At 39.8% G+C, this 546,902-nt stretch overlaps 4 protein-coding genes across 6 annotated transcripts; 3 read left to right on the forward strand and 1 right to left on the reverse strand.

Moving 5' to 3' along the window:
* Window positions 1-88,043: 88,043 nt before the first annotated feature.
* DOCK1 (dedicator of cytokinesis 1) lies at window positions 88,044-414,001 on the forward strand. Of its 2 annotated transcripts, none has more exons than XM_076339221.1 (52): window positions 88,044-88,157; window positions 112,533-112,616; window positions 118,567-118,607; window positions 120,656-120,711; window positions 122,263-122,359; window positions 125,869-126,017; window positions 129,201-129,336; window positions 130,493-130,650; window positions 131,217-131,298; window positions 131,734-131,869; window positions 132,222-132,294; window positions 134,831-134,973; window positions 137,491-137,616; window positions 139,064-139,188; window positions 139,500-139,598; window positions 140,812-140,884; window positions 142,643-142,746; window positions 143,218-143,401; window positions 149,521-149,618; window positions 152,700-152,789; window positions 153,277-153,377; window positions 155,138-155,272; window positions 159,335-159,443; window positions 172,311-172,381; window positions 173,949-174,055; window positions 187,350-187,477; window positions 189,971-190,066; window positions 276,270-276,371; window positions 283,087-283,181; window positions 324,681-324,759; window positions 325,416-325,516; window positions 328,794-328,852; window positions 335,086-335,234; window positions 345,252-345,337; window positions 345,524-345,680; window positions 348,739-348,779; window positions 350,092-350,182; window positions 354,147-354,266; window positions 363,635-363,724; window positions 366,320-366,424; window positions 370,053-370,194; window positions 370,395-370,473; window positions 370,758-370,842; window positions 372,343-372,429; window positions 376,485-376,661; window positions 377,286-377,369; window positions 384,230-384,367; window positions 388,080-388,225; window positions 393,631-393,829; window positions 399,261-399,414; window positions 403,287-403,432; window positions 412,671-414,001. In XM_076339221.1, the coding sequence occupies exons 1-52, from the start codon at window positions 88,112-88,114 to the stop codon at window positions 412,764-412,766; spliced, it is 5,655 nt and encodes a 1,884-aa protein (XP_076195336.1). In that variant the 5' UTR covers window positions 88,044-88,111; the 3' UTR covers window positions 412,767-414,001. The 2 variants fall into 2 exon arrangements, with proteins under 2 accessions (XP_076195336.1, XP_076195337.1); XM_076339222.1 differs by having other exon boundaries at window positions 134,894-134,973.
* Window positions 196,154-249,202, reverse strand: INSYN2A (inhibitory synaptic factor 2A). Of its 2 annotated transcripts, XM_076339223.1 has the most exons (4): window positions 249,112-249,202; window positions 230,595-231,792; window positions 210,679-210,750; window positions 196,154-199,286 (listed from the first exon to the last, which is right to left on the reverse strand). In XM_076339223.1, the coding sequence occupies exons 2-4, from the start codon at window positions 231,785-231,787 to the stop codon at window positions 199,103-199,105; spliced, it is 1,449 nt and encodes a 482-aa protein (XP_076195338.1). In that variant the 5' UTR covers window positions 231,788-231,792; window positions 249,112-249,202; the 3' UTR covers window positions 196,154-199,102. The 2 variants fall into 2 exon arrangements, with proteins under 2 accessions (XP_076195338.1, XP_076195339.1); XM_076339224.1 differs by lacking the exon at window positions 210,679-210,750.
* A 30,892-nt stretch (window positions 414,002-444,893) lies between the features above and the next one.
* NPS (neuropeptide S) lies at window positions 444,894-450,478 on the forward strand. The gene is made up of 3 exons (XM_076338143.1): window positions 444,894-444,946; window positions 447,855-447,936; window positions 450,269-450,478. The coding sequence occupies exons 1-3, from the start codon at window positions 444,894-444,896 to the stop codon at window positions 450,476-450,478; spliced, it is 345 nt and encodes a 114-aa protein (XP_076194258.1).
* Window positions 450,479-499,790: 49,312 nt separating this feature from the next.
* FOXI2 (forkhead box I2) lies at window positions 499,791-500,608 on the forward strand. The gene is made up of 2 exons (XM_076338018.1): window positions 499,791-500,280; window positions 500,397-500,608. Exons 1-2 carry the CDS (start codon window positions 499,791-499,793, stop codon window positions 500,606-500,608), a joined length of 702 nt encoding a protein of 233 aa, XP_076194133.1.
* Window positions 500,609-546,902: the final 46,294 nt, after the last annotated feature.

Below are 546,902 nucleotides of genomic sequence, written 5' to 3' on the forward strand. Positions count from 1 at the left end.
GCACAGGTCATTCGGCTACAGCAACAATATCTAGCTATAGCACATGAATGTTTCATTTTCTTGACTTAAATATTGAAGCTGGGCTCTTTGTTTCTGAGTGCTTCTTGAGGAAAGTTAAGAGGAAATCTCCAAGTATGCTGCTCGCACGTGGTTTTGCACATATTTCTGTAATGACCTCTTGGACTGCTAAATAGCTAACACCTGGCTTCCAAAACGTTTGCATTCTAAGCACAAGATATGGAAAAAAAAATCTGCAATGAAAACCAACAAAAATATAATTTACTTTTTAAAAAAATAGTCATACATTGCAGCGTTATTTTTAAAATAGGGTTTTGAAGGTGATATTTTAATTTTTATTTAGGTTTTTAAATAATTAGCAGTAGCACTATTCCTCAATGTTTACCATCTAGAAATCTACAATAACTGAAAATAATAACAATAAAATAATCATAATTCTGATTAATTGATCACAAAACTAATAATTGAACACAATGAAGGATTTTTTAATCAATTACCTATGCAGTTATATAATGCATTATTGGGATGTATAACATTTTATCTGATATTGCTAAGAAGAGCACTGGAATATTGTGTTAGTTTTGGTATCCATATTGTAAATAGGACACTGGCAAACAAGAGAGTAGAAAATAGCTGCAGAAATTATTTGAAATCGCTAAGGAAAAAGGTCTTAAAAATATGTGATTCAAGCTGGTTTGCGGTGAAAAAGGATATTGAGGGTTAACTTGACTACAGCATACAAAGGGCTTTACAAGGAGGAAATACCTAGAGTAGAAGTACTTCTGAGGTACATATTTCTAACGGAGGAGGTGATTACCTACTACAAAAGTCTACTGAGTACACCAGTGACCTCTACATTTCCTAGATACTTTTCTGGAAGACATGCTTTTGCCAAAAAAATAACAGAAAGTTATTGGACTCAGGACAGGCAAAAAGACTTAAAATGTAGAGAACATAAGAACAAATTCCTTAAAATCCTCTTAGCATTGTATTGTGTTCATGTAGTTCATTGAAGCCTACAGTACGTATCTTTTTATCAGTTGAGTGTAGCGATTTTGGTAATCTTTAAATCAAAAAAAATTGCATTGATTTCAAGATTTTATCCAGAGAACCACTACATTGTAATGCAAATTAGGCTGATGAACATTTCATGGCAGACTTCATAATGTTTGCTGCTGAGCCTTTCTAGAACAACCCAGATGGACACACTTTTCTTCCCACCATTTTCTCATCATTCCAGTTAAAACAAGAAAGAAAAACAACTTGGAGTGCAAGAATATGAAATAATTTGATTTTGCCTGAGATCTTTTAAGTAAAGCTTATTTCTGCCTCTGACATTCTTATTCTAGACTGTTTTAGACTGAGAAAAGCACAACTTTATTCAGTGTTTGAGGTAGAAGGGATTAAATTACTTTCAAGACTTTAATTACTATCTTAAAACTGCAGCAGGGACAGAAGCATTTGTGATAATCTGTAGATTTTGGCACAAACTAGAATTTGCTGTTTCTTCCAGATTACAGGTGCAGTAAGGTTTCAAGGTGGTGATTACAGAGATCACTGCTGGGGTCACCCCCTCCTATGGTGGACTTCTAACAATGGCCAGATAACATGTTTTCACCTAAAATAATGTTATTTCTTCACCTGCACTAAATGTTGAAAATGTCCTTTAGGATACGCGCAACACTGAAGGAAAGGTTAGGCATAAAGGGAGAAGATAGCCAGATACTGGCCAACTCAGTCCTGGGATACATTTCCCCGCAGGATGTACCGAGACTGAATTTGCTCTTCATTCTGTATATATAATGATATCTCTGGCTGCAGCTGTGGAAGGGGATTATGCAGGTCGATATCAGCAGAACAGCTTCAGTAATGAAGTTGGCATGTCCTGCAACTTCTTTAGAGGTCTCCAGGTAGATGGTGAACGGGAATGAGTGCAAGAGGTACAGAGAAGGAAAAGGGAATAGCTGTCTATTTGTAGTGCTTAGGGACATGGTTTAGTGGTGCTACATTAACAGTTGGACTTGATGATCTTAAAGGTCTTTTCCAACCTAAACTATTCTATGATTCTATGCTATGCAAGTTTTGCCTGAAAAATTGATTGACACAGTTGTAGCTCAGACTACCTATTCAGCCAATGTCACGTATGCAAGTCAGTGACAAATTATGGTTGACTGTGCTTGAAAACTACAGAAATGTTGAGTAGCATGAGCAGGAAGATGGGGTTCCTATCCATTGCCATCAAAATATCATCTTTTAGTGCTGTTGACAGTTTAATAGCTACTTCTGTACGTTGGAGAGCATTGTGAAGTACTGCCACTCTATTATTAACCTAGGCTGGCACTTTCCTGCAAATGCAGAGCAAAAACCATGCAAATGGAGCTTCTGAAATAGTTTAAGATTAAATGTGTGCTGTTCAAAACGTGAATAGTATCTCTCTAATTGCGTTTCAGGAGACCCAATAACACTTTAACCCCCAATTATGTTATCAGATATTTTTTCAGATCAAATTGATTCCATTCCATTTTAAACATCCAGATGATGGCATTCAGTTCAAATCAAGCATTTTTAATTCCATTTGTTTCCTCTAGGCAGCTGAGATGGGATGTGGATACGGGGGAGCTACGCAGCCTCCCGCTGACCATAGTGATCCAGTGGTGACTATCAGAGCTACATCCCTTTACCCTGCTCACAAAAAAATGCCTTTGTGCAAAGTTGCACCCATGTATGTAATTACTTGAAATCATTCCTAGAATATACTAAGTTGTATCATACCTTTGAAATGGTTTGCACGGCCCCAATCTGTCACAGTTCAAAGACGACGTGTATAATATCACACAGATTGAGCATATTGTGTAGCTGGGGAGGGACAGGGTGACCGTGTGACTACAGAAAAGATTTGGGATTCAGGAGATTGGAGTGTGACTGTCTATTGATACCTTTAAATTAGCTATCACTGTAGTATCTGGTTTCTGTCAAGGTATTGCAGAAAATCAGTGAGATGCATCTAGGAGGTTAATGAATCAATTCTCTGCTCTGCCCATGGGCTGACCCTTCCCTCTTGGCTGTCTTTCAGCTTGTCACCTCAGTTATTTGGCTTTTTATTTGTTGTTCCTTGGCACCATTGGCAGGCCACGTGTTCCCTGCTGAGAGGCCTGTCTACGGCCGCCACCTGCCCAAGGTGGCCCCTATCCAAGGTGGCCAAGCTGGCTTCGGGACCAGACACCGAATGGTGGCTCTTCTGGCACGTGGCACCAGGAGGGGCAATGCTCCAGGACAACTGAGGACAACACCATTAACCAGCCCTGGAGAGCCATGGTAATGGGGTGGCAGACTTGCCAAAGCCAGGGTTGTGCATTCTGCTGTGACATTATTCCCCATCTGTTTTTTTGAAGTACCAGAAAAACAAAGCATTACAAAAATGTCAAGCTGTGAAAAGAAAAGTCAAAAGCCAGAAAATTCAAAGTTAATGCTGATTCTTTAACTCAAGTCATTAACTCAGAGGCATGCCTGAAGTCTGGGCAGAAGCCTTAGCTGAACTCGTGCTGGTTTGTGTAACCAGCTGAGGATTTGCACATCCGAGGGGGCACAGATTCATATATGAATATAGGAGGGGAACAGGGACTGGCTGAGTTAAGAGGCTGGATGACACTGGTATGTGGAAAAAGAGGAGTAATCAAGAGACAGATTTCCTGAGAAATTAGATGGGGGAAAGGAGGTGAGAGAAGAGATAAGCTCATCCCAGAGACTGGCAGAAAAAGAAAGATTAAGGACACTGACAAATAAGAAACCCAAGAGAGAAGACATGAGTTAAAAGGTGGCCAGGGAAAGAAAGAAGTGCAGACAGGAAAGACAGGGAATAATTGTAGGGAAAAACCACAGAGAGTGAGAGGAGAGCAACTTGGATAGGGATTTGGTATCGATCTGGCACAAAGATGGGGACTGGAATGAAAATGAAAGGAGGACAACTATCTCTCAGAGGCGAAGAAATGTAATTAGGACCATGAGAGACTGAAGAAGAAAAATCAAGAGGGAAAAAAAGCTCACATTTGGTGGCAGTGGACTTCTGTCCAGAATCAGAGCGTATTGGATTTGTTCCTCTTTGGTAACCGGGGTGGGACAGGATTCAAGTCTCCATTCCTCTCTCTGCCCAGGACGTTTCGCATATTGATCCTGCTAGCTGAGTCCTATCCTTAATTTCTGCTTATTATTTCAAAAATTCAAATTACACACAAGAAATAGAGAAATAGAGACTAAAACAATCATCAAGGCTTGTTTGATGATTGATAAAACACCCCAAAGTAAGGAAATACTAAAAAAACTGAGGGGGGAAGGTTTTTGCAAACTCTGTGATACATACATAAATTGCTCTTCTGTTCAAGATCTTAGAGCATTTTGGCTCTTTGAAAATACACACAGCTGGATACTTACATTTAATTAAATAGTTCTTAAGATAATGGCAGCAGCAGTTTCAACATAATTCACAATTAAAAGCAATCAAACCCAAAATTTAAAATTGCTCTTATTCAAATATCTAGCATTAGTAATAGCCTATATAGTTTTCAATGAAATGGGAGTCATAAAACTACATTCCAGAGTTTACAGTTGTAATAAGTACAGATTTATGGGCAATAAGGAAGTATCTATGTGTACCTTCTTGTGCCTCTCATTTATTAGGCTAAAGCTGAGACATCCCAAAAAATATCTTTAATTAGTTTAAGCACTTAATTTAACAAAACAAGCAGTTTAAACAAATACAAACTACTATTCTTCAGCCACCATGTACATGAAACAACTATTATTTTTGCAAGATTAATAAAGTCACAGGTGATTTTATAACAACCTAATTAAAGCATAATTTAAACCTAAGAGCAAGGATGTTTTTGCATCAGCACTGAGTCAAGGGAAAGAAAATATTATCTGTTAATAAATACCATAGTACTGTTTTTGTATAATTCCTCTATGTTTGTAATGTGTATGAAGACTCTTTAGAAAGCAAGTTGCTTTGCTTATAAAGACATGCAATAAAAGTACTTGTGTAATTTTTCCCTTGAATAAACAAGAACATATTTTCTGTTCCGTCATGTAATCCATGCATTAAGGAAGAACAGTGCAATGATGAGAAAATAATTGAAGTTAGAAAGTCAGGAAAAAATACTGATAAGTGGACTGAGGGGATAGTTTGCTGGCTCACATTTCAGATGCATTACATAAAGTGGCTAAATATTTGCATGGAGTGTAATTAACTTTTTTTTCCCCCCTATAGTAGAACATGGCTTTACAAAATACTGAGCACATTCAGCTACAATAAAATCGGTGGGAAACGAAGAGACCCAACATTTTTCTCAATCCAGGTCAGAGCCCTTTTGGCTGCAATCCAGTATTGGATCTCTTGCAAGCCCCCTTCATCACAGGCAGACTCAGGCAGTGGTTTTTAAGAGATGAACATGGGCTCAGAATTCCTATTAGTGGACCCAGCTGGGGGGGCCTAAATTCCCACAGCCTTTTGTAGCCATCTCAAGAGATGATGAAGTTTCTTTAACTTATCAATAGACAATCCAAAAATTGGATTGTAAAAGGAGAAGGAAGTGGCAGTGCAATTTTGCAAAATCACCGAGAAAATGTGGATAGCAAATGTCTCCCTGATAAACATTCATACAGCAACAGAGAGCTGAACTGTGCATTATTGGTCTTCAGCAATTCTGTAGCAATTGTTCCCACAATGGTTTCTTCCCATCATTATTCATTGAGTTACTTCTCTAAACTTCATTTAGATATCATTCTGTGAATACCATTATTTTAAGAATATCAATAGTAACTGGTAACTTCAAATACCTTTTGCATGGACTTGAAAATTCTAAACATTGGCAAAGTATTTTACTGCAGTTAAGTTACTATCCCAAAGGTCTGCTACAATGCAGGTGAAATCTGGGCTCTTTCAGAGGCAATAGCAGGTCTGCCCACGCCTTTATAGGTCACCAGCCTATACCAGAAGCCTTATTTGCCTCATCCTTTTAATGTCATCCACTCATTACTTAGATATGAGGGATATCTTTCTGTTACAGACCTCCACAATGCCCATCCCTATGGGCCCTCATTCTCTGTTTAATACTTGTTGAATAAATCATTAATCACAACCACCTCAGCTAAAGAACAAGACTTCAGAGCTGGTAGTCGATAAGAGGCAAGAGAAACTGCAGTTGCCTTCAACTGCAGAAGTAGGACCTCGAGATCAGCAGCATGGGAGAGATGCACGCCCAATGCCTCGTCTGATGTCCACCACCAGAGACCCTGATGCCCAAGGAAGACCCAGTGGAACTGCTGGAGTGGGACAAGGAATAAGGGAGGGAGTCTCATGTTAAATTTACTGTGAACTGTGCTAAAGGATAACATCATATTCACAGATATGAGAAAGAAACAAGAGGCTTTGTTTACAAGTGTCCTTAAAACTTGGAGTGAAAGATCCCTTCCTTTTTGTTATTAAAAAATAATGCCATCTAAATTCTTCATTGTACTTCGTTATTGCTGCAGAGACTATTATGAAGAACTGTCCGTATCGCACAGCCTGGACCGTAGCAATCAGCTGCACAGAGCAACTCTTCTGTACAACAGATACAGCCTACCATTTAATGATTCGTGTTAATGGGCAATTTGTACAAAGAGGAAATATTTGCTTTTTTGACTCATTTTAGTTTCTCGTGATAAATAGAAAAATAAATTGACGTGCCAAGTAGCTAAACTGAGAAAGCGCCTGTAATGGCCTCTATTTCCTCAAATATTTATCTCCCAAACATTTTTAAAATTTAAACATAAACTATTTAATTGCTAATAAACCATTTGATATTAATTGGGTTCAAGTAGTAAAATAGAAATGTATTCGGTAACTGGCTGTGCTGTTCATGGGTCCTGATTAGCAGTGCTGCTGGACTTGGATTATATCTTCATTGTTGTGTCACCAACAGAAAACTATTACAGTTTTAAAGAATCCTAAACATTTAAATGAGAATAAAGAGAATGAGATGAAGTTATGATCTCTTACATAGATGCAACCATTTAGTACTGCCTTTGCTTCCCAGAAGCAGTATTATCCAAGGTTATGAAGAGACAAGTCCTACCATTAGTTCATATAATTTGATGTAAACACCACTGGAGTTAGAGTCAAATTCAGTGCTTTTTCCTGCACAACATTCCTAAGGTCTTTCTTAGACAACAAACGTAAGAGTTTTGCTATTTAACTGCACATTGCAAAGCGCTCATGTTGGTCTTGATTAACCTCTGTCTTGGACTGTTAGAAACATCTCTCTGACCCTGACAAACCCCAAACCGCCTCACTTATAGCCATGCTTCTTCGCAGATAATTTTTCTGGCTCATTGCTTCAGCCAAATGACTCCTCTGTTCGCAACCCTGCACTGGCTGCTCTTCCCTATCGCTTCAAACACAAACTGTTACAGAGATGTTGATCCCTGCCTCTGCTCTGATACTAACACAGGCTTGGCTGCTGCTGTGTCATACCTCTCAGTTCTGAATTGCATTTCATGCCAGTCTTAATGGACTGAAAGAATTCCCCTCTCAAAATCTAAAAGGAGACTTGATTTTCCTCTTTCAAACCCTCCCTTAAAGGTCACGTCTGCTGCAACTCCTGCAGAGAAAAACACCAAACACCTTGATAATGGTCAAGGAACTAACGTCCCAGGACAGCGCTTGTGATCCTCATGGTAACCTTGTATTTCTCTCAGTTTTTGTGAGAGCCACCCATATTTTCCCAGCTTTTACTTTGACAGTAAATTCTCTGGCACCATTACCACGTTTCAGTTTCTGTTAAGTGCCTATCCCAACGAACTGAGATGCCTGGCTGGTACTGCAGTACAGACAGGCCCGTGATTCTCAGTTTGGAAGCCACACCAACATAAATAGATCATTTCAGACCAGACTGATTTAATGCTTTCCTTTTCATATTTTCATGGGTTCATTCAGGGCTCACAAGGGAGGTCAGCAGAAAAAAAGTGGTACATGTGAATCAGGAGCAAGCCTTTACAATATCTGTAAAATTTCTTAGTTGATGTTTAGCAAATTGTCTTCTCCACACAGTTCACAGGATCCCAGGATAATCCCAGTGGGAAGGGACTCGGGAGGGCTCAGGTCCAACCCCTGCTCCAGGCAGGGCCAGCTCCAGGGTCAGACCCGGCCGCTCAGGGCTTTACCCCAATGGGTCTTGAAACCTCCAAGGATGGGGATGGCACAGCCTCCCCGGGGAACCGGTCCCTCCGCTCCGCTGCCCTTGATCATGGTAAATCTGCAGATCTAGCTCGTTTGCTCAGAAACATGCAGATTTGCAGCCCGAGAGGCTGCACTGATTTCCAACAGAAATCTACGAAACAACACAGACAAGAGAAAGAAAATCCTGTTTGCCCACTACAACTTTGGAATTGCTTATATGATAGAATAGCATTAGATCACAATTTTAGTATTACCTGTGCTGTTCAGTTCTCCCATTATAGTTTAAAAACAGAAATTACTAATTTTTTCAAATAAGATTATGAAAACATACATGCTACCACAAAGCACGAGAGCAAGCCTAGGACAGTATCCTGCACTCTCATCTACTGATCACCGTTTCCTACTGCTGTACCTTTTCTTTGGGTCTGTTTTAGTCAGAAGCTCTTCAAAGCCGTCCTGGATGAAACCTTGGCCTCACTGGAGCAGATGGAAAATCTCCCATCAGCTGCTACGAGGTACAAATCCTGTATCATCTTTGCTTTGCCATGTAAATTGCTAAGGCTCCCCAAGGTGTATAGGGTTTGATTACTTTGTCGTCTGCAGCAACTGGGTCTCATATAAAAGAAATTTACAGGCACAGTAACCTGCTCGACCTTAAACAATGAGCAACGAAAAGTAATTTCATTGTGTAGTGTATGGGGTTTCACATTTTCCCTTTGGCCACAGTACCGTCTCCCAATTCAAGTAAGTAAATTAATTCCCAGATAGAAACTTCCAAAGGGCTTTCTTCACTTCTCGGTGTCTTGTTGCCTGATTTTTTAAGGAATTCATGACCTTCGTAAATAATTCAAAAGAGAAGAGTGAACCAGGAGATGACAAAAGTTTTTCTGACTGCAACTGTTGCTAGAAAGGGTGTCATTTCTGAAGAGGTCACATTAATGGCAGGCCTCTAGTAAATTAAAACTTAAACAGGTCAATGAGGTTGACAGCTACGATTATGCACTGGAACTCAGGAAAACACAACAGTGATTAAGGATAACACAAATGCTATTCCCATATCTAAGGTGTAGGTGACTGCATTTTAATTTTTTTCTCATGATAGAAATAAAGCATGTGAAAATATGTTCTGCAGAAATTAAAGGCAGAGGGATCTGTTAGATTAAGAAACTATGCATTGATTCCGTCTTAAAATTTTGCTGCACTAAAAAAAAAGATTAAATGGCAGGCAAGGAAGGAATCTATATTTCACAGAAGATGATCCACAGACTGTGTCCACTCAGAACAATATTGGGAAGATGCTTTTGGTCTAGAGGTCTGCCGGCTCATCCTCATAGGTAAGTACATTTTTCATGTACATTTTCTTTCGGGCAGAGTTCATGCCAGATTGTCACATGAAAGGCTGATGGACCTTTCAAGAGTGAAATATACATTAGAGGGCTAAACTGTGAGTTAACTATATATATATTTGACATACAAGTTCTGAAAACTTCAAGTTAATTAAATATTTTAATTTAATTACATACCAACAAAATATCTTCCAGTCTTGGAAAAAGACAGCTGCAAACTTCTGTCTGCAGGATGCAAGCCTGCTGTGTATACACACAGAGAGTTGGAAAGCTAAAGGGTGATCAGATCTGTGACACAGTGGAACATCTTCCATTGAATCATGAAGGTAAATGTATGAATGTGAAAAAAAAAAATCTTATTGCTCTTTAAAACTTCATATCAATTTCTTATAGGAACTGTACGCATTTTACCATTGTCTGCTCTTGTAACAGTTATTTAATTAAGTGTTTCTCCTTAATGCACTGTTTCAGTTGCTGTCGGTATTGAGCAGGTCCTTCCAAAAGAAGCAACCATAAACTGCTAGATGGGTTTACTCAGCTGTGGCACTTCTAAGCTGATTTAAGCAGTCTGTCAAAATTGAGTTAAACTAATTAATTCACTGGAGAACTTTGCCTTCTCCGAACTTAAGTAAAAAGCGATGCAAACTCAGGGTAACCAGATCCACGTTTTTCCGGACAAAGTGATCTAAATTATTTTAATAATGCTGAAACATGTACTCTTTCTAATACAGAGGGGCAGACTGCTGAAGACAGAATACCTCTTTACCGCAAAAATCCAGAGACAGACAACCTTATTCCTATCACACCGGAACAAATTTCCTCCTCAGTGGCGGCTTCTGCATTTCGGGTGCTCGGCCTCACCATGCAGACTCCATTTAACAGCCCAAACTGTTGCAGGACTGTGAAGAGCATTGCAAGTAAAGAATAAAAGACAATAGTAGCTGGATTACGTCCACATCCAACTGTCAGAGATGCTGAAGCGGACAATTGCCTTCTGGTTCTTACTAAGGCTTTTTCAGGTTTTAAGTGCTTCCCTGATAGCTTGGTACACAATTATAGGTGGATTAGACAAAGTGGTAATAGGGTATTTTTGCTCTAATCTTCTCTCAATTGTTAATATTAATTAAAGGACTTTTTCTTCTTCATTACACAATAAACATGAACCACTTCTTAAAAATGAGCATTTTAGCTTACTAGCTACATAGTGCTGCTTTTTTCAGCAATTTCTTTTTTTTTTTTTAATTCTTTTTTTAAAAGAACCTGTTCTCACAGGAGGCCTGTGAGAACAGGAGACAGCCCCAGCAGAAACCATGGTAGGAGCATGGCACACATTACCACTAAGTGAAGATGACCTCATCGATGCCATCATCACATCCAGAACTGGCTGCAACACCTATCTCCTCGAGTTGGTTTTCCCTTAATACAACTGTCAAACTCTTACACAAAAAGACAGCACGAAATCTTCAAAGTAATCAAGCCATTTCAGCCAGAAACTGGGAAGAAGTGAGGTACAGATTTATTGGTCTATCCGAATACCCGAGGAGGTTTTCAATATCTCTGATAAAGCACAGATTCTCGTAAAGAGTGGTCCTATGGCCATGTCGGAGTGGATTTGGCTGTGAGATACCAGCAGCTGGCCATTCTTTTTGCAATCTTGCAGCATCTCACCGCAATCACAAATCTTCAGCTTTTTATGTTATTTTAAACATACCCTAGATGTGAATTATGAGCGTTTGCCATAGAGTGGATTGCTTTGGTAGATGGTTTCATAGGTGAGTTTGCAACTTTTTACTGCAAAGCAAACACTGACTTGACATTTATTACACACTCAGCCATGACTAGCAAGAGGGATTTTCCACCTTGCTTAGGGAAGACCCCACAATACAAGCTAGCTTTCAGAAGACATTTCTTTTTGATTACTCAGACTAATAGCACAGAAGTAAACTAATGAAAGAAGTAGTAAAAAAACCCTATTATTATTATTATTAGGAGCATACTTGCAACAAGGTTCAATGATAGCCAGTCCAGGTAGCAAATCACAGAGATTTTTCTTGTAGGTTGGATCAACTTTGGTTTAACTTACCAGCCGAAAAAACCACCTTATCTTTTAGAAAAATAATTCACACAATAAGCTCTCTCAGTAATGCGGGTAGCTGGATTAATGCATGAACAACAGCAGCCTCCATGCAAAACACCACTGTGTGCCAAGCACGCACAGGTGCAAAGATTTCTGAGGTTGCTTTGGGATGTTTTGTACATTGTGGGGAAAAGAAAGAAAAAAAGTGGAGAAACAGCAAGAAAAGGCAGCAAGGAGGCATTACCCAGGGCCACAGAAGAGCTGCGGAGCTGCCCAGAGATAAAGCTAAGAAAACATTGCTGGTACTGAACATTGGGTAGAGGGGGATCAGTGTGGTGAGCGAGGAAATGGTCTCCTACAGCTCGAGCCCTGCTGCGCTCGGGGAAACAGGAGTTTGAACATGACATAAACAAACAGGGGCTCATCAGAGGACCCCATGACTCTATCATCGCTTTCTCATCCTAATGGAAACAACCTGCAGTACATCAAATATTGGCTTAGCGCTCCAAACAGAAGGGATAACACGGATATTAGACAGAGCCATACCTTTAACTCGTTGAGTGCATTTTTTGTGATTGCTTCTCAAACAATAACTTTTCTGGTTTCCAATGCCCTAGGTAGGGGAGAAAAAATGAATGATATTACAGATTAGAAAATAGCTGGGGTCACCGTATACATGAGAAAAGAAAGGGAAAATAAACAATAAATACATGAGAGGCATCAAAGGCTAAAATGGTAGGGCAAAAGCACCAAAGTATATTTATAGTAGTATAATGTATAAAGTTATGTCTATATTATATATCTAATACATAAATAAACTATGTAAAGCGAGGAAAACAGTCTTGAAAAGACCTTTGCAAACAGTTTGGATTTTAGTTCCCAAATGGGGAAAAAAAGAAGCATAAGCGCTTCATAGTAAATCAGAACAAAATTACTCCATTTCTGTCCTCAGTTCAGCTCCAGGTTACCTGCCCCAGCTTCTATTTTTCAGAGGAAAAACTGTTAATCCAGAAAATTGCCTTGCCTTAGACATAAAATGCAATGAAAATTGCATGCTGAGCATCAAACTGTGCTGACTTCTGGAGCACTGGATCACACCCAGTGCAGTGCAGCAGCAGATGAAAATCTGAACTTCTTCAGCATCGCCTTACAGAGGTGGGATGCTCTTACAGAAGTTGTGTCAGATTTGCTTTTGTCTAGTGCTGTATTTCAAGCTCCTTCTGATAACAGTATCTCAAGGATTCGGGCTATTGAAGTTATCTAAAAGTGATAATCATTTTCTCTACAGGGACTACGTGATACACTTCCTTTCCTTCTCTTCTCTCCTACCATTTTCCTCTTTGTTGATATCTCTCCATCCATCTCCGCAGTTTTATGCCAGCTCTACCTCCAATAACCTGTTTCTGTACATCTTAGTTTTTAAAGGCACACATCTTTGTCCATTAGTTTGCCTCTGTCTGCAGCATGACCTCATTTCACTGTAGGGTTGCCATAAAATCATTTACTATTGCCTGTTTGCTGTCCAAACACCTGCTGTGTGTTCCCATCCCAGTGAATCTGCATTTTGCTTTGCTTCCTTTATTCTGTCCCTCCCCTGCTTTGCATGCTGACACTTTTTTCCTAATTATTTTATTTACGTATATACCTTTTCCACTGGGTGCTCCCATCTTTACAATATCTCTGTCACAGATTCACCACTTCAAATTTCACTTTAAATGTGTGTACAAAGATCTTGAATTTTTGCCTGTTTGTGGATGTAAATAAGGTGGCAGGATGTGTTACTCGATTTGTGTAGATAGAAGCCTTTTTAATATCACTAATATGAAAAAGTCAACTGTTGCAATTGCAGTTAAATGCAAAATTAAATGAGGACCATTTGTCAGTTTTGAAAGACAATTTGAGAAATCAAATTATGCAGAATTACCTGTGCTCATGCTTTGTCATGTGAAGGTGCTGTAGGGGTCAGCCGAGAAGTCTACAGGTCCAATACTGGATACCTACGAACACAGTCTTGCTTCTGGTTGGCATCTCTCTGCTCCCACAACACAGCATGAAACTACACTGTACTGGTCAAAATGCAAAATTATCCCCAGTTCTCAAAGAAAATAAAATCTGACGAAATATACACTAGAAAAACCCAAACCCTCATGCCTTGTCTGACAATGCGTGTTATAGCCCATTTCTCCTTGTAGGCTGGGGTTCCACATCTGTGTCCTTTATGGTCCAGGGAAAGCTGAAATCGGTCACGAATCTGTCTGGGTGCTGGTGCAACATCCCCCCAGGAGTGCAGGGATGCTAAGAGAGGCCAGCAGCCTTCTGGGCTTCCCCTTCACCAGAAGGCTCTTGTAAAGGCCTTGATAACTAAATTTCTCATGAATAAGCAGGGAATTAATCTTGCAGCAGGTCCCAAGACTTCTGCTTCCAGGTGTGCCACCTATGTCAGGCACAGGTGAGTGACAGCTCAGCCAGAACCAGAGGAACATGCTCTTGCCATAAGATAGTGCTGCTGGAGCCCGGTATAAAAGCCACTGGATAGCTATGTGCCTCGAATGTAATTTCAAAGCTAAGGCAAGCTATGTATTTTCAGCCTTGATTTATCTGCAGGCCACTCAAAATTAATTAGGCCAGGGAGCCCTCACTTCACCTTTCCATCGGCTGCAGGACAGAGATGTCTGGTGTTGCAACCACTCACAGTTTTCCTCCGTATGGTGACAGCCAGGATCTGATCCCTCCTGCCTGCAGCATCTGTCCTCCTCACTCAGTTAGGACCTCGGGGGCAACTTCTGCACCTCTCCAGCAAAATCCTTTAATTGTCGCTCTTGTGTTAGTGTGGTTCCTTTCTGGATCAAAATCTCCAGCCACCCCACCTGGCCATCCCCTATCTCTCACTTGCAACCCAAAGGGAGCAAGAGCAGTTGAAGTTTCTTCTGTCCTTCTTGCACCTCTTGAGTGGCAGCTGAACAGCCTAAAATTTCCTAACCTCTTTCCCAGAGAAAAATCCCCTCTTGCTTCTCCAGGTCCATTTCTGAGTTTCCTCTGCTTTTGCAGAGAAGGAAGCTGTCTGCAACGGGCAGCATTAGCCTAGGGGCAAGATGTCTTCTCCAGAGGGAAGAAAGCCTACAGCAGATCTTGTGGCCTTAGTAACTTTAACTTCCTTGGAAAAGTTCTTAGGACTAGAGGATGGAAAGAAACCCAAATGAGGTAGGGGAAGATCAGGAGATTATGTATCACTCCAAACAGCTTTGAGTGCATTGTCTTGATGGTGTACCAGTGCAGAAGCCCTGAATAAACCTCCTTTCTCCCTCCACCTCTCTTCGTGGCTTCCATACAGGCTCCCTCCATAGGATAGCTCCCAGTAAAGCCTCAGAAGCTATAGAGCAATCTTCCACATGGAGTATGAAAGCCTTAATATCCTGCATAGCTAAATGCAGAGGGGACAAACCTCTAAGCAAAAGAACAAAAAGCCCAACCCCACCACAGACAGCAATTCTGTATTTTGACAAGCTGCTGTCACAGCTCTCTAATTACACCTGTCCATTAAGTACAACAACCAGCAGCTGTTCTGTGAAGCCTTTTTTCTTTTTTTTTTAAGAAATTATTTCTCATTGGTTAAACACTCTGGTGGATGGAAGGAAAAAGAGATTAAAAGAAAAAAAAAGAGTGAGAGAGAAAGGGAGAAAACACAGCTAAAGTTCAAATGAGCTCAACCCTCACATGCCTGATAGCATGTCTGCACAGCGAGTTATTCTTGAATGTCAAAATAAAGACTCTGGGTCTGAGCTTAATAACTTCCCTGGAGCGCCATTGTCCTGCAGAGATGGTTTGTCTTTCAGTTCTCGGCTGCTGCCAAGGGACAGGTGAGGGAAGTGAACAACTTTATTTATTGAGTTGGTTGTTGTAACAATTTAACCTAAGCTCAGCATCACTGGCTGCTTCTTTCAGGTCGGTTCCTGGAATTAGTAGGTTTTCCTTCAGATCTGCATACCGGAGTCTCTCTGCCTTTATAAGACAGTTTTGTCCCGGCTTCAAAAACGTCTTTTAACCTGAGAAAGGATTACTCCGTCTTTGATATCACAATTCAAATGGATCAGGAGGGGGAAGTAACGATTGATCCTTCAGCCATGGTGCTGATCTGCTGAATGTGCTGACTTATGCCCATGAGCAAAAACATTGAATCACAGGGATCAATAAACAGAGCTGTAGTGGTGCAACTGCTGCGGGCTGCACTGTTAGACTTGTACTGGCAATTACAGAAACTGGGTTGGCTTTACAACTGCTTCAACAAATGCCCTATAACCCTGATTTTTCCTATGCAAAAAAACCCTTAACTGCCCTTTGAATTACCAAAATAGTATACTTGTGTGCCACCTTCTGCCTTCCTAGAGCAAAAAATACCTCTGTTGTTTGGTAAATGCTTATAGCTCTCTGTTATGCTCATTTTCATTTTAAGAAAACAGGTACTAAGATAGCTGTTCTTAAATCTAGAAAGTTGGATGTGCTGTGTAGAGAAGGTTTATAAATGAATAAATGATTCAATTTTTTCCTTTCTGATGCTGCAGGCAGGCAATTAAATGGGATTGAACTTCGTAGTTTAGTAGTTTGGAAGTCCTTAATGTAGATGATCGCAGCTACACAATACTTGATGAATTATGAAAGAGGCCAAGGGACAGATCACTATAGATGTTATGCCTCTAATGGCACTTGAAAAATGCCTACAGGAGAAGATATTGTAGTCTTAGCTGTGACCTAACTGAAAGGGATCTTAAGGCTAAAGGATAAAGGCAGGTACAGGAGGCTTTGCGTTACATCATACTTTGGAGAGTGAACACATCCTCAGACTTCTCTAATCTAAACTTTTCCCAGCTGCAAAATCAGAGTACTATGATGATGTTAGTAATTGTCATTTGTGTTGACTGTAAGGCAAAACAGAGACAAAGTATCTTCTTCACTCTGAGATCAGCTTTGCAAGTCGATATTTACATGCCTTTGCAAGAGTCAATGCCAAATATTTGGGATTAGTATTCCATTGGTAAATATCAATACCAAACATGTGGTAAAAACATCCCAACATGCCAAATATTTGGTAAAACCCAGTTGTACTGCCTGCGTGTCAGAATATGCATAATGTTTTAAAAATAACCTTTAATTTTTCATTTATTTTGACATGAAAAAACAAGCAAGTTATCGCTATATTTTTTTATTGAAACTAGTGTTTCATTTACTTGAAATTTGCAACCCATTCCAGCTTTTTCAAAACTGAATTTTATTTTTAAATCAGATATTCACCCAGTAAATTATATCAGCTCTTCTTCTGTGTGGGAATTTTACCTGTTGGCTTTAGAATTTTACCTGTTGGCTTTAGAATACAAGGAAAACTGAATATGAGATCAGGGTCCATCAAATCACAGTGGAGAATCTATTCATCTGACAACCCTCCCCTGCTTTGTATTTTTCATTGTTTTTTCATCCTTTTTTTTTCATCTTGCTTATAACTTTCGTTCATTTACCCAAAAAATATTGCCATGAAATATTTCACCCCCAAAACTTAAGAGTACTCTTGGATATTTTTCCCTATAAACTTCCACTACATGGAGCTCATGGAAATGGGTTCTGGTGATTTTTCCCATGACAGAAGATTATGTGGTTTTAATGGAGTATTAGTAATATGGCTACATTAAATGCCATTTAAAACCTCTTTCAAATTGGTATTTACCATGTCGAAATGGAACTATTCGATATCCTTGTGACAGGAAATATGGATGAATATTGTATTTTCATCAGAGGCAGAATTTTCAAACTGATACAGAAACCCCTGGAAAACATTGTCTACACAAAGGAGGTAAAAATAGACTGGCTGCTATATTAACAACAACAAAAAAAGACTTCTAAGTAATTATCAACTATCACCACATGTTGAAATACCATTTTGTTCCATAGCTGTTTCAATCAATACAGTATTTATTTTCAAATAGCCATGCACTAAGGATCATTTGGACATATATCCCATAAATACACATTACCTCATTATCGACTCTTTCTATCCACTGCTGCATTATTAACATTTCACTAAAACAAGCAATCAAGCAGTAAACAGTAGGAATTTATAGCAGTAAGCAGTTGTAATGACTCTTATACAGTAATTGCTCCCCCAAAATATTTTTGTAGGGATGACCAGCTATTATGGGGATTATGCCCCCAGGAATTATTTTTATCTGTGACATTCTTTACAGATAGGTAAATTTAACCAGTAAGCCAGTGAAGTGGGAAGAAATACAATATTTGCAATGAGCTGTATCAGGGAATGTACACAACACAGTTAAATTGTACTTTTTATCCAAGGATCCAATCACTTGCACATACATGAGAATGCTGAATTTCAGTTCCAAAAAACTATTGTTTTAATCCTATAAATCCAATTTCTGCAGTTGCTCAGTAGCCTAGAAAAGAAACCAACCAGCCAACCAAACCCTGAAAGCAGAATTGTTTCCTCTCCTTACTTTTGGTAGTAGAGCGCTAGGGGCTGTGCTTTGCCGAATACGCAATGCCATCTTTATGCAACTCATGCAGGGAAATTATCCTTCTCCAGTATTGAGGGATGACTGATGGCTTTCTCATAAAAGATGATCTACTCAGGGGCAATATCGAGGGCTGCAGTGGCAAATTGCCAAGAGCTTGAGGGCTGCACCTAATTTGCATGTAAATTTACATCAGTTTTAAAGCTATAAAGAAGTGCAGCAGTAGTACTTGAATAATTCTTGATAGGTTTAAAAGCGTGCTGTGTGATCACCAGAAATAAAAACCTGAATGTGACCAGCTTTATCACCTTCCACGCTGAGTTCGGGGCTGTGCCTTGAACCCTCTGATCTCGGTGGCAGATGCTCAGCATCCCCCAGGACCCCCATTGTAGCAGCCTGAGCTGTAAAACCCTGCTCCCACCATCTTCATCTTAATGCTGTTTGACGTTATTTCACTGTCCCATCATTAAAGCCAGAGGCCATGTTCACCTGCAGACCTGTTGATATCCGTGCCCAGAGAACGGTGCAGCGGAGGGGCAGCTGCTGTGCACACCTAACCCCTTGCATTTCTCTGCACCTGGGCTCTCCTATTCTTCCCCCTCAAGGCACGCTAAACCCAAACCAGCCTCACTGATACTATAGTAATAAAATTATGTGGGTAGAGAGACTGTATTAAAATGCTGAGTTTGCAAAATACACTCCCATGCATATAATCTGTAGTAGCTAAGAATATCACGAGCATATATATGCATTGTTTCATTGCATGCGCTGGCACAGTGGTGCGGCTCTGGGAGGATTAAGTCCATTTTGCATAAACCCAGTATGAATTGCAGCAAGTCAGGGGAGCAGATGGAGAGGGGTGCTAAGTGGAAAATTACTGGGGGACGAAAAAGAAGATTGAGAGGGCAGAGGCAGGCCCATGTACCAGCTGGTCTGCAGAGGGAGTAAATAGGAAGGATGAGTTCAAATCTTTGGATTTTAGACTCAGACTGAGGAAAGGGATAATGCAGAACCTTCCTGGCAGCCCCTGGTTGCCTGAGGCCAGAGTGGACATCTGACCACAGGAGCTGCAGTCAAGGTGATCTTCTGGGTAGCTGCTGTATTCATTTTATTTCCAAACCTTGCATTCATGCTCCTTCTGTCAATAAAAATCCCTGCTGGAATAGATAAGCTGAAGCCCGGTGTCTCATTAAGCCTGAGAATTCAACCCTCTGCTTCAAGCTCTGTCCTCCTACGCTACTTTATATCATTAAGAAATATTGCCCAAGCTGATCCACTAAATCCTTGTATTAGCCAGTACAATTAAATCTAATATGGAGGAAAAAATGGGAGCTAGTGGGACTTCTCAGTGGTGTGAGTTCCAGCTTGGGAGCTGAGCGGCGCCGAAGCGATGTAAAATGGCCAGTTACCTCACCTTCCCAGGGTCATAAACTGTGAAATTTGATGGATGTGGTATCTTAGAAATGTATGCAATACAGCTATACAGCACACTCCTGTATCAATAATGTTTTTATTAAATTTTATTAAATGAGGTGAATGAGAAAGGTGTGTTATAATGCTGGCGAACCCAGCAATGTGATAATTGTAATATCCCCATGTACTTAATTGAAAAGTGCACAAGTAACAATTTAGAAATGGATATACTTACAAACCCTAAATTATTCTATTTTAAATTGCTTAAGAAAATGCTTAGAGTTTCTCAGGATGAATTGTGGAAGACCTTGAAATAAGAACATAAATCCCAATGCTGTCATTCTCTTTCTCCAAGGAGTTATTAAATGAAGCATCCAAAATAAAAAAGTCAGGCTGTTGCGCTTCTAGGATTTTACTTCTCTGTCAGATGTAAACTTTGTGACTTCTGAGTTTCAAAACAATGTCCTAAACATGTCAACCATTAGCAGCGATACTTAATGAGATTCACAGATAACCCCTTAACAGAGTATGTAGTGATTAAGTTAATTTAAATGATTCATCTCCACTGCAGCCTGTTAGACTTGTACATAACAGTCATTTGCATAGCAATAAAAATCTCCATCTATCCGCACAGGACAGTTTTATAAAGATATTCCCAACCTTAATAATGTCTGCTCTCATTTGTTTGCTTGGAAGTTTGTTTTGACTACTACTTTCTGCCAGGTGCTTACCCTGATAAACTAAATAGGAGATCTCACAGAAAAGTATCCACTTCTGCAATGCCACAGATGAGTCACTTATCAACGGCATTACAAGCCTGGCTGTGAAGAGCTCTTCCAGCTGAGGCTTTGGGGTGAATTTTACTTATGTGGCATTACTGAAATTGGTATGTGGCCAAGGTATTAACATTAGCACTCCACTTTCACACATGCTTGCACACATACACACACGGAGGAACCACAGAAACTCTAACGAGCCCAGTTCTGACGACTGTGTCAGCCTGCATTAACCTGAGATTTAAGCTCCAGTCTTGCCTCTGTTGACATAAATTGCTAAACTTGCTCCAACTTTAAAAGGTGCAAGATCAGATCCTTACATCTGAAAAAAATCAAAGAGAAAAGCTCTGCCAACTGAATCATTGGCAAGTTTGTATTTTCTGGAAGATCTTACTCGCTGCCGCATGGAGCTACTTGGCCAAGTTGGCCGCAGCAGGAGGTGATACCGCAGGATTGTGTAACATGCAAACTCCCCCTGCTCCCCCCAACCCAAACACTTAATGACTAATTGAAATTACTTCTCCTGAACTGACCTAGAGCCATATGGATTAAAACAGATTTCTGAATGCTAATTACACTACATCATTTTCCCAATTATTTTTAAAATTGGATTATGTACTGGGAGATGGGATGTTTTGAAGCAGCCACTAATGAGCAAATCATGCATAAAAACTTGTTTGTTATGTTGGTGATTGAACGAAATAAGGTTGCAGGCATGATGTCATGTCCAAACCAACAAGAGAAACCAAAGAGATTCCGAGAGCAGCACCAATTTGCAAGCTATAATTTAGGTAGCTTCAAAAGCCATGTTAAAGCCAGAGAATGTTTTAGAGTATTTTAACAGATATTTCCCTCGCTGGAATGGCTCTAGCAGGGCAACCACCAGTTCCACCCATCAGGCTGGGAGCTAAAGCAAAGATGGGCAAGGAAAAAGGTAAGCTTGAAACTGAGGTGAAGGATGGGGATGGGAGCAGAGCAGGGAAGCAGGAGGTACCAGAGGGTACCTGTGTGCTGCGAAGTGCAGAAGGGTTGTGATCATTAAACTGTGCAAGTGAAGGAAGTACTAGTAACTCATGAATCATAGTTTTATCAAGCAACATAGGTGCAAAAAAGTCATGCTGCATTACCGACTCCATTCTGCTTGGCTGCGAGGCATCCAGGACATCAGGGACATGTCGCTATAGTATACAGTGAATGTGTTGCTGTGAATGCACTGCTCAATGGGTTTTTCTTCTTCTTTCTCTCATTTTCCAGTAATGGGTAATGTTATTGCTGGGTTATTGGGGGTTTCAGGGTATTTTCCTAAGAAATGACTATGTTACCTAAGTGACCAAGGAGCTTATAATCCATTTTCAAAAGTTGCTGATGAGCTTAAGAACGTAAATCTGACTGTCAGAGGGACTCCAGTATTGCATTTTTCTAAACGTTTGCCCCAGCTTTCTGATCTAATCAAGAATAACACAGCAATTGAATTGCTACAAATAGTCTATATATTGCAGGAGATAAAACTCTTTTGATTCCCTGCTCAAATATTATAAAATCTAGTTTTAGTGCCTTTGTACATTTCTGGCTGAACAGTTTTGCTGTGATTCCAGGGCAGTTCAGGACAATATTCCAAATGGGTTTCCAATTCCTGTACAGATCTGTAGATCTATCTGTCAATCCATCTGCCTACCTGCCTACATACCTACCTACCCACCTATCCTCAAGTGGCCGTCATACTGCGTGAAAAGATTTATAGCTAATTTCTCCTGGAGATTCTTATAATACAATTTCACAGCAGATTTCAGTGCTGTATTTTTTTCCTCATGGAATTAAGACATTTACTGCTTGGAAAATAAAACAACCAAAAAACCAACAAAAACCAAGCCATATATGCAGTATGTAAAGAATGAGGTTTCTAGAGTACTTGCTCCAAAGCTTCAGATTTAAGTCTACAAATAGTAAATAATACTCATTTTCCAACAATACAGAACGTGTAAGTCAAGATGTTCTTAGCTTTAAACCTAATTTTTATGAGTATTATTCCTAACAGAGAAATTCTGAGCTCTTTGCATCATTTGAAATAAGCTTTTTTTCTCTTTAAAGGACATACATAAATAAAAAAAAGACTTTCAAAAACTCTGGATATTTTTACTCCCTGGATTGATAAAGTCAGTGAGTTGTGCACCATTCTTTCCTCATTTACAATTCTCCTTACCATTTTCAAGGTCTATATTGCCCACAATTTTTTAAAGATCTCTTATAATTACTGAGATAATTATTTTCTGATGTAACAATTCTGTTATAACTTTGAAACTTAAGTTAAATTTCTATTCTGATATCAAAAAAGGTATATGGCAAGAAGAGAATGAAATTATAATACACTTTGTAGAAACAATCAATATCTTTGAGTCAATCTCCCATTTACATTTTTTAAACTATTTTCTCTGGTAAGCCTTAAAACAAGACTTCCATAGCAACAGAAACAAGAACTAGCTCTACGTTGCAATGAATGCTAACAGAATTGCGATAAGAAAAGAATAACAGTGGTAGATTATTTATTTTAAGTTATTTGAATGAGGCATAGTTAACCTCAATGAAAAAAAATCCAGTGTTTTTCTTCAGCCCAGCCATAAATCAAAACCCAAATAGCATATTCTGTTAATTGCTCTGTTCAAAGTATTCTCATTGTTTTCAGTGAAGTGCAACGATAGAGAACAATTCTTGTTGGTTTTTTTTTTATTTTAAACCTGAGATACAAAGTTCAGTTTCCTCCCGATGAAGTCCTGACCTCACTGAAACAGCAAAAGGAAAATCAAAGAGCTTTTTGCCATTAACTTTGGTGGCCAAGATTTGACCTAGAAGATGCATTTGTTTCATCACCTTTTCTTCTCTGCTCTAGTTACCCAGAGAACCAAGTGAGTGCCCAGGAATACATCCAGAAAGCAGCATCACTTCACCAGATTTCATCCTTAATGTATTAAGGGAAATTCTTTACTTGGCACTGACAGCATAAAGGACTGCAGTGACCCACAAAGAAAACTTACGGGCAAAACCGGAGCCCTTTGCAGTTCAGTGATTCCATCTTCAAACAGCTAAACCCAGCTGGCGTGGGCAGAGTGAGAGCTCTGAGAGATGAGCGGAGCTTGGAAAGGCTGACAAGTTTATCGCTTCCTATTAACCACCCGGCTGCGGAGACGGCTCAGCTCCTCCTCACCCGCACCCCAGGCTGCTATCCTGATCTGGCGTAAGTCAGTGCTGCTGCAGGCAGGGGAGCCACCATGGCCCCTGAGGCTGGTGCTATTTTTCCCAACAGGATTTTCTCTGATCTTAATACTTTTCTGGGGTGCAGCAGCAGACCCAGTCACTGGCAGTAAGTTATTACCACGCTGGTGATATTCCTTTGACTCCTGTGCGAGGCAGTGTGTGTGCCTGGCAATGCTGGTTCCCTTTGACAGTGAGTTTTGGACAAGAGCAAAGCAGTCCCAAGAATTAAACATTTCATTCTAACAAAAAATTTGTGGAGTCTTTTTTCTGTGTTGATATTGCCCCCATTTCTCATTGATAATTTCAGTTTGCATAGTTTCAGGTTAAATGATTAACAGGTCTTTGGGAGTCTTAAAGCAAGTGTAGGAATGGGAAAGAAAAAGTCTGCCTGAACTATTTCAGCCCCGTACCCGGCTTCATGTTCAAATGGTAGTCTGAGAAACAAGCCATCACTTTCTGCTTGAGAACATGACTATTGTTTTCATTTCAGGTTTTGAACGTTTTTTTCCTTTGCTTCCTTCTGAGTTACAAAACAAATACTGTTGAGGTAGCCATTGGATTACTTGTGCAGATGCTTTTTCCTGCTTTTTATTCACATGAACTGTGGATGACTGTAGACAGTAAGGTAACACTAAAGAAAGTATGAGTCTTCCTTGCTTGTACCTGCCTAAATGCATTGACATGGAGTCATCTTTCAGCTTTATTAAAGGGATGATGCCCAGAGGTTTCAGCATTAGCAATTTCGCTCAAGCATCACCAATGCTAGGTGGTCACTAGACGCTCAGTGTGAATACTGTCGGGGAGAGAGCTGCAACGGGGGTTGCACTGGCAGAGCCCTACCACCTGTACATTTTCCCACAGGATTTAGCTTTACCTGTTCTAGTGACTTTCATGGAGCTCATTCCTGAGGATTTCTTTGAGAAATATGAGACGAAGAAGAAGGTAGCATAGCATTAGCTTCAGTGACATCATTTTGCATCCACTTAAAAAGGACTGTCTCCATCTCGGGGGGTTTTTTTGTGCTTTCTTCACTTTAGCATTCCCCCTCTTTGTTTCTTGTTTACTTTTTAAATTATATGTTAAATAATTGTATATGAAAACCCTATAAATGCACTTTTTGTACATTTTACCTTGTAGCTAACATAACATTACTTTTCCTGCCTTTCTGGTGGGATCCGAATAATTCCACTGTTTGAAGCATTCACGGCTCGTGAGACTCTTAAAAAGGAAAAACACACAGGAAAGCCATTGCTACCTGCAGTTCCTTCCCTGCATGTAACCTCTCTGCCCCTAATCTGCTCACTCTTGTGCCTATTGAATCAGAACTTGGCAAAACCAGGCTGAGCAGACCTGAAGGCGTGGGAGCACGGACCCTACAAAAGCACGAGCTCCCTGGTCAGCAGCAGGGTAGGGATTTTTGTTGTAACAAGAAGTTGCATAACTCTCATCTGTTGTGTGTATTTTTCCATGTTTCTTGGAGGCTTAGTTAGGGCATGGCGAGCGAGATGTCAGGCAGAGGGCAGGACAGATTAGTTTCAGAAGGTGACAAGGATTGCCTGTAACAACAAACTTTCCGTCCCATCAGGGAAGTCACTGTCTGTCATTTGGAGCTGTTGAAAAGCTCTCAAATCTTCAACAGTTTGAAATGACTAGCTCAGTGAAAAGAATACGAGTCCTGGCTACATATCTTTGTATTGTACACCATCTGCCTCTGAACTGAAACTTTCCTTTAACCTAACAGCAAAGTGTGACGATGCATTGGAGAGTTTGGCCCTCACAGATGACAGTGGTTTCATCAAAGGAATGGGGCTGGGTTTGCAAACTATTTATGCTGACACACTGAATGGATATTACTAGTCGTATAACTCTCACTTGTGTCACTGTATTTCAGTGATGCTAGTGTGCTGCTACAGTTATTTTTTAAGTGGTTTGTAAGAAAAGATTGTCATCAATATTTAAAATTCATTTTTTCATGAAAATTTAATTGTGTGCTATGGTGATTTTAATCTCATCTAGTCAGCAATCTTTCGATAATCCCCAAAGTCAGCAACAGTACCCCAAGTGACCAAAATTATTCTTGTGTCATTTTGCTTGTAACTGCTTTATCATTTTGAAATGTTTTTTTTATAAATCCAGATTTACCTTACGCCTTGTCATTGCCATTACATTATGCTCTTTATGTGTAAATAGAGTGTACTTCAAAGAGCATATATCATTATTAATAGTTAATAAGAGAAATGGAAATAAAAGCTCCACAACCTGGTCTTGTAGCTAGGAAGCAATTCACTGCACTTTATGGGAAAGGCTTTCGTTTCTGTTAGCTATCTTTCCGAGATGAGATGACTCTCTTGCAGGGACATAAAAACAACCCACTATTTTTGCACTTACTGGATATGTAATCTTCAAATAATCAGGATGAAAACAAGTCAAAGAAGTATCCTGGAGCATTTTCACCCTCTTTCACTAAGGACAGCAGTTTTGCTTGATTAAGGGTTACAGGATCAACCTCCCAATAAGCAGCTAGCTGCAGAATTGAATGCATGATACGTTCCTTCTCCTCTCCCTTGAGCTAACTGTGCCACAAAATGAAGCTGGGATATTGATGACTACAAAAGAACTGTAAAAACTGAGTAACAAGCCATGATCAACGAACATACTTAAATACTCTTTGACAGAGAAAAACTTAGAGGGGGAAGAATGATTTTGAGTCCATAATATTGTTCTACAAGGTATAATGAAGCTCGCAGGCTTGTATACCCACAGTACACAATGCAGCAGCATGGGAGAAGTGAAATACTATTTATTCACATTTTTGTTAATAGTTATTAGCTCAGCAGGAGATGCTGTATTTAATTTATAACCTAGTTCACTGTGGGTGGTGGCTACAGGCAAACGATCAGAGTGAACTTTTGACTCAACCAGCCCCCACGAGTCACAGGACTTCTGCAGTTCCCCTGAATTACAGCAGCTCCTTGAGGCCCTGCTGGGAATGGGTCCCCCGGTGCCGGGCAGTATGCAAACATTTGTTTAAGTGACATTGTTGAGGCTGAATTTTCCAGTGCGCTGCATGCACACACTCATTGCTATTCAGTGAGTACAGCAAACGAGGAAGCTGTCCGTTATCTGGTTGGGACTCAAGCAGAAGTCCTTGATCAAAGGACAAATACCTTTATATTTAGTGATTCCCTAATCATTCTCTTGAAAAGGTTTAACACCAGCAGATGTCTTCGGTGATGAGATATTTATTTAGCTGTCTATATTGCTCTCTTCACATTAATGACATGCTATTTTTCCTTCTACTTAATTAAGACTATCTTCAAAGAGACCCTTTTATAAACAAATTAGGTTTATCTGGCTCAGAATTTAAAATGGAGCACTGTTTGATCAATACAATTGATTGAAGAGATCTAAACCCATCTCTGGGATACTTTATTTCTGTCTTGGAAACTTTTGAATGCCTTGCTTAAGCAGAGGTTGAAGTCCATGACAGCCTCACAGCCTCCTACACCATTAGCTGGTCACTTTTAGAACGGGGGCAAATAGCGCTAAAAAAAACTTCAAATGGAGCCATTGCCTTTAAATAAAACTGTGTGAAAGGGAGGTGGTAAACCTGTCATGCTTTTAGAAAGATTTGGGATCATGGAGAAGATGATGCCGATGACAACACACCCGCTCATGTATTTTTATCTTCCACAAGATGCAGATTAGATTTCAAAAGATTAGCAGATAAGAGAAGGAAAACACAAAATCCTTCATCCACTCACCCGTTCACTGATCTATCCATCCATCTAGCCACCCATTCACCCATTTTTCCATCCATCCATCCATCCGTCTGTCCATCCGTCCGTCCACCCACCCCTCCCTACCTGAATACCAAGTTGTGCACTGATTGAACTGGAAAGAAGTTTAATCTGTCTTTTTGGTAAAGACAACAGGAAATTCAGATTGAGCATGTTAACATGTGAAGATCTATGTAGATTCAGATGCAATGGATTAGATGTACTATTAATTTATATTTCTTATATAGAATGCAGTCTTGGAGTCGTGAATCTCATTTGGGATGCTTTGATATAGGACTTTTCAGGCTTGCCCTCATAACAAATAATGTTGAGACTGCAGCAAATTAATGAATTTAGAGAAATTTTAAATATGTCCTCCAGGACAACTCTTCACCTTGTTGTATACCTGAACATTTTATCTGTATGTGTGAACTTCCTAACCAGGGAATCTGCATTTCTACATACATCTCTTATGTTCATTTCATGATGCAGACAACATTGCACTGTACAAACTTCTAATAAAAAAGCCTAAATACACTGCAGACCCACAAACAGACAAAGTTAGCCTAAAGAAGGAGCAGAAAGAAGTAGCAAAAAGGAAGTACCTGAAGAGTTACCAGATGCAAGGAAATTACGTCTCTGCCTCACTAATTCAATACTTCCACAAAATTCATGTCAGTAACTGACAATTTCATGATAGTTGTCCACCAGCTCAACAGTAAATTCTCTTATTCTGGAAAAAAAATAGTCATGCCTGCTCCTGAGTAGGCTTAGAAAAATACTCATGACTGTACATCACTAGTCTCCTGCTTCTCATTTATTTCAGTAGAAGATGCACATTTTGCAAAGGCAAAATTAGAGTTTACAGATATACTTCCTGCATTTCCAACATCTGTGTGTAACGGAGGATTCTGTGTTCAGTCTGCACTGGGATCCATTTCTATCCTATGACAGTAATCATTTCAATATGATATTGATAACATACATTTTTGGATGGTTAATTTAGTTCAAGTTTATCTGTGCCAAGATATCAAGCTGATAATTGATCTCCAGCATTAATTAAGTTTTAGAAAAGCTTACAGATCAATTTATTTTAGTTAATGCAAATCTGCACCTATAACAACACAACTCAGATATTTATCACTCTACTGTGATTCCCTTTCCACGCTTCAGCAATTCATGTTTACATCTGGTTTAAGTTTTTCTAATCTAAAATAAATCAGCATGAAAAAGCATTTGATTTCTCATTTAGATTCTCAATTGCCTTTTGTTACAAAGATAATATCCCTTGTTTGATTTTAAATGGTAGAATTGTTAGGTTAAAAATAATGAATAAAAATGTTGTCACTCCGTAGTTTTTACAACTAACCCTCATTTTGTTTGCCTTTAAAAAAAGTAAAAACAAATTGGGGTTCTTTTCTACAGACAAGATAATATAACATAATTTAAGTAAATCATAACACTTGCATGTAATTTCACCTTTATGCATTCACTTACATGTAATATTCACTTACATGTAACATTTAGATGGTCTGTATTTTATTTTAACCTATGGGGGCCAGACTGAAAATCAGGATTTAGAAAGATGATGCTGCTGCTGCTGCTGCACTGAGATGAATTGCTTTACACATGCTAGTTTTTCCAATGACTACCCAGACCATGCTAGTTACTCACCTCAAATTGACACAGCATACACATTTCACATGGGGAAGAGCCTTTACAGCAATAAACTGACAGCTGCCTGACATCTCTTACGGGCAAAACTCCCTCTCCTGTAAACACTGTGTGCCTGAGCGTGTGGGTTTGAACAGCAGAGAACTTTGTGCAAAATCTCTGTCCTGGCTTGTGTTTCAGCCACCTGGCTATAGCCATGATTAATTTCTTTGCTCTAACAGTATTGACTTCAAAGGCATTTAAAAGTTGATGTGAAAAGCTCTTCACCATCAGAACCTGACTTGACTTCGTTCTTGCACAGCCCTTGAGGTGTGGATGGAGAAAAAAACAGCTCAGGTCAAATCACATCCGTTACAGCAGCATCAGGTTTACAATCTCTTCTTAAAATGCTAAAGAGCTGTTTTCAGGTGGATGTAGATCCTGCACGTGGATCCCTGCCTTACAGAGGGCTTTTGTTACGTTTTTGAGTTTAAAGATAGCTTCCATTCACTTCAACCAGTGGCCAGGTCTGGAGATAAGCCCCACCAGCTCCAGCTCCACCTGTGTTTTGCAAATAGCAGCCGTGGTGGCTTTGCGTGCATGTACACGTGAGGTGTGTTCGTGGCACGAACTGCTGTCCCGTGGCACATAATCTGGCACTTCTTTCCCTGCAAAGTATTTTATGGTGCTAAAGAGTCACAACTCCAAAACGTTTCTCACAACCTCCTTTGCAGGGTCACTGTTTTCTCAATTTTGCTTCAGAGCTGTTTTAAAGGCATCTAAATCTAAGCTGGTCACAATGACCTTTCAGCAGAGCATGCCAAAACTCAGAATCAATTCCTTTCTCTGTAACCCTCATTTTTACCTAATGTTGCACATTTCACAAGTACTCATTTAAGTATTTTGCAATATTTCTATAATAACAGATCTGCAGTATGAGGAAGAAAATATTTGCCCATCTCAAAACTTTTGCTGTAGGCAACGTAGATTTTCCTCAACCTGTATCTGTTATAATTTGATATGTAGCGCTATACAAGGGAGGAAAAAAATCAGTTTGTAAAAACATGAGCTCTCTTTATTTTTCATTAGAAAATTTTATGTACGTTGTGTTATGCCGATGAGGTGCAATTTGTCACATAGTTAATGGGGCACGATACTACAATTAACCAGATGAGATACAAGCCAGTAGATCCACCTTTATCAGGAGCAGAGCAAATGGCTGTAAAAATTTTCCCAAAGTATTAGATTCTGGGGTTTGCATAATGTAATATGACTTTGCCAAGCACTTGCAGTGAAACTGTAGCCATAGCCAGTACTGCAGTCACCAAAAGAGTGCAGAGTTAAAGGATGTTTTCTGAAGAAATCGGTGAGTTATTGCCATGTGGGTCTTGCCTTTTATTTTTTACTTGACCTTTTCTGAACATTTCAGTGGGTTTTTTTTTACAGCCCACTCATCCAAAACCACATGCAGATTCTGCACTATATTGATTTTGTTCATTGTAGAAAACGCTGACTGAAGAAATAGAATAAAACTCTACTCCTCTTAGCTTTCCACATCTTCCATTGGTTCATGAAGGTCAGAGGAAAATGCCATACCCCACCTTCCAAATGATTGGTTGCTTGGGAACTGGAGAATAATTTTCAGATTGTTATATACATCATGAGCTACTGTTCAAACAGCTTCACAGTTCTAAAGAAAGACTGGCAAGACCAGCAAATTCAGGTTTTGGTCATCGATTTTTTTTCCTACTCCCTGTGATAATTTTAGTCTGGATGTCAGGAGCATATCTTAAGTGTGCCTCTTCACTTCTACCGTCTGCTTATCTATGCAGATCAATTATCAACAGGAAGTCTTAATTCAAGAACGTACTACTGCCTGCAAAGAACCATAATTAATGAGTCCTTTTTTTGCATTCAACTTGTGGAGTGGGTGAGAAAATGGGTACATTATACAGCACTTGGTTTAATCTTCATGAGTCAAGCTGCGATTTTTATATCCTATATGGAATTTGGCTTGGATATTTTTTCCCTAAATTAGCTTAGCCATAGTGATAGTATGGATTCCCATTTCTATATTTGATGTTTTTTTTAGTATGCAGTTTTAAAACTGGGAATAAGACAGCTCAAAGCAAAAATTTCACTCCAGCTTCCTCTGGCTATAATATCTAAGGCAGAGGACCCTCTTTGAAGCAAGAAAGTGTTTCAGCACAGCATGAAAGGCACGATGTGCCAAGGGAGATAGTGCAACGCACCCTCCGCTCCTCCTCAGCAACTCCCAAAGCACGGGGCAGAAGGAAGGAAGAGCCCAAGCTACTCTCTCTTGAGCAAGTTTGGCACGAAAGGACATGTTATACCAAAAGAATGAGCAGAGACAATCTTTGCCTTTTTCTCCTCCTAAATTATACTTTTCCTTCTTATTTTATAATCCAAAATATTCTGGGGTGCTTTTTGCATGGAAGACTATAAAATGTTGTTCTATTCTTTAGCTTTTATTGACAATTTTATCCCTCTGGAACAAAGGATTAATTTATTTTTTCCTATTAATAGGCACATTTCTATAGTGCTTGCATAACTGTGGAAAATGGGCACCACAGCATTATTTTTTAGTCTGCTGACTGAATTATTGCCATACAAAATAAACTATTTTAGAAATGTCTTTCAAAGTAGGTAAGGACAGAACTATATAAGCAAGTAGTCCATGAGTACCTTTCCAAAAATAAGTGATATACCCTGATTTGAGGGAGGTTCTGGGTTTCTGAAGACCTCATTGGCTATATCACTGCATTTAGAGGAATCTTAATGAGGAGTGTAAAACTAATTATGTGGTTCAGCTGCCTACTTTGGAGCTGTAGCTGCTGCTGACAGCAGGGCCCTGACAAATGGGCAGTGGTGTGGCAGCAGTCATGATGGTAAAGCTGATAAAAGTTTAGACTATTTTGTTCTCTGTTTCTGATTTGCCTCTTTTGGAGCTGTTTTGGATTATCTGTTTAGATACTCTAGCAGATGTGCAAAATTTGACTTTTAGGGGAGATTCATATCCTTCCTTGTCCAGGACAGTCTGTTGATGAAGCTACCAAGGGAAATGCTGGAAGGTTTCAATGAGATATTGAATGAGGTTGGGGTTTTTGGGGTTGGTATTTTTTCTTTTAAACTTCAGAGTGTCTTTGGGCATTTTAAGTTCTCCACAGATCTGAGCCTTGGTTTCTCTCTGCTTCAGTTCCCTGCCTGTAAAATAGATTAATCACATTTACTCATCTCACAGGAGCATTGTGCAAATGCATACATAAAAAGATCGTCAGATGTTCGTATATCATTTAACAGGCAACTATTGGTAGCTAAAATAAACATCTGAAAGCCTTCCTGTCCAGGGCAGAGAAATACAAAGAACATTTTTCCACGCTAGCAGCCAGCAAGTAATTTTGAGAGTGAGTAATTCTTCCCTTCAGAGACAAGCACCAAACACATTCACTGAGCTGTAGAGTTAACTGAAAATGTGTAGTTATCAAATGTTCTACCAAGTCAGGGGGCCCGTAGGCTGATTTTGCTCATTAATCCAGAATTTGGCATAAAAGCGATCAGAAAATAGCATGTTTGTTTAATTGTTTTTTAACTCAGGTTCCCTTCAAGTCAGTCCTTTCCCATTAACAACAGTCTTTAAAGCATTTCTAGCCAAGCAGACACCAGGAATTAATCCCCCTGATAACGCAGTTTTCTGGCACTGCCGCAGTGTTGCCAAGTCTCACCGTTGCAGATGTGTTCCTAACACTGCGCTCCTAAAGGCGAGTGACTGCGCTCTGTCCTTTGCTTTCCTGTTTTTGTTTTTTCCTTTTTTCCTTTTATGATGAAAGTCTTTTCCAAGCCCCGACAGTCATACACACACTTCCAGGTTTTTTAAGTAAATGCATCCTACACACTCAAACCCGTAAAATGATTAATATACTTTCATGTATTATATATCTGCATACATATAGTTATCTTAATCCCATTATTTTTGAGCCAATAACTTTTTTGTTGACCTGATCACAATTTTAATGGAATTACTGCTCTCACCCTGCATATTGGCTACAGCTTTACTGCAAACAGAGGAAAGATGAGGAACTTACTCTCATCTGTAGAACAGCCCTGCAGAGCCAAGTATATCAGCTATAATCTCTACCTATATTTCTGCAAACTTAAAATGAGAATTTTGTGTGGATAACAATTTATAGAAGTGTGTTAGAATTTTTTTAGTGTTAGAGCAATGCAAAGGACTTCAAGGTCCTGGAAGTCTGTGAGACTTAATTAGGCTGAAAAGCTCTCTGGTGGAGCTGCTCTTATCATGTCTGTATGAGGACTAAGCCAATGACACCTTGATGGTATTGTGGCTTTTAAGAGGATCCTTTACTATAAAGCAGAGCTTTACCTAACTTGTTTGGAGATTCCATCAAGTTCTAGCTTATTTTGAACATTTCTGTTTAGTTATCAGCAATAGCTCAACTTTTCAATACTTTAAAAACTTGTGGAAAAAGCCATTTATATTTTCGCTCCCTGCCCAGCTCCTCAGTTCCTTTCCAATTCCTCCTGGCCAGAATGAAACCAGAAATCAAGAGAAGAGGTTTAGGCTTGGGGATGATTTTGTAGCAAAGTCCTTTCCTACCTTGTCAAGTGAAATAATCATTGCATTGTCAAGCAAATTACATCTTCTGTTTCAGTCCTCCAGGTGTTTTATTTAGCAGGACACTTGTGTAATTCAGTGAACTCCCATTCTCCTTGCATCCACCTGCCCACACATGCTGGGCTCATCCCATAGGACAGGCTAAACCAGGAGGAAATTTCTCAGAGAGGTTTACCAATGTTATTCTATTTTACTGCTGATATTATCACATCAACACTTCCTCTGCTACTCAAATGTAACCAATCAATCAGTTAAGAAAAACAATGATCCCAGCCACAGGTGAGGACATGCACCCACCACCCAGTCTAGACCCCAGTCCAAGGAGCCTGTTAGCAGGTTGTGCTGTCGCTCCTCCACCAGCACCCCTCCAGGCAGCTCATCCAGCCAAGGTTATTAAAACCTGCAGTCGGAGGCACAGACAAATGGACCTTTCAGCGTGAGCACGGTATTGACTGCAGTGTGCTGCACTGCCCTTCAGGGCAGCAGGTGGGCTGATGTTTGAAAAGTGCTCTGACCCGATAATTAACCCAAGCAAGGAACAGTACATATCACGAAATCCTGCTTTTTTTTTTTCCTTTTCCAAAAGTTCATCTTCTAGCTTTGACTTTAAATAAGAATAGAAATTTAATCCTTCACATTTCCTTAGGATTTGCTTCTTTCAAAATAAAACTCTAAAAATCCTCACCTTTAGAGATTTAGATTCTCACTTTTAGATTCTTTTTTGCTGTCAAATAAGGAAAAAGAACATTTTTGCACAAAAAGAGCATAGACATAATTTCAATCCCATTTATCAGCAAATGTTCTGTAGCAAGACATGCCTATATTGCTTTGTAGCCCTATCAGACAAGGTATTAGAAAAAACTACTGTTACACAGGTACTTGTGAAAAGCTTCCAGCAGTCCTCTTTGCCAGCATTTCACAAGTGGGGATTGTCAGTTCACGTATGGAGTGCCAAATTGAGATACTTAAGGAGCTCTTCCCTTTCTGAAAAATAGCCTTGCTGGGTGTCTGAGATAAGTATCCCAAATCATTTACCTTCAAAGAGTTTAGCCATTCAACATGAATTTCTGTCATCCAACATAAGAAAAATAACTTTCCAGTAATTCCTGTGGCCGGTGAATTAGGACTGACTTCCTTCTGAAGAATGTTTGGATTGCGTACTAACCGCAGGTCTTCTATCCTGACCACTTTATACCACTATTAAAATTACTTGAAACCTTTAATTCTTTGACATTGAGAAGAAAATTTATGACAAGACTGAAGTCTAAAGAAAGTTCATTTGTACATTACTGAGCAAGTCCCTCCCCAACAGGGGGGCTTGCTTGCTTTCAAAAAGACACACAAAGGTCTCTGAAAGCCTGTCATCTTTCAGAATAACAGCATCAATATGCACGAAGGTTAATGTCTCACAAAGGACTAGGAATCTGCATATTACATTTATCAAAAGATGTGTAAATGAGCCATATAGGAGTCTACTACAATGCCTTGCATAATTTATTCCATGTACAATAAAAAGCTGATCAGATTTCATGCATGTTTACTTTTTGAAAGATAACTGCTTGAGTGTTTGAACTAGCTATGGAATACAAATATGGTTCAAAGTAATGTGTTTATCTCCCTGACATTTTAATCTTGAAAACTTTCTTATTCTTATTGTTTTGACAAAGCGATTCTCTTTTGTGAGAATAATCGCTCCCAAACATGAGAGGACTTGCTTTGTTTGAGACATACAATATATCTGGAAGTTTATTAGCTATGCAGAAGTGAAACAAAAGACCCATAGTAAAAGCATCTATATTTCTGATATTGTTTATTTTCTTTCTAGAACTTTAAAGGATAGGAAAATTAATTAAATCTGAAGTGACATGTTGAAGTTTTAGAAACAGAGAAATCCTTCTTTCATAAATAAGTGACAATGTGCAGAGCCTCATGCTGCAATCCCTTGCTCTTAGAGCAACGTCCTTGACAAGTAATAGGCTGTAGAGTTGGGCCCTTGTACATCCATTTTGTTCTCCTTGGTGGTAAATATCTAATAATGCAAACTATCTCACATTCATCATCTTAGTCTAAGTATTATCTAACAGAAAAATGCAATTTAAATTTTTTATAATTCAGGGTTTCACATCGCTGTGGCATCAGTTAGAGCATCTGAAGCTTCTACTAGTATCTAAACATTTCTGTTTTCAACAGATGGACGTTTTTCCCCGCAATTACAGATTTACCCTTACCTTTACCTTCTACTTGCTAGTTGTTACGTCTTTGTTCTCCAGTGTCTACCAGGTGCAGACGAAACTTTTTTTTTTCCAGTTTTCTTTTTTCAGTTACTTTCCACAAAATTGGTTCTCACCAAATGGACATCTTCAGATTTTGTATGAGATGATCACACCCGGTGTTTCTTGAGCACACATTCAGCATTGCCTGATGACTTTTCCCTGCACCAGATGCAGCAGAGTTTCCCGAATCCTTCATGCTGGAGGGAATCCTGTTGCTGTTGGGAAGCCCGGCAGAGGAACAGATCCCTCTTTGTTTTCAGTTCAGGTGCTGAAAGCTTTTTGGAGCTGCTGTTAAACTTCCTCATTTAACCTCCCTGCCCAATTACTTTCAAACCGTGAGATAAAGTTTTCAAGTCTGCTGTGTCTAAAGCTCCAGAGAGGTATTTTGGCATGCAGAAGCCTCATCCCTGGCATAACACTGCCCTACCAAGTCCTTGAGAGCATTGGATGGCCCATGTTTCACCCCTTGTTTGTGGTGCTGCTCCACCATCCCATGGTTATCAGGCATCTTCCACTGTTCCAGTTTCAAAGGCGCAACCTTATTTCACATGGAGTAAGATACTCTGAAATGAAGTATCTAATTGCGAAGCAAGTAGCTGTATTTTTCAGCCTCAAAACTCTTAAATGTCTTTTCGAGAGTCTCCAGAGCTCTGGAGTTTTGCTCTGCAAAAGCTTTTTTTCCTTAACATGACTGATAAGTGAGCGTGCATATAATAGATGCAGTGTCCTCACAGTTAGAAAAGATAAGATATACACTTGAGTAAGAAATAACTTCCTACACCGAGTACATTTTGTTAAATTATTCTTTAATAAAAGAGCCTCATGTGTAACAAAGCTGCAATAACGAATTCAGTATGCTCTCGTATGCTTTTAGGACAGCTGAATTCTTACAAACTCACAGAACTGTATTAGTAGATATTTCTCATAAAGTATCTCAATTTACAATAACAAAATCTCTTCAAGAGGCTGTGTCTTTATGCTAGCATTGTACCAAAGCACAGCAAGGAAACGCCTACAGTTTCAACCGGTCTAGAGCACCAAGCCCAAATGGATTGCATAGGCAAAGAAGGGTCACAGCAAAAAAACACAAATGATACCTTGGTTAATACTGGGTGCTGATGAAGTTGATTAGTGAAACTCATTCATCTAGAGGAATTGGGATTTTGCTGCCTGCTGTAGGTCATAAACTCTCTCTCATGATGCAGAAGTGCTGCTGTGGCTAAATTCCAGGGAGGATGGTCCAAGGCCTGCAGCCGTTGGGTCTACAGGAGAGAATTCAGTGCCAAATCCAGGCAGATTCACTTAAACATGTGAAATGAAAATAAATGGACTTAATTTAAAGCAAAAAATAATTAAAAAACAAACAAAAAGCCAGTCCTTTCATTGCAGCAACTCTAGTGAAAGTCAGGGTCTGCCTATTGCTGCCTTCATTAGGTGGAACTGGCTTTCTTCAAAAAGGCAGCCGGCACCTCCTCTGTATGGCTCATCTCATTCTCCTGTTGCAACTCTCACACCATTTTTTTCAGGAGACATGGGCATTAGGGTACAAGTAGCATTTCTTCATCAGTTCACAAATGCTCACAATGCAAATGTGTCCAGTTAATATAGTCACATGGCTTGAAAAATGTCAATCACTCATGTCAAATACTTTTATGCTACAACACAAATATGTCAGTAATACTTCATTTCAAAAAAAAAGTTAGATTTTTTTCAGAGAGGGAGGCTTCATGAAGAGGAGCAGAATGACCCTAACTAGCAACCATAGAAACCGTATCGAGATAATGCTGTCTCAGGAGACAAATTTATTTCTCATCCAAATTTAGGTGGCCTATTAAGGTTTGTGGCTTCCTCCTCCAGACTGCTTCAGTGGGAGACCATCTTTGCTAGTTTATATATAAATTAGAGCTTCCAGATAATGCATTAGAGATTACGCTGAACATGCATTATATACATTAAAAAAGAAAATCCTGTTGAAGCCGGATCCCTGAAACACTTGCCTTTCATGTGAAAAAACTGCTACAACAGTGTTTTATTCTGGGAGACCAATTGCCTCTGTGTGAGTCATCAGAGGAGTTGAAGTCAGCGAAAACATTTGTAATAATACAATGAAGCAGCAGAACAAGTTTTTCCACAATGAATGTATTCAAAAAAGGCCTGTATACTTACATGCAGTACACTCTGGCTATATTCACAGTATGCTGCAAGATTTGATGCAGGTGTATGCCTTGCTTTGAGATAGATGTTGGGCTATTTCAGGCTATTTTCTGTGCTAAAATGGAAAATGGCCTAGGAAAACCGAAGAAACAGATGAAAAACACAACTTGACAGCAACAAGTCATATGAATGGAGAAACACACTAATACTGTTCCATAAAATTATTAAGTCGATGGTGTCAAAACCCTGGGATTTCTGTGCTGGCACCACTCACAGGGGCAGAGAGAGCTGCCCGGGGCACAGCGGAGGAGAGAAGGTCATCTGGTGTGCAATCCATTTTTGGGATTGTAGCTTTTGTATACCTGAGGAAATCTGCTCTGTCAAAAATTTTAATTTATAAATGTAATTTCTGTAATGGCATTGTACTTGTGTCTGTTAGGACTTATACAGCCTGTTCCTGAGCTGCCCTTGGCCTGAAGATGGTGTACTGATTTATTTCAAAAGGGTGTCCAGGGAAAGGAAAGAGTTTTCCTGCCCCTTGAGAGCTGACCATACTCTTACTCCCCTGTTTTTTACACACTAAATTACCAGGACTGGCTACTACATGTGAAACTTTCCCCTTCTTGCTGACAGAAAGGCTTTCCCCACGAGCTGTGAAATGCAGGATTTTGTTCTGCTCTAATTACGTCCTGGATCTTGGGCGGTGTTGCCGGGCTGCATCCTTATGTTCCTACTGTCTGAGGAAACCAGCCAAGTGCTAACATTGGACAAAGAGCAGGGAAAAGACATCAAATCTATGATTTGTTTTGCTTCTTAAATGAAGAGACATAGTGCTCTGTTAAAGCACAGCCATGTGTGAGGGGGAAATGACATTGCAACAGCAGCTTCAGGGGAAAGAGAAGTTTTGTTCATAGCAATCATCATGTATCTCTCACTGAGATAAATAAGCTCTGAATAGGGTACAGACTGTGACAGGATCACTTGTTCCTCTGTATTTCTCCCTGGGGAAACCTAGGGTTTGACTGTGTCAGCAGCCCAGTGCCACTCAGTCACCTCCAGTGTGTCCACTGCGTGAATGGCCAGGGATGGCTGAGGGGCACTGCTTTATTTTCTAGTCCTCCTACACCTGCACTGGACCAAAAAAATGTGTGGTCTTCCAAACCGTTCCCTAGTTCTCCCTGTGAAAGAAGAACATTTTCACAAATTTATCTGTCAGTTTATAATCAATGTACATAAGCTCCAGTGACTGGGGATTAAGCTAGTCTTCTTCTCTTGCAATGCAATAGAACTTGCAATATTTAATATGCATTTAAGCATTTAAATAATGAATTATTTTTAAAAAGCAAAATAACTACAGGTGCTCTATGCCAGATATTTATGCCTCTGAATTCATAATCTATTTTATAATGAGATTAACATTCACTGCTATGAAAGATCTTCCACTGCAGGTAATGCAGCATTTCTGTGCTTATCTGCAGGGGGCCATGCGGATCCAATAAAGCATTAAGCGGCAGGAAAATAGATTATTCTGAATTAATGAAGTGATAACTTAGTTTCTTTTGAAATGCTGATGACATGGAGTTTTTTACTTCTAGGCACTTCATGAGCATAGTCAGGTACGTGGCTTCATACAGGTTGTCACCTTCTTGAAAACAGAGTCCTTGAGGCAGAAAATGCAACTCGTAGTGAGTGCTTTTTATGATGCTAAAGTCTCCTTCAACTGTAGTTATTTAATTGTTGCATCAGCCAAAAACCTCTTCAAGCCTTCCCAAACCCACCGGGAAACAACGGTTTCTTGTTTTTTGAAAGAATCATGATGCGAATTGGCACCTCCCAACACCGTGGTGCTCAAGGTGGGTATTGTTACTGAAAGCCGAGAGAGACAGAGAGAGAAGGGATAGATAATAATTTCCATGAGAGGGCATGAACTAACTCCTCCTTGTTGAATTCTGCTCATGATTGAAATCCTGATGCATCAGTTAAGGAAAAGTAATGGCTTCTTGTCAGATAAATAAATTGTGAACAGTTTAAGTGTGTATGACTATCATAAAATGAGAGTCACTTCCACGTTTGCCTTTTAAAGAACAGAGATCTCTTAAAACTTCTAATGCTTTTAGCATTTTGAATAGAAAATGTGGACTTTTTATCCTCTGGAGAGGATCAGCTGTAAACACTAAAACTACCAAGCATTCTAAAACAAAGAGACAAGAAGAGTTTCATTCTTGCTGCCCTCACATTAAGCTTCAAGTGAATTCAGCAACAGTCATTATCAACTTTAGGAGTTTTCTGTCCAACCTTTTTGCCTGAAAATACTTTCCTTTTGTATCTCTGACAATCATTTTCCTTGAAAGACTCCACAAGTCACTTAGAATCTCTGGAAAAAAAATCTCCTGTTTAGAATCTCTGAAAAAGTTTACTCTTTCTCAAACAATTTACAGCGTATTATGAATCCCAGTACGAAAAAATGACTCTGTGTTTTCCCTCGGCAAACAAAGGCAGCTCTGTCACAGGGGAAAGAGCGAGCTGTGCAGATGGGGTGGCAGAGGACTACTGTTCCTTCACGGAAAGTAGCGTTGGTATCATAGTTCATGTTGTTCTGCTTCTGGTCCCCGGGAAAACAATGACTGCAGAAATTCAGATACAGCTGCTCTCATTTGCTTTTGTTTGCTCTGAATTCATATTATGTCGTAGTGGTTTTAGATTTGGATTTGGGGGCTAATGAAATGCGGCAGGAGGAGCAAAGTTAGGCGTTCAAGCTGCCCACTCGCAAAACAACCTTGCTTAACAATCTGAGTTGTCCCATCAAAATGCCTCACTGAATCCCAGAACTGGCCACAGCCCATTGTGTGGTGAAAGCGATGAAGTTGCTTTCAAACCAAGAGCATTTCTAAATTTTGCCTCAGAATTACTAAGTTGCTGTTAATGAATCCAAAATACTCTACAAAACCACTATATTTTCTGTGCTTTTAATCAAGCTTTTGGTTCAAAAAGGAGGAGGAGCTCTTTATTACTGCACATGGATTTAATTTTGTAAACTGCTTTAACCATTGCTCGTCTGAGTGTATTTACAAAATGCACACACATACTGAAAATGTCAGGAAGCCTCAGGTTTACAAACTCTTCCTTGCTAAGAATAAGACTTGATGCAGTGAGCTGCACTACAGCAGGTGAGACATCAAGTTACAGCAAGTAAGGGCAGAAGACAGAATCCCACCACCCCCAAAGCTTCATGTATTCCAGGAAGGATTAGTTATTAAAATGGTAATCCTACAATTAAATGTAGAAAAATGATGGACCTGTCAGTGCAGAAGCCACAAGCAGAATGAGACCAAAGAGGTAAAATAAGAATTGTAGCTGTGATCTCTTAATCCAGTTAGAAATGCATCCACTCTTAATCCATCTCATCTCATCTCATCTCATCTCATCTCATCTCATCTCATCTCATCTCATCTCATCTCATCTCATCTCCTCTCATTAAAAAATATACATATGTATCCATTTGAAAATTTCCATTGCCTACAAAGAGAATTGCTCCTGAGCTCGCTCAAGCTTTCTGTCCAGGCTCTGCCTCCTCCCCTTGTATTGCACCTTGTTCAGTATCAGTAATTTCAGTGACCTTTTAGTTGGCATGTCATTTTAGAAAGGGCTGACATCTTCGGTTGTAGACACTTAAGTTACTGCAAGAGTGATTTAATTTAAAATTAATTTGGTATTGTGTGTAGTAACATTAATCACAGTGACTTTATTTGTTATAAAACAGGATAGGGTGATTAAATTCACTTTCATTTCATTGTAATTTAAAAATGAAATGAGGCACTAACATTCAGAATTGTTTTTATTTATGGCGTTGGATGTTGTACTATGTTGTAAAGTTATATGTCACATATTTGGGTAAGAAGAGAAGGAATCCTAATATATATGGCCATTAGGAAATGTATCTTCCCATTTCCATGCCATTTCCTTGCCAATTTCAGTATATTCTAGCCATCACAAGGCTTTGTTTAGGGTATGTTTTAGTCATTGTCATCACAGAAGCTTATGCCTTTCTATGTCCAATTTACAGGGAAAGATGACACAAGTACTTCCAAAAAACCCCTTTCTGCTTTTCGTTGACAATATATAAATTGCCTGCCCTACCTCCAAGTTTGCATACGCAATGGTCCTGTACATGGGTTACAGCAGAACTGAACTGACGTGTGGGTGTTCCTGACATTAAGGAAGGGAGAACCAGCTCTCCACTGCTATTATTAAAGTCTAGATAAAATATTACACAGCTGGCATCTTGTTCAAGTAGTCCTTAAAACACTACTTCTTAAAACAGGCTATCCACGTAACCTTTAAAGCAAAATAAGTTGTAAAGAGCAGCAAGGATGAAAAATGCTAGAAGTAAATAATGCTGAGGAGAATAAGCTCCTCTGTGCTAGGCTACCTTAAGTGACTTGATTGATATGACAAAAGCAAGTGTTAGACAAGATAATATAAACGTAGAGCTTAAACCTATTAATCAGATTAAAAAAAAACATGAAAAGCAGCACAGATTCATAGATTGAAAGAATAAGATATAAAATGCAGCTATAGTTGGTCACCCTAGCAGGAAATTGGACAATAATAATGGGCAGTTACTGAAGACTAAATTATTGAAGAACATACAGCAGCAGATCGATGCTGATCATATAAGGCTCTTGTAATGGCAGTGCTAGGGACTTGACTGGTACAGATTTTTTGCAGTTAGGGAAAGTGCTGGCCCCTGGGGTAAATAACCTATTTTCCCCATTCAGAATATATGATTGAGGGCTTCAACTTGTGCTGTTTTACCAAGTTTTACTCTGAAATAGCATCTCTCAGGGTTATAATGTCCATGGAACATCACGTTGCATTTTGAAGCCAGTATGTCCAGCTGTATAGCAAGCCACAGGACCTGAAGTGTCCTACCTGGGGGCTTCTGTCCACTACTTGGCCAAATTTCCCCTTCTGAGAAATGGAAAAATGAGGGAGCTGTTATGTGTAGAGTTTTGCCCCCTTAGAGAATCCAGACTTGGCCAAAACACCCCCATCTTGTTAACAAACAGGGTCAATACCTGAATGGGGCACATGGACTGGATCTGAGAGTTAAAGGGTTGTGAGCAGAGAGGCTGTGGAGCATCACAGGGCTCTGGCTGCCATAAGCATGAAGTCATGGATTTTCCACTCAACGACTTTAATCTGCGTAATGGCAATGGTAGGGCGGTTTCAGCAGCCTTCCATGTCTACATGATCCATGTTGCAAAATATTTTTAAAAATGTTTTTGCAACCATACTCCATGTGAGTAGATTCACATGCGTAACAAGCATTGCACCAGCAACACCTTTCCCTATAAGCCAGCCATGCTGCAATTCATGTGGTTAGCAGCTAGAATAGCTGTTGTGCATCAGTGGAGGGGTTTCTCCATGGGCAGGGTTGAAAGTTTGTGTTGCTCCAGGTCACAGCTCCTCGGGTCCCTAAGCCCTGGAAGGAAGAGGACGGTTGGTTGGAAACCACCCCTGCCTTTCAGGCATATGTGTTTCTTGACTTTAATTTGCTCTGGATCAAACTCTTGCTCTCCTCCGATTTAAGCTATTTCTTAGAAACATGTTGTGTGTCATGTTTTGGGATATTAGCCCGTTTGCCAGAATTCAGAACAGAAAAGGCTTATTTTTCTGTCCTCTAAACTCAAATCAATGTTTGTAACTCAGAGAAATAATTAGGTAAGTAGTTTGTGAGTTAATTTCAGCCCCAGCATGTTAATATGTACTTCTGTTTTTGACAATCTCCTTTTATGCCTTGCCTAAAGTCCTAATTGATGAAAATTCATTGAAATTATGAATAAAATAGAAGTAATTTTTCATCTCACGCATAGCTGGCATTTATGTCTCTTTGCCATAAGATACCGTTGAGGCTGAGTTTAATAAGATTTAATGAAGACACTTTCAGGGACAGAAAGAACATTTGGAAACACGTTAGACAGCCTTGAACAGAATTTTATCCTATATCAAAATAGCTGTGTTAGGAAGAAAACGCATGGGCAGCATCCTTCTGTGGGCCACTCCAAGGATGCTTGCTCTGCTTTCACTCCCACCATGTGCCACACTAGTGGTGCCATGGCCCATCGTGGCCATGGACATGTATTCTCAGTGTCATTTGAAACGGGACCTCTTTGGTCTTTCTCTTGGTTGAGAAAATCTCATTCTAAAGAAAAATAAACTAGCAGTTGACATCAATGCTATTAAGAATAAGAGACTTGTCTCCCTACATGTTAAGATCTCAAGCCAGAAGATATTTAAGCACCAAACAAATCCATGAAGTTTATTTACATGCTGAAAATTTACCATATTCTACAACAGAAAATAAAACAATGAAAATCCTACATTTTAATATATACAAAGGATCCATATCTGGCTTACTTTTTTTCATTACTCATGAAGCATGCAAAATGTAAGAATAATGTGTGAACGTAATTGTGAAATGGTAGCATACAGGCAGGTTAAGCAGATTGTCCTGAGCTCCACTGTTATTTATACAGAAATAAAACTGAAAGATAAACTTATGCATCACATTAAACTTAGTTTTCTTTTGGATAACGGATCATAAAAATATAGATTTATCAATATACAGTAAGATATACCTCACTGAAGCAGGTATGGATTTAGACATTAGGACCAATGGGCAATCAAAAGGCAGATCAGTGTTTAAAGAGCATTAAAATGTCTGTATTATATTAACAATGGCAGGGAAAAAAAGCAGATAAAGGCTCAGGAATCTGGTGAAGCTTTGTTCCCATTATAACTACAGCTTCAACATTTGCTTGAAGAGAATGAGGATACCTTGAAGCATGAATATAAAATCACTTATTTGGACCAGTAAACTATAGGATCAAAACCAAGTTGTTCTTTTTCATCTGCAGCAAATTACTAGTTTTTTTGTAGGATATTGTCCAAAGGAGAACTTTTACATTGCTTTGAAAGCATTTTACAGCCAGTATAGTATAGGGCCAAGCGTGCAGGCTTACAGTAATTAAATATGTGCTTATTATCATCCAGTAACAACAAGGTGAGATACTACAACAGGAATAATCGTGCAGCCTTGATATGGCCATGGCTGTTTTCTACAGATTCATGTTCCGGTGTTCAGAAGCACTTCATGTCCTTACTGAGCTGCTGCCTACAGATTTTTCACGTATGTACTCAGCATTGCCTGATGAGGCTGAGTTCATTTAAACCGGTGGAGTAGCAGGTCTGACTCTCGCTCACTCCAAGGCCATTTAATATGTGCAACCTATTCAGTAAATCACACAAAACTTCCACTTTTTCCTATTAAGAACCCCCCAAATTAACTTAAAATACTTCCTCACACATCTCTATCACTTTGAAACTTGATCGTGATTTGAAGATACTCAATATTTAAGACCTGAATCAGAGGATAATAATAACTGAAGCAGTAAAAAGACAGAGGATTAAGCTTACCTATTGATCTGCTGGAGATGAGCAAAGTAAGAGTATTGTACCAAAAAGAGGAAAGCATGCATATACATCTCTATCCTATCTTATACCGGTTTCTTTAAGCATAATGTACTTTCTCAGAAAATGATTTTTTGAAGTAGCTATGGTAATACATAACCCATTTCTCTCTACAAGCATAGTCTATTCCCATAACTTCCTTTGAAAATATTCCTTCTATCAATCAAAACAAGTACTTAAAATACTTAAATAACACTAAGGCTCCCAATAGTGACTTTGGAGTACACTCATTTATTGGCAACGCACTTCACTGATTTCTACAGGGCTTTGTGTGGGCGGGAGTGGTATTTGATTGTGAACCCCCTGAAAATAATAGGAATAGTAACTATGTGCTAATCATTGTAGTCTGTAAGTCTGACTATATGCAAGTTGTCATGTCACCTAGGACTTGGGTTCACTTTATTAACTACTTCACAGGCTCCAGTTACTAAAGAAATAATAATTCCTTTTCTGAAGAAATAATCACAGAGTTTAGCCTTTCTTAAGTGTCCGAAATGGATTTATTTACAATCCAGTTATTCCATTTCTTCTATCGTTAGAGATTTCATTTCTTAGCCATGCCCATCACCTAGCAGCAGTAGATAACGGGGTCCTTCTGACAGAGCTCATGTAATGGAGTAGGACCAAGGTCTGTGATAGTGGCGCTAAGTAATTCTGTGGTGAAGGGACACTGCTCATCTGCCAGCAGCTCGGTGAGAGCGGCAATCAATCCACAGGAAGGCCTGCGATGTAAATCACTTCTATTTTGGAAATGTTTTTTTCATGCTCTGTACAGAATTATAAAAGCTTATTATGGAAATTAAAAATTAACATACACTTAATTACATGCTTTTTCAAATTAAGCTATACACCGTCAGGGACGGTGCACAACACACAAAGTAGCATCAGCAGCTTTTTGGCATCGTTGCACAGAAATGGCAATCAGAGCTGTGTGATAAATATCTTGTCTGTATTAGCACTTCTTTTTATAAGTGCAATGAAAAAAATATGGGAACCAACCAGAGGTACAAAGCAGAAACAACAGACCTGTACTGATTTCTTGAAACTGGGCTGAGAAAGTTGGAAAATGTTTACACACGAGTGCAATGTGTTTTCTTTAAGCCTCTTAGTGAAAATGTGTTTTGGTTGTAAGGACCATCTGATTATACACCTGGTTTTCCTTCGTATGTTGGCCAATGTGTTCACTTTGCCTACAGCATTTTCTTAATAACCTCTAATAATAATTGAATTTGACCTTTATTTAGTGCCAAAAATGGACTTATCTGCAATCCTCTTATTCTACTTTTAACATTTCTGCAGCAATCATTTTTCTGTCATGCCTCATAAAAGTATACCTTACTCAAAATGAACGCATGTTCTCATCTATCTGTAAAGATATATTTTCAAGAAAGGAGAAGAAATTAAAGTTATCTATACAAACTAAACAGAAATTCAGTCTATCAATCAGATAAGCTCATAAAAGCCAGTCACGCATTCAAAATTTTCATGGGTAGTTTAATAATTAACTGGATTCTAAAAAGCTGGTTGATGTTTTTTAGATCAAGAGCTTGTGCTTATTATAAGCACGGTTTAGTGTGTGTGTGTTTGTTTAGCAGTGTTTTAGCAAAGGAGTATAATACTGGAACACAATCTGTATTTTTTATTCTTCCCTGTGCAAAGAAAAATGTTCATGTGCATGACATCCTTCACGATCACATTGTTTCAAAGGCAGAATTAAAGCTCAAATGCCTGGTTCTACATTGCCATGCACTGTGTATGGTAATTTCTGTCTGTGCAGAAGAATGACAACATGGCTATAAAAACTTTGGTTCGGATACATCACAAGCTCACGCTGCATTGATAGGAATAATAGAAGAAAGGGAATATAATGAAGAATAATGAAGGATGAGGTAAGCTTATAAACTTAAGCACATAGTACTTACTAGTTAAGAAGGTGTGATCATGCTTTACCCCATCCATTGCTTGACAAAAATGAGAGTATGCAGTTATTTACTGTAACTCAGCGGAGCTGGTGTAGATGAAAAACAAATCCTGCCTAGACAATTATACTATACTTGGAGTGAAACAAGCAGTACTTGGATGATGTCTTACACCAATGTCCACAATTATACCTGAAAAGCCAACCTACGCCAGGGACCTGCCAGGGTGGGCAGGACCTCCACCCCAGGGCAACCACAGCTCCCACCTGTACAGACCTGGGGAATGAAACAGCCAAACTGTAACGCCCTCACTTCACACTGCCACCATCTGAAAGTCACAATATTGCAATATTTTTTTCCCCAAATCTCCATTTTCTTCAGCTAGCACTTTCCTGCCGCTTGCCCTGTAGATAAATTTTAACCTCAGAGGTCTAGTCTTAGAAACCTCATTTCTCTCTAAATATCTGTCCTGTTGCCCAGATGATGGCTTTCTCCATTGGTGTTTAAACTTTCTTAACTGTTCACACATTTGAATAACAGGATTTCAGGAAAAAATATTTTCCTGTCTTTCAGTCAAAAGCAAAAAAAAAGGCACAATCAAGAAAATTGTAACAAATGAGTATTGGAGAGAACTGAACAACAAAAAGCATTTAATGCTTTCCCTCCATTTCTGTTTTCCCGTATCCTTGAGATGGCCTCCTCCTCTGGTGCGCGCGGGAATTATCTGACATTCTCTGGTGAAGCATCTCCTACTGACCACGGCTGTGGATCAGCCTCAAATGATCACTCCCTTTTTATTATCATTTCTCCTGAGTTTTCTCCTCTCAAGACAAACAACATTAGTTCCTTGCTTAAGGAGATTTATTTAATTTCTAGATTTCTAGAAGTATTTATAAAAAAATTAGTAACTAGAGTAAAAAGAGATTTGAAATACAAGCATATTATTTCACTTTATTCTTTAAATATGAATGTTTCTACTCATTAAAAAAAAAAAAAACATTCAATATCTTCAAGGAAAAAGAAGAACTCAGACAATATGTTAAGCTAACTGGTGAATTACATTTTAAAAACTTATTTTAGATCATAAACTATGTTTATGATCGGTGTGTGCTTAATCTGTGGTCCACATAAATATCCCTTGAAGGAAGGTTTCCATTCACCATAATAAGTGCTATTGTTGAAGAGAAAAAGTACTAATCAGAAGTAGCTGAGGAAAAGTTTTTCATTGTAAAAGCACATTAAAGTGAGACATTAAAAGGCTGTCCTCCATGGAGAGAACGGGATGACTCCTCTCCCGCATGGCTCGGAGTGCAGCACTCAGCAGGGCAGAAAAAAGCACCGTGCAGTGGCTGGGCATAGGACTGAGTCCAAAAATGAAATCTCTATTCCTGGCTTTTTCCCCAAGTCACTGTTTCCTGATCAAGTGCCCTTTGTCTTGAAGGAATCGCGTCACTTCTCGGTTTCCCAATTTCCTACTGGTAGAAGCATTTAATTCCTTTAAGTGCACAGGAGTAAAAGGTAATATGCAAATTGTTATTGCTATGAACACTTCAGCAATCCATCTGCAGGACCTGAAAATACCTACCCATTTCAAATGCAGTGATATAGAATAAGGAGGCAGGTTTAAATTATTTCATATCAGCTTAGGTCCTTATCTTAGTTTCTGTCATCAGTGGACTTTATTAGTGTGGTCAACTATCTCTGCTCCTCTCCGCTTGTCTATCTGTGTATATATATGATGATAAGCTTTGTAGGTCAAACAATTTACATTTGTAAGCATGTTCTTCTCATTTTGCAAAAGGGGAGAAAATTTATAATTTTACCACACATCAAGCCATTGGTCTAAATCGTATGTAAACTTCACGGTCTAAAGTTTCTTTTTTACATCTCTTTTATAAACTCTCCTTTGAGAGGGGCTCCTAGCCAGAATGCAACAGGACCCTGTGCTGTTCCTCTGCTCCTCAGCGCGACAGTCCCGGCATCACCAGGTGACCGTGACCCGTGCTTCCTATGGACTGCACCCGTTGGTAATGACTGCCTCGTGAAAAAGGGTCGGAAATGTATTTCTGCCAAAATAAATTGTGGAGTGTATGCTAGGGCAAAATGAGTGACAGTGAAATGTGATTTGAAAGTGTCAGGCTTGATGTGAAATGACAGAATGAGTGTGTGTTTTCTCAGGAGAGCATGTCATAGCCATGGTTAAGGAAGTGATGAACTGTATTTTGAAGAATTCTTGTCCCTTCTTTTAAATCAACGTGGAAAGAAAACTAACCCCCTTCCGGAGATTACTCCCTTCCCAGAAACCGTTTACATAAGAAAAATGCATCAGGAATCAAATTCCAGGGGAACTTTTTATTCTGATGGGGATTTTTCTTCTAGTTTAGTAAGCAGGAAGAAGGGATGCCTTCAAAAGCCCATAACGGAATCTCACACATAATTGCATGCTTACTGAACCTCAGGCTCACGGACTGCTGCCTTGCATCTGCAAAAGAGTTCAGCCTCTCTAAGTCTCGTGTGGGAGATCCACAGCAGTCATGCATTGCACGCTCGCACACACCAACCAAAGAGCCTCTGCAAAGCAGCAGACAAAACCTTTGCCAGATGATCCGTTGCGTTGCTCTGGCTCCCCACCTTTTCTCTGGAGTGCTGTGCCCGATTCTCACGCCAGCTGTGAAACCCATCCCAGCTGCCCCGATCAGATTTTGTGCTACAGCACACAGTTTATTATTTTCAGATATTCCTAATATGTACAATGTGAGGAAAAACTGTTGCATGGGCAATGGCATCTCATTTAATGGGTTTGGGGTTTTCTTCCACGTAGTGGGTTTTGTCTGAAGCTCTGGAATATTCACTCCTTGGGGGGAAGAAAATGAAAAAAGTGAAATGATTTAAATGAATTATTTGGAGGGTGAAGAATATTCACGTCTATTGATATTTTAGTTGGTTCTTATAGACAGTTGCATACTCACCAACTCATCCATGCGTTCATGTTTTACCCTAAAGCTTCCCTTTGACAGATTTCCCTAGCACTCCCCCACTTTCAGCAGTCACCTCTCAATTCTGCAAATATTATTTGCACTGAGATATTTTCAGGTCGTTTATGTACCTTTCACGTACCATTTGCTGAAACCATTCCCCCACATCCATTTATGTCACCCTCCAGTACACCAGCATGTAAAGGCCCATGCTGGGGGTCAGAGCAGAAGGGAACCCCAACTCCATCCCTTCCCCTCCGGCCAAGCCCACAGCCGCACACGCAGCCTTTTCTGCTTACTGCAAGCTGGGCACCTTCTAGAGCATCCCAGGAGCAAACTTCTACCCCATGCATCCAGGAAGGGAACACAATATTGCACATCAGGTCATTTATAAGCAAAAATATCATTAGAAGAAGTTTCTTTTAAAATATGGTTACCTAAAACTTCAGATTTGTAACTTTGTTCCACTTTTCCAAGTAATAAAACAAAAAGAGTATTTTAAGGTTATATCATCCTACACCAGGGGAATAGACAGGATACAGAGCAAAAGTTATGATCTTCTTTTCTTTAGTGTCCCAGATAATGTGCTTTCATATTGCTGACAATTTTTACAAGACTTTTCTTCCTTGTTTCTTGGGAATGGGCAAAGGAACATCACATACCGAGGAAGGACTCCATCATCATCTTATCCTCCTTCCAGCTCTTTTTTTGTTTCATGCTCATTGTATAACATACCTATTGCAAAATTAGTCTAGGGCTTCAGGCTGCCTCTATTATAACCATTAGGAGACTCTGATAGAGCCGAATGTATCTTATGAGAAATGTTAAAAGGATTTTTTTGCCACATCCATAATCATTTTATTTTTGTGAGCATCAAGTGAAGGTGATAAGGCAGAGTGAAATTGTGAAGGGACATTAAAATGAATATTATTTTCCTCTGTGCAGCCAATATTATGAGGTCTAGTTTGGGGGACCGTTCCCATTAGGTTTAGGAAATATAATCTTCATCACTCTGTAAAATATTTCTCGTTACTTTGAGTGAAATATATAAAAGTTATTTTAGCTTTTGTCCTGTAAAATAATTGTTTAAACCCTCTAATGTCAGCCAAACACAAGAATAGTCAGAGTCCTTACTCACACTTAAAAAGAACTGACGCCTGATGACTTGAACATGTACATTAGAGATTCTCTGGCAACTTTATGGTTCATATATCTTTCATTCAGTAGAGTGTTAGCTGTCTGTTCCCCTCCCTGGAAATAGGAGAAAAAAAAATAGAGCCACCTTAAACAGCAAGGTAGGGGGAAATAAATACTTTATGATTGACATCCATATTTGCTAAGAAGTAAATTCCTTCTTACATTTTAAGCTAAAATAAAAGTTGGGTGAGGGAGTAGAGTTGGTAGGACTTTGACAATTCTTCTGGTGCTCCTTTGCTGTATTTATATCTACCGTCTTTAAGCATCGACTCACCCTCACTGAATGCCCACGCTCTAAGAGAATTCACAGATATTTCCAGTCTTGCCCACTGGCAGCAATGCAGTGACCAAGCACTAACAGCACCCACCCAGCCAAGACTTGCAATATTAGTCCCCATCCCCATTTCATGGAGCGTTCCTAAAACACTCCTGGAGCAGACCAGAGAAAAGGTGCAATTTCCAGCGTGCTTATGCATCATGGATACATGACCAGTCTTTTGAACTTGCTTTTTTTGGTTGAATACATCCAGCAGTTGAAAGTTATGGTGTAGAGGTCTTGCCTTCAGGCTGGAAGGGTGCAGTATCTTCTGGCCGAAGACAAAGTCCAGGTATGGAAGGAAGGAGTTAGGGAGAAATCCATGGTGCAAAGACCTCGGCGCTAAGAGCTCATCGGCTGTTGGTCATTACACAGTTGCAGCCACTGGTGTGGCCCCTCATGGTAGATATTTCTATATTTAGGCAAGTACCGGGTACAATGAATTAATAAACTGTAAATGTACAGTTTTTCAGAAAAAAAAATTATTCCATCTTACCAGCCTTATATCTGTATGCAGAAGAGGAAGGAAATGATTTTATTGTTAAAGGAAAGCAAGAAATCACAGAAAGGAATTGAAGGGACAATTATGGATAAGTTCAATAGATGCATATGCAATACTGAGATAGAGTAATGCTATAGTGAGGAAAATAGAGAATTTATGTCCCCTCACTTTTCTTCTGAGATCTTGCCCATTGTTACAGTGGTTTATTGCTAATGTCAGATTTTGCTAGAAGAAATTCAATGTAGCTTTTGCAACAGTTTTATTTGTAATACCTTTCTTTAGTTACAGACTGCAAGATTAGACAATTTTTCAAATATTATATATAGATTTGATTTAACAAGGTGTTTTGCTCTGAATTTGGTTTAGAAGGAGACAATAATGTATATGAAATAAATGTACAATCTGAGAATAGCACAAACATTTTGCATTTTCACTGATCCAAATATTTTATTGCGTACGAGCTGTTACCCCTGAAGGAGATAAGGGATCCAAGCTTTCTGTGTAGTCAGCCTTAATGAACAAGTTCATACCTTTAGAAGGGCAAATGCTCTATGAGGCAGTACGACTGCAAACTTTTCAGAAATGCTGATTGCATTTGGTGAGGAAGATCTGAGTTAGGCATTTGACAAAAAAAAAAAAAAAAGATTTTCCTCTCTTAATCCTTTCAAACGAGGAGGAATCTTCACAGTAAAAAAAAAAGAAAAAAGACACATTGCTCTCCATGTGATACCCGAAAACATCTGCCATCTCCTGGGGGCTCGAGGAGAAAGAGAAAAGGAGCTCATGAAATATAAAATTACTCTGGCATCCATATTAATGACTACAGCTTTTTTTCTGGTGGGCTCCGCTGTATTCTTCACCCTGCACTTTACATTGCTGCTCAGGGTCCCCAGCACTCGGAGACAGACAAGGAGTTGTTAAAAGCCCTGTGGTAGCGCAGTTGTTTCTCCTTTGCAGGAGTAAATGAGCAACCAGGGTACATCTGGAGAAATCACAGGGTTTGCTGCAGCAGGTGAGGATATATCACAGGGCTGGTGCTGTGCATAAACACTGCCGTGTAACTCATAAGATAGAGACCCTCCCTGCATGTAGACCAAGACAGTAATGTCCTTTTCAGTTTTGGATTCTTGTGTCGGGTCCATCCCTCAGCAACTTCCAGTTTCCTGCAAAGGAAGTTTGTGGATGTGCTGTCTCACTTTCCCAGTTGGGAGGCTGATTTTTTTTCCAATCGTCTGGTACCTCTAGGGAAGCTTTTTGTCTCTGGAGGTTTAACCAAACCCAAGAAAAATTAAAAAGAACAGAGTTTCTCCTCATTTAATCTTATTTTACTAAAATATCCACAGATGTGGAGCTGCGTGTCCTAGATAGCACATCCATCATTCTGCTTTTGCTTGGATAAAATTTGCCGTGGGCTCCCAGGAAATCTGTCTTAAAATTACCAAACCTACCGTCATCTGAAATTATGTAGTTTGCGAGTTCCAAATCAGTAAGAAACTTCACCTTCCTTCTTGTTTTGCTCCAATTTAGCTAAAGTTGAGAAAGGTGTTTTGAAACTATTCAGATGAATTTTAAAGCTCAGTTGAAGCTCTGCTCTTTCCCATTTGGGGCTTCCACTCATGGGATGCCCATGCAGGAGCAGTGGTGTCTTTCCTTGTCGGTGTGCAGGGATCTGGATCCCCTGGTGCTCTCTCACTTTCTGTACAGGATTGATCAGACTCACTTTTGCATCAACCAAACCTGTGCATCTCCATGTGAAAACTACCCTTGCACAGGACCTGTACACCAAAGGAGAATCCCATCCCATGGGAAAAGCAGAATATAATTACTATATCCTGGTAACCAAGAAATGAAAAATCCTTTTCTTCCACATATCAATAGCTGACAAATGCTCTGATACCCTTGAAATGGAACAATGGGTGAAGAATGAAATCCTCCAGCCTCCTTAAGGTGTAATCCTGTAATTGGGAAGTCCAAATTGTTGGGGGCTTTTGGGTGTGGGGTCAGGGGAAAATGGGGTTGTAATGTACAAGGAAAAAGCCATAATAAAGTTGGAGAAATGCTGTCTGAGGTCTTTTTGCTTGATTCAGATGGCCAGAGAACTGGGGAAGAGGTGGGTTTTTATGCTTTAGAATAGCGCTCTCAACAGCCTCCAAAATAATTGAAACAAGATGTTCAACTACTGGATTCTTTGAAGACAATGGGTGCCTGAAGAGAACCCACCGTTGAGTGATGACAGAAACACTAGTTATTTATCAGAAAAATAAACATACCTCACTTACCTCTGGCAAGTCCAACCATGACAGAACTAAATACAGACTTTGAAGCACTCTTTCCCCTGCTTCTTCACAGTTTGCAGTTACCTTTCCTTCTGCTTTCATTAACTGAAGGTCAAATAAAGCATCAGGTAAGTTTTCTTTTCTGATTCAAGTAAACAATACAAAGGATTAGACTGTGTGATCACAGATTTTCTTTTTTATTCCTATTTTGATTGCTCATAAGCCCCAGGAACTGCCTGTACGCCCTGGGATGAGCGTGCAGATCTGTGGGTGCGACGACAGCATTGTCTGATCTTGACTGTGGGAGGGTTCCTTCCAGACCCACTTTCCGATTTTAGTTTTCGGTAAGTACTTGTACACATTTCACAGAAGAAATCATCTCTACCTACCTTGCATTTCTGTCCGTGGTAAACAACCAAAGAATATAGTTCTAACGGTTCGCATGGTAGCAAAGGATATAAACTCAAATACTTAGAATGGATAAGAACATATAAAAATAGTGCTGATCAAAAAACAAAACAGGGAAAGAAGTCCTAAAATTTTTTTGCTTTCCAATCAACCCTTTTATTTGTACCACTCATAATATTGTGTATCTATAAGAATATACCAGAGTAATGAAGACATAACTTGTTAAGCAGAAGCTGTACCACTGTTGCCAAAAATATGCAATGTTTTGGGATTTCTTTGCTCTGCTCGGCACAAGGTGGGACAGCCTCGGATATCATTATGAACCTAGAAGAAGGTTATTACAAAAAACAGCTTTGAGACTCTTTTTCTACTTGTTCCTGCCCCTTGTTTGGTCCCACAGGGCAGTTATCCCTGCCTTCCCCAATTCAGTCCGAGTTTCTACTAACTCTAACGTACCAATGAATCCAGCCCTGTGAAGGAAGTCTGCAATGATGTGTCCTGGTCACCAGGTATCCTTTTACCTGACAGACATTTGCCTGATATTGTCATAAATTTTTTAAAGATGACAAAGGACCGATTACACTGCTGCATATAGCCTGAGACAGCACCATTTGCAAAACGGCACTAAGGTGCTGGGTGGGAAACGGGAGGAAGAAAAGACAGAGAATTACAAGTGTCAGGTGTAGGAACAGAATTTTCCGGAAATAGCACAATTTAACCTTGCTGAAATTTGATGGATTTATGACTAATTATAACTGACCAGGACACAGACGCTCATATCAAAGGTCAAAGTGAGGCAGTGCCACAATATGGGAAAAGTACAACCGACAGTCACAGTTTGACTTTAAGAAAGGAAAAGCCAAAATAAGTTATACCAGAGAAATGCTCTCCTTACATGCCCAAAAGTCACAATTAAAATAGTAGCTTGGCCATGTCAGAGAGCATAATACAATTAAAATTATGTTTATTACAAAATTGTGACTGAACCCATGCTTTGAGAAGCAAACTACCGAAGGACCAATCCCAAAATTTCTTTTCTGGGCGTATTCATTTTTGGATACTTTGTGATTGATTTGTTCAGTGTTCAAAATGTATTTTTAATTTATTCAAATGTCAGAGAAACCACAGAAAATCCATCCACTGACCTAGATTTATCTGTCTCAAAACTGAAATTATGCTTTCACTGATAAAAGATAAAAATCAATTTACTGTTTCTTGAACTTAGCCACATATAACAGATGATTAATTATTTTAAAATGCATTAAGATTAAGCACCTTTTCATTTCCTCTCTAAGGTCAGGGAGGCTGTCTGTTATGTTGGTGATAGTATACAGAACAAGATACGTAAGAACCTCTCTGCCAAAATTGCCCTGAGGTTCCTTTCTTTCCAGCTGGAGTAGCTTTCTTTTCCTAAAATGAAAAAAAATTAACAGTTGTTTCCCATTCACTCACCCTCGCTATTTTGGGATTTTAATTTTTTTTAAGGTTTAAAATGCATTGAGACAAGTTCATGTGGATTTCTGCTGAAATATCAACAAGAGCACACACGATCTTTAGGATTTTCAGAAGGATAATAAGCCAATTTATATAACAGAATTGGTTATATTGCTGAACTGGAAGCATAATATAGCTCAAGGGAACACATAAAACTGGTCTCTAATTCTCTGGAAAGATCCAGGGTCACAGCTGGAATAAGGACAGGCTTTAACATCTGTGTCTGGTACCCCTCAAACCATGTAACACAGGGACAATGCCAGAAAATAACTGCAGATTTTGCAGTTTTGAGGACAATCCTATTCAATGCTTCTCCTGTAGCACTCCCACTGAACTGAATTTATATGCTGCAGAAAGTTTCAGCAAACAATTTCATGCCCTCCAAAATGTGTGGGAATCAGAGAACTTTGTTACCAACAGACAGTCTCAAGGCCTCTCCAACGTGAAGGCAGTGCCTCGCTGCAGGGGGACGAGGGTGGTGGGTTTCAGGCTATGGAACCAGGGAAGATGCCAATGAGTGCTGTCGTTTGGCTGACCAGGTACTGCCACTTCTTGCAGATCGACTGTCATATTGGATGAGACCCTTCCTACCTAAAAAGGGTCTTAAATTACTGACCGATGACATGGATGAATTCTCTCCATCTCCATCAGCTGCACACTGCTGATCCGCTGAGCTTACCATGGGATCCATTAAAACAAAATGTAGGAAACTGCAGGTCAAGATTTTTTTTATTTTCCTTACGGGCAAGAGAGTAGAAGAGTTGCAAATGGATATAATAGGTGGAATCCCCCGTAAAAAATTGAAAGGAAACCAAGTCGGGCAAGCATGCAAAATAGGTTCTTAGAACATCCGTGCATCAAATATATTTATAAAAACTGCTACAGTCAATCTTTTCCAGCTGAGTGTTCAGCAGTTAAAATAGATATCATATTACAGTAACTGTTAGAGGAAGCAAGAGAAACAGTGTGTTGTCATTTAGTGAAAGGAAACGTCAAGCCTTAAACAGAGAAACCTGTATCGCGTACTGTTCAATCTCAAGATAGTAAAAATTCACCAAAGCAGTATATGCTATAATGACATGAGCTGAGCTTGCATTACTGCTCTCTTTCAACACATTAAACGGGTTAATACAAACTAAAGTATTTCTTACAGCTAGTGATGAGTTTATATGTCTATGTTTTTATATCCACATGCACTTTTCTGATGTATCTTGCTAATTATTAGCCTAAACAGTATTTACTGGGTTGGGGGATCATGTGACAGAGTTCAGTGTCATCAGAATAATGAAAAGCTGATAAGAATATCTCCGCTATTCTGCCCAGCAACTTCAGCTATATATAGCGCACAAGTGGGAACGGGATTAAAGTCTGGAAGGGACCAGACGAGTGAATCTCTTCATCTGTGTTCATCAATTCCTGGAACTCCACAAATTCAGCCAGGTCTTATGGACCTTCCTGTAGCATTGTAGCCACGCCGACAAACGTTAATTGATGCATCTATAATTGTACCTAATTACTGACACTGAATTATTTAGCCTAGCAAGAGGGAGCATAAGCAGAAGTAATGGGATTAAATTAAGACAGGGAAAAATTAGGTTGAATATAAGGGAAAATTCTCTGGCAATGAGATTCATTAGGACAGGTCCCAAGGGAAATGTTGGGCACTGCTTCGCTTCAGACATAGAAAATTAAGTTAAACCCATATTCAGGAAATTACCTAGATAATTTAGTACGTCTTTTCAATTTTTAAATTATTGAACTCTTCAGCAACTCAACTCCTGAACAAGTTTTTCTAGGCAGTTCAGGTGCCAGCCAATCTTACCAACTGATGCCTTTGAAGAGATGATTGCCCTCAAAGCACCCAGAGGGCAGACCCAGTACTTATTCAAAGCAAGTTGTACTTAAACTTTACTGTAAAGCCAGCAACGCTTAACCTGTGGTTAAGTAGGGCTTAAATGCTCCCCAGGGTGGCAGTTAGGAGCTAGATAGTTGTTTTCCCGCTCTGGGATTATAATTATCTCCTGTTCTCCCAGGTAGAAATATGCGATGGCAGGACATGAGGAGATAGGAGAACCCTTTTAGAAGAGGCATCCTTAATGCCTCCTCTTTCATCTCCTTTTATCATTTGATCTATGAGAAGCTAACTGTAACAAGCTAACAGAAGTAACTGCAAGCATAATAAGACATATGCGGAGTGAACTTTTATCATGACACGATTAATGATGTTTGAAAGTGCTGTGAATGGCAGGAAAGGTGAAGGAATCTGAACCAGGGAACGAAGAAGACATATCCTGCTTATTACATTTTGTAATGCTACCTCAAGGCAGGCAAAGAAGCGTGAACCTTCGCAGCCTTATTCGCTATAAATCCTAAATATGATTCCTATTAGAATATCCTTAAAACTTCAATGCAATGACAGGATCTCAGAAGACAGATAAAATAACTCATGTGGCCACTGATGCTTGCTACTTCTATTTATCTTCATCTGTTGATGTTTAACAGACCATGAGTTTTATTTTAGCTTTTCCGGCATTCAAATTGCACGTAACCAGCCTCAGCAAAAATTGCGTGTGCCTTTGCCGGGGGGAGCTCAGCCAGTCCTCACTGCCGGCAGAATATCGGCTGGCTTCCAAGCTAGTCCCAGGCTGCAGATGAGACGATGCCCACTCCATGAATCACCAGCACTCCTCAGCGTGATCGGCACCACGTCACCGCCTGCACACTCCACAGCAAACATAGGATATTTCCAGAGTTAAACCATAATATCTCGCACAGCTGAAAGTAGTGGAAAATTGTCCGTATTTTGGAATGAAGTAGCAACTAAATAGGAAAGAAGCTAAACTCAAAAACAAACAGAAAACAACTCATTGATTTTGTGTTCTGCAATACTGTTAGAAGCTCGGATAAAAATAGGGAAAATGTTTCCAGGTCTTAAACATTCATATAGCTATTTCTGCATAATAACTACCCATTATTCTTTGCTCCTCTAAACGTATGGGTATGTCAGCAAGCAAAAGTAACACTAAAACTTTTGTGTTAATTGTATTTCATAATATTTACAAAAAAGAAAGGAAAACTTCTTAATTCTCAGTACCAGTTGAATGAGTTAACATTTCCTTTTATTGAGTCACTGGCTTCTGCTTCCCTGTAAGCTAAAATACAGCAAGGTGAGTCAGTTTTTGAGATATTCTGCATATCTCTTCATTTATGAAGACCAGGACTTTTCAAGGTCCAGAATGTGCTTACAGACTTCAGCTGCTCAAATCCTTTCATATCTTTTCTCAGAACTTTTCCTGATCAATTAGAAAGCTAATTTAAAGAGCCTTTTTTTAACCTTTATTGATGACCTTTAGCATGTGTCTAATTTATAACCGCGTACTCTCCCAATTAATCCCCAGTAACTCATTTTTCAGCTAACACCACCAATGATGCAAAGTTGTGTGATCTATGACTATTTTCAGAACTTATTATTCATTCTACCTTGTACAGCACTGAGGACTGCATAGCCCCTTAACCGGTAATATTATGTACTATAATTTAATTGCAGTTACATGGGGTTGGATGCAGTTCTTAGAAACTAGCTCTCACCACTGAATGGCTTTGCCTTTCATCTTCTGTGAAGATGGAGCTCTGAACTATCATGCACAGATTCCCAATGGGCTGCACTAGGAAAGATGAGTGGAACATAAAAATCTTCAAAGATAGCTACTTTAAACTCCAGCAAACTTGCATCTCTCATTTTCTTGGCCATTTTCTCTCATTCCTTTTGTGTAACTCATTGTTAATCTTTTAATTTCCAGTTCAATTCTTTTTTCCCCGAATGTAGTAGAAACCTGGCATCCATGAGTGGTTTCCTGGCCCTACATTAGGTTCTCCCATGGCTCATGTGGGCAAAAGCTAAGCAAAAAATAGGTACAAAGCTAATATATCACATACAGCAACCTATGTTGCATGCCAGCTACGGTTAGGCACCTTTCCAAATATCACTCATTTCTTTAATCCACAGTCCCAGCACTATTAAGAGCATGCATGTGGGTATAATGGAATTCAACAAAACTCGGGTTCCTGCAGCTTTTATCACTGTTCGTGTTTCTCAGCCCAGTCCTTTACTTATGGAGGCTGACAAAAGGTAAGGAACAATGTTTTATGGCACTGGTTTCTGTTGCTGAGTGGGTACAATTTGATGCCAATGAAGTCATTAGGAAGACTGCCACTGAATCCACATGAAGTTATGGTTGTAACTACACTGAAAACTCCTTTAAAGGGCTGCTTCATGGATCTGTGTCGGAGGGATGCATTTCTCACAGGACTGTTGAACTGTGTGCTGGAGCTTTGGTTCGCTGGGGGAGATTCCCACTGACACCTGGGAAACCAAGATTTCACTTTTGATTCTCAGCTCTACTGAAGTGTGTTTAAATAGATTCAATAAAATGCATATATCCTTCTATTCTCTAAAAGAAGATATGAGATCAGGTGTGAAATTAATTATGTAATTAGAGGAACAACAATCAAAGATTTTAAATCCTTATTTATTTGCCCATCTGTCAACAACAGTGCTCAAATATTGAGAGTTACAAATATCTCTGTAATTTTATCTGGTTTTGTTTGTACAATATTCTGACTAAACAGTAACAAAGATGCAAAGTATGATGTCATTCTGTGTCATACCTGCAGTGTGTGGGAGGGAAACAAGGGATATTTGCTGCTTTGAGAATGCAAAGCCCACTAACTCCCCTGATGATGAACAGATTTATTTTTTCCATAACTCAGAATGTCACAAAGTAGCATTATAATATTATGCAGTTATTCTCAATAAATATTTGCAAGTAATTTAAAGATACTAGTTCAAAATATAAATAGTTATACCTTGAAAGAAGGCAGTCAAGACTTGAGAGACTTAATTTCCTACAGCTGATTACTAAAACTGACTTTATTTTCACATTAGTCTGTACAGGATCATGCTTCCCCCCCCCCCCCCCCCCCATTTTCTCTTTCTTTCCTGCCTACTAGAAACCAGTGAATGTATTGGGATCCTAAAAGTCTTGCAGAAGAACTGATGCAATTTTTAAAATCCAAGGAAAGGGTGCAAGAGGGGGTTGCGTAGTGTGTACATACATCATTGGTGACCTCTATGGACAACCAGCATAGTCCCAGTGTTCTTACTGTTTGATGGCATCAGAACAGCCGGAGTTTTAACAAGCTATGATGCTCTCATTTTAGACCTATCATGAGAGTTTTTTTCAGGATCAGAAGAAAATTTTGGACTATGGTAGCATAGTTCATAATGTGAGTCCTGAGGTGGAACCCGAAGAATGTATTTCTCATTTTGCATTCAAAATTGAATTAGCTGTTATTAGCATACAATAATTTCATAAGCATAAAAGATGGGTGAGGAAAGATAAAAGAACTATGTGCAAAGTTACAGTTTTCAAATAAAAGAATGTGCTTAACCACTGTTTTCCATCACACCAGTAGGTCTCTGCTTTGAAGGATCTGTTTAATTATCTTCTTTGTTTAAACCCTTGAGGGTGTAAATTCAAGCATATTCTAGGGAAGAGCGCTCCCAGAAAATCAAAAACTTCTGGCAGAAAGTCAGTTCTACTTGTATTTTTAATATACAGTGATGTGATTTTCAAAACTATAGTTATTGCATTATGGTTCCCACCAAAACATCCATCCTGAGGGTTAACAGAGTAGGGGTGAAAGACTTCACCTCCGGCCGTGCCACATGAGCATTGTTTGGATTTCAGCTCCATAGCAGACACGGTGCAGGGCAAGCACCCTGTCAGCAATTAAGAAATAATGAATTTAACAGAATAATGGATATTGATTAGTGACATTTATTTATGATAAAATAAGAAGAGTCAGCAAAAGGCAGAGATATTGAAACTAATTATAGCCTAAGCAATCTGCTGAAACAAAGTCAAAGCAGTCATCTGAATTAACTAAGTCTGGGACAAAGAGGAGTAGCAATACCCACGGCCACGCACGCCACACAGAAGAATTTGTAGGTAGGAAAACTCTGTTTAACCTAAGCCTGAGTTTTGTCATAGCAAAGGTGGCCAGATCAGGCTCACAGAGACTCTTTGTATCTCTGCATCTTGCCCTCCTTCCCACGTGCGGTCATTACTGATCTTGCTAAATGCTTTATTCAACACAAATGGGGTGTACATCGTGCTTCCTGTCTTTCAGCACTTGTTTTAAAAAATCAACCTACAAATTAAGTCTGGAATCTGCAGGGCAGTTTTGCTGTCAAGATTTTGGGAGAATGACCTGTATCCAAGAAAGTTAAAGAGGTCACTGAAATTGGAGACCCTTTTCCCCTCAAGGGGATGGAAGAGTAGGAGAAGACTGACTGATGGAAGTGGAAACTTCTGATCCTAATCAGAAGGAGAGTGAGGGCAGGGTGATCTGACCTGAACATGTGTGCTGAGGAAAGAAGGCAGCTTCAACCAGGATGAAAGAAAGAGGAGGAACACCGTGGTTCCTTGTCTGTCCTTGGGCTCTATCCTTTTGCCCATATTATATTCAACTGTCTTAGTTTTAATCTTAAAATCTAATATTCCTGAATATAGGATAGAATATTCCTTGCAATGTTTTCTTTTATTGTCTTTATAACCGTATGTCTCATTAGTTTTGCTGTTACTAGTGGGAAGTGTTTTCCCCAACACGCTGCAATGTCTCATTCAGCAGGTCACAGTGGCGATTGCTGTTCTCCCACTGGAGGGACAAAAATATTAATCAGCCCTGTCACTGACCGGATAATACTGATTGCAGATAATATTTTTAATTCTGGATTTTCCTGTACTTGAGGAGCTATACAGAGGATATATGACAAGGATTTATTTATTTATTTAGATATCACCCAAATTTTTCTGACTAATTCCATGAAAATCTCAAATAAAATACTCTGGAGATTGTTAGTCAATATTTTTGCTATTCTAATTAGGCTTATCAAAAACATAAAATACCATGTTTTATAATGAAAAAATATTTTCCACATTAGCAAATGGTCTTATTTTACATACAGAAAGACATAAAGTTTGCAAGTTTGAAAGGATGTTAACCTTCCATTAAAGAAAAAAAATATTGCAGTACTCTTTCTGCCATATAAAGTCAAAGCATATATTGCACGTGACTGCAATACAATTACTTGCTGAATTAAACATGTACTGCTGCAATATTTCAATCCTCTATTTATTTTCTAATTTTAATGTGGTCCCTAGTAGAGTAATCAAGATACAGATAAGCTTTAAAATGGGAAAACCCTTGAAGAGTGAAAGATAGCGGTGAACCTGGAGAGGAGGTATGTCTATACTGTGTAATTTCCTTCAGTAAACAACTAGCAGCTCATATAATTTTTTCCTTGTAATTCCTCCAAATTGTCCTGCATTTGGAGCCTCAAGGGGAGAGATCCTCCTTGCTCCTTCGGGGCACGTGTGGCAGAAGGCATTGCTATCTTACTTTCAGTGAAATCTCACTGGAGAACCAATTTAAGTAATTTCAGTAAAGAAAACCTCTGGGAATGTGCCCATGACAGTACAGTTTTTCAGCTGATGATGAAAGTTTTTCATTTTAAAACTGCAACAGCTATGCAACATTTTGTTTCAGGCTTTGAAATAAGAGATGCTGGCGCTTGCCAGTAGCCGTGTGCCAGACCTTGTAATTCTTTCACAGCCATAAGAAAGAATGTTCAAGAAACTCAACTTTCATTCCCAAAAGGTTCCCTTTGTATGTGGGTAGTAGCAATATTTCACTTCAAAATTAATACTTCTGATATCTTTGAAGTTACAGCTAATTTTCTACAGATTCTTTACTAGGCATTTTTGGATGTACTTGCTAGTGGTGAGAGTCCTCATGGGATAAAGAGACATTGTAGGAAATATTAAAAAAAAAAAAAAGGATAATACTTTTAAGATTAAATAAGTTGAACAACAATAAGAACAAGTCTGTTACCTTTGGAAAGAATCAAGATGCTTTCTCAAATTTCTAATCCCTTGTACTTGCTTGAAAAAGATATCAAGGCTAAAACAAAGTATTCTGATTTTTACACAAGAAGAAAAAAAATCCCATATTTTGCTAGTAGGCACCTTGTGGCTTTTTGAGGTTAACAAAGACCTGAAACAATTTAAATGCATTACAGTTATGCATATTCATAAATATATACTGAACAGATAACACAGCAAATTATTTAATTGAAAAATCAGCCAGTGTGAAAATTTTTTCCTGTGAATCATGGAAATGCGACAAGATCTGTTCATTAATATAATCTAATTTATTTGACATTACTCATCACTTAATACAATCTTAATACAAAGAGTAAAAAGTGGAAATTACCAAAAAAGTAAAGACAAAAAATAAACAGAGAAAAATAGAAAAGGAAAGAATGCCCCTGGAAAATGTAAAAGAATATAGGTTACATTAACCACTAACGGTTAGTGGTTAGTGTAGAAGAAATATAATGAATGAGAAAAAAATCAAACAGAATGCAGAGAGAAAGAAAAGAGAAAATGGGGAGGAAAAAACCCTAGAACATTCAGAAAGTGCTTAGCATTTGTAATACACGTAAGAGCTTCGCAGCACGCCAATCTATCCTGGAGGTCAGATCCTTCATCAGCTTTTGGCCTTGAAATTTTTTACATTTACATTGTAGTTTTATATAATTTCTTTTAGACAGAAAGTGAATGAAGATCCTCAGTGAGTGTGAACCAGCACAGTCCCATGAACTGTGAGCTAGAACTTCTGAAGCTAGAAAGAGATGCTGTTTGGTACCAGCAGAAGATCTGGCCCTAACGATGAGAAATACAGCAAAACAGATTAACTGTAATGCACTGCCTTCTCCTGATCTGTTGTGAAATTCATATGACTGAGCTGTATGTTTCATTTTGTTGATTAAGAATGATGGCTATGGAAATTTCGGTAGTGGAAGCGCCCAGCTGGTATCAGCTGTGACTAAAGAGAATCACCTTCCGTTCAGGAGTTTGTTCTGTGTGGCGCTATTTTTTGTACTTCATTTCCGGACTTGTTCTGTGGGTAAAATGGGTGGCAACTGTACAGCCTTTCATTAGGAAAGTAGCTTTTCCAAAAATCGCATGGAAATATGATGGTATAGAAATACAAATGCTAACAAGAAAGGAACTTATGAGAGATACCAAACCTGCACTGAAATCTCTTCATCATGTAATGTCCAGTTCTGTCTTTGGATCACTTGGTAGTAGAGAAGGATAATATTTCAGATTAAGAAAAGCAACATTAATCTGCTGATACTGCTGTTAGCATCAACGATACAGTAAGCGTCTGCTTGGAGAACTGCATCGGCGAGCAGCATGAGGCCAGGGCGATGGAGGGGGAGCAGGGACTGCTCACAGGAGAGCTAAAGAAACCAAATTCAATGTGAGCCCTTCAGGAAGCGAATGTAGTAACCATTTCAGACAATAATCTGGGTGAATTGATCCTACCCTCGTACCCGCAGATTTGCAAGCAGCAACATGTGTGGTCAAGTGGTCCAGCACAGTGGAGGCCACCTGCTCTTGATGCCACACCAATGCTGCTGTCAGACATATCCTTGGTTAGTCAACACAGCAACAATGTGTGAATATTATTAGATGCACTTGAAATGGGATCCAAAACAGAATATTGGTCCTTTGTAATGGAGGGACCAACCCTGCTACCTGTTCTTTCTTAAAAGAAACTGTGATTTATAGCAGAAGTATTGTTATCCTTTGCCTTTAAATAAGCAGATATTGACCCTTTCCCACTTTTGTTACCCTAGCAAAAATAGGCCAATTTATTCCTGATTAGCTTTACTTATTTTTTTCCAAGAAAGCCCACTCCACCGTACATGATGCTCCTGGTCAATTCAGGTCTCTGTTGAACTGGACTACATGGAGCTCTGCTCTGTCGGTGCTGTGGAGCGCCAGCGTATGTGTTCACCTCTTCTGGCCTCTTTACAGCCATTAAATACCTTGCTAGGTTGAGTGACACATGAATAAGACATTTGCATGCCTATTAAGTGCTATTTCTCATCAGGTATTTCTTTTCCAAGTTCTGTATACTTTTAGCTAGCTATAGGGTAGTTTATGGGTCAAAGTAAAGATCTTCCTTTTGCCTTATTAAATCTTACCTGTGAAATTCCCCTTGGAATTGAAAAAAAAAAAAAAAAATTGAACAAAACTGTAGGAAGAAAAACGATTTTTTGGACCTATATTCAGAACAGAAAAACATGATTCAGACACACATGTAGGTGTCAAACCTGTGCACTGCCTATGTTGGTGAACACAAATTCTGTTCAAAATTGATGGCTTTTGGTCAGCATTCCATCACTAATCTTCCTTCCTGGCCATCATTTCAGAGACCACCTCTGCTAATTAAATTAAAAAGGAATTATCAAGAATACTGCACAAGAATGAAAAACTCCAGCACTCTCCTATATGTTGTTTATAATCCGCATAAAACACTTGTGTTAGGTGTAATTTAAACTGTGAGCTCCTGATAAAGTACCATCCGTACTTATGATGTTGTATAAATAACAAAAAGGAAATAATGCTTAAGGCTGAAAACTCATTTAGTCCTAAATTATTTCAGTTATTATGACCACAGATATTTAAATGTGAGATAAATTCTTATAAAGTCAGTTGTTAATAGACACTATTAACTAAAATTTATATTAGTAATTGTAGATATTATTAACTGTGTGAACTGATAAAAAAGAAAAGCCTAATTGGAAAATGGAGATTAACTTCATTAGAGAGAACATAACGATATAACATATCTTGTTTGACTTCTCTGAATAACTAGACTTTACTGCCAAGTTGTCTGGAATGAATGTGTTCTTCACAGGCCAGAATCTGAGCTTGCATCCATGTTGTACTGCTGAGTAATACCCACGTAGCTTACAGCAAGGATAAATGGAAAGAACCCCCCTGGAATTCAGTGGAGATACACATATAGAAATCCCATTTTTAGTGCCACTGGAAGCAGGGAGGGAGGGAGGGAGGGAGGGATGGACGGACGGACGGACAGACGGATGGATGGAAGGAAGGAAGGATGGATGGATGGTATGCTTTCAAATTATATGGGAAGGTAAGTCTAAAAATAACCAAAGCTGAATTAAAAAAAAAATTAAAGAAAAATGAAATAAAATCCCTGCACTACAGTCTGGCAAACAGAATCTACTGAAAGTACTAAACGTACGTGAATTTTAAGATTTATTTTACAAATACTTGTTAGTACAACTGATCAGTATATATAATTTTTCATGAATGTTTATTATGATACAGCGTTCTTTTAAAACACATATAAGCAATGTGCAACAAACAAACCATGAGAGCTTTATGACTGCTCCCTGCAAAGTCCCATTTATCACTAAGGCTGAGGAGAAATAACTTGAAGAGAGATATCAAAATTAACAGGCAGAGGAAAAATAAAGAATATTTCTTTATTTTGTTATTTTCCCAAGTAGAAGGAAAAAATCAGGAAATGCTTACAATATTTGTTCTGTCAATGACAAAATTCTCATAAGAGCCAACAGTAGCACACTGGATAAACTATGGAGCTTTTTATTTTACAGTATTTTCAGTCCATTTAAATAGAATCTTGTAAATGCATGTTCTATTTTTATCAGATTAAAAACTGATTTCAGTAAGGGCTGCTTGAAAACTGCTTTCATAGTCTCAATGTTAAGCCCTTTTACTTTCTTTATTTTATGACTATGACTCTACTATTCACATTTTATATTCTCCCTATGAGACCACCATACATGAAATAGGATTAAAGGCCGAACTTTAGGAAGTCTATCTGCTCTGTTTAAATAGAGACTTCTCCAGGCTGTACATTAATGTAACATAACATCTCAGTGCAGTACTTAATCATCCAAAGGAAAGATAGACCGCTTTCATAGAGATGTAAAATCTTATTTTTAGCAAATTAGGGAAGTGTCCACTTTTCAGGGTCATTACTCACAACCGTGACAATACATTGCTCAGTGCTGGTGCCTACTTGATCTAGAAATAAAAATGAGGAATACTAGATCATTAGAGGTCCTTATGCTATTTGATTATTGAATACTGAGGCAGTTAATTTTTTAAAAGTACTATGAATGGCAATATTCATCTATGTTAGTCAGCTCAGGCCTCACCTCTGCAGTTTACCAGCCCAGGTGGCCTCAACGGTGGGCGGGGGGAGCTGGTTTACACTCATGGGAATCAGAAAAAACGTAAAGCGCCTCCCCAAACTTAATGCTTTTCCATCAACCTGTGATTACTAGAGTGAAATATATTAATTGGATTGATTGAAATATTCTGGCCAAATGCTCTCCTTTTATATATAAAACATTCTCATCTGAAAGGCTTCTTTCTACCAGTTTAATGCTGGTGGAAAGAATCATAGACTACCAGGTTGGAAGGGACCTCAAGATCATCTGGTCCAACCTTTCTTGGCAAAAGCATGGGAAAGATTTTCCTACAGGAGAAAAATATTTTTTATTTCGTGAAAAAAGTTGCCACTGGTTTCTAGTTTGACCAGTTTGATCGTATGTGTTGATGAATGTAATTTGCACAGTAGAGGTGGAGTCAAGTCTATTTTAAGACCTCGAACGTAGATCCCTGCACTACAGAAGGGATGAATGACAGAACCGGAGTTTACAGGTAGGACAAAAAATGTAGGGAAAAAACCAAAATAGCATGTACCACTGTCCATAACAAAACTGCCAAATTTTAAGACTCGCACGCACCTCCATCAGCTGGTAGGGTAGCTCCCTGTTGGGTGCAGTTGTTTAGGCTAACTTTATGCAACAGAAAAAGATGGGTTGACTTATACTACCTATGTGACCTATTTTGCACATATTTTAAAATGAGATGAATTATCCTCCCTTCACTGATCGCTGAGGAAGACTGGATGAAAACATAGACTAAATATTTACCATTTGAACTATTTTAGGTAGATGAGATATATCCTAGCCAAACTGTTCTGATAGAAATGGTCAGAACGGTCCTAGCCCTTCCTCTCAAATCAGAGTTGCTGCCATAAATGCTGGTAAATTCCCCTTAAGGAGCACATTTAGCCCTTGTAGCAGAATATAGGGTCTAGAATCCACACACTATCCTATATCAGATGCAGTATTTTTTTAATCCATTATAACTGATGGAGCACTTAAATAAATATTCACAGCTTTCTGTACTGCTCAATAGACCACTGCGATGCTGTAGCCTGAGCAATAAGATATAGCTCTTGCTTCATTTTCATCTATTTATACATTCCAGAGAGCTGACCTGTTTTTTTTTAAATCCCGTCTTGCTCATCAAAACTGCACTGTATTTGCAGAGCCAAATTCACCACCTCTGCACCTGCATAATCATTCATACTAGAGCAAAACAGTATAAAGGGAAAACTGGGACCACAACCCCAAATTGCAATACTTCACACTCTCTTTGCAGGGCTATAACTAAACATGGAAGGTGAAATTGTGAAATAGGCCAATTATTATTTTCACCCCAGCCTGTTGCTTCCTTGATATGTAATCCAAGCTCGTATTTTACTCAGGTTTACTCTTCACTGCAAAGGCAATCACTAAGCTGACACATAGCAACTTACATTTATTTCTCATCTAGCCTTACAGCTCTTACAGCAAGGAAATTTTCTTCTCTGTCGTGATTCCGAGCATCCAGTCAGCAGGGATATGCTTGGTCAGAAAACTCTGTGGTCTGTAAGTTACTGCTGCCCTGTCATGAGCAAATACGATGGTTTAATTAGTATTTTCATGGGTGAGCCATGGGGAAACAGCTTCAAAAGGTGACAACCTTGCATAGGAGGTGATGTTGGGCACTGAAGCCTATCTGCAACACTGTAAATCAGAGAAATAATTCTGCCGAATCGGTAAGGCTAAACGGATGTAAAATATGTGTATCTGTGATCAGAGCCAAGTTTTAGATCTCTGCTGCCCACCAATGCTGTCAGCTAGAGAAGGTAGCAATGATTGCAGGAATTAAGGAAAGAATATTTGTGTAACTTCTCGAATCCTCATTTCTGCCAGGTACACAACCCACTGAGTAAGTTAAATTGTTTCTGCAACATATCACCAGAAACCTCTTGCCACGCAGTGTAGTGAAACCCTAATAAAGTCCTACGTGGGACCAGGATTTCACTCTCATGTTTATCATTACTCCTTAGTACATTCTTTAGCCAATTACTTGTACTCGTAATTGCATTTCTACGTAATCCATTTCGATTCATTTGTCAAACACAATTTTGAGACATGCTGTGTCAAATGCTTTAGTAAATTCCAGATGCTTTAATGTACTTCCTTCCTTTCTTCCACTAATTTAGAATTTAATTTAAAAAGTAATCATTTTTGCTTGGCATGATTTGTTCTTTACATACCCATGTAAGCGATACTATTCTTAAAATTAAATACAACTGTGAACCTTACATAATCTCAAATGTTTTCTCTGAGGAAGCATGACATCTCAGTCAACAGTATTTGTCTTGAGAATAAAAATACTTTCTATCTAAAAGACCCCCAATGTTATTTCTGTTTTTGTGCTTTCCTGGTGCATTTTTATCACACAGCTCATTTGGAGCAGTCTGAGGACTATCAAGAAGGACTACAGAGCCCTGGGAGCGGCAGTAAGGGACTCAGGAGCGCAGGTAGTTTTTTCATCAATCCTGCCCGTCAAAGGGAAGGGGTTTGAAAGAGCCAGTCGAATCTGGCGAGTCAACAAATGGTTACGGGACTGGTGCCACAGCCAGGGGTTCAGCTACTTAGACCATGGGACTCGCTTTGAGAAACCTGGTCTACTGGGGGCTGACGGGGTCCATCTGTCAGAGAAGGGGAAGAGCATCTTCGGTCATAGGCTTGCCAAGCTGGTCAAGGGGGCTTTAAACTAGAGATGCTGGGGGAGGGGAACCTCAATCCATCCCACTCCTACCAGTTTGATGCCAGGGCCAGCAATAGATGCCCAGAGCCTGGAGAAGGAACACAGGTCAGCAGGAGAGCGCCTGAAGAGCAGCACAAAGGAACTCCAGCCAGTAAGACAGCTTCATCGGGGGCCCAACTTAAATGCCTCTATGCAAACGCACGTAGCCTGGGGAATAAACAGGAGGAGTTAGAGATGTGCGCACGTGTCCTGGTTTCAGCAGGGATAGAGTTAATTTCCTTCCTAGTAGCTGGTACAGTGCTAAAAGGACTGTCGTGGTTTAACCTCAGCCGGCAACTAAGCACTACGCAGCCGCTCGCTCACTCCCCCCCGGTGGGATGGGGGAGAGAATCGGAAGGGTAAAAGTGAGAAAACTCATGGGTTGAGATAAAGGCAGTTTAATAGGTAAAGCAAAAGCCACACACACAAGCAAAGCAAAACAAGGAATTCATTCACTACTTCCCATCGGCAGGCAGGTGTTCAGCCATCTCCAGGAAAGCAGGGCTCCATCACGCGTAACGGTTACTTGGGAAGACAAACGCCATCACTCCAAATGTCCCCCCCTTCCTTCTTCTTCCCCCAGCTTTATATACTGAGCATGATGTCACATGGTATGGAATATCCCTTTGGCCAGTTTGGGTCAGCTGTCCTGGCTGTGCCCCCTCCCAGCTTCTTGTGCACCTCCAGCCTTCTCAGTCAGTAGAGCATGGGAAGCTGAGAAGTCCTTGACTAGTGTAAACACTACCTAGCAACAACTAAAACATCGGTGTGTTATCAACATTGTTCTCACCCTAAATCCAAAACACAGCACTGTACCAGCTACTAGGAAGGAAATTAACTCTATCCCTGCTGAAACCAGGACAGCACGCCTGCAGGGCTACGACCTTATTGGTATCATGGAGACGTGGTGGGATGGCTCCTATGGTTGGAGTGTTGGGATGGAGGGATACAGGCTCTTTAGGAAGGAGAGGCAGGGGAGACGAGGGGTGGTGTCACCCTCTATGTCAATGACCAGCTGGAGTGCATGGAGCTCTGCCTGGGGAGGGATGAGGAGATGACCGACTCGGGTCAGGATTAAAGGGAAGGCAGGGACAGGTGACATTACGGTGGGGGTCTGCTACAGGCCACCCGACCAGGAAGACCGAGCGGATGAGGCCCTCTATAGACAGACAGGAGCAGCCTCACGCTCACAAGCCCTGGTCCTCATGGGGGACTTCAACCACCCCGACAGCTGTTGGAGGGACAACACGGCAGGGCATAAGCAACCTGGGAGGTTCCTGGAATGCGTCAATGATAACTTCCTTTTCCAAGTGATAGAGGAGCCAACGAGGAGAGGTGCTATGCCGGACCTTGTTCTCACCAACAAGGAGGGACAGAACAAGGGGGAATGGCTTTAAACTAAAGGGGAGTAGGTATAGACTAGATAGAAGGAAGAAATTTTTTACGCTGAGGGTGGTGAAACACTGGCACAGGCTGCCCAGAGAAGCTGTGGATGCCCCATCCCTGGAAACATTCAAGGTCAGGTTGGACGGGGCTCTGAGCAACCTGACCTAGTTAAAGATGTCCCTGTCCACGGCAGGGGGGTTGGACTAGATGACCTTTAGAGGTCCCTTCCAACCCAAACTATTCTATGATTCTATGATTTTTGAAGCCAAAGAGCAAAATGGCACATCATTATTACATAGTTTTTCTATAGTTTTATATTTTTATGCAGTATGGCCCAAATACACACAGATCTACATAGAGTGAGATCGGACTTTTTTTTATCATGAGTGAATGTCTGTTTTATTAAGTTAAATATGACATGCTGGTTGCATAAATCTCTCCCCAGCAGAAAATCTTTTAACTTTATACATATATATTCATCCCATAGAATTTTCAATTACTGGTAAGTATAGTTTAAGTGTTAGTACCTGAAGAGTTGTCTGGTCTATAGTCTGTATAGCCTATATAGGCTGTCTAGTTAAGGAGAAGGATGGGCACCATTAGGAGATGATTTATCCCATCCTGATACACCTGAGATAAATGGGATGAGTGCTTTCTGCAGCCATCTTCTTTCTCCACTGGCCACGTGGTATCCTAGATGACTAGCTTCAACTAGGCTCCAACTCTTTACAAGCAGAGAAGTTCTATACAAAATTCTTATCTAATAAAAATAAAAACTATTATACCAATAATCTGAATTGCTCTTTGAAAGCTGCCAAACCTGAAGACAACATTCAGTACCACAATGCCTTTTGTTTGTCTGAAAGTATCTGCTGAAAATGGAATAATTATAAAGGTGAATTGGACTCACCTTGTTATAACTGTATAACATATTAATTTTTCCAGGACCAAACTTTAACACCTTTTAAAAATTTTGTCCTGAAATTTAAACATTAGTAAACAATTTGTCACTGAAGAAATTCTTTATGCATAGTATCTCCAACTTCTGTCAAATAATACTAACAGCAATCTTAAAAATCCAAAGAATGAAAAATGATGTGTTATTTGTTAGAACTCCTGTATCTTTATAATGCAGAAGAACAGAATCAATATCATGTAGCAACGGAAGGTCTAGTAAATAATTTCATACATACCAGTTCATATTTACTTATAATTATAATTCACAGGAGTGCATTCCTTCAATCGAGACAGGGATGCACAGCATGAAAAAACATTTAGCACAGAGCAGACTGCATGAATAATTGCCTGTCAGAGTGGCTTATTAAAGGGAAACTACAATTTTACAAGACAATTCTTGTACCTGTTTGTCTAATTTAAAGATAGATAGCTATATAAATACAAAGAGTTCAAGAAAAAATATTTCTTATTCTGAAGTTGAATTAAAAGTTCAGTTTTTAAAGCATTAAAAGAACAATCAAAATGTGACAATTTTGATACATGCATAAGCACAGACCCTTCTAAATTGGAAAGTTAATCCTTTGCATTTTAAGGTAGCAGTGGTATTCACAGGCAGTGAGATGAAGGGGATGGCAGTGTGGCTATGGAAACCATACTCCCTTATTGAAGTGAAGGTATCTGGTGATGTAATCTGTGGTATGCCCTTGAAAACGTAACAGCAGATGTACCCGGTGTATGAGTGCAATCCAAGAAGCCTTCCGGAGCAGGCTGCTACCTTCCAGGTGGAATCACCAGCGGGCGCTTACTGGGATGACTGGAGCCTTGCAGAACAACATTTCCCCTCTAAAAGCTTCACCAGGTTTGGCAACCTTCAACAAGCACCTTGTGTCCCAATTCACCCCCATCATTTCACACAGACCTCCCTAGCATCAACACATGTGCATAGCCTTTGCAGCAGGTATGGTAGGTGCTCCACGCCACTTGAGGAGGGATTGACTCTGGACACCAGTGCTTCTGCGGCTGGCTCTGCGGAGACAGGAAGCTCAGTTTCTTGGAAGGACTAATTGTGCTTTATTCATCTAATTAATGGGTTTCACTTCCTCCTCTCTGACTGATGCAGAGGTTCTTAGAGAGCAGGGAGATTGAAGTTAAAGAGAACTAAATCTGAAACAAAATAATGGTGGGGGGAAGAGTGTAAGGAAAATTCACTTAAAAGAACCAACAACCCAAACCAAAAAAAGGTGTCGCAAACGAACCTGTGGCCTTTGGTGATAATTCAGCTTCGTACATCTATTTCAGCTTTTTAAAGGTGTCTTAGCATTCTTTTTATGCCTTTGAGGTGCTTCAGAGGTACACACCCTGAAAGTGGAAGAAAATAATACTTCATTATTAAAGTGCATTCAAAAATAAATGAAAGCATAACATTTTAGGCCTTAGGAACAGCACCTGCAGCATTGTTCATACCAGTAACATTCTGTCAGGCTTGGTTTAATGCTTGTGATTGAGAGATCTAAAGTCTGAAACCTGTTCACTCAAGAGCCCGTCTAGAGCTAAAGCCCACCAAAATCAAAGTGAGTCCTTCCATTGATTTCAGAGACATTGGACCAAGGCCAGGGTCAAGAGAACAAAGGCAGCAGCTTTAAAAATGCTGCACAAAAATTTCTTACCCTTTCTTCCGATGACCACTGCTGAGACTTTAAGCCATGCCCTGGTCTCTGCCTGGATGCTGAGACTGTCATAGCAGTGGCGGATTTGATAATGGTCATAATCTGGATTTTCCACTGTAAAATACACGAGTCATTTTATATATAGTAACTCGACATAAAAATCATCAGATGGAAACATCCCACAGTCATTGAAAGAAAGCTTTTGTTGTGGTTCAACCCCAGTTGGCAACTGAGCACCACACAGCCGCTCGCTCACCCTCCCCCCCGGTGGGATGGGGGAGAGAATCAGAAGAGCAAAAGTAAGAAAACTCGTGGGTTGAGATAAGAACAGTTTAATACTTGAAATAATAAAATAATAATAAATTGTAATGGAAAGTAAAACAACGAGAGAGAGAGAGAGAGAGGAACAAAACTGAGGGGGGGGGACACCAAAACAAACAAACAAAAAACCCAAGAGGTGATGTAACCGCCTGCCGACTGACACCCAGTCAGTCCCTGAGCAGCGATCGCTGCCCCCAGACAACTTCCCCCAGTTTATATACTGAGCATGACATCACATGGTATGGAAATCCCTTTGGCCAGTTTGGGTCAGCTGTCCTGGCTGTGCCCCCTCCCAGCTGCTTGTGCACCTCCTCTCTGGCAGAGTATGGGAACCTGAAAAATCCTTGACTTAGTATAAACACTGCTTAGCGACAACTAAACATCAGTGTGTTATAACATTATTCTCATGCTAAATCCAAAACACAGCACTGTACCAGCTACTAGGAAGAAAATTAACGCTATCCCAGCCAAAACCAGGACAGCTTTCCTCCTTTCAAAGTAATATACTTGATAATGTTTCACTTGAAAAAATTAGTAACTTTTTTTATAACAATCCGAGAGAACTTACAGCTAACAGTTCTCTCTGAGAACATTCAGACGTCAGGAATATATGGCTTGGTTTAGAAAAATTATTATCAGTTCTGAATATTATAAAACTGACATAGTTTCCAGAAAAGGTTGTAAACAAATTATTGGGACTTTCTGTTCCAGGAAATACATTAAAAACAATCAAAGTAAAAAAAAATTAAGTTGGCCAGTGAGAAAACTGTCTAGACAAAGCTTCCATTATATGGTTTAACAATCCCCTGCAAATGCTGCTTAAAGATGAAATTGGATTCTTGTCCATAATATTAATACTTTAATCGCAGTTTATGGCAATACATGCATTTTATGGATACATGTACATATTCATATACAGATGGTCAGACAAAGAACATTCAAAATGGTCTAGATAACGGTTTATCAGTGTTTCTCCATCAAATAAGTAAATCATCATTTTTCAGGCAGAGGCTTCTGCTGAGGAGGAGGATTTCCTCATTTTCAGACAAGGACTTCTGTATTTCCATTTCAACCACTGTCTGTGCACATTTATGAGTAGCTACTACAGGTGACACAAACAACATGATTATAGAGTGAGGAACAGCGCTCACAACTTTCTCTTTCCAAACAACTCCACATAGTTTGGAAGTTGAATTTTTGGCATAGCCAGAGCAAGCTCAGGAATACAGAAACCAGCTGTATCATATTTGACTCATCTCAGTGCAGTATCCTCATGAAAATAAAAGAGTTACATCTTTCCAGCATGACAGGAGAGAATTTTGAGATGTTTTTCTAAGTCAGACAAAAGGAAGGCACTGAGAATTAGATCAGCTCTTCTCTTTTTTCTAGCCATAGCAATGCACCGTTTAATGTTTGGTAGCCAACTGCAGTATAATTGCAAAATAGCTCCACGCTCAATGTGGAAAACTGAACCTGCCTCCCACTTGAGACCCATGCAAAACATAGGCAGTATCTGTCCTCACTCTTCCAGGATCCTGGATCTTATATGATTGGAAGAAAAATGCAGCTAGTTTCAGAAAGCAATATTTATGCCTAAGTAAATTTCAAAATTGCCCTGGTGAACCTGGTCACAAACTAATTTCTATCTATCAGCTAACATTTACTGTTAATAGTCAAAAAGGAGACTATATCAGGATTACGAAAAATTTGTGTGCTAATACAGACAAGAAAAAATCAAAGTTAAAATAGTCTGAGCTAGTAACCGTGTGGCGTTTATTTGGATAGAGGAGCTTAAAAAAAGCTTCATTTTTAAACTTTCTGACTGTGCCAAAACAGAAAAAAACCAACCTTGGAAAGAAAGGCTAACATTTATAGAAGATCAAAAGCAAGTAGTTGCGTTCTTGGCTTGCTATATGTTCCCAGGTGAATAATTAATACCTCATTTTGGAGAAGCTGTTTTGAGCTACTTTAATCAATTGTGAGGTACAAGGTTCAATGGAAACATTTGTTTTTTTCCAAATGGAACTGGACCTGTCATGCCAACATGGCTGGAAAGTGTGGAGTTACCATCCCATCTTCTGCTCTGAGAGTGGTTGAACTGCGGACTCCATCCAAAGCCAGGGGAAGCAGCAAAAGCTGTTATTCTGTGGTACATCTGAGAAAGTCTCTTAAAAAGCTCTTTAGAAAACCAATCCTGCCACCTTTACAGTATGGTAGGAAAGTCTACCAGTCCGTTCGGGGAGAAATACATGTAGAAACCTGGTTTTGGAGGCATGCCAGCAGATAGGCAGAGGGAGAGATAATGGGTACCACCTGCCCCTGGACCATGACTATCAGTGCTGCACAATTCCCTGTGCGCTTGGCAGTAGCTGCTGTTGCAGGGTTTGCTGACTGCTTTAGATCAAGCTGTTGTCAAAAGCGATGTCAGCTTCTTACACTACATGCAGTCTCCTGGGCATCCTCCTATCCCTTTCTAACTTGTTCTTGTAAGGGCTCAAATGGATATACAATTTAGATAAAAAGTTGATAGGATGCTTTTATTTTTTCTTTAAAAATTTACACTTTTTTTATACATGCGGGCCATATCTGTGAATCCTGCCTGGTTCTTTGTTCCCGCAAAATCATTTCCATCGTTGCTTCAAATACTTCTTATTTCAGTAACTAGTTTCTCAAACCTTATAACAGGTGCTAGTACATCATGTTCTTTCATTGTCATTTCTCATTGTCATCTCATATCATTCATCAAAAGATGAGAGGGAACATTGTCTGCAGACCGAGGAAATCATAAAATCTAACCCTGCCCTGGCTAATGTGTCACTTTTGGCCTTAGGAAAATCACATAATCAAGAGGTGACAGAAGTGGTGTGATATTCTGAGTTTCTCAATTTTTGAAAGCCTGTCACATTTTTAAAAGCTGGCCTTAGCTAGCTGCCTCTCAGTTGTAAATGGAGATAAGGACACCTTTCTGTCTCACAAGAGAGAGTTAATATTTGTTCAGTGCTTTCAAAATGTTAAGTGCTACATAAGTGCTAAGCGTTATTAACAGGAATAATGTATGTTTTCATCTCGAGCTTGTACTCTTCTATCTGATCATTATCTAGCTTATAATAAATAACGATTTTACCAGAATATAGTCCCAGAAAATATCTTTCTCACTCTTCTTGGAAAATGGTCCTAATTTTTATTATGAGACTTGAACATAATGTGCCAGATTTAAAATCATAGATCTGTTGGAGTCTATAAAGTAAAACAACTGGTGTCTGGGAATGATTCTTCCCTAACTTGTTACATATAGCATTTTGTTTTGCTGGTTATCATTGAGTTTGCCAAAGAGTATGTAAATGCAGGTTTGTAACATCGAGTATAAATATCAAATATATGAAAAAATGTACCAGTAAACACTAAACAGAAAAAAAACCACATAAAAACTTATATTGTTGGTTATTTAAAGTTATTGCTGAGGATCAGGTTGCCACTAAACAACAGTAAACTATATGTTAGCTTATATTTTGGAGTCATTTGTACTACCCTTTCCCTTAACTGCTTTGGGCTTGACTGTAGAATTTGTAATGACGCTCCTGAGCACTTACTCATGGGTGTGGGTCTGTTGCAATCAAGTAAGGGTTGAAGTCCAGCTCACATAAGGAACTGATGAAAAAATTAAGTTTTGTGTGCTTTGGAGTTTACAATGTAACACTCACGTGAGTGAGCGTATCTTGCTCATGTTGCTAAGTATTTCAGTTGGAAATAAAAAAGTAAACCTAGATTTGGTGAAATTTTGGGCTGCAGTGAAGTTGAATAAACCTGAAATTGCTAACATTATTTCCTAGGTATTTCAGCTGCCTCAGTCCTGGAGAAATAAACATCCTCCCTCAGAAGGGGGACAGTAGGGTAAATAATACACTGCTTCACTGCTTCATGACCCTGTGGAGAAAATTCCCATTAGCAAGGCAACCTTTCCGTCCAAAGTTAACTAGTTATTTGCCAATGTCCAAGATAGATACACACTGTCAATCAAATAAACACGCTACTTAAGGTGACGCCTACGATGCTTTTGACAGAACAAGACGTGCTATTCATGTAAATGGTATTTGTGCAGAGCACACAGGGATAGAGACTGACCCATCATAAAATCTCATTGCACTTTTTCCCTGAAGAATGTAAAATCTTACACTCTGGCATGATCAGAAAACAGACTTTCCCCTTTTGTAGAAATGAAGCCACTTACATTTATCGTAGCACTGTAAAACTCATGTAATTTTTTTTTATTCTAGAGCACAAGATGAAATACCAGGGTATAAACTAAGCTGTATCTATGATAATCATATCCTTCCTAAAACACATCACTTTGGAAACCCGTGTGTATTTATAAAGAGTAACTAGGAGATGTTCACACATTTGCATTTAAACATCAAATCCACTGAAGATGTCTTGCTCATTATATCACTTTCAGTATAATACAGTAAGAACAGTCAGAAGTATTTCCAAAGGAACATAAGTTATGAAACAATCACTTCCATTACATACAACCAAGCCCCATTTTTTAGGCTAAAACATGAACAGTTTAATAAAAAAATATTACTTAATAAATTAGTAACTTTATCTCCATCCTGAACTGAATATCTTTGCCTCCTTTCTGAATTTAAAAATAATTAATTGGCTTTTATATTCCTAATGGTCCCATAATCTGTAAATATAAAAATTCAGATGTACGAAGGAAGTAAATGCTGATTAAGAGTCAGCAGAATGGTCAACACGCCAGAGGGACGGGATGGCATCCAGAGGGACCTGGACAAGCTCGAGAAGTGGGCCTGTGTGAACCTCATGAGGTTTAACAAGGCCAAGTCCCAGTCCTGCACCTGGGTCGGGGCAACCCCCAGTATCAATACAGGCTGGAGGATGGTTGAGTGTTTATGGGTAAGGATGAGAGGGAAGGCCAACGAGGCAGATATCCTGCTGGGAGTCTGTTATAGACCACCCAACCAGGATGAAGAGGCGGATGAAGCGTTCTACAAGCGGCTGGCAGAAGTCTCTCAATCGCTAGCCCTTGTTCTCGTGGGGGACTTCAACTTCCCGGACGTCTGCTGGAAATACAACACGGCAGAGAGGAAGCAGTCTAGGAGGTTCCTGGAGTGTGTGGAAGACAACTTCCTGACACAGCTGGTAAGGGAGCCTACCAGGGGAGGTGCCTCACTCGACCTGCTGTTTACAGAGAAGGACTGGTGGGAGATGTGGTGGTCGGAGGCCGTCTTGGGCTTAGCGACCATGAAATGGTGGAATTCTCGATTCTTGGTGAAGGAGGGGGGCAGCAAAACCGCAACCATGAACTTCCGGAGGGCGGACTTTGGCCTGTTCAGGATGCTGGTTGAGAGAGTCCCTTGGGAGACAGTCCTGAAGGGCAAAGGGGTCCAGGAAGGCTGGACGATCTTCAAGAAGGAAGTTTTAAAGGCGCAGGAGCAGGCTGTCCCTGTACGCCATAAGAAGAACAGGCGGGGAAGACGACCGGCCTGGCTGAACAGGGAGCTTTTGCTGGGACTCAGGGAAAAAAGGAGAGTTTACCACTTGTGGAACAAGGGGCAGGCGACTCAAGAAGAGTACAGGGATCTCGTTAGGTCGTGCAGAGAGGAAATGAGAAAGGCAAAAGCCCAGCTAGAACGCAATCTGGCCGCTGTCATTAAAGACAACAAAAAAATTTTTTACAAATATATTAATGACAAAAAGAAAGCCAAGGAGAATCTCCATCCCTTATTGGATGCAGGAGGGAACATTGTCACTGAGGATGAGGAAAAGGCTGAGGTACTCAATGCCTTCTTTGCCTCAGTCTTTAACAGGAAGACCAGTTATCCTCAGGGTACTCGGCCCCCCGAGCTGGAAGACAGGGACGGCGAGCAGGATGAACCCCCTGTAATCCAAGAGGAAGCAGTCAACGACCTGCTATGCCACCTGGACGCTCACAAGTCTATGGGGCCGGATGGGATCCACCCGAGAGTGCTGAGGGAGCTGGCGGAGGAGCTTGCCAAGCCGCTCTCCATCATTTATCAGCAGTCCTGGTTAATGGGGGAGGTCCCGGACGACTGGAGGCTTGCCAATGTGACACCCATCTACAAGAAGGGCCGGAAGGAGGATCCGGGGAACTACAGGCCTGTCAGCCTGACCTCGGTGCCGGGGAAGATTATGGAGCGGTTCATCTTGAGGGCGCTCACAGGGCATGAGCGGGACAACCAGGGGATCAGGCCCAGCCAGCACGGGTTCATGAGAGGCAGGTCCTGCTTGACCAGCCTGATCTCCTTCTATGACCAGGTGACCCGCCTAGTGGATGAGGGAAAGGCTGTGGATGTGGTCTACCTGGACTTCAGCAAGGCCTTTGACACTGTCTCCCACAGCATTCTCCTAGAGAAGCTGGCGGCTCACGGCTTAGACAGGTGTACTCTGCGCTGGGTCAAAAACTGGCTGGACGGCCGGGCCCAGAGAGTTGTGGTGAATGGAGTTACATCCAGTTGGCGGCCGGTCACGAGCGGTGTTCCCCAGGGCTCAGTTTTGGGGCCGGTCTTGTTCAATATCTTTATCCATGATCTGGATGAGGGGATCGAGTGCACCCTCAGTAGTTTGCAGACGACACCAAGTTGGGCAGGAGTGTTGATCTGCTCAAGGGTAGGAAGGCTCTGCAGAGGGACCTGGACAGGCTGGATCGATGGGCCGAAGCCAATTGTATGAGGTTCAACAAGGCCAAGTGCCGGGTCCTGCACTTCGGCCACAACAACCCCATGCAGCGCTACAGGCTTGGGGAAGAGTGGCTGGAAAGCTGCCCAGCGGAAAAGGACCTGGGGGTGCTGGTTGACAGCCGGCTGAACATGAGCCGGCAGTGTGCCCAGGTGGCCAAGAAGGCCAATGGCATCCTGGCTTGTATCAGAAATAGTGTGGCCAGCAGGAGCAGGGAAGTGATCGTGCCCCTGTACTCGGCACTGGTGAGGCCGCACCTCGAATACTGTGTTCAGTTTTGGGCCCCTCACTACAAGAAGGACATTGAGGTGCTGGAGCGTGTCCAGAGAAGGGCAACGAAGCTGGTGAAGGGTCTGGAGAACAAGTCTTATGAGGAGCGGCTGAGGGAACTGGGGTTGTTTAGCCTGGAGAAAAGGAGGCTGAGGGGAGACCTCATCGCTCTCTACAACTACCTGAAAGGAGGTTGTAGCGAGGTGGGTGTCGGTCTCTTCTCCCAAGTTAGAAGCGATAGGATGAGAGGAAATGGCCTCAAGTTGCACCAGGGGAGGTTTAGATTGGACATGAGGAAAAATGTCTTTACTGAAAGAGTGGTGAAACATTGGAACAGGCTGCCCAGGGAAGTGCTTGAGTCCCCATCCCTGGAGGTATTTAAAAGACGTGTAGATGAGGCACTTAGGGACATGGTTTAGTGGGCCTGGTGGTGTTGGGTTGACGGTTGGACTCGATGATCTTAGAGGTCTTTTCCAACCTTAATGATTCTATGATTCTATGAAGGGATTGAGAGCAGCCCCGCCGAGAAGGACTTGGGGGTACTGGTGGATGAAAAGCTGGACATGAGCCAGCAATGTGTGCTCACAGCCCAGGCGGCCAGTCGTATCCTGGGCTGCATCAAAAGAAGCGTGGCCAGCAGGTCGAGGGAGGTGATTCTGCCCCTCTACTCTGCTCTGGTGAGACCCCACCTGCAGTACTGTGTCCAACTCTGGAGCCCTCAGCATAAGAAAGACACGGACCTGTTGGAGCGGGTCCAGAGGAGGGCCACAAAAATGATCAGGGGGATGGAACACTTCTCCTATGAAGAAAGGCTGAGAGAGTTGGGGTTGTTCAGCCTAGAGAAGGCTTCGGGGAGACCTTGTTGCAGCCTATCAGTACTTAAAGGGGGCTTATAAAAAAGATGGTGGCAGACTTTTTAGCAGGGCCTGTTGCAACAGGACAAGGGGGAATGGCTTTAAACCAAAGCGGGGTAGATATAGATTAGATATAAGGAAGACATTTTTTACGCTGAGGGTGGTGAACCACTGGCACAGGTTGCCCAGAGAGGTGGTGGATGCCCCATCCCTGGAAACATTCAAGGTCAGGCTGGACGGGGCTCTGAGCAACCTGATCTAGTTGAAGATGTCCCTGCCTGTGGCAGGGGGGTTGGACTAGATGACCTTTAGAGGTCCCTTCCAACCCAAACTATTCTATGATTCTATGAATATTAAAGATTACTGAGCATACTTCAAAAACACATGGGCAAAGCCTGGAAGAGCACAAAACTTCCCTCTAGCTATTGTCAAACTTCAGCCCAGGTTTATAAATGCCACACCTTGGCTGACTGTAGCCAATAGGAATGTCAAAGAAAATTCAGTTTTGGCTTCTTAATTCTCCCTGAAAATTGTCCACATTCGTCTGCAAGAGATCCCCAAGATAATCATACATATATCAGGTATATGTAAGACCAAGCTGAAGCCATTTTTGTAACACAAACTCATAAACTTAATTTTATTTCCATTCCGATTAAGAGCAATACATTGTAAAAAATTAGTATTTTTAAAAGTGTCTTTCCAGCAGGTATAAAAATCTCTTACTTTGTGTATACCCAAACGTGGAACATTAGTAGCCATTCATCATAGAAATGATCTAGAGCATAGAGGTCATTCACCCCAAATGAAAATTGTACAGTGAAAATAGATGATGAGTATCTGGAATGGAAATGATAACATTTCCAACAGAGTATCTTTAATAGAAATAGAAAAGCAAAACAGTTATTTATTATATGATTTTATAAGTCCTCCACATCACCTCCTGGGAGGAATATTTCCAAGAGGAATTTGCATTCTGGGTGTAGAATAACTACTTATATGTTTTGACTGAAAATGTTTTATTTACGCACAAGGCCTGACAATGAAAAAAAATTATTATGAAAACTGTGATATTTAACTGAGATAGAACAAACATTCCTCTCGTGTAGTCATATGCAATAAGTATGAAATATAACTGGATCGCATCTGTACATTTATAAAGTATCTCTTATATATTGCAAATATATTTCATGCAGGGTAACAGTTCTGTTTCCATTCATCCTCTTCAAAAGATACTCCTAATCTCTCTGACAAGAATTTCAAATATCATTCATGGCCAAATACTGCATTTGGATTTCTTGGAGTTAATGTTATGAAAAGAAATGTTTCTTTGCTCCAAGAGAAGTGCCTCCAATTCAATCTGATGCATTAAAAAATAAGGTAGGACTCCAAAGAGTTGACATAATGATGTGATAAAACTTTCAGATTTTATGGAAAGAAGCATTTTGCTGTTTCCTCTTCATAAATGAAAAACATATGTGCACAGTGTGAAGAAACATACTATGCCTAAGTACGTAAAATATGTCAGCTTGAACATTTTACAGTTTAATGAAAACTATTTTTCAGGAGGATACTCTATATTATGTTTGCCGTAGAAAAATAAAAATCTTTTATTTTCTCAATATTACAGACCTATCCCATTACCATCTTTTCCCTAGCTTCAGAAAACCAGCTCTGGGATATTTATGCATTGTGAATTAGGAGGAGTATTTTTTACTGGCTATCAAAATTTTAATGGCATTAGCTCTATTTGCCACATGTTTTCATTAAAATGAAAATGAGGACAATAATAAAATGAATAGACCCTCATTGGTATCAGAGGGGTTTATGTTGGTCAGGGGCTTAGTCATGTTGTTTCTGTTATAGATTATAATCAGACAACAGGACAAACCTCTTTTTCCACTGACATCAAAATAAATTTTGCTACTGTAATACAGAACATGAATTTAATATGTAGAAGCTGTAAGTAATTCTTTAGCTTTCATTTTATTGAATCTGTTACTTCCTGTCTTAGGAGCGTACTGAATCTTAGGTATATATAATTCCCATTTAGTGCAGATATACATGTAAACTGAGAGTAAGGAGTGCCAATCTATATGAGAATTTAATTTAACCCTTAGTTAACACCTGAAGAAAGGTTGTCAGCCGTACATTTCTCATGAAGGGAAACATGCTCCTTCACCTCCCTCAAAACAGAAACAAATACCACCGTTTGAGTTTCAGATTTGAACCTCAAGGCCCAGAAGTGATAGAATATAGCAATAGCTCACTTTATTAGCTAATTACAGCTATCTGCAGGTTTAAATTAACATCAGCGTGCTGCTTTGTATCCCCTATTCACACCCCGTATCTGCAAAGCTACCACGGTGTTTATGGAAGTGATTCCTGGTTATCAGTAATCTAAATGAGAAGTCAGTCAGGTTCCCTGATTTACAGATTATTACAGTAATAGTCTTAAAAATCTCTAAACCATCTAATGCCTGAGCAGCTTCGGCAGTTTTGCAGCACATATTTAGTAGCACCACAGAAATAATGCGTCAGTTGTACAGAACTGCAAAATACTCATCATTAGAAATAAATACTATTGCCGCACTGCTTTTCCATTTCATTTCTCCTTTCCCTTGTGTGGAAAACCAAAGATGACTGTATGAACAGGGCAAGTACGTCCATTATTTCAGTTAATTCACTTTGATTTATCTTATAAAAATAAACCTGTTAAATCAAAGAGCTCACTTGTAAGTTGTCTTTGGTAAGACTCTAATCATCTACCTATTAATGCAGGATAAAGATGATGAGCCATGAAGCTGACTTTGAAAACCTTTTGATCTTCTCACTCCCGGGCATAATGCATAAAGGTGCACTAGTTCGCTCTATCACAATGGCCTTTGAATTCTGCAGGACAGGAGCAATGAAATTCAATTAGTTCGAATGTGTAGGTGGTGACCTGGGAAACAAATTTCAAGGATGGGAAAAGGGAAGGTACATGGAAAGAGGAGTAGACTCCTTCAGATGTTTGAGATGAGTACTTGATCTCAAAACCTGATGATAATGAATGCTATTGCAGAAACCGGCCCCTGCATTCCTAACGATACAAGAAAACAAGAGAAGAGAAAAGAGATTCAACCCTGACCTTGAAAGAGGTCCTATTTTCATTCTTAAATTTGCAGTACTGGGCTTCTCCTTTGGTGGAGGACTAATCTTAACAAATGATAGCCGGTTAGACATTTCACCTCTGTTTCTCTTAAGTGTTATCCTTCTGCTTTCTGCTGACTTTTACACAGTTTATTTTCTTAATAAATAGTCTAAAGACTATTTTTTAAATTTTCTGTTTAAATCATGGTCCTGGGTCTCTCCAAGAGTAGGGGGGTTGGGATCAGGAAGCTCATTTCCCTTGCGCATTCTTTTGTAATCACATATTCCACACTCTAATTAGCCAGAAGATGTTAACTTTGGACTAGGTTTTTGATTTAGGTTTAAAGATCAGGTTTCTAATCTTTATGGCCAATGAAGGATTTACTCAGAATGGTGCACTCATCAACATGGCAACACCCAACTGCAGAGAGCCTGCTACTCTCAAAACACTAGCAGAAACCTTGCTTCAGTGCTGTACCTCTGCGAAGGAATCAGAAATCCTCGAGGGCCAGGTGGATGGAGAGATCAGAGCAGGAGCTAAAAAACAACCAAGAAACTGCTCATTTCTCAGGAACAAGTGCCCTGAAGATTGGGATCCTTCTGCTGGAGCTGCCTGGCAATGTGGCACCGAGGAAAGTCATGTTGGTTTTATATAGCGCTGGTTTTGCATAGGTAAAGAAACTTTTCGGCCAGGTGTACCTGGAATATAATTATACAATTAGGGAGACTACCAGGGAGGCACCACCCCATCCCGCTTTCCTTTGTGTAGAAACTAGACAGGACCCGGCCGGGTTTTCCTGCCGGTGCGAGCGGCAAGACGAGGGGGTCATTTGGGACTCCAGCCCCTTCCCTCGTGGGGCGACCGCCGCCCCCCTCAGCACCCCGGGAACCGGGTGGGCCGCTGAGGCGGGCTGTCTGCGCTCCTCCCGCCGCCGGCCCTCCGCCGCCGAGCGGGGCTAGGCGCCCCGCAATCCCCCGCCTCCACCGCGGCGGGCGGCCGGCCGGCCGGGGCGCCAGGCCGCTGGCTCCGCCCGCACCACATGACTCCGCCGTCGGTAGAAACTTTTCCCGTCCCGCAGTTGGAAAATGGCGGCGTAAGAGCGGGGCTCTCGCATCCCCGCCCGGTTTGGCCGCCCCCGCGGTCCCCAGCGCCATGACCCGCTGGGTTCCCACCAAAAGGGAGGAAAAATACGGCGTAGGTGAGGACGCTCCCGGCCCCGCTCCCGCCTGTTGCGCTGCGAGTGCCCGCGCCGTCCGCGGGGAACCCCCAGCCGCGGGCCTTCCCCCCCACCCTCGGCTTCCCCCGGAGCCGGTCTCTGGCGGCGCCCCGCTCCGCGCGGCCGCTGGCTGCGGCGGGCTGGGGCCGCGCTTCCCCGGGCAGCAGCGCCCGGCACTTCCGCGCCGCCTCAGGAAACCTCCTCGGCCGCCCGCGGGGCCGGGACGGAGCGCGGGGTCGGCCGGCGCCCCCGGGCCGGCCGGGCTCGCTCCGCCGGCTGCAGCCCCCGCCTGCGCCGCTCCCCGCGGGGCTTCGGCCGCCGCCGCCCGGCGGGGATTTGCTGAGGGAAAGTTTAGAACTTGTCTGGAAACGCAGGGCAACCTGCGCTTGAGTCATCCTCGCTGAAAGAGTTGCCTTTTCTTTTTCTCCGATATATTTCTTTCTTCCCCGAGTACTACTTTGTCTGAATAGAAGAGGGCTTTGAGTTATTTTTACATTGGTTTCTTTTTTTCTCCTCCCTGATGGCAGCTAAACAGGATACGCTTCCAGTGCTGGATCCTTGGTGGGAGCTGTGCGGTGTCGGTGGGAAGCGCTGCCCTGCACTGACTGGGAAGCCCACCCGATGCCCGGTGCTCCCTCAACTCCTATCCCTGCTTAGGAGAGGGAGGTAGGGAGGTTTTAAGGTTACAAAGGGAAAAGGCTCTTCGTTTTGCAGGGAGTGTGATTTTCATACAGATGAGGAGTTTCCCGTGCATGCTGCTGTCTGGGGATCCATTTCGTACTCTGCTTCTTCCGTCCCTCTCAAACAGAGGGGGATTGTTCTCTGCCGGTAGTTAAAACGTCTCCACTCTAATTAAACAGAACTGAACTCTGGTGGTTTTGGGCAGTGTTGCACCGAGAGGGGCCCGTCTTTATATTGAGGATGTTTCATTTTGATCAAAACTTTTTTAGGGGTTATGGAGAAGAAAACTTCATTGGCGTGAGTGAGAGCATTTGTCTTGGGGAAGGAAATAATAAATCTGACTATTCAATTTGAAAATATGAAGTTCGGTGTCTACCACAGTTCCTGGACTCTATTGGTTGTGGAGAACAACTTACTTTTCATATATAGCCACGGCTAAGCCTTGTATAAACAACATGAGCAGGAAGAAGGGAGTTTTTGGGTCTAAGTAGAGTCCAAGTGAATTTTGGGAATTAATTTTAACTTCTGTGTGTACGTCCCTAGAAAACATGAGCATGACTTTTAAATTACTAGCAAATCCTAGCTGGCCAGTTACACTATGTGAGAGCTGTGAGTAATACCAGTGCTGAGGATGCAGTACAAAAATACAAGAAAGCAGAAACGCTACAGATGGCAGTCGCTCATTAAGTTTTCCAAATACCTGCTTTGTGGTGTGGGATGGGTAGGGTATTTCTGAAGGACTGGAATGACTAAATTGTCACGTAGTATACGCTAGTATTATAAACCAGTGACACTCGAAAGCAGGTTCCTCTTTTGTAGGAACTTGCGTCTAATACTGTAGCGGAGGAGATTGCCCTGACCTGGCTTTCCAGGAATCGATGTCTTGGAAGTGCTTTTGAAAGGGTGAGAGAATAAGAAGTGTGGAATAAACTGAGTATTTTAAAATACACTTTAAGTATATTTGGATATCCAGTGTGGGAAATTGTATCTGTAGTAAGAGAATTAGACTTAAATGTAATTCAATTAAAAAAAGAATTGTTTCACAGTTTCAAAAAGCACAAGATTATGTGCTCAATTGGTGTGCAACTGGTAATTTTTGTTTGTGTCCACTGCTCTGGAGAGAAGTTTGTCATGGTTTTATAATAGGTTTGTTTTTCTATGATAGTTTCTTTTCTTTTTCCTGCAAGTTAGGTGAGAGGAATGATCCTCAGCAAAATTAGGGTATTTCTCTGCTGAACTGCAGGGGTGTGAGAGTTGAAAGTAGACGTAGTGTTGCAAGGAGATAAAATCGGATTTAGAGCTAATTGAACGTTGCGATTCACTGGCCTGTGCTATGCTGTTAGATGCTTTTTTGGGAGGGATAGCTTCTTTTTGGCATTGCTGGGTTGCCTCCTGTGGAAGATGAATATTCAGTTTGGTTGCATGTGTTTACACATTTTTGTGTTGTTAAAAAAAGGCACTTCTGTACACTGTGAGGCTTCTGGTGTTTTATTTTTTGCTGCTTGTGAAACTTTCATGTTGTGGAGAATTGATGTAGCAGTTACATAGTCCCAAACAGAAATGGAGAAGGCACCGTTAAGGTGAACGCACTAATAAGTGAGTATTTTTCTTCCTAACTATTTACCGTGGCAAGTCCTGGAGACGTGGACTATATTGTCTGACAGTGGAACAGAAACATCTGCCTGTTCCCAAATAATTGAACTTTTAATTGATTGGTGTTAATTGGATTGTTAGTTGAACTGCCATCTTAGTGATATATGTATGTAATATACTTAATGTGTACTCTTCACTAAAGCAGAAATAACAGGAAGGTATCTATTGTTGTGGGTTATATTACTTACGTTGCAGTTGTGGGAGCTCAGAAATGTGTGTATGTATACATACATGTGTGTATATATATATGATGTGTATATATAAAATATGCACGTGTATTTGTAATACATACATATACTTTTTTTTCCCTCCTCTTGACTAGTGTGTTCCTGTGCACAACTAAGCTTTCTTAACATCTTGAGTCCCAAAGATTTGCTGGCTGTGATGCAGTAGGAATAAATTATTGTGACATACCTATACTGAAACTGTGGTAGGATACAGGTGTGTTAAGAAACGCTCCTCCTGCTCAACCCACTCTACGTTGCATGGTGGGGTTTGCAGATGATGCTGGATGTCCAGCACATGTGCAAACTAAACTTACTGCCTTAAAATGAGGAGCGCTGCTGCGTAGTGCATAGGCATTATCTCAGCGGGCAGTTGTGAGTGTGACTCAGCTCCACTTCCTGAGAGAATTCAGGGCTCGGTGTATGGGGAGGTTGCATGAGGAATGGGTGTGGATATAATGGGATAATGCAGTTATTAGATTAACATCCGGGGAACCATCCGAAACAGAGAAAGAGTCAGCTTAATTGAAGTAGCTTTTCTCCACTCCTGATGCTGCGTATCCTTCTCCTTTGTCTCGGCACCCAGCTCTGTATTTCGTCTCTCGCCTCGAGCTGGTGGGGAGGCATGTGGTGGTGGTGAGACGGCCACGTGGGTGTATGGCTTCCTCAGTAGGAACGTTAGAGGTTTTAGAGAGCCCCAGAAGCTGCTAATGTCTGCTGCGTACCATTGATGTCCCAAGCAGCTGCAGAGTGTGGCTGCTCAGTCTCGCGTTTCCTGCTTTTAGTGTGATGTGAAAATTGTAATTTTGGTGTTCTTCCTTACGCCAGTGGAGAGGAGATGTAATGAGCTGCTTTAGGAAGTCTGTGAGCCTGAATAGTGCTTCTGAAATAGCATGAAGAGGCTCTAGTAGCTTCCAAATCCTCTTGACTTCTGCTGTCATTTGACCCTTTTCCTTTGGCCTTAAAGCTGCAATAAGAGGTAGAACTGGTGCTACTATGGTTACCACAAATACCGTATTTAAAATGCCTTTGTCTTCAAAAGTATGTACAGATATGGAGCAATTAGACCACCACTGTGATAGTTTAATCTGGGTTTTTTTGTTTTTGTTTTTTAAATAAATGGGGAAATAGAAAAATAGTGCCATGCGTGTCCGTGCATGGTCAGATGTAGAAGGACAACTTCCCGGCTACAGGGCTTGTACTCTCTGAGACCCTGTTAATTTTCAGGGTGCTGACTCTACTTTCCTCTGCTACTCCTAATGAGCGACTGGAAAACATGGATAGTTGTGCCCTTGCCGTGATCAATAAGCCAATGCGGGCTCTGCCTTGCAGGCAAGGTGCTCCTGGCTTTGGGCAGCTTCATAAATTCAAAGCCTTGATGAAGAAAGGGCTGGGTATCTGTACAGGGAGCTGCATTGAGTGTTATTATTTCAGGACAGCACGTGATGCCTGGGTAGGTGCTTCCTAATGCCATGTATTAGGTTAAAGATAACGTATATGTCAAGGACACTAGCATTTTAAAAATAGTCTGTACTCATATGACTGTATATGTACAATTGTTGCACTTCTATGGCATATCTAGGTGCACTCAAGCTTTCTCCTGATGGTATCTGTTGTTCTCAGTCCTTAGCTAGTGTCACACAAGCTGCTCAGATACACACTATACTGTGTAGGGTGTGTGTCTACATGTGCATTAATAAAAAAAAACCAAACCCAAACATCATCAAGCAAACAAAAAAACCAGCCCACAAACAAAACCAATTTTACTGTGAGCCACACCAGTTGGCAGTTCCTGTATTTTTGCTTGTTACTGGTGAGTTTTTGTTGCATGTCCATGATGGAGCAAATCATAACTAGCTTGATTTTAGATGCTTTGAAACAGGATGGACTTTGGCCACATTGCAAGGTTAGGGTATTTTAGTGCCTCTCTGAGATTGGGATAGCTTTTCAAAAGATGTCTATAGAAGTATCTTCAAAGCAGGTATGCAGAAATAACTTTTTTTTTTTTATTACTAGGGGAGGGCTATAACGAGTTGGTGGACTAAGTGGTGGTTCAAAGATCATGATACATAAGTTTCGCAACTGAGTTGTGCTCTTGTAATGGCTCTTCCAAAGGGGGGATAGGAATTTGGTAAGAGCAGTGCCGTTGAAAGCACAGGAACTCCTACGGCCAAGCACTGCTGCTTTGCTTCTGCTCGAGGGAGGACTGCAGTGGTTTAGGACAGATTTCAGGCTTTTGTGGAATCCTGGATTTACAGTCCACAGCTGCAGTCAGTGGTGGTGGCGGCACGTGGAGACTCTCTCGTTTACTGAGAGAGTTCATGATCTTGTGCTTCCATATTTGTGCCTTAAAGTAGGGAAGAAAAGGTTTTTAGGAAATTGAAAAAGAAGATGCATCTTAGTGATGCATCTTAGGAATTTTAGTGATGCTGTGTTGTGAGTGAGGTTTGGAGCCGTCTGACAGAACAGGATGGTTACCTTTGTACTGTTACTGACAGAAGGACTAAGCTCTGACGTGTCCCAAACCGATGGAGTAAAAATGCTCATGCAGTATTTGCTGATGTATTTATCAGTGTATTACCATTTTGAGAAAGCACATGCAGATTCAGTCTCCTAGAGACAACATACCCTACTGTACGCCCAGATTACAGTTTTATTTTGTGATATCTTACAATACCTTTTAATTCCCTGCTTGCTGAGGGGATGTATTTCCGTGCTTTCCTGTCCCTGGCATCACATGAAGCAGAGGTAAGGGACTGGTAGATGAAGCATACTTCTTCCTAAATGAATGACCTTAATTTGACTGTAGGCATGTGCTTGATTATGCTCAGTTTACTCAGCAGTCACTATTGCTCTCTGTCAATAAACACTTGTTGCAAGCAACAGATTGGAGAGGGATAAAGATACCGGATAAGTGGAAGCAAGCGTGTACTCCTGTTTGCTTTCTTCCAGGTCAGTGACAACATTACAAACCGGGATTGTTCCGAGAAATGATTCCTGTAGGGATTTCCCAGAAATACTTTTTTTTTTTCCTTCCCCTCCTCATAGAGCACATACTGACTTCCTATAGGCAGCTGGCTGCCTACGGGCATAATACAGAGCATTTATTTAACTCTGCAGAGTAAGTTTTCAGTCAGTTTAGGGATTTTTCAGCTGTTAATTAACATTTTTGTTCCTAGAAAATAAAAGGGGAGGGGGAATTTTCACAAGATGAAGATTTACACTTTACGTCGTACACAAGTATGGAAGTGACAGGACAAGGTCCTGATTTAAGGTTTTTGGTTTGGTATTAATTCAGGATATTAATTCTGAATTTCCACCTGAATTTCAAGTAGTACCTTGGTGGGTTTTGTAGTTTTCTTCTTTGTCTCTCATTGCCATAAATGCTTGATTGAGGTGCACTGATACGATGTTAATTTTAGACTGTTTGCCATACTTGGAACAGCTTCCTTTGTATTATAAATGCATTTTCCTTTCTGCATAGGCAAAGCTTTCAGGGAAGGGGAAAGTAAACTGGATGCAACTTAAAGTCAACCACTGTCTCCAGGAAGCCTTTCTGTCAGCTTGCAACTACAGGCATAAGCGTTGCAATAATTTTTCTTTGAAATATTTGTGTTTCTGAAGTTTGTCCAGTATTGGCTGTAAAGCACATGCAGGATAGGCTTTGTCTAATCCTTTAGTAGTCCTTCAGGACTGAAATGCAATACGTCTTGTTAAATATCTGTAGATGTGTCCAACTTTAGAAAAATAGCTGAAAGCTGGCATATATTAATGAATCAAAGTTCAAATGAGGAACTAGTGCTAATCCAGTTTTAAAGTATTTATTAAAGATGTCAGTCTTACCTTTCCTCTTCTACTTGCTGCAAGTCTGAAACTTTCACAAAACATTCAGTGGCGGCTAATTACCGTCTCTATGAAATACATGGGCTGCTCTTCTATATGGGTCTTCTTTGACAGGGAGATGGACCACTGAAAAGTTAGCTTTTTTTTTTTTTTTTGTAAACTTAAAAAAACATTTTTAATTCTGTTTTCTGGCCTGCAGTAGATCCCAAGGCTATTCTGACAATAGTAATTTTCTGAATAATGCTTTAATGAATTCCTTAATGAGTTACTGGAATACTTTCCTCCTTTAGCTTGGGGGGGAAATTGAAATCATGCCCTATCTAAACCAAAAGAATGTTCAAAAAGAGATAATTCTTGTAATTTGGAAACTTTATCTACATTTTCAGGCTGTAGTTGTGAAAACATTTCTATATTTATAGTATTATTTATCTTCCCATGTTTATGTAATTTGTGCATTAAATCTGATTTCTGATGTAAAGACTTGTAACACAAGAAATAGCAGTTGCTGAATTTCAGTTTCATCAGCAAAATACAAAATATCTCTGGAAATATTTTTCAGCTCCATATAGCTTTGTAACTAAACTGAAATAATTACATTGAGAACTATTATGTGTAATCATGTATCCATATACATAACAAAACAAACAGATGGATGAACAACTGAAGTAACTATTGGCCATGATACTTGAATTTTTTGGGGTTTTTTATAATATTTCTTAGCACTGCTGCTTTATTTATAGTACTGTTTATATTATTTTAGCACAACCCTTTTTATAACGTGTTTTCAGAGGTTTGTGGTGGCTGATTTTACCAACGGGTGTTGGAGTAGCAAAATGTCTGTTACCTAGTAGAAAGTACTGAGTGATAGAGGGTTTGCTGTGTAATTTATGAACACGAATGGAAGTAAAAGTGTGCATAATTGGTATATGTGCTTGTAGGCACTTTAGTTTCTTATGGCACTCTGTTCTGTACATCTGTACTGTTGTAGCAGCTGTGTCACTTTAGCGTTTTTACTACCCAAATAAATAAATATTGAGGTTGAAAACCTGCTTGAGCAGCTCCCGAGCTGAGCTACGTGCAGGCGTTTCGGGAGCGTGCTGTAGTAAAGCAGGAGTCCCTGAGGAGTCCTGTGTGCAGAGGGCATTGTTGGTGGCATTGTGGAGAATTGTCTTCCTCATGGAAAAGCCTCGCTGCTTGACGTGGTGAGTTCCTAACTGATTGCCGGCAGAGCTTCCTGGAGGCACAGCTCCTGAGCAGCTTTGAAAATGTACGTCTGACAGTGCAGGTGGGCGCTTGGGATTTGTGAGAGTACGTGAACCGTGATGTGCCCGAGAGCCTCTTCAAGTATCCAGATACCTTTTGGAAGTCCAACCTTAGGTGTTTGTGTTTGCTCTGCCTGCCGCCGCCTTCTCCGAACAAAGCACGGAAGTACTGACATCACTCAATTTGAAGTTGAATGTAATAAAATAACATATGTTTAGGGAATGTAGCTGAATAGCCCGTGGGTCCCAGGAGGAGGTAACTGATGCCAAACAATGAGTTGATGATGCCGGACCGTACCCAAACCTAGCGCACAGGGACCTTCAACTGTGCTGTGTTAGTAGAGGAGGGATTTCCTAATTTCCATACATGGAATAAAAAAACTTGAAAGAATTCAGAAGAAGTATGATGGCAAACTCTGGCACTGGTGGTACTTGTGGTCCCTGCATAAGGCTAAAGGTAGTTGTTGGAAGGGGGCAGGGATACAGGGTCATGGAAGGCTCTGCTGTTACCTGTGTCTCCAGCGGCAGGCATGCCTGCCTGCCTCCCAGCAGATGCTTTAGCCTTTAACATCCTCCTAATTGTGCCAGCTGGTCTGCAGGAGAAAATGTTGGCAGTAGGGCATGGTTCAGTGAATGAGTTGGGTGCTTTTATTGAGGAGTTGCTTCTGCTTCAGCGTGGTGTGTGTATAGTATTATCTGCAGTGAAGGCTGCATGTCAGAAATGAAGTGAAATGAAAGCAACTGGTAATGTAAAAAGTATTCCTGTAGTGGACCTTGAAACAGGAAATATCTCAATGCTGAGCCAGATGGAAGTAGCTGATGATATTTGAGTTTCCAAGTCTTGACACAGATGGTGAACAATTTAAAGGGACGCTTGCTTTCAAAAAATCTGCTGTGCATATGACTCCAGTGAACAAATCATGACCCTATAATGGCTGCGGGTTATCAAGGCAGTGACTTGGAATGTCTTATAAATACTGTCCTCTAAAGGAGGGGTTGCACTGCAGTTTTAATGACTAAGTAGAGATATGGTTAAACATGTCACTCAGGTCAGGAAAGTTATAGATAAGGGTCTGTGGGAACCTTTAAACTTTCTCTTGACTAAATATAAGGTTATTCTCCCAAAATATGAGCGTATGAATAAAAACTAACATCATGATGGCAAGATGTGGAGTTTTTACTTTTAGTTTAATTGTTATTGTTTATTAAGTAATGGAAAGAGCTAAAAGAGGGTTTGTTCATCGGCTCTTGTTTGACTTGTGTGGGCCTCCTGTAGGTCAGTTGATCTGAAGAAGGGACCAGCTGCAGGTGTGACCAAGCCTGTGCTTGTTCCCTCCTTAACTGCTATAGAGACTGTTGTCGTATTGTGGGCTGTGAGTCTCTCTGTCCTTGCTTCTGCCTTGCAATACAGCGTGGGTTTCAAAAGCTTGTCCTCTTGGTTTATTTTTTTTTTTCTTCCTACTGCTTTGGGGTCACACGGAAGCATGTTACCATTTCTGCTGTTTTGCATTGGACAATCTATGGCTCATTCATAGCTCAAATATATAGAAAATAATGCTTATACTCAAGCCTATAGTATGCTCTGTCTAATATAAGGTAATGGTGATGTTGCCTGGTGTCTGGCCTCTGGACTTGATGCTGCATGGCCTGGTGGCTTCGGGCTCTGTGTATAGCAATGTATGCTTTGTATCTTTTGAGCAAAATGTGATTATGATACAAAACTGTCTACAGCTATACATGAAAACTTTCTTGCTACCTGGTTATTTTCCTTTGTATGTTTTTTATTCTGTCATATGCTTCTTATTTTTTAATGATTTCCAAGCTTTTTTTCTTCAATTCTCATATTTTGTCCTTACACACAACTACCCACCAGTTTTCTGCAGGCATTGCCCATCGTCTTCTTGTCTCTGCTGGAATTCCTTCCTTCCTACTCACCTGGCTACCCCTGTCTCACCCTTCACATTGATGGGATATAGTGTTTATCTTTGGAGACTTACAACTGGGGCAAATGGAAAATATATGAGCACTGCTGTCCCCTCTCCCTCCAGTAACCAACTGTAAACTCTCTTCACTCATTTGCAGTGTGTGGAGGCTGAATCATTTCAGTAGCAGAGGACACGTGCACTAGATATGGACCCTCATCCACCTCCCACTGTTGTCTGACTCTTGCCTCTTACTTTTTCTTATCATGACTAGTAGGTATTGGTTATGTCTCCATCAATCCGTAGTCTTCCTGATGCTTCTTTGATGAAGAATCTTGGGTGGAGTGGACTTGAGAGACTTTTTTTGCTTCCATCTGAAGTTGGTGTGTCCTGCGGTGTGGGTTTTTTTTTTTTTTTTTCCTTCTTCTGTGGATTGATCTCTGAAGTTTCCAGTGTAAAGGGTAAAGTGGTGTAACTAAAACAGTGGTTTTACTGATAATGTTTTTAGTAAGTTGATTTAAAAAAGGTGGTTTCCGGCTTTTTTTTTTCAGTTTAGTTTTGGAGGTATTTGGGCTTCCATTTCAAATCAGAGTTACTCTGTAGAAGGTATGTCTTTGGTATGGCAGTATCTAACTGCCTCCTTTCTCGACAGTCTTTCAGCAATGCCTCTAGCTGTTGACAATCTGTCTTCCACCTCTATGTGACCTTGGTCAAGTCTGTTCTCTACTTTTTTTTGTCTCTTCTGATGCTGCTCACTAACGGTTGGGCATAAAGAAGACAACCTTTTTCTCATGGACTTCCCAGGCGATGGGCAGCAGTATGCAGAAGAGCAACTCAGAATTCCTGTAAGACTGGGACTTGCTCACAGACACAGCAGCTGGCATTGACTTCTTTTTAAAATGAACTTAGTGACATATGACAAAGCACTGGGAGGGACTGAAGTGGTGGATAAAGATCCCTTTCCCAGAGTTTTCAGTTATTGAGCTCTTCTGATGAGAAAACAGTTGTTCTTGCTCACAAGTTAAGTGGCTGGAGATGAGAACAGATATTTTTGTGGCGCAGAGGTATTTCTTAGGCAGTAGTTTCCATAGTGTGTGAGTCAAACGGGACAAACCAGCAACCCCAAACTTTTGATGGAGAGCCAAATATTCTTTTGGTGTTTATTGTATTACACTTTGTTTATTTTTATTTGTTGGTTTTGTTCTTGAGTGTTTCACTGTAACTAAGAGTCTAAAAGGATTAAAAAAAGCATTAGACATTTATCTGGATAATAGGGACATCTGCAGTTACATTAGACTGGATCAGTTTAACACTAAGCATTACTGTCCTAAACAGCTTCAGGACTGATAAGGTGCTGATGGACGAGGGAATTTTTTTAGTGCTGGCTAATACAGAATTGCCTGCTGTAAGGTCTCGGTGTGTCTCTAAAACACTGATTATGGGAACTGGACTTTGGACTCTGCTTAGTCTGATCTGGTCTCTCTCCTGGTGAATCACACTACTGGGATGTTGATGCAGGTAGCACACATGCAAGTCTTAATGCGATTATAACAAAACCTTTGTTAAACCAGTGCAGCCTTGTAATCGTGCCTGCAACATCGATGGGGAGTTACTCATTTAGTCAGTGTATGCTGCCTGCATAGTAGGAAGAGTGTCCCATTAGCGAGGTTTTATTTGGGAAAAAAAAACTTCTTTGAGAAGCAAGTGAGTCTTCAAGGAGTGCCTAAAGTAGCTCACTTCAAGCTCTGTGGGGTGGGAATTCTTATTCCTAAAAAATAAAGCAGTGGACTGTATATAGACAGATAAGCACATTTTAATAAAGACTTGAGAGAATTAGTTATGGTACTGTTCACATTTTTAGAAGTTTTGTGTGGGTTCAGCTTGTGTTTGATTTTCTAGTTGAATGTATTCTTGAAATGATTTATTAACAGATTTTTATCAGTAACTTTTGCTGCAAAAGAGGCCTCTATTTACTGAACTGTGATAACTGAGTGATTTAACTGGTTCAGATTTGTGCCTTAAATATGGAAAACATAGTTTGCGTTTGATGCAACAGTTGCTGGTGTCTGCAGTTAGAGCACACGAAGGCGAACGTGTTCTTGGCTGAACACTGGAAGAAGTTTTAATACTATTAGGGCTTGAGTATCTAAAATACTGGGATAACTGTGTAAGCTCTTAGAGTCCAGGCGTGATACCATCTGTAAGACAGCATGCTGATCTGGGAGCTGTTCTTACATCAAGATATAAACCCTAAGATTAGGAGTTCATGTATTATGTTTGTATAATAGTGTCTCAATGCTTCCATAACATTTACATAAGGAGCGTGGAAAATATAAAATAGTTTTGCAGAGGGGAAATAGCATAATTGCATACCAGCTCAAGTGTTGATAAGATGGGTAGGATAGTGATAGTGTTGAGAAATGACTCAGTAAAATTAGTAAAAAGTAAAATATTGGTGAACATTAGTGAAGCCTTGGGCTCTACCATTGTGTTTCCCTTACTTACTGCATCTGCACACTGCAGGCGTTTCTGTTGTTACCTTTGCATGCAGCAACAGAGTCTTGTTCTTGGGACACTAACAGACCAAAAAATGTTTTTAAGGTTTAAACTGTTTTTCTCCAGAACACTGAAGGCTCCTAATTGAGAGGAAGTTGGATTCCTACAGGAAAATGGCACAAATAGTGCCACTCCCCCTCCCCACCCTTTTCAACACCCCTCTGTCCTCAGCACGCAGGCTGTGGACACAAGTCCCATTGTAGAATGGTCCAGGTGTCTTGTAGGAGGTTTTCACCAAACTTAACCAGCGCAAATGTGTGTTGATTTATATATTAAGAATGAGCTGTTTTGCTGGACATGGGGACTTGAACTGAGTGTACAATGCACTAGCTATCATTAGTTTGTTTTTTTTAAATAGTTTTGTTTTGAGGTAGAGGTCCTGAAAGTAGTGAATGAGTTGAACAGTTGAGAAATAAGCACCGGTTATTAGACTAATGGAGTATTTTTACAGTGGGGAAAAACAAATGTTTTAAGGTGAAAGTGGTTGTGCAGGACAGATGTGCTGTCCAGTTTAGCACAAGCTTGTGCTACCAGTTGGAGCTTGCCAAATATAAACATTTGAACAGATTGAGTATCTTCTGTGTTGCTTTGGAAATCATTACAGGGAAATGATTCTCCTTAAGCCGTTGTTTCCATTGGGGCAGTGCTAGAAATGGCACTGATCTGCTTCTCTAGCCAGGAGCTGGCTCTTGTCTCCTCTGTTGGCTGGTGCTACCCTGGGCTACCAGCGTGCATGTGCTGTGTGCTAATGCTTCACCTCTTTTCAGTGAATAGTTGGAATGATGCTGGGAAGGTAACGTGAAAAAGAAAGAATAGTTAAAATACTTTTGTCTTACAGGAACAGATTAGCGAGTTACTGCTGGGTTAGTGGCGCCTTAAACATCCTACTAGCATTAATATACATGACTGTCAGTGGTGTTTTTAAAATACGCTCTCTTCAGGTGGTTATACTTAGGAAGTAAGGTGTTACGGCCTTAAGCTATTCTGAATTAACAAGGGTGATTTTGAGGGTCGGGGGAGTAAGGGTAGTAGTTATAAGGGTCGCCTTTGATGCATTTCAGTAGGCTGAGGGGTGCCCTAGCAATAGGGACCAAATGGGTCAGTAGGACAGGACTCAACAGCTGCTGGTGGAAAGTTCTCATCTGAGAATTTCCCACATTCATTTGTGATAGATCAACTTTAATTAGACTAAAAAGGCTTTAGAACAATGAAATTAACTCGTGATAAAGTTAAGTGTTGTGACTATGAATTTAGGTTCCTATTGTGCAAAAAGGTGTGGAGTTCAACGTCCGTAAGTAGAGCTTTCAGGCATTCCTCTGCTCCCGTTTTTCCCCCTTTCCAGAAGTGTGTATATTTGATTTATGGAGAGAGTAAACTGTGATGCTGGGTCTTTAAAGAATAGTAATACCATATCAGTTACCTTTCCTTCTTATTTCTTCCAGAATGAACATAAAAATTAGTATGGGTTCAGAGCATTCCTCTTAGGTGGGTAACATGGAATTTGTATGGATACGAGCTCCCTTTAACAGCGCTGTAAGGAAACCCCATTGCTAGTGGAAGGGGTTGATGATGAGAGACCGACTCTCTGCAGCCTGGAGCGAGTCGGACAGGGACTCTTTGTTAAGGCTAGCTGCCGAGCCAACTCTGTCGCTCTTCCGAAAGTGGCACGAGGCACGTGATTTCTTACTGGTTTAGAGAAAAACAATTTTTCCCTGTTTTTGCAAAATGCCGCTCTTATCTTTTAATGCATTCAGGGCTGTTTGAGTCGCTTCCATGGTTACGTTTTTACATTAATTCTGGTATAAGATACAACTTCAGGAAAAATATCAGGTATTTCCTATTTCTGCAATAGCCTAGCTGTTGTGGAAAAGAGAATGTGTTGGTGGATCAAACTGCAGTTCTTAGCAGGTAATTCTTCTCTCTGACTATTATTTCTAAGCAGAACAAGTTCCTCGGCGATTATTTGACTCTCGATCCGTGCTCTTTTCTCTGGTTCTTGCTGTTGGAGACAGCTTGAAAGACTGAGACAAATAAGGTGATGGCAAGTAAAAATAAATTGAGTAAGGTTTGATGTGTAAAAAGCCTAAAACTTCTTCTCCTCTCTTCCCCACTCAATAAGCTTTCCTGAGAAAGCAATGGAGGAATTTTGATTTTATTTTCCCTTGTAGAAATGCTGAAGAGGAAGAACAGTAGGAAATGCAAACTTCTTCCCATCACCTCATTTTCCCCTTGCTTTAGGCTTTTTGCTCTGCATCATCAACTCTATATTGCAGTGAATAGTGTCTTGCAGGGGCCATTTTTTTGCTAACTATTTCTGCAGTAGTGTGATACCAGGTTTATTGTGTTGAACTTGATTTTTATAGTCATTGAAATGACTATTAAAATATAGCTGTGACATTAAGCTCACTGCTATAGAAATGCTTAGTGAAAGACACCCTCTTTGCATAATTATGTTCAGTGCAATAGAGACCTGCTGCAATGGCAGGGGAAGAGCTTGAAGAAACAAGGGACTGATGCATCAAGCATCTTCAGATGGAGCTAAGATGAGCGTGGTGTGGATTATTTTTGTTAAAATCCTCATGCAGATATAACTGAGCTTCATTTTTGCTGGCTTTTGCGTAGTAGCGGCAGAAAGCTGAAAAAGGTGTTTTCATAAAGGTTCTGCTTCATTCCATGAAGGATGAAGGTTTTGAGGAACTAGCTGTGTCTGCCATCCATGACCAGTCTTCTACCCAACCTGTATAAGAGGTACTGCTCCCAATCACTTGGGAAGCTATATGCCCTACTTGAGCACCAAATTGGCAACTTGTGATTGAGCACTGGTGCCTGTGCAGACTTCAACTGTAATTTGTGCTGTTTTAGCCTGGAGCACTGGATTGGGAGGGACTTCAGGGTTTGCCTGTGTTGTGCACATGACTCTAATATAGACCCTTTTATAAGCTGGTTTTAAGATTGAGCTTGTTGTGTTTGGGGATGTTTGCACCTGCTTCTATGTTTGGCAGGACAGTTTTGAACTGCACTGCTCTATTTAGGACCTTCTCCTAAGGCTGTAGTCGGTGTTGGTTGAAGTTGATGCTGTTGCCCTCCCGTGCTTGGCCACACTGTTCTGCCATTGCTGGTGTTCCCCAATTGCTCTGAGTTACTGATGGAGCTATCACAGAAAAAGCGCTGCGGTTTTGAGCAGGCTGAACTCCTTGCAACTGTTGGCTGAGGGATGAGGTGGGCAGCAGCGCTGGTGCAAGGGAAGGGACAGGGATGCGCAGCTCTTGACACATCAGCCAGGAATGAGTGTGGAGCTGCGGCATTGCCAGCTTCATCACTTATCATCTCTTGGGGAACCTCCATTTAATGATATGGCCTGACATTGACTCATGACCAGTTCATACACATTTGATCCTCTGCCGGCATTGACCATAAGCTGAACTAGTTCCTCCTCCCCTCCAGCGTTTAACTCTTTGCCTGCCTTCCTTCTCATGCCCAGCAGATACCTTGATGCATTTTATGCATAGCAATATTGAAGCTTTTGCAAGTTTTGCAAAGACTTCAGGTAGAGGCTGTTTTGAATTTCAGTTAATTAAAAGCACAGAAGTCCTTTCTTCAGATACACGATGGTAAGCATAGTGCAGGCTCAAATGCTGTCTTTGCCTTCTTTAAGGATGCTACCTGTAGACCCACCATAGCAAGAGCCGAGTTACCACTTCTTAGTGTCCTCCAGTGAAATGCAGGAAATTCATGGGAACATCAAAACTCACTTGCTTTGTGATTCTGTGTTATCAGAAGACAGATGCCAAGACATCTGCCTCTAAATAATGTTTTCTGTTCATCTAAATCAGCATCTTGCTTCTTCTGCAGAAGCCAGTGTTAAGAGCTTGGGGTGGTATGATTGCTTCTTGCATACAATGTGTTTCAGTTAATGGACTTTTTAATATTAAAAATCAATTTGAATGTTCTTGATTGTGCTTCTTGTTAGCTGTGCATTATGGCACATTATTAATGCCGTTGCAGTCAATAATGATATCTTTTTTTTAAACACTAGTTTTAGCTTTATACCCTTAGTACTTAGTGGTAAAGTACTCTGAATACAGATTAAGTCACAAGAAGGAGGAGGGAGAAAGTTGTTAAAAGAGTGAGTTGGCATCTTACTTTATTTTTAGGGAGCTAATGAAGTATCTGGCTTAAAAGGGGGGAGGAGGAAAAGCAGAACCTGAACTTGGTTCTTGGAAACCTTGGATGGGTCCAGAACTCTTTAATTTTTTTTATTAGTGCAGAAAGAACAAGTGTACATTTTGTTCTCTCCTACTTGAGCTCTGCTCACAGGATGCGGCAACAGGGTAGTTGCACTTCTGGAAGGCGACAAGACTTGAGTTTGAGGATTGCTCTGGATTTATGAAGTTTCCTCAGCTTATTAATTCATGTTGGGTAGTGATAAGACACCAGATGTGTTGCAAAACATATTGCTCCCTTGTGTTGCCATCTGTTATAAAACCTGACGTGTCTAGTTATGTTTATAGAGGCCTGGGTTGCCCTTTGCTCTTTCTAACCTGTGCTCAACCGACAGTTGGTGCTGCACCTGTGCTTAGGTTCTCCTCTAAATACAGAATTTATTCCTGTGTACCTTTACTAGTTGCCTTTGGAGTGTTTTGCGTCCTCACTTGGGAGGAGGGAAGGCAGGCTGTCATTGCAGAGATTTCAGTTTGAGGGGTGCCAGAGTCCAGATTCAGGATTCTCCAACCCTTGGCAGGTGTCCTGTGTAGTTCATGAAGTAGAGGCAGTGCTCCTGGGCTCGCGTGGGAATAGAGTTTCCAGATGAACCATTTTTATTCCCACCCCCCCCCCCCCCCCCCCCCCCCCCGGAATTTGCTGCTCAGGTGGAAGGGGGGGAAAAGGAATGGTCTCGCCTTTGTAAGGGAAAATGAGAGTAAATCCTTACCATATACTTAAAATTTGCTGGATTTAGTCTAGTCCTGCTGGAGAGATATCTGTGGTAAAAGTCACGTTCATGGATTTAATCAGTAAGATGTAGTGCATTACTGGGGAGGAGGAACCATGAGCTGTATTTTCTTTGTTAGCTTGGTGGTAACTCTTCAAGTCTAAGAATTTCTTCAGACTTTTCCTCTCTTTAGGAAGTTCATCTTTTGTGAATGTTTGAATGACAAAATAACTGGAATATTGAGAGAGAACCGTGATCTGAACTTGGTGAGACCAGGAATGACAAAATACAGGGTGACTTCAGTAAGGCGGGAAGACCTACCCTCAGTTAATACACACATGAAATAATAGTCTTTAACAAATCTTAGGTGCAACTCTTGACTTGTACCCATCTTTTTTCTTCTTCCTTCTCCATTAGCGTGAGCTGTAAAAATTGGAAAATTGTCCGGGTAAGTAGCAGAGGACTAAAGAGTCTAATACTGAAGTCAACCACTTTGCTTTCAGAGAAAATAGGAGGAAAACCATCAGGTTTCTTTTATTTTTAATACTAAAGGATCTACAAGAGACACTGCTCTCACCTCTGTGGTTTCAGTCTGCTTTTATGGAAAAAGCACAATTATGATTTTGGGATTTTTTTTAAAAGAGCATAAAATAAAGCTGACAATGTGTTAAATGTAGTTTGCTTTCTTTTAGGAGTGTGGAACAATTAATATGGCCTTTAATGCAAAGTAATTCCAGAGAATATTATTCTGTAACATTTTTATGGTATCTTAAGATATCTCAGCTTTCACACAGTCAGAGAAAAGCTTTTTCAGTATATATTGATGTTACGTTTGTTTGCTTTTCCCCCTTTTCCCCTCTGCCACCTCACTTTAATTCTTCTAGTGTTTCACTCCTCATTTTTCTAATGCACGCAGATTAATGAGTGCAGTTCTGTAGAGGTGTTTGTTTTGTATTCTTTAGCAGTAAATGGGTTTTTAGTGCAATTACTGTAATGCCCTATTCATTGTTCCTTTCTTTATCAACTCCTGGAGTTGAAAAAATTGCTCTTTCTATGCCCACGCTAATCCTTTGCTTTTGGCACTTCAGTACTTTTGTGTAGATGTGCTTTGTGGCTGCGGTGGGAGGAGGAGGGGAGCAGGGAGAGCCTTTACCCAGAGGGTCGCTCAGCTGAAAGCACAGCTGATGAGGAGAAGTATCTTTGGTGGTGCTGAAACCTTCTGTCCTGTGACGTGGGAATGAGAGTTTCAGAATGGTTTTGTCGCTGTGACTTTGTTCTTTGTGTTTTCTCTTTTGCCATCCTGGTTCTGCTCATTACATCTCAGAGCTGAAACCCAAAGTTCACTGACACATTTGCTGGATGCTCTTCAGCCTTCATGTCAGCTAACTCCACCTCAACTAACAGGCATACTAAATCCATATGCTGCTGGCTTTGTTCGGTGCAGATCTCAAGAGCCATAACTATTCTTTATTCCTCAGCAACATGTCCCCTAAAATTATGAGTTGCTTTCCCTATCATGGAGAGTTTTGGTTTACTTCAGTTTTTATAAGCAGGGTAGATATAAAGCTGCACCTGAAATGGTCTGTTTGGAAGCCAGTGCAAGTGTACCCGTAACATGGTTGTCAAGGAAATATGGTCTACAGGTGTGATTTTGCAAATATAATAGGCCCCCACAGCTCTGGATTAAATCAGTCATAGTTAATGATGCTTAGAACTGGAAAATAAAGTTTTTCATTTCTTTGTCCACACCTTTGAGAAAATGTTGTGGTCATTTTCTTCATCTCTTCAGCAGCCTAACCTTGTGATTAGAAAATGTTGGTCAGATGCAGGTGTCTGGGAGGTTGTCCTGGTTTCGGCTGGGATAGAGTTAATTTTCTTCCTAGTAGCTGATACAGTGCTGTGTTTTGGATTTAGGATGAGAATAATACTGATAACACACTGATGTTTTAGTTGTTGCTAAATAGTGCTTACACTAGTCAAGGACTTTTCAGCTTCTCATGCCCTGCCAGCGAGAAGCTGGGAGGGGGCCAGGAGCCAGGACAGCTGACCCAGACTGGCCAAAGGGCTATTCCATACCATACGACGTCATGCTCAGTATATAAACCGGGGGGAGTTGGCCGGGGGAGGGGTGACTGCTGCTCGGGAACTGGCTGGGCATTGGTTGGCGGGTGGTGAGCAATTGCATTGTGCATCACTTGATTTGTGTATTCTTTTATCATTATTAGTATTATTATTTTCCCTTCCTTTTCTGTCCTATTAAACTGTCTTTATCTCAACCCACGAATTTTACTTTTTTTTTTTTTCCCCCCCCAATTCTCTCCCCCATCCCACTGCGGGTGGGGGAATGAGCAAATGGCTGTGTGGTGTTTAGCCGCCTGCCGGGTTAAACCACAACAGAGGTGCATAGCTCATGCCAGAGACATCAGGGAGCAACTACCCCCTTTATCTTCTCAGGGGTCTTCTGCAGGGAGAGCAGTCATCTTCTCCTGGAAGGAAGTCACCTTTACAGGTGACGACTTTGCTCATTTAGAGCTGATTGCCATATACTGGGCTGTATGAACCTGATACTTCATCTATGGTGCAGACTATAGCCCCAGCTGAGGGAAGTGGTGCTGGGTTGCGAGTGTCTGAACTAACTCCTTTATTCCTTCTGTGGAAAGGCAGTGCGTTTGTAGCTCAGAAAGCAGCATCTTTCCTGAGCTCCAGTGACTTTGGTATCTTTTCTGCATGGTCTCTTAAGTTGCCTCTATCACAGATGTATCCCTTAAGGAGAAAACGCAGTGTAAATAGCATTCTTCTAAATGATAAGGGATGAGAGTATTCTGTTGCAATAGAGAAGCTTAGCTGTGCCTCTTCAGAGAGGAGAAAAAAAATAATAAATCTGTGCATGGATGAAGAACATCAGGATGCTGTATTAGTGTTAACTTGCACTGGCTAGGTCTTAGTCATAAATCTTTTGATGCTTAAGTAACCATGCTCCTTACCTTGCTTGTGAATTGTATGACAAAGGTTTTTCTAACTTACGTGGCTGCGTAACTTCTTTGCCAAAACAGTAAGCCTTGATTCACAATTCAAGCACAATGGGGAGGCCTAACGTTAGCTGGTGTAAATATTCCTAATGCTTCGTTTAGCTTAGAGCTCTTCAAGCTAAAAATCTGTTACACTGAGAACTGGATTTTCCAAATAAAGCAAAACTTATTTCAGTAAAAAAAAAAAAAAAAAAAGGAAGTTATGCTTCAGGCTTTTAAATATTTTATATGGTGACTCAGAATACAGTTGATCAGACAAAATATAAGCATACCAGTTTCATGCTTTATTCCTCCAAATGTTGTCTTTTCCTTTAATTAAAGCCTTGTTGTTTGATCCAATCAAACATTTTATCTGTCATAACATCTTTTTATGTCACTCTACATAAAAATTTACCCTGAGAGGGAATTATCTGCTAGCTTACATAGGAGTATGCAGTGTAGTTCAACCTTGTTTTGTAATCACAGGGGTGGAATGCACTTTATAGTTATTTTGCTTCATGATCTGTCAATGCTGCTGCACGCCAAAAATGTGATTTTTTTGTTGTTGTTGTTGTTGTTTTTTGTTTGTAGACATATTTTTCACACATACATATTTTTAAAGATAAATCTTCCTTCCATGGCCATTGCTCCTCACTCAGTTCAGGTCAGTGGGAGCTGTCGTGGGCTGTAATTACCACTTGATGGCTGTTTGTCATCTTCTGTTGAAAGAATTGGTCACTACAGTGAAGCTCCTGTTATGTGACCCTCCTTGTTATGATAGATACCAGTTAGCACTTGTGGATATAAATTTTCATGTCTTTTATTCATAGCTGCCTTTGATCCTCAGTGTTATTCCGTTTAAATGTTTGAGAAATTCTTAGCTGAAGGGTGAATTGAGTACAGGACTGTTTTTAATCTGTCATAATGTGAATTTTTCCTGACTGGGATGTCTGGTACGAGGCAGTGAGATTGCTTGTTGAGGTCCAGAAGATGGAATACTTGAGTTGGATTCATTTTTGGACGTGTTGAGCGCTCACAGGTCCTCTCGACTCTAGTGACAGCTGTGAGTGTTCAAGAGATCTAAATGAAGACCCGAAAGATGGAGTTAGGTGTTGAACTCCAGCCACACAAGTTTGGAGGAGTTAGTATTGACTGTGTAACTTTGTCTTCCCTGGTACGTGCAAAAACTTAACTGAAAACATTTCTGATGAGCGTTATCGAGCAGAGTGTCCCATGTGCCTTGTATTCACCATCATTAACATCCCTCTGCTCAGAGCAGTTCAAAATGTTAATTTTTGTTAATGTGTTTTTCACAAACCCCTCTTCTCCTGCAGAATAGCAATTATGGCTTTGAAATATTCTGCGCCAGATACCTAGGAGGGAGGGTTTATTTCTCTTGAATAATGAGAAAGTTAACAAAAACATTGAAACAGGAGTAGCTAGCTTGGCTTGATGTCAATAAAACTATCACTTTCTAAAGCCTTCATTTAAATTCGTTGTTGTTAGCATTGTAAACTGGAATTCAATAAATTCTGGAGAGAATAAATAGTAACTCCTGGAGGTTGAAAATGAAGTTGTGCCCATGGTTGGAGGCAGCACCAGGCACCATGTCCCGTCCTCGTGGTGGGATTAGACCTTCTCATGTGCCTGCTTGGATGTTTCCTGCTTTCGCACTTGGGGCTAAACCGATTATCAGATTTGAGACCAAGAAAGAATTTTTCTCCAGTTACCAATTCTTACAGATGTAATTTATGTTGTTGATCTTCTGTGTGATACAGGCTCTAGCCTGCTTCTTAGGAACCCTTGAGAATAGGAGAAAATTGGGCAGGTAAGTGAGGGTGCTTCCTGGTTCCAATGTCTCATTGCCTTTGTAACTGCAGCTTTTGGCCTTTTGCTGTAGGTTTTGAGGTTTTTCTGGAAGTGCTTTGTGACCTGTAACGGGCACAGCACGTGTCGTTAATGTCCTGTGAACTCTTTCGGTCTGAACATCTGTGAAGATTTCCTGCGAGAAGGGGAGGGCTGGTCTCAGCTACACTTAACTTATCCAGTTCTTTCTGTTCCAATAATAATATTAGAGTCCCACTGGAACACTTCTGACCGATGCTGCACACCAACCGCATCCCTGGAAACTAATGTAGAAAGAAAAGCAAGTGGTTATCTGGGGGGTGGTAGAAAGTTTTGAGGTAGCTATCATATTCCAAAAATGCTTTCACTCCCCGAAGAGTTATGACAAATAATAAGAAATTTTGATTCTCAGGTATTTTTAAAAAGCTATCCTTTGACATTATATTCTGGAGGCTGTCACTGTAAAGAGGAGGTCTGTGCTCAGAGCAGCACAGCCCTTTATGTACTGGAAATATGAAGACGAGAAGTACGTAGCTCCTCATGGTGAAGGAGGAAGACTACTTTTGCCATTTCATTAGTTGTTAAGAATAGTGTATAAAAGGCCTTTAAACTTGGTAACCTCATTGGAGGGAGTGACTGCAGTTGCAGAACTGTGCAGAAACTTTCACGGGTCCACCTTGAGTATAGTTCATTAACTTCAGTCTTGTGAAATACTAGGGTCACTGCCTTCGGTCACAAGGACCTACTTGGTATTGGAAGATTTTGTTTCTTACAGAGAGTTTGCTCCATGAGAAACGTTAAAATCTAGCTTTAGGAGTCATAACTGTTTTGTTTTTCAGATTATTAATATTTTTTCCAACCAAACCTTGTTTGCAGCGTATTTGTCAGACAAATTTTCTGTGTTCTTTTGGGCATTGCTAATAGCAGTGCTCAGAGTTTCCAGATTTTTTGGGGGGAAGGGTAGGGAGGAGTGGTCTTTGAATTTTTTTTTTTGTTGTAGTTTATTATCTTCTGAAGCTGGCAGTTCTCAAAAATTCTGCTTTCTTATCAGCCAGTTCTTTAAAAACCAACCCATCCCCATGGTTTCTATTTATTGGTTATGATGCCATTTCATTGGTGAATGGGGTAATGCATCTTTCCCATTTGAATTATCTCTGGTAGTATATACTTTGCTAGTGTTTTTTCAGAGCAAACCAATTTTTGTTCTCTCCAAAGTTACTCCCTGGCCAGGAGTGAAGTCTGGCTGAGCACGGGGAGCCTGCGGGTCGGTGGCCATGAGGCAGGAGCTGCTTCCAGCAACACTTTTTGCAGTTAACTTCATTGTCGGCTGAAGGCGTTCATCCAGTGCTCCTTCAAGGAAGATTAATGTGGGTAGGCATGGGTGGAGGCTGACCACCGGTCTGGGGGGCGGTGATGAGCAGACTCTCCTCCAAGGGTTGAGCTGGAACTCATGACCTAGAAATGAAGTCACTTTTGGAATGTACACAGCTGCAAGGTTTGCTATTTAGGTGCATGTAAACAAATCTGAGTTTCCCTCAGTCCAGAATCCTTTCTGTCCTGCTTTAGGTCTCCAGTAGTGACACCAACTGTGTCCTTCACATGTCTCTCACATTGTGCCTCTTGCTGCTTATGGTAGGACTGCAGGCTTTTTCTGAATTCAGCACTGGAAAAGGAATCGGTTTTCACTTTGTTGTCATTCTTCACCCTGCTTGTGACTGGAGCCACTCAGAAATATTTGTGAAAACAAATGCATTTGGTAAATTTGCAGGTTGTGGTGGTGCAGGTTGTGGATACTGTCAGGGCTTGCTAATGAGTAAAGTATGATAACTTGATTATAATACTATAAAATGGGGGATAGGACTAGTCTCTCCCATGAATACAGTGGGTTGATGCAGTTACCTCTGGCACTCAGGAATTCTGAAATCATGTTGTTTTTAAGTATAGTATGCATGCATGCACTAAATTAATAAAGTGACTGAGAAATCATTCTTTAATATTATTGGTGGTATTTTGAGTTTTCTAAAGACACTTTGTAGGTTTTCTGTGTGTTGAGCTGACAGTGGAAGACAGTGCGGTTCATTAGAGCTGCATAAAATTGACACCAAGTGCTGGAAGACAGGCAAGTACAACAAAAAAATTAATTGAATGTATTGTTATGAAGAAGTAAAGCATTATAAATAGAGTGAGGGACTATCTTTAGAAAGTGGACTTGTGGCTTTCTGAGATTTGTTACAAGGGGAAATATTAATGGATTAAAGGACTTGGCCAAATTTTTACATTTTTTTTTTATTTTTTTATTTTTTTTTTTACAAAATCCTTTCCAAAAGGTTGAGAATAGCAACAATGAGTAATAAAAAAAATTATGTGGAGAGAAAAAAATCCTGGAAGTTATGTTGTCTTGCATGTGCTAATAGCAGTGTTTCTTCTGTCTAGCTCTCTACAACTACGACGCAAGGGGACCGGATGAACTTTCCTTACAAATAGGTGACACTGTGCACATATTAGAAACATATGAAGGTAAGCTGGCAAAAGTTGCATTTAAAAACATTGTTTTTGCAATTACATTGCTTTTCTGTTTGTGAAGTTTTTCTTCTCATGTTATCAGGTGATGAATTACTGACTTTCTTGCTAAAGGACAAAACAGATTATTTCTAATGAACACAGAATTAAGACAATGCTAGATGTGAATGAAGACGCATGTAGTCGATACCTGGTGAATAACCATTTCCTTTTTTATGGAAGATGGATGTTCACACAGCTTTATTTGTATGGATCAATTGTAGCATCTACCCTACGTTAGAGAAATGATAGATGCTTTTTGGATACCCTCGGGTAATGCAAAAGAGCCCGCTGCTAAAAGAAGTTCAATCTGAATTTCAAAGTCACCTAAATTATTTATGTCTCTTGTAAGATGGGTACATGTGTTACAGTGCCATGGACTGATTTCAGGCTTTTCAGATGGTTTGTTTGTTTGTTTTGATATGAAGCTGTAGAAACATTACATGTACCAAAATCTTTCCTCCTTGATCCATGTAAAAGGAATTTGAATGCTGAGTTTGATAATCAACAGATGTAAAAATTGTCCTAACGCTTTTTAGCTCTTGCTTGATCCAGTACTGAGCCAAGCAAAATACAGCACTCTTATTATATCCTTGACTTGAAATTTTATGGCATGCTGCAGTTTGGAAAGGTATAAGTAACATGAAACTAAACTGTGTTAGTTTAAAATACTGTAACAGTTTTTGTCTTGTGGAAATGTGATTTACTTTAATATATTGATTTAATTTGTTTCTCTAGACATTGATCTCTTGGTACATCTGTATGATAAATTTGTTTTAGATATTGGCTCAACAGGATTTTTTTATTGTTATATTTACTAAAACAAACAATGCTATTTCAACAAAAGTAACAAGCTCTACTCATCACTGTGCAAATGAATTTCTCATTGTTCCTAGGCTGGCATTTTCTTACAGAGTTCAGCTTGCCGCTGCGATGCCAAGTTTGACTCTAAGCAAAGTAATCTTTCCGTTATCTGACATTATATGCTTTAATAAAAATCTAATAATGCAAATTGAATGATTTAAATATTGTACAGCTTTGTACTTTTATATATAAATAGATTTATTTAATGAATGTGGGAGAAACTGAATCCTGAATAGGGTGTGTGAAACCATATCAAATGATGACTGCTGCCAACTAAGTGGGACAGTGGAGATGACTCACTTTTCCCCTACACTTGAATAATAGAAAGACCTTCACACTCTCATGATTGTTAGGCTTCAAGCACATGGGATGAGTTCATGTTAAAAGAAATGCAAATAAGTTAATGTTCTTCCAAACATTTTATACAATGATTACTCATTATGTACCTGCTGTGATGGGAAACTAGATGCCATAATTCTTATCTCTCTTGTTCACAGAGCTGCTGTTATTAGGTAATTATTTGAGCTTTTTGATCTCCAAGTTCCTCTGTACAAAATTTTTGTAGATTGTGCCACAGGAGGTTTCGTACCATCTGTGCTAACGTCCAGGTGTGCATCTGGGAACTTCCCTGCCATCAGTCCTGCTGTGTCAGGGTTGTGTCAGGCTGCGGTGGGATGGGCCAGTCTGAAGAAAAGCCCTCTAATAATACAAGCATGGGACAGAAAAGTAATTTGAAGAGTCAGTAATGTTTTTTTTGCTGAGGATCTGTGATTCTGCTTCTCAAAGCTCTACCCCTTTTCCCTATTTCCCTGATTGTGAGGAAAAAAAAAAAGGCTTCTTTCATTGATATCTGCTGTATTATGCATTGTGCTCTTGGCATCCTACTGTAGAATTGTTACTATTTTGAAATAGTTTTCTGCAATAATTCTTAAGTTAGGGGTAGTTTTGAAGACTTGTATGTGTTCATGGGCTTTGAAGTGGTAGATTGTAGTTGTGTTTTTTTGTTGTGGTTTTTTTTTTTTGGTTTTCCCTCTGAATCTGCTTTGTTGTCAAGAAAAGCTTATGGTAAATAAGCTCAGTTGGTCTTCCCTCTGCAGATGAAAGAGGCTGAGAAGTCGGGAGGGCTGGGTCTCATATGCGTAGTCTAGAAGACCTGTTTTAAGGACAGGCAGGTTTCTATGGGATATCATGTTGCTACCATGTACTGGAATGGATTGCTAAGATGGACTTTGCTTATGTGTTTAAACTATTATTTATTTTTGTACCTATGTGTAGAACTTATTTTGGAATTTGATTTTAGTACTAAAACATTTTAATCTTCTAAATTTTAGTCAAAGAAATTTTTTTTTTTCCCTCTGAAATGCAGGAAAAAGTTTGTACAAAGAATTCAGCATGCACATCCTGTAAAGCTGTACGCTTGTTGCAAACGGCCTATATTTTTATAGGAGTTATGAGGTTGGAAATGAATGTGCACATTTCACTGTTAAATCTCAATGTTTAAAAGCTACTTTCTAGAATAATTGATCTTGAAAGTCAAATTAATATTTTTTCTTTCAGGTAGAATTGCAGACAATTTTATTTTTCAGTTAAAAAAACTTCCTCACACCCCTTCTAATGTAAGCTTTACAAGAAGAGCCAAACAGCACAGCCATTGGACTTCAGAAATATCCTTTGTCTTGCAAGGATTGTATCAGATATCCCAGAACAAATATTTGCCACATTCTGAATTAGTAGTTGCCTGATCTTTATTTACTTAATTCTGTTTTTTTACATTATTTGATGGAATGGGCAAACGGAACTTACGATCAATCAGTGTGGCTTATTAAGGTGAATAGCTATTAAATAAAACAGTAAATAAGCCTCAAAACCAAGCTTGCGTGTTTGAACAGTAGTTCATTTCTAGTGGTGCTATGGGAAGGGAGTTTGGGTTCCCAAATGAGTATTTTCAAATAAGTTATTCCTGATACTGTGGGAATGTTTAGTTGTTGGTTGCAGCTTTTTTTCTTTTTTTTTTTTTTTTTTAATTTAGCAAATACCTTATCTGCGTAACTGTGTAGTAACTGTGTAGTACTGATGTAGGTGCATCATTCAAGAGAAAAAACAGCAGATTTTTCCCTTTGAGTGTCTTCTTCAGCTTTAACAGACACACAAATATTTCACTGGTCCCTTTTCTTAGTTGGGCATTTACGTGGATGCGTATTTCCAGCCGTTATATCCCATAGTATTTGTTAAGGGAGAGGCTAGAAACCCTGTAACACATCAGTAAGCCACTTAAAAGCCCAGGTCACTTCAGAAAAATATTTATGGCATCAGTCTGTTTTCCTCTCACTGGCATTTTGTCTGAAACTGAATTGGCCATGAATAGAGTGAGAAGGATCTGGAGCTCTGTGCTGTGTGCTCCAGGGAAGTGTTTGACATCAGCTATTTGCCCTCTCTGCCCTGAGGCTTTGGGTTTCTCATTCATTTTTTTTCATGATCTCCAAAACTGCTGAGGTTACAAAATCAAGAGTTAAAGTTAGGCAGGGCTGCAGATGCTTGATACCTATCAAGCCTTGATAGGTGCATTACCTTATTAATGTCATTAACAAGCACACACACTCATGCAACCCTCTACCCCTTGCTTTTTTTTTAGCGTGGAGGACTAGATCTCACTCACCTAAAACAGCAGCTATACTATACTTGTTTTTCCCTTGTCCAGTGTCTGACAACACACCTTATTTATTATGTATTGAAGAAAAATCACAATTTTGTGATCTTAATTACTTTAATTCATGTTTGTGAGAGACTTGGTCACTTTTGTAGTGCCTGCATGTGGAGAAGAACTACCCTCATCCTACAGGTGGAGAACTAAGAAACTGAATAGTCTTTATGTTTTGGGTATGACTCTGTTTTAGAGATGACTTCATGTATTTAAATTACATTGCCCTTATACGAGCGCGTTCACAGCAAGATTCAGTGCCTGCAGTTGAATCAGTGAGAGTTTAGCTCTCTTTGAAAATTTGGCTCCCCCTTGCATAGCTACAGGCTTGATACCCAGCAAGAAGAACATTTAGGTGGTGGCTGCCAGTGAATAGCCTGGTTGGACTTGCCTGGCCACATTAGGACCTCTGGGACGAGCGGGAGTGTAACCAGTTCTCCAGGGCAGATTTCAGCTGCTTTCTTATCTGCAGTCTCTTGTAGCTCTTACTGCTTGCTGCAAAGCTTCAGAGAGCAGAGGTTCAGCGGTGAGGAGCTGTCTTTGCTACTTAGCTTTTTAATCTGCAGGTGGAGTGCGATGTCCTGAGTCAGACAGCATGGAAGATGGGATGGGAGAAGCGAGGTGGCAGAGATAATATGGTTGTATGTTCTTTAGTTTGTACAGTGCATTTGATCAGAGTTACAGTGCTTGTCAGTTTAGACTCCAGAACTTCAAAACTAAGGGAATTTAATTCTTTAATAGGATTGAAATCTCTGCATGTCTATGCACAGATTTCAGCCAGTGGAGTAAGTGCTAGCAGAAATGCTTTGCCCTTTTTGCACCTGAGCCAGAAACTGTGCATGGTTGTTTCATCGACAGTTTTTGCTGATACTCGCTGAAAGCAATGGAAACGCAAGATGTGAGGCCGTTGCAGTCTCTGTAGGGAAGCTAACTGTGATGGTTGTAGGCACCAGATTAAAGATAGCACTAACTATTCCCAAGTGATCACAGAGGATAGGCTTCTGATGCAGTGTGAAGATGATGAATCATTTTACCCTTTGCTACTGGAGAGCAGACTGAAAAATCTTGTGCTTGAGACTTGAATTTGTATTTCTAGTCCCAGAGTGTAGATAACTAATTTATCAGCATGTGTTTCGTTGTCTTGAACTTTCTTCCTGCCCTAGTTGTTATCAGGAATGGGACTGTAGGGGTGTGTGTGTGTGTGTGTGTGTGTGTGTCCCCCATCTGCTTTGTGATCCCCCCATCCTTGCCCATGTTGATCGCTGGAGAGGGATGCGTTGCTGTACAAAAACCCTGTTGGGAGGGCTAGAGGGGGTGCTATTGCACCCAGACTCAGTCTTCCAAAAGTTGCGGAGGGCAGCTCTGGTCACCTGGGAGGTTCCCTGGGGTGCTGAGCAGGAATGAGCGAGCGAGCCATGGCACAGGCAAACTGAAATACAAAGTAGCCCCAGTGCAAGCGTACAAGCAAGCTAGCACTGAACTGGGGGCAGCATGCACAGATGATCTCCTCTGCTTTCCCTGGCACGTTATCTTCCATGAGGCAAAATGACTGTAGTTTGCAGGGTTTTGTTTTTGCTTTGGTTATCCAGTTGCACTGAAGTGGAATGGCTGGAGAAACGCTAAAAGCTGTAATGGTGATTGCTTGCAGATGTGTCGTGAACTGGAGGCACAGCAAATGAGACATTACCTCCCAGTTTTCCAGGCATGGCCACCTGCCTGGGAGTATGGCACAGGCTGAATAATCGTGCGGCATTGAGTCTGCTGTGGGGTGGGTGTTTGCTGCCTCGTGCTGAATTAGGGCTGTGGGGCTCCTTGCTTTTATATTTGTGTATATATATCTATATATATATTTTAATATCTCTCTATATATTTTAATATCTATATATATATGTGTGTGAATTGTAAATCCCAAAGTATTCTTGTTTTCCACTGAGATAACTAACGGCTGATCTACATTTGGAAACTTGCATTTGTGGAACTTAAATAGGTTGTAAAATCAAACTAGTCAAACAGTACGTCTTTGTGAAGTTAATGCTCTTAAGTTGGTTTTGTTTATATTGGTAAATAATAATTGAAATTAATGACAATTAAATGCATCATGTAAAATGCCATCTCTGTCACGTAGTCTTCTCCATCAGTTTGATCATTATAACTCTGATTTTTATAGTTTCCAAGAAGACTTGTTTTAGCCAGGATATTAATCCTGTAGGGAATTTGAATTCAGGTGGGGTGTGCATGTTTGCAGGAGTGAAGCGTGATCAGAAACCGTGTTAAGGTGCTGTTGAGCTGAGAAGGAACAGCTGCTAGGTGACATTAATGAACTTTTTAATGCTTTTTCCCTCCTAGGTTGGTACAGAGGTTATACACTACGAAAAAAATCCAAGAAGGTAAGTGTTGCCAGAGTGGATTGCTCATTTTTCTCTTGGACAGAGATGTATTATGGCATTGGGTGTGTTGTTATAATGGAGATCTCAGGCATGGGAACAATTCACCATGTGTCCACTGCTCTCTAATAACTGCTGGTGTGTAGTCTCAACCTGTAGTAAATGTGAATTTTTCAAGTTAACTGAAACTTGTTTTAGCAAGGCCTAAAAGCTGAGTTGCAATTTAATTTTTGCAATTTAAGGGTATATGTATGTACAGTCGCTATAGATGGATTGATGTGCATTGGCTTGTTTTTTGCAGTAACTGGGGTACCAGAGCCTTTGCCTCAGTAAAAAGTTCAGGACTTCATGTTCTAGTTGATCTGTTTAGAGGCTGACACTTTGCTTCACTGACTCTTAAATAATGTATTACTTGTAAAATGCAATTGCATCTTGGAAAGTGATATGGAGATCTGCATTGTGATTTTCAGTCATTCGCTGCGAGAGGGGGAGTAATCTTCTGCAGTGTAATTTTGGCTAGTTGTTAGGCTTTCAGTGTGCATAAAGGGCTGCTGTTTATACCAGCCTTTCTGAAATAAAAAGAAAGGAAACAGCATGAATACAGCTTATAACATTGTGTTGTATTTTTTTAGCATTTTACTTTATAGTAGTAATTAAAAAGAATTAAATGACTTCTGGTTTTGCTTCTTTTTTCACTTCAAGTAAAACACTTAAAATGTAATGTTTGCCTACAGAGGTGCATTTTGAGTTGCGTCTGCATGTCTAAAAGTACAGAGCTGAGTTGTGTGGTTCGTCCCACCCATTTCCTAACCAGGCCGGTTCTATGGTTTTTCTATTCTATTTTGATATTTTCTTTTTTTTGGAAATACACTAAATTTCTTACAAACCGTATTTCACAAACATGCCTTGTACAGCCTAAGAAGCAATTATGCATTCTTCTTGGCTTAAATTAATTCCACGTGTTGCTGCATTTGTCTGACTGCTGCTAAATGTAGTGGTTTGTTTTTTTTTTTTTTTTTTTTTTTTACTGGGACTAAAAGACCCCCCACTCCCCAGTTTCTGTAGCTTTCTAAGAATTTCTTTTTTTTTGTGTTCCCAGATGGTAAGAAAACTGAACTACTACCTCACCCTACTACTAGGGTGAGGTGGAGGAACTAATTTTCTCAGCTTGACTTGAATTATTTTTTAATATGAGCTTACGCTATTTTGAAACTATTATTGTATTTCTGGAATCTCGAGATTAATTTAGGACATTTCTTCAGAAAAGCAGTACTGGCCTTTTGCAGTACTGTCTGTTGTAGAGGGTTTTGGCTTGTAGCACTAATGATAGGTTGGTGGTAGAAGACACTACGTCATATATAGTGTGTGTACTATCGGTTGCAATGCAGGATGTGTGCACTCTGTGTGTGCATGTGCCCATTTATTTCACAGCAGGGCAGCCCAGTATACTGCCCGTTCCCAAACAGTGTTTAACAGGAACCCTGGAAACACTGGAGAAAACACTTTGGGAACAGAAGCAGCATCTTATAGCAGGGTAAGAAAGCTTGGTTAGACGTGAGGAAAAGCAAGCAGCGGACCTGGATCACTGGCAAAATGTCATTTTGGAGTAGATCTATGGAAAATCATCTGTCTTTCACACTTTCAGAAGGAAATCTGTCTTAATTTGCATCTGTATATAATCATCCAGGGACCTGGAGAATCGTGGCAAACTACCTTGAACTGGGGGAGGAAACACCCCTTTGCAGGGCCACTTACGACAGGGTCTCTCTGCTGTTTTCTTCAATATTGTGAAGATAGATTTAAAACCCTGAATCTGTGTTTGCTAACGTTACAATAACACCTTCTTGAAAGGACATGCAATACAAAATTTAAATATACATTTAAAAAAAACCCCAAAACACCACAAAACAATTACTCCGATGCTTAAGAGGATGTGAATGGCTCTGCAGACCCAGCAATGTGTCTTGGCATATTTTTAGGTAATAGATACTATATGTTATGTGCAACTGGTTATTTAAAACATTTTTTTGTCTTCTCCCTCCCTCTCAAAGGGCATATTTCCTGCCTCCTATATACATCTTAAGGAAGCAATAGTTGAAGGCAAAGGGTAAGTTTGATTTGAAAATAATGAAAATCCATTTTCTTATTTGTATCGATATAATTTCCGTGTATTATCAGATAACTTACACTTGTTTCCAGTTAGTTAAGGAGCTGATGATGAAAATGTGTGTGTTTCTTTTTTTTAAAATATTTTAAATTGGTAGCTCACCTCAAGTTCAAAGGCGCTGTTATCAGTGGTGCTTCTGGCTAGTACTGTCCTTAGCTACATCGTCATATAATTGAGCTAAAGCATAACCTTCTCTGTATTAATGTAAATGTTTCAGAAGAATTAATAATTTACCGTTTTTCTTTATAACTTTTATTACTCTCTAGACTAATAATTACTTAGATTAACTTCCTCCACTCCCTGCCCCCCCGCTTTAGTTCTAATTTCAGTTTTCCCAACTTCTTTTATCTTACAGTCCTTGAGACTTACAGCTTCTGCCTGGTACATTAAAAGAGGCATTTGATAGGAGATACCTTTCTTTTATGCAGATGAAATTTAAGTAATTTCTTAATTCCCTCTTCAGTAAATCTTGTAGACTGGACTCCTCGCTGAAAGCCATTATTCAGGCATCGTTTTCTGCCTTACCAAGTTCTGTCGAATTGTTCATTTTGTGATTCTCCTGCTCCCTTGCCTGATGTGTGTGACACTAAATAGTTTGGGCTGGTTTTTGTTATTTAACAGCTGTTAAAGTTCAGATCTTTATATATCAAATCAGCATTGCTGGACATGCATGTAAAAATTCCTAACATTGATACAAAAGTTTAGTTAAAAAACAGGAAAAAAACCCCAACCAAATCCCAGGAAAAAATGTGAAGTGAAATTAATAAGTAATTAGCCAGGTATGAAATGGAGTGAAATAGGATTAAAATGTTTCATTCCTTTGTGCCTGATTTATTTTTATACACTGTGAAATATGTAAATTATAAAACTACTAATCATGAGATTGCAGCATAATGACATCTTTCTTGCTGATTACAAACCTGCCTTTAAGTATCCTACTTCTGAAATATTAAAAGATCTAGCTGTTGTTTTTTACTTTCATGGCACATAATTTTAAAACAAGTCATACGGAAACTTAATGGTAATGACTTGCATGCTTAATTTTTCTTTACAAGACCAATATTTTGAAAAAAAAATTACACATTCGTATCATGGCATTGCAGATTGTACATATATTGTGCATATATTCATCGTGGTTGCTTCTTCTAAAATCAGTATCGCAATAATAAATGGTATGGTGAGGCATGTATTGATATAGTTATCTTGTGAGTATAGAAATAAAGAGAAGGGGGGAAAAAAAAAAGCACGAGCTCAGTAGCGTAGTCATAGCCCACCGAAGTACCCTTTATGTCGCGGGATGTACTCGTGTACGCTGCTTCTTCTGTATGCGACGGTACTTTCTTTGTTAACACAAATTTGCAGTACATGATGTCATTTTCAATCTTGTCGTTATTGAACTGGTTTTGGAAATGAACAGTTCCTTCTTAGAAATGATTCTGTCATCCTATTGAAAACTACTACTTAATTCAAACTTTTTCTCTTCCTCTTAAGACAACATGAAACAGTTATACCCAATGAGCTTCCCTTGATTCAGGAGGTTACTACTACACTGCGGGAATGGTCTATAATATGGCGGCAATTATATGTTGTAAGTATAAATTAGGAAAATATTTATAATACTATACAGATTGTGAAAAGAATGATGCTATGAAGGTGCAGTGAGAAGCATGAAGGAACTATTACGGAAATTCCACTTCTGTTACTGTTTCTAAAGGCTACTTTTAAGTGCTGAAAAGCTATTTAGCATCTTCTATGTTAAGGCACAAATCTCAGTAGTGTTTCTTTTGAGTGTTTTCTCAAATACTATGTATTTCTTGTGCAGAGTCGGGTTTTTACAGAGTGTTACCTTGATCTAGTGACAAATTGTTGAGCTGTTATGACCCCTTTTTCATGGGGCACTATTATACAGAATACATTGGATTTTTAAGATTTTTCCAAAACTGTAGACAATTGTGTTAAAGAAATGAAGAAAGTGGTCTTGAGGGCAGTTCTTAAGGCTGTTGATCTATGTTATGAAAAAATTGAATATTTGATGTTGAATTTTTGGGTGTAAACTTAAACCTTTGAAAAATCATCAGTGTACGCCTTTTACCTCTCAGTATTATTGTACTTGAAGTTGATTGTTCCCAATTTATCCTGATCTTAAGTTACATGCCTGATTATTTTCGTATGCTTAAGTTCCAAGCACATAAGAATATATTTTTAGAAATTTATAGTAATAAGCATTTGCACTGATAATCTCTCAGATGGGGTAATAAAAAAATACAATAGCCATGAAACTACACATATTAAAGTATTCCTAGGTAAGATCTAAAGAGTGTTCAAATGTACACTTAAAAATGCAGTTCAGATGTAAAGCAACAGCGTGCTGTAGGATGTGAGGTACCCTAGCTCAGACTTCTCATGCTCTCGTTGTGTAAGGTCACTGTAACAAGATAATGGGAACATGAAAGTCTTATATTTAAAGTAGGGTTTAATGCACAGTCTGTTTCTTATAAATACGTTTGAAATATTCTATCATAAAAGTGCACGCTGTGTAATGAAGACACTAACTGGAAATGAAGATGTTTGTGTTGACTAATGTGGTTTTTAATCACACCCATGAAAATAAAGATTAAAAATACAGTATGTTGGAAGTGATGTAGTGTTGCAGTAGATGAGATGAAGGATGATATGTTATATGAAGATAAACAGATTATATACTAAAGAGAGAGCTTTAACATGATGTGATACTGGAGAGGTCGTGTTGAGGAGCAAGGAGGAAGCAGATGGGCAGAAGCAATCTAGGAGCAGCAGAACCTGAAGAGGGCATTGAGAACAGCTTCGCCCTTGGTTCCACTGCTGTGTGCTGCTGAGGACAGCAAGCGTTACATTTTGACCCTGATGTCTTTTTTGGGGATTATCCCGAGTACGAAATCCAATATTGTTTAATGTCAGAGAAGTACCACTTGCAGAACCACACAAGGCTTGGTTGCAGTGCAATATAATAAGAAAGGAGGAATAGCAAGAGACATTATTAGAAGTTTTCTTACTAAGACTTGTGTGTGCTTTTTGTAGCAGTAACTTTTAGGAAATGATAAAATTCTCCTAGTGTGGGAATAGCTTGTTCTCACCGTTAATGTATAACATCTCATTTGCATGCATTTGCTTCTATGAAGACGTGAACAGCTAAACAATACTGCAGTGCTTTGGTAATAACTTTGAATTCAAGAGCAGGCAAGGTGTGACGCTACTAGTGGCCTCAATTTGGTGGCAGAAGGGGTTCCAGTGCCTGTTACAGCTTTAGTCTGAGTAGGTGGATCACTTAATGAGTTTGTTTATAGTTTGTATCTCAAGGATATCTGCTAGATTAATTGCATGTGGTCAGCTGCCAAAAAGAGCATTGGTACAATGGGATTGCCTTTTCAAGGTAAGTTTGGTTTACTGGAGGTAGCCGTTTTCAGACTGGTCAGTCTGCAGGCTAGAGAGATATTCCATGTTGTCCACTTCCTGCATATCAAAAGTCATTAAATGACCACATTTACACTTTTATTCAGTTTGTAATTTGTGTTTGAATATTGAATAGGTATTCAGTTTTGATTTGCAGATAGCAGAGGATGTGGCATGGTCTTCATCTCTAGTTTATGATTGCCTGCAGCATTGAAAATCATGAACCTCTTTCCCATTTGGATATGTCTGTATTTAGCTTCCAGCCATATGTGCCTGTTGTGTCTTTCTCTGCTACATTAAAGAGCTTTTAATAACGGGTATTTTCTCTCTGTGAAGGCTCTCACACTATAATCAAGTCAGCTTTTTGATAATCTGAACAGACTGAAGTCTAAGTTATACAGTTAGGTATTTTTTCCCCTGAGTCTTTGAGTCATTATATTATTTTCCTGCACCTTTGCAGTTTTTCATTGTCTTTTATATATAGCGGAGAATTTTATTTTAATTATTTAATTATTCCAGTTGTTTTCAGTCCAATAATGCCTGGGTGTAGTCTGAATGAAAGACAGCTATGTGTAGCCCAAGTAATTCATTGATATAGGGTGTTTAGAAAACTGTTTAAGAGTGTATTGAACTAATGGCATAGATTTTGAGGGTTATGAAGACAGTGAGGGAGACTGCTTCTGGGTAAGATCAAAGCATTCAAAGACTCTGCGTTGTCTTTGTCTTGACATTATCTTTCACAATAAAAATAGAAAGGCTGTTATTCTGCAACTTCAGTTTTAGCACAAACAAACAATACTATGCAAAATTGTTGTGTATATGCACTGTCCACAGTTTAAACCAACATGTCAAATTCTGTTTTGTGATTAAAGATTTGATCTTTTGTCTCTGAATGCATGTGTGTGTCGCATGCATATAGAAAATGCTCTGGAAAAGAGGTTTCTTCCATTGTAAATCTGGAACTTTGTTTTCCTGTGTCTTAGCTTAGCTGAATGTTGCCAAGAAAAGTTTGTGTATGCTGCTGGCACTATTCGATATCCATAGTTCCAACCTTTATAAACAATTAAGGTATTTAACTTCCTATAAGGTTTAGTGCTTTCCTAGTTTTCCACTTTCTTTCAGATGTTACCTGTGTACTCGTAAGATACTGATGTGCTTGGTTTTGCACACTGAGGAATTTTAAAGTGTTATTCTGAAGATTTAACTAGGGGGGGAAAAGGGTTCTCTAATGCGTTGCAGATGGAGTACTGCAGAACTTGAGCCTCTTGCTGTTAAAATGCACCATTTTTAGTCCTGTTCTACTCAGTATAGTATTCAATATATTCTATATATATATTCAATATATATTCAAATATATATATTGAATAAAGTTACTCTGTGAACCAAGAAAAGAATTTCCCTTGAATGCCTGTTCTGAATACAGTATGACCTGGGTTTTAGAGGTAACGTAAACACAAGCATTTACACTTATTTAGATACCTAAAGCAGAGTGTAAGACTCTTTGTATTCAGTGTTCTGTGCTGTAGAAAGCTAGGTTCCTGTTTTAGAGCTTATTGTAGACTCTTACCTTTTGAGTTTGTATTTTATAGTTGTAATTTATTATGTGTATTTAAAAGATGCTCAGTAGACTTCAACACTAACTTCTACCCATCTTTTTCCTCCAAACAGCAAGATAACAGAGAAATGTTTCGCAGTGTACGGCACATGATATATGATCTTATTGAGTGGAGATCTCAAATACTGTCTGGGACCCTACCCCAAGATGAGCTCAAAGAACTGAAAAAGAAAGTGACTGCCAAAATAGATTATGGCAACAGGTTTGTGAACAATATTTTCCAAGTGTTTATGCTTAAAATCAAATCAGCTTGCGTAGTACACGTTAGCTGTCAATGACTTCTTGCAAGATTCTTTTATTCCTGTATTTATGGAGATGTAATACATTAACAGTCCTGTTATAGAAAGACAAAGAGTGAAGTTGGTATAGAATCTTTAAAGTATAGTACAAATTATAATATGTAAAGTGGAATCCATATGTAACTCTCTCCCTTGCTTGATGATTTTAGCAATTAGATACTGGTATGAAGTTGTAATTTTTAAGGTCAATTGAAAAGTGCAAGTATTGCCTCCATTCAAAATATAACTTAAACTCCACTTGCTTCTGCAGCGTAAACAGTTGTTGCCTTCTCAACACCACCAGCTGCGTGTGCCCTGAAGTCACTTAGCTGTAATGTGATGCTGAAGGATTTGGCTCGGAAGCATTGTTTAGCTCATTGTTCCTCTACTTATATAGTATCCAGCTTGCACCAGAAGATTAACAGGCAGATTTAATAAAACAAAGTATCTATTTAACAGAAGAGAATGGAAATTGTGAAGGAAATATTTACAAAAAAAAAAAGACAGCAGTATAGGTTGCATATGTTAGATATGTTTGTAATTCAGGTATATTAACTCTCCAAACAGTGGTCTGGATTTAAGCAAAATTTTTTTAAATACAAGTTTTAGGTTACAAATTTTCTATACAGTTATGACTTTCCATTTTGATTGAAAATGAGAAATCTTATCTTACACTTCAATCATGAAATTATTTGTAGCAGTGCTTTGAATACTGAGAGACAACGTTGTAGTACTGTGCACCTGGGGACTGAAAAAGTTTTCAGCAAACCAGTCTTTAAATCCCTTGTCATGTAAATAACTCGTCAGATTTCAGCTATTTGTGTTTTATTCCTTAAGAACTGCCAAATTTGCAGTATTTCTGTTCACGCACTTTATCAGCAAAAGCTGTGATTTAAAAAAAAAAAAATTAAAAAAAATCATCAGTAACTGCATTCAGTCAGTAATTATCATTTATAATCCAAGATATGGACTGTTGTACCTCAGTAGACAATTAACCAGATGTTGCTGATATTATTTGTTTGGCTACTGTATTTTACCATCTGGCTAAGGAGTTGGTTAAAGTTACCCTGAATAACCTCCAGATGCTCAGCGTTCAAATACAATGGAACATCTTGTGCTGTGCTTTATATTCATAATGTTCTGATGGACTAATTAAGTGATCAGAACATTCTCTGTGGAGTACAGGAGAGAAGTGAATTTGAACTTCTGAGTAAATACTCACAACTGAAAGATACCATATGTTTCTAATGTAGTCATACATTCACTTTTGTCTAAAATAAACACGAATGATGATTTCAATATCCAGACAGAAGGCATTAATTATGCATTTTATAAATGTTTTATGATCTAATCATATCCTAACTTTTCCTGTTTTGTGAAATACTGATTTGTAAATAAGATTTTTTCCTGTAAATAAAGACAACAATTTCACGGCATGTTGTCAAAATAACTGAGGAAGTAAAAATGGTCTTATGAATTTGTATGTTTAGTGTTTTTCTGAAATTGGGTCAGGTAATTTTGTTGTGAAAACACATTTTTTTGTTCAGTTGCAAAAATCTGTAACTGGGACACTTAGGAAAAAAATTCAGTTTTTTTCCAAGCATCATTTGCAAGTTAAAGGATAAAACAAAGAAATTAAATCAAAGGAGCGTTTGCTTCTATTTATTTGACAGGCTGTGCAAACATTCTTGTCCTGTTAGTGTGTAGCAGGCTGGGTGATTAGTCTTTCTCTGAATTTGAGTTACCTTTTCCTCCGGTCCAGGTGGATGTCGCCTACGGAAGGACTCTGCTTTTGTTCATCCAGGGCTGACGGTTACAATACAAGTGGCCAGTGGGTGTATCTCCTGTGGCTGCTGTCCAGGAAACAGTAGTAGGGAGGAGCAAGACAGTTTTGGCTACTTTTCTGTTTGGTTTCAATGATGAAACCATTTTCTCACTAGAAAATTTATCTGGGAGCTTGATGGTCCAGGGATGCTTAAGAGAATTTCGTGATGACTAGGTCCAGTTACAGAGTAGAGCTTGGGAGGTGTTTCTTAATAAGCTGCTGCTTGCACTCTGCAACTTGTTTGGGTGATGTTCATCCACCTTTGAATTAATGCAGTGCAATTAGTTGGAGGGGTTTCTGTGTTGACCCTGCTCAAGGCTTTCTTTCAAACCTCCAGGTTTCCCACTTGTAAGGGTGGGGGGAGGAGTGATCCTCTAATGTCTTCCATCTGCCATAGCTCCTGTTCTTCTTTTCAAGTGATTGCGGGTCATGTCCAAAGGGGACTTACTCTCAGATAAGCCACAGAGACGTTTGTGGTTTATCAGACACTGCAAGTATGATTTAAGCTCATTGATTAAAGATATCTCAAAACCAAAGTTACAGCAGCTCCATCATGAGAGGTGGCTGCAGAATTAGAAGAAGAAAACAGGGACCATATGTATTGAAGTGGAGGTAAGGAGGTCAGTCTTAGGGAAGATAGGTAGAGAAATGCGGATCCACCTACACCTGATTTTTTTTTATCCTTGGTTCTGCTGCCAGCACTGCACTAATGTGGAAAAATGTGAAAGGTCTTTCCTAAGACTGGATTTGATTATGACAGAAACCTTTCTCTCTGCAGAGAGAAATCATGGACGTTAACACCTTGCTGACAGAAATCTGGCTTCTGCTTTAAATAAAGGGAAACAACTTATGCCTTCTTGTATCTCATAGGTTTTTGCTAAAAAAGGAATATGCCTGCTCTGGAGGAGAATGTGGAGTGGGATGAAATGAACTGACCAATTTGCATGTGTGACTGTAGTGCTTGGTTGTTCAAACTGTCAGATGAATCAGAGGAGGAGACAAAGTCTCTTGCAAATTTAGTTGTTTAAGAAATTACTTCCCCAGCTGTTCTGCTATTTCATTTACATGCGTTCTTTCTGTGCTGGGGGAAAAAGTGACTTCCAGCCAGGGTTGGTTGTCTCCTGGGTTGGTGACATGTTAAATTGTTTTATCATTATCAAATAGGTTTTTTTTCTATCATATGTCAGGTGTGCATGACTTTAATGTTAAACACTTGGCAGGTGTTTTTTAAGCATTTATTTGAGCACTGTTAATTCACAAGCCTATTTTTTTGTTTGTTTAGAATTCTTGATTTAGATCTGGTTGTTAGAGATGAAGATGGCAATATTCTGGACCCAGAGCAGACCAGCACAATTAGCCTTTTCAGAGCACATGAGATCGCTTCCAAGCAAGTTGAAGAGAGGCTACAGGAGGAAAAAGTAAGATATACTATGCACTGTAGCTTTTCCTTTTGAAACATAAGACTGTAAACTGATTAGGTGACTATTATTTTTAGCATTGGTAATGAAGAATTTGTTATGTTTATCAGGCTTAAACATTTACGTCTTAGCCTGTTTAATTGTCTTTTCAATCCTTTAAAGGGCTTAGTAGAATTTATGGTTAAGACCTGTATCAATAAGTCGACTACATTTGTAGGTTAATATCAGAGATGCATATGTAGCAGGTTTGTATGTTAGATTGTCATGAGAGTTTATTTTTGAGAATCAAGTAGACTAATGTCTTCATTATGTTTGTATGATTTCTGTACACCAATCCTGAAAATTTGTTTGTTGAAATACAGGAGGCAAATTTAAAGACATTCTCAGACTTGAACAGTCAGCTTCTTTGCAGTTCAAATCCTTATTTTTAAAAGGAAGAACACTTCTGTTGTAAGGAGTCCTGCCCATGTCAGCAGCAGTTAGTGGAGCATGGTATTCTGAGGAGTTGCTCGTGAGTGTGTTAGTGCAATTTAATAAGTTACTGCATCCTGTTGAGTTGTAATGGGCCATACACACCCTTGCAGCCCTTACCAAACTTGGTGTAAAAATACACTAGTTTAAATGGGATTTAAACTATTAAATTTTTGCATCCAAAGTTGTTTCTTTGTCTCTGCCTCAGCCAGTTTCCTTTTTGTCCCATGTGCATTCCTCCCTTCTGCCTAGATAAAGTAGTTTGTGGAAAGTTTATGGGAGCTAAAGTCTGAGCGGTGGGTAACCCGCAGAAATGGCACTGTTTTCTCTCCTGTCTTTCGTGGCACTCTGTTCCTGTCAGAAAAACATGAGACAAAGCAAATAACAAACTTCCTTTTTTTGGTCAGGTACATTTGAGGCTCTGTCTTTTCCTCCATTTGTTTAGCTCTCTTTCTAATAAGTGAAGACATCTCCCTTCCCGCCCCCCTCCTTATGGTGTGGCACTTCAAGACAGATCCAGAAAATGCAATCTGTTGTAAATCCTAATATAAACAAAGATCACAGGAGTCGACACTCAACAGAAAGCCCCTCTTCTTCTGTCTGAAAGGTTTTAGGAAAGTTTTAGAGTGGTTGGATATTCGTTAGGCTAAGTTAAACTTAAGTTTCTTCTGTTCTTGAATTACAGTCTCAGAAACAGAATATCGATATCAACAGACAAGCCAAGTTTGCTGCCACTCCTTCATTTGCTTTATTTGTAAATTTAAAAAATGTAGTCTGTAAAATAGGAGAAGATGCTGAAGTCCTGATGTCTCTGTATGATCCACTGGAATCAAAATTTATCAGGTTAGTGTACTCCTGAGTGTACTCCCTAATCTGTGCTTACCTAGTTATAGCAGCAGGATGAGAGGGCTTGTGAAAGTTAAATTTCTGTGAAAGGCATAGGAAAGGGTCATCTGGGAAAGAACAGTGCAGCAGCACTTTGTCGTCATGTTCAGCACAGCACAGCATCAGGCAAGTCTCTTCATCTTGGGTGGGTTTTGGGGTCGCACTGTTCCTCATCACACTGTGCCTGTGGTTCCTCAAGTGTAGAGCTTAAATGAGACGTGAACACACCTGCAAGGCTGTGTGCCCTCACTTAGCAGCAGCCTTGGCACTAATCTGAGAGTTCGATTTCTACATGCCCTGCTTCCTTAAAGAAATTCTTACACTTTGTTGCTGAGGAGTTGCTTTCTTTTTATAAAGGATATACACAAAGGGAAATGCCAGCTCTGTACTAAGTAAATATTAATTTGTTTAGGATAAGTAGATTGGGTTTAAAATAGTCTTCTGTAAATTCTGAAGTTGATTTTATATACTTACGTTAAAGGAAGCCATTTAAACAAAAAATCCTGAAAATACTGTTCTTTCAGTGAAAACTACTTGGTGCGATGGTCAAGCTGTGGACTCCCCAAAGATATAGACAGATTGCATAACCTTCGAGCAGTATTCACTGTAAGTGTGTGGGCTTGGTTCATCTGGCAAATCTTAAAGCACTTGTTTCATAGCTTGTGAATAATTGAGGAATGTAATGATCTGTATGTAAACAGCATGGAGTTACTCTGCAGGTAATGATCCTGATGAAGGCTCACATGAGACATTTCTCATAAGTGGCTACTAAAAATTCTCAACACCTGGCTAAAACAAAAGTTGCTCTTTGAAGTTTTAACTTACTAGAAATGATTTGGCCTCCTAAGCAATTAATTTACACAGAAGTCAAGATAAGATGTTTAAGTACTGTTACAAAAACTCCTTTACTCTGAGAACAGTTTGCTCTGGTGCTAGAGGCTAGCATGGCAAAAGCAAATTCTAAGCAGCAAACCTTCTGCCTAGTGAAAGGAACTTAAAATTCAGTTATTAAAAGTAATCTGAAGAAACTACTATTTCTAGGACCTGGGCAGCAAAGACCTGAAAAGAGAGAAAATCAGTTTCGTCTGTCAGATTGTGCGAGTGGGCAGAATGGAGCTGAGGGACAACAACACGAGAAAACTAACCTCCGGGCTGCGGCGACCTTTTGGGGTAGCAGGTAACTCTCTGCGCTGTATCTGTCCACATCACGTTATATTCTTGCACAGAAAGTTGGGTGTGTGAAACTCCTGTGGGGTTGTATAAACTCAGAGTTGTTCCCAGGTCCAGGTTAATCAGACTGATTGCTGTGTTGTAGAGTTTACTGTAGCTTTGAGGACTCACATTTAGCTAGAGATGCTACAGGGTATTTGCAACATGATGTTACTCTATAGGAAAATTCTGAAATTGCACAGTTGATAACTCCATCCCTCTTCTGAGTCACCATTGCTTCCAGTCCCCCAGGGTATTCCCTCAGCACCCCTTTTCCCATGTTGATCACTTAATTCAGTACACTTTGTTTTTGTTTTCAGTAATGGATGTTACTGACATAATTAACGGAAAAGTTGACGATGAGGACAAACAGCACTTCATACCATTTCAACCGTAAGTAGGGAATCGTTTAAAGAGTAAGCAGAAGTGAAAGAATTAAGATTTTAACTTTAATTTAAAAAAAAAAAAAACAACCCAAAACATCTTAAACTTTTGATTGGAAGAAGTGTTCTGTAGATATTCTGAAGTTAATTTATTTCACTGTGATATTTTATCTTGTGTAGTACTAATATTTCTTCTTGATAATTTCCCATTAGTTATAATAGTGATAGCCCCAGAAACTTTTTTTTTTAAGTCTTGAGTTTAAAGCATGCATTAGCAGTTTTGCAGTCTTGTTTTCTTTTTGTTTAAAGATATCAGGGTGATAATTTGTAAGAGGTGAAATGCCTAAAATAAGTACATTGCTGGTTTAGCTCTGCCTGAGGTTGATAAAGACCAGCAGTGTTACCAACATCCACTGCAGGTGACTTCTGTGAAATTAGTAAACAATAACATTTACCCTTTTCTTGGTAGCAGATATAATTTCATAGTAGGGGCCACAGTAATTAGAGCACGAACAAAAGTTGAGAATTTGAAGGATGGCTTGATACACCTCCTGCATTATCTTCTCGTAATACAACTTTATCATGTGAGACTTTTACCAGAAACTGTAGGTATTTTGGTTGGATGGTAAGGGAGAGGATGTTTCTGCTGCACATACCCGTTCTAGCTGGTTCACGGAATCAAGGAGACCACTCTGCTACGTGGATGTGGTCTTACTTTTAGTCATCTAAAACTGCAAACTTTTCCACGCTGACTCCAAGGTTGCTGACACGGAGTTTGACAGATACTATTTTACAATAATTAAATTAGCTAATAGCAAATATAGACTTGGTGTCCTTTAAAGTACGGACATATATGAATTTAATGTAATATCAAAGATCAGTTTTGACTTCAAGCCACAAAATCATGTTAAGAAATACGGGTTCAATGGCCTGAATTTTTGTGAATTTGTAGATACGTGCAGAGAAAGTGCTTTTAGAAGTAAAAGCTTATTAACAAGAGAGATTGTGTGGCAAATACTCTGTTCCATCCATAGTTCACAGGGTTTTTTTTTTTTTTATTCCATGAAGTGGGGAAAGGTAGAAGGGATAAGTCAAGTGTGCATAAAATATGAATGCTAGGTTTTCCCATTGTGTGAAATGTTAGACTGCCATCTGTTCAAAAAGGCAAAATGTAGTTATGTTAGCTGTATTTCTTGATTAGTATACTAATGGATATTCGGAGGGTTTTTAATAATATTTTTTAAAAAAGCTTGAAATAATGTAATCTCAGATTAACTTTATTTTGGAAAATAATCTTAATTCAGGAAGCCCTTGTGGTTTGAAGATGTAGGGCTACTGAGAGGATTGCAAGGTCTGCAGGTGCTATAGGGAGCCAAGTGGGTGTATGCCTCATGTCTGAAACGGTTTCGTTTGTATGCAGCAGTGTCGCTGGACTGGTGTAGAGGGTGTTAATGTGAAAATCAGAAGTACAATCCAATTTTTCAAGGAAAACAGGGGTTTTAGGCAAGAGTGTGTTCATGATATGTTTATTGTGTGGTAAACAATAGCAAGCTTATTTTTTAGTGAGTGTGGAAGTATGCAATGAAAATGAATCTTTGTGTATCAAAGTGGATGCTAATGGAACATCTAGTTTTCTGCTCCATTAACACTGATTTATTTTTTCTGTATATATAAATCAGGTTTTTGAGAAGATGTACAATGTGATTTCCCCCCCACCCCCTCCTCCCCACGCTAAATTAAAACATTCTTCTGAAAGGGTGTGTTCCAGAGAATATGAATAATATGAAAACACGCAATGAATGCTGGTGTCATTATTTCCAACGTAGACTTAGGCTGTATATATGAGCCACATTTTTCTTCTCATTTCATGCTTTGCTTCTGTTGTACCACATGCAATTCTGTTTTCATATCTATCTTTGTTTGTATTCATTCTCTAGCCACCAACACAATGGCTGTCACAAGTATTGGCAAGATTACTTAAATGACACTTAATGCTGCTGTTTATTTATAGTTTCCATCTTTTCATTTATTCATCAAGTTTAACAGAATGTTTGGATTATCTGCTTTTCTTCTCCTATGCCATTTCTGTGAGATTTATGGTAGCTTTTCCTTCAGATGGTATGCACTGCTGCTTAACCTACAGAATGGCAGAAGTGACCCTGGAGGTGTTGCAGGACCAGTCTGCTATATATCTATATTAGAGAGAAAACTGTCTGTATAGGTTTTCACTGCTTAACAGGGGATTCTCAGGTGGGAGACATCCTTCCTATCCTCACGAAGTGTTACTGGGGCCTGTGCATGCATGTCCCTGAAGGGAGAAGTAACAATGCAAATGTGCTGTACTTCTCTGTGGTAGATCAGCATTCTTCTGATTAATGGTCTTCCTCTGTCTTTCTTGTTACCTTTCCTGTCCTTTGTCTTGCGTTGACTAATAAATACTCTTTGTCACAACTATGATACGATCTTTTGTGTTCCCTTGTTACTGTGACTTCTGGTTTTCTGTGACCCTTTGTTTCCTGGTGTTGGTCGTCATGTGCATCCTCCAGGCTAGCGTTGGATGACGCCATTCGACACAAGCAGCTGAACATATCATCCCGTTTTTCACCCAGGGTGGCAGGGGAGAATGATTTCCTTCAGACTGTTATAAACAAAGTGATTGCTGCTAAAGAAGTTAACCACAAGGGTCAGGGTATGTACTGTTCTTTATATACACCGGTGTACCTAAAACTGCTCATCGCTTGATTTGCAACATGATTATTTTGATTTTGGAATCAAGGGTGCATAGTATTACCTTCACTTGTTCACTGCTGTTTGGTAACAGAAAATGTGTTTGCACGGTTTGTTTCTCCTCTTCCCCATCTTTCAGGGCTCATTCTGCTATTCCCCCCTGACCCGCACCTTCTCCCCCAGCATTAACTCTACAGGTTGTCTGTACTTTCTCTACATTGTCCATCGCTTGGACATCTTTGTATTTCTGTACTGGAAAAGATGACTCAGGGAGTCAGCTCTGGTGCCCTTGGACTGCGGACTTTGGCCTCCTCATGTTGAAGGAAGGGATATTCTCTTCCTTCCCTTCCTTCGCCTTATTTTTCCGCTTCGCAGCTGCGCTTGCAGCATTTGGCTCCCTCTCAAGAAGACCAGGGCATTGCTCCCGCCAGCACCGCACCCGCCTGAGCTCGGAGCGGAGCCAGAGCAAGGCAACCCCACTGAGACCTTGTCCTACGGGCTGCTCGTGTCACTGTTCATAACTCAGCGTATGCTCTGCTGACATGAAACTGAGTTTGCTTCTAAAGTCTGCGGTTTTGGGTTTTTTTTGTGTTTGGTTTTTTTTTTCCTTATTTTTTAAATACAATGCTTCGTGATCATAATGTGTCTACCAGTTAAAAAGTGAATTGTGTGATGCCTCAGTTATTACTGTACCAGCTTCAATATTATTTTTTTGGGGGAGGAGTGTCTGGATTAGTATACTATTAGGCAGGCTAATGTGGAGTTTCCACCTGACACTATGTATGTGTATATCTGTATCACTTGTAGGGGGTATCTGAACAAAAGACCCAAGGAAAATTACATATTTTTTTTCTGTTTTTTTAAGTTAATTAAGAGCAAATAAAATCTAAATAAACTTTTAAAATTATCCATTAGCTAAAGAGGAAAACTGCTTTCCCCCCTGTTTTCACCTGCGGCCAATGTGTACTGGAAAGGAGGAAACATTTCAGCTTCTTTGATTCATTGCAGATTCTTTCCCTAAGAAAGGCGCCCAAGCAAACAGAAAAGGATTAAGAGTTGTTGCTTAGCCAGTCAGTGTAGGTACAGTTACTGTTTAATGAAATAGCAGCTGTTAGAACCATCTCTGGCAACAAGTCAGCATACAGCCTTTTATAAGAGATTTTAATAGAAAAGAAAGCTAGCTGCCAAATATATACAAAATGAATGCATAGTTAATTGTGTGTATAACAGGATAACCCACAATTTGTTTTACAGATGAGTATTTTTTTTGGTATTTTTCATAGATTTAATTTTAGGATTTTCTTCTGCAAATTGCTGCTATCATTATTTCGTGCTTGAACTTGATTGCCAGTCACTTTACCAAGTGTGTAAGACTTCCCCGCCCCCCCACTTTGGTATCTTTCTTTTTCCTATAACAAGTGTGCTTGATGTTAGTTGGCAAGCAGCGGCTTTTTAGTAGCGCCTTCTGCTACTGAAGAGAAAAATGTCAACTGTGTAAAGCTGATGCTGTAGATTTCTTTGTGTTCAGTGTAGTAAAAACAACTTATGGGGGTGGGGGTGGTGATGAATCAATTCAGGGTACATATCTGCTGTTGGTGCTCTGTTTATTGGCATCTCGCTATTGGTTGTTTGTAATACTCAAGTTTTTCCATTCAAATCAACGTCGCCACTTCTGTTTCTTCTTGTGGAAGATAAACATTTCATTAGAAAGAACTTGTGAGAGTTCAAAGGAGAGATGAAAGCTTGAGGCAGTTCTGCTAATGGCTTAATAACTGTATTTCCATGAGACCCTTTGTGGAAGGCTTAAGTGATGAGAGAAGTCTAGTTCTCAAAGTTCATCGAGGAGGAGGGATTCTTCTGGGGTCACTCCGGCTTCGTGCCAAGGGCACAGTAGGCTTGCTTCCCTTTTCACAACCCAGACTTCAGTGGGTCCAGCTGATAACCAAGGGTTTCCTTCTTCCAATTTATGTTGTATGGTGCTGCTAACCTGTTTTTCTTCTGAATGGAGACCTGTTCTATTGAAATTTTTAGACTGTGAATGAAATTTTTGGCTTTAGTAAGCTTGTGTATGGGAAGATGTATGCATCTGCTTTTGAACATCTGCCTAACTCCTCCCTACCAAGATGCCTTCTAGATGGTATTGCTGCAAAGTGCACAATACAAAGGCCCAAATCCTGATCTTGCACAGATTTCCAGTTTCTTGGGTTTTTTATTAGCCAGTCAGCTTCCAGGTGAGGATTTTATACAGTTTTCCAGAAAGTCTGATGTAATCAGACATACTTATGTGTGCTGTACTCATGTTTCCACTTGAAGCGGTGGGGTTTTTTTTGAGTGTTTTAAAATACTTTATAAAGTGTATTTTTTGTAAATGAAGAACAGTTACCTTAACGTATGTTCTTACATTTTAGAATGTGTAAAAAGAAATCTTTAGTAACTAGAAAAAAACACCAGTTTAATAATTGTGGTTTTTACACAACAGGTTTGTGGGTGACTTTGAAACTTCTTCCAGGAGATATTCATCAGATTAGGAAAGAGTTTCCACACTTAGTGGATAGGTCAACAGCCGTGGCTCGGAAAATGGGGTTTCCTGAGATTATTATGCCTGGTAAGCCGTGTGAATTAATGCTGCTTTGTTATATTTTAACCTTCTTTAAATATCTGTATGTATGGAAGCTTTTTTGGGGAAAAAAAAAAGATGAATTTGAGGTATGGTATACATTAGAAATAATGGATCATGAAAGGATTTTGTCTCATTTAAAATAAATGTAAGATACTTTGGTAATACCTGCCATGTTCTGCATAAATAAATAAAACTAACAACCCCCCCCAAAAGACGTGATATCACAGTGACAGTGGAAATTCTCCTTCTTCTCCAGTGAATAAAAATGTATACAAAGTAAATGCTTCATATTCTCTCCCTAGCAAGGGCATATGTAAAACTTACATCCTGTGATGCATCCAAACCAGAAAGATTTTTCAGAGTAACAGGCTTGATTTAGAGATATGCAAGTCTCTTAGGGTTTGTACTAGATTTGGATAATGTATTTGAAAGAAAGCCATATTATCTTTTTTTAATACATATATTCCGTGGATTTTCTATTCTGGTGTTTAGAAAAAAAAAAACCAAACAAAAACAAAAAAACATGGTGCTTCTCAAAATAAAAATTGCCATAAGCAACTGACTACAGAAAAAACCCTGCACTGTCCTTTTCAGATTGATGGGCTCTGGAGGATCCATTAGATATTTTCAAAAAACATCCCAGTTCCAGCTCTCCTGTGGTTGCTGACTGTGCATTTGTTGCTTGTTTTCCTATATATCCAGTATGGTGTAAGTGCCTCAGCACCTCTGCTTGTTATGATTGTATGTTGGCACGTAAACCGTCTGTCTCATGAAATTATTGGAAAATCCCTGTTTCCACAATTCATTTTCAAAATTTCAGTTGAACTGGGGTGTAGTTGAAGACCATTTTAAGACATAAAGCTAAATACAACCCTCCCCTGCACCCCCCAAGTCAGCAAAAACATCAAACCACTTCCTGATGTAACAAGTTACAGATCTCTGTAGGTGGTTTAAATATTTTTAAATTGCAAAATATCTGTGTATGGGATAAATTAATGACTGTGTTAAAATTCATCCTTTCAAATTAATAGTGAAAGAAGTTGTGTTTTTAAAAAAAAAAAAAAAGGAAAAAAGAGAGGAACTGAGGTGTTTTTTTGAGTAATACAGTACATACTCTTAATGATGATGTGGTATTCTTTCAGTCCAGAGATAATGTGTGGTTTTTCTTGTTTGTTAGATTCAGCTTGCTGCACTATGAGTTGATAGTTCAGACTTTAGAAGTCTTAGCACAATTTTAGCTAAACAGCTGTTTTCAGTACTACTAGTTTTGAATGTTCAAGATAGCATGGCTTTTAAATGTTTTGCCATGTATATGTATGATTGCTGTTACTAAAATGTGTTGGTCGTTGTTTCTATGCATCACTGGCTTCACAAATCAATAGGTATACTGTGAAAATTGCTAAGAACTTCTGTGCTTTGCTTTTTCTTTTAGGTGATGTTCGTAATGACATCTATGTAACATTGGTTCAGGGAGATTTTGACAAAGGCAGTAAAACAACAGCAAAGAATGTAGAAGTTACAGTATCTGTTTATGATGAAGATGGCAAAAGATTAGAGGTATTAAAGTAACATCTGGGTTTTTTTGATTTTGATACATATCTGTTTAAGCCTTTTCAACATCTTTCTCTATATTTGTCAACTTAGGTCCCTATTTTTATTTACAAGAAAATGTTCTCCTTTGTCATAACTAAATACATCTTGTCATATCAATGCATGCACTTTGATACTAATTTCATTAGGAGCTCTGAGCGTGCGCTATTCTGTCTTATTTTGACCTACCTCACTAATTTTTTTTTGTTGTTTATTTGAATGAAAAAGTGGAGTTTAAGATAGACATAAACATTTTCTCTTTTGTTTGTGTTTTCAAGAGTGTTATTTTTCCTGGTGCTGGTGATGAAGCCATCTCAGAGTACAAGTCAGTAATATATTACCAAGTAAAGCAGCCTCGCTGGTTTGAGACTGTAAAGGTATATAAAATGTTACAATAACTTCCTTTGGGTGAGTTAATATGCAATTAATACAGGTTTCAGTGGAAAGCCTTGAGAAACAAAACTAGGGAAATTCAATGCTTGTGATCATGTTTAGCAGGACAAAAGGAAGGAAGGAAAGCTCAACTAAGGAAGGCTTTTAGAGACTTCTGGAAAATAGGTTTGACTTTTATTGCATAATGCATTTTATTTCACCCTTTTGGTCAAGATGACTGTTACAGGGGCTCTCCAAGATCTGCTTAGGAATGGTTTACTCTATTTCCATGAAGAATACTCTTCTCTATTCCAGAGAAGCAGGATATTAAGGTTAAAAGATAATTGCCATTATCTTCAGTGGTTATGATGAGTGTTGAACTCATCAGTGTTTTGGGATCTGGCTGATTGTGCTTTAAGCTTGCTGAATTTGCTTGGGTAATAACATTTTAGCTTAAATGCCAAGTTTTAATATTACAGAGGAGGCTGATGTTAGCTTTATAAAATATATTCTGTCTAGCTGTAGTCAGTGGGAACAGTATATGTGTACTGAGAAGGGACTTACAGCTATTCCCACACCGTTGTTCTAAGTCCAAAGCTGCTCTTGTTGCATCTGTAGACAGAAAGTGGCTGCTAGGGAATGGCAGAAACCTAGACGTGGTGTTGGGGAGCAGTGTACAGCACAGACCCTGAATATGGGTGTGATTAAGAAAATATGATGGCTCTAGCAAAAATACTGGGGGAGAAGAGCATTGGTTATATCTCTGCACATTGGTTACGTGAGGATCAGAGATAAACTAATAGCATATGTAGTACAAGTGTTCATAGATAACGGATATGTTAAGAATTTTTGCTTTGCTGCTGTTGATAATCAAGTTCACCTCTACCAGTCAAACTCGAGAGGGACTCATTCCTGAGCTGGCGGGAGTGGTAGGGGAGGCTTTGAGGTTACAGCCCAACATCTGAAGTTGCAGGTCTTGTTGGGTAACTTAAAAGGCTTGCTTCGTTCCTTCTCTCTTTCTTGGCGATTTTCCTGGGGAATCTATGACCTTTCAAGGTCTTCTATAGCAAAATGAAGCTGCTACTTAACATTAGTCTTTTTGAAAGAGCCAAGCATATTGTTGAAAGATGTCTAGATGAGATTTGGTAGTGGTTGATGATGTTTGAAGATTCTGTACTGACTGTTTTCTTTCTCCGTCCTCTTTCCCAATATGTGAAGGTCGCAATCCCCATTGAAGATGTGAACCGCAGTCATTTAAGGTTCACGTTCCGTCATAGATCATCACAGGACTGTGAGTAATTCAGCCTTTTCATTATGGTTCTTGTCAGTGTCTGGTGCCAAAATCTGCTGAAACAGGCATAACGTTCCTAATGTGTAATTGACTATTGTAATCGCTTTTAGTGCGGGGATAAGGTTTTTTTTGCCTGCTTATTTTATGTTAGCATCTCAGCTTCTTTTTCCCTTTACATCTTCCTCAATCTTACCTATTGACATCAAGTTTTTACTTTCCTGCCCAGTTATTTCTCCAAGTCAAATAAAAGGGCTAGTGAATAAAGCTTTCTGTTAGCAACTGAAAGGATTGTGGTATTGTGTATCTTAGAGGTAGGTGGGTAGGGAGTTGTAAAGATATTTAACAAACCCCATGTGTGAAGTGCGAACGTGAAAGAGTTTACGGTGGGCTTAGCATTAGTAATTGAAGACAGGTATTAAGAAACTTCGTTTCCGCTTCTGGTTCTCAGACTGACTTGTGGTTGTTTTGAAGTAATTTTGGTCTAAAAGATACTTGAGAGCTTGTGATTTTCCTCAGCTTTCCTGTAATGTTGCTGGCAGCTGAGTTCCTTTGCGCTGTTGAGGATCAGATCGAGACAGCTAGACATCTTCCATTTGTCAACAGTTGTTTCAGAGTAAAGTTTGGGGATTTGCCTTGGTTGTGATAATGTTCATTCCATATATTGATTACAGGGGCTGTCTTGCTTGATAGGAAAGCCTTTCAAAATCTGCAGCAAAACTTTTTTGCTGTAGAATGAATGCGTAGACAAAAGCGTTAATCAGGTAGTGTCCGCTGGATGCATTTTAAGATGTGTAATACTCTTCATGTATACTTATCTTTGTAATGTGTAGTACATTACCCCATAGCGGTTATTTAATTGAAGCTGTATATTTTGCAAATTGATCATTAATAAAAGATTTACTTAGTTTAGAGAATGATACTTGCTAATGAAAACAATGTGCAGAAAATTAGTGTCATTAGTGTCAAAATTATGATTGTGCACTACAAATTACTAGAGTCAGAAATATTTTTATGATGACTCAAAAATTTAAGTTGGCCATGGTTTAAATATTAATTAGAGGCTGTGCCTTAGGGCTGCAGGGCTTTCTCACAGGCTGCTTGCGCTATCTCAAGTTGATTGCACTTTCCTTCTGGTTTTACTTCTTAACTTACTTTGTGATTTCTACTTGCCCCATTTGCTTTGTTTTTACTTAACTTTTAATAATAGATTTGGAACAATGAGAGCAAATGGAATGCATTTTCTAGTTCATACTAGTTGTAGAGTGGGTCAGCTTTCAGAAACTGAGGCACTTCATCTGTAGTTATGGATCCAGTTTCTGTTTTGATTCTAATATTCCCCCTATAAATGATAGAGCCCCGATGAGATCCTCAGTGCTGGTCTTTAAATCATTATTCTAGGTACCAAGCACTGCCATTCTTCTAACTCCAAAAAACCTGAGCATTATAAATGCATCAAATTTCTGTTTTGTTTTTAAGAAGTTGCCTTAATTCAGCTTTCTAAATGAACACACAGAATATAGAAATATTAAGCATCTAGTTACTGTTGCTGCGGTCAGATTCTTAAGCATTTATTTCTCATATTTTTGGTTCTATCTTGAGTTTGGAAGACTCTCCCAATTTCTTGTACCTTTTCTCCAACTCAGAATCTTTACTATGGTCATTCATTTATAGGTTATCCATGTTTTTGAGATTAGGTGGACTGTCTGTACTAGTGTCAAATACTTAATTATGCTTTTTTGTTTGTTTGTTTTGTAACAGCCAAAGATAAATCTGAGAAAATATTTGCCCTAGCATTTGTGAAGCTCATGAGATATGATGGAACAACTTTGAGAGATGGAGAACATGACCTTATAGTTTATAAGGTAGATTTTTGAGATACTTTAGTCTTTCCATAGTAGCCAGCTTAGTGTGAGTACTACTGACTTTTAGTGAATTATTGTTACAGAATTGCACAGAAAAATGTTACAGGCTATTCTGTTAGATCAAGCAACTAAATAGTAAGTACTGTGCAATTTGCATATTTGGCAGATTGATTGTTAAACCTGGAGTATGTTTTACTGGGCATTTTTAAATTTTTAATGTGCTTGTTACTGAGTTTTTATATGTGTTTTCATGACTGGGAAAAGTTACTTCTCTAGACCTTTAAATATCACATCTTGGCTCTAATCTTGTAGACAGGTTAGTGCTAAATTACTGTTAAAGACCTATTGGGTAGCTTCATTCTGGAGCAAACCTAAGAAAATGTAGTGTAAATAATGAAATTTTATTATTACCAAGGCTTTGTACTAGGTATTTAAAAATTGTTTCATGTTGTATTTAAAACACTACTGTAGGCAGAAGCAAAGAAGCTGGAGGATGCCTCAACGTATTTAAGTCTGCCATCCACTAAAATAGAATTGGAGGAAAAAGGACACTCTGCAACAGGGAAGAGCATGCAGAACCTTGGAAGCTGCACCATTAGCAAAGACTCTTTCCAGATTTCTACTCTAGTTTGTTCAACAAAACTTACCCAGAATGGTAAGTTCATAGAACTGCTGGAGCTTCTGCTTGTCCCAGTTGAAGTGGGGTTGCATGTATTGACTTTCATGCGTTCTCCGTCCCCTTTCCTCTGTGAATGGATGGTGGGTTGTTTGCCATGCAGTCTTGGATTAAATTGTCTGAATGCAGCAAAACCATCTACTGAGTGTGTGTGCTATCTAGCCTTTTCTCTGCCCATGGGCTTTGTTTTGCTTTAGAGCAGTACATGTCTCTAAGAAAACAGAAGAATCCAAATTAAATGGAAATGGGAATATTGTTTGCCGTATAGTTGAGACTTTTATACTGAAGTATACTGAAAACAGGCTCTGTGGCATTTTACTTCTCTGTGGGTATGAATAAAAGCACTAAGGAAGAGGATGAGTTTGCTTTCAAGAGTAGGTAATATCATGGCTCTGCTCCCAAATAAGCTGTTTTACGTTATTTCCAAGGTGCAATATCTATATCTTATGCCTGAAGAAAGCTCTGATGTGTTCTTGTGTTGCGCAGAAGGGATCTGAGCACGAGAATGTGTTGCATGGAGGTCACTCTCATGTTCACACATCCCCACGTAAACACAGAGTACCAGGAATGGAGTTGGAATATTTTGTTCCTTTTAAAACTTGCCTTATATACATTTTTCATGTGTATTTGTCAGCTGGCTGACTGCATCCAAGGGCTGTGGAAACTAGAGCTGATGGCAGCCACCAAGGCAGATATTTCACATTTCCAGACTGTGCCCTCTCTGTAATTTTTGTGCTTTGTTGCCATGGAGCGGTCCCTTGTTCTCTTCGCTGCACCAGGAGTAGACTCGGGAGTGTGGGTGGGTCATTGAGATGTGAGTGAGTCATGCCAGGGAAAGGGATCATTCCTTCCTGACTCATGAGAAGGGAGGGCTTAGTTCGGCTAGATCTGTCAGGAGTCGAGGTTGTGGACGAGGAGGGCTTGGGACGGGGTGAGTGGGAATAATGATTGGATTGTCACGTTGATGAGTTCTCCTCTGTCCAGGGGGAAAGTTACTGCTCCGGTATGACTTCATAGTCAACTCACAATTTGATTGCAGCGTTTCTCAGTGGCATCTCTGTTATAGCACATCCTAGGTGTTTCGTATTCAGAGCACATCAGATTCACTGCAGTCTGGCAGTCTTATAGCCTAAGAGGGTGTTTAGCAAAAAATTTGGAAATTATTTTGGAGTTTCATAGCAAAGAAGGGATCATTGCTCAACAGTAACACAGTGGTTTTGAGGTTTTGCAGAATGCAGAAACCAGCATGTGGAATTGAGCTGCTTTTTGTTTGTGATATGGTTGGGGTTTTTTGTTCCTCAGTCTTTCCTAGTGCTTGTTAGTAGAAGTATTTCATGGTGATCAAAATATTGACGTTGCTTTCGCAGAACTATTATTAAAATTAAGACTGAGAATTGTTTCATGCTTAATTTACATACAATTTGCTTTGACCTTTTGATCTTTATTTAATGTTACTGTTAATTGTCTGTGAGACTTTTTCTCAAAGTTGCCAAAGCCTTTTCTCTTTCTTCAAAGTATTTTGACATTATTAAACAAGATCACCATGTATCCTTAGGCAATTTAGAAAAAAAACAAAAAAATTCATCATTAAATTCCTCCCTCAAGTATCATTTTTCATGTAAAAATTGGCAACGCTGTTCAGATTATAGTTTCTGAAGCTGATTTTAACTTCTGTAAAATTGTTGGTTAATATTCTTCCTTTAAATTTCTTAAAAATAAGTAAGTAAAAATCCATAGTTATCCTCGTTTACCAAAATGTTAGGCCAAAACGTAATTTTCTCCTTTTCGTCATCTATAATAGTTCTTTCTTCACCCTCCATTTGGAATTGGCTTTAAGACTTATTTTTAGTAATTCTGAAAGTATGTTAATAAATCATATGGCTCTTTCTGCATTGTATTTGATGTTGCAGACTATCTTTTTGTATACAAGCTCTTTGAACGCTCACTTGACTTCAGTTCTCTATGAACTGTAAGTTATTAATGTTGCTTTTCTGTTAGTAATTGATGTCCTTAGCATTTGAAAAGTCTCCAAAATAGCAAACTTGGCCACTGGTAAGACTTCAGCCATTTTCTTTGAAAGAAAGTGATAGTATGAAGGTATCTACTTAGTTAACATTTGAGCAGTTGTTAGTGATTTGTGGCAGAATATATTAAAGCAACCCATTTCCTGGCCTTTTCTTGGATTTTGCATTTAATTTTGAGGAAGAGTAGCAATGTAAGCCAAAGAGGAGGACCGTTTGAAAACAAGCAAAAAAAACTTGCCAACTGCCTCAGGAATCAATGAGAAGATCAGATCTTGGAGGCATCAGAGGTTGCTGTTCATCATCACTTTGCCTCTTAGCCAGATTCTCCTTTTTTGCCATCTGAGGCAGAAGAGAACGTTCTTCCTCCCATATCCACAGGACTATGGTAGTGCATGCCTTTATTTTTATTCTGCTTTCAGGACTTTCTGTAACAAATATGTTCTTCATGGACTGAAGAAACAGTTTAACATAAACATCAAGTGCATTTTTATGTAATGAAATAGAGCTTCTATGTTAAAACTCTGGAATTTAAGAATTGATATGAAACTGTATCAAACTACAGCGATGTGTGTGTTGAAGTCATGACTGACAGTGTTCCTGTCACCTGATGTATTAACAGGCAGTGTGGCACTGGGTCCCTACCTTCTCTAGCGGGTGGTTGACTCTAGTGGGTGGTTGACTTTTTGGTATCTCACACTTGCTTTGCAACTGTTTACATGTTGTGGGGCATTGGATGCCCCACAGTTTGTGTGGTGGTTGTTGTTGTTGTTGTTGTTACTGGTTTTCTTTGGTTTTGTTTGGTTTATTAAAGGTCAGAAGTGAGAAATTTGATCCCTTACGTTGTAGGGTATCTGCTTGCAGTTGACAGCATCTCAGTAGATGTCTCTGGGGTGGGAAATGTTGGGCCTTCTGTTCTTAGGGTGAATGGTTAGCAAGGTCTGTTTTGAATCCGTTCCTGATGTCATGTCCTAGTCAGGGTTGTGTGTTGATTTTGTTTTCCTTTTTCTGAGTAGCCTGTTGAGCTATGACAAGCTGAGGTCTTGTTTTCTCCTGCATAGGCGAGGCAGATTTGGTATTTGAATCTTCTGTCAGCTAGAAGCTGGAGATACCAGGAAATACAGAAGGAGGGGCAAAAGGGCATCAAAAGCAACATCCCCCTCTACGTGAAGACTGCCTGTGGACAGTAAATCTTACCAGTGCCTCTTATAGGACTATCAAGACGGATGTCCTTTTATTATCAGGGTGATGGGAATAGAACTGAAATTGCATTAAGGGGCTTGCTGGAAAAATTTTCTGATTACCAGTAGCCAGAGAGCTGTCTAGTGTTCCACCTGTGTATTTGCTGTTGCGAAGCATCCAGGGTGTCTGTAAGGCTTATTGAAAGTATTTCTGTGTTTTCTTCTGTGACTGAAGGACTCAAACCTCTAGATAGTGGTGACTGTTAGTCACCTGGAGTCAAGACTTCAAGGAACCAAGGAGGCTAGGCTTTCAGAAAACAGTTGAGAGGAATTTTACTTAGCCATTCAGCACAATTGATAATTTAAAAAAAAAAAAAAGCAATACACATGATATGACAAATTCAGGTGCTACAGTGGCATAAAACTGAAGATGTGAATACAGAATTAAAACAAGTCATAAAAACTGGAAAATCAAATGCTTAAAGTCAAGAGGGAAGATTTTTTCATAGAACACACGGAAATTTAATTGGAGTGGAAGTATTATCTAACTTCAGTTCAGTGACTGGGATTTGAGAAAAGTTTGAGTATCACTATAGGGAAACCTTTCAGTAGATACAGGTCAAGGAACATATGTAACCAGGAAGTTGGACCATTTGCTTCTAATTGCTAAATAAGATGTAAAAGAAAATCTTCGAATGCAGTCAATAGCACATATAGCACATCCTAGGTGTTTCATATTCAGAGAACATAAATTATATTCACCCAAATAAAGTTACTGTTGGCTACTTAGCAGTCTAGATGTTTGTTCGAACCCTTTGCAATTGAAAATCCTCGTTCTGTCTTCTTCCTCTGATATTTTCTGATCACATAAATGTCACTTGACCTAGGCTGACTACAGTAATTACTATAGACTAAAATACTGTTTTACATTCTTATTCTATTCTACTTCCTGTATTATTTTATACCTAGACCTATTAAAAGAGTAGGATTAACTGACCAACTGGTACTTTGCTGGGGATAGTCCTTGCAGTAACAGAGTGCACATTTTTACTGTACACTGTAACTTTTTTTTCTCTTTCTGGTAGTTGGACTGCATTGACATTTTCTGTTCACGTATGTATATTCATTTAGCATTTGCTGTGTCATCACATTGAAAATACACATGGGTTTGTTTTCCTGGGGCAATACACAATGCCATTCAAAGATAGTCTGTGGGGCTGGCTTTTGTTCAGATCATTTCTTTTGTCAAGCTGGTGCCTTTTTAGAAGTCAGACTGAAACCAAATTCAGTGGTGGAAAGCTGATATAAACATACTCATGAAACACTCTGGATAACTCATGGAGGCATCTTTACTTTTCTTCCAGAAGCAATTTTTCTGTTAATGTTGGGTTTCTAAGACTTTGTTTTCAGCCTATAGACTTCTTGTAGGATATATTAAAAAAATAAAAAACTTAAAAAATTGAGGGCTTGAATTGTTCAAAGCTTTAATGTAGTAAAATGCTCTTTACTTCTACTCCTAAAGAGATGATAAGAAGGGTTGGTTTGAGTGCTGCTCAGAGGGGAATCTATCCCAAGGAGAACTACCATCCATTCCACTAGAAGTAATTTTATTTATTGCTTAGAATGAAGGATTTTGGGGAAAGTATAGGATCTGCTCTGGGTCTCTGCATATAATTTCTAGAATGTACTCTGCAGACGCATGCCTTGGTTGCGTGCATTTTGTTGGTTGCTTTGAAAGTTTGAATAAAAGAAGTGAGGGGGTATTGGTTGGGAGAAGCCATTCACCCTTACTGTTTAAGAGTTACATTGGGCAGAATTCGCATACTATTAACCATATTGGTGAGGGAGGTAATATGCGGTAGTAATCCAGTGGCTAAACTGAAGGTAGACAGTCTTTAAAATCTCCTATTTGTCTCTTTTTGGGGGCTTCTACTGAGGATGACGTACGGATAGTTTGTTTTGTACTGAAAACTGACTTTTAATGGGGCAGGGAAGAATTTTTCCCTGGTGCTAGTTTGGCTAAGGCAGTACGAGCTTGGGGTTTTGGGTTTGTGGGCAATTCAGGTCGCATCTCAACAAATGCTAGGGTGGGTTTCCCTTACTGGTGCTCCAGTGTGGTTGTTAATATTTACTAGCATGCTTATTTACAGGGAAACCCCAATTATGAATTGCCTTGTGAGAAGTTTTCCTTAAAGGAAACTGAAAAATGGTGTTGTGGCTCTTTATGACTAATAAAAGAGAGAGAGCTTGCCTTCTGTAGTCCCTTATTTATCAGTGAATGCTGAAGTGACATGATCTTAATAGTGGAATGTAGAATTTGGGGACAAGTCCATTTGCCGTTGATTTGTTTTGTGATCTGATCTGTACCATAGCTCTCCATCACTCGGAAGCAACCAAGAAATTTTGGGCATTATGGTTATTAAGCAGACAGCTTTCCACTGAATTAGCTTAGTTTGCAACTGTTTGCCTTGCATTGTGCCTTATTTTCTTTTCAGTTTATTCAGTGAGAGCAAAGAAGCTGGAAACAGTAATGCTGGAAGAGTCACGGCCTTCTAGATATGACTGTGTTGGTGGCTGACTAATTTCATTTTGGCATCTTTTTCTAAACACACAACTGTTGTGTACAACAAATTAAAACTGAGGGATCAGACTTTCTTGGCCTAGATTTTAATGCTGACATTTCAAAAGCAGTCTGCTTATTTGGAAGCCTTTCAGACTTCTTTCACGATGGAAGTATTGTACTAGGTTTCTGCAGTGTCAGAGTCATACTAGGAATACATTGTTGTCCAGTGAAAATGGCTGACCTATGAAGTAAACCTCTTTGTCTTGAACATAGTTATGGGGTACGAGTGAAAGTAAATATCCTGCATGATATAATTGTTTTTCTTATTCCTAGTTGATCTCTTGGGACTTCTGAAATGGCGATCTAACACAAACCTGTTGCAGCAGAATTTGAAGCAGCTGATGAAAGTTGATGGTGGTGAAGTGGTTAAGGTAAAAAATTAACTTCTTTAAAAATAAATTTGATATCATAATTTTGCTGAATCCCATATTCTGAGGTATTCATCTTTTTGTCCCCCTCCCTTACTGCACGCACTTGCACATTAAATTGTAACCAGGTATCTCTTGGCGTTCAGATTGCTAATGCCCTTCTGTCTGCCCTCAAAGAACGTTTCAGATGTTGAGTACTGGTAAAACACACATAAAATGCAAATTTCTGAAAATGTAGGCTGGGTTTTTTTAGCACTTCAGTGAATTTTTATATACAGGTACATGAAGGCAAAGGGCATTTTTCTTTGCAAGATTAAAACATCAGGAATTCTTACATAGTGATATTAAATGTATTTTTAATATATGGATGTGGAATGCAATCCTACTGTGTGCTGCTGATATTTAAAAAAAAAAAAAAAAGATTTCTTCTGAAAATATTTAGCTGAGCCAAGTTATTTACATTTGCCAAGGCCACTGAATGATGGTAGAGACTTACATAAGGACAGATTTAGCTGTGGAAAAGAGTAGGCTGGGGCTTTATTGAATGTGTTCTAATAAATCAAATCTAAAAGAGTGTCAAAAGATGTAAAGTACGGGGGACAGATGACCCTTAAGGGCCTGTAGTGTTGTTTTCTTACTTCAATGGATTTTAATTTGGTTAATAGAAGCATAATGAATGCCTCATCTTGAAGTAACTTAAAACATCTGAGACTGCTGATACTATCCTGTACTGAGTAGGGTAAAAATAGTATCTCACGTGATTTGTTTTTCAGGAAGGTTCTACCTGCTGCTATTTTGTTGTGGATCATTTGGTAGCTAAAAACTTGACACTGATACTTCTACCAAGCTTTGTCATAGTTCTGTCATTTGTAATTTTCCCTCTTCTCCAAATGACATCAGAGCACATACAGCAGATTACTGCCTGATGGATATTGGTGATTTTAGAAGCACCAGAATGCAGCACGGACGAGGTTTAAGTAAAGGCAATATCGGAGTGAGTTCTCCAGCTGGCACACGCTCACCCCTCCCTGCACTGTTGTAGGACTCGTATGAAATCATGCTCCCTTCTCCCTATAGCATAGGGATCTGAGCAGAACTTGATTTATGCATAGGACAGAAGAGTGAATGTTTTTAATGTTGCTCTCTTCACCATTTTTATTCTTTTTTTAGAAGACCATTGTTTACGTTATCCATCTGTTACAGCAATGTTCAGAAAATCTTTGTGTAGATTGCTCTGTTGCACATTTGTAATATCTAGTTTGTAACTGTTCCTTTGTATTCTTTCAGCTTTTTTTGTCTTTCGTGTTTTTAAATATGATACATGGTACAAGCTATGTATATTACAAAAAGGACGCATTTTATAAAACATTTTTAAATTTTCTGTTAAACTATTTCTGTTTTTTGAAAACTCCAGTAAAATACCTCTGCCTACTGGTGTTCATTTATCGCTAAGTAGGGATCAGCCAAGATACTCATTCTGTGATTGACTGTTTCAATAGTGTATGGAAACTGTAAATGTTATCTCCCTTTAACAGAGGCTCTGGCTCCATTTGTGCAGAGAGTCTATAGGATATGGGAATGTAAACTAATAGTCTAGAAATACTAGCTCCCTACCTGAGAAGTGTTTTCCTGCCACTTAATACAACAAAAGCATCTATCCTGTATTCTTGCTGTTACATGAAGTCCTTGTGAACATATTTGAAACTTGAACTCTACTAATGAAAGTCAATTATGAGCTGGATTTCCCCCAGAACTGAAGTCTAAATCAGCTGCAAGCGTTTTGGCTTTTCTGTTTTTTCATCTTCAGATATTGGTAGCATGAATTGTGGCTCCATGTTCACTTGTTTTGAGGAAGTTTGGCATTCAGCAGTGTTTAGTGAGCTGCTAAATGGAGGTTAATTCCTGAGATTTAACTCTGGATTTAGTAGATAGTCCAAGTGAATCATGTTTGATCTAGGAGACTCATTGCACAGATAAAAATTTTTAAGGGAGGAAGGTGGGAGTCAGGCTGTTTCTCCATTGCTTCCACAATGTATATAATGCCTCTTAGTAATTGCAACCTCAGGAATCAATTGCCTTCTGTTTGTTCAGATGTTCTTCCCCAACTATACCTTGTCTCGTCTACAAGACAAAACCCATTTTTACTTCATTTGAGACAGACTTGCTGGAACAATCCATATTGAACCCCTTCTCTCTCAACCAAAACAAATACAAACTGAGGCTGTGATCCATCCTCATTCTGCCTTGGAGGAGCCCACGTTGTTTTTGTGTCATCTGGTGGAAGAAAATGCTCAGACACAGAATCCCATGCTGATAAAACTGAATGCATTGATGAGTATCCCTGGTCTATGCACGTACTACTTGTCACTGGGAAGAAATTCTGTAATTATACATGCATAAAACAGCTTTTATCCCTCTGCTTAACTTGGGTCCCCTGACACTAATCTGCTTTTACTTTCGTGTTGCACAGATCAGGGTGTCCAGCCAACTGGCTAGCGAAGACTCTTCCTCTGTTACAGTGATAGTCCTGTAGGTTTTGGGCTGGGGCAGAAGGTTGTGTGCGCTCTGTTTCCCATGCCTGCATGTATGCTCTCATTTGAAATTGTGGATCTGAGTTTATGCAGTCATGAAAAGCGGTATGCTGTACACTTTTCATTGCTCAGCTCAAAACCACTGAGGATGACTTGATTTATTTGGCATGAGACTGAGTTGCTTGTCTGGTTTGTGCTCTGAAACATCAGTTTTCAGAAACTGCATGATGCTGTTGATTATCTGTTGAAACTGAGTTTTGAAATACATTTTTGTTCACTCACTATAATAGATTAAACTTACTGTTCAGGTGTACCAAGTGTGATTTCTGACTTTTTTTTTCTATTTGAGTGATATGGATCTATAGATAATCAACTTAACTAAAAATAATTTGCTGAAAAACAAAATGTTAAATTTTCCTTTTTTCAGCTAACTTTTAAAATGTCATTACTTTGTAAAATGTATAAATGAAAGCAAGTATGTCTGTAGAAACCTGTGTGACATCTGAATTTCATTTTTCCTGTAAAATGTGATGAATTGTGTATTTATTTGTAGTTTCTTCAAGATACGTTGGATGCACTTTTTAACATAATGATGGAGAATTCGGAGAGCGAGACATTTGACACATTAGTGTTTGATGCTTTGGTAAGTTTGCGTTGTGGGTGAAATAAAATGTAGGTACTGCAATGATGAATAAATAAAACAAACGTGTAAATGCTAGAATGAAGATTACTAATGAAACAGATCTTATTAGCTGTTAGTTATTTATTATTTAAAACTCATGGAAGGTTTTTATTATATTTGAAGTTTCAGTTGGACTTGATCAAAAGGGGGTTGGGTTACATCACGTCATCCTCCCAGAAAAGATGGAAGCAATCAAGTCCAGTCATTTTAGTGGATTAACAGCAGAATTTAGGACAGAAACAAAGTTTCTGCTTAGAACAGAAAACTTTATTATGAACAGGAAGTTTTCACAGGAAAGGAGAATATTAATATATCGGGAGGATAATCAAAAGCCAAAGTCTATATGTTTTTAATGTTATTAATGTGTCTTATCTGAAAATAAAGGTGGGTGAATGTATGATACTGAAGATTTTTTGAGGATAGTGCAATAATTATGCTGTTTTTTCAGGTATTTATCATTGGACTGATTGCTGACAGAAAATTTCAACACTTTAATCCTGTCTTGGAAACCTACATTAAGAAGCATTTCAGCGCTACGTTAGCCTACACGTAAACTTCAAAAATTACTTTTTCTAATGTAGCTTGCACAGTTTTTCCAGATAACGTTATTCAGTTACTTGTTTATGTAGTTTAATTAGGAATTTGCCCATAGGGTGGCTTGGGAGGGTGGGCGCTTCTTGAAGAAGGCTGGAGATAGTATGTCTTTCCTATGTCTGTCTCTCTTGAAATAACAGTAATAAAACTTTCGGTCATTTGCAAGGAGGAAGTCTTGATTTTGTTGCATTGAAGGAGGGGATGATTTGACTATTTCAAGAATTGTTTTGTAAGGAAAGTATTCATAAGCAATTCTCAGTCATACTTGAGAAAGAAATCACGTCTATGTAAGATGCTTCAAATATATGTTGTTTGGTGCGTTAAATTGATGTTCTACCCTGTATTATCTGTGTAACTGTCACTTTGGGGAGGAAGGCAGTGAAGAACAAAAAAACCAAAGGTCCATTATATTTTGTCTTAAGTATTTCTTGACAGTTAGGTTCTTTGCTGCTGCTTCAGGCTATTAGTGTTGGAGGAAAAATATATAATGGATATCTTTGCAGTGCTGGGAAGAAAACAAACCCAACCCGGGAAACCTGCTGTGCACTTTGCTGTTATATAGTCTCTATTATGTGACCAGAAAATGATAAGTATTGATTTTAAAGTAGTGAAGAAGAGTTAGGCCTTTAGTCACAACTTTGATATTACGATCACTTCACTGAGTTAGAGCCACTGTTGCAGCCTTCATGTGAAGTAGGTAAAGGATGAAGCATCCTCCAGCATCTGGTTTTATTAGCAAGAGCTGAAGATGGCCCTTTTGCTAGTAGGCATGGAGGGCATCCGTCCCTTCCTTAAATGCAGGGAGGCAGAAGCAGGTTTAAGCTTGAGAATGCTGGAAGGTGCGAGTTCTGGCTTGACTTTTCCCCGTGGACATGACAGATCCCTGCCTTTTATTACACAAGTTTGTTTAAGTAAAGAAAGGTTGCATTGACAATATCAAAGTGGTTACTTGAAATTCTTAGGCAGTTTACTCCTATTCAAATACATGCCCATATATCAAGATATCTGTCTACTCAATGTTATTTTCTGTTAGTGGTATATGATGTTGTACTTATTTACTTTTAGTGTGAATGTTGAAACATACAGCGTAGCTAGGATGATTTAAAATGGGATTGCTTGTACATTAAAGTCATGATTTACATTAATTGAAAGGGAGGTAGTTGAAATGGTATTACTTTTAAAATTGTTTCACTTTAAAGTTTGATAGACTTTAAAATGTGGAATAAGAGAATTTCCAACTGGTGTTATATACATTTTTGAGACATAAATTTCACAAATTCTAGCCCAAAATCCATGGGAAAACTATGTAAAGGGGAGGCCTTGTTTAATGAAGAAACTCCCACTCTGTGTTTTAATTCTAACAATGTGTTTGTATTTAATTATTTTTATTATTTTGATTATTATTAGTAGTTGCATCTTTATAATAGCCTAAATCTGAATATCCCTAAGTATCCAGCAGAAAATAAGTCTTATCAAGATTTGCTGTATTGCTTGTATGTTGAATGCTTTTATGGTCTGTGTTTTTTCTTTTTTCTCAAGAATAGGTTGCAGCTACCTACCAGCAAAATCAAGAACATAATGAGTTTATTAGTTACATAATTAATTTTGTAACTTGGTGGGCACTACTTAGGCACATAATTTTTCTTTAAACCTTTCAAAATTGAAATTCTCTGCATGCATACTTGTAACTTGTACGTGTTTTTGTATTTAAACAGAAAACTGACTAAAGTTTTAAAAACGTACGTGGATAATGCTGAGAAGTGTGGTATCACTGATCAACTCTTTAAAGCTATGAAAGCTTTGGAGTACATCTTCAAGTTCATAGTGCGGTCCAGGATATTGTTCAATCAGTAAGTATGGCGAATGCTGAAACTTCCTGTAATTCCCATTGACAGTACTGTTCAAAAAGTGTCACAACTATAACACCACAAGTTAAACTTGCTCAATATTGCACTGTTTTAGAAATATCTTAAGTTGTTAGAATTTATTTCAGGAGGCAGCTGTTCCCTAAGAGCGAGCCAGTTTTCCTTAATCTTGAACCCAGCTGCATGGAAAGTAGTAAATAGAAGAAATCCTGTGTCTAACTGAGATGTCTATTTTACGTAGCAGTGCGCTGCTGAAATCATGATGTGTTGCAGCTCTCTGTAGTTTAGGTCTCTGAACAAATAAAGCTTGCCACTATTTGGGAAACTTTTGTTAGTAACTATCTGATACTGTGACTGAAATGTTGAAGCTACCAAGTAGCTGTACTGCCCTGTCCCTCATCCACGCCTGGGTTTTGCCAGTGGCTTTCCTCAGATGGCTGCAAAAGTCTGGGAAGACTAAAGTATAGAAAATTTTGCAGCAAAGCAAAGGGACAGCTTTTCTGGATGGGAAACGTGACGTTTGTCCTTGCGTGGTGCTTGCAGGGCTCAGGGAGAAGCCATGGTTTCCAGAGGGCTTTATTCAAAGGCCAGACATGGAGAGAGAAGAGAGTCAGAATAGATGGACAGCAAGGGGGAAAAGAGTGTGAGATGCACTTTTTTTGACACACTGCCTTGTAAAAGAAAACGACAAGTTTTGTTGGCGTTAAATCCCCAACAGCTTGTAGCTCCCCAGGCTCCCCACCTCTCAGAGCAGAAGGAAACTGTTGGTGGTAGTTTGTAGGGCCCTGCAGTCTCAATAGGTTTCAGTGAGCTAGACAGGGAAGTGGAAGGAAAGAAGGGCTGCAGAAATCTTCTCATCAAGAGTGATAGTATTCTAGATAGGAGAATCATTTGGGTTTCTAGAAACGCTTTTTCTGTGCCTGCTGGCGTGGCAGAGGCCTGCTGGAAGGCTGTTTTCTGCTCCCCATTTGGCTTCCTGCATGGTGAACTGCACAGTGACTCACTGGTGCTGTCTGCAGTGGGTATCCATCCATAAAGTGAAGCATAAATAATTATTTTAAGTTAATTTGGAAGTCAGTACTGTGTTTTGTACACAAAAGATTAAAAAAGTTATAAAGCAAGTTGATGATGTATTCGTCTTCATTTAGATTCAGTCCTTTTACTACTTGTTAGCGGTGGTAACAACCTTATTACAAGGGATTTATGTAGAGCTCTGAAGCTACCAACTTCACCAACCTTTCTCTAAATTAAAGATTGTAATTTATTTCTGTAGGAGTCTTGCTGGTGAGATTCATAAAATAGTGAATGTCACTTACACTGTTGCAGGTCCTACAAATCACTTTAAAACAGAAAAAAAAATAATTATCTCTTGCTGCAGATTAGATTTACAGACAATATGACCCTTTAGTATTGGCCATTGGATTTCCTCGTGCTAAGCACTAATTCACAGTTCTTTAGGGTTGGGAAGACACAGCTCTCAATGACAAGGGATTAATCAGCAAAGCTACTGAATGCTGAATGACACCATGATTTGTTCTGCTGTACGACTTAAATCCTGCCTGAGGTGTGCGATTTGAAGTGATTCTAATGCAGAAGTGTAGCAGTGTTCTGAAATATTGTTAGTGTTTTACTGAGAAATCTCAACGAGCAAACAATCTTTTATTAAAAAATATTACATATTTTTAACTTTAGTAATATGGTAGTGGACTGAATATATAGCGCATTTTAGTAATGTTATTGCAGGCAAGCTTCAGTTCTGGATAAATACGTAGAAGCCTAGTTCATCTAGTTAAAGCCTGGTGGCAAATCTATTTGTTCAGTATATCAAGGTTTATAAAGGCAAAATCTTATAAGTGAACTTTAGAAATATCTTTATTTGGTTTACTCAGTAATGATCTCAGTGGTTATGTTGCATTTACAACAGTCTTAAAATTTTGAAGGCAGTGCTAGAAGGGTCAACTTGATGTAATCCTAGTTTTCTTGTAGCTGCAGTGTTTTTGTGCATTATCAGGTGTATTAAATAAACATATGTTAATAACTGACAGTAGAAACACATTTCGGACTAACTTGTTTATTTTTATTACAATTTCCATTTTGAAATGCAAAGCTTTTTGTCTGAAGCAGTTTGATTTATTGGACTGTCAAGTTTAATTACTCCTTATATTGATATTAGTTTCACCTCTCTAATCTGTTCAGGGCAACACTGAAAATCCATTATTGAAATTGGGAGTTAACAAGTAATTTGTCCTGCATAACCCCCAGTTTTAGCCTAAAAGGGGAGTAGAAGTTTGCACAGCAAAATAACACGAATTAATGTTTTTTCTGTAGCATTCATTTCCCCTGTGTACTGGTTAAATAGCTTTTTTTAGTATCTGTGGCTCCCAAAGGTTTATGAACACAGCATTAAAAATTATACACATTAGTTTCAGTGTAAAGCAGCAAGAACATTCTGAACTCCATGTTTATCTTAAAAAGATAAGCCCCTTTCCTTCTATAATAGGTTGTTCATCATATCATCTTCAAACGTGAAGAAATCATACTATGACTGTACATATAAAATTCCTGGGTGTGGTGCTCTTTTCTGAGCTGCAGACCACATTACAGACCTTCTTACTGGGCTTAACCGCAGAAGAAAATGAAGGAAAATAGAGGGAAATTGAACTCTTGCTGGGAGCTGCTCTAATGGATCTTGGTGCAAAATGTTTAGTTGAGCTCAGGGACAGAGCTAGTGGAACCAAGGAGGGCTTTGGAAGCCCAGCTGCTGTTGGATGGGGCTCTTGGAGGCAATCAAAGCTGACCGGGTAAGCATGGGGTTTTAGTTGGGGAAAAAGTCCCATCTGGTGTTTATAAACACCCCTGTTTAGATTTGACCTGGATGCCAGGTTCTGCTGGGCTTCTTTTAAGCACTGATCCTTTTTTTTTTTTTTTTTTTTTTGGGGGGGGGGTCATGTTAAGTCTGTATAGCTGAGGTTCAATAAGTGTATTTGCAACAGCCCTTATGTAGGTGAAACATACATATTGCCAAAGGGGGGGGGGGTTCAAAGGATTTATGTGGAGCTAGTGGTCTTCTCCCCCTCCCTTTCCATTTCGTAGAGAGAATTATCTCATCCTACACCTGAACCAGAGATCATCCTGCATTTAAGATATTCAAGGAAGTTTCAGGAACATTCATTCCTGTGCTGTATTGAACCAGTGGACCAAATTCTTCAGCTTGGCTGTATATTTTTTGTCTTTGGTGTTGCTCAGGCATCTCAGGGCAGTTTTTATCTCCCTGAAAATGTCTGGCGGGGTGTGTGGGGGGGGGTGTCACTGTGGGCAGATCAGCTGTGAAAAATCCAGCCTGAAGGCACAGGGACCTGCCTTGTGAACTTCAGCTGTGGATTAGTTGTTCTTCTGCGGTAGCTGTACTGACTGTATGGGAAACTAAGCCTTAACTAGTTCAGTGTCAGCGAGCCAGAAGTTAGAGGTGAAATGCATTTTAACTTTAGTGCTCTCTTACCATGGAAAAAAAAAAAGTGGTTTTTTTTTTTTCTTAGCAAATAGTGGGTTGATAGGCTTTTTCTTCTTTCACAGAGCTTAAGGTCACTCACCTTAGGCCACTGGTAGATTTTAATGATTGCGGGCAAGTTGTCTGGATGTTTTCTGGCTTCCACATCAGAGAGCTGCTTGGCATTGGTCCTCCCAGACATCTGCTAGCTGTTGTGCAGGGTGGAGAGACTCTATCCCACTGCTGCATGGGCATGTGGAATTGAGTCACTGCTGAGGGATTCACCGTGACTTGAAGGCGTAAACAACAATACTGGATGTGGCATTTTACATAGGAAGCTTTAAAATAAAAATCTGTTGTTCCTGCTGACCCAGACTGGTCAGTCTGTCTTGTCTTTAGGTTTTTGTGAAAGAAAACTCTTGGTTCAGTGAAGAAACTTGCAGAAATTCTTGAACTTGAAAGTAATGCAATGAATTATCCTCTGTCATTTGAACAGATTTTTTTAAAAATGTATTGCCATTTTAGTTAGATCATGCTTATGAAACCTAATTATTTTTCAGACTTTATGAAAACAAAGGAGAAGCAGACTTCAGGGAGTCTCTGCTGCAGCTCTTTAAGTCCATCAATGAGATGATGAGCAGCATCTCTGATCAAACTGTCATAGTGAAGGTATGTACTTTACAGGTCTCCATCTTGGCTTTACTTTTGCATCCTAAACCACAGTTAGGTGGTCGATGAAGTGTATGCTTGTGTTTGCCCCCAAAAGCATATTCTACCTCAAACATGGTTAATACTTAGTGCTTCTAATGAAGGGCTTGTGACTATGTAAAGAATGTGCTTCGAACAAGTAAGTTCACTTAAATTGCTGCAAAGACCTCACTTTTATTTTTAAAAGAGAACTTACTTAGGGGTTAAATGATGTTTAGCTTATTTAGCTTGTATAACGTTAACTTTAAGGTATTCTTAAGGCATTATCTTTAAGATGCTGATGACAGTGTAGATCCTCGTATTCTATGCACTTCGTGAACAGCCTAGGATATAAGTAACTTCAGTATAGTATCCTAAGCTCTAGTACATGTTTTTAATGGAAAATCAGTAGTGAGTCAGACTGCAAACTCCACCCCACACCCCTCTTCTTTTGTCCCTTTAAAACGGTAGCTACTTTTGGTAGCATTGGCTGGCTCATGGAATTGGGAATGTGGTCTCTGACCTCAAATGAACATGGGTATTGCTATCACAGAGCAGAAGTATTGAATTATAGGACCGGTAGATTTTTGTATCCAGAGGAGTCTGAGGTCGTTGTGCCAATACCAGTCTCATGTTCTGTTGGTGAATCTCTTTCACCGTGGAAAAGTACAGAGACTGTCATAAACACACGTTTGATAAGCTACACCTTGAAGTTCTCCTTGTGGTTCCAAATAGAATTTATAAAAGGACATAACTCTTGACCTAGCCGTGCTGAATCATTTGAAAGATGATGATCAGAAAGGGGCTAAGAGTTGGGGTTGAATTTGGGGACAGTTTGACAGTATGACTCCTCCTGCTCAGATGTGCTGTGCTTGTGCATTAGAAGATTTTTTTTTTATAGCAGCTGGGAGGCAAAGACAGACAGTGGCAAAGTACTGTGCCAGTGCAAGAGGTTCCTCTTGAAGGGAACTGGGAGGAGTACAGTAGGAAAACACCTAAGTCAAAGACACCAGTCCTTTGTAGCTGAGTGCATGCAGGTCTTAGGCTAGTAATGCCATGCTGAGCACACAGCAAAAATAGATAGTGGGGATAAAGCTGCTGAGTTCGAATATTTTAGGCAGAGAGACTGAGACTGTATCATCTGATAACAGAATAGGGATATTACATGTTTCAAGAAAGCTGTATTTTCATTCCATTGACAAAGCATCTATCCTGAATGGAAATTGGTAAGTTTGAGTCAGTGACTCAGAGTGTGCTATCTGGTGTTTTACAAATAGGGTGTTTTCAGATTATGAGGACTGAATGTAAGATTTCTTTTCCTGAGACTCATTTGTGAGGCCTACTTCAGGAAGGCAGATACATATGAGCTTTTTTCTTTTTCAACAGTTTATGCCTTGGGGAAAAAAAAAAAAATAAAAATACCCCCAAAAATAGTTTTGGTTGTCTTCACCTGAGATGCAGGAAAAGAAGACAAACTTCCTAGCAAAGGCTAGGGAGATCACACTACAGCAGTGTCTGTCCTAGTCTGTGTATTGTTTCACATTAAGATCTCTGCAAACTTGGGTAAAGCACATCTACCGTCTGTATTTGGCTACATGAAGTATGCTGGTAGATGAAGCATTGACAGATGAGCCGGTGTGGGGTTGTCTGAGAAGTGTGCTTGTGGATGCCTTTCAGAAGCCTTGACAACCTTTCACTCATTAGTCATTGCTTTCATCTCCTTTGGACTCTAATTACTTAGCTCTTAGAATACATAATTGTTAGTATTCACTTTTTGCAGCTCGTGAGATTGCTTTTATTATGTTCAAATATCCACTGAAGCACTACAGTTTTTTCAGTAACTAGAAATGTGTGGTTCTATTACAAAGAATGAAATTATTGAATAGGTGGATAAATGTGGGGTGGGTTTTTTTGAGAGAGAGGATGGCTTCTGTGAATCTTGCCTGACAAAGCTGTGGGGTCCTGGGAGGGTGTCAGTAACCATGTAAAGTGGACATAACATTACGGGCTTCATTCAGCATCTTTATCAGTGATCTGGAGTTGGTAGTTAAGTACCATGCTAGTGACGAGGAATGTCAGAGGGACCTCACAAAACTGAGTGGGCTAAAAGGTGAGCTTCAAGGTAGATGAACGTAAGGCAGCGCATCTCAGGAAGAGTAAATTAATCCCTGTATGATGGTCTACTTGAAGCTGTCAGTTGCAGTTTGGGGAAGATGCCTTGGAGTCACAACTGACAGCTCTCCTGGGGTCATTGGTTCCATGTGCAGCAGCAGGCGAAGAAGCAAACAGGGTGTTGGGTGTCAGTCAGAGGGATAATGAGAACGTGGCAGGGCTGTCACTTTGTTGTTAGATACTCTTGGTGCATCTGCATCTTGCGTGCCAGGTGCTGTTCTGGTCTCCATACCTCTGTACCCTCAGGGGTACAGAGAACCAGGATTGGGAAGGGTGCACCTTCCTGGCGGATAAGTGGTCTGTGAGACTCTTCTGCACCAAATCCCACAGTACAAGAAATAAGGTGCACTCACTGATATCAGTAGGAGGTTAATTTAGAACAAGTAAAAGAAAAATTTTTCATTTCTGAAGCTTGCTGTCACAAGGGGTTATGGAGGCAGACAGTGTCAGCAGGCCCAGAAAGAGGTTAGGCAGATTTACAGACCACAGGTCCATAGATGTTCTGAAAGGATGGATGGAGATACAGCCTCTAAAGAATGCTGGGGGAGCCAGGAGGGGAATGGGCCACAGCAGCTGTAAATGGCACCTCCTGTGGTCACCGTTGGAGATGAGTGCTGGGTTGTAGGAACCATTAGTGTGATGCAGTGGGCGTTTCTTGTGCTGTTGGATACTCTGTTGAAGTTTTGTAGAAAACTAATGAAGATTATCAGGTAAGTTGCTAGGTCCCTGCATTGTGCAGTTAAGATCAGCAAATCTAGCTGTAGCAGTTTCAGGCTTTTTTTACTGTTTTTAATATATATTGGGGAAGCTAAATAAGTGTACACAAAATAAGTCTGGAGAGATAAGAAGTTGAAAAGACCTACATAGAAAATTAAGGTGCTTCACATTAAGAGAGACAGATGCTTAATTCACACATTTGAATATTTATATTTCTCCTTGCAAAAATTGTAATCTGTCTTGATAGTTTATCAACATGAAGCAGAACTGCCACTGCAAAGTTTTTCTGAAATGTTCGCAACTTTTCTCTTTGGGCTGGTTGTACGGAATTTTTTTTTTTCTCCCCAGCCTATCTGTTGAGAGAGTAGCCTTCAAGCTGACACTGCAGGGGAGAATGAATGACTGCAGTCTTACGTTCTTAGCAGGAATTACTCTTTATCTATTCAAATATTTATGTCCTTGTGAAAGCTGATGAGCTGTTTCTGACTGTAGCTCAGGTCTTCAGTTACTTAATATTTTGCATTTAAATTGTCCCTTTTTTAATTTAAAATTTTCAAGGCTTTGGGTACATTTAAAAAAAAAATTTCCTCAAAAGAAAACTGTATGAATTGTACAAGGATTTAAGGTTGTAGAGCACTAAAAGAGACTTTTAGGATTATGGCTATTCAAAATTTCTTAGGGTAGGAGAGAATTTGTATATGTGGCTGCTTTGCAAACCTGGCTTAAGTTTCAGCCTTTAAGGAAACAAAATCGAGAGTATTTCTGTGGAGGGCATGTTAAAAGTGGCATTTAGCAGTTTTGTTGACTGCAAGTAGGTATAACTGTACACAGCATTGATTAATTTTTTCTCAAGACTTGCAAAGAAAAAAAAAAACAACAAAAAAAAGAGCAAAAGCCCTGTCTGTCTGCAAAATCCTCTGCTGCACCAAAATCATGCTTTGCATTACTGAGGATGCTTTGACTCCTAGTCTCATGGCTGGGAAGGGCATTGACCTGATCTTTTGCACGGGGTCCTCCAAGAAGCCTTGAGTTGGCCTGGAGTTAGGAAGAGGCGTATCTGTGTCAGCTGTCCCTCCTTCACTGCTTCAGATGTGGTGTTGCTCAGAGGAGGGGGCTCTGAAGGTAACTCCAGTGCTGTCTCCAGTCTGTTGCCCACTGTGTCGGTGCAGTTAATGGTCACTTTGTGGCTGAAGAACTGGTCACCTAGTCCTTGACGTGTATATTTGTAGTGGCTGGCTTAGCGTATGCGTGGAAAAAAACTGTATTTTTTTTTTCAGTGTAAAGGTCTGTTTCCTTTCATGAGCTTTTGGTATTGCAAAATAATAACAATCTAAAAACATTATTAAAAGGTTATTTTAAATTTGAGTTGTAGTGCTTCAGCTATGTATTTTTACAATAAATAGGTAAAAATCCATATATTCTTGGAACACGATTTGAGCAGAGCTTCACTAGCATTTATACCTCTTAGTGGACTCAAATATGTTGCAATCAAAATGTTAAGGTATAAGAATGAATAAAAAACACTTTCATCCTAGGCTACGAAGGCAGCAATAGTCAATCCTATAGGTTTGAATTTGAGAAGCTGGTATGGTATAAATTACAGTGTTCAAAACAATGCAGAGTTTGTTTTTTTTTTTAAAGTTAGTTAACTAAATATAATTGTTACGAGGCTTTTTTGTGTGTCAGTGTTGACTGCAGTGGAGGCAGGCATTCAGAGGCTGCCTTTTACGCTTGATTTTTTTAAGGTGTGCAGTTGTCCAAACTAGAGAGGGCAATTCAAACAGTGATTTGAGCTGACAGACGTTTTGGTCATCCTCTTACTAACAAAAATTTTTCTTGCATGATGAATGGTAGTAGGCTGCAGTAATAGTTTGAGAAGTAGAGAGATTAAACTTTGTTTTTTCAAGTATCAGTTTGATTTAAGAATTACTTGATTAAATAAGGTGTGCAGCATTTGGTACGTGCACATATTTTTAATGGTTGCAAGTGTAGTGAGCTTTCCTGGTTTTATTCCTATTTTCTGCTAATTGGTGCATGATAATTATTTCCTTAACCTTTTACTGTTTAAGCGTGAGTTTAGCTGAAGCCTAGCATGACGTTTCAAGTTTAGATAAAAATGCAAATGTTTCCTAGTAATTTATTCTTGCATCTCTTTGAAACAAGGGCAGTTGAGCCAGCTGCATCAAATTTATGAGGACTGTCTGATTTGGGCTGTGTTTGTATGAGGGAGCTGAACTATTCTCAGCAGGGTTCTTGCAGTTTGCTCTAATGTTTGCTGTTATGTGTGACTTTGTACTGCTGTTTAGGATGACTGAAAAAAGATAGGTTGTTAGCTGAGTTAGTTCTCTGTGCTTTAAATGATCTTGATAAAGTAGGTGTGTATATAAAATTATCCTGAAATGTGACCACAGAGAGCTGGGAGGGAAGATGATAACATCTCACTAATGCAAATTCTCTTGCGTGTGTGGTTTTTTAATAATCCTTGTAACTTTCAACACATGATGCATATTTCTCAGTATCCATACCATTCTTTTTCCTACTCTAATATTAAGCATTTATTGCTAAAGCCACAGAAAAGTATTTAAATGAAGACAGGGAAATACACTACGAGCTGCTGAGGTACCTAGGAAGAAAACAAAAGGGACTGCATTACTCTGCAGGGCTTTTCCAACAGGTTGAATAATTTATCACCATTACTTAAAGTTAGTTGAGTTACAAAATGCAACCATGGACTGAGGTTTCTGTGTCTCTTAGAACCTGTATGGGAAAGTGTGTTGTTACACTGGCAACAAATACAATAATCTCTAGAAAAGCGCAACGCCACTTTACTTGTGATAACGCTTTGTGCCGTTTTACACTGAACTTTGTGCCAGAGGCACTAGTTCCATCATTTGGAATGATGACTGCTGCAGACTGGGACAATTCAAAAATATTGTTTAGGCATTCCTGGAAATTGTTTCATCCAGCTGCTGACTGGGCTTAATTTGGCTGGGTCGTTGAGTTTAATAGAAGGCATCCAGGATAATGCTTGTGTAGAAGGTAGGTGCTTCGTGTTGAATGACACAAAAGATGAAAATTAACATTAAAATAATGTACAAATTGAGTCAGATAAAACAAATCTATTGCTTCATCAAACAAAAGAGTTCATAAGAATATACTATATTTGGCAAAGAGATTTTATGCTTGATTTTGAGACTAGGTGGGCTGTTTGAAATGAATGACTTCAGAAAATGACATTTTAAAATGAGGTATTTTTGCTTTTATGTAGTACAAAGAAATGAACTTAAATCCTAGACAAAACCTGTAGTATACTATTCAGAATACAGTTTGTTTAATACTTTGCAAATATTTGTTTAATCTAATGACAACCTTAAGTTAGTATTGCAATTTCTTAAACAGCTACTGCAAAGAAGCTTTTGTTACTGTTTTTTGACATTCTTTGTCAGTATAAACACAGGAATGGGATAAAAGTTAGAATTTTCTGTTGTTGCAAGACTGCTTTGCTGTACTCTGTACTGCTTTGTTTTCTTTTACCAGTGACCAGTGTTGTTATCACAGTAGTAATTTGTTTTGTATTAATGAAAAGATTGCTCAATACTCTCAACTGTGTAATAAACAAAAGTAAATTAATAAAACTCCCATTGTTTTTATCTGTTATCCAAAATTATATCAGAAATTACTTTAAGCTACTTAGCAAGGCTACCCTATCTTAGTTTAGTATGTTTTCATATGACAAAGAAGTGTTTGTGTAGACAATTTGTCTTCTATCGAGTGGTAGAAGGATGCTATGATGCAATATAGTGCCATATTTTTGGTCCCCATTTTAGTGTAGCTTTGTTTTAATATATCAGGGTGTTAGTTCAGTTGTGGTAAAATAAAATTTTTGTGTTAAGAGAGTATAAGTTTTCTTATTCCACAAACCTTCAGATGTACTAATGGCTACCAGATGTGACAAAGCAATAGAGATGCTTACAAACGGTGCTTGCTGAACACATGGACTGCAGCATGACTTTATGGCTTTGAGACAGAAGAAATTTAGGATACATCTCCAAATGGCATACGAAATATGCTCTAATTGTACTAATCTTGTAATGCTTCTTAAACATGTTTCTGAGTATATGCACTTCTGTGTAGATGTGTTCTTCATGGCTTGCTATTATGTTGGATTGGCAATGTTTAAAACGATAATCCTAAGTGGATTTTCAAAAGGTGGACTAGGTGACTTTGGGCATTGGTGACCGAATGCTTAAGGTAATGCTGCTTTTCACAACTGGAGCCAACTCCAGCAAACTCAAAGGTTTGCAGAAACAGACTCCGCTGAGAAGTATTAGTCTGTCTTTGTCTTTTCCCAACTTAAAACTAGGGAGGGCTTTAAGTGAGGTGGGGTCGGAGGACAGGCTTACACGGTGTCCGAGAGGAAACCGTTAGGAGTGAAGAGGGATTCAGATTGCCTGGGCCCTGGTGGGAGTCCCAAAACCTAAAGTTGAGGTGCTAACATTTGCTAACGACATGAGGAAAAGGCGTGTATCTGTTCTCCCACCTCTTTCTGGGAGGACTGCTGATATGTGCCTATCTTCACGAAGAAATGAAAAACTCAGGAACTTTTCTATAAGGCAGCTCCTCCAGGTAATATTAGGGGTTGGGGTTTTTGTTTGGGGTTTTGTTCCAAACAATAAATGAAGCTTACTCTTATTTTTACACAGTTTATATATACAAGTGTCGAAGTGCTCAAACAGGTTTTTGGGGTTTGTTTTTTTTTCCCCCCAAAAAAAAATTGCAGAAAAAGTTCCTTTCAGAATAAAGTGTTTTCTAAATTGCTGGCTTAAGATAAATTTTTAGTCATAGAAACTCCTTGAACCTTTAGATCTGAGGAATGTGCTAGTTTTTCTCTTGGTAGGTCCCATTCCTTACCCATTCCTGTCTCATTAAACCTGTCTGGAAAGACAAAAAAGAGCCGTGGCAGCTTGGGCACTGCAGTGGACCCTTCACTGATCTTCAGAGGGACCACTGGTAGAAATAATGCCTCCATTGTGCTTAGTCTTGTTTATTCTGGCCTTCTTACCATGTCTGATGTTTTTTTCCCCCAACTAATCTTTGATACAGGCCATCACTGAATTTGTTTCTTCAACATGAAAAAAACCCTGCATTATTTAGCTGCTAGCTCTGAAGAAGTTTAGGAAAATACAATTAGCTGTTAAGTCATTATAAGCACATCAATGAATTTATCATAAAGGTTGCAAAGGATGACTGCTCTAGATAGAGAGGTGGTTGTGATGATTTAAGGAATAAGTTGCAATTACTCTGTGGAACGATAAAACCTAGGAATTTTGTCCTGTGTATTGGCTGCGCAGAGAACTGTGACCATCAATTATTGCTTAATTTAGTCTATTTAAGGCAAAGCTTTGACTTTTCTTGACCTTATTATTTTCACTTAGTTTTATTTCTTGGCATACTTAATTGCCTTTTTTATAGTTCAGAAGGGTATCCTTGAAGCACTACACTCTTCGACTTAGCAGTTCAATAGGTTGTATTGGCAGCTGGTTCATGTAATAAGTGTCAGTTAATGGTTCTTTTCATATGTGTGTACTTTGGCTGTGGTATAATACCTTTTATACATAGACATGATATTCATAAAGGGGAAATTAACACATATTTGTGTAAGTGCACAGCTGTGTGTATGGTTGTGTGTGGTGGGGAGAGGGAGAAGTAAGGGATGAGACATAATGTTGAAAGGTACTTTGAGTTAGCTAGCAGGCTGACATGAGCTTGTTGACGTCATGCCAATCCTTGACTCGCGTGTGAATCACATCCCAGGGAAAAAAAAATGCCAGTAATACCCTGACAGTCAATATAACAGTGAGTGTACAAGGAAGTTTAACTCAGTACCAGGGAAAATATATCCATTATTCATGTGATGCACTGTCTTGTTTCTGCTTTCTCTCCTTTTTATTCTTCCCCTTTGCTAGTTTATTTGTGTGCTTTGTAGTACTTAAAATGAATGATTGTGTAACTTGATAAGGGTAGTAATAATTTGTCACTTGTTTTCTACAAAGAGAGAAACCCTTTTGGGCAGTAAAATTTTTATTGCAGCCCAGCTTGGAACTATGTATAATTATTGCCTAAGTATGTGAGACTAATATTTCCAGCTTTGTATGTGTATCTAATGTGATCACATGGCAATTATTGCAAAAACCTGTTTGATTAAAAATCAGAGAATTAAGGTTTTTCATTATTGTGTTTTCTCTAATGCTGTTTTTGAATTTTCAAGTGTCTTAGGCATCACTGCGTAACTATGAAATTAAGATTTTGATTTAGTTTGCCATGTACTTCTTGCAGAGATGAGGAATTTCAGCCTTTGTCCAGTGTTGATCAAGAGTGGAAAGTAATCTAATTTAATTTATTTCAACGGAAAAAAAACAAACCCAGAACAGATTGCTTATTTGTTTTTTCCTGATGTTATATGAAAAGATGAGAACAGGTTTTTTTATCTGCTGAATTTAATATTCTTCACTTACGTATTCAGTATCCTGGGAATAACCAGCATTGCAGTTGTGCTACTGCTAACAAAAGATCTACTTTCAGCTGCAGCTTCTAACAAAGTAAAATCTACAGTGAGAGCTGCTCTTTTGCAAGAGTTAATATCAACAAAAAGTTATTTTAGTAGACCTTTGGATTACACAGATACAGATTTAATCATGGGGCTGCAGAGCCTACTTGTCTGATCATACTGTCTGTCATATAGTTGAGTCAGTTGAGATTGGAAATTGGGAAATACACTTCCACAATTTTCTTTAAATTTTAAGATATTAAACTTCAATTGGTTTGTCCATAAAGTAGAACCTAAGTTGCTGATAATTGTGGTAACTACAGACTTTAAATTGATGTTGTAAATAGTTTTAACTGATAGTACTTCATTTAGGTCATTAAAGTGTTAATTTTAATGATTGTGCTAGCGCAGCGTGACATTTTAATTCAAGATGTAAAATGCAAGCTTTTTTAGTATGTGTTACTAAACATTTATTGCTACATGCATTTGAATGATAAGCAAATAAAAACACAGCGATGGCTGCTGTTTATAACTGGTCATTAGAGTCCTCATCCATCAAAACACATAAGCGTGTACATAATGGGACTATTTGCATAATTACAGTTATGAGCTTGATTTCTGAGCATGTAAGTAGTCCTTTAAGCATACGTGGAAATGTTTGATGATCAAGCTTGACAGTTTAAATGGACTATGAATAAAAACTGGAACACTGAAATTTGCATCTAACCTACTGACATGTTTGGTTTTTGCTCTTTTAAAAGTGGTCAGCAAGCGTTGGCAAACCCCACGCTGGTTATTTCAAGTTATTTGACAGGTTTCTTTCTCTTCTGAAGAGTTCATTCTGTAGAAGCACAGACTGTTAGTGGCTTTTGAATTCAAAACTAGCCCCCCCCCCCCCCCCGCTGTTTCTGGGAATGCTTCAGCAGGTGAAGAAATCACAACTTTTTTTTTAATGAATAACAAACACCAAATAGTATCAACACTGTGGAAATACACCTTTTTCTTTTATTTGAGCAAATATTGGTGGGAAACATTGAGTATTTACTCAATACTAGTTGATAGACTGAATTTGAGAATAGAATTGAACATGTGCTCTAACAGTCTCACCTTATACATTTTGTTTGCTGTGTTGGCAATATTTCTGTAATAATGAATATTCAGTGAAAAAGAAATTTGTGTATTCACCTTATAGAAGAATATACGAGCTGATTTGAAGATGAGTGTAGTGTGTGCTTAAGTTTTAATAATGTAATATTTTAACTAGAAACTTGTTCAGCTGCTGTAGCCTAGTGTTTTTCTCCAGGATGGGTGACGTTTCCAGGGCCATATTCAGTGCTCACTTGCAGCCACTTGTGTACATGCTGGAATAGCAAAGCTTATAAATTCCTGAAGAATCCAATAGTGCTTTATAATCTAGAGAAAAGAATTGCCTGAATTTGTGCTTTTGTGTATGGTTTTGGACATGGATATATGCTTTCTTAAACCATCTAAACAAAATCACTTTAATCTGCATTTTTATTGAGAACTATGTAAATTAATAACTGCTTCATACATTATTCAAGAAAAGACATATTTTGTATTGCTGATACCTCTGCTAATCTTATCTAAAGATATGCAAATGATTTAATTAAAATAATTATACTGTATAATATACCTGAACTTTGCTCTAAAATAGTACGTATTAATCATTAATGGTACTTGTATTTTTAGCTGGAAAGACAAAGTATTTGATTGGTAGTGGATTCTAAACTTTTTTTTTTCCCCTTTTTTGCTTAACAACTTGGACTGAGATGTCCTTTGTGACTGTAATCAAACAATTGACCTCATGTATTCAAGAACAGTGGAATTTGATTTTAAAATTACTAGGGTTGTGGCAGAAAAGTGTAGTTGTTTAAAAATAGACAAGTGGTTTTATATGTACCTACGAGGCAATACTCCTTGAGTCTGTTTCCCTGTGCCTCTTCCTGCTATTAACCACTACTGCTAAAGAGGAGTTTTCTGTCTCTTGAATTCCTCTGACCGTGGAGTTGTATAGTATAACTACTTGTCACATCATGGGCTTCAGACTAGAAAATAATTGATTAAAAAAGAAAAGTATAAGGGCTCATCTTCCTTGTAATTCAAAAGGATAGTAAGCACATGGTGCCGTTGTTGATGGAAGCTGCAAATTCTAAGCATTAAACCCACAAACAGAAACGCCTTGTATGGGGAATGAATCGTTCCCCCTTTTGGGGCAAAAATACATCTGTAATCAAACCGTTGGATATTACCATAAAATGCAATGGTAAGTGAAATAAGTCGGGCTGTTGTGGTTTATATTTGAATTATTGTGTGTTTTTTTCTAGTCTGGTGCTCAGTAGACACAAGAACTTGAGGAACCTCAGTAAAAATAGTGCATGTTGTATGATCTAATAAGGTTAAGATTAGAACCAAAGACTTTTGCCTTAGGGTTTCTTAGGGGTTCAATCTGTTATTTGAAATAAGGCATTTAAATCCATTTGCAGATGAAGGAAAAAAACCCCAACTTAATCTGATTGAAACTGCTGTTTGTGTAGACTAAGTGATTTTTATCTGTGGTGTTACTAGAGGTCTGTTTACTGTTGTCTAACGCAAAGCGTATTCTGGCATGATTGCATTAAATTGCTGGGCAGTAATTTTTAATTGCTGGATTTTTGCTCTTGATGCCTGTAAGAGAATGTTTGCTCTAGAAATAAGTAACTCCTAATTGTTACTAAGAAATGGAAAGACAAAATTAGTTAAAATTACTACGAATAGTTAAAATACTAAACATCCATTTGTATCTTCTGAATCCTTTTATTGTGTACTGTGAAATGGAGTGACAACTGCAAGTTCAAGGGGAGCTAGAAAGAACTGCAGTTTCATTAGTGGCTACCAAGAATTTGCTGCAGGGAAAAATGACAATTGTTCATTTTTGTTTCATTTTTAAGTAGTGGAGGGAAAATTAAACCCAAACAACTACAGCATGGCTGATGACGAGAAGGTGCTTCTCCAGCTCTACAGAAGATGGGGAAAAAGTGATTAGAGGAACATAACTTTTTTTATGCGTTGTGTACTGATACACCAAAAGGTTTCTATAACATGTTGGAAGGAGCTTATAAGTCTCTAATTTTGGTGTAAGCTGTCAGTTTTCCCAATTTACTAATCTTTCATGTCTCTTTCTTCCTTTAAATCTGTTAAATCTAAAAGTTTTGTTTTCATTGAGTTTCAGTTTAGGTAACTTACCTCCAAAAGAATACGCTAAGAGCAAGCCACAGGGGTTCAGCTGAAGCCATGGAGAATAGTTAATCCAAAGCAACCTACTCTTGTGTTATTCTCTTCTTTCAGTCTTTGCGTCACCTTTAAAGACATATGAATTTCAGTCTTGTTTATTTGTTGTTTTTTTTTTTTTTTAGGGGGCAGCACTTAAATACTTGCCAGCTATTGTCAATGATGTGAAATTAGTATTTGATCCAAAAGAACTTAGGTGAGTAGAGTTAATGAAATGTGTAGTGTGAACTTCAGTAGATCTTTATTTTACACACACATATATATAGATACACACATATATTAAAAAAAAAATATATACAGAGGCAATGAAATATGATCACCTGAGATGTTTTATCACTTTGGTTTTATTACCTTTTTTTTCCTTGCAAATATTTTTAGGGCTACACAAAAAGCCTGGTTTTAAAGTAACGTGTATGGCATCAAGGTTTGACAAATGTCTTGACAAACTTTGCAGTCTTGTTGAGTACAGTCATGTAATGAGATAGCAAGAATTATCAATCAGGCAACTGACATCAAAACTCTTAAGCTATATACTTGATGCTTCACTCTCTCAAGTATAAATTTAATGTAAATAATAACTCTGTTCAGTGAACCCTATTGCTGGGTTGACATTTCAGTAGCTCATAAACACAAGAATGTTGTTAGTAAATAGAAGGGGTAATAGGAAGGTGTTTTAGAACAAGAAAACAATAGAGAAGCCAAATCAAAACTAGTATTTCAGGAGAACTTTTAACTTAAAGAGAAAAAAAAATCAGTTTCTCTTTCACAATGCTATTAAAAGCCATTTAAGTTGAAAAAAACCCTTTTTAATCTAATTTGATTGCACAAACCCTTCTATATATTGTCTGTTTTTATTTCGATGTTCTGGTCTGTCAAAATGAGGAAAAAAAAGATAAAGTAGAAATAAAATAGATAAGTATAATCTTAGTCTAACATTCCAATGGCTGGAGGAACCTGGTGTTTAGCTTCTGCTTGCCTGTACTATAAACTTTTTTACATGTACACTTATGCTTCCTATGGGCCTAGGGGGTACATCTTTGTAGAGTTTCTGGACTAAATCGTAATTCTGATATGTGATAGCAAAAGTACTGGGAAAATATACCAAATGAAAAATACCAGGATTTGGCCTGTTTTACCCCAAACACTACAGTTTTTCTGTCACTTAGTGTATTTAAATTGAGATTGACTAATACTTAGAAGTGAAGGCTTAATAGGAAAAACAAAAAACCCCAAGATTTTAGGAAGCGATGCAAAAGGATTGAAAACTTTTAAAAATCTGTATTATGTGGGAGCTCAGCTGATGCATGTGATGGTACCTTATAATCTTAAAATGTATGTGTTTCTGGGTTTTTTTTTGTTGATGGTGGTGGAGGTGAAAGCTTGTAACATGAATTATCACTTTTTTTATTTCTGGCTTATATGGTCATGTATTATTCCATTAATGGTATGTGATGATTGAAGTAAAGAGCTGGTAGCACAGACAACTGAGATTTGAAATCTAAAACCTTAAATTAAACATGGGAAAAGAGTGTAAAACTCAGATAAAAGGGAGAGGGCAAAAGAAAAGACACAAAAACCTAAACAGATGTATTAAAGACGATTGACATTTCTCTGAAATTCCTATCTAACTCTCTTACGTCTGGAAAAAAATGAGTTTGCTTGTCCAAAAGTATGTAGTTTTTTATCTTGTTCTGTGCTGTTGGAGGTTTTTTACGTATTTTGGAGAGAGATTAATATAATTTTACTTGTCCCTTTGTATGTAGCAAACTCTTTACTGAATTCATCCTAAACGTTCCTGTGAGCCGGCTCACAATCCAGAAGCTATACTGCTTGATAGAAATAGTTCACAGTGACCTCTTCACACAGCATGGTAAGCAGGATCTTTGCAACCGTTATATTGTCGCATTATTCATTGTCTCCAGACCTCTGCTAGTGCAAGGTTTGTCCTTGCTGCCGAACGTGGTGGAGGTTGTAACCAATTAAGGTTGTTCTGTTAGAAGGACAAGAAGATTTAAAATAAGTGAGGAAATGCTAATTGACGCTTACTGCAGGTTATAGATCATAAAGAAGTGAAAGCAAAAACTTGTAATTTTTAATTTAAAAGGCTGCTAAGCATCCAGTTTTATTGGCATGTGTTACAACTTTAACTATGATATGTTTTATCAAAAACTATTATTTCAGCTTTTGTGCTCAGTGAAGTTCTATAGAGAAAATGGAAGTTTTTGATGTCCTTTCTTTCTGAAGCATCATTATCTCCCTTTAAGCTGTCCCCTAGCTGAAATAAAACAACATATAAACCTTTTAGAGTGTGCCATTCATCCATGCTTTCTTATTTTCTCCTTTTACATTAGCGGGCCAGTGAAAGGTAAGTTCAAGCACTTGTCTTACAGATTTCTTCATTTGAGGTGAAACATTTTATTCTTTTTCTAGATGACTGCGGGTTAAACTAACCTAAACTAAGTGTTCATGTGCTGTCAGAAGTTAATGAGGGAGCAAATAGGCAATGGCTCAATGATAAAGGAAATTTGAAAGGATTCTTCTGTCAGATAAAAATGCTGGGACCATGTGATGCAAAGTGCTGATAAAACAAACTTTTCTGGTTCCAATTTAAAAAATGTTCTTGGTGGATTTGCTTTGTACTGGCAGGTATTATACTAGATCAGGTAATGTCTAACCACAGCTGTGTAACTTTTGCTGGATCTAGTAACTTTTTTTTTCCCAGTTAGCAAACAAGTATAAAGCCAACACAATCTATGCTGCAATCTATTATGCTCCTTAATGTCACAAAACTGTGTGCGTTTGCGCCTGGTGCAGTTCAGCGGCACTGCTAGAAGGTGGGGTATTACATGGATCTGGTACTGACGACTGTGGAATTAAGTACTGTTGCTCTTTCCACTTCTTTCCACTTGAAGTTTTCTTTCTAATTTTGCACAAGTAGTAATGAAGAATGATGGTCAAAGAATGAGCTTTACATTTTGATGGCACTTTTTATTTATAACAAGGACCTGTAAAATTATTGAGTCTACATGATACATGTTACATGCAAGTTTAAACCTTAAACTTTGGGTTTAAAAAAAAAAAAAAGGTCTAATGAGAATTAAGACTGGAAGATAGAGAAACTGGAGACTCTGAACCTTTCAAGAAAGAGATTGAGCTTTTCCGTAAAGAAGACCTCAGTAGAGTTACAGTCTCACCTGAGCAACAACACACAACACATGTAGTAAATTTACTTCCTGCAGTTGTGGATGGTGATGAAGTAAGAATAAATCTGAAAAACAAAGTCTACCAGCCACGTCACCACGTACTGCACCAGCAAGTCCAAATGCAGTTCAACTTCATCTTTGCTTTTGAGATCTTCTTTTGAAATTATTCAGCCCTTATGAGCCACATCAAATGATTTGGTTCCGAATTGCACAGTTTGCAAGAACAAAAAGCAGGAATGCAGCTGGAGTTGCTGGGGCTTGGGTACAATGGTACTGGTCTCTCTGAGACCATTTTAATGTTTGCTTTTTCAGATACATACATCAATGTTACTTACTCCTTTCCTTCATTAATTCTTAGCTCACTGTCTGTGTAGTAATTTTTCCTTCTCATGGCTACTTTTAGGTTGCAACGTCTTTGGGGCAGAAGCCAGTAATACAAGGTGTTATACTTGACTGTCTTGGATAGGAGGAAATTGAGATAACTCGGATGAAACAAGAATTATGACTATAAAAAGCACTTCTAAAGAAGGCTATAGGGGCACATCGTGTATTTACTATATTAATCTTTGACTTCCCTTACTCAACCAATTTCATTTTCAGAGGTGGAAGGACAAACTCTGCATGGCTGGTTTGTTTGTTAAACCTAACTCTCAAATTCAGCCGTTTGGGTTGCAGCGAATGGTATAGTCCAACATTATTTTCTTGTAGAGCTCCTGAGAAATTACATGAATCGGTTTTAATAGCAGGGTCATTAATCTGAACTCAGTCCAGTTTTGTTGACAGAACAGTACTACTTAATGGGTTTTGGATCTTATCAGGAGGCTCCTAACCAGGGGTTTTCATGTCACTGGCTGTTAAGAATGTCTTAACTCTAACGTGCTTCAGTTGAGTTGCAATGGAGATTAAAGGCACGTATGCTGCTAGCGCTGCCCAACTTGGCGTGTGTGGCACAATCTGACTGCACGGGACACTCATTTCACCCCACTGCAGCTCAGCTGTACTGGAGCAGTGCTGTGCATGAGAGGATGGAGCCTGGCGCTAAGGAGGACTCGCAGAGTTTGGTGCAGCAATGATGGGGCTGTGTTGCTTCCCATGGGCTCTATTAGCATACACACCTCTGTGCTGCCCTCCCTTCTGTATGGTTATATGTGACCTCATATATGTATGTATTTTTTTTGTGTGTCGATAAACGAAGCGTTATCTTAAAAGCTTCTCTTGCCACTGGTAGTTCTCTATAAAGCTTGTGTCTGGAGAGCCGGTTGTGCTGGGAACCTTTCATAATCACTAAAATTCACTTGAAAATAAATTAAACCCGTAGCCACAGCCTTTGCTAAATTTAGATTATTTTTTTCCCCCCCTTACTCTATGGGTTTGAGTTCTTACTGCTAAAACGTAGTTCGACTGCCTCTCCTCCTCCTCATTGATTCAATAATTTTTAACTGATAGGCAGTACTTTCATGTAAGTATCCAACTAATCCTGTATCATATTGCAGAAATGAGATTTTCTTTTCTAAAAGCAATATGCAGTGCAGGATTGTGGAATTGATGGAAAGCTGTAAAATGTACAGAAAATCAAACAGCATTTCATCAGTGTATTTCTCTTGTAGAAAAATGCTCTAATTCTGTGCTTTGGGAGGTCAAGGAAGATTTATTTGTGTCTCCAGAGGAATTAAAATTCAAAATACTTGAACTTGTGAAGCTTGAAGGATTTTTGGGGTGAGAGGGGTGGGTGTATGAAATAGTTTGCTAAAGCACTGTGCTTGAAGAGCGATGTTGAGTGATGGATGGTTCAGTGGTCTGTATGAAATCTGAAGAAAATAGACAACTATTTTCAAGGGCTGAATCTCAGCGATGATCTTAAGAGTGTGCCCTTTTTAGGAGTTTTTTCAAGAGCTGAACTGCCATGTTTTCCCATACTCTCTATGGATGATTTATCTCATTTTTGCGTGTATATATTGCCCAGGTAGTGATATCAGCAGGATAAAGGATAGTTGTGAACAAGGAGATTGGCAGTCTGTGCTTTGGAGGAGTTCATTTGACTCTGTCCCACTCCCTGATTTTTGTAGAGAAGACAATTATTGGGCCTTTGCATAGGGTCTTTGAACACCCCAGTGTTCATCTGTGCTAACTGGGATGCAGCTTTTTGCATGCAGTAAAGCATTTTAAATTGTCAGTGATTAACATCCTGATTTAGCAAGTTACTTGATTTTGAGGCTTGGAATGGAGCCTTAAACGTGCTAGTTTAGACAAATACGTATACATCTTGCTCAGTGAGGACATAAGTATATCAATATGTTCTTGTATATGCCATAATATTTTATGCATGTATCTAAACATAACATAAATATGAATATATAATAATTATACAAAAATATTTATGACCATATAGAAGTAAATGCATGTATAAGTAAGTAACACTCATTACCCCTACCACAATAATTTGCATAGATTGCAAATTATGCATACAAAAAACCGGTGCATCCAAAATCTTTTTTGTCTGTGTAAAGCAGCAAACTTTTGATTGAGACCAACCCTGCATCTCTTCTTCCTCTCATGTCCCTCTCCCCTCCAAACCCTGAAAAAGAGGAAGCGTTTCTTTAGATTAGCACCTGAAACAATTCTATGTTGTAAAAATCTTCTGTAAGAGTATGTCCAAATATAAGTATGAATTAAAACTGTTCCACACTCATTTTTAATAATAACCTGAAGCATGTTTTCAGTTCCAAGTGTGTAAGTACTTATGGTTGGTATTTAAATAATAAATTTAGGTGACCCGCCTAGTGGATGAGGGAAAGGCTGTGGATGTGGTCTACCTGGACTTCAGCAAGGCCTTTGACACCGTCTCCCACAGCATTCTCCTAGAGAAGCTGGCGGCTCACAGCTTAGACAGGTGTACTCTGCGCTGGGTCAAAAACTGGCTGGACGGCCGGGCCCAGAGAGTTGTGGTGAATGGAGTTACATCCAGTTGGCGGCTGGTCACGAGCGGTGTTCCCCAGGGCTCAGTTTTGGGGCTGGTCTTGTTCAATATCTTTATCGATGATCTGGGTGAGGGGATCGAGTGCACCCTCAGTAAGTTTGCAGACGACACCAAGTTGGGCGGGAGTGTTGATCTGCTCGAGGGTAGGAAGGCTCTGCATGGGGACCTGGACAGGCTGCATCGATGGGCCCAGACCAATTGTATGAGGTTCAACAAGGCCAAGTGCTGGGTCCTGCACTTTAGCCACAACAACCCCATGCAGCGCTACAGGCTTGGGGAAGAGTGGCTGGAAAGCTGCCTGGCGGAAAAGGACCTGGGGGTGTTGGTCGACAGCTGGCTGAACATGAGCCGGCAGTGTGCCCAGGTGGCCAAGAAGGCCAATGGCATCCTGGCCTGTATCAGAACTAGTGTGGCCAGCAGGAGTAGGGAAGTGATCGTGCCCCTGTACTCGGCACTGGTGAGGCCGCACCTTGAATACTGTGTTCAGTTTCGGGCCCCTCACTACAAGAAGGACGTTGAGGTGCTGGAGCGTGTCCAGAGAAGGGCAACGAAGCTGGTGAGGGGTCTGGAGATCAAGTCTTATGAGGAGCGGCTGAGGGAACTGGGGTTGTTTAGCCTGGAGAAAAGGAGGCTGAGGGGAGACCTCATCGCTCTCTACAACTACCTGAAAGGAGGTTGTAGCGAGGTGGGTGTGGGTCTCTTCTCCCAAGTAACAAGCGATAGGACGAGAGGAAATGGCCTCAAGTTGCACCAGGGGAGGTTTAGATTGGACGTGAGGAAAAATTTCTTTACTGAAAGAGTGGTTAAACATTGGACCAGGCTGCCCAGGGAAGTGGTTGAGTCCCCATCCCTGGAGGTATTTAGAAGACGTGTAGATGAGGCGCTTAGGGACATGGTTTAGTGGGCATGGTGGTGTTGGGTTGACGGTTGGACTTGATGATCTTAGAGGTCTTTTCCAACCTCAGTGATTCTATGATTCTATGATTCTAAATGAAGTGTCTTATCTTTGCAAACTTCAAAATTTTGGTTTTATGTAAATAGTGATTTATCTGATTTGTTTTGTCCCATAGAGTTGTTTGTATTCTCTGTTGCTTTGTTTTACAAAATGACTTCCAGCTAATTACCAAGTGAGTTGTGTAGCCGCTGTATTCTTAAATAGTTAGGAAATCTAGTGATTTCTCCATTAGGAAATTGTTAGTCTATTAAATATGAGTAGACAGCATATAGCACTTATAAGAGTTCTTATTGTTTAATTGACTAAAATTACAATCTTTGTCTCCATGCTGTGTAGCGGAAGCGAGGTTACTAAGCATAGGTTTTATTTTTTTGGCCACATCAACTAAATGAACCATAAAATAAAGAAATGCATTTGTCAGTGTCCCTCCAAATGAAATGTTTTTAAATTGACAAAAATTTATTGTGTGTATTTAGCTTCAGCATAGTTCCTGTGTCAGTGTTTCATTTGATGTCTTTGCTTGGATGCTCATAAGTTGATAATGCCTCCTGAGCATCCTTTAATAAAGATTAATATTTTATTCTCACTGCACATTCCTGTGACATTAATCATCGTGGGTTGGACTTGTGCAGTAGAGAACAGATGTCGAATTATTGTTGTCTGTAATCATTGTGCATCGTACTCATGAGCTATCTTCAGAGCTGGCTTTTAAGCAGGAGACTAATGTTATAGACTATAGATTTATCAAGGTTGCCCATTAATCAGGGCTGGGAGGTATTTGTGACAGGCAGGCTGATGAAGGTTAACCTTTCCTTTTCTGTACTTTTAAGTAATCAAGATACAGTTGATCAACCCAGTGTTTTTCAAACTAGTTTATAGCAAAGGATGCACTTAAAATCTTATCTCCTCGTAGATCGTATTACCATAGTACTGGATTTGTTAAAATATGTATATATAGTTAGATATTTGTGTGTGTGTTGGTGGGTTCCATTTTTGTATTTTGTTGCCTTCTAGCTCTTGTATTTTAATAGAGGTATCTGGAAAACCTTAAAATGATGGACTTGTTTCAATAGCTGTTTCTGCTTCAGTTTAAAGTGAAGCTGGGATCTGTTGTGTGATTAGAAACCAGTGGGACAAAGGTATCGGTCTACAGGATGGGGTCTACTGGAAGTGACTTTGCAGCGAAGGAGCTGTGGTGCCGGGGGGCAGCACCCGAGCCCGCTCCAGTGTCACAGGGCACCCTTGCATCAGTGAGGGCCAGCTGCATGCTGCGCTGTCTTAACAAGAGCCTAGGCAGTAGGGCTAGGGAAGTTTTTCTGATACCCTGCAAGTAGGCCTTTAGAAACCGCAAGAGAAAGGAAAAGTATGTAAAAACCATCCTGTATGTAAATATGATTTTATGACCTGTCAGATGCTGAGTATCATGAAGTACCCTTTTGATTTTAGACATAGCTTTTGTCTTTCCCATTGGCAATATTTATTCCTTTTTGCCTACTTCAAAGTAAGCTCTATATCGGTATTTCTTCCTTAGCATAGAAGTTCCATTGGTAATTTGAGGGCCAAGTAATCTTTAGAAAGATTTCACAGTGTTGGTGCTTGCACAGTTCTCTAGAGTGTGGGGGTGTGGTTTTTTTCTTGGTGGTGGTTTATAGGCTTGCTTTATTTGTTTATTTTTAAAAGTCTGGGAAGGGTCTGGATTTTTTTATCAGGTACCCAGCACACCTTGACACTTTGTTTTATCCTGCCATGTTCTAAAACTTGCAACAGCTACAAACCAAACAGCAGATGTTCACAAGCTGTTGAGGAAGGCAGAGAGCCTGTAAGATGGTAACTGAGGAGCACTGTCAATTCTACCCGAGGGAATTTAGTCTTTTGTATAGGTTGTGTAATTCCAAATGAAGTAGTATGACAAATCAATTAGTTTTTCCTTTCTCGGAAATTCAACGTGAATACCTTCCCTATTGAGCATACTCTAGACAATCTAACTCAAAGGTGGCATAACTGCAATTCTCGCCTTCTGCATGCTTGCAGATACTAAATTGATCTTTGACCATTCTCTACTAGTGGGGCTTAACGGGGACATGAAACATTTTCAAACCTCTAATTAGGGGCCTTTGTAAGTTATTAAAGATTGATTCACCTTGCAGGCTTTAGAAAGGCACGTTCATATGTCTGTGCCGGAGTGCTTAGCAGCTGGGTGTCAGGGTTCTTTCTCTCCCCTGCATTTGGTGAAAGGAGTGTGCTACACCACTGTTTTGTGGGTTTTTCTTAATCTGCTCTTTTCTTTCCAAGTTAGTCAAAACCTAAGGTAAAGATGTATACTGAGGTTTCACGAATGTGGAGGCACAAGTCTGCAATCATAAAGCATCTCTGGGGCACACAGACTGAGCTGAACTAGGCTATTCATTGGGTTGAAATGTATATGGAAAATTAGTAGTTAATTTTGACCTGCATCCATCTGGTGATTCCTGTCATGTAAGAACAGTCTGAGTACTTGAGCAAGGAAGAGAACATTTTTTGGGATAGGAGTGAGTGGTCAAGGGCTGGAGCTGGAGAGGCAGAAGTTTAAAGCTAATGTAAAATGGTGATGATAAGCAATACGTGGCGAGTCAGTACCAGGAAAACCTTCCTTATGTAATGGCTGGATCTTCAATCATCATTTCTTTTTTCTATTCAGGGGGGTGCTGTGTTGTGTTGTTTGGTGTTGTTTTGGTGTTTTTTTTTTTTTTTAGCTAAGGTTATGCATTTGAAATATGTGACAGCAAACTATTACTTTAAATGCACATATATCATTGTCTACCATATTAGGGCAGTTTGGAGACTTCATTTTTGTATAAATAGCTTTAGATCATTTAATGAGCATCCTGGTAAATAAGCTCTTTCAATGAGGTCAATTCTGCTTAGCCATTTTTTTCACGGAGATCACCACCTCCTTTCACTTTTAATATCTGTATAGATTTAGGATAATATAGTTGTAAACAAATAATGGGAACTTATGATGAAGATGTTTCTCTGTTACTTGATTTGGATTTCTTGTAATCCAGTTCTCTGCTACCTAATAGAAATGAGGGGATGTGATGAAGTCATGGCTAGTTGTATCTCCCCATGTAAATACATTGCAGGGTCTAATGTCTGTTTCTTGAGGCAAAAATTTCAACAAACACACCGTGATTTTTCTCCTTTTTGAGCTATAAAGCTGGAGGTTAAATGACCAAGAAGCAATTAAAAGAAAAACTCTGCATTGAAGAAACTAACTCTTCAAAGTACTTTCTTTGAATGAGAGCCCATTTGTGCATTCCTAGTGAACATGTACTTATGTGAGTCACTTCAGACTGAAGAATATTACTCTTGAACTACTAGAAGTTGGGTGTGCTTATACACTGTTATTTCTTATCCTCCATGTGTGAGCTTACAAGGCAGAATGAGGATGCTGCTATTTCAGTTCCTCTGTAGCATCTTGTTGAGATGGAGTGCTCTCTATCCTGCATTATAGCATGGTTTTTCTTGATTATTTTTTATGTCAGTGACTTTTATTTTTCCCCATTGTGCAGTTTGTGAGAGCAGGATTCTAGCCTTTGTGCTGTGTATCTTGCTGTAGGGACGAGTTCGTGGAGGTGCTCTTCCTCTAACTCTTTCCTGCTCTGTAGGAGACTGAAGGCTGTGGTCACTGATGACCTGGGAGTCCCAAAGCAGCTGCAGAGAATAATTGAAGTCATTGCAGTTGGACCTTACGGCACTGGCTGAAGGGTTCTGGCAGACTTTGCACAGAGACTGTTTCCCTATGAAGACCATCTTTGTCTCATCCATCCTGTTTCCTTTTCTTTTTAGTAGCAAAAGCAAGTCCTCTTGAGCCCATACCTTATCACTGAGACTCGTTAAGTGAGAGTAATTTTCACCTTGGCACTGAGTTTTTAATGCCTGTATCAATTTTTCCACTGCAAGCCAAAGCACAATACCTTAAGCATGTATTGATTTCTTCACCCTTGTCATCCCTTTGCCTCCTAGCTGTCAATTTTTTTCTGGTACCTGCAGTGCATATTTTAGCACTGGTGTGATACTGCCTTGTCCATCCCCATGCTTGTAATCAGCAGACTGTCAGCCGAGCCTCAGTTTTCACTATGGAGGGATTTTGAAGTTGGCACCTGTGTGGGGCCCATGCAATGCAATTGGGTACTCTGTTACAATAGTACCTTCTACAGCAGTGACACCTTGGCACGTGGGGTGCGGCATCTCCTAAATACTGATGGGAATCATCAGCAATAGTTGAGGGAGGAAGTGCACGTTCTGTCTCTGGACGTCTCTGCAGCAAACGATGAAGCTAGTAAAGGTACTTAATTCTGGTCAGTCAAAGCCAGGGTCACCATCTCTTGGTGATGCAGATCTTCGTCATCCTTTGAACTAGTGGTATTTCCTGTAGCTTCTCAGCACCAGTTTGTTCATTCTGTAACTCCTGCCTATTCTGACTGCTTCTGGGTGCCAGTTACGTCCACTGCAAAAGGACGGAGACCAAATGTGTATCAATAAAGGGAATGTTTGGTTGCAGAAGGAGCTTCTGCTGTTGAGTAGCATTCTACTGCTACCAAGAGGAGGCTACCTAGTGTTGGAAGCGTTACTTTGAGCTATTAATCTCTTGGTCAACTCTTGGCTTCTTAGGAGCGTGTTAGCTATAACCCTAAATAAGTGTTTTCACATTGCAATACGGGGTCATCCCCTCTTAATTGAGATTAATCTCCAGTTTCCATTTTTTAGTCTTGTGCCTCCTGCTGTGGTCTGTATGTTACTCGCGCTCTTGATGTCGGGATGGTGATGCTTACTGGTCCAGAACTATTTAAAATCCTCTTAAATAAAGACTTAATTGAGTGCTCATGAGCAAATGTTCCAGGGACATCCCTATCTGGAGCCTCTGGCAGAAAGCACCTGGGGAGACTCGAGGTCGACCCCTAGGGTTTTGGAGCCGGGGATACAGAGGATCCGAGGCCCGCTATACTCCAACTGAAAAAGAGATATTAGCAGCATATGAAGGGGTTCGAGCTGCTTCAGAAGTGATTGGCACTGAAGCACAGCTCCTCATGGCACCCCAGAAAGAATTGAGTCAGACAACAGGACTCATTTCTGAAACAACCTCATAGACACCTGGGCCAAAGAGCACGGCATTGAGTGGGTGTATCACATCCCCTATCATGCACCAGCCTCTGGGAAAATTGAACGATACAATGGACTGTTAAAGACTACACTGAGAGCAATGGGTGGCAGGACGTTCAAACATTGGGATACGCATTTAGCAAAGGCCACCTGGTTAGTCAACATGAGGAGATCTGCCAATCGAGCTGGCCCTGCCCAGTCAGAACTTTTACATACTGTAGATGGGAATAAAGTCCCTGTAGTGCACATAAAAAATATGCTGGGGAAGACAGTCTGGGTTATTCCTGCCTCGGGCAGAGGCAAACCCATCCGTGGGATTCCTTTTGCTCGAGGACGTGGGTGCACTTGGTGGATAATGCGGAAGGATGGGGAAGTCCGATGTGTACCTCAAGGGGATTTGATTTTGGGTGAGAATAGCCAATGATCTGAATTATGTGATGTTAAGTACTAATTATAGTTATAATAGTTCCAAAAAGGACTGTCGTGGTTTAATCTCAGTCGGCAACTAAGCACCACGCAGCCGCTCGCTCACTGCCCCCCACCCGGTGGGATGGGGGAGAGAATTGGAAGAGCACAAGTGAGAAAAAACTCGTGGGTTGAGATAAAAACAGTTTAATAATTGAAATAAAATAATAATAATATGATAATAATAACAATACACAAAGCAAGTGATGCACAGTACAATTGCTCACCACCCGCCGACCGATGCCCAGCCAGTCCCCGAGCAGCGGCCCTCCCGGCCAGCTTTCCCCAGTTTATGTACTGAGCATGATGTCACATGGTATGGAATGTCCCTTGGGCCAGTTTGGCTGTGCCCCCTCCCAGCTTCTTGTGCACCTCCAGCCTTCTCAGTCGGTAGAGCATGGAAAACTAAAAAGTCCTTGGCTAGTGTAAGCAATACCTAGCAACAACTAAAACATGGGTGCGTTATCAACTTTGTTCTCATCCTAAATCCAAAACACTGTACCAGCTACTAGAAAGGAAATTAACTCTATCCCTGCCGAAACCAGGACAGTGTGAAAATAATCTCTAAGCAATGATATAGTCATTAAGGACTGCCATGAAGCCTCCTTTTCTGAGTCATCCATATTCCATCAAGTCCAAGCAATTTGGGTAATATCGCTAAAAAAAAAAAAGTCAGTGTGATATATCTTTTATGTGGCTGTCAAGAGCTTCATCCATATTTTCCCAGGTACTGCATAATTAGAGATCTCATGGGCCAACAGCCAGTGTAGCATTTGACAAAGTGAATTCTTCAGTCATGTTTTCAGAGATTGTCGGCCAGGTGGATTTTATAGTACAGGGGCAACTTTTTGGAGTGACCCATATTGTGATAGTGTATGTCCATGTGTCAGGAAAATAAAAATTTCTCAACGGTAACTATTGTTTTTCAAGATACTTGGTTCACGTGCATATACACGTATAGCTGTGCTGTTTTCTGTCTGCTTATGCATATGACTTCTCTGAGAAAAAGCTGTCTGCCAGCTTGGTAATCAGCCCTTTTAGTATAGAGAGGCAGTACTCCTTCCTTTGGGCAAAGCAGAGCTCACACCTTCTTCCATATGTGCATGAGATAGTTGGGCAGATTGGTAGGGAAAGGGACTTGGGAGCTGGTGTCTAGTAGGGTAAAATAGCTGGAAAAGTCTCATGGTGTTCTTCTGTTCCTATTCTACAATATTATTTAGAGGAGGTGGAAAAATACCAAAATGTTCTTAATTCCTCCTTGTCCCTTCCTGCTCTCCTTTCTCTCACCCCCAAAATATGTTTTAGTACTATGCTGATGGTATATACACTGTGTAATTTAATCATCGTTATTTCTTCTTGACTGAGTCAGGCTCTGATGAACAAGAATAACCAGTTCCCCTTCTTTGGGCATGGATTTATTTGGGGGCTGGGAACAGGGGAGGCTAAAGGGCTTTAACTTCACTCTTTCCTGCTTTTGCGGATAAAGTGTGCATACTTCTAGTCTCATGCTGTGGTTGGTTGCAGCTGATGCCACCATACAGAAGGCAGGTATCTCTGGCTGTGCCATCTCTCCTAAAGGAAAAAGAGCATGGCCCAGGGTTAGGAGTGAACGCTAGGTCCCTGCACTCCCTCTGTGCAAGACAATTTGCAAGTTATACGTTAATTAGATTCATTAGTTCAGTGCCCCAGTGTTACCTGCTGTAGGTTTAGGAGTATCAATCTTCGCCTTATTTCCCTTACATTCTTGACCTGAGCCAAAATGTTGAGTTCCATTATTTAGCTCCATGTCCACTTCCCTCATCTTCCCCCTCTCTCTCTGCAAGTCCTGTACTTGCCTTGTACAGGCAACTACATCTGAATACCAGCATAAACTATTTGAGCAGCATTTTTTGAGCTATAAAAGACCATGTCACGCAGCTGAATGTTAATCTGAATAGCATCATACATCTCAGTGAATCATGTTTGTACGGTTAGACTATGCTGCATTGGTAACCAGTACAGGTAAGGTCAAGGAAGTTTAATACACCTTGCCAACACTCAACCAGTCGAGCAAGCGTAAAGCTAAGCTTGTACGTAATGCTTTGTGTCACGCTGTGTGATGGTGCTGGATAGGTCCAGTTAATCAGTGTTTTTAAGCAGAGGCAGTTAACATCAGTGAGACCACTCAAGTACTTTGCTGAACTGGGGCTGGTGGCAGCGCGGGTAGGAGGGTAGTGCTTGTCCAAGCATTCTTAACCTAATGACTTCATTTTCACTTGCTTATACCTTTTTCAGGTTTTTATGGTTTTGGTTGAAAAGCAGGACGTTACCTTCTCTTTCCTGATTTTTTTAATCTTAAGTAAGCACTAAAGCAGATTGGCTGTTTAGGCAGTGCTATGAAGTTATTTAAAGCTGTGTATGTAACCTTATGTTTTGTGTGCAGACTGCAGGGAAATCTTGCTGCCAACAATGACAGATCAGCTGAAGTATCACTTGGAAAGACAAGAAGATTTGGAGGCTTGTTGCCAGTTGCTGAGTAACATCCTGGAAGTGCTTTACAAGAAAGATGTGGTTAGTATCCTACGGTTCTGTGATGATTAGCACTTAAAAGAAATGGATCTTAGTAGAATGAATTAAGTAGGTAACTCCTGATGGCTTAGATTTTCTTTTCTTCCCCCCCCACCCCCAACCAGTCTCTTTTAAGTCTTCTTTTTAAGTATCCAGTGATGAGGATGTGTTGTGTGACATCTCAGGATGTTTCTTGCTGTTTCTGAGGCGCATCCAATACAGCACTGTTATCCAATAACGCTTTTCCAGACATTAGTTAGTAAGTAAATAGATATTCTTAGGAGTTCAACCTTTCTCTTACATAGTGTCTAGCCTCTGCCAGGTGGAAAATGTTTGTGTTTGGGTTTTTTTGTTTTGTTGTTGTTGGTTTTTTCCCATGAGCATTTTGGGAAATGCACATTTGAGTTGTATTGATACTGGCCTGCTAGGCCAGCCTGAAGGGGGGGGGTGTGGTGTGTATACACACACTCATATGTATATGTGAACATATACTTTTGTCAACACAGCAAACTTGTTTAGCTTTTTGAAGTGCCATTTAAAGTTAGCTAGTAGAATTCTCCACCTCAGTAAGAGAGAACCTGAACTGGAAAGTGGTGGCTTCTGCATTAATATTATAACTAGTGTAGTTGCCTTACCCATTCAGAATGTAAACATATGAGACTGTTGCGCATGAGAACCTGTTCAGTGCCCTGGGCTGGTATGCAGATGTGTAACTTGCATAATAGTCTCTTTTTTGTCTTCTCTTGACTTCACACAAATATGCGAATATTGGTGCTTTGCCGGAGAGTTGCAGTGATTTGATGCTCTCTTAAAAAAGTTTGGGCTGATGAGGCTGCTGCCTGAACCTTCAGTCCTACGCAGAATCATACACTAATTTAGTTGGAAAGGACCTTAGGGGTCAAGCTACTTACATCATATCTAGCATCTTATTTGACTATGTTTTTTGGGCTCGTTCTGATTTTGTTTCATTTTAAAGTAGTTCTGTGTGACTGTTTCAGAGAGTGGGTTATTTTAAAAAAGGAATTTGTTTTTGACAGCTTGGCTGCTTCCTGTCACTCTTGTTGGCTGCATTTGTCTCCGTGGTAGCAACTCACCTGCAGATCCACCATCTCCTGGGCTGAGCCCAGCTGGAGCGGGGCTGCAGGAGTGACAGGAGCAGAGCTGAGAGCTGCCCTGCACCGCTGTCGGTTAGTGGCTGGCTGCGAGGGGGCTGCAGAAAATAGATACCCATTTGCCAATGGAGCAGGGGGATGGAGAAGGGGACAGGGAAAGGAAGGAAACACTGCGAGTGAGGAGCGATGTAAAGTAAAATTGAAAATGGGCAGGAGCAGCGTAAGTGCCAGGAATGCAAAGAGGAGGAGAGTCTTGGAGAGAACTCATAGGAGAGAAAGGAGGGAGAGCTGAAGGGTGGAGAGGAGCAGGGTACTGAGGTAGATGCATTCTTCCCTGCAGATGCTCTTGGTACCAGAATTATCCCAAAGACAGATGTAAGGTTTATCCCAAAGACAGATCTGTCAGCAGCAGGAAAAGTCTACACTGGAGCAGCAGCTGCGTACATATGTACTGATGATGGCTTGTTCTTCAAATATGCAAATGCATTTTTCATATATGCAAGTCTGCCTTTGGTAATTAAGCATAATCCAATGATAAGATGTGGGTTATTATACGGATCCAAGGGCAAGAAAGGAAATTGTTTATCGGAATGTTTGTTTGATGGTCAAGAAGCAACACAAAGATGCTGCTTTATTTAGACAATTATCTGGGAAAATGCTTACAAATGTTGGCTGTAGAATTGTTTCCCCTTTCCATCTCACAGACCCCTTTTGAAGTCTTCTCCTTCAGACTAATGAAAACAATGAAGAAGCCTGTTTATAAAGAAAAAGATGAGAGCAAAGTTCATCTGTTTCTTTCTCCTTGTCATGTGTTCTTGGCTTCAGTTCCTGTAGGCATCATTCTGCATGAGGTTTCTGAACTTGTTCTTAGAAGCCAGTTGCGCTAAATATTTCATTTTCAACTCTTTCAAAAATAGTGGCAAACTACTTCTAATACAGAAATGTTAATTTGAAACAATTGACTGAAATTAAAGTTCCTTAACCAAAGTTTTGCTTTGCTTTTCTGTTTCTTTTAATTCAGCTGTTGCAGAATAGCCCCCCAGATTTGGTTATGCATGTGGGCTTTTGATGTTGGAAAAATGATTTAGGAAAATAAAATTATTAGGTAACTAAATGTCATAGGCTTTGCTGTATTTCCAGGGACTTGCTTTTCATTTAAATAAATGTAACAGAACATGTTAATTTATCAGAAACGTATTAATAAAACAGACGTTGCATGGCGTTTGGTAAAATGTGAGACTGATTTTCTGCTTTTGATCAACAGCAGTGAGTGATGTTTTATTTAACTTTCACAAGACAGGCAGATTTAAAGGCAAACATAAATAGTTCAGTTGTGTTGGTGTCTCTTGTATCTAGTTACCACTAATTTATTCTTTTTCCTTAGGGACCAACACAACGACATGTCCAGATAATCATGGAAAAGCTATTGAGGACAGTAAACAGAACAGTCATTTCCATGGGACGTGATTCGGAGCTCATTGTAAGTGTCTCTTGATGTAAACTTAAATACCTCTGTCACATCTCTTTGAACCTGATTGTAATAGGATTTAAATCCCAGGTGACCCAAAGCAATCAAAACCTTCTGTAACTGTGTTCAGTAATCTGTAAAACATTGGCTTGTAATTTTTCTGTGGTTTGCACAGGGGGAGAAAAAAAACTTAAAAAAAAAAATCGGTGGCCAGGTGATTAGCCAGATTTTAGATGTCTGTGTTAACCAAAATGATGTATTATTTGTAATTAGCCAGCTGAAAAGTGTGGAAATGAGACTTGCATGTTTGTTACTACATTAGCAATCATTTGACTCTACAAGCATTTACTTGCCTTTTTTGACTACAACTGAGATGAGCAACGTAATGGCAGTATTTGAATGATTGAAGAATAGAGCCCCAAATTATTGTGTTTTGAAAACCTAGAGGAAGGACTGATGCAGTAACGGCAGGTTGTCATGTTCCACTTCGGTGGCATAGCACTGTGATTTTAAAGCCTGACATTTGAATTTTTCATTAATTTTGGTCTAAATAATGAAAAAAATAGTGAGGCCTACTGATATTTAAAATGGGGATAGATCTTAGTGTGTTTTTGGGAGTCTCACTGTGTGTTTGCCTTTACCTTATATTCTTCCTTAGGTGTCTGCATCTGACAACTGATATATAGGAAAGTGGTCAAAGTGGGCCAGATTTCTCATCTGTCTGAGTAGCTGTCCTTCCATTCTACATTAATTTGGTTCAGTTTGGTTCGATACACTGATTTCTTTCTTAAAAAAGGGTTTATTTATTAGTCAGATATATCTGAGTCCATTAGCACTTTCTTTTTTCGATCTCCCCTTTCTTTTCCGCTTTTATTCCTCTGTGTAATTGCACACAGTGATATTTGACTTTTTACGACAAGGCGCTCTGTCCTCAGCACATCTTACTTATCTACTGCTGTCCTATTTACTTGGCATATGGTGGTACTTGTGTCTGCAAACATACTACAATTTTAGTTTTGTCTTCAGTGCGTCATTCACTAACTTTTTTTCGTCTTCCACTTTAATCACTTTGATTTGCAATAGTAGTTTTTCTCATAAGAAAGTGATAATGGATCACCAGATTCATTGTTGGAGCAAGAAATGGTTTTAAGTAGAGATCATTCTTACAGAATATTATAACGCTGGGATGCAGTACCAGTGAAAGGAAGACAAAAGGTTTATATGTTGTTACTTTGTGTGTTACCACAGAAATCGTTAATAATATACAGAATAGATATCTTAATATTTTTCTGTACAAGGGTACAAAACTATTTCTTCCCCTGGTTGTGCAGAAGGTGTAGTCTTGTAAGACATACATACAGGAAACTTCTTCGGTTACAGTTAGGATGTGAATTAATTATTGTTTTGATGAACATGATTTAGATGATATTTTAAAATGTTATTTATTTCTTTTGCATTTATCAAATTATATTGGAAAACTTCTGTATATATTTTAACTAAGTACAGTTGTATTAAAAATATCCACAGTGATCATGAATACAGCTTGAAATCACTTTATCCGCACACTCTGTAATTACGTAATTGAGAATTAATAGGACTGGGTATTTTCAAGGAGTACTTACTCCGATCTTGAAATTCAGTCTGTAGCTGAAGGGATCCTCCTGTGATCAACCAGTAACAATTCATTTTTGTGGCGTCAGCAAAGCAGGAAGAGTAAAATCTAAGTGATAATTAGCAAGCATAACCTGATCCCTCTCGGATCAGAATCGGGTTGAAATCGTGTATTAACTTCTCTTTTGTCAATATTAGTATAGTTTTACCTGGAACTTATATTAGACAATTAACCATACAGGATGAGTAGAAGGAAGGAATTTTAAAAATAAAGGACCTTACAGACGCAGAGTTCAAGTAATGATAACTTTTTCAAAAGAAGTAAAATACAGGACATAGCAATTTGTTTCTTATATAAAGATAGCTATGTTGGTGTACTAAAGCTGGCATGTTTTTTAGCTTGAAGAAATACTTAGCTGTGTCATCTTCACCCAAATCTAATGTTGCATAATACACTTTAAATTTAAAAAAGAACTTGGATCAAAAATACTGAGAAATTGGCATTTACTCCTGTAGATGTGAACTATATCTACATTAAGATTTATCAGCTTTTAGCTTCATTCTGGAAGCATTCCTCTGAGGATCCTGCTTTGAATAGCTCAAACGAATGGAAGACGCAGTCCTTCTCGTCTGAGACAAGACTTATTTTCTGTTAGGTAGCAATACCTAGATTAGAAACATAGATTCATAACCCCCTTGCAGTGTCAGTCAAGTTTGTTTAATTTCACATTCTTTATAAACCTCTGTTCTAATCACTGTGGAACTACTGTGGCATTTGGGATGCATGAACTTTGGGATCTACAGGGGTAAACATCAAAGACAATTGCTTTGTAAAAATTGTTTCAATTGATATTTTAATAATATTCTTTGTATACCCTTCTCAGTTTGAGGCTTGCGTGACTTACAGTTGTGTTGGTTTTGACTGTGTGATAAGTCAGTGAGAGGTGGTTCTGAGAGGCCAGAGTTTTATGTGATCAGCAGAGGATTGTAAAGAATTTAAACGGTAAAGTGAAAATGCTGTTATCTTGGAACAGAGGTGGCAGAAGTGGAATGCTTAAATATAATGTGATTTTACATCAGTCAACAGAAATCTTCAACAGAAGATGAGGTTGCTAGATGTGCTAATGTAATGGGAACATAAGACACTAAATTTACTGTTTCAGGGGGATATGCAATTAGAGGCTATTAAAGATATCATGAATAATTCAAATTATTTTCTCTACATCATAGCCTATGGATAGGGTACTGTATGTCTGATACTGAATGACTGTTACCGGGTCAATTTCCTTTGGAAAAATGTTGACGAAAGATGGATCAGTTGTAGTACCTACCTGACCAAAACCCTGACCTTCAGTGTAAAGCAAGGGACCAGCCTGCAGCGATGGCGGTACCTGCACAGTAATCTGTTTAAATGTATTTACTTCACTGTGTTACAAACATTCCACCTTAATCCAGGAAATAAAAAAAGGATTTTGATAACTTTTACCTGACACCTACCATATCTCAGTCTGAATATGGGAGGTATTGGGTACAACCTTTTAAAGGTTTTTGGTCTTCAGTATTCTTCAAGGCTGTATCTCGCATCTCTGGCAAAGTTTCTGTCTATTAAACCTTAAATTGCCAGTTAATCATGTTTAATTACAGGAGGTGCCTTTTCTACAGTGTTGAACAGACCGGAAAGATTGTCCAATAGTCTCTTTTGACTTTGCACATCTTTTCTTTTTTTTTTTTTTTCCATTTTTGCTTCCTTAAATGTGTGAGTTTCTAGATAAAAATCATAAGCTATTTTTATCATATACCTTCAAAACAGAATTATCTTGAAATAAGATAGACCAGTTGTAAGAAGAAAAACTAGATGACAAATAAAACAGAGTATAAGTGATAGATTAAAATCTGATTTGACCATAATTTTGTTAGAAGTTGGTAGCAAGAAGAATGTAAGTTAACATTTGTGGTACTGCACACTCTCTTTTAGCCTTCAGAACTTGTAAAAAAACCCAAACCCTCAGTTTCACCGCTGTCTTTATTAACTAAGATTAAGCGCAGTCTGGCCACTTATACAGGTCGTTTCAGTGAAAGCAATGAATTTATATACTTGGAAATTAGCATTAGCTTCCAGCCTGCCATATCAAATGAGTTTTTAACATGCAAGAAAAAAAACTTGTCACCATTTTAATACTAATTATTTTTAGCTACTTTTTCCTCTGGAAGTCTCACTGGCAATTTTTACGTGATCCCTTTGCTAACTGAGTAGAGGGTTCTGTGTGTGTTATTGTAGTGAAGGTAAGAACTAGATGCAGCCTTTGGGTGCTGAGTTGTCTGATGCAAGGTCAGGGTTCGTTGCTGCTCACAGAAGTTGGCTGCTTTGGGCTACTTTTGCATGTGCCTAGAGCTAGTCCCGCTTAGCGTGCAGTAAGAAGTCACATATAACAAGACACAAAATCTTTCCTACTGAAGAACATGTTGCCTGGAAAAAAAGTAAATTGAGCATGCTTCCTTGAGTCTTTTTTTTGAAGGATATTTTTAAACCATCTCTTTCCTTGCCTAGTAACTTTTGAAGAATGTTGCGTTCCACGTGAGTCAGCATGTTGGCCTCCTTCCGTAAATCAGAATTGACCGGCCACGATATGATGGTGGGTCCAAAATGAATCATGACTACTCCCTACTTCCTTGTGATCAGCAGCTTGGTATGTTTTTCATTTGCAAAGCCAAGAAAAACAAGCTAGTTGCTGAACTCTTTAATTTCAGAAAGGACATCCAGATGGGGTTTTTGGATCCCTATGTGTACAATTTTTGGAAGATACTTCACTTGGCAGATTTGTGCAACTGTATGATCATTGTCTAGACAATCTTGGTTCCTTTATATGGTGGAACAAATCAAATTCCATTTTGATACAGAAAAAAATCTAGCTCATAGATGTAAGAGCAAAGAGTGTAGGAAGTGGCTGTACTCCCGAGAGACTCTGTCCTTAAGAGCAGCGGCTCTGAACGTGTAGTGGTATATGGTGAACAGTGTGAACACCTGCTGTGATCAGGGAAAAAATGCTATTTTAGATTCTCCTGGGATGTGTAACTAGGAAGTAGTGGACAGGAGAGGACTTTATGAATTTACTGATGCGTGGAGTGTTTTCCACATCGCTTTTTTTCCCCCTCTACACTTTAAAACAAGGATGTGGTGAAACCAAAACAGAAATGCTGCAGAAATCATCAGAAAGTAGAGAAAATAAGTGATTTGTGGTGTGAGATGTGAAAGCCATCTGAGGTTAATAAAAAGATTGAGAGGTGCCCCTCGGTAATAGTGAAGGAGAATCTCTGTAGGGTGAAGATGGCATCTGTCAAAGGAAAGAGGAGGAGCTGGCGACAGTACTGGAGCATGAGAAGTGTAAACTAGAGCAGCTGATATGGCACTGATGTGGGAAGTGAACACTCAATCAAAGACAGTGGTGGATTCTCCATCTCTTGGCATCTTCAAGGCAGGATGTCTTTCTGGAAGGCGGTAAAATATGAGTCTGAGTCTAAGTAAAATATGAGTTACTGAGGGTCATGGGAGAGAGTTCTGGGGCTAAAGTTATTTAGGAGTTGAAGCTAGACGTAAATTGTCTTTCTGTGCCTTAAAATCTGTCAAGTTGAGGATTAATGGGTTCCAAAATGTTGGGGAGAAAGCTTCATTTTCTTCACCGGACTTCTACGATGTAAAAACTTATACTTTGTTTTATTGAATTGCATGTTTTCTTATCTTTCAAAAACATTTGAAATTATGTATTGCAAAGTAATTTCACAAAAACTGAAGTGGTATTCGAATGATGGTCATGATTTTGTTCCATCACTAATACTGAGCTTTTTTTATGTTGTAAAATATAATATCACCGATGCAGCGAATGGGTATGGAGTATGACCTACCAATGTTTATCGGAACAAACTGCATTCACATTGACAGCAAATTTCTAGCACTCCAATTATTATTAGCACTCCACAGTTGTATTTTATGGATGCTGAAATAATACTAAAAATAGTTTCATGCAGTCCGTTTCATTCTACTAAACAGAATTGTGTCGGTATAGCAGTTACATTTTTAGTGGCAATCCAGTTAACAAATTCCAGTAGTAATATATAATGTGTGCTATTATACAGATGCCAAAGAAGTGGTATAATCTAACAGTGTACTTGATTTGAAAGTGTTCATGAAAAATTAACCTATTGGATTTTGAAAAAATGATTAACCTTTAAAACATAGAGTGAAATTAAAGGCATAGACGGTGGTTTTGCATCTTAAGCAAGAAAAAGCAAACACTTTGTACCGATGATAGGATTTTTCAGTTTTAATTATGATTTTTTTCAGTTTATCCTGGTCTTTAAACTATTTTTACAGTGACTTTTTTTCCTTTAAGAAAACAAGTGATACTCACATGAATAGTGTTTCCTAATAGTTCTAAAACAAAGAATGTAATGTTGCTTAATGGAAATTATACGGACTCAGAAAATAGCAAGTAATATAAAATCACTGCAGTATTTATTGACTAAAAAGTATTTTTAAGCATATGGGAGAAGTGCATATAGCAAATTAGTGTATGAAAGTGCATGGTATTGTCAGTGAATTCAGCAAAGCTAACGTTATGTGCCACATTGAAAGTGAAGATGCATTTTCTTTGTTATAACCGCATACCTGCATTTTATAAGAACTTCTACATTAGGGTGAAAATAGCTTTGTCAGTCACATTTAACTAAAAGCTCTAAAGAATTAGGTTTTTCTCTCAGTGTCTAACCTGAGCCTGAGTGATTCTAAACGTAATACAATATGATACATTTTACACACTTGCAAAAACATTTTATTACAAATTACATTGTATGGTACGATATAACACGATATGTAATTTTAAGCAAGACTATATGTATGTTAGCTTTTCCAGTTTTAAAAAAATGTAAAAAATTAAAAATTTGCAACTTCTTAAGAAAATAGCCTGGACATGTACAGAACACTCCGTGAGAACTTTCACTTTTAGCTCTTACATGTTTCACCAGTGAATTTTCCTCTATCATTTTAAATGATTACAGAATACTGGTCTCTGTATGAGTCAGTAACCGCACATAAAAACAGTTCAGTTTGTGTCAGAGTCCTTGCACACAAGAACATTTAGAATAGGTTTATGGGAAAAGCTACTGATTCGGTGACAATTTCTAATTGACTGCCATTGAGAGATGCTTGATTTAATTTTGTTTTAAAAAAAACCCCAAACACTAGGCACGTTAGCACAGATGAGTTCATAAATTGTAACACTATTTTAAAATAATGCTGTTGTATTTTCTTGTTCTGTCCATATTTGATATTTCGTTCTGTTTAGAAAAAAAAATAATTTCTTGTCTGGAAATACTTGGGTTTCTAAAACATGTAGGGTGGGCTGTCTTGTAAACAGTTTTATATTTTCAATTAAAAACGGTATAAAATACATGAAACGTTTTTTCCACATGAAACAATTGCACTTCCTTCCTGGTACACAGGATCACCTTTTCTAATCCTTCAGCTTTCACAAAAGTATTTCAGGATATTGTTTGCTTATGTACAAGAACTTGTAGCCCTCTTGAAGGTTTACTGCAAAGGTGACTTTTTTTCATTAAAGCATGCTGAAATTAATTTTGAGGTGGACACAGACATATTCTTCTGCATTTCTGTTCCCATTTTAACTTCCTTTCCTTGCTCTTTCCTTTGGGGGGGGGGGGGGGGGAGGAGGGGAAAGTTATTTTTCTCGAGTTTTCTTGCAGTAATGGATTTGATGCACTTAGGGACTTGGTTTAGTGGGTATGGTGGTGTTGGGTCGATGGTTGGACTCGATGATCTTAGAGGTCTTTTCCAACCTCAATTGATTCTATGATGCTGAGCTAATAGGAAAAATAGTGTAAATGAAAACACTTCAAATTTTTTAGTATGTGCAAACTCTTCTGCTAATGAGTACATCTCTTCCACCTAAAGACTGAAGAATTTGTATCTTAATGATACTGCAGGGAATGCAATTTCAAATCCAATTCTTAGTAAACCAGTTTGTCACATGATACTGTATGACTCAAATTATCCTAAATCCTTAAAAAAAAAAAAAAACAACAAAAAAACACAACCAGAAGATTCCCACTCCCTGGCCACTTCTAGCCAGGGAGAAATTTTTCCACAAACGGTCACTCTAGATGCAAGTTTAATGACAGTAACAAATACTTAAAGGAAAAAGTTGCAGTTTATAATTCAGAGCAAAATTTTAAGTGTCATTTAAGAAAAAAACAAAACACAAAAAACTAGGAAAAAACTGATTCACATCTCTTCCCTAAGTGTGTTGGTTAGCAAGTACAATTGATAGATTTCGATATAAATTATAATATATCGGGAAACCCATCTGAGAAGCTTAGTAAATAAATAGCATTGAAAATTGGTGCTCCTTCCAAATAGGTTTCAAAGCGTAATGCATACTATAAATTTTCTGGTGCCTTCTGCAATAGTGTAGAGGTTTTCCAAAGACTGAGTTACAAAAAGATATTACATTATGGCAAATGCCAACAATCCGTAGAGCTTTTGTTCTGTTTGTGGGGTGGTTGTTTTTTCTGTGCCAGAATGTGTCATTTAGACCTTGTGAGTACCAAAAGACTGAAAGTGAGATCTAGGACAGATGATTGTCCCGTAGCCTTGACCCTGTCAGCTTGGTGTGGTTAAAGGCTTGTTCTGACTTTGGGAGGTTTCTAGCTGCTCACCCGTTGGAGATGAGCAGCAAACTTGTTCGTCTGGTGATAAGGACATAGCTAAATTAGAAATGATGGTGCACTGTCGAAATGTGATAGCTTGGTTGAAGCCTACGTCACATGAAGGCAAATATACATATAGTCACATCTTAGAGATTATTCTTGCTCTTGGACCACATGAAAAATTGTGCTTTGTCCAGGATATATGTGCTGAAAACTGCACTCCCCGATCAACATGGATTTGTAAAACTGAAGACCATGGCAAACATAAGGCTTGCTTGCTTTTTTTTTTCCCTCGTTGCTGTTTAAAGACAATAAACCAAGCCCCCAAAAGGCTTTAAAACAATAGTGATATTTAGCTGCGTACAGGATGACAGCCTACAATTTAACAGGTTAGAACGTGACGCTTTCAGATCTAAGGGGGGGAAATAGTTTTACGTTCCATCTTTGTACAAATTTCAATTCAGGTTTTACATCCCACATTGGTGAACTGCAAATAAAAGTTGGCAAGGTATTATCTAACGCCTTGCTTCTGGACATTAGTTTATAGGTACAAAGGCCTTTTTGGTACATACAGTGAGAACTGAATGCTGCCAGAATGGTCAGAACTATATTGGCCGGTAATACTGATCAGTCTACGAAGATCCCGTTATAGATGATTGATAGAACTCCAAATATTTTTCAAAGAAGGCCTTGAACTCCACATGTAATGGACTTGGGTTAAAGGAACCAGAGTTTCCATCTTCCATGCTTTTTTGATTCAGTTTTGGATTTTTGCTTGGGAGTGGAGGAGTAGCTCTCCTGAGAATAAGGCAAAGGTGCAACCTGAGTTTCCTCAATAGGATGAAGTTTTCTCAAAACTGGCTGTAGTTTATCTTCTTGCTGTTTAAAATCCAATTCCACACTAAAAAAGGGAAGAAAAAAGCAATTAGTTACTAATTATGATGATAGAAAGATTTCAATTAAGCCAGCATCTGACACCAATGGGCAAGTGCATAATTTATGAAATTCAAATACAAAATAAATGTTTAAATCAGATCTCCACATTTCTTACACCAAAAGTGAAAGGGATGGGGGGAAGAGGAAGGTCAAAAAAGGACATACTGCAAAAGAGAAATAGGAATGGGAATGAGAAGCAAACTTCTCCCTCCTGTTTAGGAGGGCCTTGAGGATTATGGTAGAAGTGCTGTGATTGAAGACTAGAAATACTACTTTTTCACTCATCTCTGTGGAGAAATGCTCTTTCAGAGGGCTCCCAGGCTCAGTTCTCCCTCCTGTCTGCATGGTCTGGGAGGTTAGGGTGGCAGCCAGGCATGTGCATCCTTGTGCTTTTCAGAAAAGCTGATGGGTTGGCCATAAGCAACAAGGCTGTCATGGCAATTTCTTTACCGTAGCTGTTTCTTGCAAGTTTTACCATGAGTTAGGTTAATTTCACCAAACTGTTGTAATATGTATATACTCATATACGCATGTGGAAAAAAATGAATAAATTAAAAAACAATTCTCTTTTACAGTGCAATCCTTTAGCATATGCTGACAGCATCTAAACTTAGCCCTGTAATGAGGATAACAACATAAAATCTACTCGGCCCCTGCTGTAAATGACTGCTGAGGCAAAAACATCTAATGATGTAGATCCATTTAGCTGACCAGATCTGTAGGTAAAGTAAGTAAAATGGAAAGAACCCGTTTCAGTAGTAGCTAGTGTGTACTCGCTTGTTCCATTGCCATTAAAATTTAATAGAAATAAGGGAAATACTCATTTAAGCGTAAGCTTGCATTCAAACAATATACTGAAGCTCTAAAATACACCTCCTGAATTCTAAACATTGTCGGCTACAAAATCCTGCCAGCAATTAAGAAACATAATAAAGATGAAATTACAACCCTTATTTCAACAGTGCACTACAGATCATTTCAAGTTTACCTTACAAAACAAGGGAACCACATTGTAAACTTCAGCAAAAGGTTAATTCTGTCTGATACTCAAAACTGAATCTAGGCCACTTACAAATACCTGGAAACGTCATGGTTTTAGTTGCATTTGGTACAACAGCTTGTGGCCAAGTCCTGCACCGAGTCTTTTCATCCTGTCTAATGCATTACATTTCAATGTGGCACCTGGATATCAGAGGATAAATTTAGAAGACAGGGTGAAATTAAGGGAATTTAGTCACGGGTTAATTTATTTCTTCCCTACTTTTTGCTTGATATTTTAAACCTAACAGTTAATGATTGAGGTGAAGATTGTGTCTGAATGCATCTGTTGGGGCACTTGAGAGGTGGCCCTTTCACCTCTACTGCTGAGGTTTCTTGGGCTTTGCACTGACAACTTTGCTACTTCAGCGTTGCATGAATATGAAGTTGTTCTTGGATGTCAGTTCACTTTTAATAAGTATTAAATATGTTTTCTGAGTAATTTCTGCCATTGCTTGTTTGGCGTAAACCACTAGAGAAGTTAGGTCTACTTTTTCAGGCCTCATGCTCCCAGTGTAGTTCATCTAAAAAGAGATTTTTAAAATTTTGTTACTACTACTCCTGTCTAGCTTAAGGAGAGTGGCACCCCACCTTGAATGCATGGAAGCATGCAGTACAAAACACCTGAAATCATTTCAGAGGAAATTCTCCAAGTAAGCTGCAATAACAGAAGTCACGGGAAATTTTGGTGGACTTCAGTGCCACAGCCTTTGCAAACTGAGCACATAATACCATCTAATACCATCTGCTGATTTACGTGGATTTTATTTTCCTCTTAGGGTGGAGGAGAGGGAATCAAAGATGCTAAGAGAAGTTTGGGATATCTTTGTGCTTTGTTTTTTTGAAGAGCTGAAGAGTCTGCCTACAAGGACTTCCAGTGAAGCCCTAGAAAGGGGTGCTGGAAAGGTGTAAGGTCTTTTTTTGCATCTGGCTGTGCCTAGTTTGGTGTTTTGGTTGGTTTTGCATCTGGCTGTGCCTAGTTTAACTGTGAAATATGTTCTGAGCAAAAGTGTCAGCATTTCAGTGATTTGGAGTGATTTGGATAAACTTTCTAATAGTGGAGGAGAGAAAGAAATTAGGTAAGAGTTCAAATATTCAAAATATTTTCCCCACCTCCGTTTTGTTAAGCAGTAAAAAGACATTCCAAATCAAAGAAGGTAATTTTTAAAATTTCAGCTATATGCTAGAACTATACTTACGAATACTGAATTTGCAGGAGACAGCTGTGTTGGGTATCCTGTTACTGCAGAAGAACACTACAAACCTACTGATTAATCTAATATCTGTCCTTGTTAATGAAAGAACAATGCCGTCTTCAACTTGATAACATGTTCTTGTTTGCAGTTTAGGTAGCAAAAAGCAGTTGGTTAGATAAGTGCGGCATTAATTTTGTAGTAAGATTGGGATATCGGTTGATTGTGAATGCCCCACCACATAATGCTTTCAGTAATAGTGAGAGAATCTCGGCATGAAATAGAATCTTCTCTAAGAGCTCTCTAAATCTCATTTAAAGTGGCATGCAAATCTGTGCAGAATTTGGCATATATTATAGTTGGTTTGTTTCTCAGTATAAATTTGGGGGGGGGGGGGGGAGGAAGGCATTTCAGCTCTGGCATTGGCAGAGTTCATTTTTACTTCTTTCAAAATGTTATTCTTGAAGGGGAGCTCTCCTAAGAGCTACTTGAAATTGATGTAAAAGATAAAATTGTTTTAAAAAAACCTGGCTGAACAGAATAACTTTTTTCATAATCAATTTCTATTGAAGACAGACCTCAAGAGAAAAACAGTCTTAGTTCTAGTCCATATGACAAAAACCATGTTATTATCATTTTCTACCGCATAAAACCATTTGCAGCACAGTTCAGGCTGTCTTTCAGCTATTTACATCAAAATGAAATATTTTGCTTCTGAAGAGTATAAAGAGGATGAATGAAAACATATTATTTCAGCATTTATAACTGTAAATTTTGCAATAATTGATTGTTGTTTATCAAGATCAATTTATCTAGCTTTGTAGGTTTTTTAATGTAACCATTCCTTTCAGGCAAACTAAACTTAGGTTTAGTGTATAACTGTTTGTGCTGCAGCAATAAGACAAAACCCTTATTCTGTAATTTTTCACATATCTTTCTAAATTAGCTAGAGCTGACTTTATTTTTGGTCTTTAACTTTATATGAAACATATGAAATATTATTAAATTCAGTAAGTGTTACATATTTGTGACTTCTTTATAATTTTGTTATAGAGCTGCAGATCTTTCCAGTTCTTGCATTCATGAACTTGATTTTGTCACCTGTCACAGGTCTGACATTTTGTTTTGCTTAGTGCTATTTTTGTATCCTAAGTATCTACAGGTTTCCTCTCAAAATGACCTTTTCTTGAAATACTCTGTGCCATGTGGCTCTTTTCACTTTCAAACTTAATCTGTTTTTGTCTCTTCTTTAAGCCTCTCCATGATAACTCCATAAACTTAATTAGTGAGGACTATATGTTCTTCTAGCATTATGCATGATGGAGATCGTAATTACTGGCTTCAGAAGCATTTTTCGTTAGATGTAGTAATAGTATTTTTCAATAGACTGACAATTGTGAATAAGCCCTACAAAATCAAGGGACGAATCTAAATATTATATAACGCTAGCACCACAAACATTTACCTGACACATCCGATTAGGGCATACTAAAGGTTCACTTACCTACAATATTGTCAAATTTGGAACATTGGGTTGGAGTTTCTCCATGTTCAATGCCTGTCTCAAATTTTTCCTGTGCATGAAACTCCAGTGCAAATAGATAGGCTGTTTTTGTGAACAACTATAAGCAGTAAAATTTTGTCTGTGATAAGTATTCTGTTTTTCTGTGTTTCCTCCCCAAAACAACTATATACTTAGAAGGTTTACAACAGAAACTTCATGTTTTAGGGCAGTTGCCTGTGTATCAGTGTTTGCATAGATGTCATTCTCGTGAAAATCTGGCCAAATCAAATAACAGACCTTTGAGAATTTTATTTTGATGTGCTCATTAAACACAGGCAAGAACTTTGTAAATATAAGTGCTGAAATTCCTTCACAGTGAGACGAGTCTAGTCCAGGACTGATCAAAAATCTCTTTGCAATTGCAGCTCTAAGATACCTTAGTCTGTGCTTGATCGAGCCCCAGAGCAGAGAACCCTGAGGCTGCTTTTCTGTCATCTTGTTTTCTGCTAGGGCCTGATACCAGTGCAAAGGGAACCCAAAATGAGATTTTTTAAAATTTTTTTTTCTTTTTTTCTTCCTTCCTTTCCCATTTCCCAGATCCTGGTGTTATTTATTGCACAGCATGGATGTGCACTAAACTGACTGGGGAGCCTAGCTGAAACGTGACTCATGATCTAATTTTGTCCCTAGGAAGTACCATTGACTTGCTATGGAAGTTGGGTTTATAGCGAATGAGGCAAAGTGTTGCAAAAAGGTAGAGAGTAACAGTCGGGCAGTTGAATGCTGCCTTGAAAACTATTTTTATACATGACTGTTAATTTTGGAATTGAAGTCAGCGGGAACCTCTGTGGGGTTTCTCTGCTTGATTTGCTTTGGGCTTAGTGTCCCCCAGCCTTTGCTTTTGGTGTTTGTGAAATGGAGTTATTGTGTTTGGAAAACAATGGAGACTCGCATACCATAATAACGAGTACCCCAGGACAAACTTGGAACAAAACTGTTTTCTATGCAGAATTTGAATCATATTCAGGAAAGAAACAGAAACAAAATATATTGAATAGCTGCTCATCAGTGAAGGACTGTGTACTTGGTGCCTGAAGCCCCAGGGGAGAGGAGTAAAGAACTGCGTGACTTTCTAATTGAGCACTCATGGTGCAGTAGTGCTGATCAACGCAGGGTTTGTTTGGCCTCCAGCCATTTTCAGAGGCCCTGAGAACATCTCAGAGGTGCTTTGGGGTTTGTGTGGCACAATATGCCTGTGTGTGCACATGCTACATAATGCGTGCGGGTGAAACACAGTGCTTTCAAGAGGTGTTGTAACTATGTACCTAGGGCCCATTGTATGATAAAGGGGGTGATGTAGAGCCAAGGCGGACAATTTGGACACCTCAAGGCATGCACACAAGGTGGCCACCTCACTCAGGCTGCTGCTTTCTGGCTAATCCCATTTTCTAAATCCTAGCGCTGTGGATTAGGGATTTGTGTGGTGGATTTTCTGGTTTTGGCTTCATGGTTTTTTAATGATTTTGAGATCATATGTTAATGAGTTTATTTTTTGCATGCTGCAGTAGAGTGAACTTTTTCTAATTTTGTTGCTGTATACAGGATTGAAAACAGAGTTTGAGGAGTCGTAACCATTTGGTTTTAAACATACGGACTGTGGGAGGGTTTCTAGCAACAAGCTTAGAAATATGGATGGGGTTTCTTCTTTTCTAACACAGTCATGTTATTAACATGAATCATTTTAAGATATTAGAAGCTAACAGTTGGATATGTTGGTTATGTGTAAGATCACCGAATCGGAGTAATTCAGGCTTGGTACTGGGTTGCTGAGGGCTTTATGCAGTTGTCTCTTGAAACCTCCAAGGATGGAGCCTGCACAGGCTTTGGGCAGCCTGTCCCTCTGCTTTCTGCCTCAGGGGAAAACCTTTCTCCTTCTACTCAACCTGAGCCTTTCTCATTTCAGTTGACACCCCTTCTGTTTACCTTTTTATTACCTAGTTTGTAATGTTAAGGCCCAGATCCTGCAAGCATTTGTAGATTGGCTTAACTCTTTGCATTTAAGTAGGCTAGGTGAAGCAGGAATTAAAGAAGATCACACTGTCTCCTTCTGGGTCACTTTAATTGAATGACATGGCATTAGTGCATGCTACATCTTGGAAGAATGGGATCCAGATAAGCACTAATCACTCGAAAATTAGCTTAATACACTTTTAAGCAATCTCTGTTAAATTTCCTATTTCAGCCTGAAAATCACAAATGCCTAGGGTCCAAAACATTGTCAGCGTTAGCAAGCCATTAAGATCCATTTTTTTCTACTAAGCATCTTACAGTCTAGAGTTAAGATGAGAAAGAATGTAAATTAATTAATGTGGGTAGGAAATAAAAAGATGATGAAAATTACTATTCTCATCATTTAGTTACCTGATTTTACTATACTGATGATATCTTAGGAATTTATGTCTACTTGTCTTATTTTCACTTTGTATTGCCATATTTATTAATTTTAATAATTATCACTATATCCAACCTTTACAAGTGTACTACTTCCATGTGGGCTCTGTACTACCTAGTGAACTTGCATCACCATGATTTTAACCTGTTTTATTTGCCACTGCTGTATTGAGAGTTAAATTTCATAGATTCTATTAATATATTTTCTGTTGAATAGTTGGAGTGCACCTTAGAAGAACTTCAGTATCAAAGACAAATACTGAAACCCAGCATATATTAATTCAAAATTTTAAAGGACTAAATGTAGCCAAATTAATAGTCAACACAGCTTTGAGTCATTTTTCCCTCCAACAACTACAATAGTATAGTATTGATTTAAGTTTGTTGGTCCCCCCTATGCAGAAATTGGCTAGTGATTTGATCTAGTAAAAAGTTTAATTCCAGAAGCTGAAGTTGCCTTGTGAAAGCTATTGAGTACTTCTGACCTTTGTGACTAAAGGGAAATCTAGCATGAATTCTTCAAGATGCTCCTTCACGGAAATAATTCATGATAAAGGCCTTAGAATAATGCACAAATTTTAAACAGAAGACTTATGTTCTCATATTGATTTCTGTTCAAGGATTAAAATTCACATGTGTCCTGGTTTCGGCAGGGATAGAGTTAATTTCCTTCCTAGTAGCTGGTACAGTGCTGTGTTTTGGATTTAGGATGAGAACAAAGTTGATAACGCACCGATGTTTTAGTTGTTGCTAGGTAACGCTTACACTAGCCAAGGACGTTTTAGTTTCCCATGCTCTACCGACTGAGAAGGCTGGAGGTGCACAAGAAGCTGGGAGGGGGCACAGCCAAACTGGCCAAAGGGACATTCCATACCATGTGACGTCATGCTCAGTACATAAACTGGGGGAAAGCTGGCCGGGGGGGCCGCTGCTCGGGGACTGGCTGGGCATCGGTTGGCGGGTGGTGAGCAATTGCACTGTGCATCACTTGCTTTGTGTATTATTATTATTATTATTATTATTATTATTATTATTATTATTACTATTATTATTTTATTTCAAGTATTAAACTGTTTTTATCTCAACCCACGAGTTTTTCTCACTTGTGCTCTTCCAGTTCTCTCCCCCATCCCACCAGGGTGGGGGGGTGGGGCAGTGAGCGAGCGGCTGTGTGGTGCTCAGTTGCTGACTGAGGTTAAACCACGACAACATGGGATGATAATTTAAAAAGGAGCAGAAAGGGCAGTTCCACTAAAAGATAATCACAGAATAGAACAGGCTGTGAAGATCTAGTCCACGTGGGTTTCGGGTGTTACAGAATTGGTACAGTTTCTGCATATCAATGCAATTTCTTCTTAATAGAAAGATTTTGCTAGACTTCAGTATTTAAGTTGACTTTGTCCAGACAACGTACCCTAATAAAACTTATTTTCTATCCTTAAAATTTTCAATGGTGAATCTACATTAGTTTGTAAAAGACAGGTGTAAAAGTTTGTCTTTGTTTGTAAATTTGTCTTTTAGTTTGTAGAAGATGCTTTTGAAACTGCTTTGTGACCTCGGTTTATGAGATATTGATGCTAATGGAATAGATTAACATTTGACACAGATTAACATTTGATAAAATGGTTGTTTATTTTTACTACTTAATCACATTGTTTTACTACTACTTTAAATACTGCCTAGAAATTACTATAAAGACACGATGCTGAATACTTTTTACTGACTGTTTTAGACTACTGCTATGGAATTGGGACTTAATACTCAGGCTTTAAAACCTATAGTGATAGTGTTGCCCAGTAAAGTTTTTCTGCTGTGTTTAAGCCTAGAGCTCCTTAAGACGCAGCACAACTGATCCTGTTCCTCCTGGTGAAGCCTTCGGCATAATGACTCAAGTCTTTCCCCCTCTTCAGAGTAGCGGCTAAATGAGTATTTAATTGGCAGTGGAAGCAGTGAATTGATGTGTGCTGCAGTAGGGGGATGCAGTTAATGTGGCTCATCTCCTGCAATGGAAGAAGGCGTCTGTGACTCCTGTGTCTGGAATTTCTGTCAAGTTCTTGAACGTATTTCTCATAGCAGAAATAAGTAGAATCTTGAGGGAAATGGGGAATCAAATTTAGATGTGTTTCTTTTCCTATTGATTTCTAGAGCAGTTTAAGTTTTTGGTACCTTGTCTTTTTAATAGTTTTTAATGTTTGATCAGTTTCAAATTTATTAAAAAAATGAAAAAGTAACCTGGTTTTCCTTTTTTCTTTAATACTAAGAAGTATGTATTCTTTTCTATATAAAGTCAAAATAAGATGAAAATAGATTTGGAATCTTAGTAAAAAATTGTAAATTTCATATGCAAAATAACTGTATTCTCAAAAACCTATTCTTAGAATGTTTATTAACAGTATTGGCATTTTTTATACTAAATAGCAGCAAAACCCCCTTTTTTTGTCTTCCACATTGACTCTAGCTTTTGTGCTAGATTGTATTAATATTCTAAAAAGTAATCTTGAGGGGGAAGAATTTAATTACATTGATTGTTTCTGCATTCTAGCGTCTCATCTGTGCTCTACTTGACATGATAGGATGCAGTTGGGTAGTCAGTAGGGCAACTTAATCATTCCTCTAAGATGCTGTTTCACTGCAGTTTAAAAATAAAGGTTGAAAGAGCTCTGGATATTTTTTAATGTTACTGTGTTCAAAATTGAATCATATTTAAAAAAAAAAAAGTCAATTATGGAAAAGTTAAGGTTTCCTCTTGAAATTACTGATTTGTCCCATAAGGGCACTGGTTATATTTTTCTTGGGTCTCCCCTATCTACTGCTTGTGTGGAAGAGCTCAAGACAGAGGAGGGTCCAAAATAGGAGCATGTTGTAAAAGCAGCCTGTGGAACATGCAGTAGGTCAGCCAGGACGATCCTCCTGGTCTGACACTTGACATTTACTGACAGCTTGCAGGGTCCAGTGTCCTCAGAGATACCCAGGTTTTCAGTGCCTCTTGAATGGTTTAATCTGAGTTTTATTTTCTGTTCCTAAAAGGTGTTTTGTCTTAAAGAGAAATCACATAACTCTATGCAGCACTTGTCATGCAAACCCTTTGCAAAGGTGCGGTGTGTATCACTGCATCTAGATTTAAGAGTAACTTTAGCATCCTTACTAATGAAATGCTGCACTTCTTTCAGAGGTTTGTTTCAGTACAACAGGAGCAGAAGCTCCTACAAGGCAGCCTGTCTTAGTGGTAGTTTTATCAGTGAATTTCTCCTTTATCCTTTCTGGCTATTTATCTTGTCTTAGTAATTCAGTCTTCTCATAGTTCCCCTGTTTTGCACTGTCTTCTGGTTTTAGACTTCTTGCCTGCAGCTTGTATTCTCCTAGTCTGTCAAAAAGCTGAGCTGCTTTTGGTTAAAACTTCCCCTGGAAACATTGCTTTAGGCGAATGCCCAGCATTGATAGCTTCAGTCCAAATGGCTATTCTGGTGGGAAATGACTGAAGAGCTAGACCTGCTTGCTGCATTGTTAGTCTATTGGTAGGGAAACACTTGAAATCTGCGTTTCTGGACTCATTTCATTTGCAGTGAGAGTCAAGAGGTAGAAACTGGAAGGTTCCTTAACTTTAAATCTGCTGACCAGAAATCAAGACTTTTAAAAATTTCCAATTGGATTTTTTTAGCTAAGAAATAAAAATAGTTTCCCTGACAGAAATGTGCTATGTTGTACCTTCCCAGGTTGCCCTGAGCAAGAAATGGCACAGGGGTGAGCTCAGAAAAAGGGAGGTAGGGTAGGCTTTATGTGCTTCTAAACATTGCTCTAAAGGAAGGATAAATTAATTGGTTCCTTCCCCTGCATGGAACAGCATTGTTCCCTTTTCTAGTTAGCTGCTAAGTAGAAAAGACGGAGTTAAAGTTTTCCATCCTTTTTTCTTTCACTTCTAGGCAGCTAGGAGATAATGTATAAATAGCTCCAGGTCTTCTGCCTAAATCAGAGACCAAGTAGAGAATTAAGGGGTGGAGGGGGGAAATCCTACGCTTTTCAGACCCTGCCAACATTTCTACCTTAAATTTAGTTTGTAGCTTTACTGTACTTAATAGTCATCTTTATACATTTTCATCTGTACTACATTGCCTGATTTTCTGAAATACTCTAGTGAGATGCATTTGTTTTCATCTTACCTGCAATGCATGAAAATACTTGTTTTTTTAAGACTCTAATGGAGGAGGACAATTAAGTTGTTAGTATGAAACGCATCATCACTCATGATGGCTTCATGTCATGCCCACTGCCTCTCTGTTATTCCTTCACTATAATATGGTACATGCCAAAGTGGGTGTCTCAGCTGATAAACTTTAGGAGGGGAACCTCTGCTTTAGAGAAATAAGAAGTGGTATCCTTTCACCTTTTGCACCTGATCTGTTTCTAGTGAGTGAACTTCCAAAGCAGCATTTCCTTCTGAAGGAGAGATTGTAGCAAGTATAGACAATCTTTAACAAAGCCTTTAAGCAGTTCGTAATTTTTTTATCTGTTGGACAGTAAAGAGCAAACCTGTATTCACCTTACAGAACTGCATACCTTCACAGCACGTCTGCTAAAGGAGCTTTTTGTACACGTACAGCAAGTCTTCACTTGTGTGTTGCACGAAGACTGCAAATGTCTGATTTAAATAAGTTAGTGGTGCTGTTCGTGTTGGGCAAGGACGTATTTGCCATGCATGTTTTAAAACTTCTTCACTAATGTAAAAGTACGTAAAAACTTGGGTAGCAGTGTCATTTTACTGATATAACTGTCTAGACTGAATCTGGTTCTCTTTGCTATAAAGTCTCTCTGTCAAAACCACTTTCTGCGTCCAGTTGTTACCGCTATAGAAATTTGAAGTATGTTGACTTTTTGGACAGAAAATGCTCAATATTTCTAGCTATGTGAAAATGAAGTTCACACCTTGTAACACTTCACATCCAAAAGCTACAGAACTAGTACTGACCATAATCATCTATTTTTGAACTGAAAATTTTAGGCTTGGAAACAGGTGTCTGTTGAATTTAATTAATTTAGTGATGTTAAATTTATTTTCTGTTTTTAAACTGTTCTCGTGTTATTGAAAAATCAGGGCTGATGATTGATCTTGCATTAGTTAATAAATCATTACTTTCACCTAGGAAAAAGTGGGAATATTAGTATTTTTAACCTACCTATAGATAATACATGCACTGTTCCTGCATGTGTCGCAATTAGCCGTGTCTTGACCAGTCCGATATGAAAGCCTATAAAGACAAGAACACGAGGTCATTAAAAAGTAATTTGTTTTAACATGTTTTTGCCTTCTATGATACTTTTCATAGAAATCAGAACTTGAGGATTTTTTTCTTAAACTTTAATATTGAATATAAAAATCTAGCCATTGGGAAAACAGGATCAAAAATAGCATATTCAGCTTCACTGAACAATGGGAAGATGATGTTATTTTGGAAAATGAGTCTTTAATGACGGCAAGGAGAAAAGAAAAAAATTATTTCTGTTACACTTTCATAAATTAAAAGGGAAACCAAGTTATGTGAACCTCCTTTTGCATAAAACTCCTCTATACCAAGGTGATGAACCATCACTGTAAACAGACACGTTTACAGTTTCCACAGACATGACAGTGCTGGTTTGCTGGGGTTTTTTTCTGCTTTCTCAAATACGTGAGCCTTTTCCTAGTTATTGGTGGATGTATAGAATGTAATACTGGAAAATGGCATCTATTTAGAAATTTTGTCCCTCAGCAATGAGGTCTGAAGATCTGTTGTAGGGATGTTTATGTCTTAAAAGGAAGAAAATGCCATTTAAATAACATTTCCTGTACTCACCTAGCCTACACCTATCCTTTATCACACTTTGGTTTGAAGTCTGTTACAGCAGTGTCTCTTAATTTACCTATGTATTGTCTCTGACTTGGTCAATTTGAATTAAAAAGGGTTTTTTAAGGTATGCAAGTACTTTTTTGTACATAGAAATGTCATTAAAATAAATACATTAAAAAGGAAATTAAATTAAAATGAAAATTCCTAAGTTAATATTTATATAGTAGTACTTCCTTTTTTGGTAAAATCACAAACTTAGACTCTTTTAAAGTTCTTTTCAGTTTGTGTAAAATACAGACTAGTATCTGCAAAGTTTCTTCATAGTTGTTTTTAAAAGAAATGGCTAAATACCTCATCTGTGGAAGTTTAAAGATGCAGAAAATAGATCTGTTCAGGATTACTTAAGGGAATGCTTCTGAAGTCAGGTTCTGTCCTGAAGCCTGGGGCCTTCCTTACCCAAACAGTTCAACTAATTGACCTCAAATCATTTGGTGTTAGCTTTGCTTAACAGGGGCATCTCTACACCTTCCCTCCCCTTAGCTGCCCTTGCTGTGGGGACAGAGCACCTTTTTTTCTGCTTCCCTGACAACGTAAATATCATGAAAAATCCCGTCTTTGCAAAAAGGTTGACTTAATTTTTATGTGACAAAATAACAAAGCTATATAATATAAAGTATTAATGGGAAATGATACACAAACTGTTTAATGTGCCTGTCCCTAAGATGGCAAATCAGCATTTCCTAAATGCTGTGGGCTACTTATTTATCTTAATGAACATACTGTTTTCTTTGAAAATTATCATCTGGTCCTGTGTCACTTTTCTTTACTATTTTAAAGGTTTGAATATTGGTTTAAAAGTTTGTTACATTACTTACAACAATCTATTTTATATAAACTTACACCTTTGAGAAAGCAATTCACTGGTGTGAACTTGAAGGCAGAGAGTAAACCTGAAGTTCATTAGACCAAGCTTGTCTTCACAGGTGACATTTCTGCTTCCCCTCTGATACTTTGATTATCAATCATTTGGGGTGGTGACATGGCTAAGTGCTATGGGCCTATGAATACAGCTCCTTGGCACAGTGGTAGCACAGATAGCCGTTCATAATGGGGTGAATCTACTTCTTTTACAATAAAGACTTTTTCTCCTTCCAAAAGCAAAATGCAAGGTAGAGTTCTTGCTGTTCTAGTTCTTGTTTGTTATTTGAAGAGGGCTTGGAACACTATGGATTTGAAACTTGGTATCAAGTAGTAAATCAGTGGCCTCAGAAATACTTTTTATTCAGAGGAACATACTCAAATTACCTAGATTGCTAGGTAATTTTAACACAACAGCAAAGCCAGATGTGCAGAAGAACTTCTACAAAGCAGAATGTCTACATTATGTACTATTCCATATGGGAAAAAAACAGTACTGGTTTATATTTGATTATACTTACTTTTTATGCTCTCTGAAAGGGATGAAGTAGTATCTGTTTTTCAGTTCCCCTTTTAAAATCTTTAGGAAGTTGACATTCAAATTGTCACCACACTGACAAACTTGCACTTGTAAAATGTTTTTTCCAAGCTATTGATCTAATACTAAGAACTCTTACTAAAGATAGAACATTTAAAGTTTACAGATCAGTTGATTAAAGCCTTTATTTACTGAGGACATAAAGGGTAGTTAAGAATCGCCTTCAGAAGAATACAGCACAGTTGTCTGAGTGCCTCTTTATAGGTGAAGACATAAACACACTGCATTGGGTGCCACGTTGTTTTTTTCTCACTAGTTTCCGGTTGGGACATCTTCATTCATCTTTGTACGCCTGCAAACTACCGTTCAAATGCACAGTTAATTACTTGGCTCGTAGACTAACAACCTCCTCCTCTCTGCCAGTCTCTCCTGTTTCTGCACAGTGCTGCAGGGTTTATGCTGTTCATGTTTGGCCTGCTTCTCTGCTCTGCTGTTTAAGAAATAATTTAATAATAAGTTTTTTTAATGAGTTTTTCGAAGTCCAGTGTTTATGAAAGCAAATTGTAGTATCCACGTTATTTAGCCTGCTAATCCCTGTCCCCATTATCCTGGACTGCTGTGAGATGAGCCCTGTGACAAAGAGTGACAGTGACATCATCTTATTTGTGAAGTTCCTTAGGAAAATGGTTGGTTGTATTTTAGGGGCATGCCTGGTACTCTGAGGGATTCGCTCTAAAAGAGCAAGGTTTCTGGTGGCAGTTGTAAAAGCAGGGTGGTCAGGTCATCTGTTTACAGTGAATCTTGAAAAGTCTTTTATTTTTATTTTTCCCCCTAATTGGGGTATTAGAGAACCACGGCTTTCACTGTGGGACTGGGGAAAGGTGAGAAATCTTTGAAAGAGAAGGGAGGATGAGTAGTATTCCTGTGTGTGTTGAAAACCATGAGTGGAGAAGAGGAGGGATAAATGAGAGCCCCCAGGAAGAATCTGCAGTGGTGGCGTATCCCAGTGCTAGCCCATTCAATCTGGTGCAGAACTTATGACTTCTTGCTGAAGTGTTTCTATGCGTTTAAACACCCAAATAAACATATTGCAGTATTAAAAATCATACAGATGTGTCTCTGAATCCTTACCTTTCCTGTATGCTCACACCCATAAAACAGAAGTATGTGTATGATCACTATTTTAGTTACTATGATGGTTTACCAACCAGTTTCCACCAGCATCACACCCATCTTAACAAAACCGTAGTATTTTAGTTGTGATAAACTCACTGAATGCTGGTAGGCTGGTTACTTATTTAGCAGAAGCCATAGTATATTTGGTCTTAATGTGGATGTGCCAGTTCAGTCATGAACTATAGTCCTGCTTTCTTAACTGGCAGTATTTCTGATATCTCATTAAAAACAAGGTATCATATACACTTTAGGTTAATAAAGTGTCTTTCCTAAAATTGAGTGTTCAGTATTTTATTTAAATTAGTTTCTAAAGCATATGATGATCTTTAAATGCCCAATAATTCCAGACCTTCAAATACTTTAAAAACTTAGTTGATGGTATAAGGCAGGCTCGTTAACCTGATGAAAATGGTCCTTTGATATAAGTATTTTAAAATGATATGATATTTGGATGATCAGTTTGAAATACTGGTTTCTCAGCTTACACGTTCAGCACTGCTTAGTTTTAGCATCATGGTCATTCACAAACCGTACTGTTCATGGCGATACATTCCCCTCCCCCCCCCCAGTCAGATGTAATTTATGATGAGCTTTTCTTAAAGCATCATTTTCTGTGGTGAATATGTTCAGCTTTTCAGAGATGATTTTCCTTTCAAACTACAGATTTAGTAATGTTGCCTTCTGTGAATCATCCTATTAGTTAGACTTCTTTGTAAGCCCTGAGAACACTACATGGCGTCACAGTGTTTGGTTTCCATAAGGCGGTTTGATAGCTCTTTAGCCAGGACTGTGTTGTGTGAGTGTTAATACAGTATAAATTCAATTATTTCTATATAAATTAAACTCTTCATGAAAGAATTCTGTTGTTGATACCCCAGGGCTTTGGACTTTCACTTTCTTGTTTTCACATAATTATCTACATAAACACTTGCATGGAATTCATCTACTTCATGCCAGCAAAGATTTTACTACTGGCACAGCGTTTCCATGTAAATATTAGGCAATGAGGTTGATTTGCAGTGCAGACTTACTGGAAAATAGAGCTTCCTATCAGTGTTAACTGATAGAAACAGTTTGCGAGCACAGTCTGGATCCTGGGTTCAGGAGAGCAGAGTTCTGGGTGATTATGCTTTCCCTGTGAGATGGAATATTTTGGATAAGTTACTTTTTTCCCTCCCCTTAAAAATAGTTTTAAGTGTATTTGAGCGTAGAAGAGCTCAGGCTAGAGACCAGTAACTTTTTTCTTCATTGGTAAACTACTCGGTGTTTCTCTGTAAGAGTAAATCCTGTAAAACGTGAAGTTTTTCACAAAACAAAGATGCCTACAGAAAATTTGTTTTCTTTTTGGAGAAATGAAAGTGGATTTTGGTCTGTTTTAGATCCAAAGTGGAGTATTTCACTTTTGTCCTGGTTTCGGCAGGGACAGAGTTAATTTCCTTTCTAGTAGCTGGTACAGTGCTGTGGTTTGGATTTAGGATGAGAACAAAGTTGGTAACGCACCAATGTTTTAGTTGTTGCTAGGTAATGCTTACACTAGCCAAGGACTTTTCAGCTTCCCATGCTCTACCGACTGAGAAGGCTGGACGTGCACAAGAAGCTGGGAGGGGGCACAGCCAAACTGGCCAAAGGGACATTCCATACCATGTGACATCATGCTCAGTACATAAACTGGGGGAAAGCTGGCCGGGGGGGCCGCTGCTCGGGGACTGGCTGGGCATCAGTTGGCGGGTGGTGAGCAATTGCACTGTGCATCACTTGCTTTGTGTATTATTATTATTATTATTATTATTATTATTATTATTATTATTATTACATTATTATTTTATTTCAAGTATTAAACTGTTTTTATCTCAACCCACGAGTTTTTCTCACTTGTGCTCTTCCAGTTCTCTCCCCCATCCCACTGGGTGGGGGGGAGTGAGCGAGCGGCTGTGTGGTGCTCAGTTGCCGACTGAGGTTAAACCACGACGACTTTGTACTGAGTGAGATGCCTGGGAGCAAGGAGTTCCCCCCAAGCTATGACTCCAGTGGGCAATGACTTCACGTAAAAATAATTTCAGTATTAAGCCTTGCAGCTCATTTTACCAATCTTAATGTCTTGATTTTGGGAATGCTTCATTAGTTTAAGTATAAGAAGTATTACATTTTATAACTTGCTGTAGTCTCTCCCTTTTTTCATCTGTTCTTCAAGAAGGTTAAACTTGATCATTGCGAAGTTGTGCTGACCCGTCTGGTGTGTAAGCTAGGGCACCTCTGCTCTGCTGTACTGCTACTTCAAGGTGTGGATGTGGCCGTAATGCCTAATCACCCTTGGGAAGAAGTTCATCAGCCTTAAAGTGAAATTGAGATCTAGTTACATTTTTGGTACTGAGGTGTGACCAAAAATTGTGAATGTTGAACGAGAGGTTGTCGATTTTGCCCTTCTGGTTGTCATCTCTGTCTCCTGGCCTCATCCTGGCTCTCCTTGTGTGGTGTGGTCCCTTGGGTGCTCCTGTGGGCTTTTCAATGTGGAGTTTTGCATGTTTGTGCTGCAGTATGGACTGCTCGCTTTAGGTCTCCTAAAAGATGCAACATTTGGAATCTGCTGGTATTAAGATGTGAGGTGCAGTCAGAGGGCAGCACTTGGCATCTTTACCTTCTAATACAAGTTCGTTCTTGACATCCAGTTCTGACTTCCATGAATAAGACCCCACCAAATCTAGCCCCTTCCCCCACCAATCATCAACTCTCCATTTTTTCTTCAGTGATCATAGTAAGAAAGATGTTCTAGTTTATATTTGGAAAAATATTTATCTTGTGGATGCTGAAGGAAATCTTTTGGTTTAATTAGGTTGCTTTCTGGGTAATTGGCTAGAACCTGTAGTACATTATGATTTTTTTTCCCAAAAACAATAAAGAAAATAGACTTGAGTAAGTGTGATTTTTTTTTTTTATTTTTTTTTTTTTTTTTTTTTATCCTATCAGTATAGCAAAGTAAACACGGCACTGTTCATTCCTGGTTTGATGGGATGTATGCTGGTCTGCAGGAAGGGAACTTGAATGCATATACTTGAATGTTTAATCAGCTTCCCTGGTATTCATATTATTACTATGTTTCATACTACTTTAGCATCTAACGTGTTTTGATATACACTAACAAGAAGTCATTACTCTAATAGCTTCATTCTTTGATACCTTACATCTTGTATTTTCTGTTTTCATATGGATGTGCACAGATGGGCATGGTTAGTCTCGTGAATTATATGGTGCTGTATGGTCAGGTTCTGGAGAAAAGGATGGATACAGGTTAGTTGTGTTGCTATTTCTGCATCTAATTGGCTGTGTCACCTTGGGAAGGATTATCTCATCTCCGTACTCAGTTTTTCACGTATGCTTGCTATCTACATTGCATTTTATTTTCAGGAGGCTTTCATTTTATTGCCTTTCTTTTAGCATTCTTGGCACAACCTGAGCTTAACCTCAATTAACACTTCCAACTATTAAAATATTATAATGAAGACCAACCATTTTGCTGACATGGACTGGCAGTAACTAATAATAGGCTGCAATTTTCAGAGCAGCCTCAGGGAATTACACCCTCTAAATGCCTGTGAAATGCAGAATTCGTGCACCTGCTTGAGGCTTTTTTTTTTTAAAATACCAACCGTAACATCAAAATCTTTGCATTTGAGTAGTTTTTTGCTCGTATAAATTGGAGACCCCAATGAGCTGAGAGAGGGAAGCTCAGATCTGTATATGCTGATTTTTTTTCTATTGTTCAGTAGGTAGCTAGTGAAGGGGCACTAATTCAAGTATCCTGGACATCTATTAAAAACAAAGAAAAAAAATCTTACAAAGCGATTTGGAAGGACAGCTCTGTTACATCTGGATGTCTTCCCTTATCTGCTGGGATGTAGGGAATAATTCATATTAATTGAGTTACTTAATGGCATGATTTTACAGAAGTGGCTGTGCTTCAGAGCGTGTTTATGCTCTGATGGGTATGCTCTTTAGATGATACTGATGTTCATCACACTTCTGATGTATTACCACCAACAAGGACAAATAAACTTCAAGAATTTTTTTTTGTTGATGATGTTTTTATTAAAATATACTGAAACAAATTATCTTAAGAAGGCAGTGGGCCTTTGAAGTGGTTTTGAAGTGACAGCTCTGGCCGCGCTGAATAGCTGAGGAAGTATAGGCCATGGTTGTCCTTAAGTCTCTGCATAAATGGGTATTGTATTTCCATGCATGGCCTAGTCCTGCTGGGACTGTTTATAGCATTGCTAGTTAAACACACTAATGTTATCTGTCTTCACAGAATGATGGTTTAAAAATAAATAGTCTGGTGGAGAACTTCTCAAAACCTTTGTTTCCTACTGTAAAGTATTACAGAGCTAATATTGCTAATAACTATGCTTCAAGAGAAAATTATCCATACTTACTATTACCATAATTTGCCTTTTGACAGAGTAAGATGACTTCACTATGTCACATGTGTTTTAGTTGTCCTTACAACTTGAATAAGTCATGTTTTAGCTATGTAAACTGCAGGAAAATCACTTGTATATGTTTTGCAGGTTAAAATAAATCCTGCTTTGCCATATAGGTTTAGTCTAACCTAGGTAAGATTTGCCATTCTAGCTCGATGGGAAACCTCATATAAACGTATTTGTATCAGCAAAATCATGTTTCTGTTGGATTAATATCTGCCTCTGGTTCCCTTAAGAACTTGCATTCTGCCGTCAAACCAGCAGGTATGTACAGGTATAGAACACCTTGGGTCAGCCTTTGGCTCATATAAAGGTGTTCTGAAAAATCACTTGCCCAGTAGACCAGTAGAAAAATTGTTTTAGCCTTACTGCTGCTGTGTTTTCATTACATTCATAATTGCCAAATAGCAGTTTTCATTTATAGATGATAGCGGTACAGCCCGATAAAAATCAAGAGTAGTGTTGTGCTTTGGGCAGTTATCTTGAGGCTTTTTTGTTTGATGTCTACAGCTGGATGCAAACATTGAATTGTTTCATGCTTTTCAGAGGTATGTTGGATTTTGGTGTTTGGTTTTTTTTTTTCCTTTTCCCTTGTGTTTGTTGGCATTGCTTATTTGGTTCCCCAGTACAAGCCCTGGGAGCATCCTTGGTGTGCCTCCCCGTAAACATGGGCCCCTTACTTGTGTTTCAGAGGATCTGCTCCCCTTTATGTGACAAAGCAGGGGTTAGCTCCACCAGCAGTGTGGAAGTCCTTGGACTATTCAGAGCAGCTAGAGAGAGAGGTGCTTCAGTGTGCCCTACATCAGGTTAGGTTTTCTTGTGCTGTGTTTAATTATGTTTGCAATAGATTGGATGTGTTACAATTACAAGTAGAATCCAACTCTTTGTTACTGCTCTGTAGGTCTTTGCAGAGACCCAAGAAGGGCTGTGGAGCTGTCTCACACCTCTAACATATCTACCCAGCTGGAAGCTGTTGCCTGAGTTTCTTAGTGAAGTCATACAGACTTGTAGTCAGGATTTGCCTTCATGGTGGTTCCTTCCCAGCACAGCTTTTCTGGGAACCATCAACATACTTATCAGCTGCAGCAAAGCTCAGTGCCTGTGCACTGGAGCACACGTGCAGAAATCCTATGGTAGAGAGCTCAAGCACAAGCCAGTTTGCTTCTGGGGTATGTTGGGAGCTGGGAAGTACTCACTGAGAACCGCACAGGTCTAAGCAATAACAGCTATGTGCCCCTGATCTGAATATCACAGTGCCAGAGTGTGGCATTAAACCACGACACAGAGGCATTGGGTACTTGGATGCAATGTTATCCTGTCCTTCTTAGCTTAGATCCCTGAGGGTCAACATCAGTGGGGTGGTTTTCTTTAAGTAGTTACTGTGTGAGGATTAACTAAACCTTAATGAATACGGTTTTCCTCTCTCTGAGGAAAATGACAGCCTGTGAGTTGCAGGGAGTGTGGGAGGTAGCCCCCACTCCCTGGTAGGCTGGGCAGATGCGCAGTGGCACGGTTAGAGGGACCAAGGATCAGTCTGTACTGATCAGTGAGTATGGCCAGGCAGCCTCTGGCTGTCATCAAAATAGTGGGCAAGACCCTAGCTGTCATGCTGGGTACAAGTACGTTTTAACACAGACAAAAAAAAAAAGCAAAAGAAACACTGAACAAATTCACTAACTAATTTTTGAAAGGTTATTTTAACTGACGGCAGAGGATGAAAGCAGAAATCCTCTGATGCTCTAAAATAATCAGAATCTTTTTTCCACTTTTTTTCCCTATCTGTCTTGTTATTACAGGGCTGATATTATTCATTTGGTTTCTGAAAATACTTTGAAATGTACAGAAGCTCAATGGTGAGATTTTTCAGACTGTTTCCAAGACAGTAGTTTGTTGTCTTTTACTGAATCCTGACAGTTGGAAGCAGATGACTAATTTTCTTTTTGAGGTATTTGCTCTGTGGGTGTATGGCATGACTCCCAAGACAGCAATTCAAGTGCTTTCACCCCGTAAATACATTTTATATTATACTCAGGTTAGTCAGGGAGTGAAGGGTTTTAAAAAAAGTACATATTTTAATAGGGCTGTCTGGTGATTTGAAAAAACCCACTGAGAATGGAGAGAATTAAAATGTATTTCAAGTGAAATCACAAAATCTTACAGCAATTAGGTACATACAAGGTCTAGCGTCTCTCTTGAATATTTGTGCCTCTGTTGTCTCATCAGAAAAATCAGGAGGATAATTAAAATGTCAACTCTTTGTATTAATAATAACTAAGGGAATTTGTTTGCTCTAGCTGAGTAGCAACTATCGCTGGCGTATAATTCTTAGGCCAAACACTTCCAACAGGTTATTGGGGAGCTCACTCCAGTAGTTATGCTAAGATGAGGTCTGTCTCTTTACCCTTTGCACTCTAAATCTCTCTGCTGTGACTTGCTCCTGACCTCAGAGCATTGTTAGTCAGATGCCCTGAGGCTTTTGAACCTGCAGCTCATCATCAGGTCTGCTGCACCTGTCCTTTTACTGCAGCTTCGGAGCATGTTATGTTCCTCTTCCGAGTTCCCATTCCTCTTCCACCCCCAAATCCACCTAATTTTAAAATTAATTTCTTCTGCATGTAATTTTTGGGACTAGCTGGGGCACTGTGTTCAGTGGTGTAGTCATCAGGCAAAAATCCCTGCCTCACAACCTCCCTGTTGCTCCTACCCTGAGCTGAATTGTTTCTCAACTCCAGAGTGATTATTTAACTCCCTGCACTGTGGCTAATAGCCCTTCATCAGCCACAGCACAGAGATTCATAACTGCACAGTTTTAATGCAAATGAAATCCTCTCAACCAATCAGACCAAAGGGTATTTCATAGGTATGAACTAATAGTGCGTTTTCGGGTGAATAACTGTATTAAAACACAACACCGTGGATTTTGCTTGACTTGGACTTTTAAATTAAGACGACTGCTAACAGGCGTTGTTTCTAGAAAGGAGGGAAGATAGGAGAAAAAAGAAGTCTGTGTTATTTTTTCATAATTTCAAAGTGATTGAGATTTCAGTGCAAGCTGAAATACTCTGTGTGCATTATAAATACACAAGCCATACTAGATGCCAACCAAAGAGCTTGTTTAAAATTCTAAATATTACGCAGTAGCATAAAATCAAGAATATGGAGTACTATTGCTGACCACTGTTCTTGCTGATTGTGTACTACTTGCAAGAAGGATGGGGAATTGTATGGAGAAAAAAACAGCAGGAAGGACCCTGGAAGTGCTCAACTCTTTTTCTGTTGCAGCTCGAATAACTTTGCAGGTCTCAGTACTTTCTATTTTCTCATTTCCTTAAATAATGGTAGTTTGAGATTTCACTGCAGTACAGGAGAATCTGTAGAGCAGCAGTTCGGCATTTGCTGGAGCTTTGTACACAGATGCTCAGAAAGCCTCATCCCTGGGAATTTTTTCTGAGCTTGTATGGATGACAATGAAGTAAACAAATCTCTTCGCATTTACCGAAGAAATGACCTAAGTCATGCCAGGTTGAACTATTCCGGAGTGTAAATTGCCTTGTTAATGTCAAAATACCTCTGCTCATCTCTACAATCTAGTCTCTCGTGCTGATGAATTATTAGACCACACTCAGCTTCTATTGCATCTTCTCAGGATATTGGAACTAAGAGAAAAAAACGGTTGTATACCCAACACAGTGCTGTCTGTCGTCTTCTGGTTTGTTCATGCAGCAAGTGACATGATGAAAAACATTATCCATCATCATCTTATTAGTAAAAGAGGGCTAAGTACAGCTGGACATGTTTGGAGAGATTTCCAACCTCCCTTCGAACAGTAGTTTTCCTTCTTGGTTGACCTGTAACACAGCTGATCCCTATGCTGCTGCTCCATGAGATGCAAAAACAAACCATCACAATAAGTGGCTGCAAAAAGCTCTGAATTGTCCCAGTTTCACTGAAGTATTCTATGGAAGAAATGGTTCAATGACAGGGAAGAGTAACCTAGTGCTGACTACGGACAACAAATACCTGCCCATGCCCCTGTGTTGGACTGCTCTGCATATTTTTACTTGGTTATCTATTTACTCATCTGTCTTCAAAATTCCTCTGTATTTGCAAAGCCCAAAATGAAGTCATTAAGAGAAGTTACAGAAGAGTATAGACCTCCTTAATTTTTTCAAGGTCTGAGCAGTTTCTGGATCTGTAATTAAACAAAGAAGCCAGCAGTGACACAGAGGTGGCACGCAGGGAGGATGGACAGACACATGCCTAGGGAGCTCCTCTCTTAAAAGATGTTATCCTCCAGTTTCTGAAATAGTCCACAGGTATTTGAATCCAGCTCAACTCTTCATCGTCTCCGATGCTTGCTTACCCTCAGTTCTGTGAATGTGTTGCAGAGGAGATTTTTTTAAGACTGAACTGCATGTTTACGTCTTAATTCTGGAACCTGGGAGCCTAAACAGTTTAAAAACAAAATGCCCCTCTCCAGACAAGTCTTTTTATTAAAATTGTCCAGTCAAAATCCATTTTTCCCTAGTCAGGATAAGAGGTAAGTATATCTTTGTGTAAGCACAGGGGCTCAGAAGTAGGTGTCAATTAGAAATCTGGGGATTAATCTCTCAGCAAACAAACAGCAGTGAGAAATTTGACACTATAAAGCTCATTTTGTCTCATTTTTACATGACTGGATAGGTACCTGGCTCATTGCTCTGTCTCTTTGGATTCTAATACTACCGACGGTCAAAATGCAGTTATTAAAGGATTATTCTAATTGTGTAAAGTGAAAACTGGTAATTCAGTACCTGAGTAACATCCTCTTTAAAAGACTGATTTAGCAGAAAAACTCTCCTTGCAGGTATGTAATTTGGACAGCTCAGTGACAGTTGGAAAAGCTTCCCTTATGATCTGCGGTAATGCATATGGATATATTTAGCAAGAATGTAGTATGCTTACACTTTTTTTAATCATTCATTATGAGACTTCATCAGTGTTTCCAGATTTTGAATTGTGGAAATTTGCTTTTATTACAACTTTGTGTCACTGCAGCCAATCTGATGGAAAAATCCTGAACCTTAATTTCACTTCAAAGCCTGAAGTGTTGCTGAACCCTGCTGAGGGAGTTGTGGTGGTGAATGATATTTCATCGTGTTTTTAAAGTCTATTGAATTGCAACTAGATATAAATCAAATTATTTTTCTGAATACATCAAATACTTTTTCTTTGAATTGTGCCTGTACAGTATATACAGATAAATACTGGAATATATTAGCAAAATAAGTTATATTTTCTGAGACTTAGAATGTTCCTAGTGTCATTTTTTGTGAGAAAACAGAGTAAGCATTAAAATCAAGTAACTTTGCTAAAAAGATTATGTTTCTTTTTGTTTGTTTGATGTTTATTCCACATACTGGTTGTTGCTAACAGTTCACTTTTCATTTTCGTTCATCATTGTTTGCTTGTTGAAAACCTCCTACCACTATATTCCTAACAAAGGATGTTTAATAGCTGTAAGCTAGCTATGACAGTGGGGTTATTTAACACAGTGCTCTTTATCTTAAATGTTATAGTATCTAGGTACTCTGAGTACGTCTGACATATGTTCCAGGAATGTCTGTGAACTGTGAAAGTTTGCCGTTTTTATTCACCCTGACAATTTGAGCTGAAGCTTTGATTATGATCAACAGAATAAATTTGTCAAACTAATGAAAAATCCTATCCAAAGTATAAATCTCATCGTTTTGAAGGTCTATGAAATACTGTCCTATGAAATACTCAGGTTACCTGCCCTTGTAGATCTATACTCCAGATTGTTTTTTGGTGATCTAATTCAGAAAAAGTGTAGTATGAGGTTAAACCTTGGGTGATGCTGGATCTTGTACCTTGAATGATACTGGATCTTTTAATGATTGATCTTATATAATCAGCTTTCATTTGGGGTTACTGAGAATTTTAAATAAGAGGGCTCAAGGGTGTTCATGTGGACTGACAGTAGGTATTGAAATAGTCTCCATTAGGAAATACGCAGTTTTGGCATATAATGAAACTGTTCCAGTGATGAGGTATGTCGAGCTGTGAGAGGCGTTAGTGTGTAGCGTATTGCTCTGCCATGTCTGCTTGATTTGTGCTTGGGGGAAATACAGAAGGGAGGAGGCTGGACTACTGTTTCATAGCTTGGAAAACCAGGTTACTTATGGTGAGGGCAGGTAAATGGACTTTTATGGCGTCTTAATACTTAGCCTGCTTTCCGGGAAGAGTAGGTGAGCATCTGAGTGATGGCTGAGGGATGAGCTGTAATTGGGAAATGAGCACAGGGCAAGGGGAGAGGACCTGTCATGGGTCCACCTGCAAAGAATTTGTCTTAAAACTGCTTTAGTGACTTAACGGAAAAGCATAAATGGTCATGGAATGCATTTTGCTTGAATATGGCTCAAAGTTTAGTGTGACTCAGAACACCTTTTGGGCAATGACAAAGCCTGACAGTTCAGCTATTAATTATTAGAATTAACTGTATACTTACAAAAAGAAAGGGAGTAGTTATATGAATGGCTGTAAGAAAAGGAAGAGAAGGGTGTTCTGTTGCTGTTGGAACTAGAAAATAAAAACTGCTACTATAGTAGTCAAATGCTTCACTCTAAGACTGATCTTTGTGGAAACAGCAGAGAAAATGGTATGTATGGATTAGATTTTAAAAAGAACACCCAACCATCCACTGGCCCAAGGATTGCAGGATCCACAAAGCACTGATTTGTGCAAAAATTATTTCTTTTCCTTGACTAAGGAAGATGCATCCAAAGAGATTTCCTGTCTCTGCCTTAGGTGAATTGTTACAATCTCCAAGGTGTCTTGGTACATGTATGTTCGAGAAAGATCTGTAAACGGTCCATGCTCTGAAATACAACAGCTGTAGTGAGGATAAAGAAATGAGAACGTAGGAGGTGGTTTCAGGTAGAGTAATAGTCAGAATGAATGTGACCGCTCCAAAGGACAGGCAAATGGATGTATGTAGAGATCACAGAGTTGAAAATAAAGGTAGTCATTGTAGTCCTTTTCCAAAGACTCCTGTGACAGTCTCTTAAAACCTGGTGGCACTCAGTATATGATACAATTTGTGCATCACAGATGGAATTTGTTGTATTCTTTCTGGTTTTCCTATATTTATTTGTAGCGCAGCTGTCTTCTCCTGTTAAGCTTATCTATCTATTGCTTCCCTCCATTTCCAGGTTTTCTCTTAGAAATGATTTTCTTAAACTTTTCCTTTGCCATGTCTGTAATTGAAAAAGCAAAACAAAACCAAAGGGGGGGGGGGGAATCCTGAATGAAACCATGTCATACTATTTCTGCAGCTAGCACATTTACTTCCAATGGCTGTGCTTTCAGAGCCTATATTCTTTAAGCTTTCTTTTCTCCTTATGTGAAATAAGGAACTCCCCAGTTTTAAGAGTATTGGCTCATGTGTGTAGATGGATTGAGTTAGACAGCAGAGGTTGTTACTACCTTTACTTGCTCTGTCTCCTTTGTCTGAGCTGAATAGCTGGACTGGACTTGAAGTAGCTTCTGAAAAGGAGAAAAGCAAACAATCTAGGCAATAATTGCTTTGGCTATCTGACTTTCATTTGCCATCATTCCTGAGTCAGGATGATAAGTTTATGCTCAGCTCTTGTGACCTTGAGGATGATTGCTTGCAGCATTTTTAAGACAGAAGTATTTGGGTGAGGATGCTTTCTCTGTACTGGGTGAAGCTGTCCTCTCTTCTTTGGTTCAAACGTCCATCCAGACACACACGGTGTGGTTTATTTTCTGCTTAGAAATGATAATAAGAGACACAAATATCTCTTATTCATTGGAAAATGTGAAATGACATTTAAATTCCATCCATGAGAATATGTTCTTTCAAAGCCTCTGCGAAGGAGCCTGGGACTGCTCGTTTCATGAACGTTTGCTGAGAGCTCTTTAAATTCCTGAACCACTGTCGACTAATAAATGCATATAAATTATCTCTGAAACAGGTTCATTTAACTCTTGTCTAATATGTAGCATTTGGCCTGTCAGAGTCAAAATACTGTGACTTATTTTTGTATGGCAAATTGAGTACTTTGTTTATTAAAATTGCTCATTTGTTATATAATGAGAAGGGCCTAGATTACTTTTCATGGTAAGGATTTAAAGGGCAGGTCATTGGTGTTCTCCAGCTGCAAAATATTTTGATTATCTGTTCATCTTCTGTTATATATTTCATAGGTGGTAGTTAGGTTTTGGAATTAGTGACTTGCATTTTGCTTTCAGTCCTGTTGGCCTTAGTGAGGCTCCATACAGAGCAGAATTTGGCTTGCTTAACTGAATGCACTGTATCTGAATACAGACAAATATGTCTATAATTGATACAGATTGCTAATAGTTTACTAGAAGATAAAGCAAACATCATTTGGAGCATGAAACTGGTTTTGTGTTGTAAAGCTGCACCTTGCATCATGTAACATTCTACATTTTTTCAACTTTGAGCTGGGAGTCTTAATTGAAGCTGTAGCTCTGTTACTTTTATTCATGCATGACTTAACACAGACATCGCTGAATGCCTTTTGCTGTGACGTAATTTTTTTTTTTGTAGAAGCTTCTACGTAGTAAGGTATAATTACCATTTTGCCAATATTTAGTAAATAACGATACACATAAGAAATACACAGTTCTAATGATTTCCTTTGATACTGAGGGGGTCATAGGCCCGTGACAAAGATTTCTACCCCATCCCCAAATCTACTATGTGTTATTTAGATAGATCTAATGCATTAAAATTATGCAGTGCCTGATGGTTTAAGAGCTGTGTTTCATGATGGCCCGAATTTTGCATTTTGTGACCAATAAATGGGGCCTGATCCCAGGCCAGAGGAAGAGAGAGGTCATGTTGCACCCTCAAAGTCTCAGATTTGGCAGAGCGACGTGAGCCCTCAGCTCTGTCACGTGTTAGAGCTGCTCTGTGTTTCTCTTCTCCTCCGGTGGTTTTTCCCTTTCTTTTCAGCAGAGTTGAGTTCTGTATGTTGTTGCTAATTGCAGATAATGTAGTACTGACATTTTGAAAAGTATACATAGGTGATATCCACCCAAAGGATGATACTGCTATCTTCAGAGATGCTGATACAGTTTTGCAGGCATAGACTCATTTAGTGATGAATTGCAGTAATAGCAGTTCAAGACCTACAGCATATTAGTGAAAATGAATCCACTGAGCACTAGTCCCACGGTACTACAACAGCACTTAAAGAACACTGATTTTCTTGAAAGGACAAAAATCTGATTAAGAGATTTAGCTGTGGATTTTGGTTTTTGTTTTTTTTTTTTTGTTGTTGTTGTTTTTTTACACCAGCAGTGTGTTATTTGTATTTGTTTCTTGATGTATGTTATTGTAAGGAATTTAATATACATAAGAAAACCAGGAGAGTGCCATAAACACGGAACATTGTTTTCTGTTTTAGCAGATGGAAGACTCATATGTGCTGCAATAAGCAGAGACGTAGCAGTAGTACTGCTTTTAATTTCTTGTTATAAACTGACGTAACACCTGGCTATAAAAGAAAAAAAAGATGAACATGCTAAAATTGAGAAGATACGTAATAGTGTACACAGTGGTGGGTCTCTGTGGCAAAAATGTTGTAGAAATGAATGCAATAATTGGAAAGAATTATCCTAATAAAAGGATGGGGCAACCTATTATTGAAATAGTTGTCTAATTTGAGGGAAATAGGGATAAAGACAGGCTTCATGTTAATAATGCGTTGGTGCTTTGCATGAGAACAGAGTGTTCTTTCAGCTCTGGAGTGTGATCAGTGGAGGACAGAAATGTCCTAAGCATAATGCTGGACTCCTTTGTGCAATCTCCTTTAAAATCACCCAGGAGCTAGAAAATTAGAGGGATCTGGAACACCAGAACTCCTAAACCAGGAGAAAATACGCCAAGTATGCATATACCTTCTTTCTTCCTTCCCCATCTCTACATCCTTCATGTCTAGCTGGGAGGGGGCATGTTTGGGACATGCCTAGAGCATATAGAAAAGTAGCTGAAAGCGGCTCCAGGTGGAAACCCTCTTCTGCTCTCAGTAAGTTTTAAGGCAGCACCTTTGTATGTCGTTGTGTTTACAACCCCCCATCTGAAATCTTACTTTGATTTGTAGACACTTTGCTTCCAATTTTTATAATTAACCTCGACCACTGGTGTAACTGCCACTGGTTACAGTTAATGTCAAAGAAACATTAAAACATTTTAATTGTCTCTTCCACATACCACAACATGTTTGAAAAGATTTCAAAATGTGTGATGTATCTGTAGATGGTGATTTCACCATTGCTGGGGAACCTATGGCGGGGGAAAGTAAAGGAGTGCTAATAAATAGGCTCTTTTTGGTCAAATATAATGTAGTCTTGCAGACTCTAATACTCAAGTCTGTGTGTATAAGAGGCAGTAGAGATATTCTGAAGAACCGGGGTTTATGGATAGTTCCACAATTTTAGGGCTAATATAGGCTACAGCTTTGTCAGGTTGACAACTACAGAAGGATTATTTGAAGATATGAGCAATCATCGATACTTTGGGCAAGATCTCTTTTGTGCTGAGGGCAGGGATACACTCCTAATGTTAAAATTAGGGTTTAAATGGGTCTGCTTATGTGAGAGCAATAAAAAAAAAAAAGTGCTTGCTGCACCTGTTGCTCTACTGTCTTTGGGAAAAGATGAAAATTTGATATATAAGTGTATGGAGGAAGCACTGGTATTTGTAGCAGATGACTTTGTGGGTAGATGCGTGTGTTCATACACACAGGGTTCTTGATCAGATGATGAGTTATGATGAAGAAATATTTTTCTATATTTGTGATTTGACAAGCAACATGCCACTTCTTTCCAATTCTCTTGCGGTTTCTGTAAGTTAAGAAAGTCAGAGGAATACTTTTTCTGAATAATAATTTAAAGAAAAAAAAAAAATCAGTAAGCCTGTGTTGCTTTCAGCTATAGATCAAGAAGTTTCCCAGTCTGACGATTCAGGATTTGACGAGGTATTCTAAAAAAACCATAACCAGCTGTAAAATAAACTAAAAATGCTAAGGCTGCGTTGACAGCATTGTCCAACAGCTAAGATGATTTTTTAATGAAAAACATTTTGAATTTTTAGGATTAACAAGATGATTTCTACATTCCTGGGGAGAGAGTTGAATTACAACTCTTAAGATGTACCTGTTTGACTCAAATGAAAACATATGCTGCTTCAAATAGCACGAGCTACTGGTTTCTAATTTTAAAATCCAGATTTCTTCTGACAAATTATGATTCAATTACAGAAGCATTTAAAAACACACAAACAGCACACATACATTCTGAGGTGCATTCATTGAATAAAGATAAGCGAACTAAGGCAAGTAAGTCTGCAAAATGCTTGTTAAGGTAATATAAGAGATGGGTTGAACTGTCTAGGTAAAGGCTAAAGACTGTACTGTGTTATAGTAACTATTATTTGTAATGCCTTACAGGTTGATTTAAGTGATGTAAGTTAGGGATAAACAAAATTTTGTTTCTTTATGCTTGAGTTTTTCATGTGTAGAGTAGTGTGAATGCTGTAAAGACGATGGATATTCAGTTTTAATTTAATTTCCTTCTGAAAGAAATATCATTAAAAATTCAGAAGATGAAAGTAAAACAGACAAGATTCATATGCCATTAATGGAATTATATTAACAGTTGTAATAATATCCCTTAATCTTAAAAAGGTAAGTCTCTTACAGAATTAAGGTTTTTCTGCTGCTTTTCATGCTGTGTGAGCTATTACAGTTAATACAAGTTGCTGATGTGAAAGCATCCTTGCTAACCCTGTTTGGAGAGCAGCTCGTTCTGTGCTCGTTAGAAAAGGTACAAGAAGAGATATTATAGGTCTTCATTAAATAACTACTTAATTACATCCTAGGACAATCAGATACCAAATCTGTGAATACCGCTGGCAGGTTTCCCTAGGACTCGTCTCTAAAGCAGCAAAACTCAGTCTGCATGAGAAACACAACGTGTAACGTCTTGGTGTGCTGCGGAGGAACGCGCAGCGGCAGGTGCAAATTTACATTAGCAAATTCAAGGGCAGGACTTGTTAGAAAAGGCATTTAAAACAGCTTATACTCATTTAAAAAGCTTCTACTCACCCTTCTCTGTGAGCTTCTCCTTTCTCTAGCTCCTGTATAACACCCAACAACACTTTTATGGTTTCCTGACTAGAGCTGATCAAATTTTCCATCATCTGAAGCTGCGCTTTCAAGTCCACAACTTCCGTGTGAGGCACGATTTGTTGGCATTCCCCGCTCACCGCGACGGCCGTCTGGCAAGGCTGGTTCTCCTCCATAGGCGAAACGTTTATCTGAAGGGTCTGTTCGTTACATTCGGTGGCTTGGCACTGTGCCTGCAATGAGCAGGCTTGAGCATCTCCTGCCTGGGGCTGAACACCGTTCAGGTGCACGGTCCTCTTTTTGTCCTCCTCAGCTGTCGGGCACGGTGACCAGTCGGTCTCGGCCGCGAGATTTGTCAGGTCGGGCTGCGAGGCGTTTGAACTGGATGCCGGTAAATAAATGGTGGCCACTTCAGTCTTGAAGACCCTCCCGTGGAGGGGCTGGGCGGCCTCCTCACTCCCCGGCCACCCCACTGCCTGTTTCCCTCGGCTGGGTGGCCGGTCGGTGGCAGGCTCCTCCGAAGCAGGGTCGGCTGAGTTTGGGGGAGGAGGAGGCGGCTCTTTGGGAGAGCTGTGCAAATCGCTGCTTTTCCAGGCCTCAGCCCCGTTGTCACGAGATCCCGCGTTGGTGCGCTTGTTGATGTGGGAAATGAACTCCGCTGTCTGCAGGCTGCCGGCCTTCTTGGTCCACTGAACGGCCTCCCCTGAGCTTCTGCCGTCTTTGTCCTTAACATCTATTAGAAACCCGTTGTTTTGACTCTTAAAGGTATCAACAGTCGAGGCGCTTTTAAGAATATTCCCTTTTTTCCGGTCCAGAGGAAAGGTCTGGTAACACTTTTTAAGATCAGGTGAAGTCTGAACTCCTGTGCTCTTGGTGACGTTGGGTATTGACCTCCGGGCAGGCACTGTCATGTACTTGCGATAAGCCGTTTTGTAGGAAATGGGCTTGGCTTCTCTTTTGTCAGGATCCTGTGTAGTGGACAGCTGTTTGTCCCTCTGCTCATTCTGGGCCTCACAGATATCTTTAAATCTCACCTGGAGGGCTTTGTTTCGTTTCTTAATCTGCCGGTTGGGATCCAGTGCGTATTTCATCTCCAAAGCGAGTGAAGCTGCTGGCTCAACTTCGCTTTCCGAGGTGGTGAGTAAGCATTTGCTGGGCTCCTTACTCACCATGATGCCTGCATGCAAAAACAGTTCAAAAAGCCTTGTGTTACAACAGAAATGCTACTTTCCCCCCCAGGTTTGCAATATTTGAGCTAATTTCCTTGGCTTTGACTGAAATGGCTGCCACTCGCAACCTTTTTGCTCGATTCTCATAATTAAGTCCTAGTGCTTCATATTCGACTTTGTCCTTTTGCTAGAAAATCGTACCTTTTATCTCGATTTGTTAACACCTGCTCCTCAGAGACGGTAAAGGTATGCCATTCCTGGGTTACAGGTGAAGTAGTAGGACTGGAAGCAGGCTGGGACTTCTGCTGGGTCACAAAACGCCCTGCTAGTGGGGCCCAGCTTTTGTGGTACCCAGAAGTTTTTTCCAGACCCCTTTTCAGAGGACTGGCACCATGGCTGTCATGCTGGGTGTGCTAGCTTGGCACTCGGACTTCACTGCAAGGGAGTACGGGCTCTCAGGAAGCAAGTCGTCTGAATTTACTTGATAGTTAATAAAAAGTATAGGGAAAATGAAAAACACGTCTGTACAAATAAAGAAAAGTCTAGAGCACTGACCACCTTAATGCTCCTTTAATGCAAATGTTTAGCAGCATGCTTGCTTACAAAACATGTTTCTTCTGTGTAATGTACTCTGCATCTTTGTAAGAAATGAATTGGTCATTAGAGGTGTCATTATTTGGATTTTTTTTAAAAATGTACCTCATAGCTAAACCTAAAACCTGGATATAGATTAATTATTATTAGCAACTGGTTGGTACTGCTGTATGCATAAAATTTATGAACTATTGAAGTTTGTGGAAGAAGTCAGCAGTGCATCAATTAAGGTTTTGCTTCAAATGCAAAACAACCCATCCTTTACTAGAAGCCGTAATGTGTCTTTATAATAGAGCTTCTTATCCCAAAGGATCCTAAAGCACAAAAAAAAAAAAAACCCTTACAAAAAACCTATGATGATTCACAGAAATGACTTAATCTGCTATTGAAATATAAGCACCTCCTCAAGGATGAAAAGATGCCAACTGCTTAACACAGCACGTAGCAAAAAAACCCCAACAGCTCTATCGCTGTACAGATCATATGGGATCTGTAGTAATTGGATAGTTGAGACCTCATTTTTACACCTCATTTGAAGTTGTCAGTTTTACTCTCCTATTGCACAAATTTCTCCCTAATGCTGAGATTTACTGAATTACCAAATTCCCACTTAATCCAAGTATTCTGCATGTATCTCCTATTTAAACACCAATGTACCCTCAGAAGTACTCGGAGTACAATGTAAAATGAGTAAAGGGACTTTCAGGTATGGTATTTTAAATACATTTTTAATTAAAATTCTTTTGTCTATTAAATAAAAAATGTGAAACTCTTGAAGAGTTAAGTGCTACAATAGGTTATGTTTTATAAAGTCAACTCAGTGGCACAAGTGGGTGAATCCTTATGACTAGTCTATATTTAGTTTTAATTTAAGAAAACATAATGGAGAAATCATTTTCAATGGAAAACTGAATGTTTATGGGTTTTTAAAAGGAATAGTAACATTTCCCAAAAGTTATTAAGACACATAAATATGCATGGCTGACAATTTGCGTACTGCGAGATTGGACTTCTGGGTTATCAACTTGCTTTCAAAAAATCTAATGCAAATGTGTCATTACCTGATTTTTTTTTTTTTTCATGTTTCACTTCCCCGGTCCCAGTAATTTGCAAACAAGTAACTGAAATATTCTGGAGTCTGCCTAGTTTGCCTTTTTCTATCTAACTTGTCAGGTTCAGGTAGCGGTGAGCGAGCAGCAGTCATTTTAGAAGGGGAAATTTCTATCTGAATCTGTGTGATGTAGAAAGTCTGTAGAAAGCAAAAAGGGGGAAGATTCAGGACAAAAATGTTCAAATAATGGACCAGATTGCTAGATACTAGTTTTCAAACTATATATGTATATACAGACCCAGTACCTGATACCAGGGTGACTAAGCCCCTCTTTTGGGGGAGAATAGATTATAAAATGGAAATGCTAGAGAGAAGCCTTTCATACATGATGTACAAATACAGAGAAATTTGGGGGGGGGGGGGGGTGTTAATTAACCACATATGAATGTCAGGAATCTTTTGTTCAGTTGAGACCCTGAATGAGGAGTCAGTTTTGCTTTGCGGGGAATATTAGTATCCTGTACTGGCTGTTTTGGGCTGTCTTTTAATGTTTGCCGAGTGAAGTTATGCCTTTATTTGACAGACATTCTGCATATGGAGCCCCACTGGTTCACAGCTTCCAAAGATGGTGATGGTAGGAAATAAAGACATACATCCATCTGTCTGTCTATCTGTCTATCTTGGGGTGGAATTTTGGAATGCTTTAGTGAATAATGAAGTGCCTTATAAGATACGAACCTGATCCATTAGCCTGCAACTGGACAGACATTAGTTTTAGACACAGCTAAAATATGTTGTAAAAACTACTGTCAAAACCAAAAACTCTGCACTTTCATTAATGTAGAACTACTGAAAGCAAATCTTCCATAACGGTCTGGTATATTAATGAGTTTACAAAAAAACTAAATAGAGTAACACAACCGCCATTATATCCATTAGTTCAAATCTGCTAATGTGAGTTCGTGCACTACTAAGAAATTGTAGCAAATATGAAATGTTGCATTTACAAAGATGTGAAATATTCAGTAATTATGTCTGAAAAGAGGGCACACATTTCTACCCATAAAAGAGGCTTACAAAAATTGGTTGTTGGATCTGAAAGTCACTTATTACAACCATCTCTTAGGATACCTCAGAGTTGTCAAAGTGATTTTTCTGGCACTTGGTTATTTGACAGTAGGATCCACTAACATACAATTATTGTAAAGTATTGGCTTGATATTTTATGAGTGTACCTCTGATCTGTCTCAATTTTCACATTATTTGTGATACCACTTTAATCCTATGATCTTTGGGGCTGCCGGATCACTGGGTCTCTTTGGAATGACTTAATAGATGGAATTAATGGAGTCCATAACCCAGACGAAACCAGGAGTCTGGTGATATTCTACAGAATAGAAATAGATAAATGGGATACTGTATTCTGTGATGCAGTTAATTTTAAGCATGTCTTTAATAGCCAATAAATTTATTCTTCAAAAATTGCTTGTCTCCCTTTCCCAACTGCACAGGCCTGATTGATTTAGCTAATCTATTTTTTTGTATTCCCACTAGTAGCTCGGACTAATAATTTTATAGATATCTGTGATTAAGAATGACAACAACCAAAAGAACTAAATTTTTTTAAGCCTTACTCGGATCTCGGTGTCTCCAAGGAGAACTATATGTGCACATTTGATAAAAGAACGGTTGAGCAAACGGTTGATTGCAAGTTAAATATTTAACAAGGAAGAGTTTACATAATACTTTTCTGTTTTGTTTCATTTTTGTTTTGGGCAAGGTGTTGACTCCAATTTTGGCTTATTTAGGCATTAGCATTTACAGTGTCGTCTCCTGGGAGGCCTTGCTTAATCGTTCAACGTGTACTTGAGGTCAGACCGGTGCTAGAATTCTGCCCTCTTTCCGCTGAAGTTAGTGCCAACAATCCTACTGATTTCCCGGGGAACGGGAGCCATGCCATGGGCACAGCCTGGACCCAGACTGGGAGACTGAAAAAGGAAATCTCGTTGTAATGTGTTTCCTTTCCCTGCACTACTTATGTGTAATTCTGCTGCCCATTACTCATCTCGGTAGTGTTTTCTAGAACACAAGGCAAGGCTGGCATACACAAAATGTGTGGCTGTGAAATGTGATAGAAGCTGCAGGATTTTTGGATACTTAGGAAACTAAAGTTTCTCAGTTTGCATGAGTACTGCAGAGTTTATGGCTTAGTCTGTCAGGGGGCTAATAAAGGCTTTGAATTTGAATTTTAGTTGCAGATGCCAATTAAATACAGATAATAGATTTAAACTTTTTGTCTGTAGTTACTCTAAACAAACCCTGATTGCATGAGATGATTTGCTAAGCTAAATATTTAATCACAGAGCTTATTTTTCAGTTTTTAGCCTTGTTTATAAACTTCTGGCTGATTACCCTTAAGCAGTCTTCCCTTATGTTTGAATATGGAAATAAACTATTAAATAATAACAGTAATAATAAAGTGATGCACAGAGCAGCCTTAAGTTAGTACAAAATCTTCAGGGTAAGTTATGGAAACCACCTTCTTTATTATTTCAGGTTCTCCATAGCATGTTTTAGTCAATTAAATAAATCCTTCCCTTTCAGTTCTCCATTTATTGATGCCGTCCAGATTTCTTCCCCTCAGTTCAGCAATGCAATGGGAATTTCTAGGAAGGAGACCTATTTTATGTGATTCATGCCTCATAATGAGGAGCGGCGTGTTCCCAACAGTCCTGTTCAAGTCTGTGTCAGCAGATAAAGCTTAGGTACATAAGTAAATCTATGCAGGACCTCCACTCTTAATCCAAAACTCTGCAAAGTCACTGCACTACAAGGCGAATTATAGTGTTGAATTTCCAGACTGATTTGTTAATGAAGGAAAAGGAGATTTGTAGTTTACCTTATAATTTAAATTTTATTTGTCAGTTTTATGATACAGAAGTATACTCAAAGACTAAAATGTGTTAATAAGCAGAGTGGAGTTAAACTTTCCAAGTTCCAAATGCAGATGAAAGGCATAGATTTCAGTCTCTGTATTTTCAGACCAAATGAAGGCTTTAGGGATGCAGCTGTAAACTTCTGTGCACGTATTAAGAGCACACAGGTTTTTTGTGCATGTATGTAATAGCTTAAAGGAAAAATAACGCAAGGGATTGCAAATAATTGGGCTTTACCACGTAAAGGAAGGCTCATTAGTGATCTGCAACATCTTTAGGCTTCTGAATATATCGAGGGTATACTTTCTCATGAGAAATCCCTGCTGCCTCATATGCCATTTTTATATCTCTAAATATTATCATAAAATTTAATAATGCATTTGTTTTTCAAAAACTATTTGATGGCTATAAGTAATCTTGTAAGTGTATACATGGAATATAATATACTTCTATCGTTAAAAATAGACATTTGAAAGAAACTTGGATTTACTTCATATAAACAAATACAATATAGAAGCCTATTCTATGTTAATTCTAAATATACCATCGTGTAAACCAGTGATAGCAACCTGAGGATATTTTACATGTAATCTAAATGTTTTTCTTAATTTTGAGTTAAATAGACTGCTTCTAATATGTTATTTCTTCGATTTTCAGACATTTTGACTTCATTAATTTAGGAGTATTTTCAGCCTTTTAAAAGGAATCCAATTGTTAGATTAACTGCCTGTGTTGTTATGATACAAACTTAAAAATCATGTATTTTTATTCTAAATATTAATAAGCAGTGTCCAGTAAACAAAATAGTACTGATAAAAATGTTGGAAAATATGAATGATCTTAGCCAGTTATTAATTATTAGTTGTTTGCAGAAACTTTTCCTCTGTTACAAATTTTTATAGAGTTTTAATACACAAGTATGAGGATAAAAGACGACTTCTGGATAAATTAAAGGGTGCAGGTATGCCCAATTTTTGTGGTGTAAAAAGTACTGTTGACTGTTATTAGGAAAACCCCCCAATGTATCTATTGACACACAAAACTGATGTGGTAGACCAGTCTGTCTTCCTTTTATCAGAATTGTTTGCGTACAATAATAGAGTTAGCAGTGCTGGTAAATGTCAAACTAGTGGGTTTTTTTAAATCTGTTTTGAAGCCCTTAGGCATTGAACTTGAATTTTCTCTCTCCTGAACTTCCTTATTTATTGCTCAATACTGAATTCATTCTTATTGCTGCATTTATGTATTCTGTATTTTATCAAGTAGAGGGTGAATTGTCCTAGCCTTGCAATCTTCCTGTTTTGAGAAGTTTGCACCACTTCAATAAATTACAGAGCATTACTACCATTTGCCTAAATCGGTGCTTTTCAGCCTGTGGTCCAGAGACGCTTGGAGATTTCTCACCTACGTTATTGCTGTGCACACCAGAAAAGAAAGCTCCTGTATGCTCCCTAGCAAAATGACAGTTTGTGAAGGGGGGGTGTTATATTTTCACTGAAAAAAATTAAGAGGTTCCACAGACTGAAGCAAAGTCTACTTAGACTGATCCTTTATTTTTTAGTTATATTCTCCTGCAAAAACCAGCTTTGGTATGCATTATTGCACTGTATACTACAAACATTTGGTAGAGTTGTGATGGTTCTTAGCACAGTTTCAAAAAATGGATCTATCGATCACCTAGTTGCAGTGATGACATATGATAGATTCGTAATTGCCTTGAAAGTCTTCCTTTGGAATAAACATGATCATATGGCATTTGATTTGTCCTTTTTTTTTTTTCCTCTCCCATCCATTGGTGGGCTCTGTAAGAATGAGGTATAAAAAGCATATCCTAGCTAATGGCTGAGATAGACAATAAATGCCTTTAAATGCTCTTGTGAGCTTTAGCTTTAGAACTAAGTGGCAACAAATAAAATGTATGATTTAGTAAGCCCATAAAATTTTAGGTAAAACGGGAATCTATTGTAGGATAAACTATTTAAAATTTTCCTTACAAACAAAACAATTTCCCTGAATGCACAAGCTGGTATATGCTATTTTCTATAATTTTGACATGTCTACTATGCATTCTGAACACAAATTTTAATAATGCTTAGGTTTTGTTGCTTCCTATATTGTTAAATGCATAAAATTATAAAGAATCCATTCAACGTGCTAAAATTCTGTACAATAAGGGTTACTTTTCCCATAATATGTTTGTGCAACTACTAGTAACACTAACAGGAGATCTGCACTTGCATTAAAAACAATATAGACCCTTGTGGTCTGAGTTAATAACTATTAACTTCATATTGGAACAAATGCAATGTCAAAAGATATTCCCTGTCAATTCATAGTGTTGTTATAATGCCAAACATTTGCTGGGATTTAGCGTACTGGAAAAAGTAACATTACTATTAAAAGAATTATGCTTATTTTTCTTACTGTGCTATGCACCTACTGCTACTATGAAAATCTGAGTAAAGGTTTATTAGCTTTATTTTGCCATGTAAATCTGTGCAACTCTTTGTCAGCGTTACAGCTGGTACTCGCAGTATAAGGATGCTGCTGAGGATGTGTGCTAGGAGAATCACAAATAGTTCTGCTTATACTGTACTGTCTTCCAAGAGTCCAAAAGCCAGCGTAGTTTCACTGGAAGGCTTTTTCATTTTTATGGGACTTTCTGTTAAATAATTTAAATAACAAGCTGTTAAAAACAAGAGCTTAAAGACAGTTCCTTATCGCCATTATTGTTGAATACTAACTTTTCATTGTTCTTAGTAAACATCAATAGTTTTTGTGGGTGTTCAAGAAGAAAACCAACCACCAAATGACAGGAAAAAAGGCAGTTCTGTTCTTTAGCTTTGGCCAACAGGTTTGCAAAACTGTCAGACCTCCAGAGCATGTGATCTGGGTGCGAGGGACTGAGAACATGTCCAGACTGCAAGCATCTACATCGACTGCAGCTTATTTTCTTTTTCATCATAGCTTTTCAAATGTTGGGTAAAGAGGAGAAATGAGATGAGTGGGTTCCAACTCCATGCTTCCGTCTTGCATCCTCAGTTTTGCTGTGCGGGTCATGGAAAGGTGCAGTGCAAGGTATGCGGATCAGACCATTCCCCTGGGAATGCAGATAATCTCATTGTATGGAAAAAGTGTGTTGTAGTCTGTGCTAGAGCTTACTACAAATGGGAGATGACAGACATGAATGACTTTCCTGAGGTCAGTAGGTTGTAAGGCATCAGAACATTGTCAGCTCTTTCTATTTGGATTAGGATTACATGTAGACAAGCCTTGGGAGGGTGTGAAGTGGCGCTAAACAATGCGGCTGGGTAATTTAGTTCTAAAATCTGACATCATTAGTAGGATGTTAATTGGTGAATAATATCAGTCTAGGAGATTTGTATTTGCACTCCAGTGCTGTCAGCAGTCACCAGGAAATAAAGGCTGTGTAATTTTCACCTTCCTGAGGAGCATATTTGTGAACAGTTTCTGGTTTCAAGCAGGTTCTGGTTCTGGCTCTGGTGTAGTTGTAAATTATCAATGTACAGTTAGACCTGAGCGTGCTGATGTTGGTGAAAGACGAGAGAAGTGCACGAATCAGTTTGACTTCTGCTAAAGCAAAGGCTTGTACAAAAATGAGCATTAATTACCTAAAAAGAGTGTTGTTAGAGCAAAAAGCTGTGTTTTAATTGCTGTATTGCAAGTGAATAATAGTCCCTAATGTTGCAAAACTTCTTTCATAAAAGCTGGTTCTAAGATGCTTTTGAAATAAGTAACGTGAAGGAAGAGCCAAACTCTGATGTGAGGGGAAGTTGTCTTAAATTTGAACATCAGTGTGAATGCTCCAAATTTCAACTCCCAAAGTCTCAAGTTCTCCTCAAATATGAGGACTCTGGGAGAAGTTGATGGGTAGCACCAGTGCAAACGGCTCATTCCAGGTCACCAGGGAAAACGTTTTTTGTTCAATGTGGGAAGAACTGTGTGGAGAATGAAGAGGGAAGCAATGAGAGTGTGCAAAGATGGTGTGGAGATGTTGAATAAATTGCTTCCAGGTTTCACGGACCTGGGACAATGCGGAGTAAGATCTCGAAAGAAACATTCTGGTGATGGTGTTTTAGGATGGGTTACTTGTGATATGGATGATTAGGAAGTGTTAAAGTTACAATTAGAGATCCTCTTAAGAATATTCATATGCCCCTTTTGTCAGAGTTCTATACTCTGCTTGTCTGAAGCTGCAGGATCATGGCTGAGAACTCCCCTATTATTAATCAGAATTGCCTGATAATGCTCTAGGCACCAGAACTGTCTACTAGACAGATAATTTGCATCACGTTTATTGTGGCTTTGTGTGTTTTTATACTATCACAAAGTGTGAATGCAAGAATATAACACATTATTCTCACCAACTTGCTCAGCTAGGACTACCTAAAATATTCACACATTCATCTTGAATTCAGCAACTTAGGCTCAGTCTACAGAATGGATCAGTGTTATCGGTGTTAGCAGGCAGTTCAAGCATAATTTCTGCTGAATTACTCTCTTCAGCATTGGGATGTTTTTTCTGTCTCTGTCATCTCCTTAGAGATATTGCTGTGTTTTATTTGCCAATGGCCTTGATAAACAAAAATGTATTAAACTGATCCACAAGTTGAATTTCTTTACTTGTGGATATCTCCTCATTCATTTCTGATTGTATTTTCAGAAGAGAATAATGAATATAATAACAAAATGGGCATGAACAACCAATTACTAATGATTTGAAGGAGAGATTGGGCTTGCTGTAGATTTTTTTTTTTTCCTTACTCATGTATAAATACACAAACATTAGTGATTTCACTGAATTGTCTCTTCTTCCTTCCCCCAGGGAGAGCAGGCAGTAACTAACCAGACCAAAACTACTTCTCATGTTACTAACTTTAAAATACAGTCCTGAATTTACACACCTGCTTAAGTGGTTTTGTATGGAGCATCATAGAGCCTCTGTTTCAGTTTTTAAAAGTAATTTACACCATGGTTGGGCTGTATAACTTGCATCAGCTTTGACCTCACCGACTTGTTCCAAGCCACAGCATCATAACTCTGGCATGAGCATTGGCTGCTCTGATTTTCTGGGAAGCACAAAGCAGGCTTGGTGTGGTTAAGCTGGGGTATTACCGATACCCAAACTACCCCATTTAAATACAGTTTGGATATAACCATCCACGCCGTGGTCACAGTGGTGGGCTGTCACACCTGTGTTTTGCTTTGTGTGTCTCACTGAAATTTAACAAGACTTCTTAGTCCTGTGGCTTAGGTCACTGTGGAAGTGGGATGGAAGTATTGAAGTTGTATAGGTCTTGTAATTCTGGTCAAAGCTGGGTCTAAATACAAAATGACAATTTTTAACTAATTGGAAATTGTGCTGGACATTTTTGGCAGTAAAGCAAAGATTCTACAGCTTTAAGTGCTGTGGCTATGACTTGTTTCATAGGAGTGTCTCTTGTATGACTGAATTACTAAGTGTCTGCATTTTTCCTGGAGGTTAGAAGAAAATGAAGAAGGGCAGGTATAAAACAAGTAGAGAAGGAGGGAAGAGCACAAAACAAGTAAATCTTTCTTTGTAAGCTTTTGACACTTCCTCCTTACTTAGACCATATGGAATGATCTTCCTTTGCTTTTGTTTTTAAGATGGTTTAATTTTGTAACTATGTGGGCTTTATTTACAAGCATGCTATAGCAATCATGGATAGGCAAAAATAACACAAACCACGTGCTTCTCTTCCCCATGGATGTCATAAACATGAGTTATGGTTGGGATTTTACCAGTATTATTTCAGTACAAATAATGAGGAATTCCTGTACCAGGTAAAATGGAAGTAAAAGTAAATACAGAGAGAGGAAAAAGTCTTTGGATGGTGTAGACTGCTTAAAAAAAATAAGTTAATGGTCTCTCTTGAGATGGTCAGAAGACTTCAGCTTTGCATCCAAAAGGAGCAGGATGTCCAAGTAGAAACCCATACGGGAGAAAGCATTCTTCAGCACACAAAAATGATGCTGAAAAGGAACCATACAGCTGAGGCAGACAGCACTTACAGGAAAAAAAAGTTTGCAGAGGGTTTCCACAATGTTCATTTGTTGTAAGAAGTCAGTGTGCCAGGCCATGCGCTGTTTCTGCAGATCTTGTTAAATCAGGTGCAAAAGCCACATGCTTACATGTTCTTTGTCCACCATATAACTGCATTTTTAGCCTGTTTAATGAAACTCTGGTGTTAGATGAGGATTTTAGAAACCAAACTGGTAGCGTTCCTGCAGGAAAAGTCAGTGCAGTGAATGGTTTATCTTAACACTGTTAAGTCCTCTAGTGTCGCTGGCCTATTACTCCATTCTGCTCTCCTGAACATTAAGTACTGGATTATGAGTAAATACTTTGGTTTGTTTTGCTTCTTAGTATTCAAATATTATTTTACTAGTTGTTGTTTCTTGCATTGAAAATTAATACTAAGGTCTCATTTCAAGTATTAGAAATTTCCATGTAATTTGGCTGCACTTAGCCATACAGTTGAATTGTAACATGTACATGAGCGCATTGTGGGCAAGCATATTACTGGTTACAAATGACTACTCATAGAATCATGGAATCGTTTAGGTTGGAGGAGACCCTTAAGATCATCAAGTCCAACGATTAACCTAGCGCTGCCAAGTCCACCACTAAACCATGTCCCTAAGCACCACATCTACACGTCTTTTAAATACCTCCAGGGATGGTGACTCAACCACTTCCCTGGGCAGCCTGTTCCAATGCTTGGCAACCCTTTCAGGGAAGAAATTTTTCCTAATATCCAGTCTAAACCTCCCCCGGTATAACTTGAGGCCATTTCCTCTTGTCTTATCGCTTGTTACTTGGGAGAAGAGACCAACACCCACCTCGCTACAACCTCCTTTCAGGTAGTTGTAGAGAGCGATGAGGTCTCCCCTGAGCCTCCTTTTCTCCAGGCTAAACAACCCCAGTTCCCTCAGCCGCTCCTCATAAGACTTGTGCTCTAGACCCTTCACCAGCTTTGTTGTCCTCCTCTGGACACGCTCCAGCACCTCAACGTCCTTCTTGTAGTGAGGGGCCCAAAACTGAACACAGTGTTCAAGGTGCAGCCTCACCAGTGCCGAGTACAGGGGCACGATCACTTCCCCACTCCTGCTGGCCACACTAGTTCTGATACAGGCCAGGATGCCATTGGCCGCCTTGGCCACCTGGGCACACTGCCAGCTCATGTTCAGCCGGCTGTCAACCAGCACCCCCAGGTCCTTTTCCGCCACGCAGCTTTCCAGCCACTCTTCCCCAAGCCTGTTGCATGGGGTTGTTGTGGCCAAAGTGCAGGACCCGGCACTTGGCCTTGTTGAATCTCATACAGTTGGCCTCGGCCCATCGATCCAGCCTGTCCAGGTCCCTCTGCAGAGCCTTCCTACCCTCGAGCAGATCAACACTCCCGCCCAACTTGGTGTCGTCTGCAAACTTACTAAGGGTGCGCTCGATCCCCTTGTCCAGATCATTGCTAAAGATATTAAACAGAACTGAGCCCTGGGGAACACCGCTCGTGACTAGCCACCAACTGGATTGAACTCCATTCACCACAACTCTCTGGGCCCGGCTGTCCAGCCAGTTTTTTACCCAGCGAAGAATACGCCCATCCAAGCCATGAGCTGCCAGCTTCTCCAGGAGAATGCTGTGGGAAGCAGTGTCACAGGCTTTACTAAAGTCCAGGTAGACCACATCCACAGCCTTTCCCTCATCCGCTAAGCAGGTCACCTGGTCATAGAATGAGATCAGGTTAGTCAAGCAGCAGCTGCCTTTCATAAACCCATGCTGACTGGGCCTGATCCCCTGGTTGTCCTGTACGTGCCGCATGATGGCACTCAAGATGATCTGCTCCATAACCTTCCCTGGCACTGAGGTAAAACTGACAAACCTGTAGTTCCCCAGATCCTCCTTCCAGCCCTTCTTGTAGATGGGCATCACATTTGCTAACCTCCAGTCAATTGGGACCTCCCAGTTAGCCAGGACTGCTGATAAATGGTGGAAAGTGGCTTGGTGAGCACTTCCACCAGCTCCCTCAGTACCCTTGGGTGGATCCCATCCGGCCCCATAGACTTGTATGTGTCTAAGTGGTGTAGCAGGTCGCTAACCATTTCCCCTTGGATTAGGGGGGATTCATTCTGCTCCCCGTCCCTGTCTTCCAGCTCAGGGGGCTGTGTACCCGGAGAACAACTGGTCTTACTATTAAAGACTGAGGCGAAGAAGGCATGAAGTACCTCAGCCTTTTCCTCATCCTTTGTCACTATGTTTCCCCCTGCATCCAATAAAGGATGGAGATTCTCCTTAGCCCTCCTTTTGTTGCTAATGTATATATAGAAACATTTTTTATTGTCTTTTATGGCACTAGCCAGATTAAGTTCTAGTTGGGCTTTGGCCCTTCTAATTTTCTCCCTGCATAACCTCACATCCTTGTAGTCCTCCTGAGTTGCCTGCCCCTTCTTCCAAAGGTCATAAACTCTCCTTTTTTTCCTGAGTTCCAGCCAAAGCTCTCTGCTCAGCCAGGCCGGCCTTCTTCCCCACTGGCTCATCTTTCAGCACATGGGGACAGCCTGCTCCTGCACCATGAAGGTTTCCTTCTTGGAGAATGTCCAGCCTTCCTGGACTCCTTTGCCCTTCAGGACAGCCTCCCAGGGGACTCTGTCAACCAGTCTCCTAAACAGGCCAAAGTCTGCCCTCTGGAAGTCCAAGGCAGCAGTTCTGCTGAACCCCTTCCTTACTTCTCCAAGAATTGAAAACTCTATCATTTCGTAATCGCTGTGCCCAAGACAGCTTCCAACGGTCACATACTCCAGTCTGTCTTTTTTAGTTGCTGCAGCCTCAGATATATTTAGCTATAACTACGTAGCGTTTGTGAGATGTTTAACACAGTTTTTTGATATGGGCTGAGTCTGAGGCCAAATGATCAGCGATGCGCAGGGACTGAGGAATCTGACATTTGGTAGAGTTCCAGCACTGTCCCGTAAAGACAAAAATCTCCTGTAATGATAGATTAAGAAGTTCAGATCTGCACCCAAATATCGTAGAACTTGGAGGCCCTCAGTCCCAGGGCTCTTAAATCCATGTCTGTCTGATTCTGACTGTGAAAATGGCCCTTATTCTTCTACACTCCTCTGTATTGAAATCAGTGGATTTGGCTGGAAAAACTATTACTGGAGTAAAACCAGGCCTGGTGTCTTTCTGCCACTGAAGGGAAAAAAACAGGTAAAGAGGATGACACCAAGAGTTGCTGTTTGATCATGGAATTGCTATTTTAACAACCAGTTATCTTTGCCTATGAGACTTGTGCTTATATGTATAACTGGAAAGCAGGTGAGTTTTAAGACACTGATCACCATGACACTGTGCTGTGCAAGTGTATAAACAAGTTGAACTATTTTTGCGAGTATTAAGGGATCAGCAGAGAGGCTGTTTTCTGCCTGAATGTAGTAAAATTGTATTAAATAGACTTCAACATGGGGATGTGCCACTAAAATAAGAGAATGCTCTGATCACATTCTGTGTGGTCAGTAATAGTTTAAATAGTTTAAAATTGAATGTCAATACCTAGTGAGTCGTACCTGTGTCTGTTCATAGGTTATACAGTGTTTTCTAAGCCGAATAAAATCAAGCACCAATTTTTCAGAAGGCTAAATATGGAACTCCCACTGAATTCACCAATCTGAGATATTTTTTTTTCCCCTTAAAATATGCTCGTGATCTCATTTCCTTAAAGCCTATTTAATTTGCAAACTGATTAATAAAAATATAAGGGAGTATTGTGCTATAAAATAGATTTGTTGCTTACATGTTTTTTAGTATCTTGCACAAATTTTCAGCAGTTCTTTAAATAGTGGCTGTCATAAAGCAGAATATAAGACCTTTTTAATAGCTAGTTTAAACAATCATGTGAATTTTTTATGTTATGAAATATTCTAGATTTACTGTAATTTCCTCAAGTATGCATGAATTATGTGACTACACATCCTCAGTTCTTCCTGTCCAAGATGACTATGGTTGGATAAGGAACTGCCTCAAGATATCACAGCTCAATAGCTTTGTGGAGGTATCCATACATTTTAGCACAGATTTTTGGCAAGCTAATAGGTTTCCCTGGCTTTTACTACCACATTGGTCACTGCAAAGGACTGGTATTGCTAAGTTTGCTTTTAAATTCTCTAGAACAGGATAAATTAAACATTAGGGTTAATATCTCATTGTCATTTGTGCAATCTGTTGTTGAGTTTGGATTTCCAAGTAACGTAACGGTGTGTTGTGGTGACCAATAGTGTTCGGTCCCCGGTAGTGCATGTCAGGAAGACGACGCACGCTCTGTGATTCGGCATTTGTGCAGGCTCTTGGGCTTCTTAGCCATATTTTCCTTCCATATGTTAATCTCCATTGAACTTACCTACTCTTTTTTTTCCCAAAAAATTAATTATATATGCTGTGCATCTCTCATGCAAAAATGCTTCTGTCAATGAAATAGTTAACTGGGGAAAAAAATGCAGCGATGATCTTATGAGCTATTTGTTTGTGAGCTTCATTAGTAGAAGGGTGCATTGAATGTTAAGTGCTGTCCCTCTTGATAAGTAACTAATACTTTCTTTTGTGGTGCTGTTGCCCAGCTGGTTTTGTATGTGTCAGTCTGGGGGAAAGGCACTGATTCCATTCAAGATTAGAATTATTTTGAGCATCTTGTTAAAAATATACATCATTAATAATTAGAGTCCTAAAGGACGCATATTTTTCATCAAGGGCATCATGACGTCCTTAACAAAAAAAAAAAAAAAAGCTTATTTAGTATCAGCCTTCCCCAGTGAGCTCATGCTATGAAGGCACTATGCTTTAAATGCAACAGCACCTTAAACTCTGGGGCAGTAATTTTATTTTACAACTGTTCAGTATGAGTATTTGGATTAGCAGTATACATTATGTATTTCTCTTGAAATCAATGACTGTATGCCATCACTGTATAGAATATGAACCTCCAGATGATAAATTAGTAATATCTGAGCACTGATATTTTCATCTGAGCTGCTCGCATGCATTTATAATGCTAGAAAAAAATCCAGCTTTTAACCTGGAACTGTTATTTGTACTTGAAGAGAACAGTATTATTGTAGTAAAGAAAGGCAGGCATGAGCAGACTGGTACAACACCAATCGGTACAACACCAACCGAAAGCAAGGAAATATGTTACTCTCCATGCTCATCATATTTTTACTGTAGGTATGTTTGCTTGAAATTTTACATTAAATTATTCTGAGTACATGGCTAGGACAGTTACATGTCATGAATTTTTTTTTTAATTTATCTTTTTTTTAGCTAGTAGGTTTTTTTATCTAGCAGCTAGATTTTAACCTTGATACATGCAGCATTCCTGACAGCACTGTAAATACGAACAGTAATCACAATGAAACACTTAAGCGGAGGGAATAAACACCAGTTTATATTAGACATGACCTGTTACTGTTTTGTCTTTTGTTACCGCTTTCCAGCATTCAGTAGAAAAATAATGATTCTCGGAGGTTGGAAAAGCAGGTCTTTCCAAACTTCCCGACCGTAGAGCCTAATGAGTTAAATTTTCCTCCGTGATGTTCGTGTGGGGATTTTAGCTGCTTAGACATACAAGGTCAAACAAAACTGCTCCATTACCTATTCTGACTCGTGGCAGAGAGGGGGGCACAGTTCCTTTGGGACAGACCCCTCGGGAGATGGTGACATAAGCAGATAACATATTCTCCGCTTTCAACATTACAAGATGTCCCTTGCTTGCTGCCCCCCCGCCTCCCCCAAACAGATCCAAGCTAACTGCAGTCCTGCATCCCCCTCACTGCTGTAACTCTGTGTAAACATGGCATTAAGTAGAGACGTTGAGGTCACAGGAGAGGATTTTTACTAGCAATAGGAAGGCAAGATGGAAATGCTAAGTGGGAAGCCTTAGATGTCTTGCAAGATGCAAGGTCCAGAACTATGACTTTGGTGCTGGATCCATGCTACCTTTTGTCCCATTTGCCTACTGCATTTTCACGGCATCTCCAATTTAAATGTGTTTGAGGATGGTGACAGGGGACTTGGGGGGTGGAACAGTGTATTAAATCGGAAGAACCACTGCTTCTCTAATAACAGTTCACAGAATAGCAGCAGCTTCAGCCCCTGATGAGGATTTTTGGTTTTGTTTGTTTTTTAGTGAAGTGCTATAGTGCAAGTTACCGGAATGAACACGTCCAATGTTCTTCCATTGCCCTGTTCTATGAGCACTTCATTAGGACTGCGTTTGGACTTCCCAGCACTGAAGTTAATAAGCAGTGGTAGTTCCTTGCAATCAATCATGTGAAAAACTAAAGCACTTTGTGCATTTCCAAAAATCCTCCAGCTACACGTCGCCCCTACCAGGTAGCATTAGAAGAAAGGGTGGTATTTTTCTAGAAGAAAGTAGAGGTTTGCACGGGTATAGCGATATCCTCTCCTTATCTGTCATGAAAGTTATTGAATGCAATAGCCGTTCCCAGGCAGGCAGATACGCTATTGCATAACGCTCCCGCTGGCGCTCAGCGCGATGCTTTATGCTCATCCCTACGAAGTTTTCATCGGGAAAACCGGGGAACTGGGTATTTTTTGGAGTCCTCGCTCAAGGAGGGTGGCGAGGCAGACCTCCGCGATCGCGCGGGGAGAGCCGAGGGCAGCGTTAGGGGTCTGATCGCAGCGGCGGGCTTACCTTATGCTTCCTTAAACAGAAGTGGCGGTCTGTGCGCTCCCCTTGCGGTGCATCTCCCTCCCTCCGCCGGGGCGAGCTGGCCGTCAGAAGGTCCGCGCCGGTCGCGCATCTGCTGCCCGCCCGCCGGAGCCGCGCTGCCCGCCACGCCGCCGGTCTCCCGCGGCCGGGCGCTCAGCTGCCGCCGCCCGAGCGCTCGCTAGAGGCAGCCGCCGCCGCCGCCGCGCGCTCCCCCGCTGCCCTCATCGGCTGCGGCGCCCGGCTCGGGGGGCGGGGGCCGGGGGGGTCTTCTCGGCCGGGTCCCCGCCGCGGGGCGGCGGGCGGCGGCGGGGGGAACTTGTTGAGCGGGACCGGCGGGCGTCCCCCAGCCGGGCGGGAGCGGGCTGGGGCGACGGGGCGGGGGGGGAGGAGCCGGGGGCCGGGCCGGCGGCGGGGAGCCGCCTCGGCGGCGGGGAGGCGGTTCACTCGGGCGGGAGGCGACCCCCGCGCCGGGCCGGGCCGGGCCGGGCCGGGCCGGGGGCGGCTGCGGGGAGCAGGTGGGGGAGTGCGCGGGGACCGGCCGCGGGAGGTGCGAGTAGAGGGGCTGAAACGGCGGGTTTGCTGCTCGGAGCGCTGGATGCGTGCAAAAGGAGGAGGAAAACAGGGGATTTGCAACGTTACTGCCTGACACAAAAATCTGCGATTATTCCTGTTTTTCCTCTACCTGTGAATTCAGTAATAATAGATTTATTTGAAAGCAACATATGCATTGCTGATCATTGCTAAGCACCCTAGTTTTCCAGTTGCACTACTTACACCAGAAACACCAGAGCAGACGCAGAGTGGGTGATGCTGATACGTTTGGGATTTCACCAAAGTGCTTATTTAAAGCTACATAGCTGCATTTTATTTGGAGGAAAAGTGTTTAAGATAATGAATGGATGTTCCCATTTGCTTTTAAACCTCGAATAAAATGGGTGCAAGTTAAAAGTGATGCGGGTTGACAAAGCAGCAAGGATTGACAAACACGATAATGTTCTTAGAATTTAAATCCCATCTTTCCTCCTTTTCTCTCAAACCACTTTATCATTTTATAGAGGACTTTTCAGCGATGTTTTTCATTAAAAAAAGTTAGAAATTAAATGGGTCATGTGTATTTAATCAGACCTGTCTGACAGACAGAAGATGTCACGAGAGGCACGAGAATTCATCCGAGTTGAGAAGCAATGGATCAGTCCCCTTTCCTTTTGAGGATTTCAGTAGTATTGCTGCTTAATAAATGTTTTTTCACCACAGCATGAAACGCGCTTAGCCCAGTTGCTACCAGGTGTGTACCACAGAGTTTGTCTGTAGTGGCACTATCTTCACCATCGGTAGCGCTGATAAGGATTACTGATCTTTGGATTTATTAAAGGGACCCCTGACTTGAAGTGGCAGATCAGACCGGCTGGATGAGCCCTAGCATGAAATGCCCTGCTGCTGCCTGGGCTGAATGTGCATCACGCCACACTGCAGCAGGGAGAGACACCCAAGCTAAGCACTGAACAAGTTAGTACCTCTACATAGCACGATGCAGCAGAAATACTGGCTCAAGTCCTGGACATCTTTTTAGAGTTAATTAGCTGGAGCAGACCATTGCACCAATGAATGCATGCTGCTGCAGCGGCGGCTGGAGTACCTTATTTGTGCCAGCTTTGCTATCTTTGCACAGGGCTCTGCTGATAGAGCCCGACAGTAGGTAAAGAAATCCTTACAGACCTGACTGTCATGTAAACACCAGTGTGGAAGTGTGGGGATGAAGTCACAGAAATCCTCCTCTGTTAAATTGCAGTTTAGCTGTGCAGGACTGGATCAGAAGAGTGTTCAACAAATCAGACAGTCGGCAGAGGGCAGCTAAGTTGCTCTCCCTGTCTGCTACCTGTCCAGGTACTCTGCTTGCCCTCCTCTCTCCGTACCTTAGCTTTGCAAGTTTACTGCTGATCCCTAAAAGAGGGTGCCCAAGGGCATGCTTTCTGCATGGCCTGCTGCTCTGCCGTCGGGGTGTGCGCTCCACTCTGGGACAGGGGCTGCGTGCTCCCTACAGCTGTACCACAAGGGGTGAGCTGATGGCACAGTTTCGATTGCAGTTTATGATCTCTCTGGGTTTCTTAAAAGAGAAATTTTTTTCAAAGAAATAGGTGGGAAGAACTTAAGTATCAACTGCTTGTTGATACACCACCACCACCACCATGCTTTTTTTTCCCCGCTCCTTTTCTTTTCAGCAGTGCTGACTTGCTGCGTTCCAGGACCTCTGTGGTTTTCTCTATACCAAAATAATTTTTTTCTTGGCTGTAGCCTGTATACAGACATGGCTAAAATTACATGGTATGGTGGCCACATTTTAAATATGTATGCTACTTCAACAGAAGCAAGTAGATCAGTGGTAGTAGATGCTGTTACTTTCTTACAAGCTGAAGATGTGAGCTGTGCAGACTACATCCCAGGACGTGCAGACCATGATTGCTAGGAGAAAATACTATTGCTAGTTAACCGTAGTGACTTGAAAGGAAAAGCTCTCTGACAGAAGAAGCAGTTAAAACAACATTCTTATTTTCTCCATAATTATATTTAGAGGCTGTTGTCCTAGGCCTGATTATTCTTGCACAGCATTATACACGTGCCCCATTTATAAAGCTAGGCAACTGTACAGCATTTTTCTGTAGATTTTTAGAGAGTTAGAAGGGACTCTCCAGTTGTGGACCAGATTCCTGCTTGTCCTGTGTATGTGTAACTGCTGACACTGTTGGTGTACATAGGGATATTTTAAATCATGGTTTGTGAAAAATAACGTTTCCTGATTATCATGCTTCATGTTACTGTAAAAGCATATAGAAGTAAATACACTGGGAAAATGGAAATGCTTCATCATCCCATTTGCCAATTTTTCAGCCTTTAAAAAATACTAAGCGCAACTGTTGCATAGTGAAACGTAGTGTCAAAATGATGTTTGAAAAGGGAGAGAGAGGTCTGACTTCAACTGGAAAGATGCAAAGAGAAAAGAGACAATTTTTTATTATTTTTTTAGATTACAAATTCATTTCTCTCTAATGGAGTGTCCTACCTTCCCAGACTGCCCTTTTCTTCAGATCTTTGTCAAGGAGGAGTGAGCACTGCTCAGGGCTGTGGGGGTTCATTCCCATAACGCATGCAGGTGTGCAGATGGAAGTCCTGCCTTGGATTTCTAGAGTGAGTGATAAAATCATCAGGTTGTATTTGAAATGAGTGAAATATACTTTTTTAGTGGTACTTTTGTGGAGATAAGAGAGTTAGTACAGTAAGGGGTCCTTCTTCCACACTGCTGATTTCATGCTAAATTTAGGCATCTATGCGTATTTATAAATGTTAATCTACTTGTACAGCCTGGTATTACATACTTCAGGTTTTGCTTTTTTTATTTTTATATTCAGCTTCTGGGAGAGCATGAGGAAACAGGGCACGGCTGAATGACTGAGGTGCTGGTACTGTGCTGGCGTGAGAATGTCAGCCCGTGCCCTCCTGGCTGGCAGTGCCGGGGCATGTCCTCCTCACGCTCATTACAGCTGCAGGGGTTTTGGCTAGAGGACTGCTCACAGTGAACGCTATGCCCGGGGGAGATGTGTGTGTTGAGCAGGTGTTTCGTATGATTATGCTCCGCTAGAACATGCGGGTCCTACAGTGTAATGCTAAAATGTAATTTTCTGGAACAGTCTATGAAGTTCTTGTCAGTCCTTGAGGAAGAAAGCTCAAATCCAGCTCAGGAAAAAGCATGTAGCAGCCAGAGCTCGAGTTATCTGCCAGGTGTTTCAGCTAATGCCAGCATGGGGAAGATGATAACCAAAACCAAAGTCATTTTCAAAATCAATGTGAGAGCTAGTATTTAAACTTACCCTAGTTTTAAAAGTGTGCCGTACACTGAGTTGCAGGTTCAGGAATGACTTCAGGGTCCTTTCAGTAGGGAAAAGCCAAGGAAAGCGCTGGTGCCACGTGCACTGGGTGAATGATGGGCTGGCGATGGCACCTTCCTTGAACGAACCCCAGCCGAAGGGTTAGGGTCGCTGCGCCGAGCTGCTGACATGGGCTTGGTCTCAGGAGAGTGTTACCACTTGGTACCTTTCCTGCAGGGCCTGCTATTGGATATAAATTAAGTAACTTCTATTAGGAGGGGTAATTTAAGTGCTGACACTAAATACGTGAGCTAGGTTACTAGGGATATACGTAATTGTTTAGGACTAGCCTAATTTGTCACAGAACCTTACTGCCTCCTTTTTAGGTAAAGAAGAGTGAAGTTTACTTCATTTGAAACATGGAGGCATGGACGATATTGTGCCTTTTCTCTCTGTAGTCATTTGGGACCAATGCTATCGTTACATCTTTGCTAAAAGCAAATATTTTCACATTGCTGAATCTTCATTCTCATTAAATAGGTCATTATTTTCATGCCTTTATATGATAGCTGCCTGGCTTTCTATGCTAAAGATGTTATTTATTTATTTACTTGAACCTGCCATGGGAAGAAAAATGGAGGAACGTTAAATACGCTCCTCTCTTCCAGCTGAGGTGAATGCAAACTTGGCTTGAATTTCAAACAGGTCCTATGCAATCAAATCCTTAGAGGTGCTCCTTGCTTTGAGGAAGGATATAATCTGCTTGGCTGTGATGACAAAGAAATAAGGTCTTTCGGAGTCATGTTAGGCAGAAATTTGAGAGATTTAATTTAGTGTCTTGCTCCATGGTAAGTTTTTTCCATGAGCTTGGACAATTCATTTGAGACTATGCTCATGTCTGTTCTTTATCTGTAAAGTGTGAGTAATTGCACATCTGTTAACTTGGAGGAACATTTTGAAGATAAAGTGGATTTAAGATTATGTGTATAATACCCATAATACCTGCGTGCAGCTAAAATATTAAATAGCTGATTAAATGAACTGCTATTTATGGATTTTCTGCTCTAAGAAGGAAAATGCTGAGTAACCTTATTAACTATGATAGTTATTTCTGTACTTTGTTGGTGTAAGTATGAGCAGGATTTAGACCTCTCTCTTAATTTCCCATTGTACAGATTATTGGAAGAAAAATATAACAGCAGGTCTTACCAGCTAAAACTGAGATTTTGAGTTCCAGTTGAATGCTGTCTCATTAGGAATGCAAATTGCTGTGGATGTTAGTTTATCATTCATACCAAGAAAGAAGTCCTGATTTTATTGGGATAGTAGGATTTTTTCATATTTTCACCATGTTTATAGTTCAGAAAAGTTCATTTGCAGTATACAAATGTTTTTGGGAAGGGAACTAAACTGATGATTGGAAAATGCTTGTTTCTTATTCTAAGGATGGGGATTATGAACTAGTCTATTGTGGTGTGCACGAGCTGTGGAATCACTTGCCTAATAAAGATGTTCTCAATAGATGCAGAATTCTGCACTGGTTAAATTATCATGCAGCCTGTACAGTTAGGAAATAAATGAGGGTCTGGGAGACCATGATGTATGATACCCTAAATGGCTGCATTTTGTTCATATTTGAAAGGCAGTTTAGCTTGTCGTCATTACTGATGATTTGTGCTTTTATAGCCCTTCTTTTTGCATTTCAGAAATCCTTTGTGCCCATCTGAATAATAAATCACCATGTTTGATTTGTTCAGTAAGAGCAAATGTGAAATTACATTCTTATTAAGACATCTTGAGAAACTGTAAGTGTGGGTAAAATTTTTTAAAGGAATTTTATGCCAACTTTTTAAATATTTTGTTTTGTCTTGTTTATTTTATTACCTTGTCAAATGCCAGGGATATATCTCCAACTGCTTTATGGCAAAGAGAGAAATACTGCCCTGTTTAAAAATAAAAAATCTGATCATACTTTTGATTGCCTTCAAACGAACGGTTTCAGATTTAAGCACCTAATGACATCTGGGATGAGCGTGAATTCCATCTTAGAATTCAAGTTACGGACAAAAGAAAGGCAAATATAACAAATAATGTGGATACTTTCATCTGCTTTGTATTTGCTCTTTGGTGGATTAATATTTATACAACACTGATTTCATTAGAAGGAGGATTTGATGCAACTTTTCTGTTAAACTGGAGAACCATTAAATGTTATAAGGTAATGTAAACTCCCAAACCCTCAGTAAGGTTTTCTTGATTGAAATACTGAACTATTTAAAATTTGAATATAGCATAAAAATACAGGCTTTTCTGTGCTTTCACATGTTGCCTTAAAGTTAGAAGCCCAGACAGCAGTCCGATGCTAATGCATAATACTTAACAGAAAAAACAAGCTAAAATAAAATGAATGAAACAAGTGAAAAATGAAAATCATACAAAATTATGTAAGAGAAAGAAAAGTGAACGGTGCAAATAGAAATGGCGTGTTCAATTTACTTTTGACTATCAATGCTCTGAGTCTAAAACAAAATAAGTATGTAGGCCATAATGTTCAGAAATGAATTCTTTAGTGTAGTTTCCAAAATCCATGTGCAGGCACCAAAATAAAATTGCCCTCAATAGTTTTGATACATGGCAGAATGATGCCAGTGAATGAAAATGGATATAAAGAGGCGGGTTGCAACATCATGGGCACCCCAAACCTGCAAGCCATGTGCTTGCAGTTAAGAGCTTCTACTCTCTTGTTTAATGAGGGGCATGTTGAAAAGGTCTAGTGGTATGAATGTGATGACCACCACAAATTTTAAAAAGTGTTAATACAAATTTAAAAAAGAAAATTTCACAGCCCGTTTGCTGCTCTGGGAAGGCAAAACTTCTGTATGGTCTTGGTCAATATGGCCTTTCTTGCACAATTTCTTACTGCAGAATGAATAACCAACAGGGTCTTGATTTATTTAAACATATTTTTGTATCCACCGTGTATTTCTTAAAACAGTAGTTTAAATGTTCATGTCATAATGTGGCTTGCAAACTAGCATAGTAACACACTTCCATAGTCCAACATTTCTTAAAATATCAAACTAAAACTGCAACTTTTTTTTAATCCAAAAATGGTTGGAAACTGTTGGAAACCTCTCTTTGGTAATACAGTATCTGATAGTAGTGCATCACATTAGAAGACTTGAAAGAACTTGGGCTGAGCAAAATATTCATATCTATATTGTTGATAGTACTAATGTCAAATATTTGTATAGAAAAATAATATATTAAGCTTTGCGTAGTGCCAGTGCTCCGGCTAATTTTTTATTTTTTTAAACTAAAATAACCTGGGAACTTAAGCTTTTGCAAATAAGGGTATGCTAAATTTATGATTGACTGTGCAAAGACTTAATTCTTTTATGTATTAAAGTGTATGTGACTAAGTTTTACCTTAAGAAAGGAATAGAAGAAGTTATTTTTAAAAGTCTGAAAATCCTAAAAGCACAAAATATTTAAATAAGTTGTGTCATGCAGCAGTCTGATGATAAATATGGGAAGCCTGATAATGACATTAAATGAGTTTACGATTGACAGCAGAGGCTAAGTGAAGTCCTTCTTAATCCTAGGTCTGTGGCTCTTCAAAATACAGTACAATAAAAATGGCTGTGTCCTTTATAAAACATGATCTCCAGGATACTATATTAAAAACCATTAAAAGTAGCACCCCATTTTGATTTTCTTCAATTTTTAAACAATTTCAATACTTTAAATATTAATACTTAGCAGCAGCTGAGGAGCATAATTAGCGCATACTTTAAATCAGAGGGGTGTCAGTCAATATTGTGGTAAAGCCCAATGGCTAAAATCACTGTCAGGGAAGAGGGCAAGGTGCGTGTGCTGGGGTGGGTGAAGGCAGGAGAAGCCCAGCAGCCGCGGTGAATGGGAGAAGGGTGCAGCCCTGGCCATCGGGCAGGGTTTATAGGCAGAGGTGGCTAATGGGCTCAACGGACTTTTGCATTGTATTTAGTACCTTTGCCTGCTCAGCGAGGGGCCGCTCTCCCAGCGAAGGCAGCACTGGAGGATGGCGACTGGCAGTAGATGTGCAGGTTTCGTGGTCACGAAAAATGGGCTTTGGGAAGAGATGGTGATGTGATTGAATAACTCCTCCTGGAAGTCCTTCATGCTTATAACTCTGAAATCTTTGAAAACCCAGAAATAAATTTATATTTTTTATAATTCTGTGGTGCTTCCTCGATTTGGTTCTAGGAATTCAAAGTAGTACCCTAATATTTGAGTGTCTCCACATCCTTCCCTTCTCTGCGCCCTTGCCTCCCTTTCTGCCCAAGCCTTGATGGGGAACTTTGTTGGGCGGGGAGCTGGAATGATTGCTTCTTGTCTCCAAACGTTACTCATTCATCAGACCATCTTGTCACAGAATTTGTGCAGTCCCTTGCTGAACCTGCTTTTGCTGCCTGCCCCCGTGACTTCTGTAGCCACAACTTCCATCACTCACTGCATTTAAAAAATAAATGCCTAAATTAAAAGTACCATCTCATATTTGCTTGAGATTCATCTCCTATTAGCTTCAGCAGCTGCCTCCTGGTTCTAATACTGCGAAATTTGTGAATAACAGCTGTGCACTCATTTCATCCACCACCTCTGTGAATTTGTAAACCTTAGTCATGTAAATCCCCCCTCTGCCTTCTTGGAAGAATCTGGGACTTTGTGGTCCCTTCTCAGGAGACAGTTTCTCCATCCCCTTGTCATAGAATCACAGAATGGTTCAGGTTGGAAGGGATCTTTTGAGGATCATCTAGTCCCCCGCCCGCGCCGTGGGCAGGGACATCTTTCACCAGATCAGGTTGCTCAAAGCCCCATCCAACCTCACCTTGAACACTTCCTATGATGGGGCATTCAACCTGTCCCAGTGTCTCACCACCCTCATTGTAAAGAATTTCTTCCTTATACCTCATCTAAATCTACCCTCTTTTAGTTGAAAACCATTACCCCTTGTCCTGTCACTACAGACCCTGGTAAAAGTCTCTCTCCATCTTTCTTATAAGCCCCCTTTAAGTATTGAAAGGCTGCAAGAAGGTCTCCTCAGAGCCTTCTCTTCTCCAGGCTGTCATTCTGGTTGCCCTTCCCTGTACCTTCTGCAATCTGTTATGTCCCCCTCGAGCTATGGAGGCCATATTTATTTAGTGAATTCAGTTTTACTTCTCTGTGAGATTATATAAATTGATTTCATTGAAGGATAGTAGTAAACTACTACTTTACTGCAGCTTTATTTGTGAGCTAAGTTTCTACTCAGGATGATGAGCTGGGATGATGAGCTAATGAGGTTTGTTTTGATGTATAATTTTGTTATTTCACATCAATTACCAGATGACAGATAAGCTCTGCAGCAATTGATTATCTAAATAAGGGGCTTGATATCCTGCGGAAAAGCTTCTGGGGACTGAAGGCGATGCTAAATGGACAGACAGTGACCTCCTGTAAGCTGACACATCATGTTACAGGCATTTTTGTGGGCCGACACAAGGGACACCCGTTCTTAAGTGGAGGGGAAAAAAGGACGAGTTAGTCCCACGTGCTTGGAGAGTTTCATGGAGGAAGCAGGGACTGCCTTGCCTTTAACTGGGTGTGTGGGCTGTTGAGCCTTCCTGCAAGAGCTGCAGCATCCCCCCCATCCCGTGGAGGGTTAGGGTTTCTCTTGGGGCTTCTTTTGTGTTTTCACAGATCTCTACGTTTTTTGCAGGTGCTTCTGTCCTTTCCTCTAACAAAACAATTAGTGAAGGATCATGCCCCTTGCTCTTGTCACTATATTCCATAGGAGCTCATTTAGTAGAGAATTTATCATGTGATGTTTTTCATAATATTTTAATTAAACAGAGTTGAACATGAATTTTTTTGTTGTTTTTTTGGTGGTATTTTTATGAAAACTTTTTAATTTTAAGTGTTGCTAGCAAAAATTACAACATGAAGATTCCTGACTAGAAAAATCCCAGTAACTGGAAAAAGCAGAATACTTGTACATGTTAATCTTTCCACTTAATAAGGAACAACAACAACAACAACAACAAGTTTTAATAATTCACAGGGATGCAATGAGTATTTTCCTTTTATTTATGCATATTTATCACTTGGCTTGAATTGTAAACATATTAATTCCTGCCTACCAGTTAATGACTTCGGGTAATGTTTGTACTCTCTTTATGCAGAATTGTCCATATACCTCACAGTTAGGAATAGACTTAATCTGGTCTACTTCCTTAGCCCTGAAAGACGTTTTGTCTTAAGTAGTTTTTCTAAGGTATTTTTAAAGCTTTTTATTAAAAAAAAAAAATTTTTTTAATCCTTATATTTGCCTCCTCAACAGATAATGAGTAATTTTCAGCCTTACCAATGGAAGTTCCTTAGTGTTTTCAAGACTTATTTTTGCCAAATTTCAAGAGTGGGTTGAGTGTTGTAGGTTCTGCCATAACTTAGGGTTGGTTTATTTTTCTGCTGTGGTTTAAAATGTTATGCCCCAAAAGGAAGTAGTTCTGATGGTATTAAATGCATGGACATTATGTCAGGAAAAATACTTTCAAAATAATGATACTATTGTATTCAAGTAGGAATAAATCATTGCACTCATGTTTTGAGATCTAAAGGCAGGCCGTGGGATTAATTGGGATATTTGAGATCTCTCAGGTATTTTTTATTCTCCTATTTTTCATATTTTTAGTATATCTAAGTAGTATTGTATTATATAGAATTATAGTGCCATATTTGTATTCTATGAAATTTTAATGATCTGGTAGTTCTATTATTTTTAAATATTGGAAAGGACGATGGGTGGTAAACATGCTCATATCTGTATCACGAAGAAATTGGTTATGTTGATATACCAAATTGAGTAGTGTTTTTAGTGGAACATAAAACCCAATAACTTTTCTCAGGAAAATAACAAAATTACCCTAGCTTCCTATAGTGATTCATGGTTAATTTGGATAAACCATGGGATTCAAATACGGGAGTGAAAATCTTATAGTACTGCCCTCGTGCAGCCGTCCTCCCATTCCCACAGCTTTAGTGTCTGTCTGTGTTTTCAGGATTGTTCCTTGCAAAGAAATAAGTTAATCTGCTTCAAAAATATTATTGATATCCAAACACTAACATGGTTCAAGCTTTGCAAAAAAATGCAGGGTTTAGTAGGACTGAAGCGGGCATGCTTGTGATTTGAGAACGGAGGGTTTTCAATAGATAAGCCTTTTTTTATGTGTACACACTTGAATGGGATAATTTTGCTGATCTGTTTGCAGTTTACTTTTTGAGAATTATTTAAAAAAGATCTGAAGAAAAAATAAGCTTGCACTTTTTGAACTAGTGAAGTCCATGCAATGTTTTGCACAGATCTGAGCATGCAAAGGCAGGAAAAGTATGATTTGTGTCTAACTCTTTCTCTGCATCCCTTGAGATTTCTGTGGCAATATGAAGTGACTTTTTGGCATTCGGTGTAGAGAAAAATGTTCCAGCGAAAGTTAATTTTTGTCTTTGAATGGACTTGGGGACCGGGCAGCTGTATACATGTGCATGAGTTGAATGCATCTTCAGACTTTTAATATATTTTCCATCTCGGTAGTGAAACTCTTCCACTGAGAATCTCCTACCCTTCATTTTCAGTGGTGCTTTCCCTGGTCTCCATTTCGCTAACTTTCGTAAGGAGGTAGTCCTCAAACTTTCCTCTTCAACATTTACAAGCTCGGTGCTTTTATCCACAGATTTTTTTTGCTGTTTTTTTTCCCCACTGTTTGAACGTCTGAGCTGTCTTAGCCTTGGTCCAAGTGCATCAGTTCTGACTTCTGGCTTTTCTTTCGTGGGCTTAATGGCAAAAATATTGGCAGTATTTATATGAGGTATCCAGATCTGGATCCGCTGGGATCAGGGAGTGTGCAAAGCAGCAAAGAAGGGGAGAGGAGCAGACCTACAGTTTTTAGTAACGTCTCATGAGTATATATGAGAAGAAAAATGGAACTGGACTCAAACACAAGTCTAAAAATAGAAATCTGCAGCCCATCTTTGGCCTAGTTACCATCTCCTTCGTCCCGAGCAGAAGTGAGCGGGGTGCTCAGATGGCACAGGTCGCTGTAACACTGCTGGCTTCAGTGAGCTGTGACAACTTGCAGTCTGCAGTATAAAAAACTACAAATTTTTTTCTGCCCTCAGCTTTGTTGCCGTATTATAGCCATATGAAGAAGTGTTATGCACATAAATATGTGGATTATCATGAAAATTTTAATTAAATGACTGAATAGTAACTGAAGATGGCAGGGGAGGCAGTGTTGCTAAATTAAATTCATTCCATATAGCTTTTGCTTTAGCCTGTGCACTGGTTTTAGTTTTACTTATTCTTTCTTAATATTTATTATATATTTTCAATATATATCAAAGCTGCTGCTTTGCTTCCGTTGTACTGGTTTTAATGTACTTCACCTTGGCAGAGAAGTCCTAGGCCTCCAGGACTGGGATGGGGAATCCCGGGTGAGTCCAGGCAAGGAGCTGAACATGAGAAAATGTAAAAGAGCTTCTGCTTAGTCCCGTTGTTACTGCTCAGCGGGCAGTTTGGGAGGAAAAAAGCAAAGGAGTGTGCATCACGGGATATTTGTGTATGCTCGCCCAGAGCGTCGTAGGAAGGACTCAGCCTGTAAGAGCTGAGCTCTGTGGAGCAAACCAGCCCCTTCCCCACCGCCTTTTGGGAGCATGGCTTCCCCTTTCCAGGCTGGCAGTCCCTACGCCTGTTCCTCTGCTGCCACTGCAGCGAGAGAAGTTGATTTTTTTATTTTGGAACGTTTTAAGTCACTGAATTTAATCTTGTTTTGGATTTAATTTTAATTGCTTTTTCAAAGAGAGATTAATTCTCATTTAGGTGTGGATATGTAATTTAAAAAGATCTCTTGACTACAGTTGCTTTTGTTAACCACATGCATAGGCTGTACGTATGTGAAAGCAATTACATAGTTGAATATACATCTAATCCCATTCTTAATGCTTAAGTGTTATTGTGTTAGAAAATGATAAACGACTCCTTATTTGTGAGGAGATTTACTTTTTTCCCTTATGATTTCTGCCAAGACAATGTTGGAAGGAAAATGAATTTCAATTATAAATTGAAATTTATTTCAGTGGTGGAAAACCAGCACTTAAAAATGCTTTGTTATTACTTGAATATATTGAATGTGTTGGATATCATAAGGAAAATTATCAAAACATGTTTTGCACTTTAGTCATAGTGAATTATTCAATACAGAAGGTATTCCCCTAAAATGCTTTAGGTGTTTTTTGGTAGGCCTGCAAGCACAGATAAACCTGAATTAGCTTCGTCTGGAACCAGTAGAGCTTTATGAGTAAATATTCCCTCTTGGTCCTGTGCTTATTGCTGCCATGCCGGGCTAACTAGTGTGGGGGGAGCACCACGCAGACACTAGGGTACTGCTTTTGGGTCTCGGGATACCAGGCTGTCACCAGGCGGTCACTGGATGCAGATGAGCTCTGTCCTTCAGGAGCTGGGAAGTTGAGTCCCACATCTTGGCTTTTCCATGGAATGGAAAAGGGAAATGAGATGTCCTGGGTTTAAAACTTTTAGTTCATTTCTTAACTTCCAAGTATATGTTATTCATCTGAAATAAATGGAATAAACTGAATTTAAACGTAAAATAAAAATCTGTGTGCATGCAGAAGAAACTCCTGTGGGAGTCTAATTACTTCAAAAAGATGTATGTGCCAGTGCTCGCCGGTTGCTTGCTTCGGTTCTGTGGTTTGGCTTTCTTAAAACAGGCTTTTCAAATTTTATTTATTCTAACCGATTAGTTCTTTAAGTCATCATGCTTTTCATGTATTCTAAATACTTTTTTAAAGAAATGTATTTCAATTTAATGCTTTTTTGAAGTCATCCTTTTTATTCACATGAGTTAGCACTGCTCCCATTTACTGTTTATTCTTACCTTGAGAATTGTCAGGAAGGGTTGAAAGCAGAAATTGCCTCCCATTGCCCTCTGTGCCCATAGCTGAGTAAGTGCCGTTGTCTTCATGTCGTCCGCTGCCTTATTTTTCCGCGCTGCCTCCTGCTTTTGAAACGAAGCGTGGCTCCTTTGGCCTTAACGGCGAGGCAGAGGTGTCCCTGCACGTACCCGAAAACTGGGCAGGTCCCATAGAGTATTGCGTAGATCAGGCTTTGTGGTCCCACACGGGCTCTGTTGTGCTCCTACCCGGAGTTTCATGTTTCCTTTTGTGCTGCTGAATGTTGTGATTGGCCCCAAATCAGACAAAAAGCCCAGTTTGTCCTTAACCTAGCTGATAGTCTCCTTTTGTCATGCTGGTGTTGGGTTTCTGCTGAGTTTAGGCACGCTGATTTCTGCAGTAGGAAAAGGATAAAGACCTATTTATCAGTAGCATCCTGTTGGAGCATATTATGTTGAACTTTTTGGTCATCGTTCCAAAGAGTAATAAAAAAGAGTTTTAATTAATTTAGTTTTCCACAATATAAATGTTCAGCTCTTTTTGCTTAGATTGCATATTATAGATTGATTTCATATTCTTTTCATGAAGTATCTTTGAGCTTTGAAGCTCTTCTTGATACTGTACATTGTTTAGCAATAGGTTGTCTGAAAGAATCCCCCAAAGTATTCTGAGTTTCTCTGAGTTAATAAGAAACAAAATTCAAATTTAATAATGTTATGGGGAAGAATTGTGTCATTCTTGGAGATGCAACCCACGTATTATCGTTTTCAGGTTCTGCAGATAAGTCCTTCCCCGTTTCCTTTAATTAAATGCAAAGTGCTAAATAGGTCTGTGTTCCTTGATAGTGTATTCTTATGAAACATAGATACAGCTACTTCTCTAAATATCTGTAGATAGCCTCTCATACTGCCTGTAGGAAAATATTTAAATCTGAACTTATTGTTTTTCATTGTCGAAAAGGAAACACTACTGAGTTTTTCCTCTGCTCCTGGCAAACCTTGCATATGTTTTAGAAAACATAATAAGCTGAAGAAATTATAGACAAAGTAAGATTGCCAGCGTGAGAGACAACATACATATGCGTAAGACAAAGAGAAAACTTTCCGGTAGACAATTCCCATAGGATAATGGTGGTGATGTTCCCGTGGGAGAAGTGGAAGCTGGAAGCCTGGACCCTGCGATGGTTGTAACTCGGCAGGCGGCAGAGCTCTGCTCACAGCTCTGCGACGGTCTCGCATGGGACCCCAAGCAAATCGCATCTGCTCACTGCGCTCCTGGTTTTGTGGCTCTGTAATGGAAGTAATGGGTTTTCTCATTCCTCTGGTGAATCGTATTCTAACTTTTGAATGAAAGTTGCAACATGTGCATTAGCAGGAGCTGTACTCCTCCAGACCCCCTCCTTGCATCTGTCCTGGAGGAGTGCGGGTATGATTTGGGAGCCAAATTCCAAGGGAAGAGGCAGGTAAGGTGAGGATATCCCCGTAGGCAGAGAAGAGCAATTTCACTTCTGTGAAATCCCCTGTTTGCTACTAGTAGGTATTAATCTTTTCAGCTCCTCTTATCTGTCTATATTGGTACAGAAAGTCTAACTTAAAACGTAACCGGTCTGGGAATTGTATTTCTCTTATTTACCATAATGGCACATGGATTTGCATAAATACTACTAATTTTGCTACTATACTATGAAATATCACAGAAAGTTGAACTTAGGTTAGAAAAGTCATAACAAAGGACCAGACTGTTACGACCAGTGCTATCTTTTTCTATTTATTCAGTTTTCCTACTCTTTGGGGAGGAGGGAATGAGAACATTGACTAATGGGGTTTTCATTTTGATAACATGCAAATGTGAAAAGAGCCCTGTCTTTATTTTTAACATTGATGAGAGCCTTGCAGTAATTCCTGTCCGCAGCGACCATGTAACCTTCTACAGCACTGACAGCTGAGAAACACAGCGCAACATCAGAGACTGCCTTCCCCATAAACCTCCTCCCCATATCTACTGTCTGTTCTGTCCCGAAAACTTCATAACAGAACAGCCCCAGTGGTATGGTGTGATGGTTTATGTGATTACGAACCAAAGGTAGAAGTCAGTTAAAAAATGCAAAAGCTTCCCCAAAGAGACCTCTTCTTGCAAGCTGCTTTTTAACCCAAGGGTATCTAAACTGCGTGTTTCTTTCAATTAAATTTTGATTGCACGTATTTCTGATCTTTCTTTCAAGCTTGCTAAGCCCCTCAGTAAACCAGTTGTTAAATATTTTATGTCACAACAGTCAAATGAGAAGCACCAAAAGTAGACTAATTTGTCTTAAAAACGGCTGTTGCTTTTATAAGTGTGTTCATCTGGCAGGGTCACCTGTCTTGTATGAAGAGGAGGTTCATTTAAAAGATAATATATCTTTCCTTAGTATTCCCATGATTTGTCATAGTGATATCCTACTGCAGCGTGATTTGGCTGCTGCAGAGACGATATCCATAATACCTGTAGGCTATCACAATTACTGAAATTACTTCAGTGCAGTCATTCTTAACATAGGATGCCAGTTGTCTTAAATTATCTTTTCCGTGTATTTGCAAAACTTAAATTCTTTAGCTGGTCTGCATCAATGTTATCATAGTTTATTTACATGGCTTTCAACATTGGTCATGTTTGAGAAGTAAAATTGTGCTTCTGGTTGCATTAACTAACATTGTGGTTTACAGATGTGTTCATCCATGAGTAGTTTTGTGGTGTAGGATCCGTAAACTATATTTTGCTTGTGCCTCCTTACAGTATCCTTGAAAGGCCGCAGCCTGCCGTGCTGAAAGAGGCTGATGACCTAGCTTTTGTGAGCATCTCCTTTCCCACAGTGATGTTGTAAGTCTTGCTGTGGGTCAGTGCTGAGCTTCTTTTGTTGCCTCTGTAGCTGGTGCCGAGGTGGCGACGCATTTAAAAGCAAACCTCTCTGGTCCTCTGGTTGTTGAGGATGCTGCAAGAAGAGGACACGCTCCTGCGCTGGTTGTGCACGTGTCTGTCTCTCAGCTGTATTATCCCTAGCTTTGTTTTTATTTTAACTCTTTGGTGACTTCTGTTTGCTCCAGAGAAAGTTCAGCTTTTTTTCCTTGTCATTTATCTAACACTGAGTGCTAGAACAGATATGTCGTTCATTTTGAGAGTGCTTGAGAGGATGATAATAATAATGATAGTTAAACTAGCTTCCTAGCAATAATGTGAAGAAAGTAAGATGGGAAATCTAAAATAAACAAGATGAAAGGCTTTCCCTGGGGTAAGGAAGGCAGGTAGTTTGAGGTTCATATTAGTGTCAGGAACTTTGTTATTCCTATGTTAAGTCGGTAGCAAGATGATTGCACTGTCTGTTTGCGTGTGTGCAAGTGTGCACCCATTTCTGTGGGCTGTTGGTTCACCTATCTGTCGCTCCTCTTCGATGCCAGGTACAGGGAGAGGTGCAGGCCATAGTGAGGTGCTTTTGTATGAGTAATTCCCCAAACGCTGAAACAGTTGGTGAGGATTTTGGAAAAGTACAGACAAAATGAATGTGTGTGTTTATAAGCCCCAAATAAGTAGTATGTAATGGTATTGGTACAGTTGAACAGCAGAGATTTCCAGTGTGCACGTGAACTCTGGAGATAGGCTATCTCCAGTCAGGTTTCATTATATGGAAAAAATGTCCAGTTTACAAGAGGGATTGAAAGGGGCAAACAGAACCTTTCTGCAGAGAGATGTCTTTAAATGACAGGGTGGGTTGAATTGTCAAGGAAGAGGGTCAGAGCAATGTTTTTCCACCAAAACAGAGGAAGAGCGGAGGCTGAAGCTAAGAGGAGCCCACAGGAAGGACAGGGCTCAGAGACTCCCATGGGAAGGGGCACCCGGAGGTGCTCACCGCTGCTCTCTGTAGCCCCCCAAAAGCGCCAGTGCGTGCAGTAAGGGAGTGGTGCATGCTGTAGTGGGACTAAAAACTCTCTGGCCATGCACTGGGGAAGAAGGCTGCTGATCGCTGTTGATGGGAACATCAGCTGCGTTACTGTTTAAATAACCCAGGTGTAACTTTCTACAGCTAGAGCTGTAACAGCAAAGCTGACAAAACATCCATAAATGCATTTGAGGACAGTGGGTAAATCTTAAACCAAGTGGTACGAGTCCAAAGTCCTGTATCTTTTTAGATGGTGTAAAAATGTCAGTGCACATCTCTCTGCTCTGCTGTGAGTTTGTGTCTTTGAAGCCTTACTCAAAGGTTGCTCCTCTGCATGGGGCTCAGTGGAAACCATTCCTCAAATAGGGACTGATGCTGGGGCACACCAGCTCATGTTTGTTCTGCATCTCTGTCCTTGTCCTTCCCGATGTGTCCGGATATCACACGAGTGGTATGAAAGGCTTTGAGTGCCAACCAGTGATAATTACAATAAAAGTAAGTAAATCTAAATCCCAGAATGGTTCTATTCCCATATTCAGTGTTGCATGTGTGCAAAATTATTTAAAAACATATTTTGTATGGCTTTTCCTCATTTTTTTTTAACTGTTTGAATACTGGCCATACCCATAAATACTGTTGTTTTCTGTATTTTATTACTTATATTTATAATTTTATTATTAGCATTAATAGAAGTGTAAACCAAGATACCTGAAATAGATTTATTGAGGGCAGTTCTCTAGATTTTCAGTGAAATAATTTTTAGTGTAGCAAGGGGAGAAAAAAGGTGGGGAAAAGCAATTGCATTTAGAAAACCAAAAATAAATGGACTGACCTTCAGAAATCTTAAGCACTGTGATTTCAATTGAAGGGCATACTGTTATTACTGAGACTGTATAGAGCTTTTTAAAGTGAAACATTTTTGGTTAAAATGGACTTCTTTGAAAAAGAACCTTAGAAAAATGATAAATGATGTTGTTAAAATGTCTCATTAATTTTTTGCTTGCCTTTTACGAAAGTTAATGCAAAGTGCTTTCAAACTAGGGAATGCTTTGTATATATTCTCATTGTGCGTATCATCAAGTTTTTAATAAATAAGCCTTTTACAAAATGAATTTCAGCTGAGCTATCGTGGTCTTGGCTTCTGGTTTTGATCAGTGTGAAGATCCTTTTTGCTGTTCCTGCCAGAGAGGTTTCCCTGTATTAAGAGGGTGGTTGTTTTTTCCCCACTGTTTGGGAATATAGAATTTTCCTACAAATGAAACAATAATCAGGATTTTCTTTATTCAGAATTCATTTTGAAGCAGTAGATCAGAGCCTGTAGCAGTGTTACAGCATGGAAAGGTGTCGAAGGGGAGCTGGTTGAGTATTTTTACCTTGCTGGAGCTCACCGAGATCGGGAAGGAGTGGGAGCCTGCGGGTCCGTCCGGGCAGAGTAACGGAGAGCTGCCTCCAAAACAGGGGAAGGTTTGGTTGTCTTCTAACAGTTGATAGTTGAAAGAAGTTTGGAAACCTTTGGACAAGGACTTCTTGCTAAGAACCAGCCTTTCCAAATAAAACATCTTCCCAAATACATGAGTAATTATGGTACTTCTGTATGGCTTTTTTTCTCTGTAGTTCTCAAACTATTTTTTTCAGTAAAACATGAAGTAGAGAACTGAAAAACATACCTTTGTTGCATTTATTTTGCATCCACAAAGTTATTTTGTTAATTGCGGGAGCATTTGATGACTTAAAATGTATCCCAGGAAATATTTGCTTACTGGTTTGCCAGATAGGAGTCATGCTAAGCAGTTCCTGCAGGGGCTCAGCGTGGAACTGACGTCTCTCAAATTTTCTCTTTTATGTAAAATGCCTGATTTGTGTTGTTTGTAAGAGCTTATGGATACAGCAGTTTGCACCAAAGGGGTTGGAAACTGCAGACAGGTGTGGGACTGCTCTGCTGGTGGGAAGGGGTGAGCACATGGGGCAGCGACAGAGGGGTTGGCAGATCCTGGTCTCCTGACCGTGCAGGAGAGGTTCCCAAGATGGGGAAAGTTGGGAGCTTGTGACTTCTGGCAGCAGCAGGATGGCTTTGCTCTGCCTTCAGGGAGGCTTTAGGGGGACCCAACAGCAACCCCCCAGGCTGTCAAGATGCCAGAGCAAGGCTCTTCAATGCAGTTGATCTCCACCCTTGGAGGTTTCAAGACCCAATGGGGTAAAGCTCTGAGCAGCCTGGTCCAACCCTGGAGCAGCCCTGCTTTCAGCAGGTTGGAGGAGAAGCCTCCTAAGGTTCCTGAGATAGCCTACATCATTATCCCAGTGATAGGCTTAGCACACCTAAATGCTGTTCTTCCATACCCCACCTATGAAAATAGAAAGTTTCTTTAGACCTTGTGCTCTTTTGAGGAAAATCAGCTAAATTTACATTATTTTCTATTTTGGAACCAGAGTGCTTAGCTGGTCAGAATGTAGTAATCAGCACTGAAGTCCTGTAAAGGATTTCCTTTTAAAACAAGTTTTCTATTGATTGATAGAGGTTGAACTGTCAGAGATCAAATCTGGATCTGTAAAATACGTTTGGAGGTAAAACAAGTTATGCAAGGCTAAATAAGCTAATACTCACCTATAACCTTCCGTATCAGTCTTCTGAATTTTGAATGGACCTACATTGAATTGGGTTGACCAAAGTGGGGTTTCTATTAGGCAGAAACTAGGCAAGCACTGAGTGCTTAAATCAGACTGCGTAAAGGAGATGGCATGTCCTGTCCAAGAGCTCTGAGAGCAAAGTTTGTCAGCTGAAAATACCTTAGTGGATCTTGCTTCATTTTCAAAAAGATGCCTTTGTAATAATGTTTGTGGCAGCAGGAAAAAAACCCAAACATTTATCACTCACATTATTACAAATGTTAACTCTCGTTTCTCAAAGGGCAAAGACTCGCATGTTTTATTCCTTCCATTTACTCGTGTTCAAGAAGGCAGGATTTGGCCTAAGGAAATTGGAAGTAGCATATATTCAGTAAGAAAAAAAGTGATGAATGTTAACATTTTGCACTTGTTTACATTCTGCTGCTGTATCCATGAAATAACTTTCTCTCTAAAGGTGCTGCTGAATTTACTGTCAGATTTTCTATTACAGGAAAAGAAATGTTTGTTTTAATACTATGAGAAATATACATATATATATGTATCTTTAGGGGTGTTTTGTTCTGTTTCGTATTTGATTCCTGTCCTTACTCATATGATGGCACGGGTAGATGCTGCTGGTAGAAGCTGAAGGAATCTGTGTCAAACTCATTTTACGTGCTGTAATGGACTGCTAGAATACAATGATAGCTGTGACTCCCATCCGCCACGCGCTGGCCAGCGGAGAGTCCTTGGCACAGTGCTTTCTCCAGTGCCAAGAAAAGCCCAGGAGCAGAAATCAGGCATTTTGCTCCCAGGGAGGTGAATTACTTTCATATAGAGTGATCCCCATTCCTGGTTTTGGCATATTTGCTGTTGGGTCTTAACCTTCATCATGTGCTTTCACTGATGCTTGTGGTGATGTGACCAGGAACCTACTCTGGTGCATTTTAACTGGTAGCTAATGGTGAGCTATGTGCTACTGGGCCATTTTATATGATACAATATAAAGTATGCTTCAGAACAAGAAATGCCGGGAGATCCTCTGCCGTATCCATGTTGGGTTATCATAGAATCATAGAGTACTTTGGGTTGGAAGGGACCTCCAAAGATCATCTAGCCCAACCCCTCTGCAATAAGCAGGGACATCTTCAATTAGATCAGGTTGCTCAGAGCCCCGTCCAACCTGACCTGGAATGTTTCCAGGGATGGGGCATCCGCCACCTCTCTGGGCAGCCTGTTCCAGTGTTTCACCACCCTCAGCATAAAAAATTTCTTCCTTATATCTAGTGTAAATCTTTTAGTTTAAAACCATTACCGTTTGTCCTATCGCAACAGGCCCTACTAAAAAGTCTGTCCCCATCTTTCTTATAAGCCCCCTTGAAGTACTGATGGGCTGCAATAAGGTCTCCCCGAAGCCTTCTCTAGGCTGAACAACCCCAACTCTCTCAGCCTTTCTTCATAGGAGAGGTGTTCCATCCCCTGATTATTTTTGTGGCCCTCCTCTGGACCCGCTGCAGGGTTGTTGTAAGAGCTTTTATAATACTTTGCTTAAGTGAGCAAACTTGTCTGCAGACACATTGCAGTTTACATTTAGTAATGAGGTAACTCACCTTGCAGCGCAAGCTCACATGCCAGCCCGCAGTCTTAGCAGCAGTTACCAAAAGTTGAAATGTGGGGCATTTTAAAGACGGATTTTTATCTTGTGAGTCCAGAAGCGGTGACAAATTAATTCGTGGCTTCTAGAAATGATAACAACTGATTTTTATTTCTTGATTTGTTGCTAATGTATATAGAGTGCATGTTGTAAGCAAAGAGAAAACTTACTTCCTTTTTATATCATTGCAAACTGTCTGGTAATTGTGAGGAACTTAAACTCTTTTCAACAAAGTAATTCTATGAAAATGTTCTGAAAGCCAAAATATAGTGAGAAGTTCATTTTAATGTTTTGGGGTGGGTTTATTTTTTTTAATTATTTATCCATTCATTTATTTATCTGTGTAGTCTTTTAAGGCCACGTAAGGAAAATTTTATTGAAAAATAAATGCAACTTAGGCTTTTTCATCTGTTCCTGATCATGGTAATAGGGACATTGTAATGAAACATCCCTTCACTTAGTGTAGTTTTGATTTCTCTTAGATTTTCTCACTATACATAAAGAGCTTAATGTTTCCAACTTCGAGATTTCCCTGGAAGAAAATGGACAAGACTATTTAAAATAGGCTGGTTTACCCCTGAGGGAGAAAAGCATTGGCATGTGTTGTCTCTCCTGCAGGGAATTCTTTTCTCATTCTGAAATTTTTCAGTGTTAGTATTACTTGTGGGGATTTTTTGATATTAAAATGTCCCTACCTGTATCTGTTGAAGGGCCATTTGCATATTTATTATTTTATTGTAAAGGTAATTCCAGAAAATAAGTACTTTCTGAGCATTCATGTGCCTCTTCAACTTTCCTTCAGAACTGTATTTTACAGGAATTAGAAATAAGTTTAAATTTTGGAATTGCATGGTCTTTTTTTTTTTAATACAAAATGTATTTTCTGAATAATAATGCATTGTTTCCAAAGAAGAATCAGCTGCTCTGGTGGTCTCCTCTCCTCTCCTCTCCTCTCCTCTCCTCTCCTCTCCTCTCCTCTCCTCTCCTCTCCTCTCCTCTCCTCTCCTCTCCTCTCCTCTCCTCTCCTCTCCTCTCCTCTCCTCTCCTCTCCTCTCCTCTCCTCTCCTCTCCTCTCCTCTCCTCTCCTCTCCTCTCCTCTCCTCTCCTCTCCTCTCCTCTCCTCTCCTCTCCTCTCCTCTCCTCTCCTCTCCTCTCCTCTCTCTTCTCTTCTCTTCTCTTCTCTTCTCTTCTCTTCTCTCTCTTCTCTTCTCTTCTCTTCTCTTCTCTTCTCTTCTCTTCTCTTCTCTTCTCTTCTCTTCTCTTCTCTTCTCTTCTCTTCTCTTCTCTTCTCTTCTCTTCTCTTCTCTTCTCTTCCCTTCCCTTCCCTTCCCTTCCCTTCCCTTCCCTTCCCTTCCCTTCCCTTCCCTTCCCTTCCCTTCCCTTCCCTTCCCTTCCCTTCCCTTCCCTTCCCTTCCCTTCCCTTCCCTTCCCTTCCCTTCCCTTCCCTTCCCTTCCCTTCCCTTCCCTTCCCTTCCCCTTCCCTTCCCCCTTCCCTTCCCCCTTCCCTTCCCCCTTCCCTTCCCCCTTCCCTTCCCCCTTCCCTTCCCCCTTCCCTTCCCTTCCCTTCTCCCTTCCCTTCCCTTCCCGTTGAATTACCAGTCCTCCAGCATGGGAGCTGGATCTGGCTTCCCTTACAACAGGCTTGCAGATGCCCTGGATCCCATGATTTCACTTTGGGAATACTAAATTCCCACTTGCCTCAGTGTACCTGGTTTGAAAAGAAAGAGTTAATCCAGCGCTGCTGCTTTTGGGCAGGAGAGAAATTAATGGTATTAAACTGCTTACAAAGTGCATTAAATGCGGTTCTTTAGTATGATGTGTAGTAATTATCTTAGTCACTGTGTGACTACTTCATTTCTGAGCTTTGCAATATGGAAGGATGTGAAAGGCTTTCAGTATAAACCTTCACACTATTTCAGTGAATAAATAGCTAATAATTGCACAAGGCAATGGCAAGCCCCCTATGTTGCCCTTGCAGTACTTGCTGTATAAACATACGTTTGGAATTACTCCTACCGTTAAAATTGAAATTGGTTTTTTAGAGAATTAGGTTTTTTTTTTCTGTGTATTGCTTGGAGTGGTATGCTGCAGAAGATGACAATGGTCTCCAAATCCAACTAAAGATTAAAAATCAACTTAAGATTAAAATTTAATAATGTTGTTAGGTATTGCTAAATAGTTAATAGACCATATTAAAAACACCTACAGTACAAATATTGCCTATAAATAATTGCAAATTTTTATTAGTGTTGTAATTAAGAGCATGCTGGCTGCAAATGATACCTCACTAAGTGCAAAGAAAATTATGAAAAGTAAGCAGATGACTGGTAGTGTGCTTTTTTCTAATATTAAATAGATTTACCTAACCAGCAGGGGCTTAAACACTATTTAGCAGGTGGGGAACTGAAGATAAATGTTGTAGCCGAGATGTCTGCGTGTGTAATGCAATGGAGGCTTAAAGGAGCAATATTATATCAAAGAAGGAAAGGCTTTTGTTACCAAGATAGTACTAAGATGAGTATGAATCATTATTTTATGCAGGGAAACAGGAAAAAATGTTGATTAACTTGTCAAGGACCCTGAACCATTCTGCTTGGCACCACTTTGGGGGCTCAGCATAAGCTGACATGACAACATTTAGCAAGTTTCTGTAATTTTCTGTAACTAAAACTTAAACGCGCTACAGAATCCCATCATATTCATGTTTCATTTGTATTTGCTAAGCTTCTTTATTTTTCTGTATTTATTTTTTTTCTCCAGCAGCCATTCCAGGTTTTTAACGAGCTTTCACATTTTCACACTTTTGCATGGAAGCAGAGGGTTTAACTACCAGACATGAAACTTCCGTGTGTCCTTTCCAATTCTCACCATGCTAATGAAGAAGTTATTCTTCTGTAATTATCTCTGTCTTCGGTGACTCATCGTTTTCCCTGGCTTATGGGGACAGTCATAGCAACTCCCCCAGAACTAGTACGCTGCTCCAAGGGGAGGGTTGGGCTGCCTTGGCAGGAGCCAAGGATGTTGGAGGGGGAAGAGAGGGCTCGTGTACAAGCAGCCATCCCGGCGAGCAGCCAGAGGAGGGGAGAGGGGTCACCAGTAGATGCAGAGGAGATGGCAATCAAATTAATCCGCATGTCTAGCTGCTCCTATATCTAGGAGCATGAATGATGTTGTTCCACATTCATTTTTTTCTCATACAAGGTTGCCATGATAATTTCCTCAGGTATGAAAATTCATCTTTTGATTGTTGCAGCCGTGTATATTAACTTAAATTACTCACCAAACGGGTAGATAAACACAGAAATATGATCAAAGCTATTAGCCAGTTACAGAAACTACTTGGTTAGAAGGAAGCAGAGGCTGCATGTTGACTGCTGGATTACCTGGAAAGGGCTGGATTTGCAAATGTGAGGTTGATGTGTTTATGTGAAGGAAGGTAAAGATACATTTATGTGTTTGCAAAGCAATGGACTTTATTTAAGTGAGTGAGTGTCTATAAAAAGATACCATGAGCAAAACAAAGTTCATCTTCAGCTCTCCTGAGCATTTATGAACCATCTACGGAACCTTATGTGAAGTGATGGACTGAATTACATCTGCAGCTTAGTCTTAAGCAGCCAATTTTAAAAATTTGTAATTCTGACTAGCAATGAAACATCACTTTGATTGATGACATCATTAGGGGAAATAGGACTGAATATGGGCTATTGAATATTTTCTCGCAGGCATAAGCCCTTTTACAGTGTCTACAGAGTGCTTGTTATACGGTGTTTTGACAATTAACATTCTGAGATTTTTGAGATGATCCCGTCTTATTTACATTTCATAGTAGTAAACATTATCTTTGTACAGCCGCAGCTTCTATTCTTGTCATAGTTTGTTATAAAGTTCTTTTGATGTCATGGAACAGCAGCTCAGGTGGCCTTTTCCTTTCATATTCATGCCGTTTGCATATGCCTAAGAACTCTCATCAGGTACCTTTGCATCGTGTAGAAAAAATAATGCTCTCGCATGGACAAAATCAGTTATGTAGGAGTTTCGATCTAAATTCCATTATAAAGGAGAAAAGCAAATTCAAGGCGTGCTTATCTGGTGGAGGTTGGGGGATTAGACTGTAAATAAGAGGGCTCATAACACACACAGATAACCTAGTGTAATTTTGCGTTTGATCTCAATTACTTGGACTGATGTAGAAATAAATATTTTAAATTGAAAGTAATGCAGATCTTAAAGGTAACAATAAAACCTCTGTGCTATGCTTAGAAAGAAAACTCCTGAATGTTCTGTCAGGCTGTGCATGGCATAGAATAACCTTGAAAACGGCACAGAAAGGGTAATTTACAATTTTATCAAACCATATATAGAATCATTTATTTTCTGAGTAATTCTGCTGGTTTTTTCCAACATTCTTTTCTTCATTAAAGACCAGAAAAGATGTGGATGCTATTACCATAATCAGTCAACAGATTTTTAGCAGATAGTCAGACAAGAAGGATGGACAAGCAGAGAAGTCATTTATGGGATCGGAATGTCTAGTAGCCATAGAAGTGGGTTTGAGTTGTTACTACGATACTTTTACATGCCAGAATGAAAGATTAAACTTTTTTTAGGCACTTTTTACTTTTTCCATGGTCTGAGAGAGATATGTTTGGTACTGCTATTCTGTTTTGATGGAAGTTACTGGGTTTTGTTTTGTTTTTTTAAGCATCACAGTATCTGATAATACCACTCAATGGAATTAAACTGAGATGCTCAATATAATGATTTTTAAGAGATTTCTTCCTTGAGCAGAGTATTGACTTCCCAAATGCAAATCCTGATATTGTGTGATATTTTTAGGAGTAGTGTTTATTACCTTCCAAAGCCTTTAATGCCTGAGCAATTTTTATATGAAGAATATGTTGCAAAATCTTCAGTGAAGATGGTGATAAAACCATGAAATTGGAAATAGAAACTTTTCAAGATGTTTTTGTTCTCTTGACAGAATTTTGCATATCCGTTAATGAATTTAGATGATAGAATTATATCCGCTGTGTCATGTGGTGCTCTCTAGCAATATTACATTTTGATAGCAAGTATTATGTTGCCCTGTCTTAAATAATTGATTTGTTTGTACTTTTGTTTTTGATAGGGGAGTTTTGTTGCATGCATGACTGCCATTTTAAGGCAAATGGAGGACTATCACTATGCTCATTTAATCAAGACTTTTGGAAAGATGAGGTCAGATGTTGTGGTAAGTTTAACATGTTTTATCTGTTCATAAGATAGTTTGGCTTGTGTTTGGTTTTTTCCTGTTACTGCTTGTTAAATACACTTGTGAAATGTAAACAAAATGCGTTTGACATTACAGATTTAATATAAAAATAATTAATAAAGCACTATGACTTATACATTTTTCTGAATTTGCAAAGGACAAAATTAACCTTCCTGCCACACACAGGAATACAGCTCGTCTCTGGAGCTGTTCAATATTTTAAAAAGCAAGCACCGAGACAGTGGATTTAAGGCAATTAAAAGAAAGCATTAGGAAATAATAGTGCTGAGCCATTACTAAAAATCTGTTCTGTTTAAGGAGAGAAAGAAAAAAGAAAAAGCTTTCTTGAGGAAAGGAACTTTCAGTGTTAAATCTTCCAGATGTCCTGATTTCATTTGTTTAAATAGCTTTTACTTACAGATCCACTCACTTTAAATTTTATACAAAACATTTTAACCTTAAAGATGCCCTTAGTTGTTAAATAAGCAGTAATAATTGAAGTTTGTCTTCTCAGAGTCATTCAGTAGCCTAACTAAGCCAACAACACAACTTAATTAGAGCATAACAGAAGAGAGTTTATAGCTAAGGAGATAACTCTAATGACCTGAAACTATCATTGCCATATGGCAAGTGCATGCTGCAAAGTAGCTACCAAACTTGTTGGCTGAGATCCATCAATTAGCGGATGACCTGAAACCTGATCAGCTGTATTACATTACCCACTCTGGTACTGGGAGTTCTGTCAGGTGTATTAGGCAGCTTTTGCCTGTATTTTAATCTTCAGGGTGGCCTTTATTTAGGTTCCCTTCTTCCTTCCAAACCCAACGTAACAAAACCCAGGGTCTTTTCTTTGTGTAATTTCTTTATGTTTGGACTTTCCCATTTTCCCTTATGTCTTTAATTTTTGTTCTTCTGCTTATATTCTGCAAGATTTGAGCTCTTTGCTTTGTGCCAGTTTTCAGATAAGGTGCTAGAGCCTCTGGCGCTCAGTCTATTTATACCTGATCTGGCATTACTGAAGTACAAAGCTGATGAGTCAAGAGGGGAAGACAAAGTCCAACTGCAAAGAACTGTAGATGGGCATCACAGTATTGAAAGGGTTGCTTCCCAGTTACTCTGCCTCGGGATCTCGGAGCACTTCCATGGATAGTTCTCTTCAGTTAGTTTTCCATTAATAACAAAACATTCCCAAGCTAAATGCGGCTAGGGGAGTGAAAATAACGTTTTTAACACACAGAAAAGACACATGAGTATTAAGGTTAATCAAGCCAAATATTTCTGTACTTTTAAAGTGGTTCAAACCATTTGGCTCTAGAAAAGGCAAACTGATTATATGGTTTTACATGGAAAAAGATAAAAGCAGTTTGCTCTTAAAACATGTAATGAAAAAATGCAGAGAGAAAAATACTGGTTAGGAAATCTGTGATTATTCTAGTGGCAATAAAGGTGTTTATTTTCAAGTCTCGCTTTTTGGTCTAAATTGTCTGAAAGGTGGTTCTGTAGGTCAGATCTTGGTGAAAACAAGGGAGTAATTATGTATTTGAAATTTGGCATGTGGTCTATTTATAATTGCTTGTTTGATTTATATGCTATGCAGTACACTGGGATACATGAAGAATCACTTCTTTCTTTTGTCTTGACTCTCTTTATATTTGTCCCTTTCTGCATGTTCTTGGGTTGTATAGCTGGAATTGCTCTGGACATCATATTTTCCATCAGCATGTGTACTGTTTGACTACTTGTTTTCCACTGTTATGCCACTTGACTGTGGTTTGTATTAGCAGATAACACTAAGGTAAACTTGGTCAGTTGCTGTAATGCTTTTTATATCTTTAATTAAAATGCACCTTTTTAAGGTTTTAATATTGCTGTTGATTAAATTATAATGCATGTTAATGGGAAATAAAATACATAGTAACCTGGTAAAACATTAAATGGGTAATATGTTAATGATAGATAATGCTACCGTAAACTGACCTTAAAATATGAATAATATAAATGAAGGTGTGGAGGTATAATGCCAGTATATTTTTAATCCTGTGATAAAAGGAAACTACACTGAGTAAACTAATTTTTCTTTTTTTTTAAAAAAACACAAATAAAACAGGGTCATCATTTAGGACAAAAGGATGAAGATACCAACCCAGTTTCTCTGTTTAAGAGAAAAACTGACATAGCCTTTTCAGTGAGAACCAAGTGGGAAGTTACTGTTCTCATAAGTATTTCTTCATAGATGAGATTTCATCGTTAATTTGAAACCCCCATCTTGTTCAGTATTTTATGTTTCACCATAAGAAATGATGTCCCGTGAAGTGCTCTCAGGAGCATTGCCTCCTTTACCGTTATCGGTGCTGCGGTTCAAGTTTGCCCATGTTCCTTCTTAGGGCTTTTGCTTTCTATCTTCAGTGGTGGGGTGCTCCTGAACTATACTGTATGTGTATATTCCTTGGTACTGTATGGTTTGGGTGGGAAAAAAGCCCTTCTCTACTTCTTTGTTTAACTTTTCATGCTTTTTCCATTTATTTTTAATCTGACAATTTTTTGAGCCCGTGCTCTTTGACTCACCCCTTAGAGCTTAGATCCAGAAGTGTTTTCATTCAAATCCAACGTCCCTAACATATGGAGGTGATACCTGCATCTCCTATTACAGGGTTTTCAGTTTAATCACAAAGGCATAAAGAAGCAGCGATTTAAAAGTGAAACTAGATTAATTCAAACAGAAATGAATAGGTTTTTCTTGAAAAAAATTTACAAGAAAAAGGGAGAACTTAAGTGAAGCTGTGGTTGCTTCTTCACCATTGGAGACCCTTAAATCTTTCTTCAGTGTGTGCTCTTGCTCAACCAGAAGTTATAAGCCTGGTGCTGCAACTGCTAGAGGAAACTTTATGGCCTGTGTTATGTAGGTGTCAGTTTTAGTTTATTATAATGGTCTTATTTGGCCTCAAAAATCTTAGAAAAGATGAGGTGGAATGCAATAAAACCAGTCTTGTATCTCTCTGCAGAATATATTGTTTAGGTTCATTAAGGTATTTCTGTTCAAAGAGCAATTTCTTACTGCCAAGCCTACTATAATCCAGAGATTAAACATCATCCGAGATCAGTGAGGTTATTTCTGGGACTAACTGATCTATCTCTCCTTTTTACTTGGTAAAATTTATATTCAGTTAAGACGTATGTGGTATTAGTTGACCAAAAAAAAAAAAAAGTTAATGTTTTGCCGTGTGGAGTGTCTCAGAAGTATTCCTCCCTAAAGGCATTCAAGACAACGTCCTGGAGTCAGTGAAGTATGTAGAAAGACAAACTCCATCAGGTGTTTTAGATTACAATTTTCTGCACCTCCATTTTCTTCTTCCTCTTTAATATTTTGCACTCCTAGACTTTGGCTTTCAATGTGAGTATGGGCATTGGTGAGTATTGTACATCCTTTCATGACAAGCTTTGACTAACTGTTGATGTGAGTGGGTGATTATATGGCTTAAGCAGACTCCTCTTTGTGGAATGTGACGTGAGAGTCGCGGGGGATGCCTCGTGGTGGTGGGACCCCGCAGAGGCAGCCCAACCCAGAGCCATCCACAGTGGTGGAGAGTGGACTTTCCAGAGACAGCCTCAGTAGTGGAGCTCAGCGGAGGTTAAGCTGTTGTCCTGAAAAGTTGTAGCTGAGTGTATTTGATGTCTGCTATGCCTCAGGACTCAGCAAAGCTGAAATTTTCATCAACTTGGCCTAAAGCTTTTTCATATTGAGTTCCTACATGTTTTAGCTAGTTATTTTTATTAAGCTTGAGAATTTATTGAAGAACCTTTTTGAAATCCAGGTTGTGAAAAATATAAATAGTGATACAGGTGTATTGGGGTGTGATGCTCAGCAGTCCAGGAGATACGGAATTGTCTAAGCCTCCTCAGTCACAATCTACCCAGTTACAGGGCTGACCTTGCTCTGTGTTCTTTCTGTAATTGGATGGGAATTGTGAAGGGGTCCCATCTATTGTGAATTTTGCTTCCTTGGGATATTAAATAGGATTTGTATTTGTAGTCGGAGAGAGATCAGGAGTTGCAGCCCTTGCTCCTTTATTACAGGTTTTTATCATTTTTTAATGTTCAGAACAATTTGTTCTGCTTCTAGGTATGCTGAAAATAAGCAGACTTTACAGCAGCACAGCATGAACTGATAGCTCCCCTTCCACTCCCCCCCCCAAAAAAAAAGCTGCGTTTTGCTGGTAATATGAGGTTAATTCATATAGAATCATAGAATCATTCAGGTTGGAAAAGACCTTTAAGATCATCAAGTCCAACTGTAAACCATTTGCTTTTCTATAAGAAAGATAAAATGGAAAAGAGAGCAATATTACGAATACATAAAATACAGGTAAGCATCGGAAGCTTTTTAGTTGATCAATATTAGATTAATTGTTACAGAACATTATTTAAAGTGCCTGTGTGAAAGTAGGACTATTAAAATGTAAATATCAGTAGATTAAAACGAAGAGCTGAATCAGCAAAGTAGGTCAAATTATACGTGGCACAACCTCCGGGGTCAGTAACAAACACGAGTCATCAACAAAGTGTATGAAAATTCATCCACCGTCACATGCAGCTTGATCAGCAAAGTGTGCAGAGGTTCAACAGCTGAAACCAGTGACAAATAAAGTGTAAGGTAGAGTTTGCTACAAGAAATCAGGAAAGTATACATCTGTATTCATAAAATATTAAGGGAAAAAAAAGCCCAGTGAGCTCAAATCTGCCCTCTTGGATAGGTGATGACCCTTCCCATGGTGCCACTTCCACTAACATTTCAATTATTCAGCTGTGAAGCAGCATCAGTAAGAAAATCACCCGATACCTGCAGCTGTAAAAAAAGCACATGCTCAAATGAAGTACTGTGCAATGCTTGGGCAGCAAAAGATGCAACATGATTATTAGAAATTATGTAACTCTTTCACCAAAATACATGAAAAATGAGCAGTAAAGTATGCAGTTTGATCTCTTAAATGAAGACACATTTTACTGAGCTAGTGGAGTGTGTGTCTGGGATGAATTTTGCCTTATGCAACAGTAACATCTCATTAACCATGAGCAGTTCCAAATTTTATCTCAATCCTGTTAATGTCAAAACATCTTTACTGATGTTGTGTTGTTGGGAGTGATTTTGTTAAAACAACAGAGGAGTTATTTTACGAGTATTATACATTTTTTTGGGTTAAAATGTGTCTTTTGTGGCTGCTGATGCTCTGTTGGCCCTCTTTGGCTTGGGTGTCTCCTTGGTACCAGGAGCTGAGATGCAAAGCATCCCAAAGTAACCCTTGTGCTGTGCACACAGCGGAGATGAGTAGCCTGAAAATTCACAGTTTCGTGATCTCGATGTTGTGTCCTCAGGATTTCTGCAGCTCCCTGCTTCCTGCCAACTGTGAATTTCTGAGCCAGGAAAAACATCTTAACAGAACAACGAATCAAAAGATAAAATGCAATGAAGAGGCTGGCTCTCACACATGAAGAAATACTTATGAGAGCAGTAACTTCATATTTGTTTCTCACTGAAAAGGTTACAGAAAAACCAGCCTTAGTTAAAAGTCCAGTGAATGTAACATTTTGGGGGTTTTTGGTAGGCATTTGACATTTTAAAGATAGACGAGATAAATACCATTACTGAGAAGCTATAGCAAAGGAAAAGTATTCTAACCTTGGAATAAAAGTTCATTTTTGTCTCTGTGTGAAGTGGATCAAGGACTTTTTGCATTAAGTTCTTTTTTCGCCCTTTATCTTTCTCCAAGCATTTGATACTGCTCAAATTGTTAGATAGCAATTATAGATTCCCAAATTGTAGAAGATGATTTACATTGTAAAGTACATGAGGGTTCTGTTCCAAAGAGACGTTTGTTTATATCTGTGTAGAAATAAATTGGTTTATGCTACTAAATTAACTTTGTTCTGGGTCAGGTTTTCACTGGCAGAAGCAATTACTGTTACTCCCTTTAGGGAGAGAGTCTCTCCTAGTTTCAGGATGGCCAAACCATTGCTGTCATCTACCCCAAGTCGGGGGTAATGTGCACCACCACGCTTGCCTGAATCCAGTTTTGAGCTAGAGCATATTTTTTTTAGTAAATAGATAATCTTGATTTCAGGCAAGAGAAAATTTCAGGATGGTATTCACAAAGGGAGGGAAAACTCATCAACTGACTCCAAGGAGTTTTTTTAGTGTAATCGTAAGATTAAAATGAACATCTTTGTTTTTTTCTCTTCCCATGTACCAGTATGCTTTTAACGACTTTCCAACATAACACCAGGCATGTGTTGCAGCGTGTACGCTGCGATACACTCTGCACAAGAAGGGACTGTGAGACTTTTTCTATGGTATAGAAAAGAAATTATTTTTTTCAGCAGAAACTGCCTTTGGATAACTGGCAACCCAGTGCTTGTTCCTGAGTAATACCATTTACGTATTGTTTACGGGTTGTTTACGATGTGAGATTACTATTGTTACCATTTCTGAAAAGTTTAAACAGAATTATTGTAGGATTTATGTACATCATATATAAATATGCTTTAGTAGAATTTATGTATGTTGTATATGAATAATGGCTTTTTTATGAAGCAGAACAGTAAGAAACCTTTTGAATCTAGTCATTAATAACTGACACTACTACTTGCATTTTTTTGATCTAGAAGAGCGATCTTTTCCAAATATTTTCTCTTATTTTAGGATTTTCTGATGGAAACATTCATCATGTTCAAGAATCTCATTGGGAAGAATGTCTATCCCTTCGACTGGGTTATAATGAACATGATGCAGAATAAGTAAGTATAGAGGAAAAAGCACTGTAGCTTTCCGAGATGGCTGTTTCATGTTTGATCTGAAACAAGTGTTGCTTGGAAACAGTAAAACACAATGCGGCAGCTAGGGTGTGGGTTTTTTTTCCTTCTCTGATGCAAATAATTATTTAAAAATTGGCTTTGGAGATTGCAGGGCAGTGTTTTAGTGGCCTGTTTTGGGGCTCTTGGAGTCCTCGACAAATTAACGGTGGCGTCCTTCAGAGAACGAAAATTTTGGAACAAACTGCAGATGCAGTAGGGATCTATACATGTCTTACAATAATTACATGTATTCCTCTGGGGATAAATGATGTTTTGCATATTACCTCAAAAACTAGTGGTTATCATACGCTGACATGGTGTTGTACGTTCTGAATATTTTCAGTGGTATTAACAAGAAAGAATTGAAAGGGCATTTTAAATCCAGATTCCATCAGCCCAGTAATGAAGAAACAGGCTGCAAATGTTTCTAATCCCCTTTTTTTTTTCTCAATGATTGCAGCATTGTCATTATTTAGCATGCGTTTGTGCAATATTTTATGTTTGTGACATTTACTAAGTGTGTCAAATGCCTTTATGTGTACTGTGATGAAAGTGTAAGGAAAAAACATTATATTTACTAGTCGCCTGGAGAAATGTCTTCTGTGCTTACTGGTAGCTACCATGGCTATAAAGTTGTCAGTTTTAACTTATATAAAATCCTGAACCACAGTTCCTACTCTCATTATAAAAATGCACCACAACTTTAATCTTGGCTTCTGAAGTCTCCTTAACAGCCTAATAAAATCCATTCTTAATAAATACGAGTTAGGAGATTCAGCCATCTTTTGAGTTATACCCAGTGGTTATGGATGCACACTTCTGTGTGGCTGTAGTTTGCAAAGCATCTGCTGTTTTAAATGAAGAGCCCTTTGAGGTTAGCTGATGAGGAAGACCTAAAGCCCCTTGGGTTTCTTTTTTTTTTTTTTTCAATTTTGAAAGTGGTTTTGCTTCAAGAACTCCAACTGTCTCGAGAGTCGTGTTGCTGGTGCTTTGGAAATCCTCACAGCGTATGTTACCTGGCATCCTTTCGAACAGGAGAACACCTCTGTGCTTTGCTTAATTTTTTAAGAGATTGAAATATGATTGGGAAAGTCTGGTTTTGGACGCTATCAACGCCAGTTAACCAGTCACATGGTAATTACAGTGGTTTGAAAAATATTGCGATGACTCTTCCCCCAGATGTAAAGAAGATGGGTATTCCTTATATTATCTTCACAATATTGCCAGATGACCTCTCACTGTTCATTTGGGTGGAGATTTGACCTCAATTTTTGTTTTTGACTGTGGAATTATGGTCATAGAAATGTAAGAGCAAAAGTGTAGAAAAAGCCTTTCCCTCCCCACTGTTTTTTCTTTAAAGCACAAAGGTATTCTTACTAGGCAGTTCCTCACTCTGAAAATTTGGAGTAATACAAAGTGTGATGCAGAGGTCCGTAGTTATGGTAGGGGCTTTGATTTTCTGATCCTTAAAAATAGTCTTGTCGTTTTCCCATGCTGAACATTAAGTCCTGAAGAAGCAGAAACAGGATGTGTTGTTAAGATCTTTGATTCCTACTGAATAACCTCAGTACCCATAGAATATTTGAGTAGTATTTAAAGTTAAAAACATTTTTCAAGTCTTTCTGGTGTTGATGAATATCTGCAGAAGTGCTAAAGAGAGTTGCTCATCTCTAATTTGCAAGTTCATTTTCATTACACCAGCTCGTTTGTAAATGCTTCTGAATTGATTTGAGTGCTTTTCATTTTTCCTGTTGAAGCTAATGTGGTTTCCAAAAACAGAAAGCTGCATTGTAAAATACCTTTTTGTCCATCCGGTCCATTTATTTTCACTCCTATAAACTTTTATTGAAGAAAACTAGGAAAATTTTAAGAACAAATTCTATCTTTTAAAGCTACCATGTCCTCTCACTAGAAGTAGCTCAGAGCATGCCATTTTGTGTCACTCTTGCAAAGTACTTCTTTCTGCAGATCAAGTATTTCTGTGCCATAAGCCAAATTAAGTGAGCTAATTTTTAACTGTATCCAGACTGTTTGCAAGTTCATTTGTTTCCCTGCATGAAATATATCTGGTAGTGTGAAACAAAGGGGGGGAAAAAAAAAACCTAGCTGGAAGTTAGACCTCTAAGCTCCCTCTGTGTGCAGCAGTGAGACCTCCCAAAGCGCTGGTGGTACCGCTGTTGTAAGGGAGGTGGGACCAGTCTGTTAGGAGGTATCTCTTCACCTTCATAGCAGAGACAGCCCAGGCAGCTCCTCTCCATGCAGTGGTTTGCTTCCAGAGAGTTAACAGTGGATTAAAATATTCTGGCTGAGATAGAGTTGTAGCTACGGGGGAAGAGGGGAAAGGGAAAAACGCATGTGAAAGACTGTGTTACAGGGAATATTTGCAAATACATGCTTAGTTAAAATTTAGTACTACACTTCTTTCAACCTTACTTTACTAGTAGGGTTCCTATATACATAAATATATGCACACTCGTTAGTAGTCACAGAAATTACTCTTGTTCTGTATACTTTGCACACCTGTTTTTGGCACAGTGCATCAAAACTTCAGGGTACTATCTCTTTCCTATCCCTGCAGTATGCTGTGCCATGCACAGGATTACTTCCCATGCTCAGCGTGCCTTTATTTCAGTAACACAGATAGTCACGCTGTGTTACCACCTATCATGCTGAAATGAACACAAAAATCTTCATACCTAATGAGATAATTGTTACTTTTTTGTTCTTAATTGTGCCACTTAATACTCTATTTACTGACTTCTCTAATTTAATTAAAAACAGAGTCTATTGTTTTAGCAAAGTTAATTAAGAGTCCAAGGTTTTGAATGTCACTGGTTTCATGTAATCCTTTGGTTTGCCACCAATATGTTCAAGGCAGCATTGGTTTGCTGATTGCTGATCAGACGTGGCAAGACATGGTAGTCGTAGTGTAGGTTCATCAGGTGCTGTTCAATGTAAGTTGTCAGAGAGGGTGAAAGAAAATTCAAACAGATGCTATGGCTTTTCATTTCTCTGTCAAATTTCGGTCCAAATCAGCTGCTGTTTCACAGTAAACAACAATACCCAAGCAGCAGAGATGGAAAAAAACATTGATGACAGGATGACAGAGATGAATAATAGTCCATAGCGCGTTACGATTGAAACAGGTACTTCTAGGAGAAGAGCAAGAGACACTGTTTAAACCAAAAAGCTGAATGCCTAAAAGGCCAATACCTACAGCACAGTACTTTTAGGGGTGGTTGATTGAAAAGAATATCCAAATAGTATTTAACAATCAAGTCTTCATCCAGATATTGTCTTGAAATGGCCATTGCTTTTGGGTAAATCTAAAGAAGAGAGAAGACAGAGCGGCAGAAAGAGAGGAAACGGTCCTCAGATACATAAAATTTTGCAGCAGAGCAGATGGGAATAGCCTTTGCATAGCCACGTTGAATTGCATAAGAAGTATTGGTCATAAACTGTAGCAAGAAACATTCAAGTTCGAGGCTGGGGGAAATAGTCTAGCAGCAAGTGCTGCAGTGTATTGCTTGGGGCGTTGTGAAGTCTCCAGCAGCAGAGGTGTTTAAAAACAGTTTGACAAACATCTGTTAAGATGCTGGCTGTAATTTAGGGAAAAGGGGAATAGAAGAAATGATCTCTAGAGAGTCATCTGAGCCCTGTCACTCTGTACTGGATGGTGGATGCTGGGCTCGGACTTGGAGGTTTGCTTCGCAATGGCAGGTAGCAGCATGTCTGTAGGGTCTGCAGTATCAGTTCGGTAAAGGGTGAGAGAGAGAGAGAGACCCGCTGCCGTGCTCAGCCACCCAGGGGGTCCGTGCAGGGAATCCCCTGCCTTTTGCTGTTTCACCACCTCCCTGCATGGTGTTTCAGTGGGTATCGGTCGCTCAGTGCTATTTCTCTGTGTTGGATTACGTTAGGATTGTGTCTAGTTTAAATTTATGTAGCTTTTCATCTGTTGGGTTTTCTTTTTCAATGGGAATTTTTCAGCCAGGTAAACTCCTGGCAAGTGGTTACTAAATGTATTCATGATCATGGTTCCTCAAAATAAGGATGATCTAAGACAACTTTTAAGAGAAAATGCTACTTGTAGTTTTAAATGTTGCTGTTGGAAATTGCTAATAATTCTGTTTAAGATACTTGGGCACCTTTAAATTACATCTGCCCTAAGGTTTATTTGTGTACATATTTTCAGGAAGAGTTCTATTAAGGTAAAGGCGTAATATCACTGGATTAAAAGGAAGTGTTTTTATCAGCTGTGTTGACAGCTACTGCGACAGCCGCTTTGTAGCAATCCACCAGATGCGTGATAATGAAATTTAGGCCTGATCTTCAGCCACCGTGGTATTTCTGTCAAGCAGGTCTCTGTGATAAACTTCGATAGCTGTATTTAATAGTTGCAAGGTGTCAGGAGGTTTTCCTGTGTTTCAGGATAGGGATAAGGAGAGATTTGGAGGCAGAGTCTTCACTCAAGGCATCTCCTGCAGGAAAATGCACTTGAGGAGTTTTAACTGTAAAAGTAGTTTTTAAAAAAAGCAGGGATTTTGTATTATTTACATTTTTTCCTTCTAGATCATGTTTAGAAATTGTTCAGAAATGTTTTAGAAATTGTTTTTGACTTTTGTCATAAGCTGACAAGCTAAACTTAGGTTCCTCTTAAACACATAACTCAGAACATGAAAACAGTTCCTCTCTACATTTTTGTAAATGAAAATAATTTAGTCTTTGGTCTTACTTTTGGCATTTGAGATAATCAGTTCCTTTGGTAGATCTTATGATATATTAATTTGTAGCTACTACTTTCATCTGCAGCTGTTCCAGTGGACGCTGAGTTGCCTATGAAAAATTAATTTGATGTTTTCTGTTCTATTTTTTTGTCTAATGTCCACATTTACATAAAATACCTGGTTATTTTGCCTTTTGAAGTCAGAGAAAAAGGGATGAGATGCTTCTCAGTGACAATGAGGTTTCTTGTGCCTACATATTTTTTTCCAGAGGAAATATATCTTGCCTTGCGGAGGGAATCTGGTGGATGTTACCTGCTCCCCACTAGTGCTGCATTGGCTTTGCGGGTGGATGGAGGTGTGTTTCCTCCTGAAAACCCAGTCCAGAATCTTAATGAATTTTCCTGTGTTAAAAACAAAAAAAAAATCTTGCAAAGAGGAGGAAGAAGGATCAAGGAGATCCGTCTGGTAAACATGTACCTTTTTACTGTTGCTGGAGTGGCTTGTAGATGTTTATTTTTGGAGCTTCCGGGGGAATGTAGGCTGTTCTGCTCCATGGTTGTCATAGCAGTACCTGTCAGATCTATACTGTGCTTTCAGAATTAACTTCAGCTATGTATGTGACTATCTATCAATAGTGTGCAAACACTGAAGTGGTTATGAACTGAAGCGAGTTTTGCGTAACTGTGAACCTGAAAATGTAGTACAGGCTTCAGTTGCCTGAGAGTTATTCTTACTAACAAGTAACCCAAAGCCAAAATAAAATTGGGTTTTAGATTATTGAAATTTTGCTTAATTGCAGTATTCTGCTAGGCTTTATACAGGCATATAGAGACAAAAACATTAATGTTTTTAATAAATGTATGAAAATAGACTCTTTGCACTTACATAATTGACCAGTCAAGTTGCATCTGTCAAATTAGGTGCAAGTGCAAAAGCTCTTATTTAAAATCCATCCCAAGCTACTGATGGATGGAGGTGTAGTTTTCACAACAGGGGAAAATAGTCCAGAAGGATGACAAAGATTCTGGATAGAAAACTACAGAAAATGCAGGAACACAACGCAGTTTTACAGACTATTGAGTAATATCAGACATATGGGGTGGGGGGAGGAAACGCAAAAAAACTTTGAAATCATTGCTTAATTTTCCAAAACCGCTGCATATGTACAATGTTCAAGTCTGCATTAATACCATGTTCAAAGAGATTATTAGTAGACATGACTTGAAAGCTTGCACTTATAACTGGGGCACTGATCATTAAAATATTTACTCAATATGTGTTGTTATGGAATATGGTAACTGTTTTACATTTTCAAATAGGATATTGTGACAAAGAAAGCGTTTGAAATGCAGTTATATTTTTGAGAGGAGAAGGGATACGTTGTTTCAAGAAGAGTCTAAACAGTAGGAAAAGCTTTGATTAGAAGGAATTGGTGCTACTTTTCCTGACTATTAATACATTTACTATAGGACTCTGTGCTTACTTATTTAGAAAGTTTAAGAGTCCAGACATGCAACAAAATAATTTTATATAGGGATGGAATGAAGTAAGACTTCAAATGGGAGCAATATTGATTTTCTTTAGTGCCAAATATTTCTTTGTGTAGAAAAACCTCCCACTATTTACCATGTGTAGATTGAGGATAAAAATTTTCAAAGTGTGTAACTTTCTTAGGAGCCAGTTTTCAAAATTAACTCAGGTGTCCAAAAGTTTGGTCTTAATCTTTAAATAAAATAGATGAATGCACATCGATAAATTATATAAAGATACAGTTTCTGTACACGGAGAGAATTTTTTTGCTGTCCATAAAACCTGGTTGCATAATATACTGACCTTTTCAATAAAGACCTTGCAGGATTTTTGGTTTAGTATTGTACCTGTCAAATTAACTGGACCTGGGAGTAAAATGAATGTACTTGGCTATGTTTAAAATAATACACAGGTTTTTTTCTTACTCAAAAGGCTGAGATTCCTTGAAGGAATATGCTTCAGTGGGTGCTCTTTTTCCTTGATGGTTTCCATAGCGGGAGGAAAGGAAGCATCCCCCATAGCAGGTTATTTTATCCCAGCCATTATGAGTTAGAAATGTTGTGCCTGGCATAGGTGGTATATTGATAACGGTACTGTCGTGAGAACTGATGAACAGTTGGGGTTTTGGCCATCCACTGGATTTAATGGATCTGTTTTTCTCCTTTATTTCTGTAATCTGTGATCACTTATGCTAGAGAAGTTGAGTAGCAGCCTTTGCGCCAGTGAAGCTGCCAATGTTGCCGATGTATGGGTGAGATGTTGCAGCCCCCTCCCAGCCCCCCCAAAAAACATCTGCTGCTTCTCTGAGTACTCCGCCATGTATTTGTATCATGATTAATCTCTTCTGGGGTCTAGAGGTGGAATAATGATTTCCAGTACTAAAATAGTTACCTTTTTAATCATTATTATATAGTATAAATTATGGGTTTCATATGTTTGAAGATGTATGTTTGTTTTTTGGTGAAGGCATCCTGCAGTGAGGAAGGTGGGCTTGGGCTGGGTGACTGTGTGGAGCATCCGCTGTGACTCCACTTGTTCTGTCTTTTATTGTTATGCTTCCCTTGACAAACCTATTCTTCTGTCCCTAAAGCGTGGATGGGATTTGCTCTCCTCCTGGGAATGTAGATCTCTGTACCATGCCATCTCTGTAAAATCAGGTGAAGGCTGTTGCAGGTGTATTTCATCCTAAAGCACAAGGGAGATGGTGAGTTTAATTTTGCTGGGGAAAGAATGATCATTATTCAGTACTCACTTCAAAAATATCACCGTGGAGCATTAGACTAATATGCACATGTTCATTGCTCAGTAGTAGTTAACATCTTCTCAAAATATTTCTGATATATTCTGTGACACTTCAACCTTTTATTTGCCACAAGAAAATTACAGTGACTTTAAAGAAGAGAATTACGTGTTAGGGAACATCTCTTCCTGAACTAGAAAGAAACACGTAGGGATACAATAATTCCAACTGCTGGTGTTCTTGGGTTCAAGTTTTATATATGAAAGGGAAAAAAGTGAACTAAGGTTTTTTAGAGATTTTTTTCTTCTTTTCTTCTGTTACAAAGCCTTGCTATTTTTGGCTCCTTGCAAAGTTTTAAGTAGCAAGGCAGTCCTAAGGTTTAGATCTGGCAATATTGCTGTTCATTAACTGGTTGTCCTCCTTTGAGGAGGACACCTCCTTTGAGGTGGCAGATTTAATTCCTTCAAGACATTTTGAATGCTACGTGTATCTTATGAAGCTTGAGAACTGTAAAGAGATGTGTGAATTTAGAATAATACTTCGTCCCACGGACTTCCCATGTTACTGCTGTGGTTTTTACATACAGGGTATTTCATGGGGCTTCACTGGTAGGGGTAGCTACTAAACCAAGAGTTTGCCCTGCTGGTCATCTTCCTTGATATATTTTACCAACTCTTAAATATGTGTTCTGCAAACAGGTAATGAGCAATTGAGAGGCACCTCACAGTCTGTTGTCTTCAGAAGCGGCTCAGAAATGTGATGCTTTAAAAGAAAAATAGGGCATACGAGCTCTATGCAACCGAGCGAAAGTAGCAGCTTGGCTCAATGGTTAAGTAAGCAAAAGCAAGACAACATTGCAAATAGCTTTTTCTTCCTCAGTTTCTGGAATCATCATCCACAATATGCTGTGGATGTCTGGTTTCTTTTGTTTTTAACAAGATACTAATAAAGCCAACTCATTATTTTGGATACTTGAACTTTTTTTCCCCAACTTCCATATATACAGTGTTAAGAACTCCTGGGTTTAATATATTGTTTTGAAAGAAAGCTACAAGAGGTTATTAGACTATCTGTCATGATAATTCTCTGGTAAGAGTCTAATTAACATCTGAAGAAGCATTGCCAAATTAATTTCAAATGGAAAAGAATGATTTGGATATTATTTTCCCGCCTAGAATCTAAACTTGGGTTGACATTAAAATACTTTGTGATGATTATACTCATGAGCATATTATACCAACCAATATATTTATCAGTTTAATTTTTATGATTTTTTTTGGTTATCAAATGGTGCAGTTCAAGAAGAATTCAATATATTCTGCACTGAATACTGGATAATAATATGGTGTTACATAATTTTGTTTGTGTGCTTTGTGCTTTAATTTTTTCAGGAGTAGCAGAAACCCTTAGCAGATTACAGTTAATCAGATACTTTAGTGGAAGAGTTCCTTTAATTTAAAATTTTCTGATTCTAAATTTTCTAATTATAACTGAAAAAACCCTAACTGTAATTTTAAATTTTATTTTGTAATTCTAATGTTCTTTTTCTCTTTTGCTGTCTGAACTCACTCAAAAGACCTTGGTTTGTAGATATTCAAAGTTTAGCTGTATATAAGGCTGAGGGAGGTCAGATCACGAACATTTGAATTCACATTATTGTACCAGTGTGGGTGTTTGGGATGGAGCTGTATATGAATATTTGCTTTCTTATTTCATGAAGCCTTTGGGACCACGCGCCTTACAGCTTTATTCTGCTTTGCCTGGCTCCTCGCATTCAGTTTTGGTGCCAGATCACTCTCTCTCCCTGCAGCGTCAAATTTCGTGAGACTGCCCAGAGGAGTGATTGCTCTCTAGGTTCCTACAGGAAAAATTAATTATCAATCACAAATGTGACAAAAACGAAGACTGAGAAAATGATAATGGTGTCCTTTGGTGGTGGGAGTCCAAAGACCATTTAAGAGCATCCCAGTTCTCCCTCCTCCCGTGGGGCTGACGCAGGGCAGTCCAGGGCTGGCAGAGGATCACTTCTGCAAGAGTGTGCCACTCTGACGGGAGCAGGGTTGAAGCCGGACGGCATCCAGTCCTCTCCTCCCAATTCATTACACTGGCTGTCAGCCAAAAAGAGTGGAGCCCTTCCCCGTATGTGTTGTCCTTGTTCTCCCTTTGAGCGACAGAAGGACCGCATGCCCTGATGCAGAGTCTGTCCCTGAGACCTCCCTGTGCTGTGCCATTGAGTGAGACTTCTGATGGTCCTGTGTTTAAATGCAGCTTCAAATTATCTTCCTGCTGGTAGTAGGGGAAAAGGTACTACCATACAGCATACAGCAGATGGCCTTGTGATGTGAGCACCACATACACAAGGACACCTAAACCCACCTGAATGTGCTCTTCCAGTTATTAATTGAAATTCCGGTGACCTGACAGGCAGCCTGTACTCTGGGGCAACTGCCTGGATCGATCCATTCTGCATATTTAAACAACGGCATGAAGCACTGTCCGCATCACATATCCAAATATGAAATTGCTTTTTTTGGCACAAAATGTATGGCATGAACAAGAATGTGTGAATACTTGTTTCTTATAAAAGCAGCAGCATGAAGTGGGTAATTAAATGAAGCTGAAGGTGTTAAATCAAAAAGCATGTTAGCAGGACTCCATTTTTACTAAGAGTAAAAGCTAATATCATGTGATGTCTATTTTTAACATGGAAGGTGTAGCAATTTTCACTTAAAATAATTATTTTTCCGTGTCAGCTTCATTTAAGTTAATACTATTGCACATTTAAAAATACCTAATGAGTGAAGTATGTGCTGCTTTTTCACGCTTGAGTTTTATTAATCTTTTCCTCTTCCAGTATTTTAAAAAACCCAATATTTCAGTCTTTAGAAGTAACAAAAAATGTATATTTGTGTATTATAAATGGAAGTTCAGGCTTAAATGCTTCTCTTGGCTGTTACTCTGTAATGAAGATTTCTGTAGTTAGTTTTGAAACCGGATTGTAAATTCTGTGGCTTTGACCATCAGTTAGTGACTTTGTTATTTTCAGCACCTGGAGGTGGGAGAGAAAATGGCCTTTTGGCTGATCAGTCGTATTTTAGAAAGCGTTTTATTTACTTTTCCAGTAAAACCAATTGCTCTGCACTGTAGTTCTCCTATTTTCTTTAAATAATAATAATAATAATAAAAAGTATCCAAACCACAGAAATTCATGCCCCTTTTTTTCTTCCAAACAAGCAAAACCCCAAGCCTGTTGATTTTCAGGTAAGTGGGAGGTTTTGCTCTCCCAAGGGATTCCCATAGGAAACGGGAGTAGCTGACCTGCCACACACAGGGGCATGTGGATGCCAGAGCGGAGGTGGGCTGCAGTTGCCACTGCACAGAGCAAAGCTGCCAGCAGCAGTATCAGAGAAAATCCTTTGCACTTTCTTCCTGCTGAGATAGGAATTTCTTCTGAGAGAAAGTTATAATATTGCAAAGGAAAATAGAGTTGAGTACGTGGTCCTCTCCTTATGTGTTAACAAACATCACAGGAAATACTGTAGTGTGTTGATTCCTGTCGATTTACTTTCCATACTCAAATCATTATCCATAACATTTCCAGGTTATTCTTTCTGACTGCCTTCTGTCAATCACCTTTTTGTGATACAGTAATAAAAAATACTGGGAAATAGAAAAAGCTCCATTACCAATCTCAAGAGCTATCACTCAAGAAATGCAAGAAAAAATTTTCTTGGTGGTGGTATGTGAAGTCAGGAGGCTTTAAGCCTGAGGGATGAGAGAGACAAAAAATCTGCAGGCTTTTGGAGAGGTTTATCCTTCACATACTGAGCCACTGAGGCTAGCTGTGTAGGTCCAGGTGTAAAGAATACATCAGGTTATAAGACTTTGAGAATTATTAAAGGTTGTTCATTATTTTTTCCTTTTTTTTTTTGCCTGGGATATGACTTTTAGGACTGACACAGCATACAGAGCTGTATCCTTTTACTCTCTGCCCTTTCAAAAATCTCATATGATTTATTTTGCTGGGATTTGGTGAAGAATGACAACTGGATAACATATAAAGAAATCTTACACAGCCTTCTGGGCTGAGTTGTTTTTTCTTTTGGAAATACCAGTTCCTGTTTAAGTATGGCAAGCTGAAAAAGCTTTCCCTGAAGTGGAAGGGGTAATGTTTTGAGCCACTTTCCTTTGGTCCAGACAAGCCCATGGACAAGGAAGGGCGAAACTGTGATGTCAAGAAGCTTCTTGTATTGCTGTGCATTGAGAAAGTCTTTCATTGTGTTTAGCCAAACTATACCATATCTCTTCTTGCTTGCAGGCTGTTGTGTTTCAGAAGACAGCTTGTCAGAACGGACCAGCCCTTGTGACTCCCAAGTCTCATGCCCAAATCTTAATTTCCCATTTTCTTGTCTTGTAGAGCCAAAAGAGTTGCTTTGTAGGTGGTGTCCAGAAGTGCCTGTTGGTATCCAGCCTGGGTCTACACTGTGCTGCTGCTGGCATGGGGATAGCTCCAGCCTCCAACACATTTAACACCATTTCAATTGTATTTCCTTCTCCTGCCAATATTAGCCCATTTTAAGGAGAAAGGAGTTGTACAAGAACAAAAATAATATCAGAATAGTGACGGTAATTTTACTGCATCATTTCAAATGCTGGTTCTTCTACTGCAACATTTTTCTGCCGTGAATTTGTGGCATATTAAATGAACGTGGTAGGAGGAGTAGCTTGATTAAATAGAGGTATTGTATGTATTATAAAATAGTACTTCACTGTTTATGTATGATTTTTTTTAATAATTCACAAGAATAGTGACCAGCACAGTTATGAATTTAATATAATTTTGGTAAAATCTGCCTAAAGCCTTGTTTGCTTTTAACTTGTCAACACATTCCTTTTCTGGGTTTTCATCTTTTTAAATGACTGACAATTATGTAGCACTTTGGCTTCTGAGAGCAGTAGCCTCGATGCACAAAAAGCCAGTGGGGCCTTTTCTGGGGTTATTAAATTTTGGGATCAGAAGTATTTCATGAACAGATTCTAGACAACAAGATTTTACAGCTCAAGTATGAGAAAACACAGCCAGTGTGGTAATAACTAGAGTTTAAAAAAAAAAGAAAAAAAAATATTCATGTTCTGACATAACAGATTGTATGATCATTTGTGATTATAGGACTAAAAGAGTTTAAAGTATATTTAGAGAGAAGAGAGGTACCAGATCATTGGCTATCACCAGTATGAAGGTTGTCGTGGTTTAACCTCCGTCGGCAACTGAGTACCACACAGCCGCTCGCTCACTCCTCCCCCCTCCCCCAGTGGGATGGGGGAGAGAATCGAAAGAGTAGAAGTGAGAAAAACTCGTGGGTTGAGATAAAAACAGTTTAATAATTGAAATAAAATAGTAATAACAATAATAATAATAATGTAATAATAATATACAAACCAAGTGATGAACAATGCAATTGCTCACCACCCGCCAACCGATGCCCAGCCAGTCCCCGAGCAGTGGCCCCCCTGGCCAGCTTTCCCCAGTTTATGTACTGAGCATGACGTCACATGGTATGGAATGTCCCTTTGGCCAGCTGGGGTCAGCTGTCCTGGCTGTGCCCCCTCCCAGCTTCTTGTGCACCTCCAGCCTTCTCAGTCGGTAGAGCATGGGAAGCTGAGAAGTCCTTGACTAGTGTAAGCACCACTTAGCAACAACTAAAACATCGGTGTGTTATCAACATTGTTCTCACCCTAAATCCAAAACACAGCACTGTACCAGCTACTAGGAAGGAAATAAACTCTATCCCTGCTGAAACCAGGACATTCTATCACTGAATATGAGGACTGAAAAGTCATCTTCTCTCTTAATGACATAGCAGGCATAGATTTAGCTAAGGCATTCTTGACAGATGTTTCTCTTTTTTCATCATAAGGATTTTTGTTACAGTTAAGCAGGTACTGTTGCAGCTAGTAAAACGAACATATTGACAGATCTTGGGATGAACAGATCGAAATGATAAAGTAAATTCATTATTTTTTAACACCTACCAAAATGAGAGCATCCTTAACATACAGGTAATCATTTGTGTTAGAAAATATTAATACTGGGCCACATACTGTCAAATACTTCTGTGCAACTCCTGTTCTTTGAATGGGTGAGCTTTAAACTTCCAAGATGTTTTTCATTTGGAGTCTTAAAAACAATAATATGAAAACTATTAAAAGCAAATGTTTTCCTTCTTTAAATTAATTGTATATATACATTCATCAAATGCCTGTTGAGCTGCTAAGGGTATTTGCTGTTCAGTGTATTCAAGGATATGCTTGTGTTTGCTCTGCCAATGACAGTAGCTTTGATCTCCCAGCTTTTCAGATTTTTGTCCTGCCACGTGTGGGAAAAGCTTCCCTCTCTGCCTGTTGCAAGCCAGCACCTAACACCTTCCTATCTCCCTCCAAAGCCTGCCTGCGCTCGCAGCGTGCATCCAGAGCCCTCTGGCACTCTGGCTGCTGGAAGGTCTGAGCTCTGGAAATGCCTCTGCCATTCTTCCTCTGACCTTTCCCACCCCCACTTGACTGTTTATCTTGCCTAAGCCCTCGCCTTCAGATTCAGGAAGAGCATTACAGCCTTGCCTTTGTGGGAGTTAGTTGCTGATTGCCAGCAACTTCAGTAAAATACAAAAATATAAATAAATGTATGGTTGCTCCAGAAGGTGTGAAAACTGTAATTTTTAAGGTCAGTATGATTATCAGTAAAATTAAAAGGATATCTGCAAGTAGCTTCAGAGAGAGAGCTGAAACCGGAGCTTCTAATCCCTGAACCCACTATCTCCGGCTGCATTGTGACAACTTGCTGAAGTTCATTTTAGAGCTACTGCTACCAGGTGAAAAACACCACCTCTCCGTAACACAAAGCACTCATTTGGTACAATATCATCTGCCTGATTAAATTTGTTAATTTTTTTGACAGCTTAATTTGTTTTGGCAGGCTTTATGCTGGCTCAGCTGTCATCTGTCTTTCTGCAGCTGGTGTAGAGCCAGCATTAAAGCCTTGGGCTGGTGCAAGGTCTGTATCTCACGTGCTATGGCTGATTCCTAGCATGGGGATCTCTCCCCTGACTTGGACCAAGTGGATGTTGATGGGTTGTGATGTGCAGGTGATGGACAGTGTGGCCTTGAGTAGGATGCTGGCAGGGAGAGCCTTGCTCCCTATATCTCAACCTTGATCTTGTATCTCTAAACCACGCGTAACTTCTGGGTAGAGAGCAGTTTGCAAAGGTGATTCGTCTCCCACCAGCTGCTGTCTGTGGGGAAGGCTGTTGGCCATTATACAGTTATACATATGCATGTATGCCATTGGTCATGGAGGGGCAGGGGGTTGTGGTACCAGCTCCACCCTGTTAATAGCATACATTATGTGGCCTTCTGGATGGAGGGGATGATCCGTATTGCTTTAAAAAGCTTCATCTGGCAGGTTATTAAAGCTGTTGAGAGTAATTCTACTGCAGTTTAGGTGCTCATGAGGGCTGTGGTTAGGCAGTATAAGAAACATAAGTGTTAATAGGAAGAGGCAGAGTAGAATATACACTTTCCCTTTGGAGTTACTGCAGTATGTGCAGGTTACACACCGTGGCGTCAAACATGGGGCACTACCACGGAGTTCCCCTGTGCTGTTGGAGCATCAGCCCTGATGCTTGCCCACGGGCGCTGCTGGTTTTCCTGGGCTCTTGTCAGATCCACACTGATGTTGCAAAGTAAATTTTTGACCGGCAGCTGCTCTGTCCTCTGGTAGGAAACTTGGGATAAAGGTGCAGCAGCAGTTAGGTGGAAATGCATAGGGCAAGGAGAAGTCTTCTTCTAATACATGAACATTGAGATGCATTGCAGCATGTGGCAAGTCAACTTATCCTCAAAAACATTGGGAATTTACTCCACCAGATGGTCTTCTGCATAGCAATGAGTGCCCATCAGACTCCTCCTTCACAGGGATGTATTGCACATGGGTTGGATGGATGAAGTGCACAGGCCATGAAACGGGGAAGGCTGCAACAGTTGTATCCACCCTCCCTGGTTTTTATTTCTCTTTTCAGTTTTTCTCATGTTACATGTGAAAATTTTGGTTCCTGTTGCAGTCAAACTGCAATAGCTTTGTGGGAAGAACAGATGATCCTATATTAACAAAAAACTTAAAAAATTACCTTTATGACATTACTTATTTCTTAATGCTGAAATTTTCCTTCTGAGAATTCAGGTATTCAGTAATCACTGGTTTTGTTCCTCTCTGTGTTTGGCTCTGATAAAATGTATTACTTTCTATGGTTTACCTTTTGCAGGCCCAGTCATGTCTGCAGTATTCAAGGCGTAACAAAAGTACTCATAAAGTTGGAAAAATGAGTAAGATGTAGAAGATAGTTGATGGTTTTCTGACAGTCACTTACAAAGATATCCAAACAGAAACATTTCTGGAATGAATTTTAGATGCATGGTTTTGTCATTGAGGTTTTAAAAGGAGGTGCGATACTACGATATATTTTGCGAGTATTCACTCTCCCTCCTACACTGTTGTCTCATGTCCTTCTTGCTGGACTGTTTTCCATCTTTTCAGCCAGAAACCATGTTTAATTTTTAAAAATCAAAGTAAAGTTGTCAACTGTCAAAACCAATCATGTTTTATATAAGTTCTTGAACATTGAATACTTTTTCATTTGTCAAACTATTTTTTACAACATGCTTCTTCCACAACCACTTCAGTCATGTTTTCTCAAGGAAAAGTTTTCTTAAGGAAAATATTTCCCTCTTTGAGATACGTGTCATAGTTATTACCTGACTAATATATTCATACTGGGATGTACCTTCCTCTTTTGGTACAGCATCAAGCACTTTTTAGGCTTACCACATATGCATTCAGCAGTTGCCACTGTATTGCATCCCAGAAAATACTGCTTCTTAGCCATAGAGTTTTCCTGGTCTACATAAATCTGTAATTTTCAGTGCTTTTGACAGCATCTAAGGATTTTATTATTTTTTTTAAGAATTATTCCTCATCTTTTCCAGTTTGTCCAAATGTTTCTACTGCAGGAGTGCCAAGAAGCAAATGTACTTTTTCAGGTAAATACTGATCAAGGGGTGTAGAGAGGGATCATTGCATTTCCGCTCCTTGCCAAATTTCGTGCTGGAGTGCCTTAGCGTAGCAATGAAATTATACAAATGTGTGCTGAGTTTGGCTTTCCTTCAAATGACACTTCTATGTAGGCAGACCAAACCTTCAACGCTCATTTTTCACCCTAACTGTGTTTTGATACAGGCAGACTGCTAAGGAAGGGAGCAGGGGCTTGGTTCTCCTTGAAGAGCATGTTCTTGCCTCTACTGTAATTTCTCTTGAAGGCTGAGGACTCACTTTCTGCATCCGTTTCTTCATTCCTCCTATCTTAATTTACTCTTTTCTGGTCCCGTCTAATGGTCTCCAAAATAAAAAAATCCACCACTCTAGTAAACTCTTGTTTCTTGATTGAGGAAGGTGAAAATTCCACTCTCTCATTTGGTGCTGAAGTGAAAGAAAACACAGTTTATAATGAATATGAATCTACAGACAAGTATTAAATGAAAAACACGAGGGACTTGTGAGATGGTCATCAACCAGTCAAGGGTGATGTGATGCAGGTTTTTTTAAATTCTCTGTGGTTCTAGAAGGCCATTGCACTCTTTGCCGTGCATACTGGGTGATATGTAGCATCACCTAGTGCTTGCCAAATACTACTGAAAGCAGACAGTTGTCTTAATTAAATTAGACTGACGTTTTTACAGCTTTGTATATTTTAGTTTCTGCCAAGACAACTGACAACAAGAAATGAGGAATTTATGAAGAAATCATGAAAAATTTATGCTGGCATATTCATCCAGCATCTAAAATGTATTTTAAATTCCAACATCAGAGCTGCTAATAAGAAATTTGAAAATAGACTAAAACTGTTGATTGTTTTGTATGAATGTGCAGACTGCACACGAGATTTCCACCCTTTACTGTGCTTCATATTTGACTCACAATGAAGTCAATGTAGGTTTTAGACATTCAGCACTTCTAACTTACAAGAGTTTGTTTCATTGTTAGTCAGGATTTCAAACTAATTATTTGTGTTAGAAAAAACACATGGAATAAAAGCCCTTAGGAGAAAACTAGAATACTGCCAATGACAAACTTATGCCAAATCCTTCTATATTACGTCTTTAAAAAAAAAAAACCAAGACCCCAACCCAACAGTCAAGTGCATCTCTGAAAAAAAGCGGAATTGTTTTAGATTTTTTTTTTTTTTAAGCTTTGCTGAGCAGTTTCTGGATATTATCTTCACAAAGCAGAACTCGGTGTGTGGACATATGTGTCCACAGGGAAAATAATAGCATTTCACTCAGCCTCCTTTCAGTTAGACTGTTGCATTAATTTCCTTTATAACGTGATATTTGTAGTATGAATTGCTAATTTGTTTGTTCTGAAAGTTAGGCGGAAAAAAATTACCCCACTGAAGCCAGTAAGCAAAAATGCTGCTACATTCAACATTTTATTCCATGGTTCCCCTGACAGCACCGACTCCTCCATTTTGTGCTTAACCTGGATTCGATTTAAATTTGTAAACTTTCCCCGTGCAGTATGTGGAGTTTTATATCAGAGCATGCTGTTCTCTCTCCTGTAAAATATCTAATCCCTTTTACATACATGTTTCTGTTAAAGCTGTTCTCTTGTTCTGACATGGAAATCCTACCTGTACAAGGGTGATAGATGAAGTACAGCAGTTGCCTTGATTTAACGTGGGGACTGTGATAGTTTTGTTATAGCTGATAAATGGAAAGGTTTCATATTAAGACACACTGGAGCAGGTTCTGGGCAGAGACGTAGGTGTGGGGTGAGCAGTATGGCTGCAAGACTGGGTGATCATGAGAATTGATCTGTAGATCTATAAAAACGGTCTTTCCAGTCTGTCAAACAGACTGGTGAGAGATGTCTCACAGAAAGCATGTGGCATATGATAGCAATATACTGCAATTAACCTGAGATAGCTGGCTTGTGATGAGACAAGATTTAGTGGTACTCACTGTTTTTCCAAGTTTTGCAGCTAATTCAATTGAAAATCTGGAAGGGCTGAATTGTGTTTTGTGGATAGATATGTTAGATAGCAAATAAATGCTGTTAAAACTCAGCGGGTGCCAATGGCAGGTTCTCATGCAGTAGAAAAGATTCACTGGGTCAAGGAAGAGCTAAAGGTCCTCTTCTCTCCATCTGAATCGTGGGAGAGGTTCATGTGGCTGTAAAGATGGCAGTCATTCATCAGATGGCATGGTCAGAATGGATGAATGCCATGTGCTGAAAGAGTTACCACCAAATTGTTTCCAGCTGTGTTATTAAATAAAATTGCATATTGAGCCAGCTTGGTTTAGGGTTTTTTTTGCCTGCTCCCCGGTGCTATCTATTAATAATTGAATTCTCTCCATGCAGTGAATAACCCTGTTTGGGATGGTAAGTACTGTAAGACATCTTACAGAGCCAGTGCAGGATTTGGGACTGCTGCAGAACCTGCTAGGAGCTTTAGGCTGAGAAGGAGCAATCCCGAAAAGCATTTTCTAAAATAAAAAAGGGAGATTTACATGTTTTGGTTTTCTTATGCTTAGAGAGAAAATCACCATGTAAAGGTTTTATCTTGTGTTACTCTCTAGTGTTGTATCACTAAAGCTGATACATTAATTAGAAAGTTCGGTGTGAAAGATCTTTGGCCTGAAGATGCACCAACATCAGAAGGGGTTTTCTAGTGCTGGACACCATCATGTTGGTCTTATAAGCGCTAAGCACAAGGGTTTCATCTTTCCTTTGCAAACTCTTTTCTTCATGAAGTTTGTCCATTGGGACACTGTAATACCCATTTAAATGTATTATTGATTTAATTCTTATATAGATCTAAATTTCCCTACACAAATTCTCCTTCAAATTTCACTGGGAAAAAAAAAAGAAAAATTTGCCTTTTTTTTTCCTTGGGTTTCTTTTTTTGTTGTTTTTTTCCCCCTCCTGATATTTCCCGTCATCCATCAGCTTCATGGAGCCAGCAGCTCAGCTGCCTGAGGTCCTGGGCATGCCCACAGCACACGTGCACATCAATTCCAGCAGACATGTGCAGAAGTCCTGTGAGTTCAGGGCGCATCGCGCTTGCTGTGCATTTGCTGAGGCCATCTGTGTGGTGCAGAACAAATAGCTCCTGGATCTGCCAGGCTTGCGGGATGTGTTCTGTGTAGCATATGCTCAGTATGGAAGCCAGAGATGAAGCAGCTCTAGCCTGATGTCTAGCTGAAGCTGTAGATGAATAACTAATCTGAATGGAGTACTGTTTGGGTTTAATAGTACTTCTTTGTTAGAGAAAAAAGGTAATTGATTGTGGTTTGATTTATTTATTTATTTGTTTACTCTTAGAGCACTACATTTTGGCTGTTCACTGCATGAGCAAGCTGCTCATGATACAGTGATCCTAAACTTTTCTCATCACTTTAACTTCTATAACACTGTTTCTTTTTCCTTTTGTTTTTAGTTGTAACATACAAAGGAAAATAAATATCAAGAGTTAAAACTTTGTCAGCCCTTTTTCCCCCTTCATGCTAAATTTTTGTTAGATTAATCTGTATTTGTTGATGGTTACAGGTACTTAAATTTCAAACATAAATTTATAAGGTACTCTTATCCCACCATGTAAGCCTCCTGATCTGCAAATAATAGGATAATTAAAAATTCATGTTTATGAAAATGACTTTTTTTTTGCTAGTATGTTTTCCAATTCAATTAACAGAAGTGGGTCTTGGGTTCCAGGTGTACTGTAGTATCCTTCAGCTCTCCTTGACTGCAGTAAGCAATTGCTTTGACCATTGTCAACTTACAAAACAGTTCCCTTAAACATTTCCTTCTTTCCCTGAATCATAAATTGCCTGGCTCCAGCAGTGCTGTCTGGTAGGGGGAAATGCAGAGGCTGCTGATCTGCCTCTGAGCAGAGCATTGTTAAACTATGTGGGGAGTCACAAAAAGTGCAACTCATTCTCATCGATCCAAGGGAGAAATACCTGGCGTATGTATTTTGGTTATTTATATCTTATTCAAGACAGTTCATATATTAAAAAGAAAGAGGAAATTAAAGCCCAGGTTTTGAAAAGAGCATAGGCAATTTGTACGCAATGTATGACTCCACGCATCATTGGAGGGGAAAAAATGTATTTTTTCCTTGCTCTCTGATAGACATCCCAGCAAAACATATCCAAGGGGATGGGAGAGCTCTGCTGGCTGGCTTGCCGCAGTAGTCCTTGGATGCTGGTTCTTTGGCACTGACCCTCGCGAGTCCCTGAACGTGATTGATCAGAAAGTAAATCTCTGTCGAGTTCAGTGAGACAAAAACACTGTGCCTAATCAAATCGGTTGACCTATATTAATTCTAGCTTCATTTTTTTTAATGCTGTGAACATATTTGCGCTAAATGCTTATCCTATTTTAAACTAATTTAGCAAATACGTAAGTAAGATGGTGTGAGTGAATAATTTCAGGTTTCAGCTATTTTTTTCTGTCAGTAACTCAGTGTAAATACTTTTCTTTTTTTGTAACTACATTTCAGTGGGTTATATTGATGTGAAAGTAAGAGATACAGAAAGTAGCACTAAGTTCTGGTGAAAAAGTTTAAAAAAAAACCCCAAGCAACCAACTAGCAAAACCTGCTTAGCTCTGCAAAGATTCATGTAGGTATGTAACTGAGCCTGTTTGCAGGGGTCTTGCTTGAGGGTGGGCAAGGAAGCCGATAGGAATGCAGGAAAACTACTAAAGGAAGCGTATTCTGCCATGCAAATTAAACGGGTTAAGAAGGACATAAGATTTGTGAAGGTTTTGAATTTTAGCCCGTATTTTGGAGTCCCTCAGTCTATTTTGGAGCCTGAATTATAGCAAATACAAGAAAATGGCAGATTTAATGTCAAAATTCAGGTATTTCAAGACAGCAACATAGAGAATTTATAATCCAGGCATAAGGGGATGCCAGCAGTAAAGTCATGGCTACGTCAAGAAAGCAGCCGACGTTTTAAATGCAGTGCAGCTCATTTCTGAAAGTGCTGAAGGCTCTAATAGACACATGCTTCAAAATAACATGCGTAAATTGTACAGACAGATGATGGCCTTTAGGCCCAGGGGCTGGTGTAAGGGGATGCACCACGGCATACATTGGAGAAGGGGTGCTGATTTATAGCCTGCACTGAGGACTCTCCCAGGAGAATTAGAGATGTTTTCTTAACAGGTTTATTATCACTTTCCATCCTTGAGCATGCAGGAGAGCAGCAGGGAATGTGGTAATGTACCAAAGCATCTCTTTCAAGGTATTATATCATCGTACTGGGTTTTACTGCATTGTATAGTCTTAGCAAGAGATGTGAAAATAAACACCAGTGCAATATTTGCTGATATTAGTAAGGATACAATTTTGATTATTTTAACTTACCTTAACATTTTCCTTTCCTTTAGTCTTTGAACTGATTCCCAAGCCGTGGCAGAGGGCTGTGAGTTAGCTGTGGTGTAAAATCAAACCCATTGTTTATCCAAATCTTGTGCCTGTCTGAGGTTCAAGAAAATCAATGATTTATTTGTCAGGAATACAGCATGTTGTTTTCCTTTTTCTATAAATATTAGTCTAAAATGTGCTAATGACCTTTCTTCAATAGCATTTTATTATGGTATCTAGTTTATCATATGTCGTGGTTTAACCCCAGCCGCAGCTAAGCACCACACAGCCACTTGCTCACTCCCCCCACAATGGGATGAGGGAGAGAGTAAAAGTGAGAAAACTCATGCGTTGAGATAAAGACAGTTTAATAGGTAAAGCAAAAGTCACGCACGCGAGCAAAGCAAAACAAGGCATTCATTCACTACTTCCCATGGGCAGGCAGGTGTTCAGCCATCTCCAGGAAAGCAGGGCTCCATCATGCATAACAGTTACTTGGGAAGACAAACGCCATCACTCCCAGCGTCCCCGCCTTCCTTCCTTCTTCTTCCCCCAGCTTTATATGCTGAGCGTGACGTCACATGGTGTGGAATATCCCTTTGGTCAGTGGGGGTCAGCTGTCCCGGCTGTGTCCCCTCCCAGCTTCTTGTGCACCCCCAGCCTGCTCGCTGGTGGGGTGGGGTGAGAGGCAGAAAAGGCCTTGACTCTGTGCAAGCACTGCTCAGCAGTAATGAAAACATTCCTGTGTTATCAGCACTGTTTCCAGCACAAAACCTAGCCTCATACTAGCTACTATGAAGAAAATTAACTCTATCCCAGCCAAAACCAGCACATCATAGTAAAGCATTTATTATTTTTTCTGTGATGTTAGAAGTTACATATGTTTTTGATCTTCCATTCACAATCCACTTATTTAACTATTTGATTTAAAGGTACTTTTGGCTTGAATACAATTTAAAGGTACTTTTGGCTTGAAGACAATTAACTTAAAATATGTTTTGAGGTAATTACAACACAAATATCATTGGCAAATGGGCCCAATTTAATCTTATGTGCAAGTATATGTATATACTGTTGTTCTTACATTTTAATCTGAGAAATCCTATTTTGGATTTGTTATGCAAACAATTGGGCATTGTGGGTAAATTAAACTTTACCAACTTGTTCAGCTCATCTTTGCTAAAGGGGTACCATTGTCAGAGATGCTCTGTTTGCCATAAAGCAAGATTTATACTGACGGTTTTATATAGCGACAATAATATTAATTTGAATTATTTTTGTAAGAATCTCAGAGCATCTGGGGAAAATCATCTGCGTTATGTTGACCTTACAGATGTTCAAGTTGATTCATAGAGGAATTAAGTAATTTGCCTGTGCTCATGCAGTGAACAACCAGCAGTGAAGAACAGAACTCAAATCATATATTATTTTCACATGAAATACTCTGCTCCATTTTGGTAACTAGTACATTTTCCATATGAATATTAACCCGTAACTCTAGTGGAGATAACATAGTTCACATCGTGGGTGTGTAAGTGGAAAAATTATTCAAAATTTTATATAAAAATAAGGAAGGTTAATGTAGTATTTAGTTTTTAAGGTCAACATAGTTGTAGACAAACATTCACCCCAAACAACCCATAGAGGTATGTACTTCTGTGAAGTGTTACCTAGATGGTCCTTCCCGATTCCCATCTTTCTGCTGGAGGTTATCACTTCCAGAATATTGCTGCAAAACAACACCTTGTGTAACCATTTCCCCACTGGATTTGGGCAAAAAGAGCTAGGATGGGTTTGTATGGCTTAAATAAACTGAGTTGACCCGTTTGATTTTGACTGATGTAGATGAGAGTGCTCTCGTGAACCACTTTGCTGTACGAGCTGCACGGGCAGTAAGCTCCAGCAGCAGGCCTGGCGAGAAGGTACAGGACAGGAGCCTCTTCTGTTTGCATAGCTGAATCTGTAAGAAGACACCTTCTTTACAGCCTTGTTCAGCTTTAAACTTAGAACATAAAGTCTTTGGAGTATGGGTTATAGACCCAAGGATAATAAACGTCAGCCTCATCAAAACTTTCTGTAAAACTGTTATTACTTGTTATTGAGATAGATATACTTTGACATATAAGAGCTGAATAATGATTGAGATGTTAGCACATATGTTTATTTCACCTTTCTCGTATAAAAAGATGGATCAGGCAACACGTATTGCATTATCAAATTATCCCGAGAATTGGAGTGTGTTGCACGTAAAGCTTCAGTTTAATAATACTGTGCCAAATTAGCAGGAATGAATAGATTCTGAGTAAATAATCCTGTTTTGCTGTTAGTTTATAATGGATTTGTTGATAGGAAACAACTTTTCTATCTGTTTACATCATGATAATTTGATAACCCATTTGTATTATTTAAACTGCATATTTTGTAAATGCTGAAGCAAAGTAATTTGTTAACAGAAGCAGTATGTAGGAACTGCTCTCCTAAAGTGTTTTTAAAATTGCTTTGCTTGCAGCTACAGAGTTTGCCATAAAGAATGTTTTCTCATTCTGAAATTTCAAAGCCGCAGGAGTGGTCATATAGCTGAGAAAGGGACAGCCTGATGATTTAAGACTATTTAATGCCCCACTTGTTGTGGAACAGAGTGCTGTAGACCTTACTGGTCTAGCAGAACGTATCACTGCAGTTTCTTAATGCCCTAAACCAGGAAACTGATTTATCATCTATTAGGTCTTATTAGATCCCATTCAGAGGGAAAAATGAACTACTGTAGCTGGATGGCAGAAAATTAATTTGAAATAAATGTTATGTAGTCAGGCTTCTTCAGTTCTTTTATCCAAGTCAATCTCTGTGGCTGGAAAGCTGGTTTTCCAGGTTTGATACGGTTTCTTGCAGAGAGGTGTACTGTGCATGCACACAGGAATACAAGAATGATGTAAAACTGTCTATTCGAGCCAGGTGGAGCTCTGATGTGGTTACTTCACACATTTATAATCTAGATTTTTTAAAAAACGTTTACTGTGCCATAACATGTCCTCCTTACACATCTCCTTTGGTGCATGCAGCGGTACAGGGGAGGAGCTGATAGGTAGAAGGGCAGCTCTCAAGCTGCCACATTGTTTGGGGGTATCACATTGTCTGGGGAGGGGGCTTAAGTGTAGGGTTTTATTTCTTCTGATAGCACTTCTTCCCCAGGAGAAGTCATGGGGAGGCACTGTAGACATTTACCTACAGTTTCACATTTTTTGAGGTTAAATCTGTTGTTTTAAACCTGGAGTTGACTGTATTCATTAGGAAAACTATGGGCGGTTGCCTGCTACACACTAGCTAAACACAAAACCAGAAGAGGCACTTCATAGTTTTTACAAATTATATCCTGCTGAATTTACTTCAGTTAGTAAGAACGGTGGTCTTGATCTCAATTTCCTTACTGTTTTTAAAACTATGCTTAGAAACATGGGTTGATAACAACATACTTTGGTAGCAGCAGGCCAGATTGTCTGGAGCGAGCAGCTTCAGCTGCAGAGGCTGGGAGGAGGAATGTGGGGGAAAGATGATCTTTTCTTCTTCTCACCCCACTTTTCTTTCAGCATTGCCTTTTATTGGTGTTAGTTTAGATAAAGATTCCTTCAAATGCAATGCAAGAACTGCCCCTCAAGTCAATAAACATAATTGCAAACCACCAGTGATGTGCAGGGCTTTCACCTTGTGTTTGCCTTCAGAAAGGACACCCCGAATGCTGTTGGGAAAATGTTATTCTTTGTTGTCCCATCCGAGGGCTGGGTATAGACTAATAAATAGTAACTTGGCTTTGAAATCTGCCTAACCAAACCAGCTGTTGGATCTTCCCTGGGAGTCCCACAGAAACAAAGGGGCCATGGGCAGAGCCCTCACTGCCCAGCCAGTGCCCACAAACTTCTGAGCTTAGGTCCACCAGGTTTTTGACCGTATTCCCCTTCAATGAGGAGTTTCACGTGTGTATGTCCCTGCCCTTGTACTGCCGAGTCAAATAATCATGTCTCAGTACGTGGGCAATGACATGCCTATTGACTGCTCTTTACATAAAAGGAGAAAATATTGAATTCAGCTGGTGAAGAGGTAGGGAAGCACAGGTTTGCTTCTCACCCTGATCGATCATATTCTTCTGGGCGATGAGGCTTCTTAAAGAATGAGAAAATGAGGTTTCTGTTATTGTCAGAGGCAGCAGCGAAGATTACCTTTGGAGTTCCAGATGAATGAATGAAGTTTTATTTATTCTTTAACACCAAACAAAAGATAAAATACTAATACCTTGTCTTCCGTTTGTGCATCATCATACAGCATTTTCCTATTCCAAGATTAACACCGATTGTGCTTGGTTTTGTGATTTGCAGGTTTCACCTGAGGGCAGATTGCCTTTATTGAGTAGGAGAGTCAAAAATTGGACTTGCACAGCGTACAGGGCAGGTCTTTTAAGATGGAAAGTCGTTTGCTTCTCAGTAACACCTTCTGATGTACGAAATGGGGTTGGTACAAAAAGTTTGGTATTTCAAAGAAATTCAACACTCTGTTAATTCCAGATCAGCCAGTCGTCTTTCCTTGCTTGCTGGGGCCTCCCCCCTGTATTGATCTTTGCTACGTGTTTCTCTCACTCCGCGCAGCACTGAAGCCCCGTGTTGGAGCACATGCTGTGGGACTCGCAATGTCTTGAGGTTATCATGGGGACTGTTGGCTTACACAGCTGTCTTGCAAAGCAAAGGTCCCCGTTCTGTTCAATCTTTGCTAATTCATATAAAAAAAGAGGTGTGTTTTCTCCAAATAACTGTTATTTCTTCACATATGAACTTCTTTCTGATTTTGCTCAACATCTTTATTTATTGTCTGGCTGTGCTTATTAATCTGCCCTTGCATGATGAGTTACCCTTCCCTGCATCTTCAGGGCAGGATGTCCAGTGAAATTACCAATGAGATTTTATTGCCTATTCTGGAGTCACCCATCCCTATTGATTTGCACTGCCCTCCATCCTTATCACACCGAATACAGTAACGTGGGCAGGTGTACTAAGTCAGAAATTATATGTAGTTGGCCCAGTGCTATTCCTGTTGCAGTTCACATTAATTTAGGCAAAGCAACATGCTAAAACGTTCTTACGATTTCCAGAGCCAGTTTTGTCTGGACCTGTCCCTGTAAATGTGTTTTTAAGTAACTTTGAAAGAAACAAAGTGACACCCCAACTTACTGTGCTGTACAAAGCAACTTCAAAAAAAAAAAAATTGTATTTGCCGTAACTGAAAACTTCTTAGCAGAAGTTAATTTATACAGCTATGATCATCCAGTAATTACGATTTGTCACAGACTATTTACTTTTTTGACTAATTTTAAACCCATTCATTATACTACATACAAATTAAGAACAAAGTGTTGTGTTGGTCTCTGAATGCATGATTGCAATTAAGATAGTCTCTTGCAGAAATAATATGTGTAGGGTTAATGTTTTTTCTTCTGTCTTTGTGTTTCTGTACAATTAAATTATCCTACTGTGGCACAGAAAAACTAACACTTATTTGTATCTGGGATGTAACATGGCATTTTTAATGGAAGTATTTTTAATGAGACTGTGTAACGAGGGCTTGTAGCACAGCTTGTTGACTAACAGCAGATTAGTTATGTTTGCTCATTCTGTGAGAGGTGAGAGGCTCTGAACAGTGTTTCTAGCCCCAGTTGTGAACGAGCAACTTTACTAAAGCAAATTAGGTAATTTCTGATGAAAATGTCAGTGCTTAAAGAGTTAGAATCACAGGAGGTCGCTGCAGAAGTCTGTATTTCTCCCTTTTTAGTGGCATTTGGCTCTTAAACATTTAACAATGCCTTGGGAATAAAAATATTATAATTTTGTCAGGAATTACAAATTTGAGTGAATGTAATGTAAATTAATATATTCCCCATTATAAGAACAGCATTTGAGTGGTGTCATCATCTAATGCTATCTTATGTATTGAACTAAATCACCGTTTGTGAGGCTCATTTGCACCTTTACGTGCTATGTATGGGGTACAGGAAGTGTCTAACTTTTAAGTATGCATAAAGTGAGAATTCCGCAATTGCAATATAGCAGATTAAATATTAAGATAGATATAGCTAAAAAAAGGATAATAAAAACCCTTTCACTATTTCCCCCACTAAAATTTCAGTTACCCAACCTAAATAGCAAGGGGGGGAGGCTATTCTTTCCAATAAAACTAGAGAAGAAGGAAAAACTCTTAAAATAGGGGGAAAAAATCTTTATCTCGGTGTTTTTAGAAAAAAAATTAATTTATTTTTGCTATAATTTATAAAACACTTGTTATGTGTTTTCTTTTAAAATACTGTTTTCTACTAAAAACCTGGAAGAACTGAGGAAAGCTAAAATAGCACACACATTCAATTTTAACATCCCCTAATTCTTCAACAGTGATTCCCAAATCTCGTTGGCCTATCAGTGTGATCAAAACTGAACCCTTTTTGCAGGCTTTTGTGTTGATGCTGTAATACTAAAACTTTTGATTGAAACCATTATAAATTATATCATAGTTTTGTATGCCACTTGAAACCACTCAGTATTTTTTGGATGTCAGTCTTCAGCAGTCAGTTTGAGTATTACTGACATTAAAGCTGAAATTACGTAAAATTTGAACAAACTGTGCATGCCATTCTGCTTTTAATTTGTCTGCTAGTATATGGAAAAAATCCAGAAAACTCTGCTTTTTACCTTATGTAAACCTTTGACAAATCCTCTGGTTGTTAATGTTGCCCTATATAGCTTCTTGCTTTTGCCAGACTTTCCATAATGTCTGCTGCAGATGGACTTGAAAATGCTGGCAAGTCTTATCTGTGCGAGCATCAATATCCTTTCTAAAAGCAGCTTTTTCCCTGCCCTTCATGGGTCACTGCAATACCAGCATCCCTCTCTCCATCAAAAGGCTCCTGTTGTTAGTCCCTGCATCCTGCTCAGATCACTCCTAGCTTATTGGTGTTGGCACTTAGGCGATGTTGTGGCAGCAGCTTCATTACTGGGAGTCAGGAAAATCCAGCCGCTTCCAAACAAGCCTTCGTCCTCGCAGGATCTGTCTGTGTCTTGACAGTCCCAGCCCATCCTACACTCGGTAGCTGTAGCTGCTGCAAGTTTTGAACGTTCAAAGGCCGTGTCACGGGCCCTTGGTCAGTGCTGTACAACCTCACGCGTACATTGTTGCTTAAACCTCAGTGCAATGGAGGGATGAAGCAAATTGTGTATTGGCTTAGTGTGAATCCATAATACAGACGTCCTGGCATGATGAGGCTTAAAAGGCTTGTGTTCCTCTAGAAGCTTTTTAGATGACAGGTCACTAAAGAGAGATGTTACTCAAATTTGCATTTTTCAGCGCTGTAAATAAAGTCTTTTTGTTCCTTGGTATCTGGGCCTTTACATCAGGCAAAATCCCACTCGTTCATATATATTAAGACTTTGATATGCTGTCTCCATACCTTCCAACTATGTTCAGCTTCTGCACGACTTTTTCCTTCCAGTGATTGCATTAATGGTTTCCCTTAGAACTTCCATTATCAGACTCTATCTTCCAAATTCATCGTTTTATTAAAAACAGAATTTTTTATGAAAATTCTGGAAAATGTGATAAAAGTAACATAATGCAAGAAAAAAAAAAGTGCTTGAAGCTCTGAGTAGTTGAGGATGTTTCTGAATTAGAATTAGAAACGTGTGTTCCTACAGGAACGAGTAAACTTAAAAGCCATAAAGTCCTTGAAGGCTTTTATGGTTTACCATGAATAAAAAAGACCCTATTGCATGAACACGTGCGCCCTTGTCATGAGCTGCAAGGAAGGTACGCAACTCGTGACCTCCCCACCTGGATCGCAGCTGCAGGCAGCAGTGGCTGTGTTGGGGTTCAGAGCCGCAGGGTGCTGGTCATCAGCCTGGAGAGCTCAGCGGAGGCTCAGTCAGCAGGAAATTCAGCTCTTTCCAATCTGGTAACGTTTCAATGGCAAAGTAATACACTCTTTCATACGTAATATGCTGTATAAGATTAGGACAGCTTTACATGTTACTGTATACACAACCATTGGTTAAAAAAAAATCGATGTGAACATTTTGTTTGGTGTTTTTTTTCTGGGTGGGAAAAACTCCTAGTGTTAGGGCTAGTCTGGATTTTTCCCCACTTAGTTTCTATTGCCCATATGAGCCCATAAAATAATTACAGTCTACTCATAGAGAAGCTGCTGGCTTTCGGTGCCATTGGCATTGTAAATTATCTGCCTAGAGATAGCCAAAATGTGTAATTCAGGCCAGAGGAGAACGTAAAAGGAGCGTAAGTGGTGCATAAATGTTATGCGGGCCTTTTGCCCAACTATACTTTGACCCAGTCCAGGAAAATCGGTCCAGTGGCATTGATTTTTGTGAAGTGACTGGCTGTCTGTCTTGTCCTTGCGAGGCTCAGAAATACATTCACAGCACAGCCCTGTGTCTGAATTAACTGCTCTGGCGCTGCCGCGCGGTGCATCGCACCATCGGCACTGTGGGATTTATGATGCTCCAATTTGCTGGTGTCCAGCAATGCTTCTGGAATCAGGAACTTTCCAAATTAGGGTAATTTCCAAATTCAAAGTGCTGCTTTTTGGACAAAGTAAATAGACCTGCCTTAGCATTGGGGATGCACTTATTGCTGTGTCTACATTAAAGCAAACTTTTATATGGCTCTGCCTTAGCAAAGGTGAGGATTCAACACATGGCGGTACCTTTGGGTTATTACGCTGTCTTACAAACTCAGCTGTCAGAAATAAAATTTTAGTCTTACGGTGTCCTAAGAAAAGGGTTTCCAAGCTACTATTTGTATTTCAAAAGCCAGATAGTTTCCTGTCATTTTAAAAATACTTTATCCGTGTAGCATATTTTAGTAGCTTAAAGAGCTTCCTCAGGATTAACAGAGAGAGTGAAATTGAAGTATTGCATAAAAGAAATTGCAGAGAACGAGCTTTCATTCTGGAGGATCCAGTTGCAAGGCTTCTGAAGCCAGAATTTGTCGTATAACTGTACAGAGATGCTCAGCCTTCCCTAGAGAACAGGTGAGCTTTAGTGATGCTTCCAAGCTTTAATCTTCACCCATGGGGAGGCTGGGGCAGGGTGTGGATTGTATTGGCTGCATGCCTATGTCCTCCGGAGGTGGAGCGGTTCCTGCTTTCTGCGTGTTACCTATGTTTGACAGTAAGGGAACGGAGTTTAACGTATTCTGGTCTAAAGGACTGGAAAAATTGGTTAAGCTTCTTAACAAAATGAAAGACACGTTTGGCAGTCCTCATAAACAATGGTGCGTTGGTATCAGTGGCACATACATCTGCAATTATATTTCACAACTCATTTAATACAAAAATTCTTTCAGCAAAAACTTTGTCCCATTGACACACTTGGCCATTTTTTTGTGACCCTGATTGCATTTGCCTCTGAGGCTTTGACTTTACCAGGCAGAAACTAATTACCAGATGTAAAATTCCGGGGAGGATTGGCATGTCAGAGCAAGCGCCAGATCCTCCCTAGCCTTGAACACATCCAAAGACTGCACACTGCAGCCACCTTGCACGAGAGCATGTTGTTTCGATGCAGGAGATAGATACCTGCATAAAGGCTGCAAATTGATCTGTTTGCGGTGTCAGAAATGTTCCTCTGCTGCCCTGCAGTTCTGCTGGCATGTGCTAGGCTTGTTAAAAGAGCAAACCAAAATGGTTTGATTGTTTAGTTCCATTGCGGTTTCTTATGAGACAGTTCATTTTTATCTGCAGTGTTATTTAGCCCTTCTAAATTGGAGAAAACACATGCCTGGTAAGGATGAAATGAATGCTGAAGGCAATCAGAGGTAATTGGTGTTTCTGGGCTTCCCCAAAATAAGGGACATACTAGAACAGAAAAAAAAACCATTATAAATGTTATACTGTTGTTATCTGCCCTGCAAACCTGATTTTTGTGCTGTATCATCTGTGACTGTTTCCTCCTTAAAACATTTTGTGTCACTTTAATATCTGAGAGCCACATTTTGGATCAAATGCAGGCTTACCTAAAGCTCCAGTAAGGTTTTTTTACTTTACCAGCAGTAGTGATCCCTTCGCAAAGCTGTCAGCCGCATAAGCATCCGTGGAACAGCAACACAGAGCAGCTGCTGTGGTTTATCATTCTCATCTATTGCAAGAAATCACATATTAGCCTCATCCCAGGGAGTCACTTCTTCTGTGTGTTTGTTGGGGAGGCGGATCCCAATTTTGTGAAAGTTCAGCTCTTCTGGACGGTGTCTCTGTGTTTGTGATTCTCTGTAGTTAGACAATAAAAGTAATAGTAAGGCATAGGACTAAAAGCCAAATTCTTTTCACCTCCCATGGAAACTCTCTGCCATCAGGCATCACGATGAACTTTACATTTTGGGTGATGGACAAAGAGAATAGACCTCTCCAGCAAATTGAGTTGCTAAGCACACCTGATTTATGACCCCAGCAGCACTGAAGAGGTGTTAAACTAACCTTTGGACATCTTCTTTGTTGGCAGATTACTTTCTTTTTCCACATTAGTATTCTGTGATGGATTTTGATAAAGTAATTAAATACCCACAGGAAAAATTATTTTTCAAGCAACATTATGACATTTGTTTAGCCAGCTGCAATTATCTTAACAATTGATTGCAAGACAGATGAAAATGCCAAAGAATTTGAAATGTAGGGAATTGATTCTATTGATTTATTCATAATTACCTAAAGTAGCCTTAATCTGTATTCACATCTAGGAATCCATGGAAATGGGTGAGTTACAGAGGACAGTGCTGTCAGCAGAAAATGAGGGAGGTTCCTGTGCTGCAAACTGTGAGACACTGTCAAGTATTTGAAAACTTTTTGCCAAATTCAGTCAGAACTTTCACGCTTTGCAGGAAAATTTACCTGTGATGTCCTTTCCCACACTTCCCATGAGTTACTTCTCTTTTTTTAATTATTTCTCTTTCCAGACTGAATGCTTCTTTAAAAAGCAGTGCAATAGGAAAAAACCATCTTCTGTTTTATTGATTTTTATCACTGCAAAAACTAGCTGAATTCCCATCTCAGATGAGGTCAAAATAAGAACCAAGATGACATCTTTCAAGAGACTCCACTCTTGCATTGTTAATGGCCTGTAGGCATCTTGTGTGGAGAGGGTATCGGGAAAGCCATCTTCCTTCTCAGTTTGGAAAGGCAGAGCTCGGTTCAGCATCTGTTTGCACCCACAGCAGCTGTTGGCCCATGAAAGCAGTAGCTGCCAGGAGAGCTGGGTGTTGAAGCCTCGGGAGAGACGCACCAGCCCTGGCCAGCAAGTTCTGATCATCTGAGAGCCCACCAAGCTGTCCTCTGTGGTTGCACACTTGCTTGGAAGAGATGTTTTTTTGCAAATAAACTCACCAAGGGAAGGTGATGATATCTGTACCGTAGCAAAGACTTTTTGCATTTTATTGAGCAGCACGATATAATGAAAACTGCTTGTTTCATAGCTAACCTGATTGCAGAGATTTCTTCCAGCGGCACTACAACAAATTACATGTTTTAAATTATAAGATCTATTGCAAGTTTTTGTCAACTACCATAATAAGAAACAGTCTCTCTGAATTCAGTGTCTTCTTCCTTTAGAATATTAACTTTTGGGTTAGAGGAACACTAATACTGTCCACTTGCAATAGACGCTACTTTCCCGGTATTGTAGCCTTAGCTAAAAACTCCTAAATTAAATTGAGTTCTAGCATTTCCATTAGAAAACACTATTTCCAAGCTTTTATTACTGCGTCATAAAATTCTCTAGGTGGTGAAATTTAGTACATAAGGTTATATCCATGGCTGGAGTTACTTCTTAGATAAAATTTCAGGAGACAAAGTTTACTGGTGCTTTTGAAAAAGAGTATAGAAGTCTAAAGCTTCTTCTTTCCTGCACTCTGAAAGTCATCAAGAAACCACAGCGTGGACTTCAGAGTAGTGGTCAAGAAAGGAGGAGAGTGAGGGCAGTCAGACCCTGCCACAGGTTGTCCAAGGAGGTTGCCCAGGGGAGTGCACATCCTTGGAGGTACTCAAAACCCAGCTGGACACAGCCCTGAGCAACCTGCTCCAGTTTGTCCAGAGACCTCCAGAGGCACCTTCCAACCTCAACATCTCTGTGCTCCTCTGACTCTACACCAAGACCATTAAACAGACAACTACGCTTCAGATTGATCATTGTATTGGTGCTGTCCTCATGCTAAGGATGCTTTTCTTGCCGGGAAGTCCCATCGATTTTAGCAGGTGTCTGAGGTGGACTCCATATCAGCGTGGATCCATGCAGCTACATCTGCAAGGACGTTTGAATGGACTGTAAATCCCAACCTTTTTTTATACTGTTTATTTCTGTAAACATTTATCATTTGATTGTCCGGTGGTGTAACACTGTTGCCTGTCTATTCCAACAGGGTTGTTCCCTCAATTTTATTTTAAGGTGCAAAATAGCTGTACTGCAAATGTGGTTTGTAAAATAACACATTGTGCCTGTTATACGGTACCTGTTATTGGTAGTCAGACCACAAGTTTGTCCTTCAGAATTTTGTAACTTGCAGTTATTTTTCATTCATCTGTCCCCATTGTTTTAGAGGACACACAGCACAGAATATAAATTAGGAAAGAGGTGTCAGTGATTATAGATAATATGCTAAAACCATTTCTGAAATATTTATTAGAAAATAGGTTAATAAAGTGACATGGTGCACCTGTGCCAGTGTGGAGCAGACATTATGAGATTATGCTAATGTAGGTATTTAGTAGCAAGTCTTCATTGGGATTACTCTGTGCTGTTATCATAGTCAGCCCAGGAATTGTAATTCAAAAGAAAGCAAATTATCAAGGTTTTTGTTTCTTTTTTTTTAAGTTTTGACTGCTCTTTAGCCTGATGAATTAGAGGATATTACAAGGAATCTTTTAAACTTTTTTTTTTTCTTCTTTAAAGAGAGAGAGAAGTAGACTGGACAGAGAAGTGTCATATACGGAAGTGTAAAATGAAAAGTATTTTGGAAACCTTCATTTGGGCTGGGCAGTTGTCAGGTCTGGAGGTGTGAAGATGGGTGAACAGTAATAACATCACCAGAAAAGAAAAGAGAGAATTTGGGAAGGGAGAAAATTGGGGGGAAATGCAAGGAGGGCAGATACCTTCATGCTCACTCATTTTAATGATTTTGACTTTCATTTGACTTGTACAAAATACGCTATGAGGTCACTACTTCTTCTCTGTGTTCCAGGGTTAAAATAATTGGAGAATCACCATACTGTACACAATGCCAATAGAGAAGTGGTTATAGGAGTATATTAAAATGCAAGTTTTAATTCATATATAAGTAAAAAGTTGTTTAAAATTTAACTGTGCTCTGCAACACTGAGAAGTTGAAAAAGAATTTGAAGGTATTTAAAGTGATTGCTGTTTAAAAGAAGGCTTTGCTATTCATGCTTTAGTGAGCATTTGTTCAGGTTTGGGTTTTGCATTGGGATTTCAAGGTCTAGGTCTGTTGTTTCATACGCAGTCTGACAAGGTAAGAGTAGTCTGTCTCATATATGCACAGTAAATTTGTCTCCCAGAGAAGCAAAAGCTCAAGCATGGGAAGCATGATGATGTGCAGGAAGGCTGATCAGCTGTAATAAAGCATTCATTATCCTTCCATCTAAATTAACTGAAATGACATCATAATAGTGCCTTTTATAACCTCACTCCAAATTCCCTCTCTTTTATTGAATTATCAGCTAAACCTAAATTATTTTAAGCTGTATCTGTATATTCTTGTTTAGATAATTATTCTGTCATTAGGGAAGCCATTCGTTTGTTCTTTCGTTCTTCTTTTTTGATGTTCGCTTAAGGAAAAATACTGGGGAGTACATTTGTAGCTCGTATTGTTTCATATTTTCTTGTCTTAAGTATTTTGCATAAGTGCTTATAGTGTAAATCCAAATCCCTGGGTACTAGAGCTAACTAAATAATGTACAAAGTGGAATATACTGTAAGAATGTTTCTATTCTTGCAGTATCTCTCTCTAGATTATTTCTCCAGAAAAATCTTATTGCAGAGGCAGTTTGATTTGTGTGTGTGTGTGACCGATGAGAGAGGTGTGTTGCAGCATCATGTGGCTTCCAGCTTTCCTTGGCTCCTTTAGCTTTCGCAGGTACTTTCCAATGATGTGAGAGGCTGAATGAAAGAAAATGGGGCATAGAATATTTTTAAACATGAGCGAACAAGCAAATCAGGGCACTTGACTAATTATGAGAGAGAATAGAGGAAGAAAAACTGACTGTACCTGAGAAAGAGAAAAAAAATTAGTTACTTGGCACTGTTACGCTTATAAATTGAATCCCTGTGTCCCTTCTTCATTTATTATTGCCAGTTGAAGTCTAGATTTGATATATATGAACAGGCTCCTGAATTCAGTGAGGTTGTTTGTAGGAAAAAAGAGCTTCTTTACAAAGGTAAAATTAGAGAATCGAACCATTAATTTTTGCACTGTTTGGTGAACCAATCTCTAAGCATCCACAAACCAATTAACCACCTATGGGCCTATTGGAAGTGATTAGTAATCAATAACAGTAAAAATACCCAGAACTCAGTAGTTGCAATTGAAGTTAGTTCATGGCTTGAATCAGCAGTATATTGATTGATTTATTGACTCTGGATTGAGAGCCATAAATGGGGAGAAATTACTGAAGAAATTAGTACTAATCTGTCCTTTTGCCCAAGGCAGGACAAGGTGAATGATGCCTGACCAGATCACAGGTGTTTGCTTAACCTGTTTTTTTTGTTTTGGTGGGTTTTTTGAGAACTTCTGCTCTCGATGGCCTGTCCTTAGCATTACAAAGTATTTCCTAACGTCTAACCTGTGCCATAGGTTTCTGCATCTCCTGTCCTCTTGCTTCTCTCACCTGAGCTCTCTGCCATATTTTTGTGTCACTCTCGAAGTGTGGTGACTTCAACCGAACAATATTCCAGCCGAGGTCTTGCCAGGGCCAAGTAGATAAGAACAAATGTTTCACGTCTCACAGTGGACCCTTATCCTAATACAACCTGGACCGAGCATTTTGCAACATGATGGCACTTTGATGCTCAGCTGTTTTACTGCCCACCACCTGACAAACACACTTTTGCAATCTCCCACTGTGTGTGCGCGCAATTCATTATTCCTTCTGGCTTATGGAGTACTGATAAAGGTGTCTTATCGGGAAATGCATAAACAGGGATAAAATATCAAGAAATCCTGATGATGGTATAAGACCTCACTGTGACGGAAGCTATCTAAACACAGAATAAGAGGACAGTCCCTACTTCAAAGGACCTAACTACAACAGAAAGCTGCTGATGCATTTGGGAGCCATCCCCAGCACCACTCATCCCAGGGGCTCAGCACACATAAACCTTATCTGTCCAGGATGTTAATTTTGTTGTCTGGTAGATACTTACGCCCTTTAGCAACGGTCATTCCTCCTTCCACATATCCTGAAGTGACTTCCTTCTGTAATCATAGGAAATGTTAATTTCCTTCTTTTAATTGGGCTGATTAAGTCTTTTATCTAACAAATCTTTTCCAATATGTTAGCAATAGATTTTGTTGCTCTGTGTGACATTCTTGGTATTGCAGCGGAGTACATTGTGATCGGTTCCAGTCTCTGAACTTCTCTCTTTTTCAATGTTTAACTTTTGTGGCTCTTTCTGACATGGAAAATGTATGCTTTTGTTAATCAAAACTGAACTTCAAGAAAAGCGCTTCTTTTTATGCACATGCCACTGGAAACCAACCTTCATTATTAATTGCAGCAAGATAAGGTATGCCACTGCGGATTGATGTTCTCCATCTGAGCATAGGCGATAGTTTTGATTATTTGTCTGTTGGCCCAGTGATGTCTGAGTACACCTTTCATCCTTACGTGTGTTAGCAGCAGCCAGCTTACTCTTCAGTACAGAACTGATGCATTTGGTCTAATTCTGCCTATTCTGAAGAGCCACATTTCCCTCAATTTTTTCAGTTTCTCTAACTTTGACAGTGAAGTTATTGAAAGTTGTCAGTACCTGCTTTGGAGGAAGAAGAGGATTAAACTAACACCTGGAATGATTCATAAAATTTTTCTGCTTCCTTTTTCAAATTTTATTTGGGCGTAAACCTGAACCGTTTTTACATGCATGAGTTGCACCAAAGTTCACAGGTGATAACATACCATTTTGTAGATTATAGCCAAGAATTCGCAACCAAAATTTTTTTCTATCCAAATGATCTCTTCAGGGTAGTAATCTTTTTGTCCAATTAACCATACAACTGAGTGTTGTACCAAAATGGTGAAGCAATGCCAACCTACCATCTTACTTTTGCTGTGTAGCCCTATGTCCATTGTTATTTCTTCTGATTCTTTTTCACCGAATTGCAGCTCGTTCACAGGATGGTGTTTGAATATTCCAGGTAGAAATACTTACCTTTTTTCTCAGCTGACACCTCTCCTCACTCTTGTGTGGGTATGTAAGAGATTACGAGGTGGCCAGGAGTACAGAGAGTGGTAGTCAGTGATCTCACCTGATAGAAAACTACATTTATCTATATCCAGCCTTTCCTTGTTGGGCCCCGTAACAGTAAAGCTTTACACCAAGGTGAAGGAGGAATGCTGTGATGGAATCTCTCTACTCTTGTTGTCCCAGTATGCTATACAACTTGCTACTTCTTATTGCCAATATTTTAATATATATTCTTAAAATTAACTTCATCAGATAAAAATCATCACAATTTTTCTGTTTTCGCTTGGCACTGGAGGTACTAGATGATACTAGAAAGCACTGTGAGCTTAGCCATAACAGGGTCATTCTAGTAACTTCAGTTGTGCCAGGAGGCTGTAGTACTTAAATTGCATGCTGATTAATCCACTTCATAACTTCCCTTTTCCTCAGTTAAATCTGGATTATTCAGGATGGATCTCACTGTTATTGTACTGTGCCAGTTATGTTTCACTTTGCAGTACCATGATCTGGAATAGTCATATTTGGACTGCCCCCCCATGTTGTAGTAAAGGGACTGACAATTTTTCCAGCAATCCTTTCAGTACTGGTCGAAACAGGCACAAAATCCTCCACTTTGATTTTGAAAAATCAATCTAGTTGATTTTCAGCTGAAGATATACTGTTATAATAAAAATACTGTTCTGTTGACTTTCACTGGAACAAGAAGTGGGCTTTCTTCACTGACATACATTAGGAAGTGTTTTATCCAGTAACAGAAGATTGAGTGTATCATCACATTAAGTCAAAATTAAAATGGGGTTTGAGTAATTAAAAAATCAACAGTTAAATCTCTGCATCTCTTCTTTTGATGTTCTTCTGTAGAAAGTTGGGAGGAATACCTACCTTCCTAAAGCAGCCTGATTACAGGGGTAGCACATGGGCTGTGAGGATGGTGGTGTTTAATTACAACTACACTTTAACAGATGTGCTGTGGTTTGGTCCTTTTGCAGTTGCAATGTACGGTAGATTCTGTATTATTTGTTCTTTATTGGTATTCACTAGAATTAATAAAGGGGGAAAATGAGAGTTACAATTTAAAGAAAAATAATGGTATATAAAGTAATGAGATTGTTCCAAAGCTTAATTAGATGGAGCAGATTGAATACATTACAGTGATGTCTTAAGGCAACATAATTAAATTGTAGGCATAATCCTCCCTGTATTGGAACCGATTTTATCTTTGTAAGGCAAGGAGCGTTAGATGGCCTTTCCTACTATGTTAAATTACTAATTCTTCTAGGAAGACTTACGGATCTCATACCATAATCAGATTTTAAAACCACAAAACAAAACAGGGTATAAGTCTACATATCAAACTGTTGATAGTCTGATTACACGGATAACTTCAGTTTCAATCTTAGTATGTGCTACAGCTCAGTAATTGAATCATAGATCCAAAACACATATATCTGCAGTGTATTATTGTGTATGCTGAATTAATCTCATTTATAAAATCTCCTAATGAAGTTGTTTCCAGACATATACACTGACAAAGATACTGGTGAATAATGTACAGAAGTGCTGTTCCTGAAATGCATCTCTGCGTATGCTGGATGCAAGTGCGTAGATGCCTATGACATCTTAGCTATAAAGAGTAGTACTGAAAAATGTATGTATGTGTATATACCTATATATGTATGTATTTACTTTTTTTCTATATTCCTTTATATTTTATATATTCTTTCATCTTTTAAATTTTCTTTTGTATTTTATTTTCATGTTTGGATACTTTCCTTCTCCATTACACTACTACGGGGGTGAGCTGACCTTATAGTACAGACACATCCCAATGGTGTCAAAATTTTTGCCTTACTTCATTAATTCAATATACATAAAAAATCTCTCTTAGCATCCTGATGCCCGTGTGTTATCTGGAGGCTTCATTTCTCTTGGGTTACCACACATTTAGCTAAATATTAATTTTTTTCAGGAGAGATCACTAGGTGTCTTAAATTCAGTAAAAGATCTTTCGAACTGCCTCTACTGGTTTGTTTTAAATAATTCTGATATTTGTTTGTCAGCCTGTAGAAAGATTGTTATTTGCATTCGACAGTGAACTCTCTTTTTAGAGATTGCTATTGGGGGGGGAGAAGGTAGTACGTGTCATGAGTGGTCTTTATCGTTGCCGGTACTTTCAGGAGACATAAATCTCTACCAGTCTTCTCAGAAGACAAGCTCATTTGTCTGGGCATTAGCTGGCAGTTTCATAGCATAAATTTAAAGTTTTCAGGAGGAATCTAATGTTTATTTTGAAAATGGAGATTAGGGTACCAAAGAATAATATGTTTACTTTTCAGCACCATGAATATGTAGTGACCTACTTATACTATACCATTTGGTTTTATTTTTAAAGCTTGTCAAGCCAACTCCTATTGCAATTTAAGAAGCATCCTTTTTAGAAAAGCAATAAACTACACTAAATTAGCATTTTAGAAGTAGAACAGTGAACAATGTTTTGAAGATTGTCCTTCAACAGCATTTTTATGTGTTATTGTGCCATAAGTAAAATAGTGTTTGCCTCGTGTTTAAAAACATGTTTTGCTTGACCTGCAAGTTAAAACACAGGCAATTGCAGATCTAGGTTAGGTACGACACTAAGATACTGTAACTTTAAAAATATATATACTTTTTTCCTAATAAACTGAATTTTTAATGATCTCTTGATTATCATGAGATATTTTAAAGACAAGTGCTTTTATCCAAAACATTCCTTGTGTTTCTGCATATGCTAATTTACTTGATTAATTTTGAGAACATCTGCATATAATTCTGTATACTTAACAGTGGTGAGATCACACTGCTTTTCAAGTAACAGCTACAAATTTCACTTTCCAGACAGACTCAGATTTTTGTCTAATTGGGATGCCAAATGTACAAAGGTACCACAGAAGAGTGTGTAATTATGTAATTTTCTCTTGATCTTTCAGAGTCTTCCTGCGAGCAATTAATCAGTATGCAGATATGCTAAACAAAAAATTTCTTGATCAAGCCAACTTTGAGTTACAGGTAAGAAAAAAACACCAGTGTCTTGGGGACTAATGCTAATGTTGTAATAAATTTCTGCCCTAAACACGTAATTTTGGTATATGTATGTGTCATTGTGAACCCCAGGAGACCAGTTAGCCCAGTTAAGTCATTTCAGGCTCAGCAGGTATGTACAATCATTTGTGTCTTGTGGGCCTTGTCCTATAACAGCACCAAGTCTTACTCAGAGCTCACAGAAAACTCCTTCTTCCCTTCAGGAACAGCAAAAAGGGGTGTCCTCTCCCTTTTTGCAGCAGATGCTTTAGCAGAATTATTGCCTCAAATGTGGAGCCTGAGATGTGGCACCTGAGTGCCCTACTGATGAGAAACGTGCCAGTTTAGGTCACTTGTTCAGGATCCTTTTTTTTTCGTATTTATGTGTTCACATTTCATTTTACTTGAATCATCAAAACACAATCGATTAGGATTTGTAGATAGGAATGTTTCATGGAAACATAAACACAACAAGGAGATGTACTAAGAATATATCAAGAAACACCATCTCTGTGGTGTCTGTTATTTTCTCCTCTAAATATTTATGTGCATAATTTAGATACTTCTAAGTTGTTTTGTAGGTGTGCAGAAAAACAGTTCAGAGAATTAATGGTATCTATTCTTGTCATTTTGGGGGCTTTCAGCTTTGGAACAACTACTTCCACTTGGCTGTTGCTTTTCTCACACAAGAGTCTTTACAACTGGAGAATTTTTCAAGTGCTAAAAGAGCAAAAATACTTAACAAGTAAGTCCTGTTCGTCATCTAAATCATGGACAAGAACTTGAGGTCTATTAACATAATTTTAGTTTAATTTCTTAGCTAAATCCATTCAAATTGAGATGCAATCATGGTATAATGAAAGGTTGGCTTTAAAAACATGAATCAAGTATTGCATGTGTTTCTACCCTTGAATCAAGATCTAAATTACATGATTCATTACTGATGAAGACAGTATTTTATACTGCAGGATGTTCATAAAGTCAAGACTTTTCAGAAGTATTAACATACTATAAAACTGAATTTTTAAATCACTTTAGCTTTGTGCTTATTCTAATCTCCTTTTACATGCGCTCTTTATTGCTTAATCCCTAACGGCCTTTTAGAGTGAATTTTTGTAACTACAGCCAGTTTCACTGCGATATCCCTGAAGAATGGGTTTGTATAACTGCAGTCTTGTATGCTTTCCTGGTTAAAAGGGATTACATTGCCTACCGCTGAACAGGGAGCTTGAACTACTCTATTGCTATTCAGAATCCCACAGCAAATGAAACCTGTCAAAAGAAGAAGGACTGGAAATAGGACTGGAGCATGAATATTTTGTTTAATGTATGTATTTCTCCTAAATTTCATTGGGGTTCCAATGTAGTGGACCTTATCATTAATTAACTAAACACTGAACACTGAAAAAAGCCAGTTATGTGTTTTCAAATACGGTGCATGGATACTCTTTCTGTGTCATAATGTTTGTAAAGAGCACCTACAAAAGCAGTTTGTTCCCATAGTCAATCAGGTTACTGCAGTTAATGCACAAAAATGAGGAGTTTCAAAGCTATGATTCCCTGAGCAAGTATAGCTCGGACTCCTTGTACGTACAATATATATTATATATCTATATAGAGAAAGAAGATGCATTTTGTATTACTTCACCTTCTATATTCAATCCCTTTTGTATATTATTATGATGAGAGAGATCACAGTGAGAATGGGAAGAGTTTATTACTGCTGCAGAGAGATGTGATTTTAAAGGCTTTTTGCTTTCACTGTGTGAGTCGCAGGCTTTGACCAGAAAAGACAGGGCTCTATGTCCAATCCTTTTTTTTTGGCAGCTAAATTTTGCCCTTCAAATTTGTCCACTCCATCGTGAGTTTTGAGGTGCTTCCTTTAGAAGCTGTGCTTTATCTGGGTGTTGAAACAGAATTTTTAAGCACTGTATGATCTAATGTACGTACATGTGACTCATGGGGCTTCCTTGATGAAACAGGAATATTTACAAGTTCATTGGAAACGTGATGTCAAGCAGAGCTCAGGTTTTTGCACTTGTGCTATAAACATCATAAATAACATTATAGTTACATGTTTGCAAAAGGAAATCAAGATGGTTTTGTAGAGCCAGGTGAATTTTATTTCATTAGATTTAGAATTTATGGAACAAAATGGTTTTGTACAAGATGGGACCAGTGATGCAAATTCTCTTTTGTAATTAAGAGTGCGAAGGATACTTACAAAAGGCAAAGCACTCCAATCAATTAGAAAGCAGAGGGATCAAAGCCGTGGCTGCTGTTGGTCTCCTCTTGCTCTCTCTGTCCAACGTTGGTGTGCACCTACGTGAGCATTTTAGTTCAGATCAGACTCCTGACCTGAACAAAAAAACAACAGCTGAGCTGTAATTGGAATGGAAATTACTGTCAAATAAATACATTTGTGGGCTGATAGTCCTCTTTGTGAGGACAGGAACCTTAGACAGAAATTTTCCTCAAGTGATTTTTATATTAAACTGGGCAGTATATCTTGCTGAGGAAATTCAAGAAATCAACAGACATTTCTCACTGCTAATATAAGTAAGTAGGTTAAGTCATTTGAAGTTGTTACTTAATGAAGTTTGCTAAATTCTAAATCTGTTTATAATGATTTTACAAGTTGTTATCTTCAGTTTAATCATGTTTTGGAGGCAGAAATCAAGACCATAAATTCTTCAAGATGCAATAAATTTATGGTCTGGAAGTACTAATTTTTATTGCTATGTGAAACCACTACCAGTTCTGTGCCAAAGGGATATGATTAATCAGTTAATTCAATATCACACTCACCCATCTTTTTACGTATGTATTTCAATTAATATGTCAAATATTTAATAATTAAAAATTTAATTATTGTAATTTGTAGTTTTTGCTAAACATTGCATTTAAGCATTAGATAATAACAGATTCTTAATGATGCAGAAGAATCTCTTTAATCCGTATTAATAACAGGGTGTCTCACTATTATCCCACAGAAATCCCACAAGTTGCCAGATATTGCCATTTTGCTCATCTTGTTATTTAAGTAATGATCTTTAACATACAAATATTCTGTATAGCAGATAAATTCTTGGAGCTCATTATGGTTCCGATCCCATCATTAATGAAGGCAATAAGATGTTTTCCATTCACTAAGCTTTCCTGGCATTAATGTGGAGAGGGAGTAGAATATAAAAAAAACCCTGATGGGAAATGTGAGGCATTGGTGCCGCCAACTTTGCAGCAGAGCAGAGGCAGGTTTAGCAGGGAGGCTGAAGGATGGGCTCCCACCTCTGCCCTGGCTTGTTAACTGCCTGGGAAAACTCACTTTTGGTCTAGCCCGGGCAGGACACAAAATCCCATTGGAACATAGAAACCTTCTCTTTCTGATTTTGCACATCAAGGTACAAGACGTCACGAGATGTTCCTTGTTGCATTTTCTAGGACAATGCTATTCTATGAGGGTGTATAAAAATAAAATGCAGCCTTGGGCCGTGAAGCTCTCTGTTAAGCTTCCTCCAGCCATTACCATTTGGAAAATAGAAAATGCTCACAATTAATCTCTGTAACCACCCATGTGTCCCAAAGGACAGTTAGGTAATCTGAAAATACGGCAAAGAGAGGTTTTGCACAGGTGAATGTTTTGTGTGTGTTCTCCCTTTGGTAAGTATTGCTGCAGAAATTGAAAATCGGGGTCTTTTGAGGGAAAGCAAGTAACACGAGGTGAGGAACAGAAGCTGGTGGCTGCGTGGCTGAGGCTTTTGGCGTAGCCTGGACGTGTCAGGCAGCCTCTATGTCTCACTGCCTTGTAAAAGGGACATTCGGCAAAGTTCAGTGTTCACGGGCGCATCACTGGGCTGGTGAGGGAGGCTGTGCAATGTTAGTGTATTGGTTGAATTTGGAGAACCTGCTCTGTAATTTCAAATATTTTTGAATGCTGGTCAAATTTTGAAATGAGATGTTTCTGCTTATTGGTATTAGATTTTTATTGGTTTTTTAATGGTGGTTTTGTTTTCCTTTTTAAGGTATGGTGATATGAGAAGGCAGATTGGTTTTGAAATCAGGGATATGTGGTATAATCTGGGTAAGTAGTCTGAGCGCCTGTTGCTTAATGCTTTCACTCAGTGTTTGGATAAACCGAGTTAGAGATTAAATGAACTTGCTTTCTCTTGAAATAATGGTAGGCTTCCAGAAGGCATTTAAAAAGCAGGTGATTTTTAAATAAAGCCGCCTCTGCACGCTTATTTCGCCGTCTGGGAAAACTGTAGTCAACGTTTACGTATCTTCTGTCTTTTCATGGTATTCAACCTCATGCTAAATAAAAAGAAACAGTTATGGTGATACCTGTTGAATGTTGTTTTTTTCTCCTTAAAAATATATATATACACACGTATATGTAGACATAGATATATACACACACATACGTGTGGATGCAGTAACTGGGACTGTAGCAAAATGAACACGTCCAAGGGTTATCAGTAACTTAGCCTGGAAATTCTGCTTGAAGTCTGGTTTTCAGTCTTGTTTGGCTGCATCAGAGTGACTCAGGAAGATCAGTAAAGAATGGGAACTTGGGCATCCCTGGAGTTCATAGGTAAATTAGGCATATCTGACTATCTCAAGTCTGTGCTATTCTGTGGGTATAATTTAGCTATATAGGGATTGAATTTCATGAGAAACTGAGTATTTACTGTGACCTGAGTGTACTCGTCTGCCAGATTTCATTTTCCTGAGCTTAACAGCAGAGACACTTCAGCTCTTTCGAGTTTTATCAAAAGTTCCTTAAATTATCAGAAATAAATGCATTTGCCACTTCACTTATATCTCTAGCTGAACTGTTGTTGCTGAAACTTGAAAAAAATCAGCATATATAAGAGAAAGGAATGCAAGGGTTCATAAGTATTTGATATCACAGAGTTTGCATCCACCCTGCTGAAATGATGAGAAAAGGCTTCTGAGAGCAGCTGAGTTCACTTTTTATTAGAAGCATCTTTTGTGAATTAAGTGTCTGGAGAACAGATTAAAGCATAGTACACACCTGATATGTGACTTGACAGACAGCTAATAAAATCAGTATCGTGCCTGATGCTGGGTCATCCAGCTCAGGATGCTGGCAGCCTCTTTGTTGTAATTAGCCAAATCCTTCCCTGTTCTAGGCTTACAGTCCTGTATTCTTCTGTTATCTTTACTAATTTCTCTGGCATCTTTGGATTCTTAAACTTTTCCCAGAATTTACTAGACTGAAAGTAGAAAAGTTTGCATACATAGTTATACATCTGGCTGTTCTTACATGAGGTTATTTTGTTCAGGCTGGGGACTGTGGAGTGCATTGTGCTTTTTACGACTGCTGCTGACACTGGCTGCTCTTGGACAAGTTATTTAGTTGCTCTAGGGTTCAGTTTTTCACCATTAACAGGGAGATGATAATAATTTCTCCTGGAGTTTTGTGAATCGGTTGGCATGAGGGGTGGTGTTTTCTTCAATATTTCTTTCTGTGCTGTCATGAAAGCGTTTTATCTTTAATGGAGTTTTTATAAACCGAGATTATGCAGGTAGATGACTCCGTGACCTACTCTAGCTTTAATGTCTGTGATTGTGTAAGTGGCTGGGATCATTAATGCCAAAATCTCACATGTTGAGAGAGTCAGTAAATTGCTGCTCTTCCCAACAAAAGCTGCAAGAGAAAGGTAAATCGGAGGCAGGACCCCAATCCAAGGCGGCCTTTATACTTCTCATAATGAGCAGCTTGTTTTTTCTCTTCTTTGTAATACAGATAGTCCATGCTGATGATGTTTAACTTCTGGCTCGTCACCAATCTCATGTATGTCACAGCATCAGTTAAGAAAGAATTCTGACTTACCACTGCAGGGGAATTGACTGGGGGGTGCTTGACACTTTTATCTTAGAAGTTGCACTACATTAGTCAAATTATTAATGTATATGTTCAGAAACAAAATCAGAAGTGAAAAGCTATAATTCTTGCATACGCTTGAGCATATAATTTTTAAGACTATGGCATTGTGCATAAGATATGATGAAGCCAAACAACCCTGACTTTTGATTTATGTATTAAAGGGTATGGATAAGCCTCAAAAATTAATATTTTGTCTCATCAGTTTTTGTTCATAAATACCATGATTAACGTGTAATGCCTGCTGAGTTAGAACTCCCCAGTCGGGAATGAGACAGTCCTGTAGCTGTAATGCACATCTAAGAGTATATTTTATTTTCTGAAATTAAATAGTAAAATACAAATTCTAAAAGTTTTTTCTTGTCTGTGTTTCTTATGCAGTGTTGGCTGCAATATTCGTACCTTCCCACCTTTATAAGTAGAAAAAAAAAGAGCATGTATAGTGGAGAGCAACGCTAACTGTGTGCACACACTTTAAACACCTGTAATTTAGGAATAAGATTTTTGTTTTAAACAGGGAACCATGTACGAGACATCCAGCCTGACAGATTTTCTATTTAATTCCTAGTTGTAGCTGTCCTGTTTGATACCCTGCTAGATTTGATCATGAAGGCTTTAGATTTGAGTGCTCTGATGCAGCAGCAATGAGGGTGGCTTCAGGGAGCCTAGTTCCAGTGTGCAGAGCCCCCGCTGCGTTGCTTTTCTGAAAGTGCTGCAAGGCTTTTATTTTCTTGCGTGCACAAAAAATAGTGTACATTAGTCTTTGTAGGCTTTTTTCCCTCCATATCACAACCTGAACTTTAAAATAATGTAGTATTTTGAGTCACTGTTTTGCTGGAACTGGGGCCTTAGACCTCTGTGAGACAGTAAGTGTCAGAAAAGCATAAAGCAAGCTGTGGCCTCTGTCTTGAAAATGTAGGAATTGGAACAACGCTTAAAAGCGTTATGTGATGCAATTTAGCATATACAAAACACAGTTTGACACTAGGTCATGTGTACCGGTTTTCAGTGGTTAATGGTTTCAACAGTTACATGTTAAAGAAATTGTAATAACATTAAAAATAATATCCTTGTGGTAAAGTTGGTCAAGGAAAGCCAGCTCAGAAAACATTGCTTTTATTGTTGACATCTGAACCAGCCTAGAGGGAGATGGAAAAGTAAAATTCCTGAAGATGAAGTGAAATGGTTGTTGCTGCTGTCCTCCAGCGAGCTGCCCACTGGCCCGGCCCTACCCTCCAAGTGCTTGACGTCAGAAAAGGTGTCTTGACAGAGATGTTGATGTCATTGAAGGGAAAGCCAGGGTTAAAAATAGACCTGAACTTTGAGCGTTATATAAATAGAAGTCATTACAGATAACACTCTCTGAATTAGTCATGCATGTTCAGAGCTGACCCAAGTGAGAGGTGAGGTTGCTGGCAAATTAGTCAGTGTTTTTTGTGGCCCAAATTTAAATTAGAAGAACGTGGGAAATGAAAATCACACATTATCCAATAAAGAAAGCACCTTGGGTTTGGTTCGCGTAATGAGGTCTGTTCCTGTTGTGTGAGCAGTCTGTAGGAGCTCATCTCGTGGCAAGACAGAAGCCACTGCAAGGGGAGGTTTTTGCATGTTCAAAAGAATACTTTTTTTGCATGTGGTTCTTAAAGCAGCTGCACAATTTGGTTTTCAGAAGAGAATCCTCAATTTTCTTCCAGACTTGTCACATTTGGAGTCTCTGCATGGGAGTTCCTACACTCCCAGGGAAAAAAAAAGGTGAATTCATTGTTGGGTTGTTTATCAGAAAGTGTTGCCTGTGGCAGGCAGCTGGGATGGATACTCTGGAGTGCCAGAGGAAGATCGTTTCCTTTCGTGTTTTACTCTCATGCTTGCTTTTGTGACACAACATCGCACTGGATCACATCATCGTAGCAAGCACGTGCGTGTACATCTTCGCATCACCAATGTGTGTCACAGCGTCAGAAGGATGTCACGCAGGGCACTCAGCCCTCTCATGTATCGCCTGGTTGGTGGACAAACCCTTTCTTATTGTTACTCCTCATGCATGCTTGATGAAGAAAACCAATCAAGATCACTTAACGTTTTAATTTGTGCTGCCCTGCCTTCCTGTGGTCGCTGCCGGCCCCTGCTCCTGCCTGCCGTGGCCCCAGCGTAGCTGCCCACAGCAGGAATGGCTCTGGGCAGCAGCGCTGCGGGGCGAGTGCTTCACATCCAAAGCAGGCAGTGCTGCCCCAGCAGATTGTTCCCCTTGTTTTTCTCTGCAGCCGAGCTGCATAAACTCTGGTGGGAGCCACCCACGGACCCTCCAGACGGCGTGAAGAACTAAGTGGGTTTCCAACAGCAGACGAGGGTTTTTTTCGCAGTAGAACGTACAAGTGATTTTAATACTTTCTGCTAATAACTTGCACGCTTCCATTCCCCCCAAGTCCTTCTGAATTTCATATTTAGAGACGCTCTCTGTCCTTTTTGATTTAAAAACTCTGTTGGTGATTACCTGTGAGGCAGCACCGCTAATAAATACAAACAGTTGGTGAACAGCAAGAAGGCTGAGTGTGTGCTGTACAGCTTCATGGGTGGGGGGGCTGGCTGCTGCCGGCCGAATCATGTGTGGCCGGGAGCAAATCCTGCAGCCACCCTTGGCTCCCGTTCACTTCGGTGGAGGCATTGGTGAGCACCTGGGAGGTGAGGTCTGTGGCTCTCCGTGCCTTTGTTATCAGATGAGCTCTTCAGTGACTCCCTTTTTGAGCAAGAAGTTTATATTCCTGCGGAGAAGAGGAAAGGGGATCAAAGATTTTTAAAAAATCTTTTGTGAATTCGTTATTTTTCACGTCTAAAGTTCAGAAGATGTTAGTTACTTTTCTGAGGGAATCCCTGTGCTTGAAGCAATGGAAAAACCCACTGTGGCACACGGAGAACTTCGTGACATTGGATTTGTGCCTGACGAATAACTTTTGTCACTATAATTTGTTTTCTGAAATACTGACTCTGACACTTTTCAGGCATAATACAAGAAAACTGTCACCTGGGAGGCCGAATGTAATAATACTTGTAAGAGAGACAGAGGAAAGCTTTATGCCTCTCACTTGATATTCCTCACCAACAACCAGCAGTGCAGCATCATACAAAGTAGCAATTTTAGTGGAGTATTAATTTGTCCTAATAGGATTGCTAATGCTAATAGGATTCTGAAGTTTGCCAGATCAAGTAACTTAAATTATATCCGCTAAAAAAAAAAAGTAGCGCATTTTGTTAGTGAAGGAGTTCTTCTTGATTACGTTTGTTGAGATTTATGTTCTGGTCAAAAGTGAAACTGCTAATTAAAGACTTCCACGGTTACTGCCGTACTGGTGTAGTGCAGTGGAATATAAATGAATTAAAATCTGTTTCTGTCATATACCACTGGTAACTGCAATGGGAAACAAGAGTCTTAAAATGGAGGAAGCTGAGGGCTTGTTAAATTAGCTCAGCTCTGAAGAAGTCTGGTCTGAACCACAGCAGCGGATGCATAAACAGTGTATGAGTTTGATTGTATACATCCATTAACATTGCATTTGTGAGAAATGTCACCAGTTGTGTAGTGAGGTTCAAATGATTCCCAGCCTGTTGCTGAGAGGGGAATATATTTGTATTTTCTAAACTTCTGCCATCAAGTCCTCTGCCTGGAGCTCTCTGGTGCTCTGCTACACTGCTGTACACCAACATCTTTCCATGGAGTTGTTAAACAGATAATTTGCAGAACGTATAATCTGCATTCTCTACGCTTTAGCTAATAATATGAACAGTAACTAGATGTTTTTAACTAGTCCAACATTTATTAGGTGCCATGTTCCTGGTAAGGTTCGATTTCTGTTCCATGTGCGGAGAGCGTAGCAGGGAGGGTTAGGGGAGGTGCAGTGAAATAAAGTTTGCCAGTCAGATCAGCTCTCAAAGAAAGAAGACATATTGTTGGCTTGGTAACATGTAGTTTCATGTCTTGAGGCTGTGAAAGTATGCACTCGTGATGACGCTTTAATAGACTGACACAGAGAACATTTGGTACGCTGCGGAAGATACAGAAGTCTAAATAAGTTAATACAAGTGATGTGCCTTTTAGCCTCCTTCTCTCCTAACCATAAGTTGTATTTAGAAAAAAATCTTGAAACTTGAGTGTGCAAATATGGGTGCTTCGTGGAAAATGTGGTAAGTTCCAGTTTGATTACTGATTCAACAACTGTTGTGAATTTGGGTTTATACATACCACATACTTCCCCTCTTGTGGCATAAATAATAATATGTTTCAGTAGAGTCAGATCATGAAAAATACTTTCTTATGCTATATGAGAATTTATTGATACGGCTTTTATAACAATTATCTTCTACCAAAGTCAGTGGCTGTTCGTTAACTCTGAAATGCGTCTTTTCTCGTAAAGGTCAGCATAAAATCAAGTTCATCCCAGAAATGGTGGGACCTATCTTAGAAATGACACTGATCCCTGAAACCGAACTTCGGAAAGCTACAATCCCAATCTTCTTTGATATGATGCAGTGTGAATTTCATTCTACTAGAAGCTTCCAGATGGTAAGCAACAAGCTACAGATATTTAAAGTTTGTAAGAAAGATTTAACTGCTCTTTGACAAAAATGTAAGAATTTTTGTTATTTCTTATTTTTCTAGAGAATGATATAATTATGGATTTTCTATAACTCTGAGTGGCTATAGAGTTTTCATCTGAGGATTTTAAATTCTTTTGAAGGAAAAATTTGCATGAAGTAAATGAAACCTTTCTGTATGATACTGTCCTGGTTTTGGCTGGGATAGAGTTAATTTTCTTCCTAGTAGCTGGTATAGTGCTGTGTTTTGGATTTAGGATGAGAATAATTTTGATAACACACTGATGTTTTAGTTGTTGCTGAGCAGTGCTTACACTAAGTCAGGGACTTTTCAGCTTCTCACACCACCCCACCAGCGAGGAGGCTGGAGGTGCACAAGAAGCTGGCCCAACAGAAGCTGACCCAAACTGCCCAAAGGGATATTCCATACCATATGATGTCACGCTGAACAAAAAAAACAGGGGGGGGGGTTGGCCTGGGGGGCGTGGCCGCTGCTCGGGAACTGGCTGGGCATCGGTCGGCAGGTAGTGAGCAACTGCATTGTGCATCACATGTTTTGTATATTCTTTTATCATTATTATTATTTTCCCTTCATTTTCTGTCCTATTAAATTGTCTTTATCTCAGCCCATGACTTTTAGCTTTTTTCCGATTCTCTCCCCCATCCTGCTGTGGGGGAGTGAGCAAACGGCTGCGTGGTGTTTAGCTGCCTGCCGGGTTAAACTACGACAGCTATAAAAGGAGAGCAAAGACAGATGTCTTAAATTTTCACTGTGACTCAGGAAACAAGTCTGCTTCTGAGTGAAATTCGACATAAAGGAAGCCTGATAATGTGGCAAAAGAAACCATAACCTGTAAGAATTTATCATCTCTAGTACCTTATAATTTTGATACTCTCTACCATTTTATGGATTTTGAAGAGGAAAAAAAGCTATCCAGTCAGTGTCAGTGTTTCTTCATGTTATGTAGGCACTGCAAAATCTAAAATACTAATGTAGCATTTTTATTCTATTTTATTTTAACATGCTGAGGGAAGTCCTTGAATAAGCGCATGCAATCTTACCCTGATAGCATCAACTTTTGAGAGACAAGTGGAGTGAAAGAAAGTTTCCTGACATCATTCATTTGACCTTCTTTTCCTTGAAGCTTTGCCTTATGGCTTGAGTAAAGACTAGTTAGGCCAGGTAGTGTTATGGTATAAGCCAATGTAGCTCCTTTACACTGTGAAATTTCTGTCAGTTCAGGATATGACCTTCTGAATTTTGCAATAAAGTTTGATGTGTGTTGTTTACTTTTTTCCTTTTATATTGGCAGTTTTCTTTCTTGGATGAAAAATCTTATCCTTTTCCATACTTTTTTGTGAACTATAATTCATAACCAGCTCTTAATAAATCTGTAGCCAGAGTAAATGAATATCTGCGTGGAGAGATTTAAGCAAGGGAAATGGCCTCAGCTTTATTTCTTTGATTTGTTTTGTGCTGGATGGTGTGTGGAAAGGTTGTGAACTGTATTTTGGATCCATCCAATTACTGCATAATCATTCTTTCTTATGTTTGACTCCAATGATACTGTAAAGATTGAAATGCTCGCTGGGATGCCATTTAAACAGTTTCCTGTCAGATGCTCTCTTTTGTTGCTTGTCATTTTTTATTTGTACAATTATATGGATCATGAAAAATCCGAGGGTAACTTTATAGCTAAATTTATGGCCCTATATTTTCTTGACAGAAGGAAACCAGCTTTGTGTGGAATAGTTGGGTGATTTTAATAAATGAACGTCTTAAATATTTCACACAAATTCTTTTTGCCTTTTGAGAAGAAAAATGCCTCATGCTTAAGTCAGAGATGTCTTGGATTGTAAGTACTCAACGTATATTTCTTACGTCAGTATAGCTTCTTTCTTTATGGACACAGCATTGATATGGCAGGTGCAGAGGCAGTAAACCTTTTTTCAGTGCATTTGGAGTGAACAGTTATGTCTAACAGGGGATAATCAATCTGTCCATTTACAGTTTTGCAGATAATGTAGTTATATAGTTTGCTGAGTATCTCAGATTGGTCTTTGGGGAATGAAGATCACAGCTTGTAAAAAGCAGAGAATTATAGAAAAGTCTAGGTTGGATGGGACCTCTGGAAGTCATCTGGTCCAAACTGGGCCTTAGATTGGGTTTGCTGGGGCCATCTGAAGCTCAGTATTGAATATTTCCAGTGAGGGAGGTTTCACCACTTCTCTGGGTGACCTATTCCAACATTTAAGACTTTTCTTCTTATATCCAGATGGAATTTCCCTCAACCAACTTGTGCCTGTTGCTGCTCGTGTTGTCACTGTGCACCCTTGTAAACAGAGTAACTACATCTCCTCTATAACCACCTTTTAGGTGTTGGAAGGCTTGAGTCTGCTTTTCTCTAGGCAGAACAAACCCAATTCTTTCAACCATTCTTCGGGCCAGGTTCCCAACACTCTGCTCATCTTAGTGGCCTCCATTAGACCATCCCCAATTTGTCAATGTCTCTCTCGAGCTGGGGAAACCAAAGCTGGACGCAATATTCCAGCCATGGCCCAACAAGTGGAATAATCCTGTTGATCCTCTAGCTGTACTCTTGTTGGTGCAATCAAGGACACATTTTTCTTCCACTGAAGGGGTACACTGCTTCTTCATGTTCAGCTTGCTGTTCACCAAGTCCTTTCCAGCAGACCATCTTGTACGACTGCTTGCAACTATGCCATCCCTGTTTCAGGACTTTAAGTTTCTCTTCCTTAAATATTACACAATTCCTTGTTGGCTGTCTTTCAGACTGTCAAAGTCATTAAACCACCACCCGTTGAGATCAGCAATTTAGCCACTTTTCCACCCACCTTGTAGTCTCTCTGTCCAGTCCATATCTTACCAACTTGTCAACAAATATGTTTTGAGAGACTGTATCAAACACATTGCTAAGATCGTGACAACCACAGCTCTTCATCCACTGAGCAGATAGTTTCATCACAGAAGGCAGTCAGGCTGGTCAGATGTGATTTACCCTTGGTAAATCTGCATTGGCTTTTCCCAGTCACCTTCTCGCCCTTCATGTACCTGGAAATAGCTTCCACAAGGGCTTGCTCTATGGTTGCCTCAGGAACTGAAGTGGGCCTGCCTGGCCTGTAGCTTCCTGGCTCATCTTTTTTTGTCTCTTTTGTGTTTAAGTGATAGAAATAGATATGAAATAATTTAAGTATTACCAATACCTAGGCAAGCTTTCATACTTAATGTGTCGGTGTAATGTACTGCGTTATGTCGTCTATATGCAACTACCAATTATCATTGTCCAGCATTGCTTTCAAAAAGAATTTCAACATTGAATGATTGGCTGCTGTTAAACTAATCTGCCAGAAATCCAATTATCTAACCTTATTAGTCACATCAGCAAGGGTTTAGATTGGCTCCATTTCTCCAGCAGATGTATAAACCTCATGTTTTGTGGAGGAGGAATTTAAATTTTTTGCAGAACTTCTATGCTGTGATCGCTTGTGTTATAAACAGACAGCTTTCCCGATGGCGGTTTTAATTTCAGTATGAATTGGTTTGCCTGGTAAAACTAGTAACAGACATAATGGGAATTTTTGTTCTTCCAGTATACATGGCCCTGAGAAAAAACAGAAGATAAATTCCTCTGGTTTTTACAGAACTGAATTAAAGGCCGACTGAATTAAAAGCTGGAGTAGCCCATTTTTGTCCTCTCCCTCTTAAGATGCTTTGAAGCCTATATAAGACTTCAGAGTAGCCTCTATCTCAAAGCATGAATCTGATACTAAGGTCTGTGTGGGACTGAAGCTTCCCTATAGAAGAAAATGCCTCCTTCTCTACTCTGCTTTTTTCCCTTTGCCTGTTTTACTAGTGAACCCTCCAGATCAAAGGGAATATGTCAGAGCAACAAGAGTGATGAAAGAGAATTGGTTTGATTGTTCAAGGCCTGGTCAGGTAAGCGTGATGGATCCCGTGGTGACAGCAGGAGAGAAAGTTCATCATGAAACAATCATTCAGCTGAAATGTGGAATTTGGAGCATAAAAAGCCCCAACCTCCTGATTTTGCTGCCTGTTCCTTCCAGCTGTCACTTGCTCTGGTTCCATTTCCTATGAGCACTCCTGTTTGTTTGCCTACCCAAAACTTTAAATTACCTTTTCTGGACCTGTGTTATTGCTGATGTAATGTTCTGCTTATTTTGAGTTGAACCCATTCATAGATAGGTGCCAGTGCAGGAACTGGTACGAAACAGAGCATGGAGGAAGCAGGAGGAGGCAGGGGGAGATGTTGGGCAGGTTCTCCCTATCTCGTGGCACTGCATCATAATATGATTTCTTTTAACTAATCTGGTACAAATTAATTAGTAGAAGTAACTTACTTTAAGAGCCAAAAAACCCTATTAACAAAATAAGGTAAGGGGTTGAGTCAGAAGCACTACCCCAGCTTGTCTTCCCCAACATAATTACATTTCTCATCAAGTAGGAAGGAAGGAAGGACCTTTGTCCTTCAAAGTAAAATCTGAGAGGTGTACCCCCGACTCTGCAGTAATGAGCAAGAAGAAATTAGAAGTCCCATATGTCTAGTTTTCAGGCTGAACAGCATTACTAAGGAGAATCATCAGCGTCTGGTGGTGTTAGCATCAGTGGTATAAGTATACAAACTCCAGCATGTGTTCTTACCCTGTTAGAGTAAGGAGTTGTGTAAAAGTAATGATCTGAGGAAAGAGCCCCAAAAATGCAAAAACACATCTGTCCTGTTTTCTGCAAATTGGAATGACACTTAGCATAATGGAACCATAGCTGAAACGATAGAAAAATGATATAGAAATGCGTAAGCTATGAATGCATAATGCAAAATCATATAGAAATGCATAATAAATGAATGCATAATGCATATGATTACTAAAATAAAACCATGGGTGCAGCTAAAGTACTTCTAGCTAGTGTTCTGTTGTGAAGAGAATTAAATGAGTAAAGATCAGAAGAAATAAAGAGGAAACCCTTTTGATTCATTTCTAACATTTAACAATAAATCTCAGTATTATCAAGATGGTCATACTTTTTTATTTGCAGTGTAATTTCTTGTTGGTTATCAATGAATTTCAAATTTATGTAATTCTCCTTAATAAGAAGTACCTAGTTTATCTGACTCTCTCTCGACTTTTAGAACCTATAATTCCTTATTAAGCCTTTTTACCACTTCTGAGCCCTGTGTTAACCTCCCTTTCCCTGTGCTATAGATTTGCAGACAGAACACAAGTTAATGACTTGTCCAAGTTTCTGTGGTGCTGCAGATTCTCCTCTGTAATCCCACTGAATGTGCAAATTCAAATAAGTCATCCCCTGCAAAGGATTAATTTCAATAAGTAATATTTTTAGTTATTTACGGTTGAAATGTAAACGTGTAAGTTTTTCTTGTTTTCTGGCTTTTTGGAGAACATCGGTATTCCTCCCTCACCTGAACAGCAAGGCAGAAAGGTAATGCAGTAAGTCTAGAGACCTCCAAAATCACCTGCTATTAAATGGCTGCCGTATCTGTTTGCCGAACAGAATGCTGTGGGAAATAGGAAAGGGAACAGATGAAACTGTTGGGAATTACCACCAACTTTCCTAGCAGCCTTTGAACAAAGTTTTACAGTACTTGTGTGCTATTTCTGCATTAGGACTAATTTCTAGTCGTGTTATCTGTCACTTGAATTTTGTATGTCAAATTCATTATTATCCCATATCAAAACAAATTTATAGCAGCTTGGAGGATTGAAAGTCTTCCTCATCTACAGCTAGATTAAATTGTCAGTCAGTGCTACAAATGTAGCCTGACCACACTTTAGGTAAACCTAAAACCAAAAGCGATTAGTTGAGCTGACACTTGAAGACGCTAGATAGCTTACATTGATTTATTTTCTCCAGATGGGAGATTGTAACAGACAGATGAAGTAGTGGATATACTCTTTGCTCAAGTTCAAATACACATCCTAAAGAGAAGCTTGAGATCTTGATCAGCTGCAAGGAAAAGCTGATAATAATTTCCTGTAATCTTCCTAACATCACCCTTCAAGCTTTCACTGTCAACAGAAAGATATGAATCTAACTCATTGATGGTGCCAGATATACCCCCTTAGCCTCCAGAAGGAGCCTCAGCAAGTGTCACTGGCTGTAATGTAAACATTGAAAATTTGGCGCTTCTCCACTTGAGAGTAAATTCCATCACAATAATTGCAGGCCTACTTTGTGCTATTTTATGCATTTAAAAAAAGAAAAGGAAAAATTGAGACATTATCAACAGATGCCAGATGTGGTGTCCCAGAGCCATTAGCTTGCGCGACTCCAGGGCCATGTTCTTACTTCCATTGTGGAAGGCGATAGCTCTATAAACCTCAACTTGTGTTGATGAAACCTTCTTCTGTGGAAAGACCGCAGAAGGAATTTTAACTGTGTTAAATAACGTTTAGCCATCTGGCTTGCATGATCTGACATCTGCATCATATTGATTCCTTGAGAAGTATCAAGAGTGATTGAAGAGCAAAGATAGTGTTAATAGTCCTTAAAACGCCAGAAATGCCACAAGTCTAGCTCTGTTCAACCCAAGAGGGCCATTAGGGAGATGGCCCAGCAAAGCCTAGATTTACAGAAATTTAAGTAAAATTGATATCAGGAAGACACTGAAGATCCTGTATGACAAATGTAATTGCTCTTCTTCGTGTGAGTAATCTCTTGCTAAAAAATATATCACCTTAAGGGCTCACGCTGGCAGCAAGTGTCATTTTTCACATTGGTATAGAAAGTCAATTTCTTTCTGGCCTCATTAGAGAACATGAATTTTGTGACTTCTCTGTTTCGTCATTGTGTTGCCCCAGTATTTTACTTGACATGTCCTTGTACTATGGGAACGTGTTCCAGCTTATGTTTGCTTCTTAGAGGGGGTGGATTGCATTATTCTTCCTTTTCTCATTTTCCTGTCATTTTTTGAATAATGGATTCATTGTATTAAAACCCTTATTTCACTTCACTTTTCATTCATTTCTTTACAAGGAAAGTAGTGAGAGAGTGGAACAGGTTACCCAGAGAGGCTATGTAATCATCCATCAATGGAGATGTTCAGTACTTGGCTAAGCAAGTCACAGTTGGCCTGATCTAGTGTTGGCAATAATCCCGCATCACCTAGGAGGTTGGATTAAATGACCTTCGAGGTCTCTTCCAGCCAGTGTTTCTGTGATTTTGTGGATCATTTGGGGTACAGAAGAACACCTTTGAAATGTTTTAATCCAAGGTTTGGGGTTTTCATCTTTAAAACAGTGACGCATAATAATAAAAATTGTTTTAAGATGGAATATCTGTTGTTTGGGTACTTTGTTGATTCTATCACTGTGTGCGTGATACAATCTGTAGTTCAGGTTTCCTGACAGCTCACAGTTCGATTGACTTGTGCATGTTGTTAGACTGTATCCTGAATTTGCACTGAGCAGTAGGTGAGCAGGACTCTTTCTGCCATTATTTGTCATGATAGCTTGTAGTCACTGAGCTCGGGGCAGAGATTTTTTTTCTCTGTTTGTAAGAGAATTCTGGTGGGCTGCCAGGTAGTGCGTAAAAATAAATTTCCCACCTCAAATGCAGAGGACAAAAAGTCTGGGGTTGCATACGTAGGTAAGAAATGATGTGAACATTACTGCAGTTAATGCTGAGAAGAACATGGAGACTTGGAAAAGGAGACAAAAACAGTGTCCTGGATCTGACTCTGGGTTTTTTCATTACTGCTGTTGAGCCTGTTAAGATACTCAGAGATTGAGTAGTCCTAATTAAGAGGAGTATTTTGGTATTGTCACAATTTATCAAGCAATTCCTTCATACCAATGTCTATCTCTCCCTAAAAAGGATTTTTCTTAGCAAAGCAGGAATTTCTCTACAGTCCATGGCCACGTTTCCTGCTTGGGTTCAACTTGGCCGGCATGTGTATGTTCACAACTGCTGTGGGCTTCAGCAGAAGAGAACCTTCCAGGAGAGCAGGCAGGTGCCTCCAGCTGTGGGGTGGCCAAGTTGTTTCTCCTCGCCCTTACTTGCTGCAGGCTTTTCTCTTGTTCTGCCCAGGTTTACCTTGCCGCGTGCAAGCAGTTACTTTAGGAGAAAAGGATTGTGGCAGAACTAAGGGCTTGTCTGTTTGGTACTTGGTAGAGGCGTTATGATAACCTCTGTTGGCCGAGGTCGGACTGTGTGGGCAGAGCTGAAAATGCAGCGTATGTTGGCAGAAAGAGATCGGTGGTGGACATAGCTACTACGCCTCCTCAAAGTGATATAAATTAAGGTGGTGAAAAGCACTTTCTTATCATCAGAATTTCATCATGACATAAGTCCATTGGCAAGGGTGATCTCACACTCCTCGCTGAAATAAATATGCCAGCAGAATTTCACAGCGTGGACTAAAAAAATCCAGTTTCTCTTCCTAGCTAAACCAATCTGAGCCCTGCTGCTGGCTGGAGATAACACCTTGTCTTCCTCAGCTTCTCCATGGGACTGACCATGTAGAAAATACCTGTCCCCTGTTGTCCTCCCTGCCCCCTGGTCACTGCTGAGCGGTGGTGCTTCGGCCAGGGCAGCAGCACCAGTGGGGTGGCCACACGCAGCACCACTCATGGTTCAGCCTGCCTGGCACACTGCAGGCGAGACCACGGCCGAGCTCACCCCCTCTGCCGTGGCATCTGGGATGCTCTGGGATGACGGTCCCATTGCCTGGGTGCCCATTATCTGCCCTTGGCAGAGGCTGCTGGGCTGTCAGGGCTCTCTGCAGGGATTTTTTTTCTCCTGGTACATAGATTTTGTTTTTTGCCTTTCAGCATAGATACCAGCTACACCTTTAGCACATGACCTCTACTGCAACGCTCTTTGAGGTTGTCCTTGTTGCCTCCTTGTGGTTGTTCCTGGTGAAAGAAAAGTCTAATTTTGCTTACAGGCTTTCAGCAAAAGCCTGCCTTCTCTGGTTACAGAGAGCCTCTCTGCTGATTGGGCAGCGTTTGGTGGCTGTAACAGAGGAGCTAATAGTGTTGTCGCTGAAATAGATGTTTTGATCGGTGGAAATAATTTGTAAAGAATAAGAAATGCCGTTATGTTACTGGTACATCTTAGAAGTGGGGAAGTGTAGCACTGGGAAGGAAAGCTTGTAGCTCAAACAGAGGCGCAAGAGTGGGTCCGTAGGCTGCTGCTGAGCCTGGAGGTTGTGGAAGTGCGTTCTTGGAAGTACATCAAGCTACAGACAGTCCATTCTTTTTTCATTCGTACATTATATGCCGTTAGTATTAACTGCAGATGCAAAGTACGTCTCTTGACATTTACAAAATGTTAGTACGCTTTGTTCTTGTACAGGTGGCCCTTTGCTTCTCCTCAGAATAGTTAGGGACTGCTTAAGCAAGTGACAGTGAAAAAACTTGAAGACAACTGTTCTGTCAATAAACTCCCACTCTGACTAATGGGATTCCATTCCCCTGCCACAGGCTCTCTTCTCACCCGGGCTCTGCTGCTCTTCTGCTGTACGCTAAAAAGGGATGTTAGTGATGCTAGGGTGTGCATCCAGCTGAGTTATCCAGCCTTAGGTGTTATATATCCTCTTTCATAGAGCTTTCAACATTTTTGTATTTTACTTTTGTTGCTATTACCATTATTGCAGGGGACATTCTGTCCCTGGCTTTGTGTCTTCTTTTTCCCCGCCTTCATTCTTGTCATTAATCTCCTTATTTAGTTTTTCATGATGTAAATATTTACACTTCATTTAATGACATGACCAATGATTTTTTCAACAAAAAAAGTCCTTGTAGGGCAGCAGATCATCGTGGATAGTCTAATACAAGACTGCAAACTCTTAAAGTCAATCAAGCTTTAAAATAGTGGCTAGACATCTCACCAAGATACCCAACCAATCTGTGAACCATTGAGGCTACAGTAATAAAGTGAAATATTTGCCATCTGATTATTTACGCTTGCTTTGTTTAATTATAGTTTGAAAATGAGATCATCACAAAACTGGATCATGAAGTGGAAGGAGGCAGAGGAGATGAACAGTACAAAGTGTTATTTGACAAAATGTAAGTGTTGATCAGCGGCAAGATTTATGTCGCAGTAAAGTCATGAGAGAGAGCAATTAGACTACAATGAACTTTGTAGCCCAGAAATAATTAAAATCTGTTAATGATGCACAATATTTAAAATTGCACCTGAGTCAAGGCTTTTTCTGCATGTGATTAACAAGGCGAATATAATTGGTTTTTCAGTCTCTTGGAGCACTGCAGAAAACACAAATACCTTGCTAAGAGTGGAGAAACTTTTGTGAAACTTGTTGTCCGCTTAATGGAGAGGTTGTTGGACTACAGGACCATAATGCATGATGAGAACAAGGAGAACCGCATGAGCTGTACTGTCAACGTGCTGGTAAGCAAAGAGAAGTCATCAGCCTGAAATGACTACCACATTCTTAATTTTACACCTTTAACAAAAGATTTGTGTAAAACAGAGTACATGTTGGGATTCTCATGAACGTTTGAAATACTTTTGGGTTTTTTTCCTTTTTTAATGAAGGTCTATGAAATCATAGGTTATTCTTTAATTGATTCTAAGGAAAGATTTAAGGAGAAATGTATCAGGGCCTGATCTTTGAGGGCTGTTCATTGACATTTACAATTGATGTATGAACAACTTATGCAGAAAAACACTTTGACATACAGAATGTTGGAGTAACATGCAGTTTACTACCGAAATTTTCATGCATTTGCAATCCCATTTGTATTCTGCTTACTGCTCAGCTTCTGTATTCAAAATTTTTGAAGACATTTGAGTGTTACTATTTCATTCACAGCAGAAAAAGCTCGGGTTGTTTTCCTCACTAATGTGAGATTTCCTCCTCTTAGTTCCAGAAATTCTGGAGTATCTACTCTATACTACAAACTTTTGTCCATTTAGGCTAGAGTTGGAAGCAGTAGAAGTTGTCCCCATAGCACGCACATCATGCTCTTTGGTGGAAACATTAGAGTATGAGATTCAGCGCATATGGAAAAATGTCAAAATAAATTTTAGAGACCCCCAAACGTAGTACTTCCAATAGGACTCAGTATTAAACTTAGCCACTAAGGATTCAGAGCTTTCATCACTATATCATTGTCAAAGCTTTTATTTTGCTTAAATATGTGGGGCACAGACAGTGTTTATCATTTATGTGATATAGCTGATAGATTTCATTCAGGCTGGTTTGGAAAGATCTGAGTAAATAGTCTGTAGCTTTAGCACTTGCAAGTAATGCAAACGTCCTCAGCTCGTGCAGTGCAGCCTTTATGCCGCACTATCGCATAAACTATAAATGAAACGCTGCCCATTAGAATGGGAGAGAAGATAGAGACATCAAATCAGAAATTGGGATTTTATTTTTAGTTTGTTTTTCCTCTCTCTGCACATCAAAAAGCATCAGAATGTTTAAGAAATGGGAAAAGAGGAGGAACTTGGAGAGTTGTCACCGGCTGTTGATCTAGCAAGTGCCGTTAGGCTGCCCACAGAAAAGTCATAGCGTCCTCCCGAGCAGAATTTGAGTTAGAAAAGCCAGCCAGTTTACACCAAACAAGACAGGAAATAAAAAATCACATACACCATACGCTCTAAACCATGACAACAATTTATAAAACTGGGAAAATTTCCTTAGAAAGGTGAATTTATTTCTCCTTCCCTTCAGCATAATACTCTTGAGTCTTCTCCTAGTAATTCTTGCCATACCAACCACAGGGGGACCGATGGCGCACTTGGGGGTTGGTTTTGTTTTCTCTAAGTGTCTCTAACAGCATCTCCTGATGCTGATTTTTGTCATCTGAATTTTTCAAGTATTTGCAGATAAATTTTGTTGGCGATTTACTGCTGTCAAGTTAAATCACCGTGAGATATCCACACACAACCCTGCCGCTGAAGTCTGCAGGAAATGCAGGAAAGCATCACAGGGCAGAACTTTCCTTCATTTTCAGTAGGCGTGATTTAAAACCTTAGCTTGATTTTAAAGTCCCATTTGCCCTCCAGGGCCAACACAGTCTTTTCATCAGTCTCCATGCACCTGAAGTGAAATTTATGCCTTTGCAAAAATCCGACCCAGGGCTGATACTCAACACAGTTCCCACTTGAGATCTCAAAGAGTTCTTAATTGGGACTTCAATGATGCAGAGACTTTCACAGGATTAAGTTTGCCTGTATTGACTATAGTTAAGTCAGGGGTTTGATATGCATTTAAGCCAGCACAGCACACATGCATGGGCCAGTGCACCATAAGGGGGATGTGGGAACTTGCACCCAAAGATAGGGCAGGAGCAGGGACTGCTTTTGGGGAAGATGGAGCTGTAGTGAATGTAATGTGTGTCAGTGTCAACCTGCTGCCCAAGCCTCTTCCAGTTATGGTTGATTTGATGTTGCTTCTTGAGCTGCATCAGAAGAGGAGAGCAGCTGGCAGCAATATTAGGATAAAATGGTTTTATGTTATTGGTCCCCCAAACTCAGAAGTCTCTTCTACTTTAAAAAAACAAACAAAATACAAGAAAAACCAGCAGATTTTTTTCATGTGGTTCAGTTTGTCTTTTGAGTTGAACTCAAAACCAGTGAGCAGTTATGTCAACTAAAATGGTGTATCCACTGAATAATCCGTCATTTCCAACTCCGGTATGTAGATTCTATCTTGATTCTAGATTCCCTTCTCTTTGAAGGGAACACTTTTGTATTGGGCTTATGCATCTGGGCTTGTGCATCTATTAGTGACGACTCAGACTGGTTTAATTTAGCATTGAAATATATTGTAATTCAGTGAAGGAGAAATTTCTTTGTGTTTTGTTTTCTTAAATATATTTTAACTTCTGAAGGCAAACTTTAAATTAAGTTCAGAAATGCCTTTAATATCTCACCCAATTTATCCTTTCTTGCATTTACAATATTTCTAGTGTTAACTAGTTTATCTCAGGACTGGAGGTATTCAGACATTTCTGAAGAGAGTGATGATAATGTGTGGCATATGAAACCAGATAAATAACACTAATCTAACTTTTTCTTTCCAAAGAAACTATTAGAATTCAAGGGCAGATGACGTATTGCCAAACTAAGGTTTGGCGTTTTAAATCCATAGAACAACTGTTGCTTAAAAATTACGGTTTTGTATGTTACAAAATTTCAACTGAAAATGGTTAATGATGTGTGACTTGCAAATGCCAGAAGCAAATTTCTAGCAGTACTATTCTTGCAAATTCTTAACCTTTGCAATGAGGCATAAGCCCTGATATGCTACAGCATGAACCATCACAGCATTAGACTTTATAAGTTTAAATAACTTGTGTTCTAACACTAGAGGCAAATTTCATTTTGCAGTTTGCAGGCTGATGTTATGCAATTATGAATTTCTAATTTAGAGCATGTTCTGTATACATTTCAGACTGTGAAATCAATGACTTCGTAACAAAATTTTGTTGTTTTTCAGAATTTCTACAAGGAGATTGAGAGAGAAGAAATGTACATAAGGTTTGTAAACATGACCAGTGACAAACTCTGCTTGACTTACTGTTGTGTAATTGGATAAAATTAAGTTCATATTAAGCAGTCACTTGGGGGCTGGAGGGAAAGAAGTAATGAAAAAACATACCTTTACTGAATCTTAAGTACATTCAAAAACTTCTCTTCACTGAGAACAGTGAGCATTAGAAATTAATGAGATTTTTTCTGTCCCCCTTCTCCAACTCCCAATATAACTCAGTTATATTATGATGAACACTGAAATACTCGGGAGTGTTGTCACATGTAAAAAATAAGTAAGTCAAAAGAAAACTGAGCAAAGAAATAATTCTACTTCCGGGCGAGGTACAAAATATGTGACTTGAGGTTAAAAGGGCTATTAAATAATATCATGACTGATACTTATTTTAAATTTAAAGCTTTTAGGAACCTTTCAAAATCTATTTTCACACAAAGTAAAAATGGTAGTATGTTGTTGTGCTTTTTGTAAACCTCAAGGTTCCTAGTCCTCTATTTGTACTTTGGTTTAAAATTGGCTAGGCTGTTGTGCTAAAATGATGAAGCTTGTGCTTTTACTGCTATTTTAGGTATCTAAATATTATTCATGAATTCATTCTCAGATGCTTGTTACCTTTTTGGAAGAATTTTCACTTGTGAACTCGCTTCCTGTTGTTTAAATGGGTTTAATTATTGCTTTATTAATTTGCAAAAAGAAAATAAAATCTAGCAAAAGGCAGGATTGATAACTGTGGACAAACACGTAAAGTTATGAGTCGGAGGTCTGCCCTATTCAGCATCACAAACTGTCTCTCACTGTCAACCCCCCCACGCAAATTCTCTCCTATTTCTGTTAACACACTTATGTATCATAATGAATATCAAAGTTCTGTATTTTCACTGGCTTTTTCAAAATACAATTTTAATAGGTGTTTGGTTTTGTTTTTTTTTTTAAACTGTCATTAAAAAAAACAACAAACAAATTAAGAGAAGTCCCTTCCAGAGGTGTGATGATATTGAAGTTAAGGAAGAATACTTATATATCTGTCTCCATAGCTGAACAGTTAGAGCAATATCTCTTGCACAAAATCTGTATAGGATTCATTATGCATCACAAGTCATTTATTTTTATTTTGAAAAAAACCACAACGGAAATGCAAATGGTCCTAAAGGTATCCGCACACAGAAATACGAGCTTTAAATAATCCCACATACATTTAGTTGTTTGAAGATAGAGTTGAACCGTTGTAATCTTCAAAAGAAATTATTTAGTAACACTTAAGAACCAACCTTTTTTAAGAACCATTGTTTTTATTTCTTGCAGGTATTTGTACAAACTGTGTGACCTGCACAAAGAATGTGATAACTATACGGAAGCTGCCTACACGTTACTTCTGCATGCAAAGCTTCTTAAGGTAAACACCAAAATACACTGCAAGTTTTGAAAATCATCTTAGCAGTAACCAATAGTTTGTCAGTCTTAGAACATCTGCACTTTGGTTAACAACTGTGTGCTACTTCTTATGTCAGTTTTATCTTTTGCACATGTAATTCATACATGCAAGAAATCAGCCCTCTGCCATTAGTGTATGTCAGAGCATGCTTTACTCATCTTGATCTGAAATGAATGGAAGCACGGTCAAGTCAAGACCACAAGTTATAAATTGCAAAGCTGTAATTTAAATTTCTTTTAAATATCAAAATTATGTAATGTGTGGAAGCATCTAAACACATATTTTAGTAAATCAGCTCTCCACAGAATTGTTTTTGCACAGGCGATACAAGGAAGTGCTGGAGACTGTCCTCAAGTGCTCTTGGGTATCTGTAGATTCAGTTTTGATTTTGAAAAATTAAAGATTCAAATAGTCTTCTTTCCAAGCTCATGCCTTTAAAAGGTACATGTAATTTTAATGCAGTGTTACACAGTTTATAGCACATTTAAAGAGACATAACCATATTGCTGTTCTTCAAGGAATGTTTTGGTGTAACCTGCAACATACATAAAATTTTATCTATACAAGGTGCACGTAAATAAAGCATTTGAGTTTTTAACACTATATAGTGTCAGTCAGAAATGTACTGAAGCTATATTTCATAAGCATTAATCTCACTGAAAACTTTCTGGATAGATGGTGTTGTCTCTAACATGCAGCTTATTTCCATGATTATGTCACAAATGTGGCAGCGTGTGCCAACCATGTTCCTGGCGTTACCATATGGAAGGATGCTGCACTTAACAGCGGACACTTGTCTCAGGAAATCACGTTTAATGTAGCCTAGTCATCACTAAATTAGTAGGAGGGAGTTTTATGTTTTAATTTTAAAAAGCAGTCAATAGAAAAAGTAAAAATCTAAATTTCATAAGAATTAGTGTTTTCTAGAGCATTTGCTTTAGTCCCGTTCTTCTTCCTCACATCTCACCACCCACAGTGAAATCTTTCTCTCTTCAGGGAGACCTGGATCTCCTGCTCCCCTTGAGGACGGTAGTGCGCACGGTCATATGGGGCAGAGAGTCAGGGACAGAATAATTGAGAACTGCATTTTCCCCTTGATCTATTTCTCATGCCAATGAGAAATACAATGCAGTACAATGAGTGTATTGCAACCTTCTTTATTCTTGCAACCTTCTGTATTATTGCAAGCCTTTGGTATTATTACAGAAGCTATGCTAATGGTACCCCGTTTGAAATTTATCTCACTCTAAGCAGCGAATTGTTCTTAGCAATCTTTGATTTAATCTAAGCAATCCCAAGCAAAATGCGAGTGTAAAATACCTATGTTGAAAAGTTGAAAAGTGGAAGGTGTTAAATGAAATGCTTCTAGCAGATGCACTGAGAATTATTCGTACCTCAAAACTGAGTAGACTGCATCCAAGCTATAATAAGACTAAATATGATGCAGAGCGTACATGTGCAATTTAAATTAAGACATTTTGAAATGTATTTACTGTATTTTAAAATAAATAGACGGTTATTACACAAGAAAACATCAGTAAGATTCATCTGGAGTGCGAAAGCACTGTAGCAATAGCTTTATTCATTATTAAAAGCAGGGGCAATTGTTGGACACAGCCTGCTGGATGCAGTCACTTCCTTGGTAATGAAATTTTCTGTGCTGAGTCATGTCAGAGAGGTGAAGATGTGAGGAGATGCTCTGGCACCTTCAGTCACACAGACTGGTGCAGTCAGTTGTCTGTAGGTAGAAGTTCGAGTGAGTAACTTGCTGAGTCTGAGGCTATAAAGATCTTTTTTATTCCCATGAGGGAGATAAAACAGGACTGCCAAATTGTGTAATACTTGCTCATCACACTTTACATGAATGAACTTTTTAGACAAGATAAAGCATTCATTCCCTTCCACAGGTGCTGCATTTTCTGGAAAAATGATGGAATGAACCGTGCCATAAAATGTCATTCAAACTTTTACCTGTTATGGCTTGAACTTGCTAGTCAATATACTTTATGTGACCTTCAATTAGAGTTTAGCCAGTTTTGTTTTTTCTTACAGAATGTCTTCAGAGACCAGACGAGTATCTTAATATACTCCTTTAATTTACTGGAAGGAAATACCCAGTTTTCTTTTCTTATAATGCAAATCGATTGAAGATGGCAAATGTAAGGGTAGTATTTGTCACAGGTTTTCATCGCTAAGCGGATATTTGTTTATAAATACATTTACATTATAGTTTGGAATTATTTTATTATAAAAGTGTATCAATCTGTCTAATACAATATCCTGTTACTACCAGTAGTTAGCAGTGGATGGAGGAGTTCAGTATTGCTTGAGAAGCAGCAATATTGTAGTGTGTGTAACTTCAACCAATTGAGTTTTTCTGTCAAACCTTGAGGACAGCATTTTCAATGACACTCATCATTGGCATATATTTCATCACACTGATTTTAATGGGATCATGTTTAGGTCAAGACTGAGAGCTTTCAAGAATTTCACCTTTAAATTTGCGAGAAGGCTGTCTCTGTGGAGAGAGAGAGACACCATCATTTTCACCAGATCACTGCAAGCTGATGAAGCGCACTTAAGAAAAGAGACTTTAGTTTTATTGTTAACGCATTTTGTCAAAATTAAGATGTTCAAAACTAATAGAAGATAATGGCTCTTAGTATGCTGAAAAAAATGCCATTGCATTGCAGGCTCCATGAAGTTTGTGTTGCTCAGAAACACAGCTTTGCAGTACAAAGTTGTCAAAGTTGTCTGCTTTAGCCAAACACAAACATTTTGGCTAAATTAAGAAGTAATTGGGTGAAATTTAACAACATATAGGAGGTAAAACTGGATCATGTAACAGCAGTTCTGTGAATAAACCTGTGAGTTGCTGATCTTTGGTTGAATTTCTTCTTTTCCGGAAGTTATATCACTTTGTTTCTGTGGGCAGTCCTCCTTCTATAGTAACTTTGATTTTCAGAGAAGAAAGTGAACAGTTCTTTAATTAATTTAGTTTTTGAACTTGGTTTCTTAAGGCAAGAAGTCCTATTGGAGCACCTGTCCCTGTGTCTTTTTCAATCTATGAGAAGTTTCGTTTGATTTAATGGAGGTTTGTGATGTGATTTGATAGAGGTTTGTGAGTCTCTAAGATATTAATTTCCTGCTAGCCTAACGAAAATAGATAGCTATGGAAGGGTAGGATATAGTATTAGTATCCTGTCTAGGGAAAAGGCTCCAGTATTGTCTCATCCCCAGGTAGATCATAGGGAATATTAGTGGGAGGAGAGAAGGGAGGTGAAGAAGAGGTTTCAGTTGCATCTGTCCCTTAATGGACACCAGAATATGCAGGTGCAAGGGAGAAAGGCGTAGGGAATTGCTTGGTCCTCTCAGGTCTAGGAGGAAATCCGTTTAATATCTGTGCCTTGCTCCTCATCCGTTAGGCATTTGCTGGAAGAGCAAGAGCTACTAATTGCAGACAGGCTGTATAAAGTTAGTTGCGCTTTTCTGTGCCTCCAATGTTCTCTATGAATTTTCGCCATTTAATTTCTGTGCCTAAAGTCCTTCACATTAGTATTGATGTATCTTGGCTTCAGGGCTTCTCTCAACATAAATCTGCTAGTGTTCGTTATGCATCCAGCAGGTTGTACCCATCAGCAGGCCAAGGTCAGTCTCATCAAACTCACTGAGGAGAGGAAGCCACCTCAAGAAACTTCCTTCCAGCTGATATATGTAATTAGCCTCCAATTACAGCATTCAAATAAATGGTCCTTGTGCGCAAGGAATCAAAGTACACAACTGCAAAAAGAATCTTTGTTAGTGCATTACCTGTGGTACCACTTCTTTAAATAAAAAATGTGTATTTTATTTAGCCTAATTTTACTGACATATTTCATAACTTTTGATTTGCTTTCACTTTTCCCCTCTTTCTTGTATGATTTAGTGGTCAGAAGAAGCATGTGCAGCACATCTTACCCAGCGGGATGGATACCAGGCTGCTACTCAAGGACAGTTGAAAGATCAACTATATCAAGAAATTATCCATTACTTTGATAAGGGCAAGGTAAGAAGGGAAGAAAAAAGTGCAAATATGTTTCAATGCCTTTCTCTCTAACTCATAAGTTGAATGAAAACATAGTTTGCATCAAGTGACCTTCAGGGAGCTTTAAACTTGCTACAAGTTATTTGGAGTACTTCATGTAAACGGTCCACCAGCTAGCACTTAATAATACTTTAAAAAAAAAGTAAAAAAAAATCAATGGTACATTTATAACTGCTGTGTTAAGGGTAAATATATGTGCATATGATGCCATGGAGAAAATAAAAAACTGATGCATGTAATTTGGGGACTTACTTTTTCTGGCAATTGCAATAGCTAATGCAATCCTTCAGCTACCCTTGTTTTTCCTCGTGTACACAAAATAATTCCCTCAGAAAATGGATGTCTGTGGTTCATATTGTAAGAAGGCAGAAATATTCTCAGATGAGAATATTTCATTGCAACTGCATCTTTTATTGCAAGATGAATTTGCATTTGGCATTGCATGGTGGGAAGGGGAGAGTGCTGGTGTTATCTGTCCACAGAGATGTGAAGGGGTTTAACTTGGTACAGGGAGATGTAGGGATGTATCAGTGTTTGGATATTTCATGCACAAAATGTTTAAATACAGAAGTAGAGATCTCTGTCAGAATATTTCAGAAATGTAAACTTGGGTTTTTAAAAACAATCTTTGTTGCATAAATGTAGTGCAAACAGAAATGTCATTTTCTGGTAGAACTAGAATATTATCCAACCAGCTCATGTTTTCCAAGTAAGTTTTTAGCTGAATCAGATTAGTATTTTGATAGAAACTTTGCTTAAAAGGTCAAATTTCATACCTCATCTTAATGCAATATTGAGAAGTTGTTAATAAATGACACTAAAAAAATTGTAATTCTAGTCTGTGATAGAGCCGGGCTACACAAACGGTGGGGGGGGCTGGGGCTTGTGTAGGTGCCTTGGTGCTTATGCAGTGGATAGCATTGGTTTCCACAGCACGCTTCTGCTGCCCAAAAAGCTTTTACTAACCCTTTAATAGCGGGTAAGGAGAACCTCATTAGAATTAGCGTCATAGCTGATTTAAAAGTATATTTTAATATTACATTCCTCTCTGGAAAGGAAAAGCCAGAAGTCGCATGTTTTTATTTTGCTGTTTTACATCTTTATGGCTTCACAGTTAGTCTTTTATGGTGCTAGTACACAGGCGGTGGGAATTGTTCTTCTGAGCACCAGGCCAATGCATTTTAGCTATAAATTAAAAGCTGCAGTGTCTTTTACATCTGTATTGAAAACAGCCTGTCTTAAGGTTGTACCCACCTGTTTCTGCCGATAGCCCTAATGAGCTGTTTATATAAACAGCAGGCAAAATACCTGCTGCTTACTTTTCAGCCTGTGCCACATTACACACAGCACGGCACCCACACTTGAGAGACCGTTGTTAGACTGAATAACCATTCTTAATTTTTTCAGATTTTACAACTAGAAATGAGAGAAGGCTCTGCCTGCTTTCAAAACAAATAGCACTGAAAATGCTGTGTTTTTCCTATCCCTCACAGTTAGATTAAACAACTGAATCTTCATTATTCTAAAAATTTTTGGTGAACAATGATATCGAAGGGACCACTGTGATTACTTTTTCCTATTCCTTTGCATAACTCAAATCATAGGACTCCTGTGTGATTTTTTTGTGTCTGTGAGGAAATGATTCATTTTCAAAGCACTCGTTCCTAGTTACAGATACTTCTTCTCTCATTTTCTGGTCACTCCAGTTGGTGATAAATCTTCGTATTGTTCAATGAAAAGGAAAAAAAAGTAAAAATACACTGAGAATATGAGCATATTACCTGAATTTTCAAATGTCAGGAAGCTCAAAGTTGAGGTTTCCACAGTAGAATTAAGTTAATCCTCTCATTTGGGATGTTCTGACATTAGGTTAAATCAACTGCTTACACTTACCTATGCAGTTTGCAGATGTAGTCCAGCAGCTACTTTGACTGTGCCATTCCTTGATCAGTAACTTGTCTGAAATAGTATTTGCTGTGCATTTTTAGAAGACTGTACCGATACAATAACCAGTTCGTCTTTTTTTTACTATAATTGCCCAGCTATGTCTCTACCTGGCAATTCACTTGGGGTTGATCCTGCTACTTTGCTTTCTCTTCCCATAAAGTTAACAAGAGATGTCAAAAGAAGGTAATTTTAACCTGGGCAGCTGTAGAGCTACTTCCAGGCTTTTACAGAAGCCCAGGAGTTTTGTTTTAAAGTTGTTGCGAGACTGTGCCTCTTCCACTCCAACCTGCCTTATGGGAAGCAGTGGACTTGAGTGGGGAGGCAGACGTGGTTAGAAACATTATGTAGAAGACGGATTTCCTAAAAGGTGACACTTGGTTTTAAAACATTGGCTTTTTTTTTAAAGGAAGGTGTAGTTCAGCCTCTCAAAAATCACGATCCCTTTCTCTTAGCAGAGTAATTTCCCAAGAGGAACGCACAGTGTACTTTTCAAGTGAAGACCAACCATGAGGCTTATTCCCTAAATATTAGCATTCATGGTGAGACGAATTTCGAGGAAGATATAATCCTCCATACACAGTCTGCAATGGAGTGGACCTCTCACTTCTAGACCAGAAATGCCTAAGAAATTTGTAATTTAATAACACGGAGTGCGGGCTTGCACTGAAAGCAGGAGTGTGGGCATCTCATTTTGGCTGACAACAAAATACCTTCACCATGAATATCCCTGTTATTTGTAGTTTGAGATCCATCTAAGATTCCTCATTTTGATTTCTATTTCTCAATGTATTATTCTTAGGAAGCTTGCTTTTTTACTTACATTTGACTTTTGGTCCTTAAACCAATCTTCTGTAAAGCTGAAGTGTACCTTTCACCTTCGGTAAATTAGCATTTTCAGATACAACTTCTGCATTTTGCTGCTGTTCTACTTTATGGATTTGATTCCTTATTAGTAATACTTTTCATTACTCTTCTAAGCTCCTTGTTTCCAAAATGAAATGTTGTTACTTTCAAGTTTCCCTAGTATACGCATAATTTTCTCTCCTAGATTATTATTCTTTACTGCGTTGCAGTTTCCAGTCTCATCTCCATCTCTCTTGGCTTTTGCCCTTAAAAGCCTTATCCTCACACTTATCACGGCAGTCTAACCTATCCTTTGAACTGCTCTGAAGTGTTTGCTCTTTCTGTGTTTTGCTGAAGCTTTGTAATTTCCAACAAAGCCCTTAATCCAGGGACTTTACTGAAAATTGGTAGGTTAGAGTATCTCAGGATGAGAAGGAAAAATAGTGGCGGTCATAAAGTGACAAGGGAAGGGGGTGGAATTTTCCCTGTGTGGAGCAGTTGATGTTAGTCAATGCCAATGAACTACTGAAGCCAAGAAATACTCGGTGTCATCAACAAGATAAGATATTATTTTTAAACACGCTTGTGTGGTCTCTGGAGCCGTAAAGGAAGCAGCAGCATTCTTATGCCTGCACGGTAAAATGTACAAACAGCAACGTGTTTCAAGTTTGCCAGTGGATGCCGCAGTCTATAAATCAGTACATGTTTTCCACTGCTCCTTCATAAATTGAAAGCATTGGTCCCAGGGAGAAAAAAGTAAATAAATGCACACTGCTCATTTATTTCTGCTCCTCCTTCCTTCCCCCTCTCCCCCCGCCACAAAAAAAAAAAAACTTTTACTGTTTTACTGGAGCCACAAAACACAAAACTTTTGAAACTACACAGTAAATGCCATGCTTTGGCTTAAAATGTCTTTTTTCTGGCTCATGGGATGGCATCAAATGGCTTTTTCTTCCATCTAACAAGATAGTGGTGAAATTCACCTGTCTGCCAAAAATCAGCGCAAGGTTCATGTCCAGCTCGTATCCCATGTCAGATCGTAAGCCCGTCCTGAGAGCTGTGAAGGACGGAGACAGTCTTCAGAGAGGAAAGATACGTTGTTTGACCATGTTTCAAATGAATATAGCAAGTCGTTTTAAATGGTTTCCAACCATGGCTATATATATCTTGAATGCAATACTAGCAATAGAGAAATACTGTGTTTTAACATTTTATTTAAAATATTAAGCTTACGTGATGGTTAATTAACACTATCTGAAATTTAAACAGCTTGGAATGTCCCTCTTACATCAGAATATTGCACGATAATATTCTTATCCTAGACTATTTCATTTTTACTGACCGTTAACTCAGCAGGAGCTAAGAAATATCCTAAGATCTTCCTTTGCTGCTATTAAAGAACCGCAAAAACTAAATTGGATGCTGCAGTTCTTTCAGGGCAACAAGCAATCCAGCTTCAAAAGTAAATTAAATTGCTAGGTTTTCCCTAAAAAGATCTCCTTCTGCATCCTCACAGTCTTTCCCATAACAATTTGCAGCTCGTGTCTACACAACTAAATTTAGGCTATACACATTTTTCTTACGCCTTCAGTATAAAAGAAGCATTTTCCTTCCACTGTCGCCAACCTCTCTCTCTGGTACACTCTCCGGATAAATTGTTTCTCGCATTAATGAGTTGTACCTTGTACAAATCCTGTGTAGTAGCTCCCTGTATGGCTCATTCCTCCAGAAGACCTGCCATGTCCCGGGCAAGCCTGGGAAACCTTCCAGGGCAAGAAGTCTGTGAGGCAGCAGATTGGGAGTTATTGACCTTCAAGAACAGGGATTTCATTTATCAGGATCCTTTGCTACAGCCATGCTGTCCTCACCTGAATAAATTTGCTCTGTAGTAAACAGAGAAATCTTTCAGAGCGTTGTGCAGGGGATTTTAAACACATGGTTGCTGCTTCAGTTACGACGTTGGTAAAATTACCAGCTTTCGTTTTGTTTTCGGGGACATTGCAGGTGTGGTGGTCCAGCTGCGCAAACAGCCCAGGGAAAAGCTGGGTGGTTAACGGACTCGTGGACCTCTGGAGTTCAGGGCACTTGACATTTTACAAATTGAGTCTTATAATACAAGTTCTTGGTATTCCTTCGGAGGATTGAACCGGACAATTGGATTTCAAAATAGAGATGTTGGAGTGGAGTAGGGTTTTCAAGAGGTAGTAACAACAAAAAGTAGGTGCTTTTCTCTAAGACAGATCCCTTGGCTGGAGAGGCGCCTGGTTAGAGGCTGGCAAAAATTGAAAGAATCTTCTCCCATGGTGAGACACTTGTATCATGTATTTGCAGTATGATAGGAAAAGAGTAGTTTTATCTCTTACCTATACCTGAAAGTGTTCCATTAAAAATAATGTGACAAAATATGACCAGTATAACTTGTAAACTAACTTTTAAAGTATTTTTAAAGTCATTCCAGTAATTTAAGGTGGAAACAAATGTTGTTCATAATACCTGGTTTTTTCCTGTTCATCTCCACTTACAGATAGGGAAATGGATATTAGAGTGGAAGAATGCTAGGATTGTGCTATTACTGCATGTATATTGGAGAGGAACTAAATCTATATCATCATTAATTTGAGCATTCATTTTTTAGGCTCTGAAACATTTCTAAAACTCATTATTAATGTTTGTATTCAGTATCATCTAAAGGGTTTGATCAGGCTGAGGGAGGCGCAGCGGAAACACAGCCTCTGCTCCAGAGTGTTTACAGTCTCAACTGACAACGATGGGAAGGGGGGAAAAAATAATCACAAAAAAGATTTAATTCTGCCAAAGTCATCATTTGTGCTACCTACTGGCATTTACATGTACGCAGTGCCTTCAACAGCGCAGGTCTGGTTTTGATGTGCTCCTGGGCATTGCAGCAGTATAGATGACAGTGACAGCCCGCGACGGGACTCATGGGCTACAAAGCTGCGGTGGTGTGATGGCACTCACTCTGAGCAATACCAATACGGCGTTTCAGCCCCCTCGGCTCCTCTCCTCCTCTTCTCTCTCCCGTCGCTCATCCAGAATCCCCTGCCTCTTGACGGCCAGGTGTAATTAGTTTGCATTAAATAGCATACAGCCTTAGTACCGAGCCAGTGCTTTTAGTTGCCAGACGTGCTTTGGAAACGCATCGCAAAGTCTGTGCTTATTCAGGAGTCAGTGGAAGAACTGAATGAGTTTGTTTACAGTGTCGATGCAAATCTAAAATTATTTAGGCTTCCATTTATTTCCAATCTTTTTCGGCTCCAAAGCTGTTTGCCTGAGATCTTCTATAAATATTTTTACAACAGAAAAGAGAGTAGAAGTGCTTTGGGTTTGGAGAGGGACTGGTTAAATCTGGAGCAAAATTATGGTAACGCCATTTTCTTTGAAATGAAAATGTGCTGAAGAAGTTATGGATGACTGAAGTTAAAAAGAAAGTGGCAGTCAAAATCAAGAAAGGTTAAGTGATTTTGAAAGGTTTCACTTGCTGACTTACCAAACAACTGAATATTAGTATAGTTTCTATGAATTGGTAGTATATTGCTCTTCTGAGTCAAAATTAACTCAGCCTAGTATGTGAAAATGTACTCCATTTTCTGCAAATATGCCTTTGCTATTAAACTCATGTTAATTTTTGTTTAGAAATAAAAATATGCTCTGTATCATCATTCTAGATTAGATACATAATGTAGATAAAAACATTCAGGTCCTTCCATTTGCAAAAATTGTGTAGCAGAGTGTAGAAACTGCTTTGTGATTTCATGAAGACGTGAACCCTCATTACAGTGATTGTAATTAGTCGTTCTGATGCATTTTTCATCTTCAAGGCACTTTACAAACATGAGGTAACTTGTGCTCATGCCAGTCCTCTTCCCTAGATAAATAATATTATGAACCCTGTTGTAGAAATGAGAAAAATCAAGAGAAGGGGTCCAACATCATGTGGAGCCATAAGGAAAAGTTAATGTAGGTACCAGGCTCTACCCCTCATGAGGATCCGTCACCTTTCTGTCTTAAATTAGGTCACCACTCAGTCTCTGTTTGCCCAAGCATCTGCCCATTTGTTTTCTTTAGCACTCAAAAGCTCCTTTTCCCTTGTTCAGCCATACCAGTATAGTTTCTGGCCCATATTTTCTCTTACTTCACTCCCTTACTTCAAGAGCATAAATCTCTCTCCTTTCTCCCTGCAATCTCCTGTAACTATTTTTCCTTTTGCAACTCCTCATCTCCTCCACCATCAGCAGGTCTCTGCCTCTTCAGGCTGCTTCTTTCCTTCCCTCTCAGTCTGCCAGGACAATCCTTCAGTCCATACTTGGGTTTGCGGGACAGGTGCCCTCCGCTTGAAAATTGGCTTCTCATTTCCAGGGAGAAACAGGAGCAGAGAGCAAACTGGTGGGACCCGAGCCACATCTTGCTTTTGTGGCATTGGCATGCTACATGTGGGGGAAGGCTTACTGAGTATTCAGCCTGGCTGGGCTCCAAACTGCCAATTCCTAGGGAAAAAAATATATTCTAGGTCCCAGCCTGGTGTTTGTGCCACTAAATCATAGGTAGCTGTGCCCTGCCTGACTCCTCAGCCAGTGCTGGCAGCAGTCTCGGTCATACTGACAGTTGTAGAACCCTTAATGTTTTACTCTTATTTTTAAATCAATATCTAGAACTAGGGATTTTCCTAAAAGTCTTATTTTTTTCTAAGTTTTCCTTAAATACTAATAAATGTGATTTCAACCTGCAGATCAAAAGACAAATAAAATTCACCCAACATTGATTTTGGGCTTTGAGTAGTAGGATTTCACTTGTGTGTTTTGCGGGGCTTTTGGTTTTCAGGTAGTCTTGGAGGGTAAAATATTTCTTATTTATGCAGTGCGTTAGAGCAGATGGGATTGGGGGGGTCTGTACAGGAAGGATGCAGAAATTGGTTGTGTGCATGAAGGTTTCCCCAGGAGCTCTATTCCCCTTCTTTCTCCCCAGCATCCAGCTCCCACTATCTTTGGAAGTTGTGGTGCTTCATCTCAAACTCTTCATTCCCAAAGGTGGATGTCTTCAGGGAGCGATGGGGAAACGTGTTCAGCTCTTTTCCTCAGCCCTCCTTCATCTGACTGCTCTTTGCAGCTGCAGCCATCTCGGTGTTTCACTGGGGCAAGGAACATGCGGCCTGGTGCTGAGAGAAGAATTAGGTGGTGTGGACAGGGGATTTAAATTTAAGATGAAGGGTAATACGAACCAAATGGATTTATAACTCATTCCAAATCTGTCCTGGTTTCGGCTGGGATAGAGTTAATTTTCTTCCTAGTAGCTGGTACAGTGCTGTGTTTTGGATTTAGGATGAGAACAAAGTTGATAACACACCGATGTTTTAGTTGTTGCTGAGCAGTTCTTACACTAGTCAAGGACTTTTCAGCTTCCCATGCTCTACCGACTGAGAAGGCTGGAGGTGCACAAGAAGCCGGGAGGGGGCACAGCCAGGACAGCTGACCCAAACTGGCCAAAGGGGTATTCCACACCATGTGACGTCATGCTCAGTACATAAACTGGGGGAAAGCTGGCCGGGGGGGCCGCTGCTCAGGGACTGGCTGGGCATCAGTTGGCGGGTGGTGAGCAATTGCATTGTGCATCACTTGCTTTGTATAGTCTTTTTTTTTTTAATTTCAATTATTAAACTGTTTTTATCTCAACCCATGAGTTTTCTCACTTTTACTCTTCCGATTCTCTCCCCCATCCCACCCGGGGGGGGAGTGAGCGAGCAGCTGTGTGGTGCTCAGTTAATCGATGAGGTTAAATCACAACAGAATCTCTTTTTTTTAATAAAGTGAGGTCAGCAGTGCCAGCCAAATTTCAGCAGCAGAAGCAGATCATCGTTTGATCTTAGATAGCCTGGTGTGCTAATTTAAGCATCTTTTGGGGTTTGAGTGGTTCTTTATATTCAGAGTAGAAAAAATGAAAAATACACATTTAAAAACATTCTTGCTGCTCCTCATTAAGATTGTTGGCTTCTGAAGAGCTGAAGGATATTGTTAAATTTCTTTGGGTCAGTTGAGACGGCTGCTGAATTTCACGGTTGAAGAACAAGAGGGGAAAAAGAACCAATGGAAATATAATGAGTATTTGTTCAAAGCAATATCTGCAAATTGCCTGTCCTGTCTAATATAGATTATAGATATTAGAGGGAGAGAGAGGTGATTATGAACTATAATCAATCAACAGTATTTATCCACAGTCCTAGGTTCTGGTTTCTTTGTGGGCAGGCCGTGTTTACACATTATTGGATATCTAGTTGGACTAGCAGGAATCATTTTATTTCTGAAGCAATTTGATCATTTTACTTGATTTGCATCGAATAGAGACATGTGGGTAATGCTGCCACAGCTATTTGGCACATCAGATGCACGGTGTTTTCAGGCATGTGACACAATGCATTTTGTTGTGTTTTATTAAGATTTATTTTATTCCAATGTTGTTTTTTAACCAAGGTATGTAATTCAGGTTTTTTGTTTCTGTTTTGTGATTTTTTTTTTTTTTCCCAACAGATGTGGGAAGAGGCCATTGCCTTGGGTAAAGAACTTGCAGAACAGTATGAAAATGAAATGTTTGATTATGAACAACTCAGTGAACTGCTGGTAGGTTTTTTTAATGACATAGACACTACAACAATTTTTTCTGAATTTAATTTCTAAACTTTTAAAATTATATTGAAAATCTCTCTTATGACAGTAAAATTCAGAAATAGATGCCTGCTTTGGCTTTGTTGGACAAATGTTGATTAACTGGCTACCACTGGAGTGCCTGCAAAAGATTGAATTTTATTTTTTTTAGCTGAAAGAAAAATATTTCTGTAATGTTAAGCTGATTTATTTGGGGTATAAAAGGAAATTTGGAATTTAAATATAAATGGGAACATGAAAAAATCCCCATTCTCTCTCAAGTGTCTTTCCATATTCACATTTCTTTTTTTAGGTATGAATAATCCCCAAGCATTCATGTCTAGAGTCAGTTATTTTTGCCCTGATGTTACCCATTCATTATGCCTGCACCATTTTTTTTCTGCTGTTCTTCTCCAAAAACATAAATGGCAGCTGTCCCTGTCCCTCCTAACTTCTCAACCATTTTCACAGGAGTTGGGACATGATTCCAGTTTGGTTCTGAAAATTCTTGATTTTCAGGTTTTTGATACATTTTACCTTTGCACTCACCAGAGTACATCGTCCTTAATTTCTTTGAATTGTCTATCTGCTTTATCCCAGTCTATCAGAGCTGGGCATTAATACAGTGTCATTGCACCCTCTTTCTCTGCTGACACCGACACTCAGTTTGAGGATGGCTAGGAGCCATCTCCCCAGAAGCATCTCTGTCCCTGTCTCCCCAGAATCTCCTTTCCTGGGGAGGAAGGAATAAAGGTAAATACCAATCATCTCAATTTTATGGTTTCTTCACTCCTTTACATGTTCTTCTTTGTTTTGTCCATGATTCTGTCCTCCAGCTCTCTAGAGCTGAATTTATATCCCTTTTTGATGGTCGTCCTTTTGTGGCGTTTTAACTGTTTTTAGTGACAGACCGATTGTACTGATTTACCTAACAAATCTGGAGCCTGGTTTCATGTTGCTTTGTACTGCAGGAGGTAAGGGATGTATATATGGAACATTTCTCAGGTGCTATGATATGCCGAAAGAGTCTTCCTTGGCCTGCTGCCTGCGCCAGTGTCAGCAGGGCTGCGTTCAATAGAGAATATTCTTCATTTCAATATAAAAGGAATCTGGTAGAGATTGTTCCTCAGCTAGAAATGATTCTCATGCATCAGATACGATTATTCACCAGTGGGTAGCTACTCTCAGAGTCCCTCATTTTTAATTTTCCATCTCTTTATGCTTGCACATGGGAACATGAACAGCTTTTGTCACAGAGGCAACCACCCTTTACTTATCATACTGTACCCATTTTTGGAGCAGAAGTCTGAATTTGCACTTTCTACAGTGTAGCTGATGGCCAATAATACTGAATTATGTATTTTTCCCCATTCCTCTTGCACAGTAAATATGTCATTGTTTACATTAACTGACATAGTTCCAGGAGAGGCAGTGTATAAACTAGGTATGGTGCATTTGCATATGGAAATGGAGTTTCTCCCTCTTCTCATAGGGGAAACCCAAAACTTCTAATTCTCAGGTCAAACAAATGAGTTTACCTGCTCTTTATCAGGCAGGAGAAACAGAGAGAGTTGTCACAAAAATTAGTACCAGCATGCATTGGGCATTCATCCCTAATAAGGCAAAGATCAAAATTCACACTCCCGTGTGAGTCAGGTGTCGCATACCCCATCGGCCTTTCTTATTGTTGCTGCTGAATAGCATTAGCATGCTAGCTCTTTTTTTTTCCCCCACAATAAAATGTAAAAGTTTTTTGCTTCTTTCTGTTCTCCCTATTGTCTCTTTTGTTCAAGCAATATTAAATATTAGACACTAAGACAATTCACAAATGACAAAATAGTTTTGCTACAGGTGAACTGAGAAATATACAGCAGATCTTGGTCTATGTAGCCTTCTTGCCATTTAGTGTTATCTGTCGTATGGGAGCAGTAATAAACCTCCCCCTAAATCAGAATTCATTCTCTTACAGAAAGTAATAGACTAAAAATAAGGTAATGAACAGATCATCTGAAGCTGCACATTTGTTATTATTTCATCATTTGAGATAAAGAAGGATTCTGCTTTGAAAACAGATGGCGTCTGACATGCGTGTATTTATTCCAAAAGTTATATTTTTCTGCAATTCTCAACTGTGTGCTTTCCGTATGCAAATAAATAGTTGTAAATATGGAAAAGAAGCAAAAAAAATATAATGAAATGTAACAGCCGAAAACTGAGAAGTCAGCATCATCAAGATGAGCTGGCTTTAGCAGTACGTGCTTCATCGTTCCAGCGTTTCGGCATCGCAGTGTTGCAACCGGGAATTCAGGCTGCCTTGCAAATTCTTGACCTTCATCAAAATCTCCATATTGGATATGGAATAGTGAGGTTCACCAAAATGAGCATAAAAACAATGGCTACAGAGTCTAGTATTTCAAAATACTAGCATATATCTGATAGGTGAAGAAAAAGGGGTGAAGTGAGGAATGTACATCTTTAAGTTAGAGATATACATAAAAGAGATCTAGATATTAAGTATAGGGAATCTCCTTAAAGTTTAGGTCATTAAAGTTTTTCCTATTTATTTTGCAGAGAAAGCAAGCCCAGTTCTATGAAAACATTGTGAAAGTGATAAGACCAAAACCAGACTACTTTGCTGTTGGATACTACGGCCAGGGATTTCCAACATTCATAAGGGTAAGCGTCCACCTTTTTCCACAGACGATAGCAACGTTTCTTGCTTTGGAAATTTCCCTCAGTTGTGGAGAAAGTACATTATTGTTTGTCAGTGTGTTACTTACAATCTGCCTAACATTGATGGTTGGTTTTTAGGTGTATAAAACAAACATTGGTTTTTCCTTTCCAGTTTCCAATATGGAATAGTTGAATTTTGGTAGAGAAGCTTTTTCTTCAAACATATCCAATGCTTTATACTTCTTCAGGGTATCACTAAAAATGAAGATATACCACCCAATTCGTAAATCAGGGTAATAACCAGCACCATCTGAAATGGTGACATTTTTGCCTGACGGGTATGTGTGTATGTGTGAGTATGGTAGAGAAGCCTTTCGTATGTGACCATGTTTTCATGTGAGTGTCCTTTCCAGCATAGTCACTAAAATGAAGTTGAATATCAGAGATATGTGTGATACCTTTAAAAGCAATCTTTTATCATTGATTTTCATGAGTCGTGTCAGTTTAAAACATGTCACTTGGTTGATGCTGGTAATGTAAGTCCAGTAACATTTTAGATTTTTTCCACTGATACCAGGATTGTTATGGAGTTGAATTAGTGGCTAAAGAAGGGTAGGGATTTAACACATCTGAATTACATCTGTATCATGATTCTCTGGACTCTGGCACTTGCCAGTCGGTGACGTGGAAATAACACATTAGCTATTTAGCTGCTGTGCTGCTCGTATCTATCTGAAGAGCTGAGGATTTTCAATTTGGAAAGAAGCTCTCTCCAACCCTCTGTGGAAGAGTTACAGTAGATTAAGGCAGTTCAAGAGACAGAAGAATGAGATTATTCTTATTATTCTCAGATTATTCTCTGAGTCCAGGAGACTCAGAGAGATTTAGTCTCAGGCCAGGGGCTGGTAGTAGGTTTCCTCCTGGAAATACACATTTAGGAGATGAGTTCCCGGTCGTAACTGAGTAATTCTATGTTAGAACTCTCTCAGATTATGCCATAATAAATACCAGGAGCAAGCCCAAGCCTATGCTGAAGACCGGCTCACTGGATAAATCCAGTGAATGCTGATTAAGCTGGCTTTGTCAGGTTAACTGTGGTCAGCTGGTCTTTCATGGTGTATTAAAATGAAGCAGGGAGAGGCTTTAAAAAATCCCAAGAAATAAAACTTTTACTTAATCAGGTGTCCATTTGGAAAAACCTCCTTTTCCACCAACTAACTAAAGCCCATGTGAAGAAACTGAAATTCTTGAATCATCCCAAGAAGCAGCAAATGGCGTGGGTTTCCCTACACCCTGGGATGCTGTACTACTACAGGCGTTCTTGTACCATTTCTGTCTCCTGAGAAGTGCAACAAATTATCAGCTCTTTGCAGCTGCAAGGAAGAAAGCTGACCCCAGGCAGTTCCTGCCAGGCTAAGAGTGAATTTTTCAGCATCTGTTGTGTGCAGACCATCAAACAAAAACTGGGAGATGAGCTCTCGTATGTTAGCCCACTGCTTGGTCTCCAAATTATGGCTCGGCAGCTCATGCCAAAGAGACTCTGAGCATGCAGGAAGGTGGCAGGATCGTTGGTACCCAGAGCTGCCCCAAAGCTTATGAAATGCAATTCTGCAAACTGGCAAAGCCATATGTTAGTAACAGACGCAAAGGCATGATTGTGTGCAAGCTACCGTGTGTATCAAAAGACCAACTCTAAAGAGATGCGATGCAGCAAAACTAAGAATTATTGTGGTGTTTGAAATACATGTAGAGTAATGTACGTGCAACAGCTTTTATCAAGCATCAAACAGAAAAAAATGTTTGTGGTACATTAAGTGAAAAAGATTTAATAAGATTTTTGTAAAATGTTTATTAATAATTTCTTAAATTTTACCAGGCAAAAGGTATTTAATATCCAGTAAGGAGTCACTGTTAAGATTGATCAACCCATTTCTCTAGAAAATGATTGAATTAATATTTTATGATATTCCTATAGGGAAGACTTGCATTATCAGGAATCTTCAAAATTATGCATGTACGATAAAGTCACTAATAACTTTGCAAAAGGGATTGTGGCCATGAGTTGTTGTGAAATTTTATCACACGTACAGCCACTCTCAACAGACTGCACATTATCCTCTAGAAACATTGGGAATATCCAGTGATCCAGAGCCGCTAACGAGAGAGGGGTTGCACTGGGATCACAATGGGCACGACAAGCTGTCTTGACCGAGTGCATGGAGTGGCCATGGGGCAGTTTGTCTCAGCCTCTAACTCAACCATGTATTTGCATACAAAAAATGCAGAGAACACAATGTAATTTTCCCGTTGAAGCGGTGTGTTATACTGTATAGTCAAAGGGATACCGTGCAAAATAGTGTTAATCTGCTGTATTAATACTGAACTGCTTTTTCGCTTCACAACTGAATGATTTTTAAGTGGAGAAAAACACCATGCTTTACAAAAGCCTCGTGGATTGGTCAGTTTGTAATAAATAAGCAATAAAACCTCTGAAAATTTGGCTATTAAGCGCCTGAAAAGCTGATTGAGAAAATCCTTAACACAAGCTTTTTCTTCTATTGTGATTTTTCCTGTGAATTTCAGTTATATACACATGAATTGCAGGTATATATACACTTCCTAGGCATCTGCCCTTTTTCCTTTTTTTTCTTCCCAAATAGAGAGTATTCTTTCATCTACTGTGCATTTCAAAAGGCACCATTGCAGAACTAAACCCAGCTGGGCAAATGTAAATTATTCTAGTTTTCTACCCCTAGTCATAACACCAAGTGTTCATTTGAGATGAGTAATGAAGTTAAGCATATTCAGATGCAAGTGTTGCATTCATATCAAAACTTACTTTAATATGTTTGATCAGTTAAAATATGCAAGTCATCTTTTACATTTTTCTTTAGAATTTAATGTGCTTGTTCAGTACATAAATGGGCTGTATAAAATATATCTTAATTTTCTTTATTGTTAAAAGAAGAAACCAATATTTAGAAATACAATATACTTAATTTAAAAGTTATGCTGTGTGCAGACAACTGTACAATGGCAAAAATCTAATAGACTAATGGGATTAGAAAGACTGCGGTGTATCAGTCTTTCTAAAAGAGTCAGTATCTTTGGACCTTCCTCCTAAAATTGGCATTGTTTTCTGTTTGTACTTTTCTCTGCTACTCTTGCTTGCTCACCCCAATGCCTTTTAATAAATGTTTGTGTATAAAAAGCCTAATTATGCTTATTTACATCCATTCCACCATCAGCTGTGGAAGATGGATGAGAGGAATTACAGAGGGAGATCCTGGATTTGGTAGAGGACATAATTTGTCTTAATACATTTTCAATGGGCACCTATTTTATAGATCCTTGATATCATGTATTTAGACCCCCTTGAATTTAGTGTGGTTTATATATATATATGCCTAAAGGTAAGTGCATGCTTAATGATCTGAGTACTGAATTGAAGGTAAGGAAATCCATTTGTGCTTTATTGAAATGGCATAAAATATTTGTAAACTGTTGATTATATCATAGTGTGAGGAATGTAAAATATCTCACTTAACACCATTGGAGTCAATGCTTCTGAGATCCCAGTTCATTACTGAGGATACTGGTATTAGGATTTCACCTCTCAATTTGTTTCCAGAACAAAGTCTTCATTTACCGGGGAAAGGAGTATGAACGCCGCGAAGACTTTGAAGCAAGGTTATTGACTCAGTTTCCAAATGCAGAAAAAATGAAAACGACGTCTCCACCAGGCGATGACATTAAAAACTCCTCCGGCCAGTGTATCCTTAGGTTGTACAGTGGCTCCTGCAGCCACACGGATCGAGGATTTATGGCCAACACAAGCAGGAGACTGCTGCACTTCTGCCTTTATGGGTGTAATATGTTAATTTTGTTGTTCTGTCCTTTCTTCATGTTCCCGTTGAGATGCCTGTTCTGCGTGATTAAAATGCGCTTTTCAGTTCTTAACCTTTGAATTCAGATATTCAGTGCTTTACTGTAAAGCCAAAACTGGATTTACCGTCTAAATTTCACAGGCCAGTGTCAGAACAAATCGTGAGGTGAGTTTGGGCTGGTTTTGCAATTTTATCAGTCTCCTTTATAACACCTAAACTAGTTCTTGTTGTGGTATAACAAATCTGTACACAGCCAAGGAGGGTAGTAATTCTGAGGACATTTCTTGGGTATTCTTAATATTAGCAGGGATTCCATCCAACCCACTGGAAAACAGTGATCCCATAAGCATTTTGTATTTATGCATAAACTTTTTTTCTGGTACTAGAGTTTAACGGCAATTCCTAAAGAGATAGTATTTGAGTTTGATTGTGCTTTTCCTTTTTTTCAGTTTCTATAGGGTGAATGAAGTCCAACGGTTTGAGTATTCACGCCCTGTTCGAAAAGGAGAGAAAAACCCGGACAATGAATTTGCGGTAAAAAAAAAAAAGAAAATAGAGTACTTTTGGTGTTTGCTTGTTTATTCCCCTTCATTTAGAGAATCTGAACCATTCATTATGTTTTGGTTGTTGAAAAATAAAATCTAGCTTTAAATGTGATTATTTTTCATAGAAATTCAATTAAACCAATTTATCATGTTCTGTTTTATACCAATAGGAAAAATGGACAAAGCTGAATTTATTTTGTTAAAAACTGACTATGTTGAGAAAGAAGTTTAAAATGGCTATACCTGAAAAGAGAGATCTCTCTTGCCAAAACTTGTCTTGCCATGAAGATTCTAGTCAGGCATCTAAAAATCTTTTTGTAGTAATATCTTTTTTCTTTTTCTTTTTTTTTTCTTTTTTTACTAAACTGTATGTTTCATCTAATGGTCAATAAAACTCCCTTTGAGCACAGCTTGTATTCAGCAAAACGTTTACAACAGGTTACATCAAGTTGATTGCCTTTGTTTTTTATAGACACCATTTTATTTACAGGGGTTCTAGTTGGCGCAGTTAGTAGTAAAGAAGTAGTAGTAGTAATTAAAGTAATAAATTAATGCATCATTCCTTGAGCAAAGAACTTGGTTTTCTGTGTAGTAGCAGGCTCTAATCTAATCAATGTGCCAATAAATGCTGAGTATTTGGTTTCCTATAGCTAAGCCTAGATATTCATTCAGAGACTCCTTTAGTGTCTTTAGCTTCTCATGGTGGCTGTTATATCAAAAATTGCTAATTTGTTAATCTCCGTGAGAATCTACATCTGTTTTAAAAAAGCCTCACAATAAATAAGATGAACTACCAACATATACCAGTTCTAACAAAATCAGATCAAGAGATGTCTTTGACATCGGTTATGAACCAAATACACACATGTGAAGGAAGAGACATTAGATCACATATCCTTACATTCAAACCAGTGAGGAGATGTTACAACAAAGCCATTGCAGTTTACAGCTCAGATGAAATCACAGGATCATAAATTCAGGTCAGGACCTGCAGGTCAGGATGGGACCCAACCCCTGCTCCAGGCAGGGCCAGGTGCAGGGTCAGACCCGGCTGCTCAGGGCTTTATCCCAGCAGGTCTTGAAACCTCTGAGGGTGGGGACAGCACAGCCTCCCCCGGGACCAGTCCTTCTGCTCCCCTGCCCTCCTCGGGAAGAAGCTTTCCCTATATCAAGATGTTATGGTTTTGTGGAGGATGGTCCTTGAAAGCTCTAGAAGTTACGTGGGAAAAATGACAGTCCAGTAAAACGGGTGGATCTTTTATATAGTGTTCTCATTTGGTAAGAGAGCAGTTGTTCTCTACTAAATCATGTATCAGATTTAAATCGGCGCCACTCCATCATCTCCCCAAGCAGATTCCAACTGAAATTTCCCCCTGGCTTCATAATGTCTGTCATACTGCGGTTCCTTTTCCTGATGATAATGTTTTAAGGCTTTGCTTAAGATAAAAGCTATCAATCTGATAATGTGATGTTTATGTTGTATTTGCAGAATATGTGGATTGAGAGAACCATCTATGTGACAGCATATAAATTACCAGGGATTCTGAGGTGGTTTGAAGTCAAATCAGTTTTCATGGTAAGATCAATTCGGCTTTATTGAGATTGCATAAAAGAATGGGGCTCTTCTACAGCCAGGGAGCATTTATATTTCTGCATGACTGTGCTTCAGTTCTATGAACAAGCAATCAGTGTGGCTATATCTGGCATCCTAAGACAAGGGAACTTGCTTGCTGAGGGTGCTGATTGAGGGTTGACTGAGGGTGACTCAAGTAATGCTTTTCTACTTCTGAGAGAAGGAAATGTGGGCTGACTCTTCCAGGACTTTAGGGCAAGGTCCAATCAAGTGCTTGAAGTACTTTTACAAAGTATTTCTGGCTTTCAGCAAGTGAGCCATTACAGCCTGTGGCGTAAGTTGTGTGCCTAAAATGAAGAGGGACCTGAGGTGTTGTAGGGGAACCCTGGTACATCAAAATGAAACTAGTCTGAATTTTGGAAAAGAGGATTTGCGTATTTTGATTTTAATTTATTCAAAAATATGCCATAAATCGAATGCATTGTATGTGTCTGCATGTCTTCTCTACTTATCATTTGTGATTAAAGGTTGTTTTTGTTTCTTCTTCATAGTTAGCTAAAATATACCCTAGCAACCTCACAGAGTAACTCCAAATTATGCATTTCTCTGTTCTGCCATTTAGACTGTTTAGATAAGACATATCCATTAAACGCCTTAAGATTAAATTATTCTTACGCAGCTGTAATTTTTAAGTAGCAATAAAAACATTGTTACTGCAGTTTTTAAATCTCTCTTGTGAGGCTTGTTTTTAAAGGAAAAGAACAATTTGCATATGATTAATTAAAACCTTTTTCATTGCTCCATTGAGGTTATGTTGGACAGTTGTATTTAGATGAACAGAAGTAATGCAGAAAATTACTATGGTATCTATAGTAACAGAATATGAATGTGATGTTTGACAGTAATAGGCAGCTGAATAAAACACATTGAATTTTTAATGAATTTTATATTTTCAATATAATCCTGATAGAGAAGATTGTATTTATCTTCATGATTGCAAAAAGTGTTGTTTATAAAGGCTGGCAAATCTGATGAAAGTCTCTTTTCCTTATGAGTTAAGAGCACAGCCTGACAGGCTGCTTTATGCAGGCAATTTGTATACACACACCTTTAACGCTATGCTTGTCATAGAAATGTGCGTAAGTCCTGGAAGAGTGCTTTCTATAAGCTTTTTGTAAGTAAGGATTATATTAGTCACATAGCTGAAAAATGATACCAGAATGGAACTTAATAATATGTGGGAAGACAGCAACGGATAACTTTTGACCTAGCTCTGGCATAGTTACTACAAAATTAGTATTGACTTTCTTCAAGATTCCTGTCAGCTAAAATGCTGGAAGCATGATCACTAGGTTTACATCCCTGTAATGCTAAATTTTGATTATGGGTACAGGTATTATTGATGTTTTACTAAACACTATGAATTAAAGTAGCTTTGCACATTTCATATTTTATTGATGGAACTAGAATATCTTTAAAGGAAGGGGTGAGATCATATCAAATCAGTGCTGAGAGAGCTGAGTAATTTAATAAATGCGGTATATTATGTTACATAACCTGTAGGAACATGCATAATTTCCTTAAATCTATTTGCTTTTTAAATTCCTTCTGAGTACTTTTACCTAAACCTTTTCAGTCTGTTCATGATGTGCAAGTAATTTGTTGTACACATTCATTATTGTGTATCTGATTTGTTTTAGCTGGACACAAGTAGTTGTAGGGGGAAAATTTGCTGAGGCCAGCCAATGAATTGGAAACTGGATTTTGAATTATACTTGGTTTTAAAAAGTACAAATACTAATCTCTGTTTTGTTTTGATGTTTAATTTTTTAGTGTTGCAAATGTATTAGGAGTATATAATTTCTGTTTGCCATGAATAGATTGTGTAGTGTCCAGAGTTAGCAAGCTACTTCAAACAAGGCTCATAATTTACAAGTATAGATATTTTTAATAAATAGCTTTCAGTAGGGTCCAAAGCACAGTTTATAGTAGTAGGATGGGAACTGCAGTCCTCCATCTGCTTTTAAATAACTAGAGGGAGGATTATAAGAGTAGTAAAAGAAAAGAGGATGAGAAAGAAAGCCATGACTGCTGATACAGAAAAATCAAAAAAGATGTCTGTCAGCTCAGTGAGTGCTAATTTCTTTAGATATTCAAGAGCTTTAAAAGCAATGGTTCCTCAACAAATTATTGCATAGTTATAAGGCCATTAATACAAATAACAGAATCCTAAATTTAGCATATGATGTTTGCAACAGTTCTTGCCGAATCAGATGTTGAATATAGTCTTACTTTCCCTGTCCAAATTTCACTGGTAGCACATTCAGCTCTGAACGGCAGTTGTCATCTGTCCATCTGAGCCTGGTCTGCTCCACAGCCACAGCAGAAACATCGAGCTTGTTACGTGCCTTCCAGAATAATTCACCAGGCAGACTTTTTAAAATGCTAATTAAAACATCCTTGATGTAATCAGATGGCAGGTGTAAGAGTAACAACTAAAGAGATTTGATTATAAGTGGTTCTCAGAAACATGGTAAGCAACTGATAGCCAGGTAGAAGTGCTTCTCTGTTTATGTAGCATTTATGTAAATTAGGGTGTAATCAAATATACACTTGCATTTTCCTCACAGGCCTCAATTAACCTTCCTTTTCTATTCCTACCACATCATTTTTTAAAGTAAGTAGGCTATGTCTTAAGTCTTCCAGTGAGGACTGTCTACACTGTGGGTTGCTGCAAGTTAGTAATTTTTAGCCCATTCACTAAATGTACCTATTTTAGCAATATTTAAAATATTTTAATGCTGTTTTTTCAATATGAGCAACCGTCATTCTGAAAAACACAGTATCTGGTCATAAATAATAGTTGGAGATGAGTCAGTTAAAATAAAGCAAGTTTTACACAGTGTAAGAGCTAATTCACCCCATGAAGACCTCTGAGGAGCTCTCCTTCATTGAAGTCCAGGCTATGTGAGAAAGAAAATTTCTTCCTTCAGTTATCGACGTTCAGATAAAGAAAATGTAACCTTGTGGGAAAAAGCACAGCAGATAGCTTAGAAGTCATCTCTTCAACATATTAAACTCCATTTCCTTGGAAATACACCAAAATCATCTCAGCATAAGAAAGACACGTCCTGTTGGAGTGGGTCCAGAGGAGGGTCACAAAAATGATCAGGGGGATGGAACACCTCTCCTATGAAGAAAGGCTGAGAGAGTTGGGGTTGTTCAGCCTGGAGAAGAGAAGGCTCCGGGGGACCTTGTTGTGGCCTTTCAGTACTTAAAGGGGGCTTATAAGAAAGATGGGGACAGACTTTTTAGTAGGGCCTGTTGCAATAGGACAAGGGGGAATGGTTTTAAACTAAAGGGGGGTAGATTTAGACTAGATATAAGGAAGAAATTTTTTATGCTGAGGGTGGTGAAATACTGGAACAGGCTGCGCAGAGAAGTGGTGGATGCCCCATCCCTGGACACATTCCAGGTCAGGTTGGACGGGGCTCTGAGCAACCTGATCTAGCTGAAGATGTCCCTGCCCATCCCTGTCCCCTGACCTTTAGAGGTCCCTTCCAACCCAAACTATTTTATGATTCTAAAATATCTTCTTGATTTTTGAGCTGCTTAGGATTACATTTTCCATCAGAAAATCCACATTAAGTTATCATTTCTTTCTTACTGTTACATTAAGCTGGATCTTCTTTGTACTGCTAAAACTCACCGACTCGTAATCTCTGATGTTCTCCATAATCCTCCAAAAACCTCACGTGATTCCTGTCAGAGCCTTTTAAATGTTATGCTGTTTTGCTGAGATGTAATCTGTCCTACAGCAGTGAAATGCATTTAAGTTTCTCCACTGATCAATTGATTATCATATCAGTTACTGCAGTATATAGATACCAAATATTCAAATGCCTGAAACCACCCTTTCTGTTAATTATTGGTTAAAACAACTTTTGTTCTGAAATTCCTGAAATGTTTCTAGTTGTGGTGGTTTGGTGGACAGCTAGTTCTGTGGCAGGTTAAAAACTCTGCTCCTTGATTAAAACCTCCTTTTGTTTTTATTTTAGGTTGAAATCAGTCCACTGGAAAATGCAATAGAAACTATGCAGCTAACAAATGATAAGATCAATAATATGGTTCAACAGCATTTAAATGATCCAAATCTACCCATTAACCCTCTCTCAATGCTGCTTAACGGCATTGTGGATCCTGCAGTCATGGGAGGGTTCACAAACTATGAGAAGGTAACGTCAAAATTATCTCTCCTGCAGTGCTTCACCTCTTGAGCCTGGACTCCCCTGGAATGCTGCAGGACATATATGTGTGTGTGTATTTGTATATAAACACTATGTGAGTGTCCCCGCATATGTGCTTTGTAGAACATTGCTTAAAATTTACCTTTTTTAATGTCTTTCTGATATTTATGGATACATTTTTGCCTTCCTACATTTGAAGTAAGAGTTGATAGGTTTAGCAGCAAGAGTACTTATGTAGGTATGTGGTGGATAGTTGCTTACTAGAGTTGGACACTGAGTCTGATGATATTTCCAGTGTGTGCTCTCACGCGCTTGGACATCAGAGCTTCAGTGACCGAAGTAGCCAATTGCAATTCTCTGCTTTCAAATGCATGAGTTTTTAAAGGATTAATCAAATGGTAGAGACTTCTGAGATACCAGTCAGTTGCAAATATGTCTAAATAATCTTAACTGCACGTTTACAAAATTAGCTTTTGAAGTTATATGGGATAAGATATTAACATTGGGAAACTATAAACAGTGTATTACTTATGTCTTTGCTATAGGTAATTCTTCCATGGTAGATGTTGATTCATTTTCCGAAATAACTGCTCGTTTCTCTCTCTTGACTAGGCTTTTTTTACTGAAAAATATATACACGAGCATCCAGAAGATCATGACAAGATTGAAAAACTAAAGGATCTGATCGCTTGGCAGGTAAAACATTTTAAGTCAGGTTGGTTGGGACCAACTGCTATACAAAGACAGTTTAGTGTCACCTTTGAGAAAATTCAGACATTGAACTATTCACCCTGTGTACGCTTCTTTGGCATTTAAAACTGTCTTGGAACTTGAGCTAAAGTTACATCTTTTCAAGTCTGACATAATTTGTCATTTGATAAACCCGCAAGGAACAAACATGATCAACCTCTTTTTTTTTCTTTCTCTTTTTTTTTTTTCAACTGTAATACAGTGAAAATACCTCATCTACATCAAATGAGAAAATATTTTTAATAATATTGGTTAGTATTATCGGCGATTTAGTTTCGCATTTTAATTTTCTAAGGCTGATTTCAGAAATTCTTCTCGGACAGTAAGATGAAATGCTTAACCCTGAATCTCTCCTCCTGCTTGCACAGACTGGGGCAGTATTTCTTCACATAGAATCATAGAATAGAATCATAGAATCATTGAGGTTGGAAAAGACCTCTAAGATCATCGAGTCCAACCGTCAACCCAACACCACCAGGCCCACTAAACCATGTCCCTAAGCGCCTCATCTACACGTCTTTTAAATACCTCCAGGGATGGGGACTCCACCACTTCCCTGGGCAGCCTGTTCCAATGTTTCACCACTCTTTCAGTAAAGAAATTTTTCCTTACATCCAATCTAAACCTCCCCTGCCGCAACTTGAGGCCATTTCCTCTCGTCCTATCGCTTGTTACTTCGGAGAAAAGACCAACACCCACCTCGCTACAACTTCCTTTCAGGTAGTTGTAGAGAGCGATGAGGTCTCCCCTCAGCCTCCTTTTCTCCAGGCTGAACAACCCCAGTTCCCTCAGCCGCTCCTCATAAGACTTGTGCTCCAGACCCCTCACCAGCCTCGTTGCCCTTCTCTGGACACGCTCCAGCACCTCAACGTCCTTCTTGTAGTGAGGGGCCCAAAACTGAACACAGTATTCGAGGTGCGGCCTCACCAGGGCCGAGTACAGGGGCACGATCACTTCCCTACTCCTACTGGCCACACTATTTCTGATACAGGCCAGGATGCCATTGGCCTTCTTGGCCGCCTGGGCACACTGCCGGCTCATGTTCAGCCGGCTGTCGACCAACACCCCCAGGTCCTTTTCCGCCAGGCAGCTTTCCAGCCACTCTTCCCCAAGCCTGTAGCGCTGCATGGGGTTGTTGTGGCCGAAGTGCAGGACCCGGCACTTGGCCTTGTTGAACCTCATACAGTTGGCCTGGGCCCATCGATCCAGCCTGTCCAGGTCCCTCTGCAGAGCCTTCCTACCCTCGAGCAGATCAACACTCCCGCCCAACTTGGTGTCGTCTGCAAACTTACTGAGGGTGCACTCAATCCCCTCATCCAGATCATCAATAAAGATATTAAACAAGACCGGCCCCAGTACTGAGCCCTGGGGAACACCGCTCGTGACCGGCCGCCAACTGGATGTAACTCCATTCACCACAACTCTCTGGGCCCGGCCGTCCAGCCAGTTTTTGACCCAGCGCAGAGTCCACCTGTCTAAGCCGTGAGCCGCCAGCTTCTCTAGGAGAATGCTGTGGGAGACAGTGTCAAAGGCCTTGCTGAAGTCCAGGTAGACCACATCCACAGCCTTTCCCTCATCCGCTAGGCGGGTCACCTGGTCATAGAAGGAGATCAGGTTGGTCAAGCAGGACCTGCCTCTCATGAACCCGTGCTGGCTAGGCCGGATCCCCTGGTTGTCCCGCTCATGCCTTGTGAGCGCCCTCAAGATGAGCCGCTCCATAATCTTCCCCGGCACCGAGGTCAGGCTGACAGGCCTGTAGTTCCCCGGATCCTCCTTCCGGCCCTTCTTGTGGATGGGCGTCACATTGGCAAGCCTCCAGTCGTCCGGAACCTCCCCCGTTAACCAGGACTGCTGATAAATGATGGAGAGCGGCTTGGCAAGCACCTCCGCCAGCTCCCTCAGCACTCTCGGGTGGATCCCATCCGGCCCCATAGACTTGTGAGTGTCCAGGTGGCATAGCAGGTCATTGACTGCTTCCTCCTGGATTACGGGGGGTTCATCCTGCTCGCCGTCCCCGTCTTCCAGCTCGGGGGGCCGAGTACCCTGAGGATAACTGGTCTGCCTGTTAAAGACTGAGGCAAAGAAGGCATTGAGTACCTCAGCCTTTTCCTCATCCTCAGTGACAATGTTCCCCCTTGCATCCAATAAAGGATGGAGATTCTCCTTGGCTCTCTTCTTGTCATTAATATATTTGTAAAAACTTTTTTTGTTGTCTTTAACGACAGCGGCCAGATTGCGTTCTAGCTGGGCTTTTGCCTTTCTCATTTCCTCTCTGCACGACCTAACGATATCCCTGTACTCTTCTTGAGTCGCCTGCCCCTTCTTCCACAAGCATATTCACTTCTTTCTTCAAACAACATATTTTCCATTTATTAAAGTTCCTTTGTATACTTACAGTACCTTTTGGCACAGAATATTAAATGTGAGAGTTGCAAAAATTAACTTGCATGCAAAATATTAAGTAAATTCATCATTGTGAAACCTTCGTTTCATTTGCTGTATAACTTAACATGGTACAAAAACATTATTGATTCATAAAGCATGTGAAATTACCTGGTATTTTTATGATGACATATTAGAGCAGAAATCATTTAAATGTAAGATCACATGGGTAATATTTCCTGAACCGGGAGTGGAACCCAGGTTTCCAGCCCAGTGCCTGAGACAAAGCAAGAAGAACTGTGTTTCTCTTGCATGAAGGACTGTGTTTACATGTACCAAAGAATATTTTTCAGGGCTAACAAGAAACAATTCCAATTTTGTTTTATAGTCATATACTGGACGTTTTCCAGTGGTCTCAAGATAATTTTATAATAACTAAAAAAAATCAATATGATTGGAAGTGTTTTTCCCCTAGAAGAAAAAAGTGCATCATTGTCTTTTTATATTCAATTTTGTCTTTATAATAAAGGAAATAATTTACATTTCTATGGGTTTCAATCTTAGATTGAACTACTTAGAGGTAGTAGAAACAAAGATACAGAATTTAAAAAAAAAGTCCTCTGAAGACCATAAAATTATCACTGAATAAAAACTCTTTTGGTCTGCAAAAAAATTATGTATTTATTTATTTATTTATTTATTTTCTTACAAGCTTTTACAGAAGATTAGATTTTAGGAGCTTTGTGCTTTTATAGAGGAAAATAATTTGATCCCAGAAGACTAACTTCGTATCAGCTCTCTGTCTTTGCCTCTGATAGCAATACTTCAAATGAATTACAAACACAGTTTTCCTCAGCAAAGATTCACTTTGGTGACAATTGTGTATTAAAATAATATTACTATTTGAAAATATGTATGGCAGCTAATCACATTGTATTTTAATTATTCAGTGGTTTTAAATACATAATTTCCCATTCGTACTGTAGTTCCAAAACAACAGGAACCAGAAAAATAGAGAAAAGGGATCAAAAACTATTTTTATATCTGAAAATTCTTTTCACTAAAAGGTCTAGCCATTTCACGGTGGAAATCAGTGCTTTTAAATTACCTTAGACATTTGATATACATTTAGTGTATCCTAAGACTTAAACCTCCCCTCACATTATTTCAGTTCTCAGAACACTGTCAGCATAAGTAGATGGGAGTGGAGTGGGGAGTGGACTGCCAGATATCAGCTGGTGTCAGGAGAGGGAGTTGTTATGGAAACTTTCCGAAGTGAGGCAGTGGTCTGAATTCATCACGGGCTTGACAGTGATTGAAAGCAAAAATGAGTTTTCATTTTTCAATAATGTGGGACTTGGAGTTTTGTAATCACACAGAGATTTTCTTTATGCTGTATAAATCAATCTGGATATATGAAATAGTAGCCTGACAATCATATTATCAGCTGACTAGTTAAATGTAATTTTTTTTCTATCCCCTTACCTTACCTTTTTCTCCATTGTGCTATGGAATTCATGCTCTTCAGGATATTATCCTTTTATAATTCTTCTGAACTTTAAGTATACCTTTTTTTCTGTCTATTATTTTTTCAGATAAATACCATTAGTAAAGCAATGTCCATTTTTCTCCGTCTTAGTGCTTTTTCAACTTAGAAAAAAATGTTTCCATGCAACTACATCATTTCAAGCTGATCTTTTATTTTAACATGAAGGTAATGAAATGATTGATTGAAATGATGGTAATGAAATGAATGATTGATGACATTAGTCACTCTGCATTTAGCTAATGTATTTACAGCATACCAAAACTAGTATGTCACATAAAAATCTTGTACTACTTCTACATAGCTGAAAGAAATCTAGCATACAAAACTAAGTTCTTACGATCATATTTTATGATACCATTATTATGAAAGATTTTAAGATTTAAGATTTTATATTAATTTTAATAATTCAAATGTATGTAGCTTTTTCATTCTTTTCAGCCAAGCAGATCACGATCTTTAAAATAAAAAAAAAAATCAGGGAATAATTTTAAGTTGCAATGGATCTATAAAATTTTAAAATCGGCAAAGATTAGAGTTATGGAATAAGAATTTCTCATTCAGCTCATTTGTTTATAGTTCAGCTATTTACGTTACCTTTACTTTTTCATTCACCTCTCCAAAGGTGAGGGCACCCTGTAGGGTCTTTTGAAATAGAGCCATAAGCAAACCCACCCATTGCTCCAAAGCCAAATGAATTGGCAATATCGTGAATGTGGCAAAATTCTGCCTCTGTCTCCGCATCCAACGAAGATTCCTATAGGTTTAAAATTCAGTGTCACTTGTCACCAGATTTCCCTGTGACCGTGTCTGGAAAGGAGACGTAGGAAGAATTTTGAAGTTAGTAGAAGGTGACGAAGCAGAAATGGTAAAACAGTCCGAAGGTACTTGCTTTCTGTATTTGATAAATGTTTAAAGGATTAAGTGGTCTCAGACAGGGAGGCCAAATATCCTGACTCAGAAATCTCACAGAAGTTCTGTAGCAAAGCCACGGGAAGTTTATTAAATTCAGCTTCTGTTAAGGAATAACAAGCCTTTTCTTCTTCTTCTGTGGTTTCTGGTCTTCTTTCATTCCCTTATAGTTGGTGCCTCCTGTTGCCTGTTCCTCGATCTCTTGACTCAACAGTTCCTGTACCAGGAGGCCACCAGCCTTCAGGTGGTCACGTTCTCCCAACCCAACCCACACTCACTCCAGCAGACCTGGCCATCAGCCCTCCTATTTTTTTGCTTCTCCAAGTGCCAGAAGCTCTCCACGGCTGGCTGTATGCACCTGGTGTATACCAACAGTGAAACCCTCCTTAGCACCTTCAATTTGGGGCACAGAAGGAAGCACCTACATTTTTTTTCCTGACTGGGACATTTCCCTACAAAAAATGTCATTTACTTCATATTGCTTGATTTTCTAAATTGGAGATGGCTGATCCCTAGGACAGGCTCAGTAGTGCATTTTCTGCTTGTAAAAATTATCTCGGAGCTGAAGCTTCAGACCCCACGTGTACTTCATCTTGGTAATTTGATCTTTTTAAAAGAATCCATTTAAAAAGTCAGCAGGTTCTTTTAAATAAATGAGCCAAGTGACCACTTATCCCTGCAAAATAGGAGGGTCACAGTGTGGCCTGATAATTATGAAAATTTGGAAATTCGTTTACTTATTCAGAGCAGGGACATTTTCTGATTTTAATGTTTAATTTTTGTAGAGTGCAAATCCGTATGGCTACAAATAGAAGTGGCTACAGTAAAAAATTTTGTCATTATTCTTACTTCTCTTTGTAGTCTTTAGGAGAAGAAACTGTCTGTTTAAATAGTGCCAAATCACAGGGAATCATCTTGATAAGATTTCTTGAGTTTGTTCATCTGTAATTCATCTGTGTATTTATTATTCTCCTTACTAATAAAGCTATTCCTTCTGATTGCTGCTCAGTCTTATTAGAAAAATCTGGTTTTAATCAGCATTATGATTTAATTATAAATTATTAAGAAGAAGCCTCTTAGCCTGATTGCTGCAGAGAGTATCTGTTAGAATCAGAGCATCGTGTGGGCTGAAACGGACCTGGAAGAGGAAATATTTTTCCTAAGCTGGAGGTAGAAAACTAATGGTATGTCTGGATAGCTGTGGGAATGAAAATGTCTCTCTTAAAATATTTTAAAAGGTCAGCTACACCTCCACACTATGAACTAATTATATAATCCTGTGTTGGCATGGATATTTTGTGGCAGAAGCCTTGAAGATAAATTATTATTTTCAGTTACAAAAGAGAATTAATTTAATTATTTTCTCTTGTTTTGTTCCCAAAGAAAATAAAATAATTTTTCTAAAGAAAAATGTATAGTATATAAAACTATATGTTTTATTAGTAAATATTCCTCTGCAGTGTATACGTGTCCAAGGATGTAGCTCATTTGCAGTTTTAGAAATAGCATTTATTAAAGAAAACATACAAGTATTTTCTCCTTCAAGGTTTTATTCTCATGAAACTGGGAAAGGACTGATAGTAATAACCCGGTGTGAGAGTCATCATTCATCAGTTTGCCATTTTGAAGTACAGCGTGTATGGGGGCCTGTGTATATATCATCACAGGAATATTTGTGCTATCTGATATATTCAGTACATGATTACTGGGCACAGCTATGGGTGTATTAATTTTAAAGGACTTTGGTTAACAGAGAAAAAAACAAATCATGTATAACAGATTTTTAGATCCTTTTTTACTATGTTTTGCTTCATATACAATGAATGATGATTATTATTATTGTTGTTGTTGTTATTATTATTCCATGAGATCTTTCACTCCTCTTGCAACATATGTGAGAGTCTTGCCCTAACCCTTCGCTTAGGAAGGACTGGGCAGACTGAAGTAGCGTAACTCTGCTTTCTAGATCCCATTCCTGGCGGAAGGCATCCGGATTCACGGGGAGAAGGTGACGGAGGCGCTGCGGCCGTTCCACGAGCGGATGGAGGCTTGCTTCAGGCAGCTGAAAGACAAAGTGGAAAAACAGTACGGGGTCCGCGCTGTCGTAAGTTGCCTGCTAACTTTATGTTTGCTAAATATGTGGAACTTCTTTAAATTGTGGGCAACTGTGTATTTCTGTATTATAATTCCCACTGGTTGAAAAAGCAATGTTGATGCAGCATTGCCTGGTTGTTCTCAGTGGTCATCAAACTATTAAATACTGAGCAGATGCTATAAGAGATGTTCAGAAAGCCTTGGTAATTTCATCTTCTAGCATGGGAACAATTTCTAAATTGCCTGAATCTGTTCGTTGAAAGTCTTCAATAATAATAATTCTTCAATATTCCATTTTTAAAGAATTGGGTTTTTAAAAAAAAATAAAATTGCCACTATAGCATGATTTTTCTGGAGCCAAATGTCACCTTTCCATAGATGTAATTCCTGTTGAGATGTGAGGGCTGTGCTGCTCTACAGTAGTGTGCAATCTTACATACTCTGGCACCACCCTAAATGTAGGCAGGCAATAAAAAGATAGCTGCTACTTAGTGAGATTTAGTAGTGCTGGAGTTCATGTTTTTCTCATTCCAACACGCTATTTTCAGTCGCTGCTTCATCTTCAAGGCACAGCCAAGAATTTGGTGGAGTTTCCTGTGCGGTTTTGTTCTGCTTTTAATTTGAGCATTACCCTCGGGGAGGGAGGTCAAAAGCCAGCATGCAGCTTCATAATTCAGAATGTAATTGATAATTCAGTCAAAAGCCACGTTTTTTGGGTGCTATTATATGATCAGTTTTTAAAATTATTTAAAAACCCAAGATGCAAGTGGTTAGAGTTGCTCGAGGATTGACTATGCGGAGCTGATCTCCTAATAATATATTGAAGGCTGCCAGGGTGAGCTTTATCTCTGTCTACTGGTAGTCCTGACAGCAGTCTTGTAAACATGCTGTAATTTTTAGGTTTATTTGTGAAATGACAGTAGTACATGAAACTTGCATATGCAATACATATCTTCCCACTGCTCCAGAAAATAAAGCACATACATTTACCAGAAAAGACCTATATGTCCTCTAACGCAGAGGTAGCCAGCGTATCGTGTATGTGCTGCCATGATGACCTGGCATGCAGTCTGCTCCCTCCTGCCAGCCCTGTGATGGAGACTTGTGGCTCCTCTCCTGCCTGCTGGTCTGCAGCGCGCCCCCACCTTGGCAGGGGAACACCCCACGCACCCCGCTCCCCTGGGGAGGAGGATGGCACCACAGGGTGCCATGATGGCAGTAGCCTGTCCTTGGCACATTGGAAGTGCCAGGAAATTCTGGGGTCCTCCCTTTTGCTGCAAAGCTTTTTAGCTGAACTTGGAATCACCAGATCTACTCGCTTTTGAGTTGCCTTGTTTGTGTTGGTTCAGGATACGTAAGTGGGCTTCAAGCTTACCCAATTTTTAGAGAAAATTTTACCTCCAAAAGAGCAAACAGCGTGGTATCATTTAGGACAATGTGCATTTTCCCCAACTTGGACTCAAGAATATCCTATACCAGAAACCATTTCCCACAAAAAGTACTGGTATTAAAACCAAATGATCTCAAAAAGCAGTGATTTATTTTTAAGATTGCACAGATCTTTAAGATTGCACAGACCCACCTTCTGTCAGCAAAAGCCATCTAAAAACAAAGGAAATCACCAGCAGACCATTAATTACTTGGCCATGGCGCAGGAAAGACAGCTTGCCAGCCTGCACTTTGGACTGCCGTCTCGTCTCCATTCCTGGCTTTCCCTGGCACCCTGGAAGTGGATAAGGAGCGTGCACTGTAATCCCGTTAACTGTCTTTTAATAAGAAAGCCAGTTAGCAGGTCCCAGCAGGCGAAGGACATGGTATCAAATGGCAGGTGCCTCCCTGCAAGTGAGTGGTGGCTTCCTTACGAAAACGCCAAATCGCATGGTTGCCCCAGTTGGGGTTGGGTCATCATTTTTGGAGGTGCTGCATCAATTCACATATGTATTGAGGCAGATATTACTTCATGGGCTCAGATTTTGAAGGTTATCTCTGCAGCCATGAGGCTAAAAACACCTGCAGTTGTAGTTTTCGCCTTGTACCTGAAAACTCAGTGTCTAAAGCACAATTGCATAGAGAGGAGATCACAGAGAAAATAGTGCCCTTTTCATGCCCTTCCTGCCTTCCAGCCTTAAACCTTCCAAGGGCAAGAATATCAGATGGGAGCTCCATGACAATCTAGTCCTTAATAAACTAAGAAATAAAAGATTGAAATAGAAAAAAAGAAATTGATAACAATTACAAGTTCTCCAATTTTACTTCTGCCCCTAAATGAGCAGCAGTCACTAAACTGATTCTAAAAAGAATGAAGCAACCAAGATACACTTGAACAGTCTTAAACCAGCAACCTCTTCATGCAGTTCTGATTATGGTCACTAATGGGTGCATGCCACTGAGTTTATGGATGTTAGACCAATCACATCAATATAAACAGGGTGTGAATTTGGTTCCAAATTATCTCTGGAAAATCCCACAGAGATTTATTCTGAAGAGTGGATGATGTGGGATATGGTGAGGGAGAGAGCTTCAGCTTTCTGCTCAGTGAGATGCAGAGCATCCTGGGCTACGGAGGCAGCAAGAAAGATGCTGCAGCAGGCGGGGCAGCAAAAACGTGCCAAGTGATGTTGTTCTCTGAGTGCCCAAAACCTTGGTGAAATAGTACATGCCAGTGAAGTATCCTGTTGTATTTTATGACAGGCCTTCCTTCAGAGATTAATTTTCACTTTTGGCTATAGCAATGACTTTTTTTTTTAATGGGAACACTGAGATCTTATGGGGAATGTGCCAGCCTTTATGGTGTCCTTCTAAATGGTGTTCCATTTGTAGTCCTTCAAATCCCATCTTGCTAATATATTTAGGAAGAGAAAAGTTCAAATAGTAATTTATTCCCAAGGAGAACAGGAATAATTGACATTAATGATACTTGCATGTCAGTCACTTCATAATATACATTTACATCATCAGGGAGATGACTGGAAAGTCATACGCAGGTGGTGTTATCTTTCTAATTTCACTCTACCCACCAGAAAGAATTGTCAGGATTGATGGAGTTTTATCGCTTCTCTCTTCCTTGTACCAGGCCAATTTACCAGTAGTTGACAGGGTGGAAAATATACCTGTAATTAAACAGCATGAGATTCCTATTTGTTGACTGAAAAAGTTCAATTATTTTATGCATATATCAGTTATTAATGATTAACAAAGCTTGTATAAATTATTCAGAACTCTGAAATTGTCAGAAACAAAAAAAAAATCTTTCATATATTTTCTTCTTAACTTAGATGTCACTCTGTAAATTGCCTCTCTTGACATAAAGTTCCTCTTAGTCGTTTTTTTTTTCCCCTTTTTTTTTTAAATCTCCATTTTATTTAAATATACTGACAGGACAGTCACTTCAATTGCAGAGATGGATTAAAAAAAAAGTTTTTTGTAGAAAGCTCCTTTTTTAAAGCCCAGATGTAAAAAAGCATGTAAATACCATTGAAACGAATTATTGGAATATGTTTAAAATTATACATGTGCCTATGAGGACCTAAATATTTCTTCCTAGTCCTTTAAATGGATTTTCTTTAGAATTTGTTTCTTTGTTGTTAAACACACTGTATAATTACATAATATAAAAATCTACATGGAAGAAAAAACATTGAACGTTTCCACATTACTTTTGGTAACCAGATGTCAGCCATATTGTGATTTAAGAAATAAGATCTTCTATTTCTTTACTGCAGCTTTCAAGTCTGGATGATAGACGAGGCAGTCGGCCACGGTCTATGGTGAGATCCTTCACGATGCCATCATCTTCAAGGCCCCTCTCTGTTGCATCGGTGTCTTCCATCTCCTCCGACAGCACACCTTCTCGACCTGGCTCCGATGGGTGCGTAAGAAATAGTAATTCAGGGCTTATCTCTGTAAAGCATGATTTGGTGTGCACATCTGTAGGTTTTGAGGATTGTCACCATGGCGCTCCAGATCTCAGTGCTATCACGGTGTTACTCCTTCCGATCCTACTGACTCCTGTGTGGCAGCATGACGTTTGTTTGATCTCATAAGGAACTGTGGGGTTTTTTGGTTGGGTCTTTTACCAGTGTATTTTATTCCAGATTTGGTTCGTCATAATACCCCACAAACATTAATGGGACACAATGGTGTGAGTAACCAGTGTGGGGTGGGGATAGCGCTTTTAAGTGACAGCCTAATATTGGCTAAAAAAACCAACCTATATAGACATTTATCTCAAGATATATTCCTTGTCCTTTTTTTTAACCAAGATAAATATAATGCTTTTCTTGGTCCTCTTTAAAACAAAGTTAAACAAAACCCCCTAAGCATTCAAACAAAAACCCCCAAACAAACAGGAGATAAATTATCCCCTTTTAAAGTATCGCAAGTGTAATAGTTCAGAAGTGATCTTTTGCAAAGTCAGCGATGAGATGTGTGTTCAGCCACCCTGTCATGGTAAACAGGTGGAGCTTGGGAGAAGGAAGGGATTAGCTAACTGCTCAATTATTTCTTCTCACTTTTGCTGCCAGAAGAAAAGCTGCTTATGGCAAGATTGTACTTCAAGACTTATCAAGATATTTCACATGAGAACTGGGAATTCTGTTGATAAGCCCTGTCTCACAGTTGCATCCCTCAAAAGAACAAAATAATCTGTTTTCTTTTTGGGGTTTCCATGTAGCCTCAGAAGTCCCTTCTCCCTCTTCTTCCCCCCAGGCATTCCCCTAATCCAGAAACTCAATATTTGACCAAGGCGGCAGTTTTTTAAAGCTTCCTGAAGGGCTGCTAACTTACAGAGATGTGCTAGAAACATTCATGTCCCTTGTGCACCTTCAGAGGGAGTTATTACCTGACTAGAGAGTAAAAGCATCAAGTAAAATTAAATACAGCACCTAAGGACCAACATGATACTTACCTTGATTACAAACAGTTTATTTACCCATTGGGAAGAACTGCAAACAGAGTGCAATTCAGCTCTCATTACGTTACCCTCTATAATGTATACATGGTGAGTCGTGTTGATATAAATGTAGGACAGCAGAGACGATAATGCGTTTTGACTAATTCATCCACAAAAGTTGTCTTGCTGGAACTTGGGGATAACTACCATCCCAGGTTAGCGGGCAACTTTATTTTATCTCAGAAGAAAAATATTGATTCTTTCCCTGCCTGCCTCTACCTCTTTCTTTTTCCTTTCAAAATCATTATATGTATTTTTCTTTCTCATTGGATGCTATTTTCTTAAATTTCACCTCTCCATCCCAGCTTTGTTGTAGTAGGTGTCACTTAGTAGTTTTGGAGGCTCTCATGAGGCTACTCAATATGTATATTAAAATAACCCTCACAAAGATCACAGTGCAGCTCAGCTCCTGCTCCGAGCCTGGGGCAATACGACTGTAATATATGTGAGGAAAATGTAATGAACAACTGTCATCACTGAGAAGACCTGAAAAAAATGCTCATTTGCTTGATCAGTGAAGCAGGAGAAGAAAAATCATCAGATGTAAATAACATAATGACAGACCTCAAAAATTAAAATTACTGTAAAAATCATGTGGGTGGTTTGTCACTGCTAACTTGGAAGAAGTTCACCCATCAGGTACCTACCATAGTTGACTGGGTTTACGGTCAGTTGTCCTCTCCTGCTTTCCATTTTCCCCCTCTTCATATGTTAATTCTGAGGTTAGAGATGAAGCTAAGAAAAACAATTAAAAATGGAGCCGACAGACTGTCTTGTCCAGATCACCCAACTTATATTTTATGCCATCTCCAGCTTCTCCTGCTTTGGAGCTTTTAAACCATAAAAACTCAAAGCAGACGTTGACATAGTATGTGTTTTATAACTCCCAACTCTATGTATAAATAAAACTCTGACTTTAAAAAAGGACCTTGGGTTTATTCACTGCTTAAAATGGGACTTAGAAGTACAAATTGGAGCACTTACAAGCAGTGATTGGAAGCGGGGAAGTCCCAGTGTGCCTGTGTGATTTGCCATCTGTTGAAAGTCCTAACGTACTTCAAGTAGGAGCATGGCGTGCTAGCCCATTTTATCACCAATACGTTGCGTACAAATAATTAATAGTACTAATAATAGTAATGCCTGGAAGGGAAGCAATTAATCATTGTCTGAAGAATGGCAATTCCTCCTGGAAACTTGCAATCAGCCTGCGAGGTGGCTGTCAGTGCCATCCAACCCAGCGGAGCCCAGCAGAAGCGGCTAAAATAAGCAATTCACGTGGCTAAACACACGGTGTCAAGAGAGCTGTCTTCTGGTCTGGGCTTTGTCACTGATGTGCTTTGTGGCCCCAGGCAAGTCATTGCCCTCCCTTTTCCCTGTCTGTAGAATGGGTTGAAAAAAGCTTGCAGTTTTGTCTCCCAACCCGTGTGATTTTGGCTTTGGTTATGAGTGTAATGGCTCAGGGGCCGTTGTTGCGGGTACTGGTTTTAGCATCTTTCCATCAAATGAGCTAACTTAGGCTGAAAACTGAAGGGCCTTTAGTGCTTCAAACAATAATAATAATTTTGGATATCGCTGCGGGTATTGCTGCTAATGGAGATTATTAGGATAACTTCACTGCAAATTGTCTGAAATACGAATCCTCCAGTATTTCACAGCAAAGATTGTGGCCTGTATGTGCATGCATCACCATGGCATAGTAAATGCTTTTCCAATGTTAAAAAGTAAGCTGGCTTCTTTGTTTTGGGATTTTTGGTTTGGTTTTGGTTTTGTAATGCGATGATTTGAGACATCCTCCTGTCAGTGTAATTTCTAGGGTATGATTTTAGTAGTTTGTTTAGAATATAAAATAACATATAAAATACTTTGTCTAGCTAAGAATATTTTAGCTTGTTAAGAGCAAAATATCTCTTTACCTTTTATTTCAACTAATCATTTAAAAAAGGTGAGATAAGAGAGATTCCTTTAAATTACTGAGTGAGAATTAGCTAGAGAGTCCCACTATTACTTAGAATAGTGCTTTCCCTACAAAATCATAGAATCATAGAATCATTAAGGTTGGAAAAGACCTCTAAGATCATCGAGTCCAACCATCAACCAAACACCACCAGGCCCACTAAACCATGTCCCTAAGCGCCTCATCTACACGTCTTCTAAATACCTCCAGGGATGGTGGCTCAACCACTTCCCTGGGCAGCCTGTTCCAATGTTTAACCACTCTTTCAGTAAAGAAATTTTTCCTCATGTCCAATCTAAACCTCCCCTGGTGCAACTTGAGGCCATTTCCTCTCGTCCTATCGCTTGTTACTTGGGAGAAGAGACCCACACCCACCTCGCTACAACCTCCTTTCAGGGAGTTGTAGAGAGCGATGAGGTCTCCCCTCAGCCTCCTTTTCTCCAGGCTAAACAGCCCCAGTTCCCTCAGCCGCTCCTCATAAGACTTGTTCTCCAGACCCTTCACCAGCTTCGTTGCCCTTCTCTGGACACGCTCCAGCACCTCGACGTCCTTCTTGTAGTGAGGGGCCCAAAACTGAACACAGTATTCGAGGTGCGGCCTCACCAGTGCCGAGTACAGGGGCACGATCACTTCCCTACTCCTGCTGGCCACGCTATTTCTGATACAGGCCAGGATGCCATTGGCCTTCTTGGCCACCTGGGCACACTGCCGGCTCATGTTCAGCCGGCTGTTGACCAGCACCCCCAGGTCCTTTTCCGCTGGGCAGCTTTCCAGCCACTCTTCCCCAAGCCTGTAGCGCTGCATGGGGTTGTTGTGGCTAAAGTGCAGGACCCGGCACTTGTCCTTGTTGAATCTCATACAGTTGGCCTGGGCCCATCGATCCAGCCTGTCCAGGTCCCTCTGCAGAGCCTTCCTACCCTCGAGCAGATCAACACTCCCGCCCAACTTGGTGTCGTCTGCAAACTTACTGAGGGTGCACTCGATCCCCTTGTCCAGATCATTGATAAAGATATTGAACAAGACCGGCCCCAAAACTGAGCCCTGGGGAACACTGCTCGTGACCGGTCGCCAACTGGATTGAACTCCATTCACCACAACTCTCTGGGCCCGGCCGTCCAGCCAGTTTTTTACCCAGCAATAATAAATAAAAACTAAAAATAAAAAATAAAAACTCTTTAAACAATGAAGTTTTCCTTTAAAAGTTCATTGAACCCCTAAAGAATTTTTCCTTTGTAGCCAGAAAAAAAATAGTCATGGACTGTAAAAATTGCAGAGCTGATGGTAGTAGTATATCAGCCTTGCCTATATTCACACACTTGAAGCATTCCAGGTGGGAAAATACATCTGCTTTTTGGAAACTAACCTTCCCCTTCATTGTTACCTGACCGATTTTTCATTCTGGAGTTTATCTGTAATATCAGAACAACTAAGCTCAGTCCTACTGGCTCCCCCTCACCAGGGCATGCTGTAGGTGAGCAGAGGTGTTGATCTGTCAGTATACGTGTGCACACTCGTATGGATATATATCCTCATGCATGCATGCAAAACCACACATACACACACAGGGTGTTATTACAGACAGGAATGGTGCTTGTGTCTGTGGTTAAACCTCTATGCCTCATGCTTTTGTGCAATGTATAGGTGTTTCCTTTGCATTAAGGGTGATATTGTTTGCTTTTCTGTGAAAAGGTACTGTAATTTTGATGAGTTACAAGGATTAGAAAGCGTTTTACGTTGTGCATAGTCAACAGAAAATCACTACACCTCTGCAAAACAATTTCTCAACTGTTATTCCTTCTCTGGGGAATAAATACATCCTCTTTCTCCACCAAAAAAAAAAAGTCCAGGAGGAATTTGGGGACTTGGCTATTTTTTAAAGAAATCCTTACAGCCATTGGTAGACATATGGACTGCCTCCAAGGTGCAGGGGAAGTAGGGGTGACATTTCTTTAATTCATTGTACAGTTACCTGCACTTGTATAGTGCTGATTTCCACTGGAGTTTGCAGGCATCTGCTGGCACGCCTGCCATGGTGCCACAGCTTATATAGTGGGAGGGCTGAATTAGAAACTCATTTTTATGTAAACCACGTACAGTGAAACTCAAGAGTTTGTGTAGCTGTAAACCAGTAAATTTACTACAGAGCAGGGAAATACATGGTACTGGTTCTTCAGCAGTTCCGCAGTAAATTTTATTGTAAGACAATTACGATTGTTATGACCTTCTGCTCCCTCCTTTTCTCTCTAATGATTTTTCCTGGATTAGCAAAGCATCATTAACTCAAGTGAGACTTTGGGAAACAGTAAATGAAAATTAGGTGTTTTGAAAATAGTATTTTATTGATCCAAGCAACAACACTTTTCTTTAGGTTTGTGCTGGAGCCCCTCCTTCCAAAAAAGATGCATTCTAGGTCTCAAGATAAATTGGACAAGGATGACCTAGATAAAGATAAGAAAGAAAAGAAGAAGGAGAAAAGGAACAGCAAACATCAAGAGATATTTGATAAAGAATTTAAATCTACTGATATTTCTCTGCAGCAGTCTGAAGCAGTGATCCTTTCAGAAACGGTAACTTTATTAGCAAGTAATGCTTTATCTAATTCTGAGGAGTGTTCTTTATCTTTTTAAATCAAAATGTTGATTTTTACGATTTAGTTTATTTTTAGACCAAAAATAACTCTAAGGGACTATGCTACAATGTTAATATATGTGATAATGAATCAAAAATACAGATTTTATTTACAGTGTAAAAAAATCATGGTATCTCATATGAAAATCTTACCAAAAGCTATATATGACTATTTGATAAAAGGAGCAGATGGTATATCCTAAGTAAAATAAATGCTACCATTTTAGCAGCCTTTTGAATTTATGGTTCCCAATAGATCGTGATGGGTTTTCTCATATTTCAGCTGACTACTGCAAGACACTTTTTGGTGGAAATGTTACAAGGTCATTCCATGCATGGCAATTACGTGTTCTTGAAAGGCTATTTTGAGCAGAAAATCGCAAGCTGTTCCACTGGTGGCTGTGTGTAAGAATATTAACTACAGGGCATATCTCTCTTAAGCCCTCTCTTCTTGGCATATATTCAATTCACTGAAACTGTCCTAAAGGCTTAGGTAACTTGAGAAGTTTTAGCTCTGAAACTGAAAGCAAGGCCATTTTAAGCTGGAGCAGGGAGTGCGTGAACTAACTGTAACCTCCAAATCTCTGCCTGGACACTTCTTTTGAGGCCAATAGTTTAAAACTTGCCCTCCAGAAATAAATGTAATGTTCTTTTAAAGACTTGCACAAGTACTTGTAAAGCCAACTTTTAACTCAGCAGAGTCTTTCCTTGGTGACTGTGTCATTTACATTGGACTTTCAAAACGATTTCTCTCTGACCTGTGATGGACTAGATCCTTTAAGTCTTTCTGTTTGGTATTTGTAGCGGAATATTACTTAGATGGTCAGCCATGGTTCCTCTGTTTTCTGGATTTGCTCCTTCTTCTCCATCCAGAGATGACCTAATCTCTCAGATGTGTCTTCTGACATCTTGGAAGATCAGAGTTGTTTTGTCTGATGTGGCCTTAGGCCCAGTATTAGCTCGGCAAAAACTCAGATAAAATCCCTTTTGTGCATCTCAGGCTTTTCACCCAAACTCCTTTGAAGCCAGTGAGTTTTTCCGTTGACTTCAGTAAATTTTGGATCAGCCCTGGTTTGTTTAAATGGAGATTCCTCCTGCCAAAGCCAGTCAGGTGAGCATCGTTAGAGTGTTTTCAGACAGCAAATACGTTTTGCATAGATTTCCATACATCTCATCTTTTTGACACAATGCATTCAACTCTGCACATTGCAGCAGTTGTATTTTGACTAAGCCTGAGTATTGCAATGGCAAGGCTTGCACTCACATCTCCCAGATCCCCAAATGGACTAGCAGAGCTTGTGGAAGAAGAGCATGAGCCACAGGAGAAGAAAATTGTATTTCGGGGCAGCTCAGTCAGCTGGACTTGCACAAATCCATGAGACCAGATGGGAGGCGTCCAAGGATGCTGGAGAGCTGGTCGATGTCACTGCAAGGTCACTGTCATCTCTGAGAGGTCTTGGACATTGCAGAAGATTGCTTATGACTGGAAAAATGCAAATGCTGGCTGGAAAGGAGGACATGATAACCCTTTAAGGCATATTCCCATTTGTCATCTGAGGAACAAAAATGAGCAAAGCCCAACATGGTTTGACTCAAGTTTTCTACTCTTCCCAGTCAAGAGCTTTCAGTGGATGACTGGTATGACTAATTTTCCCCTGGTTATAGAGAGGGAGGGAAATTAAATGTCAGAATTAGTTACAGTTACTTTAAGCTTCTTGAAATCCACAGATCAATAATATGAAAAAGAGTTTAGTGGTGAGAGAAAAACTCTCCCTTTTCAGTATCTGCAAACTACTTGATGAGCTCCAAAATGACCAAGTCAATTTTTAATGCTTGGAGTTAGTGGTTCATTTTCTCCTGTAGGTGAAATAGAGGGAACACTTTAGCGATTAGTTTACAAGCGTGGTTGTACAATTCCCACTGCTGTCTTCAGGAATTTTGTACAGATAATGTCAAGAAGTTTAAAGATAAAATTTGTCTTGTCTTGAAATTTTTGCACCCTGGAGACATATGTCCCCTATTAATGATATAAAAGGGAAAATGTTATCTTTTGTGGGTAAGTATTCAGCTTTTCCATTGTTCTACTTTTGTGGGCTGCACTGCGTGCAAGTTCCTTTTTTAAGCTGAAATTGCTCCCAAAGCACTGCTACTGCTGTGTTTTATGAAGAAAAAGGTATTTTGATTTCTCTTACGTTAGGAGCTTGAAAGCAGAAAGTTCGCTAGCTTAAAAATAGATGATGATGAGATGGAGAGGGGAAAAATTAAGGATTTTTTTTTTCCAGAAAAATTGGAATCCAGATTCGACTAGAAATGGAAATTAAAATAAGATTTAAAGAGCTTTTAAAGTGAGATTTCAGTAATAAACTACTAGTAGTTACTAGCTTTTCCATTATAGTTACTGGATTCCTTCTGTTGAGAATTTTAGAACTCACTTGTACCATTGCTAATTCAATTACAAGATTTCAGTTGTTTGGTGAATTTTCTAATGGATTCTTAGTTCTGACTTATAAAATATTTGGGGGTTTTACAGCAGAAGACGTGCTTTAGTACGATGACAATTTATAAATACCTTCAAGAAAACGAATGAAAGAATAACAGCCAGTGTGCATTTGTCAACACCAGATCGGTCAAGCCCTTCTTCCTTCTTTCTGCGGTAGAGAAGGAGGTTCTGTGGGTAGGAATGATGTGGCAGACACCCGATGTGCCGACTTCAGTATGACTTTGGGCACATCTCACACTATGTTCTCATGAGCAAGACTGGGCAATGAAGTCTGGTCTAAGGTGGTGCTGAAGGATACATAGCAGCCTGGAAAAACTGCGCTCAATATCGTCACGGGTGAGACGGAGTAAATGAGAATCCATGATGGATTTGGATAGTGGGATGTGTCAAAATGATCTATGTGCAGAAGCACAGCGCGTGGTCAGCCTCTTTAATCGCTGGCTCTGTCTCATGTCTGTTTATTAATAGGAGGGTTCGATGTTTGTCACTACCATTTCATCCAGGTGTCATCGCAGTTTACAACCAGCCCATGCCAGTTGCAGCTGGCAAATAACAGGCTTGTGCTTGACAGTTTAAAAGTCCAGTTTCAGATACTCACCCACACACACGCATGCTCACACACAATCACCTGTTGCCTGACAACACTTGTATTCTACATTATTCTTCGCCCACCACATAATAGGTAGTTACCAGTGGTTTGCTTTCAGGAGGGAAGGATGCATCAATAACCTCATATATGAATCTGTTCTGGATCCTGTGTTATTCACTCCTAATTGGTTTATGCAACATAATTTACAGAGAATATCAAGTGAGAGGCGCAGCAGGCATGTCAGACAGCGGTCATTCCCATCTCTGCAGAGCTTCTGCTGCTCTTTTCAAAGATGATGTTGTCTAATTAAATGAGCGTTTCCATCACTGCGATGGACTTTCTTATATAGGAACTTCTTTTTTTCCAATCAAAGGAATCTTCATGGAAGAACATGGGAAGATTATAAAACTACAGAATTATTTCAGGGAGCTTTCACATTTTCTTTTAAAAGGAGCATTCAGGGACCATTTTGTCTAGTTGTATAGCTTAAATACTTTTTTCCAAATTTCACTGTACTCATAATGAATTTATTGACTGATCAAAACCCAAGCGCTAATTACAGAGATCTTGTACTACTATGATCTTATCAGAAGATAAATTAAGCACTTGGGTATCTGAAGATGATCACTAATGTCTTTATAGTTTTCTAGAGATTTATATCTTCTTTTAAGTATCACATAAACTTCTTTAACATAAATTCTCATTGTTAGTTCTTTGATTCCATGAGCTGATAGCAAACCTAACACTGAAGCCAGGTAGTTAACAGACCACTCGAAAGCTTGTGTAAGAAATCAGAGTAACAGGCTGTACATTTTATTGATTTAGTGACATCTAACACCACTCACTATTGATCCTGCTTTCATTAGACCAAAAACAAGTAGCAATGGGTTCATTATGGATTAGTGGTCTCTGAAGAGTTCATATTCCCTAGCACAACTGTGATTTATATGAAGCTTTAAGAAAAGAACTGTGATTTATATGAAGCTTTAAGAAAAGGACCAAGCTTGTCAATCACAGAAGAAGTTAAAATTTACTTGAGATAAGTAGCTACAGACCAGGTTAACTTGGGAACTTGATTCTAGTTGTTGGGTTTTCTCTTGGTTCTGGCATTGCAGCTTTCCTAATCAATTAGTGTATTTCCTTAGTTGCTTTTTTATAATTACATGCCTTGGAGAAAGTGATTACTGTGCTTATCCATTCTACTAAAAATATGCTTTAAAAGATCTTGAAAGAAGAAACCTTTGGAGTCTTTAGGACCTGAATTTTAGTATCGGGCAAATTTCTGAAAGGTTACCCTGAGGTCTTGATGAACTTTCAAAAAAAGTTATGGTCATTCATTTCTCATAGAAGGGTCTCAGAGACACAGCCTTTTATGCAAACCCTTTTAGGGTTTGTTTTCTGAAAATAAAAGGAAGCACTCATACCTCATTTTAGATGTCTCCTTCACAACCTACTTTTTAAAAAAACATTGTGAAATGACAGAATTCTTCAAAAAAGCATGAATTGCTGCTGGCATTTTCTGTTTTGTCCTATTGCAGTACCTTGGCTGTTCTTCCTGTCTTAACTTCAGGTTGCTGCTCCATTTTCTGTGATCTCCTGGAAATAAAAAAATCCTTTCTTCACTGCAATTACTGGAAACATGAGGGCTGGTGGATGGGTAACAAACAGTAGAGCTCAGGATTAAACTGAGCAAAAGGAATTACCTTAACAAAAGCATTAGTTGCCCATCAGATTACAAGTATCATTTCAGGGTTTCTGATGGAAAATTTAAATGGACTATGAAGCAGCCAGAGCAAAACAATAGGGATATTTCAGTGAATTAAATATAAGCACAAACAAGTACCATCAAGAAAGTGTTTCTGGACAGATGATGTCTTCCTCAGAAGAGAGTTTCACCATGCAAACAATTAAAGAGATAAATTTTAACAGGGAAGTAGAGCCGCATGAGAAGAAAGAAAAGATTTTGAATGCTGTATAATCTTGTGTAAGGATATAGACTTCCTTAGCTGTTATTAAGCAAGCATTTGGGGAATTGGCTCATTACTTCAGAAAAATATGCCAGGCTACAGGAAGGTGTGTGCATTAAGCCTCATTGTGATGCCTGGGGAGAAGGGAAAAACATTTGGAGCTGTGAAATACTGCATTAAATCAGAAGTATTGTATGTTCTCATTGCCCTATTACTGTTTAGGAGGTAGTGGGGAAAACGTAGCACTCCCAAGGTCTGCTGCTCAGTAACAACGTGTATGCCTTTACTGTCTCACTGGTTTTGTCCCTGTGCAGATCAGCCCACTAAGACCACAAAGACCAAAAAGCCAAGTCATAAACGTCATTTCAAGTGAAAGACGTTTCTCCGTGTCTCCATCACCTCCCAGCTCCCAAGTGACGCCACCCCCAATAACTCCACGGACAAAACTTTCTTTCAGCATACAGTCCAGTAAGTCTTTAATTTTAACTAAATTTTCTTTTCCTAGCAAATTTTATGCAAAATAGCTTCTAGTGGGGAGATGTATTTCCTGAGCATTGCATTACACCTTGGTTTGAGTTCTTTGAGTTAGTCTTTTTGCCATCACCATGGGATTGCTTGCAGGAACAAGAACTTGCCTCTTAACATCATGCTCCTTGCATTTGCCAGCAAAAAATATTTCAACAAAATACAAAAGCAAGGAAAATTGTTGCATCGAAAAAGTTTCTTCTCCTTTTCAAGTAATCATTAACAATTACTTAGGTATAGAGTGTAACTGTCAAAAATTAATGTTGTACTTGATTCTATATTTATATTGGTGCATAAAGGCTGAAAAAATAATCTTTCAATGTAATTGTACCTTAAAAGAACTTTTATTTGCTACATAATGAGTACAAGCCAGAAGGGGAAAAAAAAAGTCAGTCTTTTTCATGTATTTTTTGTTTGACATTGACATCTATCCCTCAGTTTTTCTGTAAAATATTGTCTGTTTGCTTCAGTCTTCAGGAAACCCTATTGCAAAATGGGGTATAATACAACACATTTCTTTTACAGTGGTGTTTTCCCAAAACTGTTATTCAGAGTTTTCAGTTGCTAGCATGTGATAAAAAAAGAAAAAGATCTTTTTGATACATGTACTCAAATGCTAGTATGATAGTCAAGAGTTCAGTGTTAGTAAAGAGGAGAATAGATGATCAGTTTTAAGAAAAAAATCTTGTTCGATCAAGGTCGCTGTTTTATTTACTTTGTTGATACTTAAAACCTTTTCTCTTAAATAGTGAGTGTTTTGGAAAGTTCTTGTTGCCAATTGCAGATATATGTCCTGTGAGCAGGAATGTGTTTATTTTACAAATCTATAGCAACAGAATTGTCGTCTAAAAGGCATCTGGCTTTGTTTTAATGATTTGAAATTGTTGGTTGCAAACATGTGGAAGAGGGATAAGCAAGTGCAAATCAATGCAGCGTTTCCTTTGCATAGTCAGACACCCAAAACAAGTATTTTGATAACGGTGAACTCTCTCCTTTCTTTACAGTTTTGATAGCCAAAAACTACCAGTGTGCTAAAAACTGGAATTACAGAGAAGTAGAGTATATATACTCCTGCAAAAGATATTCTTTGAATTGGATTATTTCTTCCTGTGTGCATTTTATTAAAACTAACTTGATCTCTTTTTTAAAAAAGTATCTGAAGCTATCATGTATTTCTGAGAATATTTATGTCTATGTGCTGGAGATTTATGGGTGTTATGTAAAATAGGTTCAGTTTATTGCAAAATTCATGGCGCTTGTCCATAATCGTTTGAGGAATTGTAGTGATACAATTTTTTAGGAATTCCAAGGATAAAGAAGTTACTTCAGTGCACAAATTGGCTAAAAGCACTTAATGGGTTGCTAAGCAATACTGCTTGCTTGTTAGCTGGCAGTTTAGGAGAATGGAGTGTAAAATTTGATCATTATGTTAAGATGAAATAAAAGTCATCTAACTGATCTCTTGCCAGCTCAAAGATATTCTCAGTGGCACGCGTCCAGCAAAGAATAAATATTCAGAGCATACTAGTCTGATGAAACACCTTGAATAATGGTAGCAAACCAGAAATTATGAGTAATTATTTGTATAGTGACTGAGTTAGTGAGGTATAGTTCAGCTGAATTGAGCAGGAGAAAATTAATAGATCTGTACCAAATAGATCTTCTTGAAACATGACTGAAAATTACTGAAGTTTGTGTTCGATACCTGTTTCTGCAGTACGGTAGATGAGTCCTGGATTTCATTAAACTTGTGTGAGAGATTAGCTAGTCAGGGCAAATAATTTTTTTCATTATAGAATATTGTTGTTCTACTAAATAGTTTGCCAGATTGAGTGCAAATATGTTGTTAATGTATATTGTGAACTATTCATGTGGATGGAAATACACATTTACAGGGATTTATTGCTGTCTTACAAAAGGGTGAGGTTGTAAAGGTGCCACGTACAGGCTGTAGGAACACGGTGGGGGCTGCAGAAAATTAGAGCTGTAACAGGAGCTGGGGAACGTAGAGAAAGGGAGAGAAGCAGAGCAGGATACAGTTGCATGGACAGTTGGTGACCATCCAGGTTGTTCAGAGTATTGCAGACCTTAAAGTAGAGTTTCCTCCAGACACTGTTTCCTCTGCAGCTCTAGTGAAAACATTGCTCACCTGCCTTTCCGTGGATCTTCCAAATGTCAACCTTAAAGAAACAAAGAGTATGTGTAACTCCTAACAAAATTTGTCTTGCCATCTTCTTGGTAGCACCTATTAGTCTACATGTAATGGCTTAGATGAAGTCAGTAGATACTGTAATATTATATATGATGAAAAGATGAAGTGTTCAGGGCAGTTAAATTCAGCTACTAAAAGGTTGTAAGACTAAATTTCTAATGTTTATCTATGAACAGAGCAGTGATGCTGTGAATGAAGAGGGAAGTTCATTCGCGGCATCAATGTTTAGTTACAAATGTTTTCCAGTTATATGTTTTAATGACATGAGCTTAGCAGAATTAGATTCTGATGAAGATATTTAAAGGAAAGTATTATGAATGTTGGGGGAATGGAGGAATTCTGTATGTGTAGAAAAGGAAGGATGAAAAACAGGAGCAATGGAAAAAGCAATGAGAAATTCAGATCCTGGAGGACAAACAAGCTTTTCAGTCTGATGTAGAAGAAGCCACTGAAAGTTTGAAGTCCCAGGATGGAAAATACTCTTCTTCCTGGCGTAGTTGAAAGTTCAAGTGAAAGGATGAAGAGTAAAATTACAGTTTTCAGTGACAAATCAATACAGCCACCTTACAGTTAAATTGTGTTAGTGAGAGGCCATTTTAGAGAACAATAAAAGGACGCCTTTTGTAAGATATTGATAGGAACCTTGCAATAAAAATATCTACATAAACAAGTCCTCCACTTGTTTCACAAATCACCCCAGTAAAATAAAAATAACCTTTTCTCATTTCCTAAATGAAAACGCTTCCCTAATTTATCAAAAATAAATTAAGTTCCTTATCTCATAGAGCTCACAGTGGGTTTTGCCTGTGTTAAAATGACTGAATTGCCCTGAAATACACCGTGGGTGGATTTCTACACAAAAACCTATGTATCACTCAGGCCTCAATAAACTTTATTGTCCCTCAGGCTATTCGCCTTTACAGCATGTATCTGCTAGGATTTATCTGCTAAGAAAAGGGAACTTTCTACCCAGTGAACAGTAATAATAAATGTTTTGTACTTTCTCTTGCGTGATTTTATTTACTCGACAACTAATGACTGCTCATGTATTATAGTTACCTGGAGTTTGAAAGTTTTTGAGAGAGATATAGTTAATTATAGGCTTTCATTTGTGCATTTTATTAACAAGAAGCTTTTATTTTACTGGGGGAAAGTAAATAAAGCTTAGCTGGATTATATTTTGTTAGTGCACTTACCAAAATTTTTATTGTGTATTAATGTCCAAGGTGAAAATGCAGAGCTTACAGCTGAGAAAATTATATTTGCTAAGCTATGAATATTTTGGCATGAAATCTGAAGGAAAAAGTATTTTCTATTAAAAAGAGGGGATCATTCAAGTATTTTGAGCCTATCCTAAAAATTAGCCCAATGCGACTCCACAGTGCATACTTCCCGTTGATGCGGGGGTGGGTTCATTTGTTCTACTTTCCTTTAAAATCCCTCATTAGATGAGCTGCAGATAATTATAGAGGCAGTGAAGAGCAGACAAAGATATCGCATGTGCAGCATTATCGCAGTATCAATGCCATAAGAATTGGCGCAGTCTGGATCTTTGGATTCAATTCAGTTATTGAAAGAGTTAACTCAGCATTGATTTTTACAGATCTGGAGCTGAATGGTATGTCCAGCTCTGACATCCCCGACGTTCCTCCTCCTCTGCCTCTCAAAGGAAGCATGGCTGATTATGGGAATCTCATGGAAAGTCAAGACTTGATCAGCCCGACAACCTCTCCCCCTGCCCATCAAAGGGTGAGTCCCAGAGATGATGATAATTTTCTGCAATTTTCTTTGCTTTTCTACTTTGCACGATCCACAGTGAGATGTAATCCAGAGATGTCTGCAGTTGCAAACGAGCGTCTGGAGTATGAGGGAACGGCATCACTCACGGGGACCGACCTGAAGGGAGCTTGGGTTCATTCTGGTTGAGAAGACTAAGCAAAATGTTGTTAGCTGTGTTGGTAAGGGAGCTTAAACTGACAGGATATAGTCTCAGCAGCAAATTAGATTTAATAGCCTTTCAATCCTGTCTCAGGAAAGGAAATAAAACATGTACCTGACATCTTTCCTTTCTGGAGCTCTGTTCTGTCATCATTTAATCGCCACTTGTTTCCTAGAGGCAAACACACGTGCCCCCTTTGAGGGAAGGAGCTCAGAAACACTCTTCATCATCAACAGGGTTTTCAGCTTTCTGAAGAAAATACACTTTTTCAACTTTGTTTCCTGTATCCTGGAAGCTTTTAAAAATAATTTGGCCCTTTTCTTTAAAGCAGCACTTTTGAGAAGGACCATTTATTTTTTGGAGAAAAAAATACGTTTAAAGAGGTTTTCTTTTCTTTGACTTTGAAATGTATAACTTTGGCCAAGCTGTTATTTTGTGGAAAAATTCTCAGCGGTAATGATTCTTTTTTGTTTGCAGAGGTATCTTCCAGGATTTCTCTGAAGTTCATCATTCAAATGAAATTCTGTTGAGTAATTTGCTTTTCAGTAAATTTCGTGCTTAGAGAAAGCATTTCTAATCTCAGCAGAGAAAGAGTCAGGCAGGCATTTAGTTTTGACTCTGGGAATAGTTTTATTTAACACAGACTATCACCGTGCACAACAGTACACAAGTCTGGCTTTTCCCATGGTTGAAATTGTAACTGTGTTGTTGCAGGAATTTAGTATTTTCAGGCTAAAGGGGGAGAAGAAACAGATATAAAAGTAACTTCAGGAATGTGAGTAGTGTTATTCAAAACACAATGCTTTATTCATTATATGCATATATTGAAAAATTCTCTATTCCCATCGTCTCTTCCATAGTTCTTCCCCGTGGCTGGTTTTAGTAAATATTTTCACTAAATTTTTTTGCGAACCCTTTTCCTCTAATTTTCATCGAAGTATACTAAGCTCTTACCCATTTCCCTGACTTCTCTCTCAGGGGCCAGCTCTCGCTTGACCCGAATACAGACCTCTGAGTGGAAAATTACAGAGTGTACAGGAGGGCTGCCAGGAGTTTTGTCTAAGGAATCCCATCTTCATGAAGAAACCTGAGAAATTCAAATTAGGTTTCAAATTTCTTGAATTCCTCCCTGTATGAGCTCTAGAGTAGTAAATTTGTTTTGTATGATATACTGCAAGTTTTAGGTCATGGTAGTAGCTCAGTATTGTTAACATGAGTTCAATTTTTAGCTAAAAAGCATTAAACAATGAGATGATAAAACATGCGGTGAGGAATAAAAATCCCAATAGCTGGGTTCTTTTTCCATTCCTTGCGAGGCTGTTTGAAGGCGTTTCCACTTAGTGGACAAATGCTAGATATTTACTGTACTACTTGCAAATGCCACCATGCTGTGATGGTTAGAGCCCAGACCTGAAGATGACTCAGGTTGCAGCCTCGGTCTCCTTGCTGTTGAAGGTGTGACCTTGCATAGCTCCTGTACCTGTCATGAGCAGGGTTTCCGCATCATTAAATGGAAGTTCATAAAAATAGTAGCAATATGCTCCCTTGGGTTTTTTTGCAAAGTTTTATTCAGGTCTTAATATTTTTTCTCTTTACAGTCTTCACTGCTCAGACTTGCTTTTTTTTTAAATTTAATTTGTAATTGTAGAAATGGTCAGATGCAATCAGATATAATCAAAATTTTCTTCAGCATTGTATTTTTATAAACTTTACAAGACGAGGGAATATAGTTTCAAAGTCTGAAAAAAGGATCTAAAGCAGATTTGTCAGAAAGCCACATGTATTAGGCTTAGAATTAATTTTAGGAAAGGCTTCTAGTCTTATAACAATCACTCTGCGCATTTATTTCATCAGGCTTATAGGAAGGAAGCTGTTAAAGAACATGAGGAAAATGAGTAGTGCTGGGCATGAAAGATCAGATGCGTAAATTCTTATTACTGCTGTGATTAAATCCCACTCCACAGTTTTTAATGGCTTGTGTTTCATGGGTCAAATAGCTACATACTTCATAACTTTATAATTCTCTGCCTAGTAAACTGATTGTCTTTTAAATTACACATGCTTTGTATCAGTGAAGAAAAATCAGTAAAAAATATTATAGATAAGTTTATCTTAGTAGCTTTTAAACTGGAAATATCTCCTTGTATGAGAAATTATTACGTGGTTCACTCTGCTTGTCTTGCAGTCAATTATGAAAACCAAAAAAAGCGCTGTAGTGAACTGAAAAGCATGCAGTGATAAATGCATGAAGAAATACTTCAAACTGCAGGCAATAGTGTCATTTAGTGTCTGAGAGGGTAATCTTAGATTATTTGGAGTCCACTATTAACTCCGTCTACCTTAAGTCTTTTATCCAAGTGATCATCTAATTATAATTTTCTGATTGTCCTCTTATTCCTTGTTAACTGTGATACCCTTATATATATCTTTCCTTGCACTGTATGATTTTGTCTGCTAAAAATGTTCTTAATAATATATGGGAACATAAAAAAAGAAGTCTACGACTCCTGCAAGGATTATTATTACATCAAGGGATTCCTTTAGGCACTTCTTATTCTTTATGGGATCATCCATACCCTTGCATACAAATCAACTGCCTGCTTAGTATTCACAGCAAGAAGGGAAACTCAAAGAAAATAGACAAAGGAGCGCTTAGATTGATAATATCGGCTATAACGCTCACTAAGCATCAGGTAATGGTTTGGATGAGAAGATCTCTATCAATCTGGCATAGATGGAGAGCTTGTCAAGGAGGGATAGCAAAGGCTGAAGCGGTGTGTAATGCGAGGACCGGAACGGTCTTGCATGGCTGACAGCGATGGCACTTATTTTGACTCTCTGGGATCCTGTTGCACGAGGAGCACTCAGACTGGCTATTTGGATATAATGGAAGTGTTTACGCAGAAGGAAGAATCCAGGGGATTTTTCATGTGTTGCAATGCATATACTGCAGTGCTGGTCATTATCTCATAGGTTAGCCACAGTGAGCAAAAAATTACCTTAAAGGCTTCAGCAAATGGACTCTGTACTCATGTGGACAGAGAAAAAGAGCTGAGGCTAGAAACCCAGCTGAAACTACAGAGGCAGCAGGTAATTAGGGAGCACTGCTTCAGGGTTTGCAATTTTTCCTTTTCCGATGTTATTTCTTGGGAGAAATCCCCTTCCTTCCCGAAGTGCCTCGCAGCCCCGTGGCTCCATTCCCTCTGAGCATCGTGGTGCCACCTCCCCAGGACCCCCGCCGCTGGTTTGGTGGCTCAAGGCTTGCTGCCAGCTTGCTTACCACAGCAGCGGGAGGTCAGTCATTAGCAGCATTATCCCATGGAGATGTTGGAAAAAGTGAAATTAGAAAAAGTGCATTATTAATCCGTTATATTAAATTAGAAAGTTAACATTGTGGACTGCATTTGCTCACAAATGGAAATAAATGTCTCCTTTTCTGTCTGATACTCCAGATTTTTAAAAAACAGACTCTCTGACCAAAAGCTTTCCATGATGTGTAGTAGTATATAATGTGCCCAAAAGAAAAAAAAATAAAAAATTGGTTTTGATTTACCATCTGGTAATTATTTTTGCCTGCTGGAGATGGGAAGCGTTGCAAGCCCTTCCTCCAGTGCAAAGTCTCTACCACCTCCCGCCTTGGCTGGGCTGGGGTTTGGTGGGTTAAGCTCTTGCCGAGCAAAGAGTTTCTAAAAAGCTCACAGTCACTTTTTAATAAGTCTCAAAATCAATGGACTGCCATGGCTTATTACAGGATTTTGAGTGAAAAATGTGTTCTTCTGTTGGCTGCCCGGAGACATAGAGCCCGTGATGTGTCCCTGAGCAGCACCCTTGATTTTGTTTCAGAAAAGGCCGTGTCGCTGCCCTCAGTGTTGCGCGGGATCAAGCTGCGGGTTTTGCTCTGGCCAATTGGTAATGTATTTGTTTATCGCTCTCGCAGGGCCCAGGCCTTCACTAAGAAATACAGTTTCGGTCTGGAGTCTAAACCTAATTCTGAGGGTATTGCTCATAACTCTTGAGGTCTGTTTATGTACAGACCAGAGCAGAAAAACGGTGCTTTTGGAAATCAAGTTAGCCAGCACGGTCTGAAATACTAATAGCCTCCTCATGCAGAAACGTGGTGCAACAGAGGGAAAATCGCATTGACTGTGCTTTAACACAGCTGGCACGCACCACGAGCAAAGTCCTCCCTGCATGAGGGGTGCTAGGTCCAGCTCTCCCCGTCATCCACTGCCGTCACCCCTGCGGGAGCATCCCTCCAGGGATCGCTCCCCATTGGGAGAGCATGGTCAGGGTCCTGCCAAACAACCCCATGGGGAAAATCTGAGGTGCTGGTTCAAAGCAATTAGATGTTGCCTGTTTTGAAGGATCTTTCACGTTGCCCAAGGAGGGGATGCTTAGCACGTGGCAGGTGGGAGCACACAAAGGGCACCTCTGCAGAAGGACTCTTAAAATTACTTTCTCTTATCAAAGTACACTCCAGCAAGGGCAGCTAACGGCTGTGATACACAGTCAGATGAAACTCTAATAGATGAAGTATGACAACAGAGTTTAAACAGTCATTTCACATCGGTTACCTGCAGTATTTTCCACATAATTTTGCTCCCTGGGTCAAACAGGCAATTAGCTTAAACTGTCTATAATTTGGTTCAAATTAGTGGAGTTGGGTTGATTCTCTCCACTGGCGCATTATTGCTCTTTCAGAATGGGAGTGTTATTCCTCCAAGACCTCACATTATGTGTTATTTTTCATTGCGGATATTAAATAAGCAAGCTGCTGCTTGTCAGGCGACTCAGCTCCATGCTAAAAGCAATGGTGTAAGCGAGAAGGAGCAATTCAGAGCTCAGTGTTTGGAAGTGTTTACACAGTCCCGTGTAACTGATAGCCTATATACGTCTCATTTCTACTGCTTCTGACCTAATTAGATCTGTTAATCCTTCAAACTAAAGTGTTTTTGATTGGATCTCCATAGCTTGTCATATTTATGACCATTTAATTTCAAAGAAAAATAGTTACACAGGAAGAAATCTCTTAACAGTGTCAGAAGGACCATTTTTGGGAATCAAATTTTGTTTGATTTTTTGTTTTTGGTTTTTTTAATAGTATTTCCTGATTAAAAAAAAACATTCTCGTATCTTATTTTGCTTCTTCACAGAGTAAAAAAAAATGTATCTTTTCATCTTCTTGAATTGATTTTTATTGCAACCTGAACATGTATAGTGCAGTGTATTTTATATCTCTAAGAGAATGGAGACAAATGTTTTTAAAGCTGATTCTTTTCTGTATCAGGAAAAAACCAAACAAATGGGAGCAATTTCATGTTTGAAGCAGAAGGAACAGATTGCTTCTGTGTTGCATATGTGCCTTTTACATAAGGTTTCTGCTTCCCCTGAGGTACCCGTGAGTCAAGGATTCTGCCCAAAATAGGTTTGAATGTGAACCAGCAGTCTCTATCATTATGTCAGAAAGTAAAAGCATGCTTCAAGATTCGTTGGGTTCACAATTAACCACTGAAAGATAAACATGAACTCTGCAAAGCAGTTCTTAATTAAATGTAAAATCAAGGGAAACTCTATTTTGTATTTCAAAGTTTCTAAGGGGAAGCATAGCAAAAATGAACTTCGTAAGCCTAATAATGATTTCCTGAGTATGACATTGAAGGGAGAGAGAAAGTGTGCTTGAATTTCTTCCTGTGCTGGAATAAAAGAGAGTGCGTATCAGCCCTGGGAGCGATGGCTAGATTTGGAGTTGCACCAGTTCCGTATTGGCACATTTTGTCATGCTAATTTCTCAATAATATTGCCTCGACGAGCATTACATGTCCTACTTAATATATTCATTGGTAGCTTATTATATAAATGAACATGTACTGAATTTATCCAACTTTCTAATGGAAATTGTAAATTCAATTATAATAATTATCTACCTATCTTTGTTATTTCTTTCTGCCTAATTTGCTTGCAGAATCTAAGCTCTGGTAGGTTTTGTGCTTATTGTTTATAGCATATATATTTAGCTTATTCTCATTGTATTTGCATTGTATTTGTTCTTCAGAAGCAGGTTTTCAGGGATAATTTGATTGTTCTCTGATCAATATGAAGGGCTCATTTGTTTGAGAAATGCCTTTGATCTAATTGAATTGAGAATTATTGCCAATATACTGTTATTTAAATTCAAAATGGATTTTCACAAATGATGCTATCGGCAAAGTTAGTTTTCTCTAGCAATAAATAGAATGTTAAAGATATCATCTGAGAGCAAAGCACTGAGGAAATTTTTATGTTTTGTAATGTATTTTAGAGGGGCACCTGGTTTATTTAGTTATGAAATTAATGCCATCTCTGTGAGGAGTTCTTGCATGTTGTATGCTGATGTTCTGCAGACCACCAGCATTTCCCAAGTTTGTCCAGAAGCCCCTGCCTGGATACATGACTGTAACTAAGCAGTTTTTCAAAGATTTCAAAATCTGCAGATCACACCTGAATGTGTGAGGCTAAATAATGTTGACAGTCCAGCTCTTATTCAGGTGCCTTAGTAGGAATCCAGGAGCTAACTTAACATACCGGGTTAAGAACAGTATTTGGTCAGGTAGAGGAAGTATTTAGTGGTTCTGACTGTAATACTTAGAGACAGATCAGCAGTTGCATTTTACAAAACAAAACAAAACACGAACTTCAGTTTTGCATTTAGTAAAATAAAATTCTTATTTTATCTGCTTTACATATTAGTCTGTTGATGATTTTCTGACTCAGAGATCATTGTGCACCGAGTCACACTGTAAGTGAGGAATAAATAGTCCACAGTTTTGAGCCTGCTCTGAAAAATGAATGCTGCTTACTCAGCAGGGTCTTCTTGACATGTGCTTTTCAAGCAGCGGTGCCCTTTCAAGACTCAAACCTTTTAATAACCTGGTTGTTTCTTCAAAAGAGCTCATATAAACTTTAACCGGACTGTGAACATGAAAGTCTTCATTGCCATGTATGTTCAGTCCTGTCCTCATCGGTGAGCAGGAGACTTCGCCTGGTATGCAGCCTTCCAGGCAGCACACCCCCAGGCTCTGGCACCTTGCTCTTGGTCCAGAGCTTCTTATCCAGTAGCAGATTAAAACCAATTGATTTCCAAGTTGGTAACAAAGCATTCTGTAGTCAAGGAGGAAGGTGAGAGCACAGGTGTCGCTGCATCGGTGGTGCTGCTGGAGAGGCTGGGGAAATGGAGAGTGGACGGTCTTCGTCCCTCCGTACTCTGGGCCTGCTGTTTTGGACAGTGGCAAAATGGAAAGACAAGCTCAGGCCACGCCTTTCCTGACGATAGTTTGTGATCCCTGTTCGTTCGCCACGGGGGAGAGCCGGGAGGAATGAGGAAAGTTGTAAAACAGATTGGAAAGTATTTCTTTCGAGGTAGGATACAGGAAAAATATTCCAGCAAAAATCCAGCCTTCCTGGCTCTGCCAGTATGCAGTCTTACCTTTCTATTTAGTCTACAATTAGTAAAACTGTCTGGTAAAAGCTCTGGATATATAACTTCATGCTGTCTTAAAAGCTGACGTTGAAGAGGGCATTCAGTTATCTTAAAGATACTTTTTTCCTTCTACTCTTGCACATCTCTGAAAACTCCCAGTCACTAGGTTGCAGTAGTGTTAGGAGGCTCTCCGGGCTTCTTGTGCCTCGCGGCAGAGGAAAGACTGAAATGTCCTGCCATCACCCTGAACTGCTCTTCTTTTTGGAAGATATCTTTTGGATATCTTTGGAGATATCCAAAGCAGCTTTGGATATCTTCTTTTAAAAGGAACAGTCTTGTTTCTTATGCACTTTCACGAGGCTTATCAGCTGCACATATACCAGTTTCTTACTGGTGTGTGTATATATAGAGATAGATATATATATATAACACCGAGAAATCATCAGTTATTTCGTCCAAGACATTAAAAAAAGTTGGAATACGAGTATCGAGGTTGCAACTGCAGTACACGCAATGTTACACTAAGGCATTTCAGATATTTGAACTGTTCTTGTAGCAGTGATTAAGGAAATTTGGCAGAGACGGTGTGCGTCGTAAGGTTTTAAGTGTTAGTGCGTGGAGTCAGCAGTATGGGGTGGGTAAGGCGGGACGGGTACACTGAGACACAAACAAGTGGAAATGAAAAAGCGTTGTTATGCTTGGAGGAAAACAAACGGCGGTGGCTGGCTGAGCGGGGGAAGAATCTTAGGAAAAAACAAAACCAAAGCAGTGTTTATGAGGTCTGACACTGCAGTACAGCCTCAGTGCAGCGATGGGAAAACTGTAATGGCTGCATAGCCAAAATGCTGTAGAAAACCAGACTGCAAAGTGTATGAGCAAGTTGCAGTGTTCTCAAGCTCTTTCTGAAACAGATTTTGTCATATATATGATTAACATTATGAAAAAAAGTCTTAATTTCCATAATGACTTTTTAAATTCGTCCAGTTAGCCAGTGAATCTAACCAAAGGTGCTCTTGTTCTGTTGTATGATACATGAAGTGATTTAAAATATGTATATTTGAACAGTCTGGAATTCTGTTTTGAATATTTTAATTATAACTGAATGTGTAATAGTAAATTGCAAGTTACTTATCTGTTTAAATGGTTTCCTTTTTTTTTTCAATTATTTGTGTTCTAAATGTGCAAAATACAAAAATAATGGAAAAGCAATGAAGCTGTTGCTTCAGAATAGCTTTTAAGCTCTGTAGTGCATAGGGGCTGAGGGCAATCGATGCAGACGAAGAAATCAATATCCTATCATGATATAAAGTGGAGAATTATAACCTTCTCCAGTGCTTTCAAAAGATTTTTCCTGAAATACGGAGCTAATTAATCACGAACCCTTGAGAGATTTTTTTTCATTGTCAAAGGTAAAAGTTTTATTTTAAGCTAATGGCATTCGGTATGCATAGTAGCAAATTCTGCGGAGAAGCTTTCAGGAGTCAGACGGCTACAGGCTTACCCACCGTTTCTTGCCGTTATAGGTGAACCAGTAAATGTTCCAAAAATCCATTCATTGCTAACACAGTCTCTTCAAAATTGGTTTCTTCCAGCACCTGCCACCTCCACTCCCCAGCAAGACTCCCCCACCTCCGCCTCCAAAGACAACTCGGAAGCAAACGTCTGTTGACTCTGGGATTGTCCAGTGAAGAAGGAAGAGTTTTTTTCCAAAGATAAAGCTGTAACAATTCATTTCCCTAAGTATTTTATGGTATATAATGTTTACCTCATTCAGGCGTGCAGTATCTAACATTTAGTGCAATGACTCTAACTCTGTAAGAAATCCATTTCTAACTGTGTATCGGAAACAACACTACATCACCCCTCTTTCTGGGGTTGTTCCCTCCTGTAACTTGAAAGAAATCTGGATTTCTACTTGAGGCCGGGAGGCGTTCATCAACTGACAGTACCCTCTTCCTAAACCTTCTCCCTGCTTCTTCTGAATAACTTCAGGCACACAGGTAGCTGTGGAGATTAAAATGAGAGTTTAATATTTTGTACCTAAAGCATTTAGGTAGCTATGGAGTTTAAAATGAGCTGAGTATTTTGTACCTAATCTCAGTGTATATAGGAATCGATGACGATATTCACATTGAATTCAATGCACGTTGGAGTAGGCTTCACAGTAAGGAGAAGCTGCCGTAGGATTTCCCCAAATAGCCCAGGGCTAAAAATCAGACACAGCTTATTTGTGAAATGTGCCTTCTCTTTAATTGTTCTGTATTACAAATAAACTGATTGCTAATGGGCTTTGTAAAATTAGTCGTCAGTGATCAGTCATTTCCATTTTCATTCAGTTGGCCATTCTTCTGGGTGTTGATCAACGGGCAAAGCAAGGAAGCCTTTTAGCTGCTGACAGGCACAAGCGTATAGGAAAAGAAACAGAGTAGGCAGATAGGAGACTCCTGGTCATTCTGAACCTACCGGTTGAGTACAAGAATGGGAAGAGCTTTTTCTTTTCTTCTTTAATGTGTAATATTTCATGTGGATTAAGATGAACTGAAAGGAATCACTTTGTCCTTGTGCCATCATTCTGTATAGAGTTTGTATATATGATGGTTTTTAGAATGTTTTAATTTTTATGGTGCCTGCTTTTCATGTAATAATGAATTAATGTACCTACAATGAATGCATTACGTATTTTTAATTTCCTAATTGCTGAAAGTGTAAAAAAAAAAACTTTTTTTTTCCAGATATTATGCTCTGAGAAATATTGGACAATGATGGGGTGGGGTGTTGGGAGGGAGGAAGGAAACTAACTTTATACTCTAGCGTTTTTTATTGTCATCACACTTTCATTTTTTACTATCTACAATCTTTTTACTCTTACGGTAGATTGTTTTTAAATATACCACTGACTCAAAATAAAATATTATTTTAAAAACTTGTCTAAGAAAATTAATACATTTCTTTGGTCTTTTTCATCCTTATTGTAGAATTTCAGGAACTGTTGCACTCTATAGAGGGCTATGTATACACTTTCTTTCTTTCTGAACAATTCTGAGGGAGCCCACGATAAAGCTGAAGTCTTTCATCGCACTGCTATACGTGTTCCTGCATGTATGTAGTACTGAGATAAAACTCGTCAGCTCTAGAAACAGCTGTCTTTGTATGCTGTCAATACTCATAATGATAGCTTACTTATCTTTAAGTTATAAATTATCTGTTCCTGAACACTTCAGAAAACAGATGAGTTCTAGGTAATATTTTCTACCTCAAGTAGCTGCTACATGATGCAAGTAGCATGACTTAAACAGCAGTAAAACAATAATGTTCTTACAAAGGCAGAAAGATTGCCCTTCTCATAAAAAGTGGCTCAAATGGTCAATTATATTCTCATAATTTTGCCTTAAACCATCATGTTGCTTTGGATCAAACAAACACACTTTTCCTTTCAATGTGAGATAACATCAGCTACGAGCATCTCAGAATTTGCTGTTAGATACTGTCCTACAATTCCCTATTTGTTTTGTTATTCGTATAATCTCCATTCAAGAGGAATAAGCTGGGAAGGATTCTTAGCTACAATTGATCAGATATTCTTTCCATAGACGATCGATAATGTATTACAACTTTAATTCTATAAGTCTGTCATTTAATTGAAAATTGCTTTAGAGACTGCTCTTGTTACTGTGTGGGAGATTGCGCTGGGATGCTGGTGAGGTTTCCTCTTTTCTGTTCCATTTACTTTCTAAAGGATAGAAGGAGGCTTTCACATGGACCTTTAACTGGATGCTTGTAAATTGTATTTCTGATAATGTGTTTGTTGTCACATGCCCTTAGCAAATTCCTGTGCTCGTGCAAGTGTTATAATTTGGCCCTGCAAGACTCCTCAAACAAGAGATGCACTTTCAAATTGGTCTTGCAGTACAAACTCTAAATCTCATATGTGTGTATGTTTTACAAATACGCAAGCTGAGACTGGGAATTGAAAATCAGACTCTCAGATTCACTTTCAGACCCAAATTGTCACCGTTTTTACAATCTAACAGCTTTTAGGCTGTAACTCGTATAAAACCCAGCCAGAACGAGTCATTACCCTCCTCAAAGCGTTGTAAAAACACACTTCAGCAAATCCAGAAACTAATTCAGTTACAGTCTCTAAGCGGTGAACAATCTTGCGAAGGCTGTTATTTTTCCTACGGTATACTCTCTTCCTTTGTACTCCAGTGGCGTTATATCAGAGCATCCCAATGCAATATGAATTTCTTGTGACATTGTTTGAACAAAGCTGAGCTAATGCAGAAGAGCTCAATACAAGGCAATACAGAAGAAGAAGGTTGTTTGATTTTAACCAAAGTGGTATCACTTACACTTACTCTGTCATGCTCACGTCCTCACAAGGGTCGAGGGACATGTGCCCAAGTAATGTCTCCGGGGTTGCCAGTCATTAGAGGACAAGAGGTGCCTGCTGTCAAGTCCACATCTCGTCTCCGGTGTTACTCTGAGGTTGGTGAACATGTGCTGGTTGTTGGATGTGCCCTTTTTTCCCTTTGGGAGTTGCCAGTGACTGTGATCTCATGTCTCTTTAGTCTGTCCTACTTCTGTGGGAATTCATTAGGCAGCACTCGATGTATTCGATGTCGGTTGTCTCCCTGCCTGGTGAGGATGGTGTACAGTTCCAGTTCTGCTCGTCATCTTCCCACCATCATCCCTTAATGGGCTCAATGAGTCTTCTGCTTTCCCAACCTCGATGCCTTGAGTAGCTGGGATTGGGATGACCTGGTCCAGCTGTCACTGCTTTATCCTTCTGCCAGTTCTCCTGGTGCCTCCATGCCCAAAGGTCCCCATTCAGACTTCATTCAAATCGATAACTTCTGCTACAGGAGGATGCCAAAAGAAAGCTGCTAGGAAAGGTGACCCCTCCATGTCTTCCATAGTAGACCATGTCCAGGGCATTAGGATCCACAGGGGCCAGGTTTTCACCATTTAAGACAAATGCTACTATTCAGGGATTAACCTCCCCCCAAATGCCATCCCTTCACTCAGACTTGAGAGCAATACCACAAGGCTTTGCAATACAAATTTTCCTGAAAGAAGAAATTCAGAGGTGTCAAGTTTCTAAATAGTATGAGAAAACAGATTTTTAATGGCCAGTAATTTTTGCTTCTTGAAAGTTAGCTTGAATTTACTTACTGAAAGTTAACTTACAGTGTCAATATAAAAAGGAAAAGCCCTTAATACCACTTCTCTGAGTCTTAGCTTGGGAGTGAGAGGGCAATTTTTACAGGTGCACACAACAATTCCCATCAGTCCCATGCAAAACCACAAAAGGTTTGTTGGGCAGCGGTTGTTTGTTTTTTAATCAAATTTATTTTCAATGGGAAGCTCAATGCAAAGGTCAGTTCTTAAGCTGGTTTCCATAATTGACATTTATGATTACTGAAATGTCTCTGATGATACCACAAATTCTGAGTGTAAAAATGTTTTTAAATTCAGTTTTGTCTTAACGTAGGTATTTTTCTTTACCATGGATGTCTGTGATAAGTGACTTTACAGAGAAAAATGTTACAAAGTTTGCAGTGCCTATAGATATGTTTATGATGTATGAATAAGAGATTTATGTGAGTGTACATACATATGTGTATACATGCACACACATTAAACACACATTTTTTAATGTAAAATATCTCACTTCATTGACTAGTTGAGGTGTCCACTTTCTTGCTTCACCTTAGACATCTTCCCTATCGATTCTTGTGACCTTTCTGGGGACAATTCTCTGCCAGAAGCTTGATGTAGTGGTGTTGATGCCAGTTGTCCCATGATGGTTGTTCACAATTACCTATTTTTAGTAAAGGTTCTTTGTATAAACTAGTCATTTCTTGTGTATATATTTGACACAATCAGGTGAAGTAAGCAGAAAAATTTCTTACAAAGGTTACAGCTGGTTTGATGTTTAAATACATGTAGACCAGACTTAGACATTACATGGTGTAACAGGAGTCATCCTCTTCTTCTGATCCAGCGACTACCATCCTGCATTGGGCTTTGGAATATTTTTGTATGCCGTTTTGAACAAAACGGCAAGCATTGGAACAGGCTGCCCAGGGAAGTGGTTGAGTCACCATCCCTGGAGGTATTTAAAAGACGTGTAGATGTGGTGCTTAGGGACGTGGTTTAGTGGTGGACTTGGCAGTGCTAGGTTAGATCTTAAAGATCTTTTCCAACCTAAACAATTTTATGATTCTATGATTCTAAAACCGAAGTATTTTATCCCCAAGCTGAAGGTAGAGGAAGGTAAGGCAGAAATTGTTTTTCCTGGACCTGTTACATTATGTGTGCATTTGCTGTGTTTCACAGAGATGTTGCTGTTCATTGTCTGTAACTGTCAGAAGTGCACACCGCCGGGAAACAGCTTGTCCTTTCCATTGCCACTGCCTTTCAGCCATCAGTGGAAACACACATGATGCCTTGTCCAGCTTCTCCCCGTCTCCCCATCACGAGTGTCTTAAGTTCTTTGTGTTCTCTTGCAATAAAAAATGTTGCTTTTTTTTTTTTTTTTAAGTAAATGCAGGACGCCTTTCTGGTTGTTTGCTTACTGTTAATGCGTCCTTTGAGATGCCGCACTGATAAATTGCCTGCACTTTGCTCAATGTGTTTAAATTCAGTGCAAGACGCTCAGGGTGCACACATGGACTAGAGCTCGGGGACAGGCCCGAGCTGGAGCAGGTTTCCCAGGAGGATGGGTGGTGAAGGTGGCCAAGTTTCGTGCCCGCTCAGCACCATGCTGCCGCGGGGCCAGGGGCCAGACTGGGGCTGCCTGCATCCTTCTGCACAAATAGAATAAGGCATTTTTCAATTTCCATCTACACCTTACCTTGTGATGAAGCAATAAATTGTAGTGCATGTAGAATATGCCCGTGAAGAAAAGACCAAGCGCTTGAGTGATGGTGAACGCTGAAATTCAGGGTTTGCCTTTATCCTCAGCTTTCGGCGTTAACATGGTAATGGAAGCGTGAGGTCCAGCTGCTCTGACATTTCAATTTCCTCTCATTCTCCTTTTTTACTTTTCATGGATCTAAACTGAATTTCAGGGTTGCAATTGCCATTTTCTTGGTGATGCAGAAATGTGTGGATCGGTATAAATACTTGGTTATTGTATGGGATCTAACCAGCTGTTCTCCAGTGAGGCTATTGATAGGATTTTTAATTTCCCTTGGTTTTGTCATATGTATTCTGCAGACATGAATAATTACTGTAAATTAGGTTTCTCTATCAAATGGCAGACTTAATTTTTTTTTTAATTTCCAGTGTGTGTGGTATTGTATTCTAGCACTTTAATGCAAAGTTGCTGAATTAAATAACTCATTTCACATCTAACCGAGCTGGCTCTGGACTGGTGTGTTGAGGACATGTACTGACCCCCTTATGAGACTGAGTTGGGACGGTGACTCCATTTAATCTCATGTTGCATTTAGCCAAATGGTTTCCATTCCCTAACACTGTCTTGTTACAGCTACACGTTGATGTATCGTTTTCAGAATCCAAGTTGACCATCTCAGATTCATTGCTACCCAAACTCCCTCTCTGCCATCCCAAACTTGCAGAGATTTTATGGGTGGTGAAATGTTGCTATTTTGGGTTGACTCCTTATTGTTTTGGCCATTCACTCAGCTTTTCATTGCATAGTTTGGCTCTGATGCTGTTGAACTGCTGTGTTTGCAGCCCAAACTCTCTTGCAGAACTGGGGAACTGAAGGGAGGAATGTTGGCCATAACGTATTAATGCTACAGATTCAGTGATGAGACCTCACTTTCTTCACTGACACCTTATGCTTAATTTGCAAACATTTGCAAATTATTTTCATGAAGTTTCCTCTGAGTTGGAGCTCAAGGCAGATTTCCGTAAGCCGCCCATATCAACATGTTCTCCTGGTATTTAGCCTCCTTGGTAGATGCTCCCATTTCCATTTTTCAGACGTTTTTTCTTCCTTAAAGTGCAAGAAACCCAAATGGTGTTTGAATCTTCTTGTTTGTCAAATAATTCCTAAAAAACTCTCCTGAAAAGGCTTCTGGGGCAATATCTGCGTGGTCCCCAAAGGTGCCGTGTGCTGCCTTGCACCTTGTCTGTCACAACAGAGGTGTCCTCGCTATGAGCAATGCCCGGTTGGGTGCCCCCATGTTCTTTGGGTGACTCATCTCACATCACATAAAAAACCTTGGAGCCTCTAATTGTCCTCATTATCACCAAGAATAAGCATCGTCGGTCGCTCACGTATTTCCAGACCAGGAGGTCTAGCTGCTTAACAGATGCTTGGAAAGATGCTGGTTCTGCTGTTATTGAAAGCTGTGGCCTTCTGCCAGTTTGCATTAGAGGGGAATATATGGTGTCATCAACATTTGAGGGAGTCCTTCACAAAGAGAAAGCATAGACAAAACCAGATGTGACACTGTTTTCTTATAGATAAGACATTTTGTGTGTATGCTCCTGTAGTTGGCTGTTCTTCCAAGTTTTCCATTTATTCTCCAGCCTTATTTTCCTATGGCTGTGCTTACATTTCTTCAGCACTGTAATCCCAATTTAAATTGAGTTTTCTTTCTCCATCATTCCTACGAGCAATGGCAGATCACTGCACTGACAGTGGAGAACCCAGAAAACGAACTACAAGAAACATCTCTGCTAAAAAAAAAAATATTTAGCAGAATATTAAACAGCCTGTGGAAATGAATAGGTACCCAGGCACCATTTTAGAGCAGTTTGACACGTGTGCTGTGCTGAATCACAGACGACTAATGTAGAAGTGCAACAGTTTGAGAGGTAAAACAACCCCACCAGCTTTGGTCTAGGCAAAACACCTCTTAGATTAGTGTAAATTATGCAGTTTAAAACACTTATTAACATTTAATTTAACATTATGAATGTTGGTTTGGGAAGTGCGTTCTTGTAGCAAGAGAAGAAGTCATCGCAGAGTGCAGGAAGTTCACTTAAGCTGTAATTATTGCTTCTCTGAAAATTATATGTATTTTCCTGCATTTTGATAGCATGTGCTCAAAATCAGAGAAAAAATCCAAATAAATCAACCATGAATTCAAAAATTTCAAAAGAAAACTGCCTTCTTTCAAAAGATGATGTAGTTATCTACTACTTACTAGTGTTACAGGAAGCCTGTCCTGAGATATTTTTAAAATCATGTTGAGATCTGGCTGTCAATAATGTCTCATTGGTTATAAACTGGTTATAAACTTCCTTCCATGAGTTTATTACCATGTACAGTTGGCAAATAAATTTGTTGTCGTTTTTCTTCTATGCAGCACATTATTAATTTGCTCCTCAGGGGAAAATAATAGAAAAAGCCTAGAAAGAGAAGATTTTTTTTTTAAGAGAGTTCAGTTTGTGTCTGTAATTACTGACCTCATGGCCCACATGGAGGTGAGCAGAGGTCTGTGGAAGGTTATAGCATGCTTTTGTGCTGGATCGTCCTTCCATGCCACGTGCAGTGTCTGAAACAGGCACTCGGGGACGTGAGTACGTGTACAAACACAATAACCTGCGGGAAGGGGCAAGCACTTCTGAAACTTGGATCAGAAGCATCAGGAGAGAAATCAGTGTTCGCTTTTGTCACAGCTGCTCCCTGGGGTTCTCGACATGGTGGCAGAAAAGTGGCCTTGGGAAAATTAATTTCCTTTCTCTGGTGTGAGGTTTTCTGGGGACGACGTGTGTGTGTGTAAGGTCAGTAGCAGAAATCACGTCTTAAGGTAGGCCAGCTCTCTTAAAGACCTGGAAAATGTGAAGTTCTGTTTTGTTTGATGGCAAGCGCAGTACTGGTCTCACAGTGTTTGCACCTCTATTCTTTAAAAGCACAAAGGAGGCACCAAGGGCTAAATCCTCTCCTAAGTTACAGCTCAGCTCTGCCAAGTCCAGTGGTACCTTTGCAGGTATCACTGCAGTTAAAACATAGCATCCTTTTCCTAATATTTAATCTATGTAAAGGTATCCATTAAGCATTCTCAGGATAATGAAACTGCAAGGCTAGTACTGAGTTTATGCCCATAGCACTTGCATGCATCATTTCTGTATTGCATTATTATTATTTTTCCTGGTATAGATGTAATATTTCTGCTGAAGGGAGTGAAATTGCTTTTCAAAAGTGTTGGAAGAATTAAGGAGGAGAAGTCTTGCCATAAAAGCTTAGTTTGTTCCTCCTGTACACTATAACACTACAGTACTATAAAATTCTTTTTAAAATAAATGATCATTAAGCACATGTCCAATTTGCCTCAATAACTAATTTTCACTCAAGAGTGAATGAAATTTCAGATGAAATTACTGTTGGTATCAGTGGGCTATACAAAGTGAACTGATTTTTTAATTCTATTTAAAATAAAAGATTGTTGTCCAAGAAATTAATCCAGTGCCCAAATTACAAGTAAGTGTCAACAATAATAAAGTTTGGTTTAGTTTTAAAAGTCAACTTTGAGTGATGATGAGTCAGTTCTAGATGATGATCAGTCTCAATACTTGATGCTTTGCATCCTGTTATTGATAAGGCTGTGGTTTAACTGCAAATTGCCTTTATTGGGAACCATCTTACATTAGAAAGTGCTTTAATCTAAAAAATAAAAAAAATAATTTGGGCATAATGGAGAACCAGGCTGCTTTCAACTTGGCTGCAGAGACTTACTGAGGTAATTGGAAGCAAAACCATGATTGTGTGTGGAAAAGCCGAGCCCACGGTAGCCACAAGCACTGGGGAGCTGAAACTCCCTGGCCTCGGGGCAGGAATAAGCTTGTCAAAATAAAGCTGTGGCTGACAGAGTTTTCTGTTTTGTTTTATTCAGTAAACAAAACCAATTAGTAAATGGAATTTGCAGTAAAAGCTCCCCAGCATCCTTCTGGGTGCTTTGGCCCTTTCCAGGCTGGGGGGTGAGCGGTCTGTGCCCCCCCCCACCGCGTGGGTTTGGAAGTGAGAAGTTGGCGGGGGCACAGGGAGGACGAGCACTGCTACGGCGAAGGGTTTTATTTACACCCTGCACGGCATGCGAGGTGCCCGCGGGGACTGCTGCAGGTAGGAAGGTTGTTCAGGGAGGAAATGCTGGCTCTCTTGAGGCAGCTGGCAGCATGTTGTGTGTCCGTCCTTTTTCTTGGGGAGTGGAGTTAAATTCTATATAAGGCACAGGAAGAAACGTCATCCTTTTCCTCAGCAGCCGTGGGAGAGCAGAGGGTGAATGACATCAGGGTAAGGTACATCCTTTCCAAGCATTACGGGGCAGTCCTGGCCGTGGGAAAGCAGAGGTACAGAAACACACCGCCCCTCCTCCACGCAGGCAGTAACCTGGAACTGCGTGCCCACTCCTGCAGCAAAGGCTCCAGCAGCGGGTGGGACGTGCAGGTGGGTTCAGGCAAACAGGCATCTTCCCTCCCGAGTGCACAGTTGCCCTCTGGGAGCGATCAACGCTTTGCAACACAATAACATGAGCCTGACATCAGCCCAAACAGGGGGAAATCCAAATGCAAATGGAATAAAATTAACATGCTTGTTGGACTGTAAGGAAAAATGAAAGTCCTCTGAAGGAACCTTGGAGAAATGTAGATCGCAGTGTGGAGGCTGAGGTCCATGGGACAGACCATGGCTGGGCAAAACCCGCCCATGGCCATGACTGTGCTTTCAGCAGTCCCACCCGCTGCTGGAGCCTTTGCTGCAGGAGTGGGCACGCAGTTCCAGGTTACTGCCTGCGTGGAGGAGGGGCGGTGTGTTTCTGTACCTCTGCTTTCCCACGGCCAGGACTGCCCCGTAATGCTTGGAAAGGATGTACCTTACCCTGATGTCATTTCTCCTCCTCAGTTGTTTGATTATCTTCCTTGTTTCTTCACCTCCTGAGGTGCTTGCCCCTGTTTTTCAGTTCAGGCTGGGTGGTTTTTTTCTTGGTACTTTGTTCACCAGAGCAGCGCTGACTTCCACACCAGTGCCCATCCCTGCAGCACACGTAGCTGCATTTCCTTCAAGATTTTCTCTCCTGCGTGCTTGGTGCCTACGAGGCTTTTCCAGAGCAGTAGCAGGACAAGTGCCAGCTCCATGTTAGCGGGGAAAGGCTGATCCTGAGGGGGGGAACCTTGCCCTGGCATGTCGTGGGCAGGAGGCAGCTGCTTTTTGCTGGGACCAGAGCGGGACTGGGCTCCGGCAGCGTTATCTAACGCGGAGTTACCCAAGTTCAGTGGGGATGCTTTTCTTCCCTGCAGGCCATCGTAGTATCATTAAAAAAAAAACCAGTCTCTGCGTGGAACGTATTTTTCTCCAGTGTTCCTTGTTTCTGGCTGACAGCAAGCATTAGCTGGTGGTAGGAGCTAATTGGAAGTGACCAGTGACCGCAAAGCCCCATGTGGGAGCAAGAGCCTGGCTTCCTCTTTTTTTAGAATACTGACGTTTGCATTTAAGATGTTCTTTTTTTCCTCCTCTTTCTCCTTCCTCCTCCTTCTTGATTTCTGTTATTTAATTAGGGAAATTTTTTAAAAGGGAATAACTCAAAGGTGTGTTTCATAAAAATGAGGGTGTGCAGTTTTGGTGCGGTTTCACCCCCCCTGTTATCCTATGGGCGGGAGCATGGGGACGTTTGGGTTTCTGAGGGATGAGCTGTCTGTGCCTGACTCTGCCCATGCTGGCTGCCGTGCCATGCCACGCCATGCCATGCCACGCCACACCACGCCATGCCATGCCACACCATGCCATGCTGTGCATCACCCCCCGGGGCCCATCTCACCCCGAAGGAAGGGCTGACCCCACAGTGTGGCCCCATGCCACATTCATCAGATTTGGGAATGGCACCCTCCCCAGCTTGGGCATGGTCCAGAAGCCATGGAGACCATCCCAGTGGAGATGTGGGCCTTTAGGAAATTTTTTTCCTGGCAAAAAGTCGGTGTAGTTGGGGGGCAGAGGTTCAGGGGGAACCTCAAACCGCATGGAAGGGGGTTTTGTCATTCAGACAAGGATTTATGCAGGCATATACGGTGTCAAATGATACTCGTATTACACTGTGCTGATAATAATAAATCAGTACACCCATTGCATTTTATTTTCACAATAAGAAAAATGAAAGGGAAGAAAGCCAAGTGCTTACCTATTTTACCAGATAATTTACCTGTAGTTGAACTATAAAATGAATGTTGCTTGCATTTCTTTTCTCTCTTAAAACAAAATGATGGAGCAGAGGAAGGCACCTTCAGGCAAGAGCAGAGCTAGTGGAAAAACAAAGTAGAGCACATGTTCCCATTGTGTTCGCTGAGAAATGATGTGAGCATTTGGCAGCTCCCCACGAGGTGCTGTGGTACCTGCTCATTGCGTAGGGGAGTGGGGAAGGATGGGCAAAGGGGGAGTGGGAAGGAAAGGTTGTTAATTAAGAGTTGGTAGCAAAAAGTAGCTGGCAAATTTATCTCTGTTTCCTAACCTCTGGATTTACTTTCAGATGGGGAAGTCGAAACTGTAAGGTGCTTTAGGTTAAAATTTCATTTGTTTTACAGGATTTCTGCCAGTGTGCTGTTTCTCTCATTTATAATGAACTGGAAAAGGTGAGTGCACCATCCAAAGCACTTAATCACCACTGCTCATCATGGTCTTTCAAGCATTTGGCTGTATTGTTATGATGATGGGTCAGAAATTATCTATAAAATAATGAATGCATCATCCACTGCTCATGAAGAGGAGCTTTGGCAATTCAGCGGATTATATGTGCTATAAAATATTTTAAACACATTCTGAACATTTTTGCCCACTTTCTCTTCTGCTGGGTAACCCCATCTCTCTGTCTGTCCCTGCCACAGCCTCCTGCCCCTCCTTGGGCTCAGTTGCTGGTTGTATGGGGAGCCAAGCTCTGGGGTAGGGCAGGGTTTCTGAGACAAGATCCAGCATTCAAGAAGAAAAAATATTTGCATGAAAAAGTATAAAATCCTAAAGGAAAAAATAATTTCAGTTCTCTGGGGAACGTGATAGCTGTCTTACTACTTAAACTTTCTCCATCTTACATCATGCTATTCTATGTCTTATGTAACTCTGGTCCTCAAACCTCACTTTAGTATGCTGGATGCAGCAAAGTACTGCCTGGATGATGTGCATGTTAAGATCTTGGCCTCCTGAAGTCAGAGAGAGTTTTTCATTACTTTGTTATTCCTAAAGCTGTATTTTAGCTCAGGGTTGGTTTTGTTTGTTTGTTTGGTTGGTTTTAATGCCTATAAGGTTTTTTAAATCTTTAGTGTCTAGTTCACAAACGGGAAGGATTTAGAGAAAGGGAAGTCTGTGCATTTTGCAGTCTGAACACTGGCACGTGTAGAGCTGTAGGACCTTCAGCTCTTTAAAACCAGGTCCTTTCCCTAGTTCATCCCATGCACCCCCAAAACTTCCCAGGTTTGGGCATCTCTCCCTTCTTTCTGTCTCAGGTTGAACCACCCAGAGAGGGAGAACGTCCCCTTGACCTGAGGAGCTGAATTGCTGGGGACGTAAGTGAAGATGACACTTTCATTCTCTATAGCCTCACATCCCGCTCTCTGCTCTTGATGCAGTCTCTAGTTTCTATGGCTTTCTGTGACTTTTCCTGTCTCTTTTCAACTGAATCAAGGCTTTTAGTCACATCAGCCCTTAAATTCTCAGTGCAGAGCTCTACGTCTGCCTCTGCAGCTCAGAGAAGCTGGCAATGCGGTAACGTGTATAAAGTAGATTTAAAAGCGTTTTCACCTAAATGGGTTTGATTTTATCGTTCTAGATGACCTCCGCTTCCCAACACATTGCTCTTAGGTGCATTGTAGCTGTTAAGAGAAATGGGATTCAACCATTCTGACAAAGTTAAGGGGAAGACTCTGGATTTTGAATATTTCGGGTTTTGTTCTAAGCATTAGACCATTTTTCCTTTGCTCCTTTATTTACAGGGGAATATTTGTTTGATACTATCCTGATAAAAGTGCAATGCCAACTTAGTGTTAAAATTCAGAACCCGAAGTAGATCAATCTTACAATTTCTCTTTTAACTTTAGCCTTGTCAGGCTCTATTATTCTCAATACAGTTTGACAGTTCTATGTTAAAAAGACATCAATTACCTTTTTAAAACAGGATTAGCTCTATTTTTGCTGACTTTGGAAGTTCGTTGTGCATAGTAGATATTTTTTTTTGGGGGGGTGCCTCAAAATGTTGCATATAACCATTTTGTGGCTGCCTTGGCGATGGCTGTGGCACTCGATGGCAACCATGTCCTAGTCCTTCTTGACCGCATTAGGCAGTCATTTTACTTATTAAGAAAAACTGGTTTGTGCGGATTTACTGCTGTGATTTCACTCCTCTTGCAATGTGTACAGCCTGTAAATATGGTACTTTGATATTGCACTTATTCTATTAAACATGCAGAAATTGAATCAGTCCCAAAGACTGTCACTACTGTATAACTACAGGCAGTTCTGTTATGTGCTGTGCAGAAAAACACTTTCCAGTTGTGGAAGTGGTAACTTCAGAATTTTCTCTCCCCCATTGGAATGTGACCAAGACCCTTGCAAGTATTTTTGTTTGGTTTGGTTTGTTTGTTGTTTGGCTTTTTTTTTTTTTTTTCCCCCAAAAAAGATAAAGTAAAAATAGGGGAGAGCAGGAGAGGAGCAGAATGGGCTTCTCCAGGGGACGGTTCGTCATTAGATGTTTAAAATTGCCTTCTGGAGGAACCTCCCTCTAGTGCATCTCCTGTGCCTAAAACAGCTTTATTAATCAATACCCCTATGCTCCTGGGGGGGTCTAGGTGGAGAACAGAGACAAAACTTCAGATTTTGTTTATAATAAGTAATTAGTTGAAGAGGTCTGGGTTTGAGCAAAAGCCAGAAGTTCTCATGTTCCCCCATTTCGCTTATTCAATGACTGTATATTTGACCTGTATCTAACACGTTCTGCTGTTACAACCTCCCCTCTCCTTCCCAAATCTAGTCAGGCTTTTGTGCATATTTTCAGTGACAGTGGATGAATTGATACTAGAAATGTCGCAATTTAATTTATAACCAGAAAATAGAGAATGTGACTGCAAAGCAAATATTATGACCCAACAACAAAACTGTCCTAGATTCTCACATCTTGTTTTGAAATTTTATGACAGCCTTATTGCCCAAGGGTACAACATAATCACTTTGCAGTTCACTGATATGCTTTCTTTTAGCAGCTGTACTAAATGCGTTTTTATCCCTACTGCATGTAAAAGCACTTTTTAATTCTTCAGATGCAAAGAAAAAAAAATCTCAAAGTGTATAGTGGCTAGAATTGCATTTATTTTAATTTTGAATGTAAATATACTTCAAAAATTAACAATCTTTCCACCCCCTCACCACCCAAATTCTTCATTGATGATACTGTTTTTCTGTCTTTCATAAGCATTAGCCCTGGATAACACCATCATAGCTTACTCTATTATAATATTTGCCAAGAAAACTTCTGAATATCTGAACCACAGGGTCATCATTTGCAAAAGTTACTGGTGGCACCAGGAGAGGTATGAGGGGCTGCAGGATCTTCCTGGCATTAGATCAGGTCCTGCATGGAGCATTTCGGGTGCTGCAGTATCGGGCTGATGAGGGCTGACTGTGTAGATATAGTAGACTATATCTACATATTCCTATTTACATGTGTGTGCAAATAAAATAAACAGATATTGCTCTGTTTTTCCATTAAAGTCATATGTGCAAGGTCTGAAAAACAGAGTTTTGATCAGTGGTCACTGAAGGGCAGACAACTAAAAATGTAGTCTTTATCCTGAAAGGTGCTTTCAATGGCACCTTTTGGATCGTATTAAACAGCTTAGTAAAATAACTCAGTAGCTGAATAAGAAGGAGATGTTCTTACTTTGACTCTTGTCTCCCTGAGAACCACACTTGGATCTTCCAGGAGCACTTTTTGTGCTCGCTCCCTCTGAATTCAAACTGCCTTTCACCTCGATTTCAATGAAACTTTGACCGCAGTTGAGTTCCTCTAAACCCCCATTGCCGTGTGCAGAGCTGATGAAGAGTGAAACGGACTTTGCTGACAATTAGGAACACCGTTCCAGAGGAAACAAACACTCCCACTGCATTTGCTGCTGAGATCGTATCTGACATCTCTCTGAAATGTGGATGGTTGGAAGTGACGCGGTGAGATAATGTCCCAGGACGACCTTTTTCTCCTTGTCCCAGCCAGACCTCCACAGAGCCTCTCTGACTCTTCCTCCTCTCTTTTCTGGATGATAGATTCGATGTTTGCCAATATACTGTTGTGTGTCTCCATAGCGCCCCGGGCTCTCAGCGCTGTGGCAGCCTTGGACAGAGGTTATGAATGAGCTGTGTGCCCTCAATCGTTTCACCTGGCTATTACCGCATGCTTCCTAAGTCTGTCATCGAAGAGAGACTTTTATGTCTCAACATTTCTATTTTCTATTGCCTTGAATAAAATAGGACCTTCACATGCCCATGACCAGCACAGCATTTTCTCATCTTTTCTTGGTGCTTGGATTAACCACATCATTAAAACAAACAAACAAAAAAACCCTGTCAGTGGTGTATGGTAAGTTTTTTGGGGAAAAAATCATCCTTAAATTAATAAGCAGAAGATAAGTCATGAAATATTGTATGGCCATAAATTCTGTTTAATTTGGATCAATAGGTATTTACTTTTTTTACATAAATCCCATTGCTGCTTTTATTTACTAGAGCTCCAATTTGGGGAGCATCACCAGTGCAGGTAGAGCTGCTGCAACCACTCTGGAAGTCCCTTTGCTGCAGATGAATGTCGGTGATCCTCATATGCTGAAACAGCTCTTATAAAAAAAGTAGACCTCCTGTTATATAGATAGATGGGAGAGTAGACTGTTGATAATCTCAACCTTTTGTATTTCATTATGATCTGTTGTTTCCTATCTGTGGTTTTAATGGATCGGCTTGTCTTATAGTGATTAGATTTCTCATAATTTATCTGAATTTCTGACTTTCAAGTTCTGGGAGAGGGGGTGTCACTGTTATTTTTCATATTCTTTCCTTTCTGCTTTTTCTTTTTGGTATCGTCTTCTTTTTAGGATATGCATTGATACATGCTTTCCTAGGAAGTGTAGATCTATTTCAATTTTAACCTATGTATACTATGTCTTGATTAGTTAGGAGTATTAAAGTAATTTTGAATCTTCAGATTGGCTCTTAAATTGCATACAAAGTTGAAAATACTATCTCTGTGGCTTTCTCCAGGGCAGCATCAAACCTGACAGTGATCTTTGCTCCTGGAACACGAGGAGCAAATTTAAAGGACGATCTAAAGACCTTCAAAAAAGCCATAAGGAATCAAAACGCCTTTCTCTAGCTACATGAAAATAATCCTTTTTTTCAAGGCTCCTTATTTATTTATTAGGAAGGATTTAGAGAGCAGTGAGTTATTTATCATATGTAAATAATTAGTCTAGTTCTGAAAATGAGACCACGCTGTCTTAGCTCAATGAATGTTTTAGAAACCTTCACCCTGCGTAGCAAAATGTTAAAATATTCCCCCCAAAATATTTATACCTGTGCCTGCACATTGCTATTGCATGAGCATGCTTTGATATTAATGGCAACGCCATGAGTTATCACATTCTGAATAGTCCCATCCTGAGCTATGTACTGCATCCCAGCATTTTTGAAGCTTTTCACTTTAGAGACATTTTGCCCAGATAGTAGCCTCAAGATTTATTTTAGTTCTGTTTTCTTCATTTTGCACTCCATTTGATCAGTTTTATACTCTGCCTGCACTGCACCTCACATTTGTCTGTGTCACATGGACTGCTTGCTCCACTTACTGAAGAGATCAGGAACCTGTTGAGTAGCACTTGACTCAGCTTGCAGAGACAAAATTTCACTTAGACCTTTATATAAACAAATATAATCTGTCTTAAGTAATGAAGCAGCTCTGACCAATTGTCACGTTTCAGGCTGCATCCCCAAAGCATGTTTCTTCCTCAACACCCACTCATAAGGACCAATCGTGTCTTTCTGGAAATCAAAGTAAAAGGTTATATATGCACTGTCGCTACCAGTGTTTTAAACCCAGAGACATTTAAGGTTTTTCATACTGTTTTTGCTCTCCCAGACTGTTAGTACACATGAACTACTTTCATTTTGCTTTTGGTATCGTTTGCATTGTTTTTAATGTCACAGCCCTGCAAGCTGATGCTCCTGACATAGTTTGCCACGCAATTTTGAACGCAGTCAGAAGACACGCTTGTGCAATCTCTCATTAATACACTGGGTAAATACCACCTGCGTGCTTCAACTCTACATGACTGAAATCAGAAGAAGTTTTCGCATTAACCTCAGTGGGAGAAAAACCTGGCTCAAAGTGATCTTGCGCGCTCTCTCTCTCTCTGATGCATTAACTGCTCATGCATATCTCAGATCTGCCTGCCCCAGAACTGCAAAAATACCACTTTTGTATGTTATGTCTGAAAACCAGTGACTGTAACTGCTCTGGTAGAGGCAGGGAAAGGGCATTTCAGCTGTTACATTTCATAACCATTGCTGGTGTCACCTAAAATCCTCACTCTTTTCCACCACCTTGAAACTAATGGTACGTATTAAAGCGGCTTCAGTGGTCCCAGAGTGGCCCAGGGTCTGAGCATGCAGGCACCACCTGGGCGTAAGGATCTGTAGATAGGGGCCGAGAGGAAGCAAAATAGTCCATGTCAGGAGGCACGTGGTTTACTCAGTCTAAACACATTTAGAAATTACTGTTTGCATCTGCACTCCTGTGGCAGGCAGCAGCACACCACCGCAGCTAGAGAAAACCCTCGACAGCACTGGTGGGACCGAGCAGAGCTCGCTCCAAGACCAGCTGTCCCTTCAATAATCCATGAAGCACTTTGGTGTCTGCTCCAGCACAACAGACCTGTGCCCCCTTGAGAGAAGCTGGTATGAAGGCAGGTGATGGCCCAGGTAGAGCTACTGATTGCAGAGGGAAAGCAGGATAATGGAAAAAAAAAAAAAAGGAATTGGAGTTTTCTACCCCATACCCATTTCTAGTGGTTTTGGACCTGAATGCTACCCTAGAAAAAATAGGGAGCTATGGGAAAGCATTTTCCAGTCGGGAAAAAAATTACTGGAGAGTTGTAAAGCACAGACACTTTAGCACAAAAAGGTGAGCTGTCCTGGAGGAGGGCTGCTAATATTCAAGATGGAAGGAGAGGTGGTGGGTCCATCATGCAAGCATCAGGAGAGGAAGCTTTGCTGGGTGCAGAAACCCATTTATAAAAACAACCACGTAATTTTGACTGACTGGGCTTCTTGCTGTCTGACATCTGGATGAAGAAGATCTATCTCTTCAGTGAGATCTAGTTCCTTCTCTGTTTTCATTCACTATGTCCCGTGGCATTTCACTCATTGCTACTGAGAAATGTCTCCCAGGAAGGGAGATCTTGTCACACAGACATGAGCTACATTGGGATTGTTGAGACCTTTGGTGAAAACTGGCAGGAAAAGGACCATTATCCACAGTTGTCTGATGTTAAAAACATTCCTCTTCAAACTGCAAAATAATTATCATTATGATCAATGTTCATGCAGTGCTTCATTTCTGGGGACACCTGTTTTTTGACAGGTCCTTTCTCAGGAGTGTGTGCTTACAGGAACGGCTTAAGCTATCCTCCAAAAAAATCAGGTACAGCTAAGGACACTTTTTCTTATTTCTTATAACGCGACGTGCAGCCCGGTCCTCATACCTGATTGGGATGCCCAGGCACGCTGCACTGAGATAATTAATAACAACAGTACCAGGACAAGACTTCATCAGCTGGCAGCGAAACCTCATCCCTCCTGGGTTGCAGGGTGCTGCCCTTTGCAGGCTGCCGTGATGAACCACTGCTCCCCGCATGGCCTCGGTGGCTGCAGGCATCGCTCCAGCCTTGGCACCACTGGTTTCATTACTCTGCCACATCATTTCCGTCGCAAGGTGGTTTTAGGGCATTTGCAACTTAACTCACTCTCACATGCTAATATGCTCTTGATCATTAACTGCAGCACAAAACAGATATTAGCTTTTCCTGATAACGCCTCTGACATAAACCCACTTATTTCATCCATCATTTCTGTCCTCATTGTTCTCTGCGTCTCAGAATTTAATACTGGAAGGGTTGAAATATTGTGTTGCAGTCTCTGCCTTCTTGTTTCTCCACTTCTTCCTTGTTTGCTGTGTGAATTGACTTGGGAGATGTCTACAGACAGCAATAAAGACCTTTCGACACTTCTAGACAAATTCCTGTTACTACAGCAAAGAGCTGGCAATAGTTCTCAGCTCATGGAAAGCTGACTGGAAGTCTCATTTTCGTGTCTGTGAAGGGCCACAGACTTTTGTATATCTTCAGGCTTTTGTATAGCCGACTTCATTGAAAACATGTTGTGAAAGCAGGCATATGGCAAAGTAATTAAAAGTTGTGAACACTTTATGACTGTCATTGCAGGTAGTGTGTTGTGCTATTTGACTATTTCATTCAGTCATGGTGTGAAATGCCTCCATTTTCCAGCGCTTCCTAAAATAATTGATGTTATTGTTACTGATATATTTTGAAATCTATCTTTATGGACATCCTTTTGCACCATTGTGGGGGTTTTTTGCATTCTTGTGCATTCTTTTTAGTTGGAATTAGTGTATTCTGCACAGTACCATGCTCAGGCTGTTGATAATGACAAGCTGCACAAAGAAATGTAAACCAAGCTGATGCAAATATTTAAAAGAACGTCACTGCCACATGCTTTACCTGAGTTTGGGACAAAGTACCCTTTACTTCTCATCTGAGGATGTTTTTCTGTATCAATGCTTTTCCTAATTGACTTTCTCATTGTAATCATTTCTCTTAAATTATTTGATTGGCAGTGAAAGTCCAGATTACTACCACCACTACTGAAAACCTAGGATTTTCCATCATCATTGAACCTGCAGCCAACTAAACATCACCTCAAAAGTCATGAGCTCCCACCCCGTACTTGCGTGCCAGAAGCTGTCTACTGCCTGTTCCAGAAGAAAACTGGAGGAAGACTGAAAAACTGTGCTTTCCGAGGTAATCACTTTAATACGTACTTTTCTAGCTGAAATCTCAGGCAGAAAACATGTCCATCCCCATTTCTATGGTCAGAGGCATTGCATTAGAGACAGATAGGAATGGTCAATACCTGCTTGCTGCAGACAAATGGAGTCCTTCATGGGACCTATTCTAGGAATAAGTTCAAATTGGTTCTCTGAGGATATCTTGCTGTTAAAACTGATGAGCTGAAGTCTTTGTGAGAGTGTTTTTCCAGTTCTCTGCCACTGCAGGACAGGGCTGTATAAAATATAGTTGTACTGGCTCAAAGAAATTTCAAGTAAACAGATGCAAACGTTACAAACAAAATCAAAAGATTACAATGATCCTAATTGTGAAAATAAATGTAGGCTCTGCTAAGAGATATGTACTATTGCAAAATAAATTATAGAGTGCAAGATAAATCACAGTCTTAAAAGCAAGTACAAAGGACTCTATAATATAGAAACCCTGTTTGAAATTATAATCTCAAATAATTTAGGCACTTCATTTACAATTGCATACTGTTTTCAGGCATTTCCAAAAATTCCTGAAGCTCTCAGCTATTTCACAAAATAATCTGCTTCATAATATGTCTGTAACATACATAGCCCATATGTTTGTTGACATATGGTCTCTCTGGCTATCGAACTTAAATCCTTTTTGGGGCTAAACACAGGATTATGATGTGCACAATAAATATCAATTCCTATGTTTCACTTAACACAGAATACAATAATTGTATAAAGTTCTGAAGTCTTAATTATTGATGGATTTTTCCATGGGCAAAGGCAGACAAAGGAACACACAAAGTTTTCCATCATCATCCCCCAGGGCAGTAGCATCACCATTATTTTTCCAAGGATGTTTCAGTCCAGGCATTTTTCTGCTTTATGTGCAGTAGAACAGGAGAGGGGAGCAACGGATGTGATGTAAAGGAAACCTGTGACTTTTTAGGGTTTTTAACCAGCATCCAGAATTCTCTCCAGAAACTCCTGATGTCTTTGACCTGATAACCTTGGCTGCCTGGAAATCAGCACAGATTGCTTCTTCATTATTGCCTTATGTTTCATTGCCTCACTCTCCCTGACAAATGTGTAGGGAAGTTTATTTGCAGAAAGGCTGAGAAGAAAACGTGGTTATAAAAAAAAAACCCTATGGCTTGTCCAACAATATGTGAAAGCCTTTTATCTGGTTACTTGACATTCAGTTCATTTACTTGCTAAGCTTCATCACAAAATATTCATAGTGAAGCTAAAGAACTTCTGTCCCAGGTCACAGGTTTTTTTTGTTTTTTTACTCTTTGACATGGGATATGGTACTCCTGGGGAAACAGTAATTTTCTCCTTTGCATTGGAAAACTGTTTTCACAGAGCTTTCTGGTGAGATCTTGTCTACCGGTGGCATGGAGATCCTGGAGGGTATTTCAGCTTTTGCCTTCAGGAGAAAAGAAGGTAAAAGTGAATAGCTGGGCTCAGCTCTGACTGTACTCCTGGTGCAATGATTTTGCAGTATGACCAGAAGTAGTGTAGGTTCCCCTTGCAGCTGCTTTGGCAGTGGCCAGTGGTGCTAAGTGGTTTGTTTGGAGTGCCTTTATAAACAGATGACAAAAAAATACCTACAGGATATGAGTTGGTTAGGTGGCATCATTGGCAATCGTGCGTCATGATAATATCTTGAAGCTGTATTTGTTTTTAAAATGAGCCTCTAGAGCAGGTTGGATATCTCCAGGCACTGGTTGCTGGATATCGATTCCCTCCATCCAGGTGGCTAATACAGCTCTCCAGGCTTTGTCAATAGCGGCTCTTTGATGCCCAGCCTGAAACAGGTTTTCTCACCTACAGGAAAGAAGTCCACGTCACAAGACACCGTCTCACTAAGTGCTAATTTGACAGCCTTATTGGCAGCTCTTGCTGCGAGGCCAAGGAGTTGTCAGAGCATGGATGTCGGAATTGCCATCCCAACCCCTGGAAGTCGTCCCTTTGGTTCACTGTCGAGCACACTGGCAGCAAAGTCTGGCAGCTGCTTCATCAGCCTCTGCTGACTGGTGTCAGACTGGCACTACGCTTACTAAACTTACTAAAAATTAATACTAAAACCAGAAGAAAATGTGCAAAGTAGAATTTCCTTTCCTTTCCTTTCCTTTCCTTTCCTTTCCTTTCCTTTCCTTTCCTTTCCTTTCCTTTCCTTTCCTTTCCTTTCCTTTCCTTTCCTTTCCTTTCCTTTCCTTTCCTTTCCTTTCCTTTCCTTTCCTTTCCTTTCCTTTCCTTTCCTTTCCTTTCCTTTCCTTTCCTTTCCTTTCCTTTCCTTTCCTTTCCTTTCCTTTCCTTCCCTTCCCTTCCCTTCCCTTCCCTTCCCTTCCCTTCCCTTCCCTTCCCTTCCCTTCCCTTCCCTTCCCTTCCCTTCCCTTCCCTTCCCTTCCCTTCCCTTCCCTTCCCTTCCCTTCCCTTCCCTTCCCTTCCCTTCCCTTCCCTTCCCTTTCCTTTCCTTTCCATGCAGAGAGGTTGGTTGGTAATGGAGCACAAAATCCTGCGTTCTCCACAGTATCATGGGATGTAAACTAAAATAGTATGGCATCTTTGCCTCTGATGTGACTAATTATTTCTAACATTTTCTCCTGAAACATCACGCAGTGAAAACCTCAGTCAAATCAAGCCAGAGCTGAAATACTAAAAAAAATAGAAGCAGTTACACTTAAAATATGTATTAGGAATCAATTGCATGCAATTTCCTGGAGGTTTAATTTTGTTTGTGCAGTTTTGAAGGACCTGACTTTTTTTTAGCAGCATGTTCTGTTAGCTGGACAGAACAATCTCTGCACAGGCCTGATGGTGACCTAGTAAAAAACACAGGTCTGCCTTACAACACTGCTCTATTCATCTAAGACTCCAGATGATTTTCTGATGTACAACAATTTATGCATGTATATTTTAGCAATAAAAAAAATTAGGAATGGAAGACTCAATTATATTTTGTTGTTATATTTAACAAGAAAGATGCAATATAAATAAGTGAGAAAGTGTATAAACACAATTTAATAAATACAAGAAGAAAGATACTTACATCCTCCAGCATGTGGAGTTTATAGCCTTGTGCAATGTAATTATGTTTATATGAGTATGAACATAATAAACAGTAGAAAGTCACACAGCAATGAATGATAACAGTGTATGTAATTCCAATGATATACAGTACCACAGCTGGCATACTGAACATAACCCCGCAATTTGTGTAACAGAGACAAGAGTGGAAGGGTGTTTTGTTTTGTGGGTATTTTTTAAGGGAAGGACTGGAACGCTAGCCAAAGACTAGAAAAAAAAAGCCCAAGATGCTCCCAAACTGGTACTATTGCAATCTGCTATTTAGCCACTTTTTTTCTTCCATTTTCCAGGCATGTGAACTGCATGTTCCCAATGATTCCTTTAACGTTCCCATTCGCTCCTTTTTGACCCTTGCACAAGAGCAAAGCTGTGAGCGGAGCGCTCCTGGGTGCTGTCGTGCTGCTCCAAACTCTGCACCTCGCTTTCTTCTGCAGCTTTTTAAGCTGCCCACAGGGTACGAGGCATTCAGAGTTAAGAGCAGAACAGATTCTTTGCTGACCTTAGCCGGTCGAGCAGCCTCAGAGATTGAAGACAGACCCTAGCAAAGGCCTGGCAACTCGGGTTTTAAATCCTGTAGGGATTTCAGCCTCTCTTTTTGGCTGCAAGACTTGGCTCTTTCAGAGCAGAGGAGCGTGTGCAGTTGATGCCCTGGGAGCCTTGACCACAGGATGGAGTTTTAGCATCTATTGCAAAGCTTGAAATTTCTCTCTATTTCCTATGTCGCTTCTCAGCCCGTGACCTAAATTGTGAGTAGAAGATATTAAGCCTGGATTTTAACTTGAGAGCTGACTACACCCACAGGAGAAATTAAAGCATAGTGTTGTTTTTTGATTGAAGGTAAGCAAGCAGTGAAATTTTACTGGATTCTTTGTTTAAACTGCTGCCAGAAATAGAAAATTTTGAGCAATATTCTGTTCTTCTTTATTGTTCTTTCTCCTCTAAAACTAGTCTCATACCCCCACCATATTTAGACACAGCACAGTCCTGTTTTGGCTTGTTCGTTTGTTATGTTGTAATAAAATGTCATCTAACCTTAAGTCCTTACTCCTTCCTGCTTGCTGTTAAACCTGTTTTCCCCCAAAATAGCATTTGTCAGCTCTTACTGGAATTTCTTCACCATAATGTCTGTGGGGTTTTGTGTGCAATGTCTCTAACCTTTTCCTTGGGAAAGGAATGTGGCAGAGCTCTAACTTCTTGGTTAAGCACAAGTCCTGAATTGCTCATTACTATGAGAAAGTGCAAACAGAGGCTGTACTCCACCATCCACCTGTGGCTGGTTTGTGGCTACCTGATGGCTACCAGTGCTCCTTCTGTTAGTATTCAGTGTATTCTTTATTAAAATAGAAAAAAAATCCAAATTTGCAAGTATTGACTCTAAATAAATACTCTCAGTCCTTGAATAATCCCATCTCCTTTGATTATAGATCCTTTGTCTGACCTCAGCCAGTTCTTTCAACTGCTAATAACATACCAGAGGATTTAAACCTCATGACCTTTGCTGAGGAATGAGATGCTTTAACTGTAACCCACCCTTACTGTTTCAGGGAAGATTTGGTTGATGTTGGACAATGAGGCATTTTATATTGGGTTTAGCTCTCTGAAATTTCAGCTAATACCATGAAAGAGTTAATTGACTTCTGCAGGTTACAGTCTAAGTTTACCCGGTGTCAGGATTTTCTCCTGACGCTGCTTATAGACAAGGTGATAATCTTGTATCTGAAGGCAAATATATAGAATACATCTTAGTGATCCCATGGAGCGGTTTCCCAGGCAACTGTAACATCTTCATCCACAGCAGGGTGCAGGGCTTGCCTGGCCAGCTTCTCTTCACGCTAGAGAGCCTGCAATCAGCAAATGTGCCTTGCCATGTTTTCTGGAGGTTAAAAAAGCAAATATGGTTTGGATGAGGTTTGGATATTTCCTCTTGAAGTTAAGGTCATTCATGGGTCTGGTATTGTCCAGAATAAAGAGTATTTGACTGCTCAGTTTGGAAAGATACATAGCCCGGTCACAACCTGACAGCGAGGATTGAATGGATGGATGACAGCTTCTGTGAACACAGTGAAACATGCTGCTCAGGGTCCCGAGATGGACAGGTGAACCAGGAACTTCCCCTTTCTAAAGAGAAATATTAGCGATACAAGAGACAAAAAATCCATATAGCTAAAATTAGGAAGGGGAGAATCAAAAGATCACTTTATGCAGAGGAAAAAAAAATAGTAAATGCATTTTGTTCTTGTACTGCATTCATTCTTGCAGAAAATGGGACTGACCTCAGAAGGATAGTGGAGAACATGAAGTCTGCATGAACATGGTGTGCTCTTCTTCAAAATTCATCCCCAGCCCCTATTTATGCTACGCCACCCCAAATGTGTCAGCGGGGCTTTGGGAGAGGTTGTAGGTTAGAAAATAGCCCTGGGAAATTCAAAGTTATCAGGCTGTGTGTTTCCTACCTCTGACATTTGGAACAGAAATAGGCAGCTTACAGCTTGTGAACTACAGGGACTGTAAAGCAATTTGATGTGGCTTAAGAACATAGTGTGTAATTTGGCACTGAAAACTCACACGTTGACTCTGAGATGCACACCAAGAAACCACAGTAGGGCTGAACTGTGAATTGTTCCAGGGAAATGGGAAATCTTTGGGTTGTGCCTCTTGGTCACGTCTTTGAGGCGCAGTTATCAGTATCTGAGCTAGCTTGGTATGCCCACAGTGTACACATGCCCTAAGGCCACAAGCTTCAACACTTTCAAAGAGCACATGTTAAGACTCTGTCCTTACATCAGAAGCCTGCAATGAGTTGAGTCAGAGTATTTTAACTCCTGCCTTGTTGGCTTAGATGACACTGATATTATGAAATTTGGCAAGGCAGAGAACTGTAGGGTTATCTGAGTTTCAAGGGATCTCTTATATGTAATATGGTCTTGTTGTTCCTGCTGTGGTAAAGAGACTGGGAACTGTGTGAGCTTTGCTTTCTTAATTGCTCATTCATAATTTGTTGTACTCGTCTGGAGCATCTCAGATCTCATGAAGTAATGATGAAGGGCAGGCCCACACTGGGCACTGGAGCCCTGTGCAGAGATCCATGAGCTAGTGGAGACGATGTTCACTGCAGCACCAGGAGAAGCATTACCTTGTCCCCAGGGCATGGTCCCTACGCCCATAAACCCCACTGAGACAGCTTGGGTCCCACCATACTCACATGATTATTCAGCATTGAGGACCAGGCGAGTGATACATGTGGTGCTTCCATGGAGTGTTAATTCAGGTGTGCTCCTTGCTGCTGCACAGTCGAGTCCTTCAGCTCCCAGTGCTTCTTGCTTTTAAAAAGAGGCCCTCAGCCCCTTTGAAACTTATACACTGTCTATCTTCACTCTTCACAGCTGGAATTTGCTCAGTGTTTATTGAAAAGTGCAATATTGAAGTCCATCATGTAATTTTTTCAGTGTACTTATGTGATGGGAATTGGGTTTAAAAGCATGAACTTTTACTGCTCAAATGAAAGAACTAGTTGTCAGCAGGCAGGCTCTTTGGAAGGAAGAAAGAGTCACAGGGGTTTTTGTGGACTACATGTTTGCTTATGGCAGTCTATATAGTGTCAAGCTGAATGGAGAGCTGGGCCTTTTCATGTACTGTGGCTGCAATGCTTTTCCTGTGAGACTGGAGCAATGAAACTCTGTAGTAAGTAGCTAGAGTATATCCACTGTCCTGTCCACAGAGAACAATCCTGATTCTCAGCATTTCTGGGCTTTCCTATTCCCTGGAGAGTGAGGTTATATTAGCTTTCCTAATATTGGATTTTGTGTTTATTCATAGTAATCTGTATTCTTGATTAAGCATTGCAGTTGATTACCTCCAAAGCTAGCAGCTGTGGGAAGGGGTATGGATTGGAGAAAAACCTGAAGCCCCTGATGCTAAAAGGGGAATTCACAAGGTGGAGACAGGGAGAGAGATGAGGTTTGTAAACTAGGTATTAATGCAGGTAATAGAAGAATAAGGGAGGCAGATATAACTTCCTGAGGAGTTATATCATGCGCTAAAACATAATAAAGTATGAAGAAATGCTTGCACAGAGCAAGAAAAATCCAGTCAGCTGCAACAGGTTTTCAGTGAGAAAACCAAAACTTCTTCTGTCTTTTGGCATGTGATATTTTCGGATGAAGCCTTTTATAAGAGGAGGAGAACATGAGGGGAAATCAGGCCTCTCGGTAGCTTATGTTCAGACAAAAGGTATGTCAGCTTGGGCACGGAATTGTATGACGTCAACATTACTTCTCTCCTACTTGAGGACCTTTATAAGCAACAATAGTCACCAAGTAATGAGCCAGTGCTGGCATTTCGCAAGGTAGTGAAGCTCCTTGCTGTCACTCATGGAGTACCAAAGGTACCGAGCAGTACCCGATACCTGGGTACCATCTGTGTCTCAGCTGCCTGTAGAGCAAGGCAGACTTGTAGTTTGATTTTATCTTCCTACCAGCAAATTTGAAAGCACGGGTATATTCACAATGTGAAGCTTGCTCTAGGGTTCAGTGCCTATTTGATTTCTGTTTAGTAGGTCATTACGGAGAAGACCCTTCCTATCAAAAGGCTTTTGTGGAAAAGGACGGCTCCTTTAAAAAGGCTGCAATATCCTTGTTTATTTAAGTGGCACAGACAAGTAGAAAGAAAATAGCAGTGAGTTAAAAGAGCACGAAGAACTGATGGAAAATGCTCTGCATTTTGGAGAAAAAAAGGTGTGTCCTTTCACCTCCTACAAATGATGACTGCTGTTCCAGATGTAACCACTTATTTCCTGAAGGTACTTTAGGTCTCGTGTCACAAAATTAAACTGGCATCTTACCCTTCTACAGAAATGCCAAGAGCCTATCTGTGGAACAGCTGAGATTTCTCCCTCGCAAATGTTGCCTGTTCAGAAGGAAATGAGCCACCTCTGAGTTGTGATTTGGATATTTTCTCATAATTTTGTGCCAAGCAAGAGGTAACTTTGCTTCTCTCCTGGCTGATCAGACCAGGACTGTTTGTAGATGAAATGAGACTGTTGACAGATGTTTTGCATCCAGCTGACCTGTTTTCCACCCTGAAGGTAACTCCAGATTGCAATAAAAACCTGCTCAGGTGTGAGCAATTCATGCCTTTCTGTCCAGTCTGTAGATGGTGAGTGTCCTGATGAACATTTGGCATCCTCACTGACCTTGCAGTTGCTACAGGTCTGCAGGTTTGTGTCCCACTTTTCACCTCCCAACCGTAATTGTTTCATTGGGTTAGCTGTGCTACTGTGACTAACTTTTGCCCTACGTTGCTCCTTTTTTTCCATTCCCAAATGACATAGCACTTGTTGGTATGACATCTCAAGGACTTAGTGAGCAGAAAAAATGGTTTTGAACTGAGATTCTAAGGACGAAAATACGCAAACTTGCTTGAGCCAGAATATTCTGTTGGCATCTTAGCATAATGAAAAATATCAGATACCTTTTCCTTGTCTTTCTTAGCCTTATCCACTGGAGAACCCTGGGATAGAGTGCAATAACATATTTAAAAAATTATGCCCTTCAAAGCCACCCAACTCTTTCTGTCTATTCCAAACTATTTATGCTATTTATGTTAGCTTTCTTTGACTCCTTTAAAGTTTGATCCCTTTAAAGTTTCATCTCTTCTTCTTCAGTTACATCAGACTTTCCTACATCCTTTTCTCCTCGCTCTCCTCAAAAAACTTCGCCTTTTCTTGTCTATCTAGGCTCTTTTCTCTTTCTTGCTTCTACTTCAATCACTATTCAGGCTTTCTCAGATCATCGAGATCTTTGTTGCATCTGAACAGAAATTGGGTTTCAGCTTTGACAGGTGTCTTTTTAGCTCAGCACTGACATCTTTTCTTAGGCAGCAACTTCCTGTAGGATCTATCTGAGAAATTTCTGAATGCATAAATTATGTTGGCATGCACAAATAAGCATAGCAAAAATGTTAATTACCACCACTTTTCGGTTGCTGAGTCTCCCCTTAATGGGTTGAGCAAGTTTTGTCTGCTCTGCTTTTTGTTTTTTCTTCAGATAAATTATCAAATGCCTTTAACATTTGGTGGTGGTGCATAGAGAATAATGAGAGCTTGTTTTTCATGTTGTACTTCATGCAGATTGTTTTTCTGAAGGCATGCTAAAGAATCTGACAAAAATGCAAGAGCATCTATAAATGGGAAATATTTTCTGCCATGTTTTTGCCAAAAGCATTATTCTTGTCATTTCCCATAGAATATAGCAGGAATGTGGTAGCATCAGCAGTTGCGTGGACATTTGTGCACTTGGCAGAGGGCCTGTAAGGTGCCATGAGCTGCAGACTGTGGGAGATGATGATGTTTGGTATCACAGACTCAGGTTTTACATCACTGCACAATTTGACGCAATCAGCAGCTCTGCCCCGTGCCAGGGAGTGGGACTGGCAGACCCAGATAAGGAAACTCATGCTGTCTCTGCCCACATGGTCTCTGTGTACATTGACTGTAACCAGGAAAAAGAATATATATAATTATAGATGATGATTTAGACTTTAAAATCCTGAGGATGGTGACTATGACACAGCCGACAATTCCTGTCTGAGGTAGGATTGAAAACATGACTTCAAAGCTAATTTCTACTTCTGGTGTGGGGGATCAGACTGCACCTTTATCCCCTTTGCTGTGACAGTGACATGCACAGCTCCCATGATGCAGAAATGTTTCAAAATTGGGTGGCAACCCAGACCCCGAGGTTCATGTTATCTGTAGGTCCTCAAATCTTACACCCTGCTCCTTACATAGTCTAACACTGCTTGCTTTCTGCACACCTCCTAGCTGCTGAGTATCTGTCCAGGCAAAGCAAGCCAACCAAAATGCCATTACAGAGTGGGAGGCAGGAGTGGCAGTGCTGCTTCTTGCTTTAATGCCTTTCTGATTTTCTTTTTCTCCTCGTAGATCAAACCTGTGCGTCAGAAGGTGCATTGCTGGAGCCTTAACCATCGCTAATGCAGGCTTAGAGGAGAATGATTCTGAGTGGAATTGCATTGAAAATTATTTTTTAAAAAGGAGTCATGCATCTTTTAAGTGAGGGCTGCCGTGCCACGGCTCAGTGTAGGAGCCATCCCCGTCATCAAGGAGCTCGAGCAGTGTATCACTCGCAGGACTTCGCTCTGCCGGTGGCAGTGTTAGCAAGCAAAATGAAATTCAACAAATGTGTCTCTCCTTCTGGAGAACTTCTGAAGTTGAAACAGGAACATAGAGCTGTTTATCCACAGCAGCCAATGTAGGCCTCGATGGACTCAGAAAATATACACCTGACCTTTGATGAGCCTATCGCATCCTCCACAGAGAGCACTTCTGTGCAAACACCTTGGCGGCGCAGGAGCAAAGTAAATCACACAGAGGACAGGCTCGAGCCCACAGGCCTGAGTGCCGCGTGTTCATGGAACGATTGGAGATGGTCAGTCACTGCCCAGTCAAATATCTGAGGGCAGGAGGGGAGGCAAGAGCTGTTTCCTTCCCCCAGCTGCACCATTTGGCCTTATAACCCCTTACCCCTGTCAGCCAGGGACATGCTTTTTCTGGATAGTAACCAAGTTTAAGGGGAAACAATCATGGCAGGGAAATGCACAGAAATAGTCAAGTGTGCATCTACAGCAACTTTTTAGCTCCTTTGTGCCTCTGTAGATGAGATCTCAGTGGTGCAAGCGAAGGGTTTGGTTGCATCCCCTTGCTGGTAGTGAGAACACAGCAGTAACGACTGAAGGAATAAACCTGCTTTCTGACTCTGTTTTCCTTCTGTCTTTGTGTCGTGCTGGGATTTTCTATTATCACTGAGTCAGAAACAGGTTTATAGGCTGTGAGTATGATTAATTTCCATTTTGCACCTTGCTATGATCTCAAAGCAAACCATCCTGGCTCTTTGGTTTCTTGATGTTGATCAAGATGTTTCTTGTGGTTGATCAAGATGTTTCTTGTGGTTCTTGAAAGCAAAAAAACTTTGAGCTGGGAGCAAAATATCCAGGCAGCTGTGTGAAAAAAATCCATTCTGAGATTTCACTGTGAACATCCTAGAGGGAAACAACGAGATTTAGCACCTTGCCTTTATCCAGACCACTAACCTGCTATGGTTTTACAATGTTTGGGGTTATACCAATGGACCATACAGACAGTCTTTGGTGTATGTTTTCATTTTTATTATTTTGATCCCTTAGCAAAGGCACACAATGCCAGTTTAAACACTTTAGATTTACTACTGTGATGGAGGAGGGAAATATCATGTTCTTAAACTTATAGGCCTATTAACCTTATTAAGTTGCAAGGCTCGATAGGCTTATCAGCAAGCTTTGTGTTGCGTTTCATATGTTTTTTGTGGGGAACCAAACAAGAGCAGCAACGAAGTGCAATACACTATTCCTTTAACAAAGCTGGAGGGAAGAGGTGATGTTGTTGGCTTTGCAGGAAAGTGGAAGATATTGCTGCTAATTTATTCTCATAAAATGCAAACTTTATGGATGCTGGGAATTTTTATTATGGTTCTTAATGATTCATATGACCTATGATACCTGCCAGTGAACCTTACCTGGGAGCAAGGCCTCAGACTGGGTGCTCTGCAGACAGAGTAGAAGACAGAAATGTCAAGTGCCACTTGTTCTGTTAAACCTGATCCATCCAAACCTGAAGTGGGAATATCTTGAATGTATCTAAATCTCCATATACACTTTATGCATGCAAATCACAGTTGTGGTGTGTTAAACTGCATCCCGAATAGCTAGAAAAAATAAACTCAAAGAAATGAGAAGCAAATGTGAGAGCTTGAATCTTCATTCTGTTCAGATAATACCACTTCCGTGTGTCTCAGAGGTGGACAAACCCCTTGAGCCCACTTCTGGGGTGGTGATGTCCCAATAACTCATACCCACCTAACTGCAATCTGCATGTGCCTCGTTTGAAAACAGTTTGTGGTTGCTCAGCTGGTCAAAGCCTTTGAAAAGGTGGAATCTGCTCTTGGATTTTGTGGGGGGAAAACCCAAACATTACTTGCCTGTCTCCTCATAGAGTCAGATCCTAAGGACCACAGTCTGTCAGAGGTGACTTTTAGGCAGAATTGGAAACAGAAAGCAGGCTAAAGAATTTTGTTAAGAAAGATCTTACTGTGAGCATTTATAATACGAGCATGAATGAAATACATGCAAACCCTCAGGTTAACCATTATTTTCTTCCTAATGTTCAGACCAGATGCGATTGGTTTTGCAAAGCGTTTGGGACATTTGCTGCCATATGAGCCTCTTTCCCTTTCTCACCTGCTGCGTGAAACATCCTTAAAGAGCGTATTTGATCATCTTTTTGTCCTTCCTTGGAAAGTCACACAAGAACTGTCTTTCTATGTTGTTCGAAGTTTCTGTAATCTGCTGCTTTGCTCCAGGCACCACAAAGCTTCCTCCTCTCCGGGCCTGCATGGCCATCTCCTTGGCATCCCCTGGGAGCTGCTTGGTGGCCTCACTTGGTTGTTCTCTCACCACCTGCTTATGCTGAAGATGCCTACAGAGAAAGGCTCTGGGCACCTCTCATGTCCAAAGCTTATGAGCTAGAAATGTGGCCAAATCCACTGTTTTAAAGGGATGTGATAATGGTAAGCATAGGAGGTACTGACCAGGCACAATGGGAGGTCACCAGGGACTCAAACAACTCATGATTTAAAAAAACTAAGTCAATAATGCACCAAAGGTTACCTGGATTGTCTAAGGTACAAGCTCCACATTGAACCTAGAAATCCTGAACAAGGCTGTTCTTGTCCCTCATCTTCCACAAATAATGTTATGTGAAGGTTAATTTTGTATTAAAATGGAGTTAAACTAAATGCAGATACAATGAAAGCTGATGCTAAACTACGCTCAAGCAGAATCCAACACGACGTGCTTTTCATTGCAGCAGAAACATGGGCTAATCCACTTATCAGTTGGAGTTGGAGGTCCTGTACGAGTCGGAACGGGGTGTTCAATTCAAACGAAAGGATTTTCTCTCTGAATAAGAGGACACATACTGAATATGCAAATAGTCAAATGTTCTCTTGACGGTTTTTATAAATGGATTGCTTACTGTGGTGTTTAAATGAGGCTCATTTCATCTTATATTTCTATAGTCCTGTTGGTCCGGAAGAATCCTGAAGTACTTTACCAGCAACTACAAACACATACTTTTTTAAAGTAATTTAAGAGTCATTGGATTATATCAACCACTGACATGATCAGCACCAGCATGTACAGTGATGATGAAAAAATATTCAACCACAATCTGAGATCAAATTATGAATTTTTCTATAGAAAGTGTTGAAGGCTCTTACATGCCACTGTATTTCTTCTGGCCTTATCTGAAGGCCTTACTGCTTTCTACCTTCTGGAAATAAATGCATCTACATGAGGAGACTGAATGTTCCAGTTAAAGTTGCCGTAATTTATAACAGCTCAGGTCTCCCTGAAGACTCACACAGAGTTCCCTTCTGGAGCCCTTGTACGTTGATTTTTCAGTGTAAACACTGAAGGAAATGCAATGTTTGAGGCTGCTGAGTCACTGGCATGCATGTCTAACACTGGGTGACTGTCAAAAAAAGATCCTTAGCATTTTCATTTGAAGAAAAAAAAAGTTAATTTAATGTTTTTCAGCATTCCCTTGCCTGTACGGTCTAACATTCAGAGACTTTGTGGGACTCCTACTGCTTTTACAGTACTCTGTATAAATGAACCACAGGATCCCCTAAAATGTTGCACAATTAAATTAAATATTGTGCAATTAAATTTGTTGCAGTAAAAAATTATGCTCTTAGACATTTGCTACATTGATAGAGATTAACAGAATTTATTAATTCTACAGAAGATTTGATTGAATAAACTTAACATAGGCTAAGATATGTCTGCATGCAAGAGAAGAAATGAATGTCCAAAGGACTTAAGGTCTAAGAAAAACACTTAAAAATTGGGTGCATTAAAAACTAAATATGTAAAAAAAAAAGGGGGGGGGAGAAAAAGAGAGAGAGAGAGAGAGAGAGATAGTAACATATTGTTCTACGTATTGTAGCTGCTCTAAGTATCATAACTTTGAGGAACTTTCTACTTAAAGTGCACTTTTACTGTTTTTCCCTTGCAGCCAGGCTTTACAAGGTCTTAATATGATATGTTTTGAAGTGGTAAAAAATTCTTGAAATGTGTTTTTGAAATCTTTAGACCTTTGACCATATTTGCTATGATGATACAGACTTAACAGTAAACCCGCCTGAGAGACATTTTAATGGAACACTTTAAATGAAATCAGTTGGTAGTTTCATAATGGCAGCTGAATATGTGTTCTTGCCATTTTCCCATTTAACAAGAAGAAAAGGCCAAACAAGGACCAATTAGTCATAATAAAATCAGCTTTGATGACATTTTCACTCCTGAACTCTGGTATAAAATGATCATCTAAGAAAGAACTGGAAGGATATGTGAAGAATTTGGTAGTATAACTGCATGTACATACCTACACACTCCTGAGTAAAAAATGATCAGGTAAAGACACTGCAGATTGTATATGGAGAAAATATACCGTTTGTGCGTTTATGTGTATGCATGTAGTTTTGCTTGGTTTTGTTTTAAATTTTAACTGATTTCAGTTTTTCTTTGAAGTCTATGCAGGTTAAACTTTGTTTTCATTCTTTGGATCTCAACGACATTTGTGTGTTCAGGTTACCCAGTTGTCCCTTCCACGGTAAGTCATGCTCCCTACTTACTTGAAGATTAGATGCTTCATTTCTTTTAAATAGCTATTTTATTTAAATGATTTTTCTTGTTTGCTTGTTTCTTTGTTGTTGGGTTTTTTTATAAAATGAAAGAAGTTTCCTGTATTAAAGTTATTAGTTAAATATTATTACCTAATTTTCCTGGAGTATAGCTCAATTTTTGCTTTAGTTACTAATAAAATATGCAAGCCTCTAAAATAATCATGTGAGAAATCTATTGCATATTTAATGCAGAGTGTGGGGAGCTTTTGCTGAAGTTGAAATATTGTATGGAAAAGAGAAAAACATCGATCTCCTCTCTATTTCATCTAAATTCCTTGTCTATATCAAATAGGTACAATAAGATATATGTATTAATTTCACTTATTGCTAGCTAGTTTATAAACCAGTAAATTTATTTGTCACTGTTAGTATGTAGGTAAAGGAGAAATTCTTATATAAAGTTGTGGAAAATTATTGCATAGAATCAGTAATACAAATGCGATTGAACTATGAAAGAAAGTAGAACAGCCTATAAAACTGAAGTGAGCAGGTTACTTAAATAATGCTAATATCCTTTCAGTTTCTGATCTAGATCAGGTTACCATGACAGATTGCTGGTCAAACTATGCATACAAAATTTAAGACTTTGCCAACACGGAATGAGATATTTTATTTCTGATGATGTTCAATTTTCCTGCTTTGGACAAAGTCTTCTTTAGACTCCCTGTTCCTTATTGCTGTAAAATCAGCTCCTGGAGCCATGGTTCAGGTTTCCTTGTTTCCTCTGATGTGTTTTGCATCATTATCTTTTCATTAAGGTGATCTATCACTAGCAGAAATGGTGGCTACTCGTGCAGGTGTTTATTTTATTGATTTGAAGTTCCCATTTGCCTTAATCTATCCATCGCCCAGTTCCTCTCTCTGTTTTACTTCTGTAAATGCTGAGTCATCTTTCATTTCTGATCACGGATAGTTTGGACACAGCTTGATCTGACTATCCACATTTCTTAATGGCTCTCTTTATGGCAATGATATAATAGGTAAAACGAGTTTAATTATTTCAATGAATATCTTGCCTGTCAAAATAATAGTCATTTATTCAGGAGTATAAGTCCCTATATAGGTTGTGAGATAGCAGCTAAAAATTCAAAGGGAAATTTCTCTGTCTCTGTGTTTCTTGCAGAAAGTATTTCTTCTTGTTAGGGAGAAACTTCAATCTGGGGAAAAAAAACACAGTCAGTGGCAGAAGAAGGCTGGGTGGTTAGTGAGCAGCGTGCCTGCTCAGTGGCTCAGACTTGGTGCATGCTCTTGCTTGCAGAAAGAATCATTAGTCTACCTTTTATACACACAGAACAGAAAAAATGTTAAGTACTAAACAGTATTAATAAAAGTAATAGCATACTGAATTAAAACTAATCTTAGTAAAGCTAATGGCAATTTTACCATAAGTTCCAGTGAAGGCAGGTGTTAACTCCATGGTTTTGCATGCAACCATGCTTTCCCAAGCAAGAGTGCAATATAGACAGCTTTAGAAATGATGGCAGAGTATTTCATTTAGATAGATAATCAGCAAGCTGGTGAATCATGATTCACCAAATCATGATATGGTGAAAGGTGCACAGAACAACTATAGACATGCCAGGAAATGTTTCCTCTTAAATTCAACGTTAATTTAAATGCAATTTAAATCTGTAAAACTTTTAAAATGTAGTTTACATTTTTATACTGTAAAGTGCAAGGAAAAGGAATGTGTACATAAACCTATATGGATTTTAACCCAGACTTTTAAAAATTCCCATTACTATTTTGTCATTATTAAACTTAGTCATAACTAGTCATAACTACTAGAAAGCTTCCTCCCCCAGATTTCTGCTTTACAGGTATTTTCATTTTCTCTTACCTGTCATTTAAACTACATGACTTCACACAAGTGATAACAAGATGCTCCTTCATTGTTAACTGAAAAAAATCTCATTTTACAGCAAGACACATGCATGCTACTCTAGGGAAACTGTGTTACATGTCACAACTGGTCAACATCACGGAAGGCAATTCATTTCATACTGTAAACATAATTGTAACAGTATCAGTATTTTATATCAGAAATACCACAGTTACGTTTTCTAGAAAGCTACGAAAAAATCTGATTTTGAATATAATAAATCCTTAGCAAATAACAGTTCATCCTTGTCATTCTAAGCATGACTTTTTTTGTGTTTCTGCTTTGCTTTTTATACTGAACAAGTCCTGATAAATACACAAATCCATGATTTTACCTTTTCTTATCTCTCTCTTTTTCTCCTTTTTTTTTATCTTCAGAGCAGCAATCCTTTTTATTTGAATTGCCAGCTGTATGGAAAATCTGATTACTGCCTCGTCCTGCTGAATAACTGCTTAGCCACAGTGGGCAGGAATGAAGAACTGGCTTTTTTAAAGCCTTACCTGGAGATGCCTTTCAATAAAAGGTCCTTTCGCAATGGTGTTGGATCAGGAATTAAAAAAACTTCCTTTCGAAGAGCAAAATCATAAACAAATGTTCAAAACAATACTCTCAATTTTAGCATCTGATGTTTAACTTTACGCTTAAAATCATCTTAATGCTTTTCTATGGTAAAACCAACAGAGACAAATGTACCCATGTCTTCATCATGTAAACAGATGTTTATTTCAAAGAGCACAAGCCAAGTAGAGCAGATGGAATTGCTCAGAAAAGGCTTTATTTCCAAAGTTACAGTATCATAAAGTTTTGTGTTGAAATGAATGTTTTCATTTGGTTAATTCCCCTTCTTTGAAAAGCTACAGATTTAATCAGCTTGCTGTTGATTAATACAAAAATAGTCCTGTGCTTTGAATAAATGTGTGCATGCAGCCTGTCGGGATGACTGACAGGATTATTCCTGACATCCATCCTCTCTGCCGTAGAGGCAAACCCACCAGCAAGGCAGGGCATGACTGTACTTTCCTGCCCCAAATCACATTCACTTGAAGACAACTGCTCTGGCAATTTTAATACAGATTTAAACTACATTTCATTTCAGATTTCCAAAGATATGAAGGGCCATTAGTGAAAGACAGAATCAGGCCCTACTTGTAACTTCTAGTTTCTTTTTAATATAGTTATTTAAAATGACTTTAGCAGGAAATAATCTCTTGAGATGTGTCATCTCACTTCCAGAAGAGTTCTGGGAAATCACTCTAAGGCAGGGTATCAGTGCAGCTCCCTTTGCCTCAATTAATTGACTTACATAGGCAACACACATCTGATGAAATGTGCCAAATGCAGTTTCTGCTCATCTGCTACAGTTGTGGCACAGTAATTAACAATGGGGTTTTTTTAATTTCCTGTGAAAAAAAAAAAGTCATTTGGTCTGAAAATACGTAAATGTGGTGTGTAGGAAAGGTCATCTGCTGAGTTACATATGTGTGAATTTTACCTTGTGGCTGTTTCCTCCAAATGCAGTGTAACAAGCTGTGACGTTGGCTTGAAAATGTTGCAAAGCATGTGTGCAATGCATTTTGAATTCAAAGCTAAGATAATAATAAATCAGTATATGGATGCTTTCTAATATTTCCCTATTAAATATCATAACCCAGAAGATCATCATTAAACCTAGAATAAGGCCAGTTGGCATCATCCCCTCCATGATGCCCATTCCTGTGTCTTGCACCCCTGAGCCCATGGAGAAAAGTGACTCGAGCACGGAGCTGTGCTAGTGTGATACTGGCTTTCTGGGCTGCAGCTGGCTAATTTCTGGCTGATTCAAGGAGATCAAGCACACTCCTGCCTGCATTTGTCCACGCTGAAATGTTTAAAGCATCGTATTTTTTAAAGCTGCTTAAACACTTACACTCCTTTTGGGTACCATTCGTGTCTAGGTTGCTTAGCTCTTGCAGCTCTTAGTCAAGTGAGACCTAGAGACCTTTAAAAATGTATAAGGAAATGCTAGGGAATTATTGTTCTTATGCACTCTGACTCGTGTAATGTCTGGATGGGAGGAAGCCCAGGCCAGCAAACATGGTGGCACGCAGGAGTTTCACTGCAGCAGGGCATTCGCCCTGTTTCATTCTTGGCTGCTGTGATTTAAGCCATGGCAGATGTCCTGAAAATGCAATTTTCCAACTCAAACACTTTCCAGCTCTGTCCAGAACTGCCCAAGAAGCAGCATTTTAATGCTTTTGGCCACGTGAAACTGAAGGGCTAGGAATGACTCCTGGCCTGTGACTGCTGAGCATGCGGCTAAGTGCTGCCAAGAGATATTGACCTGCTAAACACAGGTCCTGAGTGCAGGGTCCCAACAGTACTTAAGCAAAAAAAAGTAACATGGATTTAATTATGCCCTTGTGCAAGCATAATGTGTGTATTCTGCATCTGTGCACATCTGTATTCAGTGAGGTGGAGGTGTTTTGTCGCAGTGCAGCTACCTGGAGTGGCTCTGGCCCGCTCCTTACAGCTCATATCACCACCCAACTTATTTTTCAGGAAAGAAAAAACTGAAACAAGTCCAGATTTATCTTTGTCTTGGGCTTTCACATCCATTTTAGTTAACTTTTTTCTACATAATCAAATACATTTCTGCCTTGGTAACCTATGATAAACAATGTTGTCTGTAAGCCAACAGAGATATATGTGTAGCTTTGAAAATCAGCCTCTTCCTTTTCATTTATTGTGCAGGTGTATTACCAACTCATTTAGTGATTTGGCAATTGTCTTTGAGCAGGGTATGTTCAGAAGGGATGGAGAGCTGGTATCCTGCTTGCACAGACCTTCATCCCCTTTTTTTGAAAGTATGGGCCACAAGAAAAATAGTTTCTTGGCTACAGGAAAAAACCCATTATTTATGACTTAGTCATTGCCTGACAAGCCACTCCACCTTGAGGGATATGCATATACAAAAAAGATGGTACCAGGAGGCCACCAAGAGCCGTAAGTCTTGCACTTACCTAAATCACACCAAGCAAGCCTGGAAAACGTAGATTATCCAGCTGACTTACAGAAGTAGTTCTGTCACTGGTGGCCTGATCTTGCCATCACCACCCACTGAAGATTCACGGCGCTTATGCTGCCTTTGACATGAAATGCTAAACTCTTTTCTGAACGTTAAAGGTGGCTTTATTTTGGAAAGAACAGAGAGTAACCTTAGTGATCTCTGTCAGAAAATAAGGATCTAAAGGTGCCATTGCTGAGCACATTAATTTTTATGCTGACAGAAACTGGAAACACGACATTAGATGTCTTTTTTCAGTGCAAAGAGGACAATAGGAATGACTATAGGAATGCTAGCCTACAGCATAATTAATGTGCTGCAATGAATTATATTCCTTTCTGGAGAACAGGGATTCATGACTCTGTGAAAAGATATTTTGTTGACTTTCTTTACTATTTTTCCTGGCTAACCTAAGAGAAAGAGAAAGGATAAACAAGTTTGGAGGGTGGGAAGAGTAATGCTTTGTCTAGGGATTGAGGAGCAAGTTGGGAAGCAGGGAATGCCTCGACCAGTGTCGGCCTTTGATAGTAATTCAGTCTGTGACCTTAGATAAGTCACTTCATTTCTACTCAATTTCTCCATCTGAAAAATAAGAAGCTATCTTCATCAAGCCATCTTGCATAAGCAGTGTCATGACTGATGGATTTGGGAAGTGTTTTGGAGGTGTTGAGGCAGAGAAGGGTGGTCTCTGCAGCCGGCGCAGCTCACTGGGGCTGGGAGAAAGGCGTGAGCTCTGCTGCCCCATCAGCATGAACTCCAGTCTCACCTTCAGCATGGGACCAAGCACCCTAATGCCTATGTTCATTTTCTAGCCTCCAGGGAGCCCTATGGATTTCATAGCCAAGCCAATTCCCAGGTTTATGAGCTGTTTTCATCTGCATTGTCCATTACTCCAGCTACTGCCAAACAAATGGGTGAGATGCTCATTCACTGACGAGGCTGAGTGAGAGGCATCCTCTGCACCTGCACTTTCACAGTGCAGTTGCTATAGTTTATTCAATCTCGAGCTAGTAACACTATGTATTTTCTTCTTTTTTGATCATGCATCCTTTGGTAAAACACATTAAAATGCATTTAAAGGACATGCAGAATCCCTGAATCCATAGGGATTTTTTTACCCTCTTTGCTCTAACTTGTATCTAGCTTTGGAGGCTTTGGACATAAGTTTCCACTAATGGGTCCCTGTCTTTGGGCTGTGAGAGCCATCTTTGAGCATAGCAGTCACTATTTTTAGCAGCTAGCCTGTCCTGAGCCCTGGAGTCGGGCTGCTGCTGCCCTGCAGCTGCAGGAGCCTGTGCTGCATTCCCATCCCCATAGCTGGAAGGGCACCTTCCAAAGGGCCGTGCATGTTATTGTACGTTGCCTGCTGCTCCTCTGCTCCCTAAAAATGATCTGTGCTTTTGAAGGAGGCAGCTGAGGTTCACCAATAAGTGAAAATGAAAAGAACAAATCCAATAAAATATGAACGAGTGAAATCTGCCTGAAGACAGGAGGAAGAATTAACATTTTTTTCTTCTTCACAGATTATTGGTAAGAAAGGCAATTAAATAGCCTGATGTAATAGCATCTAATTTACTTGCAAGACTGAAAATTAGTTGTTGTAATAACATACCAACACTTGGTTTTCTGATTACCAAGCATATATTAAAGTATGTATAGAGACATATATATGTATCACGTTTAGATTTCCTAATTTGCTATTATTTGCCTGTAGATGGAAGAAAGGAAGAAGTCTCTTGCTGCTTTTAGCTCTGGCTATAATTTTGACCTTAAGAAAGAACAAGACAGATATGAGAGAGTATATTAGATGTTATTATTACTGTAATAAAATACAGATAAAAATCATAGTGCAGAAAGACTCTAAGACAACTATTAAGCATTTTTCATATAAAGAAAATCAAAATTTATCTTATCAGATATTCTGGCACTTTAAAGATTCATCATGAAAAATTACTTCTAACAGTGAAGCGTTTATGCAATATGTCATTGATGAGCTGTCTGCTTAAACATTTAAAAAGTTTGGAAAAGGATAAAAAAATGTCAAAGATATGCTTTTTATTAGTCTGACAGAATGTTTCAGTATACTGAAATTTATTTTTAATAGTGAAAAAGTATGGCATTACATTTTTTTAAGAAAATAAGCTGGGCGATGGTTAGTGAGCATAACCAAACTGAGAACGTAGCTTGTTGACTAAAAAATGGTACAGCTGTACCACAGACTTCACTCCGGTATTTGGTTTAGAGCCAGGGGGAATTTTTCTGCCTTTGTGGTTATAGAAAGACTTTTTTTCTAATACCCTACTGGATTTGAAGTCATTGGGTTGATTATGCTTAAAAGTAAGCATATCTTAAAAGCTTGATCAACTGAGACCTATCTTCTCAAAGTCTTCAGTATGAACGTTTCAGAGGACATAAAAGGGCTCAATGCGATAAGAAATGAGCTATGAAGTGCTGCTCTTGAGACATCATCCACAACTCATTGAAGTCAACAGAAAGTTACTGAGCATCGTCAGTGGGCTTTGGATCAGATGTTCAGCATATTAACGGTAAGAGTATTTTGTGTTCGCTTCTTACGGTCGGTCAAATGAATCCAGTGAATCTCTATGGCAACCCTTGAGCACCTCACAGCAGCTATGTGCACTAATAGATTTTTCTTCCCAGAAAGCATCCTCATTGATTTTTGTGGTTTGTGCCTACTGCCTCTTTTAGCCCACCGTATCTCAATTTGGGGACCATAGCATCACTGGCATTTCAAAACCACAGCCAAATGCTGGAGCTGGGAGCTCCATGAAGAGCCCAGGCCACTGCAGCTGGCTCTGTGTCTTCATTAGCGGCCACTGCAACGTAATTAATAGCATGACGCTTGGATGAACTGAAGGTCTACAAGGATGTGTATGTAAATTTATTGTTAAACACAGAGATGTAAATACAGGAGTGAGCATTATTCTAGAGTGATTTCAGTCCCCCCACTACTTTTTTTCTTTTTTTTAAATAAAAAGTACACTAGCACGTAGATGATGGTTATACATGTTGTGTAGTTTTGTCTACTTTGTTTTCAAGTAAAAACCATAAAGTCAATGAAAAGAACAAATGGATCTCAACTTGATTCAAAACACAGGGGAAAGGGAGAATATGTAGAAGTAAAAATGACCATTGGGGGAAAAAATCATTGCCCTTTAGTGGTATTTGCTCTTCTTCACTGACGATTTCATTGATAATCCTCTGCAGTGCTGTTTTAGAATATTTTTACAGTAAACAAAGACCTGGATTCATGAAATCTTTTGGTAGGAGCCTGCTTGATGGAGCTCCTTTTCCATGCCAGGGTCTTCATGCTCCTTCCATGCTCCTGCCCATCTGCAGTGTTTGATGGGTCTTTCTCAGCACGGTCTGCAATGCACAGCCATGGGGTGTCTCTGAACGGCACATCTCTGCACGGGTTTGGAAAACCCATCGATACATCAGACATACCAGACAGAGCTCAGCTGACTACGATGGGAGGTTAGACATACAATTCACATACAGACATCTCTTTTCAGGTTATAAATTTAGCTATCTTAATTTTGAACTGAGTCCCACTGTTTCTGTTAATGATTTTCTTGAAGCCACTGAATGGCAGTTGTGGTAACATTCCCCACTATCTGGAAATGTGTCAGAGATATCACATGTTCTCGGTTTGAAGTTGTAAGGGCTTTTGCTACATTTCTACATATTTTGGATAAAAGAACCTGACTTCTTGGACAGGCGTGCTTTTTGGTTTCCCCATGTTATGACAAGGGATGTGTTTGACGCTGCTGGTCTTTTTGCTTTTTAGTTTTAGCCAGGTCTGCAAATTATTCCTTCCTGCTGGCAATGTGAATCTTGTTAGCTTCCTGGATGATGGGAACAGCACAGTCACAAGCATATTTTCTGCTGCTCAGTGATGCCTGGCAAAGTGCATCCTGTGAAACGCCACTTCATTTCACGTTTCTCCACTTTAAATTCATTTTCACATTCAAAATATGGCAAAATTATTGTTGTGCAAGACACCATGGCACGTCAGGAAGGACGCTAAGTCATTCACTTAACTAGACAGCAATTGGTGCTGGCTGGAGTGCACCATAATGCGAAGCAGCGATGTGTAAGTCAAGGGGACAAGCTATTTGACTGCTCGTTATTGACTCAGTTTCATGGTTTGGCATCAGAAGTCATGCTGAGTGTGGGCTGTCCCTGAGTGCTGGACTCTGACTGTTATCATATTGTCTACCCTCGAGATGTCCAAGAGAATTACAAGTGCTATATTTCTACATCTTTTAATAAAATAGCACAATTGGAAGAAAACAAACTTTGTGTAATGTACTATTTATATCCTCTCTTATCTTTGGTTACTTTTGGTTACATGATCTAATCATGTCCATTTATTAATGAGGTTCCTTACAGTCACTTGAGGCAATGTAGGAAAACTGACTGGAGGAGCTTACAGAGCAATTTAAGGACAAATCCTGATTGCTGAACATAATGAAGTATGCTAACTGATGCATGGAGATCCTGTTGATTACTCTAAACAACCTTAAATGAAAGAAGACAAATGACCCACGTAGGTGGAATTGATGTAATTGGTCTATGAAAAGATACTTATAAACAAAAAAAATTGTTCTTTTCCCACTTGCAAACGTGGGTTGTTATTTATTTTTTTCTTTGCCTATCTGCAAATACGTATAATAATAAAAACAGCTTTCTCATGGATGCTTTTAACTGCCAGCAGCTGGGCAAGCCACTGTGTCAGAGCACAATCTCCGTTTCAAATTGATGCAACTCAAGCATCAGGACACTAAAGCACTTCGAAAAGCCCCACCAGTTTCTCTATTTTTGTATCAAGTTGGCATTTTTCTAAATTTCTGCCACCAAACTATTGCTTTTGATGCCCAAGTGCTTTGTGATGCACTGTTGTCTTTGCACAGTGCATTTTTCCAGCGTAGGAAAAGGATGTGCATGAGAATGTGATATACAGCAGGTTCAGGTCTGCTCCGTGGCAGTTAGTTTAGTTTGCTCTTTTGCATGTAAAGCATTGTGTCACTTTGCATATTTGGGTATTTGAACTTTACAGATCACTCCTTATGATCAACAAATAAGGTGTCATTTACGTGCTTGTGTTAAGGAAATGAGTTACATTTATCTTCACTACGTTCTCAGAATGAAGTCAGGTGTTTTGGCACAGTGCAAGCTCTCGCTGCCTTGCTCGTGCTGTTTGCCTGTCACCCAGTCTGTACCTTTGAGCCTGTAACACTGCTCAATTAACAATACCATAGATGTTACAGCCTGAAAATGAAAACTAGATGTTTTGGTCACTAGCCTAATGTAGATATTTTGCTAAGCAATATTCAATTATTTCACTTTTTATTTTTGTAAAATACCGTGTATTTTAGATGGATATAGTCATACTGCATTAAAAAAACCCAGCATTTTTGAGGGTCTCATGGCTGAAGACAGTTTCATTTGATACATTAATTGGAAAGTGTTTGTTTCAGTGCTTACAGAATTAGTGGGGGAATATATGATATGGTTATTCATTACCATCACACCATTTGCATTAGTTTGTTACAGCTCCTCCCCTGCAGTATAGAGAACAGGGTGGCGACAAGGTCCTGGCCTCTGACACCTGCCTTTGTCCTGCTGTAGAACAGAATTTCACTCTCTAAGTTTGACTTCACAAATGCCTGTCCTTTTCCATGTGAACCAGCTTGATGCTGATATGTCTGTGACGGTATCAGAATCTGCCTTTTCAGTTGATGCCAGTAGCTTTTTACTTGATGGCAATATTTTTTTTTATGTGTTTCCAACAAACGTGGAAATTTTATTTTGTGCAAATCATGAAAAAAATTAGTCTTCCACATTAGGTCTCTGCAAGACTCATACTGGTTACCATTAAAATGTTGACATTTACCGATAGTCATAGCAAATGATGTTTCAGTAGTTTTGCATTATATTTTTTTTTCATGACCCCAATACAGTTGTATATTTTTCTCAATGCCTTGTTAAATACAGTAATGGTCAGTAACAGCAGCAAGGTAAGTACTTGTTCATGACTAACTGAACAAAACTGGGAAGAAAAAGCAAACACAACCGCTCTCCAGGGGATCCTGTCTCGGAGTGTATGTAAACTCTTATTTCTGAGAGTTACTTTTAAAATTCTTGACCTCCAGGAAATGGTTCAATTTTACCATAAATAAACAATGACTTTCACATGCCAGTGGGGGAGAGTGAAGAGATTCTTCTCGTTCTGTTAATATTTTTATGCTGTGGAGCTGCAGAGGCACAAACCCAGGACTGCCGAGCCCAGGTGGGAACACAGTACACCTGACACAGAGCCTTGCAAAAAAAATCAATAAAAAAAATGGGGCCATTTCTCCTTTTCCTATAGGAAGCTTCCCCACGCTCCCTATGTCACCTTGGGCAGGCTACTTACTATTTCTGCACTTGGGTCTTACATCCAAAAAATACGAACTTGTCCTTTTTTCCTTCCTCTGTTACACTGATGTGATTTTCTGCTGCTGGGGCTAGTACACGCTCTCTATTTGGAATTTGCACAGTGTCTAGCCGGTGCAAATTAATTTGGTATGTCAGCACTACTGTAGTGCAAACAATAACTAATTGTGGGAATGATGGCTAACCAGCATGTGATGGCATGAAGGAGGAGATTTGCAGAGGAGAAAGGACAGGCTAAAATTTGTATCTCTGGGCAATTTCCATATTTTGGGGGTGTTTTTTTGTCCTGCATACTTGCACAAGAAAAGAAGTTACCAGAGAGGTAAAAGCATATGATGTAAGTATATTTTGCTCTTTCTTCATTTGCATGATTACAAGCTTAGCTTTTTAAGTTTGGTGGGTCTGGAGATGGGAAACGCGGTACTTTTTTCTCTGTGAGCTTGAAGTCATTGGAGGTTAGCATTCCATAATTATTTTTGTCATAAAGATGAATGCCATCCTAAAAAACTTGGAAGCTAACAGCACCTCAGCTTTGATATATGAATATTACCACTTTGAATGGTGGAATGGCATTATAGATGGTTTATGGTTTTATGACTATGAGACGTTTCTTAGTCTCTGATTCAGAAATACATTTCCTACACATTTTAAAGCAACTTTTGGTCATTGACTTTTTTTTTTTTTTTTTTGGCTCATCTTTGATTTCAAAATGCTTCTTGAAGTGAATTTAAGAGATCATAGGATTTTAGAGATATTAATTACAAAACTTAGGTGCAGAGTAGTCACCTTTAGCCACCTCTAGTTTAATAACCTGTAATGTCAAGGAACGGCTGCATTGCATTAATTCACTCCAGTTCCTGCTGGGAAATCACCAAGCCTTCATAGATAGCTGTTGCAATGTGAAATAGTTAATGTCTGTAACATTCTCTAAATTGTATACCCTCCTAGCTATACAAAGATCATGCAAATGTGGTATTTGAGAGAATATATTTGCAGAATTGTAGTAGTTTTTAAAATTAAAATAGCATCATTTTGTTTTGAATGTGCTTCTCCCCTCACCTCTAGCCTGCCAAAGTGCTGGCGCTTCTGCATATTGCAAGAAGCACTATTTAAAATATGTTTGGAAAAAAGCAGTAAAATAGAAGACTGCCCTCTAACGTCAACAAAGCCAACCAAAGGGGGCTGAAAAGGCAGCAAAAGGCTATGGAGGATAACAAAGATTGGCCATAACTTCCCTGGCTGAACAGCATTTTGAGTAGAAAAGCAGATGGAGGAACATTTGAGAATTTGGGGATTTCAAAAGCATCAAATGGAGCTGAGGTGCCAAGAGCCAATAAAAGCCAAATCTGAGCCTCAAATGCTATTTGTTTTGAAAATCCTCCCCCAGATGAGGATTCGACCTTTTCCTCATTGTCTTTTAGTGGTATACACATTTAGTAGTGAGTGAGTCTGAACAAGAGGAGGACTTGTGGGCACGTAGGTCTTCAGGTTTATTTTAGCGGCAAAAGTCAACTGGCACTGAATGACATGGATCAGCAACTGAACTGCTCTGTATCATCATCGTAGTGAATAAAGTTTAGAAAAGAGGTCCCAAGGTTTTCTGGTGTTGAACGCATGACGAAACTATGAGGTGACACACGTCCTTGAGGAACATGATAGTGCAAATATCTCAGCAACATCATAACCTCACATTTATGGGATGGGAACTGTCACTCAGACTAACCGGGGTCCAGCAAGGACTTTGCAGAAGGTTTCTGATATTTACAGCAGCTATGTTAAGTTACGCCATCCCATTGCTGTCAGCTCCTCTAGCTACTTGTGTTCTTACAGAAGGCCTCTTTAGGAGGCAAAACAAAGCAGTACCAAAGCAGTACCACTAGCAACAAGAAAAAACTCAAAAGTGTTAATTTGTGGTTGTCTGAAAAGCTGGCCTCCATGAAAAGGTAGACTCTAAATATAAAATATTTTATATTATGATGCCAATTGTCAAAACACACAGATTAAGTACAGTAAACATTTATTGGATCTGTTACAGCTTTCTATTGCAGCAAGTGTACTATAAAAATATTAAAGATACAAAAAAAAAATCCAAAAAAAGGAAAAATCAATGTTTGCTTAAATATATGCTAGTGAATAAATAACAAAGATTAATGAACACAAGGCATGAGTCCTGGTGTGAGCTCCTCCTCTGTTTACAAACACATCATCTTGTCTGCCTTTTTGTGATTTGTACGCCACCGTATTTTTGGAGTTTTTTTCATGTTGACTGACAATAGATTTCTGTGGATTTCATGCTGGGTCATTTATGGTGTGACTACCAGTTCAGAGGCTGGCTTCTCTCTCGCCCTGGGATCATGGCTACTTAACCACGGAGAAGTATTTGGGGAATAAACATGAAATGTGTTTCCACAAACACTCCTGGCTGCAATGTTTAATTTTATGATCGTTCAGCCAGCTCATAGGAATATGCACAGGGAAAGAACACCAAGGTGTATGCAAATTCAAACATGATTGAAACATCAGTCACTCATTCACTGAGAAATATTTACAGTATTTTCTAACTTGAGAAAGGAATAATGAAACGTGCATCCTGGGGGGGGGGGGGGGTATGGGCAAATTTTATTCCAAACATTTGCACTCTATACAGAAATTGTTCACTCATCAAGTATTGAAAAAGGCCAGGAATGAAACAAAACCCCAAAGGGATTGAAATTGGACTGGCCAAAAATCTCCTCCAAACAGTTTTCCATTGGAAAATGCCAGATCATAAAAAATGAAGTGATCTGTGAAAATCAGTCTATCCTGACAAAGTCACAGTGAAGAAGATTTCCTGCCACCTTGCCTGTCAAGCTCCCCGGTCCGCTGTCCTTTGGGTGTCAGATCAATGATGCTCGCCCACCTGAGCAGCTGGACAGGCGGCCGGGGAGCTGCTGCTGCTTGTGCCCCGAGTCCTCCCCAGCCCTGGAAGCAGCAAGGAGCTTCAGAACCATTGAAGTCAAGTGTCACTTTGACCTTTCTGTTAAACTGAATGACCGATGTTGTCTTTTGAAGGGACATATGCATGTGTGTTTTGTTTTTCCCATTTAGTAATGTATTTTTTTAGTCTAAAGATTCCTTGCACTGGAGGTTTTGGTCTACTGTACAAGAAAGGAGAAGCAAACCCAAGCTGAAAGCTAACGACCACAACCTATAGAAAAGATCTCCCAGTTTAGCAAAGCACACAAGTGCCTATCTCTAAAAGATTAGCACATTTATTGAAGTTAATAAGTGTTTATTCTTTGTTTTTCAGTGATTCTCAGATAATCCAAAGCAAGCTGAGCACTCATGGTGCTAAAAAGAGAGAGAAGTGCCCAGCCTTGGAGAGCTGCCATCTAAATTGGCCATTCCCAAACTGCAGTGCAGGTATTTACAGTGGGTCATGAGTCTTTCCTAAACCTCATTATATCCTACATGGAGGCATTAGCCCTGCAGCTACTGCACCTGCACTAATTTCGGTGCAATGGGGGGGAGGGTGTAGAGAGAGCATGAGCGCGGGGGCGCAACAGTTGGGATCCACAGTTAATGGCCCTGCTGGCTCTGCACCCAAGCTGCTGAAGGTGTTTATGCATTATAATAAGCATTTCTTCTTTTACATCTTAGCTATAGCACGATGTGATTCCCAGACATAAAGGAGGTGTTCCGACACGTATTGGCATCAGTTTGGGGCACATATGTGTAGGCTTAGGATGCCTGTTAGCAGACGGAGCTAGTGCAGATGGCATGGCTATCACATATGGGGAGGAGTGTTTGATTCCTCAGAGTAGGAGTGCGATGTTATTCTCAATCAGAGGGGTCAGAATAGCTTTCACTTATCACTTAGTATTCTTGGTACCTGTTATTTCAGGATGGAAAAATCTGTAAATATCACATGTCGAGGCTCATTGCTGGAAGCTTGGGAGGGATGGGCATGTGAGAGGTATTTCCAGATAAGGCAGTCTATATTCTGTAAGTTATTTCTGATAAATGCTGATTAATTGTTATTTATTTTTAATAAATTCCATAAGGAGAGATGAAGCTCTCCTCCACACAGCTATGGTCTGGTTTAAATTAAGATTCAGGAGAGTGATGGGAACACACCATTGCTGAACGTGTGGGGAGAGCAAGGAAATATTGCAGTGCTCTCATTTTCCAGAAACAATTTCTAATGCTCTCTTTCAAAACACAATGCCCAGTAGTGGGTAGAAACTAATATTAAATCTGTCATGTTTTTATTCTGTTCTTAACATCTCTGTTTGAAATCTAAACTAACTTGCACAGAAAAGCAAGGATCCCTCTAACAAAGCAGCATTCTGGCAGCATAAACAACAACCAAGCTCGAAAGGGAAATAAAATATATCTGTGTTCTCCTGACATCACATAACCTGTTAAAAGCAGAGTATTCTGCAGCAGTGACTGAGGGTTTTTATTTCTTGTATGGATTTTCTTAAAAATTTAATGGGGGAAACCAAGTAACAAGTAAGATTCTTCCACTTTAATAGCTGAAAGAGTGGATTTTATGGAAAATTGAGTGTGATACCTTTTATCTTTTCCTAATGAAAACACTGCCACCAGCTGGTTAATAAATGGTTTTGACTAGGGTTTTACACAGAAAGAATTACACTTTTTTTTTTAACCCACAGCTAAGCTGGAAGTTATATTTTAGGTCAATATGTTTTCAGAATAGAGAGCACTGATTATCTGTACCCTCCATTACTTTTTCAAATATAGGTACATGATGATAATGCAATTAATGTTTTTTACATTAAACATATTGTTAAAGAAACCTTCAGGACAAAGCTCAGCTCAGCAGGGGAAGGTGGCCACTACATGAAGCGCTTTTACCATCTTCCACCTTCATGAACTGGTGTGACCATCTCAGACTCCACCGTGGTTCAGACACCTCCAGGTTTTGTAACTGATTATTTTTAATTTAATAGTAAAATTATTTGAATTAAGGCATTTGAAATATATTGAAATTAATTTGCCTTTTCAGGTTCATAGTTTTTTACTGCTGTCCAGTGTTTTGTTGAGTCACTGCTCATAGGGGCTGGAATAAAACCTGACAGCTCTATGTTATGACAGCTGCATACAGTGCAGTTATGGGTCTTGGTGCCAAGACTTTTGGATGGTGCCATAAATGTCATCAGCTCTTTACTCGTGATTTTGCTAAAACATCAGCAGTGGCTAAGACACTTTGGCAGCGTTGGCATTTCAATTGTCATGTTGGTTTTTACTCCTGCGCTTGAGACAACTCGTGCTCGAAATTATCATTTCAGGTTCTCTGCAGACCCAAGAAAAATGCAGTTCAGCTTTTTAAAGTTGCCATAACAATCACAGGGAAAAGAAATCTTGTAAATGGAGGTTGAGGCTCGGAGGCATAATTCCGTGCTCAGGAGGGATTCGCAATTGATCTTGTGTCTGAGAGAAAGTGGATATATTGCAGTCTCAGAAGTTGCCAGTCCAGTAGTAAATGTGTTTCATATTGCAGTACACCATTTTCCTTACAACTGATAATCTCCTTTAGCCCCAGACTCAGGCAGTGACTTTTTGGGTTTTTCTTGTTTTGTTTTTTTTTTAAGCTCTTTCAGCAAGTTGAAGTCATGAGGAATTTCAGGGCCCCAAACACTCCACTGAGCTTTCACCTGGAGAGAATATTTGATACACACAAAACCTCTGTCTGTGTTATGGCTACGTACAGCCTCTCTTCTGCACCATGATCAAAGGATACTCCCAGGCTTTTGGCACAATACTCAGTTCAGGGCAAATCTAAACCTCAAATGAGGGCTGACACGCAGGTGATTTGGATGTCATCATTGCCTGCAGCTGAAGAGCTTTAAGCTGCAAGGGAGTTTCTGCCATCAACTGTGCAATGTTTGAGTCCTCTGCAAGAATAACAGCGGCAGCCATCCCATCTCCTGCACCAGCATGGCTTGTCCTTTCCCCAGGCCTCCAAATTTCCAAATGGCAAGCTGCTTCCAGTTAGTTTTCTTACATTTCAAGCATTTTTCACTTAATCAGCACTAAATCCCAATGACTGTTTTAATTTGTAATAGGAGGTATCAATTTTTCATTTTAAAATTAAGAAGAAAAATGGCACTTTGTATATACCAGAGCATTTGAATGAGCTATAAAATATATCCATGTAACCCTCTCTGATTTGCAACAGAAGTGCCACCGAAAGCTGTATGGGTTGCATGGGATCTGCAGGTTACAAAATATTACTGCTGTCAGTCGTCCTCCCAGATGCTTTAGTCAAGAAGGGGGAACCACAGCTGGCACGGCCTCCTGCAGAGAGGTTGTGCCAGGCAGGCGCACTCCTGCCACTGAGTGCAAACCCTCTATCTCAACAGAGTTTTCCTACTACTTTTAGGGCTTTCAAAAATATAGTGGGAAAATAGCAACAGACCCACCAGACATTCAAGAGCTTGCATCACTCCTATGTAAAAGCTGATTTTTCCATGGCACAGAACAGTTTCCCTAGGTTAATTTCCCAGCTTAAATTAAATTAACCCTTTAATTTCCTCCTATGTGTTTCAGCACTGTCACACAGCATAACCTTATCCATAATTAAAGCTGAATTAATATTCCCACTGAAGCCAGCCTGAGATCCCTCCATCTCGCATTGCAACAGTGGCTTCTGCTTCCAGCTTTAGCACAGGCAATATTTAAAGGACAGTTGAATTGTCTTTGCAAATCTTCAAAGAAATGTTTACTACTTTGCTCAGTGTAGGTGTTTGCACATGGTCTTGTTTGGGGCTTGGTGCATGGGGTGGGAGTGCTCCCCTCCACCACCGTGTGGGATAACCAGCAGGGCTGGCACCGGCGATCCACAGAGGATTGCTGCGGGGTGCCCAGTGATGGCATTGGTCCTTTGTGCTTGGTGGACTCCCCTTTCCCATACGTAACAGCAGACCAAGGGGGTAGCATGTACCTTGCACACTGTGGGGAGGCTCTTTAAGCTGCTGTGTTACTTTCACAAATGAAACAAAAATTCAATTACTGAAAATAGCAGCATTCCTTTCTTTTGTACAGCCAACTGTGTAAGAGTCTTTTATTGATTTCTTCTGAATGTCAATATCACAGTAGAAACATTGCAATAGAAACAACTTATATTTTTTCTTAAAATGCATACAAGCATAGAAAAATTTAAAATAAAACCTCAAACCTCCTGTTTTGAAATACAACTTTCAGCAGTTTGTAGTCAACACAGAAAGGTGATCCAAATCTGCAAATACTCCTGTAGAAAAAGTAAAACTTTCCGTCCATGGATGAAAGCTCACCCGTAGATGAAATCTGTCTAACATTTGAAGCAGAGAGTCAAAGATCCAGAACACCTGGGTTTCAGGTATTGCTATGCACCTTTAAGATAATCTTAAATATCTTAAAATCTCTCAGAGTCAGTTTATCAGTCATTAAAATTTGGTTAATTGAGGACCAGATCTCTGACTGCGATGTCTGAAAACAAGTTGGTGATAAGCATGTTGGTTTATACCAGAGTTCAGGTTTGTTCTTAACATGAGAGATGTGCACGATTGTCTTGAGAGCTCATTAGGCCTAATCTAATACCACTTGTAGTCAGCAGAAAGCTGAATTAGCTAAGGACTGGTTCAGGTCTTCACACCATGTAAGTACCTTCACTAAAGTCATTGCAGATATCTTCTTAACTTAAAAGTAATTCCAAGTTTGCATTAAAAATATTTACTGCTAGTACTCATAGACTGGGATCTTTATGTTCTACTTGTACATATTTTTTTATTTTAGGTAAAATCTTCCATTAGTAAAGGTAAGAACCAAGAAAATAAACCAATTTAAAACTCAAAACTTTTTAAATGAATTAGATACATGAGCCATTATTGAAGGATTATCAACATACTGCATTTTTTTCTGCATAGACTACAAGTTTCTGCCAAGTTTTTCCTCTTACCTTAATACTACCAAGACTTAAAATAATTCATGTCATTGGTTTTAACAAGAGGTAGTGATAAAACTTTAAATGACTCCAAGCTTTCTACAAGCATTACAGTTTCAAACCAGCAGCCCACAAGTCTTGCTTGGGGCTCCTTGTGATGTATTGTTCTCCCAAAACAAGCATGTGCTGCAACATTCCATGATGTGAGAACAAATTAATTGCTCCTGTTGTTCCTTGGAAACTAACATTTCTCTAATGATCCAATATCTCATTAGGCCACACTAAAACACTGTTTTTGCTTAAGAGCGGTTTGCCCAGGGAGGACCTCCTTGGCACCTAATTCGTCGTGAGCTGGCAGCAGGCATAGTACCTTAAAACATCAGAAAATTGGAACTATTTTGTCTATGCACCCTCCACAAGCGAAATGTATGCTATTCTTCATATCTGTTACAGTGCCTAAGTAGAATATTGCTGTTCAGCAATAACAACAAAATAAACACATTCAAGTCCATTGGTATAATTGCCTGCAAAAATCTTCCTCTGGGATGAAATTCAGGGCGTACAACATTTTACAACATCGGTCCGGATTGTGCCATGTTCTCCCGGTAGTCCCATTAATTTCAATAGACCTTTTGAAAAATAAGGTAGTGCCAGTGGAGAGAAGAGGGCAGCCAGCCCCGTGCCTTGCCGGGGATGCTGCCAGGACAGGCAGCAGGTCTGCGTGGTGCAGGGTGACTACAGGAGAGTTAAAACATGTTAAACTCCCGTATGGAAGCTCTCATCCAGGAGAAGAAGTTTCTTAGTTCACTCTACTGTAATCCTGCCTCAGAGAGGAGGATTAGAGGAGGATTAAGCTACAGTGAACCAAGGTTACTCTATTCCCGAACGACAGACTTCACACTGAGATTTAGTATAATTTGGAAAATACCCGCTGACTTCACATGGCTGTGTGGTTTACCTGTCTTTCCCGAGCCTGCCTGCGTAGGCATGACCGTGGCGCTGGGAGTTTCAGATAGGCAGCTTTGCGGGGGATGATCTTTAAACTTTCTGATCTCTAAGGGTGTTGGACTTGGGATGGCCACAGGACAGGTAGCACCTCCACTGGCTACAGCGGACGTTGCCACACAGACAGACAGTTATTTCCCTGCATTATTGCTAACCAGAGGTGGGATGGAGCTGCAGGTGCAAATACAGTAACCTGCAAAGGGGCATGGGTGAGGAGGAATGGTAGTTTTACTGAAAACCAAAATATAAAGATTTCACCTGTTTTTTTCTAAAATGTTATTCACGCTTTCTATTGTTGGGGTCTCTTTTGGGATCTGATACATAGGTGAATATATACTGCCCGAAGCAAATAAGGATTCAGATCTGATTCTGAAATGAAAAATTATTCCACAATTAAACAAAAAAAAAGAAGTATTTTCAATGTAAAATTCATTACAGGGAGATACTTAGACACCTGCATCTTTCCAGCATCCATAGAGGTCATTCTAGATTCTGACATTACTACTCAATTAGAGGGTTTCTTATCAACAAAAGGTAACTGAATATTTGAAGTCAGTTAATCAGCTGAAGTCTAACTCAGAGTATGACATGGATAAATCTTACCTGAAAATGTGCATGTATGTGACTTATTTTTTGGCAGATACATGCATTTTGCTATTGTGAGACTACTTTATTTTGCTGGACACTGGCGGCCAGGCTGGTCTGAGTTACTTGGTAGCTCGTGAAGTGTCTCAGGGTAATTACGCTTTTAAATTTATGCTTGTGTGTGTCTCTGACTGTTTGGGTATATATATCTCTTCTAAACTACAGATTACCTAGCACATTTGAGACCTCTGTGTTATACGATAGTTTATTATGAGCTACACAGTAATACTAATTGCACTTATAATTACCATAAAGTCTGACAGAAGAAATAGAGCATTTAAAGGATGGATTGCGATTGTTCAGCAGACACAGATAACCGATGAGAAGGGCCAAATTTTGTGATACAGCAAAGCTGATGTGTCCCAGGAGGACGTGCTGGCTGGAGCAGGCTCACGCGGGTTGGGACTGGTGCTCGGGGCTGGTGCAGCCATCTCCAACCCTTCACTTTATTCGTGGGTCTGCCCAGAAAGTACATGCATATGTGGGGCTGAACCAAACTCCTTTGGATTTAGTGTTCTGATCTGTCAATTGATCCCAGCAGACTTTGGATCAAATCCTGGGACAGCAAGACGAGTTATGCAATATTGACTGTTTAATATTCATGTTTCTGTAGAGATCTCATTAACTGTCCTTGCATTAGTTCCCTGATGTACAGGGTAATTGGATACTTTTCATTTTACAAAGGGAATATGTTGACCTTCAGTCAAATTCAAACAGATACTTTAGGGTAAGATTTAGAAAGCTCATCCTGGAAAAAATGAAAATTGTAGTGTGTCAGGCATTACAAATATCTTTATTTTCTCTCTGCCTGTTTCTGAGGCTTGACTTCTGATTCAGCACATTAACACCTGCAAGAAAAGCTGTTTTCCAATGTTCTTGGCAGATTTCTGCTTGGTATTATTTTAGATTGTAATGTTTTGCTTGCTGATAAGATACAAATAAACCCATAGGCTCCTATTCCCCTTTGATAAATGAATTAATAGAATAAAAGATGAAACGGTCTCTCTTAAAAAATGTTTGCATACATTACACAGTTGTGAAGCTTTCTGAAGGTTACTCATGCAAAAATAAAAGTAAATTAATGTTCAATGAAGTTTTGTGTTGTATTTTAGGAGGTTACCAGCATTACATTATTAAGTTGACTTATTTTCTCCTTATCCCCCTTATGGATACCTGGTCAATTTTGAAAGTCAAACAAGAAAATATCTCTGTATTTAGAAGAAATGATGGGCTAGAAGCACATCTGATCAGACAGTAGAAATGGGGGTAGTGTTTAGCAGAGAATTCTGCAAACAGAGCTGTTACTTCTACAATAGATTCCTGACAAGTCCAGAACAAATATTCTGACAGCAAATCGACTTCTGAATTGTGCGAGCCAAACACTTTGAAAAATGCTTTGTGTTGACTCAGTCAAAGGTTTTCTACGTTGTTAATAAACTCAGCTCTTTCAGTCTTCAAAAGAGCTATTTCTATGTTCTTCAGAGTATTCTTTGTGTTCTCATTGCAGGAATTTGTTAATGCAGGAATAATCAGTTAACTCTTACGTATTTAACTCTGATGAAAAGCGTTTCATAGACTACAATGGGCTTTGGATCAGCATCTTAAAATTATACCTTAGGAATAAAAATGTTTTCACGTAAGAAATTATTCAAGATCTCCCAGGCTAACAACACCCGCTGGTTTCTGTCATGTTTCCCATGGTAACATGAGCCTTTAGAAAAGAGGGAAAGAACTATCCCAAGGGGGGAAAACAACAAGAATAATGGAAAATACAGGCTTATGAAACCACTTGTTTCCCAATGACTAAACAGAGAGTGTGTATTTTCATTATGTCTTTCTAATCCAGACCACTGTTGGCAGGGGGACAGCTGCAGTCTTCCATGTGTCATCATGCACGTTGTGCTTCAGAAGGGATTTCTTCTCCAAAGTGGTTCTTGCCTGACATACAACAGTAATACATGAACAAATGGGGGGGGGGAGGGGGGGGGTGATGTTATGAGTCAGAGAAAAAAATCATCCTCCAAAAGAAAAGCTGAAAGAGACTCAAGAGATGGTTCAGTCCCAGATCTTGTGTTGCCTCCAAGCAAAAACACATTCTTCTAAATACCAAGTTAGGCAACTGTCCTGCTGTGACAACAGCAAAAAGCAACACTAGAGCCACTGGAAATGAGAAGGTCTTGTCTGTCAATGCGGCTCCTGGAAGATCAATTAGGAATCCTTAAAATGTCTCATGTTGCCATTGAGTTGATCTCATTTTGCCTCATTTTCAACGGACAAGAACAACTGGCTGCTGAATCCACCCCCACCCCCCGAAACAGCCTTCCTTAGTCTTCTCCTTCTTATATTAAATAAAACCAAATCTTACAACTTTTTCAGAAAAGTCATGTTTTTTTGAAAGTCTGTTAAGTCTCCCTGCTGTCCTCCAGCCTCTACAGTTAGTCTCTGACCTTTCTTAAATTATGTCATCTCCTTTGCAGTAGTCACAATACTGGCTCATATTCAATATATCATCCTCCCGCTCCCAGTACATCTTGAAGCGTTGCTGCATGGATAGATACTCCCCACCTGAATTTCACCTTTCTGAATGTGTACCATTTGCTCCCTTTACTGCAGTAATCTTGAGTTCTGGTTGTTTGGTTTTTTTCTATTTTGTGACATTTTAATTTTTACAGACTACTCTCTATTGCTGTATCCAAGTCATAAGTGAAAATACTGAATAGAATTAGACCAAGAAGAAATTCCTGTGGATGCACATTGAATTATCTCCAAGTGTAAAAGCAATTGATGAATTAGTTTCTGAGGGTAGAAAATACCTTTTTTTCCAACAAACATCCAAATAATTGAAATCCTGCCTTTACTGCCAAAGATCCTGGAGTGCTGGAGTTATTCACTATTCAGTCAATGCTTTATTTATGTGTACATTGTGGTTCCACATCACTGATGCTAATCTGCTTGCTGAGTTCCTGTCGCCTTCATGAATGTTTGATAATACATGGAAATAGTGCCGTGCTGATCTCAGCATTCGGACACATCTGTCTTTGTAGAGAACTCCATAAATGCCACATTTCGGTTAGCAGCCTGAGTGCGGCCCAAGACAAGAGGCTAACACAGATTTTCCCAGCTGTGTTATAACTGATTGGTGGTGGAAGCTCCAGGCTTTCCGACTCATGCACAAGTAGCATTTGCCACAGTAGCAATCACCTGAATTGCTCTGTCATTCTGTTCAGAAAAGGATGAGACAGAGTACCTGTATGAACTGTGAATTTAGGGTGGAATCCATCTTGTTTAACTCCAGTCATTTAAGAGCTGGATGTCTGATTAAACAAATAATCTCGCTCCCTCTCTAGTCGAGAGAGGCTAACGTGCCCAAAACCAGTTCAACCCCATCTGAGTTAACGCCTCAAGAGGATGAATCATCCTCCTGAGTCAAATCTATCACCGTATCATGTAAGAAAAGCCTGGGTGACAAATACGCTCAGTGTTTGGATGGTCAACCTTGGGCGAGATGAGTCCAACCTTCATTGCTCACTCTTCAATCCCATGTAGCCCTTGCAGGACAGGCTCTTAGCCCGGACATTAAATAATCCAACATGTTTGCTTATGCATGGGCACAACATTTTTGTTTGGTTGCTTTATTAATCACCACAAGAGTGTATTAGAAAGTTCAGCAAATGACACTGAAGAAAAAAAATTTCACTTCCAAATTTCTGTGCTGCTTCAAAACACCAAGATGTGAACTATGTCATTAGCTTTGTTTTTGTCATCTTCTCTCTCTGATTTTTAAAGCTTTGCACATAAGGCAACTGGAATTGCTACCATATTTTGAGGCAGGTGACATTTCTTTATCAGATGTACTAGACAGTTGATGACTCTAGTAATGCTCTAATTATGTGTAGTGAGTTGTCTCTAAGTGCTGTATGAAAATGCTTACTGCATCATTAGCTACCTTGTTGTTTACTAAATGTCTTTTATAATACTACAGGGGCCTAAATGAAGGTTGTGTCAGTGATTGTATTCTGAATTTCTATTTTTAGGGATTTATAATTCAACCATTTATTTTCACTTCAGGCTGAAGTCTGGCATACTGATTCTCAGCTGAGACTAAAGTTAATTACTAAATTTAAAAGAAAAGATCAGTGTGGATGGATTGTACAACTGGAGTGCGGGGGTTTTTTAACATTAGGCAACATTTTCCAGTACCTTTTCTTTTTGCATAGAGGAGAAGACTTTTAAAGGAAAGGTTTTAAAACCTGAGGTGCAGATAGTAGCCTAGATCTGTGAATATGCCTGAGCATAGGCAGGCACAGCTCAAGAAAGGGTTGCAAGGGAGTTTGGCTTATAGCAAACTGCTCAAGGGATGTGTCTGCAGCCCATTTCTCGGTGGTGGAGACCAGGGACATTGGAGGTCCCCGAGGAGCTGAGGTGGGTGGGCAGGGGCAGCCCTCCGCTCTCAGCCAGAGTAAGACACACTCGGGTTGGTGTATGAATCGCTGACAGATATTACAGAGGGAGAGTGAGACTTGGTATCCAGTGGAGATGATGCAAAACTGACAGCGGCTGTTGTAGCACAGATGTTAATTCAAACAGTCCAGCTTCACTGTCTGCCTGACACACCGTGTTGTACAGCGAGAATTAATAAATTGCCACAAATCTTAAGTTCCCACTAATGCTGACAAATGGCTCCAATATACACTCATTACGTTTTCACCATTTTGAGGGTAATAACACAATGCTTCTTTGGGTCCTTAGAAATTATTTCATTTGTGGTACATGTTGCTGGGTTTTGCACAGTGATAGCAATTTAAAATTATTAAAGCCTTTAATTGCCCAGAATGAGGTTTACTTTTGCTGTCTCTCACAAAGGTATAAAAGAAAGAAAAGGAAATGTCTAGAATAAAGTGTTATTTTCATGCTGTGCATCCTAAGCACAGATCACAAGTTAAACTGTGAGCCAAAATGACTTTTTTTTAAATGTGAATGTATTAAAAATTCTGGTTTAAAAAAAACATTTTTGAAAAGTCCCTAGATAGATAGAAATGTCAGTTAAATGTGTGCTGTGATGAAAAGAATGGTTATTGCCCTATGCTAGCTCTACAGCTGCCAGAAAATCTAAAATAAAATTACAACAATTTAAAAATAACACAAAGAAGTTACTGGGTTTTTACAAACATATCCAAATGTGATCGGCTGCAAAAGGATTTGTTTGCTGGTGGAGTAATTAGAGTAGCAATTTGACATGTTGTTTGGCAATGTCTAATATTAGTAATATTTTGTAAAGTGTTATAAATAATCTAGAAATAGTCTGGAAGGATCATTTAATGGCTGATTCAGCTGGTGCTTCCCAGAAAATTTTTTAATCAGTACATGACTACATAGTCATTTTTAAAAAACTTGCTGTAATTTCTTGCAATTTTGCAAAGGAATTAATCCTTGTAAAGTGGAGAAAGTAAAAGCAGAAATCCTTCTGCTTTTAAAGCACTGCTATGTTGACCTGGTGGGAGCCATTTCACATGAGGAAGAACAACAGCGTGAAGTATCTCATCCAAAGGAAAATGCAGATGCATGGGGAATGTTCTCAGTTAATGAAGTCTCCCATTAGAGATAGGTGTTATAAACCCCTAACGTATAGGGAGTTATACAGCTCAGGAGCCGTCCTTCTCTCAGGTAGCAGACGTGCGGTGGTGCAGGCCATTGGCCTGGGTGGGAGGGTGGTCCAGGAGGTAGGAGACCTGATGCTGCTCTTGGTTCACTTTGCTTGGCTGTGGGACCTGGGACACGTCCTTCAGACCCATCCATTGACCTTATAAAGACTCTTGCATTTGTCAAATCTTCACACCATTACCTTTGCATGGTCACATGAAGAAGGAAGAACAAAGTAAAGGCAGAGCTGCACGGAGCGTAACTGCATGATGTTGTACATGGAAACTCCAGGGCAGCCCGAAGCAGGTGAGACAGGAGCTGGTTTCCTTTTCTCACTTCGTGTCTCGGGTATCTGCAAAGACCTAGAGTCACTCTTGGGAGCACAGTGTGCTGCAGCAGGACCTCTCCGTGACAGTTCAGCGGTCTTTTGAATACATTTTATGGTTCAAAAATGCCATGGCTGGTGATTTCAGGTGGGAAGAGATAGTACATACAAGATCAAAAGAGCAACTATAGTTTTATTAAGAGTTTTCAGTAAGTGAGTTAAACTTAGATTACATACCAGATTAAATAACGTAATTAAGTTATTTAATTATCCATCTAAATTTCTAGACAGAACTTTCAGTCATAGTCCTATATGACTTAAAGCACTGCCCTACTCATCCTCCACTCCCCCCAAATTATGCAGTTTTAGTTTTCGCCAGTGACTTGAGTAATAACATGACAGTACATTTTATAACAAATCTTCCATTATCTTTTTTTGTTTCAAAATAGATTTATAAAAATGTTTTTCTTAGTGTTTTCAATTACAAGAGAAAGCTGTACATCATGTGGGCCCCTCACATAATTCAACCAATAATCTCAGCCATCAATTAAATTTTAAATGTTTCCCCATTAAATACTTATTTTACCACAGTAAATAATTTAACGTGTTTCCATTTAAAAGTGTTTTGCATCACAAAGTTTTCAGTCTTTCAATCTCCTTTTTTAATAAAGTCACATCATCCTATTTATTGAAACTGAAATAAAAGAACTTTTATTTAAAGATTTTTTGGCTAGTGCATTCACTGCTGGTAACTCTGCACATACATTTCCATTTAACATCTTAGTAATATGTAAAGATAGAAGAAAAATAAATTAAAAAAACAACCCCACAAACCTGAAATCAAGAGAGAAAACTGAAATGCACTGACATTTTACCAAAACCCTGCATCCATTTCTATCCAAAATGTGTATCTACTTACTGTCACAATTGGTAATGACCAGTATAATTCAAGTCATGGAATTACTCTGATATGCTTGGAAAACTTTCCAGAGCAATCTTCTTCAGTGTTGAATCTTTCTATGCTTGATCTTACCCCAAAATGCTCTTAATTTTCTGTGGACTTTGAACAAGGGAACCTTGCTTTAACATAAATATCATTTAAAAGTGTTCACTAGGACTTACTTTTCATACACAGACTGAAAGCTAAGATTTCCCCTCTGCGATCTGATCTCTGCCAGGTGATTTTAGTCATAAACTGGGAATTAATTAGAGAAATATTTATGGAAGGGTGGGAAGAATATTTTTACCTGTCCTTTTTTTCTGGAGGGGATAGAATCAAACACAGCTTAAAATTTGCATTGACTATCTAAAATCTATAGCAAGTACTAATGACACGAGAAAGGACTATAAAATATTAAAGTTTTGTATGATTGAAAAGACACTACCGCATATATGATATCTTGAATAACATTCACTTAGGAAGGTTGGTCTTAAAAAAGTGGTGTGTGTCTACGTGTGTGTATACAGCAGGACAGGGCAATGCCAGCACAGAGGATTGTGCTGTGTCCAGAGCAGAACAGGATAACCAATTTTTATTACCACCACCTTTGCCTGTTGCATGACTCCAGGACAAACATAAACCTTTTCCTCTCCTTTTTCCTCATTTGTGCATCTGAACTAGGACATCTGAAACCTGGTCAACAGCACTACAAAAATCATAGCACACATTTCTCTATTAGCTTGGAATTGTTTGCGGCACGCAGGACAGGACCATGCCCGTCAAGATGCCTGCTAACGTCGGTGGGTCTTGGCCTGCATAAAACTTACAAGTCAGGCTGGGAAAGGTCAATACCAAAACGTTGTTGTGCTGATTGTTAATAGACTAACAAGCTTGTACAATTATGTAAATGGGCTGGAAAATATTCTGTAGACAAGGATGTGCTGCAAATTGATTTCATATATTTATCTCATTGATTTCATAGCATGAGTTGTGTTTTCTGAGCATTATTCATGAACATAAACCGCTTATCCCTCCATCATTGTCTTCTTGTCCCGTTTTTTGTTGCAGGCTTCACTGGCCTAAGATTATCATAAACTCTTTGGAGCAGGGATATGTATTTGGACAGCATGCAGCATGGTGGGACCTTCTCTGGATTGGAGCATTATCACTGTGAAAACAATACTCAATAGCAATCATATGCAACATATGGAAAATTATAAGAATACCTTTAAAGCCTTTTAATTAGATATGATTATGAATATACTGTTGTCCTGCAGAAAACATTATTGAAGCCCCTGAGAAACTTCATGGGTATTGGACCAGCTTAAAGGAAACTTGCTTATTTCTAGTTAGTTTGTACTAATTGAAAGTTTTTAATAAGTTAGTCCTACATTAAAAGAAAATCTTTATGTTAGCATTCATAGCTGTTGTCCTTAGGCATTCTCCTATGGAATAATTGCATATGTATAGAAAGTAATGTTTTCCATACTTTGAAGCACTTAATTTACATTTTGACTTAAAACCAAAACAATGGTCCTTATAGATAAAGCAGAGGAATTGATTAGCAGGGATGAAAGGATGCTTTTGGCAAACGTCATACTTCAACACCCCGCTCTGTCAGCAGAAGGGGTGTTTGAACAGGGGATTATGTCCCTGGCTGAACCAGAACAATGCTGCTGAGCAGAGCCTGGGGATTTCAGGCACTTAACAATGTGCATCAAGCAGCAGTGTGTTGCGGGAGCAGACTACTCCTCTCTTACACTTTCTACAGTTACTAAACACGTTGCAGTAGTCCGGGTGGAAGGTCACAAAGACATCAGCAATATTATTGAAAAAAACTTCATTTATTTAATTTTTTATTCAGATTTCACTGATGTTGGCCAAAGAAGGACTTCAGAGATGAACAGGTTGGCTTACTGGATCATATCCTCTTGTGTTTGCTCTACAACCTGCCACCGGTACCTCTTTAAAATGAGCAGCAGAGGCCTTAGCATTGTGGTTGAAGATGCCAAGGTTAATTTTCACTTGGTTGTATGGACATTAGCATTTTAGTTCACCCCAGGGGTGCTTTTGGAATGAAGGCCGTGGCTGGACTTTTTTTTCAACATATATTTTCTGCCTTGCTCACTGCTTTGGTCAGCTGTGGGGGGAAGTTTTGCACACACACAGGAAAAGGAAAGCTCATTTTATTCTGCTTTCGTATGAATAAAAATGACTTTGCATGAGAGAAAATGCAAGCTGAGGGGTATGAAAAGGGCAGACTGAGGAAGCAACTTGTGACATGTTGCTTCTGTAAAGACAGAAAAAAATTGAGGTTGCTCAGAAGGTAAAGCTGATGAGTAAACACTGCTAATAAGTAAATAAGTATTTGACTATATGGGAGTAAATAAGCTTTGCAGGATAATCCAAGACAAGGTTTTAATAGTTTCTGTGTGCATTTTGGTATGCAAGAGGGAAACAGGAGAGAGCTGGTTTATGCTGGGTCTAAATGTAGCTCTTGATCCATGCCACCATGTCCTTACGGCTCCCAGGTATCCCCATCCTCCGTGAAAGCTCTTGCACAGACCATGCCATATAGTGTGGACATGGCTTCTTCAACCATTGCTCTTCATTCCTCCTGGGTCCTGACTGAAACGCCTGCCCAGGCTTCCTCCAGACATCGCAATGGCATGGGATGGGGGAGAGACAATAATGTCCCTCTCATTTTTGCTGTCTGCCAGGGGCACATAAAACAAACTGATGAAAACCTGGTGCCAGTTGTCCCGAGCATTCACTTCTTGGCCATGAACCTCCGTGTTTTGGTGAAGAGATGTACTGATGGGACAGAAGGAGGCTGTGTCCTTAATATGGGTTAAGTCAGCAGAGCAGGGCAGTAAACCCGTCCCAGTGTATTAAAAATGTGAATAAACTGTTTATTGCTTGATTTCAGCATCCCTGAACTCTTAGCTCTGCATTGCACCATATCCCATGATTGACATCTGAGCAAGGGGGATGGCATCCCGTGCTGGCAGTGGTTTGTCCCCCTCCACCCTCTTGCAGAGGTCACCTGAGGAGCAGGACACCGAGGCTCAAGCCCACACCAACAGCCAAGGCAGGTGCTTCCTTAGATCAGTCACCTTGCTGTTTCTCTTTTGCTGGCAGTGCCAAGCTGCCTCTATCAGATCCTGAGTGCCAAAACCAATTTTTGAAAATTTCCATCCCTCTGATTAATTAAAAACAACTTCCGCAGCACTGGCATGTTCCTGTTTGCTCATGAGAAAAGCCAGCCCTTCTCTCTCGAGCATTAAAATGGAAAGTGCAGCTGTTCAAAAGAGCTTCTCTGCTCCAGCCTGTTCCTCCTGAAATGGCAAGGAGGTCCTAAGGCCAACCCCTCTCCTGTGCACCGGTATGTCACACTGATTGTGGTGGTGTCACCTGTGCAGCCCATGGGCACCAGCTGGCTTCTGCCGGGCACTGTGCCGGGGCTGCTGCGCTGCGGTCCGGAGAGCGGCTGCTCTTGCGAAAAATCCTCCAATTTGGTAACCAAAGGTGCATGGTGGTTTTAGAGCCAGGGAAATGGCCTTGGTCGAGTTTCCTAAATAGTCCCTTATCTGTGAGCAGGACTTTTGTTTCAGCGGAATAAAGTACTATACACTGAAAGCGAGAGAAAGACAAACAGGCCCCAAACACGCAAATGGAATATGAATGTCAGGGAACGGTACACAAAAGTGAAGTTGCAAGTGGAGCGGTGTGCGCTCAGCTGCATGGTTAGCTTTGCTGTCACTTGCTTTTGCAGTCCCTTGTCATCTCTTCATGCACAAAACAGGTCTTTTCCAGTGGTTTTTAAAATGTGCTGAATATAAATGCAGACGCATCACAGGACATGTCCAAACTAAATAAAACCTCATGGAGGGTGTTAAATTAAAAACAAACACATGAGATATAAGTCCTTTAGCCGAGCATGAAGCAGTAGAAGCTCCTGTTCTGTATTGCAGCCTAGCAGCACTAACAGTGATATTTCAAGTAGCCATAGGTGGATACATGCCCGATGCTTACAGCCTCCTGCGACCACCTGAGATGTACAGAGACACCTGCACTAAATATGAAATATGAAAACTCATGGGATCCTAAAAATCACCTCGATTCTGGACTGTGATAGTCCACATGCTGCCCACTGAATTGCGCCATGCGCCTCAGAGAGATAATGGTTCACTGCTGCTTAAAGTGCATCCGTTTTATATGCTTTTCTTTCTGTGACTTCCTTCTGTTTAGCATTCACACAGAGCCCATTAAATGATGAAAACAGTGGATTTAGGATTTTGGTGGTTTGGTTGGTTTTGGGTTTTTTTCATTTTCTTTTTGCTTACACATAAAATAATTGTAATAGTCCTTAAAAGCTGTTATTCCCCATGCCAGGAAAACACTCTTTAGCCACCTGCTGTAAAAAGCATGTTTCAAATGCAGCATTTCCTTTAAGAATAGTAACCCTTGCTGCTCGATAGGTTTTTGCTGTGCAGCTGGAGCACTACTTCCGTGCTCCTGCTAACCCTCCATCAGTACCTGCACTCGGGTGCCCTCGGATATCCGCGTTCCTGCTTGCAGCTGGAAATCATTCAGCTCCCACAGGCTCTGAGCACCGAGTTTTCCACCTGGAACAGCCTTGGGCACAACACAAGTCTGGTGAAGATGCTGGGTCTGCATACCTGACCCTGTATAATGCCTGGGTGAGCACAAAGGGAATATTGACACTAGTTTTATTTATCCATATTGTACATCCACTGAGTATATGACACATCCCCTGCTGTGGTCAGTAGGAGCTGTTCCAGCTGTTTTGTATCAGCCAGATGTGGGGAGGTGTGGCCACACATCTGCATTTTCTGTGTCACCTGGTCTCCAGTCCCCAGCCTAACAGAGGATACAACTTAAAGCCATTAGGAAATTCAGCCATAGCAGCATAATTTTGGAGTGGGCAGGTTTTAACCTGCTCTGAATTCAGATCCTGGTCACCCGGGTGGTATGAAGATCGACCTTTCCTGAGAGACTGTAAGTACAATGGTCTCTGCTATGGCAAATAAACACTGGCTTATTATCACAGACTTCACAGAGAGGGAGGACTGAGCAAGCAAACACATTTTGAAACAAATTTACTTTGTATGCAGAGCTGCTGATTTTTAAATTTTAATATCTTAGCTATTTATTTATTCAAATGCCCTATGCACTTTATTTAAACTCTGTCTATGGCTTGTAGGATTTTATTTAACGTTTGTTCAGACAAGCAGAATAGAATGATCAACTCCAAACTTACTTTTTTTCTGTTATCCCATATATAAGGGGAAAAAAAACCAATCAAGAGACAAGAACTAAACTTTTTGGGGAAAATAATTTCTCAACAGAGACTTCATACCTGTCTCACTCTAATTGCAGTGTTGTGATTGATACGAATAAATTATAAAGTCCTAAATATTTAAATTTTTATATGACACAGTAGTATTATAAGCAAAAGGAGTGATTTAGTTATATTACTGTATGCTGCTACCACATGGATTCCCAGTGAAACAGGGTCTGGGACTGTAGTTTGTACCAACAAGGAGTGAGCAAAGTGCTGAGCACTCTTCCATGTCACATCCTTGCTGCAGGTGGCCATATTCTTGTTCCTTTAGTCTTTCATAAACAAAAGAGAATGCTGTGGAAACACACTGGCTGTCCTCAAGCATGGGAGATTTTGCACTGAATTTACAAAGAAGACTTTGGAAAGAAGATTTTGTGTTTGCTTTGTCACATCCCACCTAGGTTGCCCCTTCCACTGAAGGGTTCTTCTCTATTCTTCTCCCACAATGTTCAGAAAATAGTAAGTTGTTATTATTCAAATCATTGCCATTCAAATCCCTCACTTGACATTAAGAAATTACATTTAGATATTCTGCTGAAGTAAATTTTAGATGTCTACATAACTTCAGGCCACCTCCTTACCTGCGAGCCCAACAGGTCACGTCCCAGGTCAGAGGAGCAGAGGGGGTCGGTGTGGTCTCACCAGGGCATCTGCTTTATCAGTTGCATTTTGTAACACCCTGTGCCCTATTAGCCTTATGGACATTTGTGGGCACATTGCAATTCTCAGCAGTTATTCATTTTTATAGGAAGGAGAATTTGTGGAAAAAGGTCAAAGAAGATTAATGAGGGACAAAATGTCTAATAACTACACAATACTAGACAAAAATAGGGGAATGATCACTGCTCATACTGTGCTGTTTGATTTTATTACCCTGCATTAGTGGAATCCGTAATTTACAACTTTAATAAACTCCCAACCTCTTTGGGCCAAGATATACATTGCTGTTGTTTTTATTAGCTACATAATAGGAAGACACTTTATGCAACATAATTACCCTGCATAAGCAAACATCTAACCATTTCTAGGAAATTTTTAATGAGCAACTAAAAGGGACAAAAATCAGACAAACTACAATCTTGAGACAATGTGTTTTCACCTTCAGGTTTCCAGTGTTACAGATATTGCTATCAAGTAGAGGTCACTATCTTGGAACAGATGTTGAAGAAATGGAAGGCGCTAAGTACCAAAGTTCAAATATTATGCTCTGCAAGTTATATTAACCATAAATCTGTTTTGAAAGCCCAGAAGAATTTTAGAGAAAAAAGAGATACAGTGCGGTTCCTAAATACAACACTAAAATGGGACTCAGAAGACTATGTGTAATATTCCCAGCTCTGCCTTTAAATTCAGAGCATGATTTAAGTACTCACAGAATTTCGGAGAGAACTGAACCTTTACCATACACATCCATAGGATAACTTAGAAAATCCCAACATAGGTAGGACTTCATTACCTTTCTTGGATTTCTAGGATAATTACTTGGAACCTAATTACAGCTGTAAATCCTATTAAACTCTACAGAACTTTCCCTCTAGAGTCACTCCCTCTCTCAGGTGAATGTTTTCAATCAGTCCTTTTTATTTTATGAAGCAAGATTTTAAGCTAGTCCGAGGCTCTCCTTTTCTGTCTTCAGGTAAATGAAACTAAACTGCAACAAAATAAAACATACATGGACAGTTTTTGCACTCACAACCAAATTGCGTGGATAACTTTCTTGGGGTAGGTATCTGACAGTCTTATTTTTACCCCGAGTCAGCTGGACTAATACTAAGATTTTGGCTCATGTTTCAGCTGATTTGGTACACTTGGACACTATTTTGTGAAGGCAGATTATATCCACACTCATAAACCAGACAATCTATATGAAATTCTGCAACTTTGTATTTTCAGCCTTCTTGGCTATTTGAAATATCTGTAACCTGGTGCTGCTACTGACTATTTTTGCAATTCTTAACTAATGTGAACTCTTAGCATTATAAAAAGTAACTAGCAGATAGAATAACACATTATTTGTTTGAGCAGTGAGCCACTTACAATCCTACCGTTTCTCTTCAGTCCTACAGCTTAGGTCTCTTAACTCAGTTCATCTTAGCAGCTTTCCCTGGCAAATGTCGCTGTGCTTCTTTTCAGTGCTAATATTAAAGAAGAAAGCAATGGGATGCTAACACATGTCAGGGAGGTTTTTACATGTTGTCCTTGGCTTTTCCAGTCCACTCTAGTCTTCATTTCAACCATTTAAATTCCTACTGCCTTTTCTTATTTTGTTGCACAGCCTGTGTCTCACCACTCTGAATATGTGAACTGTTTTTCTCTTCTATACATACCAAACTTGAACGATACATCTTCATTTTAAGGCCTTTCTGGCCTAATCCATCCATCTACCTATCATCTCTTTCACAGTACAGAGCCATAGTGCCTGCACCCATCCAGTCAATGATGCTGACTGTGGCTGCTGATGCTTAATATACTTAAAAAAGCTTTGTTCTCTGCTGCAAAGTCACCTTGCTGTCCTCTATCTTTCCCCTTACTGTTTTATCTTCTGGGATGCCAATAAATAATTCCTGCTTTTCCATGTTAATCAATATAATGTCATTCTTTCCTTGGTGCCTCTGTTTTCTCTTCTGTTACTCTTAGATTGTGTATTTTGAGGATGACAGCAGTCACTTGTGTGTATGGTTAGAGCCCTCTTCAGCCAGCTGCAAGACAAATACTACTACTACTGCTACTACTACTACTACTAATTGCCTTAGAGAACTCCCGTTTCATATGCTAGATAGGGGGAGGATAAAGTGGGGGGATTTAGGAAATATGAAGTGTCAAATTGCAACACATAGACACAATAACCACGTAGGTAATTCCATTTGGGCTTCTGTAAATCCTGTAGGCACTTTTGAACGTGTCTCCAACAGGCACTGACCAACATTTACCTATCTATGTGCTTTCAGCATGTATGGTAGGAAGTGTGTGGGAACTGCACGGTTAACTTAAATAGACCTAAAATACTGGGCAGACAGAAGACAGTCAAAAGCTGGAGAGCCAAGTTATACCTTACTGAACTGCTCTTTTTCCCTTTGTTCCTTTATGTTTCACACAGCTTATCAACTCCTGATTATTGCCTTAAGGTACAGTGGGTTAAGTTATTAGTTAATCTAGGAATATCTGGCAATTTTGTCTCCTTTTACACAGCATATACATTTCTTAATATCCCTCTTCTTCTCCCTCAAGCTATAGCTCAGGTTGGGTGCACCAAACATCTTCTCCCCATGCATCGCCACTGCAGGTGCTGCGCAGCTGGGAGAGTTACAGCACAGAGGCAGGGAGCCACAGCTATAACAGGTCTTCTGCCTCTGGCACCAAAGGGCAGCAGCTCCATCCCTCTTTCCCCTCTTAGGTCAGCAAGTTTGGGGCTGGTTTTGCCCCAGGCACAGCTCCTTCTCTCCCAGGTAGTGCAGCGTGGAGCAGGCTAAGGGGTTAAGCAGCGATCAGCCTCGGGGCTGGGGCAATATGCTCAGCACCAGTTGTGAGTTTGGTTTTCATTTCCCTGGCAACCTCGGACCCCAGCACCAAGCGAGCGGGAGGCGAGAGGTGTTGCAGGCAGGCAGCAGGCATGCCTGTGCTGCAGCAAGCCCAGCCCGGGCTGCGGGATTGGCAGCAGGAGAAGGATGCGGCAGAGGAGCCAAAAACCCAAAGGGCAGGCAGCAAGTACCAGTGCCAACCCAACTGCGCAGGGAGGCAAAGCTGGAACCATCAGCCTTGGGGCCAAAGCCAGTGGCCACCTTCGCTGGAGGCAAAGGGAAGGAAAAACAATATGATTTTATGTTAACTGTGCAAAGCCTCGGCAGGAAAAATCATTCCCTTGTTAGCAAAGGCTTGGGTTTTCATGCGTGGGGGTTATTTTCCATAGCCTTTGGTGTTGGGTAGTGAAGGCACTGGCTGGTTTGTGTTGGCTGACAAATCAGCCTGGATTTAAGGATAACTAAGGAAGGTCAGCAAAGATTATAAAATCATCATATTGTTCAGTTTATAAAAAGAAAAGTATCCTATGTGGCAGATGCTATTCATGTCACTTAATGCTGCCGCTCTGAAATGCATTTAGTAGCAGCTGAATAGGCCAGTGTAGAAAGGTTATGCATAATATGTATAGTTCAATTTCCATGCATTGTTTAACTTACTAAATCTAATTCACTTTTCCACCCACTACTTAATTTAATTTCCAGGCATATAATGACTGGAATACAGCATCATCATGCTAGAGGCTAGCAGAAAGACCAGGCAGAGGTCAGGTGAGTGTCTGAAAAACAAAACAAATTACAGAGAACACTGATTGCTTTATTATAGGTTTTATCATCTTGTTTATAGAAAGAATAACTTTTGAAGTGATTGTTGATGATTTTAAATGTTTTCACATTTTTGGAGTAACACAGCTGGTATCGTGATAGAAGGAAATCATAACCTCTGTGTGTCCCTGCAGAATTTCAGTGTTTTCTTGGTGACAAGAAGAGTAATTAAAACTGGGAAAAGAACTGCAGGTAAATCATTTGCCCTGGGTCATATCGTGCAAATATTTTCCTTTCTGGGCTTGAACTAGGGTGAATTTGGGCTCTGCCAGGAATCTGTTTTGTATGTTTTTGTTATGGGCGGTGATGGTTTGGTTTTGTGTGTGTGAGAAGAAAAGCTTAAGAGAATCCAGGATGGGTTGGTTTGTGAGGGTTTTTTTAGGAGTTGTTTTTTGTTTTGCAAACTTAGGTAAAAAAATCAATTAAGGAATTTTTAGTTTTTTAGATATAAAGTTATACTTTTCCCAGTTCAAAAGTTAGCTGTCATATTCTCACCCTGAGGTATTCTGAGACAACTAGAAAAATGGAAGAACAGTGAATACTACCATGGACCTTTTAACAAAAGATGTAAACAAGTTAATGGTTACTAATGTAAGAGTTTTACACTGGTAATATTCAGTAAAACATTTGACTAATCCTTGGAGTGAGTGGGTTTGCACCATGGTTTGAGTATCCAGAATATGTGCAGTAAGAGATTGTAAAATAAGTATTTGAAGATTTTTCTTTAGTTCCATATCTCCCATAAAATGAGATTTTTTTTTTTAGCTATGACTAGTGATCTTATGTATTTGCACAGGTTATATGTGTGCATAGCAGACTGTCTCTGAGCTTCTTGGTGCTTAAGACAGCATGACAGCATGATACCGAAGGTAACCAAAGCCAGGAAGTTTTCTCCCCTTAATTTAGTTTTCTGCAAGCACCCAGCACCAGACACGTCTTCCCTCCCTGGTAGACCAGGTAGGTCTTAGGGGACACTGCATGAGCCAAATGTCAGAGGCGCTGGGAACTGACCAAGGACACCACGTGCCTCCCTTGTTGGAAATGTAAAGCAGCCCATAAGCTTTCAAAGCAAATAAGCATCATCCTGGGGTTGTTCATCGTAGGGCTGCACTGTCTCTGGGGGAATGCATCACCCAAGAGGCTCCTCTCGGTGATACACCATCCCATACATCAGCATGAGAGCATCATACATTACCCGAGTGAGCTGTAACTCTCATACCGTGTTACACCAATCCATCACCAAAGCAAGCTGTTGCTCTAATGATATATTAGTGTAATAATCTGAGCAAGGCAGACCAATGATATATTACTCAAAAAGATGGCACCATTTATGGAAGCAAGGTTCCAGGAAGATATTCAGTATAATTACAGGCTGCTGGCTGACTTTTACTGGCAAGAAAGTCAGCCAATGTACCCAGCATATAATGGGAGCCGCTTTCCTAGCTTGGGTTGGAAATGCCAGTATTGAAATAGGCTTTCTGTTAGTATAGCGGTAAATGTTCACTCTTCCTTAGCTGCAGTGGCTGGTTTTTAATTTGCCCTGGTCATTTGGTGGAAAAATCTAGATATCAGTTCCTCCAGGGAGTGCCCTGAGTACCTCAAAGTAATTTCTTTTTAGGGCCATGTTTCTATTTCTGCTATTTTCTGCATGTAGTTCCTCAGTTTTCTGATCTGCATTACAACAATGATTACTATTACTTGTAACCCATCCTCAGAAACAACATAAATTTGTTTTACTTTCATGCTGTGTTGTGGCACTTTGGTACCTTCCTGGCGCAATGTCATTCGAGTCAGTAAATATGGGCAGAGAGTAATTTTGTCCTCTGAATTGTTCATTGGTTAGAAGTCTTCTCTTTATGGGAAGAAAACTGCTTGCCAAATATTTCATATTTATAATGAGCACTATAGTTTTGCACAGTACAATTTGACCTGTTAAATCCCAACTTTCTGAATCCCTACTCATCTTGGCTTTTTACAGCGGCAAATTAATCGTATCTCATGAGAACAAAATTAAAGCATTCAAATAAAGAAAAAATGTAGGTTGTAGAAAATTTAGAAATAGAAATTATCAGGTGAACAATACTTCTTTTTATCTCTGACTTCTGTGAGTCAGTGAACCACATTTCTGACACGGACATGGGCTTATAGGGGTTGGCATACTGCAGTGCGAGGAGAAAAATAGAGCTGAGGCATCACCTTTCCAATGAAGGGCAATAAAATAATTAGCCTGGAGGCGGTTTTAGATCCTTTGATTCTGAAAGTTTTTTCCAAATAAATGTATGAACTTATGTTTAACATTATAATATCTATAACAATAATTAATATCACTAGTGCTTCTATCCAAGGTCTCAAAGTGACTTTACAGGCAATTAATCCCACGAGGTTGTAAGTATTAATGCCATCCTTTATACAGATGAGATCCGAAGGAAAAAGGGCCTAATTGGCTGAACCAAATCCATTAAAGTAAATGGGATGTGGGATCTGTGACTTTGAATCGGGTTTCAGTGACTCGTACAAGATCATGGAGCAAAAGCTGGCCAGTAGGATGTGGGTCGCCCGACCCACCACCCCGCGATGCTCCTCTGACATGCCCAGCCCTTCCCCCAGCCCACCTTTCTGTTGGGCTCTGGTGCAGCACAACAAATTACTTGTACAAAGATGGGTGGGAAGGGCATAAATTTGTCACTGTGGGGAGGGGAAGGTGGTGCTCTGAAGGAAAAAAATAGCTTTTGGGGAGCTTGGGAATGAGAACTTGGGCTTTGTGTAACATCAGGAACATATTGCACGTGTTGCACAAACATTTTTCTCAGAGGTAACATCCTTGACTCCTTTTCTGTGAAAAATGCTTCAGTGAACAATTCATCTTGTAGTTTCCTACCAGTTACACTGCATACAGCTGTCCTGGTTTTGGCAGGGATAGAGTTTATTTCCTTCCTAGTAGCTGGTACAGTGCTGTGGTTTGGATTTAGGGTGAGAACAATGTTGATATCACACCGATGTTTTAGTTGTTGCTAAGTGGTGCTTACACTAGTCAAGGACTTCTCAGCTTCCCATGCTCTACCGACTGAGAAGGCTGGAGGTGCACAAGAAGCTGGGAGGGGGCACAGCCAGGACAGCTGACCCCAGCTGGCCAAAGGGACATTCCATACCATGTGACGTCATGCTCAGTACATAAACTGGGGAAAGCTGGCCGGGGGGGGCACTGCTCGGGGACTGGCTGGGCATCGGTTGGCGGGTGGTGAGCCATTGCATTGTGCATCACTTGCTTTGTGTATTATTACTATTATTATTATTATTTTATTCCAATTATTGAACTGTTTTTATCTCAACCCATGAGTTTTCTCACTTCTACTCTTTCAATTCTCTCCCCCATCCCACCAGGGCTGGGGGGGGGAGAGTGAGTGAGCGGCTGTGTGGTGCTCAGTTGCCAACTGAGGTTAAACCATGACAACAGCAAAAAACGATCTAAAATAAATAAATCCGATATGCCACAAAGCACAGATACAGTCCTCCTTTTCAAAGTGAAATCACAGACTTGTTGAACCATGAATATGATTTCAAGTTGATTTTGTGCCACCGGATTCTTTGCAGGAATTGCATATTACAACATGCATCAAATCAATATACTCTGCCCTCTGGGATTATTTATTTACTTTATTATTTTTATTTGTATTTTGCACTGCTGTGTATAATAAGCTGTCTACAAAAAAAAAGGCTGGAAAGAGAAAAGACTGGTTTTTTGGTGTTATTAGCAAATTCAGAGTTAGGATATACTGTAATGAACAGTTAAAAGACTGTCAGTTTGGTCATCATGGTTAAGGTGCTGAACCTAGAGCATGATTTATAATGTTAATATATGAGGAACATGTCAACAGTACAGGAAACTTTAATGTTAGCTGCAAACCTTCTCTTTTCTAGATCACTTTTCTGTTAGTATGATATATCTCTGTACTGTAAGTACTTCTAGATTATCAGTTATATCAGCTGCTTGTTACAGTTTTTCTACTTTCAGATTCTCGCCCTGCGCATTGATTAGGCAGTTATAGCTGTTTACAATGTGCAAAACAAGTGCAAAATGTTATGTCAAAATTCTCCTTTCATTTAGGCTTTGTTCAGGGTCAAATACCTTTGCAGAGTAGCAAAGCCAGTTTTGCAAGAAAACAAATCCCACTTATACTGTATTAAATATAAGGTAGCCACTAGTAGAAGGTCATGAACTTATCACTATTAGCAATACTCTGTGTCAATGAAATGAGGTTGGATTTTCTTTCAACTGTTGATTTGTTTTTATACCAGTTGAAAAATGAAGAGTTAAAGGGGAGCGGTTGAAAGTACAAACACTGTCAAGCAGATTTTTTGTAAGATCTCAGGTGACCAGCAAAATCCTCATTAAATTTGACCCAGTCTGGGGAAAACAGGTTAGTTTTGGCTTGAAACAACTGCCAGAAGTAGTCAATTCAAATGCAATTGTGTGGTACTAGTGAAAGTGGACTTCAAAGAACCATAAACAACCAGCAGAAAATGAAACTGTCTCTCCCATCTTATAGCTCAAGCTGCCCAAAAAGGAAGCCAAGAGCCTCCAACGCTCAGCTGTTAACACCTTTTCCTCCAAGTGACCAGACAGGTGTTTCCAAATGATGGCTAACAGCCCAAGGAGTGGTGGTAAAGACTGAGCTCTGCTGTTAGTTTCTCTATATTGTCCTTCATCAGATTATGCAAACTTCTGGACAGGTCCTGCCTGCAGATGGTGAGCAGATCGGCAGGAAAAGGATGGAGAGCCAAGGATGCTCAAGCCTTATTTAGTGGGGCTTTGGTAACCATACCCTTTTACTCCAGGTACTCCCTGAGCACCAGCTGCAGGAACGAGGTTGGTATTGTATATGTAACACCACCAAAAATAATTTTTCCATTATGTTTGCTGAAATTTGGGTGGAAATCAGAAAGGTGGACAAGCTGGCGTCCTTGGCTGAGCAGACGTCCAGCTCTCTGCGTTGCCCAGCTCCCGGGCTCCCGGCTGGCAACCCGCCTCCTTCTTCCACCCTTTGATAGATGGGCTTCCTGGCCAGGGAAACAAATGGGTTTTGCCCATGGTCCAGCATAGCAAGCCTCAGCCAATCTGAAAATAAATCACAGAGCATGATGTGAACACTCATAAAGACTTTCAAAAACAAAGCAGGTCCTCGAGGAGACATTCTCTGCAATGTCTTTCCATTAAACATGCGTTTTGCAGTAATGAATAGCCTACTTAATAACGAATGCGAAAAACAGCCCTCAATAATGAATAATGGGTTCCTTTACAATCCATTGCAGCAGCACATGATGCTCCTCGAGCACTGCCCCTTCTGGGGTGAAACTGCTGCAGGACACGCAACGTTTGATACTGCCCTGTTTAGTCCAGGTGAGTGGTGGAAAAGGAAATGCTCTTCAGGAAAAGGAGTAGTTAACTAGGTAATTTTTGTAGAGCACTTTTTGACAAAATGCCCATAACCATTTAACTTTACAGTGTTAAAGTAAGTTTTATATAAGCATATATAGAGACATAGATTTGTAGCTATATATAAGCATACCCATATATAAGCATCATAAGCACGATGCTCTGTTGTCCTGCATGGTGTGCAGTATTTCCTTCCAGGCAAACCCACCAAGAGAGGGGCACAGTGACACCAGCTCTTCAGGAGAGGTGGTTGGGAATTTTGTGATAAATGTGGGTTTTTTACTAAATATGGAGAAGAAATCCTTCAGCTTCTCCATTCTTTCATTCATGAACACATAAACTGTCCTATTGCTGCAGCCACACAAAACCTATCACTGAAATGAGTTTTGCATTTAGGTGCTAACGTGTGAAAGATTTGCACTATTATTTGGGCCACATATTCATAAGCAAGCAGCTTCTTTACATAAAACAATGAATTTATTCCCATAAAATTCATAAAACATTATTTCTTTACATTTTTCCCCAGAAAAAGGCAGATGTTACACCCCTAGAATTCAACAAACCAAAGACACTTCGTATCAATAAGTATGAACACCAGTAAACCGAAAGGGCCTCTCTCCTACTGGATCCTCAATGAACTGAAATAAAATAGGAAATAAAAATACAATATACAGAACTTCAAAATATTTGTATGTCCTTTTTTATATAACCTTTATTTTTATACCACGTTTTCTAAGTCTGGCAGATCATGAAATACGGGAGTTGAAAAATGGAATCCTGTTGGGTCTGAAAAAGTTATTTTAGGTCATTTTAGATATTTCTGAAAGGCATTGATTATAATTTGTTTGTTTTTTGTTTTTGAGGTCACAGTATTAAAGCTGGCTGGAGTTACAGGTGGAAATAGATGAAACATAGTACCAGTAGCATTTTAAAAGCAGTCTAGAATGGGTGGTCTGAAAAATATACTGTGCATACAGAATATATAACCACATAAGATTTTACTAAAGAAAACAACTCTTCAGGATGAAAGAAAAAGCATTTAATGGGCAAAAGAAGACAAAGAAATCAATGCATTTTCCATGTCTTTCTTTCAGATAGATTTTCCTGGCAGGCACTTCATACATTCATAGGGGAAAGCAAAAAGTGCTTGGCTGGAGTGTACGCAGAGCTGCCTGCTGGAGCCTTTCTCATGTTCCAATTGCTAGTGAATGATTTTGATCACGTTTGTTCCCTAATGATGCTGCAGGGAATTTATTTTTCAATACAACCTCTTCTGAATTTCAGGTCTTGATCTTGGATCATTTTAATGAGGGGGGGGGAAGAAATTACCAAAGTCTGAGTAGAGAGACTGAAGAAAAACTTAATGGAGAAATGTATGTTATTGTGTTGTGAAGATATTGATGCTGTTTTGTGCTTATGCTGTCAAGCTAGAATCTTTTACTCAGAAAGGAGCAAAACTGCACTGTATTTTATATATAAAAGGAACAATTTATATATGAAATATAGAAATTTATATGGGACAATTTATATATGTCTAATGTAAGAAATGTTAAAACAAAATATTACTGGTGCCTCCTCATTTCTTTTTTCATTACATCCTGGTTTTCTTAAGGAAAGATTAATGCTTTCTCAGCTTAGAAAAGAAGGAGCTGCTTACCAAGGAATTAAAATCACTAATTTAAGAAGATAGATGTGAGTATGTCAGGTGCAGTGTTTATTGCTACAGGCCATGTCTTCTCACTACTGTACTCACTGCACGCCTGAAATTTAATTTTCTATAGTTGCAGCTACTTCACGTCTTTCAAAACTAATTTTTACATCTGCTGGTTTAACATAAAAATTTGACAAGTTTTATAGGTATTAAATATGAACTTAAATATGAGAAATGCCCTGCAGACAGGTAATGAGCAGTGGGTTGGCTTGCTGGAAGTTACACGTCTCTCTCACGTTTAGCTTCATGGTGCCTCTGGATTTTACATCTCTGTCCACGATTAACAGCAGAAAAGCAGTGCCTGATAGCCCAGGAGGTGGCACAAGCGGTGCCCAGGAGGTGACACAGATCCGTGCCCCTCCAGGAGGTACCAGTAGCACAGAACAGCTCTGTGTCTGAACTATACAAAGCATTCAAAACCTCTCAGCTCTAGACCTTGTGTCACATCGATTACGGAGATACAGGGCAGGCAGGGTCTCGCTTGGCTGGAGCTGTGGACGGTGGTGCTGAGCAGCTGCCCACGGAGCCCGCAGTGTTTGCTGCTTAGTGATTTAATGGTAGGACCCATCGGTGGGCCAGACGATCAGGTTACAGTGATTGCTTCATGGAGAAACCTGAACCTGTGTTAAAAAACCTTACTTGTGTTAAAAAACTGAGCTATTTTGCTGAGTTTTATCATTTGCCAGCTGCTGATGCTTCTGTATTTGAGAAGCCTTGGGTGAGAAAGGCTGTGAGAGGCCGAGGGAGAAGTCTATTGCCTTCCTCACCTTAACTTCACATTAATTGCAGAGCGTGGAGCAGTGCTACAGAGTTACCCTATTAGAAAGTATTTTGTCCACTGGTACAATCATCCTCATGCCCCACTTGTAGGAACTGCTCATACGCCCTCGCCTGACATCCCACATCCTCCCTTCAGCTCTCTGCCAGTGGGGTCAGCAGTTTTATTCCTATTTTAATAAAGTCTGAATAATTAAATACAAATGTAACTATATGCCTGCATGCTGCTACACCAGCATCCAAAGGGGTACTGGAAATGCTGAGCCCTCTTTCACAGCAGAGACCTCACTTCGCATGCCGTAGTGTCTCTTCTCCATCTGAGATATGCAAATGCATATGAATTTCAAATTACTTGTAGTTTTTTCAGTGAAAGAGAAAAGCTTAGTTTTAATAATTTTTTTTTAAATTGCAGATGTTTCTAAAAGAGAACATTCGAGACTTTAAAACCTTTTAATTAAATAAGAATTGTTCTTATGACTTTTGTTGATAGATGGGCAGGAAGAAAATTAACGTATTGAATTAAACATTGAAAGACAAACTCTGATAAAGGTAGAAAAAAAAAAAGGATGAAATCCAACCTATAAATTTTCATGAACAATCAGAAGTGCATATAAATGAAACGATTTAGCCATGTAAAGTATATAAATTCAAATAATCAGGATACGACAGTTAAGAAGCTGGACTTGAACCCAAAACCTTTGCTGTATGCAAATTCTATTATTTCGAGACACAAAAGATTGAAAAATACGTATGAAATTGCTCTTGTACGAAGCCATTCTTAACACATGGTCATGAAAAAGGCTTGCCTTATCTGTCGGAAGTTAGATATTAAAATAAATTAGAATATAGTGTGTAATTTAAATATGGCAACCTCTAGTGGATTTGTCTCTCTTACTGGCTTCTATTGAAGAGACGCATTTCAGGATTAAACCATAATTGCTGAGATTATTTGAATTCTAATTTTAGAGTTCATTTAGTTAATTGCCACAGACTAATTGCCTCAATTGATTGACCTGAAAAATATCTATTTGTTAGCTAATAATTGTCATGCCAAATGAGCATAGTTGTGTGAATTCAAAATAATATTTGGATTACTGTTCATGATATTTGCTGTATTTCTTTCTGTTTTGATAAACTCTGGATACTTCATGTTAGATTACTTGTTGTTTGTTATTTCTCACCATGTGTTTATATTTCACTTTCTGCTTCTTCTTTTTATTTTAAACAAGGGGAGTTTATTCTAACGTCTGGCATTTCAGGAGAAATCACAGACTGATGTTTTTGGTGCAAACCACCTACATTTCAATCAGCTTTGCCAGAAAAGTATCGAATGCTTTGTTCAAGTGAATTACTGCATTTAAATCTCCCAACCAGCCTCTGCACACACCCCTCCTTCGGGTTTGCTTTCACTATTTTGAGTAGAGGAATAAACAGGGAATTTTTCCCACTTGATGCAGAGGAGCTAATCCCATCGCCATCACCAAAAGCTGTGGGGTAACAGCCAGTGCTATGAGGAGGAATCGTATTGTCCCCAATTCCCCACACCCAGGTTGTCAGTAGCAAGCTCTGCAGCTGGAAATGTGGGGCCTTTGCTGTGACATTTTCAGAAAATATAGGGGCTCAGTATTGACTGGTAGTGATAAATAATCTAGGACCCAATGTATTTTGGGAGTTGCCTTCTTTTCTGCTGTTGTTTTGGAGCATGGAGTGTTTTCAAGATACTAATTTTAAGGTGTGTGAAAGAAACTTGGAAAACTCACGGCACTGGCACAGTCTGTCCTGAGTTTTAAAGCAGTTTGTCTGTTTTTCATTGATCCTGATTTCAGAGAGAGTGCTGCCCCTTTTCTGCTTTTTGCCCTGTTTGTTTGAAACAGTTGCTGTGATGGGCTGGTCTTGAGATGTTGATCTCTGGCTCTGCCCTCAACTAATTGCACCTATTGTGACCTTTTAACTCACCTTATTCATAGAACAAGGCACTAAAATACTATCCATATAAAAAGCTAAACATGCATCATACCCACTGCAGCTAGAAGATAACCACAGCTTACTGCCAAGGCTACTGCTACAATTTAAATACAAAAACCAGTAAACCAAATGATACCAAGGGATAGTAAGTACACCTTAGGTAGCATCATAATGATGGCCAAACTCAGGTTTCTGCTTTGGCTTCTCCAAGAACAGTTCCCATGTATTGCCGCGTAGACACATAGGCATGCCATCACATTTTTTAAAAAGAAGTGGAGCATAATAGCTGAAAATCACTTTGTGATTTTAAGAAGACACAGCAAAGCACACATAGCAAGAAATGGGAAAGGAAGGCAGGCTCAGGTGATCATCAGCTTGGAAGAGAAACTGATGCAGTGAATCAATGTAGTTATAAGGGGAAGGATGACCAGGCTGGACTTGAACAGCTTTTCACCCACGGCACCGTCCCGCACGCTGACACCCAGGAGCAGACCGGGCCTGGCAATGAGGATGCTGCTGTGTGCGCGTCACCTTTAGCAAGCCGATTAAGCTTTGTAACTCGACGGCAATGTACCGTAAACTTGCAAACATCGCTGAGTGTATACTACTTCTGTCTTTCATGCTTGCTGTTAATGCACCTCATTTTTCGGGCTTTAAGGCACATAACTGAAGGGTTAGAGTGACAGCAGTCAGGAGGCGGGAGGCGGACACCCTTTCCAGCGCTAAGCGCGCACATCCGCGCTAGGAAACGCGCGGCTCCGCGGAGCGGGTATCATTGCCACTAGATGGCATCGCCGTCCCACAATTAACCAAACCCGCTTGGTTTTACGTGGCAGTGACGCAGCAGGCAGGTTTGGGCTAACTCAGCTGCGGCTCTTGAGCTCAAAATCCAGCTTTTGTCGATAGCTCGCACTATTTGTGAAGTGTGTCTGGACACACGCACATCTCTCGCCGCTGCCGGGCGATGGGCGATGAAGCACACGATGGCGAGAAAAACTGCTGGAAACGGTGCTGCTGAGCTACCGCAGCGTTTTAAACGTGTATCAGAGACCTGCCAAAGCTACAGCAGAGATTGCTGCTTCTTGACCATGCTATCACAATACGTTCCTCACCTTGTGAATTCAGGTGGAATGCTAGAGAAAGGAAAGAAAGTTGTAAAAAGCTCTGTATTTCAAAACAAGAAGTATTTTTCCCATGGGTTAGAATATCATAAAGGAGTTATGTTTGGGTGTTTACTAGGGATTGCTGGGTTTCTGCAGAGCAAAAAGTCAGCATTGACAAATACATTATGCCTAAGTATTTTCATGTCCTCGTGTGTCAGATCTACTAAGAAGGGGAGAATTTAATGAGCTCTCTGTAGACTTGTAAATTGGTACATTTAGAAAATATATGAAATAAATTCTCTTGTTTACATGGTAGATGGTAGTCTAAAACTTACAAGAAAATTCAGCCAACCCACACTGAAGTTTGCCACAAGGCACTAGACTAACACAAATAATATCACTCTGCCGGTCTGCTCTAACCTGACGGATACAAACACACACTACACCTTTCCCTGTGGAAGCAGCTGTAGTTGACACACAGACAGGCAGTGGGTAGACAAGCAATGCCATGGAAAACAAAACAGCCTTTCTGAGGAACAGGCGCATCCATGGGCAGCCGCACTGGTGATACCCGGAGGTCAATTTGTTGCTGGATGTCTCCGAGTAATCAATAAGTGCAGGGAAATTAAATAACTTTCAGTTTATGTTTGGGGTCAGGTTGTTTCCTGAGCTAATTTCACTGAAATGGAAAAAATATCATCCCTCACACTCTTGAGATCTGAAGACAGATCTTCTAAAAATATGTCTAAAATAACTGGTATTCAGATGAATACCCTGTCAGTGGTATGAATCAGCTATTTCTAATTTTGCAATGTGCATATAGGAACATTCAGTGCAAACTTTACATTAGCGGGACAATGGTTTTCAACGCTTTTTTACTTTTTTTTCCACCCAGTGAAGATGCGAATGGCTATGACAATTGGCTTGTTTTTCTCAAGCATTTTCCAAAAGCTCAGACAAACAGGTGTACCTTGCTGCATGGCCTGAAGGTCAGCGGACTAAACCTTTCCTACCACATTATCGTGATATGTCAAAGGGCCAGGGCAGGGGCCTCCAGCAAAGCTGTGCTGCCTACCCTGATGACAGGTACAGCCCAGGAGTTCTGGGATGGCTCCGAGAGGGTGTTAAAGACAAATCCTTGCCTTGGCATAAGCCTATATGTGTGTGTATATATATGTATTTACATATATATATGTGCAAAATGGGTTATAACACTCATGCTCCAGGGCAGAAGCTATCCACTAACTGTCTTCCATTAGGAAGAAACCCGATCTCCTAAGTGTTTCTTGCATCTCTGAAGCATCCGCTCTGAGCCACTCCCAGAGAAAGCGTACTGGGTTAGACAGACCTGCCATGGGAATGCCAATGCCAACACACACACACAAATAACATGTTTTAGAAAGAAATAGTTCAGACATAAGGATGGTATTGAAAATGTAAAGATCTAGTGATACAGATATACTTTCACACCTGCATTCGCAGACCCAAAATACAGATTGACAGATTAAGAATTGGAGGTGATTTTATGTGTATGAGATGCCACCTGAAGTATTTTAATTCTCTACCACAGATCAGTATCCCATTTATATTTACCTATATATAGCTATAGCTACTGATGAAGTCATGCCTTTTATCTGTATTTCTGAGGAATGGTCTGAAATTTCAAAAAGCCAGACATACTCTATAGCAAAAGAATATACAGAAATGCAATTTAAAACCAATTTTTCATCAAATCATGATATGTCTTCTATCAACTATGAAAAATTTTAGATTATTTTCTTCTATTTCAACATCGATGGGAGAAAACATAACTCAAGACTCTGGTTTTACAGGAGAGTAAGAAACGCAGAAGAAAAGTTTTTATAGAATGTCATGCATATGTCAAAAAAGTGAAAATGAAGTTATGCACATGGGCTTTTGTGGCTGCAATATTCCACCAAAGCTGTACAGGTGCATGGTTTGCCATGGACCAAAGCATACTGCAAATTTTACTTTAAAGTCAACACCAGCAGTACCAAAAGAAGAAAATCCTTTCCTTCCCTTGCAACCCAGTATGTGGGCACCGCACTCACTCACTGATTTATTTGGTGTGTCACAGCTCTGCCTGGGGGCTAGCAAGGCTGTGAGCCCTGGTGGTGTGCGGGTGAGCACCACGGCTTTCTGTAAGCATAGAGAGGAGTTAATAGTTTGAGTTAAGGAGTTCGGTATTAAGAGTTTGTATGTGCATGTAGGACCATACATGCCTTTAAAGGTTTTGCAAATGGGAAATTTCAATTTCCAAATGATCATAATTTTTGTTTTGGACTTAAAGGAAATGTGGGACTGCGTGTTGATGATTTCTTGCAAATGTATTTATTTGCTGGAAGTCAAAGCTTGCTGAATGAAGGGACAGCTGGGCCTGTCAGGCTGCTTTACCATAACACTATAGAACCTAAACAGAGGTGTCAGTCGGGGAAGGGATTGCCCAGGTCAATCGAAGTTCAGAAATTGTTTTATAAGCTACCTAATAGGGACACTCCAGCTTTACTGCTGAAGTTCTTGCATCTCCCATGCAGTGGGATCGGGTCACCCTGTAACCACTGTTGTAACCTACACACACACACATCAAAAGCTCAAATCACACAGTCCTGGAAACTCCTAATTTGTTCTCCAGTCTCTGAGGGACGTTTCCAGAGCGGGTTTAGGCACCTTTTTCACTTTTCCTGACTTGCTGGCAATTTCCTCACTAGAGGACAAAGGCTCTAGTGGCCATATGGCTTTTGTGCCCTGGGTTGGGCAGGATGCAGAAGGTGATATCAGGTGGCGGCTCTCACTGTTGCGGTTTTCCCAAATTCTCACGGTTTGCCCATGAAACTTTTCCTGCGGGGGCTGGCGATGCCCGCCACGGGGGCTCCGAGCGAGCGTGCGGCGGGGTGCGCTCCGTCCTGCACCTGGCAGTGCTTTATTGAGTGGGGGTTGTGGGGTTTGGGGAAGGAGGGAGGACGGAGGGGAGGTGTTTCCCCGCGGGGCTGGGGGCGGCCCGGCGGGCGCCTGCCCGTGGCGGCGGGGCGCGGACACGCGTGGGGCGGGCGTCGGCCCGGGGTGGGGGGTCCCGCCCCGCTCCTCCGCCGCCGGGCGCGGGGCCGCGGCGGCCGGCCGGAGCCGCGGGCGGTATTTAAGCGGGCGCGCCTCGAGCGGCGCGCTGCCGCCGGGGCTGGCGCGGCGCCGCCGGAGCATGCACGCCTTCGGGCCGCCCGCCGAGCCGCCGCCCCACGCCCAGGAGCTGCTGGACGTGGCGGTGTGCCCCGGCATCTACCCGCCGGGCCGGCCCCTGCCCCAGCCCCCGCCCGCCGCCAACCCCTACCTGTGGCTCGGCGGCCCCGCCGCGCCCTACCTGCCCGCCGCCCCCTTCCTGCCGTCGGGCTGCGCCCCCGCGCAGCGGCCGCCGTCGGGCGCCGCGGGCGCGGAGCGGGACTGGCCGGCGCTGCCCCCGCAGCAGGAGTGCCTGCGCCCGGCCAGGCCGCCCTACTCCTACTCGGCGCTGATCGCCATGGCCATCCACAGCGCGCCGGGCCGGCGGCGCACCCTCAGCCAGATCTACCAGTACGTGGCCGAAAACTTCCCCTTTTACAAGAAAAGCAAGGCGGGCTGGCAGAACTCCATCCGCCACAACCTCTCCCTCAATGACTGCTTCAAGAAGGTCCCGCGGGACGAGGACGACCCGGGTAAGGGGATGGGGACGGGGACGGGGACCGGGCGGGCGCGCCCCCTCCGCCCCCCCCCCGCGATGGGGCGCGGAGGCGGCGGCGGCCAACGCGCGGGGCCCTTCTTCTCTCCGCAGGCAAAGGCAACTACTGGACCCTCGACCCCAACTGCGAGAAAATGTTCGATAACGGCAATTTTAGGAGGAGGAGGAAGAGACGGGCCGAGGCCGGCGCGCTCGAGGGGGCCGGGGAGAGCGGCGGGGGCCCGCGGGCGTCCTGCCCCACCGGGCTGCGGGGTCCCCCCGGCGCCGATGCCCCCCTCTACGGCCGCGCCGGGGCCCAGGCGTGACGAGCTCCCCGGGCGCACCGAGATGCACTAACGCACGAGAGAGGAATATTTTTGTAACGCGTAAATGTACATTTTTATATATAATCTATAAATACAGAGAGGTGCAGGAGGAAGGGAGCGGGGATGGGGGTGTGGTGGGAGCCGAGCGAAGCCGTCGGGGCTGGCCATGGGTGCCGCTTTCCCTGCTTTTTCACACTGTCCCTTCCCACCAAAACCTTGGAAAGGCTTTAACCTCCTGCCATGTGGGTGTCCGGGGTGGCTTTCTCACCTTCGCATGGCCAAGAGCAAAGCAGAGCTCCCCACAGCAGCCCGGCCATGCAGCCGAGGGCCTCCCGCTGGAAGGAAGGCTCCTGCCAGCCACGGCCCTCCTGAGTGGGTTAGCGGAGGTAAATGCCGGATTTGCAGCCTGGACTTTCGAGAGATGCCAGGAGAGAGCCTGGGATGCAGGGAGGGACAGAGGGATGTGCCCTCACCTCCGGGCCCCATTCCCAGGGGGTAACCGGGCTGGTGTGGGGGGCACCCAGCCCCACCATCATCTGCAGCATTTCTAAATAAAACCACTTTATTTTTTCCAAACACAAAAGATCATCTTTGTGTCAGCCCGTGGAGCTGGCAATAATTTGTATGAAGAATTTCAGATTTAATCGAGCGTCCAAATTTAAGCTGGATCCCCGCTGAGGAGCCCTGTAATTGCTGGTTCTCCTGCTAACTGCCTTGACGATCGCTTGTGGGGAGCTGGTGGCCTGCGGTGTGGGTGTCCCAATGCAGCCCGGGCTCTGCCCCGACAGCGCAGCAGCTCCCAGGTACCCGCTGGTGTCCCGGGGCACCTGCTGCTTGAGGTTGCCTTGGTAAAAACACCTCTGATTTATCCACAGCATCCACACATACATGTGGTTTCTGCATTTTTTATGAAGCTTTGGAAAAATGTAACGTGGCACCAGTGGACTGCAGCCACGGCAGTTATGTTTGGACATTTTATTAAATACTTCAAATGGGAGGTTTTTGCTACCCCTACTTGCCTACTAATACCTGGTGCCTGTTCCCTGCTTTTGCTTTCCGGTCGTTCTTTGAAGGTCCTTGAGTTTGAAGAAAACAAAATTGTGAACTATATAATCTGTTGCCTTTCCTTTCTGGCTGGCTGTCTCCTCCAGCCTGCTCTTCCTCGCTTATGACAAAAATACAGCTTTCTTAAATAAAAAGCTAAAAATATTATTGTTGTTGTTTACAAGGAAACAACCCCAAACAGAAACCTGTATAATGCAAACTTTTTGTGCATTATAATGGAACCATAAAGCAAGTTTGACAAAAAAACCATAAAACAAACTGTCTAAGAATCTAAAACTTGTCGGAGATGCAAGTCCCTGATGGAGAGGGAGAACCAGCTGTACATGCAAAGTTTTTCCTGGCCCCAAATGTAATAACTAGTATTACAAACTATCCGATTTACAAATATCCAACTTTAGTAGACCTGGAGTAAAGGAAAGAGCAAACTGAACTTGTCAGCCAATATCCTGTGTCAGTTTATGTAGTCAAATTTCTTTTTTATTAATCTCCTATTTGAAAAAAAGCTTCATACAAAAAAAAAAATCAGTATTCCAAAATGGCTTTTAAAATATTTCAGACCGAATCTTTATGTTATTATTTTCCAGGGCTATCGAATAAGAAGACATGTAAATTATAACTCCTGTTTCCTTTTTAAAGTGGGTAGAATCCTGTTCAAGGTTTCAAGCTCTTTTTCAGCAGGGTAACCTTTAGCTACCACATTAAAGGGTGCAGGGAAAGTTATTTTTGCAATTAGTTGCATTTTAAGCTGCTTTTTTACAGCTGACTGAGGGTTGTGGTGAGCAGGTCATGTAGAGAGTGAAAAGGGGAGATAGCCTTGTATCTTTACCAAAAAAAAAAAGGCCCTGTTGATTAATTTCTTGGTGAAAATGGCTACGTGCTTCAGTTGGCATTAGAATTTTAAAAAGCTGCCTTTGGACTGTGAAATTCATTTGCCGAGGGGTGGGCACACACTTTTAAATAGGAAGGATGGAGTAGCTCTTGCCCTGGCAGAGCTGGAGGACCCTTCCGGAGACAAAGTGAAGACATCGATCTCAGAGCTGGGAAACCAATGATTTCACTCAACCCACATTTTCTTCTGCTTCAGGATACAAAGTTCTGGATCCAACAGTAGGGGCCAAGCTCCGTATTTTCACCTTGAGACTATTTGCCCTGGGACAGTACGCCATTGCAGGATCCTGAAAACGCAGCAAAACACAAAGAGAACTCCAGGTGGCTGCAGGTACTTCAAGCTTTCTCAGCGTGGTCTTTGTAAGCAGCTCAGCTGGGTCCTGTGTTGGTGGAATTCCATGGATAGCTCCGTGAAAGGACCACACTGCATTGCCAGAGCTTTTCTTTAGGGACTATTTAAGATGCTGATTCAATGTGTACATGAAGGCCATCATTTGTATTTCTTTGTGCTTCTGTGGTACTCTAATTCTATTTTTGTGTATTGGAAAGAAAAGGAGACTTTTTTAAATAAATCAATCTAATTGGAGCAGAGAAGTTGCAATCTCTTTAAGCAAAAACACTGCTTGAAGGAAGGACCTGCATCAGGTAACAAGTCTCTGGGTTAACAGGGTAGCTGCAGGCTGTAGTGAAAAAGAAACTGAACCGGGGTAGATTGATGGCTCCCCAGCTGTCTTTCCCAGGCCCTTGTATGAAACATTGCTAACTATGGCAGGTACCCTCTGCATGCCCCTCACTGGATTATTTCTCCTTGCAGCCACACTGTTACTGCAGCAGGATTCAGATCTGAGTGTGGCAGAAGGTACTTCAGGGAGCGTTTGCACTTAAGCTGAGACCAATTTCCCCTAAGCTCCCTCCCTAAGCTGGGAGGTGAGGCGGGCTCCTCTGAAGGGTGCCTGAGAACAAGGAGCCAACTCAGGAGCTCGGACGAGACTCCAAAGGAACTTGTCCTGATTGACAGTGTGGAAAGGCTGAGGAGCTGAGTCTTTTCACTTGGAGACTTAACACAGATGTCAAAAATCGAGTGCTCCTAGGTGTGCAATGCCACAGCAGCCTGTGATACACCCTGCTGTGACACACACCCTGCTGTGACACACAGGCTGGATGATTTGCTCCTGGTTTTACGTGTCTGTGTGAGCTAAAGCTTCTGACACCATTTTCTTATTCTCTCCATATTCCCAAACACACGGTATAATCAAAGTGATACTATGCAATAGCCAAATGACCAGGCTTAGTCTGGAAAAAACACTGCAGGAGTTCCTCTGGGTCTATGCAAGAAGGTAAACACGAATGCAGACACTGTGGGTCTGGACCTGGCGATGAGAGCCTGCTTTAGTGCAGAATGAGGTACGCCAGTGCTGGGAATGGGGCAATGAGAGTGAGGGACTGCTAAATGCAAATAGAGACCGATGTGTGCCCAGGGACCCACCACTGCAGAAAGAAAGGTCAAGGGGCCTCAGAGCCCCACATGCACCTTAGCCAATAGCCTCAGCTACGTGGTGAGTGTGTTCAAAGCACGTAATGGCATAAGAGTTTGTGCATGGGTGGTGAGACATCTAACATGAGTAAGAGTATGGGAAGCTCCTGCAGTTAGATGCCATTTCTGGTATCTCCTGATCTTGGAAACATTAGAAATCCACCCCTTGCTGAAGTTTAGAGCAACTCGGTGCCTACTGTGGTGTTAATTCTTCAGGGATGGATGTAGCATCAAGGAAACGGCTCAGCACCTTTTCACCATTTTCCCCATGATAAACCGGAAGGGGGGTTGAAAATCTTTCCCTGTTTGAGGAAGTATCCAAACAGAGCAAGAAATTGTGTTCATGGTTCATTTCAGCCAGGACGCACTGGAGAATTGGACTTACATTAATATGTTATGGAAAAGTTCAGGAAGTGACAGTTATGGTAGCTCCGCTTTCTACGCTGTGCTTTTTACAGGGGATGCTATAGTACTGGCAACAAGTAACAACAGCCTTGGTTCATTATTCAAGGATAAACCTATGGAAATAAAGAACTAGACTGTTTCTTTATCCAGATAGAGTTCAACATGATAAAAAACCCCCATGATTTCTTTACTCTGGAGCAATGTGTTGGCCTATATAAGAAAGAGAAGGGACTGTCATATAGTCATCTTTTTGGGACTGGGCAGCAATGCACCCCTTGCAAGGTTAAGCCATGGCTGGTGGGTTAGCAGCTAATGTGCTGAACATTTAATTCTTGGACTGTGGTTTGAGCCCAGCTTCAGGTCATAAGCCAAGCGGGTTTGGAGGGCTTGCCTCTACTCTTAGCAGACAACAGTTGTCTTCACAAAGAACAACCATGCACCGCTTGCTTATCATCCCTGGCAGTTTTTCCTCACAAAACGGATTGGACAAAGCTTGGGGAGTGCATAATGACCTCTGGCTCATAAGGGTGCAAGGGATTTTAGTCGCGTGCAAACACTGCCAGTGGGGCGTCTGCTGAATTAACTTGGAGGAATGGCAAAGTCTGATGGTGAGTTCCCAAAAACACATGGAGTCTGTGCCTGCAATTCTCACTGGCTAAGCAGGGAAAGACAGACAGTAGCTGAAAAGAACAGACAGAGCTTTCATTTCTTAAGAATATTCCCAAATCTTCATCTATGAATTATTTTACTGAGCTTAATTCCTTACATTTTAATTTTAGTTATATTTTAATCTAATCGCAAAATCAATAATTCTCTATTTTTAGAATGATTATCACTTAGGAGGAGTCCATAATAAATGCAAACAGGATGCGATAAATCAAATTTATTTCTATTTTTTATTCAATTTTCCATCAGCTCCGATACTTGCATGCAATTCATCCTTGCTAAGCATTATGATTTCCCCATGCTTTATTGTATTATGACATTGCTTCCCAGGATTTCTTTTGGCAAAACAGAGTGGGGACTATCAAATTGTATACAGCTGCTCTATATGGGTAAAATCAATACATAATCTGAGTTTCCACATTCTAGTCACTGCCTTGGAGTCAATAGGGCAAGGGCTGAAGGGAAAGCAAGGCTTATGTACTTGTTACATAAAAATAACGGAAAATTCATCCTTTTCAATAGGTCCCTGTTGTATAGAAATTCATGCTGCGGGAGATGGCCCTTCTAGTTCTGGTAGCGTCAGAGAAAAATACATAGGCAAATATATAGCGGAAGCAGGTTAGATGTGAATGACTTGTCTTGTAACCTGTAGCAATTCATCTCTATCCACCGTGTCTGCTTCCTTGGGCTTGTGCTGACTCCCTCTGTGTCCTGGGAGTACCCAGGGACCAAACGCTGCTTCTGCGGGCAGAGATTCGCACGAGAACAGCCCCTCTCCCTGTGCTCCCAGGTGACATCCAGCGCAGCAGCACATCCCAGCCCTGAGCATCTCCCTGGTGAGGGTCCTGAATTTTGCTGCTTTTGAGGGGTAGCAATACCCTGCAGGGATGGCAAGAAATGCCACTCAAATGGTGCTTGAATACAGCCCCCTGTGTGAACCCAGGCTGCTTGCCCCTGCTCCAGATACTCAGATCTGAGATTTGATGTGGGCCCCTGAATGCCAACACCAGCTGTCCATCCAACCATTAGGCGGGGGGCACTTCGGGGATGCTGAGATGCTCTGAATAATATTGTGAGCTGACTCAAAGAGCGAGACGCTAGTTGTGGAGGGGACCAGTTCCAGTAAATGCTGAATGAAATATTGCAGAAGTTGGGGTGGTAGAGGGGAAATGGTATAATGAAGTAGTGGAAAAATTGAATATAATAAGAACCCTATCTGGTATTGGCTTTAAGATCATATGGCCATAATAAGGACTACAAACTCTCTAATCCTGTCTGCGGTAGTAGCATTTACAATGCCCAACTCATACCTACCGAAAAAGACTAATCTGTTCTTTTCACAAGATCAAACTGACTTTTTTCTTTCAAAATGACAACACGTGACTTATCTATGGTTTGTTTTGGTTTTTTTTTTAAGGAAAGCACTTCTTTATCACCTGTATAACCAGATAGAAGGGAAGATTTTTTTATTGTAGGGTGATTACTGCTGTGCTTGCTGAAAGATTTCATACTATTCTCTGTTAACAGCTTAGTTCATTTATGACTGTCAGGTTTTGATAGAACTGATACATTTTATTTTATTTTCATTATAGGCTTAACTTGCAAGATGTTGCTGCTCATGCTGAGTCCAAAGACACTTTAGGCTTGTGAGTTTTCCATCATTTTGCTAAGATGAACTCATTAATTTTTCTTCAGACAAAGAAAAGCCAATGCAAAAAAACATTTCAGCTGCTGGACAGTTAGTCACTAGCATGGCTATCTGGTCACTTCACAGCAGATGATCAGCATAGACTCTTTGCTGTGTTAGCCATGAGTTTTTAAAACAAACTTAGTTCTTTGCTGTTCATTTCTAGCTGTGGTTTTTTCCTTAAAGTGTTTTGTGAAAGATCAATAAATCTTATCAGGAATTTTATGAAACATCTTATAACTTTACCCTGGAGCTTCTCATTTACATTAAGACAAATTTCCTAAAGTCTGAATATAATTAATATCTATTTAAAAGTTCTTTACAGTGCCCAAGCGTGTAGGTGAGCATTCTGCAAGGGGGATTTGCTCAGGTGCTATCTTGTAAAACATAAACTAGGAGCAAGAAGTACTGACAGCTCAGCTTCATTCACTTTTTCCTCTGTATAGTTTCTGAAAGAAAAGCACCATTAAACAAGCAAACAAAAAAATTACACGATGAAGTTGTTTGGGGAAAAAATATGCTTTCCTGTAAGTGTCTCTTCTGGCAGTATAATAGCTGTGTTCATACAAAAATGTATGTATCCATGCTGAGATTCACAGAGTATTACTGATGAGGGGGCTTACTTTCAAGGACACCTCTCGATAATGCAGCCCATGCTTATTTTTTTCTTAGACCCTATAGGTTTTGGCTTGCATTCAGTTTTCGTACAAAGCCTTTTATCACATCATGTTTGACTTCTGCCTGCTCTCTGCTCGAGTGGCCGGGGCTGCCCAAGGCACCCATTAACTCCTGCCCCAAAGCTGCTCTGGCCACCGGGACTTACCCCAGTCTGCTGGCTGGAAACCCTTTTGCTCTGATAAGCCTTGGGGCAGATCAGTTTGGCTTGTGATGAAGATAGAAACAGCCTTAAGAATGAAGAGTTTTAATACTTTAATTAAAGGTTTCAGATTCATATGAGCAGTTTTAAACTACAGGGTTGTTTTTTTTTTTAAATTACACGGCCTGGCCCTTCAGGTTCCCCTCGTAATCCTGCTGGGGCTCACAGCCTTCCCTTACATTTCTTTTTCACACTTTGGTTTCTGTAATGAGATAATTAAGCATCTCATGGTTTGTTAAGATACAATACATGAAAAAAGGGTTTAAAGCTGTTGATTCAGGATGGGAAGCCAAGTAATCACAGTTTCCTACTACCTGTTACATACAACCTTACAGGAGAGATTTTGTCCCTTTTTAGAGGAAGAAATTGTTCAGAAAATCACGCCTATTAAAAATACCATGTGCTTAATTTAATTCCCACTGAAGCGGTTAGATTTCAATATTTAAAGTCAAGGAGTTGCTTTAAGTGTTTTCCTGACTGAGCTTATATTGTGAGCAGGTGCATTGGATTTGTTACGAAAACTGGAACCCATGAAAATACAGAAGAAAGCTAAAAAACCCTTTCAATGCAAGCAGGTTAACAAGACACTACCCAAGTACCAGTCACCTCCATTTCTGCTGGCTTGCTAGAGTACTCAGCGCTTTCATTGTAGGTAATGGCTGTTATTCAATAAGTGTTTCCTTTTTTCTTCAACTATGGAGTACTAGCCATTGGCAAGACCATGGTAAAGGAGAAGAAATTGTCAGGTAATCCTCCCTTTTAAAGAAAACTCTACGCATGCAGAAGTCAAGTCTGCTGACAGTAAAAGGCCAGTATGAGTGGGGGCTCTAGCAAGCTGCTTGCCCAGGTCTCCTTAAATTATACCACGGTGAAGCAAACTCGACCTCCATATGTCAAGATTCATTAATCGAAGACAGCAGAAATTCTTTTCCATGAAGGTTAATAGCCTAAACTCTTGTGGTGTCCTCTGTTCACTCTCAGCTGTACCTCTGCTCATGGTCCAGTCAAAGTTCTCCATACCTGAACCATAAAGGACATCCCAGATGAGGACTGGTGTCAATATTACAGTGTCCATTGGAAATGCAAACAGATTTTGAGATCTCCTTTCCTCCTGGCCCACAGTCACCATCCAGTTGATGCTGGACCTCAGGTTCCTCTCACATGTCAACATCCTCAACGTCCCCTTGAGGAACCCGCCGTATGGCCCGGCCACCCCTTCCTTGGCAGGAAGGGCTGTCCTCCCTTCTCCCTGCTGCCTCTCACCTCCCTGCACACCAGTCAGGCAGCATGCTTCTACTTTGTGAGGCAATGTTGTTAATGAAGATACTAATGAAGTTGTGCCCTAGACCCATCCTGAAGTGTTATTAACATATATCCCCCATGGTTACTGAGTGTTGCGCTGACTTACCCTCCTAAGCCACCCTGGGAATGTGCCAATATCACCCCAAATTTAACTGTCCGAGCTCCCAGTTGCTCATTTTACACCATTTCTTGGCACTGGGTAGTTTTCTTCGGTTACACGGTGTATCCCCCCCTCTTCAGCACGCAAGCAATCACTAGAATGAGGAGGCAATATTGAGACTTCAAGATCTACAATGGCAGAATTACCCAGCAGCAAGTGGAAAATGCTGAGTTTAGAGCCAAGGGAGCTACCCCCACAGCTGCAGTGGGACTGGGGGCCGCCCTGGTTGTCCCCAAGGTTGGGGGGTTTCCATGTGCTCAGAAAAAGGCAGGGGCATGGGGAAGCCCTCTGCCGAGAGAGCTGCCAGGGCCAGTTGAAGAGGGAGCCCTATACAAAATAAAAAAAATTCAAATATCTCTGGGTGTGGTGTGAGCTGCGGCTGCTGCTACAACTTCCATCTGCCGTTCTGCATTTGTATTTTAAAGGATGGAGTTTAACTGGGTGACAGTACTTGGAGGCAAGGATAAATCGATGGCTTGTGCCTCAGGCTTTTCCTGTCATTGCAAATTGTGCCGTGGCGGGTATAAATTCACAGTAGATTTTTTTCATCTGCACAGGTACAGTCCAGCATATTTCTTACTGCTGTAAATGAAGAAGAGTAAACAAGAAAAAGAAAAGAAAGCCAACTTCATGCTATGTAAAGCAGCTTGCATTTTTGCTTAGAAAAATGTTACCTGGAGTCTGTATCCACATCTGTCCTCAAGCACAGTGTTCTTGAGTTTGCTAATACAGTGGGATGAGACAGCTGCAATTTGCAAATCTACCCTCCATAGTATAATAAAAGCCCTATCTGGTAATCTCACTCAAGTCTGATGCCTTATTGCAGTAGTACTGCATCGGGCTAGGTTTGAAACAGAATAGCTTCTCGCGCCATGACGGCTTGCTCCGCATTTAACACGGCATGGTGGAGCAGTAATTCCAGTCCTGCCGCGTCAACAGATTGCAGCCCTTGTCTCCCAGCACAGGACAAGCTCGCGTTTAATTTTTCTATATCCCAACACTCCTTTAGGTATGAATAGAGTGAACAAATAGTCAGAAAATGGCACCATGTGGGGATTGCACATATTACATTAAAATATTGCTTCGTTCTTAGCTGTGCAAAGGGTTTCCTTGAGACACTGAGTCTCAGTCATGAACTACAGAAGAAAGGTGGTCAGACTGCTAGGACACAAAGTGCAATTTTAAACAACAGGATATTTTAAACAATAGGATGCAACCTGAATCTTTGCTTTAAACACACAAATCTGGTTTTATATTGTATCTAACTTTTAATAATTACATGTCTTTAAAAACTACATTAGTTGTGGTTTTTATCTGTCTAAATTTAAATGGAGAAGTAGAACAGTAATTTAGTGACAAACTGATGCTAACATTTCTTTTTAGCACTCAAAAAAAGCAATATTAAGGATACAGAATAAACTGGCATTTTTAATGTAGTTCTAAGGTATGACTCATATTTCAAGTCAAGTTTGTGCTTGTACGGCATAATGCTTTGTTTCATAACGATACATTAGTGACAAATTTTGATACTTTAATACACTATTCCCTTCTTCAACAACTAATTACTACAATTAGCTTCCCGCATAGTAAATTCCTTCTCCCTCCCATCTCTTAGCTGCGAGCCTGTGACAACAAGCACAGAGCTGAAAAAATACTTTTGTCTTTGCCGTTCGGTCCTTGAGAGGGATCTACAGAGGAACAACCCGTAGCTTTTTAATTGGGAGGATTATTTAGACACCTTTTACTTAGAATTTGTCTGGGAACCTCGAGGAGCAAACCAAAAGCTGAGTAGGGTTATATGACAACCCCTTTTTGTTTGCACAGTCCCCGGCAGCATGCTGGGCGCCAGGGCAAAGCCTCGCTGCTGCAGGGAGGAAAATGGGATGGCCATTCCTCACCCCGCTAAAAAAGATGACATGCATTACCCGATATCCGAGTCTAATGGCTCTCTACAACCGTAAACGGTATCCCTGACGTAATTTCCCCAACCCTGCCTGTAGGAGGTTGCTGGCTCTGGGGAGGACAGTGCGGCAGCAGAGGATTGTGCTGCCAGCCTCGGGGGCAATAGCAGTCATCTTTTGAGGGGCAGTGGAGGAGCTGCAGACCTGGGCACCTTGGGCCAGACTGGCCAGGTCACTCTAGATGCATTTGCAGTTGAACTCCTTCCTGCTTTCTTCCATGATGTTTGAGTTTCAGTACTAGTTTGCAATGCAGCTCAGCAGACTTTCCTGTTTTCTGGGGATAATTCCTATGTCACATCTTGATTCCTGCCAGATAGATCCCGCTTTGCCCAATCCCGCAAAGATTTTTAGGCTTATTATTTCTCTCCTACGTAAAGTCACAATAAAGTTATATTATACTGATGTATTTGATGAAGGAAGAGGTACAAAGCCACTCAGGACACAGCAAAGACAGAAGGGTCCATCTGTGTTTGGGAGCTGCTTGGCTCCGCAGGGCTCGCTCTGGCCATGCACGGAGGTGGAGAAGGAGCTTCGTCCTGGCGTTTGCCTGCAGGATTTCCTCAAAAACGTCTGTCAGCCCTGGCTTTGTGTTCAAAAAGTCGTATTTGCCCAATTAAGGAAGCAGAATTTGTTTGCTTTTTTGTTTTGTAGGAGAGGCAGTGCTTTTTGGTTTTAGTAAGATCTTGCCAGGAAGACACAGAAATCGCTAAGTTGATATGTAATTGGGAGTGAGAGGGAGCTTTTTAAAAAATAATGAATAAGCAAAGTTTAATTGAGATGAACAAAAATGTAAAAGCTTGAGCTGGTCCTTCAAGTGGCGAGATCAAGTCTCAGCTGCTGTTCTCGTGAATGAACTTTTAATTAAGTATAATCTAACTGTGTTACATGTAGAAGATGAAACAAAATATTCTGATGAAATTAGCAAGACAATATCCTCTCTGAATCCAGTTAGATGGCCAGATCAAATCCACTTCACCCCTCCTTCACTCCCTCTTCCCCGTGAAACACTGCAAGAAATTGAAATCGATTAAACCCCTTTAGTTTAGAGTTGTAGTGCTCTTCTGGCACAGCACCTTTTGCCCAGGGACATGCAGACAGCTAATCATGGTCATCAACTCATTAACATCCACCTTAAAATCTGTTCCTTCCTTTCTTGCACCCAGTTTCATTATTTCAGTCCTCTTGATAGTTAGCAGCATTCCTCCATTTTCTGATGTAAATTTAGTCGTAAATATTTTGGAACATTTTTCTCTTCTGATAGGACAAAATTTTCCTTTGCCTTACATAGTTCTTCTCCTCCTGCATTTCAGCTTTCATTAAAATTGCACAGTCTTTTCTCTTAAAACAAACTTGCCATTTTCCTCAGTGCTGCAGTTGGCATTTTTCTGTACAAGTTCATATTTACCATGCTTGAGCTTTGGTTACCAAAATAATTGCGCTGTGGTGAATATGAAAACATTGACTTTGTAAAGTAACATTTCCCCCTTTTTGTGGTTGATATTTGGCCCTTCTCCCTCTAGATAATGTGTGAATAGCAAATGCAAATAACTCACCCCTATGCAGTGCAATTCTGGGGGGGTCCTGGGGTGCCTCCTCCTCTTCTTCAGCATGATGTATGCTTTGTCTCCCTTTCAGCCTGTTCTTGAAACATCTTTTAATTCTTGTACTCATTTCCTATTTTCTCAAGTCATTTTTCATGTTACAACAGATTATACTTTTTCATGAAGTGGAAGTAGATCTATTGCATTTTCCTTGAAGGAAATAAGTTATCTTATCAAAGAAAGATAAATTAGTCTGGTATTATATCCCAGTTTCCATTTACCCTTATACATTTACTGGAGCACTGGTTACATTCCCATCCTCATTGGCCTTCCGACTCATCGTCTTTCATGAAATAACTTTTTTGCCTTTAAAATAATGCTTGCACTATCCAGATAATTTAGGAAATGAAGCAGATAAAACATGGAGCACATATTGTGACTATGTCTATAAAGTTAAATAGTGCCAGAGCATAGCCAGAGACGCAGGAACTATACTGGTCTATACTGGTGCTTTGGTAGAGCAGTCCCTGGCACATCTTTGGCCCGTTGCATCAGGCCGTTCTAGTTGGCAAGATAATACTGTGACTTGGAGTCCAGACACAGCCACCTACGGCTTACCTGGGGTTTATTTTACGTACAGCTAACAATTTGGGTTCATCATGGTGAAACTAATTGGTATCATAGCCCGAGTGCCAGAAACTGCAGCAAACCGAGTAAATTAGGCATTAGATCATTTCTAACATTGCTCCATTTCAAACTGGTTGCTTCTCTAGAGATGGCAGGATCTCTCATGCTGGAAAGAGTAAACTGTACCCACTGTAATTTGTGTTAAAAGCAGTATTGTCCTCATCATCAACTTATCATCTCAACAATAAGGAGAAACTGAGATGTGGGATGCTCTGCACTGACTGGCATGGATTCCCATGCCAGCCAGGGTGGACTTATTCTGACTCCTGGGAGATCAGAGAAGGATGGATAGGTGGTGGTGGTGTAGATCCCACTCATCATCAATGATCTCTGAGCAGAGCAGTCATTTCAGAAGTCTCTGTATTTCAGATTAAACTGATGAGTGAGACAGAAGTATGTGTAACTCCAGAAAAACACAGAGCTGGGGGTAGGGTGGTGTAGCAGCAGCATGATTGAAGAAGTGCAGGTTGTAATCATGGACTGCTGCTTGAAATAGGTCATGAACTAAGGACCTCTTGAGGGTTTTGTGGTGGTCCATCTAAGAGGGGGCCTTAAGACCCTAGACAGCAGGCATTTCAAGTCTGCCCAGACTGGAAAGGTTATTTCCATGCTAGGAATCTATCAAGGGCTTAAGGGCAGTAACAGGCTCAGCAATCCCTTGTCCTCTCAGAGGCCTGGCGGGGTGCAGCTCAGGAGGCTGGAGGTCTCTTTCATGCAGGGGAAGAGATTTTAACGAGTATGAGATTTTTCACTCCATATTGGAGCTTGACACAGATTCTGTAATTTGCAGTTTCCTTTTTTCCAAGCATATGAAAAATAATTTGTTTTTCCAAAGTTTTCCTCCTATATATTTTGGAAAGGTTAAAATGATTTTGTAGTCTCAGAAATGTGCAGAGCCTTAACCTCGTCCCCATCAGTGCACATCAGGAGTGCCACACCGCCCCTCTTCCTGGTGCTGTGTCTGTCCAGGACACCCCACCGTGTATCTGCACTTCTCATCACTGGGGTATAACCTTACAGACAGATACGTTTTGAGTCAGAGGTTAGTTAAATGCATCACATATCATTCAGGTTTGACACTTATAATGCTGTATTCTGGAAACAGTTAATAGCCAAGAGTACAATGATGACTTTTATAATTCAAAGTGACCCAAATCATTACGATATCTTTTTCCAGTAGTCATCAATTTTCAGAGTAAGTTCCAACAGTTTTCTCCTGCTGGCTATAAAATAACCGAACAAAAGGGTTTGCTAAAGGAGTGAGATATTTCATGCTTCTGAAATTTTCTCACACTCTTGAGATCCTGAAAATATGCACTCTTCATATTTCTCACTGCAAATGACAGCAGAAACTCATTAATTCATCTCATAAGGAAATACAGGTAAAAATTATATTCACTCCTCCTGCCTTCTGCTCAGCAAGACGATGTGATGTAGGAGACTGGAATGACTCTTGAAATCCAAGATGCATTTCATTGCATTTATATTTTACTGACACAACTAAAGTTGCTTAAATGAATTTCCCTTGCTGCTATGCCCACAGCAGTGCCAAGCCACTACCATTGAGATTTAGGTCTTCTTTATCACATCTCTTAAGGCAAAGCAGTTCTTTTGAGAGACCTGAATGATTATGTCTTGCCCAGAAGATATTTCTGGTAGGTATCAGTGAAACCAAAAATCCGGAACCTAGAAGCAAAGAGTAAAATGGGTGTCCTGAAACTGAGGGGGGGGGGGGGGGGGGGGGAAAGAAGGAGGAAAATAGAGCACTGGGAATAGAGATGAGGCAATGAAAAAAAAAATACCCCTAAAGTATCTGGCTGTGAAAAAAATCAAGTCAGCCAAAGGCTGATTAGTAGCTGTGGTACCAGGGTGATCCCATTAGGGATGTAACATTGTTTTCATCTTGATATATTTTTGTGGAAGAAAAATTATCCAGCAGCAAGAATGGAATTCTTAATGGAATAAGTATTTCATTAAATCCTCTTAATGAAAGAGATTGGAAAACAACAGAGCGAAAAAAGCTCTGAAGAAATACAAATATGTAATGAGGAGCTGACTCCGTCTGCCCTGAAAATGAAGGGAGGCGACAGCAGAATTGAGAGGACTGTCAATTTAAATGAGGCAGTAATGGCTTTGGCTGGCACCTCCAGGGCTTCAGAAAGACACTCTCAAGATAATACACTGTTAATTAACTTTCCCTTTCCCCAGAGGATCTTAGCGTCCAGTTGTTTTCAGACCTACCTAGAAAATTTGGTTTAATTCTCTTTCCTGAGTTAAAATTTCATAAATAGGAATGCTGAGGTGAGGGAGAGACCCGGGATTTGTCTCCAGCAGTGTGAGCATGAGTAGGTTGTTAGGGAATTTCTGGGAATAGAAAATAAGAAATTAGCTTTACCTATTTTTTTAAACTGCATGCCTTGTAATACACTGGAAAAAATTTTGTGCCTTTAGGAAGTGTTTTAATGTGGAGTTGTCGTGGTTTAACCTCAGCCAGCAACTGAGCACCACACAGCTGCTCGCTCACTCTCCACCCCCCGGTGGGATGGGGGAGAGAATCGGAAGGGTAAAAGTGAGAAAACTTGTGGATTGAGGTAAGAACAGTTTAATAATTGAAATAAAATAAAATAGTAGTAATAACAATAATAATAAAATAATATACAAAGCAAGTGATGCACAATGCAATTGCGCACCACCTGCTGACTGATGCCCAGCCAGTCCCCGAGCAGCGGCCCCCCCGGCCAGCTTTCCCCAGTTTATGTACTGAGCATGACGTCACATGGTATGGAATGTCCCTTTGGCCAGTCTGGGTCAGCTGTCCTGGCTGTGCCCCCTCCCAGCTTCTTGTGCACCTCCAGCCTTCTCAGTCGGTAGAGCATGGGAAGCTGAAAAGTCCTTGACGAGTGTAAGCACCACTTAGCAACAACCAAATCATCAGTGTGTTATCAACATTATTCTCACCCTAAATCCAAACCACAGCACTGTACCAGCTACTAGGAAGGAAATTAACTCTGTCCCTGCCGAAACCAGGACAGTAGTAAAGAATTATTTTGCAAGTACTTCATACCGTGTGTCCCAGGTGCACAATGCTGCTGTACTGTGCTTGGTACAAAGGCAGGGGTGGCAAATGTCCCCTAAAGGAGCTTGTGCTATTCTGCACAGATTCAAACAAGAGTCTAGTAACACAAAAGACTTTTATCCCTCTTAATGTTATCTTTTTCTTTTCCTTAGCTATAATTTTTTTTTTAACTGATGCTAAAGGCTTGTTTGGGGAACAAATTTTTGGGAATACAGCTTTGTGAGATGAGTGCTCAAGGCTGAGCCCTTGTGGTTAGGGGGATTCACAGTTTCACATTTCTTTTTCTGTTGGAAATTGTTTTGGTTTTTTTAAGTATGCCACAAAAAATGACATATTTGACATGGCTTTTAGGAAACACTCCTGCTCTGACCATGTTTTGGACAGGGTTCACCTCAACAGCTGAATTATGCTCGTTGTTGAGGCTGAGACAAGATGCTTGGGATTACCTCTGCCCTCTAAACGTCTTGTTCCTGCAGTTCAATATATCTTCATGATGGGCAGTGTCAGAAAGGCTGAAATCTCAGACTTGCCTGGTACCTTGCTGAGGATGACAGACTGCTGAAGGATAACTTCACGTGGCCTTCCAGAGGACAACCATGCTTTCACCTTATTTTCGGAGATCGCTTGCTGGCTCTTGCCTTTCAGGATCATTATTTTCTATCAAGGCGGCAGCTTCTCATTTTAAAACAAATATTGTCCTTGAAAGCATCCCATTGCCACTGATAAAATGATGCTTCATTGAGTTATCTCCATAAGCACGTCAGCAATCGCTGTGGATAAATTACATACACCAAAGACTCCTTATGACCCTACTTTGAGTAAAATTAGCTTCCTGCATTTGCATCATTAATTAAGCTCAACACCACCCTTCCACATATGCTGCTTTCCCTAATAAGCCTATGCTGTCTACGAAGTATAAATTACTGCCCGTCTACTCAGGTTCAGTTTTGATACACTGGGTACAGCAACACAATCTAGTTTGCATTTACTTGTTCTAGGAGAGATCTTAAGTTGCACATATCTTAAGTAAACACTGAAATATTAGATAAATTAAAGTTCAGTACAGCTCAGTGTATCTAGGTATTGGAAAACAGTTATTACCTACACAGGTTCAGTTTCTCACAGAATATTGTACACCAGGGTTTATTTGTTTGCCCAGTCTCAGCACGCGTATCTGCCTGTGTGACATTTTACACTCTTGAAGATATCTCATCACTCTTACACCCCAATGGTCCAGTCCATTTGCCTTTATTTAGGCTCCAGGAGGGGAGCTCTCTTCAGGAAGCTCATTTTGACAATTTTGGGTTAGATCTGGCATGCTACAGAGGAAGGAGGAGCACACAACCATGCACACAACCTGAGCTGCAGGAAGCACCTTGTGCACGCAGGGCACCAGCTGATCCCCTGCTCCTTCCTGCAGAGATCATCTCACCGTCAGAGCATGTAGGGGGATTCAGATGGAGGAGAGTGGTGAAGAAGTGCCTGTCACCCCTTGGATAAAGAAAGCCACGCCACAGCCAAGGGGTACAGTCGTGTCCATTTCCCTGCAAATAAGCAGTGGGATAAAAAAGCTGCGCTTGCAATAAATTAAAAAAGAAAAAAATAGGAGGAAGTGGACTTTACAGATCACAAGTTAAAAATATATACCTGGAAGTAAAATTTTCTATTACAAGTATCATACATCACACCTCATTACTTCTTGCTTGCTCAGTGAATGCCTTGCCCTCTAGTCTTAAGCAATCTAAAGCACTTAGTAAAACTTTTTTTTAGTAACTTCATGCTCTTAACAAAATCTTGGCCCTGAACTCTGCAATTGTAACCTTCTAAGTAACGTGACAAGGCCCTGTGCTCCAGCTGTCCTCCATCACTACTTCACCACCTTGGTCCTCTCCAGCAGCACCTGTGAGCCGTGACTCAGACAGCAGACAGTTATTCTCAGCTTTGCCTTCATGACAGCTAGAAGTTTTCTTATAAATAAATGCTTTGCTGTATGCAGCAAAGCCAGCCCCATTCACAAAGCTACTTCCAGAACTGTATAAGCAGAAGGTAATAAGAGCAATTGGTTAGAAAGAAAAAAAGCAAGCAAATTAAAAAGTGAGTGGAAATTGGCAGGCATCAGCAATAAGCCAAATTCTGAGCAAATTAAAGCAGAGTGGTACAAAGTATTTATAGAAACAAAAGCCGTTCCTAATCCTTTTAGGGCAGGGGCCTGCAAAAATTGTTATGCAACATCCACCCAGGCAAAGATTTATCCTTAAAGAAATTGAACTCCGGAGTCAAATATATTTATACTACATCCACATCTTTTTGACACATACACAACATATCAGAAGTTTAAAGAGGACCTGCCAGATCACTAGTCCAATTATAGAAGTATATTAAAATCTCCTCAGATGTGGACTAGTACATCTCAGTTGTCTTTCTGAAACATTGCTTTTATTTTTTAGGTTTCCAGCACTATCAGAATTCTAGAGTAAATGTTCAAAACCCAAAAGTACTAAAAAGAGTGTCTCTGAGGTCAAAATTCAGCTGAGAAAGTCCTCTCAAAAATCTGCTAGCAGTGAATCCATCCATCCACTGGTAGTGGGGCATAAAGTTTGTGCTTCGTGTTTCTTTTTTGGAAAGATCAACAGTGGCTTGGGTTTGAATTTTTTTTTTTAATTAGCTGGTAGAGCCCAGAGGATTCACCTAATTATGTATAAAGGTATGCCCTAACCTTAGGGCCAGCTGCCACTCATTCGCATTTGGTTTCCTTCTAACTTGTGCTCATCTAACCAGCAGTTACATGAGCCTGTAAGCACCTGCTAGGAGAACAGCTCTAATTCCCATTTTTTCCCCCCCAAATCTGACTTTGTCAATCAAGCAATAAGAGGTGCTAAATAGGCAGCTTGTGCTTCCTGTTTCTCTATCAAGTCCTCACTCAGAGCAATGTCAGCTGTGGAACGCATTTGGTTTTCAGTTCCTAAGGTCCCTGTGAAGCAGTTTTGTGATGAAACCAGCTTATTTTAGGGTGGAGGGACGCACTGCAGGAGCTAGAACTGGAAGTCTTTGGCAAAGGAAAGATAAGTATACGTGTCTTGTATTTATATTGTCCTTCTTTCCTTATTTGAAAAGCTTTTTATTAGTGAGTGATGAGCAAAACAATAGCTAAGTGAGTCAATGTACTTTTCTGAATATTCAGTGTATAATTCTTGGTACAGAATAAGCAAGGGGTTATGCTTATTTCAACCTTCCAACCACGACTAAGAATTTAAAATATGCAGTAGTGTCAGAGGTAGGTTTGCTAGTGCACTATTTTATTGTAAATTATTTATTTCTGTCAAACCTTGACTTTGGGAATCTTGTGACTGCACAACTTTCTCTCCAACTCATTTTTATATTGCAGAAATGTTAAGATTATCAATAAAAGCTGCTATGAGGAATAAGGAAAAAAAATGCTATGAACTTCTTATTAAAACCTCTCACTGTCTATAAATTAATCTTATAATTTATGAAGCCTTTTGGATTAGAAACCCTGTAGAGGCTGGTTTAGAAATGTATTCCTCTGACTCCCAGTTCTCCCTGTTTTTTCATCTAGTGTTATCTTGATCTGTACTCCTGAGGTGAAAACCCACCAACGATGCTCGACTTTTTCAGTGCCCAGCCATTTTTATGTAGGTTTAATTTATATTATTCTTGCGAGCATAAGAATTTTACTTTCTATTAATATTTCAAAAGGCTTTAAAAGTTGATTGTTGTTTTAACAGCAATTGTAGAATTTTTTTCAGCTTTATTTCTTAAATAAGTTGAAAGCAGGAGTAGAAAATATTATCAATTTGAAAGAGCATCAAGAAAATGTGTTCTTCTTATGCAGTACTTGAATATTCTTGAAATCTGAATGGAATGAGATAATGTGTATTGTTGGGGTTTTATGTGGATAATTAGTCCTACATTTCTGTTGGCTTTGCTTCAATAGCTGTAAGGGATGTTATGGAGAACTGGTATTTGAACTTGGTTTCTGCTTCACAAAAGGTTTTAAGACATGCAGTCTGGATCCAAATCTGGGCTCTGCTAATGTGTGACGATCTTTGATTTGTTTGCAGCCCTGTGTAGTTTCCCTTGCCCATTGTGGGGGAAGGACTGAGGGCTCATGGACTCTTCGATAGTCACCAGCACGTGGCCCCTGCAACATGTTCCTCACTGTGCGTGCCACCAGGGCATGTTGGCTTCTGCCTTTTTGAGCTTCTGCCACACAACCTGATATTTACTGATACATTTTAGCTGTAACCCAGAGCCCATAGCTTTAGTGCCAAAATGAGGTTTTGTGTGGCACTTAAAAAGCTTTATTTCTTATGGGTAACTGGAGGGGAACTGAATAGCTCTCTGCATACAACATATAATGTTTGTATATAAGACATAAAGATCACAGAGGGTTATGCCTTCACCCCAGTGTCCTCCTGAGCATCCTCATCCTCTTTGAGATAAGAAAATGGCTGTGTAGGTTTTGTCTGAAGAAAAAGCAAGTATGTGTGTGGTGCAGCCTTTCTACCTCGCATACCTGGCCTTCTCTTGCAAGATGGTTACATGCCTGACAACGAGTGCAAAGACATCTTCGTAAGACTTGAGCACATTTTTGGCAAGACACAGTGATAAAATTTTAAATATTTAATGTTCCTCTGATTCCCTGTGCTTTTTGTTGTATGTTTTATGGTTCTAATGTTGCTTAGGAGGTGCCTAGAATGCTATGGTAGCTCAGGGCCGTAAGAAATGAGTTTACTATGTTTTATTTATTATCATAAAACCCTTTTCCAGACCTTCTATAACTGTCTCCAGAAGGAATTTGAAATATATTCTTTTCCACTCGTTAGCTCAGGAGCTTACAGCTGGAGAACTGTGACGGGATGCTGTAGGGAGCTGCCTGCACATCTCCCAGTGATGCACCCAGACCGTTAGCGTGTGACTTGATTTCAGGCTCTGAGTTTGCTCCACTGTATAGGGGCAGCTTAATTTGTTTGCTGGGCTTCTAATGAATTCTAATAATACTGCAGCTTACCCGTAAGTAATTCTGTTGGGTGGTTTTCCACTGCCCTAGGAATAAATCAGATTGTGGTCTTTCTCTGAAAAGGTACTTCTGGGAGGAAGGATCTGAGTAGTGTGTGTATGGAATAGTGAAATAATATAGCACCCATTGGGCTATCAGAGACTGGCTATAAAATGTTGAACTCTTAATTTCCAGGGTAGCCAATCTATCACTTGACAGATTGTGGGAGTGAAGTAATGTGAAAAGATTGTTCTTCTGGTTTGAAAGGCAGTGCTAAAAGCTGATGTTGCAAGGGAGCTGAAAATTTTCTAATTCAAGATCTGTATGTTGTTTCCACCAAACTTCTTTCCATTGGTCAGTCACGACTGGGCAATACTACTTTTTGCCCAAACAAAACCATCAAATGATATTGTTTCTGTGCTTTTATTGGGTGGAGGAGCCTTTTTAGGAGGGCTGGAGCAGATGCTGTTGCTCCTCCCTCCCTGCACAGAAAAAAGGATGCTCCTTTGATTGCATTCCAAAAAACTCCAACTTTGGAGATTTGCCTTCAGTACTAGTGGTACTGCTCCAGTTCTGTGTAAGGAGCAGGTTAATTAAAAAACAAAACAAAACAAAATGCTTTCCCAGTGGTTCATCTCGTTCTTGGATTTCTCTTTAAACTTGAGCAAGCTTTTAAAAACTGTTCAGTGAGACAGTCAATAGCACCTTATATTTCAGATTTTAAAAGAAGGTATTTGTGAGTCATCTTAGACTGCATCTACGCCTCAGTCATTTAAACTGTAAACTGAACAAATGCCAACTTACTGTCACCATGAAAACAATATGTCAAGGTATATGTTGTCACAAATTGTACAGAATAAAAGAAAGCCTTATTAAGAGACAGTGTGCCACCCACTGCAGAGCCTCTAGCAAGGTCCAAGTTCCCTTGAAAATATCATATAGCTGGAAAATTTCAGGCAAACTCATGACAGCTCGTCTTACCGCATGGTTCTCCAGAATGATTTAAAGCTTGAAATCTGTCTTGCCTGATGTATACCAGTATTTGATTAAAAATGTCCTGCAGCACTATTTCATGACTCTTATTGATAGTGCAACGTAAACAGTTCTTTGTTTTTTCCTCTTGTCAAAATAAGATGCTATGCTTAAATTTATTTGTGCCAGTGTAACAAAATACTGACATGTTCCTTGCAGCTTAAACCAAAAAAGGCTAATAAAGGGCTCTTCAAGTAGTCCATATCCTTTCTGAAAGACCCTTGAGAGGCAAATTTGGCATGAGACGTTATTTTAGTACCATTATTTTTGTTTTACTCTGCAAGAATCCAACCATAGACTGCCATGTCCATACAGCATGTCTTTAGCCAAATGGCACGCTGCGTCTTCGGCATTGGCTCACGCCCTCCCTCTTGTGTCAGTACTGCTTGTATTGATTTATATCTCTTGTCCTTTAACTTCTGGACTCTGTAAATCAATTCTAAGCATGACTAACTAAAATTAGCTTTGTGGTGCCTTTGTGGAGAGATGCTGGAACATGACAGCCAGAAATCATCCTGCCTCAGGTAGTGAGGAGGAGGAGGGTAGAGCAGACCTATTTGAAGTCACCTTTTTTCACAGTGTGGCAGCAAGCACTGGTTTGCTCTGGGAGGTAGAAGGGGGATTCATTCCCATCTCCTCTTCTTCCAATACAATCCTTAGTACTTGAACTGATCATGTTCACTGTAACTCACAGACTAAAGATTTACCACTTTTCTCTTGCCTATTCCAGAGGAGATTTTTTGCTATTTTGGACAAGTTTTGTCCTGTACCATCTATTGCGACTGGCTGGTTATAGCAGAAAGCTGGTGCAAAGAACTGTAACTGCTGTCTATGTTGTACTCCTGCCATCCCCAAGCAAGCATGCATTTTACCATTTCAAATGCTCTGAAGGTATCACTTGCTGTAAACATTTAGACATAAAATTCTTGTTTGGGTTTTTTCCACAGTTGTAAAAGCCATCAAGACACCTGTCTTCCCTCCCTATGTAACAGTTGAAACAGCTTCAGACTGTTTACTGTCAATATAATCCAAAGTAATAATGTCGTGCTGCCTCTTCACCTTGGTCCAGGCATCAAAATGCAGAAACGTTACAAATTGTAAAGGAGTCCACAGTACTGTGCCCTCCACTGAAATGTTACTTTCCTTTTCCTGCTTCTGGGGTCTTGATTTCCCATGGAAAACAGATCACTGGCTGATGGTAAGCGCTTGGGAGGGAGAATTTGGTTTGCTTTGTTTTACTTCAGCCCAGGTGTGTCGTAAATCTGTGTGTGTGCTCCCAGGGTTCAGCTCACTCAGCTGAGCATAGATGCCCAGTGGCACTTCACCCTGATGGCCTCCAGCGTGTACCAAGCCTGTGGGTTTTCCTTTAAGTCCTACATCGCATCCACTATCCCTGGGTGTATGCTTGATACCCAGGGTAAATCAGATGGCATCAGAACTGACCTTAATGAAGCTTAAACAGGTAGCACAGTCCTAAACTGAAAACCTGCTTTTCACAGTGCTAAGCATTGATTTGGATTTGAAGTTGCTGAATCTCTTCAGCCTACCTGATGCCATATAAATTGTTGTGATTGCTGCTAAGACAAAAAAATCTAGCAAAGAAGTTGCCGGATTAGCTCTGTGAACGCTGAAGTCCCCAGGCAGCTTGTGTGGGGGAGGCTATGGTGTTCCTTAGTGGTGAGTTAGTAACCACAAAAAGGACTGGAATGGTTCAGATCCTGAGGCAGGTATGAAATGATGCGGGGGGACTCCTGCTGAGGACCAGAGGTTTGTCCCAGTTGTTGCCCAGTGCTGGGCAGGTCTTGCCTGTCTGTGGGGTCATTTGTAGTAGAAGGGAGCAGTGTGCCCACAAACTGCTGCTCCTGGAGACAAGGAGTGAGAAGAGGAGGTCTTGGGTACTGACTGCCCCGGAGGCCATCCTGTGCAGTTGGGCATGGAGCTCACCAGGAGATGGAGGAAAGCCTTCTCCTAACGTTTCTGAACTGGCTCACCCATCCCCTAGCGCAACGGAAAACTTTCTGTTTCAAAGCAAAACACTCTATACCTTGTAACTTGGGGGGCATGAAAATAGCAGCAATCGATTGAAATCCTTGAGTAGTTCCTGGAAAACTTCAATACAAGTATCAGTTGTGGTCTTCTTGGATTGAGGTCAACCTGTTGCCTTTCACTGCCTGTGACTATAGCTGCTGTTATGAGATGGAATAGAAAAATGGTCCGAAAAGCCTCTGAAATGCCTCTAACAAGGCACTGAAGAAGGAAAATTAGGAGATCTGGAAAATAATTGGAGATCTGGCTACTCCAGAGCAAGTGTGCTGTGTGCACTGCTCCATGCCCCACTTGCAGCCCCATCTCCGTATGACATCCTTTCTTCAATAGTAGGTGTGTTGAGTGTTTTCTTCTCCCATGTCTAGGTTCACATCCTGCTGTTTTCAGAGGCCAAACTTGTACACCAGTGATCCTTAGCCGCAAGGACATGGGTACTGATCCTGACACATGGGTACTAATCTCAGCCCACCTTAGCAAACAGGCAGCTGCCCTTGCCTTCTCTTGCTCCCACACGTGCACTCGTGTATGATCACTCATTGCAGTTCCTTGCCTTATTTCTTTTCTGTCTGAGACAGGAGTCACTTGATGCTTAAAACTATTGATAACATGGGTAGAGCCAAGGTGAAAGAGCTGGAAAGTGGTGATAAATGACTGTCATAAAACAGCTATTTAATTTACCTCTACCCAAAGACTACTTCTACCTTCTGGTTTTCCAGTTTCCTCAGAAACTAGGAGAATTGGGAATTTTGGTACTGATTAGAAAAAAAATTACAGTAATTCTCTGGTTGTCTGCCTACTGAATGTAACGCATTGATATTGAGTTCAGGACCTTGCTTCATTCTATCAAAATATTACAATGCTCAAAAATCATTTGTTTGATCTTTTAATTCAGCTGCTTAAGTGAGTTTCAGAATAGGTGAAGATAATTTCTAGATTGGTAAAGAAAGAAATCTGTTTTAGAGGGCTGGAAAGTCATGTTTAAAACGGTTCCCTCTTACAGATGGTGCTATAAATGAGATTGTTTTTTTATTTCCATTTTGGAAGTATTTCTATGGTTACTTCTATAAAGCTTCCACTCTAGGGTAATTATCTCCTTACTGAATTCAGATTTTTCATGTCCCCAGAATTTGTTTTATTTCATAGGTGGAAAGCTGAGAGCAAGTAGCAGTCTGCACATGTCTGTGGGCTGTGATGGCAGTGTCCTTCCCATGTCTCACCTGAGAAAACAGTGAAAGTAGCTAATCTTGACATAAAATGCTGCACGGTAGGGTTAGTTAAAGCCACAGTGAATGAGAATTTGAAAAGAGTTTAAATGGCTCTGAGTTTCAAACACATTAATTGAAATTCACAATATATTCCCATTCTGTTATAAAAGATCTGCCACCTTATTTAAGTGCACTAACTTTATATGTTGATTTCTCAGAAGTGCTGTAATTTGTCTTGTGTCATCAGCTATAATAATGCTCTTCATAAAAAGCCCAGTGCTAACCAGGTATGGTTCTGGGCTGGCATTTTCAGCTCCCATACTCTCTACTACCCACCCAGAAACCCTGGCAGCGTGGGCAGACAGCAGGCAGCCTGGCAGGGATTTCTCAGCCTTGGGATGCCAAAACCCACCTTCCTTCCCCAAGACTCAAACCTGCACAACAGAGAGGGATATATGAGAAAATACAAACATTGTACACTTAAAGTACAGCTAAAATAAGGACCAGGGACAATACAGGTTGCCTTTTAGCATTCTAAGTAAAATTACTGCCTTGCCCCAGAGCATTTCCAGGCCAGCAGCATGAAGCTGGTGCGTGAGCCCTGCCTGGAGAAGATGGCCGAGACACTGTTGGAGCAATACATGTGCCATGCTGGTGGCACAGCTTTACAGCTGCGTAATGGCAGCCTGTGTACCTCTGTCAGATTATTGTAATGATGCTGAAATTATTACCAACACACCAACCTGCCTCCCCACGCAGGGCACGATGTCTGGAACTGGCTCCAGTGACAGAGTGCCCAACTGCAGGAGAGAGGACAAGATATACGTAACCCGGGGCTACCTGGAAATGAACGGCACAGATGCTGGAGAGTGCGCTAATCCCCATGGCCCAGCTCCCTGTTCACAACAGTGATTTAATGCTACGGTGCAAATATAGTGTTTTGGTAAAGAAGCTTGGGGACTTTGTCATTTACATAGCAAAAAGTTTTTTTAGACACTTGGCTTTCTTCTGTCTGTGTAAGTAGAAATTTCTTTTAGATGACAATATGAAGAGAATTGAGATTTTGTTTCGGGAACCTGCAGATGCAGCATCTGCAACACCTGAAAGTGTTTGTCTGGCAGGAGGGACTGAACAGCAACAGCACGCCATGCTCCTGCAGGGATATCACCCCCCACGTTCCTACAAAGATACCCCCTTGCATCTGGGTATAACCCCATGCCAGGGGCTGCAGCCGGAGTCATCCCCAAAAGCCACTATTTGTCTACATGTTGCTCGGTTTTGTTAACACTTTGTCATGAGATGCCCAAAATGATTTTTGCTGTATTTGTTAAGTCTAATCCAAATCTGCAATTATACTTTGTTATGAAATATATTCTTTTAAGAGAATATTAGCTGAGAATTGTACCCCGTTTTCAGGTAAGAAGCACTTGTTGTTATCTTTGGCAGGGGGGAAAGGAGCTGGTCTGGAGGAAACATCTTTGTTTAGCCCCTTACTGCACACCCGTTCAATTACCTGTCACTTAAGGAGAAGAGCAGCCTTTCAGATCTGAAGTCACATAATCGTTGCAAAAATCTGTGGGGAGAAACTAAATACCTTGGGAATAGTTGCTGCTGGCCTCCTGTATGGTTTAAAGTGCTGAGAAGTGTCTGAGAGAGGTGTCAGCGTGAAGATTAAGAGGAAATTTCCTGAGGCAAAATACTTGTGGGTCTTAAAATGTTTTCTTTGCTTTCAGAAAGTACACTTGTCCAAATGTTTCCCACATGGGTTGAAATACTAGTTTCTCTACAGATGGTATAATTTCATACCTGGCACCAGAGGGTAAAACACATTTCAGAAATGGGCAGGAGGAGAGAAGCTAACCTTGGAGTCAGGGGCTCTATAAATCCTGATGTTTTAGCTTAGAAAGTCTTCTGACTTTATGCTCCAGTGAGCACTACTTTAAGAACCTTTACTTACTTGTTTTCCTCTTTACCTTGGCTTTTTTGAAGTACCGTTATATCTATTTCAGCTTGCAATGTTATTTCTTTGTCACTAAGGTAATGTCAAAACAGATGCGCCAATCTCAGAAAAATGGAGGAGAGGTTATCAGCCAAACTGCTACTACAATGAAACTCTATTTTTTTAACTGCCATTTGGAGATCATCCAAGGAGAGGCACAACCCCCATCCACAAAGCCAAAGAGAATAAGTCTAAGAAGATGCTATGGATAAATTGTTTCCTCTTTAAGCAAAGTATATCTGTGCTGCTGTCCCCTCCTTCGCGCTGGGGACCTGTCCTTGCAGTTAATATCTGGAGGTTGCATTGGTGGAGTAATGCCTGGAAGAAAATCCTTGCCTGATAATTTCTGACACTATGAGCTGTGGTAGCCCTTCACTTCAATATTTTTATTGTGGGCCTGACCTCTCTCCTGCTTCACAGAAAAAGGACTCAATTTTCCCACCCAACTTGAACATCTACGCTCAAAACTTCCAAAGATACCTATTCCCAGCTTCTTGAAGTGTCATACTTTGGTATGCTCTTGTCTCTCTGGGTGCAAACAGGCCATCAGACTGGCAGTAGGAACTGCCTGGCTTGGTTAATGGCATGCTTGTCTATGCTGGCCATGCTGGAGCCTCACCACCCTTTTTCCAGCTCTTTCTTCCTCATTTGCAGGCTGGGGTCACAGAGCAAAATCAAAGACTTTGCTACCTCCCCCCACCATGGCAATAGCTGTGCCTCTCTCTAGGGCCAGTACAGGCATCTTGGCATGTCTCTGTTGGGCTTTGCTTCTCTTGGCCACGACCTGCCTGGCCAAATCCTGACCAAGAAGCAGCCATCTCCAGCCTTGTGTTAGCAACTTTCTCCATGCTGGACCCTAAAACTGAAAATTGGCTTTTTCTTCATAGTTGCCTAAAGAATTTCATATCTTTCATTCCAATTTTTGTGGATCTATGATTCTCTTGCAAAGCATTTCAGTTAATAACTTAATAGCGGTGAAAATAATGGTGTGAACAGCATGAAGGTCTAAGACTTGATTCTCTCTGGCCTACCAGCACATGCAGGAGAGAAGCTACAATACTGTATTGTTGCTCTATAAAGTCTTTTATGATCTTTTCAGTTTTGTGGCACAAATGTCTTGACTTGCTGTCTTGTATCTGACCAAAAAGCAATTTGTTTTGGCCTCTGGTTGCACTCAGAAATCCTTATCTGGAAGGACTGTATATCCTATGATAGGAAGCTTCACATTAGAGCTTGGGATCGAATAGGCTTTGTAGTCCTGTTTGCTTCCAGTGCAGTAACTCTGTAGTCAGGGTGGTTTAGTTCTGGGTTGCAGTTTAAGTTGTGAATCTTACAGAGGAAAGTTGCTTGACACCTGGTTTTATAACTTGGTATTAAACAAGTCTGTTTGCAAATGAATCAATATTGTAAACAAAAGAGTAGTGACATATTTTCCCCCCCAGTCCTTTTCCTGACTATGTAATCCTTTGCCAAGCTGAATTAACACTTTTTTGGTTTAAGGGTATTAGCAGCCCAGTAATTAGTACCTCGCTGGGGTCACTAGAGGTCAGAGGAACAACCTTATCTCTTTAGAAATCTACTATTTTTAACACTATTCCTTCATGCAGCTGAGCTCGCATTCTCTCCATGTCTTGCTTTTTCACAATTATTTTTTTATTTGCTCCCATTTTCTAATATTAGCAGCAATGCTGGAATAATAGAATGGAAAGTATTAATTTTCTCTGCAATAGTTGTGACTTATTAGTTCAGTCTTATTAAACTGATCATAAACGAGACTCACAGTCTCCTAATGTGCTCTTTCTTTTCATTGAGACACTATTAACCAAACGCCAGGGAGTCCTGTTTGTTGTATGTCACTCTTCATGGAGAAAGATGTTCATCTTCATCAGTTTCTGAGCAGTACAAACCTGTGCTGCCTCTTGCTTGGTTTGTGATCCCCAGTGCTGGAGTGACATGGGCCAGGTTGTACTTCACACTTAATCACTTGTGCATAATCTCAGCAGGTTTAATATTTTTATTATTATATTATATTTAATATTATTTTGCTATAATAACTTCATACAGCAAGCACTGCATACCTCTGAGTCCTTGAAATACACACTTTGGGAGAGCTTCAGAAGTGGTTTGGTCAAAAAAAAAAAAACACACCCATTTTGTATATAGTATGCACTTACTGTTGCTACTCCTGCTAACTACTAAGTATTTGTAATTGTACCTTAAATCAACGTAGTTGGAGAGATTTAGCATGCAGGACTATGGTTTGCTTTCTTTCTAAAGGGTTTGGAGTGGGGCCATTTTTTCCATTAAAAAACATCCAGAAGCATCCTAGTTACAATGACTCTGATGTTAAACTTCAAATGACTGAAATTCAGTAACAGCTTTTGGAAGTTTTCCATTCATATTTTTTTTTTAATTGAACAAATAGCAAATTTTAATTGGAGCGCTGGATACCTAACAGGCAAGACAAAAGCACCAATAAAGGCCATACTGCATGTGCCCAAATGAAGATAGAACAATGTAAAATACAAAATTGCTTCAAATATTGTTATTGTGCAGCCACAGCCCATGGAGCTGCCTGCCTACAGATGCTACCCCACACTGCGAGTGCATGTCGGTGCGCACATTGCTTCTGCCCCAAGTGCAGAGCAAAATCCCTGCCTGCCATAGGGAACGAAATCAGCAGAGAGCTGCCGGTGACTTCTCTATGGTCCTGTAGGTCCCAACCACACTTTGCTTGTAGGAATTAAATGTATCAATATGTAGACCACTCCTGGAGATTAACAAAAAGTGGAAGGCTTGACTCAAGTTCCCCTCCTCCCTGGAGAAAACAGCAAAATAAGGACATAAAATTTCTGCATCAAGTTTTATTTATGACTGCGGGCACCTTGCACGGTTTACACACAGTGTAAACCCTTCTGGATTTGAAATGAGCCATTTGTGTACCTGGATTAAGTCATTTGAATCTGCTTATTGAGGAAAGTGCTTGTGAACTAAACAGATCTCTTTAGCAGTACACAGGTTTTTCAAGCTATTTTCATTAATGAAGTTTGTGTTTGCAGAGATTTGGCTCCAACTCCAAGCAAAGGTATTAAGTACAGAAAATCAAATCAGTGTGTTAACTGTGCAAACAAAACAAAGGTCTAAGCCCAAGGCTGACTAATAGATAATAATTCAAACAAACTATATACTTGTACGTGTGCATGTCCAAGTCATGGTATTTCTACTTATTTGTGGGTTGAAAGCCTTTTTGAACTCTAAAAAGAAGCCATTAGCAGACCTGAGCTCTGCAGGCTGGACTTTGGGGTTGGTTTTCTAACATGGTTCTGGTTTAGGACTTGAAGTTTGGTTTGCCTGTTTCTACGAGTGACAACTCAAAGGCCTGTGATAGCACACTGAACCAGTGTGCATTTTAATTGATTTACAGTGGAGAAATTAAAGAAAGGCCACAGCCAAACTCTAAACTGCAAAGCCTGAATACTTTTAGAAAGAAGTCGAATAATGTAGTTGGCTGGAGAATTGCAAATCAAAGAACACCCCTTTGCAAGCCAGGAGCTCTGTCTGAGAACAAGCAATTATTGAGTCCCTCGAATGGAAAGGTCCTAGAGAGAGACTGAGTCTTCAATAACATTATTTGATTTATGTCAGAATTGTATGTTTTTTTCTCTCATTCTCTCATTCTGATGTAAAGCAACTTGAGGCATGATGGAGCATTATGAAAAAGGAGGCTATATCCTGGGGCAGTGGAAAAAGCAAGTTGTTTTTCTACATGTAAGTGCTGTGCTGGCCTTTGACTAGCAAATGCTGACTGCAGGTGTCAGGTGTACTTTCTCATTCGTGGGAGCCACCTTCCCTGGGTGGACTGCAGAGGCGTATACAGCATGTAAGTTCATATAAACTAAGGCAACAACAGGGCTGCAGCTGCCTGCACAAAATTCAGCTTCGTATTACTTGCAGAGAAGCTTTGGTTTCCCATCAGACTGTGATTTCATTGTAGGCTGCTTTGTTTTGAGTTAAGACTGACTGGAGAGTTTTGGGTAGTGTAGCAAGAAAGACTTCTAAAGAAAAATACAGCCTGTGGGTTAATGAAACTTCAAATCCTTGTGACAGCCTCTGGCAGTGCATAGTTAAAATAGTTAATCCACCATTTGCAAGCAGTGCTCTGCTGGGCAGTGCTTACTGCAGTGATCTTCAAGTCTTGACCTTATGGCATTCCTCCATGCTTCTACTCCCTTTCATAATTTCCTGTGCTCTTTCACCCCTTCCCTAGACCTCCATGACCTTTGCTATTTCTTTATTCTTCGTTTCACACTATTGCGTTCATTGGAGGTTCCCGTAGGCAAGAACAGAGAAGAACAGTGCTTTAAACCCTCATTTTAGAGTTCTTTAGCATTTACCTGAATCACATGCCCATTGGTAAATTCTTTATTATGTATTTTTAAACACACTGGAGACTGTCTTTACAAAATTTAGTCACAGCTATTCTGAAGTCTTCAACATACCAGGGCACTGACCCAGGTGACATTGCTTCATTATACTGCCCTAAAACGAGTCTGCTCTCTGAAGAGTTACTCTGAAGTAGACTGTGGCTCTTGGGGTCAATGTGAGAGCCCATTTATACCCTTAAAATTATGTGGATGATTTTCAGAGGCATTCAATTCCTCTGGGGATTATGGCCAAGGTGCCTCAGATATTTAGTGAGGTTTTTCTAACAGTACCAGTGTCTTCCTGGGTGCCTTTAATATTATGTTGTTTGAGACAAACCATTTGGGTTTTACTCCTCATTTCAGCTGATAGCTTAGCTGATAAATTGTGTATGGTTTTTGTTTGTAACATTTATCCACGCACTCAAGAAAAACTATTCTGAGTCAATTTTATAATAAAGCTGAAGTAGATTTGATATCTCTTAACAAGACATCCAGGATGGGAAAATCAGCTGGAGTTCTTATTTCTCCTTGCCCATACATAGGAACCATAAAAGTGGTATAAAATGCATCAACGGGCTTGTAAAAGCCAACTGTTCAGTTTCTGTGATTCACACGAGAAACCCGAGTGCTCTTCAGTTCACTGCAATGTAAAATAAGTCAGGTTGTGAGGACCTGTCTTGCGATCTGATCAAATACTGCCCAACCTCCAGGCATGAACACCTCCGGCAGAGTACAGAAACCCTTATCAAACACTGAACTTCCCCATGAACCCAGCACATTCAGAGGTGGGGCTTTGAAACAACCCAGCAGCAAGCCTGAGAAGTCAGGATGAGAACAGGGTGGGCTGCAGGCATGTTGGCTCACAGTGGAGGTGAATAGCAGCCTGCAGCTCACCTCTGGAAAGTCAAGCCGAATTGTCACATGTTTTTATCGTTCAGGAGGTGAGAAGCTGGCCTTTTTGTTGAGAAGTGGCAGACCTGTATTAGGTTTAATTGCTGTTTCTTGCTGAAGGGATTCAAACTCTCTCCTCTTGCCTGCGACGGAAAGCAACTTAGCAGCACCAAGCCCAGGAGTGCCCTACTGCCGTGGGGGCACATGGCTGGCTTGTGGCAAAGGGGACCTCTTGTGTCATCTCCCTTTCTGGCTGGGAAAACCTCAACAAATTCTTCCTCATAGTGTACTAGCCTCTGTTAGAGGAGGGCAGAGCATGTAGCTGTGAGAGAGAGAGAGAGAGGAGGGACACTAAACTGGATTTCCTTCAGATGGAGGACAGGTCTGGATCTCATGAAGACACAACCCCAGGTTTCTGGGGTTCTTCAAAACTGAAGATGGATGAACACCGGCACTCAACACTACCACTTCTGTACTAGATGTCTAAACCCTTTACCCCCCAGTATATCTGAATATCCCCTTAGTTTGGCGTGGTTAACTCTCTCCTCCATTTTTTAAGAATGGTGCCAGAATTAAGAATTTCAGAATAGAAGTCCAAGTGTTTAGACCTGCAGAGGAGCTAGATATGTGGGAAATGAAACAGAAAACATTGTCTTAGGGAGAATAAACATGTTGTAAGGCTTACAAGCCTTGAGCTTGGAATTCTAGGAAAACCATAATTAAAAACAAACTATTTTGTTGGAGTTGTACACTATTTTATTGGAGTTGTGCACCATTTACTAGTTCATAAACCTGATGGAAATATTTAATACTGCCTATAATATTATTCATAATATATTTGCCATATCTTAGCCTAAACCAACTTTTTTGAAAGTGGATCTTGTTTTAATTGATTGAGAGACTCTTTCCATCTGGTCAGATCTCAGTGTTAGGTGCCATTAGGTTCTGGGAGGTTTTTACTGCTTGAAGGAAGGGGGGGGGGGGGAGGGGGACGATCACTGCCCCATCCTGACACTGACAAATTGAGTCCTTTTATTTGTTAGACTTTCAACATAAGACTTGCCTGCCATTTCTATGAAGGAATGTACTGGCTTCAATATCTTCCTCTAAAAAGGATTTGGAGGAAGCAGTACCCCTGCAGGCAAATTCCCCATCATTGATCAGCAAAGCACCTGCCATCTGGGGGAGGAGGAGGCCCTGCCATGCTGCCCCTGGACAAAAGCAGCCCTTACTGCACCATCTAAGCATGTTTAAGTACATTCATAGATATGTCCCACACTTATGCATGTCTTAGTTTGGTGTGCTATGAGAACTAACTCATATATGTTGAAAACGTGGGTTTTTTTCAGCCATAATTAAATCGGTTCCATTACACTATCAGATCAGAGGGATCTTCTTTCAACCTGGGGAAATAAAACCATCCTTGGGCTTCAAGCTGTTCCACAGATGAGAATGAGAGTGCTCAGTCTTAATGAATGCTAACAAGTAGCTACAGCTGCTTGAGATTTACAAGAGAGGAAAAGCTTGCAGACTAAATCCTTCTTTAAGATGCTTTATGACTTTCAGATGAACATATTTAGTCTTGAAATTCATCTTGGACAACAGTCCACATACACAAAGTATGTTTGTCTACACACAAGATGGTTTTGCTTTTCAGAATTACCAGATACTAGCGTATATGTGAAAGAAGAGGGTTTCTGCACCCTTGCAAGTGCATGGTTGGCACTTGCTAGCTTCCTAGAGAAAAATTTGCTCTTTAAATTATTTTGGACACATGTAATAAGTCAATGTAAATAATGAAATAAAACTCTGGGGTTTATTCTTGCAAGTCTATGCTAGGGAACTTTTCTTGGAATAAGTGATGACATCCTCTTTTCTCTAAAGAGGGATGAAGAGTATTATCTACAGAAAAGGTCAATGCCCTGTTCCCTGACTGTCCTTTAAAAAACATTTTGAGGAAAAACAGAAGATGCTACCCTGTTCAGCTCCTTTCTTATACCTGAGTTTATTTGTCTGCTGCACCCCTCTTTGATTAAGGACTTTGATACTCTCTTACATCTTGTAGTTTCCTATAAGCCTTATCTGTGTTAGCTGTGCTGCTTTGCAATAAGCTGCCTAAAAGTGTTTTCAACTTGGGTTTCATAAAAAATGTCTGAATAGTCACCCCAGAATTAACCAGAAGCTATAGATCCTTTTCAGTAACCTTTTTCTTTGGTTTCAATAATGGCAATTATTTCCAGATTAGAAATAGTCACCCTCTGGCTGCAGCAAAATAATTTGAATGCACACTTGCTTGCAGGATAGTTTGACATCTGTGGGCGTATTTAAGTCATTATTATATTAAACCTAGAGGTGCTAATAAAATCCAATATACTGTGCAACAGTTTTGATTTGCAGGGAGCACGGTGATATTTGTAACAGAAGTGACTGCAAATAGCATTTAAAACTTAACTGATGTGTACGTTTAAATATTGTTTTGAATGATATCCCTTTGCGTTGTTTTCTCTCCCATGCAAAGTTTCATTTCCAACAAATTGTTGGAAAAATAAAACAAGCTTATTTCAAAATCTAGGAACTGTGGCCACTTGAGCATGTCTCAACTTATAAGGCCAGGACTAAGGGAAGCAGAGTAAAGGGAGAGACGGTGATAAGTAACTACCAAGATAGTATCGGTGAGCAAAGGCTAGCACTGTGAAATGGGGGCCCTACTTATCTTCTCATATTCATGAAAGACAAATGAAGATGGATGAATATGGGTTGTCAGTTTTCTTCTCATCCGCTTCTACAGCTATATTGCAGGTAACATGCCATGCCAGTAAAATGGCAATTTATGGGCTGAGAAACCTTCTTTATAAATTAGAAACTGCTACTTGAGAGGTGTGTTTTGTCAAGCTCCTCGAACTTTACAGACATCCACAGCCAGCAGCGGGTTTATTCCTGTGCATACTTCAGTGTGGTTTCTGTTTTGTTTTCCCTTTGCTGCTTGGGGATTTGATAGTAGCATCAAAGCTAACACATAACCTGTGGTACATAGCATGACCCTTTTCATTTAGCTTCTTTTGCTGTTGTTTCCTCCACGCATAGACTGTTAAATCTGATAAATACATGGGTTTGTTCCTAAAAGCTTGTTTCTTACTCCCAGCTTGCAGGTAAAACATCTCCTTAAAATACTGGTGCGAAGGTGGCAGCCCAGCTGGCCCATGCAAGCACCGTGTCCCTTGCATGCCTCTGGTCCTGCCTGCCCGTACAGGGAATGGGAGCAACAGCATCTCAATGATAGAAATATCAGGGCTTTTTATTTTACATTGCAAATCCTAAAGTGTTGTCTAATATATACTGGAAGGTACCTGGGTGCAGCTCGATGAGGGAAGGGTGAGAACAGGATCTGCTGCTTTCCACAGAGTTCAAGGTCTTTGGAAGATACTACACCTACTCACAGAACTCTTCCAGTTCTCCAAAGAAACCGTGGTCTGTAAACTGAGCACCTAAACTGCTCATTTGAAACTCAAGGTGAATTCCTATGGCTATAATGTGGTTAAATTCAGGACCATAGCCTTAAAATATGCAACCGTAGCCCTGGAAGTTTTGCACCATGTGGCAGAACAGTGATCATATCTGTGGTTCCTGCATTTCCCAGACCTTGACCACAACCTTAACCACAAGCTCTTTGTCTCCGATTTAGACATAAAAGTAGAGACATCTTCACCACATCCCAAAGGGTAGAAATCATACATGCAAAACTGAAAGAAAACTAAGCCCTTGTCTTAAGTTCTCCAATTCAGGGGCATTTGTGAGGTTCCAGATTTAGCCACCTACCGGGAAGTGGAGACTTGCTTCTTAAAAACATGAGTCATCTCTTCTGTGCTCAGAAAGAAGACAGGCAGGTTTCAATCTTTCTCACTCAGCACTGAAATGTGTTTTATTTTACAACCATAATGGGTCATCTTGCAATAATTTCATAGTTCTGTGGCAATACGTTGTCATTTTTCTGTTACAGCCATGTGACAACAGCCATAGTATTGCTCATGTTTCAGTACTGTCAAAAAAAGGCAGAGTTTAGCAAAAAGTTTTAGCAAAAAGTCTCTACAAAAGGGAGAGAAAAAATGACTGATAAATGTTGTTTATGTATTGGGTTCATCATGCTGCATTGAACGCGTTTTCATGATTGAGCTGTAGAAAAATGAGCAAATTGGGAAGTTTTCATGATTGAGCTGTAGAAAAATGAGCAAATTGGGAAATTGAGAAATAGAGGGCATTTCTTGTTTCTGTTTCTCCTGTACACAGGGAAATGGATAGGGAAGACTGCCCAATAATAGTGTCTGCAAACATCTTCTGCCCAGATATTCCTGAGCTGTGATGCAGACAAGATTTACTATGGGAGCCTGATGAGCACATCTGATCTTCATGTATATCATCTCTGTTGAGCATCGTCATGCCATGATCTTCTAAATAATAGGTCTTTTTGGGTAGTCCCAATATATTTATAATGCAACAGTGATCTAGCTCTGATAATAATAGTCATTTATATATAAATATTAGTTGAAAACCTTGACCATGGTTGATTTGCAATGTTTATAACTTCACTTACAGGTTTTCCAAGGATGGCACTACTATAACTGACTTAATTGCTGTGCTTAAGCACTTGTGCTTTTTTATTCAGCAGTGTGTCAGTATTGCAGTAACAATTTGATGTGATGTGTATGCAAAGGTGCCCGATTCTCAGTATTGTTAGATTAGTTCAATGTAGGTATTCTTGGATTTGTTTTGGTGTTTTTTGCTTCCCTCAAAAGATGCAAAAGTGCCTGGAGAACTTGATGGTTGAAGCAAAAATTGCTCTTGGCGCTCTCTAATCCATGTTATCTTCTCTTTAAATGGAGGCGGGGAAAGGAAGTTGAGATTAGCGAGGATATTTTGATCCCCATCAGTTTCCCCTTACAGGATAAACGTGAAAAGATCTCCATTATTGTCATGTTAATTTGTTCAAAACTTGATCCAAAGCCCACTCAAGTCAATGAAAGTTTCTGTTCTTTCCTATTTTCAATTACTTTGCATAAAGCCAGCAGTACTGTTTTTCCCAACACAGAAAGATACAGCAGCTCACCCCCCCGGCAAAGGAAGTTTTCAGTCACTATGCTGTAACATGCTTCTGTTGGAAAGAATCAAAAGTCACATTAAGGTTTGGGAAGATGCTTGAAAAGGTGGTTTAAAATGCTGGCAAGTGATTAATTGAGCTACTGCAAAGTTAAAGATGATACGGTGGTAGGAGGTTCCCATCTGGACAGATACCATTAGAGACTTGCACCTACTCCGTGTGCATCCCCTGTGTCATCCGTGTGCTTTGCTAGCTCTTCTATGTGTTCAGTTGCTAGAGTAACTTTTCTTTTTTTTTTTTTTTTTGGAGGGGTGCGATTATGGAACCTTTGAAAAGTTCATCTATTGCCTTGGTAACAAATTTTAAGTTGTCATCTTATTACATTTTATGTATGTGTTGACAGAAAGAAGGAATTTTCTTCTTGATTTGCTCCATCACAGGTTGTTGAAGTCTTTCTTGCACAGAATAATGGTGTGCATAGACCAACAATTTGCATATATTACCCACTTGTCTTTATTTTGAATAGGATTTATTATTTATTTATTTAAAAAGAAGAATAAAAATATACACACTAATGTCTGCATAGATGCTAATTAGAGGTATGTATGTGATGGAACATTATTCTTTAAAGTTGTATTAGTCCTGTAAGACAACACTGACTCTTTGTGGATAATTTTAGTTCCTAATGTGCCTTTCTTCAATCTCCTGTTATGTTAGGTTCAACAAGCTTCCCGGTGCAATCCTTCAGCTGTCTTCATCAGACCTCCTGAATGCTTTGGTCCTGGATTGTACACTGGTTCTAGACATTTGGCCTTATATTTTACGTCGCTTCCCACTTTGTGCTGCAGTCTACACAAGTGGGGTCTAAGAGTGGACATGGATTGCGGTTTCCAGTCCCAGCTTTCAGCTTGTTCACTTGCACTGGTATAAGCTATGCTGTGTTGGGCTGGAGGTTCAGCCAGCCCAGTTGCCTGCCCACTCCTTTAGTTGTTGATCATGCAGGAGCTCTTTCCTACTCTCGTTCATCCTTGTTGCCTTTCTCTAAACCTTTTCCAGTACTATGTCCTTTGTTTTTGAGATGTAGCACATCTAACCTGTATAGGCAAGCCATGGATTTATATGTCATCGGATTATATTCTGTCATCTCTATTCTTTTCCTTTATTATTCTTTTTTCTTTGCCCAACATTTGATTAGCTTTTCTGACAGCTGTTGAGCACTGAGCTGAAAACCCAGAAGTCTCCATCTGAGTCAATTCAGTGAACGTAATTTCAAATGTGAAACAGGGATCATTTTTCCAGTATGCATCACTTCTCACTTCAGTATGTTACTATTCCAAACAGCACACATCACCATGGAAAGGTAATGGTGACCTCCATCCTTTGCAAGATCCGATCACTAACTCCTACCATAGGTTCCTGCCTTACATATGTTATCAGTGCCAGATCCTCCCTTATGCCACAGCTACGTGACTTCAGCTTAAAAGCCTGAGCTGGGGAACTTTGTAAAATCTTCTTGGAAATCCACAAAGACTCCATAATCTGGACACCCTGATCTTTGTTAGTCTGAACACAGGTATAATGAGGTGTACAGTTTACTGTGCTGCTGATCGTATGAATTGTCTGTTGTGCATGTATGTTCACAGAAATTGAGTATTCGCAGTCAAGTACATTTCATGGATCATCTAATGTGATCGCTCAAGACTTCTCCCAGACTCTAGGGCTGGCCCTGTGATACTGCTTCGTTTCATATTGCAGTGTGGTTCATGGTGAGGTGCAACGAAAACTACAGATAACAGAAGTCCTAGCTCTGCAGGGAGTGTCTAAATGTAAACGCACATGGATAGCTAGGTACCATTTTAGGAAACACTTCTTGTAGTGTAAATCACATAATTCTCCATTTGCCATGTGACACTACTGTCCTGTTGCCTCTTCTCTTTGACTGTTTTTCCGGCTATAGTCTATTCTAGCTGGGAAATTGCTGACAAAAGCCACTGTTAAAACAGTTTCTGTTAAAGCATTTGGCAATGGTGCAATGAAAGAATTCACTAGACTTGCTAATTTTCTCTGGGTGACTGAATATGAACCCATGATTTCTTGGCACTTTACATTAAATGCTTTTTTTCCTTCTCCTTGCCATGACATCTCATGTATGAAATCCTCAGATTCAGTAAGGAGGCCAGAAACGCTGCACGTACTTAGAGCATGGGCAGATGAAGGCAATGTCTAGACTGAACCCCAAAGTCTAGTTTTATTATATTTAGTGATTTTCTTTGAAGTTCTTATAACTAGGATATCATCCATCTTTCAGTGGCTTTACTAGCATTGACAGCTTCCTTGGGGCTGTAGACAGGCCAAGCACCAGTGCGTTGATGTATTGCCCTATTCTGCAAAAGTCTGTGAGTGTTTCCCTTCACTTTGGTTTCTCTACACTGAATGACACTTTTCTTCTCAAATAGTCCCATTTGGCAGATGCGAGCAAGGGGAGATGAATCTGATCCTTAACATGTAAAAACATACATGAAAACAAACAGTCTAAATAACCCAGAGTTAATTGGGTCACCACTGCAGGATCTCCAACATAGTGAAAGGTCCCTCAGGAGAAGCTGTCACAACACAGGGCACTTTGCTGCAGGAGCAATGATCTGCAGAGACCACTCACATCTTCAGAGAGCACCTGGGAAAGCACAGGAAGATTTTTAAAAATTTTTTTTTTAGGGCTCCACAGGTGTGTTTTTCTTTTATAAATTTTCTTTAAATAGGGAAAACTTAAATGTAGCAGAGGTTAAACCACCTTCTTTAAATATATCAAAGTAGTCGTGAAAAATTTCCTCGAATAAATAATGTGTTCTAGAGTAAATTGTTCCTTTAAATGATATTATGCAAGAAGTAATGTATGACATCAGAAGTATATACATACAGCATAGATAATCATAAGGAAAATTTATCAGACGAATCCTAAAGCTGGTCAGAAACTTTGGAAACATGGAGAATTATTTGACTGACTTTTACTTTTTGATCACCTGCAAAACCAAACCAAAACAAAGAGCAGGGCACAAGGGTTGGCAATGTTTCCAAACAATAATATCTTGGGTTTGGATAGTTTCAGAAAACTTCTAAAATGTTGGAAATTAAGCTTGGGTTTGGTTTTTTTTCTAATATCTTTCTAAGAAAAGCAGGCATTTCTTCATCAGAAAAGATTACTTCAGCACTGGAAAATGCATACAAATGGCAGAGTAATACAACTCCACTGTGTATCTGTATCTTCCTACATTGATGTTTGTTGCTGAATGAAGTTCACTTTTAATTATGCACAGCTTTCTTCTGCATTGCTGACTTTTAGAATTGCTCTTTGCCCTAGAAGCTTAAATCTGAATATACTACTATTCACTCTAATATCTGATGCTTATTCTGAGGCTTTAGTACGTAGAACTAGATGAAAAATACTTCTTAAGAGTGCCATTAATATCCACAATCGCTCTGTGTTTTCCTAGGATTTTTTTCTTAATCTATTTCTTTCATCATACAGAAATCTGCAGTCTGAAAAATGTTGATATTCATTCCACACTATTTACTTCCCCTCTATGAAAAACAGTTTTTTGTCAGAGCCTGTTTGAAGCTGAAAAACCTGCTTCCATTGAGTATGGAGTTGGTGATCAGGTTAAACATACCAGCCTTTCACATGGAAACAGAGCTTGTCTGGATTTGGCTTCTGAGGGAGCATCCTTTCCTTTAAAGGATCCACCCCCACTCCCCCGTGCTCACAGGTGTATTATCTCTTTGCTATATCCAGGAGATAATTAACCATGTTTGGAAAATAATTTTGAGCGATACTGTTTAATTCTTATTTGGAATGATGTTTTTGCTCGTACCCTATTGATCAAGAAATAGAAGTCAATGTTGTCGTGGTAACACAATATTTTTACCTTTACTTTGAAGACTGGGACTGCATAAATCCCATTTTCTCTTTGAGTCTGTATTTCTAACCATTATTAATCAATAGCTTTGGTAGCTCTGCGCTGTTCACACCAGCAGCTCTTATTAAGTGGCTTTGAACGTCTTCTAGACTCGCATGCCTCTGAGGTTTTTTTGGTTGTTTTGGCAATTTACCTCTTCTAATATTGGGAACTAGCCAAGAAACCTTTTCCAGTGGTCACGTATAAGCAACCCACCACTCTATGCTGTACCCCTTATGCTTGTTTCCAGGATGTCCACAGAGTTGGGATATCAATTAGAGCGCCTAAAATGAACGTGCAATTTGGGTAATGCTTTTTCTTTGGTTTTTTTGTGTCTCAGAGAAGGAGGTGAAATATAGTGTTGTCTTTGCATATACAGTTAAGTTAGTTCTCTCTCTTCCCCCTCTCTTTTTCACTCTCTCTTTCAAAGGAAAACAGAAAAGGAAAAAAAGAAAAGGGAAGTCTGGTAGCGCAGCCTAGGAAGGAGGCTGCTGCCCTCTCATGGTTCTCGAGGCGAATAACCAGGAGGAAAGTGGTTAATGAGCAGCTGAGAGGATCCCGCTTATTTTCTAGCAAAGGTCTCCTGCCAGGCACAGGAGCAGAACCCAGCTGTTTGACTGAACAGGCTGAGCAGGAAAGGATAACTCTGAATGTCCTGAATTATTGCAGAGAATGCTGTTTTGTGGGATTTGATTTCCTTATTTTTCAGTTCCTTTTCTTGTAAGAGGTCATTTTGATGTGGTTTGACCACCACAGGTGACTGCACTCCTCCAGCAGCAGAAGCCCATTAATGCCTGGACTTCATTGCTCTGAGATAACTGGGTGCATCAGGATTGCTTATAGAGATATTTGTCACCACCACCTATAACCTGTCACCTAGAAAGGTGAGTTTTGAGTCATTTCTTCAATGTTCAAGGATTTGCAGCTGCTTTATTAAAAAAAAGAAAGAAAAAAGAAGACGAGGCTGTGATCTATCAAAGAACCTAGATGTGTGTGCAACCGTGCAGTGCCTGAGTAGAGCTTGTTGCCCTTGGTGTTAAACAACTTGCCTGGCAGTGTCGAAGCACCTGCCGCTCTGCACCACAGGCAGCTCTCCTCCTCTGCCCTTTGGTAGCATGGGGTAAAGTTTTAGCCTTAGCAAAATGTGTAGGGAGAAGAGCTGTAGGTGTTTTTAATCGCTATGCGCAGCTTGCTGGGCTCAGAGCCATGCCCCTTGAAGAGCAGGAAGGTCTGTCTCGCTGCCTGTTTGGACTCTGTTTTATAAGCAGACTTTTTTCCTTTGAACTAAGTTTTCACACTGATCTCATCTCATTTTGACAAGGCCTCCATCCCTATTACCCAGCTAAGACAATGTGCACATACCCAATCCTTCCTTCTGGCTTTCCACTGGGAAGCTGCTCCCCCCTCCATGAGTACTGTTTTGCAGTGATAATATGAGGACGTACCACAAAATCTTCTTTAAAGAGATCCTCATTGAATGCCACTGCAATTCTTACCTAGATTGCTTTTAAAAGATAAATGGACAGCAGAGAGATGCAATGATCCCTGAAATGTGACTACTAGCTTGTGCCCACTCTTTAGAAGAGGGAACGAGAAGCTCACCTAGAAGCATTGATGACAAAAATTATGCAGAAAGAGGACACTTAAACTTAGGATAAAAGATTTGTTTCTGTCCTTGCAGTAAATTTTTCCAAGCAGGGATTTCTCTGGGATGTTTCTGCAGCAGTGCTCCCTTCCAGAACAACCTCACACTGCCTGAGGCATTGCTTGAAACCCAGTGTGTATCCCATGCCATGATCTGTGTGCTCTTTGAGGGGCCTGTAGGAAGTATTTATCTGGCGGAAATGCTGCCAGCAAAACAACCTGATGAAACCCCATTCCAAGTGTGGGACAAAAGATGTCCGTGGTAAAGCCTCACAAAATCCTAAGTGCTCAGGACAGTGTTGGGAGCAGGTTTTAGAGCTTCTCGTGCATGAAGTTGACCTGTGTTCCATGTGGGACTTGCCTGTGTCTGAGAAGGGGGAATGTCATCTGAGGTTTGATGACTGGGGGCTCTGTTACTCGTACTGGAGCAGCGTTAATGTGTGCTTCACCAGCAATGCTAAAATTGTTGAAATTCTTTACCTAAGAACTCCAGATTTTAGCTCAGGCTAACAAATGCATTGGCTGGAACATGGCTGCGTGAGGTAGGGCACCGCTGCAGCTTCCATCGCTGTTACAGGCATGCCGTACGCCGGCTCACAGAGCCTCCTTTGCTCCTGTGCTCTCCCAGCAACAGCGTTTCCAGTGCCAGCTTCTGAGCTTTTGAAAACTAAGTCATGGTTTTAAAGCAAAGGTTTTCAGAGGTGAGAGATGGAAGGGCAGGGAGGAGCTGTTGATCGGCACATTTCAAAGGCACTGGCAGCACATGTGCTTTCCCAACTTGCATCATACCTCTGCATTTTTCCCAGTGAGTGACCAAATGGATAGCACCATTTTACACAATGTAGCTTTATGGCAGGCAGGCGTGTTAGGTGGGCTCATGCAAAGGAAGGTACTTGAGTAGTAAAATACAGCTGCTAAGTCAGTGAATATTGGAAACCTGGTACAAGTCAGGTCTGTCTTATCATGAGAATAAAACTCTCACGTGTGTGCCAGTCTAAAGCTCTCCTGTACATTTTCATGCCGTAATTCCTTGAGCTGCCTTACGTTTGAGTAGCTGTCCCACTTAAAGAAAGGACACTCGGAGAAAAAGCTGCAATCCTGCATTTTGCACCCAGTCAACATGACAAAAGCTAATGTCATGGGGTGGGGGACACTGCTGCGCTGTCTCATGGTGATCCTGGCTTCAGGCTCTTCTCCCTTTCATCCACCGTCCAAACCTGCCACAGGGCTGTAAGAATAATACTTATTTTTAATTCTCTGATACTCCTTTAATAAAAATCATTACTGTGTTGGCGATACTGCACTTGATTTAGAACATCGATTGTTAATTCTGGCAGTTTTCCTACCAGCAGAGATTTTTAAATAGCAGGAGCTGGATGACTCTTTAGCAGAATAGCTCCTGGGGGACAGGGATTGGTTTTATTGACTGAGTCTCTTTGCCTTGGGTAACAGCAAAGCTGCGCTGGCTCTTTTTTCTGTAATTGTGAAGTTAACTAGCTTCTGCCATGCTGTCAAGTAGATATGCCTACATCAAAAATTATTGCATTTGCCTGCTGTGAGGTTTGCAATGTGTCTTATTAAATGTTTTCAGCTGCTGCTAAATATTAAGGTAACTGATAATTTACCAGACTTTGAGGATCTTCTGTGTTGCCAAAGAAAAAGCTGCCTTTATTCAGCGTTTCTACAGTCGTTGAATTTGGTGTAACTTTTATCCAGTGTGAAACTTTTCAAGTGAACCATAAAGCTCAAATAGATCTTGCATAAATAGGAACCAGAGCTTCTGAGGTAGGAATGTATTATCAAATAATGCTATATATTATTATTTTAAAATGTTAGTTCCATCATGATCATTTTAGTAGAAGCATCCAAGGCACTTATTTAGTCAGAGCAACTGTTATGGATAGGTCAGTGTGGATTGGGAGTGACGGGCTGCCCTGGCTTTCTCCTTCAGGGGATAAAGAAGGAAAAGAGCCATTTTATGCCCATTTGAGTGGGGAGCAGAGGGGAGCTGCTGGCTGCCTTGCTGGATAATCCTCCCCTTGTTCCTCTCCAGCTGCCAAACTCCTGGCAGGGCTTTGCAATAGCTGCAGTGAGTCATGGGTTCCCAAGCATGTTGCAAACAGAGAGCGTGGAGCATGCAGACTTCATCCCGCTCAGCTTGGTGCATGCAGTGCCAAGGGTGCTGGAAACACCTGGCCAGAGGGCTCAGCTCTCCACTGAGGTGTGTGGTGGGTGCTGCTGCCCAAAATTGCACGCTGGTGCACATTGCACACGTACTGCCCCTTCCCCAGCGAGCTCAGAGCTGGGACCTCAGCTGCTGGAGGGGAGGATTCATCTTTCAGCTGGTTTCAGCCTGGATCCTTCCCTTGATCTGATCAGACACAGCTCCTGGTGAAAAGCAACATGCTTCAACTACTGGCAAGTGATGAATGTGTAAAATTACCCCAGGTTTAGATAAGATGGGAGCTTGATTTTTCTTTCAAGAGTGCATCAAGCTGACAGTGCAAGCTTTTTTCCTTTTTACCTAAGGGTAAACTGCCAGAATTTGTCCTCATTAAGAGGATAAGTGTACTGAACACAGCTCCATTCATTTCAAAGGCTGTCTGGTAGGCAAGAGCCAGACCAATTCCTTTTTGATATCCTAAAAGCTAAATACAAGGTTGGATTATGTTGCATCCTTTCTTTTTTTTTCTTTCTCTTTTTTTCTTCCTCTGGTAGAAGTGGCTGTAACCCAGATGCACAATCCCTTCTTACTGAGCTTTTGATTCAGGGAATGGATACCTGAACTGTTTGGTTTCCTGTTTGTTCATCCCAAGTATTTGCCTGCCAGGGCCTGGATGGCTCCTGGGCGGTCTGCTCTTTCCTCAGGAGACAGGTAATTCCAGAGCTGTCATATTTTGTAATTTAACTTGGAGCAGGTGCTTCAAATCCAGGCAGATATCAAGTAACTGACCTTTTTGTGGTATTATATTTATAAAATATAATAATTCCCATGGCACACAGCACTGTGCTACCACTTTGCAGGGCTGAGAAAATGGGGAGAAAAGCTTGCGTTTTTCTGCGTTCTCCTCTCCTCCTTGCATTGCATCACTTGCCTCTCACAGTTGCTTTCCCCATGCTTCCCCTGCAGCCTGGCTGA

The sequence above is a fragment of the Aptenodytes patagonicus genome, chromosome 5 (genome assembly GCF_965638725.1).
Source record: "Aptenodytes patagonicus chromosome 5, bAptPat1.pri.cur, whole genome shotgun sequence".
Taxonomy (NCBI): domain Eukaryota; kingdom Metazoa; phylum Chordata; class Aves; order Sphenisciformes; family Spheniscidae; genus Aptenodytes; species Aptenodytes patagonicus.

Bases quoted from the DNA above. Each gene is read 5' to 3' on its own strand.
- NPS (XM_076338143.1), top strand. From the start codon at position 444,894: ATGTATCTAAATCTCCATATACACTTTATGCATGCAAATCACAGTTGT. The intron at 444,947-447,854 runs GTTAAACTGCAT...TTTTCTTTGAAG, and splicing joins GCAAATCACAGTTGTGGTGT to TCTATGCAGGTTAAACTTTG. The intron at 447,937-450,268 runs GTAAGTCATGCT...TTTTATCTTCAG, and splicing joins ACCCAGTTGTCCCTTCCACG to AGCAGCAATCCTTTTTATTT.
- FOXI2 (XM_076338018.1), top strand. From the start codon at position 499,791: ATGCACGCCTTCGGGCCGCCCGCCGAGCCGCCGCCCCACGCCCAGGAG. The intron at 500,281-500,396 runs GTAAGGGGATGG...TTCTCTCCGCAG, and splicing joins GCGGGACGAGGACGACCCGG to GCAAAGGCAACTACTGGACC.
- INSYN2A (XM_076339223.1), bottom strand. From the start codon at position 231,787: ATGGTGAGTAAGGAGCCCAGCAAATGCTTACTCACCACCTCGGAAAGC. The intron at 210,751-230,594 runs GTGAGTAGAAGC...TTGTCTTTATAG, and splicing joins GGAGAAGCTCACAGAGAAGG to GCTTTCATATCGGACTGGTC. The intron at 199,287-210,678 runs GTAGGTTAAAAA...TCCCTTTTTTAG, and splicing joins AGTGCATGTATTATCTATAG to TGTGGAATTGGATTTTAAAC.
- DOCK1 (XM_076339221.1), top strand. From the start codon at position 88,112: ATGACCCGCTGGGTTCCCACCAAAAGGGAGGAAAAATACGGCGTAG. The intron at 134,974-137,490 runs GTATGTACTGTT...TTTACACAACAG, and splicing joins AGTTAACCACAAGGGTCAGG to GTTTGTGGGTGACTTTGAAA. The intron at 370,843-372,342 runs GTAAAAAAAAAA...TTGTATTTGCAG, and splicing joins ACCCGGACAATGAATTTGCG to AATATGTGGATTGAGAGAAC.